This window comes from Ictidomys tridecemlineatus, chromosome 9 (assembly GCF_052094955.1).
Source record: "Ictidomys tridecemlineatus isolate mIctTri1 chromosome 9, mIctTri1.hap1, whole genome shotgun sequence".
In the NCBI taxonomy this organism is placed as follows: Eukaryota; Metazoa; Chordata; class Mammalia; order Rodentia; family Sciuridae; genus Ictidomys; species Ictidomys tridecemlineatus.
Genome location: NC_135485.1, coordinates 141350319 through 141903541, shown reverse-complemented (window position 1 = coordinate 141903541; position 553223 = coordinate 141350319). Strand labels below are relative to the sequence as shown.

The 553223-nt window shown below is 41.0% G+C and overlaps 3 protein-coding genes and 2 long non-coding RNA genes across 24 annotated transcripts; 2 read left to right on the top strand and 3 right to left on the bottom strand.

Moving 5' to 3' along the window:
• Window positions 1-31934: 31934 nt before the first annotated feature.
• On the bottom strand, window positions 31935-40515 carry LOC144366953 (uncharacterized). The gene is made up of 2 exons (XR_013426172.1): window positions 40061-40515; window positions 31935-34322 (listed from the first exon to the last, which is right to left on the bottom strand). It is a non-coding gene; the product is annotated as an uncharacterized LOC144366953 (long non-coding RNA).
• Window positions 40516-110587: 70072 nt separating this feature from the next.
• LOC144366547 (uncharacterized) lies at window positions 110588-113559 on the bottom strand. The gene is made up of 2 exons (XR_013425602.1): window positions 113335-113559; window positions 110588-111109 (listed from the first exon to the last, which is right to left on the bottom strand). It is a non-coding gene; the product is annotated as an uncharacterized LOC144366547 (long non-coding RNA).
• An 80178-nt stretch (window positions 113560-193737) lies between these two features.
• Window positions 193738-247393, top strand: Jade1 (jade family PHD finger 1). 13 transcript variants are annotated; one of them, XM_078020697.1, is made up of 11 exons: window positions 193738-193790; window positions 212332-212409; window positions 222136-222221; window positions 225155-225312; window positions 227531-227718; window positions 229897-230108; window positions 232875-233042; window positions 234143-234259; window positions 236934-237455; window positions 242003-242120; window positions 243624-247393. In XM_078020697.1, exons 2-11 carry the CDS (start codon window positions 212358-212360, stop codon window positions 244532-244534), a joined length of 2532 nt encoding a protein of 843 aa, XP_077876823.1. In that variant the 5' UTR covers window positions 193738-193790; window positions 212332-212357; the 3' UTR covers window positions 244535-247393. The 13 variants fall into 13 exon arrangements, with proteins under 13 accessions (XP_077876823.1, XP_077876827.1, XP_077876820.1 ...); XM_078020694.1 differs by lacking the exon at window positions 193738-193790 and adding an exon at window positions 194060-194250; XM_078020696.1 differs by lacking the exon at window positions 193738-193790 and adding an exon at window positions 194323-194469.
• On the bottom strand, window positions 244454-417147 carry Sclt1 (sodium channel and clathrin linker 1). Of its 3 annotated transcripts, none has more exons than XM_078020705.1 (21): window positions 416441-417144; window positions 406873-406940; window positions 387300-387358; window positions 386703-386775; window positions 383304-383359; window positions 375394-375529; window positions 369994-370116; window positions 368132-368197; window positions 360892-360962; window positions 336962-337052; window positions 333580-333671; window positions 327285-327462; window positions 314724-314822; window positions 309468-309539; window positions 305080-305154; window positions 302993-303138; window positions 299224-299416; window positions 295062-295258; window positions 262204-262282; window positions 259442-259537; window positions 244454-255650 (listed from the first exon to the last, which is right to left on the bottom strand). In XM_078020705.1, the coding sequence occupies exons 1-21, from the start codon at window positions 416472-416474 to the stop codon at window positions 255588-255590; spliced, it is 2067 nt and encodes a 688-aa protein (XP_077876831.1). In that variant the 5' UTR covers window positions 416475-417144; the 3' UTR covers window positions 244454-255587. The 3 variants fall into 3 exon arrangements, 2 of the variants coding, with proteins under 2 accessions (XP_077876831.1, XP_077876832.1); XR_013425526.1 differs by lacking the exon at window positions 244454-255650 and adding an exon at window positions 278782-278855 and having other exon boundaries at window positions 259477-259537; window positions 416441-417145; XM_078020706.1 differs by lacking the exon at window positions 305080-305154 and having other exon boundaries at window positions 416441-417147.
• Window positions 417101-459985, top strand: C9H4orf33 (chromosome 9 C4orf33 homolog). 6 transcript variants are annotated; one of them, XR_013425528.1, is made up of 8 exons: window positions 423361-423977; window positions 424072-424252; window positions 428829-428889; window positions 431718-431769; window positions 431879-432078; window positions 434917-435071; window positions 456821-456920; window positions 459285-459985. XR_013425528.1 is itself a non-coding variant. In XM_013362963.4 (7 exons), exons 2-6 carry the CDS (start codon window positions 424072-424074, stop codon window positions 435035-435037), a joined length of 615 nt encoding a protein of 204 aa, XP_013218417.1. In that variant the 5' UTR covers window positions 417101-417445; the 3' UTR covers window positions 435038-435071; window positions 439002-439204. The 6 variants fall into 6 exon arrangements, 5 of the variants coding, with proteins under 5 accessions (XP_013218417.1, XP_077876840.1, XP_005335553.1 ...); XM_013362963.4 differs by lacking the exons at window positions 423361-423977; window positions 456821-456920; window positions 459285-459985 and adding exons at window positions 417101-417445; window positions 439002-439204; XM_078020714.1 differs by lacking the exons at window positions 423361-423977; window positions 456821-456920; window positions 459285-459985 and adding exons at window positions 419222-419246; window positions 439002-439204.
• The last annotated feature ends 93238 nt before the right edge of the window (window positions 459986-553223 follow it).

Below are 553223 nucleotides of genomic sequence, written 5' to 3'. Positions count from 1 at the left end.
CCTGGGCGTCCTGGGCATCTGCTCTGGCATCCTGGTCCTGGGGAATCATGGCCTCAAGCTCTGGCTGGGGCGAGTCTCTGCCAAAAGAAAGAGGTTAGAAGCTTAGAGCCACGTTCCCAAACTCCAGGGTGTTGGTGTGTGTGGGGAGATAACAGGATGACGTGGGCAGAGTCTGTGGGATACTGAACTAAACAAGTTGAATTCTAAATCAGAGCATATGCACGTGGGACTCATACGAAGCACGTATCAGGAAAAACCTGGTTAGTGAACACATTACCCACTCCAGCAGGCCTGCTGGCCTGTCCTTGGTGGGTCTGCCCTTCTCCTGTCCCCAGGGTGGACAGTCTTCTGAATTTTGTGTTTGAGTTTTACTTCTCACAATGGCCTTGCTATGTATGTCTCTCCTGAAAGAAGACATTTCCAACTTGATATGCTTTTGCATTAGCTTTATATAAACACTGTACTGTGATGTTCTCCCGGGATGTCCTGCATCTCCAGATTCCTCTGTGGGAGGCTCCAGCCCATTTTTATTGCGACCGCTCGAAGGGTGGACCACAATTCACTGGCTGTTCTCTGATCCGATGGGTACTGTGTCGCTCAGTATTCTGCCATCACAGATGATGGACTGTGTTCTTGCGCAGGAGTCTCTGAGGGTCTGTGTCGGAGCCGAGTTCCTAGGTGTGAGGATGGCCCCGTCCCGGGCTCTCAGGGGAACCCACTTGTGTCCCCAGGGGTGCTTCCCACGTTGTCACCCCAGGAGGCCTCCGTGTCCTCTGCCCCTCCTCCGCCCACACCCAGACACGGGTTTTTGCCCCTCTCATGCGAGTTTGACCCTCATTTCTCTTATTACTGGTGGTTCGAGCCTTTCCCACGTGCCGGCCGGCATGGAGCTCCCTCTTCTGTTCTCCGCCAGTTTCCAGAGGGGCTGTTGGTCTTTCCGTACTGAGTCCCACGAGCGCTTCGTCCATTCTTCGTTGTAATTCTTGAGTTACATGTTAGTGAAATTTCCTCTTCCAACTGGTGACTCATCTTTTCACCTTCTTAGTGGTATCCTTTTGTTTTAAAGAGAAGTTTCACGTCTTAATATAGATGATATATTAGTATTTTATATTATAGTCATGCTGCAGGGATCCAATATAAGAAATATTTCCCTACCAGAGTTTACAAAGATATTACCTTCAACGTTTAAAGATTTTGCTTTGCACACTTATGCCCCTAACCTGATTTTGTGAGTAGATTTCTCCACCTCAGGACCTCTCTCCGTGATGAATGTGCACCTTGGACCTCCTTGAATGGAGAAGAATGTGGCGTTTTCCTCTCCTATTCAGCTTTGCGTTTCTTTTTCAGAGACCGTACCTTGGAACACACTTTGGGAATCACTGTTCTCTATAGTAGGAAAAAAAATGAATCTTACTTTTTCTGCACACTCTTGACTAAGTCTGACATCTTGAACCAATTGCTGGATCACTTCCTGGCGATTTTTCTTACTTGTTTATAAATAAAGACCTTATTACCCAAGCTAAAATGGGACAGACATTACCAAAATCAACGTGTATGGGAAAACACTAGTTCTAGTCAAGCACTGATGTGCAAAAAATCATAAAAATCCCCCATGTGTGAATATTCTTGTCTCCTCTCTTCATTCCATGCCACGTGCTGGGGGTGGAGTGCATACAGGTGGGTCACGGCCATCGGGAAGGACAGCAGAGAGGAGAAATTGGCGGCACCATCAAGCGCTGGAGGAGAAGGGCTGGACCCTGGGGTTGGGAGAGAAAGGGGGTGCAGTGAGCTCCGAGCTCTGGGCATCGGCCAGAGGTCTGTGCAAAGCGGAGAGTGAAGAGTTTATAAAAGAGGCTCAAAGGCAAGAATCAATGAGGGCAGAAGAGACTCTGAGGGGGCCAGGGAGCGCCTGTAAGACACAGCTGGGGATGATCCATCAGACCTGTGTCCACGCTCTTTCAGAGATTCAGCTACGTTCTGGAGTGATTTCCATGTCCATGTGCAGGTTTCTTTTTGTGACGATTCTTTGAATGCAACACCACAGTAACACCGACCAGGTGACGCTCCAGATTTTATACTATTGTTTCACTCATATCGTTTTCTTTGGTTGTGACAATAATCCAGGGCAGGGAGGGCTCACATCATTGGTCCCATTTAATATCTGAGGTTACTGACTGAGAGAAGAGGAGGGTGACGGTCACACAGGCTCCACCACCAGATTAGCGCAAGCGGTACCTGTCCCCTTCCACCTCACCGCCCGGCCTGCAGGGACACTACCACGTGGGTGCTCCTGAAGAAGCATTTTACCAACCCAACCATCTCCGAATAAAGTGGCTGTTGTACTACTTGGGTCTGATGATCACAATTACTTAAGAAATGCTGGTCAAAGATTCGTAGAAAGTACCTGCACCTCAGGTAATTTGGCGAGATAATTTGTCAAAGTTAGCATTTCTCCAGTTTAACTTACACCATGCTGAGCATGCTTTTTAAGTAAGGGGACATTTCCATCAGGAACAAGAGTGACTTATTCACAGATGCATAAGATGCTGCTCAAACTTTTCTCAATATTCCCAAGAAAATGGTGGCTGAATAACCGTGGAAGAGCCAAAGTGAACTTTGTATTAGAAAAGATTAAAAAATTGAGCCAGTCCTAGGGAAATAACAACTCAGTGAAATAGGACCAGAGTCTTCATTTTCTGAGAAATGTATTTAATATCATGGCTGAGTGGGTCTTATTTTTCCATTTCACAAATACACATGTACCTTAATATGCAGTCTTACGTGACCAAAGAGGGTCCATCTTACACCTGGAATGAACATAGCTTTATTTCTTGGTGTCATGGGGTGGTGACGAGATATTTCAAGAACAGGAAAGAATGGAAATGGGTTACAGTCTCTTCTACTTGCAACAATTAATTTTCACCGCTTACAGAGGAAATGGGCTTTTCTTCTTCCACTCTACCCTGGGAGTCCACTGGCTGCATAGCCCCGTCTAGTCTGCAGTGCGTGGTGGTCCTGCAAGCCCAGGGAGGTCCTGGAGCTAAGCCTTCCTTCTTGGGAGCGTTGCTGCACAAACCTCTATCATTTCTTCTAATGAGTAGAGCAAACCTGCGAGTATCCACACAATGTGCAAAGTCAGATCTGTGGTCCCAGCATAGTAGCAGCCAAAGTGATTGACAGTTTGTTTTCATGAGGTAACTGGCATTTAATAAGTTATCGATTTTTCTTAGCATCTTATGAAAATGCTTTGGAATGTGGAAAAAAAGTTTCCAATATACAACAGTATGGATTAAGGATGAATCCGTACATTTGGAACTCTGGATGCTTTGTTTTCTCGGGGCCAGTGTAGAGTACCTGATTAGTATTGATTGTTCTGTAGCCATCAGTGGATTCTCAAGGTATTGTTTCTAGTCAAGGAAGAAGGAATTGTTCATTGTGACCCGAAATCACTTTGTAGCACATCCAGAGGAAGTTGGGTTGTTCATGACTCAGAGCAAATGACCATGGGTTTAATTCACCAAACCAGATTTAATTCTTTCCATTGGTCTTAATGTTGCTATTATGCTCAGGAGATGTTCCTGCTGGTACTCTTGGACTTCATTTTTCTTTTTCTTTCTTTTTTTTTATTAGTTGCTCAAGACAATAGAATGATCTTGACCTATCATACATTTGATTCAAATAGGGGACTTCATTTTTCTTACACATTTTTCCCTACCTATATATTTTTTTCCCTGTTTTCTGCTTTGCAAACTCTTACTTATCCTCTAGAACCCAACTCAAAAGTCATCTCTTTTGTGGCCTCATTTTAGTTTCCCCTGAGAAGATTCTGTTCTCCTGGGTCTTCTCATTATCCTTTGTTGTACATATGTCTTCAATACAGACTGATAAACACCAGTAGTTATGTTTTTATATCTTCACCAACTAAATTACGAGCTTCTTTTGGACAGAGCTGTATACTCTCTCATGATTTGCTTGCTCCTAATGATGTCCTCTGTGGAAGAGGAAGGTACACAGCTGGCAGTGTATAAATGCTAGCTGCCCTCACCCATTGGGTGGATCTATTTCCAACACTCAGAATCTGAAGCTTCTAGTCCTGTAGAATTTAAGTGGGATTACAGGGCCTTGGAATTGGGGTTCAAGGTACTAGTATACCAAGGTCTTCTATGACTTTCGCACCCCATAATTTGTGGAGTGCTTGTTTGGGTCACATTCTGTGCCAAACACTTTAAATGAAAAATATCATGAATGTATCATTACAGAGCAAGATCACTGTTATATTCTCTGTTTTTGTTTTTTTTTGGATAAAGTGAGGCTTAAAAAACAATTTTCCTAAGGTTGCATCACTGTTAAGTGGTAAATTGAGAGTCAAACCAGAATCTAACTTCAAAGCCTATTCCACGTAGAATGACATGAGACTTTCTAGGAAGACACACCCAAACCAGAATCCTGAAATTTTCCATGTAAAGATTAACTTCTTGGCTTTGCAGAAGCTTTTTAGGGAGATGGCATCCTTCTTGGATTGTTGGCTTTATTTCTTGCACGTGGGGGTCTTGTTAGAGAAGCCAGTGCCAGCCCCTATATAATGGAGTGCTGACCCTGTGTTTTCTTGTAGCAGTTTCAAGATTTCTGGTCTAATTCCTAAGTCTTTGATCTGTTTAGAGTTGCGTTTTGTGATGGGTAAGAGATAGATTTTTCTACTTACAGTGCTCCAGTTTTCCCAGCACTATTTGTTAAAAAGGCTGTCTTTTCTCCAAGATACGTTTTTGGTCTCTATGTCAAATATCAGGTGGCTACGGGTTTATCAACTTGTCTCTGTGTTTTCTATTCTGTTCCATCCCTTTTCTTGTCTATTTTAATGCCAACACCATGCTGGTTTTGTTACTACAGCTCTGTAGTGTAACTTCAGAGCAGGTTTTGTGATGCCTCTTGCTTCACTTTTCTTCTTAGTATTGCTTTGGCTATTCTGGATCTCTTATTCTTCCAAATGAATTTAATTTTTTTTTCTAGTTCTGTGAAGAATGTCATTGGCTTTTTAATGGGGATTGCACCAAATCTGTAGATTGTTTTTTGCAGTATGGCCAACTGGACAATATTGATTCTGTCTATCCAAGAACAAGGGATGTCTTTCCATCTTCTAAGGTCTTCTTCAATTTCTTTCTTCAGTATTCTATAATTTTTATTATAGGTGTCTTTGACTTCCTTGTTTAGATTAATTCCCAAGTATTTAAATTTTTTTTTTTTTTTGAGATTATTGTGAATGGGATGGTTTGCATTCTGTTTGGAGGTTGCAGGAAAGAACTTTTTTGCTTTTAGAGGCTGCCTGCATTTCTTGGCTTGTGGCCCCTTCTTCCACCTTCAAAGCCAGCAGCATAACATCTGTCCATCATTCTCTAACTCTTGCCTCACTGTTCTGCTCCCTCTTTTACATCTAGGGACCCTCGGGATTATATTGAGTCACCCAGAAAACCTCCATTTCAAACCCTTAGCTCAATCCTGTCTGCATGCAAGGCACCATATTTACAAGCTCTGGGGATTAGGATATTGACGTCTTGGGGTGCATGATTCTGTCCACCACAGTGTCTAGAATGGACATCAGGGTCAGGGGACTGAATTCCGATCTTAGTGCTACCAATGAGGAACTCTAGGTGCCTCGGGACACTTCTTAGCCTCTCTGGGCCATTGTTCCCTCCTGATGACTGTGTAGACTTTGCTAGGACACTCTGTTTGAGAAAGAGCCTACACCCAGGGAGATGTGGCTCCTGCTAATTAAAACCCGGACGGTTTTACACTCCTGCAAACGACACCATAGTGTTTATTTAAGGCCCCTTCTGAACATGCCATTAGTCCTTCTAATGCTATTCTGCAGGCCCTCGGCTGATTTCTCCTCATCATCCTGCATTTACTTACACCTTGCCTACAGAGCGTGCAAGTTTTCAATTTCTCATTTTAAATAGGGGGCTCTGGTTCAGCAGCGCGGCTGATGCATTAAATACCCACAGCCAAATTGCTTAACGCCCAGGTTTTTTATCCCCTTCAAATTAAAGCTTTTAAAACACCCGGACTCCGTGCTGGCTGAATGACACAGGCTTTCTGCCGGCTCGGGGGGGCAGGCGATACTGGCTCCTGTCAAGTTCTAAATCTGGATGCTTTTTTACAGTGGAACCACTAAAAGGAATTGCTGCCTTACAATCTATAACTACTACTTATTATAGATTGATCCATTTTGCAGTGGGGAGGTGGAAGGCAGGGAGCTGCAGGAAGAACAGAACCAGTCTCAGGCCCGAGAGCAAGTAGCCTGCTAATTGCCTTCTCCATGACAGCATCATAAGCCTCTTTATGGCGGCTTTATTTCACAGTGACCTGCCACACGGCTGTGATTTTCCCCGTGTCACTCATGCAGGTTTAAAAAATGATTGGTTTTATGGCTTTTATTTGGGAATTTGCCAAGGTTTCACATTCGTGGGAGCCTTGAAGCAGTGGCTGATAGTCCATAATTTGGTGTTTAAGGGGATATCGGTGGGTAACCTGCTTGGGCCCACAGGTGCCCAGAGTGATCTCATCCTTATGCCCTGCGGGGGGATCTCCACCCTATCTTCCGCACCACAGTAGACCTCTGCTCTCAGGAGCCTGCCTTCCAGGCCTCCTGGCCTCCTGAGGAGGGAAAGAAGGCTTCCGAGTACCATGATCGGGTTGATGTGCGACCCTAATTCCCGTGAAGTGCACTTCGGGTGTTAGTCAACCTGGACTCGGGCCCGTGTGCTCTGGCCATGGGGATGGACGTGGCCCCTTGTGACTCACAGTCTGCAAATGAAAAGCACTGGATCCCGAGCCTCCTCTGTCTCTCCTTAGGACCTCGAAGCCCCTAACAGATGTTTTTAAAAGCCTCGATTTTAAGGACTGCCTTGGCCTCCTGCCACTGTGTGTCCTGGGAGGTTTCATGGGAATCAGTGCCTCTCAACCTCTCCTCCTACGGGGAACAGCTGGCCTCCTGGTGCAGTTGCGGAACGCACGGGCCGGCGATGTTGTGCGCGCGCGCGCACACACACACACACACACACACACACACACACACCCCAGCTCCAAACTGGCTCACGGTCCCTTGCCTGGACTGGCCTAGGTCCTGCATTCCTGCTGGTGGCTGTCACAGCCAGCGTCCCTCTCCGTGGGCTTCTGCACAGCCGGGGCTGATCCGAGCAGCAGGCGGTTTTCCTGCAGTGACCTGTGCCTGCTGGAGATGGATGGTGGCGTTTGCTTTCATCGTGTGTCCACACTCTGCCTCATGAGCTCACTCGTGGCTGTCCCAGGAAGAGCAGAATGCTTCCCAGAATAAGCCTCGGGTATTATCTTTGAACATATGTTCTTGATTAAATGAGAAGAGGAAAGACTCTTCGTTTTTCCTATTTGGAGGTTAAAGTGGAGGGTTTGTCTAAAAACAGATTGCAGTAAATTGTGGGTTTATTTGAACAGTATGTCAACATTATTTACTCATGGAAAAAAAAATCTCAAATTGATAGGTTTCTTTTAATTACCTCATCCAGAAAGCTGCTCTCAACAAACAGCAAATATTTCAGAAGCCATTTGGAAAAGTCTGGAAATGCCGAATTACTGGAAACCTGCCGAGAATAATACCTTTGAAAATGTTTCCGTAGTTCTGAGCATGAGAAAACCTGGTCAGGAAACAGCTCGCCTTGCAGCAAACTGGGCACTGCCTTCCCCGACCCTCTGGGCCTCCTCACCAAAGCTGACTTGCAAGATCCTTGCCTAACACTGGTCTGGCCACCCTGGGAAACAGGTCTTTCTCCTGAGTTAGACCTGAGCGTCCACCACTCAGTCCAGAGCGACGATGTTTAACCCCACAGCACTAAGATCTCGCTCTTGAGTCTGTCCGGAAACACACAAGCAGTAATGGAGAGTTCTAGGCAGATCCAGGGGCTCTTGTAGCAAATCCAGGCCAAAGCACATGTGACCAGACAATGTGTTGTGACTTCATGGCGGGCTGTCACTAGATGAAATGATCTCAGGGCCCAAATCTTCTGGGAGGAGAAAGGCTGCAGAGGAGAAGTGGACTCTAAGCTCTTATGGAAGCCAGGGTCCTCGAGTGCCCGTAGGCTCCCAGCCTTTGTGGCCTCCTTTTCAAGACCACTTTTGATATTTGCGCTGCGTGTATGTGTGTGGGGGTGGGGTGGGGTGCCAGAGGGGTGATGGTGTGCTGGCAGGAAGGCCTATGAGCCAGAGGTTGGGTGGATTTGGGGCCTGCCACTGAGTCACTATGGGTCTGCTGGGTGCACTTGGTCACCTCCCCCACTTCAGGTAACGTCTCGTTGGAAACATAAACTAAGTATCTCATTAAGAGCATTTCATCTGAGCAGACATGTGCAAGGATGGTGGTGGGGCCGTGTAGCTGATAAAGTTGTGCTAGTTGCTAAATATCCAAGTCTCTAGCACTTGGTGGGTCACCACCTGAGACCTGCTGAATATCCTCCCTTGCAGTAGGAGTGTCCTGGTCCTTGCTTCTAGGACCCTCTTTGAGACCTTCCTTAAATCCATCCACTAAAGGCTTACTGCCTGGCACTGTGGGTCCTCCAGGGCCTGACTGGTGCCCCAGCTGGCCTTGGAGCCTCGCCAGCGGTCAGAATTCTGACTGCCGTCCCTGGGCATGTGGGCAGTTGGTAGCAGCCCGAGCCTAGGAGAGGCTCCCCTGGTGCCTGACCCCATGTGACCCTCAGGCAGCCAGAGCCCCTGCTCCCTGGCTCATGGTCCAGTTTATGTGGAAGAGGTCGGAAGTCCATCGGTGGGACTAGCCAGGCAAGGCTCCCAGTCTCACCAACACAATCACTGCCTAAGAGACGTTTGGGGTCATTCTGGAGAGCAAAGCTTTCTTCTTCCTGTCTGACAACGCCATGTCCTCACCGAGTCCTCACCATGGATGCCAGTCTAGGAGCAGAATATGCCATCCCAGTCCCAGCTCCAACACTTACAACTCCGCGACCTTGGGCCAGGGACGTGACCTCTCTGCACTGCAGTTGCTCCTTCTGGACAGCGTGGACGTTGAGCGCAATTCCTTCCAGCTGTAACAACAAACCATTTCCAGTTCTTAAATTTCTGTTTATTCGCCCATTCATTCTATCAATGGGTATGCCGTTTATGCTTCAAGAAGAAGAAAAAAAATGATCTGCAGATGGATAATACTTGAACACAACTTAGGAGAAGAAGCAGACCAAGTGCTCCATGCAGTCAGAGAGGGGAGGTAGAGGCGCGGGGCAGGGCTGGCTTTCTCCATCCCTGCTACGTCAGTCCACTCAGATGAGCTCTCTGGCCAGGCTCAGTCCATCGGACTTCAGGCTGATGGGGACATGACCACCAATTCAATTCAACTCCTGCTCCACCCCGCCAGGCCCTCTGTCTGTGGTCCTGCCCTAGCAACCACCTTTAAAGATGTGCTGTCACTCATCCCGGGCCGCTAAAAACTGTGTCAAGGTTAGTTTCCCTATAAATAATCAATGAATATAGTAATAAGTTGTGGGGAAACTAATCTTGACATACAAGCAACAATACTTGACAGGCAGCATTGTGATTTATGGTATTTGCAAAGTTTCTGACTTTGTGACTCACTTTCAGTGTTGGTAGTTACAACTCATATATTAATTTTTAAATGATTCTTTAAAAGTTGTGGCTTCTCCAAACTGTAATTTGATTTTAGTGTTGTAGGGGTAATTCTGAGGGGAAGGCAGGAGAAGAAAAGCCCCCACCCCTAACTTTGGAATACATACTGGCTACACTGTAGGAGCTAATATGTAGAACTGCATCTCATAGATTTTATTATCAATCTCTCGCTATGTGGAGATGACACTTGGTCCTATGACATTGTCAGCATCGCGGAGGGTGACTAGGATTTAAACCCTGTGTTACTGCTTTGGTCTTTTTTTTTTCTTTTAATGTTTATTTGTTTAGTTGTAGATGGACACAACACCTTTATTTCACTTATTTATTTTTATGTGGTGCTGAGGATCGAACCCAGGGTCTCACACGTGTGAGGCGAGCGCTCTACCGCTGAGCCACAATCCTGGCTCCTAAGTGCTTCAGTCTCGATAAACATATGGTTGTTTGGGGGTCACCCAGATTGGTTTTTAAGGAAGTAAATTTTTAATCTACATTCTCATCTCTTTGCTCTATTTCTCTTTGGCTTCCCCGATTGTACCCATAAAGAAAGGTCCCAGGAGGCTTGAACTCCATCCAGTTCAGTGTTAGGAATGCAGCTTTGTTCACAAGCAGCACAGCAGACGCTTAAAAAAAACCTTGAAGCTGAAACTTTTAATATGTTTGAATCAGGAAATCCTAGGATTTGTCGCTATTAAGCACTCTTCTTAGCTTAAGAGCTAAAATATTGATGAATGTCACTTCTAAATGCATGTACTAAATTCAAGATCTATAAATAATTGCCAAAGCACAACATGAATAAGTTCACGTGCCTTCAGCAATTTGGTCTTGTGCTGAGGATTTGTCAATCATTGTTGCGATAACATTTGAGATTTGGCCCAAATTTTCCCAGAATGCCAAACTTACCAGCCCACCCCCATCCTCCTTCATATATGTGTGCCTATAGGAACCGACAAGACCCCATGGTAAAATCAAAGCCAGATACTTAGGGCTCAGCAATGATGGAGAACCTGTACCTTCAGAGACAGACAGGCGTCCTGGCCGACACTTGTCCTCAGCATTCCTCTTCTTGGGGGTGACACTGTTGTCATGACACTGTTGTCCCACATTCATTCCTGTGGGACACTCCTCCAAAACCGTTCAGGGCCCACAGTGGACTCAACTGTCTCCTTAATTCTCCAAAGCACATAACAGAGCTATGACTAACCTGGAACTTATAAAATGTTTAGGCACCAAAACCTTTGGGAAGAGCAAAGGGAAATAAACACCGAGCGTCACGTAAAAGCAGATGATGTGGTTCGCCCTATTCAGGTTCCACCCTGTTCCGGCCTCCGTGGGCAGACACCTCCCACCTCTAAGCCCTGGCGAGGCCTCCAGCCACCCCAGGGAGTGACGGCACTTTCCTCCCCACTTGTCGCAGCCTCTTTTTCTCCAGCCAGGGACCCCTCTTCCTTGAATTGTGGGAGCTGGGGATATCTACGCCTTTGGTGGCCCTCAAACCCTACCTGGCACAGCCTTATTCTGTAAGATCTGAGTGGATTCGGGCTGCTCGAAGCCCACAGGACACAGACAAGTCTAAGGAGTGTTCACGTTTGGGCCCCGTAGGAAAGCCAGCAAGGAACCCAGCCAGCGTTCCCATAAGATGGTCCTGGCCCTCCTCTGTGGTTACACCACACTTAAAGTGTTGGGGTTCTTGTTTTCTCAGTGCCCTGAAGAGATAGGAAATTAGCAAGTCAGCCATGATAAAGCAATCCCTCCTGGACACGACAGCTCACGCGGGTGGTGTCCGGTTGCTTTCCTACTATGGGACAGAATAACGCATTGACCTGACCTGTCTTCTTCAGGCCTCTAAAGGCCAAATTCTCCCTTGTTCAAGAAGCACCCTTTGTTTTTGGTGGACCTCGTGACCCCCTCATGATCCCCCTCCTCACAGGTTCTCCCTTTGTTCCACATCATGTAGCTTCTGCCCATTGAGCTCTGTGGAGGGCTGGGTGGGCATCAGAGGAATAGCAGACTCAGATGTTGGGGGTCACAAATCTTGCACAGCATTAAGACCATCAGAGCTTTCTCTGGCATACGCAAGCACCACCAAGCCCGCTTGAACATTGTTATATTATTAGGGCAAATTGAACAAGACCATAATTTTTATACGACTTTTTTGGAAAAATCTAGTTACATAAACTTGCTCCTAGAACACATAGATAGGTGCATGAGGATATTTGCATTTAAACTCCCCACATCTGTGTGGACTTGGAGGCGTGCGTGTGTGTGTTTTCAATGAACAATATGTCAAGGAATGTGGCTCAAACACAAAGATCTATATGTGATTTTCTCAGTGTGGGCCCTTGGGTCTTGTGGTGTTGTAGCTACCTCAAAACAACAGGAAAGGTTTTGCTATGAATTTCCTGTTCCTGGGAAACTACATGGTTGGGGAAAAAAAAATCCCTTCTCTTGAGAACTCTGTGTTTTGCCAAAATCAGAAGTCCCTGAAAAGATTATTCAAGCTCCCCCTACATCTTCTCCCCAACTCTAGAGTCTAATATATTTTTTTAAAAAAAGAAGAACGGAAGAGCACTTGTCAGTGGGTCTTTAAAATAGCCAGATGCATTGCATGTAGCCGTGTCAAACTTGGCCTCGCACCAGCCCTGAGCACACTGAGTCTGTTTAGGAAGTGAACCAGGACTGCCGCGCATCCACGGAGGGTATTCTGAAAAGTGGCTTCTTTCTGCTTTGTCTGAGCGGCTCCCACGTCCGCTGTAACCACGCTCTGCACCCCGAGACCTTCCCTTCAGCTCTGCAGGCTTGCAGGCCTCTGCTTGGTCTCCTGGGTGGCGGCTCTGCCTCAGCTGGTTGCTAGGAGGGCAGGACACGCGGGCATCTTGGGCTTGGAAGGGCGATTGAGACGGTTTATGTAATGCCTTATTTTACAAATGAGCAAATTGCAGCTTAGGAGACTGCGTGGCTTGATGGGGCCACAGCCGGTCTGTGACAGAGCAGGAACCAGTTGATCCACCCTTGGTGCTGCATCATTAGCAAGCCCTGCCAGGTGCCACGTCATCATCATAGAGCATCCAGGGGAGGACGAAGCCACCAAAAGCTTGTCTGCTTCTTGTGGGGCTTGCACAGGAAGAGGGCCTCTTCTCTCCAGCCACCGGCTCCCGTCTCTTATAAAATGGCTGAGAAAATGTAAGAATCTTCAGCCTTACCCTTTAGAACCTGAAGAATATAAAGTTTGTGATCATTCAGATGCCAACACATAATTCTTGAAGAATAATAGCTTCAAGGTAAGCACTTATTTTCAAGATGATAAATACTCATAAGAGGAATTTTGTCTAAAATGAGGACAGTAATCCTTCTGAATCCACAGGGATAAGAGGGCATGATACAAAACCCCCAGTGGATGCCTGAAGCCTCAGATAGTACCAGACCCTAGACTACACACCAATATAAAATTTCATTTATAAATCAAGTATAGTAAGAGAGTAACAACAACCACTACTAATAAAATAGAACAATTACAAACTGTACTGTAATAAAAATCACACGAATGTCATCCCTATCTCAAAATATTTTATTGTACTGTATATTTCTGTGACTTCATCATGCAATGTTTTTCATTGTTAAGTCCAGAACTCTCACTTTTTGAATTAAAGAATGGCTTATCTTTGTCATATCCTCATGGCTGGTATCACTACTCTTTGAGGCCATTGTTAAGTGTAATAGGGGTTACTAAAGCTGAGCCCTGCTCTCCAGGAGAGTCATTCTGATGACTGAGATGCCCACTCAGTGACCACCAGGGTGAGTAGCAGGTTCAGGACTGAATGGGCGGGACTCGGTGGCTTACTCCTGCAGCCATGCTCTTGGGCCTCACTCCCACCCGTAGTTTTTCCGCCACATTCAAGTGCAGTATTAAGGTCCTCTCCAGTTGGACCTCCCTAAGTCCCCTCTAACCCATGGCTTGGGTAGCCTCAGTGGGCAAGGGAAGTGTGGGCTTTTCTTTGTTCTTGTTCTTGTTCTCTTTGGCTCTCTTCTCCTCCGTGTGGAATCAGGGCAGAGGGACTGGGGACCTGATGGAAGTGTGTTTACGGTCTCTGTGCCCTTGGGCTTCTGTCAGAGCCCCAGGCTGCGGCTGGTTTGCCGTGACCCTTAGCAGTGCACACAGAGCTTGAGTGTCCTTGCACCGAGCTTCATCCTGGAACCTAATCTACCCTCCTATACAAAAGCCGTCCCTGGACCATTGCCTAGCACCTGCCTTTGGAGAAATTCTTTCATGAATGCTTATCCCCTTGCAATCTAGTTTCACATCAGGAAGAGTTAGTGTGGCCTTGTGTCTTAACCCTAAGTGCTTCCCTTTATTTCCTCTGAGTCAACTACACTTCTCTTTCCTGCAGGAGCCAGCTGTTTGTATTTGGGTCCCCAGAATATCAAGCTTGCTATAATGGGAAACACAAGCTCGACCTGTAAGTTTGGGAAGCTTTGCAAATACCCAGTTAGGGAGGAAGATGACCAAGTGTCTTACGGCAGGCCTGCCTGTCCCTAAGAGAGTGTCTGTTGGAGGGGTGGTGTCACAGACCTCTCCATGCCTTCCAAAGAAGTTATGTTAAAATGACTGGTGTACGTAGTCCGCATGGAGTGGTAACTGCTGATTGCTTTCATTGTGTTTTATTGAATCCTTTAAAAACTTTGCATGACTAACACTATACCTCTTACCCCAGCTCTGGGTTTTCATCAAGATTCTGAGGCCAGGAAACATTCCATCTTAGTCTGTGCGTGGTTAGGGCCCACTGTGTTGACCATGTTTCTTGTCTTCATTCATGAACTCTATCTTTAAACCCGTCAATCCCGGTCCTACCAAGGACCCGAACTATACCATTGTTGAGTTGTCTGGTGACAAATTAGTTGGGTAAAATGGTTATGTGACCTGAGATTTCTGGGGCGCTCTTACAGGGGCTCCTCATGTGGAGGACAGCCAGCCTCGCATGTTGGGGTTCTTCAGCACAACTCTGCAACACAACCAGGGCAGTGTGTCTTACAACGTCTTTATCTTGGGTTGGACGTCCTCCCAGACAGGTTGCGCGCCTCGGGACTTAGTAGTCGTGACGTTGGAGAAGGTGCTGTGAATGGAAACACTCCCGGGAAGTCTGGGTAATGGGCACCACGCCCACTAAGGGCACAGTTGCAGGTCTCTGAAGGCTTTGCCAAAGCCCCTTGGGAGGCTTCAGCAGCTTCAAGACACACGAAGGCGTATTGAGGGCTCCTGTCACTCAAGTGTCATTGAGCCCTAGAAATTGCTGCGCCCTGGTCAGTTCTCTACACACAGATCTCTGAGGGTGAAGAGCCGGGGGGTCTGTCATGGGTCTCTGGCCATGACTTACTGGATTGGGGAAGACAACTTGGTTCATTCTAAGCCTGATCTTTTAGGAATCTGGAATTGACATGGAGAAATAGAAAACTGGGGCTACAACTTGAGCAATATCAACTTAGGAACTGTGCATGGAGCAGAGCAGAGAGGGAAAGACTTGGGTTTCCAGAGTACTTACGGCTCTTGGTGTCCTTCTGGTGCATTTTCCTTTTAGACAAAGGATTGATCAAATTGCCACCTGGCTCTATCCATCCAGTGCTGGGAACGGAACCCCAGGCCTGGTGCAGGCGAAGGTGTGCGCGTGCTAACTGCTGAGCCACACCCCTACCTCCAGCTCTGCGTGTTGCTCGGGGCCATCTGGGTGGGCTCTAAGCCTGGGGCTTCTGTTGGTGTTGTGAGAGGAGGGAAGCAGGTGACGGAGAGGACTCCACTGGATCCAGTCTAGCAGAAAAGGATAAATGGAAGAGCATTAGAGAGCTCCCAGAGTCTCCGACAGAGCTGGTCTCAGAGGCTCTGTGGCTGAAAACAGATCAACCAAGAATGATGAATTGTCTAGCTCGACCATGGGATGATTCCTAGAGACACCTGTGACGTTAGGGACTAAGGGACAGACACACTTCCACAGCCACCCCTGGAAAGGCCAAATGTTTCTTTCACCACTTCCATTGGAAGAGCCACTGCCTGACTCATGGCCACCAGTAGATCTCACTGGGGCTGCGTGGGGGTGGGAGTTACAGCAGCATCCCAACTAGGAGAAGGTACGGGAAATGCAGCTCTTTTGCCTTCCAGCCTGGGCTGCAACAGAAGGAAGGGTGGAATTCTCCAAATGCTTCCTAGACATTTATGAGAACTGTATGCATAATCCTATTTCAGCAGGAAGAGGGGAGGGGAGGGGAGGGCCAGAGTGTGGACTCAGCAAGCCCCTGTAGATTTGCAATGGGAATAATGTATCAACTCTGTTAAACGGTTTTCTTTTTGCACTTCTTTTTGTGTGAGCTTCCTCTTTCAATCAGAGGTGCCTGCAAGCCTCCGAGTGGTCAGGACGGGAGTAGGAAAGACATGACCACAGATGTTTTCTTTTTGACTTTCCAAAGAGGATTTGTATCCAAATCAGGACGATCCTATTGAAAGCTACCCTTTAATGAAGGAGGAAAATACTTCTTTCTCATTCTCAGACCTCTCCTATACCTACTAAAAACCAGCCTGGGTGAGAGTCTTCCCTGAGCACAGTGTGAAGGCACGGAATATTTAAGAAGGGTTTCTCTAGACAGCCAGCCGAGGAAAGCCTTTCTCTGTGGCAGGACGTGGAGAGATCTGGAGGGAATTTCATCAGAACGAAGAAGCAGTTTGGGTCCTGGGAAGGCATCCAGCCCTGCAGTCGGCCAGGCCTCAGCCAAAGGTGAAGAAGAGGAAGATGACTGAGACCACAGAGTCGGGACCAGGGAGTCTGAGAGCGTCTGAGATGAATGACGTGTACAGGTAGATTGGCTTGAGACCGTGCCTCTGTGATTGAGCCCTCCTCTCCACGGGGCCTTGACCTTGGCACCATTTTGTTTCTGGCCTGCCCAGACAGTCTTAGCAAAGACTCTCGCTCAGTCTTCTCGCACCCTAGGTACCTGACCAAGTTCCGCACTGCTGCCTGCCTCTAGCAAGAACTCTGTGACATCAGTTTAGCAAGAACCCCTTCATCCTGAATGTCCCCTCCGGGGGATCTCCCCTCCAGTTGCGTTCCTGTGCTCGCTGGCTGTCCGGCCTGAGCTGTCTTCTCTGTGTGCAGTCTTGAGCCGGTTTCTGTGCCTCTTGCAATGAACAGGTGCGTTTTGCAGCAGTCTTGATTGAAGTCTCCCTCTCCATTTCCACGAGTATCAGGACACTTTTGTTTAACGCTGGCCCCCAGTACCTCCAGGTGGCATGAGGAGGGCCCAGGTGCCACACGGACTTAAGAGGGGGGCACAGAGGTTTCCGTGAGTCTTCAGAGACCTACAAACAAGACAAGGAGGTCACAAAGGACAGAGGCCTGGTACCAGAGGTAAATGGCAGGGACCCCCAAGACTGCAGTGGGCCCCAACATGATCCCCTAATGATTGAAAAGAACTAGCCACACCTTGGCAGACACCAGCAGACCCACAAAGGCCTGGCAGCGGGAAGACGGGAGTGCCCGTGGCCAACTCCATCACTCCCCAGGAGCCATTTTGGAAAGGATAGTATTTAGGAAAAGCCCAGGTAGAGGATTTAACTTTGAATTGACTGTTGACTACCCCACCCCCAATACGTAAACCTGAAAGAAGTTTTCCTAAAAGCAGAAGAGACCAAGGTCTAAATTTTTAAAATTTTCTCTGCTACTGAGTTAGAACGGGGTCCCATAACAAGTTGAGATACATAACAGGAAAAAAGACAGACCTATATTTTCTTTCTCTTCTTTCTTTTTCGTTTTTTTTTTTTTTTTTTTTTTTTTAACTCATCTAAGCTGTCATTTAGCTCCATGAGCGCAGACTGAAAAAGCCGTCTCTCCCTTGGAGCAGCGTCCAGCGGTGATTGGAATTGGTTTGTGACCCGATGAGAGTCCAGGACGATGGCAGCTGGGAAGGGCCAAGGTGGTCCTCTTCCAGGTGGGCTTTGCAGGGACTCCTAGGTTTCTGGTGGCCTAGAGAAGACCAAGAGCCCACTCAGCTGGTTTAGGGGCTCGGCATCAAAACCAAGAAAGGGGGTGACTGAGGCAGGGTGTGACACACTCCACAGAGTCCTCAAAGCCTGCTGGGCACCTGTGACCTCTGTCTCACGGCCCAGTAGAGCCAGCTGCAAGATGTGGCCCATGCCAGAGGCCCACCAGGTTAAGAGACCAACAGAGAAATGCCCAGGGCTTCCCAGCTGCACCCCAGCAGGAGATGTCCACCAGGTGTCCAGGGACCAGCAGGCCACCAGAGGCCTCTCCTTCGATGTGTGGACTTAACTCCGCATTCACCCCAAACCACTTATTCTAAAAGAGATTGTTCAAGAGGGGCAGATGATTTTGTTGACGCTTCAGATTTGCTTCTCAGTTTAGCACAGTGACTCAGAACAGTGACACAGAACGGGAGCTCTCCCGCCAGCGGCCTGGGTTGGAACGGACTCCGCTTGCCGGCTACGTGGCCTTGGACAAAGAATGTCGATTTCTGTCACTAGTCTCTCTTCTGTGAAGTGGAGGTCCTGGGTCCTCCCTCCAGGGACACGGGAGGACTAAGTGGTCAATGAGCCTAGAGTCAGAAGGTGACAGGCGCGTGGAGTTCACAAGGGTGAGATCCCGTGTGGAGACTTACGAGAGACCGTTCCACTTCCTCTCCCCATCTCATCCTCGGCTCCCACCTGAGAGAGCAGCCCCCGGGGTGGTGGGCCAGAGCCCTGCTGCCTTCAGGAGGCCAGGCTCAGCACCAGGCCTCGAGGCTGGGAGTGCACACCACCCCCGCCCCCCTTCACGGCCATTTCCTTCAGCATCAGGGCCATCGCCAACCCAGAGACAGCCGGCTGCTCTCTGCCTTGGTCTGGCGGTGCCGGTTGCTTTCCTTTTATCGTCCACAACTAGGTAAAGTCGCTCCCTGAATTTCTATAGCCCTTGAGGAGGAGGCAGCTATTGTTACAAGAAGAACCTTGAAGTGCATGGTGCCTTCCTCTGAACTGAGATTTGTGGAGGTTATTTTAAAATTCAAACCCTGGGGGCAGTGCGACTCCCAGGAGATCCAGCTCTTCCCTGCAGGACAGACTGGATTCACACTGTGGTCAAATGGAGACCCTGGTGCCCACGCCTGGGGTACGACGTGCGTTCCCCAAACAGAGGTCAGGCTTCCGTCTTAGCTGGGGCTGGGCCGAGGGCACCCCTGCTCCCAGCGGCAGGCTGGGGGGGTGCTGCCCGTGGGCTCCACAGGTGTCTGCTCATGGGGGAGCTAGGGAGACCAGGCGAGGAGCCGCCATTTGCTGAGCGCCTGTCCTGGATCGGCGTCCTACCCAGAGCTGCACCGATCCCATATTAGCTTCCTAGAACGATTTTCCATGAACATGTGACTTAAAAGAATAGAAGTGGATTCTCTGGCAATTCTGGAACCCAGAGGACTGAAGTCCAAGCATCAGCAGGGCTGTGCTCCCCCTAAGGGATGGGGGGGTGGTCTTCTTTGCTCCTCCAGCTTCTGGAAGCTCCAGACACTCCTTGGCTTGTGGCTGCACCACTCTGTCCGGGCCTCTGGGGTCACATTACCTTCTCCGTCCTCCTCTCCTGTTCTGAAGACTCTCCGTGTTGGCTTTGAGACTCACTCAGGCAATCCAGGATGACCTCACCTCAGCATCCTGACCTAATGACATCTGGAAAGCACCATTTCCAAATAAGGTCATGTTTAAAGGTTCTGGGTTTAGGACACGAATACATCATTTTGGGGGTATGGTCGCCATTCGACCCACTTCAGACGCCTCTGAAATTCTCACAACTGCATTCTGGAAGCATCTGGTACTATCTCGAAACTCAACTTCTAAAAGGCTTCTTAAGTTGCTCAGGATGTCACGTCTTATAGGTGACAAAGTCGATTTAAATGCAGGATTGCTTGTTTTCAAAGCTGATGTTTTTTCTACTCTATCACACTTAAAATAACAACAATAGAAATAATAACCATAGTTGGCATTTGTTGAATATCTACTATATATTAGGCATTGTGCTAGTATTAGAAGTATTATTTCTAGATTTTCTATCAATCCTTTAATAAGGTCTTTTTCTTTCCCGTGGAACTAGAGATAGAACCCCAGGCCTCATGCATGCTAGGCAAGCACTCTACCACTGAGCCACCACCAGCCCTTTTTATTTTCATTTAGAAACAGTGTCTCACTAAGTTGTCCAGGATAGCCTCAGACTTGTGATTCTCCTGCCTCAGCCTCCCAGGTCTCTGGGATTACAAGGATGTGCCACCACATCCGGCCCCATAAAGTCTTCTTATTCACAAACTTACAGTTGAGGAAACTGGGGCTCCCATGAGTTTAAAGAGTTCAAGTCATATGTTCAGTAAGCGGCTGGGCAGGCACTTGAGAGCAAAGGCCAGCCAAGGATCACCAAAGCCCGGCAGCCCCACAGCTGATGGCCAGCGGCTTTATTCTCAGCAGATGGAGGAGGGGCTCAGTCTCTTGGAAAGACACTGCAATTTCCTGAAACTGTGGGCTCCTGAGGTTGGCAGGATGAGCGTCAGGCGTCTCACGGTCAAGGTGACCGAGTGTTGGAGCCAGTTGTTACTCTGTGCCTCACACAGGGGCCGCAGCAACCGGAAGCCTGGCTCTCTGAGCCCAGCTCTAATTGTCTTTCCAGAGCGCGAAGCCTGTGTGAGATTTAGAGGAAAAAAAAACAAGGACCAAGGGATAAAAGGTCAATTTGGGGCAGTACCAACTTCAGTGGGTAGAACATGGGCACTTACCTGGGGAGAGGGGTCTCCTTTTCCCTCATTTTGAAGCTAAACTGCCGCATTTTAGCACCAGTCCTCAAAAGTGATTTGCAATGGAGAGTCCTTTCTTGAGGACAGGGGCTCTGTGTGACATTTCCCTGCAGTTCCGAGGCTCCGTGGAGTCTGTTACATCCACCCTGGCGTTTAGAGTCCCACCTTCAGATGACAGCTGTTACTTAACAACGTGACCTGGTGCTACACCGTTCTAAACCCGTCTTCCAAAGATGAGGCTGCGTCTGCCAACGCATCACGATGACGTTCCTATTACTGAAATGGAAGACGTGACCCTGAAACTCTGAGAACTCAGATGATGCTCAGAAACACCCCAAAGTCGAGGGCTCTCAGCCTTCATGCTTGACAGGAAAGCAACTTCCAAATGATGTCGCGGAGAAAAGAATGTAGCCCCAGGTGTGCGTTACTCACCCAAAGAATCATTCCTTAACTGAGCTGTGAATGCTGCTTCTTTTCTCTTGTTGACTCCCACACAGTGCCAGGCACCTCCTTAGATACGCGACCTCTGCCCACGTCCAGGACCTGCAGCTGCTCGGCTACCACCCTGCCTGACACAGTGCCTCTGGCTAGGACTGGCCATTCACTTGTCCTTGAAGTCCCTTTAACTCTTCACCTCTCAAATAAGTCATGTGACATTTCCACCAAAGACAGGCTGCACCTGTGACTGGCCCCTAAGGTTAGGATGGAGCTGGAAAGCCCCTATTGCCTGGTGACAGAGCCGTGTGACATCCCAGCACAATGCCTTGTTCAAGGGCTTGCCGAGATGCCGGTGTAAGCCGACCCAGGCTGCCAGCTGTATAGAAGCACAGAAGGCAAGATCACATACAGAATGTGACACCTGAGAAGGACAATGGCTTTGTTACTGGCTAATGAATGTGTTAACTATTTTTACAGCATGCTCCTTCTACTTATAAAAAAGAGTTTGTTGTAAAACGATGCTGTGTTACGCCTGCAGGAGCTTCACGCACCTGATGTTCACCACGGCCCTTGATTGCACCAAGGGGCGCCATCAAGCGATAGACCTGTGCCTTCCAGGTTGTGTATGCACTCTGTGCTGCTCACACTTGACAAAGGTCACCAACAATGCATTTCGCAGATGTATCTCCGTGGTTAAGTGACACATGGCTGTAAAGACACACACACACACACACACACACACACACACACACACACACAGCCAGGCCAACGGCACCTACTGAGTTTCTGGCTCTTCCGGTGCCTCCAGGCTTAAACGCCATTTTGGGGCCGGGCAGGACTGGTGGTTGGGGCAGTCACCTGCTGTGATTGGAAAGCAGGAGCTGGTTCCTAGTGGCACAAATCTCCGCTAGGGAGAAACAGGCAGGGAAGTCGGGTGGGAATGTCAGCTCCCTCTCCTTCATTCTTCCCGGGGGGCTCTGGGCACAGTGTCATGGGGATGTCAGTCCTAGGGGCACCCAGCAAAGTCAGCCAGTGCTCTCCTGCCTGCTCCGGCTCTGCTGTACCTCACTGGACTGTTGGACGCCCCTGCGGGGTGTGGGGGTACTCTGTACTTTCACTGCCTGGCGCCCCCTGAACCACTGAGTTCCGCACACCTCGGAGCGCAAGTCCGTGTGGTGTTCCCCTTCCTGACCCCATTGTCTGCTTCCCACCACCCGCCATCACCGGCCCTCAAACTAATGTCCCCGTCTTACTTTCCGTGATATTTTATTCCCATACCTTGTTCTCCCGTCCAACCGAAACTCCTCTCCCTCCCCAGGTTCTCTGGCCTCCGCACCTTCCTCTCGACCTGTTTAGACTCATCCACCAAGGGCAGGATCAGGTTCATCTTCTTCAAAGATTGTCACCTGTTGTCCCTCCTCAGACACCAGCTCACAAAGCTCAATCATCTCTTTCCCGATGCCCCCCCCCCCCCCGTCCTGTTTGTACTTCTCCTGTGGCCTCTTAACTTTTACTTTTGCTCTGTGTGGTAGTGTTTTGCCTTCTCCCCAACTGGACCCTAAGCTTCCTGAGGACATGTCTGACCGGTGTCTCTTGGTTTCTCTGAAGTCCTGCGTGGTAGCTTGCGCCTAATGGGTATTTAAGAAAATTTTATGACAAACAAACAGTCCATTCAGATATAAAAGCTCAGGGTTAAGGCTAAAGACTAATTAAAGTAAATGTTTCTTAACCCAAACCCTAGATCCTTAGTTCTTCAGGGACACAGAGAAAAAAGGAAAGGCCACAAGATGGTTATATTTGTAAGTCAAAAGGCCACGAGATATTAATAGTGGGAATGCTGTGGCCTCCTGCCTAGGACCATCAAACAGAGCAAGCCCTCGCAGTCAGCTGACCCTGGACAGGTGTCTGAGACCAGGTACCCGAGGGATCTGACTCCTTCAGAAGCCGCCCGTCTTGAGCGCTTCTCAATAACTACTTCCTCCTGAAAATGGAGGAAAATTTTTTACTAAAAATATCCCAGGCTGAGGGTTTTGCTGTAGTTCTCTCACCACACTGTGAAGTCTAATAAACTCCAGCAAAAACCAAACAGAAAATGTTTGACTATTCTATTTAAACTTATACTATTTATAGTCACTCTATATTAATCATTTCTAAGATAAATGAAATCTTCATGGAAACTGCAGGAGAAAAAAAAACTGGCTGAGTATTTCTCTTGTACGAAATGCTCAGCTACAAAATTTCAACGTATTTGGGGAATTCAATCATATATTTATTAATAACAATGAATGGAACTTGCATAAAAACTCATAGAGGTTCAATAGTATTCCGAAGGTAAATAACACGAACGAGGTTTATTGTTCTCCTATCTACATTAGAAGTATAGTGTGTATATGACTAACATCTGTTGGACAGTATCTGAGACTAGGAAAACTTACTTTGTTAAAATAAAGACAGGCTGGATCCCCATCACCACAGAAAAATACAAATAAAAATGAAATACAGAGAAATTCTACTTAATAAATTAATATGAACCGGAAATGCATTTTTTAAGAAGTTCTGTATTTGAAAAAGTCTACATGTGGTCATTCACAGTTATATTTTGTCGGTAGAAAGAGGGGCTTCTTAGGTTGGTAGAACTGGGCAGCTATGAAGTGGTCAGCAGTTGGGACGTTCACAGAAGTGGTTAAGGCGGCTGGACTGGGGATCCAAGAGGTCACTGCAAGCCCTGAGCTCTGAGCTGCTGGGCCGAGTGCCGGGCCTTGCCCACTGACACCGTCGTGGTCGACACGAGCAAGCAGGTGTCTGCACGTCCATATGGCCTCATCTGCAAGGGCCACTCTGGCATGGGGACAGGAGAGCTCCTTCTTTTCAGTTTTGGGCTGTTCCCATTAGGAATGGCTGCAGTTGCCTGCTGTTCTCTTTGCTGCTCCTTATTCCTGCTAAAAAGGGACAAGGTTATGTCCTCCCAGATGAGCGAGCAGCGTCATGAACCTCGTGGCCACAGTCACTGGGTTCCCCATGCCCAGTCCCAGTGACCCCGAGAGGCACACTCGCTCTTCACTGCCAGGTTTACAGAAGATGTATCTCATCGCTTTCTCTGAAAATGGTGGGAAGTTCCATTTCATTCCTTCTGGAGACCTCCTGAGCCACTGGTTCCTGGGCCACTGCTTTCATTCCCAGAAATGCAGGGCGACCACAGCCCTTGAAACGGTTTCATGCACCCTGGAAGGCCTCTTCTGCCCTCCCTGGCCGTGACTTCCAGCATGCCACCACCAGTTCCCTCAATGACACATGCTCAGTGTGAGATGTGAGCAGAGAAAACCCTGCTGGGAGAAGAGTAAGTGCAGCCTGCCATCCACGGCCCCTCCTCCCGCCAAACAAACACACAGAAGCTCAACTGACCTCTTGGGTCTGACACCTTGTGGTTTTCTTAAAATCCCAAGGCATTCCTTGTGAGCTAGACAGATGTAGTATGATGCCCAAAACTGGATTAAGTGAATCCAAAGGAAAGACTACAGAACCTTGGTTGAAAAGGACTAAAGATCTCGCGGGCTGTCGTCATTATTTTGCCGCTTGTCCAGGGACTCCCACCTTTTAGTTGAGTTTGTCTTAATGGTCTTCCCCTTTGTGGCAGAGAGACTTGAGTCGCAGAGCTGGAGCCACAGCAAGCCTCCAGGGCCGTGTGGTTCACTATTCCCAGAGGAGTGCAGTGGCTTCGCTCCTGCCCACCCAGGCCCTTTCAGAGTGGCATGCGTCCACACTCTCGAGAAGGTGCGTCCACAGGTGCTTCCTGGAGCGACTCTTGCGACTCCGGCTGTGAGATGTCGCTTTACTGCCTCTGCTCTTTAGTTTGGGATCCAAGCAGACAGTGAGCTCCTCAATTTACATTCTCCAGAGTCACGTCCCGACAGAACAGTAAGAATTAAATAAATACTAAACAATGGTCACGCCGCTAACGTCGGTGATGAGCATTCCGAGTTTAATGCTGGACTCTCACTGGACTCCAGATACCTGTCTGAGGATGGGTCTTGGGGGCCACCGCACACCTCCCCCTCCTTTGGCTCTAACGCCTCCTGGCCACATGGCTCTTGAAGAAATGCTTGCATTGAAGTAACCTCATTTCATCCTCATAAGAACCCCGTGGGCTACGCACTATTCTCTTTATATCATCACAAATGAGGTCTATGATACGAGGAGACTTGCCTCAATCTTGCAGCTCAGTAAGAGCCAGAGCTGCCTCTGGAATCACAGGCGGGACTAGGGGTTCCAGCTCCTCCTCAGCCACATGCCTCCCGTGTGACCCCTTGCAGGACCCATTCTCAAGGGAACATCGTCGGGGAATTTCACACATTGATCTATCTTCACAAGTAGAAGGAGATTGAGTACCCCAGGTGAGTCCACAGTTGTTTGGTATAGAAGGTCCTAGATTTTAACAATGTAATGACGTACTCGATGGAGAAGGACAGGCAACATTAGAAACCAACTAGTATATTTTCACTGCCCAGTTTTATTATTAAAAAGTTAAATATTTAAAGTTCAAAGTCATTTTAAAGCAATGCAATGTTTAAAAGAGGCCTTATCGGGCTATTGAGTTGGTCAGGAGTGTTGACCCATTGTCACCAGCAGGGGGCAGTAGGCATTCCCAGTTGGTGAATCACATGTCAGAACCAAAGGGCCAATCGGAAATCCAATTCTACTCGCCTTGACCCAACACGGAACGCCAGGATCTCCAGGGACACTGATGGCAGTCATCTTCTGACTTTCTAGAGAGAATCCTTTCCCTTCCAGTCCACAGAATGTGTTGAATAAAGAAAATCACGAATCTATATTGTTCCTGGCAGTTATGGGGCAGTTATGTCGAGGTGGGCAAAATGGCAGAGTGCCGGCCTGTAACCGCTGTGGGTGGTGGTGAAGCACGAGGAGGGCAAGACACAGAGATGCCCACTGCACCCACGAGGAGGACCTCCGGGAAGACTGTGGCTTCCTGCCCACTTCTGCTGACCGTCACCTTCCACAGCTCCCAGGTGGGCCGTAGAGCCAGATCTGTGGGCAGCACTGCTGTCCGCACCCTCTGAGGTTTCCAAGAAGAAGCCTGGTACCTGGGCCTTGCCATCCCAGCCCTGAGGTGATCCGAAGCCAAACCTCTTGGCCCTCCTAGGGAGATCGATTCTAGGTTTGAAGGCCTCAGGAGTAAACCCACCACGGGGACATTGACAGGAGAAAGGATGTGCTGGTTAATTGATTTTTGACAATCCGTGCAGGAAGCACCTCAGGGAGGAGGGGTACACAGGACCTCGTGGGACCTGGGGCCAGCTCTGTCCGATGGGGAGGGGAGGGAGGCTGTAGGCCCAGAAAGGGGAGGAGTGGGTGTCAGGAATCGTGGGACCAGGCCGTCTGGGTGGGACCACTGCTGGCCTCCACCCTTTCGATAAGAATCCTCTTCCTGGCTGATGAAATTCCCGGGGAGGGGACAGGGACAGTCGGGTTCCTTCCTGAGCATCTGTCTCTGGGCAGATAAGGGAACTGCAGAGCAGGCCTCTCCTGGCATTTGCTGTTTTCCAGGTGCCTTCAACTCAAGATAATCGCTGTGCCCAAGCGGTAGATTTTGGGATGTGGACTGTGTATTCTCCTCTTCCCCCTCCCCCTCCCCCTCCTCCTCCCTTTCATCCTCCCCCTCCTCCCCTTTCTTTTTCTTTTTCTTCTTCTTCTTCTTCTTCTTCTTCTTCTTCTTCTTCTTCTTCTTCTTCTTCTTCTTCTTCTTCTTCTTCTCCTTCTTCTCCTCCTCCTCCTTCTTCTCCTCCTCCTCCTCCTCCTCCTCCTCCTCTTCCTCCTCCTCCTCCTCCTCCTCCTCCTCCTTCTTCTTCTCCTTCTCCTCCTCCTCCTCCTCCTCCAACTCCTCCTCCTCCTCCTCCTCCTCCTCCTCCTTCTCCTCCTCCTCCTCCTTCTTCTTCTTCTTTCCTGTTTCCGTGCTAGGGATGGAACTCATGCCTGCTAGGCAAGCGCTCAAGCACTGGGCTCCTCGCCCCAGCCCTCTCTGTTGTCCTTTCTTATAAGGTTACTAATCGAATCACATCATACGGCCTCACTTTTTAGCCTTTATGACCCCCTGTCTTCAAATAGTCACACGGAGTGGAGGGACCACAGTTCATTCCTTGTTCTTTGGGGACCATGCTTCCCCGTTCCAGACCAGAGCAGAACTTTCACCGCTGTCTTTTAGGGCATTTGTGTAAAAGATGAAAATCAGAGACAGCTCTTCCTCACCAGGAAGGTCACGGTCTCTCAGTGAACGCTCGTGTGCAGGACCTGTGTTCCTGGGCTCCCGACCTCCACAGGGCCAGAGTTGTAGGTGGAGGTTTTGGAGTGCCTCTCAAAGGAGAGCAATTGAGCTCCGTTTGGGGAGGTTACCATGTTCAGACCTGGCAGGTAAAGAAGACCTCAGAACTCAGGTAGCCCCTGCAGGGAAAGCTGGCCAACCTGCTTTCTCCCGGCACAGGAAAGGGCATTTCCTCTGTCCTCAATTGGCCAACGCATACTTTTAAACACTGCTTAATCAGGAGCAGTTGATCTGTCTGCCTGCCGGTTGCTGGCTGGAGGAGCCTCCCGCAGGGGTGTTGACAGGCAGAGGAGGAAGGGAGAGGGAGAAGGTGTGACCTGCTTTCAGCAGGAAGCCTCAGATCACCTCCCTTTGTCCCCAGCCCCTGTGGGAGATTTTGATCCTATCTACTGTGGTGAGAAGCCCTGACACCAGGGGGAGGGAGAAAACCCAACACTTTCATTTTCCTCCTAAGAGATGGAGTTTTACTCCTGGGTGACCAGGGCTTTGGAAGGAAGGCCCTGGTGTAGAATGAGTGATCTTTCCACAGCTGCTGGACATGAGCAGTGCACACATCCAAAGCACAGAGGCTGCTCTTAAAATATCGGCCAAAGGAAGAGTGCAGAGAGCAGAACGTCTTCAAGGAACTCTGTGACTGCTGCTATTGAAGCTTTCAAACAATGGTGCAACCTCTGCGAGAACAACAGCCTCCATGAGCTGCGCTCATAAGGAACTGAGTTCCTGGAGGCAGCAGCACAGCGGGCGGGCAGATGCTTAGCCCCTGTTAGCTGTGGGCCTATTGTTGGAATGGGCAGTAGTGCCCTGCGCAGGTCACCAGCTTTGTCCCCTGGCCCTTGAAGTTCAGCATAGATGCTTCCAGCATAGATGCTAACCCCCTGCCTGGCTCATCCAGGGGTTCAGGAAGTTGACTGAGCTTTCAAAGAAAGATGCTGTGCCCACAGAGGTCTGAGTCGCAGGGGTGACACTTACCTGGATGATGGGAAAGAGGCTGGAAAGATGATGCAAAATCCCCAGGAGTTTCAGGTGTTTGGTGGGCATGGACCGTGGTCTCCACCAGTGCTCCTCCATCCATGGCGTCAACACCCACCCACCTCGAGAGACAACGCCACAGCAACAGCTGCTCTCCACTCTTTACATTTGAAACTTCGATTTTTTTTTTTTTTTGGTAAGTTATAAACATCTCAAACATGGAGAGAAGAACACGGAATAATTTTAGAAATACAGAAGTATGCAACATGAGTTTTTAAGCGATTGTTAACTTTTTGCCACATTGACTTCGGTTTTTTAAAAGTAAGATTAGAATTACAGTTGAAGACCTCTTTAGTCCTTTTCCACTCCGTTTCTTTCCTCTCTAATTCCTGTCTTAAACTGATGACCTATGACCCCATCCACGTTTTACTAGGCCTCTAATGTTCTGTGTGATTTTAAGGTGTGCACGCACGGCTGGGTTTATATTCTAGGTGTCTTCCTAAGATTTGTCTTTTATTCAATATTATGTTTTAAGACTCATCCATACTGACATATGTAGAGTCAAGTCATTTATTTATTTATTTGTTTGTTTGTTTGTTTATTTATTTTGTGGTGTTGGGGATTGAACCCAGGGCCTTGTGCATGTGAGGCAAGCACTCTACCAGCTGATCTGGGTCCCAGCCCAAGTCTTTGATTTGACAGATGCCAGAATCTCGTGTTTACCTGTGAAGTGCAGCACAGTGTGTGCTTCTCGAGACCCTCTTGCATGGGCCTCCTTGTGGTTCTTTCCAGCTACCGGCCACTTCGTGTGGTATTGCCACATTCCTGGCTCTCTGTGCCCATAGACTGCGTAAGAATTCCCATTCTCCCAGATTTCTACCCGTGCTTTGAAATATGAAATGCTATCTCATCATGGATTTCATTTTCCAGATTTCTAGTAAGTTAAGCTTATTTCCAAAAGTTATCTGCTATTGGATTTTCCTCCTCTGTAAGTTCACATCCTTTGTACACTTCTTTCGTTTGGGTTAGTTGTCTTTTTCTTGATTTGGAACAATTCTTTGTGTAAGCTGAGTCATATGAAATTGCCATATTTATAGGACAGAAATTTTTGTATATTGGCAATTTCATATACATAAAAATATTCTGGGTATTAATTTTTTTGATCATTTTACAAGTGACAGCTGCCTTCTTCCAGTTTGTGACTCTTTAAAAAAAATGTGTTTATGGTATCTTTGGCATATAGAAGAAAATATTGATGCAGTCACTCCTCCAACCCCATGGATTCTGCTTCGTAGATAGCTGACCATGAATAGGTCACTTTTGAAAAAAAAAATTGCATAATTGTCCAGAACATGTGTACATTCTTTTTCTTGTAGTCATCCTTTAAACAATCCAGTGTAACACCTACATAGCATTTACATTGTATCGGGTATTACAGCAATCTGGTGACTATTTAAAGTCTGCAAACACTATGCCACTTTATATGAGGAACTTGAGCATCTGCAGATTTACAATCCTGAGTGGGGGTTGGGAACCAATCTCCGAGGGACACAGAGGTATGACTCTATAGCCAGTTTATCAACAGCATCCTTTATGATTCATGGTTTTCTGTGTATTGTTTAAAGAGTCTTTCCCTACCCTTGATGCCATGAGGAGATGACTCATCTTTCAGTGGAATCTGTAGGACACATGTCTGTGTTCAGGTTTTACTCCAATTTCCATTATCACTGTGCAAGAGCATCCCTCAACAAAGCTGCCTATCTGATGAGTGAGAAGGAATATATCATTGTTGTTTTAATTTACATTTCCCTGACAACTGGCAAAATAGAGCCTCTTTTTATGGTTTAATCATCATTTGGGTTTGTTCATCTGTGAATTTTCTACTCACATTGTTTGCTCTTATGCTTGGTGTATTATCTATTTCTTACTAATTTGTAGGCATTATTTGCATTTTACTGCTGTTAACCCCTTTTCTGACATATCCATGGCAATTTCCCCCTAATTTAATATTTGTATTTTAGCATCAAAAGTTTAGACTTTTCCATACTTTCTTTACATTTTTATATATCACACATGTCCGTCTTTTCTTCTGTCAGTTCCAAGTTTTTTTGTATTGCTATGAAGTATGTAAGGGGCTCTCTGATCCTTAACGTCTGCAAACATTCTCCTAAAATTGAGATGCTGTCTGCTTGCTTGTTTACTTTTGAGTATTTGATCTTCCTTGAGTCATTTTTGTACTTAGCATGAGGAAGGTGGGCAAATGAGAACACTGTCAGGTCAGCGTTGCTGGCTACCCTGATCTATAAACACAATCGTGCCCCACTCTGACAAATTGCATGTGTTACATGTTTGATTTGCTCCATACTTGTGGGTAAGAGAGTCATTGCACACTTTTTTAAAAAAAATACTTATTTTTTAGCTTTAGGTGGACACAATATCTCTATTTTATCTTTATGTGGTGCTGAGGATCAAACCCAGTGCCCTACGCATGCTAGGCGAGCACGCTACTGCTTGAGCCATATCCCCAGCCCCTCATTGCACACTAATCTGTCATTTTTTTCCGAGTGCCTTTTGCCCATTTGGGATCATAGAAGTGCTCTATGATCAAGCTAATGGGTAAAGCCCCTGGTTCTCAGTCAGCTGGCCTTCCTGACCATGTAATCCACCTGTGAGGGAGCAATGCCCCTGGCAGTGTTGGTGTTGCCCAAGTCTTGGCAGTGACACCTTTGCTGAGACTCCCTTGGGGAGCTGGGTTCCTGGCCTGCCTAGGTGGCCACATGACCATCACCGCTGAGCTCCTGCCAGTTCCTGGGCTTGACGTGACAGCAGCATCCACAACATGCTACCTTCTGGAAAGCGGCACCCCTCCCTCTCCCCAAGGCTGAGTCTCTGTGTCTTCCTTCCCAAGCACAGAGCCTTTGCCCCAACCTCGCTAATAGACCTGGCTTCAACTCTCATCCTTGGGGATAAAAAAGAAACATGTTTCCACCTTGAAGGGTGGAGGTGAGGGTACAATGGGTGTTGGGGAAGAGAACAGAGCTGATGTAGGAAGACCTGGCAAACCATCCCTGGTGGGAATCTCACTCCTCAGCTGCCCAATAGCTCATCTCCCATTAACCAAGAAGGAACAGAATGCTTCAAACTAGCAAAAGCTCAAAAAATCGTAAACAACTCTTATATCACTTATATAAAATATGATACAGAAGAATGCACACCAAATCTTTAATATGGATATCTCCAAAAATTGAGCATAATATAGGAGGACTTCTATTTTTTTATTTCTAAATTTTAGAAACATCTTTACAGTTAGAAAAGCAAAGGGTCTTAGCAAAATGTCACAAAATGATAGAAAGTATATCAACAGCCAATGAAAACCTCATCAAAACGTGCTTTCCCTCCAAAACATTCTTTCAGACACTTGGGGGCAGGGACTACAATGACGAAACAGTGAACAAGGGATACATGTCTTATAGGTTTTTGCAAAACTCGGTGGAAAGATCCCTAGATCAACTGTTAGGCCATCAGGGTTTTCTCCCGGCTTTGCCAAGAAATTGCTGTGTGACTTGGACAAGCCTCTTAACCTCTGGGCTCCTGATTCTTTCCTAAATCTTGACAATATCCAAAGTCTCTTGGGCTCTCGAATTTCTAAATAAACATGATTTAGAGATTCCCAGCTGGTAGCTATGACTCTAGTATTGGGGATCTCTAGCCAAAAAACATCCAAACTGACTCTTCCTTTTACAAGTGGACGTGCGCCTGCCGTGACCACTGGACCACTGGCTCGCCAGAGTTTCGGCCCGGAAGCTGCCTCGCTGACCAGAAAGCTGAGACGCTGCTCGCAGAGTCATCGGGCTGGACTGGTTGCCACCAGACTCGACAGCTGAGCCCTGAGGCCGTAGCAGCTGGACCGGCATGTCCTGGTCACTGCAGAAGTTGCCTCTTCTCCATGGAGGTGGCTCAGAGACGCTGGCTCTGAAGCTGATTGAGCTTCTGTAGATTTGTTCTCAGATCAGCTGTTCCTGGGTCTCACCGAGCTCTGCCGTGGGCATGCTCCACCTAAGGTTGTAGGGCTCCACAAGGTGAAGGGACAGTCTGTTTCCACCTTTCTAACCAGACTCGCACCACCCTGCCGTTAGCCTTTTAGCAGAGGCCAAAGGCAAGGTAGCTTAGCAACAGCGCTTTGGAGAACTCGTCCTCACTGGGAGGGCGCGCGAGTGCTGTTTCTGCCCGCGAGACGCAGAGTCTGTCATCTCTGCAGGTGAGGGTACAGTTATGCTGGGCGGTTTAGACCAGCAGTTGTGAGTTTCAGGGTTGGTAGGGTATGGATACCCACCCTCATGTCGCCTTGTAGTAAGATACACACAGGGGACCTTCTCCACTTGATACTGCTGGCTTTTAATCTTGGTTGTTGTAATTGTTTGTACCAGAGATTGCACTAGGGGTGCTTTAACCCTGAGCTACATCCCCAGCCCTTTTTATTTATTTATTTATTTATTTGAAGTTTGGTCAGGGCCTCGCTAAGTTGCTGAGGCTGGCTGCTAACTTTTAATCCTCCTGCCTCGGCCTCCTGGGTCACTGGGATTACAGGTGTGTGCCGATGCAGCCAGCTGGCTCTCTTAATCTTTTAATCAACAGATATTTGCTCAACATCTGCTCTGTATTTGAAATTGGATGACAAGGTAGAACACAACATGGCTCCAGAGTAGTTTTTAGAGTAAGAAACGCCTAGAACCCAAATGACACAAGACTCAGTGTCACTAAAACCAGAAGGACAGGCCAGGCACAGCACACATGCCTGCAGTCCCAGCTACATTGGACGGTGAGATAGGAAGGACGCTTGAGCCCAGGAGTTTGGGATCAGCCTGGCAACACCATGAGCTTTGTTTTCCTATAATGAAACATCGTAGCTCTCAGGGTTGGTAGGTGACATAAAAAATATTGTCATGTCAACACAGTGATGTCACTTCTATGTCTCTTTGGAGACATACTGGGCAATTACCAGGTTCCTCCCCCGACCTCCCTCGGCCTTTCCCCTCCAGGGTGGCCCACTGTAGCGCTCTCCTCTGGTCTTTGCTGACCTCAGGTGAGATGTCACTGCTTCCTCCCAGCTTCTGGGCATTGTGACGGCATCTCATCTAGGATGGCGGGCAAGCCAGGCTGAGTCCACCTGCAGCAGACAGCTCTTGACCCAGCCCGTGCTGTTTCTGGTCTGCTGCCCGCTGGGGATTCTGGACCCTCCACGGGCACCCAGGAAGCCTGGGCTGCCTTCTCCACTGCATGAGCGAGTCGGTGGGCCGTCGCCTGAGGCTGCTTTTAGGCCCACCCTTTGGTGAAACGGATGTCTGACTCAGTGGAAGAGGGCAGGGCCCCTGTAGTCACTAGAAGCAAGTAAACTGGGCAGTTGCTGTTTTAGAATTCTACCCACCATCCTGCTGCTCTCTCAACCTGACTCAGTTTATCGGGTGCCAAATGCAGTTCTGGAATTTTGAAGATCTGTTTTGATTCACAACGTTGCCCCTACATGCCGACCAGAGGTCTAGTCTAGTGCCCAACCAAAGGGAGAGCAAACGCTGCCGGGTCTAGATTTTCGCAGACATGGTATGTGCTGGTTTTGCGTGTGGTGCACTCCTCAGGAAACCTCAAAGCTGGTTTTGCCTATTCACGGTTTTTACCTTAGATTCTGATTTTATACTCTTGGCCTTATGAAGATGTGACGCCACCAGATTCTTTTTGTGTGTGCTCCGTGGTTGATTTCTCTCCTGCTCTGCTCAGTGATTTGATTGCTAAAACAGAGATGCAGTGTTTAAAAGAGAACTAATGAAAACAAAATACTTGCAACATTGCCAGAGGCAGCATTTCTCTGCTGGGGTTAAGAGAAACCCATTTTAGATGTTCAAAGAAGTGTGGTCCGTTCCCACATGAAGCCGGGACCTGCTGTCCACCTCTGCACACTTGGCATGGACTGAGTGCATATTGAGGGCTCAATGTATTTGCAGAGAGATTCAAGCGATAGTTCATATCCGTGAGACCTAGAACACGCTGCTTATGAAGTGAAACAGTTGCTGTAGCGGTTGGTGGGCTTCCAGCGGAGCTGCACGTCAGGAATACTGACTTCTAGTCTCACCTGATTTAAAAGGAAAGAAAACAAGGATATAGTACCTGTTAGACACAGGGGAGGTTGGACTACCTTTTGCAAATTTGCAAGCCAAGCAAACTTGTAATGTCCAGCATTTTGATTTTACATTAAAGAATTACATTTACTTCCTACAAAATGTTCTATGATGCCCTTTAGGATTTCAGCCAACTCAACTCATAAAAACACAGATGTGATTCTTAGAAAAGGCCCCTGAATATCCCCCAAAAGTCCAAGGTGTGTACAGTTGGCGGGAACCTCTTATTCAAAGCCATAATCGTGCTTCATGCGGTGTCTCTATAAAGGCCTGTGGGTTGGGTTTCTTGGCCCCCAGAAATTCAAGACAGCAGAGCTCGGAAGGATGCATGAGTCCATGGGACGCAGGAGGTGTGCTGGCTTCTAGATGCTGCTGGAGGAGAGGCCCCAGCGCCCCTGCCTAGCCTCAGCTGCCTGCTTCTCCTCTGGAGGCCACCTGTCCTCTTCTCCGTGTGCTCCATTGCTCCAAGCCAAATGCCCCAACCCCGGCAGCTGATGGAGGGAGCTCAGAGTGAGCTCAGTTCCCAAGAAACAGGGTTGGGCAAGGCTGGGGCCGGGAGGGTGCTCCTCCCCACCTGGCTGGCAGGGCGTGGGTGCGGACTGTGCACAGCCTCTGTCCTGCAGGGTGATGCACCTTAAAAAAAAATGAGAGTTGTGTCGATCTCTTTGAGGTGAGTGGTGTGTTTGATACCGTGTGCAGAGACCACCACGGCCAAGTTCATTAGCACACCCACACCTCCCAGGGTAACCGTTTGGGCACTAGCTATGCAGAAGGCCCTGGGGGCAGTCCCCAAGTATCGAGCAGAGTGGCCTACCCACACTCCCTGCCCCCTCCCCAGGGCGGGGCCTGTGCTCTCGATCCTGTCCGACTTTGTCAGGTTCCACCCAAGAGTGAGCTGGAGCTGCCCTGGAGGTTCTTGGAGGCAGAATGAGAGGTGAGACGTGCTCGGGTGCCGCCTGACCACGAGGCCCTTGTCCCTGGCCCTGTCCAGCAGGTGAAGTGCACGGACTTCTCATGCAGTGCTCGGTGGCTCTCAACATTCACCCTAAGAGCCTGCGTGGTCCTGTGAGCGCCTGCCCCTCCTCTGACCCCCTCTGCCACCACGGGGTGACTGTCCTTCCTATCCCCATGACGTCTACATGGCCCCAGGTCACAGTGTCCCACGATGCCTTCAGTCCGTTCCTCTCTGTCCTTCTCTAACTTCTCCTGTAGGTGCCACCTTACCTCGTCACCAGCAGGTGATCAGATGGCACCTCCTTCCCCAGTCAACCCTGGCCCCGCTTCGGTTTTCTTCATGACCCGGGACACCCCTTGGTGTTCTACATACATGTGCACACACACGCACACGTGCATGCTCTTGGCTTTTCTGTTGATTTCTGTTGGCCACTAGCACGTCAGCCATGCAGGGGTGGGGACTTTTGTCTCTGCTGACCTCGGCCCTAGAGCAGCACCTAGCAAACGGCGGACACCCAGAGCATTTGAGACTGACTCAGCGCTGTGCTGCCCAGTCCCAGCAGGTGTGTTGAACTCCACTTGAGCCATCGTGCCCAGCCTCTCCTCTCTGTGCTGCTTTGACAGCACCTCACACCCACCCTTGGTCTTCTCTTAACCGTGGCCCTCAGCTAATTGGAAACATGAGAGCTGGGGTCACTTCTCAGAGCTCCATGTTAGGCCTGCGCTTGCTGAGTTCCTGGTGCACGGAGTCTCCTCAGCTAATCTTCATGTGGGCTATGGACAGGGGTGGGCCCCGTAATTCTTCTGTGTCCCTAAAAGCCCCTTGACCTGCTGGAATGATCTAAATGCTCTCAACAAGGCCTGATGCACAGCGATGGTGCAGGTGCATCAGAGAACACGGACTGGTCTCCCTCTCCGCAGCGCGGGCCTGAGATGTCCCCGGGACGGCATTCCACAGCAGATTTACACCAAACACCAGGGTCACAGTCGTTCCGGCTTCATTTCTCTCACATCCCCGAAAACACAATACTAGCAACCACCAACTGCTGTGGAGCGCTCGCGATGTCATGCCAGAACTGATTTAGTGCTTTGCATACATTTTCTCAATTGATCCTGACTTGAGGCATGGACTATTATTATCTTCTCTTTCCACAAGTGGAAACTCGGGCACAGAGAGATTAAGCAACTTGCCCAAGGTCACACAGTGAGTCATTGGTGGGGCTGGGGTTCGAACTCAGGCTGACTGCTCCAGAGCCTGTGTTCTTCATCTTGCTCTGCGGCTGCCGTGGGATCTGGTTAACTCGTCCAGCGACAAAAGCTCTGATAGCCAAGTTAGCTTCCTGTTTAGTGTCTACCCCGTAAAGGTGATATCATACAATGTGGTTAAGAATTTAAAAAATAAAAAAACCACAACCATAACTTAGTGTCCCTCCGGCTGGTGCCTAAAGGGTTGGCAGGCTGCACCTGAACCCACACTCTCACAGGCAAACCCCCAAACAAGACGGGGCCTATCGGTGTTGGAAACGCTTCTGTTCTGCGTTGGTGATTCTGCGATGACTTCTGCAGGCGTTGGCGTCCTTTTAACGGGCTGGTTTATGGAAACAGTTGTCCCAGGAAGTGGGGGATTTTTTTTTTCTTTTCTTTTCCATTGAAACTACGGGTCTACCCAGTGAAAATGCTCCACCTAATGAGTGTAACCTGGAAAGTAATTTCATGGGCTGCAGTACTTTGATGGCGACAATTCTTGGATGTCAAAAGGATAAGGACACAGTTTTCTGCTTCTAATTTTATTCTTAGAAAAGGATGGTATTGAGCTATCCACAGAGCGCTCCTGTGGATTAATTCTAGTTTTTCTTTTGTGGAGGAGATTTAGGGAAGTCTTAATCTGCTTTATATTTAACTCTTATCTCCACACTAGGAATTAAAAATAGAAAGCTGGCCTTCAGCCTCGCCTCCCCAGACGGGCTCAAGTTGCTCCCGGTGAGGACGGGCCACTGCAGCCTCACGGACTCCCCAACACCTGCCCTCGCATTCTCCATCCCGGGGCTGCACGCCAGCACCGGCAGTCCCCAGCCTCTGATTCTTGAATGGCATCTAGCCTTCTCCCTGGTTCTTGCCGTTGATCGTGAAACTCAATTAACGAGGAAACTTGTCAGAACCTGCCGTTTGACCTTGGTCTGCACCCTCTGGTCATGTTCCGGGTGGAGTGTGAGGTGGGGGAGGCGGAAGGAGCTGCTCCTTTGCCTTCCTGTGAGCTGGACAGTGGCCCTGGAGCGCCTCTGACTTCCTGCTCCCTCTCCCAGGCTTCTCCCCTCCTTTTCCCACCTCTGCACCTTTTCCTACCCGTCTTTCCCCCAAGCCAACGTCAGAGAGCAGGAGGAGCCGCGCCTTCCTGCTGCCCTCCCCCGTTTCCTACCCAGAGTTGCAGAAACCACTTGGGGCTGCAGTGTGACCTTGTGCTTCCCAAACCCAGCCGCTGCTGGTGTCAGGAGATGGAAGGAGGGGCCTGGGACAGGTGAGCGGCCCTGGGGGCTGCTCCCTCCTGACAGGGTGAGGCCCGCAAGGAGAGGCCTTCGGCCACCTGGGGCTGCCCTGCCCTCTGCCCTCTGCCCCCAGCGGGGTGGACCCAGCACCTGCCCCTCTGGGGCATGTTGACCAGCCCGACCTGCGGTGCCTTGATTGCGGGAAGGTGGGAATTTCTGTTTTTTCAGTAAATTCTCTAGAGTTCTTTGGTGTCTGGCGCTCTTTGATACAACGTAGAGAGACGGAGACGTGGAGTGACTCATGCACTTGCCAAGGAATCATCTAGTCCGTCTGGGCCACGAAGGGTAGGAAGCCCCTGGGGAGACTTGTACGGCGACTGGCGTTTCCCAGCGGGGTTAGCATCTGTGATGAATCTCGTGCGTCTCATCCAAGTGCGGGACGGAGTGAACTGCACGGTGAAGAGGGGGGCATCTTTACAGATCACACCCAGCCTCTCATTTAGAGGTCCTCGGCCTCCAGCAACAGGTTCCTGGTTGAGCAGAGAGTTTTAGTCCTAGGATCTCCAAGTACCAAGAGGAGGCCCTTTGCGCTCTGCAGCTGCGAGGCACCCTGTGGGAAGCAAGCCCTCCTCTCCTCTTCCCTCCTCCGGCACCATCCCAACAGCCAGGTAGGCCCTGCTTCTGCCTGGGCCTCACTGTGGGGTACTGAACCCGTACTCCAAGAAAGCAGGGTCCCTCGAACCACGGACAGACACAGCATCCTCCCGGAGGTGCTCTCCACGCCGTGAATGGCTGGGTAGAACTCAAAACCAATTTAGCTGTGCAGATGGTCATTTTCTGTCATTTGGAAAACTAAGGCAGAGGAGAATGGAACAACACAGGAAAGCATCCAGGGTGTTGGGTGCCATGGGAGTAGGATCACTTCCTGACACTCGCTTTTAGATACGTAATCTGCACCTACCCAGGGTGGAGAGTGCACGGTGACCACCAACATCTGTGTCTCTCCCAGCTTCTCAGCCCCTTCACACTGGCCCTGTGGTCAGGATCTGCTGACCGAGTGTGGCCTGTGAACATGCGCACATCCAGAACAGGCACCCAAGCCTTCCAGGCAGCCTCCTCTGCTCTATTTATTTCTGTTTATTATCTATCATTTTGCAGGGCCAGGGACGGGATCCCGGGCCTCCTGTGGGCTGGGCAAGCGTCCACCACTGAGCTGCACCCCCAGCCCATCCTCCCCTCCTTTTTCTTACACAGGGCGGGTGACACCACCCTAGCCTGGAAACCACAAGATCTCAGAGTCACAAACGGAAGCAGCCGGTGGCAGCCGGTCCCTGGTCAGGTGACTTGGGAGTGCCAGTCCCAAGTCACCTGACCAGGGACGTCAGCTTGGACTTTGTGTGCACGAAAAATCAACGTCCATCGCATTGAGCCAGATTGTTTTACCTACTTGTGGCCCTGGGGGGCGGGGTACTGCGTACCCACGTGCATTTGGGTGTATACTTGTGGCTCAGGTCATACCGTGTATTATTTACTGTAGATGTTAGTCAGAAACACTCGAAAACCACTATTGTAGGCAGTATTTTGAAATGTGGTCCCAGATCAACCTGGGCTGAACCACTGGGGGTGCTCTTTAAAAGTACAGGTTTCTAGACCTACTGACATCTACCCAGTCAGGATTGCGCCTGGGAACGTTTAACAGGCTTAACAAACCCTGCAGATGAACCTTATGAACATTAAAGTTGAAAAACCACTTTAGCTCTGGCAGGGGAGGAGTGCTTCTCGGCAGCCCTGGGGCTGTTGGACCAGCAACTCCAGACCTGTTTTCTTTGGTCACCGGCCAAAGTCTGAGTCCTCCCCTGCTCCCCACCCCGTCTGCACTCTGTACAGCCTTATCACAGCAATGCTCTGTGCGGGTGCACAGGATCCTTCTTCAGAACACCACCCACTCCTCCCTTCTTCCCAAGCACTGTTACGGCCCTCTGAAAAGCCCCTTGCGTGATTCACAACTGCCCCGTTCCCCACGACCTTTCCCTGGACCATTTTCTTGGGCGTTGGCTCCCCACTTGAATGGCAGCTGCTCGGGACCCACCATAATGTACTCTTCTCTGGGCTGGCAAGAGGGTCCACCCCCTCAGTGGCTTCTCCGTCATGATCCTCCTATTCTATAGACAGGCCTTTATCAATGATCAATTAGGCTGTAAGTAACAGAATATCCAAATATGAGAACCTGAACAATCAGACAAGTATTATTTTACCTGGAAAGTAGAAAGGTTCAAGGATCATTGGATAATCACATAGATCTTTCTATCTTTCTGATCTGTCTCCTCAAGGATGTTGAATTGTATCCTTGGGCTTATTCCTTCATGGCTACAAGATTCTGCAGCAGCTCCAGACTTATATCCATCACAACTATGCCTCTATTGGTCTTCCGTAGCTATTGGAATAAATACTACAGACTGACTGTTAGAAGGACAGAAATCTGTCCTGTCACTGGTGGGAGGTCAGATGTCCAAGGTCCACGATCAGTTTTCCTGAACTGAAATCCAGGTGTTACCAGGGCTGTCCTCCCTCTGAAGACTCTACATGCAAATCCACTCTTTGCCTCATTCGGCTTCCCGTGGTTCACACATTCCTCAGCTTGTGGCTGCAACAATCACTCCAATCTGCCTCTCCCTCCACACTGCCCATGGGTGTGTGTGTGTGTGTGTGTGTGTGTGTGTGTGTGTGTGTATTTTGTCTATATCGAATCTCCCTCCACCTCTCTTACAAGGACTCTTGGGGTTGGATTTAGGATCCCCTGGTCATTTTGGCATCATCTCCCTCTCTCATGGTCCTACACTTAAAGCTTAGGATCCAGCCCTCGTGAGTTTGCTCCTACCCAGGATATATTGCCCTTATTCTAAATCCCCTGACCTTCAGAACTGCCACGGGAGACACGGGAGCAAAACCCCACCCCTGGATGAACCTCCGCGTCCACTTGTTCAAATATTTTCCTGTCCTTGATTCCCACCTGGCCCTCTGCAGATAGCTCACTTCCTATTTCACAGTTAAAACAGAGGGCATCTGGGAGCAGCTCTTCAACGTCTCCCCTGGCGACTTCCTGTGTGCTGAGAAGCTCTGTCTTCCTTCCTCGTAACCCCGTGGACGCGGCCCACTCCCATCTCCAGTGACGTCCACCTCTATCACTTTCACTCTGGAAGATGCCATGTCCCTCGTCCTCTCCCAAATCCAGGTAGAAGGAAGAGGCCAGCCCAGCACTCAACCTAGCCCCAGGTCCCGCGAGCAATGTCTTCACCAGCCTCCTGCCCCTGCGCCTCCCTGCCCCTTCCTGGGGCTCTGCTTCTGCACACCTTGCCTGGGGTTGAGAGGTTGTCGCAGGGGGAAGATCCCTGAACCCTACGTCACCCCCACTCCCGAGCATTCGCTCCATCTCCTGAATCTTCTTTCTGCTTCTAAAAAGAAAACATTAAAAACAGAGAGAACCTTTTGGTTTGTTTGTTTCAAGGGACAGAGAATACCTTCCCCAGGGAAAAAGGGCAAGTGACAGGAAATCTGCTCTTTCATCCCGGGTCCAAGTAGAACTGAGAGCCCATGGAGTGTGTGTGTGTGGGGGGCTGCCCCTTTCATCTTGCTGCCCAAGAGGCAGACCTGGGGGAAACCCTGACCGTCCCTTCTCCGCCTCACCCCAGGCTCTCCCCAACCTGGCCTGTCACCTGGTCTGCAGCTCCCTGCTCCCAGCTGGCTGCCACCCTGGGTGCTCCCTGGGTGCTGCTCTGCTCTGGACTGACCGCCCTCCGTCCTTCACCGGCCTTCCAGGTCAGCCCAGGAGCCTCCTCATCTCCTGTGAAGCTTCTTGGCCCCTTCACCTCCGTCCTCCCTCTAAGAACACATCACGACCTGAGCCACACTTCATCACGGAATCGCCTCCCTGTGTGTACTTCTACTGGACCATCAGCTCCTGGGGGCAGACCCTGGATGGGACCAGGTCTTCACCTTCCACCACTCAAGTTACTCACAAACTTTGTTTTTTGTAAAGGAATCGATTCATTCAGAAATAAAACCAAACCCAAGTCTCTCTCTCCCTCCCATATTGTTCACGTCTGAACCTCTAGTGCCTGGTTCAATCAAAGCCCCATGATTGGTGTTTGAGCGGAGAGAGGGTGGCCGCCCTCCCAGGGCAGTGGCTCTCAGCAGTGGCACCTCTGACCGTCAACCCGAGTTTAAACACCAGGTGGTTCTGGGTCCGGGACTGCGCCTGTGCTCTCTTGGGTATTTTTTTTTTTTTTTTTTTTTTTTTTTGCTAACTCACTGTCTGCTTCTATTTCAAACCCCTGCTCCTCTGCTGGGGCAGTTTACCTTTACAGGAAGTTTCTCCACTGCCTGTGCAGTGCAAATTGGTTTCAAACATCTTGCCCACAGTCTCCACTGATATTATACTGGAGACCAAAGCCGTATAAAATATTCCAAGTCGCAGGAGTTACTTTTTAGGATGATTGAATATGATGAAGAAGCCAAGGACAAAGGGTAATTTATTCCAAAGGAAGTCAACACCTTTGCTTTGCACTAGCTCTTGCAGTTAAAAAATAGGGCTGGTAATTGGACTTGCTTTATGAAAATCTCATTAGCATTAGCATATAACTAAAATGCACAGCTCCATAGTTAATTGCAATCCTGCACTGCGGTTAACAACGACAGTGATGACATTTGCATATTGCACATAAAATTAAAAATGCATGTCAGATAGGTGCTCTTTCAGGAAAAAAAATCCTTGAATAACATTGCATTCACTACAATAATCGGAAAGATTTTGAATTTGAATGGAAATTATATGTATAGTATGAGCTTTAGAAAGACAGAGGAGCCTGATCAAAGAGGAGGGGAAACTAAATCTGAAATGCTGCACAGTCAAAACTCTAGCAGCTGGCTCTTCTTCAAGGACAGGGACATGGCACACGGGACTGCCTGCCTTTGTGTGAGCGGACTCCTTTCACTGGAGAGTCTGTGTGGCCTGCTCCTTCTCTGTGCAGAGAGCAGCTTGTGATCATGGACTTGACCTTGAGCCTCAGTCTCCCACCAGGCTCAGCAGAGCTGATATTTGGTTATTGCACCCGTGGACCCACTCAAGGCCTCTCTAACTGGACCCAGCAGACACAGGAGACTGGGTTGTGAAGTGGAAGCTTCCGTTCACCGCGAGCCTGACACTTCACCTCCCCAAATGCTGTGGCTCCTGTCTCACAGGTTTTCTGAGAAGAGTCGGGGCTCCTAAAGTACCTAGCTCAGCTCGGAGCCTGAGGTCCTACGAGTGGTACGATTATCGCCGTCACTGTTGTTTGGGGGTTAAGGTCCGGGAAAGGGCGTGTGAAAGCTGAGATATAAGTTAGTTCCCACGTCAGTCCTAGTGTCGGCCAACTGTAAGAAGGCACACGCACCTATGAGTAATGCCTCTCGCTGCGAGGGCTGATCACCAGGGTTCTGTTGGACCAAGAAAGAAAACGAGACCCGGGAAGAGAACCGGGGTGTGAGACAATGATGCTGCTCTCTAGGCGGACGTTCTCAGGCGCTGGGCGAGGCTCCTCCTGACCCACACTGCTGGAACCGGGTCAGGGAGAGAGGCAGAAAGACACAAGGGCTTCTGCAGCTACGGGGATTTCCTCCTCTCCGTGTTCACTGGGCTTTCAGCCGGGCAGTCTGGAGACAGCCCAAATGTAGAGAAGGCCCGGGTGTGGCCGGCCGCGTGGAGGAGTGGGGACCCGACCCAGGTGGCCCCCCGTGGCTGCGGGCTGGGGGCTCTCCCACTTAGCGGGTGGGAAGGACTCACCACTCCTGAAGGCAACAGTTTGGAGAAGCCTGAGAAGAACAGGGCAGAGGGCCTGGGAAACTGGGAGAGGAGAGGGGTCAGCTTGCCCCAGGGGGTCACCAGAGCTGCCCCACAGGAGGCCAGTGAGGCCATCAGATTTGCTGACAAGAGCCGAGGTTCTTCGAGAGGTCACTGGGTGTGAAGTGGATGGAGTTCACACCCGGGGTAAAGAGAGAAAGGTGGGAGGACACTTGGGAAACATGCTGTGCTTGGGCAGCCCTGACCCATGTGGGTCCAGCCCTTGTAAGACCCCAAAGCTAAGCGTTCCCACCTCAGTCCACTCCCAGGGCCTCTGGGCAGACCCACAGCTTCCCCGGAAGGATCCTCTAGCGCTACCTCAGCTCAGGTAGACCTCCAGATTCCTGGATAGTCAGACCTTGCAAAGGTTTCTAATTAGGAGCAATGAAAACTTTGCTAGCATCTCTCTCGGTGCAACCCCATAACACTGAGTCTGCACACGTTGACGTTCCACATGTAGCAGGATTAGGCCAGGACTGGCTCCAAGGACAGGCTTGGCCGTGACCCAAGAGCACAGAGAGGCAAGTAAAGTGGGGTGTGACTGTACTCCTGTTTTTACTGCCTTCTCCGGGGGGCCGCCAGACGCTCGCCCTCCTGTGAGCAGCGCTTTGTGAGCTGGGGGCCAAGCAAAAGAAGTCTGGCCTCCGGGTCATAAATCACCAGTCGGGTGTGTGGATCGTGCTCCCTGCCTCTAGCTCAGGCTCGCTCTGGTTTCCCTGGCACTAGGTCCTTTGTCCCTGAATGGCCGCTTATCTCAGCTGACTGCTATTTGCTGATACGGGCCTCGTTTTGTTATTCTAAAAAGTCACATGGAGTCTGTAACTCTCCCTGATGCTGCACTAAACCTCTCTGTGCTAACTGTGTTTCAAACACCGAAACTGCCCAAACCTAAGCTCCGGGCAGGACGCCCCAGGCCTGCAGGAGGGGGGGAAGCACACCTCTGTCAGCCTCGTTCAGCCAGAGGAGGAAGGGCCTGCGCCTCTCCCTCCCCAGGCTTCCGGTTCCTGCCTTCACACGGCTCTGCCAGCTCAGGGGGGCTCAGAACCCTGGGGGGCAGGAGGGAGGTGCACACGGTGCCTCCAGGTCACTGTGTGCACTGTGGAAGCTGAGAAGGCTCTGGCCGGCTGCCCTGGGCTTGGTGTGTCCACCGGCAGCCTGTCCTCTGGCTTGCACTGTGGGCCAACGCTGCTGTCACTCTGCCTCCTTCTCCCTGCCAGCGCCTTGCCTGGGGGAGGGCCAACCACCTGTGAAGATGCCACGTTGGCATCCGGCTCTTTGCTCTTTGCTCGCAGCCCAGCGCTCCCCAGCACCCTGAAGTGCACGCCGAGGACGGCCCTGTCCACCCTGCCTCCTCTGTGCTCACCCAAAAGAAGGTTGTTTGTTTATCCTGCTGTCAGGCGTGCCCACAAACGTCGGGCAGTGAGCCGTGCTGGGCAGCGCTGCTCCAGTACCCAGAGCTGGCCCCTTTCCAGCTTCCCACTGGGGGTGAGCCCATCTTGCTGTTGAAGGCGGAGGTGAAGCCTGCGTGAGCCTGCCCTCCGCTCTGCCTCTGAGTCTGCCTTGGGTTAGTGCACGGTAAGAGGGCCTTGCCCTTACCCTGTGCTCATGGCTGGCAGCGCTGTCCGAGGCCCAGAAGCAGGAGATGTCTGTTTCTGGAGGAGTGATGTCCCACAGCCCAGCGTCTTGATTGAGTTAAACGCTTCCCTGGTCAATGACACCTATCAACGCTTTTTCAAAAGACTTTTGCTTTGTGTGGGCAGATGTGCGACTTTAATAATCCTATCATCAGTCCTGAGTGCTGGGCTAGCTATTCAGCCGGGGGACGGTGGCATCAGGGACGTTCGAGGATGCCTGTATTCTCTGAAAGGCTCCATTTCCTAGAAGCCAGCTCCTGGTCTTCCCGTGTCCTGGCTTGTGCTCTTCTAAGGGCCTGAAAAAAAACGTTCTCCAAAGCCCTGCCTCGCGCTGCAGTGGGGAAACCGTCAGGCCCCCTGCGCTGCCGGGTGGCCTGGGAAACTTGGAGATGTTCGGGCCTCGTTGAGTTGCAGCGATGGCTCAGGCCCCTGGCTCCTGCCACCACTGGGGCAAGTTGGTGGTACAGGGGAGAGGTCACTGGGGTACCGAGGAAAGGTCACCTAGAATGAGGGCCAGCCGTGACTCCATCTCCAGAGCAAAGAGTTCGTTCTTACTAGAGGGAATTTCCTAATGGAAACTATCCTCCCACTAAACAGGGATTTATCTGTACAACTTTATTGCTCATGACGATCAGGGTCAATTCCCATTGGCATCTTAGAGCAGGAAAATGACATCCGTCATCACGAATTTTCTGAGAAAGAAGTGTTCCTTTCCCTACACTGGCCAAAAGCCAAGTCATTAGTTGCCAACAAATGTAGGTATGGCCAAGGGAAAAAAAGAATTATTAAGAGTTTTAATTGCCCTGAGCTTCTAGATAGAGGATTTTACATGCAGTTACACCTGAGTAGCAGAAAACTCTGAGGGACTATTGAAGTTCTCTGGCCAAACCAGAATTTGGCTTACTTAACATTCCCCAAAGCAGATCATTGACTGCAACTTGTACATATGCTTGGTATATAGAGGTTTGCTCAGTTTAATCTCAAATGGATTTTGAGATGAAATGTGTGTGCATTTGTATATGTTTATGTCAATCTAGTATATTAATCATAAGGTACTAAATCATTTTCAAAGGCACAAACCTTACGTGAGGTTAAGAGTACTGATTAGCATGTAAAATATGCCAACATTTTATGCCCACTGAATGCAGAGTGTAGCCTAAGAAAATACTAAATTAACAAACTAAATGAAGTGAAAGAATGTTGGCCAGCTATATCCAAATGCCAGCAGCTCAGATTGTGGAATGTGGGTTATTTCTTGTTCACTGCCCAAGAGCATGTTCACAGCCCTTCTGTGATACGGTCAGGGTTTTCCCCACATTATAAAGCATCAATAACGTTTTCAATCCACCGTTACCCATAGGAGTGCAATGTCAATTCTTGTGTGCGCTTCAGTAGTTATTTGGAAAGCATCCATAAGATGGTTCTTCATAGAGTGAGAAGAATCACTCGATATGTCATAGTTTTCACACACACACACACACACACACACACACATAAATGGTCCTCGACTGACAATTGTTCAACTTGTGATTTTCAACTTTTGATGGTACAGTAGTGCTATGCAGTCATTCAGTAGACTCCGTATTTAATATTTTGAATTCTGCTCTTTGCCTGAGCTAGCAACAGGCACTGCAACACTGTCCAGTGGCTGGGCAGAGGCAGTGAACCACAGCTCCCAGTCAGCCACATGATCCCCAGGGCAGGCAGCCTGCCGTCTGTGTGAGCTTGCTGAGCTGTGCTGTTGGGTCAGTTAAGTGTATGAAATGCATTTTTACACACAATGTTACCGTAGTGTGAATCTGGAGTGTCCCTCCAAGGCCATGTGTGGAAGGCTTGGTCACCAGCCTGAGGTGCTAGTGGGAGATGGGGACGAGTGTGAAGCTAGGTCACTGGCCCCTTCCTTTCTCTCTTTCTTCCTGGCTGCCGTGACTTGAGGATTTCCTTGGCCACACGCTGTCACCATGATGGGCTGCCTCGCCACAGGCATGTGTCCACCAGTCCTGGAACATGCTGACTGGTCACTGAGATGCTGGGGGAGGAAGTAGCAGAAAGCTGGGAGATAGCCGTCACCGAGAGGGGACCTGAGCCTTTGGCTGCCCATAAGGTGATAGGTTGATTGAGTCCTTCTTCCAGCAAAATTTATTGAGCACCTATTATGCCAGAATATTCTTAAAAGTCTTTTAGGAGTTGCAATGTGTTACAAATTAGCATTAATTGTTGAATTGACAGGGGAAATCTACATTATCAACAGATATAAGAAGTCAGGGTGGCTCGGAGCATCTCCCTGAGGTGTGCCAGATACCCTGGCTGTAGAGGAACTAAAGTGGACATGCATTTGCTGTCTGGGCAGGTTGCTGCTAGTCTGGAGGAGGTCAAGAAGTCCGTCAGCAAAGCTTAGTCTTCAAAGCTGGGTGCTTTCCTTTGGGGATACAAGCAAAAAATAGACTGGTTTGTAGAGGGCTAGGAGAAGGAAGGAACTTGGCTTAGGGAGCATAGGGTCATGAGTTTACATGATTAATAAGGAGGTGAGCACAGGATTCAGAAGTTCAGAGTCAGCACAACCTAAATAAACCTGGCCCTAGAGCAACAGCTGTTTTCGTCTGACTCACTTCAGATGCCTCACAAAATCCGAAGCTCTACAAGTGAGACTTGGAGATGTAGGAGAATCAAGTCCAGATGGAGCCACATTTAACAGCAGAGCTCTAAGAAGGACCATCCAAAGGAAGTTTGTGTTTTTATTGTGGTCTGGGCATGTTTCTGTTGAAATATGAGTGCAACGTGAATTTCTATTAAAAAATGCTTTACAAAACCAAGGCAGCTTCTAAAACCGGGGAGCTTCCAGGGTTACGTTCTCATGAATCGCTGCTGCGTGCTCATCGCAACCAGGGAGGACGAGAACCAAGCGCTAAGAACGATGGCAGGTGTACGCAAAAACCAGCCTCGCGTGAACCACCAGCGCGAAAAGGGTGGAAGGAATGTGTCATCCCTGACTCGGATCAGGGAGGGCCGGCTGTCTAGGAAGTCACTGGCTGGGCTGCTCAGTGGGACCGTAGACCCCAACCACAGGTGTGCACCTCCAACAGGGAGTGCAGTGAGACCAAGGTCTGGGAGCCTAGGCCTCTCCCTGGCAATGGGCAAATCATAACTAGAGAGAGAACTTTTTGTTTTAATATAGAAGGTGGTAATGTTGTTTCATTGCTGAATGCACCAAAACCGTCCAGCTATTTCTGTTATGAATGATTTACATACAACTCTATTGCATTGTAGGAAGTAACCCAGAAAAACTATTGGAATATCTCCAAGTTCTATGATTCTCCTGTCAAGTGTGTGTGTGTGTGTGTGTGTGTGTGTGTGTGTGTACGCACCCATGCGATTATTATTTTGCATTTTAGCTAAACCTGTCCCCATTCAGTGACTCCATTTTCTACTCTAAATATTGGATCCTTATTTGAGAGGCTGAACTAACAAATATGTAACAAATGAGCAGAGAAGCATGGGGGCGATTTGGGGAACAAGATGTTCCTGCTACAAACATTGTTTATGTTGGGAATAAATAATGTGATTTATATATCTGTACTCTAACTTTTTCAAGTATATGTAAGTACTATAGAGATTAATAAACTATTCATCTCAGGGCATTACTGGGTTTATAAAAACCTTTCTTATGATGTCTTATAATTGAATGCTAAAAGCACAATTGCTATAAAATGGTGAGTCCTTAAAAATTGTTGACATTGGGAAGGAATTCTCAAACTTGTTACTGGAAAAAATGAGTTGTTAGATATGGAAGGACCTCCTTGAGGTTAGATTTTTTTTTTCTTTTTCCTGAGGGAACCATCAGTAGGAGATACCGCAAGAATATTTTAGGATATTCTACATCATATTGCATCTGTTTCCACAAAAATTACATGCCTACGTTCCTTTATGTAACTCTTAAATAGGGGAAATTATAATTCTATCAATTTAAGAATACATAATCTTTCAAAAACACATTTAAGCTATAAGCCATATGTTAAATTGAATAAATCAGGTGTTGAAATAGTGTGTTTTACTTTCAAATATATTATCCTAGTATTTTTAAGGTTCTAAAAAATCAGTAGCAGCCAGACTGTCTCAGAATAACCTGTCACTCATGAGTCCACGGGCAGACGAGGTGCTGGCAGGTGGACTCTGAGAACTGGTGACCTAGAGAACTGGGTGGCCAGGGCACCTTCAGCTGAGAGCAGGAGGTGCCCACAGCCCGTGTCCCCGTCAGCAGCTCCCACCCACCGCAGGCCTGGCCTGGGAGGTGGGCCGCCCTGTGGCTCCTGAGTGGTCCCCTAACTGCAGCAGGGCAGAAGCCCTCCTGGGGTCCCTGAGGACTGCCCAGGGGAGACCATTGTCAGCAACTTTAGTCTGCACCCTTCTTTCTTCCTCCCGGAATATTCATTCATTCACTCATCTAGAAATGTGTCTGGAAACCAGGAGCTCCGCTAGGTGCCGGGAATACAAGCTGAGCAAAGAGGAGAAAGTCAAGTGACCGCACGATGAACTTACGATTATGATGGAAGACAGGGGCTGCAAAGATGAGAAGAAGGGCCATCGTGGCCTACGGTGGGGGACCCTGAACTCAGATGGGGAGCTAAAAAAGATACTCTAAGGAACCTCACTTGGGTTAAAAAAAAAAAAAAAAAAAGGCAGTCACTAAGGATGTGTGATTCTTGAAATTAATTAAAACTTAATAAAATTAAAAGTTGGGTTTCTCGGTCACAGCAGCCACATTCCAGTGCTCACTAGCCACACGTAGAGAGTGCCTCGTTATAGCAGCCTCCGTGTCAGTGTAGAACGCTCTATTGACCAGATCCCAATGGTGCATAGAACTAGCCAGCAAGGCAGTGGACAAAACCCTTACTGGCTGAGAAAATATCATGTGCTAAGGCACTGTGGTGAGAGGGACAGCCTACAAACAGCTCTCCATGACAGGTTTTGGCTAAGAGTTTAGCTGGGTGAAAAAGAAAGGATGAAAGGAGAGGCACAGGGATTGCTAGAGAGTGGAGGGCGTTCAGACCCAGGGCAGCCATAGTGAGAGGACAGGAAGCAGGGGGGGGGGTGAGGGGTCGGAGACCAGGAGGGAGGACTTGCTGATTTCGTCTGTAGGGCAGTCGCAGATGACAAGGTCCAGACGTGTCCCCCAGACAGGTGTTTGGGATGGAGAGGAGATCTGAAGCCAGCTCTGGGTTCCAAAGTCACTGCACAGGTTGCCTGGCATGGGGTGAGAGGAGCCGCTCCAGGACTAATGGAGGCCCCCAGGCGGGGGCTACAGGGGGCAGAGGGACTCGTGCCACGTCCTGCCACTGGCCCAGAGGACGACTGGGCAGAGCAAGGTGAGGCTGAGCAGCTGTGTGTCATGGAACACCCCTTCCACCTAGAGAATCAACCACCCTCACTTGAGAGGTCCCCGGGAGAAACAGGTCCTCTGGTTCTGTTTGTGCCAGGAGGTGGAGGCACTGTGCAGAGCAGGCGGAAGGTAAGAGGGACAGCTCCAGAGCAGAAGGGCTCAGTGTGGGCAGCAAGTCGGGGCCACGGAGTGAGAGGGCCAGCGCAGAGCTGGCATCATGACAGGGTAACCCCAGGCCTGGGGGTGCGTGCTGGTGGGAGCCCTCAGCTCCCTGATCCCCGGCGTGGGGGCCTTCCTGCCACAGTTGTGCACGGCCAGCCGCTGCTTGGAACGTTCCTGAGCCGGTGTGGCAGCTCAGGCCCTTGTGCGGCTCAGTGGGGTGCTGGTCTCAGAGACTTTGCTTTCAACAGCTGCCAGAGTATTGACAGTCTCAGACTCAGGTGCTGAGACTCCCACAGAGAGGATGATCCCCTGTGAGGTGTCCAGAACCGCGGAGATGGATATTAATCAGCCCATTCCAGAGAGCCCTGTGGGCCATCCTGTAATCTCCATCTCCACCAAGCAGCCTGGCGTACACAGGTCCCGGGAATCTGCAAATGACAAACGCTACCTTCCGATCTTTTTGAGTCGACGGCATGTCCTCATCAGTGCCTGGGTGAAGACCAGAGGCTCTTAGGTCAGATAAAACCGCTGAGATCTGCGACTCAAGAGCTCTGGCTGCAGCACATTCTCAAGTCTTAACGGTGAAACTGGGTTTGTGGCTGGTTTTAATTTGGTTCTAACAGAATGCAGCTAGAGGTTCTCTCTAGATGGATAAACATGAACTATTTGGGAGGTTGTTTATGATTTCAGCGAGGTGACATTTTCCCTATTGACAAAAGCAATCAGAATGGCTGAAACCAAATCTGAGAATATGAAACGATCATCATCATGTCGTGCACTTACTCGGTTTCTTCTATGCGAACCAAAGACGGTGAGTAAGGCAAGAACACAGCAGCCCACTCCTTTTGAAGGCAGAGTCTGGCTAGAAGTGGATGGAGTACTAGAGATTAAATCATCAAATCCTCTACTCCCCAGACCAGGAAACTGACACTTGGCACAGTGAATCTCTCCAGCGACTTTACCTCTACTGACAAAGTGTCAGGTGAGACTCAGGATCAAGGATGGCAATTCTATTTTGAGCATCGTATTCTAATGTTACAGAATCAGAGAATCTTCAGTTTGACTTGCTATAGTGTCTGCTCTATCATGGGACCTTGACCAGGTGGTCACCTCTGCCCCTTGACCATGTCCCTTGAGAGGTGTCAGTTTCTCTCAAGGGCCCATCAGCTGGGCAGTAGCTGTTGATGTTGAAGAGTTTTCACACGGAGCTGGGTCGTTACCCTTATGAGTTCCACACCTGGGTTCTGCCTTCTGGAATAGAGACCCACCTGTGCCCCCAACAGCTATGCTCACTCTCCTCCTTTTCTTTTCCAGGGGCGACACCTCCAATTCTCAGCATCCTATGTGATTTGTAGGGCAAAGGTGAAGTGAAATGCGGGAGAGGAAGAGCATGCTGTGGCTAATGATGGGAACTGAGGGAGTGGGGTTTGCTTGGGAATCTTCAAATGATCTTGTCAACCTGCTGACAGCGGCTTGTCCTTATCAGCACCTAATTAGAGATCAGAAGAGCTCTTATCAGATATGATCATTAAATCCTGTAATCCAAGAACTCTGCAGCACATCCTAAATTTTTAAATTGTGAAAAGAACTACTACACTAAAAAGACATCAAATGCTGTCCCTCGTAACATAAAGGGGAATATTAGGACCCAGTGTGCCGCAGTCCAGCTGCAGCAAAATAACCGGGAGGTGACGAACAACTTGTGTAGATTGATACAGCAGGAGTGGGAGCCGTTTATTGTAGGACAGGAGGGGCATATATACATTCCACACAGCTTATCTTAATTAACATAAACTAGATACAGCAGTCAACCAATAAGGAACCTCCACACTTAATGGCCCACTGGCGTTACTTCACAAACCACTCCCTCTGGCAAAATGCCAGGCGCCATCCTGACTTGTTTACAGACTCTAATACCAGTGGAATAAACTTTACTTTGTACTTGTGAAGTCCGGTCTGAGACAGATAACTCAGTATCAGGATCTGTACACTCAGTGTTGTGCTAAAACACAATGATATTCAAAACATTACAGCTTTGTTATGAAAAGTAAAGTCATCACTCACTACATAACTCCATCCTTAAATGAAAAAGTAAAATGTCTTAGTGTAATGTACATGTATGAATAAGGCATTATAAATCCCACAGGTATGTTTCACTGTACTGCATCAGTAATTTTTTAATTATTAGGATTTTAGAAAACAACTGATATACCAAGGTATTCTTACCTAAGACTTAAATTATATTTGAGAAAGTTGGATGTGTCATTTTCAAAGTCCAGTTGGCCATAACAATACAAATTTACTTTGATTTTTCATTTTAATCCTAGAAGTTCTTGTACATCAATGGTGCTTATTTAAATATCCACCAATATATTTGTTCTCTTTGAATTAAAAGTATAGAATTACATATTTTATAAACAGGAAGATGAATACACACATTTATCTGACAAATGTAGCTTTACCTAAACTACACAGATACTGATGTTTGTTCAAAGAGTGATTTACCTACAGACAGAAGTATGTTTAAAACAGTCTAAGAAACCAGAGACAAATAGATTTGAAATGAAATTTTGCTACTTACAAATTGCTTTGCGCCTGATGGGATTTTCAAATTTTGACCTTAACTAGATTTGGCTCTATGTAAATTTGCTGTTAAAAGGTTTCAGTCTGTATAGGCCCGTAGCTATTTATTCTCCCACACTGCACACGTCATATTGCCTGATGAGAACTGGAGAAAAGTGGATTCTACTTATTAGATTGCCCATGGGAAGAGCAGGTCCAGCAAAAACATTTTTGCTAAGCATTTGCTATTTGTTTGCTAGCACGATAGTGATGTTGAACTTGGGAGTTGTGTGTTTATACATGCAAAGATTAAATTTGGTAATAAGTTTGTTTTATACCATGATCATTCCATTTATAAAAGTCCACTCCATGCTAGGCATCTTGCTCAGAATTAAAGGGGACATAAAGATGAATGAGGTAGTTCTCTTTCCATGTTGTGCCTGCTGAAATAGATCCAGAAGTAGTAGTGACAACATGTGTGATGTTTTCTAGGGTATGCAAAGTGTTGTTATAATGTAACATATTGTAACATAGATGTAACAAAGCAGAAAGATCCAAATGCAAGTTCCATGTTTAACTGCTAAATTGTTCATAGAGACTGTAAGTTGAGAAAAAGTTGAGGATAAGGTAGCCTACCTTTCAAACCCTTACTTTCTTAATTTAAACAAGGCATATTGTTCCCCTCTTTTTTTTTTTTTTTTTTTTTTTTTTAGCTTTCTGAGCATCTTCATTTTCATTAAAGACTTTCTAAAATATCTGTCAGAGAATTTCATGTAAGAGAGATCACTCTGAGCTGGGCCTTGAGGCAATGAGGATTTTATGAGGATAAAGAGGCCAGATAATATTCCAGGCATCAGAACCTGCAGGTGCAGAGACCAGGAGTTGTGCTCTGCTGGGGGGATGTGGGGGTGGGAAGCCCTGGGCTGCTCCCTGCGATGTGGGAGGAGAAATGGCAGCAGCCTCAGCCAGAGTTGGGAATTAAGGGTCTAGAATGATCAGCAGGCAGTGGAGAAACAGTGGAGGGCTTTTTGTTGATTATACACACACACACACACACACACACACACACACACACACACAGACACACACACACACACACACACACATATATATATATATATATTACTTTTATTTATAAATAATTTTAAATTATCAGAAAAGTGGTGAGCATAGATAGCATAAGGAAAAGCCATATAACCTTTACTCTCCTATGGGTAGTATTTTATCTCATTTGCTGTTTCATTTCACCATTTTCTCCTTCTGTTATGCATGCATTCATATGTAGGTGTGTGGATGTGGATGTGTGTTTGCATATTTACTTTATTTCCATACCTTTTGAAAGTATATTGGATATATCATCATGATCCCCTTCTCCTTCATCTCTCTATCTTTCCTAAAATAAAGCTATTCTCTTCATAACCACAGAACAGTTATCAACTTTAATAAATCTAACCCTAGTAAAATACTTTTGATCTGCCCTGAAATTCATATGCCATTTTTGTTGGTTGAAGCAATAACATCTTTGATAGCATTTTTCTCTTTCAGTCTGTATAGGCCTGTAGCTACTGGATCACTACGGGATCCAGTCTAAGATAAAATGCTGCTTTAAATTGTCATGTCCCTTTACTATTTTGATGTAGAGCATCCCTACAGCCTTTCTGTGTCTTTTACTACATTAACTTTTTTTAACAACCCTAGCCATCTCCCTTCTTTGAGTAGAAGAGTTTTCATTTTGGTGCCCAAAATTTTATAGAGGGGGTGATGTGATCAGATGTGGGTTTTAGGAAGGTCTAGAAGCTGAGCTTGCAGGAGAGGGTCAGTCCTTTCTGCCCTTCTTTCTCCCCTCTGGAAGAAGCAGTATTCAGGGCACCATTTTGGAAACACAGACCAGGCCCTAACCTTCGGGTCCCTTAGACTTGCCAGTCTCCAGAACTGTGAGAAATAAGTTTCTGTTCGTTGTAAACTATCTTGGTATTCTGTTCTAGCAGCCACAAAACTTATCAAGACAATTTGACTCAGTAACTATGTTACTGAATAAATCACTGTTATGGTTTAGAGATGTCCCCGAAAGGCTCATGTGCGACACAATGCAAGAAAGTATAGAGGTGAAATGACTGGGTTATGAAAGCCTTTACCCAATCGGTGAATTAATCCCCTGATAGGTTTTGACTGAGTTGTAACTGTAGGCAGGTAGGGTGTGCTGGAGAGGTGGGGGCATGCCTTTGGGGTCTATATTTTGTCTTATATTTGGTGAGGTGAGGTGAGCGCTCTCTCTCTCTCTCTCTCTCGCTCTCTCTCTCCTCCTTGATCATCATGTCCTGAGCCGCTTTCCTCCACCACAGTCTTCTCCCACAGTGTATGCCTCCCTTCCAGCCCAAGGCAACAAAGCTGGCCATCTATGGACGGAGACCTCTGAAACCATGAGACCCACATAAACTTTTCCTTCTCTAATTGTTCTTGTCAGGTCTGTTGGTCACAACAGGAAAAAAAAATCTGATTAAAATAATCACTAAACTAAGCTCTTATGTCTAACTTGGGGTTAAAAGACTGAAAAAATGAAAATTTGGAGAACAATTAGATGTAAAATGAAGGAGGAGTAAGTAAAGTTCAAGGGATCTAAGGTTTTTGTAGTATTTGGAAAATAGAGCAGTTATTAGCTTTAATTCAAGTACATACGTTTCAAGTTTTCAAGATCAGAGATATTTGGGGATATCAAGAGAGTACTTACAGGGTACAGACTGTCCAAACATTGAGGGGGGAATCAGAAAAATTGTGGTGGATCCAAAGGAGCTAGAACAATTAAAAAAACAAACAGTGAAGGGAAGGGGAACACAGGCCAAGAAGAGATCCGGAAGAAGACGAGAGCAATAACCCTAAGTGTGTTAAAAGTCTTCATGCATGTAAATGGCTAAGGGCTTCAGTTAAAAGATAGATTTCAATTGGATTTAGAAAAAGAGAGATCGGCTTTATCTCCCTAAGGGGCATACCTAAATATAAGAGCTGAGGTAATTGAAGTAGGAAAAAAAAAAAGGAAGGTGAAATAGGCGAATTCTAAACAAAAGAAACCTGCAGGTTCATATTATTTTCAAACAAAATGTTCCTTAAGAAATAAAGTACCATTAAGAATTAAAGGATAGCTCAGTTGGTAGGGTGCTTCCCTCGCATGCACAAGGCCCTGGGTTCAATCCCCAGCAACACACACACACACACACACACACACACACACACACACACACACACACAAAGAATTACAGGATAAAAGAAATAATTCTAGGGTGATATAACAAGTTTGAATTTAAATGTGGCTAATAACATAACTTCAAACTTTATAAAGAAAAAGTGGCAGAATTGTATTGGGGGAGAAGGGTGTAGAACCAGTAATAAACAGGTTGAATTGGGTGTGAATACAGCAGTCCATCCAGGACTGTGAAGACCACACTTGAAGCCCCCGTGGACGTCTGAACCTGAGGGTAGCACTGGACCCTATAATAGGTTAATGCCTTGTTCTCTTTCTTATTAAGTCCAGAACCCGTTTAAAGGAAGCGCTTTCTGGGTTCTCTTTGGCTTATTCAAATTGCCAGCATCACTACTCTTGTACTTCAGGGCCATGGTTAAGTAAAATAAGTAGTACTTAACACAGGCACTAAGATACCACCAGTCTAATAACCAGCTCAGCTACTAAATGCCTACTGGGCAGGTAGTATAAACAGTTTGGATACACTGGATGAAGGATAATTCCTGTCCCGGGCAGAATGAAGCACGATGCCACAAGATTTCATCATGTTACTGAGTAGCATACAATTTAAAAATTATGAGTTATTTGTTTCTGGAAATTTCCATGTAATATTTTCAGATCATGGTTAACCACAGGTAACTGAAATCATGGAAAGTTAAATCACAGATTGGGTGAGATGGGGACATGGTACCTGTGGAGCATCTAATGAGGCTAAAGGCACTAGACATAAGGAATCTGTATCTTTAGGGAAATGTCACAGTTAGAGCTAAAAATGTGGAAGTAATAGAATGTATTACTCCAAGTTCAGTAGATTCTGAGCTCTGTGAGGAGAAGGATTGTCTATTCAACTTTACAAGTCCCCCTTCCTATCTTAGCATAAGTAAGTGCTCAGTGAAGGTCACGTTGAGCACTTCCCCATGGATATGGATTTTTTTTAAGGATGTACACACTTTTACTTTTAGAGATTGATTTTTATTGAATGCATGTTACAAGGACTATTAGAAAGATTTGAGATATGGTTTCTGCCTTTGGGAATATCATAAGTCACTTGAAATATTTTTTTTAAAAATCCCAATAACTTGAAAGATTAAGTGGCAATAATCATTTGTCTGTAACCAAGTTTTAAACACACTGAGATTGTGTTTAGAAGGGAAGAGAAAGGGTTGGGGTGTTGGAGAATTCAGTAAATACGTGGAAATTTAATTGGAGAATGAGTGTCAGTTGAGAAAAAAGAGGAGAGAGAAGAAAAATTGTTTTGAAAAATTGGCAAAAATATGGGCTTCGTAGCAAGAACATGTGTGTGTATCTGCAGGGCCCTGGTGGCGCAGGGTCACTGTTGTTTACGTGCTGAGCCGCAGCAATGGAGGATTGGACAGATGGGTCGTGTGGGGCCATGGAGGGCCTTGACCTGTCGGGGGCACGGAATCACACTGGAGGGTGAGGTCGTAAGTTGGTCTGACATAACTTTTATATTTCCATGAACAATTTGGAGAAAGAAGAGGGCAGGAAGTGGTGGCCTGTGAGGACATCGTTCAAGTGATCCAGGTCTCACCCCATCAGGCCCAGGACTAAGGGAAAACCCGGAAAATGGATGAGACCACAGCATTTGATATCAGGTGGGGACTAAGCACACCGGGAAAGAGGGACTCGGAATGATCGTGGTGTCCTGGACCAACAGCTAGTGTCAAGAAAAGCCAGTCATTCACAGACTCCTGGAAGTTTAGAAATAGTAAGAAGCTCAGAAATTATGTCACAGACCCTCTTTTTAGAGCCGGGAGAATTAGTGCACAGGGGCTGTGGGCCTCGTTCATGGTCCCCCGATGGCTGACGCTGGTAAAGCCAACTCCATCAGGGGTCACCTGTGAGCATGTGGGCGGCTGCTGCAGCTGGGAGATCACTGTCGGGTCCCAAGTTCAAGGCCAGCCTGGGCGATTTAGCAAGACCCTGTCTCAAAAAGGGCTGGGGTGTAGCTCAGTGGTAGGGGGCCTCTGGGTGCAAACCCCAGTTCTGGTTGGCGGGGCAGAGAACGAGGAGGAAAGGCAGTTAGGAGCACAGGAGTGGGTGTGCTCTTCAGAGGAGGGGTCACACGGGGCAGAGAGATGCACAGATAAAGTCAGAACTGGAGACTTAAGACAGAAGGGAGATGGTCCCCAAAAGAAGTCAGATGGATAAATCAGAGGCAAGGAACCACCAGACTGGCAGAACCAGATCCTGTGGCAAGTCCCTCATGAGGAGTTCTGTCTTTTGTTACTTATTTTGCACAGAACAAGTATCCCACTGTTGTCTCGTGTGAGCACACGGCATTAGTGCCCACACGTCCACAGTCGGCGTGATTTCCCCCCATGCAGGGGGCTTCTGTTGACTGGATTACTAATGTCAAATAACATCACAAGGTAGCGCAGATGAGCATTTATGTTAAACCGACAGCACCGACCTGTGTATTACCCTCCCTTCTCCCTGCCTCTGCACACCTAGCAGAACCACTATTGGCAGTTTTTATGTAGTTGCATCATTCTATATATAGAGATACCTACTAACTGAGGTTTTTAGTAATTTTTCTACTTTAATGGGGCTTTTAGGCTATAAGTAGTAATCTTCAGAACTTTCTCTTATTTTGATATTTTTCTGGTACAGAGGATTAAACCCCACTGATCTCTATCCCCAGTTCTTTCTTTCTTTCTTTCTTTCTTTCTTTCTTTCTTTCTTTCTTTCTTTCTTTCTTTCTTTCTTTCTTTCTTTCTTTCTTTCTTTCTTTCTTTCTTTCTTTCTTTCTTTCTTTCTTTCTTTCAGACGGGAGCTCACGAAGTTGCCTAGGCTAGTCTTGAACTTGCCATCCTCCTACCCCAGCCTCCAGAGTTGCTGGGATCACAGGTGTGTGCCACCATGCCTGGCTGGAACTCTGTTTTCCATTCAATATCATGCTGTTAAGATCCATCTACATGGTGAATGAAGCTGTCATTTATTTTCACTACTTTACAATATTCCAGTGTCACACTGGTTTTCCCATCAGTAGTTGTGTAGACCATTTTGAACAGTGCTCCTAGGAACCTGCTTTCACATGCAAGAACCTCTTTTGTGTGTTTCTTTACTTTCACTGACTTTACACCCTTTTCATAGGGCACAGCACAATAGAAAGGGACAAGGCCAATTTTCTCACCGTGGGAGTTGAAGTCTAAAAGAATCAACCTCTTTTCCTGAGGTGACACTTGTCCTAGGAGCCTCATCGAGTTAAGGAATAACTGCCAAATGTTTTCTTGGGAGCAGAACTGTGAGCAATAGCTGGTGACTAATTTTTTCCAATTTTGTATCCATGTTGTTTTCAGGGCACAAAAGGAATCTGGGGGCTAGCGGCAAGGAAAAGGGGTGACCGGTAAAGGGAGCCTTCGATTTGTTCATCAGTGAATCCAGAAGTTCCTCCTCATCTCCTTGGCGGCTCCCCTTAGCCCACCCACTGGCCCAGAGCAAAGGCAACCAAGGAAAGATCCAGAGAGGGTCTGCCCGCTCAGAGCTGACCAAAGTCCACCCAAGAGGCTCTGAGCTGGAGAGTGTCTTCACAAACACTTGAGAAAGACTCCTTCCCTGGCAGGGGTGTGTGTGTGTGTGTGTGTGTGTGTGTGTGTGTGTGTGTGTGTACGTGTGCACTCACACATGCTCACACAAAGGAAAGTCCACACTGGACAAGTTTGGAAGTGACTTCGATCACTCTGTTCTTGCCTCCCGTCTCTCTGAAGTGCTCCAACACCTCTCCACTTGGTTCAATTGTTGCTGAGCTGTTGCTGAAACTTCCCTCTCATTTTCACTTTACATAGAAATGACAAAATTTTTTAAACAAGCTAACTTCCTGCTTTGACCAAGCAGTGTGGCCTTGGTGCCCAATGACACGCCTCTCTGACCCTTTCACACCTTCACAAAGTATCCCCCAGTGAAGGAGGAACGTGGGCATCTTCTTATTTATGGGTGTGGAAATCAGGGGCCCCACAGAGGGCCAAGGACTAAGCAGGGCAGCTCGGGCCCCACGGCTTCCAGGGAGCTCTTCTTCCACAGAACCCGGGCTGGCACCTGTCGTCTCTGACCTCCAGTCATTGCTGTTTCTCCATTCTCCTTTCCTTCTCGGGTCATGTGTTGTTTGCAAAGTTACATAGTATGCACATGCCATGCATGGAGGCGGGACACGGGCCCACCAGTTACCAATGTGAGCCATGCGTGCAGAACGCACCGAGTTTGCCTTGCCGTGAGTATTCCACAAGGAGATACTTAAGTCGGGAGAGAAACTTGAGCACGTGAGCACGCGAGCACGCCACCCCTGTGGGACAGTATTTTAGGGCACAGCAGGGAACCACAGCTCTTTTTCCTCCTTATCAAATGAAGGTGCATTTCCCAGTCTGTTGGTCCCCAAAAGTGCGGGATCTAAGTTGTGTCCCATGATGGTCTGTGCTTGCGAATACATTCCTAGAGTCGAGACCATTGAAAGATTCCTTATGTGACCTCTGTCTGGCATTTATCTGAACAGCCCTATAAACAATATTATCACCATCCCCTGTTTATTCACCCTCAGTTTCCCATAAAGGAACATTACAATTGGGCCATAAATATCTAGCAGAGAAAAGGTGAATCTTCCCGTGGGAAGGGTCTTCATGGCACACTTTGGTCCCGTGGAGAATGAGTGCAGCCATGTTTCTGGAGATAAAAAAGCTCTTATCTTATGAAGAGCCACGTTAATTACAGCCTGAAGTTCTGTCTCACGTGTCCTCTTTCAGAGCCAAGGAGAGAGCAGGGGAAATGTGTGCTGTTGGGAATCTGTACTCCCATTTTCTTTCTGTTCTTGGAAAATAGCTTTTCTGAAAGGTAAATAAATAGTACACAAATGCCACGGGTGTGGCGAGAACACATTGCCAAAGCAAGACGCCGCGTTCCAGCAGCAGCAGTAGAACTCCAGAAGCAATCAGCAAACGCTAGTGCTGTGAGCAGCTTCACCCAGCGTGATAGAGAAGGTGGATTTAATGTCAATAGCCATGTAAGTGCAGGAGGTGATTCTACTTCATTCTCTTTCAGACAAAACAGAAATGGAACATGGAGATAGAAGCAAATGAAAAGGCCCTGGTAGTGAGGGGCACGGAGATTTCTTCAATCTACAGGGAGGCCGACGCTTTGGTGTTAGAGCTGGAAAAGGCCATTCTCACTTTCTAGAGTCTGCGTGAAGAGCTGTACTTTGTTCTTGTCCCCATTACTTTTGTTGGGTGATGGTCACTGACAAGGTAAGTGGACACAAGAGAAAAGTGAGAGCTATCTATGGAGCAGACACATAAGACAACAAGCACATGCACATGCAAGATGACCAGCACGTGCACGTGAAAGATGACCAACACAAAACGTGCAAGATGACCAGTACACACACATGCAAGATGATCACCACACTCATAAAAAACAACCAGCGCACGCACACACATGCAAGATGACCACACGTGCATACACAAGATGACCAGGACTCTGTTTTTCTTTGCATTTCTTCATGAACTTTGTTCCCTTGCTTATTTAGTGCCAGCCTTTGCCCAGTCCTTGTCCAGTGATTGCTGTCAATCAAATGTGCACACATGCAAGCCTGCTGTGTGGCGGGCTGCCTGTGTGCTCAGAGTTGGGAAAAAGAGACTTCTCTCACTTATTTATGCATCTATAAAGGAAGCCAGGACTTTCTAATGTACTCCACTGTAGATCATATTTTCCATGTCACATCCAGGAAAAAGACCAGGTCAAATGGAATACTTGCAAGATACTAAGGAATTAAAAGCACACAGCAGGCAAACAGAGTACTACAAGTGAAAATTGAACTAACAATCCTGTTGCTATCTTATAAATAAATAAGCCAACATATGGAGTCTATTAAATTACCGTCAAGCAATATAGAATCAAGTTTCATCAGGGGAAGGACATTGCCCTCTGACGCACAGAATGGGATCCCACTTACAAAGAGCATTGCCCGGTGCAGCAGAAGGAGCCCATCAAACCTAGATCTGCACTTCAGATCTGTCCCGATTGCCTGGTGCCGCTGGGAGGTACCCTTCTGTTAGTGCTTCCTCACAAGAAGAACGATGCATCTCCCCTTGCAGGCTCTTGGTGAGCTTACGGCATTGTGCAAAGTGTCTGAAGGAGTGCCCAGCACATCTGGGCTCAAAAGTAAGTTGCTGATGTCATGATCTCTATTAACCGTCTTGCCAAACTGCTTTTTGTCAAATGCCTCTGATATTATGATAAAATAAAGTACAAATAATAAATAAAATAACAACCCGCCTTAAATCCAGAGATGGCTTTTGATTCAAAGTGCTCAAGCCCCTTTTATTTCTCCTCTGGCTCCTTCTGCTGAGGGAAAGGAGTGACATCACAGATCATTTGAGACGGCCAAGGGTGTGACAAGAGAGAGGTCTCTGGCTACTTCACCTCCCCAGCCGGTCAGCAAAAGCCAAAGAATGAGCCGGCACCATGGAAATGGGGCAAAGCCTTCCCGTTTCAGCCACCGGGAATGTCCCAATGGTCCCGTCCAGCCCACCAAACGCAAATCAATTGGCATCACCTGAAAGGATCAGAGAAGTCTGCAATGAGCAATTTACCCAGAAGCAAAGAACAGAGGCAAAGACGTGGGTTCTTCTGACAAAAATCGTCTTTAAAACCGTCCAGAATCAGCCCAGCCGAGGCTTCCATTCTCAGCATTTCTCCAGCTCTGGAAACAGCCAGACTTAAGTCCCTTCAGGTTTCCCGTCGGCTGCAAATGACAAGAGGCCGTTCCCCTCCTCCCCTGGATTGCATTCCTCTCAACACCGCCTCATCTGCCACCTGCCTCATGCCGACAGTCTGCCTGTTTTCTTCTCCACCCCCTTCCCCGGGGCCCCTTGGCCCACGTGCCCTGGCTGGCTGGGTGGCCCAGCAGCAGGTAGGCAGGTGACCTGATCCCTGCAGCGTTGGGGCACCCACGCCTGCGTTTTCCATGACGCACCTGCAGCTGTCACATTGGCTCCCCTGCAAATAAATGGTGAAGTCTTTTCCAAAAGGGATTTTGACAAACAACAGCTTCTACCCCCAGCAATGTTGACACATGGGCTTTATCTGGGAGAGTGAGTAAAGCAACCCATTTGAAGGACAAGGACAGATAAGGCCCAACCCTTTGTCCCCTTTCCTCCTTGACATTAATATTCCCATGGGGATGAAAAGAAAGAAGAAGAGGAAAGAAAGGCAGATCTTTAGCCCTGGCTGTCCCTGGGTGGATCGGGTGCCGATCTGCCTGGCAGGTTTCTAGGTTCTCACCCAACTCCTTGGCTGCTATTCAAGGATTTAACAGTAAATACTGGTGTACAAAGCCCATCTAAAAATAGCCCATTTCCAGGGCCTGACTCGGTGAGTGGGGTGGCTGGAGACGGCTGAGTTGTTCAAGACAGATCGCAAGCCAGGCCCTGGGTGGTGCTGTACATGCAGCTGGCTCTCCTGCTTCGGCTGGTTAAATAATGCAAACGCATTTACCAACGAACACGGTCGCTCTGTTGATTTGTGCTCTGGAGAGCTTGCGTGTGTTGATGGCAGACAGATGTACATGTTCTATTTCCTGACCATCACCCAAAGCTCCCCCGATGAGGTCAACCGCTGAGCTCAACAGTGGAGCTGGCACTCCCGAGAACCGCTGATGTGACTCCGCGGTGGTTGTTAATGACGGGTTTCCTGCTGCGCTGGCGGCCCTGAAGGATTTTTGCTGAAGGTGGGAATCAAGGAGAAGCTCTGACAACCCGTGGGACTGCTAGGTGGCCGAATCTGCTCTGTGAAAGCGTTCCCCTGCCTGGGAGCCCTGCACTGTGAGAGCTACTGTGTGTGCTGGCTTCCCCTCTGCTGGGGGACTGCGCCGTGGAGGGACTGCGACATGGAGCTGCTGTCCAGGCTGTGCCCTGCAGCCTCTGGAGGCAGAGGTCATTGCGCATCTCATGGAGACACAGACTCGGGGAGGAGCCAAGCAGCTTGAAACAAAGATGCTGGGCAAGGGTGTCGCCCTTTCTGAAAGCCAAGGCCTCTCCGCCCTAACGTCTTTCATTGAAAGGTGTCGGTTGTTCCTGCACATTTTGAGAAGAGAGATTTTTCCTGATACGAAAAATACAATAGACTTGTTTTCCACATCAACAATGATCTCGCCGGCTGCTTTCCTACGTTGACCGTGGTCTTACTCAACACGGCGTGGAAACCCAGGGTGAAGCCTCATCATTCGGGCAGACCAATTTCCTCCTCCGAGGTGGCAACGGAGAACAGGGACAGCTCTTGAAGGAATTGGGCCAGGAAATACGACGTAGAGGATTTAAGAAAAAGAAATCCAGATAGTCATCCTGTCAAACATTCCTTCTACCCGGATTCCATGGCTTTAAACTGACACGTGTTGGGTGCATCGGGCCTGACGGTTTAGAGACTGTACGTATCTCCCCGCTGTGCTGCACGGCTTTGGGGAAGGCCACCCAAAGACTTCACCCCACAACGTCTTCCTCTGTGAAGCCGGGAGCCTGACCCCCACCTGGTGAAGCAGCTGGAGTGAGGACTCAGTTAGGTGAGATGAGCAAGGGCCTTGGCACATGGGGACAGTGTGGGGCTGTCATGAGATGGCTGGGCGGGGCCTCTCACCTGCCTGAGGACCTCCTGGTCTTTGTCAAAGTCCCTGTCTTCTCACAGGTTGAGCACTATGCAAATGTCAGACTCCTCTCAAGACTCTCCACCATCACGTCCTTGTCACCCTGGCTGACATGGAACGGAAACGGCAGAAAGCATCCAATCAGAATTTCCATGACTGGCAATCTCCTTCTCTATCTCCATGTGTGTCACAGTGGGGGTTAATGTGTCTTTGGAGCTGACTTGGAAGATGACACAAACCCTTATCCAGGTCATCTGGAATTTCCTCAATCTGACATTTATTTCTTATGCCAAGGGAATTATGATTTTTTTTCCCTCAATAAGGCAGATTTTTGCTTCCATTTCTAAACAGCCAGGAGAACAACGTAAATCTCTTCTCTTGTTTGAGACTGAATTTTCAAACAAACGAGAGAATAAAACTTAATCAGACGCGAGTCAAGTGAGTTCTGGGAGAGCTTCACGGAGCTGTGGGTGTGAACTGCCAAAGGGCTTCCGGGAAGCCGTGGTCCTAGCACAAAAACGCACCTGCACATGAGATAGCTCTGTAAGTGGAAAAATCCAACCACACAGAGCAAAGTGTAGGCGGTAGCTCTGCTGGGAACTATTTCAGGATCTGGTCTCAGTATGTGGCTGGAACATTCTCACTTACTCCCATGAAGAAGAGTCATTATTGCTTCTACTACTTCTAGTAGTTATCATCCAAAATTAAGTGGGTTCCTACAAACAAAATCAGTTCATCCAAATAAAGGGACATCTTAGAATTAACCTCCTTACAGAATTTTCACATCACTGTATTAAAAAACATATTGAAAAGGCAAAGGATTTTGAAGATGTATCAAATTTCATTTTCACTGGCCAAAGTGAGTGAATCTTTTGGCTTTCTTTTCAGGAGGGCATAATCTTGCCTCTAAAGATTCTTCCTTTCTCAAAGGAATAAGATGTACAAATGCAGCCTCTCAAAGAATAACACTTCCTGTTTCAGGTCATTTGACATTGGTTAGTCTTGCTCTTCTGTTCTACTGTAAGCTCGACTATTGATGAACCAGCCGGGTTCCAGGCATTGAGAAGGATTCAAAACTCCCTGGATATTTTGGGGAAGAAATGACTTTCATCTAAAAACCCAAGAGGGTACCTGTAAGTGCCCAATTACATTTAATCAACCACTAAAATAATGACAGAGATCACCACGGAAATAATAGCAGAGATCAGCATCGTGTGGGATGAAGCATCAGAGAAGCTGTATTGGGTAAGGAGACAGACATGGGTTGGGCTGTCCTCCCTCAAATTCACACGTTGAACTCCTCACATCAGAACGTGAGTGTATGTGCAAACAGAGACTTTAAGCAGGTAATTAAATTAAAATGAGATCATTGGCATGAGTCCTAATCCTTACAAGAACAGGAGATTTGGACACATCCTAGCACAGAGAGATAGTGTAGACAGAAGAAGACCAGTCTTCTGCAAGCCCAGGTGGGAGGCTCCAGGGAGCAACTTGGCTGGAAACTTCATCTTTGACTTCTGGCTTCCAGAACTGTGAGGAAATAAATTTCCATTGCTGAAGTCCACGGTATTTGTTACAGCAGCCCTTGAAAACATCCCAGCCTTGAGAGGGGATGAGATTCGCTTAGGCAGAGAAAAGGTAGCAAATCTGTGCCCCACCTTTCTCTCTCCTCTTATTAAATATGGAATTCTTATTCACATTTTGTTTTGCTCACTTCTGTCTTTGACCCTACTATTAAGAGTAGTGGGTGGGTTGGGAGGTGGTGGGGAAAAGTAAGACAGGAATTCAGAATAGAAGTGAACACAGAAAAAAGAGGCTATTTAACAGCACACTGATGTTTTACTACAGATCATCAGATATGGAAGAGACAACAGAAAGTAGCAATTGCGAAAGCAGTTAGCAGCGTTAAAACTAAGGGACCATATTAAGAATAGAGAACCACAGCGTACAGAGCAGGATTATCAAAGATCTCAAATTTATCTGTTCTCAACCAGGAAGACTTCATTGCTCACTTGTGGCCTCTTGATAAGTTCAACCTTTATCTTCTGGAGATAAATTTGAATATTATCATTACAGTTATGACTTATTTGATATTTATAACACCCCAGGGTTACCTGTCTGCCACATTATATTTGCACTGTTGAAATACTATTTTTTTGCACAGTTGATATCAGTGGTGTAAATGTGATATGGCAGCATTTATATCAATCGTAAAGATGTGGCTGAGCTCTTTAGTCAAATGGACTTGTCACTCAAGTGATTCTCATTACCTGTTAAATATTTCCCAGCGAGTCCATGAATTTCAACTGGTTGAGAAACACAGTAGGGACAAATGTCACTAAATAAAGATGAATCTTCCTTCACACCTAAGCTGCTAATCTTTCAAAAACCTTGAAACCAGACTAGTATATTTTACCACCCAGGTACAACTTGTTTACAATGACCATACAAAGGAATCTGCCTAAGCAGTCACCTTTACGTCGTTGTTTCTTAAAAGAAAGGGCGTACGTGTGGTCTCAGACCCTGGGGGGGCTTCAGACCTCGGGAGTCAATTTCCTTCCGTTACATTCGTACAAGTTGTGTTGGGGGGTGGGCAGGGAACAGAACCACGAAGGAAGGATTTTATACCCTGATCCTTACTATTAGAGAAGCTTTAAGTGTGAGAGGCATTTCTGCCTTCAGAACTCTTCTTTCCGCCCGCCCTGGTGGCCTTGGGGTGCCCTGCAGGCCCAGGCCTGGGCTCCCCACAGAGCTTCCTGCCTCGGCCACTGCCCACTGCCCTGGCCTGGTGGGCTCACCGCGGTTGACTCTGGTTCAGGGTCTCACTTCTCACTCAGGCCCTCCCTGGAAGTCTTATCATCAAATCCAATATGAAGGAAAGAAAAAAAGATAAGTAATGTTACTGCACCTCCCTTAGGTGACAGACACCTGCCTAGGTACTTGAAGAACACACATTTGGAACACCTGTGCAGCCAACACAGTGCCTAAGCTCTGGGAGCCCTGGGCTGGTGTGGGCTGCCTAGGCCCCATGCTCCGCCCACTCCCCCAGCCCTGCCCCTCAGTGAGCCCATGTCATAAGATGATAAAGGCTCAGACTTGTGAGACTTTGGAATTGGGGTTATGAGACTCTGGCTCCCTTGGGGTCGGTGTTTTGGGAAGGGAAGATGTAATTTCGAGAGCTTTTGCCAAATTCCGTCAGTGCTGTTGGCTTAAGAGAGAGAAGGTCAGCCCTCGCAAAAGGAGAAAAACCCAAGGATACAAAGAGAAGCTGTTGGCCTTTTAGTTTTGGGTTCTGGCCTCATTATAAGGCTTGAAAGCAGAGAGGGACGGGAAGGGCTGGTCAACGGGCATTAAGTGACAGCTAGACAGGAGCAGGAGCTCCAGGGTGAGACAGCGCAGTGGGGGGGACTAGAGATGACAAGAATGTACCCCGTGTTTCAAAAAGCTGGGAGAAAGGATTCTGAACATGTCACCATAAGAAATGATAAATGTTTGAGGAGATAAATACGTTTAACCTGACTGCAACATATACATGTCTCAAGGCATCACAGGGAGCCCCACCAATATGTGAAATTTTATGTGTTGGTTAAAAGTTTAATTAAAAGAGAGACTGATGGGCCATCACCATAACCATATAATTAATCCCCCACCCCTGCTCCTTTCTTAAGCCGGCTGAAATTGGTTTCTGTTACCTGGAATGAAAGGAATCCCAACTAATAAAGTCGCACACAAGCTTTCCTTTAACGTGATTTTCACAACATGTGTGTGAGATAGACTTTATCTCTATTTCACAGACGAGGGAGCTGGTATTAAGCCGCCAAGGCCTTATGCCTCTTGAATTTCAGGGAACGGCATTTGAACTTGAGTGTTTTGGTCTCTAAACCCTGGGCTTTCCCCCTGATCCCGTATCCCTTTGAAGGTGCTGGGACAGCTAGGAGGATCTTCCCTGTGGCCTGGGAGGGACACAAATTCGAGCAGCCCCTGAGGTGACAAAGATCCAGGTGCCAGCCCCTCTGAACCTTGCGCTCCCACAGGTGCCATGTCCTGTCTGTCTGCCTCCTCCTCTGGGGCCAGCGCGGCACCTGCCTCCCGGGGCTGGACGGCTGCACAGGGGAATGGGGCTCTCCTCAGAAGGAACCAAAGACCGTGTGTCCTTCCATGTGTTTCCTGGCCTGCCGGTCAGCAGGCTCCCACCGCCCCCGCTCGCTGCAGTACACGGTGTCCCTTGCATCAGGCTCAGAAAGCTCTTCCCCTGGAGAATCTGACTGAGACGGGTCGATCTGCTCTTTCCCAACAGCGTTCCTCATCTTCCTCTGAAAACAGTCCCCGGCTCCGCTCTCTCCTTCCTTTGGCCATTGTTTCCAACGTGTCATCCTGCCAGGGAGGTGAAGACAGGCCAGTGTGGGGCCCGTGGCCCCTGCCTGGCCATGGAAGCTTCCTGTCTTACCCGAGCCCTTGGGTCCCCCGACATTTAGTGCAAGAACTGATATACGCAGAACACCCGAATGCCTTTCCCAGGTCTTCAGAGTGACTCGAGTAACCATTAAAAGACTCGTTTTGTGCTGAGAGTGCAAACAGGAGCCTCCCTCCTTCCATGGATCCTGAGCCTGAGTGCTGGGGGTCAAGTTCTCAGGGTTTTTACTCCTTTCTCTGAGTCAGATCCAAGCCGAGCTCTGCAGAGATGGCAGTTTGAGTTTCCCCCTTTCTTGTGTGATAATTTAAATGGCGGCTGGGACCACACAGCCTGACCCAGGTTTACTGGAAGGGGAATGATAGTTGCAACTTGGAGATCTCTCTCCAGTCCACCTCCATCTTCAATTCCTTCCTCCATCTGACTGAGCTTTGTGGCAACGTGGTGGCCAGGTCAAGGTCCTGGTCTAGCAGCCCACGTTGCACTGACAGTGTCTCTGGAAGCATCCGCAGGGAAAGTCAGAGAAACTGTTAAGTTAATCTCACGTCGGTAGTCTCTGGATAAATGTTTTAAAAGGACGAGTTACAATAATAGATAATAAAGCATTGAATAAAAAAGAATCTATGCCACATCATGACTCTCACTGAGGACAGGGAAAAAAATTATTTGCAGAAAAATAGCAGCTGATAAAGTGGAAAGGGCAATAGGATCCGAAAACCTGTTTGCATCCCAGGTGTAGTCTTTGGTTCAGGCCAGAATCATCAGTAAATGCTGAAGCCATTATGTGAAAAATTGTTGGGAAACTATTCACCAGTACCAGAATTCCAACCATCAAGTGGGCTGGGAACGTGGCTCAGTGGGAGAGCATGTGTTTAGCATGTGCAAAGTCCTGGGTTCCATCCCCAGCACTAAAGGGGAAAAACCCACACCTGATTATCATACCACTTTTTAATTATTAAGGGGAAAATTTCCTTTGTGATAGAGAAGTACAATGAACAACGTCTTAACCTAGCTATGATTCAAAATGCCACAAGTAATGAGACCAAGTGACATTATGTGCCTTTTAATATGAGGTAATGTGAAGTACGCATCACCTGTTAACATTCTGCTGAAGTGTTTAAACAGAAATGAAATAATCATACACATTTTTACAATTTAGACATTCCACAAAATAAATGATGAAGTTTTCAAAAGAAATAAATGTCATGAAAAACAAGTTAGAAGACTTTAGTATTTTATATTACAGAAAACAAGACAGCTATGACTAAATCTAATGAAGCCAAATGAACCCTAGATGCAAGGGTGTACTCCACTGCACTGCGGTGACCATTTGACCATCTCCATTCCATGACATCGTGTTGCAAATCTCAAATATGCACAATGAAATTTATTTCTAAAAGAGTATCAGCCTCTCAATGTCACCAGTTGCTGAGTGCATGTAGAGGACCGAGCTAGCTCGCAATAAACAACTCTTTGCTGCTTACATAGATCTTGGTCTCTGGTGGTCTTTTGGGGGTCCCAAATTAGAGTATAACATACAGGGGCTCGTCCGGGATCCCCCTTTTATAAGCCTACCCAGACACCCCAATCGAGAGGTGATGAAAACCCAGCCGAAGCACCCATCCCCAGATGACAACCTGTTTTTCCCCAACCAGACTTCAAATGGAACTGACTTCTAAAAGGGAACTCACGTCCCCCGCATAGTCCCTCACATCCTCGAGCCCCCTCATGCTCGACGCCCCCTTTCAGCTCTGAAGCAGCCAGAACGAGCCGTCGCCCCTCCTCCTTACAGCAATAAGGAGTTCCTAAAATACGGGGGGGGGAATGAAGCCAGAAATAGATACAGTGTAGATAGGTAAATCAAGTCAGGTTGGATCCAGGAGGCCAATTTTGAGTGAGTCTGGGAAGTTGAAGACTATCCCCTGAGAGTTGCTCTTTACCAAGATGTAGAGCCTGCCCAAATAGACCCTCAACTGAGGGAACCATGATTGGTTCCCAAGTTTCCAGACAAAGGGGGAATGAAAAACCAGCCTCTACCTCAGAGCAAAGCCTGTCCAAGGAAGGGGGCGTGACCCTTGTCCTTGGAAAGACCCACAGAGCACTCCTAAGCACCTACCCACCCTGCTGAGTTGTTTATCTACAAATAACAGGAGAGATCTGCGGAGCCAGGTGTCCCTGACTCAGTCAGGCTACATGGGGACCCATAGCAACCCCCTAGCAGCCACCAATCATCATGAGACGGGGAAATACCTGGGATGCCAGATGACCCTCCCAGTAGTTTATGGTGGTTGATAACATGTTGGGAAACCATGTAGTTCAGCATGTACTGCCCTCATGGCTTAAACCAATCAGTTCAAACGCATCCTCTTCTGTACTAACCCATCACCCCTACCCAACTTGTTCCCGCCAGTGACTGTGCTAATCATGTTTTAGAGTTGTTGTTTGATTTTCCCGCAGTGTGTGATGATTTGCTAAGAGATGCTATGATGTATGTGAAGTCCCTGCCTCCCCCAAAGAGTGTATAAAACTGCTGCAAACCCTGGGCTCGGAGCCTCTCAGCGTCACCAGTTGCTGTGTGCACACGGAAGACCAGGCTAACTCGCAATAAACACCTCTTTGCTGCTTAAAAATAAAATAAAATAAAAAAGTATAAATTTTTTAAATACACATGCATAGTTTTTATAATAATAATACATTGAAATGATAGTATTTTGAATGTATAAGTTTAAATAAAATACTACTAAAAAATTTTAAAATATATAAAGGACACTTTGAGGCCAATTAGGAAAATTTAAATGTGGAATATTCACTAAACGATATGAATCGATGCTAAGTTTCTCAGGTGTTAAGTCCTGAGAATATCCTTGCTTCTAGGAAACGAATCTTAAAGTATTTAGTGAAAAACTTTGCAACTTATTTTCAGTGGTTCAGCAATAAAATTGTACACATAGAATGTATAGTGTGTACGTCTGTGTGTATGTGTGTGTGCACGTGTGTGTGTGGTGTACAGAGAAGAAGAAAAGAGAAGGAGAGAAAGAAAGCAATTGGAAAAACATTAACAGTGGTTGAATTTAAGTGAAGAGTATATGCTCACACTACCATTCTTGCAACTTCTCCAAAATTTCTAAGGTTTGAAGTTTATCAAAATAAAACCGCAGGAAGAAAAGAAGATAGGAACAAAGAACAAACTGAATTTCACCTTCTGAATTGATTTAAAAACAAAAACAGGTGGGACTTTTCCTGAAATAGGTGGGAGAAATGGGAAAGACAGGTGAATACACAGGCAGGAGAATCATGGAATTCTCTGAGGTGGCGTCTTTAGTGACTGATACTGGGACTGATTCTGAGAAATGTTCCACAAGAAAAAGGTTTGTGGAAAAAAGAGAGAGCCAGCGCATCTTGGATCTCCCTCTTGGAGCTTCACAGTGAATGTTCTGAGCACATCTGATTTCTGAGGAAAGAAACGTGCTTAATTTTAAGGGGAAAATTGAAAAATCTGCTTTAGAACCCAGCCCAGCGCCCTCCCTTCACAAGTGAAGAACAGAGTCTAGGGTGGGTTGACTTTCTCAAGGTCACAGGGGAGGCTCGGAGTCAGGAGCAGAGCTTGGCCCAAGGTGACGCACCCAGACCCCCTGACCGGTCTCACAGAGAAGAAAACAAAGACCACGCAGCTTGAAATATTTCCCATCCTTTCCACCAACAGAAACCCCATATTTCATCCCATTTATAGATGTTCTACATATAGGATCTGTTTTGCAAACATGACACCTTTGTTTATAACCATGGAGACATATGTTGTTTGTTCCTAATATTGTATGGTACGTGAGAAAATGAAATGCCTCTATATGTGCTGCTAATTCAAGTTCCATCCTGTTATATGGACAAAATATTGCATGGAATTGTGGTGGAATCGCCCTGTCTTAAGTTACACTATTTACTCTCACAGTTGTGATAGGCCGAGGTGGGGTGGAGAGCCCACACTTTATTGCTTTACAAACCAACCATGTGAAGAACATACATCTGCTTTAAAACCACACAATTTCTTTTCTAGTGCCCAAGTCGATTTGCTCTGGGCTCAAGCAGTTATTAAACCCCGCTCTGTCTCTGATAGCTGCAGTTTGCATTCTGGGCATGAGCACAGCCGGGGTGCAGGACCAGCTTGGCTCAGCCCACAGATGTCAACGCCCCTTATAAATGCGGCTGCTCTGTCTCACAACTGCAGGAGAGAACGGAAGGAGTTCCCTTCCCTTCCCGGGCTTTATCTCTCTGGTTAATAAGGGATGATGCTTGAAGGAGGCAATTCTGGCGTAATAAATCCAGACTGCAAATAAAACAAGAGGAGAGGGAAGAAAACTACAGTGTGGGAAGTTCCCTTTGTTGACCATGTTTAATCAGGATGCCACTCAGAAATGAAGGGGAGGAGAGCTTCTTCCCCGGGTGACTGGGAAGGGAAAGAAAGGTGGGTTTCCTGTCTCTGGGATGATAATGTGCATGACCGTCAGTTCCCAGGACAGGGCCCGTGTCTCCTGGGTGCTAGTAAATACCAACTGGTGGCTTCAGACACAGCCCTCCAGTCGCTCATCTAAAGTGACTCTGTCCCTGGTTCCAGGCACTAGCCTGGAGACCCCTCTGGTTGGTGAGACAGGCCTGGGTCTCCCACTTGATCCTCAGTTCTTCCCAGTCCTCCCTGCTCTCTGCACTCAGAGACTGGAATGGGGTGCACAGCAGCTGCGGCCTTGCTTCTTGTGCTGGGTTTTGCTCTGAAGTCTCCTGGGCACCCTCCCTGAGCGCAGTCGGAGGAGTAGCTGGAGAACAGGTGGGGCTGCAGCCAGGAGCCTGGGGAACCTACCGGTTCTCCTTCCTGCAGCCATCCCCTTCCAGTGAGGGCACACTGCATGCAGCGCCTCCTAGTGGGAGTGGATCGTCCTTCACCTTTGACATGGGCGCAGGCTTTGTCTGGGGACCCCAGCCCCGGGGTCCCTTGCCTGTGCCTGTCTAGCGCAGCCGTAAGAGAGCTTCTACTCCACCAGCTCTCTAGATGTCCTCTCTTTGCCATTCCCCCCAAAGAACTGCTCCTTCACCCTGGATCTGGATGAAGACTCCGTCAGGCCATTTCAAGGACCTTTTTTCCTTATTCCAGATTCAGAATAAGCCTTTGTGGTTGTAACCAAGATTTAGGGGCTCATTGGTTTCAACAACAGAGCTGACTAGTTCACACCACATGGATGGAGTAGGAAAATAAAGTTTGTGACTTAAATATCTCACCAGTACTAGTCCTTACCCACCCAGCTGCAAACCTGTGGTGTATAATAAGAATTCAAGTAGTCCTTGTCTTTGCTGTCTTGACACTACCCCAGCAGTATCCTTCAACTAATTCAAGAATAATCTGGTGTGTGACAGGACATGCCAACCAAGCAAGAGAGGGGCTTCCATATATGGTGATCCCCTCGAAGGCTAGAGACAACTCAGCCTTCTCCAGATCCCTCGTGAAAGGCACTGCATCTCTCACTTCTTTGAGCAGCAATCAATTTGACCTCATGTATCCTCCCACACTGGAGAAGCCAAGTGGCCTTCCCAGCCGAGCAGAGTGGTCCAAGGTGCAGCAGTAGCACCATGGTTCGGTGTATTCGTTGTTTTTCTGTTGCTGTGACAAAATACCTGAGAAAACGACTTAAAGGAAAAAAGTAATTTTAGCTCACAGTTTCAGAGGTTCTACTCCATGGTGGCTTGGCCCCATTTCTTGTGGACCTGAGACAAAGCAAAACATTATGATGAGCGCTGTTCACTTCATGGTGGCCAGAAAGCAAAAAGACCAAGAGGAAGGAGCCAGGGTGCTAATGTCCCCTTCAAGGGTGTTGTGGTTTGAATATGAGGTCAAGATCATGTATAAGAATGTTCAGAAGTGAAGTAATTAGTTGTGGAAGTTGTAACCCAATCAGTGTGGTAATCCACTTGAACAGGTCGGCTGGGTGGTAACTACAGGTAGCTGGGGGGAAGCAGGTTCCTAGGGTCTGCCTTGAAGCTCTCCAGGGCTACCTTGTCGCCGGAGAGCAGAGCTCTCCCTCTCCTTCCTCGCTGTCACTACTGAGCTATTTCCCCTCCTGCCCTTCTGCCACGATGCTGTGCCTCAGACCAAAGGGGGTGACCCAGTGACCTGACTTCCTTCCCCTGGGCCTGCCGACCGAAGGGCCTTCCCTCCCCAGAGCAGCCCAGGCTGGGCATGAAGCCTTCCAACTGGCTCTTGGGGGACATTTAAGACCCAAATCATTAGACACAGACAACTTTGACTCCTACGTCCTTTGCCTTGGTGTCTGAGTTCTCTGACTAAGTAACATGCTGAGTATAAATCATAACTAAATACTGACTTAGACTAATATCCTGAAGAGTGAACAGCTACCTAAAAATAAAATATTCATGAATGTGAGTTTAATTATAGCTTCGTGTGATTGTTATTAAGGATCATCATTTGTGCCTTTAGGAAGATGGTTATGTGAAAATATTCCTCCTTTAGCAACTCTTTTGACTGCAAAATTCTCATATGCTTGTGGAATTTACATTGTGCCCATAGATTTTGATAGCCATCATAAAACAGGGAATTCAAACAGATGATTATAACTGACAACAGAAATGTAACTGTGAACTTTAAAAATATGCTAATGCTTGTCCTCATATAGAAATATTAGCCTAAGTTCTTTCTGTGACATATGTGTATGTGTTTATCATCTATTTTTGTAATCGAGTGAAAAAAAAAAAAACACTCAGCTCCAAAAATATCACTCTCCCCTTTGACATTTATCATGGATAGCAATAATGTCAGAGAGCATTAGTGCGCGAAGGAACTGCAGAGAGCCTTCCTAAAGTACATCTTCAGGTTTTATTTCAAAACAGTTTGATAAATATCCTGATCCCTGGCCTAATTTTAATATTGCCTAAAATGAAATCCCTAGATCCCGGATGGTGAATATGTTGATCTGATCGTCTTTATAGACTCAGGGCAAGGAAAGCATGAAGCCCATCAGAGGACCCTAAAAATGATTTGGGGTGGACAGGTGGACGGCAGGAAGAAAGGAAGGAAGGATAGATGGATGGAAGGACAGATGAAAGAGTGGATCCATGGGTTGCCTGTTCTCTCCAAAAATAAGTAAGAAAAAATGCATAGCTGTTTCTGTGTTGATATCATCTTAGTTCAGAAAAAGGCTGGTTTTCTTCTAACATAATAAGACAAATACAAGTCAAGTTGTGAAGCCATTATTATCATAGCAATGAATCTGAACGCCTGTCTCCAAGCATCTTGTGCTTTCAAGCGCACCCTCCTCTTACTTCTCCTGGAAGCTCATTAACCATCATGATCTTCCCTCCCTCAGAAGTCTTCCCCGAACTCCCACAGGGACCCACACGTCAGGCTTCACTGACAAGGGGGGCTCACGATTTAGAGGTCCTAGTTACTCTCAGGTGGTTCCCCTCGTGTTCCTGCCACCTCCTCCATAGGCCAGGGTATTCGGATGGGAACGTGGTTTTCCCAGTGATGCTTGAGGAGTTTGTGAGGCCTTACTGAGAGGGTGGTCCTACAGCTCCTAGTCCCTTAGGTGTTTCGTCCTTGAGACGCGGAACCAACCCAAGGAAAGGAACACTTCCGTCCTGTGGAGATTCTGTGTGGACCCTGGCTGTTGCCCTGCTTTAGCACCTGGCCCTCCCCTTGAGTCCCACTCCTGCCTCACCTTCTCTGACCTCGCTCTCCTGCTCTCCACCTGTTCCTCCGCCCATCCTTCCTCAGAGTCCACTCCTGCGTCCTGTCCATCATCCAGCCATGACTGCTGACCTTGCTCAAGGCGTGCCCTCAGCCTCTTCAGTTCTCACCCTATACCGCACCCTTAGGCCACGCCATGGAGGCATCCTCACATCCCCACTGCTAAGCCCCAGCGCTACACACCTAGTCTAAGTCTCTCCCCAGCTCCGGGCCTACAATACGTAGGTGACCACCAGATCTCAGCACCAAGGCCGCCCACGTTCACCTCACACTCCTGCCGCACATCCTGCGCTTGGCTGGTGGATGCCCCGCCTCAGCACCCTGTGGCTGCGGTTGGGCCTCCTAGAGCGCCATCAGCAGAAAACCAAAACATTTTAGTGCCTGTAGCAGCCACTGTGCTAGACCTGGGGGACACAGAGAGGGAAAACATGTCCCACTGTGAAGGAATGTGCACCGTAAGAGTATAGGAAGACCAGCAAAGCCGCCAACAGAGAGCAAACCCCCGGAGCAGGGGTGGCGGTTCAGAAGGAAAAGACCCAAGTCCCAGCAGGGGGCAGGGAGCAGTGCAGCCTGAGACGTGAGGGAGAGGCGGTGGCTTCCAGGATGAGCAGCAGCCTTTTCAGTAAAGGTGGAGACGGAGAGGGGTGTTCCAAGGAGAAAGGGAAGTGTGGGGAGAGGCGCGGGGCATGATGGCACACCTGATTCGTTCCCCTGGTTGAAGCTGCAGGTTGTTCTGAGCCTGGAGGAAAGGGGATCACGTAACAGGTAACAGCTGCGTGGTGTGTTCCTGTGTGTGCACGTGTGTCGGGGGACGTGGGGAGGGAGGGTGGGAGCAGAAGAAACTGGCCAGGCAAGTGGGGGCCTGTCCTGAAAGCAGATGTCTGTTTCATTCTCTTCCATGAAGTGTACTTGATACTTCCTGTGGAAAGGGTAGGCTGCTGAACTTCGGGGCTGATATCCACTTAAGTATGTATAAACTAATACAAGTTGACATCAAGTTAAAAATACACGGCACATGACTTCCAGCCATGTTCCACAGAAATCCACAGCAATGAAGGAAGTGTTTAGCGAGTCAGTACACGGTGGGTCCTTTTCTAAGCCTCTTTGGCCAACTCTGGACAAAATGTCAAGTCAGGTTAAGAAGAAAAAGAAGGGAGAGGAGGCTCATGAGGAGAGGGGGAGGACGAGAACGAGGTGGAAGAAGAAAAGGAGCAAAGAAGAAACAGGAAGACCCGCAGCCCTGTGTTCGGGTAGCATGCTCTCCTGCTGAGACGGTGTTAGCAGGAGAGGGAATGTGGCAGATCAAACTGATTTTAAAATGTCTTACATACAGCCAGGAACAGCGGCTCTCCCCCCCGTAATCCCAGCAAATCTGGAGTCTGAAGCAGGAGGTTTGCAAGTTCAAGGCCAGCTTCAGCAACTTAGTGAGGCCCTAAGCAACTTATCCAGACCCTGTCTCAAAATTAAAAATGAAAAGGACTGGGGATATGGCTCCATGATCAAGCACCCCTTCCATACCTGCAAGTCTCACAAGAAACATCAAATGTGCCACCTCAATCAGCGGTGGAGGAGTTTATTCTGCTGTCCTTGAAGACACACGGGCACCCTTCTCTTTGGTGGATTTTAGCTAAGAGCACCTAGAAAATGCCTCATGATGGACTCCAGCTCTTCTTCATTCCTTGGATAACGAAGGCAAGAGAACCTTCTTTAAAGGACAGCACCAAGAAGAGCTTACAAAGAGACACTGTGAACATTTGAAGACATTCAAAACCCACACGGTGCATACCACCAAGTCAGAGGCTGTGTTCGCTGAAGGGAGATGACTACCATGTCCCAAAGCATCACGGTACAAAAGGAGGCAGGCTGGCAGGGAGAGGGGTGGGCTGCCACGGGGGACGTGAAATCCCGTGGTGTGGGGCTATGGTGGATGGGGTCATTGGAGAGCAGGGGGAGATATCCAGGCCCTGGGCGTCCAGGGTTGGCTGTGTGAGCAAAGAGCAGTCCCTTTCCTTTCTGTGACGACTGGTGGGGTGACGCACAAGTGTGTTCCCCTCTGGTCCATAGCATCAGAGTCGGTTCATCTGAACAACCTGTGAATGTGCTTGAACTGGAAAGGAGGTTGCGTTTATGGGCTTTATAAATACATGAACTTGCTGCTCCCAGGGTGCATGAGGATGTGTGAGGTAAGGCTGGAGAGCAGCAGAAACAGTGACATTCCAGGGTGTGTTTAAAGGATCTGAAATCCCAGGGAGTTTGCCAGGTTCAAGAGGAACCCTCTGTCTCTTGTCCAAGCTGAACATTCCATCTTTACAAGGACTCCTTTGTTGTCGTGTTTACCCACAGACTGATAAATGCTTGACCTTTTTTAGTGATGAAGGAACAGCCTGTGCCTTGGGAGCATATTATTTCAGGAAACACAAAGGAAGAGAAAGTCCAAGCCCCGGGAACAGATGGACTAAATGTTTGGGGATTGGAACCACATGGAGCCAGGCAGGAGCTGGGAAGCAGACTCGGAGGCCTGATTGGGCACCTGGAAACGGCACCAGCCTTCCCCACGTTTCCAGGCCCTCAGGTGAGTGTGGAGCTGGACACCAACTCACCTGGGAGGGGACCAGAGGAGCCCAGTGCTGCGTTGACGCGAGCTAAAGTGGACACTGATTGACAGAAGTACCTGTGGTCTGGAGGAAGTGTTGATCTCTCAACTTTTGGGTTAAAAAACGAAACAAAACTAATACCCTCAAGCATTTCCTTCTACCTAGAAGGATGTGTTCTCATGAATAGACTGAATTGTCACCCACCTTAGGAGTCAGCACTGTTCATGGTCACACATACCTATTTTTTAAAAAATGGATAGAGGGCTAAGCGACCTCCAAGAGGCACCACGTGTTGGAGTGACTTTGAGCCCACTTACATAGACTCTTGCCTGAGCCCCTAACTCCAAGCCACACGCCTTCCCAGCAGCCCTGGTGACCACCAGACTCCCGTGGTCCCCAGGGCTTCCCTCATCCCCTACTCCAGACAGGAGCTGCTGCTCCACTAGGGCCAACCCAAGAGCATCCAGTGCCCTTGAAGTGCCCCACGCCTCTGTGTGCCTTGGGAATGACACCCCGGCAATCATGGCCGTGGCTCTGGGTATTGCCATGAGGTCTGCCACCATCGCCCATCGCACATCAGATGGGATCGTTCCCATCCCAGAGGACGACAGTCACCGATAACGGAGACAGCATGTATTTTGAACTTTGAAAACGATCTAACCTTTGATTCGAGAAGGCTTGACTTTGGAGATTAAGGGTCAACACGAAATGTGGGATTCCGATGGAACCTAAAATGCCCTGGGAGGAAGCAAAGCAAAAGGAAGGCCTGGGTTGCTGGGCCCGCTGGACTCCTGCTGGCGCTCCCCGCACACGGTGCCCAGTGTATGGCCCGAGACTGTGAGGAGAGACACTGGGTGGGACTGGTAACAGCTCTGTTCCAGGACAGCCCCGTGCTGGGGTATCCGCTGTGTCCTCTGGTTCAGGACCCCTGGCCGTTGTATGCCTCCTATTCCCAGAATCCTCCACGCTCCCCTCACGCAGGCCTGTTTCGGAAGCGATCGGATCAGCACGCTCAGGAAAGCTTAATGGGAGGCTCTCCCACGGGAGTTCATTTTAACAGAAAACGGAGCCTTGGAACAAAGGTGCAACAAGATCCCAAATTTAACTCGCTCTACTCGGGAGTGGAGATGTAAAAGGTAGCTCTCTTAGAGTCCATAAAAATCTAATCTTGCTTTTCCAGCCTTAGTCATGCCGGAAGATGGGAGAAAATGATGTCAAATTGCTCCTGAAAGCCTGCTCCGTCTTTTCCAGATTGAGAACCTGATTTTGAATCATCCCATTCCTCACTGCTCTCCTGCATTAGTTTTCTGTTGCTGCTCTGAAAGAATTAACAAACTGTAGTGCTTTACAACAGCATGTTTGTCATCTGCTGCTTCTGTAGTTTGGAAACCCAATACAGGCTAAGGTCAAGGTGTCCTCGGGCCGTGACCCTCTCTGGAGGCTGCAGGGGACAGTGTATTTCTTTGCATTTCCCAGCTTCAAGGTCCACCCTGTGGTTCCTGGTGTTTTCCTCACTTCCAAGCCAGCACCTGAGGCTAGAGTGCCCACATCTCTTCCCTCTGACCTCCTTTTTCCACACGTAGGACCCAAGATTACACTGAGCCCACCCAGATAATCCCAGATAATCTCCCTATTTTAAAGTCAGCTGATGGGCAACCTCAATTCCTTCTGCAATCTTAACTTCCCCTTGCCACGTAAGGCCATCGCCAGGCCTTTGCCCTGTAAGGCAACTGTCAGTGTGCAGGGCTGGGATGTGGTCCCCCGTGTATGGGGGACATTATTCTGTCTGCCATACCAGCCTTTCCAACTGGTTCCTTTCCCTTGTCCTTCCCAAGATGGTGCCTGGGCACGTGAGGGTCAGCAGGAGGGGGTCTCAGCTCCAAGGCTGTGTGTCCTCTGACTCCTCGTGGTGTCCACCATAAAGAGCTGGGCTGGGCTTGCTTCTGGCTGAGCTGGATCCCACTGATTAATCTGTGACAAGTAAAGTTTATGGTTCAGTTATGCACACAAAGGTTTCAGTCCATTACAGACCCCATATGACAGTGGTTCTGTGAGAGTAAAATAGAGCTAGAACACTCTTACCTAGCAATGTCCCAGCAGGGTAAGATCGCAGCACACGGTACTCCTCGTGTGTTTGTGGTGATGGTGTGCGCAAGCCTCCGGAGCTGCCAGTCACGGGGAAGTACAGCACAGGTGACTGTGTGCAGTGGCACCTGCTGATGATCATGAACAGCCAAGTTGCTGGCTGTGCATGTACTGTACGATCCTTTTTGTCATTGTTTTCAAGTATTCTTCTACTTGGTGAAGGAAAATCATTGTAAACGGCGCCCCATATTTTGCCAGCCACCACCTCATGCTCCCTGTTTTTACCAGGTCTCTCGATTGCAGGGCTGCAGCTGGCCATTGACAGAACCTGGTGTACACAGCATACGGCCCAGGTGTGGACGGTAGGCTGCCCATCCAGGTTTAGACAACTCCACTCTACGGCGTTCCCACAGTGACAAAATCACCTAAGGATGCGTTCCTCAGGCCATGCCCCGTGGTTAAGTGACGCACAATGGTGGTCACCCTCTGCAGTGTGACCAGCCACCTCGAAACTGAGCACCAACACCAGCTCAGTTCTGGCTATTGGAACATGATTTCTCACGATTCTGCGACTGACCGCCCTGCCCCGACACATTTCTGTTCCACGTGGTGTGACCAACGTCACCGTGCAGCTGTGCTCCGCTGGGGACTTGGTGATGATGGGACCTCTGAGATGGCCTTTGCCCCTCCAGGGCATTTTCCCTCCTGTCCCCCTATCATTCAGGAGGGTGACCTGAGTTTCTCCACCATGTGGCAGCTGTCTCCCAAGAGAAGGACGGCAAAGGCCGCCAGGCTGTGTGGCCAAAGTGGCACAGCCTCCTGCTGCCACCGTCAGAGCAGGTGCCAGGGCGCCAGCCTCAGGGGAGGGAAAGCAGACTCCCAGCCTCTGTCCACACGGGGGGGGGGAGGAGGTGACTGGTGATGTGGCAGGTGCCCTCTGCATCACTGGCTTTCTCAGCATGACCAGGCCTGTCTGCTCTGGGCCCAGGTGGGTGCCCCTCAGCCCCTGGCTGGAGAGTCACCACTCCACCACAGTGACACCTTTGAGAGCCTCAAGTCACCCCATCACTTACTTCTGCAGCCCAGAGCTGGTGAGGATGCCAGGGCGAGTTCGGAGTCCTTCTCCAGCTCCGCGGGCCGCCGCCGAGGCGTTCTGGTGGGGCCACCGCGCTCGCACGGCAGGCTCCTGGTGTTCTGCTGTGCTCTGCAGTGCAGCTGCAGCCCACCTGCTGCTGAGCCACACAGATTTCCTCATCAGAAGAGCAGAGCACAGACTCTCTCTGCTCTTGGATTTCAATCAAACCCTTCTCGTTGCTCCTTCCTCTGGTATTTTGCCCCTGAAAGGCAAACCAGAACATACGTGACAAATGGCTTGATTTTCATAGCCTTTCAGGACAAAAGGACTTCCCCCTTCCCCTTAATACCTGATAAAGGCCCTTCTCACGTTATAACTCCTTTATGAAAGGAGCATTTGGTGGTGCACACCTGTAATCCCAGCTACCCAGGAGGCTGAGGCAGGAGGATCACAACCTGGGCAATTTAGCGAGAACTTGTCTCAAATAAAAAAATAAAACGGGCTGCTGATATACCTCAGTGCTTGCCTAGCATGAGGGAAGCCCTGGGTTCAATTCTAGCACCAAAAAAAAAAAAAAAAAAAAGCGACATTTGATTTGTCTGGTTTATTGTCTGAGCTGCTAGAAAAGATAATGGGCAAAGATTAAAAATAATTATCTTTTTTAAAAAATACTGTCTCTGTAAGGAAATGACTATCTAATAAGGACACTTAAATTTTAGTCATTCAGGTGGACTGGAGGCTGTACCCTGGTCTCACTGCACTGTGGCTACAGAGCCATTTCTCTTTGGAAGATGGCTACTGCCAGTTAAAGTTTGAAGGGGCCCAGGCATAAAGGGAGGTACAGATCACCACCTTCTGACCCAGTACCAGACACACACGTGACCACATGCACACTCTGAAAGGCTCATCTCTTGGACCTTCCAAAGCTCAGTCTATTCTGCTTTCCATCCATGGGTCTTCCCTCCCCCCCTTCAGACAGCCAAGATCCCATCAGCTGTTGACACCACCTTTCTCAGTCTGTTTTGTGCTACTTTAACAGAATAACTGAGGCTGGGTAATTGATAAAGAACAGAGTTTAGCCCTAGAAAAGTTATTGATGCTACAAAGTTCCTGGAATATTAGAACTCGCCCTCCACACCCTACACAAAACCTACACAGCCTTCCTTCTCTCTAGGTGGTGCTGATTCCGAAGACTCGGGAATTGTGCTGCGGTCCTCTAGTTCTTCTGGGGCCCAGAGATGTTTTGGGAACTATCCATCCATGGGTTAAGAGTTTGAAGGAGCCAAGGTGGGATACCCAGGTGGGATAAGCTGATGTGAAGCTAGTGATAACTGGACTTAGATCAGTGAGAATGGAAACCTGGGAAAGAGTCAGAACCTGATGTGAAGACCCCAAGAATTGTTTCCAGCAGCAGAGATCTGGTTTGCCAGGACAAGGCAGGATGGCACTCTGGACAGACGTTGGACCAGAAGTGGGAACACTAGATCTGTCCCAAGCCCTGGTTCTGCCATTGACTCTACGTGAGCTTGGGTGACACCATCTAGCCAAGCTTCTCTTCCGTGTCTATAAACGAGGACTGTTAGGCTGTGGGCACATCACGGTCTGAAGCTCTCCTCGGCTGATATGCCCACACACGCACCAGTGAGGGATGAAGACATACTAAGTCCTATTCACACTAGAAAACTGCTGTCCAGCTCGCTGACACCCCCATGGGAAATCATCACAAGTGTCCCTTAGGGTCCAAATATTAGCTTTCTCACTAGAAAAACTGGACCAGAGAATAGGACTCCGGCTGACATCAGGCCTTCTACCCTTTGCCTCAAGTCTGCACCATGGCCCATGGAAGGACACTGGATTCACAGGGCACAGACCCAGGCAGCTGAGTGGACTGGGTAGTTGGCTTCTCACTGTGTGGCTCTAGACCCTGAGAAGCAGAGGGTGACTGTCCTGGCCGCAGGCAGCCCTGGAGAGCAAGCTCAGAGTCACGGCAGGAGTTACACACGCACCCTGCCATCCCTTAGCGTCTCAGTCTGGGCTGCTAGGACAAAACAGCACAGACTGTCAGCTCTACACCACAGACATGGGTTTCCAGCTCTGGAGGCTGAAAAGTCTGACGTCAGGCACTAGCAGAGTCCGCGTCTGGAGAGACCCCATACCTCGTCCATAGACGGCACCTCCCAGCTGGTGTCATCTCCCATGGTGGAAGGAGTGACAGAAAGAGCACCCTCAGGCCTGGTTAGTAAGGCACTAATCCCCATTGTGAAGGGTCCCTTATCATCTAACCACCTTCCCTTGAGGGTTTTGACATGTGGATTTTAGGGGGACACAAACACTCAGACACAGCACTAGAGAAACCGTGAAGGAGGGGATGACCAGTAACCTTCAGGCTCCAGCCAGGGGGTCAGGAACTCTGGGTTTGGAAGCCCAGACTTCCAAATGCTGGGAGTAAGGAAAAGCGGCTTCTTACAAGTGCTTCTGCCTTCCTGGTTCCCAGATGTTTAGGGGAGAACACGCGGTGGATAGGAAGCGTGGGACACAGAAGGGAAGTCTGGTGAGAGGGGGGTCTCCAGCACCAAGCTCATAACAATTAAGGAGCAGGGCATGATGTGCCCCCAACCCACCCCCCACTTTCAGACAAATAGTGAGAAGCTGAAATTCCTCCCAAGCAATTGGAAAGTCTTGTTATGCATGGCCTAGGTTAAGAGCAAGCAATATCAAGGACAATAGTCCAAATTAGACAGATTAATTATGAAGGAAGGAGAAAATGAAAAGAGTCAATATTTATTGAGTATCTTCTATTTGTCAGGAACCATACCCTGTGCTTTGTGTACACGAACTAACCTTTGCAATGAGTTAACCTTTGCAATGACATTAACCCTAAAGTAATCCTTGTAATGACTTCCTTACAGAGATAAATACTGCAAGGCTCAGAGAGATTAAGCAAATTGTCAAAGATCACATAGTTACATAGTTACCAACAGACAGATACAGGACCAAGACTGTAGTCTTACACCAAAGTCTATTTTTTTTTTAAATAACCTACATTGCATCTAGAAATACTTTTTATCCAATGCAAAAATCAGACAGCAAAGAGCTGGTAGAATTTGGGGAATGTTACATGTTAGATGACCAATAGAGAAGTTTAGGGACCTAATGAACACAGCAAGTGTATTTTTTTTTCCGGTGCCGGGGGTCAAACTCAGGGCCTTGCACATGCTGGGCAAGTGCTCTACCACTGAGCTGCATCCCCAGCACCAAGAATGCTTCACTCCATAAGTCTATCTCTTGGTTCAATAATCCTTGGATTAGAAAGCAGGGTGATGGCTGCATGCAGCCTGGGTTGCTCCAAACCTTTTAGATGAGGTAATAGTCAAGTTGAAGAACCACTAGTAGTGTCCTACGCAGAAACTGTGTTGGCCCTGAATAAGTTAAACACACAAGCTGCAATGATGATAATGATGCCGTGTCCAGGAAATAGCATGAGGGTGCAGGAGGCCCAGGAGTTCAAGGTGGAGGCTCACTAAGGAGGAACTCTTGATAGAGACTGATCTGAAGCAGATGTTGCTGAATAAGAAGGACAACAGGCTAATCCAGCACCTGCTGAGAAAAGAGGCAAAGGAGTTAACAGCATCTGGCCAAGAGGAGAGGGAACTGGAATCGGTGGAGATCACACAATGCTAACAGATGATTCAAAACAACAAGACCAACCACTGCTAAGAAGTCACACCAACATGTATTTCCCAGTGTGAAAAAAAGTCCTATTTGCTGGACAGTGCATCTCTTCTGTCTCTGGAAATAATTGTCATGTTATGGTCTTAGGATCCATTCTAAAGCCAAATGAATATATCTGAATTAATCCCTCACCAATCTGTATTGTTGGAAAATGAGGAGTCACAGAAGTGAGTTTTCCAGGGAACTGAAGCTTAGACAATTTAAACGCCAAACTTTTAAAAAGTTTAGCCATTTTCATGGAAATTGTCATAAAATGAATTCCATTCTTCTCAGCCTCATTAAACAGAATCTATTGAACGTCATTTAACACGTTGCTGATGGCTCTGAATCCTGCTATGAATCAGCTCTACGGCTAGGCAGTGGCACAAGATGTCCTCCAAAGCTGGGAAACACACCGCCCTGTGTGTGTGCCCACTTCTGTCTTCCCAGAACCAGGGCTGGGCAATGTCCTGTCCCCACCACCATCAGGGCAGCTCTTGACCCCAGGTCCCGCTGGTTTCTAGACTTTCTGCTTTTACCAATAATAATGCCAATAGATCATCTGAAGCCTTTCTACGAAATGACAGCTGCCCTAGAAATCCAATCCCTAAACTTTAAGACACTGCCACCCTCCTCATAGAGAATTCTCTATCAGCAAGTTATAATGCAACCACTTAGAAGTGCTTCTGTGCTTGTGCCATAAATAAGTCACACAGTCTTTTTGACAGGGCATCTCCTTGGTGCTGAGGCATCATTTACATTGGCCTTTACCTGGTCACACCTGCAGTCTGGGTGCTTATGATGTCCACAGTCCGACCAGGGGACACAGAGGACATCTTTGGTCTCTGCAAGTTTGCAGTCCATTTTTTTTTCCTAAGATGATGTCACCCAACATTCTTGTCTAAGTTTTTCCAGAGAATAGTCACCAAAGGAAAGAATCTCATTGTATCAGTAGTAGCTTTTGCTGTGTAACCAGCCACGCCAAAATGTCATGGCTTACAATAACAAGCACACCTCATCTCTCACCTCACTGTGGCTCCATGGGCAGTTTTCCGGGTCTGGGCAGGTTCCACCTGGGCTTGACTCACTCCCGTCTGGAGCCTCAGCTGGGCCTCTCCCCCGTCCTCTCTCAGTCTCTAGCAGACAAGCCCACACGGTTCTCACAGTGCTCCCGAGAAGGTGAACCCACTCTGCAAGCACTTTCAAGGCCTCTTTGTGTCATGTTTGCTAAGGTCCCAGCAGCCAAAGCAAATCCTATGACGAAAGCCAAGTTCAAGAGAGAGACAGACTCCACGCCTCCATGGCAGGGGCTGCAAAGCCAGTGCAAAGGCTCTCGGGTGCAGGGGCGACCCGAGGGACTCAGCGCACGCCTTGCAATCTAATGCGGTCACAAAGCACCCGTCCTGGCCCATGTGCACCAAACGGAAACCCCTGGCTCTGCGCCCAGGTGTCAGGCGGAGCTCAGGCCCTTGCTCCCACCCACCAGGTCTCTGAGCCACTTGCTCTAGGCACCAGCTCCAGTCGCTCACCCCAGATCCGCTTCTTCATTCTCATAAGCTTCTTCGTTCCCCTAAGCTGGTTCTTCTCAGCTACTATCCCAGGAACTGGATGAACTGACCACTTCCCCGTTATCCAGCACATCTTCTCCCATCTTTACCTTGATCATTTTGTGGCTGTTCATACAATTAAGCTTCTTTTTGGGAAACTCCCTTCTTACTATTACAAGTAGACACTCATTTTTTCCTGGTCCACTGACTGCTTCTCTATTCTCTTTTTAGAGTTCTCTTACTCCTTCTGAGGTTAAATGTGAGCTTCTGTCCTCATATCCCTTTTCTTTGTCATAGTACTTCTGCAAACTCTTTCACTTCAACCCCATCATGAGAGACTTCCAGGCAGACGGCTTCTCAGTCTAGCTGGGCGCAGTGGCGCACACCTGTAATCCCAGCAGCTCGGGAGGCTGAGGCAGAAGGAGTTCAGAGCCAGCCTCAGCAACCGTCAGGCGCTAAGCAACTCAGGGAGACCCTGTCTCTAAATAAAATACAAAATAGGGCTGGGGGTGTGGCTCGGTGATAGAGTGCCCTGGGTTCAATCCCTTGTACTCCCCCCACCAAAGAAGGTTTCTCAGTCTATAACCCCAGTTCCTATGCTTCCTCTCAAAGTCTGGCTCCAGTTTTTCAAGGGGCCCACCGCATATTTCCACCCAAACGTTGTATCTGCAGTTCCCCTGAAAACAGTTCTGGCTGGAAACAAAGACTGCGGAGCTGGGAGCTGGCAACTGTGTGCTGTCCTTGAAGCTTCCGGTTGTTTGCTTCTCCCCTCCAGATGAAAGGCCCTGGGTAGAGGCCCTTGTTGAAAGCCTCCTGGAGGAGACTCTCTGTGGTCTCCTAATTGACAGAGGGGACATCTTCTAGGATTGCTTTCAGATGGTAGATAAGGAGCAGATCAGATTTTGATACGGACTCTTCTGGGATAACACGGCAGACACGTGATCCCAGGGAAGGTTGCAGGCTCGCTGAAGAGGAGGCTGTGGACACCTCTGTTTGATGTGATAAATAAGAGGCGTCTGACAGCCTCAAATGACTTTCAAAGACTTTCTGCTGAAGGTATCTTAGATTTGCAAAGAGGAAACATCCTTCCTTAAGACAAGTCTGGTTTCTGGGTGAAATGGATAACAACCTAAAGCTGCAGTTCTCCTTTTCTCTTCCTGATAAAGGAGTTGAGTGACTGCCAGGACCCACACGGAGCTCCCGTAACCTTTGTTCTGTTCTGTGAGTGGAATTTCATTCTACAAAAAGTGGAATATGGTGATCACCATTGGGGCATATCCCCAGTCGTTCCCCGAGCCACCTTCCCTGACTGGGCTCTGTCGACTGGCCAGCTGCAGGACCGTGTGGCTGTAGCCTGACCTCCCACCCTGACACCACTGTTCCGCAGGGACTCTGGGAAGCATAGTGAATCAAGCCACCAGAATTGATGCGCATAATCTCAGAGGACCCTGAAGGCCAGAAAATAGGTTCTGAGACTCTGCTTTCTAGAATAACTTTCAAAAGCGTAGCTGTGTCTTTCCTTCAAAACTTGCAGTAGAACTACCTTTACTGTTTTATTTTCATATCAGTGAGTTTCCCATTCCTACGGCGGACACGGCATGTTGGGATGCAGGGTGGGAAGGGTGAATGAATAATTCCTTCTCCAAGAAGGAGCCACCTACCAGGTAGCCACATGGCCAGAAGCGTATTAGTTCATCTCTTTTTGATGGGGATAAGAATTCGTTAAAGGGAAATTGCATGGAAATGAAGGGAGACCCTCATTGCTATACAAAATTACATATAAGAGGTTGTGAGGGGAATGGGAAAATAAACAAGGAAAGTAATGAATTACAGTAGATGGGGTAGAGAGAGAAGATGGGAGGGGAGGGGAGGGGGGATAGTAGGGGATAGGAAAGGTAGCAGAATAAAACAATTACTAATTGGGCATTTTGTAAAATTGTGGATGTGTAACCGACGTGATTCTGCAATCTGCATTTGGGATAAAATTGGGAGTTCATAACCCACTTCAATCTAATGTATGAAATATGATATGTCAAGAGCTTTGTAATGTTGTGAACAACCAATAAAAAAAAAAAAAAGAATTCGTTAATGTTACTGATTGCCTGAAGGTCCTTGCTGATTTATTTGTCCTGCCACCGCGTTTCTGGTAGAACAATTGTGACTTCTCATGAACTATATTCTCTAGGGCTCTCTCTAGGAGCTCTCCTGCATGGCTCAGTCCTCTTTCCGCACTGTCCCTCTTCTTGCCAGTGGCCACAGTAAGTACCTCCGTGAGTGAATTTGGCTCACAGTGTTGAGAGCAGATGAGATCTTAGCTCGCGCCTTGATCACTGCCTTGGCTCAGTCTAAGCTGAAGCCTTATTTTCATTAAAGGGAGCAGACATGCTGAGGAAGGAGGTGCTATTTTTACATGGGGACTTTTTCGACTGAAACCACATGATAACACTATGCTGTTAAAATGATCTCGAGCGTGCTGAGCTAGCTGAAGACACAATATGCATGTTGCCATAATCAAGGCAGCACTATTCTGAACCTCCTCTCCAAGGTCCTCTAGCTCTCCTTGGTGGTCAAGGGGAAGAGACCAGGAGAGAAGCCGGGGAGAAATGGGTAAGATGGAGGTCACCCGTAAGAGATCACTCAGGGTTTGGTTGTTTGGTTGTTGCCATCCATCATCAAGAGATGATACATTGTATTCGTTAGATATTTATGTATCGCTGATAATTGTCAAGGATTTTATTCTTGATATAATTTTTAAAGTAAAACCAGCATAAAACAGTACTAACTTTAGAACATTAGAAATAGAGGAAGTTTACAGAAGCTCTCCAACTTCAGGTTTTTTTTTTTTAAAGCTATTATCATCATTTACATTATTATTGTAATTATGATTAAATGTGTATAAGATGACAGGTACTAGACCTAGCATTTTACAAAAATTATTTCATCAGTCCCTGCAATAATCTTGCAAAGCACCTCTTATCTCCAATTGCAGGCAACAATGCTTTCTTTCTGGCCCCGATAACTGGCGAATTACAGATTATGCTCAGCTGGAAAATAACTGAGCTGGAATTTGAGCTTCAGGGTGGCTCTCTAGGTCCAAAGCCTGTGCTCTTCACCAGGCCACTCAGCAACTCTGAGGATGACACATGGAGTTACTAAGGAGAGTGACCCTCCACCATGTGGTGGTTTTATTCTTTCTCCCTCCACCGCCCTCCCCATTTTCTAAAGGTATTAGTGAGGATAAGTCACAACACACCAAAAACGAAAAAACAAAAATCTTCCCTCTTTGTGGTTCTCAAGTGCTGCACCTAAATCGTTATGAGATTTACTTCATCCTGTCCCAAACCCTGGAAGATTCTCTCCTCAGAGACACACCAGAATTGAATCAACTACTTGCTCGTCAACAGGTTAACGCCTGACAGAGGAAATCATTGGGGCAGATAAAGATGTGAACATGTAGGAACTTGGGCCACTTCTCCCCTCTGTAAAGCAGAATTCCTTTTGTGGCCCATATAGTTCCAGGATCTTATATAGATTCAGGGTCTGGGGTTAGGAGGGCGTCCTAGCTGCTTGGCTGGGAAAGCCAGAGGTTATAGCCACCTGGAAGAAAATACCCCTGAAATATGGTGGAGGACAGGAAGATGACACCCACTGTTAGAATGCCGGATCTGGAGGGAATTGGGGGAGTGTGGAGAAAGAAAAAAGAAAGATTTGGGGCCCAGCTGCCACATATATGACAAATGTAAAGAATTGTAGCAAGAAACGTTGAAGAAATTGACTGAGTGTTATTAACACAACCTCAACTCCTGTATCATTGTCTTAGAAAATCTTTTAAAAAGAGGTTAACTTATATTCAACTATTTTTTGCTAAGAATGAGACACAAGGTAGATGGAATTTTCATAGATTATATTCTTAAGATCCATGAGATTTTTTAAAAAAGACACCATAAATAAATAAATAGGTAGACAGATAAAATAAAAAATGCAATGGCTATAATGTGAAAGCCTAGAATCAAATTTAAGGAATTTTGGCCTTTGGGGAAAGGGAGAAGCCCAATAGCATTTTGTAGCCTCTAGATACAAAAAGGATTGGACTGACCTACTCTCTGGGGATACACTTCTTTAACAAATTTGTGAAAGTAAGTGGCTGGGAAAGGGGTGTACAACCTTCTGCTTTCTAGGATGACCTTCCTTCTGAGTCTTGACATACCGACCCGTGATAAAATGGAGGCGTAATACGTGAACATAAGAACACACGGACACTACTGTTATTGGACCCAACTCCTTCTGCTTGCCACACAAAAGCCGATACTTGGGAGGGAAGAGTTGATGGGGGAGAAATCAGGTTTATTCAAGGACTGAGAAGACAGGGGGACAATCATCTCCCCCAAAAGACCATGTTGGAAACTCAAGCACAAAAGGGCTTTTACAGAGAGGAAGAGAAGATGCAGAAGACAGTGATGAGGAGGCACGCGCTCAGTGTGGTCTTCTCAGCCAGGGTGTGTTTTCTTTCTTTCTTTTTTTTTTTTTTTTTTTGCCAGAACATCACAATGAACCTTGGCTTCCTGAGTCCAGTTCTTAAATTGTTTTAGACAAAAACTTTCCTGCAAGTTAAGCCTCATCATACACTCTCTGATATGACCTGAAGATCATCAGATGTTCAAGTTTTGCAAATCTAAAGGAAGATTATTTAGGGGTTAACATCTTAATCATTTAGGTGAGACTTTTCTTTAGAATTTAGAATGCCTGGTAAAGGGAGGGGAAGTCACTTTGTAGAGGATAAAAAGAAGTGGCCACTGTTACACCATTCTTCCATACTCTGTAGAACATCTGCCCCCTCTCAAATTCCCCCTTCATTCAACTGTCTTTAAAACATTAACTTTAAAAATGTTGATGTCTCTAAGATCTTAAAGAATACCTCTTAGGGCTGGGGCTGTAGCTCCGTAATGGAGCGCTTGCCTCACACGTGTGAGACCTGGATTTGGTCCTCAGCACTACATAAAAATAAATAAGTAAAGATATTGTGTCCACCTACGACTTTTTTTTCCTTTTTTTTTTTTAAGAATACCTCTCCACTGCGACCACTGTGTTACCCTTTTCCAGTTCTGGTCCCTATGGTAATGTTTATTGCAAAAGTCGCCAAATGTGTTAATGACTTTATGAAAATGTGTCTTCCTTACATACTCATTTTAACAGGTATTTTAAACAGATTTCTCAGTCCATCTTTGTTCACGGTTGATCAAAGAACACTTTTGATTGATTTTAATTTCATAATGCAGAGAGGTAGGAAAAGTCTTAAATATAGGATGAGTTTAGCAGAGATTTATAAAAATCTCATTTCACAATAAATTCCAGAAATTGCACTAATTTCCATGTCTTAATTTCTCCGGTATTGATTTTAATGGCTTTCAAATGTCTCCACAGTCACGTATCTCCTACTATAAGAGCTCCAGAAAAATTAATCGTAAGTTTCATTTTCATTTGGTAAAAATTTATAAAATTTATTTTTCTTTTTTTGAAAATATCTGAGAAATGGCTGAATGATCACGAATTTCGGCCTCCAGATCTCGGTGATCTTAGACATTTCCCTCTCCACGTCTCCCGACAGCGGAAGGGCAGCATCCTCCGTTATTCAGTAGTTATTCTGTTATCAAGGTTCCAGGCTCGAGGTCTGGTGAACTGAAGCCGTCCAATCAACCAAGAGAGACAAAGGGTGAAGCAGGAAAGGAATGTGCCTTCAGCTTGGCCAAATTAGGGAGGCAATTAATCCAGAAAAGTTCCTTCCCATACTGAGGGTGGCCATAGAATAATATGGGGAAGGACCCAAGCAGGGAACCAGAGTGTGTCACGGCAGCTGTGGGTCTGACACGTGGGGACGTATGCCCGGGCAGGGAGCAAGTCTGGTCCTGCTGGCTCCACTGGCACCAGGATTGGGTCTCTTGGGAGGCAGGTTCTGCTCCCAGCATGAGATGAAGTTAGATGAAGTTAGAAAAATGCAATCAGTCAGGACAAGGTTGGGTGCTTCTTCAAATCCCCCAACTTTAGAGGAAGTTGTGCTACAATGTCTGCTGAATCGTCTGAACTTTCATCTGTGGTTAGAGTCTAATAGTATTTTATGTAAATTTTTCTACCAACTAATGAGTAAATTCTAATTAAACTACAACTTCAGTAAAAGGGACTCACTTGGAAACCTACTAAAGTGTATCACTAATGTGATACATCTTCTTAATTTTTCCTTCAAAACAATAAGCAATTTAAAAGGATAAGTCTTTATTTTAGAGAGAGTTTTCAAATTCAATAAAACATTTCGTATATGAACTGATATTTACACTGTAAAATACTGCACAAAAAAAAAAAAAAACAAGTGGTCACACAGAGTGGCAGACTTGAAGTCATTTCAGTGCTCTTCATATCTTTAAAATCACCGGGTTACAGGAGTCCTTGGGAGACCCAGCTCAGTCCCCAGTCCCAAGATGCCACTCAAAGAGACGGACATAGGTAGAGTGCAGGGAAGGAGCTTTTAGTCAGTGTGACTACGCAGGGAAGAACAGACACAGAGGCACAGTGACCCAAGATCTGTCTTCAAGGGTCTGGCAGAAACTTTGAGGTTTTATAGAAAAGGAACAAAAGCCTGGGTCTGGCGCTGGCGTGGCGGGGGCAGGGGCTGCACAGCTGAGAGGGTGAGTCAGCCAGGTCAGACCATGGTCTTGCTGGTTCTGGAAGGGGGCTCTGGAAAAGCCAGCACTCAAGGGGGCACTGTGGTTCCCGTGAGAAGATGGCTCCCCATTAGTGGGGGCAGCCTCAGTTCCTATCACGGGGTAATCGCTCCCACCTAGAGGGGCAATCTCATTGGTGGGTGAACTGGCTGCAAGCTTCTACTGTTCCCGGAATCCACATGTGTCTACAGGTTTAGGGCAATGACTGGAAACTTCTAAGTGCCTCTCCAGGGTCTGGCAGTTGAAAGTCCTGCAAATCTTGAAAATACCTTCCTTACTATCATCCTGATATCCCCAGTTTTCAAGCGGGACGATTCTGTTAGGTAAATTTAGGGCTAATAAGTCTTATCTTATACTCCTTGAATGATTAGCTCGACAGTGCAGAACTGAGCAGGAATCTGACCCAAAGTTTAAGGCATTAAGAGACAGAGAGGAGGCAAAGTCAGAGAGGCCAAGCTTTATCTTGTGTTAGTCGTCCCTGGGGCACCTGCAAGTCTAATGAAGACTTTCTGCTTTTAGCCAAGGCAGCTTCTCTGAGTCCCTGTTAGGACGGAGCCGTCATTACCTACTACTCAGCCGCGTTCCAAATGCAGAAATCTGAAGAACCACAGGGATTGGAGGACTTACTATCAAACACGTAGAGCTGAGTCTATGTGTCTGGAAGGCTAATGGGAAAGTGGCAGTTCTCTGAACTCATTTATAGTCGGAGACCATGTTTACTAAAGGAAATGTAATAACAGGTGCTGATTTGAAGCTTAGGTACATGTTAGAACTCATCAGGAACTCCAGCAATGGGTTAGAATTTGGACCAACTGATTTTTTTCAGGGAGGAAAATTTTATCACTGACATTGTGTATAATCGCAGAGAACAATGATAATAATAAGCAGACCAACTCTTCGTTCAGTTTTATTATAGTTTTTAAATTCTCTCAACAAGGCTCCTCTTCTGCCTTCACCAGGAGGGTGAACCACCCACTAGCCAGCCCTTTGATAAACTGCTGGTAAGCTTCATCCTTCAGCCGTGTGCCCCAGGATCACTGCACAGGGAACCATCACAAGGAAACTGCAGATCACTTCAAAATTTAAGATTATATAAAATATTTAACTGCATGCAAATTTTTTTAAAAGACTGGGCCTAGGATATTAACTTAGTAATAAAGAATCAAGAGTATTATTTTCTGATTTTCAGTTTGAAGGCAAACTTTTGTGAGAAGAGTTATTTAAATCTGTATCATAAACATCCCATGTTGGACCCTCAGAGCACAACTCTCCAGCCTAAATTAAATGAGTTGGTGTGCAAATATCTTGAAGGCCCTGTTCCACCTAACAATGTATGATGTCTATTCTATCTTGTCTTCCCCAGTCTCCTCCCTTCTCCAGTACTCTGGAGTTTTCTTGGAGAAGGGATTAAACCCTTCTTTCTGCATTTCTATATTTCCCACACTAGAAAGATGTGAAGTCCTGCCCAGAGTAGTAAAGTGAAAACCAGAAAAACAAAAGCTTAAATACTGCCAGGTGTGGTGACGCACACCTGTAATCCCGGTGGCTCAGGAGGCTGAGGCAGGAGGATCCCTGGTTCAAAGCCAGCCTCAGCAAAATCAAGGTGCTAAGCAACTCAGTGAGACCCTGTCTCTAAATAAAATACAAAAGAGGGCTGGGGATGTATCTCAGGGGCCGAGTGCCCCTGAGTTTAATCCCCAGTACCAAAAAAAAAAAAAAAAAAAAACTAAAATACTAACACTTGTTCCAAGTCTTTGTGAGCCTAAAGGTGTCCTGGGGAGGTAGACGGCTTTGGAATGGGCTCCACTTCTTATGCAAGATGAGTTTTAGGGCAGAGCCTGAGGGTGAACCAAAGGAGTTGATGTTCTGTATAAAAATACGAATTGGAAGCTATTTTCTTTGTGGAACCCAACATCTGTGGAATGATGGTGCATATGGAGAGATGGGTTTTGACCCTTCCATTCCTGAAAATCATTTTTTGTCTTTTGAAAGTGTGTGTGTGTGTTATACAATAGATACCTACTAGACCTCATCCTCATTTCAAACTACCATTGCCTGCCCTTAAAAAAATCCTTACTCCTGCAGAACAAGACCATCCACAGACCTGAAGTGACCGTGGTGGTCCTCAGTCGCCATTTCCTTGTGGTCACAGGGGAAGGGTTTCAAATGAGTCCCTTGGAATAGCAGGCAAGAGCTTACTAGAAGGAATAAGAAAAGGAGGACAATGGGACACTCTCACGGGAGAGAGTAGCTTCTCTCAGAGAAGAGAGTGGTGATGTACCCCCTGCCCTCCTGTCTTGTTGGGACCCCAGGGAAGTTTCCAGAGAGTTCCACCCAAGTCTACCGCTTGACTTTGACTGACGGCGGGATTGCTGCTGACTTTTAAATCCCCGTTGCACGTGCTCTGGCAGCCTGGAGATTTCACTATTAGAATGACCTGCTAAAGAGCTGAGGAAACTCTGGTCACCTTGGCCCACACTGACGGGTTCTAACTGGAACTTGTTGTTACAGATTTTATGGTTGGGGGCTCAGCTTCTGATTATCTTGTTTTTCTGAGTCCTGGAATTTGGTCTGTGTGAAGGTTACAAAAGCCCTCCCTTTGGGGTAACTCGTGTTCTTCTCTTCTGCAGATAACAGGTTGCTTCCTGAGGAAGGGAGCATATCCTATTGACTTAAGACAAAACAGGGCCAGAGTGGCCTCAGGTACATTGCTTTTAAAAAGAAAGCATGGGGGTGGGCTGGGCTTGTGGCTCAGAGGTAGAGCCTAGCATGCATGAGGCACTGGGTTCAATCCTCAGCACTTCATGAAAATAAAACAAACATGTGTGTCCACCTATAACTGAAAAATAAATATTAAAAAAGCATGTGGATCCAGTACAGTAGGCCTTAGCTATAGATTGACCCCCTCAACCTCATGTTCACACTGCTGCGTCTGTCTGCCACCCGTCACTCACAAGGAAAGGAAAAATGGAAAGAAAAGATAAAAGAAACGTTGTGTATGGTGTGCTGACACAAGGAGGACTCAGCTTCTTCCCTTTCGTACCAGGAAGAAGAGATGCTGGGGGAGGTCCCTGCAGCAGGGTCATCCCTCGCAGAGTCTTGTGCTCAGCGCTGACTCGGTCTCCAGGGCTGAGGAGCCCAGGCATCTCTGACTGTCTTGAGCTCATGTTCAGCATGGACTTGAGAAGAGATGATTGAGGATGGCAACGTAGGTTCTAAAGTCTCCCTCTGAACAGTGACATGTCTGCTGAAGGGGGTCGGAGCACGGCACCCCAAAACATGACCGTAGGAGACCAAAATATATCACCCCAAGAAATGTCTTTTTGGCCTAAGGCTTACTTTGAGTTGGTTATTTTGAGGAACTACAACCACAAGAGAAGCTCTAAAAAGAGAATGGAAATTACCATTCTGTAAGAGAATTTTATATTCATAAAGGAAATCTCCACTTGTAAACGAGTGTCTCCCTCTCCACAACGAGGAAGTGAAATGACAAAATCACACACACACACAAAAAAACCTCTTATCAATGAAAAACCTGCACAACAAACCTTGCTCATCAGGCTTATTTGCAGAACTTCTCCTGCGTCTGCAGAGGAGCTGAGCAGCGGAACTTTGATTCCTGATAACAAGAACTATTAAAATATAATTTTTCAGGATTAAAATAATGACTCTCATACAAATATGAAATGAATATGTGCCAAAGATTTTATATAACACTTATACTACGGAGGAAACCAGTAAGGTGTTACTGTTTAAAGAAAAATAGAAAGAATACACACACACACACACACACACACACACACACTTAATCAGAAAGGTTAAAATGCTAAAAGTTGCAAAGCTTATTAAGGTCAATAAAATGTAATGGTCAAAATCATCTTTCTCACAAGGGAAAACCAAAAGTATCTTTATTGGACAACACTTATTTGCGTCTCTGTGGATAAGAATCATTTGCATTACTTCCCATTTTCTACAACTTATAGAGTGGTAAAGCCGCCTAGTCTAAGACAGAGAAATGCACACACCTCATAAAATCTAACCAGTCCCACGGGTTACCTAGACAAGGCCTAGCTTTTCATTGAAAGGACACCCCGTAATCTGCTGTCCCTTTCAAAGTATCTCACGGTTTTTCTGAGACTCATACTTATGTACTAAGTACAACAAGTAGCCAGAGTAATCGTGCGAGCAGATTCCTTACAGAGAAGACATTCACAGAGGACCTCTGGCAGTCAGTTGCCACTTGCTTCCCCTACTTCTTTTGTTCCCTAGTATGTCTTTTTGTTTCAAATTGTCTATATGAAATATTTGGTGTTGGAGTAATGTAGAAAACGTTGACATTGCACCCAACAAAGCCTGGCTGAAGAAGCGGGTGCTTGCCATATCCGAGTCCGCCTGTGGTGTACTCCTGGCACTCACAAACCACCTGCAGGAAGTTGCTCGACTAGCCTGCCCCTCATTGCCTGTAAAGTCATCTCAAAATCAGGCAAACCCAGGCAGCTTCTCGGTTTTATATTCATTAGAAGGCACTGACATATTGTATATCCACCTCTAAGAGAAAAATACTGGCTCATTTATTGGTCTGGAAAACTCACTTTTTTCCTCCTCATTTTAATGTCAAAGCCCATTTTTGGATGCATAATTTAACCCCTGAAGTCTTTTCCCAGACTTCAGGCTCTAGTCACAACATGTTCTTCTCCAGGTCTCTTTTCTGCCAAGCTTGGGACAGTGTTTCACCCTTTAAATGAACGCCTCAATTGTGCGAGCCAATACCTGCTCCTTCCCACATATCTGAATCTTCTTTCTCATACCAGAAGCCAGAAATTGTCAGGATCATGGTGCTGGGGCCTCCAGAAATTCCCCTTGGCTCAGGAGCAAGGGCTCTTGGCCACCTGCAGCCAAATATCAAAGTTCATGCCCAGTGGGAATGTCTATCCAAGCAGGCATGAGCCCAAGATATGGAAATAGCACCTAGGAAGAGCCTGCTGGAAATAATTCCCAAGGGCAAGTACAGCAAGGTACTATCTGTCACACAATGTTGGAAAATACTGAAATAAAACAGCGAAGGAAAATTAGATTGTGCTTGTGTGTGTTGGTAAAGCTGTGAAATTAAATGATTCTTATCAAGAGGCTTAGAATTTTACACCCCTTGATCCATCATGTCCTTCTGGGAATACTTCAAAAGACAGAGAACCAACACTGATTTTTCTGAAAATAAAACAATCCCATTTATGATTCCATCATAAAGAATAGAATAATTAGAAATAATTTCATCAAGGGGAGAAAGATCTGTACCTGAAAACTATAAAACACGGATGAAAGCAGTTGAAGAAGGCACAAATAAATGGAAAGATAGCCAGTGTAATAGATTAGGAGCATTAATATTATTCAAATGTCCATGCTACCCAAAGTAATCTGTAGATCCAATGTGATCCCTATCAATGAAATTCCCTATCAAGAGGTCAATGACATTTTTCACAGAAATAGAAAAAATAATTATAAAATTCCAAATGGAATCACAAAAGGCCCCAAACAGCCAAGGAAATCTTGAAAAAGAATACTGACGTTAAAGGCATCATACTTCTTGATTTCAGATTATTTTACAAAACACTAGTAATCAAAACAGTATGGTACTAGCATAAAAACAGACATATAGAACCTTCAAAACAGGAACTCCAGTGTCACAATTGGTTAGTATGTGATACTTCTAAGAACCAATAGAACATAACAGAGATCCCATAAACAAACCCAAGCATATATAGTTGTTGATTTTCAACAGAGATTCCAAAACACACATTGGAAATGATAGTCCCTTCAATAAATGGCATTGGATAGCCATGCGTCCAAGAAATAAATTTACCCTCATCTCCTACTACACACAAAAATTAGAACAAATGGAATAAAGACTTAAATCTGAATAATTCCCTTAGCAAAACATAGCAGAAAACCTCCTTGACATTGGTCTTGGCCATGATTTCACAGCTCTGACTACGAAAGCAAAAATAAAGTGGAACTACATCAAACTAAAGAGCATCTGCACAGTAAAGAAAGCAAGCAAAAAAGTGAAAAAGGCAATCTGCAGTTTAGGAGAAAAAACTTCAAACCATATATCTGAAAAGGGGTTATCATCTTATACAAGGAACTCGCACAAATGAAAAACCAAACAAAAATCAGGCTGAGTAAACCGCATCTGAAATGCTTGGGACCTGAAGTGCTTTGAGTTTCAGATTTTGCAGATTTTAGAATATTTCCACATATACAATGAGGTATTTTGGGGGAAAGAATCCAGTCTAAATGTGAAGTTCATGCACACTTCATGTAGACCTTATACACACAGGGCTTTTAATGCCTGCATTTGGACTGTCGTTACAGTTTGGATCTGAGTTGTCCCTCAAAGCTCCAGTGTTAATGCAGGAAGTTCAGGGTGAGATGATTGGATTGGGAGAGCTGTGCCCTGATCAGTCCGTCCTAGTGTGAATGGGCAGCCTGGGTGGTAACTGCAGGCAGGTGGGGTGTGGCTGGAGGAGGTGGGTCACTGGGTGTGCTCTGGGAGGGACCATCTTCCCTGCAGCCCCTTCCCCTGCCCTCCTGCTTCCTGGATGCTGTAATGGCAGCGGTTTTCCTTCCCTAAGCCCTTGCCATGAGGAACGTCTCGCTTTGGGCCCAGACAGTGGACTCAGCTGACCACAGACTAAAGCTCCAGCACCATAAGCCAGAATATACTTTCTCTCCTCTGAGTGGTTCTTTCTGGGTCTTTTGGTCACAGCGATGAAAAACGAGGCAGTTTCTCCTAACACAACGGGGGTCCACCCGTGTGTCCGTGAGGTCAGGTATGGCATTTTCCACCTGTAGCATCATTCTGGTGCTCTCGAAGTTTTGGATTCTGGAGCACTTTGCATTTTGGACTTTGGGATTAGAGGTATTCAGCACATACAAGCCTGATTTTGAAATGGCCAAAGTGAGCTGGCATGGTGGCACACACATTTAATCCTGGAGACCTGGGAGGCTGGGGCAGAAGCACTGCAAGTCTGAGGGTAGCCTGGCAACTTGGCAAGATCCTGTCTCAAAATAAAAAATGTAAAAGGGCTGGGGATGGAGCTCAGCAATAAAATGCCCCTGGGCTCCATCCCTAGTACCAGAGGAAGGGAGTCAGGGGGAGGCCAAAGTCTCTAAATAGAAATTTTTTGAAAGAAGACACGCACAGACACAAATGGCCAGTAGTCGTATGAAAAGATGCTTGTGTCACTGCTCATCAAGGAAGTGCAAGTCAAAGCCAAATATTACTTCATGTGAGTAAAATTACTATTATCAAAAAGGCAGGAGGTAAGCGTTGGCAAGGATGTGGAGCAGAATATATGCACACCTTTGGTGGGAATGTAAACTGGTGCAGCCATTATGGAAGATAGCCTAGTGGTACCTCCAAAAATTGAAAACAGAACTACCCAGAAATCCCTCCTCTGGGTATATACCAGAAAGAAATAGATCAGTACCTGGAAGGGACCACGATCATTGCAGTGTTATAATAACTAAGATATGGAAACAGCCAAAAAGTCCATTGACATGTGAATGGAAAAAGGACTGTGGTATACATGTGTACATGTGTGTTCACATATATGCATGTGTGCACATATGTGTGTATAAAAGGTGCATTACTCAACCTTTAAGAAGGAGATGCTGTCATTCGCTGCTATGTGGATGAACTTAGAGGACATTATGGTACAGAAAGACAAATACCACACAATCTCCCTTCTATGTGGAATCTAAAAAATATCAAATAAATAAAAGCAGAGCAGTGGTTGCCAGGAGTGGAAAGGGGCAGGATATGGAGAGACACTGGTCACAGGGCGTGGAGTTGCAGTCCTGGAGGATGAACAGGTCTCAGGATCTAATGTGCTATATTGTGACCTTGAAATTCAAGAATAGATTTCAGGTTCTTTTACACATGTGCACACACACACACACACACGCACACACACAGAATATATGTGGGGAGATGGACGTGCAATTTTCTTGACTATGGAGCTCATTTCACTCTGTGCGTGGTGTGGGGGTGGGTGGGTGTGGGTGTGTGTGTATCAAAACAATAAAAACAAAACAAAATTCTGTAAAAAGGTTTATTCCAGTATTATTTATAACAATAAAAATTTGAAACAACTGAAGTCCAATAAGAGAAATTGATACATAAATAATGGTTTGTGCATATCTTGAAATAAGATATATTTAAATGATGATCAGGAAAACACAGAAAATTTTGTACTGAGATTTTTAAATCATTTTATTATGAAAATGTCAAGTATCTACATATTTTATATTTTTTCACAATCAATTCTTAACATTACTAAAAAACCATATTAAATTATTTTCACCCATAAACTAGCAGATGAAGTTGAGGAAGCTCAGGAAGCAAGCACAGGCCTTCTAAAAAATAAAAGGTACACATATATTATTCTTGCCCTCAAATCAGATAAAAACATATTGATTTTTCTTAAACCAAAATTATAGACTCTCTCAACTGCATGATGAGACTCCATGTTCCCACCAGCCTGCTGAACGATTATCCACATGGAGCAGATTCGCTTCCTCTCCACACTCACTCTGCCCCAAGGTTATTTTGAAGCCATTCCCAGATACTGCACCGTTTCATCTGTGTCAGCATGTATCTCTAAAAGATAGGAATTTCTTTAAAAAACAAAAACACTCAACTCGCTTTGCCACCTAAGAAGTGAACAATATACCCATCAGAAAATAGGCTATTAAAAAATATAAATAACCTTCCGAATAAATAATCACAATTATATTTTTCTCGTCTGTTCATTTGGCCTTATATAATTAATTCTTGTTGGGTCAGTGATCTGATTTCACACAGTTATCATCTTCTAGGCAAACCAACAAACAAAAACCAGGCCTGGAAATTATGACTTCATCTCCTCGCACAGTCTACAAGTTGAAGAGGGATGTCATCTTAGAAGCTAATCAGGAGTCTGCTCTTTGAAGAGTCTGTAGTTGACAGTCCCCGGTGCAGTGCCTTCCATGAGGTTCTGAGGCTTTCTCCTTGAAAATCTGATCCCTGGCTTAGAACTCAGAGCAGACCTCAGGCAGGCGTGCAGAAAGGCAGGGTGAGCCTCTTTCCTGTGGCTGTGGCTAATTGATGACGGTAGCCCACAATGGCAGAATGGAGGTGAACAGAGCTCTCTCCCGCGTGCGTGTTTCTCAAGGGTTTGACCAAGGTTTCCTCCCGGGGATGAGAACATATGATGGACAGCAAAGGCACTGCAAGATCTTCAGGACTTTTCTGTGACATATGCCATCTCTGAACCATTTATATTAATGATATTTTACCTACACAACAAACTTAACCCAGGGCAGGCTGAGCGTCCCTTCTGATTAGAGAATTCTTCCTATGCTACTCTTGAAATAGCATTGAGCTTTTTAAAAAATATGAAATGAACCTAATTGTCTCTAACATTCTCTTTTCCATAAGGTGAAAGTGCAAATCGCTGTGATTTCCAGAAGTGTCGGGGGACTCCCCAAGGTCACTTTAGGTGTAAATACACCCCACAAACTTCATTGTTTCTGAATTTAGGATGTGATCTTAGGAAGTCAGAAGCAATGGGTTTAACCGGAGATTTGGTAAGATTGCGAGTGCCTGGGGAAACAAAGGGTACCTTCATTAGGACAAACCGCACAGAGTTTTCAAACAAGCACAGAAGTGGGAAAAGCAAATTTAAAGAATCTTGCTCTGTCAGGATGTGAGACTTTGTTTTTTATAACCATGGACATGAAAATATCGACACAAACCACAGAGAATTATTCTGGTACAATATGAAAATCTCTGCTAGCTGGATGGGTTACACAAAGGTAAATAATAGCTGCTTATTATCCCTTTTTAAGAGCATTAAGACCAGTTAATCATTTTAACAGAGAGAAAGCCAAATTCTATTTCTGTGTTAATTCAATATTTAGTAATAAAAGATTCCAAGTTCCAAAAACAGAAAAGAAAAAAGCCTTTTGAATAAGCGCATCAAATGTAAGAAAACTTTACTAGAACGTTAACATATTTTATTGCTTCTTCTCAGACCAGCAAGTCAAATACCATTTACTCAGCAAACCTTCTATAATTTTCTATATCCACTTAGGTTTTGTCTGTCCCTCTCCCATTTCGTGCTTCCTTTGGAAAACAAGCAAACAAAAATCCCTTGCTTTGGAACTCTCGTACTTCTCTGCACCACCACCTGCACTGTGGTTCTCTGTTCAGCCTTAGTTACCCCAATTCACGCCACTTTAAACAAATTCACCAGCATCTACTTCACGGAGAAAACTAGAGGGATAATTGATAATTTTGTGTTACATAAAAGGGACAACGAATACATTCATTAATGTCACCTAAAAATATGCCACTCTCTCGTATAGTAAAAATGGAAAAAAGAAAAAGAAACAAAGATGTATATCTATTTTAAAGTCAGATTTAGTTTTCAATGCTTTTTTTATTATATCATAGAATGTATCTAGGTTTGCAAAGATTATCTATTAATTGTCTTGATTTAATATTAGCCCAGGTTTTAAAATTAACTTGATATTGGAAACTATGTTTGAGCTAATATACTATAAAACATAATAATTAGTACCAAAACACTGTGAAAATTATAATTCTATTTTGTTAGACACATAATTTTACATGTTTCATAATCCTCAACATTATTAAGTAGTAATGTAGCTCCTCTATACTAGATGAGCTAGTATATATATACAGTTGAGCAAGTTCAGCAAGCAAACTCTGATCTTCTAAAAAATACAATATATAAATACATTATACTTAAAACATTAAAATGAGGAAAAATTGATTTTTCTGAAATCAAAATTATAAATTAGACCAACTTATCCAAAGATTTACTATGTATTATATTATGTATTATACATATATACCTATCTCTATTATCACATAGAGTGCTTCTGAGTTAGCACTTTCTGGAAGAATTTTTTATTAAAAGTCTAGAACAGTTAGAATAATAAAAATTCAGTCTATTTTCTAGGAATTCTGGAAATATTACCCTTATATAAGCACTGATTACTCTCTGTAAGTCAACCAGAACAAAATCACTTAACATTAAAAGACCCAGGAATATAACTTGTTAAACTCCGGAGCTGAGGAGACATTTCACACCCACAGTGAGAGAGGAAAGCATCTCGGGTGCAGCGTGCGGGATGACTTGGGGCCTGCCGCCCCGTGACAGGTCGGGAGCAAACAGAAACCGAGAACTCACCGGTCCAGTTTCCAGAGCACTGTTTTCCTTTCTAGTGGGCACAAAATAGTCCCTTAACCCCTTAAGTCCCAATTTTTCAATTCTGCAAATAATTCAATTAATATATCACTTTATATGATATATTAATATAATGTTTTAGTCCACTGTTTTTGCTGCTGTGACTAAAAGACCGGACAAGAACACTTTTAGGAGGAGAAGTTTATTTGTGGGATCATGACCTCAGAGGTCTCAGTCCATAGACACTCGCCCCTTTCCCGGGGCTCAAGGTGAGGCAGAACAAGTGGTGGAAGAATGAGGCAGAGGGAAGCAGCTCAGGACTAATGATCAGGAAGCAGAGAGAAGCTCCACCTGCAAGATACAAAACATAGCCCTTAAGGTGCCCACCTCCTCCAGCCACACCCCACCACTCCAGTTACGGCTCTGCCCGTCTCTATAAGGGGATTAATTCACTGATTGGGTTGAGGCTGTCATGACCCAGTCATCTTACCTCTAAGCCTTCTTACATTGTCTCTCATGTGAGCTTTCGGGGGACACCTCACATCCAAAGCATCACATATTTTCATGGATACATATGAAATGCACATATTTTTTCCTAATGTTCTTATTATCCACCTATTACTTTTCTCAAAAGAATAGAACTCTAAAAACCATGTGTATTTTAAAAGTTACCATAAATGGTATATTTGTTGCTCAGCTTAAAGTTTTTTATATATAGTATATCTGGAGTAATTTGAGCTTCAAGTAGACAAAGAGACAAACAAAAAGACTGAAAAACTGGAGTAGCTATCATCTCTCCCCTGATAGAAAATAGAAGCCCATTTTTCACCTCCCAGTGATCACCAGGCAGTCACCTCCTAAAACCAGACTCCCCCTGGCAACTGACCATTGTATACTGACATGACACATGCACAAGTCCATTTCTTATCCAGGGAGTGGGTACCTGCGGTGGTCCTGGGTGTAGCTCTAGGAAGGGATATAGCCATGACCAGAAGTTTTACAAGGGTGCTCTTTAGATTATGCAGTTGATGTTGGTTTGAGGCCAAAATATGGAATCATCAGTACCTGGACACAGTGGTCAATTTAAAGTTTTCTTTTTGTTGCTCAATTTAAAGTTTTCTATATATAGTATATCTGGGGCACCTTCAAATAACCAGTCCTGATGTGCAGCATTTGCCTGTACTTGTGACATAAAATCCCCCATAAGAGCTATTTCAAAGCCACCAACATGATGTCATGAATGTAGAATTGGGGAGGGGTCTTTGGTCCTCACAGAACAAAATGATCTGCCTCCAGGACACAGGTAGGCCTGATTATAAAAGTCAGCCAAAACATAGGTAGACGAGCAGGTCGGCCAAGAAACAGAAACAAAATTTAAAAAAAAAAAAGTTGAGAAGAAAACAGTGAGAAACACAGAGTTAGCTATTTGAGATTCACTCTGGGAGACGAGAAGATGTGTCTGGGTTTGATAAGAACATGAGGTATTCTTTTCAGGACCTGCAGTTTAGTGGCAGTGCAGGTAAGTCCACCTGAGTATCTTGCTGGATCATCTAGACTGGTCCCAGGAGTCGGAACTTCACAAGACAGCTCTTATATTTGCAAACAATTCCCATGAAGTTTTTTTTGTTTTTTGTTTTTGTTTTTACATTCAATCAAAAATCTATTTTCTAATAGTGTCTAACCCAGGTTTTGTGCATGTTCTTGGAAAATGTGCAAAAAACATCTAGTCTTCCTTTATTCAATAAACTTTCAATATTGAGTACCATTATCTTAGGGTTGGTGAGCTAGTCCAACTCATTCATTTTACAGATAAAGAAACTGAGACCCAGAGAAGGGTAATGACTTTCCCATAGCACTGTGACTTGTCACATTTAATGGGTTCCAGGCCAAAACTTAAAAACTGCCACACCACATGCCTCTTGAGTCTCTGTTCCTTGATTCTATCAAACTTCACCCAACATATTTTTAAGGTCTCTCCTCTTAGTTGCCTCTTCCTGTGGTTCTGTGTTCAGATAACGCCATCCTAAAAGCCAGTTACTCAAGCTAATCACATGCCTCAGGCATCAACTATTATTTGCAGGGGACAGTGTATGTACTGAATTCTTGATTTATTAATATTTTATTAGTTCTTAGGACAACTGCTTCTCTTTCGGACTCTTCTTTTTGTCAGATATAAATTTCAAAATTAAAAGCATAACTTTCATAGAAATACAGAGTGAACACATTTCAAAACTCTACTAGAGCCGGGCCACAGTGGTAAATGCCTGTAATCCCAGTGACTGAGGCAGGAGGATTGCGAATTCAAAGCCTGCCTTAGTAAAAGCGAGGCACTAAGCAACTCAGTGAGACCCTGTCTCTAATAAAATACAGAATAGGGCTGGAGATGTGGTTCAGTGGTCGAGTGCCACTGAATTAAATCACTGGCACAAAAAACAAACAAAAAAAAAAACTCTATTAGATTCATTAATTAAGGAGAGCATGAATGAGATACCAAAGCTAGTTTAAGAGCATCTGAAGAAAAAGGACTTACATCGTCTATCAAGAAAGGCACAGGGGGCTGGGATTGTAGCTCAGCAGTAGAGCACTCACCTACCATGTGCAAGCCCTGGGTTCGATCCTCAGCACCACATAAAAATAAATAAATAAAATAAAGATATTGTATCTAAAACTAAAAAATAAATATAAAAAAAAGAAAGGTACAGGGCAATATATATTTCTTTTTTAAATTAGAGAAAATTCTGGTTCATAGTCTCTGGAACACAAAAGCATAACTTTTGAGGTTATCTTTTTCACCATAGAGAAATCTGCATCTTAGCAGGTAAACCTTAGAGTTAACACACATCTCCACAGTGTCTGGACTCTGGGCAACAGTTAATCACAAAGTCAAATAAGGCACAGCTTCCTGGAAAATTTTTAAATTCCTAAGAGGCCTCTTACACAATGTCCCAGTATGACCTTGAAAAGACATACAACTCCCTCTTTTGTTTTATCTTCAAATATAACCAAACACTCTTGACATCCTTTCATCATGAATCACTGTTTTGCCTATCTCCCACAACCTGTGAAAGGGTAACAAGACAAGACTTTACATTAATTAAATGAAGTTATTTCTGTTTATTGTTCCACTTGATCTTCCTTCCTGGTGCAAGATTTGTTTCTGTATATCCACAGTCAGTAACATTCAGTGCTGAGGAACTGCATGCAATGTAACTAAAGGCATTGTTAGATGCTCTAGTTCTTTCTTTTTTTCAATATTTAGACCCAGGTCCTTGAACATGCTAGACAAATGCTCTACCACCGAGCTACTCCAGTCCTTTTTATTTTTGAGACCAGATCTTGCTAAGTTGCTGAGGTTGGCCTTGAACTTGCAATCCTCCTGCCTCACCCCACTTCCACCCCAAATTGCTGGGATTACAGGTGTGCACCATCTTGACTGGCTTGAAACTCTCATTCTTAATGAGGTCTTGCTTGTGTTGGCAGAAATATGCTCCCCTGTCACTTTTACCCATTGAAGGTCTAGATTAAGGGGTAGACAAACCAGACAGCTTCCTGAGCATTAATCAAAAAGGGATGCTAACATATCACCAACACCAATTGTGGAATGTGCCAAGTAAGGCGTCTCCGTGCCTGACTCCTCACATAACAGGATCTTATAAATTGGTCCCACCAAATGGAAATAGATGAGGCATTCAAAGGGAAATTTAAAAACATATTCCCCATCTGAGCTGAGTTATCTCTGTTGAGTATTTTAGGGAGGCAAATGTGTAAGTAGCTCAAAGCACTAAGAACAACTTCAAGTCTTGCCCACTGGAGTCCAAAAATGTGGTCATCATCTGGAATTCCAAAACTCAATAATGCCATGACGTTGACTAGAAACAGGCACTTTTTTATTATCTAAATCACAAACCCTTTATTAGGCCATAATTTTTCCATTCAGACAATTGTAAAATACCCAAAGAAGATTATAGTACAGTATTGAATAAAGAAGGAAATGAATATCTCCAAAAAAAAAAAAAAAAATCAGTCCAAGAAACTCAAATGTATCTGGACAGAATCCTTAATGACACCCATGTAAGTTACTTCTTTTCTTACTTAGTAAAGTGAGTGACCCATGCTACTCAGAGATAAGTGACATAAAAAAAACTAGAAATGTCTTCAAAACATTGAAATTTTATTGTCATGTTATCACATGTAATAAATCCTTTATTTTGAGCATAAAGAACTATATATATTTTATTAGCACTCACACACACACACACAAAAATTCCTCCCCAGTCTTGCCAGATACATGTTTAAGAACTATTGAAGGGATATAGGTATGAATCGTTGCCAAATCATGAGCCCACAGGTCTACTTCTGGCTCTGCTGATGGGTTCCAGTTCCAACATCGGGAGCCATGCAAAATCCTTGAATCCTGTTTCCATATGACTGACCTTCAGATACCTAAAAACAGTTTCCCCATCCTCCTGCAGGCTTCTCTGCTCCAGATCAAATGAGGAAACCCCTTCTGGGGAATGACTCCAAGATTCGTCATTTCCATGATCACCCTCCTGCGGAGGCGTCCTGGTTTGCCAACGTGCCCAAGTGTGACTTCCAGTATCACACACAACATGACAGACGTCTGGTGCCCCATTTGTGACAGGCAGTCCTCTTGCTCCACCTGTTCTGCCAACTCTGTGGTAAAATCACAAGACAAGTTCAGGGGCAATGACATCCCACCCACATCTCTTTAACGGAAGGGTTCAGTGTCTGAAACTTCCTGGAGCCATTTAGCCTTCTCCCTAGGCTCAGGGGGACCCGGTCAGAATCAGTCCAGAGACAGAAACCGCACCAGTTATTTGAAGAGAGAGGATCTAATATCAAGAACTGCCCGCAGCCAGATATTAAATTGTGTGGTGGGTGGCTGAGGGCACAGAGGACTCTGAGCGCATCCCAGGGGGAACCATAGGAGGCTGGACCATCCTCGTCAGCCTACCCTGGGCAGACATGAAGATGGGACTGAACCTGCAACGGTTTCCTCAGGGGAAATGTGTGCAACAGGAAGCAGAGGCATCAGTAGGGGCCCAAGAACGGTCACAGACTGAAATGCCAGCAGCACCCAGGAGAAAGGAGCCATGAAGCGCCAGGAAGTGCCAGCAAAGCCATAGGAACACTATTGAGGCAAAGCTGCTGGCCACAGGAGTCTGTGTCTGGTGGGAATCCACCTCAGCCTCGGGCACCTCAGCTACAGAGACAGCAGGCCACCACGGGGGGCAGGACCTCAGAGCCACACAGCAGGGAGGGATCCACGAGCAGTAGCTGAGACGTGTGGTCAGTTAAGCTTAGGGTTACAGATAAAATATAGGACACCCAGTTAAATTTGACTTTCATATAAACAATGAGCAAATTTTTAGAATAAGTTTGTCTAAAATATGGTGGAAGAGAGACTAAAAATTATTTGTTGTTCAAAATGAACTCACTTCCATCATTTTTTTTTTTTTTTTTTGCTAAATCCACCAGCTCTAATGACACTCCTGGTAGTTGGGGACCTGCAAGGCCCATTTGCAAGGCCGACACACACGCTGGTTGGGAGAAGAAAGGTGAGAGTTTGGAATTTTTAAAACTTTAAAACTTAGAGGAGGCTACTGGGAAGCTGGAACTGAGACATCTAAGGAAGTGCCCCCGCCGGCTGGTACTCCTGGGCGGTGAGGGAGGGCGCCAGTTTGTAGCTGGAAAATTTCAAAGTGAATTCCACGCTGAGAGGGGAAGGAGCTGCCGCTGCAGGGATGAAGGATGCTCCAGGAGCCACAAGAAGCAAGGGGAAGCAAGTCCCCACTCCCTCCCGCACCCCTCCTCAGCGCCCCCTATGGGCAGAACCTAGCAGGAGGCCAGTGGCCAGGCAGAAACGCAAAGCAGATTATGGAGGACTGGGTTTGGAATCCATTGGGAAGACCCAATGTTTTTTTGTTGTTTTTTTTTTTGTTGTTGTTGTTGTTGTTTTACTGGTTGTTCACAACATTACAAAGCTCTTGACATATCATATTTTATACATTAGATTGAAGTAGGTTATGAACTCCCAATTTTTACCCCAAATGCAGATTGCAGAATCATGTCCGTTACACATCCACAATTTTACATAATGCCCAATTAGTAATTGCTGTATTCTGCTACCTTTCCTATCCTCTACTATCCCCCCTCCCCTTCCCTCACATCTTCTCTCTCTACCTCATCTAAGACCCAATGTTAGACATTTCAAAGACTAGCAAAGATCACACCCAGTTAATAAAATGCCAAAAAATGACTGACTGTGGACCCTTGTGAGTTCAAGTCGACCCCAGACTCATGAAATTTATGGTTTGATTGTTTACAGAAAAAATGCTGCTGGCCAACTTACACCCACCATTTTTGGTAGATTATCCTAACAGCCAGCAGGAAAGAGATGGGCTTGGCTTGGCTTTTCAAATTCTCTTCTTGTAAAAACAAATGAGTGGCCAGGTGCAGTAGTGTATGCCTGTAATCCGAGCAACTGGAGAGGCTGAGGCAGGAGGATCTCGAGTTCAAAGCCAGCCTCAGCAAAAGCAAGGTGCTAAGCAACTCAGTGAGACCTTGTCTCTAAATAAAATACCAAAAAGGGCTGAGATGTGGCTCAGTGGTAAGTGCCCCTGAGTTCAATCCCTGATCCCCCCACACACCCCCAAAAAAAGTGGAGGACCCTTAAGCCCATGGCTAAGGCTGGCAGAGGGATGAGAAGGAACGGGTAGTCTTGTGCTGAGTGGAGAAGGGCCGTAAAGACTCCAGTAAAGTTTATCACTCCCCACCCCATAAAACAGGTATTATTAAGCCTGTGCTGCAAATGGACTCTAATCCCGTAGGAAATGGACAGCCTTAGGAGAGATTCTTGCTTGCTAAGGTCACCTCACCCCTCAGTGTCTCCAGAGCATTCCTCCAGTAGGCGTCTTGTTCTGAGCTCCGTATACAACCACGAAGGTGGGGTGAAGGTGGCCCAGGAGGCTCGAAGGGAAAGATGGATCCACTCCAGTGCACAGTGAGCAACCTTTGAAAAAATTTTGAGTGGAAGGGTGATAGATACAGTCAGAGGGCAGAAGAGGAGGACTTATCAGAAACGCATTCAAGAGATAATAAGGCCTTAGACTCAGCCAACAGTTGGATTGGAGTTAACAACAATCCAAATGCTCAAAAGCATTTTCTCTAAAACAAAAAAGGATTTCAAAGGAGATTAAAGGTGTAAAATATTGAGTGAGCTATGAGGGAAGTGTACCAGGATTTCAGATTTCTTAACCCTTTTTGGCATTTCTGCTCCATTCACATTCATGCATTCACAGGCAAATAATACATATCAACCTTCAAATGTGAACAGATGGAAGGAAAAGTAGAGATTCTAAGCATTTTGGGTGGGGCTTATGTGATCTGAATGAATGAGAATAAGATGTAACTAGTTGGGGAAAAGGAATTCTCTGATCATACACTAATTATTATTTTCATTTCAAGGGTTTCAAGAATAGAACAGTATCCTCTGCTAATTACTTCCTGTATTCGTTATCTGTTATTGCATAACAGATTTCCCCAAAACTTAGTGGCTTAAAACAATAATAAGCATCTATTATCTCTGACAGTTTCTGTGGTCAGGAATTCTGGAGAAGATTAGTGAGTGCTTCTGGCTCAAAGTCCCTCATTAGTCAGCTTTGCATCACTGTGACCAAAATGCCTAACAAGGCAACTTAGAGAAAGGAAAGTTTATTTAAGCTCATGGTTTCAGAGGTTCAGCTCCTAGTGGACTGACTCCATTGCTCTGGGCCAAAGTGGGGCAGTGCATCCTGGTGGAAGGGTGCTGCTTCGTTGATGGCAGCCAGAAAGCTGATGGGGGGAGGAAGGAGCTACAGGGAAGATGGACCCTTCCAGGGCAGGCCCCCAGTGACCCACGTCCACCAGCCCCACCTGCTTACAGTTACCACCCCGTCGGCCCATTCAAACTGAGACGGAGTGATCAGGATGCAAGTCTCACAGTCCAATCATTTAACCTCTGAAAATGCCTACATTAGCAAAGGAGCCTTTGGGGACACCTTGCCTCTAAACCATAACACGAGGCAAGAGTCAAGACACTGGCTGAGGCTGCAGTCAAGGTCAAGGGAGGTTCGGTGGGGTACAGGATTCCCTTTCAAGACGGCTCACACGTGTGACTTGGATGTTAGGGGAGGGCTCAGATTGTTTCTAGGCAGATCTCTTCCATATCTGCTCGAGCGCTCTCATGACATGGCAGCTGGCTTTCCTTAGAGCAACTGGTTTAAGAGAGTTTGAGGCAGGAGGAAGCAGTCCTTTCCATGATCTAGCCCTGGAGGTCACATCACATCACCTCTACCACAGAACAATGCACTAAGTCCAGCCCACATCCCTTCCAGGGGAGAGGAAGCGGGCTCCAACTTTTGAAGGGAGTATGTGCCTTAAGCTGTTCCTGATGCTGTAATAAAATACATGAGATTGGGTAATTTCTAAAGAAAATCCATTTATTTCTCACAGTTCTGGAGGCTTGAAACTTCCGCTCAAGACACCAGCAGATTTGTTTTCTGATGAGGACCTGGCGTTTTCTGCTAGGATGATGCCTGTTGACGTAGCCTTCAGGGGGGATGAAGGCTGAGTCTTGGTGAGGTGGAAGGGACAGAAGCGCAAAAATGGACAGACTCACTCTCTGAAGCCTAACTCAGCTCCTGAAGACCACAGCTCTCAACTACTGCTGCACTGGAAATTCAGTCTCCACGTGAATTTTGGAGGAGAAACAAACATTCCCAACATAGCCTGGTGTCAAAGACTTTATGAATCTATTTTTCAAACCACACTTCCTTAACTTGGAAAACGGGTCTTGATACTTCATGCTACAAAGAGGATTCCTAACGTATTGAACAGCTGCCCTGAAGGAGTCTGGGGGACACCTCACTTCCTCCGTCTGAGGCATCTTAATTGTGAAGGCCCTCGACAGTCGTAGATAACTGTCAACCATGTCATCCAAAGTGGAAAACAAACAAGAATAGCAGCAAAATAAAAAAAAGACAAAGTCCAAACACAGTAGATTCATCGTTCAAATCATCTTCCCTGAATTTCTGAAGAAAGGACAAATTTTGAAACTCAAGTTTTCGTCTCATTGGAGGGGAAAAGCCCTCCCTGGTTCTGGGAGTACAAATTGCAAGAGCCAGCGTGGTGACCATGGGATAACCATCAGGAATCAGGAAAAAACAAACCCATCTGGAAAACTGAAATATCATTAGAACCAAACAAGAACCATTTGACATTTAGCTAAGCGAAAGGAAAAAAAGAAAAATATTCTAGACTTCGAGCATGCGGTCTAGAATCCAAGCTCAGTACCCTGGTGGCCTTGGTAGCTTTCCACCTTTATTAGTTTGGCCATCGAACCTGCAGCCCTGATCTCTTTTACTACTCCTACTGCTCTTTCTTTTTGGAAGATCTGTTTCTTGTTTGTCTTTTAGTTCTAAAAGATGGGTAACCATTATCTTCCCTCCTTGGTTTGATTCTCGGATCTCAGGAATTTCTTTTGAGTCCACACTGGAATCTAGAGTCGGCTTCAGAGAACAAACCTCAGCAAGTCTAGCTAAAAAGAAAAATAAAACTTTGTAAATAGCAGCAATCTTAACCAGGGCTCTCTCCAACCAGTTTCACTTCCTTCCCTTAGGAGTAGACAGGCAAACCTAAATCCAAGCCTATTGCTCTCTCAAGAGAAAGGAGAAAAATCATAAATTCAGTGTCGGGGGGAAAATTCGGCATCTTGGGAACCTGAAAAGGAAGAAGGAAATGCATTTAGAGAAATGTAGCCATGACTGTCCAGCCCTGGCGATAACAGGGGACGCCTGCTGTGGACCCAGGACCTCATGGCAAGAGCACCGTGGTGTTCGCTGCAACCCTGTAGCGTGGAGTCGAGCAGACCCAGGTCTAAGAGCTTTCGGCTTACGAGCCTGGTGGGATCCTGGAGGCATCCCTTCCCACTTGGCCTCTACACCTGAATTTGTTCTAGAAGAGTAAATACAGTGTTGATCCAAGTCAAATTAATCCTCTACCTCCCCAAACAAGACTGATTTATAACTTTACACCATCTGTTGGTGTTAGCGGTGTGATTCTCTCTAACGCTCATTAACAGCTCTTAAAGGACTCTACCTACAGCTGAGGCAAACAATAACTTCAAGGATCCAGACATGAAATTCTGGAAGTTTCCACTGTGAAGGGATTAAGAGTTCATCTTGATCTAAACTTGTTTCCTTTTCCATGTCCCCAAACCCGAAGGGATCCACCTGCTCACTTTGGGGACATTCAGGTCTCTCCCTTTTCATCACACCCCTGCTTGACTGTCATGTATCTACTCAAGTCTTCAGGGAAAGCTGTCAGGTCCCCTCACACTGGAAGGCAAGTTTAATAGTATTTTTGAAGAGTGAGAAGTACAGCGTGGAAAGAAGATCAAATTAAAACACACACACACACACACACACACACACAAAAGAAATTTCGTTTTCAGAATAAACATCCCACAGTATGGTGCAATAACCACAAAACTCAAGAGTCCTGATTAACTTCTGAAGTATGTATGACGCAGGAAAGGCACTTGACTTTCTGGTTCTGAGTTTCCTCATCTCCAATGAACCCTAAGGCATGTTGTCATTCTAAAATGACATGATTCTCTGTCAACATGCCCCGAAAGTTCCTGGCCATGTGATATCTGTCACTGTCCCTGAAGAACAACCAAATTACATTTAGCCATGGACATGACTCCTTTTGAGACCAATATGAGAACCTTCAAAAGGTCCTTGAGAAATAGGCTGTCCGACGGCTGTGTGTCCAGGTGCCTGGGACCTGCGCTCTTCCCCTCCCCCCACCACTCTGTCCCCTCTACCCCTCAGACCTTCCCTGGCCCACACTCCCAGCACCCTTCCAAGCCCTGAGTGGCAGGCAGAGTCACCTGTTTGTGCCGAGCCCTCCAGATCAGCTAGCCTCTGCGTCCCGCCTTCTAGCTGGTGGAGGTGGCAGAATATCTTACACAATACAAGTCGGATCATCTGGTGGGAGAGGTAGGATTGTTTTTGGACATATTTAGTTAGTCCCTTTTGCTTCTCAAAATAAACATCTTTGTGCTCAGTTAAAAGCTTTCCAAGATGTTCACAAGGGAAAAGGGAATTCTTGCCAAAATCTTAAGCCCAGCCAGACAGGGATACTAAAATTTTGCTGCCTGTGGAAACACGTGACCAGGCAGGACTTTGGCACAAGAGCCGTAGTCTGTGCTTAAATGATGGCAGCGTGGACTTGGGGTGGCCCCGAGGCTGTGTTCAGGCCCGCAGGCTCGGTGCATGGGGTCTGACAACTGCTTTGACAGGTCCGTTCAACTACCGTTCACAGCTCACACTTGTCTATTTACAGACTTACAACTCAACAAACTTGGGTCCTTATGGTTGGAGGGGTAAAGAGAAGCACTTCTCTCATTCCTCTTTCAGTTTTCTTTCTGCTTCCAATTTTTTTTTAAATAATTTTTTAGTTGTTGATAGACTTTTTAAGTTTTATTTTATTTATTTATTTGTGGTGCTGAGAATCGAACCCAGTACCTCACACATGCCAGGCAAGGGTGCTTCTGCTGAGCTCCAGCCCCAGCCCCTTCACTTCCAATCTTTAACAGTTGCAAATGCTTCAGGAAATCGAGGACCCAGAGCTTTGCTGTGCCATGATCTTGGGCAAGACCCTTAACCACCTCAGCATTATGACATCTCATCAGCAAGACAGGGACAGTGTGCGGCTTCCACTTCCTCCTGTGATCCTCCGTTTTCTGTGGCTGTAACAATCACCTGAGACAATTAAAAAGAAAAGGTTGATCTTGGCTTCCTGCCCTGGGGATCCCAGCCTGTGACTGGTGGGCTCTCGGCTTGGGCTTGAAACAGGCAGTGCCGCGGTCCGGCTGCAGCAAAATAACTGGGGGATGACGAACAACTTGTGTAGATTGATACAGCAGGAGTGGGAGCCATTTATTGTAGGACGGGAGGGGTATTTATACATCCCACACAGCTTATCTAATTAACATAAACTAGATACAGCAGTCAACCAATAAGGAACCTCCACACTTAATGGCTCGCTGGCGTTACTTCACAAACCACTCCCTCTGGCAAAATGCCAGGCGCCATCCTGACTTGTTTACAGACCCTAACAAGGCAGGACCTCAGGGTGGGAGGGTAGTGGAGTTAAATCACTCCAACCTGGAGGCAAGGAGCAAAGAGGGGAGGAGGCAAGACTGGGTTCCCACATCCTGCCAGGGGCATGCCCCCCAGGACCCAGAGACCTCCCCACCTCTTAAAGTTTCTACACCTCCCCGTAGCACCCCAGGGTGACTCCCAAGCCCTTAACACAAGAGCCTTTGGGGCACATTTAAGATCCAAACTCTGCACCTACAAGAGTATGGTGATGCTCTAAGGTAATAATGCAAGTGAAAACACGTTGTGCATTTAAAGGTGCTGTGTAAATACAAGCTATTCTAAGTCACCAGGTGTCTCCTCTTCCCGGTTAGTGCTTTCTCTCACCTGTTTCTGTGTCCTTTGAGCATCTTCAGGGCCTTGTCTTAGTCCAAGATTCTCAGTGTGGTTATCCCTCAGCTACTCAAACGTGGGCTCTTTGTTCACCAGTCAAACGTGTACTCCACAGCCCCATCCAGAGAGCGGTCTACAACTTATGCCACGGCCTCTCCCAGCTCAGCACTATGGATCCAAGACTCCATGGCTCTGTGGCCCATGCTGAGGAAACAAACCTCAGAGAGCAGGTCCAGCCCTGAAAGCACACACCCCAAGATATAAGCGGCTTAGGCCCATCAGATGGGTCTGGAGAAGGGCAGAGTCTCCTCTCCCTGCAAGAGAATGCTGCTTCCTGGCTCTGATGGTCCTGGACAGTTTAAGGCAAAAGCAGCCCTTCAATGTCCCTCAGCCCTGCTGCTCTGGAGAAGGCAGGCTCCTTGGTGCTGTGCGACACATCCTTTTGTTGACTCGCCCAGACCTCCCTCTGTTTTCCTTGACTCAACCCCTCATTCAACGCTGAGAGTTCACTGGCATTGGATTTCATGTGAGGCAACGAAAGCTCATTCCATTTCCATCCACGAAGCTTATCAGGACAGAGAATGGAGGCCACCTATAATATCACCACTGTTTGTTCTAGGAGAGTCTCACCCACAGAGATAAACTCGTAGAGCAGTCAATAATTTCACTGTTTCATCAGGAAATTCCTGAAAAGCAATTTATTTGAACAATGAATTTACTCATACGGGCAAACTGCTCTTCTCAGGGCAATAGATTACTCACCTGGGCAAATGGTTCTCTTTTCAAACTCTTCACTTATCAAAAATTGCTTCAAGATCTTCTCAATTCTGGTGCCCATCAATACCAAACTATTGCAATTTTTCCCAGTCTTTCCTAGGTCCCCACTTGGAAGACTCCCATCCAGCTCAATGGTAGAGCACGTGCTTAGCATGTGTGAGGCACTGAGCTCCAATCTACAGAGGGGGAAAAAAAAAAACAAACTAACCCTAACCTCTACTTTTTACCCTCTTCTGAGGTACCACAAGGGCTTTGTCAAGGTGAGTGCTTGCAGTATGTTTAATAAATGTAGCCACACTTAATCAACACAGTATTCTGGTAGCTTCTTGGGGAATTTTCATTTTACAACTTAGTGCGCCAATCAGTAAAGCAAAGGAAACAGATACAATTATTTTAAATTTAACATTTGTCATTTCTTTAAAAAGACTTCTATAGTCACCATGATGTGGAAAATTAGAATTTTCTTGGAGTTCCTTATTATGTGGTTTGGAATAGCTTTTATTCTGAGTCGCACATGAAGTGGTATACCATAAGTGTTTTATTACTTGGAGCTTCCAGAATGTTCCATTCAGTCCTGGTTACCTCCGAAGGTCTTTCCATCACAAAGCACATCCTTTTCTATCCACTATATCTCTCGTGTTTGTTAAAAGTGATCACCTAGTTGTGTTCAAGGAAAAGTAATTGGCTAACACTTGAGGACTTTGACTGACAGTCTTGAGAAGGGTTTTATTGGGCCTGGTTTGCTGTGTCCCGGTTATCTTGGAAGTGGGCATCCCATGGTAAGTGGAGTCTTAATATTGCCCCTCATCTGTGCCTTTTATTTTTAGGTGTGTTTCATGAATTCCCAAGGTGGTACCATTTTAAGTGAGGATATTTCTGCACACAGGAAGCCACACGAGTTGTTTCCTAGACAGGTAAGCTGGGAATGCAAATGCTTCTTCAATACCGATGTGCTTCCCAGAGACCAAGATGCTGTCAGATGCGTTCATTTTGATGACAACCACGTAAGAGAGTATCTAAAAATCTCCCTCTTTCTAAGCTGGTGAAGCCAAAGTAGGTTATTAAGACTTTCGGAGTAAGGGACAGAGTCTGCATGTACCTAGGTCCACTCGATTTCAAGGCCTCCTCTTATTTCTGTCATACCACGTTGTCACAGGCTAATTTCTAACCACTACTGATGGATGGCCTTCATCTTGAAATTTTATCATTAATAAGCATTAGTGAATAAGTCAGTTTCAAAGAATGTAGAAGAGTTTTTTAAAAGCGGGCACTTGGACTCAAATGATATCCTGATATACTGATTTGCTCATCAAGACCTAGGATTAAGCCAACAGTTATCCCAAGGTGTTGCTATGAACAGAACTCCCGTCTTACATGTGCTCATCTAATTGCCTTTGTATTACTGATGAGCGCATAACCATCTTAGCGTTGCCAGGGAAAGAACGATTTCTTCCTCACCCATCGCTAGGTTCGTGGCTGAGATGCCTGTAACAAAAGACAGATAAACAGGAGAAGAGCATATGCATTTATTCAACACCCATGACACGGGAGCCCTCATACCACAATGAAGACAGAGAAAGAAGTGAACTGGTGTGTTTTTATGCCTGGGTTTGACGAAACACGGGCAGTTGTGGAGAGCTATCACTGGTAGACGTAGAGTGTGCTCTCCTGGCGAGAAACGGGGGAACCTGACAGGACCCGTGTGGAGGCTGCTCTGTGTCCCACGTCTTCAGAGATAAGGACGCTCCTTCCTTCCAGGAACCTCTTGGAGGGAGGGCACCTCTCAAACAGGGTCCTGCCCTGGGGAGCGGTGGGAGGTGAGAGTGCCCTTCCTGCTCCACCATGCTCAAGTTCCTTTCACTTAAAATGTCCCACGGGCTGGGGTGGACCTCAGTGGGAGAGCTCTTGCCCAGTGTGTGCAAATCCCAGGTTCAATGCCCAGGACTGAAAAGAGAAAAAAAAATCTCCCTAGGCCAGGACCTCCTCTTTTAGGGTCATGTATCTTGAGCTGTTCAATGTAACTTTAGGTATTCCGCCTCTGGAGGTATTAAAAGTGTTCTTTATCTTATCAAAGAGTCATTTTTCTAGGTTAGAAATTATATTTTACATCTTAATACATCTTGGCCAAAGTATTATTTTTCAAAACTCTATCAATAATACAGTAGGAACCTATAGCATCTTTATTTAAAAAGCAAAGCGTTTTTGATACATTCAGCACCTCTGCATTTTTTAAAAAGTAAAGGTTCAAGATCCTGAAGGCAGGTGGTCGTATTGGACTCTTTCTCTTTTTAAATGATTTCTCACAAGTTCTGAGTGATGCAAAGGGCTTCTCTGGTGACACTTATTTCCGTCTTGTGCTTTTTTTCCCTCTTGCTCTGTCTTCTATCCCATCTGATTTTTACACCTTCTTACTTTTAAGGACATTTATCACACCCTGCAAATGCTGCTTCGCGTCTCCATTCTGTTGACGAGAGGGGAATGTCACTGGCATTTAGTATTTCACAGCAGCCATCGTGAGCACGCGCCTCTCCGCCGGCTTCCTCTTCCCTTACCACTCCTTCCTCTTCACTTGGTGGTTGTTCTGAAGCCTGAGCAGGGAACCCACAAGACGTTGAACCCAGCTGACAGCTGGCGAGGGGTGGCCACCGTCTCGGGTGGGGAGAGTCCCACCTGGCCTGCAGCGCTGGCCCTCCGGGTGCAGCGGGGACCCGGACACTCTGGGTGGGAAGAGGGGAGCTGGGGGGGGGGCTGGCTCCCTTGGGAAGGGTTGGGGAGCGGGAAAACCCGACCTTCCCAGAGAGGAGGAATGTCCCTGGGGATTGACAAAGAGAGGCTCCCTGGTCACCCGTGCAGTTCTACTGGAGATCCAGGGAGGCGCTGCTCTTTTGGTTGTTCTTTGGTATACTTCTTCAAAGCACATGAACAGGTGGCCTTCCAGAGGTAGAGTGAGAGCGGTGTCTCTGAATGGACAAAATAACGCAGCTGCTGCTACAACTCTTGCTCAGCGCCGAGGCGACGGTGCCACCGAGCACGTCTTTGTTCATGCAGGGCCACTCCGGCCCCTCTTGAGCCTCTCTCCCTTGTAAACCTCACAGGCCTCCGTAGTAGCTGTGACGGGTGGCTTAGGGAAAGCCAGCTTGACAAGGGCCACCAGAGAACTTCCAAGGCTCTAAATCAGCACCACGAAGAGAACCTGGTGCATTTTTAAATTCTCCACAGCACCGCCCAAACCGCTCATACTTGTTTGTCAACAAGCATATGTGTGGCAGGAAGTGTTGGGTGCAGGTGGACACAGCAACACACAGGTGAACAAGGCTCCCCTGGTAGCTCCTGTTCTGGAACAGTGTAGAAGGAAAGTGACCACAAGTGAAGGGACTATGTCCAGGTAACGGACAGATACACAAAGACAACAAAGTGTTGCCAAAGAAAATGACTCCAGAGAGGAGCAGGATCAGACTGAGTGGTCACAGGCAACCTCTGTCAAGAGAAAATGGCCAAGATTTCCTAGAGTTGGTGCCAAACTTAAAATCCTACCTGTTCCAGTGTCCTTACCTTTCAGACAAGAACACATGGGTCCTGGGAATGAGGGGGAAAATGCATACACATATATGTACACAAACTAAAACTAACACAGGTTGAAGTCTTGTTGCCACAGGTACACGACTATCCCATTCAATGCCTGGGCAAGTACCGTCCTCTAGGCAATCACTTGGCATCAGGCAGCACCCTTGTGCCTCTTAGGAGACGGTGCCCCTTTCTCAGGGCAAATGCCTTCTTAAGGCATAATCTGCACAAATGTATGTGACATTCTGGTTCATAAAACTCGTAAAGCTGGGAACTTTGAGGTGACCCTGCTTCTCTGAGCAGGTAGAAGAGCAAATCATGTAGGAACAGACAGACTTTCTCTAGGGAGCATGCAGGGGACTGGGGTCCCCCAGGTAGGTGACTTAGGGTGAATAAGTGCCACTGCTCTGGGTAAGGGAGCAGGGGAAATGTTGGGAATCTTTCAAAGACAAGCTCCTCATAATACCCCTTGGTGTGCAGAGGGTTTGCCAAAAAAGAAACTCCTCTTTAAGGAACCTCCCCAGGGAAAGGACTGACTCTTCTTACCTTAGATTTAAAATCAGAGGAACCTATTAATATGGACTGAAGAATCCTAAGCCTCAGTGTTGGACAGAAGCAAACATGAAATAAAATTGGCTTGAGGTATAAAAAGAGGGTACTTAGGTAGAAGGGAGGAAGAAAATTCACGGGTGTGTGTCCATCAGTGGCAGATCCCATGCATATGCCAGTCAAGAGCAGGTTAATGTGCAGGAAGAAAGACCCAGACAGTGGTTTAAATTAGACATGTTACGTTTTGCTCATAAGAAAGAGAAGAAGTCTGTGGTGATAGTTCACGTCAGGGACCCAGGCTATTTCCATCTCTCTGTTCTGCCATGTTTAACTATTGCTCCCAGGATAGCATCAAGGCTTGAACTTATATTCCTATTCTAGGCAGCACTAAGGAGAAAGGGGACAAGAAGCACAGCTGAGTTCCAGGCATTTTCAGGTAAATGGATGGAGTGGAGAATATCATGCTAAGCAAAGTAAGCCAATCCCAAAAAAACCAAAGCCCGATGTTCTCTCTGATATGTGGATGCTAATCCATAAAGGAGAAGGGAATTTCCACATGGCACTTCTGCTCATATCACAATGAAGTCATGTGACTGACCTTGGTGCAGAGGAGGCTGGGAATTGTAGTCTGTTAGCTGAGCAGCCAAGTACTCAGGTAAATCAGAGGTCTGTCTTTAAAATGAACGGAGAATGGATACTGGAAGGTAGCCAGTAGTCTCCACCATCCAGACCCAGGTCTCCCGTGTTGGACCTGAAGACTGTCAAGGGGTGATAACTGAAACAACTGGTCATTAGGAGACATAAGGATGAGGGTTGACTCTACCACCTACCAGCCTCGTGACCTCAAGCAATTTATTTATTTTTTAATTAATCTACTTATTTTAACTAGGTATATATGACAGCAGGATGCATTTTGATTCATTGTACATAACTGCAACACAACTTTTCATTTCTCTGATTGTACACCAAGTAGCATTGCACCATATGTGCAGTCACACATGTACCTAGGGTAAAGATGTGCATCACATTCCACTGTCTTTCCTGCCTCCATACTCCTTCCACTCTACTCCCTCCCCTTCGCCCAATCAAGATTCCTCCATTTTTCCCATGCTCTTCTCCATTATGGATTAGCATCCACATATCAGAGAGAACATTCAGCCTTTGGTTTTTTGGGGATTGACTTACTTCACTTAGCATGATATTCTCCAACTCCATCCATTTACCTGAAAATGCCATAATTGTATTCTCTTTTAATGCTGAGTAATATTCAATTGTGTATATATTCCATGGTTTCTTTATCCAAACATCTATTGAAGGGCATCTAGGTTGTTTCCACAGTTTAGCTATTGTGAATTGAGCTGCTATAAACATTGATGTGGCTGTGTTACTATTGATCAACAAATATATGAAAAAATGTTCAACATCTCTAGCAATTAGAGAAATGCAAATAAAAACTGCTCTAAGATTTCATCTCACTCCAGTCAGAATGGCAGCTATCAAGAATACAAAAAACAGAGCTGGGGATGTGGCTCAAACAGTAGTGCGCTCACCTGGCATGTGCGGGGCACTGGGTTCGATCCTCAGCACCACATAAAAATAAAATAAAAATGTTGTGTCCACCGAAAACTAAAAAATAAATATTAAAAAATTCTCTCTGTTAGGAAAACAAAGAATACAAACAATAATAAGTGTTGGCGAGGATGTGGGGAAAAGGTACACTCATACATTACTGGTGGGACTGCAAACTGGTGCACCCAATCTGGAAAGTAGTATGGAGATTCCTTGGAAATCTGGGAATGAAACCACCATGTGACCCAGCTATCCCACTCCTCAGTCTATACCCAAAGGACTTAAAATCAGCATACTATAGTGATTCAGCCAAATCGGAGCAATTTACATACCTTCCTTTTGCTTAAGATTACTTACCCAATGGGAGAATGAGGGCGATGACTATTGTTTACTGTTTCTAATGACTAAAGAGGGAATATTTGTAAGAAGTAAAGAATCTGGCAGTACCTGGCCTGTGAGGAGATTTTAGTAAATGATATTCTGTCCTTCAGCTTTGTCTACTGCACAAAGCTGAAGGACAGAATATCATTTACTAAGATGCTGTTTGGGGGACTTTTCTAAGCATCGTATCTGGAGATGAGCCTCTGTATGTCCATCTTACCCTGTCCCCTTCTCCAACAATCCCAAAGTAGGTACTCAGGGAGATGCTTGTTCCTCAGAAGTCCTGCCCCAACAAGGTCATATCTGATGGCTCAGACATCACCTGGACCAATGTCCCTTTGGTGGACAGCCAGAAGACCAGCAACTAAAGACTGCCGTGTGGTAATGGAGAGAGCTATGGTGTCCTGCACCCCCCGGGGGCTGGAGCAGGGGCTAACTCAAGCTGAGGTGCTCTCATGTTAATGGAAGAAAAAGGGAGACTTTCCTACCAGGTCTACCCCGAGGGCAGCTCACACACCTGCAGGGGCCCTGTTTTCCGAACTCCAGAAAAGAATCTTCCCTCCCGCCCGCGTCCTGCAGGTAGGGACGCGGGTCCCGTCACAGCAGATCCCAACTTCAGCCTGTCCCCTTGCTCTCGGGGACCTGGCGGCCTTCCCCACTGCACAAACTGCCAAGCGGCCCAGCACAGACCCGCTGTTCCTGCTGGACGTGTCTCTGCAGCCCCCATTACCTGTGAGTGGCGAGGAGGCAGAGTGGTCATTGAGCTCCAACATTTTTTTTTTTCCTTTGAAAAAGGAAAAGGCAAAAACTTTGCGGGTTAAAAGTAGAAGTGTCAAGATGGTGTTACAATTATAGCACCAAAGTCTGGAGAGATGCCTCAGACATGGAAAGCATTAAAATATAGAAAGCTGGTTTTCTAAAATAGTTTTATGGCACCGATTTAAATGGTTGGGATTTTTCCCCTTTCAAGTTTATTTTACTTTTTTTCTTCTTTTGATTGTAATCAGTCATCTAAAAGACAACTGGGCGAGGCCATTGGAACAGCAGTTCCTAAGTAATGAGATATCAAAATGACTGCAGGAGGGGTCAAAGATGGAAGTGGCAAGTACCTGACCAAGTACCTGACCCAGAAAGTGGCTATGACAATGCTCAGGGGTGAAAGACTCTGAAGCTTAGGTTCAAGGTCATTTCCCGTTGCTTAAAGGCTTAAAGACAACGAAGAAGAAAATTGCACAACCCCAAACAAAAGCAACATAAAAAGTGTCACCGAAAATCTCTTCCCAGAGGAGAAATGTCAAGGATGTTTCTAAGTTAATTGCACAAACCATCAAACACGACCGCCTCAGATGCTTCTCCTCTGAAAGCCTTCTGGGTTGATATCTCTAAACCATCTCTCCACAGAGGAATTTAATCACTGGGGCAAGTGTGCACTAAGCCACATGTTATCTCCAATTCTTGAAGTTTTCAGAGCACATTCTTTTGAGTTACCTGCTTAGGAAGACTGCTAACATAAGCCGTCACCCCGTCGTGTCCTGGAATGCCCCGGGACTCCACCGGATGGGCCACTTTGTCAGAGTTCCTAACTTCATGCACATTTGTGATTTTTTTTCCTCCGGTTCCACATCTTCTCATTACACTAATGAATGCCACCCACCATGAAAAAGCCACATTTTCTGAATTAAAGTAAGGTAAGATCCTAATATTGCTCATCAGTTCTCTTAACGACATATCGGCACCTGCAGCATATGCCATAGCATTTCCCGTTTCACGTAAATAGAGCCTCAAGAAGTGCTCTTTTTTGTCCTACGCCCACGTTGCAAAAAGATAAAAGTCAAAAATTCTAGTTTAAAGTTCATTTCTTTAAGTTTATGTAACCAATTTGTGGGGAGCTCGTATTATAGCCAGAGATAATTCAAGAAAGAACGTCTCGTTACAGTATACAGCACTGGAAAAAGAGGAGCCAGCAGATAAGTGTGGAATGTGCTCTCCCTGATAAATGATTCTTTGAGCAAAAGTGTCAGGCAGTTCACAAAGCAAAAAAGGCCAGCCACGAACAGCAGAGCCAGGGCAGCCTCAATATGCACGTGGCTGTTGGAAGAGCCTGCAGGGCATCAATCACGTCCGTTGTACACACAGATACGTAATATTGGGAACCTCTGTGATACCAGGAAATTGACAAATGTGCATAAACAAAGATTTCAGGGCACCACAAAACATACTAATGTGAATGGGTGGGCACTGAGTCCTGAAAAAACCACCACCCACGGAAGTCACCTATGCGCTCATTCATTTAGCAAAGAGTCATTGGGTATCTACTAAGTGCCAGGCACTGGAAACTCACAGGACCACAAAGATAGAGAAAATATGACCCGGCACTATAAAACTCGGGTTTTCTTAAAACAAATACCATGTGCATGTTCTCAACAGACAGGCATTCATATATGTACCAAAAGACAGCACAAGAATCTCACCACAGCTCTATTTACACTTCCCAACCTGGAAATACCCATGCCCGTGGGTCTCAGCCTTGATAAACAGGCTAGTCTCGCAGTGGAATACTACTGAGCGATGAAAATCCCATGGCCACAGCCATACGGGTGAGTTTTACAAACAACAAAAACAAATATCACACTGCGTGATTCCATTTATATAAAGTATAAAAGCAGCAAAAATAAAGTGTGGGGCCACGGGTCCGAGCGGGGCTTGCCATTCAGGTGAGGGAGGGGAGTAACTGGTAGGGGTTCCAGGAGGCTGCTGAGGGCTGCCCATGCTCTGATCTGGGTGGCAGGCACACATGCAATGTCCATGATTTATAAATGGAGAATTTTTTCAGTTTTTTCACATATTTTTTTCACATATTCGCTGATTTTACATGGAAAAGCAAGCTTGAACAATAACTAACAGCTGTTTTAAGGCAACCGTCTTGGGGGTGTTTGTTGTTGGTAGTGCTGTCACCCCTGGGCCTGACCCTGGCCTCTCTGTGACTTGCCTCAGTGTCTCCATGTCTGACCTCTGTTCAAAAGAGAATGAGCGCTTGGAGAGTCATCATTGAAGATGTCATTAAAGATGTTTAAAGAATTACTGCTGGTCTTGCACTTTTGAAAAATTAATCACATTTTGGTAACGGCTACTCTAGAACGTCTATAATTCTGCTAAGAATTCACCCTAATGACAAATTAATTTACAAAAATTTGGCTAATTTTTTAAAATCAAATTCAGATCCCAAGTTAAAAGCTGGAGCTGTGGCTCCATGGTAGAGCACTTGCCTAGCATGTGTGAGGCACTGGGTTCGGTTCTTAGCACTGAATCTAAATAAATAAAATAATGGTTCATTGAAAACTAAAACAAAAAAAAAAAATTTAAAAAGCTTATTTGAGGTTTGCTTCTTTCATATTAAAAACACATGGGGAAGCCGGGCACAATGGCTCACACTTTTAATCATAGTGACTAGGGAGGCTAAGGCAGGAGGATCACAAGTTTGAGCCTAGCCTCATCAACTTAGCAAGACCCTAAGCAACTTAGTGAGTCTGGGGATGTAGCTCAGTGGCAAAGCATCCCTGGGTTCAATCCTAAATACCAGGGGGTGGGGAAGGCATGGGGAGGATTTTTGTCAGGATTTTGGGGGTCTAAGGGTATCTGGTGTGGGCGCAAGGAAGTCACAGCCTGCTGTGCACTACTTAGTAACTTTTGCTGGTGTGGGCAGAGGCTTTTGATAAAACCAAAATCCATCATCAAATGAGGTCACATTCTTCAGGCAGCTAAGGTCTGGGCAGAGCACAAAGATTTCTGTTTGCCCGGGCAAGGACCTTAAGTTGACAGGTTTCATCCACCTTAATTAATAAAGAAGAAAATGTCCACAGGGATTGTTCAGCTATCTGTGAACGTGGTCTCAGAATAAAATGACTTTCGTGGGCATTCTGGAGTTAACAAAAAAAAAAAAAAAGAAAAGAAAACTATTTCTGTCTCATTTGTTTTCTAAATGGCCTGGCGTGGGGACTCATGCAGTGTTTAATTTATAATGCTGTCTACGTGGCACAGAATTCAAGAGCTAGAAAATGTTGTGTTACAGAAACAGTGAATAAGGAGGAAATAAACAGTCCTTCAACAACAGCGAATTATGATTCGGAAGCAGTGCTGGAGCTGGCCTAGCCTAATCAGGGCTGCATGTGGCCTTTAAAAGTCACTACTTTGCTGTACAACAGGAAGAAAAATTCTCAGTTTATAAATCCCAGGAAGCAGGCAGACTGACATCCATACCATAGCGCCCTAAATGCACCAAACCTTTTAAAAATATGTTTAATTATGGAAATTTCCAACACACGTGAGAGCAGAGAGAAAAAGCTGAATGGGGCACCAGGGCCCAAAGTCTTCGTTTCAACAAACATTAGCCTGGTGCCAGCCTGGCGTCCTGTGTCCCTTCCCGTGTACTCTTCTGGTCTCCTTCCTATTTTTCTTCTTCTCTTTCCTCCTCCCTCCTTCTCCCCTTCTTCCCTCCTTCCTTCCTTGTAGCTGAAAACTTCTAAAGAAAGTCTCAGACGCCAGGTTATTGCTCTTGTAAATACCTCCGTCTACATCTCCAGCAAGACCTGTTTAAGATAGGATCACCGTAGATATTATCATTCCTAACAAAATCACCACTGGTCCCTCCACGTCTGGCCCCGACCATCCTCAGGCTGCCCAGGTTGTCTTTTGCAGTTGCTTGTTGGAATCAGGATCCACCAAGCATTTGGTCAGGATGGGTCTTCAGCCTCTGGGATCCCACTGGAGCCCCCATCCCACCTTCTCCCTCTGACACAACCATTTCCTTATAGGAACTGGTTCCTTCCTTTCTGTAAGATGTCCCCAATCTGCACTCAGCAGACTGTTCCCTGAGGTTAACTTGTTCCTCTGTCCTCTATAAAGGATGATCAAATCTAGAGGTAGATTAGCTTCAGGTTCAGATTTTTTTAATCCTTTTAATCCTTTATCTGCCCTAGTTTAATATGCTTCTGGACTCTGCGTCCTTTCCTGCTGTACCATGTTTTGGCTTAGCTCCTACTTTATGTGGTGCTGTCTTCCGACAGCGGCCTCCTTTTCTGCTGATGGTCACCTGGCCACTCAAACCCGCAGCTAAGGCAACAGGGCTGTTGCTGTTGCTGCAGCTGCTGCTGAGAATGTCTTTCCTGTTCAGCATCAAAGAACATGGAGGACGTGGCCAGAGGAGAGCACTTTCCAGCAGCTGCCCGCCGTCCGTTTAGCCCTCCCCTGGTCCTTGTTTCAGATCAGCCTGTGTGGCGTCGTGGCGACAGTCTCCACTCTGGTCCTTCTCCCGGTGTTAAAATTCCTTTTCCCCAAAGCTGGCAAAATGTGGGTAATTAGTGAAGTTAGATAAGAAGTCGTGGGGTTTGGTACAATAATCTCTTTTAAAACGAAATAATAATACTGAAAAGTACTTACTTTTTCTCCTCTCATTATGCCTGAATCAGGAGTCTAGGAGGTGGCAAAAGCTTCAGGTGGGTCATTGTCACATTGATTCAGAGGGTTTGGACGCTGTCTTTTGACTCCATGATTCAAACAAGCTCAGACCTCTTTCGGTGTAGAAAGACCACTGTATTTGATGCTATTTATTACAACTGAGCTCTGTTCCTCTGCTCCTTGTCTCTTGGAATCCCATTGATTATCAAAAGCTGCAACACACTTTATTTTCAAAGCACTCCACAATGGACAGGAAGTCTGCACTGTCCTAGATCAGGGGACTGTGGCCAGCCCGAAAGCTGCAGGAAGACTGCACAAGGCCCCTCTCGGCGCTCTGCGTCGTCCTACCGGTGTGAAGCCATAAAACTCATCAGGCACATTTTTCCAAGTGACAAAAACATGTCATTTTGCATGCCTTCCCAGATCTTCAAGGGAGGATAAACAGGCATTAGAGAATCAGCAGAGTTCGTTAACAGGTACCCAAGACCCTTAGAACCAACGTGGGAAGAAACTCCAACGCCACCCCCTAAATGGAGCTGAATTTCAGAGAAGAGTCATTAAAAAGTAAAAAAACAAGTGTAAGTAATCAAATCTTTCCTAACCAAAAACATTATTCTGGGGGTTCTGGAATTTTCTTCATTTTACTTGTTTATTTTTTAACTCTTATTTTATATGGTGCTTTATTCTGTTAGTAGTCTCTTCACAATTAAGTAGCTTTATGTTGGATAAGTTTGGAGCAAATCTTACTTTCTCCAGAATCTTTCGGGGCTTTTAAGATTAGGTTCAGCCAGGTGCTGTGTTGCACACCTGGAGTCCGAGACTCGGGAGGCTGAGGAAGTGGGATGGCAGTTTTGAGGTCAGTCTTAGCAACTTAGCAAGGCCCTAAGCAACTTAGCAAGAACTTGTTTCAAAATTTAAAAAGGGGGAGGAGGTACTGGGGAAGTAGCTCAGTGGTAAAGCACCCTTGGGTTCAGTCTCTGGTACCATCGATAAATAAATAACCAGGTTCAGCTTCTGAATTTCTAATATTCAACAGCAAAGAAACAAGTTAACCACAAGGGAACAGTCTGCCAATTCAGAATGGGGACATCTTACAGGAAAAAAAAAAAAAAAAAGAGCCAGTTTCTACAACTAATTGGTATGTAAACAGAAAAAAGGTGGGGTTGAGGCTTTCATAGAATAAAAGAGACTTAAGCACCATCAGGAACAAGTGCATTGGGTAGAAAACTTTTAGATCCTGATTTCAACAAATCAACTGTAAATTCTGTTGTAACCAGCATGGTGGCACTTTTCTGTTGTTTTATTGTACCTGTATCGCACTACAGTGAATGTCGAGCGAGAAGTCATACTCTCATTTTAAAACGAGTGAATGAAACATTGATAGCTTGGGTGTGATCTTGCTGTGTTTGTTGTGATCTTTGGGGTGGAGAGAAAATGAGCAAGTTAAAAGAAAACGAGCCTGTTGGAAGAGAAATCGCTGTGTGCCAAGGCAGCTCATCTCCCCTCTCTTTTCTCACATTCAATATTAATCACATCTAGCCAGCGACTTGTGGTGGGCAGCCAGGTTTTCCTGGATAGAGACCGCAGTAAACCAGCATGGCCAAGGTTGCTTATTGTGACCAGAACAGCAAACGCTTTGATCCACTCAAAAATGGAATCGTTTGGGGTTGGGGACATAGCTCATTTGCTAGGGTGCTGGCCGTGCATGTACAAGGCCCTAGGCTCCATCTCCAGCACGGGGCGGGGGAGCGGGGGACACGGGGGTGGGGGGGGTTGATCCAATTAAAATTCTACCTGTATTTGTTTTGGACTTGAAGATCTACACTTTCCTGGCATTTTTACTTAGATGAACATAAGTTTGCTGAAATTGGATGTTTGGGAATATGTTCATATTTGGGCAAGAGTTTATGACACTGGCTTACTTCAAAAATGTATTTTGCAGTGTTAAAATATTTGTATTAGCATTTAGAAGTATTTCAACAAATTCCTATAATTACTGATCAGATGTGATCATTACAGTTATTATTCATGTTTTTCTTCCAATTTAGCTGCCACTGGGTATATTTCAGAACAAGTTTAATAAACCTGTATTCTATTGGCTGGTTTTAATTTAACGTGCATTTTGTTTTTCTATGCATTTTATATGTTCAATACACAGCAGCAAGAAACCATGGGTAATTTTCTTTCCCTGTGCAAAACTGAGAAATTTGAGATTGCATAAACCAAAGTGTAAATAACTGGAGTCTTAAAGCAGTTGCTGTGTGTAACCAGCATATGAGTGTCAGCATACACATATACGTATATAAATATATACTGACATATTTGCTATAATAAAATAATCATTAGGGCTGGGACTGTAGCTCAATGGTAGAGCGCTTGCCTAGCATGCCTGAGGCACTGGGTTCCATCCTCAGCACATAAAAATAAATAAATAAATAATATAAATGCATTCTGTCCATCTACCACTACAAAAAAAATTAATCATCTTTACCTCTAAGAAGGATATCAAGTGAAGAGTTTTGGAGGTTCTGATTATGAATGGAGACTCTCATGAACTCAAGCTCTGGTGAATAAAAATAATAGAATCAAAGTGTAAGAATTGTTCTCTAATATCACCAAAAACAGAGGCAAGGCAAGGAAAATACAAGCCAACTTTTGTCCAGATCTTGATAAACAATGGATATTTTAAGAATTAACTGAATCGTTCATAATATTTACAGTTTTGCACTATACCCTTTTACTATTTCATTTATTGCACTTACACTATTAAAACAAAAGGGGCTCTTTGCAGAAGAAGAAAAAAAGAGAAATGGAAATATTTATTTCATGTGCACCATAAAGATGAAATTTTAAGAGGCAGGACAGGTGGTAACAGCTGCAGAAAAGAGGCCCCCTAGCCAAATCCCAAGGGCTTTGGGAAGAAAGAGCTGTTGACTTGAGTTGAAGAAGTGCTCAGGAAGCTTTAAGTAGCGCGAGTCCTAATGTGTGTTCCTTAGGTGATGGTTTAGGGCAGTGATCCCCAGTGCCGACTGTGCATCACCTGCGGAGCCTGCACAACAGACCCTGCTAGAGCAGAGCCCTTGGAGAGCCTGGTGTAACTAGGTTGAGGTGGGGCTGGGGACCGAGGGCTTTAATGCTCCCAGGTGTTTCTTGTATGCTATAAGGGTTTAGAACCACTGAGGTAAGGTTTTTCTCACTTATTATGTTTATTTTTGCAAGTTCAGCATCTGAAGATGTTTCCTTCCGTTTTCTTCTGTGTAATTACTACATCCTGCTGTTACGTGAATGCTGAGCCTTAGTTCTGTGGACCACTGTCTAGGCTAAAAGTATAATAAGCAGAAAAAAATATTTAGCACACTTAAAATTGTAAGGGAAAAGTAGAACAAATGTACTTTAGCAAAACAGTTAAATGCAATTGCAATTGTTGAACCCATTTTAAACTAATATTTTAAATAAGCTTTAAAGAAATAAGTACTGAAAACTGATGAGACGCTTCTCACTAATCTGCAATTGTTAGCAATCAGTGTTTATTCTGAGTGAGGTTATTCATAATCACACTTCTTTAAAATGTTTCTTTTTACTGTCTTCTTATCTTGGAGATGGGCCTTATATTAAACACTGATGTCATCTTACATGACTCTTTTTGTTTCTATGCATTTTATATTTTATATATGTTATATATGTTCAATATACAGACACTGCCTGGTTTCTTGCTGCTGTGTATTGAACATTTATAAAGAGATGTTTCTACTTTTCAAAAAGAAAGAAAATTGAAATACTCGTCCACTTGCAGTCTTGTGTGGGTCAAACTTTAGCAGCTGTGAAAAAAAAATCGTTTTCACAATAATAGTCATGAAACAAATTCATTTCTATGCTGTCTGCCATAAAAACTAATACATTTATTTGCTACAAACCACATTTTTAAAAAATCATTAAAGAAATCATAGAAAATTATCACTTTGAAACTGTCAGAGAAATAACTGATTCAGGCAAGAATCATCAGTGAATGCAAAAACCTCTGAGTTCAAGTTAGACGGTATTATTTACTTAAAGTTACTTCCCCACAAATAACACTGACCAAGGGGAAAGTGGGGAGGCCTGGCAGACCCCCCTCAACCAGGAAAGGGCATGTGCCTCCTGATGGGAAGCGCCTGGAGGACACGGCCACCTGCCACCTCCTGGAGGCCAGTGCCAGGCCCGGTGCTCAGGGGACCTGCACTGAGAAAGGCGGTCAAAGAGCGCGGCCGGGAATGCAGCCCACCATCCTGCACCAGATTCTGGATAGAAAAGTCCCTTTTCCTAGAAAGGACATGGCAGCAGCTGGTTGATGCAAATTTGCATATTGTTCGTGTCGATGTGGAATTTCCAAATTTGATCATTGTACTGTAGACGTGTGATGTAAAGCCATGGCTCTCACAAGGTACATGCTAAGACTACTTAGGGGTGAAGAATCTGAAATTCATCCTCTAATTGTTAATATTGCATCAAAAGTCATAAAATTATATATGTGTGTGTGTTATATATATATATATATATATATATATATATATATAGAGAGAGAGAGAGAGAGAGAGAGAGAGAGAGAGAGAGAGAATTTCTTTTATTTCTTTTTCTTTCATTAACAGATGAGGAGTATGAGGAACTTCATTGGACTCTATCTGTAAGTTTTAATGATTTTTTTCAAAACAAAACATCTGTGAAACCCGTATCAACAGAACACTCAGTGGCTTCTTAGGAGACAGATGTGGCTTTGCCGAGGCCCTTCTGTTTGCTTTTCTCCTCCGCTTCTTCTTTCATCCTCTCTCAAACAAACCTTCAGTGATTAGTGGTGGACAGTGGAGCTCCAGGTGGAGTTCAGTTTAAAGAAAGTCATTTAAAAATTGGGGCTGGGGTTGTGACTCAGCGGTAGAGCACTGGCCTAGCACGTGCGAGGCCCTGGCTTCAATCCTCAGCACCGCATAAATAAATAAATAAGTAAATAAAGATATTGTGTCAACTACAACTAAAAAATATTAAAAAAAATAAAAATTAAAAATGGACAAATCTATTTATAGTTCAACAACCATCTTCTAAATTATTGATTCAATAAATTCGGGGTTTTGTTAGTTAGACTTTTTATTGTACTAAACACCCCTAGCATGGAAGTTACCCTTTGAACTGTGGGAATGGCGGTAAGTTAGTTCCCACCACTGGGCAGCCCTTGCTGAGTCCATCTCCAGGACCTGCTCACACCCACGCTAAACACCAACTCCCCACCCCATTTTGTACCTTTGTGTACTCTCTAGTATACGAAACCTCATCAGATATGTGATTTGCTGATATTTTCTCCCTTCCTGAAAGGCAATTTTTATGAAGTCTATTTTTTCCCCTTTGTTCCATGGGCTTTGGGTATTTTTCCAAGAAATCGTGTCTGTATTTTATTTTATTTCTTACGGGGCTGAAATTTGAACCCAGGGCCTCACACATGCGAGGCACTTGCTCTATCATTGAGCTACATCCCCAGAGCCCCTCTGTTTTGATCTTTAAAGTGGTGAATTGCTGTAGATTTTTTCTTTTGCATTTTAGAAAAGGAAGGATAATCCAGTTGTTTCTCTTTGGTGAAATGTGCAACTGATACATTTTGGCCTTTTTTTTTTGTAACTAAATTCTTGCTGACCCATTTGCTGAAACTGGTTTTTTAAAAGTCTCCCAGTTGGCTATTTGGGGAAGTTTCTCAGGAGATTTCTTCACCATGCTCCACAACAAATTCCTCAGTGTGTTTGTTTTTCTGCTCAGGCCTCTTCATTTTACCTGAGCTGCCTTTGACGCTTGTGAGAGATCTACTGGGCACAGGTGTCCCCCAGTTGTCTGCTACTGAGGCTCTGGCTTGCTGTCTCCCCCAGAGGGAAGAGGAGGCGGCAGTAGAGAGAGCCCCCCCCTCACCCAGCCCCGGACCCTGGAGCTCCAGCCTCAACTTCCCTGCCTCGTGGCAGATGCTGAGTGTGGCAGGTGCAGGAAGGGGACCTGAAGGGCCATGTCCTGAGTTGCAGATAGAAGCATGGAGTACTGTTAAAGAAAATATTGACACTTGTTAAAACAATAAGGAATACTGTGTTCAGAACAAGTGTGAGAAGTGTCAAGACTATCACAAAAAGCGAGAGAGATCGGGCTCCGCTCCAAGCACAGCAGGGACGAGTGGGAATTCAAAGCACAGAACAAGAGTGTGCAAAGGGAGGTTGGAGAATGGAAGGTTACCAAGAGGAGGCCCCCGCCAGGTGGAGGGATGCTTGTTAAACCCCTGGATAGGATGCTTCCTGAGGTTGGCCAGGGTGATCCAGTGTCAAAGGTGGGGGAGGAGAAGTTGGATCCCATGTGGAGAGTGATCCCCATCAAGGATAGGATACTGCCTCTAAACTGATTTAGCAAGCTTCATGCTGCAAACGGGATTTGCAGACCCAGGAGGAACCAGGCCACAGTCAAGGTCTAGCCCAGACCAGAGCCCAGAGGAGCCTGATGGGGTTTGGTCCTGGAGACTCTCCTTTAGTTCAAAGAAAGAACACATAACACAAGTTCATGTCTCCTCCAATTTTTGTTACTGCTATTTCTGTGTATTAAGCACTTGCTGAACCATCTGAGTTAGCGTAGCCAACCCGAACCTCGACACCAGGACATCTTTTGATGTCGAAGTGAGAGCTGGAAACGACCAACTTCTGGTTTGTAGTGGGAAAGTCTTGGGTGACATTATAGACACCAGTGTTTGTCAGGACACTTTCATGAAGAGCAGAGAAGACGCAGGTGAGTGGGACACATGGCAGAGACTCCTGGCACGCAGGCCGCCCTCCCCCATTTCCAGCAGGGGCACTCGACCGCTGAGCCACATCCCTAGCCCTATATTGTATTTTATTTAGAGACAGGGTCTTAGTTGCTTAGTGCCTCAGAATTGCTGAGGCTGGCTTTGAACTCACGATTCTCCTGCCTCAGCCTCCCAAACCCCTGGGATTACAGGCATGTGCCACCGGGCCCAGCTGGGCCTGGCTCTCTTAAAGACATGACAAACTATACCCCCCAGTCATGGTCTGGGCAGGCAGGTTTTAGTTCTCAGTGACTCCAAGTCAGCAGTGTGAGAAAATCAATGCAGAGAGCTACAGCCAGATCGGTGAGAAGACAAAAAGAATAGAAATTTTGGTAAGGACTAACAAAATATGCAAAAAAAAAAAAAAAAGTCAAAATACAAGGTACAGAATAGATCACAAAATTTCACAATGAACACCAGAATCTGATAACCCACAAGGAGTGCTAGAGTTTCTCACTGAAACCTGACATCTTTTTGTAGGGTCACTCACTTTGGGATCCTCTTTACACATAGGCTGGGCTCCCTGGCTCTGGCCTGTGACTTACACGAGTGGAGCATGAATGGTAACTGTGGCTTGGAATGGGATGTGTTGGCATTGAAAGTTTGCAAGTTCTCACAAGGAATCTCAGAACAGAATTTTTAAAAGCCTCCGGAGGCCTGAGGGCCAAGCCAAGTCCTCTGACTACCTTCTTGCCCCACAATTTTACCTGCAAGGACTGTGCATTTCGGGCAATTCCTCTCAAATGAGGTCTTAGGGATACCCTAGTGCCCTCCACCTGTTACAAGTGACCTTCCTTACTCAGCTGGGTGGCTGGGAACCACGTGAACTACGGATCAAGCCACTTTTCCCAAGAAGGCTTCACTAGCATTGGCTCCATGAAGTCCCTCTTGGTTCCTCCAAGCCTCGTGCTCACATGGGATCCCATGTCCATGGTCTCAAATGCAACCCTCCAAGCAAATCTTGGTCATGTAGTAACTTCCTACCATATCCTGTTTCAAAGAAAACAGATCCACACTGAACTCATGTCAATAATTATACTGACATGGAAATAAGAACACTCAATAGGGATGTCTGTATTTTGAAAGGACAATGCAAGCAAAAAAATAAGTGTTTCATTCCTGTTTACAAAAATAAATTGTTGTAACTTATAGATAACTTAAAAGAGAAAGGGGTTCCTTATATCCAAAAAGGAGAACATGAATGTACAGACAACTTTCCAGACCCAAAGCCATAGTCATCCTTTATCAGTTCACTCAGTCCCATGTCATTGATTCCTAGCAGGTTAATGATCTCAGCTTCTCGACTAGAGTTCTGGAGATCCTGGTTCAGTCTAGTGGTACAGTCTAGTGGTGCGGTCTCACAGTCTTGTAAGCAAGTCACCAGAAGCCTCTATACCAGGTACCTGTTGTGCCCCTTTCCTTGGTCTTTGAAACAGTCCTTTTGTTAAAATGAGCACTCTGGCATGCAGCCCATTGCAGACACTCTCAGGAGGAAATCAGCGCAGAACCACAGCTCACTGTGGGTGATGAGACCTTTAACACAGCCATGACTAAAGGTCACATGACAGTCTGTCCAACCAGGAAATCGGTGGCATGCAACTTTTTAAAATAATAACTGGAATTGATATGAAACCAAACATATCATGGACAATGAGAACATTAACAGTTTTCTACGAGCTTCCTATAATTTCTGGAATATTTATATCACTGATATTTAGCACATAAATAAAACCTGGAGATTAAAAATCTCTTTTTATTTGGTGTTTTTCATGAAAGTCAACATATTAGATAATCCTGATTTTTAAAAATGTCTCTCTTTTGCTGGGGTGTAGCTCAGCAGTACAGCATGTGCTTAGCAGGTACAAGGCTCTGGGTTCAATTCTCAGCATTAAAAAACTTTAATTTTAAAATGAAATAAGCACAGCTGGGCTTGTGGCTCAGTGGCAGAGTGCTTGCCTCATATATATGAGGCACTGGGTTGGATCCTCAGCACCACATAAAAATAAATAGGTAAATAAATAAATACGTAAAGGTGTTGTGTCCATCTACAACATAAAAAAAGCAAAATAAAATAAGCAGCTGGACACGTTGGCACACGGGAGGGAGCGGCTTGGGAGGCTGAGGCAGGAGGATCACAAGTTCAAAGCCAGCCTCAGCAATTTAGCAAGGCCCTAGGCAACTCAGAGAGATCCTGTCTCTAAATAAAAAATAAAATAGGGTGGGGATGTGGCTCAGTGGTCGAGTGCCCCCGAGTTCAATCCCCAATACCCTCCCCAAAAAATGAAATAAGAAAAAATGAAAACCTCTCTCTTTTTACAAAGGATAAGAACAAATTATTTGAGGTTGCTCAAGACTGATTTCATTTGTAATTCTGTTTTGGGAAGGAAAAATTGTCAAAAATACACCTTAGATTAAATAAGACCCATAGCTACTGAGAAATAATATTTAGTCACTTATTTACCCAAGGTGCCATTAGAATAATTGAAAAGTAAGTATAGGACTTAACATGACTATAAAACACCGTGGCAGTTTAAAAAGTGACATGATTCAAGTATCTTAAGCATTCAAAGACAGGACTAGTTAGCATCGAGCGTAGAAATGACTCAGGTCCGTCACAAAATCTTGGTTTCCAAGACAGATTCCACCAAAGATTAAGAACAATTTACAGTCTCTTATTAAAATCAGTTTGATAAACCAAGGAAACATTTTCATTTTTCCCCCGAGAGAAAATCAAATTCAGTTTTACGTCAGTGTGCTTTTAGTGGTATAGACTTTCACTTTTTTAGGGCATCTTTAAAAACCTTATAAATAATAAATTCATCTGATCTTAGTCATCTTTGGCCACCCAAGATAAGATTTCTCTTTGCAAATTCCTTTTCCATGAACCTTCTACAACTTTTGACATTCTTTCTGATTTTTTTCCTTCACTTCTCCACTTTCTCATTCTGGAAAGGCCAGTCATTTCAATCTAGGACAAGATTCCTCTCTTTTCTCTCAGCAAAGACATATCCTATGTTCCTCGAATACTTTACACACTCAGTTGTTTTTCTTCACCCTTATTTTTTCTAGTTTTATTTAAATATGTGGATTATAATTTTGAACCATGAGTAATCTTTACTTTTTTCACAGGAAAAAAACCTAAGAAGTGGACAATCGTGAATTGTCTGTCACATATCAGCATTCTGTGGCAGACAAGAAAATCTTATGAATATATACCATCTGACAATTTTTATAGGCATATGTTTCTTCATAGTACAATTTTCCAGTGTGGTGAAAGAACATGTTTATGAATAGATCCAAAAACATTTAACCTCTCTATACTATGTAAAAAGCCAAAAGCACGTAAACTTAAACTTGTGCTTAGTAAAGAATGTCTTAGCAGTTGCTTTACTTGGGAGTAATCTATATATTTAGTGAATATCTATTACTTAATATAACATTTTTATTATACCAACAGTGCCAAACTAGTCTTATTTATCAAGGATTCACTCAATACACGTGAACTAAAAAAAAAAAAAAAAAGAAAGAAAAAAGTTTGAGTTAAGTTAGTTTCTTTCTCAAAGCTTTAGGAATATTTAATTTATACAAACACCTATTTATCTTTTTAATTTGTTTTAATTATACATGTTATACATGACAGTAGAATGCACTTATGCACTTTGACATATTATAATTTCCCATTTTTCTGAATGTACCTGTTGCAGAACCATATTGGTCATGCAGTCACATATATACATAGAGTAATAATGTCTGTTTCATTCTACTCTCTTTCCTATCCCCATGTTTCCTCCCCTCCCCTCCCATCACTTCCCTCTACCTAATCTAAGCTAACACTATTCTCTCCTAGTGCCCACCCCCACCTTATTTTGAATTGGCATCCACATATTAGAGAAAACATTCTGCCTTTGGTTTTGTGGGATTGGCTTATTTCACTTAGCATGATGTTCTCCAACTCCAGCCATCTACTGGCAAATGCCATAATTTCACTCTTCTTTAAAGCTGAGTACATTGAGTATATATACCACATTTTCTCTAAGTTTGAATAGAACTTCTAAATCCTTTATGGGATTTTAGAAATTAACTTGATAATGCCATTTATTGGTCGAAAATATCATATCTACATAACATATACATTCACATGTACACATATGGGCAAGTACACAAATAGAAACCTCATAGCTTCATCTTAAATATTTGACCACGAGGGCTGGGGTTGTAGCTCTGCAGGACAGTGCTTGCCTACCACTGGGTTTGATCCTCAGCACCACATAAAAATAAAATAAATAAAATAAAAGTAAATAAAAGCAAAAAAAAAAAAAAAACAAGTGACCAAGAGTTGGGTAAATGCAATATTTCACAATTCGCTGGCTTATGAGAAATAGTTGGCTGTCACCAGGGCTCCACTCTATGTTTTTAGCTGAATTATGTTTCTGGCAAATGGGGCAAGTGGAGGTTAACGGCTCAATAGAAGGCTAACGTGTTTTACCAGTCTCTATGCAAGAAACTTGTGGGTCTTAGAATCTCAGCTTTTAGAGGTTAAACTTTTAGAAGCTGTGGACTAGATTTAGGGAAGGGACTGGGGGAAGATTGAGAAGCGGTTTGGAGTCTCCAAAGCCCCTTGGAAGATGAAATGTCCCGCTGTTTCCTTTTCAGCTTCAGGGGGTGGCCTTCAAGGCCCCCTGTCTTGGACCCCTAACAGGGTAGGGGACCTCAAGCTTAATGACAGTGGTCACTGAGGGCCAGGGGTGGCTGGGGAAGGGGACGGTGTGGTTTGAAGAGGAACCATCAGAGGCTTCACGGGAGCTGCCAGGAGGCTAAAGGGGTAGAGGAGGAAGGAGGAGCAGATGGTACGGGAAGGGAAGGGCCTGAGGGGAGCCAGTCGGGGAGGATTCTAAGTTCCCTCCGTAAAATCACACCAGGAGGAGAAGAAGCAGAGCTGGTGCAGGGTCGCCGCCAGGCACAGAACCACCAGGGATTGAGAAAAAGGTCCTGTCCACTGAGATGTTCCCATGGCAGAGGCAGGAGCAAGCAGAGAACAGAGGCTTCTCAAGGAGCCAGCAAGCTGTTTCCAGCCCAAGAGTCAAGCAGCACATCCCAACTTGAAAGGAATGACAGGAAGAAGGACTTCCAGCCCAGGAGGTACCTCAAACAAGTATCTTCAGCATCTTAAGAGTCAAAATCTGCCCTGACCTGCTCAGCAGGCTGTCTTCTGCCGAACCAGCTAGAAGCAGGACTCACCAAGGTGACCTCCAGTCAGTCTGTGAGGGCTGGAGACCAGGGCTTAGGTTCTGGGGAGACGGCCAGGGGCCCAGGGAGTCCTCTGATGCCATCAGAGTCACAGAACCTGACTATGCTGGAGGAGAGACTTATTCTGACACTTAAAATGACAGGGAGGGCTGTTTAGGAAGACTGTGCTGGGCTTCAAGAGTATGTCAACGGAGGGAAAAAGACAGGACCTGGCTCAAAATACTGCAAGGCCAAGTGCAGGCTCACGGTCAAGTGTCAGGGTCAGAGAGTGGGCAGTGGAAAGGCGCAGGGGGCCGGCACTATTAGGGGTAGAGGCAGGCCAGGAAGACAGACAGCAAGGGTGAGGATTCCCTCTCCACTGACTTAGCAGGATTCTTGCTACAATTGCGTAATGTAGGCCCAGAAAGCACAGGGGTCAGGTTGAAGCCTAGCGGAGAAGAGGGCTCAGAGGACCCTGTTCAAAATCTGGGCACGGAGGAAGTCTTTGTCAGTCCCTAGAAGAATTTGCATTTGCCCCATGACTGTCCTTCTGTCAGAGGGAGTGAGACAGACAAAAGAAAGATTGATATTTTAGTACAGTATATTTAATGGCATTTTTTCCCCTGCTTTTTGACAATGTCCCCTGCATTTTTATTTCTCACTGGGCCCTGCAAACTGTGTTGCCAGTCCTCTGTGCACAGCCCAGTTACGGCCTATTTCCTTGGGGCTCTATTTCCTTAAGAGTAAGCTCAAGAAAAGTTTATCCGAGCATCCTTTTGCCACAGTCCGGTCTCCTGACCACCATATGAACAAATGGTTGGACATATCTCCCAAGAATGAAATCATTTTTAGGCCTTGAGTCATTAAAATCCAGATTATACAGAAAAATATTTTCTGCCTCTGTAGAGGCACATGCAGCAGAGAACACACCGACCAACCGGAACAACACGCAGAGGGTTGTTGTTCTTCACGTGAAGTTGTGCTTCACGTCTTCCCTGGAGATCTGGGGACTAACTGGCCTTGGATTCATATTTGTAAAAAGACTTACCAACGTGAACAGAAGTAAGTAGTTGAGGGCTGGGGTTGTGGCTCAGTGGCAGAGTACTTGCCTCGCACGCATGAGGCCCTGGGTTCAAAGCCTCAACACCACATAAAGATAAATAAATAAAAATAAAGATATTGTGTCCATCTACAACTAAAAAAGAAGTGAGGAGTTGACCTAAGGACAATCTCCAGTTCCTGCCCCCACCCAGAATGCAGACTCCAACCCTCAGATTGAAGTCTTCCAGCTTCGGATACTTGAAGATCCAGCCTCTGCGTGTCCCTGAAGCAAAATCTTTTGCTGCTACGATTGTTCTAAAATTCTTTGATTTTTATCTTCACGAGGTTTTATATTACGCACTTTGTCTTTGGGTCTTACTTTTCTGGCTTCTAAACTTGACCTTCAACTACTTCTCCACTTTCTCATTTGTAGAACAGAACAAATTTCACAGAAGTGAGAATGGGTAAGCAATTAAAATTATTTCCTCTCTCTCTCCTTTCTGGCTACATTTTAAATATTTGTAAAAATGCATCCTTTCCCAGTTTCTGATTAAGTAAAACAGGGTAACAAATGGATTCAAAGTCTAGTGTTTTTGTTCTAAAAACACTACTGCTTTATGAAAACTTCATCTGCACCAACAGATAGTGTACCGAGTGACTATTCATTTTGCAAGCTAATCTTTGCTTTTCCAGAATATTTTCTTCCTTGCCCTAAGTTCTTGCCCCAGTCTCTCCTGCCTCTCTACCAACATTTTCCCATTTTATCAGGCCTACTGTTCAGTTGACATGAACATTGAGCTTTACAGTTTTTATGCCTGAGAATGGCACTGTGCTTGACATTTCATTTCGTTTCAAAGACTTCGGGGCCTTAACATCAGGGTAGCAAATAGGTTTCTTCTAGAAGACTAACACCAACAGTTGAGAGTGGCTCTCCGGAGAGCGTTGGAAGTATTATAAGGGCCACATCTGAGTTTAGCAAAACAGAAAATCAGTAGATCAGCTCTGTCTGCCCTGAGAATGGGACAGAAAGTGACGGCATGAAGGCCAGGTATTTCCTAACCCTGCTTTGCCCAAAGGAAAGAGCCTTTAGCAGAGACCTAGAAGGAGGATAGTTTGGCTGGGTGCCTGGGTGCTGTGGTGCAGGCCTGTATTTCCAGTCATTCAGGAGGCCGAGGCAGGAGATTGCAGGTTCAAGTTCAGCCTTGGGTGACTTATTGAGACCCTGCCTGAAAATGAAAAATATAAAGGGCTAAGGATGTAGCTGAGTGGTAGATCAATGCTGGGTTCAATCCCTAATATCAAAGCAACAGCAACAAAACTACTTTTTTAAAAAAAGAGTTTGGTTTGAGAAGACCTTCAATATCTTTAAAATCTCACTGTGTCCAGATCTTGGGCTCCAGTTATGCACACTTGTGGCTTTGCTTCTCTCTGGTTGGGCACCTATGGTTGATTTTCCTGTTATCATACATAACCCTCGATGGAATGGATGATAGAACTGCTTAGATAAGGTGTAATATAAATCTGTCAAATGTTATTTTTTTAATATTTATAGTTTTAGTTTTAGGTGGACACAATATCTTTATTTTACATTTATGTGGTGCTGAGGATCGAACCCAGTGCCTCATGCATGGTAGGTGAGCACTCTACCACTGAGCCACAATCCCAGCCCCTCAAATGTTATTTTTTAAATGAGCCAAGATGACCCATTTAATAGACCCCAAAGCCTCTTTGAAAATGCACATTTCTGCTGGATGTGGGGGTGCACGCCTGTAATCCCAGCAGCTTGGAAAGCTGAGGCAGGAGAATCATGAGTTCAAAGCCAGGTTCAACAATGGCAAGGCGCTAAGCAACTCAGTGAGACCCTGTCTCTAAATAAAGTATAAAATAGTGCTGGGGATGTGGCTCAGTGGTTGGGTACCCCTGAGTTCAATCCCCAGTACAAAAGAAAGAAAGAAAGGCATATTTTTTCTAGAGTTTTGTATTAGAGGAGATAGAATGACCAGAGATCAAGACCAGAGGGTAGATTAACATGTGTATTTGAAGATTCTAGAATACTGTTCAAACTAGTGGTGGGTGATCTGATTAAAGTGGAAGGGAAAAGGGGGAATCAAGAGCCTGTGATAACTGGAAGACAGACAGAGGACGAGTTTAAATCTGGGATGAGGTTTGTGCTGGGCATGATGGCACACATCTATAATCCCATGGGCTCAGGAGGCTGAGGCAGGAGGATGTCAAGTTCAAAGCCAGCCTCAGCAACTTAGTGAGGCCCTAGGCAACTCAGTGAGACTCTGTCTCTAAACAAAATACAAAAAATAGGTCTGGGGATATGGCTGAGTAGGTAAGTGCCGCCTGGGTTCAATCCCCAGTACATCCCCCTAAAAAAAAAAAAAACAAAAAAAAAAAAAAATGAGGTTTGTGAGACAAAGTGATTGCATTGTGAGGTGTAATCTAGTCGGTCTCTCCTAGTTTGAAGAAACTGACTGGGTGGGAATTGTAGGCAAGTGGGGTGTGGCTGGAAGAGATTAGTGACCTAGAGCTTCACGGTATTTAAAAATAAGCGGCCTGTCAATCTTCTTGAATATCTTGGCTTATCATTTGGTTGTCATTTTAACCTATCAAGATGGTGATGTTTCTCTGACATGAGATATGCTCAAATCTGGCCATCTCATGACTCCTTTTGACATTGCGGTCACTTGGGTGCTCACCCGTCTTCAGTGGCAAAGCCGTGACATATAAACCCAAGTTCTTGCACAGCCTTCTGCTGACTTTGAAGACCTAAAAGGAGTGGGGAAGGGAGAAGTCCGGTTTTGTTTCAAGACTTTGCAGGAATTAAAAGCCAGGCCAGGTTCTCCGCAGACTGCCTCTGAATGAGGTTCTGATCTGAGAATGGATTCATTCACATTAACTCTAGAGACCTCGAGATGGCTGGATGCCCCCTCCAGGAGACCCAATCAGAGTGAGCCCAGAGGAGACGGAACAACTAAGGCAGGGCCTGAAGTTCTCCACGCTCAAGGCTGCCTCAGTTTCCCCCGCATGAAAGCAAGCTGCCCAGTGACTGTGTATCTAAGTCATGTGTGGAGTGAACTATATGGGAGTGTGGTGTTGGGTGAAAGGGCATAAGCAATCCTTTTCCTCATGTGTGATGGCTCTTCCTTTTAGACTCCTCAAGTAGAGAGGACCCCAAGGCAACCTCTCCACAGGGTGAGGCCTGAGAAAGGCCGTGTTGCTTAACTCTCAGGCTTCTGAGCCATATATCAAAGTATTGGTGTAAATTACTTCCAGGAATCCCTCATGCAAAGATGTCTATAAACATTTTCATTTTCTTATAAATGCTTTCTGTAAGGAGAAAAAAAAAAAAAAAACAGAAGAAAACATTTCAGCATCCTAGATTCTTGGGCCCATCCAAATCTGCTTTATAAAGTCTCCATGGAAGAACCAGGAGTCTGATTTTAATGGGGCTGGGTGTGTTCTTGCATTTTAAGTGTACAAAGCAGTGTGTTGAGAAAGCTCGGTGCTCTGAATCACCCAATGTACTTTATACATTTATTTAGAGAAGAATAGTTTAGTTTTAATTATTTATGATAATAGCTCTCAACGCACTAGTAAATGTCCTTTGGTGCATATTTTGTAAAAGTAATGAAGTCTTTGTAATGCGAGCTTTCTCTTCTCTTGGGCTCTGAGCTGCCCTCTCTTTGCTAAAGAACCAGGGCAGCAGAGTGTGTTTGTGTTGGATATAAGTGTGTACATAAATTACCAGGCTTAAGGTTTAGCAAGGTGCCATTGAATCAGACTGAGGATTTCCCAGAATTATTCCTGAATGGACTCACTGCCCCCATCCCCCAATCACTCTCCCAGCCATAAAAGTAGCAAAGAAAACATCACCATGAAGGAGACCGGCAGACTGTCCCGAGTACCCGTTTTTGGTTTTTCCTTGTTGCTCTGTTGCTATAATCTTATGATATTCACTCAAACGGAAAGCAAGAAAGAGCTTTCTATGTTTCCCTCTGGCCCACATTATACCTGCTGTACTTTATGGATTCGTCTCGTTGTGTCAAGGAACCTTGTCTCTTCTTTTGCCTCTGTCTTTTGCCCCATTCTCCTCTGCTGCCTAGGATCAGACGGTTCTCCTCCTCCAGGAAAACATCAGGAAGCGTCCAGACGCAGTCAGTGTCCGGGTTTGGATGTGAGGTGTCCTGACGAAGTCCCTGTGTTAATGCAGGAATGTCCCAAGATAGTGATTGCATTGTGAGGTGTAATCTAATCGTCTCTCCTAGTTTGAAGAAACTGACTAGATGGGAATCGTAGGCAGGTGGGGTGTGGCTGGAGGAGGTGGGTCACTGGGGATGTGCCCTGGAAGGGCCCATCTGCCCTGTGGCCCTCGCCCACCCCCTGCTTCCCGTCACTCTCACAGCTGAGCACCTTTCCTCCTCTGGGCCCTTCTGCCATGAGGTTCACCGAGGGCCCAGAAGAATGGAGTAAGACCACCATGGACTGAACCTCGGATACCATGAGCCCAAATAAACTTTCCCTCCTCTAAGTTGCTCCTGTTGGGTATTTTGGTCACAGCCACAAAAGACTGACTAAAATAGCCTGTGTCATTCAGTTAACTCATAATTTTAATTTGAAGGAGTGAGACAGGTTCTGTTGTATACTTTTTTTTTTCTTTTTTGCAGTACTGGGGACTGAATCCAGGGGTTCTCCACCACTGAGCAATATCCCCAGGTCTTTTTATGCTGTGTTTTGAGACAGGGTCTCACTAAGTTGCCCAGTCAGGCCTCAAACTTGCGATCCTTCTGACTCTTAGAAGAGTTGGGATCACAGGTGTGCACCTCCATGCCCAGCTTTCTTACCCTTTATTTTTAGTAGCCCTCAGAATGCCGTGAGGGGTCCAGCAAACCTAGACAGCCACAGTAACCGGTGATCCCAGTAAGTGAACACGGCCAGCCCTCGGCACCCTTTGAAGCCACGTTGGCAGCGGTAGCCAGGCACCGCCGCCACACACACCTGTAATCCCAGCAACTGAGCAGATGGAGGCAGGAGGGATGCAAGTTTGAGACCACCCTCTGCATCACAGTGAGAACCTGTCTCAAGATCAAAAATCGAAAATAACCAGGGATGTAGCTCAGTGCTAAAGCACCCCTGGGTTCAACCCCAAGTACCAAAAAAGCAAAACAAAACATTGACAGCGTTGCTATTTGTGGGGGAACTAACGGGTCCCAGTGTGTTGCGATATGCAATAGGAATCTCTGTTTCATAGAGGTTTTGTAAGAATTATACGAGATGATGCTTGTAAAGTACTTTATAGGAAATAATCAGCCAAGCTTGAGAACTGGTGGGTGAGAGTCACTGAGTGCACAGACGCAGACATGGCTTAATGACTGATGTTGGAATGTGGGTCCTCATGAAGCCTCGAGCAATATCCCTTACAATTTTGCTATAAAAACTATTCCATTTAGTCTTACTATCATTTACTGTCACTCTGTAAGCTCCAAAGATAGAGACTCATTATTTGAAGGGCTTTATGGAAGTGTCTCATTTTCAAGTGAGATTCCAAACAAATCATACTGTCCAGTCAGGAAGCCAGCTCTGGTCATTCAGGATCGTCCACCTTGGAGTCCCTGTGGCTTCTGTGCCAGTGAAACGTGCTGACGGATTCTGCTCCGAGTTCTTCTGTCTCCGTGAGTAGGGTGCTTGCCTCGCATTCTCAAGGCCCTGGGCTCCATCCCCAGCACCACCAAGACACTTCTTCTTCTTGGGGGGTGAGCTCTTGGGGAGCCTACAGAGCATGGGGTCCATGAGGCACTGCCAGGAGGGACGAGGACAGGCACAAAATGGGTGGCAGCTTCTCAAACCAATGGCACTGCTTACCTGCTCCTCAAGTTGGCACGTCAGTCACGGAGACAACAGAAAGACAGCAAGAATGACTTTAAAAATGCTCCAGCACTCCATTCATGAAGCACGCTGCTGCGGTCATGTACTGCCGTGGAACTCCTCCAAAAACCGATGGCCTCAACCACACCATGTCACTTATTTGCTTACAATTAATGTTTAAATCCATGAGGTCACAGTGGGAGCTCCCCACCACAAACGCAGACACACAGCCTTCTTAACCAGCTCTGGAAGATGCTAGGAAAACTGACTGTCTAAAATCTGGTTAACAGACTTAAGAATATATCCTATTCTTTCCTATGATCTACATCTCAGTATAACTGAATATTTGATGAGGAGACATTTTCTCCACAAAAGTACTCCAACTAATAGAGAAGCAATAAAAAAAAATTACCATTTATCACCCCTGATCAGCTACTGACTCTGTTGCCAAAAGCTCCGTTCTTGTCCCTGATGCCAATTCAATAAGGAGGACATGGTTTGGAGAAAAATGAAAAAGAAGGTTTACTGCTTTGCTAGCAAAGGAAGAACACAGGAGCCTGCGGTCCCAAAGGCTGGGATTCCGCCCATCTGTGTGATCAGGTGAGGTGACTCAGAGAGAATGAGATGAGGGAGAAGAGGTCAGGGAGGAGAAGAGAGGGAGGAGAAGTTTGGAGGAAATAAGATCAGGAAAGATTAGGGAAAGAACAGGGAGGAGAAGGTCAGGGGAAAGAAGACCAGGGAGGAGAAGTCTAGGGATCAGACCATCGGGGAGAGTGTAGGTAAAAGAAGACCAGGGAGGAGAAGGTTAGATAAAAGAAGACCAGGGAGAAGTCTAAGGAAAAGAAGATTGGGAAAAAGAAAAAAAAAAAAAAAAAAAACGTAAGCTTCAAAGCCACAAGGGACATAGTCCAAGCATCCAGTGAACCCGTGACAACTGCAGGAGAAATGCAAGCCCCAAAATAATGTTTCTGAGAGGAACCTAAGTTACCCTGAAGGAGGAAACTTTTGTGGCCAGATCTTGAACTCTGGGAGATAAGGATAGATCCTCTCCACCATAAAATCCGTAATAATGTATGGTTAAGAATCCAGTTACCAACGGTCAGCAGGGGTCAAGGTGACCTAGAGTTGCCATGGCAAGGAGGACTTGAAAGTCTGATGTCACCCTGCTGTCAGTCAAAAGTCAGGAGGCAAGGCTGGGGACAGAGCTCAGTTGGTAGAGTGCTGGCCTCGCATACACAAGGCCGTGGGTTCAATCCCAGCACCACCAAAAAGTCAAGAAGTGGACCTGGGTAGAACTTCCCGGAAGCCTCTCTGGAGGGCAGGAGAGGCCTGTGTTCCCTCTCTTTGCTCCTTGGAGAGTGCCTGCTTTCCCTTTCTTACTATTACAAGAAGTTATCCCTATTGCTCAGAGCGATAGTCTGAAACCTTCTCACTGGTCACAAGAATTGTGGTTTGAAGAGGGTGTTTTGACGGTGCCTCAGCTTCTCAGAAGTCCCCAGCTCCATAACTCGTGTGATACGATATTCTGTGTAAGATTTCTTCAAGATGATCAAGGATGGGGTCAGAGATGGGAATGTAGATGAAAGACAACTGGCTATTTATTGATACCCCATAGAGCTAGGTGCATGGGGAAATTCATACGTATCTCTTCTTGTCAGTGTTTGAGAAATTCTGTGGAAATTTGGTTTAATCAATAAAAACCACTGAAGGAAATAAAATATCATAGCTTCCAAACTAAGGGAGGGAGGACAGAGAAGGCAGGGGAAAAAAAAAAACCAGAAAACTATGAACCTAATAGCTGGCGAGAAAGAAGGGAGAGAGAAGTTGCCCAGGAGTCTGCTCCTCCCTGCGCCTGGCAGGGCCTGCTCAGACGTCCCGAATCCAGGCTGGAGTGGGCTGCCCTCTAAGCCAGGGCCTGGGCGCCAACCTGGCCTCCCCGAGGGAAGTCGCAGGGGCTCCCGGGCGGGCGGAGGGGAGCCCTGCAGGATCCTCAGGCCATATTAGGAGCCTGGACTTGCTTTGCCCACTGTGACAGCTGGCCTGGCTGGAGACTCAGCTCACTGCCGCAGAAGGAGGCAAAGCCAACTGGGTCACATGAGGAAGTAACCCGAGCCCTGAGGGCAACCTGTGAGCCCAGTTTCAACTTGCCTGCCGCTGAGGTGGCTCTGCGGGAGCCACTGGGACCCGTTCCAAGAGCAGCCAGTCTTTTACAGACTTCTGAAGTATGATTTGGTGCCCGTTGAGGAAGAGTGACTTGCAGCCTACTAGAATAAAAACAAATGCCAGAAGAGGGGGAAAGCCACAACGATGGCCGCCCTTCTGTGACCGTGGTGTCAGGGGGGCACAGATCTTGACAAGTCAGAAAAGTTTTCTCCCTTCTCTCAAACATTGTTGTGAATTTGAAGGTCTTTTTTTTTTTCTTTTTTTCTTTCTTTCCAGATGCACCCCATCAGCTCTTTCTAGTAACTTTCCCACATGTCCTCTGGTTTTCCCTTGGCCCTTTGATTTCTTGTTTTCAGAGTAGAACTCTGTGTATTGCCGTCTGCTAAGCACGGCATGGATTCCAATCCCTCCCTGGATATGCAGGCTTCTCAGTTCTTTTCCCATCTCTATTCCTGTTCCCCAATCTCTTTGTCAAATCTTGCTCTTTAAATAAAATAAAATAAAATAAAATCTCTCCTCTACCTTTCCTCTGAATTTCTGTACCTTATTCTCTCCGGAACTCTCATCCTCTTCTAGCTCTTGTCCCCTCTGGTGTGTACAACAACCGTGAAAGGACTAAGCAGTGAGAAGCTCTCTGACAAAGGTCAGAGTGTGTTCCGATGTAAACAGCTTCTGCAGGAACTGTGTTTATTGGTTGAGGTGGCTCTCTCTTTTTATCCTCTTACAACTTTTACTGGGAAAAACATCTGGATCTTTCTTCATTTTGCTAGTAAATCTCTTAGGAATTGACAAGCCCAGTTGCTTTTTCCTTCCTAACTTGACTCTGAGTTCAATTATCACCTTAAGGGACATCTAGTTTAAAATGAGAAGAAAAAAAATAGAATAGGGATAGGGGACAGGCAGTGACCTGGGTCACCTACCAAACTCCAGCTTTGATGACCTTAGAGCTAACTTTTTTTTGTGCGGGAAATTGAGGTCCACCAACACAAATGCTGAATATTATATTTTGATGCTGATGGAGATCTAGAACTCTTCTAAACAGGGAAACCACGTGAAAGTACAAAAGGAAATTAGGACCCCAGAGAGTGGACCTCAAATTACCAGGGTAGAAATAACTAAGCTTTCTATATTAGCGCTACGTACTTTATGTATATTCATCCACTAGTAATTTTGTCCACAAATTTAGGGGGCAGGTTCTATTACGAGCCCAATTCTGTAGGTGAGAAAACGGAAGCATGGGGGTGGGGGGTTAGTCGTCTTTTTCCCAGGGTTACATGGCTGGTGAGTGGTAGGTAGCCTTGGGATTTGATTACAAGCGTTCTGGCCACAAAATAGTCCACATATTAACTACTGTTGCATTTCAGGGTTTTAAAAATAGAGTTTGTATTTGTTTTCATTAATAAAGTTTAGTTTTTCAATAAAGATTCGTTCTCTAACATTTCACACGCACACACACAAAAGAGTTTTAGGACCTAGTTTCCCCAAAATTTTGTGTGACCCTCATCACATTCCAAGACTTTTACCTAATATTCTTAGGTTACAGGCAATGCCAAAGGGGAGCCGGAAAGAGAAGGGGTCCAACAATAACAAGAAAGCCTCGGTTCTGAGAGCACTTTAGTTAATTGTTCACAATTTTTCTCTATCGTAGAATCCTAATATGTTCTTATAACCAAATCTTTGTTTCCATTCATGATCCCAATAAAGTTATAACGAATCCTGCTTCAAAATAAATCACATCATTTTCAACAGCAGCAGTCAGGAACAGAATTGTTAGATGATGGTTTTCAGAGACAATAATTTTATGTGAAAAGTAAACCCATAACATACAATATAATTAAAAAATTTTTTGAAAGGACAAGAAGAGAATCTTTTACAGTTAAATTCTAAAATGGTAAGAAATCAGAACATATATACTCTAAGTAAACAAGTGATTTTTAAACTCAATATGCAAAATGTAGAGGAAATATGATACAGAAACAGAGCTATACCATGAATACAACATGATGCATGTTTTACAGATTTAATTATCAAGATGCTGTGGTGAATTTGCCAGTGCTGGTGGTAAATAAAATATAAATTTAAAGCCAGGTTTACAACCAAGTTATCAATTGTCACTCACAGAAGAAATTATCTGTAAAATGTTAAGAATTTGAGGAGGAGCCAGAAAAAGGCCTTTGAACCTCTCTTGTTACTCTTGTTCCTGGGAGACTACAGAAAAGCTGGCTCTCTTCTGTTGTTTACAGTGAATGGTCTGTAATCTTTTAATGGCTGGCAATGAATTTGCTGGGATTGCCAAATGGTTCTCAGTCCTTACACTCCACAGATCAATACTCCATCATTAAACTTTAGACATAGATTTCAGCTGGCTGAGCAGGTGGCGTGGGCACTAGCATGGCTAAATATCCTGTACATTCCAGAGTACCCCAGGACGTGGAGGGAGAACGAGACCCTCCTCTTCACTAATTGAGTCCCATCTGCTCTACTTACAATAGATGGATGTTTTGTAGGACAGGCAGGTCTAGCTCTAGCCTGGGAAATTCTACCATAAACTCTCTCTCCCTCTCCCTCTCTCTCTCTCTCTCTCTCTCTCATAATATACGATTGACTTAGTGCCATGGTGGTACAAAATTCTCTGGATATATATGAACAGTGTGCTTCATACACACCTGCTATTCCAATTCTATATCACAAGTATTCTGAAAATTTATTTTTCTTTATGTACCCATCAACTTTGAAAGTTCAATTTCCTCAATTTGTAAATAGTTCATTTATGTCATTCATAGTTTTTAAAAAAAATGTATGTGCACATATGAAGAAGTCTTCCTACATCTCTCTTCCCATCCTCAACCATCAGTGCCTGATCTTGCAACAACCAATGTTCTTAGATTTTCTGTATCCTTCCAGACATCATTCATACAAGAAAAAGTCTGCTCAGGCACGCTCTTAGGGGTTTTTTTTGTTTTGTTTTGTTTTGTTTTTCTTTTTTCACACAAATAGCAGTCTGTTTTGTATATTTTTAAGCTTATTTTTCTTTAGGTAAAATTAACTTTTGGTATCTTTGGACACTTCTTTTGCCTTGGCTATCTTTGTCTCTTCTCTCACTCTCCTATTTCTCATTCCTAATCTGCAATTACTCTGCACATTTGTAGGCCAGAAGCACTGAATTCCATTCACTGATAAGTGCTAAATCATGCGCATGTGTATCTGCTCAACACTGTCCATTTAAATGCAAACCCCTAAATAATGTGATACACACACTGATGTCTTTTTTTTTGTATAGGATTAACATAACACCAAGAATAATTATGAGTTTAATAAATGCCTTTTTATGACTATGACTTCTGATTTCTTTGCCACCCACTTGGTATTTTGAAATCAGTTCTATCTACTTTTATGACTATATAATTAATCCTAGCTGTACAGATAAATAACATGGATTGGCCGGACTCTGATAGAAGAGATATAAGACTATCCCTTTATTAAGCCAGTCTGTTAGGAAAAGAGATCTGAAATAATTATAAATCTCTCAATTCTTTCTAATTATATCTGTAAACTCAGTACAATTCTAATCAAAATATCAATGACTTTTTTTTTTTAACTTGAAAAACATGTCTAAAATTTACATGAAATGAATAGTTAAGTTTTTCACTACTGGGGATTGAATCCAGGGCCACTCTACCAATGATCTACACCCCTAGACAGGGCCTTCCTAAGTTGCTGAGGCTGACCTCAAACTTGTGATCCTCCTGCCTCAGCCTCCTGAGTAGCTGGGACTACAAGCATGGTCCTCCGTACTGAGGTAATCAACTTAATTTTTAAAAAACAAGAGTAAAGGGATATTCAGATATGTTATAAGGGCTTAGTAATGAAAACAGTATGCTATCAGTACAACAACAAATCAATGAATGAACAAAGTGGTCAAAGAGACACCAATTGCAATGGACTGAATATTTATGTCCCCTCAAAATTCACATGTTGAAATCCTGATAGGATGTTGATATTTCAACATGTGATAGGATTAGGAGGCAGAGCTTTTGGGAGGTGACTAAGTCCCAAAGGAAGAATTCTCAAGAATAGGACTAGTCCCCTTGTAAAAGAGACCCCAGAGATGTCTTGCCTCTTCTGTGTGAGCTTGTAGTGAGACATGCCCATGTATGAGGAAGCAGGCTCTCACCTGCACTGAATTCCCAGCCTATAGAATCTTGAGAAGTACACTTCTGTTATAAGCTACCCAATCTGTGCTATTTGTTATAGCAGCCCAAACAGACCCTGAGACACCAGCATGTATATGGGCACTGCTGTTGATTTTGTGGTATCACAAAACAATAAAGAGAAGAGAGGTTAGTGAATAGTTTAGGAAAAACTGACTATATATATACACACACACAGAGACACACATATATATATTTTTGTATATATAACAAAATTTTGTATATATAACTGTATATATATTTTGTACAAAATATATAACTGGGGCTGGGGATGTGGCTCAAGCGGTAGCGCGCTCGCCTGGGATGCGTGCGGCCCGGGTTCGATCCTCAGCACCACATACCAACAAAGATGTTGTGTCCGCCGAGAACTAAAAAAATAAAATATTAAAAAAAAAAAATATATATATATATATAACTGTTATATACACAAAATATATAACTGAATATGTACAAAAATATATAACTGGCTGAATATCTGCCTAAAACCACACCACATACTAGATAGAATAAAGACTTACATGTAAAAAGTACAATTATAAAATTAACAAAAGAAAATGTAGGAAACTATTTCTTAGGAAAAAAAAGAACGAGTTTTCCATATTTTTCATGCTGAGAATTTTTTAGTATGTTCCTAAACAGTAAGAATAGAACAAATAGCCTTCACCCAGATTTTTAAAGTAAGTAGGATTTTGCTACATTTTCTTTTTCAGTCCCACTTTTTAAAAATTCTTTATGCTTTCTTACTTTGCCAAAGCATTTTAAAGCAATTCCAAGATTTCATATCATTTATCCCACATCACAGTGTACTTTTGACTATTTTCAATATAGCTACAATGCCATCATTGCACCTATAAAAGATAACAATAATCAGGCAAGAACTTCTAAAACAAGATTTCAAAATGCAAATAGTGGTGCACTTGATTACATGAAAATTAAGAATTTCTCTGCAGGAAAGCACATAATGAAGAGATGACAATGCAGAATAAGGAATATGTTTGCATTATCTAAAGTCTTTACGAGATTAGTGCCTAGACTATACAAGGAACTCTTGCAAATTGACAAGGAAATGAAAGCGAACTCAATGGGAAAATGGGCAAAGGCTACTAACAGACAAAGGATAACAAGGTAGACTTAAAGCCCACGGAGCATGTAAAGAGATGCTTGGAGTAAGCAGAGGAACTCAAACCAAAGCAACAACAACATACCACCTTAGGGGCTGGAGTTGTGGCTCAGTGGCAGAGCACTTGCCTAAGCATGCATGAGGCACTGAGTTTGATCCCCAGCGCCACATGAAAATAAACAAATAAAATAAAGGTAGTGTGTGTCCATCTACAACTAAAAAATTTTTTAAAAAACTCTTTATAAGACAATAAAATTTTTTAAAAATACCACTTTACACTGAGGAGCCTGGAGAAAATTAGCTGGTTACTGCCGAGTGTTGGTGGGGATATGTGTAGTTGGTATGTAGATGTGTGTAATCTGGAGAGGCAATCTCGCCTTACTTAGTGCATAACATCTAAAGATATTCCAGGGTTCAGCAGTTCTGCTTCAGGGGGTGTACCTCAAACAAGTTCTCACACAGATTCACTCAGGAACACCCATGAGGTGTTTGTTGTTTGTGGCTGTAAGCAGATGAGAGCAATCCGGGAGAGTGCATAGGTGGAATGGGGAGTACCATTCCCTCTAGTGGCCCAGCTAGAAGCAATGGACAGGTACACAGGAGGCCCCACGGATGGACACTGGAAACAGTGAGTAAAAGAATGAGATAGATATATGATACACCACATTAAACCAAGAAAACCTGGAGGCAAAACAACATACATGTTGCAAGAGCATGTACAACCCAAATAACACTCATTAGGATTGATCTCTGGAGGGGACTGGGGAACAGGAGGATTGGGATGAAAGAGAACAAGTAAGTAGAATAAGAGCAGAAATTTGCATAGTACAGTGATAACAATGCTCCAGGAGCTGAGGAATATCGTTAGCTTATCTTTCAAGGGACAGGGACAGCCAGACAAGGGACAGGGGTCAGAGACGGACAGCAGAGACAGTTGAAATCTTTAGAGGAGCCTAAATTGACAGGTACCTTTTTACAAGATTTGACAAACCAGACCCAGGGGCCTAAAAAGAAAATCTCTCCTCTGCCTGAATCTCCATAATAGAGATTGACCAACTAAAGATTCTTTCTTAGAATAAAAGGGGATTTCAAACCGGCTTTGATGGAGAGTTGTCCAAGGAAAACTGGAGCCAACCAAAGAGGTCCAGGAGCCAAAGCTATAATAATTAAAACAAACAAACAAGCAAAAACCCGATTGCATTATAACTCAGCATGAACTACCCAGAGTCCAGACCAATAGAAACCCATGATGGACACAGTAGCCAGCCGGGGGTGGGGGGACAGGGCGATTTCTCCCTGCAAATCACCAATGTAGGTAGCTGCCCCCCCACCTCGCCCCCCTGCACCGTCGCAGTGTGACCCCTACTCCCAGTCCCAGGCCGGGCAGGGGGCGGTGGCTCCTCCAGATCACAGGACGGAGGAGGTGGACGGGGCTCCACTCTGCGGGAACTTGACAGGCTCTTCCTCAGCGGGCGAGGACAGCACCATGGGGTGGCCTCAGGGGCCTTAGTGTCCCCTTCCCAGAACCCACGACCTCAGTCTAATCGTGAGAAAGACACTGCATACTTCCGATGGGGAGCATCTCAGACCCACCTCGAAACTGTGCGTCGTCCCAAGCAGGCCTCGGAGCCACTGCAGGGCCAAGAGGCCCACGGCGACTAGAGCAGGCAGGATGCCATGTGGCCTTCCGAAACCGGAAAAGAATGTGAGGTGGACCATGAAGATGCCCAAGCCCAGAAGGCCTTCAGACAGGAACCAAGGGCCCATCTCGGCTCATGGCCGCAGGTGCAAGACCAGAGCAAGGTGTGGATCATAGGCAAAGCCAAGGTCAGGGCAGAGGAACGGGGAGCCCTCGGCTGGCCTTCTTAGTTTTTCTGTAACTCTAACTCCATCCAAATAAGCATTGTCAAGCTAGGCATGGTGACACACGCCTGCGGTCCCATGACTCAGGAGGCTGAGGCAGGAGGATCACTCAGGCTCAGGAGTTAAAAAAATAAACAAAAATTAAAACGGGTCATGAAGTCAGTGGTCAGTAGAACACCTTGTAAAAACGTCCTGATCTCCATCCTCATCCCCCTCTGTGTACAAACAACAGCAAAAGGCTTCATTAATTGTTTTCCAGCTATGGGAGTATTTTTTTGTTTGTTTGGGGGTTTTGCTAAATATAGGAGAGGTCTTTGCTCAAACATGCAGAGCATGCCCCCTCCTCCTGCCCCCGAATTTGGTAATGCCATTGACCTTGTCGAAGGCAGCTGCGCCAGGACCCTTGAGTAGGTGACATAATTACTAGATAATTTTCTGGAACCGGATGGCCGGTCGCTTTTGAATGTTAAAACAGATGACTGACTCCTTCACCAGCTCCCAGTTCAACCAAGTGCAATTAGGTAGCTGTAACACATCTGAAGTAACTTTGGTGTCTCTAGTTACAGGATCTGGGAGCACAAGTGTTCAGATGGGGTTATCTTTTGGGCTTTCATCTCCCGGTCCTAGCCTGGTGGCTGACACCCAGCAGTGCTTAAAAGTGTTCATTAAGTGAATGTCAATGTTCTCCCAAAGTTCAGTGAGGAATTACGACACTTCACGCGAGATTGTAGTAAAGCCAAGAGCTGTGGAAGCCTGGCTGGAAAAATAATTATCACCTAAAAAAAAATGTATTGCGCACCTTCTAATTCATAAAATTTGCCCCTTATTAGCTCATCTATAAGTTTCAAACTTCTGATAGCAGAATTATGACTTTTATTATGGGACTGTTGGATACTACGTCACTTGAAAGATATCGTTCCCTAAGTACGTATTAATGTCCTAGCTCGGACTCAGAACTAGCCTATCAGGAATGTTTAATGTTACTCTCACGAGAAACCTTGAAGCAGTTGAGTGTTACAATTTTGTGTGTGTATTTTTTATTAGCTCCATACCTTGCCAATTCACTCATGCTAATCTGCAAGTCCTGTAATTATCACAAAAAAAAGTACTCTGGCAAATTAAACCCACTTCTCAATGCAGGCTTAATAGGAAAGAGAGCTATTTTGAAAGCTCAATGGATTATAAGCACTACTTTGCAAAACACACCGCGACACACTTATTTGAGATACGACCTTAAACTGTTAAACATGGCTGCCGACAACAGCTGAGGATCTTTCCGTTGTTGATTTTTCCCCATTGACTTCATTACCTAAGATGTTCCTGACCCACGCTGGCAGTGGGCCTCCCGGAATTACACAGCCGTGGGGGAGAGAAGCAGAGGAGCTCTGCGTGTGAAGGAGAGAGGACATCATGGGAGACGAATGCGACTCAAACAACAAGCTTCCCCGGAATGCTACTGAGGGAGAAATACTTGGTTATAATCAGAGGTCATGTAGTGCATCTGTGGATTCAAAGTAACTAATAATTGCTGAGTATCATCTGAGACTCAGAAAGATCCATGATGAAATAACTACAAAGAAGTCGCATCAAAACGCAGTCTTGGATGTTTTCCTCACTGAGGCTGGAACAATAGGGAGAGCCAGGAAAGCTTATCTCTCCCATAAGTACCCGCAGGGCTCAGTGAGCAGAGACCAAAAGCAGACTTTCAGAAGAACTAACTTCAAAAAAGTCTCTCCGTATAATAATGGTCATTTTAAATGAAACGGTCAAGACCTCCTAGGGATTCCAGGTCATGCCTAAGCTCTCTCAGTCCAGTTGGACATTTATGGAGCTTTAGTACACGAACCATTCCACCCTTGGCCCCACGTCGGTCAGGCTGGGCACTGAAGTTCCCATCACGGGTTGGACAGGGTTCAGGACAGCCCCCTTCCACATGTGCTCCGGACACTGCAGCACCCTGGGGGCAGGGGGCTATTGTTGGAGTGGGCAGTGCAGCCAGCTTGTCTGGTGAGATCAGACCTGAAGAGAGCAAGATAAGGAGTGAGATGAGCCATTAGTCACCTCTTTTAACCAACTCTCTGAAGTTGGCCGCCTTCACACCAGACCTGGTGATTAATGGTAAAGAGACGGCTCTGGCAATCCAACTTCTGCAAGTGGAAGGAAATTTAAAGTTCCCCCCAAGCACTCGCTTCCTCTTTGAAGGTCGCCAGACTGGTCGCAGCTTCCATAGGGGACGCCAGTTCTGGTGTCATACAGGGTCCTTCTGGGGAACACAGGGCTGCCCGTAGGACAAGGCCCCATGGTCTTGGGTCTTCACCGCGGGCTCCTAAGGGAACACTAGAGTCACAAAATCTCTGGACAGAATCACAGCCCCGAGAGGCCACTCTGCTGTCTGCAGGGACACATAAGCTCCTCTTGCGGAGGGGAGAAAACAACTTTCTGTGTTTTATGGGACAGTCTAGAGTTTGCCAAAGAGGTGCTTTTGCTTTAAGTAACTCTTGCAGAAAAGGATGAAGGTAAAAGTTAAGAAGATTCAATCCTGAGAGTCATTTAGGGGGTCTTTGAAAATGTTCCTGATGTAAACACAAGTCTTAGTCCTGGAGTGGCGGTCACTCGGCTCTCTCTCGGGGATGATGTGGTCAGAGCCCCTACCCACTCAGCTGGTTCCTCCCTCCTCCCACCCCTCCCACCCGACCTCAGTTCTCTCTTGTAATTGATTTAACTTCTCTTTCTCCATGGCAGTAATCTAGTCTAGCTCACCCCGTGGCTCATCTGAGCTGTTGCAATGACCTCTGAAACAAACTCACTCTCTCTTTCCTGTGCTCTCCTCCATGGAAGCCAGAGAGAGATGCTGAGAACCCAGGTCACCTCAGCACATCCTCCTGGGCTTCCTCTCCAGGCTGAAGCTCTGCCTCTGCTGACCTCCCTCTTCACTTCCCCTCACACCCTCTCCTCCTGCCAGTGGCCTTCACAGCTTCCTGCCTGAGCCAAGCCCTTGCTTGCCTCGGGGACTTTGCCCTGTTCCTCTGGCTGGAATGCCAGTCTTCTCACTGCGGGTTCTGTGTGTGTGCGATTATTATTTTTTGAACTCTTTTTATTATTAGAGCTTTAGAGTTACACACATGCTTGGGTTCATCCCTAAGAACTCATACATGCACGGAACTCAATTTCCATTCATGATCCCCCCTTATCCCCTTCCCTCCCCTCCCCTGTCCTCTTTCCCTACTCTCCTGGACTTCCTTTTGCTCGTCTATCTATTTATGCCTGATTGGTTCTTTCTACCTGTGTGTGAAGGTGAGTTTCCCTGTTACGTGCACCTAACATGATGTTTTAGAATTCATTCTGCATCGCCTCCCCTTTCCTGTAGTTCCACTCTGCCTCTCCTTCTCCTCCTTCTATGCTACTGATCTTCCTCATCTCTTAGTGATATCCTATCCTTCCCTCCTCCTTTCCTTTTTTTACTCTAGCTTCTACATATGAAAGAAAACATTCAACCTCTGAGTTTCTTAGTGGCTTATTTCACTTAGCAGAATGTTCTCCATTTCCATCCGTTTACCAGCAAATGCCAAAATTTCATTCTTCTTTACGTCTGAGTAGAACTCCACTATGTACCTAGACCACAATTTCTTAATCCATTCATCTATTGTCAGGCACCTGGGTTGAGTCCATAATTTAGCTATTGTGAGTTGTGGTGCTGTAATATGCTGATTTTAGTCCTTTTGGGAAAATACTGAGAAGAGAGACAGCTGGGTCCTATGGTGGTTTCACCTCTAGGGTTTTGAGAATCCCCTACTGCTTTCCAGAACAGTTATTCTAGTCTTCATTACTGGTTCTTTGGGTCTTAGCATAAACGTCATCTCCACAGTTAGGCTTTCCCTGGCCCCTGTCTAAGGTAGCCTCTCCTTCTCTACCTGTTTCCTAGTCCTCCCTCCTTCTTGTGCTTATAGCACTGAGTTGTCCTGTTTATTAGTGAGTATGTTTGTTGTTGGTCCATTCCCATGAGCAGTAGAATCTAAGCTCCCAGGGCAGGAACCACATTTGTCTTATAATGTCGCTATGTCTCCCTCACTTAGAACCACACCTAGACCAGTGAATGTCTGTTAAGAGAGTGAAGAAAAGTCAGAAAGAGATTACCAGGTATAAGTGTTGGCAAACTTTTTCTGGAAAGGGCTAGACAGTAAGCACTTTTAGGTTTTGCATATCACTTAAGATCTCTGTCACCTATTCTTCATGTAAAAATCATACTTAGGTCTCATAGAAAATGGACCATGAAAAATATTTTTTTAAATGAGAAAAAGAAAAAAAAAACAAATAAAAGCCAGACTACAGTCTGGATTTGGTTCAAGGGCCATAGTTGCCAATCCCTGATCGGGATGAAGAAGGAAGCTCGACTACGACCCGTGGTTAGCTCTAGTGTCTGAATTTCACATGCGTGCCAGAGTTCCAGGTTGTAGGAGATAAACGGGGGAGCAGCGGTGTCACCTGGGACTTCTGGACTGTTATCCTCTCTTTTTTCTTTTCTTTTTTTCTTTTTTTGGCACTGGAAATTGAACTCAGGGGTACTTGACCGCTTAGCCACCTCCCCAGCCCTATTTGGTATTTTATTTAAAGACAGGGTCTCACTGAGTTGCTCAGTGCCTCACCACTGCTGAGGCTGGCTTTGAACTTGTGATCCTCCTGCCTCGGCCCCTCCCCCCGCAGCCATGGGATTACAGGTGTGTGCTACCGTGACTGGCTGTTATCCCCTCTTGGTAAACCGGTGTCCCCCAGTGTTCCTGAAGAGGCATCTCTGGACCACCCAACACTTTCTACTTCTAGCTCATGACTTATTATTGTTCTAGGTCACCCTATGGGATGATCTCTTTATGGAATTTGGATTTGGGCCACTGAAATTGAGCCAATCAGGTGCTGATAAACACTTGAAGCCAGGCATGCTGGCACATGCCTGTGATCCCAGTGGCTCAAGAGACTAAAGGAGGTGGATTGAGAGTCAAGTCAGTCTAAGCAACTTAGGAAGACCCTGTCTGTAAATGCAATATAAAAAAGGGCTAGGGATGTGGCTCAGTTGTTAAGCGCCTCTGGGTTCAAACCTCGGTATCAAAAAACAAAACAAAACAAAACAAAAAACACTTGAAGTAAGATCCTTGGGTAAGTCCACTGAAAACCAAAGCCAAAGGTAAACCAGGCATGGTGTTGCACATCTATAACCCCAGGGACTTTGGAGGCTGAGACAGGAAAATCACAATTTTGAGGCCAACGTCAGCAATTTACCAAGGCCTTACGCAACTTAGTGAGATCCTGTCTCAAAATTGAAAAATAAATAAAGAAGACTGGGATTTAATCCCCAATACCAGAAAAAAAAAATAAAAAGCCAAAGGCAAGCTATATTTTCAGGAAATTAAGATGCCACAATAAAATAGAGGTCAGTCTACTCAAAGAAACTTGAGAGAAAAGGAAACAAAATCACAGACCTGAAGCCACTAGGTCTTCAGAGGGTTGGAAGCACTAGCCATGGGTCCCAAAAGCCCGGTCTCACGTCTGTGGTCCACTGTGCTTTTCTTATGCCCTTGGACCCCTACGACATGGTTGCTATATCTCTTCTTAACTGAGCTACTTTGAGAGAGTTCCAATTCCTAACCAGAGGGATGGTGTTTCAAGTTGCTCTTAGACCTATCAATCAATGCACACATGTTTGGTGGACACTGAGTCAATGACAGGGCACAGATGTGTGGGAGAAGCCAAGTGAGAACCCACCATACGTGACTAAGGTCTTCTAAGGCTCAAATTTTTTAAAATATTTATTTTAGTTGTGGTTGGACACAATAGCTTTATTTTAATGTGGTGCTGAGGATCAAACCCAGGGCCTCGAACATGCTGGGCGAGCGCTCTACCCACCAATCTCACTAAGTTGTTGAGGCTGGCTTTGAATTTGTGATCCTCCTGCCTCAGCGTCTGAGCCACAACCCCAGCCCCTAAAGCTCAATTTTGATGGGATTTAAAACAAATGAATATAGATGCTAATAATGGCTACTATTTCCAAAGAGCCACAATAGTTGTTAATTTTGACAAATACAATTGCTTTGATCAGAATTATATTTTTTATATAAGTATTTGAGGCATATTTTAGCAGGATTTCAAAATTGTTCACTTTGAGTCAAATCTACTCAGATGAACCAGAAATAAGCCATTCCTGTGTTCTTTCAGAAAGAGATAATGATTCTCCTCAGGGTATCTAAGAAGCATTTGGTGTTAACAACCAAGGACTAGATGAAAGCCAGGCCGGGTGGATCACATGCCTATAATCCCACAAGCTCAGGAGGCTGAGGCAGGAGGATCACAAGTTCAAAGCCAACCTCAGCAATGCTGAGGTATTAAGCAACTCAGTGAGATCCTGTCTTTAAATAAAATACAAAATAGGACTGGGGATGTGGCTGAGTGGTCAAATGCCCCTGAGTTCAATCCCTGGTACACCCTCTATCCCCCTCAAAAAGGACTAGATGAAGTCCCTGGTTTGGCCAAAGTGCAGTCTTGATATTTCTTCAGTATGGACATCATGCTACCAGTTGCTTTAAAAATGGACCTCTTAATGTTGTCTTTGTGTTCACCAAACCTCTAGTTGGAAGAGCAATCTCTAGAGACCTGTGTCTGACATGAGTATATGCAAAACTAATTTTTTTTTTTCTGAACTAAGATTTTTAGGAATACCATCTTCTAGGGATGCTTCCTGAAAGATCTTCTCCACCTGACATGAAAGTAAACTTCACTGAAGAGCCAATCGGTTCACCAGGACTTTTTTTTCCCCCATACTGGGGATTGAACCTAGAGGCACTGAATCACTGAGCCATATTCCTAGCCCTTCCCCGCACCCACACACCTTTTTATAAATATATTTTATTTGGAGGTTCTCACTAAATTGCTTAGAATCTCACTAAATTGCTGAGGCTGGCTTTGAATTTGTGACCCTCCTGCCTCGGCGTCTGAGCCAATGGGATTACAGGCATCTGCCATCATGCCTGGCTTTTTTTTTTTTTTTTAGTAAGTTCATATAGGTGATGAGGTTGTTAGGATTTATTATTTCTTAAAGTGCAATTTTTTCTAAACCGTTTTATTTTAAAAGGAAATAAAGATGGGAGCAGTACTCAGACTGATTGCCTCTCGTATCACTGCACGGAAATTTGGTATATGTATCATAATCTGCTCTTTGGTCCCTAAACAGTATTTTTCTTCCTCTTCTGGGTATGAAAAAGAGGCTGTGAGTCAGTAATAATTTGACAGTTCTATACCAGTTAACTCGCCAAGGTGGCCGCCTTCTCCAGCCGCCAAGGTAGACACGGCGATACGACAGAAGAGCGGTTGTCCATTCATGAGTTTTCCTGCCTAAGAGCCAGTATCAGCCTCCTCAGTGTCCCTCAGCTGCCTCTCCTGTCTTCAGCCACTCACTGAAGAGAGGGAAGAGCCTGTTGGCTTACAGGAATCAGGTTTCCTCCTGGGGCCAGCCTGGGCCTGGGCCTGGCATCCTCAGAAGCGAGAGGGGTCTTTTTTAGCAAGGCAGAAAGTGTGGAGGGTAGGTGTCTTTGGGCAAGTAACCACTGGTGGCAACTGCTGGCTTCACCATTGTAGAAGCTTTCAGTTCAGTCCCACGTCTACTCGAGAATCACCTGAGAGGCAATGAGCTGAGCTGGGACCCCAGGACAGGACTCCAGGACGCTGACCTTGGGGCAGCTCTGAAGGCCACAGAAGACCACAGCGGCTGAGGTCATGTGTGCTCTGGGAAGATGGTACTGGGTCCAGTGCTACCTGGTCATGAGCTCTCATCATGAGACAGTCACTCGGGTTTTCTAAGCCCTAGTTTCCTCCTCTATCACATGGAGGATACAATGATCCGCATTTCATTAGTGTCATTAAGAGGGAGGATTAAAATAGAGTATGTGTAGTTAGCACAGAATCTTTGATAAACGAGGGTGATTAAAATATTATTTTAGTATTAACAAGGATCTGCTTCAGAGGTGGAACAATAATCAGATGTGATAGAAACGTCAAGAGAAGTTTTTAAAGTATCTGTAGAGGGGCTGGGGATGTGGCTCAAGCAGTAGCGTGCTCGCCTGGCATGTGTGCGGCCCGGGTTCGATCCTCAGCACCACATACAAATGAAGATGTTGTGTCCTCCGAGAACTAAGAAGAAATAAATAAATGTTAAAATTCTCTCTCTCTCTCTGTCCCCCTCTCTCTCTCACTCTCTCTTTAAAAAAAAAATAATAAAGTATCTGTAGAGATAAATACTGGAAAAAAAGAGTTAAAGATAAGAAATATCACAAAATGCTAGAGTGATCCTAGTCACATTTTTAGCATCTAATAAAAACCAAATCCACAGATTGTACAAACTCTGGCCAAAGGAGTTCTTTCTCTCTGTACCTTTGTAGCTGACTGTAGGGCTTGCGTTTTATCCATCACATTCTATCTAACGAGATCATTTGAATCTGCAATCAATCATTCTTACATTAGAAAACTTTTCCGTTGTTAATGTCATCTGTATATTTAATGTATATGTCGTGTCTATTTTTAACTAATCTTATTATAACAGAAAATGGAGACTCCCTTTTCTCTAAGCTGTAAAATGAGTATGATCATATTTATTTCACATAAGTTTGTGATGAGCAGATGAATCAACATGCCTCACATGTGGATGATGCTTAGAGATTTTTTCTAATTTCCTCCTTCCTCCCTACCTCACTCTTTCTTTCTTTCCTTTTTAAAATTTCTTTCAAAAACCTGCTTTAATGCATTGCCTCACCTATCGAGAGAAACTACGACGAGAACAGTGCGCTGAGTCCCAAGTGGACAGAACAGATGAGCCCGAATCTCTTGCTTTGACTCGGGGGATGCCTCGTAAGGAGGGGATTGAGGCTCAGTCGCCTTTTGTGTGCTTTTCTCTTGATTCCTTAGTGCCCCCCACTCACACACTGCCCTCTCCTGGTACCCAGCCCTGAACCTCACATCTCCTCCAAGTCCTGCACCTCCTACCCTCTAAAAGTAGACCATAGTCACTTTGTGTTAATAGAAAAATAATTGAGTATCTACAATGTGCACAGACCAGGTTATGGCCAAAGACAAGGTATTCGTGGCCCCCAAACATTTTGTCTTTAGGACCTAGTACTTGGGTTTAACCCCTTCGGGCTAGAGTCTTCATTTTCCTGGAAATCGACTACGTCATGCTAACAAGGGTGGGGGGCGGGGGGTTTAGAGGAACCCTTCTGCTGGATTGCTGCCCTCTTTCCCAGGGACCATGCACCTTCCATTCATGGACAAAACTGTCAACAACCGTTTATTAAGCCCTTATTGTTTGGGGAAGAATATAAATCCTGGGCATGCTATGGTGAGCAAAGCAGGCAGGACCCTGTGCTTATGGGATCGGCCTTCTAGAGGTGGGGAAAACACAAGGCAGTCTTCAGAGCAAGTGTGGTGTGCACTCTTTGGACAGTGACATGCCACTGTGGGACTGTGTGGCTCCTTTAGACTAGATGGACAGGAAAGTCCCCTCTGGGCAGGTGACAGCTGAGACCTGAGTCACGAGAAAGAACTGGTCACATCAAGATCTAAAGGACATTCTAAACAGGAAACATTAGAGCAGTGCCCAGGGGTGGAACAAAATCGCTGTGGTCAGGGGACCCGGAGGAGGAGGAGGAGGAGGAGGACAGTGCATGTGACACACGGGAGGAGCCAGGGACCTGGTCACATTGTTAGAGTCACCTGGGGAACTTCAAAACTATGTGGGCCCTCCTCCAGAGAGTCCAGCTCACTTGATCTGAGGCGGCCTGGTATCAACAGCTCCCAGAGGGTTCCTGTGCGCAGCTTGGCTGGGGCCCGCTGAGGGCTGGGTTTCACGTGGGATACTGCTTTTTCTCCTAAGCATGAGGGGAAGCCACTCTCAGGCATTAAGCTGAGGAGTGATGGGAGTTGAGTGGTTTATTTAAAAGATCCCTCTAGCTGCTGTTTGGAGACTGGATTGTAGCGGATCAAGAGAAAAGGCAGGCTATTATTATTCAGTTCTTTGGGGACATATGATTTCATTTTTCTCAGGTAAATACCTAGGAATGGAATTTCTGAAAACAACCCCAACATCCATCAAAAGGTGACTAGATAAACAAATTGTGATCTGTTCATAAAATACCACTCAACAACAGAAATAAAGAACTACTGATACACAATAACATGGATGAATCTCAAAACATGAGGTTGAGCAAAACCAGCCAGACACAAACCAATATATGCTATGCTATTTCTTTTATGAGGTTTAAAAGGTAAAACTAATCTACAGCAACAGCAATCAGAAGTAGCTGCCTCGAGGGCAGAGGGATGACTGAAAGGGGTTTACTGAGGAATTTATTAGGGTAATGGAAATGCTCTGCATCTTAATTACATGGGTGTGCACATTTATGGAAACTCTAAATTGTACATTTAGGACGAGTATGTTTTACCATGTCAGTTTTGCTTCGATTTAAGAAGGAAAAAAACAAAACAAAAACTACCATACTGTATACCTACTATTTTTTTTTTTTTTTTTTTTAAGCAAAGCGCAGCAAAAACCAATACCAAGATCTGGAAAAGAACAAGTAAAACGTCTGTATTACTGGTGGCGATGGGTTGCCACACCCAAATGGAAAAACAGTTTCATAGTTTCTTCTATAATCAAATAGGTACTTACCATCTGACCCAGCAATTTCACTTTTATTTACTTAAGAAAAACTAAATATGTCACACAAAGACCTGTACGTGACTTTATTCATCATAGTTGGTTTTTTTTAAGAAAAGAGAGAAAGAGAAGCAGCACGGGTTAAAGGTAGGAGGCCATTTCAATGGTCCTGGTGAAAGATGATGGCTTGGTCCAGGCTGGTAGGAGAGGAAGAGAAGCTAACAAATTCAGAATGTGTTCAGGAGGTAGGGCATCGGCCCTGGTGTGAAAAGAGAGGAAACAAGAAAGGCTTTCAGCCAGGTGTCATGGGACATGCCTGTAACCCCAGTTACTGAGGAGGCTGAGGCAGGAGGATGGCAAGTTCAAGGCCAGTCTGAACAACTTAGTGAGATTTTGTCTCAAAATAAAATTAAAAAGGCTGAAGTGTAGTCAATGATAGAGTAATGAGGTTAGGAACTCAAGTGTGAGGCCCTGGGTTCAACATCCAGGAGAATGGAGAGGAAACAGAGGAGGAGGAGGAGGAGGAGGAAGAGGAGGCACAAGAGAAGAAGGAGAAAGAGAAACAAGAATGACTCTTAAGTACTTGGTATGAACAACTGGATGGATGATGATGCCATTTATGGAGCCTTGGAAGAGTCAGCTAGACAGAGGCAAATCCAGAGTTCTCGTTTAGCCATGTTAAGGCTGAAGTGCTGATTAGACTTCATGGACATTTTTAGCAGTGGGTTTCTTGGAAAGGAGCTTCCATCTTTGATTATTAAACTGTAAACTCAAACTGGTCAACTGGAGGATTCTGTGATTGCAGGTGGCAAGAGAGTGTCTTTGTTTGAAACAGTGAATGGAGTCAGGAATAGGTCTACAAGACACAGAACTTGATGTCATTTCACACCTCTGTAGAGTTACGGATGCAATAGAAAGCATCAGAAAAGAATTCAGGATGGGACAAAATGACAGTTAAATCCAAGCAAATGAAATAGTCACCTGAGGTTTATACAAGCTGATCAGCCTTGAAAATTATGCAAATGATATGATGTAGATTCAGGGATGTGAGTTAGAGTGACCATTCCATGTAATAAATTACCCCCAAATTCAGAGGCTGAAAACAGTAACATATTGATTATCTCTCAGGATTTCTGTGGATCAGGAATTTGGAAGCAGCTTACTGTTTTGAGGTTGGCCGGGGGAGTGGGTAGGGAGACATGGCAGCTTAGTTTTGAGTCATGGTCTCTCATGGGGTTGCGACTGGCTAGCGGTGCTGGTATCCGTTATCCAAGAGCTGGGCTGGAGCTACAGGATCTGCTCCCCAGAGCAGGATGCGCACTCGTGGCAAACTCATTCTGGCTATGGATTGGAGTGCTCAGTAACTGACCACAAGACTCGTGAATCAGCTTCATCGGCCACTGGTGGTGATCCCCACAATATCCTATTAGTTCTACAGCTTGGCCCTGCTCTGAATAGAGATGTCAGCCCAGGGGAAGGACTACTAGGTTGTGAGAATATTGGAAGCCCTTTAGGCTGAAACTTCTTTTTAGGTTTTGAAGTTCATGACATATTAAGAGAATAAAGGGAATGCAGGGGGCACACTGTTTAGTGGTAGAGCACTTGGCCCTGGGATCCATCCCCAGTACAGAAAAAAAAAGTACAGGGGCTGGGGTTGTGGCTCAGTGGTAGAGCTCTAGCCTTGCACGTGCGAGGCCCTGGGTTCAATCCTCAGCACCACATAAAAAAATAAAGGTATTGACAACTATAACTAAAAAATAAATATTAAAAAAAAACAGTATAAAAGGACCCATGGTAGTGCTGTGGTGTCATGAACAAAATTCCCTTGGATGTACGTGGTTCCCAACCTCCATTAAGACCTCAGTAGCAATCCAACCAGCTTGGAAGATATGCTCAAAAGAACTTGAGAAAACAACCCCCCCTTTTTTTAAGCAGTAAATATTTGTATAAAAACACTGGGAAGGTTTATAATCAAATATACAAATATTTGAGGAAAGCACACACATTGTATTAGATTTTTGGATAAAGGAATCTGTGGATTTAGTATTGTATTTACATTTTAAGGAAATATGGCCTATTATAATAATATATTAGACATGTGGCATTTATTTAGAATGTATTATTCAAGTAATTGATTTAATTTGTGATTTTTAAGTGGAACTATTTCAAAATGTAGATACAATATAAGACATTTAAAAGAACTCCAAATTAACATATTTATAGGATTATTGGATATATATGAATTACTTAAGTAGTTGGAAAGGATTTTTTTTGTCAGCCATACATTTTTTTAAAAAATATTTTTCTTTAGTTGTAGATGACCACAATGACTTTATTTATTATTTTTATTTTTTATGTGGTGCTGAGGATGGAACCCAGTACCTCACACATGCTAGGCGAGCACTCTACCACTGAGCTACAACCCCAGCTTGTCAGCCATACGCTTAACAAATAAATTGAATATATTAAATGTATAAATGCAGTAAAATATTTAAAGTAGGTTAATTAAGGGAATTTGCAAATGAGACCAAAAATTAATCAAAAGCCCCTTAAAAGTGATTCTCTAATTTTAGCCATATTCATAAAATTTGTTTAATTTACAAACTTACAGAAAAAAAAATTCCTTGGGTTTTTTTTTTTTTTTAATAATTTATTTTTTAGTTCTCGGCGGACACAACATCTTTGTTGGTATGTGGTGCTGAGGATCGAACCCGGGCCGCACGCATGCCAGGCGAGCACGCTACCGCTTGAGCCACATCCCCAGCCCAATTCCTTGGGTTTTGATTCCATAAAGTCAAATATTAATTTTCAAAACCAAGTAGCTACAGAATAATTGTTTCTACACCCAAAAGACACCTGTGAGTAAAGAGACCCCTCAGACAGCAGGTCAGAAGCGGGAGGAGGCTGTAGGGGTCAGCTCTCCATCCCTTGGGGAAAATACCTGAGGTGCTCGACTTAAGAGGAGGAAGAATGCATCTGGGCTCAAGGTTTTGGAGACTTCCGTCTAAGTTCCCTTGGCCCTGGCTCTGGTTTTGAGGAAGAACATCATGGTAGGAGCCAGGGGGTGGAGCAAGGTGGCTCAGGGCAGGCCAGCCAGAAAGCAGAGCGGAAGGGGCCAGCTCCCCCACACCCTCAGGGGTAGGCACCCCCCCCACACGTGTCCCCCCTTCCTTCCACCAGGCCTGGCCTCCCAGTGTGTCCACCACCTCCCTGCAGCACCAGAGGCTGCCAGGCGAGGAGCGTCTGGTGCTGCAGGAGACTTTGGGGATATTTAAGATCCAAACCACAGGGGAAGAGAAGTCCTAACCCGTGCTCCAGGCCTGCTGGGTAGCTTGGGCCTGGCCCTGGCTCCTGCCTCCGTTGTGAGCTGTTGTGAGTTGTGAGTTGTCATCTCCTCCGTGCCCAGGCCAGCGGGTGGCGGAGGGAAGCAGGGAGCCCGGGGGCTGCCTGGCTGGGTGTGTGCCCCCCTGCCTGTCCTCACCGTGCTCAGTGCATGCAATAAGCGATGCACTGGCCTTAATACCCATTCACAGCATGGTTCTTGTCTCCAAAGAAGCTGAGCGCATGGCATAATGGTCTTTCTTTATTAACTTGCTCTTTGATTGTCCAAGGGACTCCTAACTGACCTGCAGGATTAATCGTGGCTGTATGAAGCAGAGCACAGTAAAAACCTGAAGAGGGCCCTGGGCACAAAAGCTGCAAATTCACCACATGGTGGTAATATAAAACCAAAATACAGCCAATTATTGATTAATAGTGGGCAGCAGAGTCTCTCATTACATTTTTTTGCTATAATATTGTAGTTTTAAAATCGGCTATAACCAATCTTGCTTCTGAACCCCCGACTCTGTGGGGCTTTGGACAGGAGTGCTCGATTTCCTGTCCCCTGAATTCTCCATCTTCCGTCAAAATTCAACTTTTTGTTTGTGCTGCCAGTGTAGGATGGCATCGGAGGTCTCTGACTGCCGCAGTGAGGGGCTGCTCTTTGATGCAGGGTGGTGAAACTGGGGACTTGCAGAGTGCCCCCTGCACTTTCGCACACACTGAGAAGCCTCCCAGATCTCCCAGTCACTACTTCTCCCCCAAGGCCTCCTCCTCCCTCCCCAGGCCTGTGCTGCTGTCCAGGGCCCAGCTTCAGCGGTGGTCCAGGGAGGAATGGGGAGTCTCTTGAATCCTCGGGGGTGGCCAGAGAGTAGGGTTCACAGCTGGCCAACACCTTGGAGATTTGCCTTGCTCATAGGGGCCAGATTGTTTGCAGACTCTGTCGGACACGACCTGCCCCGTCGTTGTCTTCCTCCTAATTTTGTCTTCCCAGGTCTAGACTGGACTGGCTTGGGTTTCCCGTGTGTCTGCTCAGCCCTGTGTTTGGTCTGTTAGCATCTTCTCCTCTACATGGGCAGAAGCCCCTCTGTGCGTGTTCTTACATCCCAGCTACAATCTCTCCTCCTGGGTACTTGGCAGTGTGCCCAGGCCCTTCTTTTTCTTACCTTAGTCTCCCCCTCCTTCCCGTGGCACTCAGGGCCTGAGCTGATGGGCGTCTGGCAGGACGTCTTTCCTCCAGGCTCTATGTGCCAAGGCCCAGCCTCCGTGGCAGAAAAGGGCTCTCTTCTGTGCAACAAGGTAGGTGTGAGTCCGTGGTGTGAGTGGGGAGTGGCAGAAACGAGGCCACACACTGGGGACCAAATACGCTGGTATTATATCTGTTGTTATATTTTTGTTGAAACTAACTTCATATACCATTCTTTGTGGGGTCTTTTTTTTTTTTTTTTTTGTACTGGGATTGAACTCAGGGGCACTCAAACTCTGAGCCACATCCCTAGTCCCATTTTGTACTTTTTGATTACAGACAGAGTCTCACTGAGTTGCTTAGCACCTCACCGTTGCTGAGCCTGGCTTTGAACTCACGTTCCTCCTGTCTCAGCCTCCCTAGCCGCTGGGATTACAGGTGTGCACCACCGGGCCCAGCTTCACTATTTGTATTTTTAAGGGGATGAAAATGAAAAACAAATTCTGTTTAACCAAGAGTCACTACTGGATCACAATGGACAAAGCACCAGAGCCTGTCTATAAGGCAGTCACCCCTTAGAGGGAGAATATGCTTCCACGTATCTTCCCAAGAAGACAGAAGACGACAAACACTGAAAGCAATCCAGGCTACGTGCCCCGGAAGCCTGAAGACGGGCGGGCGAGCTCCGACGAGCGAGGTCCCAGAGGCCTGGAGGACCCTCTGTGGTCAGGAGGCCACAGGCCGAGGCCTGGTGAGGCCAAGGAAGCTTAAGAAGGATGTGGTTTCTGCTTTTGAGGACTCACCGTCTGATGGCAGAGACCGGCATGTGGGGTGGCAAAGGGGACACTGCAGCCAGAACTTGAAGGAGGAAAGACGCGTCACAACTTCAGCAAGCTGAGGAAGTAGAGAATGAGAGGAAGAGGACCTTCTAGAAAAAGGGGAGCGTGGGTACCATGGACCTGTGGCTGCTTCCCCTCCCCACTCCCAGCCTCTGGCCCTCGGGGTCACCGTGGGGATGGTCTCTTGGTGCCACAGGAGCCCAGCTCTGGCCACACGTGACTGGTGGGTGAACGTTGACGGAGAGCTGAGCCAGCCGGCGGCCACTTCTCCCTGGGTACCTCTGGGACGGTACCTGGGGAAATTGGTCAGTTTCCTTTTGGGTGTCAGAGGTAAACAGGGAATCCTCTGATGACTTAAGAAGCAGGGGAAGAGAGAGTGACAGTGGCAACGTGGGGGTGGAGGGCAGGGAGGAGAGGGAGAGAGAGAACATGGAGCAGGTCCAGCGGGGGGAGCCTCAGAGGGCGAACATCTTGGTGGTCTTCGCGCCTCTGATTCTGGACATTCCTGGGGCTCTGCTCCTTGGTTCTGAAATATAAAAATATATTTATCATAATTTCTTTTTTTCCTCAAGATAAATTGGGCCTCTGCTTGGTTTTGGGTATTGCCACTGAAAGTCTCCTAACCAGTTAGTTTCCGGGTGCTGCTCTTCCAATTGCCGTAAACAGGGCGGCCTACAACGATGGGAGTTTGTTGTCTCGCACTTCTTAAAGGTAGAAGCGGAAAACCAAGGTGTGAGCAGGGTCCTGCTTTCTCCAAAGTCTCTTTTTTGCTTTTCTGTTTTGGGGATTGAACCCAGGAGTGCTCAACCCCGGAGCCACATCCCCAGTCCTTTCCATTTTTAATTTTGAAACAGGATCTCACGAAGGTTCTGAAGGTCTCCCTAAGGTCTCACTGAGGCTGGCCTCAAACTCTCAAACTTCCTTCTGCTCAGCCTGGAGTCTCTGGGATCACAGGTGTGCACCGTTCCTGGGGAAGAACTCTTCCTTGTCTTTTTCTAGCTGCGGTCCTTGGCTGATAGCTCTATCGCTCCTTCTTCACGGGGCCACCTTCCACCTGTTGTGTCCTCCGTATCGTCTCATGGCCTTCTTATAAAGACACCCGTCATTGGAATTGGGGTCCATCCTAATCCACAAGACTTCATCTTAACCAATGACATCTGCAAAAATCTTCTTTTCCTATAAGGTCACATTCTGAGGTTTCAAGCAGACATGAATTTTGTGGAGATACCATTCAACCCAGTTCAAAGTACAGAGGCCTGGAGCTCGGTCTATGTTCACAGACGAGTAGTTGGAAGCTTGAGCGTTGGGCTGGGGAGTTGAGGTTTGCTGTCTACACAGAACGGGGATATCAAGTGTTCTGAGCAGGAGAGTATCTGGTCAGAGTTCCTTGGAGGACTGCTTTGGTCCCATGTATAAAATAAATTGGAGCAGGGAGGGCGAAAGAAGCAAAGAAAACAGTTACACCGTTTGATAAGTCAAGAAAGTTTGGAGTCACAAGAGTGGGTGTAGGAATGAGGATAAAGAGACAGATGGGTAGCTGGGCACAGTGGCACACCTGTAATCCCAGAGGCTCAGGAGGCTGAGGCAGGAGGTTCAAAGCCAGCCTCAGCAATTTAGTGAGGCCCTAAGCAACTCAGTGAGACCCTGTCTCTAAATAAAATACAAAAAAAGGGCTGGGGGATGTGGTTCAGTGGTTGAGCGCCCCTGGGCTCAATCCCCAGTACCAGAAAAGAAAAGGGACAAGTGCATGACATTGTCAGATCAAAGGTAACCAGATGGGCAGTTTTTGCTGTCACCGTGGAATAGAGGAGATCGGAGAAAAGGAAGCGTCTAGCTGGACTGCACATTATGGGTGGCCCAGAAACATCACTGAGTAAGTTGCCACTTGAGAGCTGGTACATGGAGAGGAAGGCGAGACTTGAGGGTGCCCTGGGGTGAACCGGGTGGAAGCAGCAGGGGGGACAGGAGCAGCAGGTGAGTTCTCTCCATTTGGATGACTTCCATGAAAGTTATTCAGTGTTTGTATAACAGGATTCCCGGGCATATTCCTTACCTGCTTTTGTTTGGTGTGGTTTTTAACTACTCCACACTGGGGGTCTCATCTGAATGGTGTATTTTTGTTTTAATAGAAGTGGCCAGTTGGCTCTGGGAAAAGGCCATGACCGCGCCCTCTTCCCCTGGCACCGTGGGCGAGCTCCTCCCTCCTTTCCCACCATCACTAGGTATTTTCACTCTTTACTTGTTGCTCTTTGAAAACATGACTTCTTTTATTGACGATAAAACATTCCGTCGCATCCACATAACCCATCACATCACCGTAACCATCACATCAACGTAACATATATAAATTAAACATGTTTTGCTTTTGGACAGTTAAATCACACACACACACCCCCCCCACACACACAGCTTTTACTACAATAAAATGAATAGTGCAGAAATGAGCATTTGTATATGTAAATCTTTTTCCATCCAATCATACCTATAATTTGAAAAGAGAGGACATAGGTGTAGTATCCCCAGGTTCTTTCTTTTCCTGTTCTTATTCCTGGGTGCCCTCCTCTTGCTCAGTGCAAGGGAGGGGTACAAGAAAGGGAAAGGGGGCCAGGGCCATGGCTCAGGCCTATAATCCCAGCAGCTCAGGAGGCTGAGGCAGGAGGATCTCGAGTTCAAAACCAGCCTCAGCAAATAATTGAGGCGCTAAGCAACTCAGTGAGACTCTGTCTCGAAATAAAATACAAAATAGAGCTAGGGATGTGGCTCAGTGGACGAATACTCCTGATTTCAATCCCCAATCCCCAGTACCAAAAAAAAAAGAAAGAAAGAATTAAAGCAAATAGACTAGTTGTCTTTGAATGTTACTTGTATATACTGTTCCTGTTCTTCAGTATCTAAGTGATCTTAGAACTTCTACTAAACCATTATTAATTCTCTAGTTTTGTCTTATGCATAAATGAAGTTTCTCCTTTTGTTGAGGGAGGACAAAGGCAAGTATGTCTAGCATTGTCTGTGACCAACAAGGGCAGTGTAACTGTCTTCTTAGACAAAGAAATTTTGGATAGCATCAACCTTTTCTTTTATTTCATGTGGGAAAAAAAGATGAAATTTATATCCTGATACCATGAATGGTTTATATTATATGACTGGATAAATAAACATCCTTTTCTATAGTCTTTGCCTTTAAACTTTAGCTATTAGAGTGAGAATGCTTCATTGCAGAATTTTCACTTGAGCAAGATTTTTATATAACATTATTCATATTCTTGGCCTTGGATGCCAATTAAGTCTCTCAAGTCTAAAATTGCTTTGTTTGCTTTTAAGAGAAATCTGCCCACCTTACAGACCTACAAGTTAACTAACCAGCTTGTTCCCCCCCCAGAGGACTTGGCTTTGTTGGTTTCCTGCCAGCTCTTACTTTCAAATTGAAATAGTTCAGTTTCTGTTTCTAGAACACAGAATTCATTACCCCTGGATCCTTGCCAACAATGTCCCTCTTATGTTTTTAAAACTAAGATGAATGTTGCAGGGCGACCTAGTGGGCCCGACCCACAAGGAGAAGTCAAGCGATAATCTATTAGATGTCTGCATGGAGGCTGAGTTCTGGCTGTGCGGTGGCCAGGGGAAGGGGATCCTGGGAGGGCGGGCAGGGCCTTCCAGGTCAAGCCTTGGAGACCGGAGTGAAGAAACACAGCCAAGTAAGATTTCGCTGATGTGAGGTTAGACCAAGATTCTTCCCCTGCCCTTAGGTCCCTGGTGGGTCTCTACCCCAGAAAGGGCCCAGTCCTTCATTCCTTTTGTCATTTGAGTAGGAAACAGAAAGCCAGTCAACAGGATATTTATAAAGGGCTCCAAGAAGGACCCCCTCTGTATGTTCTCCCATTTTAAGTGCTGCTTTTCTCTCTCCTGCTCTGCAGCGGTGCCGACACTCCTGTTTCTGCTGGTGCTGAAAGGGTGTGTCTGCCTGCATCAGAATCCATGTCTCAGGAACCTACCAAAGGGCAGAACCTGCGGCCAGGTGAGCCTTTCATTCACGTGGGTCTGTTGAATGACATAGGGACATTGCCTTATCTTTTAAGTTACTTTCTAGGAACATTTTAGTGTTTTTCTTCCCTCTCTCTTAATTGGCTATATATATTTAATCACACTTTTAATTTTAAGATAATTGTGGGTTCACCTGCAGCTCTCGAGGGAGATCCTGTGTACTCTGGACCCAGTTTTCCCCAACAGTGACATCTCTCACCACTATAGCACAACATTACAACCCGGACCCTGACGCTGATGGAGTCAAGATTCAGGAAAATCCTATCATCACAAGGAATTCTCTGGTTGCTCCTCTGCAGTCCCAGCTGCTTTTCTCCTTCTCTGCCTCCCTTGTCATCCCTGACAACCACTCATCAACTCCCCATTTCTATTATTTTGTCATTCCAGGAATGTCATACAAAAGCAGCCATGCAATGTAAAACTTTTGATATTTTTTTCTTTAAATTCAGCGTAAATGCCCAGAGATTCATGTATATATCTACAGTCTGTTCTTCCTTATTGCTGAGTAATATTTTGTGGTGTGATGTACTGTAGTTTATTTTACCATCTGGTTTGTTTCTAGTTTTGGGCTATTACAAGCTAAGCTGTGGGCTGGGGGTGTAGCTCAGTGGTAGAGTGCTTGCCTAGCTTGCATGAGGCTCTGGGTTCAATTCCTACTACCCCAAGAACAAACAGAACAAAGGAAAGCTGCTATGAACATTGCTAAGTAGCCTATTCTAATGAGATGTCATTTCTCTGGGTAAATGCTGAAGGGTACAATTGGTGGGCCATTGGTAGTTGTGTTTCTACTTTTTAATTCAGCAGTGCTGGAGATCCAACCCAGGACCTTCTATGTGATAGGCAAGCATGCTACACTGAGCTCTACCACCATTCCTGTGTGTTGTTTATTTATTTTTTTTAAATGAAATTGCCAAACTGTTTTCAAGAGTGTTGAACCATTTTCTTGATTCCCACCAGCAATTATGATGATCCTGTTCCTCCACGTATTTGCCAGTATTTGAGGTTGTCACTATTTTTTACCATAGCCTGTGTTAGTAAGCTCTGCTTTGTTGTGACCAAAATATCTGACAAGAGCAACTCAGAGGAGGAAAAATTGATTTTTGGTGATGTTTGCGATTTCTGGTTGACTAGTGCCATTTGTCTGGGTCTAGGTGAGGTAGACCGTCTTGGTGGAATGGTGTGGCAGAGCAAAGCCACCTCTCCATGGCGGCTGGGAAGCAGAGAGAGAGAACAAGGAAGGGCTGGGCTAAGAAATACCTTTCCAGGCATGCCCCCAGTGACCCTTGTCTCCACATAGGCCCACCTCTTTCGGTTTCCACCATCTCCCAATAACGCCTTCAGCTACACATCTCTCAAGGGATTACCCCACGGATGAGGTCAGAGCCCTCAGAATCCAATCATTTTCTCAGATACCCACCTCTGGACACGGCTGCCTGGGGGACCAAGCCTTCAACACATGAGCCTTTGGGGGCCATTTCAGACTCAAGCCGTAACACAGCCATTCTATAGTGATATCTCATTGTGGTTTCAATCTACGTTATTTCCCTGATGGCTCATGATGTTGAACATCTGTCCACGTGCTTCATTGACAGTTATGTGTCCTCTATGGGAAATATCTGTGCCTGCTTTTTTGGCCATTTTCCAACTGAATTGTTTGATTTTTTGTTTGTTTGTTTGTTTAATTGTTGAACTTGGAGCATTCTTTATATATTCTAGGTAGTTGTTCTTTGTTGGATTCGTGGTTTACAAATACTTTCTTCCACGCGGTGGATTGCTGTTTTATTCTTCTAACAGGATCTTTCAGAAAAGTCTTAACTTTGAGTGATCCAGTATGTTAATTTTCCTTTTATGTGTTGCATTTTTGGCATTAAGTTTAAGGCTATTTTGCCGCCTCAGCTGGGCCTGGTAGCTACATGCCTGTAATCCCATCTACTCTGGGGGTTGAGATGAGAGGATGACAGGTTTGAGGTCAACCAGGGCAACATAGTGAGACAGTCTCAAAATGAAATAAAAAGGGTTGGGGGTGTAGTTCAGTGATGGAGAGCTTGCCTAGCATATGGGAGGACCTGGGTTCAATTCCCAGTAAGCTTTTTGCCAAGCCTGATATCCTGATGAACTTCTCTGATTTTTTTTCTCTCTAAAAGTCTTAGATATTTGCATTGTACGTTGAAGTCCATCGACATGTATTTTTAAGTAGCTGTTTAGATCTTGCTTGACATACTGACTCTGAAATAAGTCTTAGCATGCAGAATCCTTTCTGTTCTCATTCTCTTTCTCAAGCATCTACTGAGTGCCAACTATGACTCAGGTCACTGATATCAAATTGTGCATACAGCTCCTGATTTGTACATGATTCTGACTTTGTAATGAGGCAGTTGAGTGATATACTGAAGAGCGTGGGCTTTGGAGCCAGACTGTCTTGGTTCAAATCTGGTGCCACCTTGAAATAGGTTTATGATCTTTAGCAAGTTACTTAATCCCTCTGAACCTCAGTTTTTTTCATTTCATATCACATCTGGATGAAAATCGTAATACCTACTTCATAGGATTGTTATGAAAAGCAAATGAAACATTATGTGTAAGTTTACCACAGTGTCCAGCACACACGTAGAAAGACTCAGTAATTGTTAATACCCTCCTTCCTACCCCGACGCAAAGATTCTTTTGGCACCTTCCCCAACTCATATTCTCCTTCCCTGCAGTCACTATGTCTTTTGCTTTACCTAAACTCTTAGTCCTAATTATTCCATTTCTTTTATGAAATCTTCTCAACCAACTTTAGCACTGGCAGGATTTTCTATTTCCATTTTTCTTTTTTGGTATTCAGATAAATGTAAAGTTACCTTTATTGTTCATGGGTATATCATAAATCTCCCCACAACTATGTATCTTCTTGTAGGAATGACATACCCCAACCCCTCCCCCACAGCATAGTGCCATGCGGGGCATGTGGTAATACTATACAAGCCCCTCACACACTGGTATTGGGCTCTAACTTAAAATGTGTTTTATAGAAAGTGATTTGGCGAAACACATCCAACAAAACTTTAAACCCTTTGATTCAGTACTTTACCTTTTTCAAAATCCACCTAAAGAATGGTCAGATACTTGGATGAAAAAAGGAATATTTCTTGGGTGACATGGAGCTACAGCCCCAGCTGTATATATTCCTGTATTTCTTATCTTTAAACTAAAGGATTTAGGGGCTGGGGCTGTAGCTCCATGTCAGAGTGCTTGCCTGGCATGTATGAGGCATTGGGTTTGATACCTGGCACCACATCAACATAAACAAATAAAATAAAGGCATGCTATGAATCTACAACTACCATTAAAGAAAGAAAGAAAGAAAGAATTTAGAAAACTAAATATTTACTAGTGAAAAAAAAATCACGAATCATAGCAAATTCCATTTATATGGTGGAATATTATAATGTCATTATGATTTTGTTCACAGTAAGTTCTGTTTCCTGGATTATATAGCTGTAAGGATATTTACTAAGGTTCTCTTCAAGTTTAGCATAAAAGGTAAAAATAATGTCCAAGTCCAACTTTGTGGATAACTTAAAGTTGTCACACATAGAATTAGGATTTGATCTCATTCGTCTAAAAATGTGTGTGCGTGTATGTGTAATTGCGTGCAATCATGCAAAAGACAAGGAAAAGACATGTCAAAATTTTAGTGGTGATAGTCTTTGATAGCTTTTTGGCGATTTGCATTTTAGTTAAAACTTTTCTAAAATAATGCATTTGTTGACTTTTAGCATAAGAAAACAGGAACATTGGGCTGAGGATGTAGCTCAGTTGGTAGCTTGCTTGCCTCACATGCACAAGGCCTTAGGTTCCATCCTCAACACCACACACACACACAAAAAAAAAAAAATCAGAAAAATATGAACATTACAATCTCTTTTTAAAATAGTTCTAGAGGCTATTTAATTACATAAATATAATGGCAACTCATCCCTCTCCTTTAAAATATGTATTAAGTGCCTACTGTTAAGCCCAGTAGTAGAGTCTTAGGTACACAATGGAGAACATAATTGACAAAGTGCTTGAATCCCAGATGGGTCTAGTGAGAGGTCACAAGAGTTACAAGACAGCACAAGTGCTGAGCCTCTCAGAAGGATACAGAAGGGTAGGGTTGGTGGGGTAGGATAAAGGTTTTCTTTGTTTGTTTGTTTTATTTTTTTGTTAGAGTGAATTAGAGCCTCAAGAAAGGGTGTGATAGGGAAGAATGAACCAAGTTTAGGCTCTGAAAAGCTGGGCGGTGGAGGAGTTGGGGGAGGGGAGCGTTTGAAGGAAGACTGGCAAAAGCAAGTAGGAGCCAGGTGCCAGGGTACACACCTGTAATCTCAGAGGCTCAGGAGCCTGAGGCAGGAGTATTGCAAGTTCAAAGCCAGCCTCAGCAATGGTGAGGCGCTTAGCAACTCAGTGAGACTCTCTCTAAATAAAATACAATATAGGGCTGGGGATGTGGCTCAGTGGTCAAGTACCCCTGACTTCAAACCCTGGTACCAAAAAATAAAAATAAAATAAAATAAATTTTAAAAAGTAAATGGGGGAAAATGGCAATTCAGCATTTTAAACGGACATGGCATGATCACTTACGACCATGATCAAATGGCACGGTTTTTTGCTCCAGAAGGATCGAACTGGCTATAAAGTAGGGAATGAATTAGAGAAAGATTGGAGGCCGGGAAGCCAGGGAAGCCCCGAGGTGGTAACAGTAGCTATAGGGGTGCAGAGGACCTGCTGTGGGGGTGACTGGATGCTCTGCTGGACTGGTGGCGTGGAGGAAGTGGGAGGGATGTTTTGGCAGCTGTGTTGACACTTGTGGTTGGTGGTATCACTGATTGAGATGGGGAGGCTTAAAGTGGGGCATACGGGGTTTGAGATGCCTGCGGGAAGTCCCAGGGGGTATTCAGGACACTATAGAAAAGAGGAGTTGAAGGTCAGGTGCAAACCTGGTTGCACAAACGTGTATTGGGGGTTCGTGGGAGCTGGCTGAGAGACACATGTTGCACTAAGGACACAGGTACACTGAAAAGAAGGCTTAGGACAGAGCCCTAAAGAAAGCTAACATTTTGGAGGCTGAGAGTGAGAAAGAAAATTGACTCAAACTTGGTCTGGGACAGAAATTTTGTGTGTGATGTAATTTACAACTCCTGGGAAGCAATTAGCATCCCTGATAAAGTGTGTGAACAGTTTTCTGACGGACTTTAATAAGACTGAGAACTCCTTCGGGGAAGCTCGGGTTACCCACCCAGCTGATTGACGAGCCTAATAATCTTTATCAGATGTTCTTCTTCTTCTTTTCTCTAAAGTCCATTCGGGGGGGCTGGGGATGTGGCTCAAGCGGTAGCGCGCTCGCCTAGCATGCGTGCGGCCCGGGTTCGATCCTCAGCAGCACCACATACCAACAAAGATGTTGTGTCCGCCAAGAACTAAGAATAAATAAATGTTAAAATTCTCTCTCTCTCTCTGTCCCCCTCTCTCTCACTCTCTCTTTAAAAAAAAAAAAAAAAAAAAAAAAAAAAAAAAAAAAAAAAAAAAAAAAAAAAAAAAAAATAAAGTCCATTCGGAACATGGTGAGTGAGCCATTCTTTCTCTCCTTATAAAAAGACTCAGTCCAAATTACTCCTTCCGTTGGATTTTTCCAAGTCTCTTCTCCTGTGCTTAAAAAACAATTTGTGCAAGACACTGCTTTAACAGAATGGAAAGAGGAGTCTGTGAGGGAATGGGCAGAGGTCCCAGAGGTGGCAAAGAAACCAGAAGAACGTTGGCGTTTTTGGAAGCCAGATGAAAACTATTTCAAGAAACGGGCTATGAATGCACAATACTGTCAAATGCTGGTGAGAGGTCAAATAAAAGAAGGAGGAGAAATTGACCCGGCATTGAGCAATAAGAATGTCAGCGTTGATCTTGGGAAACTCACTTTCACAGGGTTGATCAAGGCACAGCTCAAATTTCAGTGGACTCAAGAAGGACTAAAATCAGGAGTGGTGGTCCATGCCTGTAATCCCAGTGGGCTCAGGAGGCTGACGCAGGAGGATCACAAGCCAGTCTCGGCAATTTAGTGAGGCCCTGAGCAATTTAGTGAGACCTTGTCTCAAAATAAATAAATATGAAAAGGGCTGTGGATGTGACTCAGCTGTTAAGGGTCCCTGGGTTCAAATCCCAGTACCAAAAAAGCAAAAATGTAAACTATTATTTCAAAAAGTGTGGCTGTAGTTGGGCACCATATAATCCTATAACAGTGGCCCACTTTATGCTTTGAGTATAACCCTGGCTGCTCTGCCCCTGCAGTTTATTTTTTATTTTTATTTTTTTTTTAAGAGAGAGAGAGAATTTTAATATTTATTTTTTAGTTTTCGGCGGACACAACATCTTTCTTTGTATGTGGTGCTGAGGATTGAACCTGGGCTGCAAGGATGCCAGGCAGGCACGCTACCGCTTGAGCCACATCCCCAGCCCCTTTATTTTTAAAATGGACACCTTTCTTTCTGTTCCTCTCTCCCTGTTCCTCCCTAATCTCTCCCCCTCCCTAATCTCAGGGGAAACAGGATTACCTTTCTTTCCCATCCTAGTCAGATTATCATTATCATCCCTGAGTAAACACCTTACTGTTACCGCTGTTGACCGGTGACGAGTTCTTGCTCCCCCGATGTTGAAGAATAACACCAAAGAAGCACGCGGAGGCAAGGTCAGAGTAGAGATTAGAAATTTATTAAAGGACAGAAGAAAAGACTTCTCCCGGAGGAAGAAGGGGACCCAGAAGGTGGAATCCGTGGAAGTGCAGTTGTCTCCCCTTTTTATAGTTCTTTCAGTGACGGAATGTAGGTTGGAAGGCCCGAGGGGTGGGACACAGGTGGGCCAAAGAAGTAGTCTGAGCAGGAAGGACTTCATTATCACTTCTTTGTGATGGGCTATCTTCAAATCTGCTGGGGGCTATTCATTAATACTTCTTCCAGGTGGACTTTGGCCTAGGGCCTCTTTGGGACTTCATTAACATTCCATGTGTTTTCCCTGAGTCATTCCCAGCATGGCCTCCATTTTAGATTTCACTCGGTATTAGACCCGATTTACCTAACTACACTAACTACCTAACTTTAAATCTGGCTTCATTACCATAGGAACCAAGTAATCCAGACTTGGGGGATGGCCCTAGAACATCTCAGAAATGTCTGTCTCCCAAGTTAACAAGTGAATTACAACTCCAGACTGAGTCACCTATTTAAATGCTCCCTGTTCCTGCTGATGAGCAGAGTCAATCTCTGGACTGGAGTCCCCTGTGTTTCTCCTTTGCTAGCAAAGCAATTCACTTTCTTTTTCCCCTTTCTCAAAACCATGTTATTGGACTGGCATCAGGGATAAGGACTGAGCTTTTGGCAACAATCCCCAGCTACTCAGGAGGCTGAGGCAGGAGGATGGAAAGTTCAAGATCAGTTTGTACAATTTAGCAAAATCTGTCTTAAACCGGGCACGGTGGTGCACACCTGTAATCCCAGTGGCTCCAGAGGCTGAGACAGGAGAATTGTGAATTCAAAGCCAGCCTCAGCAATGGCGACAGGCCAAGCAACTTAGTGAGACCTTGTCTCTAAATAAATTATAAAATAGGGCTGGGGATGTGGCTCAGTGGTCGAATGTCCCTGAGTTCAATTCCCAGTGCCAAAACCAAAAACCAAAAACAACAAAAAAGCCCCACAAACAATCTGTCTTAAAAAAAAAAAAGAGAGAGTGAGAGCTGGGGATGTAGCTCAGGGTAGAGTACCCCTGGGTTCAATCCCCTTTACTGGTGGAATCAGGGAACAGATCTCCAGAAAGTGCTGAGGTAGACAGCAGTAGCAGATTGGCTGACCGAGGACAAGAAAGAAGCTTGGAGATGGAATTTGGGGAGAATGGATTACTTTTCTGATTAGGAAATGCCTGACTCAGGGTGCTGTGCAGGTGGGGATAAGGGACACTATGTACTGGAAGCAATCAGCGAGGGTCTGTGAGTTTCTCCAAAGGTGTTTAGAAGTCCTGATTCAGGCTCTAAGATGGCTAACATATTTGCATTATTCTGGGACGGTCTTCAAGGAAACCACTGAAGTTTCGCAACTTCCTTGTCCATCTTTTAATCAGGTCTCCTTCGTTTCTAGCCTAAACCCAGATTTCTCCTCACTTTATAGGCTCTTCCAGCCCATCTCGCCCTCTTGTCTCTTTTTGCTGGTAAATCCTAATCCAGGATGGGCAGCCCAGCCCTTCTTTCCAGCACCAGCTCCAGGTGCCATCTGGCTCAGGTATCCTCAGACGGTGTCCCTGGGCACCTCCCACAGTTGTTCATGTCCCCACTCTTGCCTTTCCTGTCCCAATGAAGGTGAGCTCCGGAGGAGTAGGGGCTTACTTGTCTGGTTCACCACCGTAGGCCCTGGGCACAGTGCTCAGCAAAAATCTGCTCAGTAAAGGAAGGAGTTCACTCAGTTCTCCAAGTCAGAGAATTCGGAGTCATCTCCAGCTTCCTCACCCAGTCAGCCAACCCATCAATCTTGCCCACACCTAAAGACGCCACAGGGCAACACACACGCGCGCGCGCCAAAAAGTGAAATTTTAAGCAGTTTTAATGCAGAAACCTAACAGCTTTACCTCCTTTACTGTGCTTCATTAACATTTAAACGAAGCCGTTGGGAGGGAAGCCTCCTCCCCGCTTCCTCCTCCTCCTCCTCCTCCAGCCCTCTGTGCCCCGGGAAAAGCCAGCCCGTTTTTCACTTGCTAATGATGGGGCTCAGGTTATAAAGGGCCATTAAGGTGCACAGCGAGAGAAAAGGGGAAGTGGCGCTTTCCGCTACAGAGACTGCGGGTGGCGACCCGGGGGACTGTGCCGGCCTGGGCGGCGGCTCCGCAGGTGCAGAGGGGGTCGGCAGGACCCCTGCGGGCTCGGGGGCCCGGCCTCGCCCGGCTCCGCGTGCAGGAGGGAGGGCGCCGAGCCCCGGGCCGGCCCTCCACCTGCCGTCCACCCGGCGGCTCTCCTCCCAAACCACCGCCCCTCCCCGGCGGGCCCCACTGCCACGGCCCGGGGCGCGCAATGGGCGATCCCCAAACTTCCCAAGACGGAGGCCAGTTTGAAGCCTTGGTCGCAGGCCTTGGCGTCGGTGGGCCTCCCCAAACAGCCAAATCGCAGGAAGCCTCAGGGTGGTGCAACGTCGGGACCCGACCTCCTGGCTCCCCCTCGCCCGGCTAAAGCCCCTGATCCCTTAGATGTCACGTATCCTACCCGTCTGCTCTGACCACTCTCACCACCGATGGAAAATCAGGCGTCCATGCCCTGCGCTGCCCCCAAATCCTGCAGTTGGCTCGGACCTTTTTCTTTTTTTTTTTTTTTTTTATTTTCTACTCACGGGTGGACAGAAAATTAGCTTAACTGCCTGCATTTTCACTGGGGAAGAGGTGTCTTTGCTGGGGATCAAACCCATGGCCTCCAGCTTGCTAAGCATCTTCTCTACCACTGACACACCTGCCGCCCCAGTCCCTTGCCTGTGTATTTGCCTCCTTGTCTCCAGTTTGTTTATTTGTCCCCTTGTCTCCAGTGCCCAGTCCTGTGCCTGCAAAATAATAATTGCTTGATAAATAGCTGGCTGATGAATGATGGACCATGCTAAAGAAAGTTCAGAAAATAGGATGAAAGTGTGGCTGGTGGGAATGAGAGCTACGAGTCGTTCTTTACTTGAGTGTGGATGAGAATTTCCTGAAGGCCCCGTTAAGTCTTTTTTTTTTTTTAATATTTTTGTTTGTTATTATTACTTTTTATGTGGTGCTGAGGATTGAACCCAGTACCTCATGCTTTCGAAGTAAATGCTCTACCACTGAGCTACAACCCCCAGCCCCTATTAAGGGGGATTCTCAGTAGGTCTATTAAGCCCCTATTAAGGGGGATTCTCAGTAGGTCTAGGATATGGCCCCAAATAATGCATCTGAGCAGCTCTAGTGTTGCTTGCATCTGGTGGTGGAGATCAGGGATCACCCTTCTGCTCCTAGTAGGAAGCGAAGGCTGGAGGGCTAGAGTGATTTTTCAGATAGAAAGTAAGAGGGGTGGGACACAAAGGCTTTGGAAGTCTCAAAGGTAGTGGTCAAAATTTCTTGGTCTTTGACATCTATCTTGTGCTAAAAGTATGAACATCCATAAAATTAAACAACCAATATAAAAAGAAGCAAAAGAAAACAAAAAGTAAAGGAAGAGTCTCAAGAAAAAAACTAATGTGGTTGATAGTGACAGCAATGAAAACTGTATTTGCTTTACAATCACTCCATGTATTTGAATGTTACAAAGACCTATCTGGAGGGGCTGAGGACTGTTCAGGACAGGTGACCTCATCACCTGGCCAGACAGGAAACTGCAGTCCCAATTTCTTACCATCAACTCCTGTTTCTTCTCATAGGGTCCAGACAGGTATGGTTCTCAACTTTACTTGTTGAGGGGCTGGGGATGTGGCTCAAGCGGTAGCGCGCTCGCCTGGCATGCATGCGGCCCGGGTTCGATCCTCAGCACCACATACCAACAAAGATGTTGTGTCCGCCGAGAATTAAAAAAAAAATAAATATTAAAAAATTCTCTCTCTCCTCTCTCTCTCTCTTCTCTCTCACTCTCTCTTAAAAAAAAAAAAAAAAAAAAAAAAAACTTTACTTGTTGAACTGGATCCTCCCCCTATAATATCACTCGAAAAAGTTAACCAAGCTACTCTTGTCTATCGTGTAGTTGTTAAAATTATTCTTAAAAATCTACTCGACAACCCATGTCCTCTTTATAACAAGGCTTATTTTGGGTACAAATGCAATGTTCTAAAAAAAAAAAAAAGTAAATACAAATAAACCTTTAGAACATAATACATTTTATTCAGGGATGCCCTTGTGCATTAATTTTATTTATCTGTATGTTGTAAGATATACCAATCGGCAATGGTATTTACCAATAACAATTTATTTCTCAGGCTGAGGATGTAGCTCAGCTGGTACAGTGCTTGCCTCACTTATACAAGGCCCTGGGTTCAATTCCCAGCACCAAAAAAAAAAAAAAAAAAAATCTTCCTCATTTCCCCAAAGGAATGAGAAAATGAAAGACTTCAGTAAATGTACCTCTTCATTTCAAATATGAACAAGCCTTTTTCTTTGTGTGTGTGGTGTTGGGAATTGAATCCAGTGTTTTGTGTATGCAAGGCACATGCTACTACTGAGCTAGATTCTCAAGGTTCCCCAAACATGAACAATTGTGAATCTCTTGTTAAGGACTTGTAATTCTTTACCTATGGAGACTATACAAAATGAAATGACCAGATAAACATTTAGAGGTTTAATCATGAATGGTTTCAAAATCAGAAATATGAATGTAAATATCCAAGTTTTTATTACATAAAAATCCAAAGAAAACAAACTATATATGATTATAGCAGAATGTAAGGATATGTAGAATTGTGATTATCGCGATGAAAACTGATCAGCTCAGATCTGATGAGAATCTTGGTATTTTGACTGCCTTGTGTCTATTTCTTGGAATGTCCTCTCATCTTTTTTTTTTTTTTTTAAGTATTTTTTTAGTTGTAGATAGACACAGTAACTTTATTTATTTTTATGTGGCATTGAGGATTAAACCCAGGGCCTCACACATGCTAGGCAACCTATCCCTGTAGAATAGCTTTTTTTTTTTTTTTCCTTTATTTTGTGGTGCTGGGGATTGAACCCAGGGCCTTGTGCCTGCAAGACAAGCACTGTACCAACTGAGCTATCCCCCCAGCCCCTCTCCCCATCTTTGATAATACAGTGTGAATTACCAGAATATTCCAGATTCGAGGAAAGAGTGATCCTGAGTGATTTGCAAGGAAAGAGTAAGTGACAGAGTGGAATAAGAAACTCGTTTTCCTAATTGTCAGTTTAATACTTATTCTAGGCTGCATTATCTGGGTTGCCCCAAGGCAAACCATGTCATTGCCTTTCCCATTTTAGAAAGAGATTCTACGAAAGTTTCCTTTGTGGCCTGATGGCAAAAGACACCTATTATTTTAAGAAATGCCAACTGCTGATCATTAATGACAAAATGTTTTTACATGTTCCTCATGGATTCAAGTTGGCCTCCATTTCTTCAAATAGCTCCCTTTCTAAGTTTGGTAAGAGCAATCAGAGATTACTGGCTGTTAAAGAGGAGAGGGGCCTTAGATATTAGTTTTCCTGTTGTCTTGGTGGAGAAAGCAGGCCCATGGAGATCACTCCAGAGTCACACTGAGTTGGTGGGTGTCTTCTGACCTCCAGGGCAGAGCTGTGTATAGCACAGAACACTGTCTCCATGCCCAGAATCTTAAGCCACAGCATAATGAGAGGATGTTCATGGGACCCTCAGTCCTGATCAGACCATCAGTGCGGGGAGTCTGTGTGTATTTTACCTTTTCATTTTTGTCATCTGTTTATTAGGTGTGCTTTGAGTTTGCTCCCTGATGTTTTAGAGGTAGGAATAGTCAGAAGGAGCAAACCAGTAAGTGACAAATGCAATTTTAAAATTTATAAAAAAAAAATTTAAGGAAAAATGAAGGAAGTAAGGCTAACTGGAGTTAAGTAAAATTGCAATTGTCCAGTGTCCCAAGGGAGTAGACAACCTCTTACTATCAAGACCTCTGCTCTTGCGTTCTGATGGGGTTATCTCATTTCTCTTAAACAACTCTTCAGGTTAGGGGACAGCAGTTAACCTCATTCTATTACCCAGAAATAAACTGAAGCCCCGAGTTCTGTAACTTACCAGCCGGCCACTCAAGTTGGTAACTAGTAGTGGAGGCAGACCTAACTGTTTGGCTATGAAGTCTTTGTACTTTTTCTTCTACACAGAAAGAAAGTGTGTAAGGTGAACCAAGGAAAATAATAACTGTAGGCAATATCAATCTCATAATAGTTATGATGATGGTTAAATTAGTGCTTTACATATGTGCTCTCTATGAAAAGGATTAAGAGAACACATGAATAGGACTGGTAGGGAGTCTACACTCTTCATTAGGGAAACAGGAGAGGCAAAAAGAGGATATATTTTAAGATTTCTATTGGTTTACTTTGTTTCCTGAAAAATAATTGGAAGGCTCAATTAGTTTTGTTTTGCCATTTATCAGATTAGAATGTTCTGGATGTAGGTGGGTGGGATGGGTGTGATTGTGTGAGATCAAATCTGATTTAATCAGAATTATTCCAGGGGCTGGGGATGTGGCTCAAGCGGTAGCGCGCTCGCCTGGCATGCGTGTGCGGCCCGGGTTCGATCCTCAGCACCACATACAAACAAAGATGTTGTGTCCGCCAAGAACTAAAAAAAATAAATAAATGTTAAAATTCTCTCTCTCTCTCTCTCTCTCTCTCTCTCTCTCCTCTTTCACTCTCTCTTAAAAAAAAGAAAAAAAAAGAGTTATTCCAGTGTATAAAGTATACCTTTTGGGTTCAATATTAAATTTTGCAATTAGTAATCACTGTTCCTATTTGGTGAATGGGAGTTTTAATCTGTACTTTTTTCCTTTTGAAGATGAATGTCACATACAAGGTTATTTCCTTTGCAGATGCATGAAGGGAGTACTTAACCCTCCAAATAAAACCAAGTTTACATTCATTCTGTGGGAAATCAGAAACTACTCAGTCTTACACACACACACTCACAAATCCCGAAAATGAACCTTCAAGAACTGATTTTTTTATCACTCTGAAGTCCCAATGTTAACATTAGGCTCAATCCTCATATTTGGAAGGAGATGTTCAGTTGATACCCTGTGTAACATAACTTGGAGATGGTGTCCATTCAGAATCGCTATCTTTTAACGGCCACTTGCCATTAATCAGTTCAATACAGATTTAGGTAGAGATGGGGTTTGGGTTCCAGAATTGGAATTATCTATTTAAAAATGTCACTTGAATCCACAACTCCTTAAAACTGTTACTACGAAACAAAAGAACTATTTATCTTGCCGTTCAGCTTCAACATAAAATCTTCCACCGAAGTCACACCCCTCAAGAGCCACGTTTTTAATCTACTTAATTTTAAGCTAATTCGAAAGAATCCATCTCGACGTCAGACAGGAGTTGGAACTGGGACAGCAGCTGGAAGGGGTAAGCTGAATCCCCGCCTCGCGGCCTGCGGACGGCGGGGTAGCTCCGGGCTCGCGGGCAGGTGACGGCAGCGCTGCGCGGCCCCGGCGCCCCCGCGGCCCCGGCCCCCGCGCGGGCCGCCAAGAGTTAACGCGGGCCGAGCCCCCCGCGCCGCCGGCGCCCCGCGCGCTCCCTCCGCCCGCGCGTCCCCACCCTCCGCTTTTGGCAAGGGATTAAAGTGCTCCCCCCTGTGGCAGCAGTGACCCAGAAATGAGTTGGATTCACACAGTCCTTCCTCCATAACCAGCCAAACGCCCGGCCGGGAGCGCCTCCGCGCGCGAGTGCCGGCTGTGTGCGCGCCGGCGAGGGCAGGGGCCCGCCCGGCGCCCCGCGCGTCCGCCCACCGCGGCCCGGGCTCATGCGGCGCGGCGCGAGCGGGCGGCGCGGAGCCCAGCGCCTCGGCCGGAGCCCTCCGCAGCAGGTACGCGCGCGGGCCCCGGGGGCCGCGGGGGGCGCGCCGCGCGTGTGTCCGCGCGTGTCCGCGCGTGGGTCGGGGTGCGCGTCCCGGCCCCGCGGCGGCGGCGGCGGCGGCTGCAGGACGAGCCGAAGGCTCAGCCATATTTGATGGTTTTGTTGCTTTGCTCGGGAGTTCTCGGGAGTAATTTAATGCCGAAGGTCGCTGCCTAGTGGAAATAATATAGTACGTCATTAATATGGCGCCAAAAGATTGGGTTCTCGATCCGTAGCGAGGAGGGAGGGAGGCGGCCGCCGAGCGCAGTGTTACTATCCCACCAGTAACTTGGGCTTTGCCGGGGCGGGGGCCGGAGGAGGAGGAGAGGATGATGTCTGGATCCTGAGAATTGATCTCTGTTGGATTAGTAAGTTTTATTATGATTATTTTTTAATTTGGGGGGGGCGAAGACTCGGAGCTTTTTCTTTTGAATTCGCTAAGAACATGCGGTTTTCAGGTGAATCATCAATTAAACGCGTTCAGCAGCAGAAACGCAGTTTAGTTCATAGAAAAATTTAAAAAGCCAAAGTGCATGAGGCTGCATGAAAGTGGAAAGCATAGTAACAACTTGGTAGACAGATGGCAATGGCAGAACGCAGGTTCGCGTACATACATGAATCCAGAGTGTGTGGCCCTGTGTGGATGGGGGAAGGACTGTATTTGTCCGCACATAGGTGCGAGTAGGTACATCTTTGTGGAGCGGCCGCAGCCCTGGCCCTTGTCACCGCGTCACCACATGTCCAAAATATTCATTGCATCAATTCAAGGGCAGTGAGCAGGGGTGGAGGGACACCTTGGCAATTAGATTCTTCCAAATTGGGTTTCCAACGTCCAGACCTGTATTTACAGTGAGACCGCCTATGAAGTGTAAAACCCTCCATCGGTGGAATTGGGAAGGAGTTACATCGATAGAGCAAAGTACCCATTAATCATGAACTTAAAACGGATTGCAAATTGCAACCTTTGGCACCATCTGCAAATTGTGGGGGTGGGGTCTCTTGGTCTCCTTGCTGCTTTAAATGAACGTGCCGTGTGTACCCCGGGACTGCAAGTTGCAAAGCCCTCCACAGTGCACGTGTCCTGTGCCTGTGAGTGTGTGTTCGCGAGTTGGGGGCTGTTGTTCAGTAGCCAGCAGGCTTTCCGGGTTGCTCGGCGCTGGCTTGCAAATGCGGGAGAGGGATGGAATGTGGAATGTTGACCGGGGAACCGAATCCTGTCGGAACGGTCCCATTTGCTGGAGAAATTCGATCCCTTCCACCTCCTTCCCGCTCCCCCCCGCCCGCCTTCGGGCAGGAGGCGGGGCCGAGGACGCGGCTGCTGCTCAAAGTGGCGGAGCGCGGCGGCGGGAGGCAGGTGCACGGCACCCGCCAGTGGGGGTGCCTCAACTTCCGCGGGCGTTTAAATAGCAGCCTCTCTCCCCTCCCACCGGTAATAGGTGACCTGGCGGCCGAGGGCGGCGGGGGGAAGGGACGGGGGAGACCCGGGAGCGAGCCTCCGCGGCACGTGGGCAGGTGCTGGGTGGCCTCGGGGCCAACTTTTTGTAGCCCGCCTCTCGTGTTGGAGGAGAGGCGGCCCGGTGTGGAAATGGGGTCGGGCGGCGGCCGAGGCGTCACCTCACGGCCCCGCGGCGCAGCCGGGGCCGGGGCGGGGGCTGCGGAGGCGGAGACGCCGGCCCGCCGCGCCCGCGCCACGGGAGCCCCGCACAAAGCCCGCGGCGCGGGGGCGGCCGCCGCGCCCCGCCGGGAACGGCCCGCAGCCGCCGCGGTCCCCGCGCCGGTTCCGGCGGGCGTCCGCGGGCGTCTGTTTGTTGGTTCCGCGCCGCCTTCCTCGCCGGATGGCTTCCGCTGACAGAGGTGATCCACAGTTTCCAGAACTGTCTGGGGGGGCGGGAGCCGAGCCGAGCCCGCTCGGGGCCGCCGCCGCCGCCGCTCGCAGCCGTTTCTCGCCGGCCGGCCCGGCCCGGCCCGAAGGTGCCGCCCCGGAGCGGCGCGGGCGGGGGCCGGCGCGGCCGTTTCCAGCGGCGCTAGTGGCTTGTGCACGCGAGGGAGCGTTTGATTTGCAACTGGGGCCGAGCGGATTGGTGCAGCGGCGGCGGGCGGGAGCGCGGCGGCGGCAGCGGGGGCGGCCGCCCCGCAACCGAGAGGGCGGCGGCGGGGGCGAGCCGCGGAGGGAGCGGATCGGCTCGCGCCGCGCCGAGGTGTCACCGGCGCCGGGCCCGGTCGCGGCGGGGGCGCCGGCATCGCTGCCCGCCTCCCGCGCCGTTGTCTCGGCGGCCGGGGAGCGGCGGAGGGCGGGGCGGCGCGGGCCCTGCGCACTCCGGCGGCGGCGGCGTCTCGGCCCGGCCCCCGGGGCCTCGCCCGCCGCCCGGTGGATGCTGCGAGCAGACAAAAAAGCGGGCGATTTGAACGCGCCCTCGGAGCCCGTTAGGAATGCGGCGGCGGCGCGGGCCGTTTGGAGCCGCCGCCGGCTCGGGAGCGCAGGGGACGCGGCCGCCCGGCGCCGCCGCCCGCCGAGAGGCGCTCGGCTCCTCTTTGTAAAGTGCTGGTGGCCGCCGCGGCTCGGGGCGGCCGCTGCGCTCCCGGGGGCGGGGGCGGGCTGCTCGCGGGGCCTGCGGCGGCGGCTCTGCTGCTGCTCGAGCCCGGCCGGAGCCTCCGGGCCGAGGAACTTCTTCTAAGATGCGGAAGAGAGTTTCCCCGAAAGCCGACCTTAGGTAGTGACTCCCCGGAGGGAAGAGATGCCGCAGGAAGTTGCATTTCGATCCGATGGCCGCCGATGGCGTGAACCCCTCCAGCCGAGGAAGGCGGGGTGCCGGGCCCAGCCCTGGCCTCCGGTGGCGAGTAGTACCGGGGGCAGCGCCTGCGGGGGAGTCGGGGCCGGCACCCAGCAGACACCCGCCTTTTTATCCTGGAGGTCTTAGTCCCACGTACTGTCGCTTTAAAGTCAGATAAAACTTTCTTATTATTTGGTGTTTTTGCCTTCTTCTTGAGTTTGTGTATTTTTGTAAGGGTATTTGACCTGGTGTTTTCATTCCAACAGCTAGAACAAATGTGATTTAGAGCTCTCTAAGTGTTGGGTTTCCCATATCTCCTTTTGTCCCTCTACTAGCAGCGATAATGGGAGTTGTCTGAACCTGCAGTTGAACTTGAACTTGATTTTGTCAAGATTACAGGCTACTTTCTAGTAAGAAAGGTTGAGTGGACTCTACAGAGATTTAAATTTTGACAAAGTTGGGTGTATGTGCATTTAAAAGGAAAAAAAGTCTTATTATTCCACCACTTTACAGAATTTCTGTATAAACGAGTCTTTGGTTACCAAGCTTGTTATAGTAGTTATGTAGTTATATAGAATGAGTGAAAGCAGGGATTACCACTTGGACTTTAAGGAAATGTCTTATTTTAGAAAGGAGCTGTCCCTTAGCTCGATGAAGATGATGTGAAGCTGACTTGGAGACTTGGTCAGAGTTAAAGCAGAACTGCAATCTTACCTGTTGATCTGAAAAAAAAACACTACAGAGATGGTCTTACATGTACATTTCTGAAAACTAGAAAAAGAAGCAAATAAAATAAAAATGCTCTCTTGCCATCCAGAGATCACTGTTGTACCACCTTCCAGATGATTTCCTGTGCATGTGTGTTGGAATCAGAGTGAGATGGTGCTGTAGATGGAGTTCTGTAAGGAGCTTTCTTCCTGACAGCCAGCTTAGTAAACTTTAATCTCTTGTATTACTGGCACATGTTCAGATCTCCCCATTTGGCCCTCAAATGTGGCAGAATAACTTTGTTCAAACCACTGTCCTCTCAAAAACCATTTATTGCATCTGGTGGTTTCCCTGAAGTAGATTCTTCCTCAGTTTTTGACAGGATATATAGCACTGAGGAGGCAAGCTTTTGGAAATGTAGTTGACTATTTAAACAAAGTTGGAAATCTAATATTTAAATAATTTTTTTTTTTTTGTAATTTGGAAACCTTACATTAGGAGACCACTTTTCTGAAAAATACTTTCTGGAACCCAGGTCCTCTCACTTGGTTTGCGAGCGCTCCATTGCCCAACTGTAACCCCAGTCCCTTTCATTTATTTTGAGACTGGGTCATTGCCCAGGCTGGCCTCAAACTTGGATCCTCTTGCCCCAGCCTCCCGAGTAGCTGGGATTTCAGGTGGACACACCACTTCGTGGAGCCCAACTGGTGTATTTATCTACAGATGGTTGGAAAAAGATTTGTCACATGTTTGTGTCTGAGGTGGCTGGAACAGCAAACAAGCCATTAGCTGATATGTCCTGGGGCTGGGGCTGGGATGAGGTCGAGCCTGCGACCTGCATGGTTCTGCTTGCTTCTGCGTTTTCCTGTTGCTGAAGCTCTGCCTGACCCTTGAGTATTGCAGTTAGTGGTCTCTCAGAATTTGCATTGTAAACCCAGTTTTCCTTCAGGGTCTATAGAATTGGAAATCCTCTGGAGGAAATTAGGACACCTTAGTCAACACATCTTGCTTTTTGTATATTTAATTGTAGATGGACACAATACCATTATTTGTCTTTAGGTAGTGCTGAGGATTGAACCCAAGGACTCACACGTACTCTACCACTGGGCCACAATCCAGCCCCCACACCTTGCTTTTTATTTATGTTGGTGTGGAAAAGTTTGACTTGATAAAACAGTGAGAGTTATATCGGTTCTAAACTCTTGTTCAAACCTTTAACTTAGAAAATTGGCATTACGTTTCCCAATTACAACCACGCCCCCCCCCCCATTTTTGTTGGAAAACTATTTTAATTCCTGCCTGAGACAGGTAAGTTGTTTCCTTGAAAGTTTTAGCCTTCAGTCTATTCTCCATCTTCAAGATCTTGTAGTAGACTCTGAATGTGTATTTAACATTTAGTGCTGGGGAGGCAGCTCAACGGAGAGAGCACTTGGTTAGCATGTCGCAGGTCCTGGGTCTGGTTGCCAGAATTGTAAAAAACAAAAACCAAAAAGGTGAATAATTATTATGTTATTATCTCAATAGAATATAGTCTGTTATTTGTGAAAGAGTCTGTTATTTGTGTACTCTTTTGGGGGGACCCTGGGATTGAACCCAGGGTACTCTACCACTGAGTTGCAACCCCCCCCTTTTCTGAGATTGGCTTCGAATTTGTGATTCTCTTGCCCCAGCCTCCTGAATTGATGAGATTATAGGCAATTCACTGGTGCATCTGGCTTCTGGTGTACTTTTAATGCAAAAATTTTGGTCTGGCCTGTAAGCCCAGTGGCTTAGGAGGGTGAGACAAGTTCAAGGCCACTAAGCAACTCAGTGAGACCCTGTCTCTAAATAAAATACAAAATAGGATAGGATCGGGGGTGTGGCAGTTCAATCCCTATTGACCCCCTCCCCCAAACAAGCAGAAACTTTGTTCTGTGATCAAGAGGATGTATATGGGGCTGGGTTTGTGGCTCAGTGGTAGAGTGCTCACCTAGCACATTTGAAGCCCTGATTTCAATCCTCAGCACCACATAAAGATAAATAAAGGTATTGTGTCCAACTACAACTAAAATATATAAAGAGGGTGTATATGTATGTATATTTGCTTTTTTGAAGTTGGTGGCTCTGAGGAAATGAGTTTCTTTGCCTTTCTAATAAATGCAGAAAGCCCTGGATTGCCCTTCTCCCTGCAAGTGGAAGGGACACATAAGTTTGAGGTTCAGAGCCAAGGAACAGAGTGGAGGGGATTGTCGCTGTACTCCTAGCCCAGGACACAAACGATTACTAAGGCTATCTTTCATCACTTCCATGTAACAAAAATAAAGATCATAGACCTGAGATAGAAAGCTCAGTCTCTGGGAAAGGGCTGCATAGTTTTTCGGAGATCAGGTGAGATTGGTTGAGGGAATGTTCAGGTGGGTATGGTTGTAGACTACATATTTTTTTTCCTTTTTTTGGGGGAGGGTACTAGGGATTGAACTTGGGCACTCAACCACTGAGCCACATTCCCAGGTCTGTTTTTATATTTTATTTAGAGACAGGGTCTCACTGAGTTGCTTAGTGCCTCCCAGTTCTAAGGCTGGCTTTGAACTCACGATCCTCCTGTCTCAGCCTCTAGAGCCCTCTAGGTGGGCACTTGGTGCATATTTTTATTTTTAATTTTAATTGTTCTACATTAATATTCAAAGACCCAACTATTGATTTAACACCAGTGCAATAATTTTTTGCTTTGGTTCTTCAGATAGTCAAGACAAACTCAGGTGATTGAGGAACAATTGAAATTTAAGTTTGTTAAAGTTTTTGTTTTTAATAATTGTTTTGGTACTGAGAATTGTGAGCTACACCCCAGCCCAGTAAGTGTTTATTTTTGTAACCTTGTGTTTGGCCTGGGAGATATGGCCTAGTGGTAAAGGGTGAAGTGTTATTTTAGCATGCATGAAGCCCTGGGTTCCATCCCCAGAATCATGAAAGGACAACTCTCTCCTCCTTATGGCCTTTGGGGCTTGCTTGTTTGTTGAAATTAAACCATAGTTTGCTCTTGTTGAAAGCAGTCAAAATTAGTCCAGTTAATTTGTTTAATATCTCCTACACAGGAAATCCTATTAATATGAAAATCTGTGTTTCTAAGATAGTTTCTAAGCAGTTATTTTAAGTGAGGATTTCAGTGGTGAGGGTTCAAACTGAAGAATAAGTTGGGCATTTTTCCTTTACTTCTTACTCCGGAGTAAGGAGCAAGAAATAGCAAGGTTAGCAAGTTGCCTGAGGTTGAATTGCATGGTTTGCTTTTGTTTAGCACAAAGAACATTCTTGATTGCACACGGTCATCTTCACAAGCATCAATGATCTCAGTGTGGAAGTGAAATGATGCATTTCAGATCCTGAGGCTCAGAGTCTTTTTTTAATTTTTATTTTTTGTAGCGGTGGCACATGCCTGTAATCTCAGTGGCTAGGGAGGCTGAGGCAGGAGGTTCACGAGTTCAAAGCCAGCCTCAGCAATGGTGAGACCCTAAGCAACTCAGACCCTGTCTCTAAATAAAATACAAAATGGGGCTGGGGATGTGGCTCAGTGATCGAGTGCCCCTGAGTTCAATTCCTGGTACCCTCCCCCTCAAATTGAAATTTTTTTGTAGTTGTAGATGGACACAGTGCCTTTATTTTATATGTTTATTTTTTATGTGATGCTGAGGATCGAACCCAGTACCTCACATATGCTAGGCAAGTGCTCTGCCACTGAGCTGCAGTGCTAGCCCCTCGTAGTCTTTTCCAGGTTGGACACTCTTGACACTTGGAACCTCTGCCTTGGAAAATGAGGAAGTGCTAAAATGTGCATGTTAGTTAATTCAGGGGTTCAGTGGGTCCCGGAAGCATATCCTTGAAGTCCAGTTAATTTGTTTAAGCTCTGGTCACTTTTCAATGATTTCTCACTGATCTTACTGTCACTATTAACCATGTTTAGTTAAATTCCTGACTAGAACAGTCATTTTTCTGTTTTACTGGATTATTTTCTGTTATTAGCTTGAAAATCAGGTAAGCAGTGTGTTTTTATTGGTGCACACTAGTCTCAAGCAGGAGGCCCAGGGATTTTCCTTTGAGGAAAACTTGTTGGTTTCTGGAGCTGGCCTTGGTTAAAAGTGCTTGAAGCTCCCTGCCCTGCCTTGTTCCTTTGATTTTTGCTGTTCTAGTGAAGGGCTTCTTAGGGAATGAGTGTGTTTGGTCCTTGGCTTTGAGCTTTGGGTACTTAACCAGGACCTGGTGATTGATTCACCTTTAACTAAGTATGTATAATGTTGGTTTATGAGCATTGTATTGTCAGTCTATTGATTTGTAGAAGAACAGTAGAGTTCTATTGTAAAGGGTCAGATAGTTTTCTGGGCCATATGGTCCACCACAACTGCTCCATTCTGCAGTTTTAAAGGAATCATGGACAAAAGGTGAATTAATGAGCATGGTTGTGTTCCAATAAAACTTTATTTATGAATACTGAGATTTGCATTTTGAATGCTTTTCATGTCATGGAATGTTCCTTGACCTTTTCCCCCCTCAACCTTTGAATATGTGAAACCTTAAGGGCATTAGAAAAGGGGTGACCCCTGATTTATAGCAACACAGGATAAACTGATCAGCTGGTTCCCGGGCTTAGTTTCCTTTCTTACAGGAACCTGAAAAATTGCAATTAGAAGTTTGTGTGATAAATATGGGGGGAGTGGGCTAGTCTGAGGGCTCTGTGTGTGTGTTTGTGTGTGTGTGTGTGTGTGTGTGAGAGAGATATCTTAATTGGCTTTATTATGTGACTCTAGACTAGGGCAGCACATCATTACCTAAAATGGAACGTGTTCTTGGCCATGTGTATTAACTCTTGGTTCCTAGATCCCTTTTGAGGCTAGGATGTGTACCATGGGAGCCTGTATACCCAGGGAAGAACACCTAGGGAGTCACTCATGCCCATTAGGGGCCAGGCCAGGTAGCCCTGAGTAAGGGGATATGTATTATGGAACTGGACTCCCTGCAGAAGGAGAGGATGTCAGGTAGGGTGTATGTGCCACGCCAGTCAGGAGTTAATGCTGCTGCCCCGACAACTCTCTCCTGTGGCAGCGCTCAGGAAGTACCCCACGTCCTTCTAGCCCTGTCTCTCATATGCCTCACCCAGCAGAGTGGCAGTCACAGCCCTCTTCCCATCGTTTTGCCAGGAAACCATGTTTCAGTTTTTAGTTAACAGACTGTTGTTTGTTGATGCCATTTAGTTTTCTGCTCCCCAATAATTTGTCATGGCTATAAATCCCAGCAGTCATCAGGAGGGCAGTGCCTGTGGTTCAGGTGCCATGAGTTGTTGCACCCAACTGCTTGGAAATTGGTCTCTGGTTCTTTGTCTGAAAAGCGTTTTCACAAGCTGCTGACCCTCTCCAAGATGAGAAAAGGTGAATTATTTTGTTTTATTTCTGAAATCTTCTCTAGCACTGCAATTGTGTTTTTAAGGTCTCTTGGAAGACCCCCTGGAGACAGCCCATGTTGTGAGAGTCCTTTCAGCTTTAGCCTCAGAATGTTTTCCCGACCTTGCTGCCAGGGTTTGAGGGCATCTTAATGTCTCCACCACCATAATATAATAACAAGACTCCTACAATTGGGGCAGAATGTTTGTTTTCATGTGTAACTCAAGTGATGTGGGAACGCAGGTTTTGTTAAGTGCGCTGTCTGGGTTTTCCAGTATACAACATCGGGAGTCTCTCTTGCTCTTTTGTTATAACAGTACTTTTAAAAAATTGTTAATGGTAACTGATAGTTTCAGACAACCAGCTATAATCAGGGAACAAAATTCCTGAAAAGCAGCTGCATTTCAGTCTGTGCACAGTGTAATTGTCATTAGCTGCTTGAGTCTGGTTCCTGCAGAAACTGTTTTGTGTTTCCTGTACAAGAACATCTGGTTGGAGCATTTAAAAATCTTCTAAAATTACCCTGTAGAAACTTTGCATTTATTGGTTTATTCCATGGAATAATAGGTTTAGATTCCTTCCCTCCTTCACCCTTACCTTGGTTCATTCAGAAACTATCTCCTGCCAACACTTTTTTTTCCCCCTAGAATGTCATTCTTTAATGAACTTTGAGTATGACCCAAAAGTAGGCATGTATATGTGTTTGTGTGCATTAGTTGGTGTGTGTGCGGCCAGGTGCTCTATAAATTAACACCTGTTTTATCAGAGAACCCAAGGCAGAATAGAACACACTTCTTATTTCAGTGAAATGCTTTAGAGAATAAACCTTTTTTTCTGAGGTTAGGCTTACTTAGGCTTTTCCTGGTAAATTGTCAAAGTTTGAGAAGAGGAATAGGACTTAGAGAGCAAATAGGCTTTGTCTCTGGGGTGGTAGCACAGGTAAGAAGGGTCAGGTCGTTTCTGGGCTGGGTAAAAGAACCACCTAGTCTGCTGCGGTGGAGGCGATTCCATGTTGGTCAGCCACCTCTGGAATGGCCTTTTGCTTGTATTTTTTTTCCAGAATAGTACTACTTTCAAAATAGGAAGTTGAAACGCTTTTATTTCTTTATTTTTTTGTAGTTATAGATGGATAGCATGCCTTTGCTTTATTGTTTACTTTTATGTGGTGCTGAGGGTTGAACCCAGGGCCTCACACATGCTGGGCAAGCTCTGTCACTGAGCTGTAGCCCCAGCCCCTCTTTTATTCTTTAAAGGTAACTTAAGCCCTAGTTGTTTTCCTCTGGGTTTGTTTCATGTGTTTTGAGTGACCTCCTGACATTGACTATTTTATTTTTAAAACACATTTGCTTTTGAAGTGTGTCTGACATAATCAGGTAGAATGGGTGATTTTTGTGGTGGTAGCTTTACTTTTCTTAGCTTTTCCTTCTCTGCCTTTCTCTCAGGTGGTATTTTAAAGTGAGCCTTCAGTGTGCATCTGAGGAAGGAGGTGGGACGCACAGTTTATTGATGCTGCTTATTTTGGACTGGGTTTTACTTAGGGCCAAGTTGTTCCCTCTGGGAACTTCCATAGGGTGAGAAGCAGGAAAGAAAGGTTCTAAGATTTAATTCTGCACTATTTTAAGTGTAGTATGTGGTCATGGTCAAAATTTAAATCCTGTTTAAAGGTCAAGAGAACCATGCTTAGAACCACTATGATCTTTTGTGTTCTTCCTGAATATTTCCATGAATACAAGAATACTTAGTGTGTGTGTTCTTCCTCTTCTTTTGTACATAAATGGGCTAATGGTTTGTTTGTTCCCCCACCTCCTCATTTTGTCTGCTTTATTATTTTATTTTTTGTGGTAGGTGGACAGAATGCCTTTATTTATTTTTATGTAATGCTGAGGATCAAACCCAGTGCCTCACACATACCAGCCAAATGCTCTACTCCTGAGCCCTAGCCCCAGCCCTGCTTTTCTTTATTAATAAGTTTTGGGCATCTTTTCATATCTGAGCATATAGATCTGCAGAGGGATCCTGACTAATGGAAATAGGATTGGAGGCCAGGGTGACTGACTGTTGTTTGGTGTGAGTTAATTCATTCCCATGTCAAGGGCAGTTAGCAAAATGCATTCCAGGTACTAGTGAGTGCAATGTTTTGTCATAACTGCTCTTGGTTTGGTTGCTAACTTAAGGGGCGTAATAGATGGTCTTTGGGGCCCCTAAGCAAATGATTGTGTTATTTATAACCTGCTAACTGAGCCTGTTTGTGATTGATTCAGAACCTCTGAATCAAACCTCAGAGGTTTCTTAAAATTCTGAAAAATGCTTTTGCTGGCTTTTAAAATCTGAGTTCAAGAATGATTTGTACATTTACTGTGCAGTGATGAGTGCTGGCACTCAGGTTTGTTGGTGATGCTCACAGGAGGGAGTGCTGTACTCGTGATTGGTCAGCCATCACAGTCTTTTCGTTTGGGGGAGGGTTTATTGCTGATAAAAACTCTTCCACTGAATATTTTCAATTTTGATCTCTTTCTGAAGGTTTGTAGTAGCTTAGGCAGCATTTTCTTTAAATTTTGATGGAACATATTTTTAAAAGCTCCGTTTATTTAGACAAGGTAAAAAGTTTAACACTTAAGATCTACACTATTTGTCAGTTAAATCAAATCTTTTTTTTTTTTTTTTTACTAGATATAACCCTTTGGTTTAAAACAAGAAATTTGGGTTTGAGTTATAGTCATACAATATTTTTAGATTCTGCGCATATAAATTGTATAGCGTTGCCAATTTGAAAATTTCTTATCTTAGGCAATTAATGTTTTCTTTAAAAACCGAGTAAGATACCACTTTGTCCTTTGTGTTTGAGTTCATGGAGAGTTGTATACTCCTTGGAAGAAAATATTTTTTGGGGGGATGATTCTAATGATTACTAACTACTCAATCAAATAAAATGATTGGGTTAGTCAAAGTATTCAAAGTGTGAATTTAGCAAACAAAAAGGAACAGTTAAAATACTTTTTAGCTTCCCGTAGGGACCACCTGGTGTCTGAAAACAGACTACTCAGTTTCTGGAAAGTGCACTTTTTCGTAGAGTACACTTAGGCATTAAATTTTCACTGTTTGACAGAATGGAGGACACCAATAAATTGAAGATGAATGTTGACAAAAGTTACTTCAGCTAAAGGTCATCGAGAAGTGAACGTGAAGCCATCCCTGTGCTGTAAAGCTGAGAGTCCAGGATGCAGTGTGTATACGGGAGGTGGTTTGCACATTTAGCCCGTGCCTTCAGTGATAGTGTAGAGGAAGAGTGCAAAGGGTTTTGGTTGAGTACCTTCTGTGACTTCTTGGAGTGAAATAAATAACAGTGAAAATGTGGTGCGTAAGGTTGATACTTTGGGGAAGAAATCAGCCTTTTTATGTCTGAGGCGTGAGATAGTTCAGATCACGCGGTGGGATCCCTAGTGTGGTGGTAGTTGCGGCCTGGTCACAGTCCCTGTTCCTCAGCTGAGTGCTGGCAGTCTGTGTTGCTCAGAGCTGTTTCCCGGGAGTGGCGCTGAGCAGACACCCTCAAAGTCTTCAGCATTATTCCCTGTGTGGCCCTGGCCTGGAACCCAGGGGCCTGGCACGAGTCGGGCAGGCTCCCCACAGGAGCCTCCAACTTGTGATCTGTCCTGTTGCTTCAGCCTCCTGGTTTCCCCAGTAGTCACTACTCATTTGTCAAGTTCCTTTCCCCTGTCCCTGGGGTCAGCCTGCCCAGGGCCCTATGTTTACAGAACTTCCTGTGCCTGGGGCTGGTATGGGGCTGCTCCCAGCTTGTTGCCTGCGGAGTCTCCTGCTTCAGGGGAGGGGCTCAGGTTGCGGGGCTTTGAGTGCTTGGTGACTCAGTGATCACCAGCCTGGAGGCTTCGTGGCCAGGCCCACTCAGGCAGCTGTCACTCCTGCCTGCCCTCTCCATGGCCCAGGGCTCCTGGGACTCTGTCTTCACATGCTCTGGCATTGAAGTTGATGAGCCGCTCCTGGATGAATGTGGTAACTGACAGGGATGGAGGGAGAGCCATCTGCTGGTCACCTTGTTGGGCTTCTTGAGGAGCCAGGGCCTGTATACCATTGTTACCTGAGCCCCCTGTGGCCAGTCAGCCACTCTGGGCCAGAATCTCACGGAATCTTGACTTGCTAGCCACCCTCTCTTCCTCTTTTTGGGCCTCCTCAAATGCCCACCAGTTAGTGTTTTTGTCTGTCTAGTTGTTGTTCCTCGTGGGTTAGTATTTTTGTCTACCTAGTTGTTCCTCGTGGTGAACGGGACGCTCAGGGTCATGTACACTGAATCACTTTGAGTCAGGTTGGTGAAGTCCAGACAGTATGGAGGTGAGTCTTGCTGCGTACTGCCCAGAGTTCTGGGGGTGCTTCTTGTAGCAGCCCTGTGCGGCCCTTTTGACCAACAGCTGGCCCTTCCACCTGATGTCTTGCTTGAGAAAATCTCTGAGCTCCAGAAATCAGGACGATCTCTGTCGACACACATGTAGGAACTGGCCCCTAAGTCCTGATGCAGAGCAGGCATGAATACACTGTGCTCCTTTGATCCTCTGCTTGAGGAGAGGAACCTGGGCTTCCTGAGGAATCCTGAGAGGGAGTGGAGGGGATCCCCTGCCCTTGGCATCTGACCTCCTTCCTGTCCTGGCTTGCCCACAGTCCTCGGAGGCCGGCAAGTCGGAAACTGCTTATCCTCAAGGCTTCCTCCTACTATTGCTCCCACTGAACCCGTCCTGCTCCTGGGATAGAAATCCCCACTCGGTGACTGAGTTGAGTTCATCTTGCTCCCCGACTGCTGCAAGGCCCCATTGCAGTAGTTCTTAACCTAATCCTTGCTCTCCTCTCCCTTGAATAAAATCTGCTTTAACATCTTCAACAAGTGTCACCATCCCCCCACACTGACACTATTAAAAAAAATAACAGTGAAGAAGAAGGCCAACAGCTTGTAAAAGAAGAACACGTTTGTACCGAGCCATGGGCTCTCAAGTGCTCAAGAGTTGGGATGGTGGATAAGATATTTGGTGGCTTTTGATTGAACCCCAGAGAAGAGGTGGGATTGGGTAAGGAGAGAAACAGAAGCAGCATTAGTGGAGGTTGAGAACGACAAGGAGGGGTTTTCTAGAGAAGAGCCTGGCCCAATGGAGGTATGTATGCTAAGCTGGGGCTTCCTAGGATGGACGGGACGGGGTCAGAAAACTTGGGAGGAGTTTCTCCCTGGACAGTTTGTACTGGACTTGTTTGCAGGGGGACCTCAGGGAGAGATTTTCGAAGGAAATGGCCTGATGAGTTCACCTCAGGGTAATTACTCCGTTGTAACTGACAGTGGGAAGAAATCCTAGGCTTGGAGAATGGAAGGCACAAAAACAAACAAACAAAAACAACTAGGTAAAAGTGATGTCTTATGTTTCCTGGTGCTGTAATAGAGCACCGTGGTCTGGTAACTAGATCGAGGGGCCACATCTGGTGAAGGCTTTCTTGCTTGGTCATTTTAGGGTAGAAGGCATTAAAATGGAGGTGACCCAGAGGGGGCCAAACTGACAGCACTCTCATAACAGCCCACTCTGGAGCTCTGCCTGCCTCATCTGGCCTAGCTCACCACACTTGCTTGGGGATCTGGTTTCCAACACAGGAACTTTTGTGGGTGATTGAAGACCAAACCGTGGGGCAGTAGGGGGACTTGGTGTCAGTTGGTAAGCCTTGGCAGTTGCAAATAAGGAGGGATGTGTATTAATAAAGAAACAAACAGGTAGATAGGATGATTCTGTGTTTGCTTTGCCCCAAATGTGCTCCCTTCTCTGGCTGTCTCCCCTTTGTTCATCTTCTCCTGACTCCATCCACTGCCAGCGTTCTTAGAGAACCATGCATTTGTCACTCAGTCACCATCGATGGCCATTCCTGTTGCTTGCCCGATTCCTCAGTGAGGCCAGAAGCCCCATGAGGCCAGGGACTGTGGTTTTCTTCCAACACCTCCTAATACGTTAGATATTCCCATCTGCTATTACACTTGCTGCTTTCTCTTGAGTGCTTGGAGGAGCCCTTTTAATTGATTATTACCATCTAGGTGGATCCGCCACTGGACCAGAGGGTCAGGGAAGGTAATAATGCATAGCCACTCTGCTTTCTCCTGCTTTTACTTGATGGCGTTCGAAACGTATTCCCACCGCATTGTGGTATTGTGTATGTTGGAGAAGGTAACGTGGACTTTGATTTTCTGATCCATTGAGTAACCCTGGGTGTGATAAATCAGCCCAGTGCCAAGGTTTAAGTAGAGTAGGGCACAGGGGAAGAAGCTGTGCAGGGCACTGACACCATGACTGCCAGCTCCCCTGGAGGAGCAGGGTACAGATCAGAGGGCAAGTGGAAGTGGACTTTGCTGGAAGGAAAGAGCTGCTTTATTCCATGGGCATGGTTTCGCTAGAGGAAAGGAGCTTTGCCCTGTGTTGGCCGGTGCTTGCGTTTGGCCTTTAGTGACTGACTGCCCATATGCTTTCCATGTGAGTTTTGTTGTAGCTGGAAGGAAGGCATTTGGTTCGAGGGGTGTAGGTTCTCCAGGCTGTTCTGTTGAGGCAGATTGAATGTCTGAGCAGAGAAGATGAGGCAGGCTCTGCTCTTGTGTGTACCTGGGAAGGGCTCTGAGCCTCTGCTCCGTTCTGTGCCTGCTGGGGAGGAGGTAACTGCACCCTGCCCTGTGGCAGCACACCTTACTGAAGGAGGAAGTCCTCTGTAGGTCATGTTTTCTTTTTTAAAGGTCTTCACAACAGGCTTTGGGGAGCTGAAGAAGCTCTTGTCACCAGTGAGTGGGTTTCCCTTCTGTTTGTACTCCCTTTGGGTCCCCACAGGACCAGGGTGTCTGCCAGATGGTGGAGGAGGCCACCACTAGCGGTTGGTGTTGGAGAAAACAGCAGGAGGGAGTCTGCAGTTGGGAAGTGTGTCACAGGTGTTGGATGGCCTGAGCTTTTGGCAGGAATGGTCAACTTGTAGGGTTCTGGGTGAGAGGGACTTTGGAGACAGGGGCTCTTGGAAAAAGGGGCAGGTGGGATTTTAGGATTGTGACCCTGCCCTCAGGTGAAACCCTGTCCCACAAAGCATGTTCCTGAGGCAACTTGTGATCCTATCAGGACTCAAGTCCTGGCTTCATTTTGGTAAATTCTTTTAGTGGGTTTTTTTGGGTGTGTACTGGGGATTGAACCCAGGGGCGCTTACCCACCGAACCACATCCCAGTCTGTTCATATTTTGAGACAGGGTCTCACTAAGTTGCTTGCTAAGTTGCTGAGGCTGGCTTTGAACTCATGATCCTCCTACAATCCTCCTGCCTCAGCCTCCCGAGCCACGGGGATTACAGTCGTGTGCCCCTGCACCTGGCTTCTTTTAATGGTTTTGAGCAATTGATTGATAAGCAAAATCCCACAAAATTTTAACTGAGTTGAGTTTTCTAGGAAGAAATATAAAATATTGAAATGGTAGGTCAGGGGCCTGAATGTTTGAATGGATCACGTTGATCTGTTTCCTAAGGGGAAACATGCCTGTGAATTAATAAGGTGGAGATCACCAGAGAAAAGACTCTACTGATGTTTATGTGGTTTTACTTAGTCACCAAAAAGTAAAAATCCCCCTAGGTGGCCAGACCTGGGGCTTATCTACAGTGTAAAATTTGAATTCAGGGTGATGACTGGTCAAGTGACTAGTCACAGCCTGAGGGGATGGGGCTTCTAGGGAGGCAGGCTGGCTCTGGGAAGATGACTACCAGGCTTGTGGCAAACTAGTGGCAGAGGAGGGTTGTTTATGCACAGGAGCTGTTCGTTGGGGAAGTTTTCTCTACAGAGGGAGATTTCTGCCCTTCTAGTCAGCTAGGCAAGGGCAGTGAACCCCCTTCCTGCCGCTCTAGTCGCCTTCAGACCCAAGTGGTGTAGCTGGGTCCCTTTTTAGTAGGACAGTCTGCTCCTTGAGACTGCGCTTTTACGGGTTTGGTTTTCAGTTACGGTCCTGCTTAGCACGGTCTTCTCCACCACTCTGCCGCGGTGTCACTGGAAACGCACGCTGCGTGTTGTGATTCCCAGGGAGGAGGTGGTGGGTGTGCACTTTCTGAGGGGTGGGGGCAGGTGCTGGGCCACCACACTTCCTCTGACTTGGAAAGCTGTCCTTCCTCTTGGAGAATTCCTGATCCTGCAGTAAGATCAGGGCTCTGCAGGGGTCAAGGAGATCAGTAATTTTAGTTAGAAAAAACTCTTGGATTTGTTTAGTACTTTCCTGTGTGGATGTAACTATGATTTCATCTGCAAAAGCTCAGTGACTGTTCAGTCTCTGCCCACCTCCTCTTTCCTAAATGCAGTCTTGCTGTCACTTGAGTGGTGCTAGATGCCTGTCACCACTAGCTTCCTGAAAGAGTGGGCCAGGTGGGCTGGGAATTAGTACAAACCGATATTTTAGTTTAGTGGATTTGCTTGTACTGGGCCTGAAAGGAGTTGGTCAAGGGAAGACACTGGACTGAGGGTCCTGAGCTCTGTGCCATGGTGTGACCTTGGAGAGACCTTGGAGAAGTTGCTCCTCTTGGCTTTCATTTCCTAATGGGTAGAAGAGAGGGGTCTGCACCGAGGGTATGGCGTCCTGCAGCGAGTAGAGAGGAATGGGGGGACATTTGTCTTCCCGTGAACCCGCCTGGTTTGTTTCTGGAACTCTTAAGTTGACTTGGCTTTTAGGATTATTTTAGCAAAAATTTGCCAGAGAAGTACAGTCATGCCCAGTGCAGTGTAAAAATTCAAACATGCAGGCACCACCCTGTCCACTGCCCCCCGCCCCCCAGGGACACATACAAAGGGGAAGTCCATAGCAAGGAGGGAGTTGGTTGCCCTGGGTCTGCTCCTGCAGTGCTTGCTGCTTGTCAGATAGAGACTCCTGGGGTGCTTGTAGCAGTGGTCTCTCAAGGGACTGTAGAGAGAAACCTGGCACCTTCAGGAGACCTGCTGACAAGAGCTCACCCCCCCTCCCCCCTTTAACCTGTTCTGTTAATTATTGCAACTAATTATGCATCTTTGCAATTCAAAATGCTACTTAAGCATTTGTTTGCTTTTGTTTGCTGCTGATCCTGGGCCACCATCTGAGCACAACTTGATGGTGGTGTGTTATCATCTTGGGCTAAGTGCTGTCTCATTGCCTTGCAGGCTGCCTGCTGCTTCCCGGGGAGATCATGAAACGAGGTCGCCTTCCCAGCAGCAGTGAGGATTCTGACGACAATGGCAGTAAGTCCTGCTTTGTTGTTCCTGGAGCCTTCCAGGGTTTGGGGCAGTGTTAAAACATGATTTTTTAATGTAATGCTTTGAATAGCTGAGGTCCTTTGCATATCAGCAGGTCAGGGGCAGCCCCAGGCTGAGCACACTGGAGTGTGATACTGTAGGTCTGTAACCAGATCTTTTTTCCCTGTGAGGTCGATTGCATACCTGAGGCTTCCTGTTTGTTATCCGGGGATGAGTAATCTGGTTCCAGGACTCACTGGTGTGGCTGTTTTTCTTAAACATCATTTAAGGTATTTTGCAGTTGCTCTTTATGAAAAGGGAACTTCATCCAAGCCAGGTGATTATTAACCAGTTCCATTCCTTCGCTGGAGGTTGAGGGTCACCTGGTGTGACTGGAGCGCGCAGGCAGCCCAGTTTCCCGTAGGCTGAGGCTGAGGCTGCTCTCCCTGGTTTTTCTCTGAAGGGGCTTGCTGCTTAACTCTGCTACTCTGCGCCTGGCACCCTCACATTTCCACCAGAAGTGAGTTGGCTTCCAGACAGTCAAAATAAATGTCACAGTGTCTGCATGGAGACGCCAACAGGCTCCTTAGGGAAGAGCTCCCCTCACACAGCAAAGTGCCTGAGCTCCAGCCCTCTAGCTTCTGTTTGATGTTGTACAGATTAAACTGGGGGCCACCTGAAGGGGAGGATGCTGTGCTGTGGGATGGGACGGAATGGGCCTGCTTTCAGGGTAAAATCTGCTCTGAAGGAAGTCAGTTCCAGAGCTGTCTGTCTTTGCTCTGGAAACAGATATGCACAAATATGGGGGTGGGGTGGGGTGGGGACCCCGGATGCTGCTAGAGGACATGGAACTTGTGCTGTCCCTGAAGAATGAAACAGGTTTTTGGCCAACACGCTGTCATTAGTTTCTTGGTCTCTTAATGTCAGCAAATTAAAAGCTGCAAATGAGGACGCAAGGCTTTGCTGCCATAGTGGGCTGCACTGAAGCCATGGAAAGCTGCGGAAGGGCCTGGGCGCAGGCATGGAGTGCTGCACCTGGAACTGCTGGCCTTGGGAGAGGCGGTCAGTTGTTTGGGGATATGAACCCAGGTAGACTGACCATGCCTGAAGGGCTGGGGTAAGGGGCTAAGGGAATGGGGCCTCTGGGAAGGTGGCAGGAGCCGCTGAGTTGGCTTTGGGAGCAGGGAGGGGAGAAGTAGGGAGCCTACTAGTGTCAGCTCTGAAGAGAGGGCTTTTTCTGGTATTTGAGGGACAGGTACTGAGGGCTGACTCACCCACAGGCAGGTGAAGCCACCTGTCTAAGTGTTCTGGGGTGCTGCCTTCTGAACTTGAGCCACTTAGAGTTTCACAGCTTTTACTCCTTGTTTTCTCCAGTGTTTACTACTGCTCAGGAGAAAGCAGGCTTCGGTGTTTCTTTCCAGTCCCCCACGGGACCTGTCAGTGCCCTCCTGAGTTATTAAGTACTCAGTAAACCTTGCTGCTTGCTTGGGTTTGCAGTTTTGTCCTAAAGCAATTAAAAAAGAAGCCTTGCTTTATAGGTTCAGAATTTATCAGAAAAAGGTCTTATGAATCATCTCCACATACTAATAGTGCCCAACAAAAGGCTGAAGTTCTGTGTGCGTGTGCGCTCGCTTAGAACCTGTGCCTTTCTAGACCAGCATTGTCTAGTGGTGTGGAAACGTGTAGTCTAGGGAAACTGAACTTAAGTTAAACTTCTCCATTTTAATAAGCACAGATTTAGAAATCCCTGTGCAGCTAGTGATTTCCACTTGTGGCCACCACTCTGTGTAGTGCAGCTCTGGACACACTGTAGACTCCTGTTCAGAGGCTCTTGCTAGCTTCAAACCCCCTAGTATTAGTTAGCTCAAGCTGCCGTGACAAAGCACCATAGGCCTGGTGAATTAACAAACAGAAATGGATTTTCTTTTTCATAGTCCTAGAGTTGAAAATCTTAAGATCAAAGTGTTGGCAGGCTTGGTTTCTTCTGAGGCCTTACCCACTGGCTTTTTCCTTGCTGTGACCGCACATGGTCTTTCCTGTAACGACAGTGGTCAGATTGGACTAAGGTCCATTTAAGTCTGTTCTTTCCAGATGCTGCTTCCCATATGGTCATAGTCTGAGATATGAGGGGTCAGGGCTTCACAGTAATGGGCACAGTGCAATCCATAGCAGCCCCAGAAGGGAAGATGCCTCATCTGAAAGATCTGAAAGTGCGTTAACCAGTTCGAGATGGAAGAGGAGGAGTCCACCAGAAGGCCACTCCGAGGTGGCCTTTCCTGTGGGCCTGGGATTAAGGGAAATATGTCTAGGATGCTGGAGTTGGGTTAGCTGCATAGGTGCCGAAGCCCAGTTCTCTCCTATCCCTGGCCTGGGCATGGGAGAGGAATGCTGGTTGCTGGCAGAAGGCAGGCCGTGCTTTGGTCATAGGGTGGCTCATTGTGAGAGGGGTGCTGATGCTTTGTGGCTGCCTGTCCGTACTTAATGATTTGGTCATCATGGAGGATGATGATGGTGGTGGTGAACAAGCAGCTCTGGTTGAGTGCCAGGCCTCATAAAAACATTTGCATATTCAGATCAGGAGCCCGCCTTTCATTCTCCTAGGGCAGCTGGTTCATGGTACACTAGCCCACTCAGTGGCACTGGAGTGCCTTCTTTCTTGTATGTACTGGGGACTGGATGGGCAAGCCCACTGCCCCTGGTGTAGGGTCTTATAGAGGGAATGCCACCGGATACAGTGTTTGCTTCCATTGCTGCTCAGCTGGGCTTGGCCTGTGCACTGGCCACTCCTGGCTGCTCCAGCCTGCAGGCCTGACAACATTTGGCTGTAGTTCCCAACTCGGTGCAGAGCATGTGTCCAAGTACAGGAGAGGCAGTGGCTGACGTCAGCATGGGGCCACAGCATCGCCACAGCCATGCTGGGCCCTGCCTTCGTTTAGCCTGGAGCCCATGGCTTTGTTTTCTGGCTTGGCCCAGAGGAGTACCAGTGTGGTATTTACAGTTGGGGATAGATGGCGCTTTCTGTGCCAGACACAAGCCCTCGTCCAGCTGCAGGTGTGGTCCTTGCAGTCTTTCTCCAGGCGCCCTGGAGGCCTAGCTCTGCAGTGGGATGGAATAGTGTTGGGTTTGAGGCAGCTCTGTAATTGCTGGGCTCCTGAGACCGGGTGGCTCAGCCGAACTCTGAGGTTATGCATCATGCCAGGGTGTGGCCCAGGGAAACAGGCCCTTTAATTTCCTGCTTCCCATCCAGGAGCCTTTGACCTTAGGGGTTTGGCAAATGTGGGAATTGGTTCCACCAGTATGTTCATTATTTCCAAAACTTAAAAGATTTCATTTTATCTACAGAGGATAATTCAAACATCAAGTGTCCCTTCTTTTGGCAGGAATTATGTGTTACTGGTTGTCTGGCCAATTCATAGCTCTGATCTGTATCCTTTGGTATTTTTCCTATTAAAATGAAGATTAGTGTTATCTGGCAAACCCCCACCCCATCCAGGTCATGAAGTCTTTGGTTGGGTGAGGTAGCAAGACACAAATGGGGTTTTCATTGGTTCTGGTGGTTTTGTTTGGTGCCTCAGAAAGAGGGAAATTGGTTCCCTTTTGCAAAGGCTGGTGGAAGGGCTCTGATCATGTGTGGTTGTTCCTGAAGTTGTGAAGCATGGCTTCCTGGATAACTTGCTAAATTCCAGGGTTTTGTTGACCTCCTTGTGGAAGGCAGGCAGGCTCATAGCAGGTGTGGTGAGGCCCTCCAGGGCCACCCAGCTTCCCTGTGAAACTCGTGCCTCAGTTCACACCTGGGCTCAGCCAGTGGGCGGAGAGGGGAGTGAGCTGAAATCCCAACTCCCCGATTTCCTGTTAGCAGTGCAGGCCGTGATGCGAGCATGAACTTCCGCACTTGTCATTCTGGACTCTCTGGCTGTACTTTCTGCTTTGGGCCCCATTACTGCTCATTTCATTCAGTGAGCCTCACACCGTACTGTACCTTCACTTTCTTATGTCTGACTGGCTGTGCTTGGTCACTCACGTGCCTCTGGAATGGTCTCCTCTAAAGGGCACCTCCCCCTCCAGTTCTGCTCCTGTTGTGACTCATCCAGAGATGAGCCTTCTGGGTCCTGGGACTTGGCCTTGGGCAGGAGTGCTGGGTGACTATGAACCTGCCTGTGCGTCAGCTGGCTGAAGACCCATGTGTGTGCATTTCAGTCCGCTGGTGCGGGCCAGCTCTGAGTGTGTGAGATGTCTTGTTTTTCAGAAGGTGAAAGTGAGAGGAAACACAGGGGTCAGCTGAGCTGGGGTGGAAGAGCCCAGCAGGTGTAGGGTCAGCTTGAGATAGCAGCGGCAGTTGAGGCAGGCCTTGTTTTCAGTCCTGCGGTTAAGGTTGATGACCAGCAGAGCTTTAGGTATGCTCTCTCCAGGCAGGAGTGGCAGCTTCACTTGCCCAGGGGTAGCCAGCCCTCTGGTGGCGCACAGGGGCTGAGATGCCAGACTGTTGGACCAGAGTTTTGCTGTGCCTAATGGTTAGGACTCAGCGGGTTTAACGCAGCAGGATGTAGCAGCGTGTCACCGTGTCATGTCTGGAAGCTGCATCTCCAATGTGGGAGGGTTGTGTACAGCCAGTGACAGATGGTTTCACAGGCTGAGTTTCATGGTGTGTGCATGGACCCTCCATTATTCCAGCTTCATAACTCTTGCTGCAGGTGCAACACGCGAGCTGGTGTGCTTGGAAGGTGCTTGAGCTGTGTTTAGAGCCACTCCTTATTTAGATCTAGGGCAAGATAGAAGGCGGTTTTTAATATTTCAGAGGGGAGTGTTAGATGCCTCTGCAGTAGGACCAGAAAGAAGGGCCAAGAATATTGTGCATGGCAGGGTCCACACTGGCTGTGATCTCTAGAACTTGTATTATCCCCGGAGGTTCTGCCTCGATGGAGGCTGGGGATGTTGAAACAAGACAAAATCTTCCCCCACACTCATTTTTTCCCGTGTTTAATGTAAGACAGTTTAGTATAGACTTGTTCTTTGATCAGTGTACATGTCAAGAATTTTATGTCTCTTAAATTTGTCACTGGAGTGGACTTGACCTCGGGTGATAATCTTACCTTGTGTGTGGTAATAAAATAAGGTTAGTCATTATTACTACATTTTTAGGGTTCCTGGATTCTCTCCTAAGAGCCAAAAATGAAGCATTTTGCTAGTCATATTCCTCATCTGGTGCATCATTAAATACCAGCATCTGGAATCAGAAAGTGCAGCCCAGCCCCGTGTGCTCTCGGATGACGGTGTTCAGCCAGGGCCCGCGATTATTTAACAGAGTATGGATGGCTGTTCCCAGTCCTGCTACTGTTTTAAATAGCATCATTTCAGGTGAACCTGCGCCCCTGGGCTTGTCGGCAGAAAGTGTTTTGTAGCCTGGCTTTTGTTTGGCAATGCTGAGGTTGGATGGGCTGTGAGCAACACCCCAAACCCAACTTTTTTTTTTAATTGAAAAGGAATGCAGATTATTTTTGCTTTGATAATATTCTGGGAGCTTCCTGGCCTGGTGTGGAAAGAGTGTGGCTGTAGGAAGGGATGCTGGTGGACGGACACCATGCCTGTCACTGCCATGAATGTGTCCCTGGATGGAGGTGCTTTCTAGGCAGGAGGCAGTGGCCCCCAATGGATCTTTGAATGTCGCTCTCTTCCTTGACCTGGTTTTCTTCTGCTAGGTGAAATAGGAGTGTAGTCCTGGCTGCCACCTTTAGTTCCAGCCACTCAATTTTTTTGGTCTACTTTTTTGGAAAGATTTGAAGTATTAATTGAGAATTTGCTGTGTGTTCAGCACTGACTCAGCTATAAATTCTGTGCCTTATACTGGGGGCTCTTGATAGAATAACTGCTTTTGATACGAGCACAAAAACCAAGAGAAAAAGAGATCTCCAGCAGTTGTGCCCTGCCACTGTACACAGGCTGAGTAGCTCCCTAGGTCCCTTGGACCAGGTTCTCACCTGGTTCATCAGTGAAGTCTCAGCTTTATACAAACCACCCATGCAAGATAAGTTCCTTTTCCTTTTCCACTGAATAACATCGCAGTGACAATAGCATATATTTATTTAGTTTGGTACCAGGGATTGAACCCAGGGGCCTTCAACCACTGAGCCACACCCCAGCCCCCCTTCCCTTTTAAAAAACATTTTATTTAGAGACAGGATCTTGCTAAGTTGCTTAGGTTGCTGAGGCTGGTCTTGACCTTGTGGTTCTCTTGTCTCAATCTCCTAAGCTGCTGGGATTATAGATAGGCATGTGCCACAGCCCCGGGCTGACAGTAGCTTTTAAATAGCTTTATTGAGGGATAATTGACATAGCAATTGCACATATTTAAAGTGTACACATTGATAAACTTGAACATGTTTACACCCATGATACCATCAAAATCAAAGTAATCCTTCCCACTTTCCCCACTTTTCAACTACCGATCTGCTTTCTGTCACTATAGATTAGTTTGCATTTTCCAGAGCTTTATATAAATGGAATAATACAGTATGATCCTTTTTTGGTCTGGCTTCTTTTCCTCAGCATAATTATTTCATTATTCATCCATGTTGTAGGTATTAATAGCTCATTTGATGGCTGGCTGGTGTTCCAGTGTATGGATGTACCACAGTTTGTTTATTCATTTGTAGTCTGGTAGTGGATTTTTTTAGGTTGTTTCCATCCAGCTTTTAGCTTTCGTAAATGAGCTGCTGAGAACATTCCTTATGTCAATGATAAATTAAATTTAGCTTTTCTGGTGTTTCCCTTGCTTTAAAGTGAGTTTTCTTATAAATCAAATAATTTTTTTTTGGTAGTGCTAGGCATGGAACCCACATACATGCTGTGCATATGCTCTACCACTGAGCCACATCCTAGCCCACAAAGTGGTCTAATAGGATTAGTTTTAATTTCTTTTTCTCCTCTGCATTATATTAGCACTAGGTAAATGAAAAGGAACAGATTGTTTTCGGATGGACTAGAGTTGGCCTTGGTTAATACTGTTGGATATCAGATTTGTAGCATCTTTAGAGATATGTTTTTTGAAAGCAAATATGGTGCAGACACTGGTTTTCAAGACTTATAAAAGCAGTCCTGGGAAAAGCTTCCAAGTGAGGGTTTGTCACTGGGGTGCATTCTGTGTCCTCAAAGCTATAGGCTTCCTGTGAACCCTGGAAACTACAGATCCCAGAAGAGGCAAGAGGATCATGGACCCAAAAAATTAGCAAATTTATTTGTTTTAACCCTGAAGGTATTTTTCTCTAAGGACCCTCCACGTTCTACTTCATGTTGATTTTAAAATACAGCAGAGGGGTGATTCTTAAAGATTTTAGCTTTGTTTCATTTATAATCCTTCCCATGGTACTTGACGGTGAAGGAGCCCTCCCTTCCTGCCTCGGTCTTCTCTTTCCCACCCTGGACCTCCTGGGACTCTTCTCCATGCAGTTAGTGTTCTTGTTCCCTTTTTTGAGCCTGCAGACTGCTGGAGGATGTCCTGTAGGACCAGCAGGTGGAGAAAGGGTCTCTCGAAGAGTCGAGCAGCCCAGCTATTTTCTTTCTTTTTTTTTTTTTTTAAAGGGGGGAGAGAGAGAGAATTTTTAATATTTATTTTTTAGTCTTCGGTGGACACAACATCTTTGTTTGTATGTGGTGCTGAGGATCGAACCCAGGCCGCACGCATGCCAGGCGAGCGCGCTACCGCTTGAGCCACATCCCCAGCCCCAGCCCATCTATTTTCTCTCTAGGCTTCTAACGTGGCTTCTGCCTTTCCTTCTTCCAGGAGTGACCAATTTAGAGCCAGCTGAGCTCACCCTACTGCGCCCAGAATGTTTCTTTTCAATGTGAGAATGAAGCATTCTTGTTCAGGGTCTAAAATTATAATTATTATTTTTATTATTTTGGGTCCTGGGGATGGAATTCAGGCCTGTGCATGCTAGGGAAATGTGCTACCCCAGTTCCACTTACTACTTTTAAGGAAGAATTTTCTTGGTGGTTTTTGTGCTGGCGATTGAACCCACTGAGTCACATCCCCAGCCCTTTTTATTTTTTATTTTGAAACGAGGTCTAAGTTGTCAGGGGACACACTAAGTTGCTGAGGCTGGCCCTGAACTTATGCTTCTCTTTCCTTCGCCTTCCCGGGTCACTAGATGATGGCGTGTGCTACCATGCCCAGCTAGAAAGGATGTTCTACAACATTAACAAAATGCCAAGGGGTTGCTTGAAGGAAATCTCATTCTGCCAATCTAACTACTCGGTTGACCTAAGAACAGCTCAGGACTGAGGCTCAAAGGTGGCACTGAAGCCTTCCCTGTCAGAGTGAAGCTGGAAATCCCTTGGTCATAGCAAATCTGATGACAGGCTTAGGTGCAGGATCTACTTCTTAATGTCCCCAAGGTCTTACCAGTGCTTTGATTCCATGTTCCCCTATTTGGATTCTGTAGAGATGAGGGTGTCTGTTTGAGTGACAGGTGGCTTAACTGGTAGAATGGCAGTTCCTTCAGATGCTTGGCTTTTAATTTTTTTGGATTTTGTTCATTTCCGGGAAGTGGTGCCCCCTGTTTATCAAATCAGGTGCTGCTGAAGATAGACATTGGAGATGAGTTCTTAGGAAGTTGAACAAAACCTGCAGGTGGCTGCGAGTGCTGTTTTGGATCTCTGGCAACAGTCTGGCATCCAAGAGAGGAGGCCATTCAGTTGTCCATGTAAGGCATTAACAGGAGGCAGTGGCAGGGGTGGAGGGTGGGAAAGTTGGGTGGGTGACTGGGCCACTCATAGGACTGGATGTGTTCTGAGCAGGAGGTTCCAGGGTGACTTGAAGGTTTCTGACCTCAAGTAGAAATGATGACGGTGTTCATCACAGTAGGCATGGGCGGAGAGGCAGAGCAGGTTTGGGCGAACTGGAACTCAGTTTTTGTAATGCTGAGTCAATAGACTCAGCACCCAAGGGTTGCTGTCTGACATGGAGGGGAGGCTGGGTCTGGGTCTGGAGCTTAAAGGGTCTGCTGGGTCCTCTGGGTGTGCCAGGGTGCGAAGACCAGTGTTCACGGGTGCACAGAAGCAGAATCCATGGTGGGTCCCTGCTGAGGAGGACAGCCTCTGAGGCAGAGGGGGTGTGACAGCAGGATGGAATTGTTGGTGCTGCAGAGAAGTCTCAGGTCCGAGCGGCTCCCAGCTTTGGCAGTTAGGAGACCGGGTGCCATGAGGGGGAGAGGCCGTTTGCTAGGATGGAAGTGAGGGAGGGAGAGAGCCCGTGGTGTCTTCATGGAAAAGCAGAGTGGGCAATTCTGGGGTTCCTTGCAGGCTTTCTGTTCTGGGAATACTGAATTTTTATGCTCTGTGGCGCTGTCTCCCCCTGGCTTTCCTGTTTCAATGTTTAGAGCATTGTCTTAGGGTTCAGCGAACTGATCTTTGCATTTAGAAAGCTTCATGAAGACATTTTTCAGTTTGTATGTAAGAATGTGAGACTTAGAGCCTCTTAGGAAGCACAGGCACCATCAGCATTGTGTTCTGAAGTGCTCTGTCCTTGTATGTGCTGTGCCCACACAGCACCCATGCACTCTCTAGGCTAGGGTTGGCCTTCGGTGTGCTTGGAAACGACTGGCTGGGATAGAGGAGCTCTGGCTGAGATCCAGGGGAGGGCATTGGGCGTTGTCCCCTAGGTGAGCTTCGATGAGCTTGGGTCAGGAAGCTCCCGAGAACCCAGTGACCCCTATTGGGATATTTGTTTTTTTCCAGGCCTGTCAACTACATGGTCCCAGAACTCTCGATCCCAGCACAGGAGAAGTTCCTGCTCCAGACATGAAGACCGGAAGCCTTCAGAGGTACTTCCTGCACGCCTGCCTGGCTCTGCATGCCATCCACGCGTGTGCATGAGGACATGCTGCCCCCAGACACCTGTTTGGCCGATGTCTGTGTGCAGTCCTGGGCACGTTAACCTCTCTGTGCCTCTGTGTACACAGCTGTAGGAGGGGTTACTCAGGTCTGTGCCTCGTAGGGTTCTTGTGAGTGATGACTGGGTTAATACGCAGAGGCGCCTACATGCCGAGCTCGCACACTGTTCCCGGCACACAGAGTGCCAATGATGGTTAGTTGTTATGATTAATTGTTTTCTTTCTTTCCTTTCCTGTTCCATCTTCGCTGGCTCCCAACAGCTCTCCCTCTGGCCAGGAGAGGAGCGGTTCAGCTGCTGCCAAGTCACTGCCAGCCTCAAGTTAGTTTTAGCCATGAATTTGTGGCTTATTTGGCAACAATCCAACGTAATCTGGGAGTTTTGCTTGGGGATTATGCTAAGGCTTCCCCTCATTCCTAATTTGTTTCTCCTCTTCTTCTGTTTCCCCCGCTGCTCCACATTTTGTTGTGTGTCTTTCTACCTGCACTTGTTTTTAGGTGCATCTTTCTCTGCTTTGTTAGAGATCCCACCTGTCCTGGGCTGTTCTCTGTGACTACCTCGGCTGGGCTTGGAGGATTCCGAGTGAGCAGGTTATGGAAAGAGTTTGTGGTTGGACTCTGGTTTTGTGCCTCCTCTTGATGGAGGACTTCAAAGTAGGCCCCATTCTGTAGTGGCTCCGTGGAGAGGTGTCCTCAGAGGGTCTGTGGGAGCTCCCAGAGGTGCTGTGTGCAGTGGAGGAGTCGGCTGGTGTGCAGGGACACCCTCCAGGAAATCGCGCATGTCCTGTAGGATTGCAGAGAGCTGCCCAGGAGGGGCCTCTGCATTAGGCCAGATGCTGCTGAGGAGGTGGCTGTTCCATCCCTTGGGTTATTGCAGGCCTTTTGCTTTCACGTCCTTCTAGGGTACTGGTGTCTTTGGTTGTTTTTATTTCTTCTTTTTGATCCCTCGTGCTGCCTCTGATGTTTCTGACGACCTCGAGAAGTACCTTTCTGATGTTTACACCGTGCTGCTGTTTCAGTGCAGGTGTGCAAGAGCCCCACAGAAGCTGGTTGGTTCCTGGCATGTAAGTGGATCCCCTTCCACACCCCTGCGGTGCCTGCACCAGGTAGTGAGGGGGAGACTCTGAGCAGCAGTGACCTCGTGCCGGTCTTCTCCCTGACCTGTGTAACTTTCTCTGAGTTCAGACCACTTTTTTTTTTTTGTGGTGCCGAGGATTGAACCCAGGGTCTTGTGCACGAGAGGCAAGCACTCTACCAACTGAGCTATATCTCCAGGCCTAGACCACTTTTTAAGTAAAGCAGTCACGCTGAACTGTCAGGGACTTTGGAAGCTTAGGTCATTTGAGGGTGTCTTTCAGCTCTTGATCAGAGCCTCCCTGGCTCTCAGTGGAGGATGGTGGCTGCTGTTTCTCATCTTGTTGCTGCCGTTGGTTCCCCTTCTTTGGCAGACTTCCTTGCTTTGTAAGGGACTGCTTTGAGGGAGGACAAGACAATGCGCTGGGCATCTGCTTCAGGACTCTGGGCTTGACAGGAACCCAGGATGCATGTAGGTCTTCGTGGAAGGCATGTGACTAAGTTTCTTGCTTACTGATGGGACCATAGAGAAGAGGAGTAGCATCCAGGGCAAACCAGCATAAAGATGGCAGTGTGGAGAAGTGGCCTTTTAGTTGAGACACTGCCTCATTGTGTCATTGCCTTATTGTGGTGAAGTTTATTAAAGTGATCACCAGCCTGAAAAGCTACCAGGAAAAACAAATATGGACCTATTAGCAGGCATATGATGTGAACTGTGCTTAGCAGCATAAGAAAGAACTTCTTGTCCTGAGAGGAGAGCTCGGCATTGTGACTTGTGTAAACAGAGGGCAGCTCACAGATGCATGCCCCATCTCTGCCAAACGCAACTTTAGAGCCATGTGGATGCCAGGGTTGGGCTTCCTTATGCAGCTTGTAGTCTGCAGTGAGCCGAGGCCTGAGAAGGAGCCAGCGTGCACCCTCGGCTGGGAGGTGTGCTCTGCCCTCACGTGGTCAGGCTTGCTTGACACTGCAGGCCCGTGAGCGCAGGGGCAGGTGCTGGGGGCCCTTTGTAGTTCCCTCCTTTTGGTCTGTGAGGAGGAATTGGGGTACTGTCTTAGAAGAGGGTAATTTGGAGTCTTGTCGTTCTTTTTTTTTTGCAGGGTAGGGAGAGGGCTCTCTTCCCCTTTCTCCCCTCGCAATGGTGCTTCCTGGGCAGAAGTCACGCCAGGTGAAATGGCGGTGTGGGAAACACATGCTGTTACTCCACGCCTGTCCTGTTTTGCACCCCAGAGGCCTGCTGCTGTTTCTCTTCCAGTGTTTTTCCAGGCATGTGTTTCTGCCTGGTCCTAGTCATCCTGGACCTTGCCCTCCCCAGACTCCGGCCCAGAGCCTGGTGTCCAGGAGGTAGGGGCTGGTGGGGGTGGCGAGTGCGGAGGAAGTGGCCTTGGCAGTTCTAGAAGGTTTTGACTCGAGGTTATTATGGTTAATGAGTTTTATTTTTAAACATGTACCCAGAGAGCATCCTGAGTAGCAGGAGTCATTGGCTTCCTTGGTGAACAGAGAGTTCTTAGAAGTTTTCCAGAGGACAGCAAGGTTTCTTTGTTGGTGTAGTCACTGCTGCATCTGCCTGTGTTGACAGAAGGGGCAAGAGGGCAGTCCTGCCAGCTGCTGCCATTCCAGGCCGGTGAGGCAAAGGGCGTGTCAGGTGCAGGGTTTCTGCAGGATGTCAGCCTTGTTTTGTGTTGATACAGCGACCTTGTTACCCTGCAGCTCTATGGTTACCCTGCAGCTGCCATCGCTTTGGGAAAGAATGCAAATGTCAAATGTCAGTGTCCCTTTCTGTCCCTTGCAGGTGTTTAGGACAGACCTGATCACCGCCATGAAGTTGCATGACTCCTACCAGCTGAACCCGGACGAGTACTATGTGTTGGCAGATCCCTGGAGACAGGAATGGGAGAAAGGGGTCCAGGTGCCTGTGAGCCCAGGGACCATCCCGCAGCCTGTGGCCAGGTAGAGGTGCCCCGAGGACAGGACTGTGCCTCTGCCCACCCTTGCGTCTCCTCCTTTCCAGCCAGGACCCCGACAGGAGAGGTTCTAAATTAGCATCCAGATAATGTGACTTTATCTCAGTGAAAGTGGAAGTGTAGCAGAGCCCAGCAGGCAGCGCCCACCAGAGTCCAGACACTCAGGAGGCTGAGGCAGGAAGAGCAGTTTGAGGCCAGCCCGGGCCTCAAGGGCCTTGTTTGTCTCTGAGTCCCAATAAGAAGGGCTGGGATGTATTTCCGTGGTGCGTACCCACCTAGCATGCTTGAGCCAGGACTGCAGATGAGTGGGTGAGCGAGGATGACAGACAGTTGAGGCACAGAGAGTAGGGATCAGCCACCCTGGGGAGGTGCCCAGGGCACTCTGGGAAGTGACTGGCGCCTCCCTGCTGCTCTCTGCTGTGCTCTGCGTGGGCTCTGGAGATGGCTCTCTAGGGGAGGAACCAGTAAGGGCCGTAGCCTGCAGTGGTTGGTCATTCCCCTGGAGAACAGGCGAGGAGACCTGCCATGCAGGGTTTATTTTATTAAAATATATTTTGTTTTGTAGATGTAGATGGGCAGAATGCCTTTATTTTATTTGTTTTATTTTTTATGTCGTGCCGAGGATTGAACCCAGTGCCTCATGCATGCTAGGCAGGCGGTCTGCTGCTGAGCTACAGCCCCAGCCCTTATTTTTTAATACTGTGGATTGAACCCAGGGCACTTAACCACTGAGCCACATCCCCAGCAGTTTTTATTTTTTATTTTGAGACAGGGTCTTTCATCTCATTAAGTTCCTTAGAGCCTCACTAAGTTGTTGAGGCTGGCTTTGAACGCCATCCTCCTGCCTCATCCTCCTGAGTTGCTGGGATTGCAAGGGCGGGCCGCTGCACCCTGCAGAACAGGGTTTTAGAGGAAGGAGGTTTTTGAGTCTGATCTCTGTATCCACTGACAAGTCCCCACCTCTCATAGGGTGAGTCCTTGCTGACTCCAGGGTCAGGCTGCCTCTTGGTTGCTTGTTTCCCCTCGTGACCTGGAGAGACTGAGGACCTGCTCAGCTGCAGGCACTGCATGGAGGCCGCCTTCTCTGTTGCTGAGCATGGCCTGTCCTCACCTCTTGGCCCTCCTCGTTGTGTTTCTTTAGGCGCGTGATTGGGTCTGGTTGTTGCCATTAGGGATCTCAGACAGGTGTCCATATTATGTTGCAGTCCATTGTGGATGGGCAGGCTCGGGTCGCCTCCAGGAGCCACCAGAGCTTGTAGGCTGCGTTCAGTCTGTGGAGCAGTGCCCGCTGGGCCTGACAGGCATAGACACTGCCTCCCTCCCCGAGATGCGGCCCAGCCCAGGCGCACTTGTGGAGTTGCTCAGGACAGAAGCAGAGAGCACGCGCCCTCGTGGGGCTTTCATTGGGGACCTGCTGTCTCTTGAGTAGGAGGGAGAAGTCCCTTCTCTGTGCTCATTTCAGTGCCCTGTGGAAAGAAGCACCATGTTAACTTAAGGAGGATGAAAATGCTTCTGTAACTTGTTGGGCACCTGTTGACACTGCTGCAGACTGTGGAAGCACAGTTGTGGGGGACGCTGGGGGCCGTGGCTCCTGGCTGGAGCGGGCTTGCCCTTCCGTGAGTAGGTTGAGGTGGGCAATTGGTGTCCAGGTGCTGATGGGTTGGGGGAGAGAGTGGGCGAAGAAGACACCTGGGCTCCTGTTCTGGGGCCATAGGCTCCCATTGGGAGAGTCCCCTGCTTGGTGGAACGTTGTGTGCCTTAGATTTCTTTAATGGATGGCTAAGGCCTAATTCTTTCTCTTCCAATCCCCTTAGTAAGATGAGACCAGGCCCTCCTCCCCCGCCCGTTTTCCAGTATGTGCTGTGTGTCCAGCTTGAGGGGCCGTTTTTGCTCCTGCAGATGTTCTTGAGAAACCAGTGCTGGCAGGTGACCTGGGCAGGCCTGGTTGTGGAGGTGATGTAATGACTGAGCCTGGCAGCAGGCCTGGCCACTGGAGTTGTAGTTGGTGCAGGCGTGCTGGTGTCCTGTGAAGTGGTGTTGAAGACTTCCGCAGTGTTTTCTAGTTGGGCTCTTGTGGTGTTTGGGTTGTAGGCCAACCCGGGCATCTGGGCGCCAGAGGAGCAGGCTCCACCTGGGGCCTGCTGATAAACCTGCTTGTAGGTGGAGAACGGGTAATGTGGCCGCCTTCTCTTCCTGTCCACCAGGGTTGTGTCCGAAGAGAAATCCCTCATGTTCATCAGGCCCAAGAAGTACATAGTGTCCTCGGGCTCTGAGCCTCCTGACTTGGGCTACGTGGACATCCGGACGCTGGCCGACAGCGTGTGTCGATACGACCTGAACGACATGGATGCCGCGTGGCTGGAGCTGACCAACGAGGAGTTCAAGGAGATGGGTGAGAGAGCACGGCACGGGGCAGGGCCACTGTCAGCCCTCCCCCTGGGCTGCCAGGGCTCGTCTGACCGCAGCGGAGGTGACCAGGGGATTGGGAGGCTGCATGTTCCCAGAGTGGCACAGGGTGGTCCCCTGGGAGTGGAGGTGGGCTCCGGGAGGCTGCAGGTGGCATGACTTCCCATCTATGCTGTGTCCCAGCCGTCCCTGACTTCCCTGAAGTGGGGTGTCTTTCCTCTCATGCCCCTCGGGCTCCTTCCTGGCCTCTGCCTCTGGGCGAGGTGAACCTGCTGCAGCCACTTGTGTTTTTGCCCAGTGACTCTTTGGTCCCGCTGCAGACCCAGCTGCCTCTTCCTCTTACCTGTGGGTCCGTTCCTGGCTTCTCCTTGACGGTTTCCTTATTAGCGGGCGCCGAGGTCGGTGGAGTCTGGGGTGGAGGCAGTGTCCTCCTGCGCACGGGCCTGACTGCTGAGGTGGCCTCGAGGGCCCTGACAGCGAGAGGAGGATGTCAAGTCCAGACTCTTGACAGTGGAAGTTCACAAGGGGGTGCAGTTGGTGTCCTGGGCACCGGGTGGGAAGTTGGCGCTGGCTCTGTATTTATCATCCAGCTCATCACTGTCACAGCCTGGAAGGACAGCCACTTTGTGGTTTCCATGGAGCCTGGCAGGGGCCTCCTGTGGTAAGGCTTGTCCTGTCTCAGCTGGTTCACGGCCCAGTGGGTGGTGACAGGCATGCCTTACTTTGGTGTGGTGACTCGGCTGTTGTGACAGACAGTGGATGTCCTTGGTGGCCGTTGCTTTAGTGGCCACATAGCAGGCTGGAGTTGCTTCACAGGCTCTGCTCAGAAGCTTTCCAGTGGTCTCGGAGCTGAGCACTCTCACCTTTGTGAGTGGTGAACTTCTGCCTTGAGCAGCATTGTGAAGACCTAAGCACTCACCTCTGTCCTGTGAAGCCAGAGGTCTCAGCCCGATTCCTGGCTTTTGTGAATGGTTTCATTAATAAGAACTGGGCTAATTCATCAGGTTTAAAGATATTGCTGAATATTTTGGCAGGAAAAATTATATAGTTGTATAACATAAGTTGAATATGTGCGAAAGATGTTTGTTTTAGTTGCTATTGGTCTTTTTAGATAAAAATTTAATTATAGGGCATAGTATTGTATTTCCAAAGTCAGTGGTGTTTCCAAAACCAGTAGGAGGTACTGGGATGAAAAGTTGGCTGTGGAGAAGCCATTTCATAATTGGATAGATAGATGGCCCTTTGCATGTGTAGGGCTGTTATCAGCGTCTAATACAGTTCTTCCAGTTTTACAAACTTGGAGGTTTATTGACGGTTTTAAGATTTATGCTAATGCATTCAAGTTGTTGTAGGCTCTAGTAACATTTCCAATGATTTTTCTTCCTTTCTTTTTTTTGCAACTTAAATGTCCTGTTTACTTTTTAACTTGTTGTTTTCCTCTCTGCACAAGTATTTTCATTATAGAAAGTGTGGAAAACAAACTTCTGCAAACAGAAGAAAATAAATTCTCTCCCCCTACCAGCTCAGACCATGATAGCCACTTCAAATTTACTTTTGATCTTTCTTGAAGAAGAGTATGTTTTACTTGATCCACAGTGAACTATCTTCTTTGCCCCAGATATTTTCCCATGTTGGTCATTTCTGATTAACTGTATTTCAGCTTGATGGAGTCTGCAGTGTGTGGAGGGATGAGCCAGTCGAAGAGAATTGAATGCTTGTAGTGAAATTTGTTTTTCAGAGTACTATTTTTAATTTTATTTTTTAAAGCACAAGAAAGGAATTAAAAAAAAAATACCCAAACTCCTAGTATGTGGCTGTGGCTTCTGAAAGTCACTTACATGCTGGTGGTTTTGTATAATAACTGTAATGAAATGAATTATGTCACACTACATGTCCTTGATCCTTGAGTCCTTCTCAGAATTGTTGATTGCTTTTCTATTTACTCTGTCTTTAGTGCCTGACCACAGGGAGCCAACTATTGCCTAGAAGAGCTTTTCTGTGGAAGGGTCTGAGAGACATTCATTAGGAAATTCTGGGACGCTCAGGGATGGGCTTAAGTTCTGTTATTTATCTATTGTAAATTGTAAGTTCAAATACAACAATACTGTTTCATTGCAAAATTATCGTGGGTTTCTTAGAGTGAGCTTTGTGGTTTTCCTTTCAGGAATGCCTGAGCTGGATGAGTTCACCATGGAAAGGGTCCTGGAGGAATTTGAGCAGCGATGCTATGACAACATGAATCATGCCATCGAGACCGAGGAAGGCCTGGGGATCGAGTACGATGAGGACGTGGTCTGTGACGTCTGCCAGTCCCCTGATGGTGAGGACGGCAACGAGATGGTGTTCTGCGACAAGTGCAACATCTGTGTGCACCAGGTAGGTGGCCGCCCGGGGTGCCCAGAGGGCGTGCTGCTGGAGCCCAGTCCTCCCTCCGAGGGGGACCCCTGTCCCGCCTTGCTGAGGGGGCCTGCAGACTGGAGCTGCGGAGTCCAGGGCGCTCCAGGGTTTGGAGCCCGTGTTGCTGCCTCCGCAGCGGCAGCAGGACCCAGCTAGGAGCACTGGAGGACCAGCACTGCAGGTGGCTCGCTGTGTTCCGAGTTCCACAGTCTGGGTGCCTTAAAACAGTAGAGGCCTATCTCTTGTAGTCTGCAGGCTGCAAGTCCAAACAAGGTGTCCGCAGGGCCCGTTCCCTCGAGGTAACAGGCAGCTCTCTGGCCTTCTCCAAGCCTGGTGGCTTTCAGTCCTGTGTGTCCTGGCTTGCAGCTGCTTCTTTGGGGTGTGCCCCTGTTGTCTGTCCTCACAGGGCTGTTTTCGTGAAGAGCTGGGTTATGTTGGTGTCAGAGACCCAAGTCCTCCAGTTGCTCCAGTTTAACTAATTATGCCTGCACTGAGTGTTTAATAAGGTCACGCTTTGAGATGGTGGGGTTCGGACTTAAGAATATCTTTTGGTGCGACCTGGAACTTTGCTAGCATGTGTTGATCTGTAAATGGAGCTGTTGAAGCACAGGAGGGTTACTGAAGATTGTTTTCAAGAAAAGTAGGATTTGGTGGCAGTAAGATTTGGTAGCTGCTTGCTACTGTCCACAGAGAGATCTTAGGACGTCAGTGGGGCTGGCTCTGAGTGATTCTAAAAGTTTCGACTGTCTCCATGCTCCTAGGTTATTCATTCTTCAGGCATTGATTGATTCCTGCGGGCGGTACTGGGGATTATCCCAGGGTTACCATTTCCCAGCCCTCTTTACTTTTTATTTTGACGGTCTCAAACTTGTGATCCTCCTGCCTTAGCCTCCAGAGTAGTTGCTACTACACTTGCTCCATGAAAGTTCTTTCTTTCTTTCTTTTTCTTTCTTTCTTTCTTTCTTTCTTTCTTTCTTTCTTTCTTTCTTTCTTTCTTTCTTTCTTTCTTTCTTTCTTTCTTTCTTTCTTTCTTTCTTTCTTTCTTTCTTTCTTTCTTTCTTTCTTTCTTTCTTTCTTTCTTTCTTTCTTTCTTTCTTTCTTTCTTTCTTTCTTTCTTTCTTTCTTTCTTTCTTTCTTTCTTTCTTTCTTTCTTTCTTTCTTTCTTTCTTTCTTTCTTTCTTTCTTTTTTTTTTTTTGGCACTAGGGATTGAACCCAGGGGTGCTCAGCCACTGATCCACTTTCCTAAACCTTTATATAACATGTAGACACAGGGCCTTGCTGAGTTGCTGTGAGGCTGGCTTTGAACTGATGATTCTCCTGCATCAGCCCTTGAGCCGTTGGGATTACAGGCGTGTGCCTGGGCCCAGCTCCGTGAAGCTCTTGATTGCCGTTTTCTTAGTAGTCTGCCTGCTTCCTGGCTTCACTTCTTGTCTGAAGACTTCACCACCTATGGCCTTGTCCAGGCTCTGCGGAGAACTGGTTGAACTCTTCTTTCAGAAATGAGCTAGCCATCCTGGGGAGGGACCTCCTCACAGGAGTGGTGGCAGAGCTGGCCCTGGCACTCAGCAGCTGGAGACACCGCTTCCTCCATTCTTTCTGCCATGCTGTCTTGTCCCTTTCCTCATTTTTCCTCTGGGAGGCCCCCTGGCTTGTCTTGAAGGCATACTTTATTCAATGAGCTGAGATCGGCTCTAGAAGGCTTGATGTTTGTAAGAGTGTCACCCAGCAGCACTACGAAGGGTTTGTTTTACCCGCCAGGGTGCTGGCGTGGCCTGTCGGTGCCTCGCGCTTGGCTGAGCTGCAGGGTGCCCCCCTCGCCCACCTTGCACCTGAGGTTTCCTTGTGCATCCTGGGTATGTAGCGTGCCCAGGGCTGTTCTCTGCCTGGAGAGCTGGAGCTGTGACGGCGGGCGGCTCGACTCCCGGCTCCAGTTCATCGAGGATGCGGTTCTGATGGCCTGGTCTTCAGAGGCCTCTGACTGAGCTTCTGTTCCGCCCTGGCTTCCTTTCTCCCCTCGCTCAGCTCACATTTGCCTCTTCTCTCTTCCATCTACCTTCATCATTTCAATTGTAATAGCCTTGGTTTCTGCAGTTGATGCCTCTAGTGTAATTTGGCCATCTTGTGCAAGACAGGCTTTATTTTTTTAAACATCAGCTAAAGAGACTGAATTCTCCCTTTGTCTGGCATGTCTGTTTTTTGGATCTCGGCTCCTGTGGGAGAGTGTTGGGGTCTGGCTGGTGGAGGTTGCCCAGCCTTGGGAGTGAGGTGTCCTGGTTTATTTCAGTCCCCCGCCACCACCTTCAGTCTCCTTTAATAGCACTGCCACCTCGCCTCCCTTCACCCCTCTTCGTTGATGAAGCAGGGTGGGCAGCTTCTCCCATCTGACTCCTTGGGACTTTGAGCACTCACTGAAACCCCGTCTAGAAACTTGGTATAGGTGGGTTTTGTAACAACACCGCAGAGCAGGTTACTTAAAAACTTGTCTGTCTGGAGCTTGCAGGACCACCCTGTGCTAAACATATACGTGTTTTGTGTGTCTTTAGGGCACACACCCACGCAGGATTTCCTTGTAGTGGCCAGTAGTGTTTCCTGAGGGAGAGGGTCACTGCTCAGTGGACGTGGGACTGTTTGTGTTGCCTGTGGTTCCGTGAAAATCTTTCTAGGTGTCTTTAAATTAATTGATAAAAATGGGAACAGTCAATGATTTTCTCTCCTCTCCTTGGGGATGTCCTGTGGCATTACAGGCCTGCTATGGAATCCTCAAGGTGCCAGAGGGCAGTTGGCTGTGCCGGACCTGTGCCCTGGGAGTCCAGCCAAAATGTTTGCTGTGTCCCAAGAAGGGTGGTGCTATGAAGCCCACCCGCAGCGGAACCAAGTGGGTCCATGTCAGCTGTGCCCTGTGGATCCCTGAGGTAAGCGTGGTTCTTACTAGCACCTCATCTCAGAAGGCCCTGGCTGGTACTTGGGACTGGGCATGAGGAGCCATGTGTATGTGGGCAGCTTGTAGCTGATGGGTGAAAAGATACCTTTACTTGCTGGGACCTGCAGCATACCACCCTGTTGTCATGAGTGTGAATTTGTAGCAGTGCTGCCTGGAGGTGCAGTGAGTGAACTCCACAGGGCAGTGTCCGGTGGCTTCACCTGTGCCGAATCATGGCTGACGCCCACCTGCAGGGTCAGGCCTGCAGCCTCCATGGCTGTGGCCTGGGCCTGGCAGTGCTGTCCTGTGGATCCTTGTGCTTGGCAAGCCTCACACTCGACACCACCATGGTTAAACAGCATGCTCTAGGTTATGCTTTTGTGATTTTTATTTAAATTCTTACTCAGCCTCAACCTTTATAAGTTCAGGTCTGGTCTAAGTTACTTCAAGTCCCAGACTTTAACTGATTTAATTTGCACGGCTCACTATGAGAATATCATTTGTGATTCAGACCCCACCATTTTTGGTGTCTGATCTGGTTCATTTTCCCTCTTGAGGAAAACGACATGGGGATGGTGTTGGTTTCCGCTCCGAGTCTTGGTGGTGCCGGGTCTCCTGTTCTGCATTAACAGGATACATACAGTTCAGCGACCTCACTGAACGTGGAGTGGACTCCTGTTGACTTCGGTGGATTTCCACTTTGAATCTAGTCTGTGTTACAACTGAAGAAAATGGTTTTCTTTAGTGAGAGAGATTAAAATAGCTTATGTATTTACTTACTCCATTCTCGGTCGTCTATTTAAATATATTTAAGATGGCTTTTTATTCTTGACACATTCCTCGAATCAGAGGCATAGTAGATTGCATGGTCCTGACCCACGAGAGTCTTGGTCATCGCACCCTTAAATGATAAACGAAAATGTTTTGTCATGGAACTTGTCTCCATCAGATGGGGACAGGGCTGGGGCTCTCCTGTCTGCCCCTGGGGTCCCTGAGGGCTCACCTGTTGCAGGAAGTCAAGAACCTGTGAGTCTTGAATGGCCACACTTGGCCCTGATGGCCTGTCTCCGTTCTGCTGTCTCTGATTTCCAGGTGAGCATTGGCAGCCCCGAGAAGATGGAGCCCATCACAAAGGTGTCTCACATCCCCAGTAGCCGGTGGGCGCTCGTGTGCAGCCTCTGCAACGAGAAGTTCGGGGCCTCCATACAGGTACGTCGCCTAGGAAGAAGGGCTGGCTTCCTTCCCCGCTGTGGGTAGCAGGTGAGGGAGACTGTCCCCTCAGGCTCCTGCGGGAGGAGCTGCAGGACCCAGGGTGAGGGGTGACCGCCCTTCCCAGGGACGGGATGGCTCCTGTCCGCAGGAACACTGTCAGTTACCTGGAAGTTTGCCTGAGTGGCGAGGCAGTTCCAGATTGTCTTGGTCCTTCCCTTGCTACCCCAAGCCTGGTGTCACAGCCCCTGTGCAGAGAGACACCTTCCACAGAGAACCCAGTTTTCCTACATGCCTCACTTGGGGCACGGGAGTCTCCCCGCCTGCAGGCTCAGCATGCCACAGCGCACCTCTGCGGCCACCTCTCCAGGCTGTGGGGTTGAGTGCTGCCGCCACACCGGCAGAAACACACTTCTTGGCGCCTGCTGGGTGGAGGGGCATCCGAGGTGCCCTGCGGGTGCTCTTGGCCCAGGTTGTTATCTGATTCTTTACGGCACTGTGGCCGTGAGTGCGTGAGGGACCGAGAGCAGCACTCCTGCTTGTCCAGAACAGGTCAGCGGGTCCCAGAGCTGGTGGATGAGAGAGACTGGGGCAGCGTGTGTGCTGCCGGCTTGCCAGGGTGCCTGGACTGCTCCGCAGGGGCCTCTGGTCCTCCAGCTGGCCATCGCACGGTCCTCACTCAGGCCTGCGAGTGGTGTGGAGTTCCTGGAGCAGAGACACTTGGAGGGCAGCTCCTCTCCGTGCAGAGAATAGCAGCTCAGAGTAGACAGTGCCAGGCTCGGGGCCCTGGGGCTCAGAGATACATGGCTTTGTTGGCGAAGCCAGTTTTAAGTTTTGGCTGATACCAAAATGGCTGACTGGGAATAGAATCTTAAAAAACTAAAGGGCAGAAATGCCTCTGGTTTGAGAGTTGAGTTGGGCAAGGAGAACAGAGAAGCTAACAGGCTTCCAGTGGGTGTGTGCGTGCGTGTTTACTTGTGGGAGGCCCTGGTGGCCTGCTGGGGGGAACCATTGCTTCTGGGGTAGCTGGTGTTCTGAGTGCAGCGTGGATGCGCTGTCCTGCGCACCCTGTCCTGGTCCTCAGTTGAATTTAAGAGACCTGCAAATGGGCGCTGGGCATCCCTATGAGGAGAGGATGTGGTGTTTCTTCTGCACTGTTGGCCTCTTTTTCCCAGAACATTAATTTGAAGAAGAGGCCCGGGGAGGCTGATGGTTTTTCCCATCTTCCCAGAATGGGTGATTTTATTAAGAGTTCCTCTCTGTGGTGTGTGCAGCTGTGGAGGCTCTGGTGCTGAGTCAGCCTGCGTGGGAAGGCCCCGAGCACGGCCTCTGGCCCTTCCAGCCCTGGGTGTGCACAGCGGTGCTTCTCTTTAGGGGCAGACGGCTGGGTTAAGTGTGGCTTGAGCCAGACTTGGAGAGTGTCTCTGGCATCTGTCACCACTTTAGCCTCCCACTGGCGCATGCTGTGGGAGGAACACCCTGACTCTGACAGTGGCCAGGTAGGTGTGTGTGTGTGTGTGTGTTGTCGCCAGAGCTGCTGTCACACACTCCTTGGAATTGAGGTTATTTACAGATAGAACTAGGAGTTTATTTCATGTGCTGTAGGTGAGGGGGAGGGGGATGGGGGAGGGGGATGGGGACGGTGGAGGGTGCTGGATGGCTATAGCAGTGGGCAAAATCACAGCTGGCGTGGAGTGAAATGCTGAAGTGACTAGGAGTACGCGCCCTGCTGCAGCCCCTGCCCTCCTGGCTCTGTGACTCAGCCTGTTGAGTGAGTTCAGCTGCTCGGTGGCCTGGAGCCACGGGTTCTGCTCCCCTGCCTGCTGGCATGCCCTGGGGTCTCTTGGCCTCACACAGGCAGTGTTGCTCTAGAGGACTGACTTCAGCCTCCACCAGGAACCTCCTTCCAGGGATTTGCTCAGTGAGATCAGAAGCCGCTGATCGCTGGCTCCTGCTGGGCCAGAGGCTGTGGTCTGAACCATAGCAGGCGCTGCGGCAAGGCAGTCAGCAACCTTGCTGTGGCCTGGCCTTCAGAGTGACTTCCCTGTGGCCATAGGACGTGGTCCCTGTGGTGCCCATCTACCCCTTGGGCTCATGGGAGCCTCTGTGCTGGCAGGGCCTGCCTCCATCCTGGGCTGCGCCTTCTTGTCTCCTTTGCACCTTCTGCTCTGACCCCTGGGCCCTGCTTCAAGGGAGTGTGGCATTTATCTTCCCACTTGTGGGGTCAGAGTGAGGATTCACTTTCCTTTTAAAACCCGACAAGTAGTCATTGGTCCTGGGGGGACTCTTGTCCAGATTGTTCCCAAAACACCTTCCTCTTGTCCCTGAGGAAAGCCAGGTTAGTGCTCCAGCGTGTGCTCTGCGTGTTGAGCAGCTGCTACTTTGAGCATGATGCACCCTTGTCATGAGTGTCATTTGCATGGTCACGGACATGGTTGTTCCTAAGAAGAGGGCAGTTTGGTTTGGTTCATGAGCGTCCATCTGGAGAGCCCCTGAAGTCCCCACCTACTTTACATGGCACCTGGCATTGTCTGCCAGGGCCCGGCCTTGTCACCCTCTCCTGCCACACTGCATTCTTGAATGCGCCCCTAGGGGTCACGTCTGGGTGCCCAGCACCGAGGGCCCTGGTCTGCTGCTCCTTAACAGTCCTCTCTCTGCTGTGTGTTCTTTGCAGTGCTCCGTGAAGAACTGCCGCACGGCCTTCCATGTGACCTGTGCTTTTGACCGGGGCCTGGAAATGAAGACTATCTTGGCAGAGAACGATGAAGTCAAGTTCAAGTCCTACTGCCCAAAGCACAGCTCCCACCGGAAGTCTGAGGAGAGCCTTGGTGAGGGGGCCGCGCAGGAGAACGGGGCCCCCGAGGGCTCCCCCCGGAATCCGCTGGAGCCCTTTGCCAGTCTGGAGCAGAACCGGGAGGAGGCCCACCGGGTGAGCGTCCGCAAGCAGAAGCTGCAGCAGCTGGAGGATGGGTTCTACACCTTTGTCAACCTGCTGGACGTGGCCCGAGCCCTGAGGCTGCCTGAGGAAGTGGTGGACTTCCTGTACCAATACTGGAAGCTCAAGAGGAAGGTCAACTTCAACAAGCCTCTGATCACCCCAAAGAAAGACGAAGAGGACAATCTAGCCAAGCGGGAGCAGGATGTCTTGTTTAGGAGGCTGCAGCTGTTCACGCACCTGCGGCAGGACCTGGAGAGGGTAATGATTGACACTGACACCTTATAGTGACTTAGAGAAGAAGATGCAAAGAGGCGCATGCTCGCCCAGAGCAAGAAATAATAGCCAGTCCTTGCTCCCAGCCCCGTGCGCACCTCGGCATGAGGTGTTGGTGGTTAATGTGTTCACGGGCTGTCAGCTCACTGTGCACACGTGTAAGACTGCCACAGAGCGGGAGCTGCTTTGTGACCCCTTTCTTTAAACACTTTCCCATTAATCTTTATTGTTCTGCAAGATCAGATGGGTGTATCTTTCCCCTCTTTTCTAGAGCTGGAGGGAACTGAGCCCCAGGAAAATGACCAAGGGGATGACTCAATTGTTTGAGACTGATTTTGAAAACTGGAATGGATTTAATGCAGGGGGAGGGGGCAGAGGTAGGGAAATGTCTTGTCAGCCTGGGGAGATACAGGTGCTGGTGAGGGCTGGTGTGGAGAGCCACGTGCTGCCCTCCCTGGCCCCCCCTTGGCTTCTTGGCTGATCTCCAGGGGCCTTCCAGCATTGTCACCCAGCAGAGCAGGCTGTGTGCTCACGTGTGCATGAACTTAGCAGCACGCACATCTGTTACAGAAGACACTCCTGGCAGTGAGGTGCTAAGTCATCCCAAGGCTGCATGTGGCTCATGTGCCTGCGTGTGTGCGTCTGTGTGTCTGGTGAGGGTGGGATCCCGGTGCACGGGGCTTCAGATCTGTCTGAGGAGCCCTCGTAATGCTCGGCACACTACAGATACACCCGCTGTGGTCACACCACTGGATCAGCTGCTGCCGCTGCCACCGCCGCTGCCTCCCCCACTCTCCATTGCCCCTGAAGTCCCGCCTGGACCCTCCTTCCCAGCACAGGAGTAATTAGGAGAGGGCTGCCTCCCCCACCGGGGCGTGGGCTCCTGCTCCTGTGGGTAGGGTTGACTGAGGCTTGCTAATTGGGGATGTGTCTTAGAGCACCTCTATCCAACTCCCCTGGCTGCTAGCTACTGATTAAATTCATTAGTGTGAAGGAGACAGCATTGAGGTTTCCTGGCCCCGCAGCCTGCACTGTAGGGCACCCCAGTGGCTGCACACAGTTAATGCATTTCTCTCAAGCACCTCACTTATTAGTGAGGAGTGAGTCACAAGTGATAGGGAATCAGAGTGGAGGCAGAGGAGGGAGAAGCTGCACAAGGGCTTTAGCGGAAAGGCCCAGGGGTCTGAGGGAGCCGTGTGGCCCTGTCGGCCCTGTCGGGTGGTGTGAAAGTGCAAGTTGAATGCTCACCAGAGATCCTCTTGGCGTCAATCTCCTCCAGCTTATTGTGCTGCCCCTTCCTAAACCAGGGTAGGTTCTGGGCAGGCCAGGTTGCAGCCCCGGGCGCCTGGAGCCAGAGCAGGCTGGTGAGCCCCCACACGCCCCCTAGTGGTGAGTGTAGAGCCCCGGCTCCCTGCACGTCCTCCCCTGCGCTGTAGATGACGGGAAGGGTTCTGGAGGTTGAGCTGGAGCCCGGGAGGAGCTGGGACCTGAACACTGCTGTCATCAGGGGCGTGGAGGCAGGCAGTCCTGGGAGGGGAGGGCGAGGAGTCTCATGTTTGGCCTGTGTTTGTCTCAATCACCACAGAATAAAAGTGTAGAAAATGCTTGTGGTGTACTAACTCTTTTTCTGTACGTAAGTCACTCAGATTAACATGCACTTACAATTAAATACTGAACTTTTTTTTGGAGTTGTCACTTGCTTTTTAAGTAGAACACCGCCTATCATGTATGAGAAACAGGGAATAAATCAGGATTCGTGTGTGTGCGTGTGTGGCATTGATTACATTTATTTATTTCATTATTAAGAAACTGAAGGGAATTTAGGGGACTTTAGCATAGGCTTAAAAATGGGCTTCTTATAATGAAAAATCTTGCCCCAAATTTGCCATGAGCCCTCTGACGATGGAGGTTTTAAGAAAAGTCAATCTTTGCCACGCCCCAGAGAGCGCAGTCTGTGATTATGAGCCTAAGTGTGCCAGGCCAGCCGATTCAGGGCAGGGACGACATGAGGACAAATCGGAGGTTGGTGTTCTGCCTGAGTCTCCACTGTGGCAGGCCGACACCAGGAATAGGTGCTACGTGAGCATAACGAAGCCCCATGGGACCGTTCCTGAGCTGGCAGACAGCCCGTGCCACGCAGACTGCTGAGTGGTTGTGGTAATTGCTCTTTGCCGCAAGTTCACGCCTTGGGGCCTCGCACTCCTGGTCACCAGTTCTGGATCAGAAAGTCAGATGACAGGAGTGAACTTCAGGAGGTTTTGGGAATCCATAGCTTTCAGAAGACAAGGTTGCTGATGGGGCGGGTGGCCACTCAGGTCCCCAAGGCTGTCACTTCACTCTGGTGGGACTTTTCCCCCCTGAATATCTTTTTAAAAACATGGAGTAAAAATGCGTTTGGAAAATGAGGGCTTGTTGCCATAAAAACAATCTCCCTCTGCACTCTGGTTGTACGTCAGGGGCACAGTCCTACTTGTAAGTCACTCAGCAGAATGGTCATCTTTGAAAAGGAAGATCTGATAGAGGACACAAACAGTCCCCTGATCTAAAGGCATGTTAAGCTTCAGTGTTGCAAGCAAGTTTGGGATTCCAGAAAACCCAGATTCTCAGGGCAGTGTTCTTGGGGTGTGGTACCTGGGCAGCAGCAGCAGCTACTGAAAACAGAACTGCAGACTCTCGAGTCACAGGTGGGATCCGCAGTCTATTTAGGGCCCTCGTGTGTGTGGGAATCACTGCTTTAGGGGAAAGTGTAGGAGGGTTTTACGTGAGTGTGTACCGTGAGCTGGTTGGGTTTTGTTTTTGGTGTCTCCTTGAGGGCCGCTGGGGCAGACGGTGGCAAGTCTGAGTGGAAGGAACAGTAGGATGAGCCTGGAGAATGAATGCATGGCCCTCAGTTCAGCTGTCGAGCTGTCTGGCAAGGGCTGCTTGGTTCCTAGGAAGGGGTTTCTGAGTGTGAAAACCGTCGTGTTTTCCACAAGTGTCGAGTCTGTCTGCGGTAAGGATGGAGCTGGCCTCTCATTTCTGAGCTTCCACTCCTCATCTCATCTGGGTGGAACAGTGACTAGTGAGGAACACGGCCAGCCACCGCATCCCATGGTGGTCAGGATTTCTGTAAAGCTGCCTACTCCCTGGCTTGGGGGGGGGGGTGGCTGTTAGAGAAGGAAGTTCCTTTAACCAGGCTGAAGACACATGAGGTTTACTCAGTGATTTTCTTCTGAGTTCTTTAATTAAAAAAAACAGATATGGGTTTAACAGTGAAGTATTAGTAACATAAGGGATTGATGTAGGAACAAAGATAGGAAGACCCTGGTGGCCAGGTGTGCAGGGCAGAGCCAGCTGACCTGGCCGTTTCCTGCTGGGGCCGGGAGATGGGCCCAGGATGCCCGTGTCAAGCCAGCCAACCTGGGCTGTGTCTCAGTCCGCGTGTCCCGCTCCTTGGCAAACAAGACTGCCCTGAACACAGCTTGAATCGCGGCGGCTGACAGAGGTCGGAGACGAACGTCAAAAAAATTGTGTCTGTCCGGTGTGTGGCTTGTCCTTATGCTGGAATAAAAGGGTGGAGGCCTTTGAGCTTTCTCTGTTGAAAGCTGCAGGGGAAGTTTCGGGAGCGTGAGGGCATGCACTTGTCCCTCCTGCGGCCGGGCCGAGCTGGCCCGCTGGTGCGCCGTGGTTGACGCTGGTGCTTTCAGCACACTCGGCCTAGTGAGGATCGCTAGTAGACTTCAGCACGGAGGGTCAGTGGGGTCAGTGGCCGACTCTCTAGGTCTTGGTGCTGTTGGAGTGATGGCAGCTGGCGGAATGCTGACCATTGAACTTTGAGTCACTTGCGTGTGGCTTAGTGAGCGCGGGCATGACCCGCCCCAGCCACACGCTGCCTGTGAAGCAGAGCTCTAGCACTGGCGTCTCGGTTACAGAAGAATCGGGGAGAGGGCAGCGACAGTTTCCAAGAGACAAAGATGGAGCTGGACTGGAGACTGGCCAGTTACGGCTGGCAGAGCAGGAGGGAGGCGGCCTGGTGCTGGGACTCCTGGGGGCCAGGTCTTCCAGTGGCGTTGAGAGTCCAGTGGACAAGAAGCTTCCTGGAGTTGTTGGTGACTGGTCTTCCAGGGGACCCTGTGCTCACCTACTTGAGGCACAGCGGGGCACAGGTGGCTTGTGAATGGCGCTGAAGCTCGTTGGCAGTAGATTAATGGGAAGACATGGCTGGCGGCTGGAAAGTGGAGCCTGGACTGGATGCCAGGGCCTCCCCGGGGCTGGGCATGGGAGCCGGAAGGCTGTGTGCAGCCAGGCTGCAGCTCCCAGCCCCAGCTCTCCAGACTCTGCTGTCCAGCTCGGGGGAAGGAGCAGAACCTTCTTGTCCTCCCAAAAGGAGATAGGAGATTGGGCAAAATGCTGAAAGTGCATTTTGATTTCAAATGTCTGTTGAGGCCTGAGTAGAACCAATTTCTCGCAGTTAAAGAAAATTTTAAAAAGCACCATGTATCCATGATCGTGACTGTATCACTCACTTAGAATCTTTGTCCTCTGCGTTCTAGGTCCGGAACCTCACTTACATGGTGACCCGCAGGGAAAAGATCAAGCGATCTGTGTGCAGAGTCCAGGAACAGATGTTCAGTCTGTACACTAAGCTCTTGGAGCAAGAAAGAGTTTCAGGTAGGCATCATGCCCCGAAGGCCGAAACATGGGCAGGGTCTGCCCTCCACGCCAGCTGAGGGACAAATGCTTCGCTCTTTGATAGGGAAGAAGGAAAAAAAAACCAGGCAGCACAGATTTCCACATTTACAGAGGATCTTCAGGCATTAGCGGCATCGCGGTGCAGGGGAGCAAGGTGCAGACTGGGCCCTGAGTACACAGAAGCCAAGTCTAATCCTCACCTTCTTCCCCCTGGAAGGTGGGGATGGCGTCTCGACCCCCTTCTGGAATGGTCAGGAGACTCCAGGGCGATACGCAGCCAGGGCAGAGCTCTGGATACATGTATCGTGGGGACACAGACGGATTTGTTGATAGATCATCTAGCCTTTGCAGCTACCTGCAGCGTATTACAAGTATTGTCTTAAAAGTGTGCTTATGACACTTGTTCAGATGACATCCACAGTAGCCTTTTCTTTGTGTAGATGGAGTTTGACTCTTTTCCATTGAGCACCAGGTGTTATTTAGTGCTTTCTGTCTTGTGTTGCTCGGGGTGAGGCAGTACAGAAAAGCACACAGGGATCTACATCTGCTGTGGAAAGCGCATCAGTTACTGGGAGATCAAGGGCAAAGTTGTTCTACCTTCCTGGGGTTCCTTTGCCTGGGAGAGGCTTGGGGTAGAACCATGACCTCTAAGTGCCTCTTGGCCTTAACATTCTGTGATCCTAAGCCCCAGAACCTGGCAGCACCAGGATTTTAGAGATCTGAGGTTAGCCTTCGGTGGGAGGCAGGGGTCTTTGCCTTGGACGGTTTTAAAGTTACTGCACAGCATTGTAGACACATGTTTATCCTCGTAACAACCCTGCTAAGGTGTGGGCACTTGGGAGAAAGAAGCCCCAGCTTGCCCTTTTGTGTTCCGGTCCCAGCGGGTGGCTGCTGGCTGGGGAGCCGCCCACTGCAGGGTTGCTGTAACCAGAGGAGGGAGATGGCAGCCAGGGACCCGCTGACAGATCTTGCCTGGATTCTCCTTTGAAAATCAGATCAGTTATTTTTTTTTTTTTTTTTTTTTTTTTTTTTTTTTTAAAGAGAGAGTGAGAGAGAGAGGGGGACAGAGAGAGAGAGAGAGAGAGAGAGAGAGAATTTTAACATTTATTTATTTTTTCTTAGTTCTTGGCGGACACAACATCTTTGTTGGTATGTGGTGCTGCTGAGGATCGAACCCGGGCCGCACGCATGCTAGGCGAGCGCGCTACCGCTTGAGCCACATCCCCAGCGCCCCAGATCAGTTATTTTGTCTGAAGAAAAATGTAGTCCTTGGAAAGGATTTTTTTTTTTCCTGTGAAGAATTATACGGTTTTTCAGCTACTTTAGAAAAATGTCTGCATATCAAATGCAGATTCTTAAGACAGAGTAGGTGGCCGTGTGTCGTGCTTTTGGAGGGGAGAGTTGTGTCAACTGGGCGACGCCAAGGAGCCGGACTTTCCCTGTGGGTCTGCCCCTCGTGACCCTTCTTTGTTGTGTTCACAGGTGTGCCTTCTTCTTCCTGCTCCTCCTTCTCCCTGGAACACATGCTTCTGTTTAATAGTCCTTCTGTGGGTCCCGACGCTCCCAAGATAGAGGACTTGAAATGGCATTCTGCGTTCTTCAGGAAACAAATGGGTACTTCCTTGGTTCATTCCCTGAAAAAGCCCCATAACCGAGACCTGTTGCAGAACAGCAGTGGGGGCGAGGGCAAGGCCCTGCCCCGGCAGCCAGAGCTGTGCAGCGTGAGGGAGGGGCTGGGGGTCCCAGAGAGCTTTCTGAGTTTTGAAAAGACCTTTGCAGAAGCACGTCTCATATCAGCACAACAGAAAAATGGTGTGGTGACACCAGACCACGGGAAAAGAAGAGACAATCGTTTTCATTGTGATCTCATTAAAGGAGACTTGAAGGACAGGCCTTTTAAACAGAGTCACAAGCCTCTCAGGTCCACAGATGTGTCCCAGAGGCATCTGGACAGCACGAGAGCCACCCCCTCCCCTGGAGGGGGGCAGTCCGCGCCTGGAGCCAGGAGGGACATGGTGCCCAGGTGCAATGGCTCCCTAGTCAGAGTGACCTGTAGTCAGACCACAGTCCAAGTGCCTACAACACCTGCCAGCCCAGGGAAAGACTGGGGGGGGTTCCGGATTCCAAAGAAGGGGGAGCGGCAGCAGCAGGGAGAGGCCCTCGAGGGCACCTGCCACCAGCACTCAGACTACCCCTACCTGGGCCTAGGCCGAGCTCCAGCCAAGGAACGAGCAAAAAGCAAATTAAAGCCTGACAGCGAGAATGACGGGTATGTCCCCGACGCAGAAATGAGTGACTCGGAGAGCGAGGCCTCGGAGAAGAAGTGTGTCCATGCCAGCAGCACCATCAGCAGGAGGACAGACATCATCAGGAGGAGCATCCTGGCCTCCTGACCCCTGGCCTGTCGCCCTGTGCCGGGGAGGTCTGGTGGCGGGGACAAGCAGAAGCCCTTTATTCCTTAGCTACACAAACACATTTTTACAATTCAGATTGAATTTTTTTCCAGTCATTTATAAATCATCGTTGTGAGAAGTTTGTGTTATTTGCAGCTTGTTGAGGAGACAGAAGAGTAGATTGTAACCGTAAGACATGGTAGATCAGCACCTGAATTAAACACTACACAGGATGAGTGGAGTCAGTGTGGACGAGGGCAAGGCTTACCCACGCCTCGTGGATGTCTGTTGCCCTCTGCATTCTTCCCAAAGCACAAACTCCTGGTTCCCCGAGTATACAGAATCAGATAGAACTCTAATGAATTAATACATTTACAGAACAAACCCTCTCGTACCAATTGTAGCCCACAGAGCTCGTTTTCTAGGACTGTGGTCAGCCTTGAAATGGTGTGGCCCACAAGGCGGTTCTGCTGCATAGACAGAGGCAGCAGCTCTGACCCTGAGCGACACCCAGCAGCCAGGGAAGAGAATTTAAAGAGTCATTACTGGAGTCACTGTAGGAGGGGGAGAGCTGCTGCGCCTGGAGAGGCCTCGCTCCTGAAGCCTGTGAGTGGATGCGGGATGCAGGACTGGCAGAGAGCGAAGCCACCTAGAAAGTTCTCTGTCTGTGAGAAAGGGCAGCTGGAGTCCCACTTTCACCAGTTCTTCTGACTTTCCTCTTCCTTGACCACTGGCTCTTGGGCCAGCTTAGGTTTCCCCTGGCCATTGCCAGGACCTGGCCACCTGGCTATTCAATTCAAGTGATGAACTTCAGACTCTGGTGACTGGTACTTCCCAGAGCCCACCACTAGTGCATATGTTGGGGATCTGGGCTTCCAACATGAAGGGATTCCTTAATAAAAAGGGAAAAAAAAAGAAAAAAAAAGGAAAAAAAAGAATAAAGTGAAATAGGTTATATTTTAAAAACAATAGAAAGGCAATAACTTGCGATAAGCTCTTACCATTGACCGAGGCTGAACAGGAAGGAGACTGAGGTGTGCCCTGCGCAGGTTTCCTGGAGTCAGAGCTCTGCACTCTCATTTGTAACTTGGACTTTCTAATTGCAAATGGCAATAACTAGTAAGTTATCAGCAATAATTTAGCATTCAATTTGAGTACAATGTTCTGTTTTTGCACTCGCTGGAGTGTGTGTATTAAGACAGTGGATAGTGTTAAGGTACTGTTAATTTTCTTTGGAATCCAATGTAGTTGTGAATCAAACTTATGAGAAGGAAAGTTTAAATAGTAATGAGATTTAGAATTATGGGCATTTGGAACAAGCCCAGCTTTCCCTAAATTGCCCCTTAGTTTGTTAATACCAGGATTGAGATTCCTGATTCATTTACACATCTGTTTCCATGTGGCAGGGACATTCTGATGCTTAATGAATAATGCTTTGCGTTCTGTAGTTAACTTTCAAGTCTTCCAGATGATTGTCAACAACAAAAAGGCTTATTGAATTCCATCTTGCTATGCAAGTTTTATCAGATGATCGAATAGTAGATCCAATGCACCCCATTGTGTGTATGATGTTTCCAAACCAAGTCTTGACTTCTCAAGTACATTGTAGTAGCTAATTCAGGGGAGGGGAAAGAACGACCCAGGTTTTTAGATTGACTATTTTTGAGCTATGGGGCTCAGTTTGAAAGACTGCTGTCCAGATCAGCTTTTTGCTACGGATATTAGAAGGTTCTTAGGAATCCAAGTTGTACATTTGCTCGTAGCATAATTTAAAAATTAAAAAGTTTTTTTTTTTTTTTTTTAATATGAGCAAAAACCTTTTGCTGGACACAGGAGAAGGTTGACTCTATATAGTTATGAACTTTTGATTGCAGCAGCAGCTCTGGGTGAGAGTAGGATTTATAGAGGGATAATTTGTTAAGCCATAGAAAGAAAATCTAAATTAATCTAGTAAGTATATGACCTCTCACCATTTTAAGAGGTATCAGATTCATTTGCACTATTAGGAATGCTAGTTTTGTGCAAAAATAATGCCTTACCTGTTTTTCCCCACGTTTAGGTTGAAAAGCTTTCAAAATGTTCCAAGTTATGCTAAACCAAAAAAAAAAAAAAAAAACAAACAAAAAATAAATAAAAAAACCCCACACAAAAACAAAACACAAAAATAATAAAAAGCCCACATTTTTTATTCCTGCTTCGAAATGCAAATGGTATAGAGCACGGTTTCTCTGACAGTGTAACGAGAGCTTTGTAGGTTAGTCTCGTGTCGCGCTGGGAGCTCTGTGTGAGTGGCCATAGCCCCAGCCAGCCCGGCCCACCCACTCACATTCTATTAGTATGGAACCATTTGCTTTTTCTTTTTTTTTTCTCCTTTATCTTTCCTTGTGCATCCTGACCAAGAAATATCTTTGATTATGATCAATGTATTATGTCAAAATGTAGGCTAGTTAAACTTTTTGTAAAGTTGCCTGGAATGTCATTTGTTAGGTTATAAACACAAAATCTAAATGAAGGGTTTTATGTGTTGTGTACAAATCTTAATTATTTTGAAATGGACAAACTTGTCATTACATTTGTAACCTTGTACAGAGGATTTTTCACTATGTGCCTAGCTTGGTGTCCATTCAGCTAAAATCGAAAAAAAGGTGCATGAAGAGTTAAAAATCAGAAATTAAACAAAGTATATGTAGAGATGACTATTTTATATTACATGGCCCTATCCTGTATTTATTTCTACCCCCCTTTTTGAAAGTATTTATAAAACTAGTTGAGGACAGCTGTATTTTTTTGTTGAACTATTTAGTAGAATTTGTGCCTTTTTGTCTGTATGTGAATAAATGCTGTACATTTTGCAATACATTTTTAAGTGTCTTGAAATCTGCTTTTGCTACGTATTTAAAGGCCTATGTGACTTAGCAGCCCCAAATGGGTGTTTACTGTCTTGCAGTTCAGCTCAGGGATGAGTTGAAGGGGACACTGCGGATGGCAGGAGATAGGTACAAGTTCCCTGGGCTCTTTCTGGCTCAGCTCTGGTGGCTGATGATAATGGTGGGTTTTAGTTTTTCCACCTGGAGTTCTTATCCCCGGAATACAATTTCGGATCTGAAAAAAAAATCTACTTGTAGAGGCTACGTAGACTTTAGGATCAGAGAGACCATTTTAAGGCTGAACTAGTTTACCAACCACGCCGTGGTTTTCCCATCTGTAAAAGAGGGTGACATTTTGCTTCTAACTAGGGTTGTGACAGTTAAAGCAAATTCACAGATTATCTCAGAGAGAGCATGCAGCAGTAGGCATCTAGTAAGTGTGGGCTGTAATTTTTATTACTAGGAACAGGTCGTTCACTGAACATTAATTTTTAACTGATGAGGCTGCTGAGGCAAAAAATGTGATTCCTGAAGGATGGGAAGGTCGTACTCAAAGTGCTTTAGAAAATAATTTTTCAAAGAGTGGTTCCATTAAGTACTCTTGATGACAGACGGCTGGGACATGAGGATAAACAAGAGCAACTGTATCCCACAAAGACTTGTGCAGGGTCACAGCATTAGGCCTTGGCAGAACTGGGCCTCCTCGTTTTCCTTCCTGGAAGTCAGCCTTGCATAACCACCATGTGAGAAATCACAGACACCGAAGTGCACTTTTCCTTTTTGTTGCTTGGACAGCAGGACTGGTGTTGCTTTCACATTCTCTTGTCGACTGAAGAGGCCACAACTGGGTTTCATTTTTGTCCCAGTCAATTAAACATGTTCCCAGTGTTTTTTCTTTAGCATTAATTGTTGAGTTTGCTAAGGCCTTGCTCATTTCTCCTTAGCGACTATTTACTTCTACGTTGCTTGCTCCAAGACCCTAGAGACGAATAACTGTGATTCTTCCTACTAGGTCTTAAAGTTGAATAACCACAATAGTTCCCTAGGGAAATTAAGTCCCTAGGAGCCAAAGGAAGGGCCTGTCATCAGTAACCAAGCAATCTGTGATTGGAAACGCGGCACCAGGGACTCACATTTGTGTTTTCATCCAAGTCAGTTAGGAAATGGTTTCCACCTTTGAAACATTAGCCATCTGCAACAAACTTCTCCATTGATGTCAAGGTTGAAATCTTCAACAGGATTTACCCTTAATGCTCAGAACTGCATTAGATGATGTGCTCTGGCACCTAGGAGTTTGCTGTCCTGGTCGTTGGAAGAGGATGCAAGCTCATAGAGGCGGTTACCCCAGCCACAGGCCTTCCCCTGCTCCCTGTGCTGCTGCGCGAGCTCTGCCTTCCAGCCTTCGCTGAAGACGCTGTTTACCGGGACTTTCTCGGACATGTACAGGCATCAGAGATTTGGGGACTCGTTTTTCTCTGTCCTGTCTCTCAGCCTGGAACCTGGGAGTCTGAATCCTTTCTTCTTCAGTAGCCAATGGTGATCAAGGCCTGATGTGGAACTTCATGTCAGCCCAGTGTTTCTTGCTTCTCTTGATCCCACAGTCCAGGCCTCCTCATCTCTTGCTTGCATTGCTGCGCAGCCTCTGCTCTGATGGACCTTGACTCAAGTTGGGCGGAAGTCATCCTCTCCTAATTAGCTGTGACCTTGCCAATGCTACATGTACAGTGACAGCTTCTAGAAGAAAAACTGATTTTGTCATTGCATGCGGCTTCAGGGGACCTCCTGACTTCTGCTGATAATTACAAAGGCTTATCAAGTGGTAGGCACTGTTCTGCATTTCAAGTGTATTAATTTGTTTAATTCCTGTAACAAGAAGTAGGCGTGATTATCTCCAATTTGCAGATGGAGAAGCCGAGGCACAAAGAAATTAGTGAAATAAGAAGTGAAGTGGTGGAGCTGGGGACGGCTCCAGCCAGCAGGACCGAGCCCGCCAGGCTCTGTGGCCTCCAGTTCAGGAGGCTGTATTTTTGAGTCCACTGACATACTTTGAACTTGAGTCAGTGGTTCTCTACAGTGGAGCTAAAAACCCTGGCCTGGAACATCATGTGCTCTACCTCCTTCAGTCCCTGCCTTCTTCTAGGAAGAGTGGAATTTAGTCACATTTACATTTAAGTAACGTACATTACATGTAAAGTCCATGCATATGTGATTAAAGATTAAAAAAAAAAAAACACTGCCATCAGGAATGAAGGAAAAAACAACAAATCAAATTCTCTTTCCTGACCCATAGTGCTTGGAAAGTTAAAAGAATTATTTAAAGTCAGTTTCTTGATAGTGAGCCTGGAAATAGGACTGATGTTCAATTTCAAATTGAACCTGTGCAAAACTTCCAAATCAGAATTTTTGTGATATAACATAATTCAGCTAGTTTACCAAATAAGCAATACCAAATTAAGTAGCAAAGATTTAAAAAAGAAAAACACTGTGTACTGTTGTTCCTAATGTAAAACCAATGTGACCTGTTATAACATCTTACATATGGCTGAGGGTCTTTTTCTTTTTTTGTTGTGCTGAGGATTGAACCCAGGGCCTTGTGCATGAGAGACAAGCACTCTACAACTGAGCTACATCCACAGCCACTATGGCTGACTTTTAAGCAGTGCATTTGTAATCATGGGTTAATCAACTGTTGCTTACACTTGTCTGGCTAGTACTTCTAATTTCAGGATTATTACTGATAGAAAACAACTTCACGCCACAGATCTTTTCTCTCCTTTTCCCTCCCACTGCGATTCAGCCTCAAAGGGAGACCCTCCTTTTTCTCACCACTTTTGGCTCTGCTCCAGCTTCTCTGAATTGTTGGAGTTCACTTGATTGCTCTCTTTTCTAAAATATCAAATGTATATGATGTTATCTTTGCCTCAACTATATCTTTCAAAAACCATGCTTTAAAATGCCATGCTTATTTTGATAAAAGAAATCATGTAATACAATACAATGTCAACCACTTTACAATTACCAAACGCAATGCGGCTTTCTTAGGTAGAATAAAATTGATGAAACTCATCACTCAAGTTGGAGACCTTGAAAAGGAGGTAGCTGACCAATGATAACTTCCTTTGCTTAGATGTACATATTCCATTAGTTACTTTTCCATTAGGTTTGGAAAAACAATCAAATTCTACTAGATAGGAGGGTGCTTTTTCTAGGAATTTTCTATGATACATATACTTTGACAACCAAAAGGGCTTTTGGGGTTAGGATCAGATCAGAGTCAGGGCAAAACAAAACCAAAGAGGCTCACAACTCAGAATTTTGATAAAGTCTGTGTATGATGAAGTGGAAGAACTTTTCAAATCCTATTCTGCATCTGTATTTTTCATCAAGAACTGTACAGGACAGAATGTGCTGAGACACCCAGTTGTTTGTGTGAGGTGAAGTCTCCTGACCCAGGAGTTTACATCCTGGGCCCTCGGAGATTTCTCAGGCTTTGGCTGAATGTGCCACGAAATGGGAGAGGCATCCAAAGTGTGGGCTCTACCCTGCACAGAAGGAGAACGTGTGGCTTGAAACAGCTGGTGCTGCTTTCCAGCAATGACCCTGGGCAAATAACTTTGTACTTTTTATCTTTGGAACAGAAACGACAATACCTACCTGGCGGGGGTGTTTGATGGTGGGCGATGATAAATGCAAATGCCTCGCACTTCACAGAGTCTCAAAAGACATCATTAAGTCCGCAGTGTAGTTGTAGAAATGTGATTATAGCTTCTCAAATTCTCTCTAGAGTAGTTTACATGAAAGGAGATGCTGGTCTCATAGAGTGCTAACAGATTTCCTTATACATCACATCATGCTCTGGTGGCTTTTTTTATTCTGTGAAAAAAGGACTCTGCTGACATTGGATGAGAATTTCCATGATGCCTTCTCCAGGGAACTCCAGGGCTTTAACAAGCATGAGAGGGGCAGGTGGTGATCTCCAGGCTGCTGCGTGAAGTCACTGGGAAGACCAAGCGCTTTCCTCCCAGACGCCATTACTGGACTAGATGTGGGAAAGAGGACGAGGATGGCATCTTTCATGTTGGTGAGGCAGACAACGGTCTTTCCTGATGTTCTCAGGACAGTCAAAGCAACAGTATATAATACTGAAACAGGTTGAAGATCACCACTGATGGGTGCCGACTCTTCATTGTAAGGGAGCTGGTGGTTGGTGCAGTTTGTTGACTGTACTCATCTGCCTGGTCTTTCTCATCTTTTCAGTGATTTGCATGAAAATATGGGTAGCATGTTTATCAAATCTGTGGATGACTTTTATTGTAAGTAAAAAATTGTCTGGGGTGCAAGAAATACAGCAGTAAAGCAAAACTAGTCATGGTCCCTGTGCTCAGGCTAACAAACTAGCCGACAGAACCAGAAGCTAAAACAACCTTGGACACATGGCCAATCCTGCTTCTGGGACAAAGATCTGGCATAGCAACAAAACCTTGGAAAAGGACTTAGGGTTTTAGTTGACAATATGCTCAATATCTGTCAAACAGCAACTTCCAAAAAAAAAGAAAAGAGGAACTAAATGATTTTAAGCTACATTAATGGAAGTATAGGCCCCAGAACGGCAAGACTCTGCTCATCTGAACACTAAGAAACATTACATATGAACATTTCCATGAATGGCTGCTGCTATGACTCTGGAAGCATGCTTTCTTAAGAATATGTCATCATTTTCTTGTGGTGGGGAAAGGCAAGGGCACAGAATTCAAGACCATATTCATCCCCTGGAGTTTCTGGTAATTGACACCCCCTACCCCTCACTCTCCTGCAGACCTCTGTCAGAATCTAGGACAAGGGACTGACAAGTTTACTCCTTTGCTTTGCGGGGCATGAGATGATGTATTCTAAGCACACCTAGTGTGAAGCTGGGGTTCAGTAAGGACTTATAGACTGAATGAGTGAAGAAGATTTGCAATTTATATATCCAATTGCTGGTCGGTAACTGGTCAGCTCAGGAACTCAAAACCAAGTCCTGTGAGAAAATAGGAATATTTACTGAGAGGAAAAAGAATTTGTTGTTAAAATCTTGAAAACTGCCGTGTGGAACAAGGTCTAGACTTTTTCTGTTACACAAGGTGGAACGAAGGCAGGAGACACACTGCAGTCCACTGTAGGGAAGAACTTTTGAGAGGTCAAAGCCCTGGAGAAAGGACTGGGCCACCCGGGGGGAGGTGAGCTGCCCCTCTGTGAACTTCAGCAGCTGTGCACACCATCAAAAGGTACTGCACTTCATCTGCGTCTCAAAATAAATGAGCCAGCAGATTCCAAGTTGCCTTCCCTCACTTGTTTACATTCAGTTCTGAGTGGAAGACATAGAGGTGGCCTCAGTGCACACCTCAGGAGTTTCAGAGGGAATGTGTGGCACATGAGGATTTTTTTGGTGAATTTTTGGGCTAAAGGCACTAGTTTTGTAAAAAAAAAAAAAAAAAAAAAAATTACTTTTGATGCCTTTTCATCCTATGACTGTTATCTGAGTATACACATATTTATTTTTCTTCTCTATATAATCTAAGAGAACTAATATCATTGCAAAAGCTATACAATTTAAGGGCTGGTAAAAGGCAGATTTTATACATAACCTCAGGGTATTGCAGTCAGTGTCTCTCTCCGTCTATTTCTACCTACCGATACATACGTTTTTCGGTAAACTAAAGACATTTAATAATTTTTGATAAAATTTTTGCAAAAAAGCTCATTACGGACTTATTTTGGAACAAATGATAAAACACATTATGGTTAAAGAACAGATTTCTAGTAAAATGTTTAAAATGTTTTTTCTCTCTGATTTGTTTGAGAATTGCTTTGGCAAGATGGTGCGGCTATGAAATATTCAACATCTGCTGAATAAATGCATGGCTGAATTGTCGATAATGTTCTCCCCACTCGGGCAGCTATGGTGCTCACACCAGAGGAGAAACCCCAATTTGCATGCTTGTGTACAAAGGAAAGAAGAAGTAATCATGTCTCCTTTCTTCCTCAGGGAGACACAATAAAGAAACATGAATAAATAAAATGAACTAGCTGTGCTGTCCTCGATTTCAGATTTATGTGATTTTCCCACTCTCAGTCTCTGCTCCTAAAACACAGTTTACAGGATAAGTGATACTGTCTCTATAAATGAAGTTAAGACTTACTGATATGAGAAATGTTAAAATCACAACATTTTTACATCAGTAATTACTAACAAACTTCTTTTTTCTGTCTTTTTTGTGGTACCAAGCATTAAACCCAAGGCTACCCTGCCAATCCTTTAAAAAAAAATTTTTTTTTTCCAATTTTTTGAGACAGGATCTCTAGTTGCCCAAGTTGGCCTTGATCTTGGTATCCTCCTGCCTGAGCCTCCCGAGTAGCTGAGATTACAGGTGTACACCACTGTACGCACCCAGCACTAACAAACTTTTCTCAAAACAACAACACAAGATCCCATCATGCTCGGTATACCTTAAGTCTGTTCAAATTCACAGAGGTCAGAGTGGCATACTGTTATAGGTCCCCCTCCCCGTCTTGGAGAATATCCAAGTACTGAAGAGGGGCGCCAAATGGAAAGAAAACTGTTAATATCAGAATGCAGAGAGGAGTCGCCCTGCGCTCATTTAGCGTGCAGTCCGTAAGGTCTTGTGCTTGAACACTCAGTATATGAACAGTAATGAACACCCTCTGCATGCCAGGAGCTGTGCTGAGTGTGAGGATACTGTAATGACCCACAGCAGACATTATACTGCTCCCAGGGAGCTTGCAGTCTGCTAGGGAGGAAAGAAGTCCAATGAGTTAATTGCAGATTTTGATCTATACTATGAAGGAAAACTACAGCACACTAGTAGGAGTGTCCTCACAAAGAGACTCAGATTAACGTGGTGGCCAGTGAAGGCTCCTCTGAGGAAGGAATGTCTGAGTAGAGATCCAAAGGTTATGTAAATGGAGAAAGATATGCTAGGAGGGAGGGTCATATGTTGATGGAAGTAAAGGAAGACCATCAAGTCTAGAGCACAAGAAATGGAAGGGAGGCCAGGCATGGTGGTGCATGCCTGTAATCCCTGTGGCTCAGGAGGCTGAGGCAGGAGGATCATGAGTTCAAAGACAGCCTCAACAATTAGCAAGGCCCTAAGCAACTTAGTGAAACCCTGTCTTGGTGTTCAACTGCTGGTACAAAAACAAAGAAATGGAGGGGAAGGGTGATGGGGGAAGAGAAGAGGTGGCTAGCTGCATCAGGTAAAGTCCGAGGCAAGCTCTGATGTTTCTATGGCTTTAATTTTCATCTCCAAGCCAGATTCCTGTGATTACCCATTTTTTTTTTTTTTAAGCACCATTCCACTTTGGCTAAATATCTACACATGGATATTTTCATGTTACCCCAACTCAAACTCTTTGTCTTTTAACTGGACAACTGCAACAGTCTCCTAACTGCTTCTCCAGACGCACACCTCTCCACCCTCATCACCAGAAACCATCGTGCATCCAGCTCAAAGAATGGATCAAAGAAGATCCACAGGACTGTAATAGCCCAAAGCTGTGCATTCTTAGAATCAAGGATTTCCATTTGATTAGTTCTGTTTTCAGTAATATTAAAAACCCCCACCCCAAATCTTAAATTAATTGTGTAAATATTGGCAACCATGTAAGTTAAAAATGAATTACTATGATTATACATTAAAATACATGACAGCATAATTTTGGAAAGTGCATAATTTATTCCACTGAGGAGTTCATAATAAAATTAATTCTTAGGAACTTTAAAAATGAATTAGAAGTAACAATCAGATATAAAATTCCCAAATTTTAGAACCTGAAATATTAAGCTCTGAAATTTTCTTAAAACCTCTTTCTCATAATTAGCATAGTTTAAAAAGTATCATGTTCTTCCAAGGGAAAAAGGGGGATTAAAAAATAGACACACTGATGAAGCCCATAAATTCTTCTTGGCTGGCTTTATTCTCCACTGAAGCTCAAATATAGGATTATATTTTCTTTACTTTCAGGACGCTGTCACTGTTCTGTTTCCCCAAACCCTTAAGACAGAATGGAAAATGCTTATGCAAAATGACACAAGCCTTAACCATTCTCTGCAGGATTCATCATTTCAAATATCTCTAGTCCAACAGCTTTCCCAACACTACAGTTCTGTGAGTGAACTATGAATATTTTTAAATATTTTCCAGATTCATCATGGAGGCTGCTTTTCTTCTCTGTACTGTAATCACACTGAGCTGCAATTAAAATAAACAATCAGTAAGTAGTTACTTTCTCTATGGAAAATCTTAGATTAATACAAAGCACAATGCATCACAACCTACAGTTCTTGAAAATAATCTCATTGGAAGGGATCTTGAAAGGTCATTTTTTTTTTTTTTTGGTTATTCATTTCTGTTTTAGTCTTGTGTGTTCACAGTGTCTGTATTACATGAGAGAAATGCATGTCAAGTATGACATTCCCCGGCTCAGAGTGATGTACTCAGAACTCCCAAACATGTTCCAGATGGATGAAAATCACCTAAACCAAAGTTAATCAGAAAAATGTCTAAACCACACAGTGAATGTGAGCGAACACAACACAGGCTGGTAGTAAAAAGATGAGAGGATGTAGTAAGAAAAGTCTAATAGTAAAATAATCTTTAGCTACTAATTTGAATTGTAGAAAAGATCTATGAATACAGGAGAATACACGGCACTGGGGACATGACCTTCCCATCAAGGTCTTTCATTCCACAGACACAACCACTCCACTTACAACCACTCCTTCCAGCTTTTAGGTATATTTTTAGAAATACTCTAAAAGATAATATGTATACATATACATATGTATTTCTTCATTCCTTTTTATTTAAAAATGATAAGGCCTATGTGCTTTTTATTATGGCTTTTTTCTTCTAAATGATCTGAATTAGAAATAATTTCATATTAGATCTACTTTCTTTTCTTTTTTTTTTTTTTGTTACTAGGGATTGAACTCAGGGCACTTGACCATTGAGCCACACCCCCTGCTTTATTTTTGTATTTTTTTTAGAGACAGGGTCTTGCTGAGTTGCTTAGCGCCTCACCAAGGCTGAGGCTGGCTTTGAACTCCTGTTTCAGCCTCCCAAACTGCTGGAATTACATGGGTGTATCACGGCCCCTGTACTTTATTCTTTCAACATTTGCAGACTATTCCCTGTGTGGACATCCATGACTTAACCTGTCTCCTGTTGTTGGGTATGCACATGGCTTTTAGTCTGTTACAATTGGAGACATACTTTCTTCCTTGCAAAGACTTTTCCAGGTATAAAAATGGGTCAAAGATTATGCACATTAAAAATTTTGGGGAGATACTGCTAACCAGTCTCCAAAGAGGCTGTGTCAGTACACACCTACATCAGTAATGCACACAAGTGCCAGCACAATGCATTATCAAGTTTCAGGATCTGACAGGTGAAAATAATATGTGATTAATATTTAAATTTATATTTGTCTTGTGGGTGAGGATGAGCATCGTTTTAAAAGATTAAAAGACATCTGTCTTTCCTTCTCTGTAAAAACCCTTTATCCACTGTCTATTGGACAATAACATTTCTTTCTCTTTTTAAATTATTTTTTTAGTCGTACATGGACACAATACCTGTATCTTATTTTATTTATTTTTATGTGGTGCTGAGAACGGAATCCAGCGCCTCACACGTGTCAGGCAAGTGCTCTACCGCTGAGCCCCACCCTGGCCCCAGCACTTCTTACTTTTAAACTTACGCACTTTTTCTGTATACTCAGGAAACTAGCCTTTTGCTGGATGTGTTGCATATGTTTCTCTCAGTTTGTCACTTGCTCTATGATGTTTTTTTTCCCGGTGCTGGGCTCCCAACAGGTCCTTGTGCATGGAAGGCAAGTTTTCTACCATTGAGCTACACTCCTAGCTGTATGACTTGACTTAGATGCAGACATCTGAAATTTCATATGGTTACATTTATTCAACGTTTTTTCTTTTTTGTAGTTTCTAGCTTTTGTGTTCCTGCACAGAAAGGCTTTACCACACTGATTTTAAAAAATGGTTCTGTTAAAAGAATGCAGTGTGGCATTCAACAGTTTAGAGTACTACACAGGACTGGACGAAGAACACACCGACAGAGGTGGTCCGAAGAGCACTCAGGGCTGCTCAGTGCACTGCTCCTGCGGACCCCACACAGGAACCCACAGCCCTTTAACTCCTTTGTTTCAGTTAGTTTCTTGCCCATGTGGGACATTCTTTCTAAGAGCAATGTCCAGTTTTTAGAAGAAAAAAAATTGGAAAAAAAATGAGAAAATTGGAAAGCAGTCAGAGAAGGCAAAGGTAAAGATGAAAAAATGAACATATGTCCTATAAGAGAAAATTTATCATTTGGTCTCATTTAAAATAAAAATAAAATCAACTCTAGAGCAGAAATTCTTTTTTGTATGGGGAGAATGCTAAGTGGTTACTTCTTATCTTCCAATAAAAACAGAATGGAAGGAGAAAAAAATGTGAAGTGGTAATTGTCAAAACATAAAAGAGCTCTCAAAAGGAATGGTAGAAACTTTGCCACTAGTGAGTTTAAATGTCAGCAGGAACAAGTGTTGGACTGTTTAGGTTTAATTCTATCAGGAGGGAAACTTCATGAGATGTCACATGGATTATATAATTAAGATTCTATAATTATACCCTTTTCACTGTTCAATGCAGGGTGGTTGGTTTTAAGTAGGCATTTTCTTTAAAAGGTAAATGTGTTAGCCAGGTATGGCGTTGTACATGTAGAGGCCCAGCTACCTGGGAGGCTGAGCAGGAGGATCACTTGAGCCCAGGAATTGGAGGCCAGACCGTGTAATATAGCAAAGCCCCATTTAAAAAAGGAACATAGCTTTAAGTATTAATGATACAGAAATTAATTTAACATATAGCTGTCTAATTATTTAGTTCTATTTCATCTTTCAATAACTGTATGACGGAGGTGTTACTATCCCATATCAAACAGGAAATTGATTAGGAAGCTGAAATTGCCCAGTCACATGGCTTCTTAATGGCACTAGGCCACAGTCTTCCTATGTAAGAAAAATACTTATTTTGATAGAAACAGTATATTCATACTTAAATATAATTAATAATATGGCAGCTGCATTCTTTTTTGTTGCCTGTTGCTCCATCCACCTGTCCATCAACTGCTTCTAGTCTCTTTGTTACCACTGAACAGGTCTATTTCATTCCAAATAGGAGGGACTATTGCTCCTACAAATGGCCCATTTTATGTATTTATTAGTGCAGGGTGAAACCCATGGTCAGGTGCACATGATGAAGGTGCTCTACCACTGAGCTGCCTCCCTGACCTCTGACCTCTGGCCCATTTCATTTATATGATGTTATAAGATGTATTATGAGAAATTATTTGATTCATGTTCCTATTCTATTTCCCATTTGACAATTTTCATATTGTATTTTAGTTTTATTTGGTTATACATAAATGTGCATTAAGTACAGTTCACTCGTAAGTGAAATAATTTTTCTACTTAAAGCCAGTGCAATATGAAATATTTGGAGCAATCTTATCTATGTGGGGGCGAGCATCTGCCTAGGTTTAGACAGACTGTGAGTCTAGAGCAGTGCTGACTAGCAGGTCCTCTTCTGATGGCAGGAATGTTCTGCCGTCAGAATATTCATATCCATACCGTCCACTACGGCTTCCCATAGTGATCCAGGCTACTAAGCTCTTGAAATCTGGCGACTTTGACTGAGAATCTCAATTCTTAATTTTAATTGATTTAAATTTAAACAGTTGCTTATGGCCAGCAGCTATCATTGGATAGTGTAATTCTAGATACAGATGACAACTGGATGATATTAAGATTTATTTTTGTTTTTAAAGTTCACTTTTCAATCATGAGTATTAAAGGGACTAATTTTAAATACATTAATCAAGTAAAAATAAAACTACTAGCTCTAGGGAGGTCTGAGCATGTCCACTATGTCTTAATAGTGATCTACTCCAACTGTTCACTATTTGGGGATAATGAGCATGCTCCCTACCTGCTGGGAAGCTGAAGCCGCTCTCTCTTCTGCCTGAGTCAGACGCCTTTGAAGTCTGTTGGCTTTTTCTTGATGCTCTAGAATTAGCTTTTCATTCTATTAAGAGAAAATATAAAACAAATTAGAAAGCCATATGTGACATGGAAATGTTTTGTGGAGAAAAATCTGTGTTGAGAGCCACAGCCAAGTCGGGGTGGCACCTGGCATTTTGCCAGAGGGAGTGGTTGAGAGGTGATGCCAGCGAGCCATTGAGAAGATGATGGTTAAGTTGAGCTGTGTATTCAGTTGTATATAGACCTTTGCTGCTGCTTTGGAGTTCCGGTTGAGTTCGGGGAGAGAGAGTACAGGAGTTCCCAGAGAGTGGAGGGTGAGGGTATTCCCGGGGAACGTGTGTGGAGAGTGCTGGAGAGAGTTCGGGAATAAAGAGTTGCTGTTTGAACCTACAAGTGCTTCATGGTGGCTCGGTTATTTGTGCCCAGCCAGACTGCGGCTATCTGGACATCATATTCCCACTTAAAAATAAAAGATACTATTATCTCCAAATTTACATTTTCCAAGATATGTGCTTCAAAGTATAAAGCTGGTTTTACATTCTTTATAAATTGTTTTCTCCCCTTCTATACCACCAGAAAAAGCAAATTAAGAAATTCAAAAGCAGAGTGAGTTAGAAGTTAAGAGCAAGACTTTCAGTTTTTGCTTGGTTAACTTGAGATGCTAGAGCACTGCTTCAGAACCACCTGGAGAGACTGTGACCCAAGGACTATTGGGTCTTAGCATCACAGCCATGGAGCAGGGGTGCATCCCTAGAACACCTGGATTCTGCAGGGGCTCCTAGAGTCAACATGCTAAAATCTGAACCCCCAGTCCCTGTGAATGTGACCTTATTTGGAAAGAGTCTTTGCAGATGATTAAGATCTGATCATTATGACAGGCCATAATCCATATAACTGATGTCACATTACAATGGGAAATGACACAAAGGCAGACATGCACAAAGGGAAAACCATGGCAAGACACAGAGAACACGGCCCACAAGCCATGTAATGCCTGATGCCACAGGAGCTGGGGGAGAGGCATGTCCAGATCCTCCTTCAGAGCCCTCACATGGGTGACATGCCAACACTGCCATTCTGGACTCCTCGCCTCCAGACCTGTGAGAAAATAACTTTCTGCTGTTTACACTCCCAGTTTGTAATACTTTGCTATGGCAGAACTACAAAGACAGCATCAATACCAAGCTGTCACTGATTTTAATGTCATGCAGACAAGTTCAACTAACCTATCAATTAAAAATATGTTTGCTCTCAGGGCAGGGGCTGTAGCACAGCGGTAGAGCGCTTGCCTCACATGTGTAAGGCACTGGGCTCAATCCTCAGCACCACCTAAAAATAAATAAAGGTATTTTGTGTCCATCTACAACTAAAACAATATTTTAAAAAATGTGTTTGCTCTCTTCATACTTACCTGCCTGGTCACAGTACATCTAAAAAATTGTTTTTTGTGCAACTAGAAATGCTAGACAGTTTTTCTGGCATTTATCTAAATTGAGAGAAAAATATAAGCCCAATCAGGAGTGGTTAGAAAATGCCTAACAAGTCCTAGCATACAAATGATCAGAGTGAATGCCATGCCTAGTAATAGAAAACACTGAAATAATGGATTATCCTGCTCAAATAAACTTACTTTATTTCTCATTATGCCCAAAAGCGAAATTAAATTTTATAGAGAATTAACTTGGTTGTACCAATTTACCAAGATGTTGTGCCCAGCCAGACTGCAGCAAAATAGGTACTCTAAAATTTTAAGAGGTACATCATACATTAGAGAAAACTTGAGGAATAAAATCACATCATTTATAATAATCATTTTCCTATTTCTAATTAGACTATATATCATGTACATTCATCTGTGCTGCTGTCATAATGGCTAAGAAACAGTTCAGACTGTAAATCACAATAAAAACAACTGTTTTTCCCCCCCAATGGATACTTTTGGTTTCTTTTGATCTTTGAATATTATCAACATCACTATGTTGAAAATCTTCATTTTTTCCTTACTTCATTAAAACAGATTTCTGGAAGTAGGAATTAAATTAAGGACATTTAATAACTCTTCCTAGTTTTCTAAGTTGCCGATAGCAGCTTATATTGCCATGATGCTTAAGAGCCATGATGTCACTGTGGCTCCTATAGTAAACTACAGAGGTGAACCTCGTCAACCATTAATGAAATTCTAAAAAACACACTCAAAATTTGAACATCCAGTGAAGAACCAGAGCTCTGGAAAGTTTCAGTTATCATACAGAAATTGTTTAAGTTTTTAAAGCCTCAAGGAAAAAATAATGAACTTTTGTTACATTTAGTTTTAAGATATCAATCTAAATGTATATTAACACACTCCAGTAAACAAAAATATTTTCTGTGGGTCTTTTGTGATGGATTAAAACAAAATGAGGGAAATGGATTAAATAAAATAATCTTAGAAATGCATGGGAATAATGAGAATCCCAATAATCCTCTGAAACAATGAACAAATGACACTATGAAATGAGACTTCTACCTTTTATCATCTACAGGTGATGAATCACAGACTTTCAAAGCTTTTATCCACATTACATTATGGGTGGACTTTTAAGATTATGGATGATTTCTATGTGGCTATTTCCAGGTAGAGAATTAATTTGGATTTGGTGTAGATAAAATTCTTTAACACATGTATCAAGCTGCAGTAGAAAGTACTTCCCAAGGGAGTCATTATCTTACCTCAGCTACCTTTTCATTTGCCATTTCTAGCTGAGAAAGCAGCTCTTGGGTATGAAGTTTCTGTCGACTCAGCTCACTCCTATCAGAGAGAGAGAGAGAGAGAGAGAGAGAGAGAGAAAACCATTAAGTAATTTTTCCAAATCTAAAATTGAATCTTTATCAGTGAGACATATATTCATGTTTCGAACAAAAATATCATCTTGATGTGCAAAATAAAGTCACTAATAGACCACATCTGAAATTTTTAATTTCTTTATTATATATTCTAGAGGTTAAATGCATGACAATGTACATATACTTAATACTACTAAATTGTACACTTAAAATAGTTAAGATGGCAAATTTTTAGTGATACATATTTTGTCATAATTAAAAGTTCTATAATTAAAAACACAACTTATCACATGGACAATTTTGTTATATATATATTTTAGCATAATAAAAAAAGAGCAAAACAAAAATTATTTTAAAGGCATAGAAGCATTAAGCATTAAAATACTTAGAAGACCTTAAGATAAATAAAAGCATATTCATTTAAACAGATATGATATTTGTTATTAGAAAATTTCATGAGTAATTGTGTTTCTTAGCTATAGTGTCCATTTTTTTTTTTTTTTTTTTTTGCGGAGGGAAGGCCTGGGGATTGAGCCCAGGGCCTCAAAAATACCAGGCAAGCACTCTAACACTGATCCACACTCCAAGGCCCAGTAAGCATGTTTGAGATTGCACATTCAGTGCTTGACAGGGGAGTTCAACTCTAGAAATTTAAAGTAACATGAACTTCTCCAATGTCACTTTGGTATAGTATATTCAAGACTGGTCTTGGTGGTGTATAGACTGTATTTTATTCATTCATATCCTTTATGCTTCATTAGCTGAAATGATCTGTGCACAGAACTGCTGTGGCCATCTTTTTTGTTTGTTTGTTTAAAGTATAAGAATTATATTGCTTTTGGTTAGAGAACATTTCAAGAGTCCCAGGTAAAGAGTAGATACAATGTAGTCTTTTTTTTTTTTTTTTAAAGAGAGAGTGAGAGAGGAGAGAGAGAGAGAAAGAGAAATTTTAATATTTTATTTTTTAGTTCTCGGCGGACACAACATCTTTGTTGGTATGTGGTGCTGGGGATCGAACCCGGGCCGCACGCATGCCAGACGAGCGCGCTACCGCCTGAGCCACATCCCCAGCCCCACAATGTAGTCTTAAAAAGTAGTCAGAACAGGGCTGTGGCTGTGGCTCAGCAGTAGCACACTTTGCCTGTCATGTGTGAGGCACTGGGTTTGATTCTTAGCACCAAATATAAATAAATAAAATAAAGGTCCAACAACAACTAAAAAAAATTTTTAAAAAAGTAATCAGAACCGAGATCAAATCAACTTCTTAGTATTAAAAATGGTTAATTCAGAATTGGCTTCTGTCCTTTGACCTCATTTGTGCTTCTTAAATCACCAAAAAATTTAACAATTCCAAAATAACTTGAGCTTTGATTTTTTTCAAATAAGCCACACACGCAGCTTAAAACTTCAGTCTCTTAAGTGTCCGATATTTGAGTGAAAAGTTAAAATTAGAAAGCTATTTATGATAAATATGTAGGCTTGAGAGAAAGGTCATGTTGCTCACTAACCAATTATAGTAAGTTGCTGAATATTCCTTGCGGCTGGTGCAAGCAGGTGGCGGTAAACATGCATGTCTCGGTTACAGAACCAATGTATTAAAAAGGTGACTACTTATTCCAACTCAGTGGCACTGACTGAGGAGTGAGCGCCTATCACTGCCTCCATGCCAGCAAACTCAAATTTTATTTTAGCTTTATTTTGTGGTGATGACAAGACAGAATAAATTGTTGTGCTTAATTAATTAATTAATTAATTTATTTTTTGGGGGGAGGTTCCCTGGATTGAACTCAGGGGCACTAGACCACTGAGCACATCCCCATCCTTATTTTGTATTTTATTTAGAGACAGGGTCTCACTGAGTTGCTTAGCACCTCACTGTTGCGGAGGCTGGCTTTGAACTTATGATCTTCCTGCCTCAGTCTCCCGAGCTGCTGGGATTATAGATGTGCACCACCTTGCCTGGCTATTGTGTTAAAAATTACTGCTTCCCAATGAAAGAAAAAAATGAAACAGAGAAAAACCAAAATGACTAACGTGGCAGTCATCCATGCCAACTGTAACTAAAGGCAAAAACTAACGCATTAGTCCCGATGGAAAACCACCTGTGAGTACAGCTGAGATCAGAGTGAAAAGTATGGCCCCTGTAGAGCATTAACCAACCAGAAAATGTCTCCTGCAAAATCTGATGCTTAAGCTATTTACTTATTACTCAAGACAACTGTCTCAACGATCCATAGCAATAAATTCCCACAAATCTTATAATCAAAAAGATCAAAATCATTAAATAAATATACACTTGACTTTTTGCCTTTACAAATATTCATCTCTGAATAATAAGCTGCTACCAGTGGATGGTGAACCACCTTATTATTCATCTTCATATATTTATAATTTAGTATTTAGCAGCAGAGCTTGGTGATGGGGATGGTAACATCTAACACATTCACAGAGCTTCCTATCTGCCAGGTACTGCTTCCGGTACATTCAAAGATTGAATTTTAGTGAGATCCCATTTTTACAAATGAGAAAATGAATTAACAGAGAAATTTAAAAGTTAAGAAACAAGCAAAGGTCATAAAGCTTGTTAGTTGTGAGGATTCAAAAACTTGATACTTTGAATCTAAAGTCTGTGCTTTGAATAGTTTTTTTTTTTTTTGGTGCTGGAAATTGAAACTGGGCCTAGCACATTAAGCCTGTGCTTTACCCATGAGCTATACACCCTACCCCTGCAAAGCCTGTGCTTTCAACTACTGCCCTGAATGGCAACATGGCAGGCCAGGACTAAGAGTTTGCTAAATGGGTAAGTAAGTGTGTGTTTCTAGGAATATTAATATTTATATACTTACTTGGAAACCGAGTAAATTAGATCCTTACTTCTAACTTCCCTAAATTCTAGTCATATTCAAACTTACTGTGTCTAATAGTCAACTTTTCACATTTGACTTGCAAACCTATTTCTCATCATGCTACTTAATTTTTATATTGATATCTTTGCCCCAATGTCTACATTAAAAATCTTAAAAGTCAACTTGTATTTCTAACTTTGTCTTAAATGCAACATATCATTTGCCCTGAAGAAGATTCTCTCTTTGAAATGTCTTTCACATCTACTTTCCATTGCTATTCAGTGCTCACATAACAATGCAAATTCTTAGAACTCAATTTTTAGATTTAATGCAATGGCTTGGATATAAAATGTTCCTTGAAAAGCTCATGTGTTAGTTTGGGAATGTTCAGAGGTGAAATTACTAGATCATATATATAACTTAATCACTGAATTAATCCATACATGGATTAATAATTTGAATGGATTACACAGGGGGCATGGTTAGAGGAGGCAGGTAGTGGGGGCAGGCCACTGTGTCCCTGGCTCCTCACTTTCTCTGCTTTCCAGCTGCCATGAGTGGAGAAGATTTCCTTCTCTAGGCCCTTCTGCCACTATGACGATGTTCTGCCTCATCTTGGCCCCAGAGCAGGAGCTGGGCTGACTATGGACTGAGACTGCTGAAAGAGTGAGCCCCAAATAAATTTCCTCCTCTCAGTGATTACTGTCAAGCACTTTTGTTTTGACAATAAAAAGCAATTTCACATGAAAAAAATATATGCTAAGCAGGGTTGGGGATGTGGCTCAGTGGTTGAGTGTCCCCAAGTTCAATCTGCGGTACCAAAAAAAAAAGAAAAAGAAATTTTATTCTTTTTTAAAAAAAATATTTATTTTTTAGTTTTTGGTGGACATAACATCTTTACTTGTATGTGGTGCTGAGGATCGAACCCAGGCTGCACGCATGCCAGGCGAGCGCGATACCGCTTGAGCCACATCCCCAGCCCAAGAAATTTTATTCTTTATTGCTCAACAAACATTTACTGAGGAAGCTACCAGAAAAATATTTTAGATAAAGAATTATTTTTATTTATTTATATTCTACTTCTTTCTACAAAGAACTTGTAGTTCCATCAGTCTTAGGGCTGTCTTCTGACTGAAATCTTAGAAGGTATTAAAAGATGAAGAGAGGGGCTGGGACTGGGGCTCTGGTAGAGTACTTGCCTAGCATGTGTGAGGCACTGGGTTCGATTCTCAGCACTGCATGTAAATACATAAAGGTCCATCAACAACTAATAAAAATATATATTAAAAAAGATGAAGAGATAAGCAACTTCCCTAACTCTGTCCCAGGACTTTCCTGGAGCCTGTCTGTAGGTACTAGTGACTCCCTCATTTCTGTCAGGAGATTTCATTACAGGGATAAAGGAAAATCCCAGAGGGTGAATCAACTCTGTATGGAAGTTTCCTCTTCACTAGAGAACATAATTGAGAGTTCTCTGTATCATAAGTGATGGAGGATAAACATTAAATACAACTTTCCAGAAATTTTCATAGTGGCATTATAGTTGAAATACTTAGCAAGTAAAGCTATATATACCCTCTGCCATGGAAATCTTTGAAAACAGAAACAGTCTTACCTATCAGGGATGATTTACGTGTAGCTTGACAGAAGGAACAGAGATAGATGACATTTCCAATTTCTACGTGACATTATGGTACTTAAAGAATTTAATATGAATGTAAATGAAACTGTGCCCAATTTCTCTACATTTTCTGGCATAGTAAAATCTTCTACTAATTTAAAAGTACACTGGGAAGAATGAGGAGTCCCTTATGGTAATCACAGGAATTGTCTAGCTCATTAGTGTCCCAAATATTTTTAGTTCACTTATATGATTCATGTTTATGTGATACAAAATCCTAATCAGGTCTATAGAATATAATTTATAAAAATAGTTGCAAAACATAATTTCTGGGTAAGTAAATGTTGAGGTTAAGTAAATAATTTAAAAACTATTATGACTCACATTTATTTATTAAAACAATAAATGCTTTCTAAAACACTAAAATCGACATTGATAAATGATCCCATCAGGCCATTTGTGGGTCGTCAGGATTGCAGAATGCACAACAGAGAGGACTCCACTGTCCTGTTTGCAGTTTGCTTCTTCAGTTTCACTGTGGCAATGCTCCACGCAGGTGTGGTAGGCAGAAGAGCGAGGGCCTAAGGCCTGATGGGATCATTTATCAATGTCGATTTTAGTGTTTTAGAAAGCATTTATTGTTTTAATAAATAAAAAATTTTTGTTTATTCTACAGAATCAGCTGACTTGTTCCTTCAACATTTCCAATTTCCCATGTCATGCTTTTCCAAAGTTTTTGTTAACTATATGTTCTCATGGCAGAACGAATGAGCTAATTCAGTGACTATAATTTTCAGAGTAGCCACCAAATGGTGTAATAAATTTGGGAGACCACTGCTAGGAAAACCAATGTATTCTAAAGCTTTTTGGGTATAGATTATTCCTAGGAAACTTATTTTTAAAAAGCTATCTGAAGAATAAACTCAAGGTTACAAAGTAACAGGTGAGACAACACCACCAGTTTAAGTGCTTCTCTTAGACTGGGAGAACTACAAAGTTCCTTATGGAACACATTGAATCCAGTGCCTGTCACATGCCACATCCTGTGCTAGGGAGACAGGGGGAACCAGATCTACCAGGAACACTGTACGGTTACCAGGCCTGAAACACAGGCAGTGAACACTAGTGTCATGGTGCACACATGGGACACACACGCAGGATTAGGGGATTAGAGCTGTCCGTCAGGGGAAGGAGGTGTTTACACTAGGTATGGAAGATAAATAGAAGTTAGGTGGACAAAGACAGGGAAGGAAAAGAACAGTGCTGCAGACAATTGAATCCATGTGTGAAGCTCAGGAAATAAGAAAGAATGATAAATGTAAGAAACGGAAAGAAATTCAGTGTGACTGGGACACAGTGTTACGAGGGAGGGGGAGAGGAAGAGCTGGAAATGAGGGATCACAAAGGATTTTGTATGTCAGGATAGGAAATAAGATTTATCCTAAATACAGCAGAGAGGCAGTGACTTGCTTTAAGAAGAATTGACGTGATTGGATCTGAACATCTGAACATCTTGCTGATGGCAGCAGGAAAAACAGGATGTAAGACAGTAGTCAAATCATGAAATTTTAGCAGTAATTCAGGTAAGCACTGTTGACAGCTCAAACTATAGTAATTGGAGAGAAATGGACAGATTCAGAGATATTTAGGTGGTGGAATTAGTAGCAGGGGATTTAGAGATGTGAGAGAAGGAGCTCAGGATGACACTCAGAATTCTGCTTGAGCAATGGGTAGATACTACCATGGAAGGGGGAAATAAGAGATGAAGGTAAAACTTGGGCTGGGTTTGACGTACAGAGATGCCTAGTAGAGAGCTGTAAACATAGGTTCCTTCAAAAAGGTGGGCATTAGAATGTTTTATGGCATGGTTAGGAGGGTAAGAGCGAGGCCTTCCCTACAATGTGGCAGTCTCTGGAAACACTGTAAATAGTTTAAGTAAAACAAGTCAGAGATGTTCCTTAACGCATGAGAGGAGAAGTTTCCATTTGGGCCAATCTCTGTGACATTATAATTAATTACTATAATAGTTCAGATCATCCTGTTATAATTAAAGCACAGTTTTCAATAAAGGTGAGCCATGTAGATTTTGGTTGCTATAACATAAAGGAAAACTCCTTCAATACATGCAATCCTGTAGTGATGGCTAAAGATTAACTCACAAAATGCATTATCCTATAGTACATGAGAGAATTTAAAACAAAAGGTGCACCATTCACTTCAGGGGGATGACAGATCTGCCAGCTGCAGCAAGCGCTTCCTTCAAAACTCTCTTATGACAAATTAACATAGCATGTGCCAGATGTTTTTTTTCCTGCTGAATTATAGTATAATATGCTTCAGTTACTTTTAGTAATTATGCATTTTGTAATCTGCCAGTACCTGCAGCTGCCTCTCATCCTGTTAATTAAAAAAAAAAAAGCCTTAAAAAAGCAGTTATGGCAGCCAAACATTACAGATGTACAGTCGAGAAATTATGTTTTAGAGTGAAAGGAACTTCCTAGGCTCAAATGCTGTGTAAATAATTCAATATGCATATACACGCACGCACACGCGCACACACACATACACTGAGCATCACTAATCCAAAAAGTGGAAACTCAAAATGCTCCAAAACCCAAAACTTTGTAATGACATACATGCATGTGCACACACATGCAAAGCTGGTCTTGAATAAAAGAAGCAAATGTCACATGTTGCATAATCATTTGTTCAACTCTTTTATTCAATATAATCTTATGAAATAGCTTGTTTCAATTTTATGGAATATGTCACATAAGATGTTACCTCATAGTTTTGTAAAGACATAAATGATAGTTTCTATCATAATTCAGTTAGTGCCATAAAAAGGAATGAGCAGAATGGTATGGGTGTGTAAGAACATAAAAGCCATAAATCTTTCAAGGGAAGAAGAAAACCTCATAGAAAAAATGGCATTTGAGTTGGGGGTCTGGAGAGAAGAGAACCTTTCCAGGTGGGAGCTGGGGAAGGATATCCGTACAGAAGGCACAAACTAGCCCCAGGTGGTCCGCTCTCACTCCATCTACATCTGATCCTTTTAGTCAGCACCTTTCATTAATACTTAAAATAAAAAAGGAAAACCCAATCAATCTACTTTTTTTTAAAAGTCATTTTAAATGTGGAAAAAGTTTGAGAAATTCTAACCTTAAAAGAGTTTATTATTCCAATTCATTCTCTTTTAAATTGACACGTGATACTTCAATTGTGTATGCAATGTGGAGTGATAAAAATCAGGGTAATTAGCAGTTTTCCTTAAACACATATTGATTTATTTGTTGTTATGGTGAAGCTTTGAACTTCTGTGTTCTAGTTCTTAATAAAGGATATAGTAAATTGGAAACTACAGTGACCTTACTGTGCTTTAGGGCATTACAGCTTATTCCCCCTATGCAAATGTACTTTGGTCACCATAATCCAACCTCCCTTTATTCCCACCCCCGACCCCGCTCTCCCTAGTTTCTAGTGACCACTATTCTAATATCTACTTAGATTGATCATCCCCCCTCCTCGCCCCCATGCTGAGGATCCAGCGCGGGGCCTTGTGTTCAATCCTCAGCACCACATAAAAATAAGTAAATAAAACTATTGGGTCCATCTACAACTAAAACAATATTTTAGAAAAAGAGAAATTATAATGTTTTAGAGAGTGAAGGGAACTTCCTAGGCTCAGGTGGGTGTTGTGTAAATAATTCAACACACACACACACACACACACACACACACTGAGCATCACTAATTCAGAAAGTGAAAATCCAAAATGCTTCAAAATCAGGAGTTGTCAAGTGGGCAGGGCTAACATCATATTTAATTTTTAGGAAGATAATTTTGAAAGCAGTACAAAACATGGAATAGAATGGGGAAAAACTGATGACAGAGAAATCAGAGTGAAGCACGTCCTTTAAGAGCCATAGTTAAAGACGTGGGAGACCTGACGGCACAGGGACGGGAGTGTCACTGCTCTTAACATTTTTGGAGGACCTCTGGAGGCCATCCTGGGAGCTATAAAAGGACCACACCATGGAGATTTCTGCCAGTTACCTTCCTGCCAGTACCCTCTGAAGACTCCTGTTTACCAAGAACTTGCAGGCAACGGATGTTAACTATCTTTGACATTTTTGCTAACTTGCTGAATAAAATTATTGCTTAAAATTGATTTTAATACAAGTGAGGCTGAACTTGCTCTGACACGTTTCAAGGAGTTTTGCCTTTCTGCTTTTGTGAGCTGCCAGTTCATGCACTTTGTCCATCTTTCTACTGGTTGTTAACATTTTTCTTAATTTGTGGAACTTAGTGAATTTTGCATATTCATCTTATCTTTTGTTTTATTTTTCTGGTATGCTATTTAAAATACAAATAGTATTTATGTTTAGTATCTTCTTTCATATAGAATATTCACTTTTTACTTTTACGGTGAGATCAATTAATTACTCTTCCTCTTTTGGATTGTGTTTTGATTAGAAACACTTCTCCATTCTGGGAGAATAAAAAAGTCTGACTTCTTCTGATGTCTCCTTTTTATATTTAGCTATTTAATATATGTTGAATTTAGTTTATGTACAGAGTAAGAAATATTCTTTTTTAAAATTTTTTTAGTTATATATGGACACAATATCTTTATTTTGTTTATTTATTTTTATGTGGTGCTGAGAATTGAACCCAGGGCCTCATATGCGCGAGGCAAATGCTGCCACTGAGCCACAACCTCAGCCCCCAGAGTAAGGAATATTCTAGATGATTTTCCAAAGGCATCTCTTTACCATTGGGTGTGTGTGTGTGTGTGTGTGTGTGTGTGTGTGTGTGTGTGTGTGTGTGGGTGTGTGGTGCTGGGGACGGAACCCAGGCCTTGTACATGGGAAGAAAGCACTCTACCAACTGAGCTGAATCTCCGGCCTCTGGTCTCTGCTTTTCTGCATTCTGTTCCTACATCTGTGCTAATAACACCATACAGATTTATACTTTAATATTTGGTAAGAAAGATCACATATAATTTTTTCTATAAAGTTTTAAAATTTAATATATAATATAGCAAAGATTTCATATTTCTGTAAATTTGTAGAGATATTAGTTATAGAAGTTACATATTAATAAGTTAATGATTAAAATCACTTCCTTTTGGAAACTCAATATTCTGTTACATATACTTCAAGATAAAAGAGTAAGAGGGAATTATTAAAATTAAAATTTTACAAATTAAACTTCAAAGTGAAAGAAGATACCATAGAGTAGTTTGAATTTTTTATTTGTTCTTTATAGCTATACATGACAGTAGAGTGTATTTTGATATATTATACATACATGGAGTATAAATTATTCTAATTGAGATCCCATTCTTGAAGTTGTACATGATGTAAAATTTCACTGGTCATGTATTCACATATGAACATAGAAAAGTTATGTCTGATTCATCCTACTGTCTTTCCTATTCCCATCTCTCACTCTTCCTTTCATTCCTTTTGGTCTAATCCAATGAACTTCTATTCTTTGCTCCCATCCCCCTTATTTTGTGTTAGTATCTGCATATCAGAGAGAGCATTCAGCTTTTGTTTTTTGGGGAATGGCTTATTTAATTTAGGCTGATAAATTTCCAGTTTCATCCATTTACTGGCAAATGCTATAATTTAATTCTTCTTTATGATTAATATTCCATAGTGTATATATGCCATATTTTTTTTTTATTCATTCATGTTGAAGGGATGGTGGGTTCCATAGCTTAGTTACTGTAAACTGAGCTGCTGTAAATATTAATGTGGCTGCATCACTGCAGTATGCTAATTTTAAATCTTTAGGTATATACTAAGGGGTGGGATAATTGGGCCAAATGGTGGCCCCATTACAAATTTTCTGAAGAATCTCCAAACTGATTTCCACAGTGGTTATACCAATTTTCAGTCCCACCATCAATGTATGAGTGAATGTATTCTCCACATCCTCATCAACATTTATTGTCACCTGTATTCCTGATAATTGCCATTCTGATTGGAGTAAGATGGAATCTCAGTGTAGTTTTAATTTGCATTTTTCTAATTGCTAGAGATGTTGAACATTTTTTCATGTATTTATTGATTGAATCATCAACAAATTTGGAATGGAGCCACCATTTGACCAAGTTATCCCACCCCTTAGTATATACCTAAAGATTTAAAATCAGCATACTTCTGTGAAGTGCTTGTTCAGTTTCTTTGCCCATTTATTGATTGGGTTATTTATTTTATTTCTATTAAGTTTTTTGAGTTCTTTATATGTCCTGGAGATTAATGCTCTAGCTGAGGTACATGTGGCAAAGATTTTCTCCCATCTGTAGGCTCTCTCTTCACATCTTGATTGCTTCCTTTGCTTGATTTTACTTCTTGTGCTTTAGGAGTCTTGAGGAGGAAGTCAGTTCCTAAGCTCATATGATGGAGTGTTGTGCCTATGTTTTCTTCTTGTAGGTGCAAGGTCTCTGGTCTAATGCCTAGGTCCTTGATCCACTTTGAGAGATAGGGGATAAATTTTATTCTTCTACATAAGGATTTCCAGTTTTCCCAGAACCATCTGTTGAAGAGTCTAGTGGACTTCAAGCCAAAGGTAATCAGAAGGGACAAAGGAGGAGATTTCATACTGCTCAAGGAAATTATACATCAACAAGACACAACAATCATAAATATTTGTGCCCCAAAGGAGCATCTACATACAACAAACAATCAAACAAACCCGGCTCAATTTCAGAAGTTAAATAGACTACAACATAATAATACTGGGTGATTTTAACACGCTTCTCTCATCACTGTTAGGATAGATCCTCCAAACAAAAACTAAATAAAGAAGATATAGAACTAAAAAATACAATTAATAATTTAGACTTAATAGATATAGAATATTTCATCCATCAATGACTGAATATACTTTCTTCTCAGTAGCACATAGATCCTTCTCTAAGATAGACCATGTCTTAGGCCACAAAACAACTCTTAGCAAATACAAAAAAATAGAGGTAATACCTTGCATCCTAGCAGATTGTAATGAAATGAAATTAGAAATCAACGATAGAAGTAAAAATAGAAGCTACTCTTAACACCTGGAGACTAAAGAATATACTATTGAATGACCACTGGTTACAGAAGAAATCAGGGCTGAAATGAAAAAAATACTTAGAGGTAAATGAGAACAGTGACACAACCTATTGAGATCCTTGGGACACTACGAAGGTGGTTCTAAGATACGTTGAGCTCATTCATTAAGAGGATAGAAAGTCATCAAATAAATAACCTAATATTACGTCTCAAAGCCCTGGGGGGGGGAAGAACAACTTCCTTTTTAAAACCAAAAGGAGAAGATAGAAAATATTAAAATCACAGCCAAAATCAATAAAATTAAATTTTTTAAAAAGCTTCTGATCCTAAGCTTTTTTATGTTGTCACGAAAATTATTTCCCAGGTGAAAATTATTTTATTTTTATTGCATTTAATTATGGCTATAGTTACTTACCATAAGAAATTGCAGGTACTTTGTGATCATAATTGTCCATTGCCAGAAGTAACAGAGGTTTTCAAAGGAAGCTAAGAGGACTCCAGCATCTTAAGTATTTTTTTGGCTGGACTTATATTTGCTTTTGTCTCAAATATTTTCCTAGTTATAGCAAATAAGTAGGCAAGCAGCAAGCCAGAAAATAGCAAACTTACAAGAATTTAATTGTTATAAAAGGGCAAAGGCAAATTGTCAAGTATTTTCAAGATTTGTTGAGTACAGCTTAACTGGAAAACCAAGAAGCACTAGCATTTGTTCAGGGGAAGCCTTTGATGCTGAAGATGGTACCACTAAGGTGTACCAGGAAGAAGCATGCTAGGGTCTATCTGAAGAGGCTCATTTCTGAAAGCTGCTAAAAACACATTTTATATGAATGACATGATATATGGGGAAAACACTATAAGGAGAGTCAAATGCATCAAATGAATCTTTGCTTTTTAAATATATTGTTCTGTTGCCTATTTTTCAATTTATTATTAATGAAAGACCTAACTGGTTGAAGACATGGGCTGTACTAGTTAATCACTCTAAAAATAACACTACCTCTAAGGAGAGCAAAAGAATCCTTCCCCAGTGAGATGGAAGTACTGTGCAGCACTTGGAACCACCACTGGTACAAGGCAAGCACATATCAACTGCTAGTGCTCAGGAGGGCTGCTACCATGCGTATGTCCAGGATAGACCGTCACCTTTATAACATAGGTTTTCACTGGAATAAGTATAAAATTTTCTACATCAAAAATGATAAACTTATGATGACTGTCATGTGAATTTGCATTATGACTAGCAGGTGAGACAGGCCAGTTGAAAACATTTTGGTAAATATACCTTACTGATACGGTGTATGTTTGTTGGTATTATTTATGTTTCCTGTGGGCAGGAATATTATTCATGTATATAAATCTTACCTAAAATCCAGTGCTTTCTAGAACAAGTAATTTTTCACATAATTAAAGGTGAAATATGTACAAAAGCTTCTCATACACATCTTATACACTGTATCATGGTTTAGTTTGAATGCAATAATCTCTTAGCACTTAATAAAAACTACTCCCTAAATCCAGAGTTCCCTGTTTCCTTTCTAAATATTTAACATGCTGTGCGTGGAGTCAAAACCTCATATTTGTTATCATAAAAATAAAGCCTTATAATAGCATTTGGGGTTTACAGATAAGTATAAGGGGTTGAAGCTATATGGGATTCAAATTCAGGTCTGACTGACTCCTGAGTCAGTATTCTTATCTACAATACTGTGCAGCCTCCTCATATAGTAAAATATTATACTGTTTTGTATTATATCAAATACATAATCCTTTTACAAAGGGGAAGAGTCAATGCAAGAATCTTGTGAAATGCTTTCTACTTTTAAAGTAAATGGTTTAGTAGCACTATGTCAGGGCACACCAACACAGTGGAGAACTGCTGGAAGGCTTTCTTAGCATATTAGGAAGTGTTTCCATTTCTAATCCAGTGGTTTTAATAGCCAACACAGGTACATTAAGCCAAGGCTAAATGTCCACAAAAAACGAGGTCTTCCTTTATGAAATCCTGAATATAAACAATGAAACCTTGTTCACAGTGCTTTGTCACATTTTCATAATCATATAAATTATGTAATGAAATATTTAAACACAATTATTCCTTTTTTAACAAGATGTCTAAAGAAAATGATAATGCCCAGAAATTTCAAAGCATTTAAAAAATGTAACCTATTTATTTTTGCTAACTACTTTCTCATTAGTTTTTGTGAAACTTGGGATTGAACCCAGGGCCTGTGCATGCTAAGCAAGTGCTCTATTCCTCAGTTACATCCCCAGATTTTATTTCATGACAGGCTCTTGCTAAGTTGTTCTGCTTGGTCTTCCAAGTAGCTGGAATTAGAGACTTGTGCTACCATTCCGGGCCCTTGTTATACTGCAGTGTGATTGAGCATCCTTAATTCAAACCTGAGATCTGAAGTGCTTAGGGAATGAGCATGATGCCGCGAGTGGGCAATTCCACACACAGCCTCGTGTGATGGGTCACAGTCAGCAGGCAGGTGCAATAAAAATGCTGTAAAAAGTCACCTTTAGGCTACTGTAGAAACTGCATGAAAAACAAAAATGAATTCCAGGAGGCTGGGGATGTGGCTTAGTGGTAGAGTGCTTGACTGACATGTAAGAGGCTCTGGGTGTAATTGTAGAGTGTGTGTGTGTGTGTGCGCGCACACACACACACACACACACACACAGTAAAGAATTTCATGTTTTGACTAGGGTCTCCTCCCCAAGATATGTGGAATATTTCCAAAAATTAAAAAAGCTCCAAATCCAAAACGCTTCTGTTCTCCAGCATTTCTGATAAGGAATACTCAACCTATAGTCCTCCTTAACCTACTTTACCCACCAAAAATGTCACATAATATGGTATTTTTCAAATACAATAAAAACAGGGGGCTGGAGGTGCAGCTCAGTGGTATAGTGTCAGCCTAGCATGCACAGACCCTGGGTTCAATGCCCCCCGCCCCCCCTAACAACAACAAAACCCGTAGCTGGCCTCTGATCCAAGAAACAGGAGAGGTGATGGCTGGAAAATTCTGGTTCACTATCCTTTGTCTTTAAAAAGCGAGTTCAAAGGAGGACTGTGATTTATTAAAAACTGTGTTACACTGAACTGACATAAGCAAAAGCAATGACAACAATTAATATCTCTTTGTTCTTAAAAGGATAGATGATAAAATAAAAAAGTTGAAAATATTTCAAGGACATTCAAGGACTAGCAATTCAGGGACAGTAATTTAATTCAAAAACCAAAAAAAAAAAAAAAAAGTCTGGATAAAGACTATTTCTAACTCATTAATATGTCATATTTGCATGATGCTTTACAGTCTAGATGCTTTGATATTTTGATATTTATACTATTTCATAAATAAGCCTGCCATCTACTGTAGCTTTTAATCTTATCGATTATAAAACTGAGGTTTGGAAAAATCGAGTGATTTATATATAATCACACATTTGTGGGGCAGAGCTTGGGTTTGAGTCTAATGTTCTGACTTTTTATATACCACAACTGACTCCTATACTAAGAGTTTAAGTCAGTCACTCACCTTTAAAAGAGGAAATTTCTATGTCTGTAAAACTAGTATTTCAATGTTTAAGGCTGTTGTTAAACATGATAACATGATTCTAAGTCTCATGATTTTCAATATCTGAATGGCTGTCAAAGTCAGTTAAGCATCCAGATGAGACACTTTGGAAAGAAAGGCTGTCCTAGAGGACTCTGCCTAGACTGGAGATGAAAGGAACAGGATGCTTTCAGTTGCTGGTGCAGAATAGTGTGAGATGTTCCCATTTATTTTTGAGCCATTACTTAATAAGCTTTGAGAGCAATGGCTGTCCTTAGCAATGACACACAAGTTGAGTTTGACATAAATTTAAATTTGTAGAAATAAGGAACCATTTTTCATTGCACACTTGTGCTTCTCACATCATAGAGGACATCTGTTTTCTGGAGGTATTTGGGCAGAGCTTAATTCATATCAATGTCTGAGTGAGAGAGACACAGATTCAAATCCTGCCTCTGTGAGGATGTAGAGAAAAAGGCACATTCATACATTGCGAGTGGGACTACAAATTGGTAGAACCACTCTGGAAAGCAGTATGGAGATTCTTTAGAAAACTTGCAATGGAACCACCATTTGATCCAGTTATCCCACTCCTTGGCATATATCCAAAAGACTTAAAATCAGCATAATATAATGATGCAGCCACATCAATGTTTATAGCAACTCAATTCATAATAGCTAAGCTATGGAACCAATCTAGATGTCTTTCAACAGATGAAAGGATTAAAAAAATGTGGCATATACACATAATGGAATATTACTTAGACACAAAGAAGAATGAAATTATGGTATTTGCCAGTAAATGCATGAACTGCAGACTATCATGCTATGTGAAATAAGCCAGTCCCAAAAAACCAAAGGCCAAATGTTCTCTCTGATATGGGGATGCTAACACACAACAAGGGCTGGGAGAGGGAAAAATAGAAGTTCATTGGATTAGACAAAAAGGGAATGAAGGGAGTGGAGGAGAAATGGGAATAGGAAAGACAGTAGAATGAATCAGACATAACTTTCCTATGTTCATATACGAATACACAACTGGTGTAACTCCACATCATGTACAACCATAAGAATGGGAAGTTTTACTCTGTGTAGGTACAATATGTCAGAATACACTTTACTGTCATTTATATCTCAAAAGAACAAATAAAAAAATAGATCTTAATTTTTTTTTAAAAAAGTGAAGATCAAACTTGCCAAAAACTTGGTGTCAAAGTAAACCTGCAATAAATTATTCTATTATAGTTTGACTCCCCAACTCAGAATGTAGTGTTTCTGGTCACAGGGACATGACTGCTTTCATGCTGATGTTAATACCTTTACTGTTTCTCTCTTTAAATTATGTAATAAAAGAAAAACAATAATCTTACCCAGTTTGATGTCATATGATGGTATTATTCTCTTGATTTTGAAGGAAATATTCCATTTCCTTTTTTCCTTTTATCTAAGAGGTAAAAAAAATCACTAAATTACTAAAAATTTGATGGTTTTAACTTATTTAGTGCTTGGGAAGTCATTTAACCAAGACTTGGTTTTTAAGGCTGGGCAGTAAAAAAGGTAAGCTTTGAAATAGGGGGAAAAAAGATAGCAAAACACCTAGTAATATAGAATTTAAGCACACAGCTGGATCGAGACACAGACTACTGTCTGGACTCTAGGCCAGGCCTGGCTCTGTCACCGACTGGGGCCTGCTGGGCAGACCTGATTGGTAGGGGTGAATATCCAGATGAATTTCCAAGCCACGATTTCATTTGAGCAGGAATGCTCCTTAGAAAGTCAGTTGGTTGGCTTTACATTGCTGATTCCATGGATTCTTCTTCCTGTTTGTTTCTGTCTGAGTGCAGTTACCCATGTCATGATGTGATGTTAGGCTTTCTATTTTTATGGGACATTGCTGTCAAGAAAGATTCTTTATATTTAAATGAGAGTCCAACAAGGAGGCAGTATAGTCAAGTAGAAATGGAAGCTCCGGACAAATGAAGAGCTTGGCCTTATACCCAAGAAAGGACAGATTATTGCTATACTGAGTAAATGGGGACAGATGTGCAGAAGAAGACCAACAGAGGGTCACAAACTGTGGAATTCTCTATGCTTTCTCTTTTCTCAGTGAAACAGGAACTGAGGTCCTGAGCTTATCAATTGAAAGTGATGATGGAAGAGTAGATGCCAAAGACTGAGGAGAATTAAAAGGGTATTAAATATCACCAAAGAGAACAGAATATACAGAATGACTGCCTGGCAGTGTTTGGGGCAATGTGAATTTTTTTAGTTTTAATTTTTTATTTTGGGGCTGGGGATGGAGTGCAGGTTGCTGCACATGCGAAGCAGTTGCTCTTCCACCCTGGCACTGGGTCATGGATTTAGAGACTACCCAGCAGGCTGTGCAGTTTTTTCCCAGCTACCTTCAGTTATATATGGAGGACAATGAGTGGGATCTAATCAACTTTGTCCTGTTTTTGGACAATGAGAAAGAGGAGGGGCAGAAGGGAAGAGAAAAGGGAAGATAAAGAAGGACAAAGATTCCTGTTGACCCTTTCTAAACTGTTTATGTCAAAAATAGACACACCGCCCATTTCCTTTTTCTGCTTTATTCTCCTCTTTAGTGCTGACCATTATCTACACAGAGTACATCTACTTTCTTTTGTTTACTGTCTGTCTCTCCTATTAGAAGGAAAGCTTCTTGGGGACAGAGATTTTTGCCTGCCACGCCCCCCTCCCCAGACTTTTAAAAGGAATGATTCTTGGGCTGGGGTTGTAGCTCAGTGGAAAAGCACTTGCCCAGAATGTGTGAGGCACTGAGTTCATTTCTCAGCACCACATACAAATAAACAAAATAAAGGTCCATCATCAACAACAAAAATATTTAAAAAAAGTAGTCCCTTCTTTATAGAATTGTTGGAGGGTTAAAGTTTAAAAAAAAAAAAAAAAGGAAGAATGATTCTTTCCTGGGTAATTGTCATTTAACAAAGAGAAGCATCTGGCTGGCTTAAACCTAACAACTATTTTTAAAATACTGGGCACTTAGGGTATTATTTTGATGTTTAAAACTGGTAATATTAATCTCTCATTATCATAAAGAGACCTCAAGGTGATGAAGGTCTCTCTAAAATCTTCTTATGGAGAGAAGAGTAATAAGTGAGAAGTTCTGATCAATGAGATTGGAAACACATAAGGGCCAGATGAGAAAATCCCCACAGCCAGCCTCTTCCCGAGGAAGGACAGAAGACAGGGAGTGGGATGGGTCACCAGGATCCTACTGTAGAGGTCGTTTCCTGCAGAGGGAGAAGGGTTTGGAGGGGAGACAGCCTGGAGTCTCAGAGACCAGCCAGAAAGCTGCCGTGGCCACCTAGGTAAGAGACACCTTGAATCAAGGCAGCAGTAGTGGGGATAGAGGCAAATGAACTTGAAAAAATTAACGAGGCAGAACCAGCCAGACCTGGTGACTGATGGTGGAGGTTCAGGGAAGGAGGCAGAGGGAGGAGCCCTTGGCAGTAGACTCTCCTAGTCATTCCACGGGCCACATCCAGGTGACTCTGAAGATCACAGCTACTGGAACTACAGGGCTTCTTGCAGAGTATCTGAATTTCAGCTAAAAACAACCCCAAACTCCCTGAAAAACAATTAATTTCCAGTGCTCAGATGGAATAACAAGAAGCAGACAGCCAAGGGTTTCTGACACGGGATGCACTCCCATGCACACCTACAGATGTCTGCCAGCTCTGCTGGCTCAAGATGCTGGTATTGCACCAAGAATTTGGCCTTGCACTGATGGATAGCAAACTCCCCTTATCACACTCTAATAATTCCCCAATAAATCACCTTTAAACTTTTAAAGGATACTTACTAAGTACCTAGCACTATGCTATGGGTAGCTATGTTTACACAAATATTCATATTCATTATGTGCAAATCCATCAACAAGTACTCTGTCAGTAACCACCAGGGACAAGTGTCTGTGTTCTGTGATCAATGTGTACTTATATGTTAACACAGGAGTTCAAACATGATTGGAGAAATAATCTGAGCCACGTTTTTGTTTTATGTAATGTTTTCTCTGGAAGTAGGATCTTGACTATGAGCAGGACTGATTTTTTAAAACATTATTTCATCCAATTAATTCCAGTGCCTATATCCCAGACTATGTATTCCTTTATTAACAGTTTCCATAACAATTCTTAGATCAGTGGTACTTTCAAAAGTTTATGAGAAACCAATTGCAGTATAAAGCAATGGCATCATTATGGGAATTCAAGTTTCTTAGTGATGTCTCTTAAATACTGGGGAACATTATACTTGATCATTTTTCACAAAGTTCAGGTAGATTTTGGAAGCTAAAATTCTGCAGAAAAGAAGCATTGATTGAAACAATCCCTTAGCTTTCATTCATTCCCTCAGCAATGGAGATTTTTAGACTGGAACTTGGTGGAGAACAAGAAGCCAGTGACTTTACAGAGCTGACAGTCACTCACAGAAGGCAGAGAAGAAAACTGTAGAGAGACAAGTTTGAAATATGACCATTGATAATGTTGGGTGTTATAAGGAGAAACACGTGGGAAACTTCTTAAAGGCAAGCTTTACATTTCCCTCTTGTTTCTGGCATCTAGAAGAAGGCTTAGACTAAGAAGAACTGTCACTCACCTGTTTGTTATATAAATGAAAGAGATTTCAGGGATCTGTTTTTGTTTCTGGATGTATTTGTGTAAGTGTGCAAACTGAAGAATTAAGACATTTTAATTTGCAAGGTGTAATTCTGAGCTTAGCAGAGTGAAGAGAGGACAAACCAAGATGCCAGTAATCTCAATGAGGACTTGAGGAGGGTACTGGGACTCTGAATCAGAGCAAATTCAATAGCAAATTCAATTAGTAACCAGACAGGTTACTAATTCAATAAAGCAAGTAAGTAAAATATTAATCAGCTCCTATTCTTTCAGTTAATATATATCATTTTAATAATTTACATGTTATTTTCAATACAAAGATAATCTCATACCATACTAGTTTCTTTTTCTTTTTTTTTCTTTTTGAGAACTATGGAAAAATTAAATATAGTGGGACCCATCAAGGGGTGTCTCTTTTACTTAAACTTTACACAAAAAATATCTGCTGAGTGTCAAAAGCTTTCCTTGAGTAGGTCTGCAGTTTCTAATCATCAAAACATACTGACAGAGGGAAGCCATTATGCTAGGGAGTGGGGTGCTAAGCCTTTCCAGGATAGCCTTGCTCAGCAAGAAGTAGATTAGTAGTAGTAATTAGTGAACACTTTCACAGAATGTTCTTAAGATCTCGGCCAATGCCTCGGACATTTTTCATCTACCATTCCAACTCTGATAAGGTCACATACTTCCAACTCATTAGATCCCTATGTCCTTGTGTCCTAGGCTCAGGATTCTACATCATAAGTTGCTTCAAGGAATAATCCAGCTGTTTTTAAGTGCTGTCTTGATTTAGTTTGAGCTGTTGGCTAGCGGCTGTTCAGGTTCCCTTCCTGAGCAGCCTCTTCCCTAATTGGGTTCTCACACACTGGGCCACTCTGCACCTGTTCTAATGACCCAGGGCCAGGTACTAGAAGACCAGGAACAGTCCCTGTGCCCCAGAGCACACAGAAATTATTCAAATCAGCCAATCCTATCAGTTTCCTCCCAAGAAGACCACACTAAAGGCACTTGCTCCCTGTCCCTCCCTCTCCCTGAGCCTTGTGACCAACCTGGGTGCTCCTCTGCGTGCCCTGTGTGGTGTACTGTGTTCATTTAGGGAACTGTGAGGATGACAAACCATAAAACTCTTTCCATTTTATCTCTCTTGATTCTCATCTGGTCTTACCATATGTCACACAAGGAAACAGTTATATACTCTTGTTATATACTCTTGTATTTTAAGAGTATATAATGTAGTCCTTTAGTTGAGAAATAATACTAAGATCAACTGCTAATGTTCCTTAATTAAAAAGTAATAAGTGCAACATTGGCTTTAATAACCCTAATGCTAATGCTCTGCAATAGTTCTTACTTATTTTGTAGCCACAGTCTATTTAAACTTCCTGGATACTGCAAATCACACAGTACATGTATACTCTGTGTGAGTTTTCAGAGCCTGGCTTTTGCCAGGGTATACTGCACTATGCCAAGTGAGATAGAACACATGTACACACACACACACACACACACACACACACACACACACACACCTCTGTTGCTGTTACTATTTATTTTCTTTTATGGTGCTAGGGATGGAATCCAGGGTCTTATGAGTGTTCTACCATGGAATTCCAGCTAAAGGTAGAATATTTATTTATTAATTAAATAGCTTAATAATGAGGCTTTATATTTTCACCAGGCAAGGCCTTTACTTATTTTTTAAAATCCACTTTCATCTAACTTTTTCCAAATGAGCCTGATAATCGTTGTTAATTTTTCACAAATTCTCTCTGCCTAACATCCCACTCCTTAAATTCTATTGGGATTTTTTTTTTATTATTGGTTGTTCACAACATTACAAAGCTCTTGACATATCATATTTCATATATTAGATTGAAGTGGGTAATGAACTCCCAATTTTACCCCAAATGCAGATTGCAGAATCACGTCGGTTACACATCCACAATTTTACATAATGCCCAATTAGTAATTGTTGTATTCTGCTACTAAAGGTAGAATATTTTTAAAGATCATCTATATGGATCCAATAAAGGCACACTAAATTACCCAGATTAATCAATCCATTGAAAACTCTACCACGACACTTTAAAAGCATTAAAGAGATGAAAATATACTAAAAAATTCCAAGACCATTTTTGAATGAAAGCTAATAACTATAAAAGCAAACAGAACACTGGAGCAAAAGCACTTCCTCCAACTCAAATGGTATTTTCAATATCTCACTCTTGGGATCTGGCCGTGTTACCACACACGGAAAGCAATATGGCAGAGAGAACTTCTCTATCACTGATCTGGGATCCCAAAGGTAAGTTCCCTTAGGGTAAAGGTGAGGCTCATCTCTCAAAGTCATAAGACTACAGAGAAGTTACTTTGGTCATGAGCAAAGCAGGAGGAGAGAAGAAAAAAATAGACATAATGAGTGTGGCCACAAACCACAGATTTACCTCCAAGAACAAACATAGGGTATGGAAGAAATCCTACCTATGGCTGAAGTACTCACACTTCGTACTGTCCTCAGGCACCCAGAAGACGCGACGTAACAAAAACCCTCAAGGGCATCACTAACAAGCAGACACAGAAACCAGACCACATGCATGGAAACGAAAAACAAACAAAACAACAACCAGACATGTCCAACGGCAGACACTGAAATTATCATAGAAGACTTTAAATTGCATTTAAAGAAAAGTACATACAAAAACCTGAAAATATAAGCCAAGGATCCAGAAGCAACAAGAATATAAAATAGCAGTCTTAAAAAATAGCTAAAACAAACTTCTAGACATTTAAAGATAAAAACTCAACAGGCTCATATAGTAGCAGATTGAACATAGAAAAAAGATTTTTTTTCTATTCATTTATTTTGTAGTGCAGGGAGTGGAACCCTGGACCTCACGCATGCTCGGCAACCTGCCACTTAGCTGTATCCTCTGTCCACTGTACTGTTTTTTAAAACCCATCTTGGTGGGATATAACTGTGGAAAATGAAGTGTAGTCACTGGGAACAGTTTGGTGAGGTTTGACAAATACACATATTAAGACATGGAATATGTCTGTCACTTTAAAAATTTCCCTTATGTCCCTTTGTGGTCATTTCTGCTACCTCCCAAACCTAGTCCTAAATATCCACCAAACTGCTTTGTCATTATCAATTTGAACTGCCTTTTCCAGAATTTCCTATGAATAGATCATACAAGATGCACTCTTTTATGTCGGGCTTTCTTTCCCATCTCTTTTTTGAAATTCATCTGTGATGTTCCACATTTCAAGTCATTTGCTCCATCATACGCTGAGCGTTCCTCCCCGCATCTGTAACTGGACATTTGGGTTTCTCATTTTTGACATTATAAAGTACCTACAAATATTTGTGCACCCTTTTTTTGTGTGTGGATGTTTTAATTTTTCTTGGGTTCATATATATCTATGAGTAAATTACATGGTTTATGCTAAGTATATGTTTAACTTTGTAGTAAACAGCCAAACAGTTATTAAACTGTAAAAGTTTAAAAATAATCTGAATATAGTCCCTTGTTAGATACACTAATTGCAAATCTTTTTGTTTTGTTTTCATTGTCTTTATGGTGGTTTCTGTAGAGTAGAAATATTTAAGTTAATGAAATCCAATTTATTAATTTTTCTTTTTGTCACTCTAGTATCCCATATAAGAATTTTTTGCTTATCACAAATCTTCAATTTTCTTCCAGAGGTTTGATTATTTTCCTTTTCATGTCTGGGCCTATGAATCATTCCTAGTTACTTCTGTGTATGGTGTGACATAATGGTGTGGTAGCTACTCCTACCAGAGACCCCAGTGATCTGCACCTTCTAACTGATGGAATACAGTCAAAGTGATGGATGTCACTTCAAGATTGGGTTAAAAAGAGACCTTGGCTTTTGTTCTCTCAACCCCTGTCTCTCCTGTCTCACTTCTTCCCCGTCTCTCCTCCCTGTGAAGGAGGCAAGCTACCATGCTGTAGACTAGGAAGAGCCACAAGGAAAGCAGCTCATGTCTCCTGCGGGCATCAGTGGAGGCAGGGCATCCCTCAGCTCCCCACTGGCTGGGCTTTGAGATGCCTGCAGCCTCACCAGAAGCCTACCTCCCAAGGATTCTGATCCAGGCAGGCCTGCACTTAAGATCCTGAGAAACACGAGATTAATGTTCTCACCAGTGGGGTATGGAAAACAGGAATTAAGATCATAATAAGACATAGAGTAGTGTCTTACAGTCAGTTATGAAATTAAATAAATATAAAGTAAGATGTCAAGAAAGAAAAACAAATTTTTATTGGTGCTTTTTCTTTTTTTGGTACTGGGGATTCAGCTTCAGGTACTCAGCCACTGAGCCACCTCCCCAGCTCTATTTTTGTATTTTACTTAGAGCAGGGTCTTCACTGAGTTGCTTAGCACCTTGCTTTTGCTGAGGCTGGCTTTGAACTTGAGATCTTCCTGTCTCAGCCCCCTGAACCGCTAGGATTACAGGCGTAGCCACTGTGCCTGGCTATTGGTTCATTTTAGTTACACATAACATTAGGCTTCATTCTGACACAAATATTAAAGCATGGAGTATAACTTGCTATAATTCAGTCTCTAGCACATCCCCTTTCCCTTTCTCCTCCCTTCCCCTGTTTCTTTCCCTCCACTGATCTTTCTACTATTTACTTCTAGTTTTATTTTTTAATTAGTGTCTTGTGAATATTCATAAAGATGAGATTCACTGTGGTATATTCATATTTGTGCATAGGAAAGCTAGATAAGAGCCACCCCACTGTTCTTCCCTTATTCCATCCCTCCTTCCTCCCCCTCACTCTCCTTCATCTACTCCACTGATCTTTCTTTTATTTTGATGGGATTCTACCCACCTTAGGAAAGCAATTTTTTTCTTTTTCTTTTTTTTCCCCCAAAGCTTTACTGAGGTAAAATTGAAGTAGAGTAAAATGCACATATTTGAAGTATGCAATTTGATCAGTTTTCACATGTATGTAACCAATACAATCAATTTTAAAAAAGCATTTCCATTACTTTTTTTAAAATTTGAAATCATGCAGACTGTGCTCCCTGCATGATTTATTACATTAAAAGTCAATCACCTTAAGATATATAGAACCCCACCCCCACATGTCAACTATTTCAAAATTAAATGGCACACTTATAAATATCAAGGAAGAAGGCATAAGAAAAGTAAATTAAAAGTGCTTTTTTTTTTTTTTTTTTTTTGTGGTGCTGGGGATTGAACCCTGCCAGGGCCTTGTGCATGCAAGGTAAGCACTCCACCAACTGAGCTATATCCCCAGCCCAATTAAAAGTGCTTTGAATTGAGTGATAATAAAAGCTTAAAATATCAGGATCTCTGGGATGAAATAGTGTTCAGATGAACATTATAACTTAAGTATCAGAAAGAAGCTAGAGTAACAAATTATTTTCAAATTATGGAGTAGGAAGGAAAAAATATGAGTAGGAGCAGAAATATGTGAAATAGGGAAGAAATAATACAGCTAAAATTTGATAAAAATCAAACAAGTCTAATAAAAAAATGAAAGAACACAATAATTAATAGCAATGAAAAGGGAGCTATCAAAATAACCCTACTAATGCTAAAAATATATTAAGGCAATATTACAATTGTATGCCAACATATTTGATAGCTTTATTATTATTTCTAATATTGGCAGAGATACCTAAAATCCTATAAGGGAAGGAAGAAGAGTGAGAAAGAGGGTTACAGGAGATGAAGCAAAAAACTAGTCAGTTTTTTTGGGGGGCAGAAATCATAAAATTTTCTCCCCAAATGGGGTAAAGTAAGAGATTTAGGAGAAATAGAATTGTAATTTCAGCAATAAAGCTGATAATGAAAGTCCTGTACAGTAAAGATCAAATCAAAAGAGTCTTTGTGGGAATAATTCCATAATATGACTAAAAAGGAATTCCCGATTGTAATATTTATTTCTTAGATTTCAGCATTAACTATCTTTTATTTCAAGATTTGTTGCATATTAAAAATTGACAAATAGAGATATATTTCATTATGTAAACATTTGTTATTGCAGAATTTTAAGCCAAAACCCATCAAGGATGTCATTTACTATTAAATTTTGGTCACTAATGTCTTAATGTTCCAGTGAATATGTCCCTCCAAAACTTATTAACTTGAGCTTTTTCCTATGGTAAACCTTCAAGGTGATCACTGTGTTTATTCCTGAAAATCTATAATGTTTATCAGTATTGAAAACTGAGTTTGCATAAGCAAGAAAGTCTATTTTGGGTCTCGATTTAGTTCTTTTAGAAGAATTTTACCAAAAGATGGAAGCCTTTTCAATCTAGGATCAACTTGTTCATATTATCAGTTGGCACTATAATTATTGGGTGAGTATACAAAGTAACTTCAGCTACCAGAGTTCCATGTTTTGCAATTTACTCTGCATATTTTCACTAATAGAATATTTTATCTAGTTTTGTAAAATGATCATAGCCTCTGTGGGTCGATATTATGGGTAGGCTCTCTGCCTTCCCTAAGTTGACTCAAGGCCGCTCCGTTCTCAGAGTCACCACTGGTTTTGATTTTCTGCACGTGTCGAATGTGGCAACACGAATCTGTTGAGCCACATACCCTAGACCTCTGCCTCAGCTTATGTTTTCATGAATCCCACAGATTTAACTATTGTGGAAAACAAAATGAAAACATTTTCCTTTCTAGTGTACCTAACTTTAGAGATTACTTTAAAAGTATAAACTATTTTAGAGCATTGTAAATAAGATTTCAGTTGTAAAGATTTAACTTACTGAATAAATTAAGGTGTTTATTAGTCAAATAACCTCATATATTAAAAATACATGTATAAATCTAAGATCTCAACTTAAATATAAGATCTCTATATGATTTATCAAAAATTTATAAAATCTCTGTAATTTTTGAAGTTATTCTTTGATTTCTCTAGATAAATTATTTCCACTGAAAATACGGCTGTACCTCAACATGATAAAAGCCACATGTCTCAAACCCACAGCAAACATCATATTCAATTATGAAAAGCTAAAAGCTTTTCCCCTAAGATGAAGAACCCGGCAAAGATGCCCCTTTTGCCACGTATATTCAACATAATACTAGAAATCCTAGTCTGAGCAAACAGGTATGACACAGAAATAAAAGATATCCAAGCTGGAAAGGAAGAAGCTAGATTGTCCCTGTTTGTAGATGAAATGATCTTATGTTTAGAAAGCACTAAAGACACCACCAACACAGAATGAGTAAAAATAGAAACAACCTTAAAATTCATATGGAACCACAAGAGACCTCCAAATAGCCAAAGCAACTGTTATGGATTAGGTATGAGGTGTCCCCCAAAAGCTCACACATGTGAGACAAACAAGAACACTCAGAGGTGAAATGACTGAGTTATGAGAGCCTTAACGCACTCAGTGATTCATCCCCTCTTGGTGATTAACAGAGCGGTAACTGAAAGCAGATCAGGTATGGCTGGAGAAGGTGCCTTTGGGTTCCACATGTTATGAGCTGAGCTTAGTCTCTCTGATTCCTGATCACCATGTGAGCCGCTTTCCTCGGCCACACTCTTCTGCCATGATTTTCTGCTTCACCTTGAGCCCCAAGGAATGGAGCTGGCTGTCTATGGACTGAGACCTCTGGAATTGTGAGCCCCCAAATAAACTCCCTCCTTAAAACTGTTCTTGTCAGGTCTTTTAGTCAGAGCAACAAAAAAGCTGACTAAAACAGCAATTCTGAGCAAAAAGAACAAAGCTGGAATCATCAAACTATCTGATTTCAAAATATACTACAAAGCTACAGTAATCTGTTTTTGTACTAATACAAAAACAGACTACATGTTCCAATGAAACAGAGAGTCCATAAATACATTCATGCATTTGTGGTTCAGTGCTTTTCAACAAGGGACCAATGGGGAAAGGGAAGAATTTCTTCAATAAATGGTGCTAGGAAAACTGCATATACACATGCAGAAGAATAGAACTGACCTTTATCTCCACATACAGAAATAAACTAAAAATAGGTTAAAGACTTAAATTTCAAAACTACTAAAAGGAAACACAGGAGAAAAGTTGTATACCATTCAATGGCCTAGACTAAGAGTGTTTGGCTATGACCATGTTATGGTTTGGACCTAGAGTGCCCACCAAAGTCTCGTGTGTTGGAAGGTTTGGTCTTCAGCTTGCAGCACTATTGGGAGGTAGTGGAAATGTTTAGGAGTTGAGGCACAGTTGTTGGAAGTTACATTATTGAAGGTGTGCCCTTGAGGGGGACATTGGGCATTGGGATCCCAGCCCCTCCCCCTACTTTGGTTCCCAGTTACCATGAGATGAACAGTCTCCTATGTCACATGCTTCTGCTATGATATACTGTGCTGTCACAAGCTCATAGAAAGGTGGCCAAGTGACCATGGACTGAAACCTCTGAAAGCAGAGCCCAAATATTCCTTTCCTCATTTTAAGTTGATTTTCTCAGGTATTTTGTTACAGAGACAGAAAGCTAAACAAAGAACCAAAGCAGAGGCAACAAAAAGTAGAAAAACAAATGTGGTATTCAACCTACCCCAAAAAGGACTCAATGGACAGGGTCAAGAGACAATGCATGAAATGGGGGAAAATACTGTAAACCATGTATCTCGACATGGAGTTCACATTCAAAATAAACAAGGAACTCAATTAAATGGCAAGAAAATAAATAACCTGGTTAAAAAATGGACAAAAGACCTGAATAGACATTTCTCAAAAGAACACATATAAATGGCTAACAGGTACATGAAAAAACACTCAACATCACTAATCATGAGGGAAATGCAAATCAGTGAGATATTATCTTAAAATGAGATATTACCTCACACCTGGCAGCATGACTATTTTCAAGGGGATGAAAGATAATGAGAGCTGGCCAGGATGTGGAAGAAAAGCACCTGTGTACTGCTGTTGGTAAGAAGGCAAATTAGCACAGTCATTATGGAAAACAGTATGGAGGTTCCCCAAAATATAAAAAATAGAACTACCAGATGATCCAGCAACTGGGTATAAAACCAATGGAAATGAAATCAGTAAATCAAAGAGACATCTGCACCCCCATGTTCATTGCAACATTATTCACAATACTCAAGACATGGAATTAACCCAGTGTTGATCACTGGATGAGTAGATAAAAAAATAGTGGAATATATACACACTGAACACTGTTAGCCTTAAAACAGAAGGAAATCTTATCTTGTGACAAAATGAATGAACCTGGAAGACATTATGCTAAGTGAAATAAGCCAGGCACAGAAAGACAAATAACACATGAGCTCACTTATATGTGGAATATAAAAAAATTGAACTCACAGAAGTAGGGAAGAGAGTGTTGGTTATCAGGAAATGGGTGGGGGTGAGGAGTTGGAGAGGCTGATCATAGGACACAGATTTCAGTTAAATAAGAGAAATAAGTTCAAGAGATCTATATTGCAACAGTGTGATGACAGTTTGCATCAATGCTCTGTACTTTCTTTGAAAGTCCCTAAGAGAGTAAATTTTAAGTGTTCTCACCATAAAAAATCATAAGCATGTGAAATAATGCATACATAAATTAGCTAGCTGAGCAATTCCATAATGTATACAAACTTCAAAACATGTTGTATACAATAAATATGTACATATTTTTCAATTAAAATTAATTTTAAAAAGACAAGTAGGGAAAAAAGAAAATAGATTCCTCTTTAATCCTTAAAGAGTATGTTCCAAAACCCCCAGTAGTTGCCTAAAACCTCAGATTAATACTGAATATACAGGTGGAACATGAAACCGATATGATGTACAGTTTCAGAGTTTGGAGAGTTTTGAATTTTTTAGATTAGGGATGTTTGACTGGTAAAATCTGGGTAAACATTCCAAAATCCAAAAAAATTAAAAATTAGAAACACATTTCTGGACCCAAGCATTTTGATAAATGTCAGTAAGTCTATATATACTAAGTAAGTTTAATTTATAATTTATAAATTAGGCACAGTAAGAGATTTACAATGATAATTAATAATAAAAATACATTTTATAAGAATTTTGGATTTTGGAATTGTAGAAAATAAACTGGACTTTATTAAACTATTATTTAAATTATCACTATAATCATGTGCCTACAGAGGGTAAGGTTCTGGGTAAACTAGTAGTTGTTCACACATATAGAACACCTAAGTGAATAAAGGGTAGGATGAGGCTAAGTGCATTGCAGAACTTTGAGAATGAAAAGAGCTCAGTTTTAACTTCTAAGCTCAATTAATTACCCTAAAAGAAATCTTCATCTCTGCCTACAATGCTGAGATTTTCAATAATAAGACCCAAAGTCTAATCATGTGGGTAGCTGAATTATATATAATACAAAACCAAATTCCCAAGCTTGCAAGGTATCCCTTCCTTTGAAAATGGGGTGGGGCTTGTATAGAGCTCCTGTGAAGCTGGGGCCTTGGATCTCTGCATTCTGTCATGCCTCCTTTGCCAGGGGCAGGAGCACTTCCACCCTGTTTGGGAAGGTAAGTCTGCTTTTTGTGAAGTTTGTAAAGTCAGGGAATTGCTTTGCACACAAAAGGTGACTCTCATTGTTTCTAAACTTGTAACCAGACAGGAGTCCACTTTGATGTAAGAGAATGAGGGATAAGACATGACCTGTTAGGAGACAGAATTTAACAGAATAATTACATGATTCTTTCAATTTTGTGTAGACAGAAATCTGGAGAATGGATATGAGAATGGATTCTCAGGGCTGGATTACAGTGCAAGAAATAAAATTTTGATTAGTCCATAACAATATGGGCTCACACTGAATATCAATTTTCTAGATTTAATGTGTTAGCTTCAGTGTACTGGTTAGTCTAGTTGGTTGAATAAAATCTGAACTCAAAGGTAGATGATGCTAAAACATCAGAATTTCCGTTATTATATCGTAGAACAGAATCCCTTCTCTTGGCATGTCTGACATTTGGGGTGGCAAAAGTCTTTGTTGCAGGAGGCTGTCCTATGCACTGTAGGATATTTAGCACCATCTCTGCCTTGAATTTGTAGCAATCCTCGAATGTGTTCAGATAGTGTTGAGAGAAATATTCAGGGTAATGGGAAGGGGAAGGCAACATTGTCTCTATTTGGAATAAAAGAAGTTAGCAAAGACTTGGGGAAACTGTAAGATTAAGTGGGTTTTTAAATGTAAAACCAGCTCATCCATCCTTCAATTCTGTCCCTTAGGAGAATCCAGAGGACATTCCCTTCACCAAGTCTGTGACTCAGTATCCCTACAGAGCTCTGTGGCAGCTATTCTTTGTGGCACAGAAATGACAGTGGGAACTGCTGTCATGGAATTGGGCTTCCAGAATTCAATGGAAATGCTAAGATTCTTAATGGCAAGAGCTACCCAGAGTCGTCATTGAAAACGATGGGGGCATGGTAACTAGAAGGAACAGTGGAGCTGGAGCAGTAATCAGAAGAGCCTGATCTACAGAGATCTTTGGGGTTTGTATATTCACCTAATAATTTGTCTACCAATTATTTTGTAATTTCTATATATACAACTCTATTATATGCTAAGGATGCCTGATTTCTTTTTGCCCTTGTCAACCTTTCATTTCTTTGTCTTTTTTAAAAATATTTTTTTAGTTGTGGATGAACACAATGCCTTTTATTTTTATGTGGTACTGAGGATTGAACCTAGTGCCCCATACGTGCCAGAAGTGCTATATCACTGAGCTCCACCCCAGCCCCCTCATTTCTTTTTCTTACTGCCATGTACTGATTTGGTTTCTGAGACAAAGATGAACAGAAATGCTATTAGTGAACTTGTCTTCTTCTTAATCTTAAAAAAAATGTTATTAATGTTTTTTTGTCATTAAGAATAACTTTGCTATAGAACATGTACCTTTATAAAATTAGGAAAATTCTATTCCTAGTTTCTAGGATTTTGAAAACAATATTTGATAAATACCAACCCATTATTGCTTATTCCATTTCTGAAAGGACTTTACAGAGTTGGTTTCTTTCTTTTCTTTTCTATTTTATTTTGATTCTTATTTCTCTAGATTTTTTTTTTCCAGTCTCTTTCAGTGGAACATTCATCTCCCTAAAGTTTAAGTTTTGGAAACTAGTCCTCAACAACTTCATTCTCTACCTATTACTTTTTTCCAACATGTTCTCATTCCATGACTTTAGAAATCATGTATATATACATGATTCCCACACATTTATAGCTCCTGTTGCAATCTCTTTTCTGAATACTAAAGTTAAATACAATTGACTAGTCTTTCCAGCAGCTCTTACTTATCATGGCCCAGAGTAAACTTTTTTTTTAAAATCTCCAGCTCTTTAAAGCCTAGTACTAATTGCCACCATTTTATACTTGGACTATTACAGTGTGGGTCTCATTTTCCCTTCTTCTTACCCTGGACCCTTTACATTCTTTGTTTTCTTAAAATGTACTTTCTTTTCAGAGCAATTTCAGGTTAACTGAAGTTGATTCTTCGTACAGCAAATTCATCTGTTGAATATAATTATGCCAGATCACATCACTTCAATCAAAGCCTTCCAATTGCATTCCCACTCAAAGTTCTTGAGCTTCCCATTTGTTTCAGCACAGAAATCTCAAGTTCTTTCTGAAAAAGGGCTGGAAAATTTTTCTTAAAGGGCCAGAGAGCAAGCATTTTAGGCTTTGTAGATCAAATGGATTCTGTTGCAACTACTGAATATCACAAATGCTACACCTATATGCAAATAGCAGTAAGATCCTAGACTACCATGACCAACAAAAATCATTGTATTTTGTAAAATATACATGAAATTTACAAAATAAAACTATTTTAATTTATAATGCTTAATATTTTTAGTAGTTCAATAAGTAATTTGCTGATTAAGAAATGAGTACAAGGTCCAGAATTATACATTTTTACAAAAAGATTATGTCAAGAACATTAAACCATAGTTTTAAATAATTTCTTCTGTAAAATGTGTCAAACAATTATTAATAGAGAACTTACTTTAGATTGCTGATTCTAATTTCTGCACTTTCAGTAAGTTTTTTTGTTTCTTCTTTCCACCGATCAGCTGCCTTCTGTTGAGTAGCTAAGAGATGCCTCAGTTCAATAGTGGAATTTCGATTACTATCTTCCATTTCTCTCAACTGAACTTCAAAACCATGTTCCTTTATTAACAACTCATGTTCCATTGTACTGATCTAAGGAATAAAGTGAACATAGTAACTTTTCTTCAAATCCTAAAAATGTCAGTAGGAAAAAAGTATATTATGTATCCTAAAACCATTTTCTTTAACTTACTCTTACTTTTGATGCCAGAATTCATAGAAAATGTTCATGTTTTTAGTAACTTAGAGCTAGGTTTTTAATGAAACAATTCTGGATTTATATATTGATTTTAAGATTATCTTTCAAAGAGCTTTGTAAAGTAGAAGAAAAGTATATACTGGAATTCCTTTACTATTTCAGTTGTAGTATAAATAATGTATTTTTAAAAGAAAATATAAATAATGGTCTTCAGAATCTCATGTGAAAATGTCTTAAATATATATATTTAATTTTTTTAGACATTGTTGGATCTTTATTTGATTCATTTATTTATATGCAGTGCTGAGAATTGAACCCATTGCTTCACATATGGTAGGCAAGTGCTCGACCACTGAACCACAACCCAGCCCCTTAATTATATTCTATGAATTTATGTTATTATAGTAAAAACATCCTAACACAGAATGAAAATACAAGTAAGCGCCCTTTGGATACCCTGGAAGCTTCTTCAAGAGGTTCAGAGAGAGGTAAGTTCTAATGGCTCCAAGGCATCATATAGGATGAACTGCCTTTTCTCATCTGCACCTACAATGCAACTATGTGTCCTGTCCTTGAGGCAGCTGAGAAAGTGGTTATTGGGATAGTTTCTTATATTCTGTGGTTCAAAAGAAAGACCCAGGTGGGGAAAAGCTGGGAGGTGACCCGACTCCTTTGGTGGAGTCTCAGGCCATCTTTATCTTGCTACCTGAAGAAATAGGGCAAAGAAACCTGTCTTGTGATATTTTAAGGTAATGTATTTAAAAGTGGCCACAGATGGCTTGGCTTCTAGTAATTCATTTAATATAACTATTTTCAAACTGAAGATACAATGAACAACTCAACTTTACCAATTCAAAAACAACAAAGAAAAACCAAACAACAAAAATATCCATGGCTCATGTGGGAAAGCTTCAAACTTCCTATCCTTAGCACCTCTGATAAATGTAACATACTTTCTGTAACTCTTAAATATGTTTCTCAAGTAGCATACAAGTAGAATTTAAGATTATATCAGTTTGGACACTGGAAAACCACCTTGCACTTATCAATTGGCGTCCTGTTCCTGCCACGCAGTATTCCTGAGGCTCCTCTTCACCTACTGCTGTCTTAATAACTTCCAAATGACTTTATTCTGCAAATTTAGATTTGAACACACTTTTCTTTCCTTCTCTGCCTTAATCTCCACTTCTTTTGGTTCCCTATGATTCTAACATCTTACTTGGAAAAAAACCTCCCAGTTTCTGTCAGTGTCTGCCTACCACACGTATTAAAAACTGATTTACACATCTACATGCAGCTTTAGGACTTTGCCTGCTTAGCCGACTTCCTCTTGTCCCTTGGAAGTTCTATAGTGCAACAATCCTTGCTCTAAGGTCCGTCTGATAACCTGGCCTCTGCCTACGTTTCCAAGCTTGTGTGTCGCCACTATTCCCTTCCCCCTGCCTCTACCACAATGTGTTCTCACTCTGGGTCTTTCTCACATCTTGTTCCCTTTGCCTGGAATAATCATTCCCTTCCACCTACCTTTGTTATAAGGAAAACACAGGGCCCTACGCTGGGAAAGAAAGAGGGGCTGGTAATTTGTAATTTTATGTTTAAAGTGTGCCCATCTCCATGCAGATTATAAGCTTAAGGATGGGTACCATATTTGCTTTGTTTACCATTGTATCTTTAGCACCTGGAACACAGGTTGTCAAAAAACATTTGCAAATTAAATGAAAGATGACTCTTTGGTGTCAAACTTCAGTCTTAAAACAAACCCCAGAGCCTTTAATCAGAGCAATTCCAACTGCTCAAGTGGGAGGTCTGTGTGATGTTGAAAGGCCAATGGCCACAACTGAATCTCTTTCTGCAAAAAAATTATTTTTTATTAAGTTCAGAATGTTGGGTTGGAAAAAGGGATTTAATGGTCTTCTACCTGTACTACAACTTACTTCTGCAGACAAATACCATGCAAACCAATAATAGGTTTGCTAAAAACTATTTCATTTCTTAATTTTAGATACTTATGAGGGGTATTCAGACCACAAAGAAACTGAGAACCTTTACAGAAAAAAGGGAAGAACTGGAAAAGGGGAGAGTTGGAGCTGAAAGGAATGCAGTGGCTCTAAAATCAAATGAAAATGTCATAATAAATTGTTAAGGTTTTCATCTAACTGACCTCCCAATATCTCCCTGTCTTTACCCCGTCAGCTCCTTTCAGTGTATCCACTAAATACTATACTCTCTTCCAAAGGGAAACAAAGAAGCAAAGAGTAGCACTAGATTTCTATGTTGTTAAAGAAATAATCAGCTGCAAAGGAGCTGAGAGCCCTCCTCCTCCATAAATAGAATTGTAGCTACCTATTTTGGTTCCATCAAAGTATGGTGACCTTTGATTTTTTTTAAATTATGGAAAAAGTTTAGTATGGGAACTTTCAGCACACATAAAGTGGATTACAGTGAATTCCTGTATGTCCCTCATCCAGCTTCTATAACCACATCTATTAAGCTCATAGTCACCTTTGTGTTTTCTATATTCCTACTCACTTTCTTCTGCTAATATTTATCTTTCTTTCCCTTACAATGAAGCAATGTAAGTTATTTGTTTTTTTTGTATGCATTTGAAGGACTATTTTCCACTTTCACTCTCTTCATGGTATCTTTGATGATTAAAAATCTTAATAAATTATGAAATACAATTAATTTGTCATTTCATTACAATTAGTGCTATTTGTGTTCTATTTCAGAAATATCTTCCTACACAAGGAATGAAGATTTTCTCCTAGAATTCCATGGTTTTATGTTTTAAACCTGGTGATTATTAAATCTGAGTTTGGTTTTGTACCCTATTTTACGCCATTGATCGGTTTGATTTTTTTCAAACTTTATTCTGATGTCAATAACACTATCTTAATTACTATAGTTTTATCTCAAGTATGGTTCCTCTCCTTGATTTTCAAAGACTTCCCACAGCCTAAAGCATAAAGTACAAACTTCTTTGTATGATATCATGGTCCATGTTGTTATAAATATCTGGTGTTCTTAATATTTACAATAGGAGGCATTAAATATATGTTGACACTAATTAGGCTGGAACCTGACTTCTTATGGGTTCTTGCAGCAACAACAAAGAAAAACACTAATTTATCACTTTACATCCTTACTATAAAACTGTAAGAGGTAGAGCTTTATAATAAAGAGTCAGTGCCACTTATTGTAAGAGTTTGTGGAATGGAGAAAGGTCAGTGAGATTCCAACGGGGATTCTGACTTTGTTTCTGGAAACTCCCTTTAACCAGGTTATCATGCTCCTGTTACCAAAGTGTGTCAGCAGAAAGTAAAGGGGAGAGAAAACAAAAGAAAGGCTTTTTTTTGTTGTTGTTGTTTTTATTTTATTTTTTCAAGATGAGACTTTTGCTCCTTGCCTTCTTCCTGTCGTGGAGTTTTGGGACTCACTGAGTGGTTTTCTCAGAGCACACTGATATAACATCCTCTTACAGTTAGTTTTAGAAAAGTTCAATTCTTGAGAGGCTATAAGAGAGGGAGAAGGAAGGAGGGCATTCTATAAAGTTATCTAATCTATAGTTTTGCTAGTGTTGCTTAAATTGCTTTGGCAAGAATATCAGTGTATTTCACGGTTGGAAAAGAATTGTATGTGTGTGTAGATAGCGAAGGCAATCATTCTCAAGTGTGCTTGCCAAGTTCTATAATACTGCAATGACTGGTTGACACTCTGAATTATGATTTAGTGCTATCTGATCAGAAGTTAAAAAAAAAAGGGGGGGGGTTTAAAATGATGTTTTACTTGGTTTTTCTCAATATTCTCTAACTTTGATTTTCCCAAGAACACATTTAATTCTAAGTAGTCTTTAAAATACCTTTAATTTGGCTTTTTTTTCAGCCTCTAGAGCAATCTTTCTTAAATTCTCAGTCTCCTTCAGTAACTCTTCATTTTCTTGCTGAAGTTTCAGCCTTTGTTCACTGACGAAGCCACAATTCTCCCTCTCAGCCTCCAATATATTTTGAAGTTTCTGAATCATTTCATGGGAACGTGATATCTCTTCTGAGGAGCTGATTTTTAAAAAAGGCAAAAAGAACTCTTAACTCTTAATGACCAATAGTAGAAATCAAAATGTCTACCCACCTTTTCTAGTACAGACTTCTGTTTCCTTTATTCAGAGCCATTTTTTTAACTTTATATTTATGTGGTTTCAAAATGCTATGTAATACATTTAACAATGAAGGCAAATATATTTAACAATCTTAACTAAGAACAGACAAACAACTGTTACCACTCATCTGGAAAATCGATGTGAAACTTATTTCAACTTTTTATTAACACTGAGAATCATTGTATAAGGACTTTTCAAGGAACAAACTGAAGACAATAATAACATAATCATAATCAAAACTTTGCTTTCTCAGTAAACTCCACGGGAAAATATAACAGTTGACTACACTATGAGATTATGATAAAATCTATTTTCATATTTTCTTGTTTCATGTCTTAGAAATGGTTTTACAAATTCTAGTTGTGTAAACTTGTTTTACCATAGGTATCAGGTTGTGTTTCTTGAACTTTCTCAGTCATGGATTATTAGGTGAGCTAAACTCTCAACATGTATGATTCAATATGTACTTCAATAAATACACTTCTAATTTTTATTCCTATTTTCTAAAATTTTCATCTTTTCCATCCCAGATAATCACCACTCTGAACATTCCTGGTCAACAGGTATCAGAGTAAACACCTATCAATATCAAACAATATCACTTCTATATGTATATTGTAAAGGCTTAAGTTGAGGCAGACATGGTTAGTTATTTTCTGACCTTTACTGCCTCCCTGCTGTATCTTTGCTTCCCCAGTTCCTCCCACATTCTTGTATGCTCTGATTTCTATATTAAATCCTTGATTCCACTAAACATGCTGCTCTTTTTCTTCTGTTTAAAGGTTGGTTGACAGAGTTGCTAATGAAAGGAGGTATCCAAGCAGTGATAATAAAAGAATGCTAATATTAGAAAAATGCTAAGATCAGAAACAACCACACGTTTCTGTGCCCTCTGTTAAAAGTCAAAAAGTCCACAATGGAACAGAAAAACCAAGTGAATGGCAGCACATATATGTCTTGAGTAGAGGAAACGTTACAGTTCAGAGAACTGTTTTTTTTTTTTTTTTTTTTTTAAAGAGAGAGAGGAGAGAGGGAGGGGGGAGGGAGGAAGAGAGTGAGGGAGGGAGGGAGAGAGAATTTTTTTTAATATTTATTTTTTAGTTATTGGCGGACATAACATCTTTGTATGTGGTGCTGAGGATCGAACCCGGGCCACACGCATGCCAGGCGAGCGCGCTACCACTTGAGCCACATCCCCAGTCCAAAGAACTGTTTTTTAATCAAATTATTTGGTGAAAAAAATTGAAGAAGGGAAACCTAGAGACAAATGAAGACTAAGAAAAAGCAGTCCTAGGATTCCTGGAACCAGAAGTGGATAGGAAAATTCACAATTAAGAGAAAACCTTTGAATAAAGTGACTGTAAGAAAACCTTTATCTAGTGCACCTTCAAGCGCATGTAAAAATTTACATTGGAGAAAAGTCCTATGCGTGTAGGGAATGTGGGGTAGTCTTTGCTACTTTCTCATGTCCTAACAAACATGGAACAATTAATCCCAGAAAGAAGTATACTACTTGTACAGGGTGTTTGGAAGTCTGTAGCAACTCCCATTTCCTTAATGAAGCAAAAGAACTCAAGAAGCCTATAAATGGAGAGAAGCTTTTTGCATGTAAGGAACATGGGAAAGCATTTCATCTAATCTTCACACCTTATTCAATATATTCAAATGCATACTGGGAGAGACTTCTACAATTGAGGGTTGTGGGAAAGACTTCAAAACATCTTATACCTTATATAACCTATAAGACTTTATAGTGGAGAGAACTCATGTGGAAGTAAGGAAAATAGGAAAGCCTTTAGATAGTACTAATCTTTCACTGAATATGTAAGAACTCACATCGGGGAGGAAAAAGCATATGATGTAATAAATGTGGAGAAGTCTTTAAAAATTTCCATTTTCTCATGTTTACATTAGAAAAAATTCCCATGCAAGTCAAGAACATAGGAAAGACTATATATCTTACACACCTTAACAAACATGAATGAACTCACGGTAGAGGGAAGCAATATATGTCTATATATACATACAAACAAGGATATGTATGTGTGTGTGTGTGTGTACACACACACATATATACACAAACAATACACACACACACACACACACACACACAGATATCCTTGTAAGTAGGAAATATGGACCACCCTTAGTTGTTACTCAACCTTTAGGAAAGAAGTGGGAACCCATGCTGGAGTAAAACTCTGTTAAGAAGTGAAATAACCTTAAATTGTTAATCTTCCTTAGGAAGTAAATAAAAGCCCCAAGAGAAACTACATTAATGTGAACAATGTGGAAAAGTCTTAGATTTTTCCTTATATCTGAAAATTCATGAGAAATTTACAGTGGAATAAAATCTTACAAATGTATGAAATGTGGAAAAATATTTACTTTCTTTTTATTCCTGAAGAAAAATGTGAACATACAACTAAAAAGAAACCTCACAAATGTAAGGAAAGTGGGATAGCCTTCAGTTTTCCCTGGATAGTTGAGGAACATATGAAAATTCACACAAACATTATGAATTAAAGAAATGAGGAAGTAGCTTTCTGTGACTGTGTCCTCTAGAAAACACATGTAAATTCACCCTGCAGAAAAAATGTGAATATAAGGAAAATGAAGAAGACTTCAGTGACTTCTCTTTTTACTCTACACAGAAAAACACATAAATAGAGAGACACTGTGAATTAAAACAAATGCAGGATATGAAGGGATGTGCAGTGGAGGGACACCTATGAACACATGGTATTGAGAGAAACCTTCACTTAGTACATACAAGAATTTCTAGGAATATACTGGCTCCTTCTGCATGCTTCCTTTGGAAGTAATCACACAAGCAATTACCTGAATAGATTACTGAAAATCACAATATGTTTATGAAACAAATATGCAGAATCTCCTTTTGAAAAAACACTTCAGGTATTAGTGTATGTATTTTAAGAAATAAAATTGTCTTCATTTAAAAAATATCTTTTGAATATATATAGAGATTAGAGTTTCAGGTAATTTAAATAAATCTTTACTATACTTAAGTAATATTCTGGTGAAAAAAGGTAAATTCAGAAGGGATATGGCATTTTATAGGTTATCACTTTTATAGATAATGTAATAAACATGATGGTTCATTAAATAATATGCAATATCACAAGAAACATACTAAAGATAATTACAAACAAACTATTACAATAACTACATAGTATGAAAAAAATAAAATGGTATGCCACTGTTAAATCTTTTCCTTCTGAAGAAACTGGTTTTTGGAAATAGTCTTGAAAAAAACTGTATTTGGTCCTTTCAACACAAGATGTATGAGTCCCTTCTCTCTCTCTCTCTCTCTCTCTCTCTCACACACACACACACACATACACACACACACACACACACACACACACACACACACACACACACACACCCAGGAATCTCAAATATCATGGGAATTCTGAAGATGTCATCACAGAAAACCCAAAAGAAAACTTACTTAATTTCAAGTTGTTTTATTCTACTTTCTGCTCTTTTAAGTCTTAGCTGAAGATCGTCTTTTGAGCTCTCTGCAATCAGATATCTTTGGTGCATTTCTTCCAGTTTTCTGTAGTCACTTTCATTCCCTCTGCCTTCACGGTAAATCTGCAGAAGAGGCTTATATGTGTACTTCCTTATAGAAGGAAACCCTCTTAAAAAATTATACAGTTTAGATACTGAAATCAATGATGACAAAAAGTCACAATCATGTATTCATCTGTTTCCACTATAATGTATTAAAACACATCAAAGATTAATTCTAATTGCTTCACATTTACAAAATAAAATGCTGAAAACTGAGATATAATCACTTATTTTTAAAAAATTACTCATGCTAATAATATGAAATGTAAAGCAGCCAAAGCTAAAAACAAAACAAAACATACTATAAATGTCAACCTAGAGATAACCACTGGCAATTCTTTGATAAACAACTTTTGAGATAATTCTCCAAAATTCAAATACTGCAATGAGTACAACTATCTGGCTCCAGAATTTCCCTCTGGCTTATCTGGACAGTGGTGTAGCTATGGGAGTTCCCCTTCCCCAGCAGTGGCTGAACCCCAGCTTAGCTTCTCATGAGACTCTGGCCTTGCACTTACAGCACAGGGGCTGACACACCTCAAGGGAAGCAAGGTCTTCAGCTGGTAGTATTCTCCATTTTGATAAGTCCCACCCAGGTACCCCTCAGATCCAGACCACCTGGCCACGCAACCTGTGTCTTCTCCACTGACTAGACTGCTGTCACACCTGCACTATGAAAAGGCAGAGCACCAGCATGTCTGCATGGTGTTGCTAGCACAACTGCACTTCAGTCTCAGCAGGACTGTGACCAGGCAGGCTGGCCTGCGGGACAGGGAGAGAGCATGGAGTGTGCCTTTGCTCTGCCTGCTGCCTTCAGCCTTGAAGGTGCTCCATTTCCCCAGTGGAGCCTATTCCTTGATCCAACCCAAGTAGTGTTCAAGAATTCCTCAAACCCCAATGTACAGCAATAGGTGGCAAGCTAAAGAGGACCCAACCTGACAGATGGAGATTCACAAGGATCTACCTTCCAGGAGCGGGGTAACCAGGAAGGTCTCACTTTGAACACACGTATACATTTCTTTTCTTGAAAATCAGGCTGTATATCAAGTTCTGCTTTATAAATTATTATTTTACTATCTGGTGTCATGATTTTTGAGAACATGGATATATCATATGATTTTTCGTCTATGTAGCTCATCTTTGAAAGTCAAATGCTTACTATCATTTACTATTTCTTAATATTGGACAAGTTATTTACTACTCTAGGACAGTTCCTAATACAGCATCTAAAATATTGTATGTTCAAATTTGGTCTTTTTTTTTTCCCAAGGCACTTTAAAAAATGTGATATTTGTTGTTAATAAAAAAGTGTAAAGAGCTAAGCTCTATGACACATGCCTGTAATCCTAGCGACTTGGGAGGCTGAGGCAGGAGGATTTCGAGCTCAAAGTCAGCCTCTGCAACTTAGCGAGAAATTTTGCAACTCAATGAGACCCTGTCTCTAAACCAAATATAAAAAAAGGACTGGGGATGTGGCTCAGTGGTTGAGCACCCCTGGGTTCAACTCTTAATACAAAAAAAAAAAAAAAGTGTAAGAAAGAAAGAAATTTTAAAGTTTTTCTCAAATATTAATTGAGGTCAATATTTTTCCTAATTATTACAATTTTAAAGGCAAAATCATAGCAATGTTACAATTTTCTAGTTAATTATTTTGTTATTTTTGTAGATGGTCTAACCCCAGAAAGAGCTGACTTAAAATTAAAAAATGAAACTTCCTATTGGGATACAGTTAAGCAAGGAGTTTTATGGTCAAAGAATATGATTGTTCTTGGAAAGAAATGTATGCAGGCAATACCAGAATTTAAATGAAGACTCTGAGTATATTCCAAGAAAATAAAAACACTCACCAGGAGAATACTTATAAATACAAGGGTTGCTAGTAGATAATGTGATGAAAGCAGACAGAATTGTTGGATATTTGTAGTTGTGTTTTAGGTAGGTATATTTCCTTTTTCTTTTTACCTTTTCTAGTTCTTCTTCCACAGCTTTTTTTTCCCTAATGGCTCGTTCAATTTGGCTTTGTTTTTCATCACACTCCTATAAATTCAAGTTATAGTGTAAATAAATATGTTTGGTGAAACCTTAAGGAAAATAGGGGGAAATGAAAAACTAAAATGACTTGCCCATAACAGAAATATCAAACTTACGTTAACAACAAAGTAAGGTCATAGTGACTAGAAACAAACCAAAACTTAATTTTCAAGAGCTACTCATCCTAGGATTTCAGAAGTGACCTCTAGTTATAGACTGCCAAAGAATTCTACTTCAACCGACTAGGTGGGACATAGGTTGAGTGATGGGGAGGAAAAAATAACCAGGGTCCCTTTCTCACGGTACAGATTCTTTTATGTACTCTTATTAAATATTTTGGAAAGGGAACATTGAGCTAGATAGTAGTATAATATCCTGCGGGATATCCTCAGGCTCAAAAGGTGCCAGGTGAACAAATTCTAAAACAATTAATTTCTCTTTGTAAAACTTACAAACAACCATGGGAATACTAAATACGTTTTATTAGCAGGAACATAAAACACTTTTGCTCAAAAATTTTATGCTCAAAAGATTGTAATCAGTAAACTTAGAAAGCATATCAATTAATAAATAAAATTTCATATTTTGCTAATAAAACAAAAATTATTCTAATTACTGGTTTTCTTCACAATTATTTATTTTATACGTTAATGTGTTTTGGAGGATGAATATAAATAGCTTTTTATTATTGTGAATCATGCTTCAGAGGAGACTGCTTTTCTGACAGTATTCTGCTAAAGATATTTAATTATCTTTAATTATTTTTAATGTGATGCCCAAATTAATCACTTTGGTTATAATGAAGACCTTTACCTGATGTTACAAATCAGATGAAAAATTTAAGTTTAGTATCTTTTATTAAGATAGTATATTCAGTGTAGACCAACTGCACCTTTAATATTTCATTTATGCTCTTGTATACTGGAAGTTGTTTGTCTATTAAAAGGTAGTTTTGGGGGCTGGGGTTGTGGCTCAGCAGTTGACTGTTTGCCTAGCACATGCAAAGCCCTGGGTTCGATCCTTAGCACCACATAAAAATAAATAAAGTAAAAGTATTGTGTCCAACTATAACTAAAAAAAAATAAATATTAAAAAAGGTAGGGGCTGGGGTTGTAGCTCCGTGGTAGAGTGCTCGCCTAGCATGCACAAGAGGCTGGGTTCAATCCTCAGCACCACATAAAAATAAAATAAAGACGTTGTGTCCACTGAAAACTGAAAAATAAATATTAAAAATTTCTCTCTCTCTCTTCTCTCTTTTTTTTTAAAAAAGATATTGTGTCCACCTAAAACTTAGAATAAATATTTTTTAAAAAGTTAGTTTCGTGATGCTGAATATGGTATTTCTTCTATTTTATAACTTTTCCCATGTGACTTTCAATATGTATGTTAATGACAAAGTCAGATTAAACTTTTGGGCCTGGCATGTGGGTAGAAAGACCAGCATGTTATAGGTATGTTACATATACAAGGGCATGAAATTCACCATATCATATTGACAGGTGATATTAACTAAAAGAATATTGGATTAACCCAGTGTAACAAAGGTAAAATGAGACAAAACAGTTGAAGTCTTTATAGAAAATTTTCATATTAATTCTATTAAAAACACACTACAATACTAACACAAACATTAAAAATTAATTATTAAAAGGTTTTTAGAGTTATTAGCTAATCACCCCTGATAAACCTATGTTTGGGGAAAACAAGAGAAAACGAAAACAGCTCTATTTTTCAAGCACTCATGGAGTATTTCTGAAATCATATCCCAGCATAAAGGAAGCCTCAGCAAATTTTAAGACAAATATCATATATACCGTGATCTGTGTCCCTTGTGTAACCAAATTAGAAATCAACAATAAAAAGACAGTCTAAATTTCTGTGTATTTAGAAACTAAAAAATGGGTTTTCAAAAAAAAATTCAAGATCTAAGAAAAGATCATAATGAATGCTTCATATCATTCCTATATATGTGTTCATTTATAACTGATCCTCTTCCTCGTTTGCAAGAGATTCATGGCAGAATTAAAATCTTGAGTGTTCTTAAAAGAAACTCTGTCTTGCAGTAGAAGCTAAAGGCTGGGGGGGTGGGTGTTGGTCTCTAAAGAGAACGGTAGCTTGGAGTGCACTGCCTTTAGCTTTTTCTTAACCTATTTTAAAAAGGTGCATGGTAACCTAAATGTATAAGTTTTTTTCTTCCTGCAAGCATAACTTAATTTTGGGCTAGTCAAAATATGTTAAACTTACTCTTAGACTTAACTGTTTTGGTAAAGACAGTTACATACAATTGCTTTTTTAAAAAAATAATTTATTTTTTAGTTATAGATGGACACAATATATTTTATTTTTATGTGGTACTTAAGATCAAACCCAGTGCCTCACACTTGGTAGGTGAGCACTCTACCACTGAGCCACAACCCCAGCCCAATACAACTGCTTTTTAATAACAGAAAACAGGGTTGTTACGCCTGAGACTACAGCCTAGATTTTTCTGGGAATATATACTTTTTAAAAGTAAATGAAAATGTCTTCATTTGAACATATTTTATAACATATTTAATGTTCAAACACTTTAAACAATACAGTTTTTTTATACACAGAATCAACATGACATCAAATTATGTTTGATGTTTAGAAAAATAACTACGAGAAAGAATTGTATTATCATAAGCATTAGAAACATGTTTAGTAATAAACTGAAGTTATCAATTTTTTAAAACTTTAGAGTGAGTTTAATATAACTTTTGTTGTTACACAGATAATAATTATTTTAAAAATCCTTACTAGTTCTCATTCCTTTGGGAAAACAGAACTAATTTTCTTGCTCTTGCAGAGTGGACAGTCCACTGAATAATTCTAGAGCGGGGTAAAGGCACTGTTATTCCTCCTCTTCTACAGAGAAGAGAGTCTTCTAATAGCTAATCAGCCCATGGAATAGATAAGCAAGATAACAGGGTGAGGTAATACTGTATAACAGTGAATGGCACATGACTAATTAGCCATATTGCATCCCATTAATTTTACACAATGTTCCTATATCACCAAAACAAGTGATATTTAAAAAATAAATAAAAAGTAACACTGTTTCTGATTCTATACATTCAGGACCTGTACATAACGTACACTACAGTGTTTGCAGAATGTGGGAAAGACCTGATTCCTCTTTCAGATGTATTTAAACATCATTCAGTTAATAAATATTTATTTCAAAATATACTGTGGGGGCTGGGGATGTGGCTCAAGCGGTAGCGCGCTCGCCTAGCATGCGTGCTGCCCGGGTTCGATCCTCAGCAGCACCACATACCAACAAAGATGTTGTGTCCGCAGAGAACTAAGAAAAAATAAATAAATGTTAAAATTCTCTCTCTCTCTCTGTCCCCCTCTCTCACTCTCTCTTTAAAAAAAAAAAAAAAATATACTGTGTAAAAACACCATAGGAAGCAACGGGGGAAATGAAGGAAGACAAAAGACTTTCTACACCAAGGTGCTTCCAATCTAATTGAAGGAATAAGATTTCATGGAGAGAGCACCAGTTTGTGTGTGGGTATGTGCTGACATACAAAAGTGCAGCATCTTTATTAAAAGATAGCTCACTGTTCCGTCTTGTAACAGATGAAAAGTGATAACAGGGATTCAGAAAAGTTAAGAGTTTGTGAAGATGTAAATATCTTTCCATTTCCTGGAATTGCCTTTATTTTTATTCTCCTACAAGCAAAACTTTAAAATTTCATCTCCTCGAGGCTGGGGTTGTGGCTCATAGCACTCACCTAGCATGGGTGAGGCACTGGGTTGGATCCTCAGCACCACATAAAGATAAATAAATGAAGGTATTGTGTCCATCTACAACTAAAAAATGTTTAACAACAAAAAAATTTATCTCCTCAAATTTTCAAGTTAAATTAATATCTCTAATGCAATCTCCACCACACAAGCTCTCTCTTCCTCTCCCCCTTCGCCTACTTGCTCTTCAGTACTCCTTTCTTAGGGGGCTTCCCGGCCTTTTCTCCCTCTCCCTTTCTGCCTGGCCTCCCAGATGAAGCCAACGTGTGGGAGCAGCTGCAGCTGGGTGCTCAATGGCACTGTGTGTTCTGTCAAAGGCAAGTGATTACCAAGTACATGTGCTGAGTGCCATGTATCTTTCCTGCTAGACCAAGGCACAAGACTGCAGAAAACATGTCTTTCTGGATTTTCACTTTGTCATTAACACCTAGCATAGGTCATGGCTCAGTAAATATATTTTGAATGAATGAGTGTCCAATACCTTCTATAGTGGCTTTTAAACAATTTTTCAAAGAAATTATTAATACAGTCTTCTCACATACCATTTGAAGGGCTGAAAGTTCTTCTGTTAATCGAGAAATCTGTACATGATATTGCTTTTTTGTATTTTCAACCTGTAAATTAAGACACTACAAATTATTTAGGTAAAAAGTAAAAATGATTAATATCTGATACAATTTTAGGATAATACATGTTTTTTAGTAATGGAGATGGGAAATGATCTACTACCGAGCTATATCCCGGTCCTTGGGATAACACTTTATATAAAAAGTAAAATTATGACTTTTAGGGCATAAAAGATGAATAAACACACAATGTATTTAAGAGCCAAGAATCTGTCATGAGAATAAAAGAAATAGGATGATACATCTAAAAGGACAGTGGCTCTTGTTTATATGGCTTCTTTATCACTATTTTACTGTTATTAGAAATAAAAACTGGAAACATTTTATGAAAATTATTAATTCCTTTAAAACAATAATTTAAATCATATTAATTAGTATAAATAATATATTTTTATGAAAAATAAGTATATTCACCGAAACTAAACATTTTTTGAGAAGAGTGGCGTTATTTTACATCTTTGTGAATCTCCTTAATGTCTTGCGGAATAGAAGTCAGCTAGATTCTCTGATCTGTTTCTGTATTCAACCTGTTGTGTTGTTGCAGATCAGACAGCCTTTGGAAAACCATGCTACTGGCTTGTGATAAAATGGGCGTGAAAAGAGTAACAGTGTGGCAATGTCACTCTGAAAGTAGGTGTGGTTGCAGGATCTCTGAGCAACACTTTGGGAGCTGGTACCCAGAGCAGGGTAAGAGAAAAACAGCATCACACACTGCAAATGCAACAAATAAACCTTAAGGCACTTATATTTCACAAATGGAAGAACATTTTATGCTGCACATAAGATCACATCTTAGAGTAAGCAAATTACTTTTTAAGGAAATATGCATTTAAATTAACACAGAAATATCTTCAGAAACAGTACAATTTATGTGCTCGGAGTATTCTGAGGAATTAGTCACACCTTGTCAGGATGGTTCCTAAGACAATATTTTTTTTCTAATAGATATTCATGCTTTTTAAAAGGAGTGTGAAGAACACTGATGCCAATCGTATACTGTCAAGAAAATTTCCATGATCCAAAAGTCTTTGGGAATTTTCTAGAATTGTACTAAATGAACTATTTTTAAAACATAATGAAAACTTTCTTTGGAACATTTAGAAAAATGCCATGTACTTTATCTGGTTTATTAATATAAACTATATTTTTGAAGATCTGTCAACATATATGTGGCCGTATTTTAGGTCATAATTGATGTTGACTTCCCTTATAAAATTAAGGGTTAGGACATTAAAGATCAATCTACTTTGTTCACGGGTCAGTAATAAGAGATGAGCCTTTTAAGGATTATATAAGTTAGCCATATGAAATTGTTATTATCTCCAAACAGGTTAGGAAGACTGAGTGCTTGGTTTGGATCTGGAAAGTCTCCCAGGCCATAGGCAGAGGCCTGGTCCCAGTAAGGCACTGCTGGGAGATGTCAGAACCTTTAAGAGGTGGGGCCTGGTGGAGGCCTTCAGGTCACTGGAGACAGGCCCTAAAAGGGGAAATCAGGACCCTGACCCTTCTCATTCCTCCCATTCACTTCCCAACCATGCGGTGTGTGGGTTTTTTTTTTTTCCTTTGGTGCACTATTGTTGTACATAGTGATGAGATTCATGGTACATATTCATACATGCACACAATATAACAATAGGATTTGGTCAATATCATTCCCCAGAAGTCCCCTTGCCCCCTTTCTTCCTCCCTCCCCTGACCCCTTTCCTCTACTCTACTGATCTCCCTTGGATTTTCATGAAGGCCAGTGCTTTTGCTATTCCAATACACTCCTGCAGTGATTTGCAGACTCCTTATAGTCCTAAAAGTGATGGGGCCCAATGATCATGGACTGGAATTTCTGAAACCATCAGCCAAACCGAAACTTTTTCTTCTTACAAATTAGAACTGGCAAGCTGATTAATACATTGAGGCAAAAAGAAACTAAGTCATGGATGTTCCCGTAATACAAACATTTTGATCCTGATAAGCATAGCCATGTCTATCTCTCACATAATTTCTAAAAAGTGCTCCATTCATTGTCTAAAGTGGACATAGCTAACTTGAGGGTTCATAACAATAGTAGGGTACATATTCTAAAATATTTTTATACTAATGCTGGAGAATTCAGATGAACTCAGCTATTCATATTTTTGAAGACTATGTAGAACTATTAACACTGATGACATCTTGCTCCACTATGCTCCAAAGTTCATAAGGAATTTTCTAGTGCTAGTATCTGATGAAACAAAAGGTAAACCCTTGTTATAGGAACAAACACACACATCTATGAGGTGATTTACTGTGCTTGGGGCTCTAAAGTCTACACAGGGACATATACCTTCTCTTGCTTCAACCTTATTTAAGAAAACTTTTCCTTCTATAATTTTATGGATAGTAAGTAGTAGAGGTAAGGTAAATTAACATGAAATAGAAATAGCAATTGCCAATGAGTATGCTAGCCATGATTTAAAATCAAAAGTAAATAATGTTTAGCTGGGCACAGTGGTGCATCCCTATAATCCCAGAGACTCAGGAGGCTGAGGCAGGAGGATCATAAGTTCAAAGCCAGCCTCAGCAAGTCCCTAAGCAACTTAGTGAGATCCTTCATCAAAAAAAAAAAAAAAAAAAAGTAAACAATGCTTTATTTTTAAATAGATTTTATTTGAGAAGTAGCCAAGAAATAATACATAAAAAAATAAACTTTGTTGTACCTTTTTGTTCAAATTTATGGCCAGAACAGAAATATGTAAAAATTTGTACATTATAATTTCTTTAGCCAATAAGAATAAACACCTGTAAAGTTATCCTCAATTAAACAGGTTTATTCTACGTATCTGGAGAGCATGATAAATTTTAATAAGTAGGGAAATCATTACCAACAGAGATGCAAAATTAAAAAACAAAACCTTTTCAATATATTTTGAAGTACAAATTAATGTAAGCAATATATGCTACATATTATATCCTATGAGAAACAGCATATAAAATATATATTTTGTTTATAAAAAAATCTACTCTTTGAAATTTCAAACACTATAGAAATAAAAAATGTTAAAAGTGAAATGTGTCTTATTATTCTACCTCTCAGGCTTAACACTATTCACAGGGTGAGATATATAAGTAAATTTTAAATATATAAAAAAAAATTTTAGTATATATATTTTAACATATATTTAAAATTTTCATTTTAGTGTATTATAACAATGTGGGGTTCATTTTGACATACTCACACATGCATATGGCAGTTTTCTCCATTTCAATCCCCAGTCCTACACCCTTCCACCCCTTTCCCCCTAAATCCCTTCCTCTATTCTATTGGTCTTCCAGCTATTTATTTGTTTACTTCTTCAATTGAGACATTATAGTTATATATAAAATTGGATGCACTGTGGTACATTCATATATGTACCTAGTAGAATTTTGTTAACTTCATTTCCCAGTTCTTTCCCTTTTCCCTCCCCTCCTCCCTCTTCCTTGGTTCCCTACTTCTACTCTAAGATGTCCCTTTTATTTTGATGTATGTATTTTTGTTCCACATATGCCATAATTTTAGTTAAATGAAAATCCAAAGGAAAAATGCTACGTACAGTGATTATTATTTTCTGAATGCTGGGTTTGCAATCTTAATTTTCTTTTACACAATGTTATATATCTTCCATTTGTTTTAACCATGAACCTGTATTATTTTCAATAATAATTTTTAAGTTTATATATATTAAAAAAAAAACACCAACAACCCAAATTGGCAGTAGTGTGAAATGCAAAGGAGTCAGAGATGCAGAAAATGCTTGACACATAGGAAGTGCTCAATAAAGACTTCCTGAGTGAATGACCAGAGCAGTAGTGAGGGGCTGGGTATTAAGGAAATCAACAGGAGCACAGGAGAAAGGAAAAGATCTGAGAGGAAGAGAGCGAGTCCAGTTTTGACAATGAGCTTCCGCTGCCTGTAGGGTTCCTTATGGGGGAGTAACAGGAAGCATGGGAGGCAGTTAATATTCATATTTGTGAAGGTATTTGGAATTAACACCATCACATCAACCTAGAAAAAATTCCCTGAGATTATCTAATGGTTAATGCAAAACACAACCTCCACCAACCTTAAAATCAAAGTGAATTCATTTTAGGATTAGAAAATACAAGTGGAGTGTTAATACCATGATAGAATACTTTGATAAAAATACTTTTGCCATAAAATACATACAACTTGTTAATTATCTATTTTAAAAATAATTCTTCAAGAAAATAGACTTTAGACTCTGGCCTAAAGTTATGGTGTCTCAATCCCATAAAGACAGCATGGTTCTAGTAGGAATGATACAGAAGATCAGAAATAAAAAGCCCAGGAATTAGTTTGGATTCTGCCTCAAAATGGAATTTTTATATTGGGATTTTATCTAGTTTTAGTCAGTGACAAAGGACAGTCATGAATTGCTTAACAAAAGGGTTTGTTCTGAGAAGTATATTGTTAGGTGATTTTGTTTTTGTGACAATATTTAACACAAACCTAGAAGGTAGAGCTGACATACATACCTAGGCTATTGTTCTTAGACCTGTAACGGCATGTTGCTGTACTGGACACTGTAGGCACAATGGTAGATATTTGTATATCTAAACATATTTCAATAAGAATAAAAACTTACTAGAATAAGAAATTACTAGGTGACAATAATTTTTCATCATAACCTTATGGAACCAATGTCATATATACAGTCTGTTGTTGACCAAAATGTTGTTCTGTGGCCCAGGACTGTAATAGATTCCTAAGAAATACTTTTGTGGCAAGAAACATTATAGACTGGCTTTGTAAGAATGCAAACTTTACCACTTATTTGTCTGTGAGAAAGCAAATCAGTTAACTTTATTTTTATTTATTTATTTATTTGTGGTGCTGGGATTGGACCCACAGCCTTGTGCATGCAAGGCAAGCACTCTGTTAACTGAGCTATATCCCTAGCCCTAACTTTATTTATTTATTTTTTAAACTGACAAGGCTATTAAAAACCAGTCTAAAATGGTTGTCCCTCTAGGAGTAATATTAAAGGAAAGGAACATTTGGTTTTAACCATTTATACTAATAATTTCATAGGTAGTCTTCTTGAATTTTACTTTTCAATTTTGAAGTCTCTAGGTAATACTTAGTTTTATAGTTGGGACTTAGATTTGGAATTTTAAATATAAGTAAAAACTCCTTACTTCTTTCTTGGTTCTTATAGAGGTATTTTGTATAAGCTGAGAAACTGCTTCACTCATTTTCTTTTTATCTTCTTCATTTTGCTTCTTTTCAAGCAGAGCCTACAAAAATAATCATTTCATGTTATAGATCACATAATTATTAGCAAAGAGAATTTATTAAAAACCTACTAATCACTCTCTTTATAATAACATCACCTCCTAAACTTCTGGGACATATCCATTTGAAGATGTTGCCAGAGTCACGAATGATATCTGTTTTTCCAAACCTCATACATCCTTGTCCTAATTAAAAACTTACTCTGACATTTATTTCAGCCAGTGTTTCCATCATTCTTCCAATCTCTACAGATAGAAATCTTAGAGATTTTAAAATTTTTCTTCTTTTTCAAGTGCCTATACAAATTAAGTCATCATCCATTAGTATCACATTCTTGAAAAAAATCTCTGAATTTCTCCTTCTTTACGTTATTTGATATTATTCAAATCATGTCCTTATTACCTGGATCACACTGTACTACCTTTGATGTGTTTTTATCCCTACCAATCATCGCCATCGCCCACTAAAAATACTGTTAAAATTCTAGTTCTGTTTGTCAGTCACACTCCATTTCTTTCCTATGATGCAAAACTCCTCTACTCATCTCCTTCCATTCTTTTTACACTCCCTCCAATCAAGTTTTTGTCACCATGGTCTTACCTTTTGATGGTACTGAGATAACTTATCACTTCTTTTTTCTTTGGCTTTCTGGACTGCCTTCAGCGCACCCCACTGTGGGGGTTCCTTCCACCTCACTAATGCGTCTTCTCAGTCTCAAATGCTGCCTCACCTTCTTCTTCTGCATCTTGTAATACTGAACCACCCAAAGCGCAGTTCTTGCTCCTTTTCTCTATGTCTTTTCCTTGTTGATCTAATAAAATCTTCTGATTTTTAAATACTTATATTCTGACAAAGTCTGAATTTGCAACTCTAACCCAAACATCTTTCTGAGCTGGGAATTCCTCCAATTAAGTCAGATTGAATCAATCAATATCTATTTTTAAAATTTTCTTTTTCTTCTCTTTCTTTCTTTTTTCTTTTTTTGGTGCTAGGGATGGAATCTAGGACCTTGCTCTAGGCAAGTGCTGGCCCTGTATTCTAACTTGACCATCTTCAAAATATACCATCAACATTTTCAAACAGGTTTCCTCCAGCTTAATGAGCTAAGCTAGTGAGACATAATAGCTGTCATGACCTAACAGTCTCCAGAAGGAGAGGGGATGATGAAGAAGGGGAACGATGCCAGGCTCTGCGGCCTACTTATTTGTTCGATTGGTAACCATCTTGTCCCAGTGTCCCAGATGCAGAACACCCACAACAACATAAATTAAGCAGCAAATACAGCACTTTGGTAACTTTGAAATAATTATCGTAGGGTTTTAGACATCTATTGAGAAAAGTAATAGGTGATTGACAAGGGTATTTGAAAATATTTTAAATTCAATGTGAGAATGATATAAATTTTACTATAAAAATTACCCTACTTCATATGGAATTCAAGTATTCCATATGTAGTAGAATAACTTTTATAGTAACCCCTATCTCTCACCCTGTATAAAATTCAGCTCAAAGTGGATCAAGGACCTAGGTCATAGAACAGAAACCCTGCAAATACTTAAAGAAAAGGTAGGCCCAACACTCTAATATACCATAACAGAAACTGACTTCCTTAATAAGAACACAACAGAGCAAGAAGTTTATTGATTATTAAAATTATTATTTATTGATTATTAAAATCAATAATCAATAAACAGGATGGCATCAAACTAAAAATCTTCTTCACAGCAAAGGAAATAATCAAGAGCATGAAGAGAAAGCCTACAGAATGACAGAAAAATCTTTACCTGCGCTTCAGATAGAGCTTAATGTCTGGCATATATAAAGAACTCAAAAAACACCAAAAGAAAACCAAATAACCTAATCAATAAATGAGCAAAGGAACTGAACAGGCACTTCACAGAAGAAATACCAATGGTCAATAAATATATGAAAAAAATATTCAACATGTCTAGCAATTAGAGAAATGCAAATTAAAACTACACTGAGATTTCCATCTCACTCCAGTCAGAATGGTAATAATCAAGAACACAAGTAATAACAAGTGGTGGTGAGAATGCGAGGATAAAGGTATATTCATACATTGATGGTGGGACTGCAAATTGGTTTAACCACTCTGGAAAGCAGTATGGAGATTCCTCAGAAAACCTGGAATGGAATCACCATTTGACCCACTTATCCCACTCCTTGGTTTATATCCAAAGGAGTTAAAATCAGCATACTACAATGATGCAGCCAAATTAATGTTTATAGCAACTCAATTAGCTAAGCTATGGAACTAACCCAAGTCAATAGATGAATGGATAAAGAAAATATGGTAAATATACAAAGTGGAGTATTAGTAAGCCACAAAGAAGAATGACTTTATAACATTTGCCAATGGTTGAATCTGAAGACTATCACGCTAAGTGAAATAAGCCAATCCCCCCAAAACTAAAGGTCAAATGTTTTCTCTGATAGGTGGAAGCTAACCCACAAGAAGGGGTGGTGGTGAGAGGAAGGATAGAAGTGTAGTAGATTAGACAACGGGGAGTGGAGGGAAAGGGGCAGTAAGCAAAGGAAGGACAGTGGACTGAGTCTGAAATAGTTTTCCCATGTACATACATGAAAACACCACAGAGAATCCCACCACCAAGGACAGCCGTAAGAATGGGACTCTAACTAGAATAAGATATAACTACATCACAACGGATTCTGCTGTCATACAAAACTAAAAAGAAACAATAAAAAACTATAAAAAAGTTACTCTAGCTAAATGATCAACTGAACAAAATATTTACATAATTGATAAGCAGTATAAAATATATTCATAAAAGTATTCTCTAGAAAGGGGATGCCATTCTATCTTGAGGAACATGCTGCATTTCAAATCATCAGTGTCCTAGGGACATGTGTGTGGTGCAGTGATGTGCAGGGCACAGCACTGCTGCCTGGCATGATGATGTGCTGCTTCTAGGGACACTTGCTGATGAGCTGTGACCCATGCTTTCATACTCCAGAGAATAGACGAGAGAAGACATTTATTCTGAAAGCTGTAGGAAAGTGGACATTGTGCTATCTTTGGAGAACATTTGGCAGTGGATGACATAATTATCAGATATTATGGACACAATTCACTAAAACAATTCATAAGAGGTAAGGTCATAAGATTTGGTTATAAATTCTGGGCACTGTGGGGAATAGCGAGATATTGCTATAACTTTGACTTATATTGTGGAAAAAGTACTTCAGAAGCACCTGACAGTGACCTTTTGCTTTGGCATCAAGCAGTTCTATAAATGCCTAAAGTGGTAGAGAATCCACAATCACTCTGCTTTTTTTTTTTTTTCTTCAGTGATCTATTCACTGGCTATGATTTCTTGGTACACTTTGGCACTATGAGGAAAAACAGACTAAACAAGTGTCTTATGAATCCAACAACACTGATGAAAAAATAATCAAGAGGTTTGTGTGATACAAATGATGAAATTCTCATTGTATAAAATGGTTACATAACAAATGTGTCATTACTGGAATGAACTGTAATATAGTGGAACCACTTGGCAAAGTTTGATGATTGAAAAAATTAAGAGCAGAGCCAATGTGCCTCAAGGAAAGGCAAAGGGACCAAACACATTAGTTGGTTACCAAGTATTTCACTTCTGTTAGAGGTACAAAATTATTTTGGCCTTTATTCAGATAATTGATAAATGCATGGTTTACTCACCAATCTGGGAACAAAGACAAGAAAGCTCTCATAAATTTCCTCGATTTTAGAGACATTTGCTTAGTTACGTAAAATTTGCAATGAGAAACCTTCACAAAGAATAAAGTGTGATATGCTCAGACCTACTACTCCAAAATGATATTAAGATTTGATGTGAGAAGCCATATGGTTCTCTTTTTGGGGGGCAGGGTGTATGTGTGCCAGGGATTGAACTCAGGGACACTCAACTACTGAGCCACATCTCCAGCCCTATTTTGTATTTTATTTAGAGACAGGGTCTCCCTGAGTAGCTTAGTGCTTCACTTTTGCTGATCCTAGCTTTGAAGTCGCAAACGGATCGCCCTGCCTCAGCCTTAAGAATACTGACAACGTCAAAACAAGTCATCTTATGTGAAACTGACAACATACTGTCAAATATGTAATGTAACCCTTTGAAGAGTTTTGCTCCTTTCCACCAAAACTAATTGATAAATAGGTCACAAGAGTCACTTCGTTGTATGTAGTGTAATATATGAAAGGATATCACATTCCCAATGCCCTAATTACAGGACAGTTTATATGTATGTAAAAGATACTACATTGAGTTGGAAGATGGCAGCGAATGAAGTGCATCACCCCCGTGTACTGCCTCACTGCTCAGGTGAAAGACAAGTTAGAACGGCCAAAAGCTATCTTGTTAGGAATTTCCAGCAAAATTGGGGTACACGGAAACCTAGAGGAAGGATTTCCATCGCCCAAGGATCGGTTACTGGGGCTCAACCGCTAGTGATTTGTCTGCCCGGAGATTCAAGCTGCTTATTCAGCGGCTCGCCCTGCTGCTAGAGACTGCAGCGCGCCGGGAAACGGCATCCCTAGAAATGGCGAGCTAGCACCGCAAAGAAACAGCGCTACTGATTCTGCGGGCTCCTACGGGCTGTGCCCTCACTGTGCTCAGTGCTGAATTCTGGGTTTGAGACGGGGAAGAAAGCGGTCCAGTTCTGTCCTCCACACCGGTCAGCCCACCGAGGAAGCCAGCGGCCATCATCTTGGAGAGCTGATGTCACCATAGCCAGTTTTCGACTGATTGCAACTCATTCAGCGATAGAACAGGTCTGTGACATTTAGACAATCTCCCATACAGCAGGGAAATCACACAAAATCTCTTCAAGCTTTCTGGAGGCGTGATTAACAGAGTGAGCGTGAATAGAGGCGTGGGGATAAGTAAAGGCACCTGACCTACAACTCTTCCCTCCCACCAGTGGCGAAAACGAAACCTGTCTCGCCAGCTCTCGGAGGAGGGGCTAGCGGAGGGAATCAAAACAATAAGGTGCCGGTTCCCAAAAGCCACGCTCCACATCCAAGAAACTGCAGGCACACAGTGTAGTTTGAACTGCCGAGAGGTATCATAATGGGGAAGGCCTGGCTGACAGGAGAAGCCAGGGGACTAGAAACCAGGAATAAACCTAAGCTAACAGGTTTTGAGAGACATCAGTGGGGGGAGGAGGGAGCGGCCTCACACGGATTGTTTCCTATAGCCGGAGGGCAAAATCTTGACCCGGAATGCACAGCACCACCTACTGGAAGTGAAGAACACAGAAGCCTAACAGTGTCCCTTTTTTCTTTTAATTTTTTAAAAAATTTTTTAATTTTAATTTTTTTCTTTTCTACAATTATACTATTATTTTTTAATGTAATTTTTATTTTACTGCATTTTATTATTTTTATTATCATTTCCTTTTCTTTTCTATTCTTTTCTCTTTCTTTCCTCTCTCCCTCTCTTTCTTGGTTTGCTTCCTTACCTTTTTACCATCTTTCCTCTTAAGCATGACCACCCAGATTACGTCCAACTTACTAAATGCAAATAGATGAATACTATGAATAGGTCCATAGTCTGCCTAAGCCCTTAACTACCCCCAAGTACTCCTGTCTATTCTCTTGTTAATATCGCCTGCATTTGAGCAATTCCCCCAAGAAGCTAACATATACTAACCTCCATACCATCAAAGCGCCCGACCTCAACATAAAATACGAAGTTCAAACCTCAATTCTATACATGCCATCAAATTCTGTAGGCCTTTAATGAAACTAATGAATTCACCTTAAATCACAATTAAATTCAACATCTCTAAACATTGTCTCCCAACACAAAGGAAAGATATTGGAACTATAAAAACCAAAACAAATTTAAAGAAGAAAACAGAAATACAGCAGTCAAACAGAGTTGGAAAGCAAAGTGAGCACCATGAAAAAACAAGGGAAAAAAGGATTACAAACAATGCAGGACAACTTAAATTCACAGGAGAACAAAGAGGCTTCAGAAAAATGGACAGTGAAAGAACTCAAGGCACAACTAACTCAGATGGAACGGAATCTTAGAGAACACATTAGACAACAAGTCTAAACAATGAAATTATACTTTGATAATGAATTAAATAAGCAAATTCAAATGGCAAAGAACAAGCTATACCAGGAGATAGAGATTAAAAAAAACAAACAATAATCCTAGAAATGCAGGAAACCATAAACCAAATTAAAAACTCAAATGAGAATATTACAAATAGACTAGATCAAATAGAAGTCAGAACATCAGATAATGAAGACAAAGTGTATCAACTTGAAAAGAATATAGTCAACACAGAAAGGATGCTAAGAAATCACGAGCAATCTATCCAAGAGATATGGGATGTCATAAAAAAACCAAACTTGAGAGTCATCGGGATAGAAGAAGGTATAGAGGTTCAAACCAAAGGAATGAATAATCTATTGAATGAAATAATCCTAGAAAACTTCCCAGATGTGAAAGATGGAATGGATTGCCAAATCCTGGAAGCCTACAGGACCCCAAACATACAAAACCGTAATAGACCAACTCCAAGACACATAATTATGAAGATATCCAACATACAGAACAAGGAGAGAATATTAAAAGCTATGAGAGAAAGAAGGCAGGGGTAAACCAATTAGGTTAACGGCTGATTTTTCATCGCAGACATTGAAGGCAAGAAGATCCTGGAACAACGTATTTCAAACACTGAAAAATAATGGATTCCAACCAAGAATACTGTATCTAGCAAAATTAAGCTTCAGATTTGACAATGAAATTAAAATATTTCATGATAAACAAAAGTTAAAAGAATTCACAGCCATAAAACCAGTACTTCAAGGCATTTTGAGCAAAACACTACAAGAAGAGGAATTGAAAAATAGCACCCAAAACTAACATTGGGAGGTAACTCAGTAAAGGGAAGAAAAAAAATATAGCCAAAAAGAAAAAACAAGCCATATTAAAATAAATAAATAAATAAATAAGCATGACTGGAAGTACAAACAATATACCAATAGTAACCTTAAACATTAATGGCTTAAATTCACCAATTAAGAGACAAACTCTAGTAAACTGGATTAAAAAAACAAATCCAACAATATGCTGCCTTCAGGAGACTCATATGATAGGAAAAGACATACACAGGTTGAAAGTGAAAGGTTGGGAAAAATCATACCACTCACATGGTCCTCAGAAGCAAGCAGGAGTGGCCATACTCATATCGAATAAAATCAACTTCAAACCTAAGTTAATCAAAAGGGATAAAGAAGGCCACTATGTACTGTTAAAAGGGACCATCCACCAACAAGACATAACAATTATCAATATGTATGCACCAAACAATGGTGCTGCAACGTTCATAAAACAACCTCTCCTCAAGTTCAAGAGTCAAATAGACCACAACACAATAATTATTGGTGACTTCAACACACCGCTCTCTCCATTGGACAGATCCACCAGACAAAAGCCGAATAAAGAAACTATAGAACTCAATAACACAATTAATAACCTAGACTTGACCAACATATATAGAATATATCAACCATCATCAAGTGGATACATGTTCTTCTTAGCAGCACATGGATCCTTCTCAAAGATAGACCATATATTATGCCATAGGGCAACTCTTAGTAAATATAAAGGTGTGAAGATAATACCATGCATCTTATCTGATCATAATGGAATGAAACTGGAAATCAATGATAAAAGAAGGAAGGAAAAATCCTGCATCACCTGGATAATGAATATGTTACTGAATGATCAATGGGTTACAGAAGACATAAAGGAGGAAATCAAAAAATTCTTAGAGATAAATGAAAATACAGACATAACATATCAGAATCTATGGGACACAATGAAAGCAGTTTTAAGAGGGAAATTCATTGCCTGGAGTTCATTCCTCAATAAAAGAAAAAAAAAACCAACAAATAAATGAGCTCACACTTCATCTCAAAGCCCTAGAAAAGGAAGAACAAAACAACAGCAAATGTAGCAGAAGGCAAGAAATAATTAAAATCAGAGCGAAAATCAACGAAATTGAAACAACAACAAAAAGAAACCATTGAAAAAACTGATAAAACTAAAAGTTGGTTCTTTGAAAAAATAAATAAGATCGACAGACCTTAGCCATGCTAACAAAAAGAAGAAGAGAGAGAACTCAAATTACCAACATACGGGATGAAAAAGGCAGTATCACAATGGACACTACAGAAATACAGAAGATAATTAGAAATTATTTTGAAACCCTATATTCCAATAAAATAGAAGATAGTGAAGATATCAATAAATTTCTTAAATCATACGATTTGCCCAGATTGAGTCATAAAGATACGCACAATTTAAACAGACCAATAACAAAGGAGGAAATAGAAGAAGCCATCAAAAGACTACCAACCAAGAAAAGCCCTGGACTGGATGGGTATACAGTGGAGTTTTACAAAATCTTCAAAGAAGAATTAATACCAATACTTTTCAAGTTATTTCAAGAAATTGAAAAAGAAGGAGATCTTCCAAATTCATTCTATGAGGCCAACATCACCCTGATCCCGAAACCAGACAAAGACACTTCAAAGAAAAAAAACTACAGACCAATATCTCTAATGAACATAGATGCAAAAATCCTCAATAAAATTCTGGTGAATCGAATATAAAAACACATCAAAAAAATAGTACACCATGATCAAGTAGGATTCATCCCTGGGATGCAAGGCTGGTTCAATATACGGAAATCAATAAATGTTATTCACCACATCAATAGACTTAAAGATAAGAACCACATGATCATCTTGAAAGATGCAGAAAAAGCATTTGACAAAGTACAACATCCCTTTATGTTCAAAATACTAGAAAAACTAGGGATAACAGGATCTTACCTCAACATAATAAAAGCTATATATGCTAAGCCTCAGGCTAGCATTATTCTGAATAGAGAAAAACTGAAGGCATTCCCTCTAAAATCTGGAACAAGACAGGGATATCCTCTCTTACCACTTCTATTCAATTTAGTTCTTGAAATACTAGCCAGAGCAATTAGACAGACAAAAGAAATTAAAGGCATAAAAATAGGAAAAGAAGAACTTATATTATCACTATTTGTGGATGATATGATACTATATCTAACAGACCCAAAAGGGTCTACAAAGAAACTACTAGAGTTAATAAATGAATTCAGCAAAGTGGCAGGATATAAAATCAACACACATAAATCAAAGGCATTCCTGTATATCAGCGACAAATCCTCTGAAATGGAAATGAGGACAATCACCCCATTCACAATATCGTCAAAAAAATTAAAATACTTGGGAATCAACCTAACAAAAGAGGTGAAAGATTTATACAATGAAAACTACAGAACCCTAAAGAGAGAAATAGAAGAAGACCTCAGAAGATGGAAAAATATACCCTGTTCATGGACAGGAAGAACTAACATCATCAAAATGGCGAAATTACCCAAAGTTCTCTATAGGTTTAATGCAATGCCAATCAAAATCCCAACGGCATTTCTTGTAGAAATAGATAAAGCAATCATGAAATTCATATGGAAAAACAAAAAACCCAGAACAGCAAAAGCAATTCTAAGCAGGAAGTGCGAGTCAGGCGGTATAGCGATACCAGATTTCGAACTATACTACAGAGCAATAGTAACAAAAACAGCATGGTACTGGTACTAAAACAGGCGGGTGGACCAATGGTACAAAATAGAGGACACAGAAACCAATCCACAAAATTACAACTTTCTTATATTTGATAAAGGGGCTAAAAGCATGCAATGAAGGAAGGATAGTATCTTCAACAAATGGTGCTGGAAAAACTGGAAATCCGTATGCAACAAAATGAAACTGAATCCCTTTCTCTCGCCATGCACAAAAGTTAACTCAAAATGGATCAAAGAGCTTGATATCAAATCAGAGACTCTGCGCCTGATAGAAGAAAAAGTTGGCTCTGATCTACATATTGTTGTGTCGGGCTCCAAATTCCTTAATAGGACGCCCATAGCATAACTAGAATCAACAAATGGGACTTACTCAAACTAAAAAGGTTTTTCTCAGCAAAAGAAACAATAAGAGAGGTAAATAGGGAGCCTATATCCTGGGAACAAATCTTTATTCTTCACACTTCAGATAGAGCCCTAATATCCAGAGTATACAAAGAACTCAAAAAATTAAACGATAAGGAAAAAAAAATAATCCAATCAACAAATGGGCCAAAGACCTGAACAGACACTTCTCAGAGGAGGACATACAATCAATCAACAAGTACATGAAAAAATGCTCACCATCACTAGCAGTCAGAGAAATGCAAATCAAAACCACCCTAAGATACCATCTCACTCCAGTAAGATTGGCAGCCACTATGAAGTCAATCAACAAGTGCTGGCGAGGATGTGGGTAAAAGGGTACTCTTGTACATTGCTGGTAGGACTGCAAATTGGTGCGGCCAATTTGGAAAGCAGTATGGAGATTCCTGGGAAAGCTGGGAATGGAACCACCATTTGACCCAGCTATCGCCCTTCTCAGACTATTCCCTGAAGACCTTAAAAGAGCATACTACAGAGATACTGCCACATCGATGTTCATAGCAGCACAATTCACAATAGCTAGACTGTGGAACCAATCCAGATGCCCTTCAATAGATGAATGGATTAAAAAAAAGGTGCCATTTATACAGAATGGAGCAGCACTAAAAAATGACAAAATCATGGAATTTGCAGGGAAATGGATGGCATTAGAGCAGATTATGCTAAGTGATGCTAGCCAATCCCTAAAAAACAAATGCCAAATGTCTTCTTTGATATAATGAGAGCAACTAAGAACAGAGCAGGGAGGAAGAGCAGGAGGAAAAGACTAACATTAAACAGAGACATGAGGTGGGAGGGAAAGGGAGAGAAAAGGGAAATTGCATAGAATGGAAGGAGACCCTCATTGTTATACAAGATTACATATAAGAGGTTGTGAGGGGAATGGGGAAAAAATAAGGAGAGAAATGAATTGCAGTAGATGGGGTAGAGAGAGAAGATGGGAAGGGAGAGGAGGGGGGATAATAGAGGATAGGAAAGGTAGCAGAATACAACAGTCACTAATATGGCATCATGTAAAAATGTGGATGTGTAACCAATGTGATTCTGCAATCTGTAATTGGGGTAAAAATGGGAGTTCATAACCCACTTGAATCTAATGTATGAAATATGATATGTCAAGAGCTTTGTAATGTTTTGAACAACCAATAAAAAAAGATATTACATTGTCCAGTGTCCTATTTATAGGACAATCTTTGTTTTTATTCTTAATGATAATAAAGGAGATATAAGCTCTAGATTATGATTCCCAATCTGTTTCAGTGAACCTGTGTCAATTTTGTCAAAATATTCACAGAATTAAACACTTAAGACTTAGTGGGTTTAGAGAGCTAGTGACTCTGAACATCAAACAAGTAACTGATGATGGGATCCTCCAGCAGTTAAGCAAGGAGTCACATGGGAGATGGACACTCTACCAACAGGAAGCCTCTGTGGGCATCTATTAGAACTTGCATGATAAGATCCTGGGGGGAAGGCAATGAGTGTCTACACACCTCCTCTGTCCATAGTATCCTACACAAGATCTTCATTTTTGTGACCTGATGGTAATTCAAAGTGCTCATGCAATTAGGTTTCAGAAGATAGAGGTAAACAATTTTGTCCTGTCCTTAATATTTCTAGTTAACTTGGATGCTTAAAACAATACTCAAACATATTATATCTATTGTGTGCTTTCTTTGTATGTGGTGCTGGGAACTGAACCTGGGTCCCTGACACTCTAGGCAAGTACTGTACCACACTACGCTACAATCCCAGCCTTATTGTGTTCATTTTAAGTAGTCTAAGAGACAGAACTCAGATCACATAGGGAATACTACCTGAAAGGCAAGATAAGCACAGAAACAGTACAAGGGAAAAAAAAAACATGGTATAAGATGGCACAGAAATCACAATGTTTAGAAGGTTAAAAAAGGAAAAGTGACAAAAAGAATCTAGTTAATAATCTTTAAAGTTAAAATTAACTTTGCCAATTAAACTTTTGCTCTATTAGAGTAATTGTATAGGAGCTGAAGAGGAAAGAGGGTGAATAAGACTCATCTGATCCAACTGAATAAAATATAGGGTATACAGTGGCAAAGCATTATAAGAGTTTTTAAGAAGTGTGACTATAGGAGAGGAAAATCAGTTACATGGGGAAGTCTGATATTTAAATATTAGCTTTGGGAAAAAGTGACATTTTACCATATTTCATGATATTAAGTCTTACCATTCAAAAATATAGTATGTCTGAGAACAGAATAGTGTCATTCTCCTGCATTTATGCTGCAGCTGATGATTCATTCACTATTAGGCCACAGAGGAATTTTTGGCATTGTATTATTTATAAACATGTTTGTGAGTTTTCTCTTTCTCTCTCTTTTTTTTTTTTTTAGATTTCTTACCTGACTTTTTTGAAGGTTAGCTTCTTCTAGGAGTTGCATGCTATCTCTAGCTCTTAGAATAGCCTCATATTTCTCATTTTCTAATTTGTTACACATTGCTTGAAGGTCTCTGGTTTGTTTTTCCTGATGTGTTTTTTCTGTTCTTAACTGGTTGGCTTCTTGGATTGCAACACATAATCTAGAAATTAATAATCACATTATGAAAGTTAAATATTTTTAAAGGCAGGGAGGGAAACAAGATTTAATGAGGCCATAGTACAGGACAGATATTATGCCAATAACTTTCTTATGTATTTTCTCATTTGATACATACTACAATTATGTAGTGGGTTTTATTATCTCCATTTTAAAGAACAACAAACATACCCAGAGAGATTCAGCTTTTGACTAAGGTCATATGGCTAAAGAGCAGAGGGGCTGAGACTGAGCCTAGATATTCTCTAATTAGGTTACATTTGCTGTGATACCACACTGTATAATATGACAATATTATGACACAAACATTTAAAGATGGCTTTGTTCTTTATATTTATATGATCTTCCTTTTCTCTTTTTTTCCTCTTGGTCCCCCTTCTCCTGCCTTCTGCTCAGGTAAGCCTGTTAACTTACTAATGAATACTTTGAATATTTTTCTCCTAGTTCATATAATCATATACATACATACACACACTTAGCATATATACATCCATAGGCTTCTGCACATATTTTTGTTAAAAGAATTAAAATCATCATATTATGCTCTTTTCTGTACTTTTCTCATTCAATATATGAGAAAATTCCACTAAACAATACATCCAAAGCTTTCTTTTCCTAGTCTGACGGACATAACCTATTCATTTGAATTTTCCTGGGGAGTTTAAACATTTTTGTTTTGTAAGCCATACGGATTTTTTTTTTAAATTTCTTTTTCATCTTCTCCATCAGTTTTTTCCTGATGAACTGTTTACTTATTCCTTTATAAGAACCCTGAATAATATAGCTATTAATCCTCAGTATGTACTTTATGCTACAAATGTTTTCCACATCTACTTGGTTGTTGTCATCATTGTCTGTTGACTGTACTTAAGGAATCTTTAACTGAAAAATTTTTAAATTTGTTTTATATATATATATATATATCTGACAGTAGAATCTATTTTGATATATTTATAGAAACGTGGAATACAGTTTATTCTAATTAGGATCCCAATCTTGTGGATGTACACAATGTTAAGATTCACTCATTTGTTAAGATTCACTCAATACATTGAAAAAAAAATTTTAATTGCTTTTATTTTTTAAATGCATCACAGCAGAATGCATCCCAGTTCTTATTACACATATAGAACACAATTTTTCATATATCTGTTTGTATATAGAGTATGTTCACACCAATTCATGTCTTCATATATGTACTTTGGACAATGATGTCCACTGCTAACCTCCTGCCCACTCCCTTTACATTGAAAATTTAATACAACTGAATGTAATGATTTTTTTCCCTTTTGAGATTTCAGCTTTTATAAAGATAGTCTTCCTCTGCCATACATATTTATTACCAAGAAACTTATTTTTCATTATAATCTTTGAGGTGCTATATGGCTTTTAAAAACTATCTCAATGTATTTTTCCTTGATAAAAATAAAGTTAAAAAATGAATATAGCCAGTTCACAACTAGAACACATTAACACATATATGTACAAAACTGCCCTATAGAGAAATGATATAAAAACTAACATAATATCATCTAGTCAATAGAAATATTTTTAAAACCTCAGGTTAATTTACAAACATTTAATAATAATATATTTAACAGAGTATATATAAAGCAGACAAGTCTTTCTTAGAGAGACCTGCCATTCCCTAGATTCCTTAGTCATCTAGAGAGACTTCGAGGTTTTCAGGGAGAGATCTTTAGAAGAGGAAAGGAAATAACATGCGTTTAAAACATTTATGGCATTTGAAAAGATCAAAAACAATAATTTAAAACCCCAAATAATAAATACTTATTGATGCCAAAATGTCTTTGACTTTATGAAATAGCAACAATTTGATAACACTAAAAGATCAGTATAAAAATATCCTTTTCAGAAAAGGGTTCCTGAACACGTAAACTAGACTTTCAATAAAGTACCCTAAGATTTAATTTTCTTTTCTTTCTTTTAATATGCAGTGATCTCTTCTTAGGGTTCACTTAGGTTATAATATTATAGTTTTACACCAAAAACAACAACACAAAACTCCCAAAGATAACTTAAAGCATTGTTGAATAAATAAACATGATTATAATTCAATACTAACAGAACCAAAAGCAAGTGAAATTCACTCATTCAGAGTGAACAGTCCACCTGGTTACTATTTCACTGTTTCTAGTCATTAGCATAAACTAGCACAGAATGGTACTAAAATAAAAGAAATAAAAATCTTCAAACAGTGGTTTTTCTAAGTTTAACTCATAGAAGTTCAGGAAAGCAATAAAATAATCAACTCCCATAAAGTTGAAAAAAACCGCTGGTGGAACTGCAAATTGGTGCAGTCAACATGGAAAGCAGTATGGAGATTTCCTGGAAAACTGGGAATGGAACCACCATTTGACTCAGCTGTCCCTCTCCTCAGTCTATATCCAAAGGACTTAAAAACAGCATACTATAGGGACACAGCCACATCAATGTAGCAGAACAATTCCAATAGCTAAACTGTGCAATCAACTTAGATGCTCTTCAATAGATGAAAGGATAAAAAAATGTAGCATATATACACAATGGAATATTACTCAGCAATAAAAGAGAATAAAATCATGGCATTTGCAGGTTAATGGATGGATTTAGAGAAGATAATAAATACTAAATGAAGTTAGCCAATCCCAAAAAACCAAATGCCAAATGTTTTCTTTGATATAAGGAGGCTGATTCATGGTGGGATAGGGAGAGGGAGCATGGGAGGAAAAGAGGAACTTTAGATAAGGAAGAGGGGTTGGAGGGGAAGGGAGGGGGCATGGGGTAATTAATGATGGTGGAATGTGATAATCATTATTATCCAAAGTACGGGTATGAAGACACAAATTAGTGTGAATATATTATGTATACAACAAGAGATATGAAAAATTGTGCCCTATATATGTAATAAAAACTATAATGCATTCTGCTGTCATATATAAATAAAAAATCAATTCGTTCTCAATCTGCTGTGAGCAAAGTAATTACTTTTATTAACATTTTGGAGAAGAGAAATTCAAATACGCATTTTTTTTTCTGGACATAGAATAAATTAGTTATGCATCTGTGACTAGAACTAAGATATGAGTTCTTGATATGCTCAGGTCAGTAGACTATTTCTCTGTGTAACAGAGTCCAAAGGTACAGGATAAGTTTTTCAGATATAAACCATAATGTGAATCCACAGGCTGTGATCATTTTATCGTAAATGGATTACTAATGACAATTTTCAAGTTTCTTAAAAGAACAACCAATAAGCCTTAGGAAACAACAAAGACAAAAGATGCCAGAGTGATTTTTGTAATAAGATAGCAATTTATGACAAAACTATAGAATATACTTAAAAGCAATTCAAACCTTCAATGATAAATAAATATTATGCTCCAGAAAACTCCATGGAAAGCATAATGATTTCTCATCTTGTATAACTATTTAGTAAACTATTTACAATTTTTACCCTTCATCATTATTATTTTTTTCCTGTCTTGAAATGGAAAGAACATTTTCATTTTGTGATGGATTAAACTGACCATGACTGCTTTGGGGAAAAGGTAAAGGGAGTCAGTAATAACTTGGTTGCACATGAAAAAAATTCTCATTGCTTCCTTAATTATTTAACATGTGCTATATATTCTATATTCTATTACTTTATTACTTGAAGCTTTTTGGGGGTGAGGTGGGAGCTGCTTCTAAATCCTACCCTTGTTTTCCTCCTGCTAGTCAAGTGGCTTAGTTTTTCTTGCATTTGGTAATTTTTGATAAACTCATTTCTGCCTGAATTTAATCTATGGGAATCTTTAGGAGCCTAAATTTAAAATGTTTCCCCTCAAAGAGATTTACTTTTGCATTTCCCATGCACCATGATTTGTTACCAACTTAACTGCCACTTAAGTTTTTTGCCCTGAGTTTCCAATGAACACCCCAGGCTCCTCTGTTGCCAGAGCTGTTCACACATGCTTAGAGAGGACTATAATGGTTATCTTGTTTTGTTTTTTCCACCTGACAATATGGTAAACAATCTCATGTCATCTGTCTTTGTTAAGAGGCAAATACTTTTCCTATCTACCTTTCAATGAGGCTGTAGTTCTTGAAGAGGTCCATTTCAAGCAGGCTCCCCTAGGTTGAGGCTCCTGCCACTTTATACAGCTCCAGGCCTGGCTTCCTTCTTTATTTACTGCTCTGATTTAGCTCCCTGTCTTTGCTCGTTTATACTCTGGGGAATGTATTTCTCTTACATTTAAATGCTTTATTTGTTAAAAAAATTGTGTGTGTGTGTGTGTGTGTGTGTGTGTGTGTATCTATATCTATCTATATATCTATATTTACTTTATCATCACAATGTTCATATGAAGAGCTTTTCCTATGTGAATGAGAATAGTCTGCCTATTGGTTGAGTCACTTTTGTCATCTTTGCTTTCTAACCTGTAGCAGTGGTCCACCCAAATATCTGCTTCAGACCTTGAGAGCAGATGCTGTGGCATGCTACACCCCAATGTACCTGGCTTTTGTTCTTCCTTTGTATTGACAACATTGGACTACACTTGAGCCCTATGCTCCCCTGTTCTCTAAAATCTTCTATCCTTTGGTGTTCCAGCAAAGGGATGAACACAAAGGATAACCTTGCACTTAGTATTCCAAGAACAGACCCACTTCTCCCTTCTCTTGACTCCCCAAAGACTCAAGCACCTCATCCTGTTTACCTGCCTGTATGAAACTTCCAGCCCCTCCCTTTTTTTGGGAAACAATCCTCATGAATGAATGTTCTCCCTTCTGCAACAATTTGAATAAAATCTTCTCCTATGTTTGTCTGGTGCATTTAGTCTTTCACAGTACTGAAGAGTCCCTAAACTACACAAACAAACCTTAAAAGGAAAGAAAATTTTAACTAAATTATATTTTTCAATCATTTCACATTACTCACTCTCAATCTCTTAAACATAAACCACACATGTGTGCACGCACATACACACACACACACATCCATGGTAACCTAGTTTCTGAAATGTCTTCAATCTGAGTAGTGAGGATTTGCTGAAGAAAGAAGGAAAAAAAGTAACTTGCATTCTGATTACATAAAAATGTGTAAATTTGGATGTATTCTTTAGTAAATAAAAGTGAAATCTCAAACATCAATTTAGGTTGATAGTGGTAGCATGACTGTCTCAAAACAAAACAAAAGGACTGGGATGTAGCTCAGCTGTAGAGTGCCCCTCAGTTCAAATCCCAGTATCTCAAAAAATACAATAGAGTAAATAATTTTAAAAAATCCATAATATTCAACTCCTTGAGCTAATCATTCTTGCAGTGTTTATGGCCCTGATTACTAAAATATAGTTTAAAAACTAACATTCTCCTTTTTTTTTGGCAACACTGGGAACTGAAGGCAAGCCTCACACATCTCCAGGCCTTCTGCTTGCATGTCTTCTATTTCCATGGCTTACTTTGACTATGTAAGATGGAACTATGGGGGTATTGAGGTAATATCAAGTTTCCTGTGATTTAGAAATTTTAATCAGTCATAAGAAGAAAGAAGGATTTTAGGTTTTTAAAGATCAACTAGGTTCACTTCAAATTCTGCAGGGTGACCTCAAGATAGAAGAAAATGAAGGCGTACTTTGTCATGCCATACTAAAACAAAGGCCACAGCACTCAAAGAGTTTCACTTCTTCTTTAAAAAGTATTGAACTAAAATTGGTACGACTGTTCTCTTTAAAAAAAATGATGGGCTGGGGTTGTAGCTCAGTGGCAGAGCGCTTGCCTCACACATGTGAGGCACTGGGTTCGATCCTCAGCCCCACATAAAAATAAATAAACAAATATTGTGTCTATATATAACTAAAAAAATTTTTTTAAAAGTTATGATTACTATAACACACTGTGTGAAAGGTATAGTCTCATTAAACAAATGATTTTTGAACATATATTCAAAGTATAATAATTTTCTGAAAGTGAATTTTAAAATAATGTCCAAAATATTGGATGACAATTATAGTTTTGATTTAGCACTTTATAATACATATTCTAACACCATAAATAGAAATTCTACTTTAGCACATCTGTTGAAGTATACAGACAAAGCCACACATATTTAACAACTCACCGCACTTCTAATTGTTTTATACTTGTTTGTAACTGATGTAGGCGTTTATCTGATGCGTCTTCTCTTCCCTGGGCAGACAGCATATCCTCCTCCTAGAAAATGGAGAGACTGGAAGCTTATTTCAAGTACATGAAAACTTAGTACACCACTTTAGAGCCTGAAGAAAAGAGCTCACGGCACGAAGTTATGCTGCTATAATTCAAACTAAGTTTAAAGAAGCCATGTGACTTTGGAAAGGAATGACATATATAACAAAGATAGGAGAGAACTTCACCATCAATACTATATTAAACAATCAATCAAAACAGTCATTGCATATAGATTTGTACAAACAGATTTCTACAAAGGTTTCAAACTGATTCTATAGTGGGAATCTAACAGCAAGACAGGTATTTTCATTCAGACAGCTGGCCTTTAGGATATGGTCTTTTAAATCATTATCTACCACAGTAACCTCAGGGTGTTTCTCCTCTGACATGATGATGCTCTGAAATATATTCATAGATTTTATTTTATCATCTTCCTAAAAAATTTTGTCTATTCTTCCCTATCTTCTTTTATGTTAAATATTTATATGATGCTATTTAAATTCCTCTTGCTTTTAACTGTGTTTCTGAATTACTTTTTGTTGTGTGTGGGGGGTGCTGCTGTAGAGATCATAATATGCTTCTTTAATTTATCCCTATGTAAAGTTAATATTAAATTAATTCAGAAATGACACTGGAACCTTGCAACAATATACCTCCATGTACTAGGTTAGTCCTTTGTGTCATCGTTGTCATTTATTATAACTGCATACTTGAATATGTTGAGAAAAGAAAAAAATAGACATCTTCCTCTTGTTTTTAACACTTCCTACATATGAGTTGCCATCAGTGCAAATTTCCTTTCAGCCTAAAAACTTCCTTCAGAATTTTTTGAAATGTAGTTCTGTGGTGGCGGGGGGCAGGGGTGTGGATTTTGTATTAGTTTATTATATAGCTGCCCTGGATACAGAACTCTTAGCGAGCATTTTTTTTCTCTTCAGCACTTTGTGTCTGTTATTCCAATACTTTCTGCATCCAAGGCTTCTTCCCGAGAACTCTGCCATTGATCTTGTTGTGGTTTCCCTGTGCAGGTCAGTGTTCTGTTGCTATTTTCAATTTTTTTTTTCTTTTAAAATTAACTGTCAGTGCCATCATGGTGTGTCCAGTAGGGATTTGCTTTGTGCTTGGCTCACGGAAATTCTTGGATCTGTTAGTTTCCCACCAAACTGAGGAAGTTTTGGTCATTATTTCTCTGTTTTTCTGTTCCTCTTCTCCTTTGTGCAATTTCAATTATACTTACCGGCTCATATTGTTCCATTGATTACTTCAGTATTTTAAACATTTTTTTATTGGAAAAATTCTATTGTTCTGATTTTGACTCATAAATCATTCTCCTTTCCAGTCTATTCTTGGGTCTATCAAATGAATCATTTTTCATTTGCTATACTTTAAGCTCTAGAATTGCTGTACTAAAAATTATTTTCTAGTTCTCAATCAAATTTCTCTATCTCTCCTTTCTCTGAGAACTTACTTTACTCTAATTTAAAAACAGATGTTTCAAAAAATTCCCTGAACATATTTATAATTCTTGATTTGAAGTTTGCCTACAACCTCAACAGCAGCATCCACTGAGAGACTCTACTGATAGTCTCACTTCCATTCTCCAAACTCCTGTCCCTCGAGTATACATCCCACAATTCTGTCTGGTAATTTATGGTTGAAAACTGGACATTGTAGATGATGTACTTGAGCTACTCTGTATTCTGTGTTGTTCTTTTGAGGACTGCAGCTTTGCTATTGTTGTCCAGGGAGACAGTCACCTTGCTTGGACTTGAGTACTGAAGTCTTTTTCCTAGTATGGAGCATCTGATGTCTGTCTGTGGTTAGTCCTTGCTGTTGCCTACTGTTATCTCTACAGCTGAGTTTGTGGGGAGTATACCCTGTGCATGAGCTGAGCAACTGGCCAGATGTGGGCAGAGAGGGTTCACTCTCTGTGCAGAGATTCACCTGTGATTTCAAGCTTTGGGGTCTTCCCTTTGATATTTCAAAGAATAAAGATTCAGCTTTCTGTTGCTCAGGTGTACACATATTTAGAATGTACTCAATTATAAAAAGTAGCAAACTAAAAATATCTATTTTCATGTATTTCTATCTTTCCAGAGCAGGTTTCTCTAGGACCTCTGCCTGCTTCTTCACTGGGCTTCCTGGGGTCCCTTCCCCTCTTCCCATATGCACGATTTGGATGTTACGTATGAATCTGGAAAGAATATAAACTCGGAAGCAGGGTCCTATTTTTTTTTTTGTGACTCTTACTACTAATATTTTCTGAATTTCTAATAGCTTTTCTAGTTCTAAACTTTGGTCTTGAATACATGAAATCAATTTAAAAGCTTTCAGAAGGCCTTAAAATGTTTCAACAATTCTTACTTCTTTCACTCCTTCTTGTATTGGGATAGTTTCTAGTGTTTTTTAAAAATTATCCATTCCTTCCCCTTCCCTACCCAGTACTAGGCAAGTGCTCTAGCCCTCAGCTACATCCCCAGCCCTTTGTACCTTATCTAAGACAGGGTCTCAAAGTTGCCAAGGCTGGCCTCAAATTTGCAATCCTCTTGATTCAATCTCACAAGTAGTTGGGACTCCAGATGTGTGCCATTTTGCCTGACTCAGTTTTTATAATGGATATCCATGGGAAAGTTCTTGTAACCCCTTCATAAATCTAACATTATTGGAGATTTGAAATTAGTTTTTTAGAGATCAGGGACTAAGGCTTAGAAATTTATATAGCTAAAAAGTGTTAGAGGTAGAATTTTTAATAATTAAGTCTATCTTAATCTAACCCAATTGTTTTAGTCAGCTTTTTCACTGCTATGAACAAAAGACTTGACAATAGCAATTTTAGAGGAGTAAAAGTTTATTTAGAGCTCACGGTTTCAGAAGTCTCGGTTCATAGACAGTCAGTTCCATTGCTCCAGGCCCAAGGTGCAGCAGAACATCCTGGCAGAAGAGTGAGGAGGAGGAAAGCAGCCCAGGACATGGCCACCAGAAAGCAGAATGAGCTTTCTCTCATCAGGAGACAGGCCCCCAGCGACGTACCTCCTCCTGCCACACCCTACCAGTCTACAGTTATCACCCATTTACTTGATTCAACTGGATTAATGCACTGATTGAGTTAAGGTGCTTATAATCCAATAATTTTACCTCTAAATGTTCTTGCATTGTCTCACATATTAGCTTATGGGGGAACACCTCATGTCTAAACCACAACACCTATCTTTCCTTGATAAGCTGAAATTTCTCTAAAACATAACAAGAGTCAGTCTATTATACCAAAAAATATTTTAAGAAATAGAAAACACCTTTTTTTGCATTTGTTCCTGAAGATCTTCAGTCACTTTAGTTAACTCTTCTACTTTTGCTACTGCAACCCTCAGATCTAACTTCGTTTGCCTAAAAAACAAAGTAAACAAATGAACTCTGTTATCATAGACAATAAAGAATAAAAAAATTAGGGAAGAAATCTAAGTTTGGGGAAACCATTACAAACTCATGTGCCTAAAAAAATGGATCTGAGGGGTAAACTCTGAAAGATTCCTTTATCACTAACAAAATGCATGTGAAAATGTAAAGAAGAAAAAGTACAGTTGATTAGGGAGAAGTGCAAAGTGTGAGTCATTGATATTTTATTTGGATAAAATATATTTAATGTACAAATAATTCAATGTATTTCATGAGAAAGAACTTGATCATTTTTATAAATTAAGGAGTTTCAGTACATAAAGTAGACTATGGTTATGTCTATAATTTCTTGAATCTATAATTAGAAAAACACTGCTGACTGGTCTTTCTATGAAAATGAACTCAATGAACTGGTGTCCCTTCTATTTTCATGAAATCTTTATCATTCCTTGAACATCACAATAAAAATTAAAACTTTTGCCCCTGATAATATTTACTTTCTTCAGAGATAATAGTTGCAAAGGAAAAAACAGAGTATTCTAACAGAATCAAGTAAGTTTCAATATTTTCTTGATTCCCAATAGAAACGATTTTAGAACAATAATATGACTTTTTAAAACAGAAACATTTTAAATATTATACTAATTAAGTATTAAATGTACATACAGAACTCTTTGATTATTAAAGAAAATAAATTTTTAGGAAGAAAACTAGAGTATAAACTGTCATTTGTTTCCTTATTACATTTCACGAGTATATTTAAATATAAATCATTACTGCTATTGAACTTATAGAAAGTATTAAATGCAAAATTCATAAATATATTCTAATTTATTAACCTTTGAATCTTAAACAGTATTTATAACTACTTTCTATATTAGCATAATATAAAAGAAAATACAAATTTATAAATAGCTAATAATAGCCCAGCTAGTTAGTAGGTACCAGGAATTGTTGTAAATACTTTATAATCATCTCACTTAAGACACAAGAATTGCAAATTGTGTATTATTGAAGTTGAGGAGAGTGAGGTTTATAGATGTTTGGGCTGCTTTTCCAATATACCTAAGAATTCATAATAAATAATGAAATTAGTATTTAAACAGAGTCCTCTTCGACATGCTGTCCACCAAAGAATGACCCTAATAATAACTAATAAGGTTAATCATTTTAGGAAAATGCTTTGCTGTCCAACATTCTTTGCCTTTAAATAAAAGACTTATGTAAGCATGTTCTGTACAGTTTTGTGAATCCTTTCAAATATCTGAACTTCTGAAATCTTTGAAGAAAGCAATACAAATATCCTGATTTTATTTTATGAAGGAGCTCTATTAAGTATATATTTATACTATTGACATGTAAATGTTTTTGATATGTATCTGCTATATATATAATTTTACAAAAGCCCCCCAAATTTCATTTTAGAAAAACCATGTTGACAAAATAAGAGATATTAACCATCTCAATGTCATAAGTAACCAAGCATTTTATTTTTCCTCCAAATGTTTTATTTTTCATTCTATATTGGTGAATTATAATTACATATAACAGTATGCTTCGTTGTGACACATTCATACCTATACATAGCATAATCCCTTTTCCTCTTTTCCTCTCTTGCCCTAATTCCCATCTTGCACTCTACTGGTATCTCTTCTATTTTCATGAGATCTTTCTCCTGCTTTTTCTCCTTAGATTCCACATACGAGAGAAAACATATAACTCTATGACTTTCTGAGATTGGCTAATTTCATTTTGGATGATGTTCTTCAATTTTCCTACAAATTTCATTCTTCTTTTTGGCTTAGTAAAACTGCACTATGTATACACGCCACAATTTTCTTTTTAAATCTATTCATCTGATGGATACCAGGCTGGTTCCAAGTTTGGCTATTATGAATCACGCTATTCTAAACATGGGTATACATGTATTACTATAGTATGCTGACTTTAATCCTTTAGGATAAATACAAAGGAGTGGGATAACTGGGTCACCTGGTGGCTCCATTCCTACTCTTCAGAGAAACCTCCATACTGATTTTCATAGCAATTATAGTAGTTTACAATCACACCAACAGTGTATAAAGCTCCTTTTCCACATATCCTTGCCAGGATTTATTAATATTTGTGTTCTAAATGCCTGCCATTCAAATAAATGTATATTTTTTATTTTTTATTTTTTTAGTTATAGGTGACACAATATCTTTATTTTATTTTTATGTGGTGCTGAGGACAGAACCCAGTGCCTCATGCATGCTAGGCAAGTGCTCTACCTCTGAGCCATAACTTCCAGTCCTCAAATAAATATTTTTAGACGTACATTATTTCATTTTGGGGTATGCTTCCTTATTAATCCATTTTAAATTACTGGGATTTTCATTAATGTAATTTTTTTTAAAAAAATATTTATTTAGTTTTCGGCAGACACAAATCTTTGTTTGTATGTGGTGCTGAGGATCGAACACGGGCCGCACGCATTCCAGGCAAGCATGCTACCGCTTAAGCCACATCCCCAGCCCCGGTGTAATTTTTTAATACTTAAAATATTAAAGAGAATTGAATTAAATCTTTAAAAAACAAAATTTTGCTCTGCTAAGCAAAGGACAATCAAGTATAGCATAAAGGAAAGATTAATTATAGATTTAATTACAGCATCCACTTGGCTAGAAATCAAAATACTTTTATTATCAATATATTTTTCAGACAACATCAAACACAATGAGCCTATTTTAAGATAAATTTACCTGTTTTTTTTTCTGCATTCCTAAATTCTTTCAAGGAAATCCTATAAATGTTTATAATATATTCTCACATAATTAAAAATGGTAAGATTCTAAGAGAAATAAAACCCAATTTTCACTGCCCTGTAGCAAGACAGGCCTGCCCCGTGCCTATACCATGCACTGGGGTTCCTTATTCACCAAAGCGTGACTCCACAGCCCAACATAAGGGTACATATAGGCTTGAGGCTGCTGCCACCATGAAACTGGGATATCACTGTTTCTAACAAGGGACAATAAAGACCTGGTAAGACGTTGCCAAGGTCCCTGTGGGCCTGCCTGCACCAGAAGTTATCTCTACTACCGATGTTAACAATTATCCTGTTGCTGAGATAACAGGGAGTCTTGCATGGGGATGCCTCTCTCTTGCTTCTCCTTCTAACAGTCAACTTCTTATGATTACTCCTCTCACTAGTCACATAATTTAATACTTCCATATTCTCACATCCTACCTCATAAACATCTCAGCCAACCCCCTAGATCCCCTTCTACCATTAGAAACTGTAAACCATTATGCAAACCTATTGACTATAAGGTAGAAGATAACCAAACTCATCATTTCTGATTATAGTGACAAACCTGTAAATGTAAAAATAGAAGCTAACTGATTTATGGCTGCACGTTGGGTACATTGAGTGCTATAGTACTGATCTCCCTCTTAAAGGTGAGATATTGGTAACCTGTAGACACACTGTAAGATAATAGGGCAGAGGCTGTAATACCTTGGATCTACACCACAAGAGAGGAAGACACACAGACATCATGACAAAACAAGGGAGGAAAGTGCCCCAAACAATCCAAGATACTACAACAATAGAATCCATAGATAGTGCAGAAGGTAAAATGTCAGAGAAAGAGTTCAGAATATACAAAACTAAAATGATCTGGGAAATAAAGAATGACCTAAGTGAGCAGATCCAGGCAAAAATCAATCACTCCAACAAAGAGATAAGAGAACAAATCAGGCAACCATCAATCACACCAACAAAGAGTTAAAAAAGCAAATACAGGTTGCAAGTGATTACTTCAGGAAAGAGAGATTTTGAAAAAAACAAACAGAAACACTTGAAATGAAAGAAACAATAAGCCAAATAAAAAAACTCAATAGAAAGCATCATCAACAGAGTAGATCACTTGGAAGATTGGACATCAGATAATGAAGACAAAATATACAATTTTGAAAATAAAGTTGACCTCACAGTAATGATGTTAAGAAACAATGAAGAGAATATCCAAGAATTATGGGATACCATCAAAAGACCAAATTTAAGATTTATTGGGATAGAGGAAGGTTCAAAGATTCAAACCAAAGGAATGCACAATCTTTTCAATGAAATAATATCAGAAAATTTCCCAAGCATGAAGAATGAATTGGAAAATCAAATACAAGAGGCCTATAGGATACCAAATGTACAAAATTACAACAGATCTACACCAAGGTACATTATAATGAAAATGCCTAGCATACAGAATGAGGATAGAATTTTAAAGCCCATAAGAGAGAAAAATCAGATTATGATAAAGGAAGACTAATTCCTGTCTCAGCAGATTTTTCAACCCAGACCCTCAAAGCCAGGAGATCATGGAACAACATATACCAAGCTCTAAAAGATAATGGATGCCAACCAAGAATCTTATATCCAGCAAAATTAAGCTTCAGATTTGATGATTAAATAAAAACCTTACGTGATAAACAAAAGCTAAAACAACTTTATAGCAAGAAAGCCTGTACTACAGAACATTCTAACAAAATATTCAAGGGGGAAATGAAAAACAACAATGAAAATCTGCAGAGGGAAGAACAAGAATAAAGGGAAAGCTAACCAAAGGAGAACACAAGTCAAGTTAAATATCAAAAATAAACAAAAATGACAAGAAATACAAATCATGTCTCAATAATAACCCTGACTGTTAATGGCCTAAACTCACCAATCAAAAGACATAGGCTGGTAGATTGGATTAAAAAAAAAAAAAAAACCAACAATATGCTGCCTTCAAGAGACTCATCTCATAGGAAAAGACATCCACAGACTGAAGGTGAAAGGCTGGGATAAAATATACCATTCACATGTTCTGCGTAAATAAGCAGGGGTTTCCATCCTCATATCAAATAAAGTAGACTTCAAGCCAAAGTTAATCAAAAGGGATAAAGATGGATATTTCGAACTGCTTAAGGGAACCATACACCAACAAGACATAACAGTTATAAATATACATGCCCCAAACAATGGAGCATCTATGTTCATCAATCAAACTCTTCTAAGTTTAAGAGTCAAATAGACCAAAACACAATAATTTTGGGTGACTTTAACACACCTCTTTCACCGCTGGATAGATCTTCCAAACAAAAGCTAAACAAAAAAACTATAGAACAATAATACAATTAATAACTTAGACTTAACTGACATATGTAGAATATTTCATCCTTCAACAAGCGAATACACTTTCTTCTCAGCAGTACATGGATCTTTCTCTAAAATAGACCATATATTATGCTACTAAGCAACTCTTAGTAAATACAAAAAAGTATAGATGCTACCCTGCATTCTATCAGATCACAATTGAATGAAATTAGAAATCAATGATAAAAAGTAGAAGCTACTACAACATCTGGAGACTAAATAATATGCTATTGAATGAACAATGGGCTACAAAAGATATCAAGGACATTAAAAATTTCTTAAAGGTAAATGAGAACACTGATACAACATATAGAAATCTCTGGGACACTATAAGGCAATACTAAGAGGAATGTTCATTGCATGGAGTTCATTCCTTCAAAGAAGAAAAAGTCAACAAATAAATGACCTAACATTACATCTCAAAGTCCTAGAAAAAGGAGAACAAATCAACTCCCCAAACAGTAGAAGATAGGAAATAATTAAAATCAGAGCTGAAATAAATAAAACTGAAACAAAAGAAACAATTGAAAAAATTGACAAAACAAAAAGTTGGTATTTGAAAAATAAAATAAAATTGACAAACCATTAGCCATGCTAATGAAGAGAAGAAGAGAGAAAACTCAAATTACTAACATCTGTGATGAAAAAGGAAACATCACGATGGACACTACAGAAATACAAAAGATAATTAGGAATTGGTTTGAAAACTTGTACTTCAATAAAATAGAAAATATAGAAGGCATTGACAAATTTCTAAAGTCATATGATATGCCCAAAATAAATCAGGATGATATACACAATTTATACAGATCAATTTCAAGCAAGGAAATAGAGGACGCCATCAGAAGCCTAAAATCCAAGAAAAGCCCAGGACCAGATAAATACCTAGCTAAGCTCACAAGACCTTTAAAGAAGAACTAACACCAATATTCCTCAAATTATGTCATAAAATATAAAAAGAGGGAACACTTCCAAACACATATGGGGCCAATATCACCCTGATTACAAAACCAGACAAAGACGCATCAAAGAAAGAAGACTTCAGACCAATGTCTCTAATGAACATAGATATAAAAATTCTCAATAGAATTCTGGCAAATTGAATACAAAAACATATCAAAAAGATAGTGCGCCAAGATCAAGTGGGGTTCATCCCAGGGATGCAAGGTTGGTTCAATATACGGAAATCAATAAATGTAATTAATCACATCAATAGACTCAAAGATAAAAATCATATGATCATTTCAACAGATGCAGAGAAAATGTTTGACAAAATACAGCACCCAGTCATGTTCAAAACACTAGAAAAACTAGGGATATCAGGAACATATCTCAACATCATAAAAGCTATCTATGCTAAGCCCCAGGCCAACAGCATTTTAAATGGAGAAAAAGTGAAAGCATTCCCTCCAAAACCTGGAATGAGACAAAGATGCCCTCTTTTACCACTTCTATTTAACATAGTTCTTAAAACTTTAGCCAGTGCAATTAGACAGTCAAAAGAAATTAAAGGGATACAGATAGGAAAAGAAGAACTCAAATTATAACTATTTGCTGACAATATTATTCTATACCTAGAAGACCCAAAAAATACCACCAGAATCTTCTAGAACTAATAAGAAAATTCAGCAAAGTAGCAGTATACAAAATCAACACCCATAAATCAAAGGCATTTTTAAAGATAAGTGACAAATCCTCAGAAAGAGAAACTAGGAAAACCACCCCATTTACAATAGCCTAAAAACAAACAAACAAACAAACAAAATACTTGGAAATCAACTTAACAAAAGAAGCAAAAGACCTCTACAATAAAAATTACAGAATGCTAAAGAAAGAAATTAAAGAAGACCTTAGAAGATGAACAGATCTACCTTGTTCTTGGGTAGGCAGAATATTACTATATTATATATTACTAATTAATATTAATTAATATATACTATATTACTAATTAATATTACTAAATTACTATACTACCCAAAACACTATACAGATTTAATGGAGTCCCATTCAAAATCCCAATAACATTCCTCATAGAAATGGAAAAAGCAATCATGAAATTCATCTGGAAAAATAAGAGACCCAAAATAGCCAAAGATGTCCTTAGCAAGAAGAGTGAAGCTGGTGGCATCACTATTCCAGATCTTAAACTGTACTACAGAGCAACAGTAACAAAAACAGCATCGTATTGACACCAAAATAGACCTGTAGACCAATAGTACAGAATAGAGGACACAGAGACAAACCCACATAATTACAGTTCTCTCATATTAGACAAAGGCACCAAAAACATACATTAAAGAAAAGATAGCCTCTTCAACAAATGGTGCTGGGAAAACTGGAAATCCATAAATGAAATTAAACCTCTATCTTTCACCATGCACAAAACTCAACTCAAAGTGGATCAAGGACCTACAATTAAACCAGAGACCTTGTGCCTAATGGAAGAAAAAGTAGGCCCAAATCTCCATCATGTCGGAGTAGGCCCCAACTTTCTTAATAAGACTCCTTTGGTGCAAGAATTAAAACCAAGAATCAATAAATGAGATGGATTCAAACTAAAAAGCTCCTTTTCAGCAGAAGAAACAATCAGTGAAGTGAATAGAGGGCCTACAGAATGGGAGCAAATCTTTCCCACAAGCATATCAGATAGAGCACAAATTTCTAGGGTATATAAAGCACTCAAAAACCTTGACACCAAAAAACAAAACAAAACAAAACAAAAAAACCAAATAATCCAATCAATAAATGGGCCTACAATCAATCAATATATGAAAAAATGTTCAACATCTTTAGCAATTAGAGAAATGCAAATCAGAACTACCTAAGATTTCGTCTTGCTCCAGTCAGAATGGCAACTATTAAGAACACAAACAATAAAAAGTGCTGACAAGAAAAAGGCACACTCATACATTGTTGGTGGGACTGCAAGTTGGTGCAGCCAATATGGAAAGCAGTGTGGAAATTCCTTGGAAAACTGGGAATGGAACCACCATTTGACCCAGCTATCCCTCTCCTTGGTCTATACCCAAAGGACTTAAAAACAGCATACTACAGGGACAGAGTCACATCAATGTTTATAGCAGCACAATTCACAATAGCTAAACTGTGTAACCAACCGAGATGCCCTTCAGTAGATGAATGGATAAAGAAAATGTGGTGTGTGTATGTATGTGTGTATACACACACACACACACACACACACACAAAATGGAATATTACTCAGCAATAAGAGAGAATAAAATCATGGCATTTGCAGGAATGGATGAGATTAGAGAATATAATGCTAAGTAAAATTAGCCAATCCCAAAAAACCAGATGTTTTCTCTGATATAAGGAGGCTAATTGGTAGTGGAATTGGGAGGGGGAGCATGGGAAGGTTAGATGAACTCTTGATAGGGCAAAGTGGTGGAAGGAGAAGGGAGAGGGATGGAGGTAGAAAAGATGGTGGAATGAGATGGACATGATATATCCTAATACATGTATAAAGACAAAAGTGGTGTGAATATACTTTGTATACAACCAGAGATATTAAATATTGTGCTTTATATGTGTAATATGAATTAGAATACATTCTTCTGTCATATATAACAAATTAGAATAAAAAATAAATAAGTTAATTTGAAAAAAAGTTTTTATTGATTTGCTATATATTCTCAAAGTTTTCCTCCTGAAATTACAGAGTATAATAAAGTCAATCATTTATATTTAAAGATTTTAGAAAATTCTTAAACAAAGTTCTAAAACTCTTAAAATCAGTAGGTCTTTAGGTAACTGACTTATTAGTCAAACTGAAAAATTTTATTTTCATTTTTTCTCTTTACCAATCTTCACTGATAGTCTAATGGTTAAACCTATTTGATAGAGACTTATGAAGAAACTAAGCAATGGTTGGCTTGGTGGCACATGCCTGTAATTCCAGCAGCTCTGGAGGCTAAGGCAGGAGGATTGTGCCTTCAAAGCCAGGCTCAGCAATGGAGAGGTGCTAAGCAACTTAGTGAGACTCTGTCTCTAAATAAAATACAAAAAAAGGCTGAAGATGTTGCTCAGTGGTCGAGTGCCCCTGAGTTCAATCCCTGGTACAAAACAAAAACAAAAACAAAGACCCTAAACAATGGAAATGAATGATCTATATACTGAACTATTAAAAACTTTTTAAAACAGGAACTCTTCAGTCTTTAAGCAGTTTATCTGCACACAAGTTATACACAATTTAATTAATTAAAATCATACACTTAAAGGTAATTCACAATAAGACTTGTCTAATATGACTAGTGGTAGTTTCTCTCTACTCTCTGTGACTGGAAATGCACCTTTGACACTACATGTGCACAGGCATTTTGTAACTATCTCCGCACAGGCTCTCCTTGAAACTTGTTCATCCAGAAAGTCTGGTCATCTCTGTTTTCCAGAAGAGGTGGTTCTTTTATATAGGCATTATCTTGGAATTTACAAAATAATTACATAATTGACATGTTACTCTTTGTGTAAATAATGATTACAATATTTTAGTGTCATGTGACAAAGTGGACAAAATATTAATTTGTATTCACTAACAAGCAGACAATTCAAATCTTTTATGTGATGAACATGCTCAAAACATGTTAACCGTGTGTCTGCGACATTTGAGACACTACGGCAAAACACACAAAGGTTCAAATCATACAAAGATGGGTGAGATTCAGTAACCTTTAGGAGGCCCATAAAGCATGCTTCAAGCAACGCAAGAGATTAAAATAAAACGTGGACTTAAAGTAGGTAGTACATCTGCATTTAGCTGAGAGAATACTGAAGTAGGAGGTATTTAAAATTAAAAACTGGCAGAGGAATTATGTATCTCCCAAGGACAGACCAAAAGAACGCTTTGGAAAGGAGGGAGATGAGAGCAAGAAGAAGGCAGAAAAGGGGGTAGGGGTGGGGCATACCTAGGGAAGATAGGGCCACCTCTGTGAAGGTCAAGAGGACGACAAGGCCAATGGCCTTCATGGATAAGTTACCTATTTTAATTTAAAGGCAAATGGGAAACTGCTCAAATAATGGAATCAGTGATGCACGTACAAACTTAAAACTGACATTGTGAAAAAAAAGGGAGTTAGAATGATAGTTTTGTCTATTTAACCAATATAATTACCAAGCAAGAGTCGGGGAAGGTCCAAACTGTAATGATGTCACCAATACTTGGAAAGAGAACATAGATTTTACAAAAATGGAATTTTAGGAATTTTGTACATTCATTCTTTGAACATATTTTTATTGAATGATTATAATATACTAGGTACTGTGAATAGAGTCTGGATATGTTATTTCAAAGTGGTGGTCATTCATTCAGTCTGTCAGTATTTTGTTTGTTTGAACTGTATTTCAGGCACTCCAGAGTTAATGATCAGTATGGGACCTTTACTAAGCGTTGTCCACTGAGCCCCTACCTGAACTATATCCTGACCACTGTCATCAGTCTAATGATAGCAGTGGTAAATGTGCTGGTAGGAGGAGGAGAGGCCTTTAGGGAGGTAATTAGGGTTAGGGTTAGGGTCTTGCAGAGTCCTCAAATATGAGACTAATGACCTTATAAAGGAGGCCCCAAGGGGTGTGTATGCCTCCCTTCCATTATGTAAAGACACAGCAAAAAGGTACTCCTGTGTATCAAGAAACAGACCCTCACTAACACTGCGTCTGTCAGGGTCTTCATCCTGGACTCCTCAGAACTGTAAAGAAACAAGTTTCTGTCCTTTATGGCCTACCAGTCTATGGCATTTTGTCACAGCAGCCAAAATGGACTAAGACAATGGCAGCCTAAGGAAACAAACAAACAAACAAAAAAACAGAGCTAAAGTCAAAGCTCACACCCTTTATACTTTCTATCACATAATAGCACAGTTTTAGGAAGGCATACAGATGCACAGTATTTGCAAAAGAAGTTACAAATATTAATTAAAAATAGTTTTTGAAATAAAATGGTAATCTACTATTACAGACACGCATTCTGAACAATGGTGTCATGAATTTGTTTTATTTTTGCCAAACCTCTGAACAAGAACAAGATGGACAAAATACCTTTATTTTATTTATTTATTTATTTTTATGTGGTGCTGAGAATTGAAGCCAGTGCCTCACACATGCCAGGAGAGTGCTCTACAGCTGAGCTACAACAGTAGCCACCAAACAAGAAATCTTAATATTAATTAGTGGTAGTTGAATGGAGGTAAGACCCCATGCTTGACCAATCTGTTCAAGAAGTAAAAATTAAAAAAATTCTTTTCTGCCCTTTAAAGATTAAGAAAGATATAATTTTTGAATAAGAGGTGATACAAGTATCTCACATAACATAAAAGTAAAACAGTGTGAAGAGATAGGAAAATGACAGCAAAGCCCCATTTCTCTCATCTTAAAACCTGTTTTCTATGCTCAGAAAACTAGCTGCCAACACATAAGGAACTGTCTGGCAATTCTATGACTAAGCACATCTGCTCAGGGCCATTGCTCAGATGGGACATTTTCCAAAGACACTATGAATCAAAACTAGTGATCCATGAATTCCAGATTTCCATGGCATTTTTATAATAGAAGACACAATATTATTCAAGTTGAAACATGAAACATCTGAGAAAAATGTGTTGTCTCAATAAACTATTACCTGGTATAAATACTTTAAGATGTATATAAAAATTATTGGCATATGAAACATTTTAGTGAAAAACAAAGAGCTAAATCTTTGTAAAAAAGATTTTAAAATGAATACCATGAATATATATAAACTTGGATGTATACAATTTACCTCTTGCATTCAGTATGACAGAGTGATACCAAGAACTGTATTCCTATCATATCAGCATGTCTGCTCTTCAATACAATAGCTTACTTGTAAATCATTTCACTCTCAATTTAAAATACTTCTTGGATTTTACTTTGAATTTACATACAGAGAACACTAAACATAAAGAAAATTAAATGCCTCTATCACTCATTGAAACTTTGAGATGACTGATAACAGAAACAGATCTAAAAGTACATAGCTTAAAGGCTGGATCCACAATGAGAATCTTTTAATTTATTGTGAGAAGCTTCTGTTAATTAAAAGTGATTTTTTTCAGGTGCACAATTTTAGAAATCAAATTAAGTGGTCACACATTCTTGTATAGCTGAAGGGCGTCAATTTGGAAGGTACTGTAGTAGCTCTGATGGGATGGGCTGAGCAAAGGCAGAAACAATACAGTGATGGAAAAATGAAGGGTCTGAGAGACAGTTATATGGTAGAATTGGAAAACAGAAGTTATGATCCTTCCTAGTTTTTTGAATCAGGAATTGGATGGTGTCATTCACAAATACAAAGAGAAGATTGAGAAAATATGATAATAAGCTCCATTTAGAATCTGTTGTATTTCAAGTGCCTCAGAGCCACCTGGGTGGATGAGATCTCATTAACCTAAAGAACTCTGAGCTAAAAAAATTTAATGAGATCTCACCCTCACAGAGACTTTCTAAGTCACAAAAGTGTGCATGAAATGAAATGGGGCAAGTTAATTTGGCTATCATGTCACACCTATACAGAAACTTATTAAAGACTCTTTTCTATCCTCAGAGGGCACACATATATTTTAAGTTCTCAGAAATTATAAATTGATTGGCAAGTTACATATTCTTTAAATGAAGACAGTATCTATGTCCATTACTAAGAAGACCACTCCTTAGTGGCAAAGTTATTTTTAACCAATATTTGGAGAAGAAATTAATATGCACCCCTATGCAAATACTTTAGTCCATCTTTAAGACACATTCTTTTACAAGTTAGTATTAAAAGATATACACATATGACGATCCTTTCCTTTAAAGGCAATGTAAAATTTTGAGTACGTGTGACTTGGAAAATAATCATTTCACAACTCTGCTGGATATATGTTGTAAACAAATATACAGAATGAAAAGGGATCTAAAGAGAACCAGCAGTTCAATCTCAATTTAAATGACTAAGCACTGAGTAGATCCAAAAGAAGAGAAGAGTGAGTATCTGCTAAAAATGAATGAGATACGTCTTCATGGAGAAGGCAAGCTTTGGCCAGATTTTAAAAGACTAAGGATAAAAGGCAAAAAGGAAGGAAGCAAAAGATCTTCCCAGAGAAACAGCAAAGTGAGCAGTTTATACATAAATGGAAGCCAGGGAGGATGAGGTTAATGAAGGTTCTTAAGAAAATAGGCTCAAGAGTTTTATCTACTGACAGGTTATCACTAAATACTCTCAAAAGGAAAATCACAAAAGCTTCAATTAGAGATTCATAGGATTTTAATTTTTTACACATTATTAGGCAACAAATGAAACTAATATGTTTCAGTAAGTAGAAACTTGTGTTTAAAGAGTTCTAATTTAGTTATTCTTGGCATGGTGATATAGAGCATCTCAAAACCTAAATTCTGGTAATGTCAATATGCCCATCATTCAGAATCTGTCAAACTTGAAAGCAACACCCTTTTCCCTAAAAGAAGCATCTGCTTATCCTTCTGTTCCCTCAAATCTGTGGCAGGAAAAGCAAGCATAGTTTTATGTATACAACTATGAACTGCTTAATGTTAAGCTATGGAATGCTGCCAGTAAATATTATGGCAAAGTTGCTCATGGACAACTCAACACTGAGACCTTCTAGGTTTTAGAAAACCCCAAATAGCTTTATCAATCTCAGTTTATTTTATTTCAATTTGTAATCTTTAGTCTAAGGATCTACAAGCCAAAGGAATCTTCCACACAGATGTCAAAAATCAACATATCTGTTCGCTCTTCCCCAGTCCACTCTGATTTTTGACTTACTTATTGCTGTGAATACTGTCAGAGAGCCAGGCTTAGAAGCTCTCTAGATTAGCAGTTAAAAGATGTGTGTTCTAATCTGACTCTTCCATGAGCCCTGGACAAGAGAGCTTCTCAGCTTTTGGTTCAGTTTCACTTATTTTATAAGTTTATTTTATAATTATTTTAAATATTATTTTATAATTTAACAGTGAAGTTAAATTAGATGATCATTAAAAGTTTCTGTCTTGCAACAAAATTCTAGGATATTTTCCCTTGACCTTAAGCCTAATAGCACCAAAGTTCCACCCATTTTCCTGTACAGAACCTTTCATATGCATTTTTATTTTTTATTTCCATTATCATTACATCATTACAAGTTTTTATGAGCCACTTTTCTTACTTTCTTACTTTTAGGATCTCTACATTCTGATTTAGCCTAGATGTGCCACAAGTCTTGTGTCTTTGTTTTTCCTTCCATTCTTTTCTGTGCCTCAAATGTGGAATTGAGTTGATTACACAATTCCATGACCCATTATCATTATTAGCTATAAAAGACTATTATCGTTTATTCTTATTTTATAATCCTCTCAAATTTCTCTCCATTTGATAAATTCCCATTAAATAAATGGTAATATCCTTGCCTATATTACATGCCTGGGTAAAACACAAGTTACATACGTGTTTTTATGAGACATATATCTCCACATATAAAATTACTTTTTAGATCTATATATGTTGACATAACTATATCTTTACACATGAATACTTGTTTCTAAATGATTTTTTCCAAAGAGATATTATTACACTTTCTTAACCATTCCTTTAGTGACCAATACCTAGGCTGCCTTCAATTTCCCGCTTCTACAGAGAGCGTCACTCTGCAGAGACAATGACTAGCTTGAAGTTGTGGTACATAATTTCTGGAAATGTTTTCATTTTTTTCTTTTATAGATACAAAGTATACACAAAATATACATTGCATTCTTTTACGATATGTATATTGAAAATAAATCTCTCTATATATATTGTTAAAATATATATCCATAATCAATACACATAGTTGTTTAAGCCATTTGAAATCTATATAAATCATACCATACTATATAGTCTTTGGCACTGTGTTTTTATACTCTATTTTATATTTTTGATACTGATGGTTGAATATGAAGAGTTACATGTTAAATATCCTCAATCCAAAAGTCTGACATTTGAAATGCTCCAAAATCTGAACCTGAGCACTAACATGATACCACAAATGGGAGATTTCACACCTGGCTTCATGTGTCAGGCCACAGTAAAAATGCAAGTGAACTAAAACTACTATATGAATTACCTTCAGGCTATGGGGATTAAAGTCTATATGAAACAAGTGAGTTTTTTGTTTAGACCTGGGGTCCAACTCCAAAATATCTCATAATACACATGCAAATTTTACAAAATTTGAAAAGAAATACCAAATCTGTAATACATCTAGTGCCATGCAGTATGGATGAGGGACACTCAACCTGTATCACATTGTTTCAACTTGCATTTTCCTGACTACTGTGATTTTTGAAATGTTTGCTCACTTTCTCTGCTCAATATTCTGTGCATTTTTATTTATTTTTACTGATGCTTAATATGTCCACAATACTAATCTGTTGTCAGTTATGTGCATTATGAATGTCTTCTATCAGACTGTGGTTTGCCTTTTCATTTGATTTATACTATTCTTTGTAACAACTTTTACATTTTAACATAGTCAAATACATCAATCTTTTCCTCTTTGACTTGTGTTTAAATCGTATTAAGACATACTTTCCTGGGCTGGGGTTGTAGCTCAGTGGTAGAGTGCTTGCCCTGCATGTGTGAGGCACTGGGTTTGATCCTCAGCACCACATAAAAATAAATAAGTAAAAATAAAAGTACTGTGTCCACCTACAACTAAAAAAATAAAAAAAAAAGAAATATTTTCCTATATGCAATGTATACCTACACTGAAACAAAAAACACCATGTTACTTCATTAATATGTATAAACTTTATGCTTATATGGACTGGTTCAAAAATAAATATAATTTAAAAGTTTTTTGTTTTGTCTTTAAAATAAATACTTCTCCAGCAAAATGTTAAAGAAAGATTCTAGGATATTTAAAAATAAAATCTGTGAAGTTTTGCTTCTCACATTTAGGTATTTATTCCACAAAATCAAATAAATACAAAATGTGAAAGGCAAGATTTTATCAATTTTTCTCATCAATAACAACCATTCCTAACATTATTCTCTCCCTACTGATTTACAATGCCAATGCTGTTATATACCAACCTTCTACATGTACTTTATATTCCATTATATTCACAAAACTCACACTTAGAAATAACTTGCATTTTATTCCTTTATACAAGGATCCTGGTTAGGATTACATTATCAAACCTGTCTCTCTTACACATACATAACTGACATAACTACACATTTGAAAACACTAGATGATTACACTGATTTCAATCATAAGGATTTGAAATACATTCTCATTAGAGAATTAAATTTTCTTACCCACATACGGGAGTTCTACATTTTCTATTTAGTTCTTTGGCATATCTTCTGTTTCTTTGTCAATATTTCTCATTTCTTTGTTGGGAATTTCTATTTTTTCCATTTGTTTTAACTTGTTTATAATTGCTCACTGATACATTTTCATTATGGCTGTTGAAAAATCTTTGTTAAATAGTTCTAGTATCTGTCATCTAGGAGTTGGTTCTAATAGATTATCTTTTTCATTCAAGTTGAGTTATTCTTGAATCATTAAGTGATGAATAATTTTTGGTAGAAATTTAAGTATTTTTAGTGTTATGAGACTGTGAATATTACTTAAGCCTGTTTTGACTGACTTCTTGTGACTCTGTTCTTTTAGAGGGAAAGGAGGTGGCCTTGTTTCGGCCTCCCAACTACGCCTCCACTGACATGGGTATAGGAGGGTCCACAGTTTGCTCCTGTATCATCTGGCTGCTGTAGACAGTTATTTTCTAAAACTTGTCATGCTAGGTTGCCCCTCTCCAGCCTTTGGCTTGAGAGAGCACGTCTCTGGGGGAGCTTTTATTTGGTCTGCACTTGGTATTGCCAGAGTTCTAGTTTCTTCACTTCCAAGTCTTACGTATAGGAGGCAAAAAAGAAAAACAACATAGGCATCATGCCTTGGTTCCTGAGGTACCTTCCTGACCTTTTTGTGGTGCTGTTCTTTCTCCATCTCTTAGTCTTGATTCCAAGGTTTTTAGTTGTACTTCCCAGAAGGAATAGGAAAAAGTACTGCTCCACATTCCTTCCCACTGTTGTTTTGTTTTGGTTTGTTACTGGGGACTGAATCCAGGTGCACTCTGCCAGGAAGCTACATTCCAAGCCCTTCCTATTTTTTTTTTTTTTTTTTTTTAGTTGTTGATAGTCCATTATTTATTTTATGTGGTGCTGAGAATCGAACCCAGTGCCTCACACATGCCAGGCGAGTGTGCTACCGCTGAGCCATAGCCACAGCCCCCCTATTTTTTAATTTTTTTCTTTTAATTTTGACACTACTAACCTGCTGAGACTGACCTCAAACTTGTGATCCTCCTGCCTCAGTCTGCCAAGCTCCTGGGATTACAGGCATGTATCACCATGCCCAGCATACCCCAGCATACCTGGTATGCCCACAGTTTTTTAAATAAAATTGTGTACTATGATTAAAATTCTACTTAAATTGTATCTTCCTTCTTTAGTTGATGGGTATTGTTGCTCGGTCTACTCAGATCATGTATAAGCAAAATGTTATTCACATATTCCTTAGGCTGGTATCTTGCCTAAACATCCTGTCAGAAAATTAAGTACTTCTCCTAACCATGATACCTCTTAATGCCATAAAAGTCATCTTGCAAAGGTTGTAGATAGAGGTAGACAGGAGGACCGCAGCCACGTTTGGAAACTGCTACAGTTCCTATCAGTGTGGGTCTGCTTCTGGCCTCTCCAAGTCTGTCCAGTTTGTCCATCTTTATGCCAACAACACTATATTCCTTTTGCTTTATATTAAGTGTTGATATTTGGCTTTGGAAGTCCCCCTAATTTATTATTCCTCTTGAAAAGTATCTTGTCTATTTTTAACCTTTTACATAACTATATAAATTTTAAAATCAGCTTTTCAAATTCTACAGAAATCCTACTGTTTTTGACTGGAAATTCATTGAACACAGGAATAATATTAAGCTTGTGCACAAATGTGCTTTTGATTTCCAAACATATGGTAATTATCTACATTTTTTCTGTTATTGATTTATAACTTACTAGCATTGTCATGAGAAACTGTGGTTTATGTTAATTCCGTCCTTCAAAAATTGTTAAGAATTATGTTTACAGCCCAGAATGAGATAATTTTTAAAAAAAAATGTTTTGTAGAGATATAAAAAGGAAGCAGGTTCTAAACTGTCCTTGTCAAAATCACAGTGACCTCTGTATTGAGTTGAATAGTGCCCTCTACATCTAGCCCAAATACATGTTGACCTAAAGCTTATTTGGAAATACAGAAAAAGCTTATTTGGAGATATGATTAAGTTAAGGATCATTTTGGATTTAAGTGGGTCCTAAAACAATGACTAGTGTCCTCACAAGAAGAGAAGACACACAAAGAGACACAGAAAATAAGCTCGTGTGAAGAAAAACTGGCAGAGATTGGTGCTGTGCTGCCATGAGCCAAGGAAGGCCAGGGGCCTCAGAGAGCTGGGCGAGGATGGAAAGTTTCCCCTTGGAGCCCCTGGCTGGAGTGTCAAGGAAAGGCTGCAAGCTCCAGCCAGGTGCTCCTCAGGAAAAACCTTCCCATGACTCGCTGCCTCGATTTCACATAGTTTTCAGAATAGAAGGGTCTGGGAGCATACTTCTCTATTATTTTTCGTCACTGTGTTTGTAGTAGTTTGCCTGGGACGCTGCTATAACCTCCATGTTGCTAACCTCAGTGGTCAGTGCGTAGACCTCATCCCTCTATCACTGGCTTGATTTAGTTGATGGCCACTCCTTCCTCCTTCCCTTGGCTGTTAGGACACTGCACTTCCTACTTTTCCTCCTAACTCACTGTTTTTTCCTCAGCTTCTTTTGCTGATTCCTACTTTTTTCCCTTCTCAATTTTAAGTATTTTTAAGTCAGAGTTCTCTTTATCGTATTTATGCCCTAGATGATCCATTCTAGATTTATGGCTTTAAACACTACTCTTATGTTCATCATCAAAAATTCATATCTCCAGTCTGAAATGTTTACTTAACAACTCACTTGCTCACTGGATATATTCACTGGAATCTCCAACAGTCACTGAAAACTCACTCTTGCCCAAACACCACCCCCACCTCACCAATTTGGCCCCTGCAGACTTCCCAGTCCATGGCATTATCATTTTTCCAGTTGCTCAAGAGAAAATCTTGGAGTCCTCTTTATCTGTCCCTGTTGCCTCCAGACAAATTATCAATGAAACTTCTTGAATCTTTAATACAAAACACTAAAAAACATAAAAACCAATCACATTTCCCACTAGTCTCCCCCAGGGTCCTCCTGGTCAATAGGATCTTTGGCCTGGGTTACTGCAACAGCCTTCTCATTGCTCCTCTTGTTATCAATTTTACCTTTCTACAGTCTACTTTCAAAACGGCAGCCAGAGTGATATAAAAATTAGAAGATCTGTCAATCCTCCTACTAAAAACCACTCTTATTTTTCCACAGCAAAACCCAAAGTCCCTATAGTGGCCTACAGGGCTCCATATCATCTTGTGCCCTTTCTCCACAACCTGTGTGACTTCATCTTTTGTTATTTTCCTCCTTGCTCACTCTGTTCCAGGTATACCAGGAAAGACTGTACAAGTGGTCACAAATTTTACTTCTCCACATTCCCAACTTTTCAATATGACACTGAAAATCCTCCTATCGAGTGGGGAATCTACTTGCCCATCCTTTGAATTGGTTAGTCAGGTGACCTACTTTGCTATGCGGTATTAACAAATATAATTCAAAAGAGGGTGGAGAAGTATTTACATACTGTGATTTGCTCTCCTGCTTTTCTTGAGAACCTTGCCATGCCAAGAAAAGAAGGACTTTTCTCATGACCCCGGTGAAGTCTGCCAATTGCCAGACAGACTGACCATCACTACTGACTATCTGACCATCCTGCTAGAAGATAGCTGGAGACACACAGACAAATTCAGTAGATCTCGGCTGAGTAGGCTCAGACAAGAAAATCTGCTCTGATGGTCCCCAAAATAATATTCTAAATATATCAATGTGTTGAGTCACAACAGTTTAAAATGGTTTGTTAATCAGCAATAGATAGCAGAGAGAGCTCACTTCCTTCCTGTTCTTCCTTGCTGTTCAATCCTGCCTTTGCAACGGCTTTGGGTTTACTTGGAACCCTGTCCCTATTTTATAAATCTGGTTTATCAATATTGTCACATCTTTGTTCAAATCAATCACAACCTCTCAGTAAGGACTACTCCAAATCTTTAAAATGCCACTCCACCATTATCCTAGCACTCCAGTAACCCCACCCTGATCTTTTATTTGTTTTCTGTATTCCTTTGGCCTTTTAGCTTATTTTACTTGAACACTGTATTTGTTCATTGTTTGCCTGCTCCTGCTAAAAGTAAGTTTCAAAAATAGAAAGGTATTTATTATAAATTGATGTACCCAGGTATCAAGATCAAACCCTGTACATAGTCAATGCTTGCTAAATAATTATTGAGTAAATGAATGCATTCAATGTTCTAGAGATGCCTATTAGATCAATTTGTTGATCACATTCTATTCTTAATTCTTTTCTGTTTATTTTATTTATCAATGACATGGAGTTGAAATCTTTACAAGGATTATGTCCACTGCCTTGTATTTGTCAGTTTTTGCTTTAACATTAGTATTTTTACTATACAGCCATTTTGAAAGGAAGTTTAAAAAAATTATAACAAAACATTCAACCAAGATGACCTTTATTTTAAATGTTCTAAATAGGTTTCACTTTATAAATATTAGTAATCAAAATATTATTTAACAGTAGCATTAAAATAATAACCAAGACTAATTTTGGGTTGTTTATCACTTACTTAATATTCTAATGCTGTACTAATCCTAAATATTAATAGAATAGAACAGACAGCCTTCAAAAGTTATTCTAAGAATGATACAGAAATATCAGTGGAGAGAAAATAAGAATTCAAGAAATAAATATAGCACATTCATTTAATATTATACTACATAACAATAAGAATGATAATATTATATCCAGCACTAAAAAAAGAATGATAATACTAATATGATCCTCATATATCAATAAGTGAAAAAGGCTATTCAACAGCGTTTATATTATCCTTTTACTAAAATATTCAAGTACACACACAAACCTAAACTTAAAAAGTTAACAAGTTATTTTAAATAATAAAATCATGAGATTTTTATTTCCTTTGTGTTATATCATAGTTGTATAACAGTGTATCTTGTTTTTGTCCCAGATTCTAGATCCCTGGTATTTCCTGAGCATCAGAATTATTTTTGTTATTTGTGCTGAACCTCTCGGATCATATCTATGTTCATGCTAATGGGATAACTTGTGGCAGGCCCCCAGAACCAGACTGGTTGTGGTGGCAAAACTGACCACAAGAACAGAGGGTTAGGGCTTTGAGGCCCAACCTCCCGATCTCCAGGGAGGGGAGTGGGGCTACAGAACTGATTCAATAATGCGATTAATGATCTAATCAGTGATATGCATGTAATAAACTTCAGTGAAAATTCTGAACACAGAGGCGTGGGTGAACTTCCTGTTTGGTGAACACACTGTCACACTGTGGTGCTAGTAGGATGACACATCTTGCTTCCATGAGCATAAAACGTGGAAGCTCTACACTGGGGACCTTCTCAAATCTTACCCTATAGGTATCTTCTTTGGGTGGGCCCAGTTTATATCCTTTATAATTAAAATGTAATCATAAGTATAATGCTGTTCTAAGTCCTGTGAGTCATTCCAGAGAATTACTGAGCCAGAGCAGATGAGGGAAATGTCCACATTTGCAGCCTGTTGGTTTGATGTGAGATGACCTGGGAGGTCCCCAAAATGGTGGCATCTGAATGAGGGTAACCTTAATGGGGACTGTGCCCTAAATCTGTGAAATCTATACTAACTCTGGATAGTTAATGTGAGAATCACATTGTAATTTGACATAATCTACTATCTAGAGTATTTTATAATAATAGAGTTTATACTGGTTTCATAATTTTTTAAAAAATATTTTTTAGATATTGATAAACCTTTATTTTATTTATTTATTTATATGCAGTGCAGAGAATCAAACCCTGTGCCTCACACATGCTTGGCAAGCGCTCTGAGCCACAACTGAGCCACAACTCCAATCCATGGTTTCATAATTTAAAAAACGATTTCCATCTTGAAAACAGTAAGATCTTGTAATTAAATAAACCATTGTTATTTTAAGCTATAAAATCAGTAACAGCTAGAGAAATAAAGTGAATCATGTAAAAGCCACAAGTAAAATGTCTAAGGAAATAGAAATTAAATATCTTATATTAAATCTGAAAATTGACAAAGGCAATAAGATCAAAATATAAAAAGCTGTAAATAAAATTTTGAAAAAAATTAAAGATTCTGCTTTTAAAAAACAATATCTTATTTTGTGGGGTAAAACACATGCTTGTATTTTGAAAGGCATAATGAAATAGTTTATTTAACAAACCATAATTTATATTACATTATTAAAATATTAAAGATATTTTCAAATGAATATTCAAGAACAAATCTTACATGATTGTACTTCTGAATTTTAAGTATTAGGACTAGGAGAAATGAAAGTGAAATTATTTTTTTAGTTATTTGGAGATTTGCCCGTGAAACCTATTAAATGCAATGATTATTAAACAAATGAATAGTAAATATACAAACAGTATTAAATTGTATAATTGGGGGGGGGATCCTGGGGATTGAACTCAGGGACCCCCAATCACTGAGCCACATCCCTAGCCCTATTTTGTATTTTATTTAGAGGCAGGATCTCACTGAGTTGGTTAGCACCTTGCTATTGCTGAGGTTGGCTTTAAATCCACGATCCTCCTGCCTCAGCCTTTCATACCACTGGGATTACAGGCATATGCCATCATGCCTGGCTCTAAATTGTGCAATTTAAAAAAATCCCATACAGATGGTCCCTATTTATGACGGCTTGACATTATAAAGGTCTGAAACAGAGACATATTCATTAGAAACCGTACTTTGCATTTTGATCTTTTGGGGACTATTGACAGGTGTCTGGGTGGCAGCACAGAGCTATAGCCCCAAGTCAGCCAAGTAATCACGCAGATTAACAGTGGGCTCTCTATAATGTAGTGTGTTGCCAAGCTATGGTGTTGGTAGGCTGGTACGTTAAATGCATTACTGACGTACAGTATTTTCAACTTAAGGTGGTTTTATTGGGACACGACCCGTCATAAGTCAAGGAGCATCTGTGCTGGCTGCCTTCTACTTTCCTTCCCTGGCTCACTCCCCACTCCTCTACTGGTGGTGCTCCTCAGTACTACCTACTAGAGAAACAGCAGATGTGGGAACTGTACAGGAGTCCACAGAAAGACAGGAAGTAGTGTTTTGTATGTAAAAATATTTTCTTAAAGGAACTAGTTTTCTTCTGTATCACACCCCTCCACGTGTATGCTATAATTATTTCTTGACTAACCATCTTGATTTTAGTCTCTTCCTGTCCCACATGATCAGATATATAAGAAGCTACTGACAGATACTTAATAAAAGAAAGAAAAAAAAAAGAACCCATAAGCAAATTATGGTATCACGAGCTCCTGTAAAAAAAAGTAATTACTAATAAAATAACAAAATTCAGTTTGGAACATACCTGAGTTGTGCTCGGAGTTGCTCAGTTTCCACACTTTGTTCGGATAATGCTTTCAGATAGTGTTGATTACTCTGTCACAGGAAAAGAAGAAAGACAATCAGTATTAGAACATTTAAGAACTATTTTTAAAGATTAACCATAAGGCATATAAGTAGAAAAAAATGAAATGAGAGTCATGAGAATGATATTGTGTTTTGAGGGTGAACCACGTCCCTGGTCGTCTTTCCTCATCTTTACTTCAGTGGACACCTGATTCGGTTCAGACAGCCTGATCTGCGTTTCTGTCTTTGCTTGCTCTGGAAACCTGGTCCTCTTTTGCTCATCTACCTGTGAAGCCTACACATGTAGAACAGCGTTCCGCCTGGCATGACTAAAGGTGTTGGTGTATTGGTAACCTGAGCCTGTGTTCTTCCCTGGCTTTCAGATCTCATTAGTGGTATCAAGTTTCAGCCACAGAGCTAACTCACTCAATTTCAAAAGTCCTTTATTAGCTTCCTTCTCTTCCCCACTCCCTTGCTGGTGTTATTTGGTATTATCTCCTAAGTAACAACATGATTTAGAACCCTTTCCTCAGGTTCACTTACTTACAGAGGAATTCAAAGTAAGATATGAGGCAACCCTCTACCTGGAGAAAAGCTTTTTTTAAGGGAAGTGACTTTTTATCTGTTTTGGTTTTACCGTGATGGTACAAATTCCTTTCCGGCAACACAGACACACGTATATTTATGTTGGGCAGGAAGAAAATGAAATCAAGACTATACATAATTATATTATACATAATATAATGTAGACATTATATTACAGTTACCACTTGATGGATAGTCTTGATTTCAGTCTCTTCTTGCCCCAACAGATCATGTTTGCACCTCTCCTACTAAAGTCCCCAAGGCAGCTTTTAGGTGCTTCTCTCATCCTCTATCCAATTTCATTGATTTCAGATTTTTAACCCAAGATTAGATTTACCTTTCCTGAGATACTCACATTCTGCCTGAATTTAACCCTCAACACCCTGACTGGTGCACTCACTCTCAGGTTAAATTGACTACTTATTTTCTGCATTTAGATAAAATTTAATTTGTAACTTCACAATGCAAGCCATATTATATTTACAAATTTACTTATTATATTTATAAATTTACATATTATATTTAGAAATTTACATATTCTTGGTTATTATATGAGCCTTTTTTGAGGACTGCTTCTCTCAGAACTCTCAGAGCCTGTTATATGAGTCAGTACATGGGAGGCATGTAGACCTTTGAGGAATGAATGAGGGAATACCTTATTGAGACAAAAAGCAAGCCTTAGGATTTAGTTGTTATATGGAAAAGATGATTATCACAGACCAGAATTTAGTATTAAGTTCACAAAGCACAATTAAAAAGATCAAAAAATCAGAAAAAAAAATATTGAGAGGTAGGTAGATTACACCATACAAGTAAAGTGAAAAACAAAAACCAAACTACTAGATGGAATATTGGGCCTGTGATATTATGATTTCTACTAAGAAACAGAGTTGGTAATCCCAATTTCTTGGCAAACTGCCCCTAAAACCCTTGGAACATCCAAATTAGTGGTCTTTTTATATGCTAATGAGAAGACTTGGCCGCAGAGCCCAGGAAAGCCTCAGGATGGGGGCTGGTCATCAGGGGAACAAACCATGTGATTAGAGGGCTAGAATTTTCACCACCCCTCCACCTTCCACTTCAGACTCCAGGGAGTGGCAAGGGAGTTGAAGGCTGAGTTGATCATCAATGGTCAAGGACTTAAGCAGTCACGCGTACCTAAAGGAAGTCTCCATAGCAAACACACAGATGGGGTTTAGATGCTGGAAGGCTGCTGTCCCACTGAAGGTGTCTGGAGGATGGTGTGTGAGGGGGTTTATGCCTGTTCCTCCTATGCAAATCCTCCAAAGAAGCCTTATCTCTAGTAGAGACCCTGCAGGCCACAGTATGACTGTGGAGCGATGGAATGCTGCATGTCTACAGCCAATATGATTTTGTGCTGCTTAACCCCCTGTGTTCACCAGGAGTCCCAGCTACTAAGGAGGCAGAAGCAGGAGGAAAACTTGGGCCCAGGAGTTTGAGGCCAGCCTGAGCAATATTGCAAGATCCCACCAAAACAACAAAAGGAAATGTGAAACATTGAGACTTAAGGTAGAGAAATGTAATTTCTCATATATCCATGTATGCATTCATTTACCATTATACTAAAGGATTCATATGTGTGATTCTTTTTAAGCATAACTGAGGACCTGAAAGACCTATGTACTCAAACCTACAAAACACTGATGAAGGAAATTTTAAAACCTCAAAGTTAGCAGAAGGAAGAAAATAACAACGATCAGAGCAAAGAAAACAAGATACAACAAATAAAAACATTCTGTGTTCAAGGGTTGAAAAACTTAATTTTTGAAAATGTCCATACTACCCAAAGCAAGTTACAGATCCAATGCAATCCTTATCAAAATCCCAATGGAATTTTTTTGCAGAAATAGAAATAAAATCCTAAAATTCATATGAAATCACAAAAGTCCATAAATAGCCAAATCAATCTTCAGAAACAATTATAGAACTGGAGGCAAAACATTTTGTAATTACAAAATATGTAACAGATCAAAACAGAGGACACTGGCATGAAGTCACACTAGTGGAACAGAACAGTGATCCCAGAAATAAACCCACAGATACGTGTCAATGGACCTTGACAAGAATGCCAAGAATACACAGATGGCACGGGGAACCCTCAGTCAAGGGTGTGCGGAAAACCTAGAGGTCCACAGGGAGAAGAATAAATGGGACCCTTATATTATATGCACAAATAAACTAAAAATAGATTAAAGACCTAAACCTAGGACATGTACCTGTAAAACTCCTGGAAGAAGACCCAGAGGAAAAGATTTGAGACAGTGATCTTAGCCGTGTACATGAATATGCCACCAAAAGCAAAGGCAATTAGAACAAAAATGATCAAGTAAAAACTATAGCAAAATAAAAAGCTTCTGTATAGCAAAGGAGACTAAGTAGGTTGAAAGGCAACCCGTGGGCTGGGAAAAAATATCTGGGCAAATGGCACCTCAAACAAGAAGTAATCTCTAAAATACTATAGCAACTTTTATAATTCAATAGTAAAAAACAAACAACTTGATTTTAAAATGGGCTAAGTATTCTTTTTTCAGCCTATGTGTGTGTCCTTAAGTATAAAGTAAATTTCTTGTACATAGCATATAATTTTTTGTTTTTTAAATCCATTGGGTCACTTTTCACTGAGGAGTTTAACCTATTTACTTTTAAAGTAGTTGTTGATAGGAAAGGATTTAATACTGCCATTTTGTTGGCTGTTTTCAGTTAATCTTACAGTTCTTTTGTCTTTTTTTTATTATTATCTTATTTTTTGATACTTTCTGTTAATATCCTGGTTATTTTCTCTTTCTTATGAAACTACACAGGCCACCTGGCCACGCTGAATACAACACTGCTGTATTCAGCTGGGACTACTGGTTGTATGTGTGTGGGGGTTGGGGGTTGGGGGTGAGGGGGTACCTCATATTAATGCATTTTAAACTGATAACTAATTTCAATTGCATATAAAGACCATTATATTTAGGTTCTCTTTCCCACATTTGTTATTATTGTTACAATTCACATCTATTTGTATTATGTATCTTCTAACATATTTGTACTACTTTTGCCTTTTAACTTTTATATCAGAATTAAAAATGATTTACTCACCACTACTAGAGTAAAACAGTATTCTTTACATCCCTTTGCTAACACATTTCACACTTTCTTATGTTATTGTGTAGCTTTTTAACATCCTTTCTTTTCAACTTAAAGAATTCCCTTTGCCATTTCTGAATAAGATGGATCTAGTGGTGATAAACTCCTGATTTGTTTTGTTTCTCTTTCATTTTGAAGAAGAGTTTCGCTGAGTATAGAATCATTGTTTGGCAGTGATCTTCTTTCAGTACTCTGAAAATATCATCCCACTCCCTTCTGGTCTGCAAGGTTTCTGCTAAAAAATCTTCTATTTGTTATTTTGTAGGTTCCCTTATATGGCTAAGTTGCTTTTCTCTTGAAGCTTTCAAAATATGCTGGCTTTCAAAATTTGATTATAATGTGTCTGGATGTAAATTTCTTTGGATTTGTCTTAGGTAGGGTCCTTTGGGTTTCTTGGACATAAATATTTGTTTTCTTATCATGACTTGGGATGTTTCCAACCACTGTATCTTTGAATCACTTTCTGGTACTTTTTTTTTCTTGTTTTTGAACTTCCATAATATATATATTGGTCTACTTAATGGTATTCCTTCAATTTTTCTTCACTTTTTGTTGTTGTTGTTGTAGTTGCTGTTCTTGATTTCACTAATTTGTTTTTCAGTTCTCGCATTCTTTCTTCCTCTTGACTTAGCCTTCTATGGAAACTTAAGTGAAGTTTTCAAGTTCAGTGTACTGTGTTCTTTAGCTCTTTGATTTCTGTTTGGTATTTTTATATATTTTCTCTTTGTTGAAATTCCCATATTGCTCATGCATTGTTCTCTTGACTTTGGTGAACAAATTAATAAGAGTTACTTTTAATCCTCTATCAGGTAAACCACAACCTTTTTTCAGCAAGACTGATTTCTGGAGATTTATCTGTTCCTTTGTTTGAAACATCTTTGGCTGGTTATTTTTCTGACTCTATTTTGGTGTTTGTGTCTTAGAGAAAGCAGATAATCCTCGTAGTATTTACAGACTTGCCTTTTACAATAGAAGACCCCACCAATCAGTCAACCAGAGATTTGGGAGGTCTTTACCAATTCTTTTCCTCCCCAAGAAGATGGTGGGTGGCAGCTGTGATTTTGCTGTCCTTCTCTACGCTAAACTGGGAGTGTGCTATGACCTATAAAATCCCAAGCCATCTTCTCCACTCTTCCTTGCTTGGCTAGACTGTGGTGGATTGAACAGACCCTAACACTGGCAAGACAGACTAGTTCTCTGGAAAACCTTTGAGAAGCTGGGGAGTTAGACACACAGATCTCTTTCTTGCTTCAGGGGGAAGCTGAAAGCTGATTTTCCATTCACTTGCTCTATAGTGAGCAAGGAATAGGATCACGGATACTTGTCAGTCCCAGTCAGTGCCTGCATTCTCCTGTGGGAAGCTAGACTGCTGGATCTGTTAGAGCTTCAAAAGTGGGAGGATGAAAGGCAGTCTGGAGCCCCTTCAGAAAAGTTGGGGCTCTTAATGTGCATACCAAACTCTCACTTCCTCTGGATGCTGGTAGGAGTTAGGGGGTCCTTTTTAGATAACATGGTGCTTCATTTGAAGCAGAGTCTCCAGTAAGAGTCCAAATCCCCCTCCTGTGGTCCAGGAGTTTGGTTTCACGTTTTCCTGGGATGCAAGAGCCTTTTAATTAATTTCTGATTTCTCACAAAAGAAATTTGTCCATGAATAATTATTCAATCAGTGTTTGTGGGGAGAAAGAAGGTCCAGTTCTCCCTCCTCTGCCATGCTGCCCCAGTTTTATTCACTACACACGCATTAATTCATTATACATCTCTAGGAACCTACTCATTTTTAATGAGTTTATTCAGGTAATCAGAAAACAATTTTTAATGGAAATGGCTTGATATTTATTTATTTATTGGCAGTGCTGGGGATAAAACTCAGGGCCTCACACATAGTAGGTAAGTACTTCACCACTGAGCCACATCCCCAACCCCTAAACTGCTTGATTTTTTAGAGGAAATTTTCTTCAAATTTGATCTTGACTCAAACTGGCTCCTCGGACTATGCTGAGTGCTCTCTGGGATATGCACGATCTTTATGGGCACTTAAGGCTGCTCCTTTTATACTTAGTAGTCTTGTTTGACATTTATATATATATTAAAAAAACTCATTTGAAAATTTCCCAACCATTTTCCTTTATTTTAACCAGCTACAAAAGTTTTTCTTTCCTTTTTTTCTTATTTTTCTGGTTTTAGTCCTGAGGATTGGACCCATGGAATTGCACATACTAAGCAGATTCTTTACCACTGAGGTTACAACCAGCCCCTACTTTGGTTTTTATAACACTTTCCTTTATCCTCTTGCCACTCCTTTATCACTTTATTTACTCAGAGCTTTGGCCTGACACCATGAATTCTTCTGCCTTAGATTTTTAGGTATTCCTTATCTGTAATCAAACACCCATTCTCCATAGCTTTCTTTCATCAAAATCATTTTGGGCTATTTCTAATAAAGTAGGATCTGTATGGTATGTAAGGTACCAAAGGATTATATAATTCCCATGGGTCTAGGAGATACACCAAAAGAAATTACAAATAGTTGTGATTGGGTTAGAGTATTAATTTCCTACAGAAATATATTTTTAAAAATACTCTTTTTAGTTTCAAGAATCACTAATCATTTTGTTTAGAGTACATCATGAGCATTTTAAAACTCTAGACATATATTGTTAAAAGTTCTAAGTGACTAGAATTCTAATGTTAGTATAAGTAGAACAGGGAGATGTTTGTTGAATAAATTTTATATGTTTAAAGGAGAAAAAATTTTAAAGTAGAATAAAACTGGATAACTTACTTTTGATGATGCAACTCTACTCTTAAACAAGGACATTTTTATTGAATACTAATAAGAATCAGCAAAGTAAATAAGCAAGAGTGAAGAAAGGAAGGAGCGAGATTACCTGGCATGTCATCATTCTATTACTCAACAATAGAGACAAGTAAAATTCTGAGAAGAAAAGAAAACAAAAGGCAAGTAGGACAACAAAAAGGTAAAGAATGCAACTAGAAGAACTAATTATATTTGTTGTAGGAGACTGTAGGGAAATTTAGGTATATCCAAGTTAGTACTGATAATTAATTGACACATGGTTCTTGGTTTCCTATTTTTTTGAAGAAAATGAGCAATTCATTCATTCAACAAAGAAGTGTACTCTCCTTGTCATATACCTGGTGTTAGATGCACTACTATGCATAAAGTATACAGTCTACTCATGAGAGTTCAGGTCTAGATTACTGATCTTAGGAGATCTTACCAAGGACACTAAGAGGGTCTTCAGATTAGGAATATTTCAGATACTGTGAACTATGTCATATGATTGAAAGTATAAGAGAAAGATAAAAAAATACTGTCTACCTATTTTAATGTCATGAATGTTTTGTGGTTTTTATTTAAATCAGCATAAATAAATATATTTACAGTGACAATTTCTAGTTTATATCAACAAGTACAGTAAAATGGATCTTTCACTTACCATTTCTGCACTCTCTTTACCAACATTGAGTTGTGTAGTTAGCTGTTGAAACCTGGTCAGCTGATCCTAGTGGGAAGGTAGGAGGAGAATATGAATAACATTTTCTTTGCAACCCATATTTGAAATAAAACTAAAATTAAATCTAAAGTCATTATGCATAAATTTAGTGTTTCTTCTATTACTGTGTGAATATTCAAAGAAATAAAAAATTTTAAATGACTAAATAATAAGGAAACAATGTTGATACTAATGTAGCTATTTATGTTTCATGTAAAAATAATTATTTCTAGAAATCAATCCATTAGTAAATACTACTTTAAAACTTAAAGACATAAATTCCAAATGCTAGAGAAACCCTGTCAAGTATTGGAAAACCACATTCAAAACTACTTAAAAAATCTACAAAAGAAACCACAGCAGAGGAATTACTGCCCAATGCTTTTTTAAAAATTCTCATGTTCTACAAGTATAAAGTTGTTTGATAAGCTGTTATGATCCTATTAAACACTATTTGTGTAGGTAACACAAAGTTGGGAGAGGCTGTTAATAAGTGGGAAGACAGAACCAAATCAATAGGCAAGCAGGGAAATAAAGATTAAGTGTTATTTAAAAAGTCACATATTAAAAAAAAAATCTTAGTGCATAGGTATAGTATAAGAATGATCTTATTCAGGTGAAAAACCAAAAAAACCAAAAACCTCATGGGTTTCCCTGACCTAAAGGAGGCAACAATCCTCAAGAATTTACTTTTATTAAAAAATGGTTTCTAGCCAGGCACAGTGGCACACTTCTGTAATCTCAGCAGCTCGGGAGGCTGAGGCAGGAGGATCATGAGTTCTAAGCCAGCCTCAGGAACAAGGTGCTAAATAACTCAGGGAGACCCTGTCTCTAAATAAAATACAACATAGTCTGGGGAGTAGTACCAAAAAAAAAAAAAAAAATGGTTTCTAGACCTGAAAGGTAAAAGTTATGGCTCAAGTTACATGTGGGTTATTTAAAACCAGGGCATGTATAGAAAAAGTCATTTTTTTAAACTGTAAAGCATCATGTGAGCATTGTTATATGACTTCTTCAGGTAGGAATTAACTATAATTATTATTATTGAAATATTCATAAATTAAAATTAAGAAAGTCTAAATGGGAGTTTAAAAAAGTATGAGAACCAACCTAAATAACTGCTTCTCAAGATACACAGAAAAGAAGTTAGAATTAGAATTTGTCCATAGTGTTCAATGTACTTGGCAGTCAAAAAACCAACAAAGGATTAAAGAAGGCAGATTTTCCAGTGGAATGGTCTCCTGAGGCAGCAAGTTCTTGTGATAGAGGTAAAGCAAAATCTAGCTGTACACTTTGAAAGAATGTAAAATGACTTTGCTTCTGGTAGGAAAAGTTAAAAGTTAAAACAGTTATCTTAATAACTATTAAGATCTCTTTGTATTATATGATATTGATTAATTTATGGTAGATAAACTTGACATCTACTTTTAATAGGCCACATTTAATGATATGAACATTTTTATTTTACACAGCACTGTCACCATATCCTAAGGTTCTATTTTGTTTCAAAATAGGTAGGAAATCAAGCAAAGAAAGCTTCAGAGCTCTATTTATATAAAATAATCTAATAGCTGCTTCTTAGAACTAAATACAGCTTTTATTGCTAATCCCATTATAAAAGCAAATGTGCACTGGGGCAGTGCTTTAATTATCTTACCTGTTTAAGGGATTTCCGAGCAGCAGAGATCCATTTATTGTTAACATAAAATCACAGTAAAGAAAACTTTGGTACTCCTCTCTAATACAGTTTCTTCAGAATGCAATTTCTTATAGACACACAAGGAAATCATGAAATCTAAGACTACCTTTTGCTTTTGGCTTTCAAATACTTGAATCTGGGCCTTGGTCATGTGCTCCTGGTAAATTTTCTGCAGTCTGTCCAATTCCTGGGCAACAGTCTGCCAGAGTTCTATAGCCTGAATTTTTTCCTATGGGGAAAAATTCATTAAATTATTAGCAGACTATTTACTGTATAGTGCAAATAGATCATGTCACAAATGAGTTCTTATCAAGTTAGAGACTGAAAATAGAACTTGCATGAAGAGGTAAAGTCACGCATGGCTTAATGACAGGAATAGGTTCTGAGAAATTCAATTTTGCCATTGGTGAACATCGTATATTTACACAAATGGCTACTTGGTGAGGAGGTGATGAAATCTTGTGGGACCATTATTGGACATGCAGTCCATCATAGACTGAATGTCATTCTGTAGTACATGACTATATCACAATTGTATTATATACATATTTTCCTTTATATTACGAGGGATCAAACCCAGGCCCTCTCACAAAGTAGCAAGTACTCTACCTCTCAGCAACATCTCCAATCCAAGTAATAATTTTTGATGTTTTAAAATTGTATTAACAATAATTTAGAGAATAATCCCAAAGATGAAAATTTTCTTTCTCTGAAATTATCTTAGTTCTCACATTCCACAGCCTTATCAGAGAGAAAGACTAAAACTATTTTACAGGAGGCTTACTTAAACACATGAGTTTGAGATCAGCTTGGGCAACACAGCAAGACCCCTCTTAAAACAACAACAACAACAACAACACCAAAACAATAATAATGAGAAGAAAATAAAGAAAAAGAAGGAAAAAAGTTAACAAAGAAAAAAACAAACTGTTAGTTGTTCCACAGAAAGAATAAACCTTAGAAATTCTAAAGTACGTTTTAATTTGTAATACAATTGATATTGATTGATATATAAAACACAAAACAAAAACAAAAGGGTCTTTAAGGTTCTAAATAATTTTTAAGTGTTCTGAAGAAGGATCCTAAAACCTAAAAGGTTGAGGAATGCTACTCTATTAGGTAGAGGCCATTACTGACTACATAGAAGTAGAAACCAAGGTTCAGGTAACTTGCCTAAGGTCCCTCAGCAAGTTGTTGACTGAGTCTGGAAGAAATCTTCATCGCTTTGTCCATAAGTCCAACCTTTCAAATACTAGGTCAGAGCAAATCCACCCTCTTAGCTTCAGTAAGAAGGTGAAAGGTAACAGTATGCATTTTTAAAAAGAACACAGTGAGTAAATATAGGTTTCTGAGTTTCTATGAAACAATTAGTGAAGTATAACGTGCGTTCAGAAAACTCGGAAATCATGAACTTTCATAGTGAACACAGTCATAAATCAGCATTCAGTTTGAGAGAGTGAGCATTATTACCATCAAATGAAAGTCAGGAATCCCACCAAAAAACTGTGGTCCTGTCTTCTAATGCCATAGATTGGTTTTGCCTAAATACTACCATAGTTTTAAAAAGTGTAGACTTACACAGAATCTGAAGCCCAAAGACTTGGGTTGAAATCTTTAAACTATCTGCAGTTCACCTATGTTATCTTAAAAATTTTGGCTGAATAATCCCAGATAATTCTCTTCATATCCGTAAAACTTAGTTTTCATTTCATTTTCTTAATGACTCAAGTCATAGAAATGTCTCATACTTCAAAAGGTTCTATTTTTTTCCCCAATCTGCCTGATGACAAGCATCACTTGCATTAGTAGTTACAAAACCCATACTCTCCTAGAATTAGTGGGTTCTCAAAAGACTAACATGGAGGCAGGCTGGAGTTGTGGCTCAGTGGTAGAGTGCTCACCTAGCATGCATGAGGCACTGGGTTCGATCCTCAGCACCACATAAGTGTAAAAAAATAAAGATATCGTGTCCACCTAAAATTTAAGAATAAATATTTTTTTTTAAAAAAAGACTACATCACTAGCCTCATCTCAGAACTGTTAGAAATGCAAACTATTGATATCTCAGATATCGTGGGTCACAAACTTGAGTGTGGCTAGGAGAGTAGTAATCTGTTTCAACAACCTCTCAGATGATCATGGTGGACACTAAACTAAATCTTGAGTACCACATTATATACTAGTATGTTATTTTTTAAGAGAGTGTGGTGGCACATGCCTGTAATCCCAGTAGCTCAGGAGGGTGAGGCAGGAGGATTGCAAGTTCAAAACCAGCCTCAGCAACTCAATGAGACTCTCTCTCAAAATAAAATACAACAAAGGACTGGTAATATGACTTAGTGGTTAAGTGCCCCTGGGTTCAATCCCTGGTACAAAGCAAAAACAAAACAAAACCCTAAAACTAATATATTATTTTTTTAAATAGTATGAATTTATCATTTGGACCAACCACAATTTAACTAATTTCACATCTTAGATTTTTAAACTATTTCCAAATTTTCACTGTTAGAAATATTATATAAACATATTTATTCATATATTTTCACATGTAACTCTTCAGGAGAGTTCCTAGAATCTACTTGATATCATTATTTAATTAATTACTTGGTCAAAGGATACAAACATTTCTAAAGTTCTTAGTGTCAAGTTGCCTTCCACAAAGATTTTTTAAAATCACACTACTGTAACAAAACACCATATTCGAAACTAAAAATATTAAGTAAGTTACTTAATACTGTATTTTTGCTATCAGCTTCTAAGGCAATATATTTGCTCTACACTATATCTTTTGCACATGATTTTAATTCTTACTTGTCTATCTTGCTGCTCAGTAATAATAAAAATACAGTAAATCAATTAACTACATATATGCTCAGCATTATAAAGTGCTTTATGGGGATTTTAAAAACCTAATTGCCATAAGAACCCCATAAGATAAAAATTATTATAATCTCCATATATAAATGAGGAAGGTGAGACACTCACAGTGTCTGAAAGTAAAATGGAACCAATGTGACTAGAATCAACACCCACCATCTTGCCATACTTAGCTTCTAAGTCTGTGTGCACCCAGAGCAGGAACCAGCACTCCCTACTGCACTGCCAGAACCTGGCTCAGCAGGTCTGTCTGCCATGGGACAAGGAGATATAAATATGCAAGGAAAGAATGAAGATGTTTAGACTGGCAGTCTACCATGGCGTGCTTGTTACAGTCCTCCCTTGGTATCCACAGGGTGCCCTTTGCAGGGCCTCATCCCACTGCTGCCTCCCCAGATACCAAAACCTGTGTATGACAGTCCCTTATGTAAAATGTCTTAGTAATTGTATATAATCTAAGTGTCTCACCTTGTATACTTTAAATTATCTTTTATATATAACCTAAGTATATATAATTGTATATAACTTAAGTGTATCACCTTGTATACTTTAAATTATCTGCAGTTCACCTAATACAATATAAATGCTACATACTTTGATGACAGATTGCTTAGGCAATAAATAACACAAAAGTCTGTATATGTTCAGTACAGAAAAAAATTTTTCCAAGCTATTTTTTGGGGGGCAGGGGGAGGAGTACCAAGGATTGAACTTGGCAGCACTCGACCACTGAGTCACATCCCCAGCCCTATTTTGTATTTTATTTAGAGACAGGGTCTCACTCAGTTGCTTAGCGCCTCAGCAGTGCTGAGGCTGGCTTAGAACTCTCAGGATCCTCCTGTCTCAGCCTCCCCCAAGCTGCTGGGATTAAAGGTGTGCACCACTGCACCCAGCTTTTCCAGCTATTTTTGATCCATAGTTGCTTCACTGATATATAATACAAAGATACAAAGGGCTGGCTGTACTTTGATGAAGCATAATGTTACTAAGAATTCTTTTTTTCTCCCAATATTTGACTTTAAATTATATTTAATTTTTATCTGATTAGTTTGGGTTCATGGAATTTTGATACATGACACAAGTTCTTTCAATTAGTAATGGATAAAAATGCAATTGTTTGTGTTTTATAAGACTTTCATAAATAAATGCAAAAATAGGTCCTCTATAAGTAATAAGCATAAGTGACATTTTGACAATTCTGTTTAATGGGTTTCTTAATACTTCTGAAGTAGTAAGAAGTGCACACAGTGCCACAGCTTTTGAAGGATAGATTTAATATTTGGTAAGAAGTCATTTAAGTATAAGCTAATTTCCACTTACTTACTTCATAAAAACGACTGTAAATCCCTCCTAGTCTGGAACAAAGACTATGCTTTCCTCATCATTTATTCCTAATTGATTTTTAAACTCCTTCAATTTACCTTTTTTTTTTAAAAAAATTCAATGTTAAATACATGTTTCTTTTCAAGACAAATATAGCCTTTCTGACTTAACTAAAATATCACTTTCATAAGCAAAGAATTTCAAAACCAAACTCCCAAAGAATGTGACTTTTTACTGATAATTATAAAGTCAAATTGTGATCTATGATTCTAACCCCATTTATAAGTGAGGAAACTGAGGTCCAAAGAAATTTTTCTATAATTACACAGCTAGAAAATAGCAGAATAGCAATTGAAAGATGTGAGACACTTAGAATATGAAGTTGTAAAATAAATTCTTCTATGTATAAACTGACAAAAATTTATAGTGTTGAAAAACAGGATATGTAGAACACAGTTACAGCTTCCCATAGATTTTAATCACTATGAGGGAAGAAAAAAAGAGAAAAAGTATAATTCTAAGAGAACTATGACTTTAGAAAAATGTAATAGTATAACCTTTGAAAATTGAATAAAAGAATATCAGAAGAAAACACAGAAAAATGAAAAATGTAAACTTAAGGAGGTGGGATAAAATTATTTTCTTTTTTATTTATTTTATTTTATTATTTTTTGTGTGTGTGGTACTAAGCACTAAATCCAGGGACACTCTGCCACTAATCTACACTCTCAACCTTTTTTTTTTTTTTTTTTAATTTTGAGTCATGGTTTTGCTAAATTGTAGAGGCTGGCCTTGAACTTTTAATCCTCCTGCTTCAGTCTCCCAATTCATTGAGATTGCAGGTATGTAATACTATACCCAGCTAATGTGGTTTTCTTTTAAAAATTCCTTTCACATTAAAATATTCTTATAGAACAAAAAAATTAATCATATCAAAAGCTTTATGATTCAGTTAAAAAGGATACTGGGGGGGATTGGGGTTGTGGTTCAGTGGTAGAGCGCTTGTCTGGCATGTGTGAGGCCCTGGGTTCGATCCTCAGCACCACATATAAATAAACAAATAAAGTAAAAAAATCCATTGGCAACTAAAAAAAATATATATTTTTTTTAAAAAGTATACTGGGCAAATACCAAATGGTATTTATACAAGGTTTTTTTTTTTTTAAAAGCAATTCTGACAAATTAAAGAAAATCATTAAGTGCCAATAATTTTGTTACTTTCTATCACTCATAAATAATATAAAGCACAAACTTTTAAAAATCTCTGTAAAATCAGTCTAAAGCTTTAAAAGATACCATCACTTACTTGATTGGCTAGTTGCAGTTGTTCTTGAAGGTTCTTGACTGTTTCTTCATCTGTATATATGTCACTTCCTATCTCTGAGCCAAAGGGAAGGGCCTCCAATTGCTTTTCAACAGCTTCTTTTAATTCACTGTGCAACCTTTGGGAAAAACAATTAATGTAGCAATAATTTCAATTTATTTTAATGCAGTAATTACTGTTTCGGGATCAATTAAATAAACACGTGGCTCCAAAATAATTCTTTGTACAATTTTTAAGTAGACTTCAAATAAAACATTTAAAGTGCTTAATCACCATTAAATGCTGTGTTTTTTTAAAAAAAGATGAACAATTTCAAATGCATTAAAATTGTAATAATTAACTGAAGCAGAGCTCAATTTGTCCTTGATTTTATTTTTTCAAGAAAAAAAGGCAAAATTCAGATGTTACACCTTAGTAAATGATAAAAACAAGCCATTTTAGAAAGTAATTTCAAGTGTTAGTATCATGTAGTCAGATATATGGCACTTTATATCTTGCAGAATTATTTGTTACTTTCTTCAATGTATTTTGCAAAACTCATCTGAATTAACTAGTTCAGTTAAAAAACAGAGCAGTGGGGCTGGGATTGTGGCTCAGTGGTAGAGTGCCCGCCTTGCATGGGCAGGACCAGGGTTCGATTCTCAGCACCACATAAAAAAAATAAAGGCAGCCTTTAATCTTAATATTAAATTACAGATATTTCAAGCTTTAAAACAATTACCAAAAAAAAAAAAAGATAGGAAAGTACAACTTGAGACTTTAATTTTATGTAAAAGTACAACTTGAGAGACTTTTATATATATAGTTTTATATAATTTTTAATCATATAAAACTAAAAGGAATCAAATTTTATAATATTAAAAAATTTTGAAAATACATATTTAATATAATTGCTACCATAAAATATTATTTATAGCAAATATATCTCAAGGTGAAAATGCAAGTCACATCCTATCCACTTAAAACTTTAAGTATCTCATACTACAAATCTCCTCTGAAACTAGAAAAAACAAAGTTCTCAAATATAATAAAATGAAGGAAATAATTACTTTAAAAATAATGAAAATTACTCTCTAAGGAAGGACAAGACTTGCTAATTATTTTATAATTAAAAAGTACTTAGAAGTATCAATAATAGGAATGTTTTTATTTTAAGATATCCAACAGTATTTTTAAAAGATTTGTCATATAGATATAAAATTATGTTTAATAGAGAAAAATGAACAGAAATATGGTAAGATTTCAGGAAAGACATGCTCAATTCCAGAGAAAAACAATAATGCTGTATTTTCTAGCAGAATGTATTTTATAGCAAAATTTTTACTGTTAAAAATAAACAAATAGATTTTTGTCATGCCGCTGATATAGTCTGCTTTGAAACTATTATTAAAATATTTACATTCTATTATGAAAGTTTTTCTATAAACATTTTAATGACATATATTTCTTCATCAAAAATTTACTGCATCATAATCTATCAATTCTCCCTATGATCTTAAATCAATAGCAAATGAAATGGACAAAATAATAAAACAAAGATCTAATTATGTATCATTACATGTGTTTTTATTTCTCTCAACTATAAATGGTGCCATGTATGGTCTTTGTAAGTTTTAATAAAATTTTACCATTTATTTGAGTAGATTTTATGATAGTAAATGGTAAAATATACTCTTATCTACATATAGTTTATGCATCCATGACATACTTTTAAAAAACATTTCTAGGCTACATAGTTTGTTAATCTGCCAACTTTTTCAAATTGTTGGAAATCTACTTCATTTTTTAAAAAAAATCTCTAAGTGGACCCACAGAGTTTGAACCCATGTTGTTTAAGGGTTAAATACTCATGAATTTTAGCTCTTTTCACTATTTTCCCTGCATCTCTTACCTTACTCTCATATTCTCTCCACTTGTCTCTCTGATCTTGAAGCATTCCACTAATTCTCTCTTCAATTACATCTCATCTCTAGTAATGTATGTTTTTTCAGTTTAGAATTTGTATTTGGTCCTTTTTTTAAAAAAGGTTTTAGTTCTCATATCAAAGTTTTCAATTTTGTATCTCATTTCATTGAAACTATTAAGCATATTTTGGAGACCAGCCTGTGGATCTGTTTCTATTTCCCATTATTTATGATTTAGAACCTTGTTTTACCGTGCTAACTCTAATCTTCCAGTCACTTGTTCTTTTTATGCCACATATAAGCTATATTATTACATATAAAAAAGTTCGGTTGATATTTTGTGGCCTAACAATGATGTCATCTTCCTTTAAAATGATCTTCTTTCTTTTTCTCGAATCCTGATCATTTTATGCCAATATCAAAGAGTCAAGACCCTTTAGAGGCACGTTTTTACATCAGTCCATTTGGAGTCACTCCTATTCCTAGGCTATCTTATTACAATTCCATGGACAGTGAAAGTCAATATTCACCTTTCTAGCCATGTAAATTTGTCTCAAGTTCATCTTAGTTTTTAAACCTCTTTCCACCTCTTTAGGGACAGTATACCACCAGGGGAAAAAAGTCCCAAATGCAGGCTTACATTTCTGCATTTCTTTCTTTTCCTGTTCTTACTTCTATAATAGAGGTATTATAATACTAATTCTCATTCCTTTAAACAGATTTGATTTTTATTATTTTTTGTCCAGATTTATAGTTTTTCTCGTAAGAAGACTAATTACCTATTCTGCCTTTAATGGAAACAATACTATCTATTTTCAACTTATTAAAAATGACAAATTGTTATGAGAACTATTTTGGCTATATCTCATTAGTTTGATATTCTGTTCTTTTTTGGAGACAAGATCTGATGTCACCCAGTTGGTCAGAACCCTTGGGCTTAAGGGATCTTCCTAACTCTGCCTCCCAAGTAGCTGGCATTATAGATGTGCACTGACATGCCTAGTCTGTCCATTTTCAGTAGTTTTTAATTTTAGTATTTGATTCTTTTTATCTGAAGTTATTTGAAAATGTAGTAAAGAGAAATTCTTTGTGTCCATCTTTTGCTATTTTATTATAGGCGTGATTTATTTTTTTTAATTTGTATGTGTGCATGTGGTGGGCAGGGCTTGCAATTTATAACTATGTAAACGTTTCAAGCATCTTTGAAAAATAAAGTATATTGTTGTTGGCTAATACATGAGTTTTTGCAAAAGATATACACATGCACATATACTTGGAACGAGCTCCTTATATTCTCTATGTCCTTGCTTATTTTTGGCCTTGTTTTCTTTGAAACATACAAATACATATTTGTAAATACTGATTAGATAAATTTTATCTGATTCTACAAAGATATTAGCAATATAATTGAGAAAAACCACTAAAGTACCATAAAGGTTTAGGGAGTTAATCTATTTTAAGATATTATTTATTTTTATGTATGTGTTATAGTTTGAATATGAGATGTACTCTTAAAGCTCCTATGTTAATACAGGGATATTCAGAGGTGAAATGATTAGAATATGGGAGCTTTGTAACCTAGTTAGAATGGTCTAAATGGATTGTAACTGTAGACCAGCGGGGCATGGCTGGATGGGATGGGTCACAGAGGGTGTGGCCTGGAGGGGCTCTTCTTCCCTGGGGCACCTTCCCCTCCCTCTTTGCTTTTTGGCCACCATGAATGGAGCAGTGCTCCTCTACCATGCCTTTCTGCCATGCTGTTCTGCCTCACCTTGGCCCCAGAACCATGCACTCAGCTGACCATGGGCTAACCTCTGACACTGAGCCAAAATAGACTTTTGCTCCTCTATGTTGTTCTTGTCAGGTATTTTGGCCACAGCAATGAAAAAATGGCAATGCAGTATGGTAAAAAAAATCCATAAAAGTCCATGATTTTAGTTCAACAAATATCTGAACAGATTATATACAGGTTAATAAGACAGTTATGGTTCTATTTATATTCATTCAAATACACAAACAAATCAAAATGGAAGAGCCATAGGAAAATAGAAAGGAGAAAATTCTATCATACTTACTTGGCTTGATAGTAAGAAGGGAAATCATGTAAAGATTCCAGGAGGCAAACAGTGTTATCCTTGTTATTAATAACTCTAATAGTACCACACATCCAATAGTAACATGCATAGTTGCTTTTTTGGCTGCTACCATTAGTTAGTTGGTTTCTATAGTACACTACAAATTCTGGGGGAAAAAGTCAATCTTACTGGTTTAGCTAACTGCAGAACTAGTTTGTTGAGGGAACTGGTAGATTGGCCACTGTGAGAAAGCTGGACTATCGGGAAATAGTTATACCAATTGGTGGTTACAGGATCACACCTGTTTGGCTGAGATCCTGAGATCAGGAAGTTGCTGGCAGAGCTGACATTCACAGGAGCACCCTGTTACAGCTGTGAGAGATGTGACTGCTAAAGCAGTGGGCTCAAGAGCCATACTACACTTGTTAGATCCTCACAATCAAATACATGCCAGAGGCTCAGCCTCTCTTCCTACTTGAGTCTCAATGTAGGTCTCTTCAAGTGCTTATCATTAGCAGCACCCAATTCATATCCTGGACTAGTTAACAGTTTTCCAGCCTCTGAAGTATAGGAAAACATATTAAAAGGAGGTTGCAGCAGATCTTAAGTCAAGCTAAAATATCTGCCAAAATTTGTTATTATAACTGCATAATTGAATTAAATATGACACAAACTAATAAAAGTATAGAAGTTGTTTTTTCTGTGAAACCTAAGCCAAATGTGAAAATCTCAATAAATATAAATTGAACAATTGCTGTTAAAATGGAAGTAGTGAAGATAATTAATTACAAGAAGTCAGAAAAATTACAGTCACATAGGATTAAAAGGAAATAAAGAGGATCTCTGAATTCTCATTCTTCTTCAAAGAAATTGAAAAGGAAATTATAAATGAAATACACTTATATGGTCTACACATGACAGACAACAAAAAACTACAATTAATAGACTTAAAGTTAAGACCCTGGCATATCAAAAAATTAAGGAATGCACGTTCCTTTATATTAACTCAAAGTCAAAATTTTTAAATTATCTATTTTTTATTATCCACCAGTTTTTTGACTCTCAAACAAAAAACCAACTAGTCTGTCAGAAGATAAGAGGGTGTCTACTATATCTGATGCCAGCTATAATGTGAGTAATAAAGACAAAGAAGACTCAAACACAATTCCAGCCTATATGTCTCTGAACTGGATTTGTTCTTGATATTAAGATGTACTGTTCTTTTATGTACTAAGAAAAAGAAAAACTGCTGCCTACAACCTTTGACATGCCATGGACTCTGGATACATCTCACTTTGGAGGTGTTAAAATGGACAAAGGGGAGAAAGTACATCTTAGAATCAATTAAATGAGACAGAAGAGAGAGTTAGACAAATATACATAAACACAAAACATTCTAGACAATTGCTTTGTGTGACCTCTCCTTTCACTGGACAAACTTTCTTCATCCTCTAAATCCAAGCCTGCTCAGTGACAATGTCCACACCATGACTATGGGGCAGGCTTTATTTTGGGGGTTAATGCAGAATAGCCTGAGAAGGCAAATTATTGATTCTCTTCTTAGGCCACTCCAAGGAAGGGTATTCTCCAGCTCTGAAGTATAACTGGAAACAATCCTTCTAAAGTGCACCCTCACCCTCTCTTGTGCTTAAAATCCTTCAAGGGCTCACCGTACTGCTGCTATCTGTAGGAAAAGTTCAAACTCCTTAGCAAAATATGTAAAATCTTGTGTAATCTGGTCCCCACTCCCCATCCAAGTCTCATCATGAATAATTTCCCTAAATATGCAGAGGTATAGCCATATTAATAGACCTGTAATTTATTTTATTTTCAGCTAATGAAATACCACTTATTCTGAAAGAGTCATCTTGAATTTCACCCAGCAGTTTGAGCCTTATCTGATATCTCCAGTCAGAGAAAGGTTTTTCACAACTGCATCCTGATCTACAAGGATATGTTGTAGTTACTGTGTCTGCCGTGCCCAGACTTAAGTCACCCCGTCCATAGCCCATGACTCTAGGAAACTGCATGAGCTATACTGTGTACAGGGAAGTCAATGATTAAGTCAAGGGCAGCCCTATCAATCAAGGTCTACCATAAGCTGGCTGGTATGAAGAGCTCTGATGAATACAAGTGTTGGTAGTTGGTTAAACCAACAGGATTGGGTGTCTTGAATTTGAACTATAGAAGAGACAGAATTCTCCTTTTGGTTAGAAGAGTGGAAGTAGCTGCTACACAGAAGGCAGGGTGAGACCCTGTGAATTGGAAAGAGGAGCATATCCTCAGTGATGATCCTGATGTTTTCCCAGTTCCAGTTTCAGTACATATATTTCCTCGTTATATATTCCAACTGCTTTAAAATAACATGAGCCTCTCTTTCTTGAAGCATCTAGATCTAAACAGGAATATATATGTAAATATGAATATATATAAATGTTTTATGTTACTACAACAAATATTAATTGAACATTTCTGACTAACATTGGCACTAAAGATATGATAATCAGGAAAAGTGAAGTCAAATTTTAAAACTTTATATATCAGAAAACAAAAACCAACAAACTTATTAAACAATAATGCAAAATAAATCACTTTAATTTATTAAGTACTAACTTTATATTCTTTCTGTTTTCTGATTCTAAAAACAGAAAGCTTTTTAGAATTTCCTTATATTCCCAATAAAGATCTTAAGATAGTTTTTTCCACTACCTTAAGATTGAAAGAAAAAGAAAGTTCTGTTCCTCAAATCCTGTAACCTGGGAATAGATATTTTAAACATCTATGGTCTACTATGTTGTATGAATAATTGCCGCTTATTATTCATTTCTGTTCATTTCCATATTTCTGCCTCTTATAAGAGTGGCCAAAAGCCTGAAACTATATTTCTTAGATATCTCTGAAGCTGGAGTTACAGATAAGATTAAAAATTTACCACTAGGAGGCATGTAAGGGAAATACAGACATCTTAATAAGAAAAAGATAAATAGAAAATTATGGGAAAGATGAATAAATATTTCATGAGAAAAGATAACCAAATGGGTAAACAAACATGAAAAATGATTAGCCATATTAGTATTTAGAAAACGTAAATTAAAACCACAATGAACAAAGTAACAAAATTTAAGAAGGTTGATAAGAGCTAGTGCTAGTAAAATGTATTGGTCAATATAAAGTTAGAAATATCACTGGTGAGAATGTAACTTTGAAAATTCAGTTGGTATTATATTGTAAGGTTAAACCGCTGTATAATCTCTGACATAGTAATTTCATCCCTGGAAACTCTCGTACTTGTGAATGATATTCAGTGAAAAAAAGTAAGTACCAGACTACTAGATGACATGATGTTTATATAGTTTTTAAACATGAAAAATTAAACAACATATTGTTTGTGGATAGACACACCTATAAAATTTTTAAACAGAGATAAACAAAATTCATGATAGTGTTTACTTCTGGCAAAGGTTAGAAGAATGGAAACAGGGACGAAAATATGGGTAGACATATCAGTACTGGCAACATTTTTAGTCCCTCCTAAGCAGGATGGGGGTTGACAAATTTCTGCTTTATCAGTATGTTTCCTAAAATATATAATACATGACACTCAATTGATTACATTTATAAGATACTTATTGTGTGCCCTATTTCAAGTCCTTGAAAAAAGGCTTTATCCTTACAGACAACCCTATGAAAAAGGTTTCGTTAATATTTCCAATTCACTGATGAGAAAACTAAGCAGAAAGAAGTTCGATAATTTACTTAAGGTCACAAGAATTGGAGCCAGGAATAGAACAACAACAACAACAAAAATCAGATGCCAGAGCATAGTCCTTTAACCAGTAGATTTTATGTATCAAATATAAAACTGAAAGTTGCCAAAAACAGCAAAAAAAGAACCAAAAGCTAAATGACCTACCTTTCATTTTCCTTGATGACATTTTCAAGTTGTAGTTTCATCTCACCCATCTGTTGCTGAAAGAATAAGATATGGTGTAAGGATACATTTTCCAGATGATTAAATCTCCATCAACTAGTCTATTCACATGGAAGCAATCTGACTTAATATTAGTCTAAGATAAACTTACTCATTACTTTTAATAATCAACTTTAAATGTGAATAGTTTGATAATTCACAGAACATAAGAAAACATTCACTTTGAATAGGCTATAAATAAGATAAAATACTTTATGTAATACATTGAAAAATATTTGTACATATAATTCCTAACATTTGTAGCCATGAAAAAAGGATGAAAGTTACCTCTCAGTATCACATTATAACAAACACCAGATGATTCCCATATCTTGGATATATCTTAATTCAGCTTAGGTGAAGCCCCCTTAAGTGTGAGCATTTTGGTTTTCTTCAGCAGCCATTCATTTAGTCTCTGACTCAGCAGCTTCATTAACTATCTATACCTTTGCACTATGCAAGGCTGCTGTGGAAATCAGGCATGGTCACTGACTTATACTTAGCAGGAAAGAGAGTTTAAAAATAAAACACATTCTGAAGAACAAAACACATCCTGCACAGGGAACAAGTTGAAGTTTTGATGAACTTTCTCTGAGGGAATAAAGGGACTCCTAGGATTTCAAAACAAAAAGGAAGGAGAACTATAAGAAAAAGCATAAAGGCAAATAATAACTAGTTGGCTCTCAACAAGAATAAATGGGTGAGTGGAAGAAGGAGGCCAGGTAAAAATTACACTTGAAAGTGCCATCAACTTGGACATGCCCATTGACCTTGATTGTGCACCCTGGTGAAGGACAGGAGCCAGGCTGGAGTGAGCCCTGGCAAAAGACACATAGGACAGACAATTCTCCAAGTCCTCCTCTCTCCCTTCCAACCAGAGAAGCTCAAGGTAGCTTGCTCTCAGAAAGCAGCAATACTCAATTCTAACTTTATTATAAAGCTGGTGTGAAAGGTGAATTTTTCCCAGAACCCTGCTATGCCTGAATCACACTTAAACCAAAATGAATTAACTTACTACCAGATAACTGAGCACTGACCAGACATGGAGTAAGAAATAAAACTGGAAAAGGAAGATGTGGATCTTCAATGTGCTGCCGAAAGATCTGGGTTTTACTATAGCAATTATCTTTATTTAAAAATTCTTTTTAAAAAATTGATCTTTAAAAATTTTTTAGATATACGTGTTTCTTGAAAAGTATTTCTTATTTGCAAAAACTTACAAAGGATACATATATATCAGTTACATTTATAGATGGATAATAATGGCTACATTTAAAATCTTTACTGTAAAATATTTCAAAACATTTATTTGAAAGGGAAGGAAATTGACACAGTAGTTCTCACAAAATCTAATTTCCCCCTACTATTTACCTTTTTTTCTGGCAGAAAATCTTTCTATAGAGAATTACAGCAATTCTTTTCCTGCTTTGAAGATAGACTATTTTTGGATCAAGTCAGTAAGTCATAAGAATTAGTTCTACTAATTAATAATATCGATTTGAGCAGTGATTCTAGAAGAAGCTGTCAATATCTTTTTTTCGTCTCTAAAATAAGTAACAACTATTTATCATCATAGATTCTGGACTTTCTAGTAATTAATTTAGTAATCACCTTTAGATGGTGAGAAGGCTAAATGAAAATGAAACTAAACACTGTAGTAAAATAGCTGACTAAAGGGATGCATGAAACTTATAATAAAAAGTATAAAGACTAATTTCAAGATAATAAGTTATTCTATGCTATAACTATTAGAGCACATAATATGCCATTTCAGCAACTTATAGAGAGCAGATTCACAAAAACTTTAGAATCACTAAAGATAAAAGCAAAACATCATTTGTGCAAAAAAAGCTTTCTGTTGTTCATTAATTTTCAATTAGAAAGATGAAAAGGCATTATTGTGGTTAGCTTAAATTTAAATGACTACAGGCTAAAAAGTACATAATAAAGACTAGAAAATGAATTAAGAATTGGCTTATGATAAAATAGAAAATGCAATTTAAAGAAAAGCCTGTTTTTGAAACTTAGGTTCATTTTTTACCTTTATATATTAGAGGAACAATCTTTTGTAAATGGAAGTCTACATATTTCCAAATGCAACAGAATAACCTAACTTTATTCTTAGGAATTGTAAGCATGTATTCTCTCAGTAAAGCTACATATTAATCCATTAATTGAAAAATAAGAGAATGTTAAACTAGCTCTAACCATCATGTTTCCATAAGCCTTGTCATTTAATCATCCATCAGATATTTAAAGACCTACTATGGGCTATACTTTAAAGCATAACACAGGATCTTATCCTACCAATGCATAAAGAGAAAAGTAATGAAGACAGCAAGTGCTTAGTGTCTGCCATGTCTAAAGTGCCATTCTGAGAAAAATCAGTCTCAAGGGTTGTTTTTATGTCAATTCATTATACTTTCTTCCATCTGCACTAAATTAAGTCAACCCTGCTTGCCTTTCTACAACAAAACTGATCCAGGGATTGGTATCTTAGCCAAATACAATCATGAGTATATTCAAGCTCTAACAAAGAGAAGTCATTGCCAGCTGGTGGGCCTAGCTTCAGATGTGTAAATTTTAATTAAGAAATGCTTCTATTGTATTATTATCCCAGTATCAAAAATTTGGGGGAGAAAATGTAAAAGACATTCTCAGTTCAAAGAAACACATTATAAATATTAGTTATATTCTAAAAATGTAATGCATTGAAACTCAGATTGTACACTGAACAATTCTGTGCTATTACTCTAATTTTCCATGATTTTAGTTTCAGAAGCCCTGGAACCCAGAATCTGTCTGAAGAGACAGCTTTCTGTGTTTCTTTTTCCCTTCATTCCTAAAATAAGCGCTCATTGCTAAGAGGATTTCAGGAAAAAAAAAAAAAACTGTTGCAGTTCAAGTCTATATTAGAAGTGGATTAATAAAAATATGTAAAAATATAAACAAAAGCATCTGACTGAGACACTATTTCAAATTGAGAGGAAAGTCCATTATGCAAACAGTAAGAAAGACAGGTAGAATGAAAATAATAAGGGTCTTAAAGGATGAGTTAGTTTGAGAGAGAGAAAAGCATATAAGCAAGCAATAATGTGACCAAAAGATTCTACTAAGCATCTAAGATGTTCCTGCCAGACAAGGAAATACTGAGCAAGGAAATACTGAATTAAAAAACAAAACTGAAGAGAAACTTTAAACACACATGCATGCTTACAGAGAGCCACGAATTGATTGACTATAGCAAAATATTTTATTTCTGACAATTTTTTAAAAGAATGTGAATCTTTAATATTTTCAAAATAAAATATTACAAAAAGATTCATAATTAAGATTTCATACCTGATAATATTTCAGCTGGCCATTTAGCTCTTCTAGTTGTTTATCATACTCAGTAATGAGAGGAGCCAAAAAGCTAAAGAAAAAAATGAATATGCTATATTTTAAATGCTATTTAGCTTAATAAGTATCTAACAAGTGAAATAAATTACACATCAACATTTAATAGGAATCAATATCTGGCCTTTTTTCCTAAATTAAGGGTTTTAAATCTTAGCACAATCAATATTTTGGACTGAAAGTTCTTTGTCATGTGTGAGATAGGGAGCTGCTCCTGAGCATTTAGACTATTTAATAGTGTCCCTGATTGTTACGCAGTAGATGCCGGTTGCTATGTCCCTGTCCTTGGGCTTTGCTTGTGGTAAGAAATAAAAATGTTACCAGACATTGCCAAGCATCTCCTGGGGGACAGGGGCCAAATCACCCTCTGCAGTGAATCACTCTTACAGACTCTGTAACACTTGCGTTTCTTATCAGTTCAATACAAGTCACTTAAAACGAACTTAGCAGACCATGACAAAACTTCCCTAATACTAAAAGAAACCTTTAAATGATAATTGATATAATTAAGAAAATCACATTTTTGTGGTAATACTTTACCTTTGGTCAACTACTGAGTTTACTGCTATGTCATCTCCATCTCCTTTGACGAAAGTTTTCTATAATAAAAAATACAAATCTTTAAATGTTTTCTCACATCATTCTAGCCAAAACTGACAGTTTAAATGAAATATAATTTAAAAATTTAAAATTTATAAAATCTATTGATGTAATTCAAAAAGAGAGAAAAAGGGGAAAAAATCAATTTAACTGATATTGAAACTCATTTGGTAAATTTACCAGACATATATGTCAAAACAAAATAAATCAGAACAGAACACTCTTGACAAATTAGAAATATAAGTAATTTTTCTTGATTTTAGAAACCGACATTAATGACCACATTCTTCATGATGACAGAGCAGAGGTGCCACATTACATTCAGCAGGGATACAAGCCTGCCCACTCTCACTGCTGACATTCGACATCATTGTTATGGTTTGGATGTGAGGTGTCCCCAGAAGCACACGTGTAGGACAAGGCAAGAAGGTTCAAAGGAGAAATGACTGGGTTGTGAGAATCCTAAACCGATCAGTGAATTAATCCCCTGATAGGGATTAACTGAGTGGTAACTAAAGTGGTGGGTGTGGCTGGAGGAGGTGGGAAATGGGAGCGTGGCTTTGGGTATATATTTGTATCTGGCAGGTATATATTTGTAACCTCTCTCTCTGCTTCTGGATCACGTGAGCTGGTTCCCTCTGCCACACTCTTCCTCCATGATGTTCAGTCTCACTTTGAGCCCTGAGGAATGGAGCCTGCTCTTTATGGATTGAAAACTCTGAAACCATGAGCCCCTAAATAAACTTTTCCTCCTCTACAATTGTTCTGGTTTGTCTTCAAGTAGCAGCAGTGAAAAGCTGACTGAAACAATCATACTAAAAGTTTTTGTCAATACAACATGATGTGGGGGAGAATTAAAGGAAGAAAAGCAGAATAACAGTATTATTACTTACAGACAAATTACCATTTACCTAGAAAATGCCATATAGACTGCTAATTATTAGGACTAATAAGAGAATATACCAAGTCCCAGATACAATATCAACATAAAAACACATCAGTAGATTCTTCAAACATTAGTACTTTTCTTTTCCTGGATCTACCTTGAAAGAGATTCATAAACTTTATGATTCTATCAACCTTTTAAAACAATGAACATTTTTAGCTTTGTAGTTTTTCCCAGTCTTATGTTCCCCACCACCTTGATTTCTACCTCTTTCTTCTTTTTTTGGGGGGGGGGGTTGTGCTAATTTGCTCTACTTTTTCTATCTTTTCTCCTTAAATACTTGTAAGGGAGGCTATGAACTTCCCTCTGAGCATGACTTTAGTTACATCTTATAAGTTTAAAAAAATGTTTAGATTTTAAATTTTGAGATGATTATAAAAGATTCACAAGCAACTGTAAGAAATAACAGAAAAAAAATGTCATATAGCTTTTGATCAGTTTTCTCCAATGGTAACTAACACCTTGTAAAACTACAGTGTAATATACAGTGTAATATATTCCTCAACTTATGATAGGTTTGTGTCCTGATACACACATCATAAGATGAAAACATAATAAGTTGAAATATACACTTAACTTACCAAACATCATAGCTCAGCAACACAGTACACAGAAAAGCACAGGTTGTGCACCCTTCTGATCATGTGGCTGACTGGGAGCTGTGACTCACTGCTGCTACCCACCATGACAAAAGAGTGCTACACCACATACTGCTACCCCGCCCCAAAAGATGAAAATTCAAAGTATAGTTTTTCTATTGAATATGCATTGCTTTTCACCATACCATAGTAAAAAAATATCTAAAAGCAAACCATGGTAGGTTGGGGACTACCTGTAGTACAATGTCACCACCAAGATACTGATGCTCTCAAGATACAGAATAGTTCCATAACCCAAGGGTCCCTCAGGCAGCCAATTTAGCCATACCCACTTATCTCTCACCCTCACTGCTACTGAACATTGGCAACCACCGGTCTGGACTCCATTTATATTTGTCAGTTTTACAGTGTACATAAATGGAATCAAACAATATCTAATCTCCTGGGATTAGCTTCCCCCCACCACTCAGTACACTATCCTAGACATTTGTTGCCTGTGTCAATAATTAATTCATTTTTATTGCTGAATAATATTATATTGTAAGCATGTACTATACTTCATTTAACCCTTCCCCCCAGAAGGGTATCTTGGTTGTTCTCTGTTTGGGGATATATCATTCATATATATATATATGAATGATATATTTTCCGGTTTTAAAAAAAACTACCAAACTGTTTCCCAGAGTAGCCATAACATTTTATATTCCCACCAACAATTCATGAGTATTACTAATACATTTTATGTTGCTATAACAAAATATCTGAGGCTGTGTAATATAGTAAAGAGGTTTACTTAGCTCACTCTTCTGGACCCAGAGCATGCTCTATTCTGGAAAGGACCTTTCCTGGCTCCACCACAAGGCACATGGCATCATGGTGAAAAGTATGGAAATGGGAGGGATCACCCAGCAAGACCAAAGGCCAGAAAGGGATGCTTAACAACTTGCTCTCATGAGAACAACTCACTCACTTTGAGATTAGCATTAACCCTTCTGAGAGCAGCTCCCCTAATGACCTATCGGCCTCCCACTAGTTCCAACCTCTGAACACCACCACCCTGAACACCATGCCTCTAACAATGATCCCTGGGGAACAACCACAACCAAATCACAGCAATGATTGATCCATTTTTTTCACATACTCGTCAACATATGGTGTTGTCACTATATTTTATTGTAACCATCCTGGAAGGTACACAGTGACATTTCACCATGTTTTGTTTTAAATCTAGTGATTTAATTTAATTGTGGTAGGCTGAACAATGACCACCAAAAATGTTTACATCCTAAACTCTGAACCTGTGAATTTGCTATGGCATATGGCAAAAGGAATTTGGCAAATGTGATTAAGAATTCAAACATGGAAGAAAATTCTAGATTATCCAGATGGATAACCAATGTCATCATAAGGTCTTTATAAAGAAGGAGGCAGTTGGGATTAGAATCAAAATCTTGTTTTCTACACACTCTGCTACATGAAGAAGAAACCCACAGAGACGTGAAGATACGAGACTTCAGACAGAGCACAGCCTTGTGTACACTTTCAGTTTAGTGAACCCATTTCAGAATTCTGACCTCCAGAACTGTAACATAAGAAATTGTGTTGTTTTAATTGTCTGTGTTTATGGTGATTTGTTCAGCAACACAAAAATGATGATAATGAACACCTTCTCCTGTGCTTATGAGATACTGTATCTCTTTTTTCAGTGAAAACATTATCCATTTTCATGTCTTTAGCCATTTACTTAGGCTATGCTGAGGTATAACTGACAAAAGAAAACTGTGTCTCTAAGGTGTACATGTGATATCTGATACACACATATACATGGTTAGGTGACTGCCACAATCAAGGTAGTTAACACATCCATTTCTTCATGTAGCTACCCTTGTGTTTTGTTTTGTGTTGAGAAGCCCTGAGATTTACCTTGTTAGCAAACTTCAAGTATATGACACATTTTTTTTTTTTGTACCAGGAGCTTTATCACTGAGCACATCACACCCTAAGCCCTTTTTATTTTTATTTTTTGAGTTAGGATTTCACCAAATTGTTGAGGGCCTTGCTAAGTTGCTGAGATTGGCCTCAAACTTGTAATCCTCCTGCCTCAGCCTCTCTAGTTGCTCGGATTACAGGTGTGTGCTACCACAGCCAGCTATACTACATTATTCTTAACTACATTTACCATGCTGTATATCAGATCTCTGGAACTTATTTTTGTTATAACTGATAGTTTACACCACCTGAACAAAATCTTGTTTGCTGCCACAATTTTACTCTTTGTTTTTATAAGTTTGATGTTTAAAAATTCTACATCTAAGTACTATCATAAAGTATTTGGTTTATTTCATGTACCATAATGTCTCCAAGTTACATCTGTGTCACAGATGGCAAAATTTCCTTCTTTCTTAAGACTGGATATTGAAGAACTCACTCTCTCCATACATATGACAAAAAATCATTGCCAAGACCAATGTCAAGGAGTTCTTCTGTTTTCATGTAGTAATCTTATGGTTTCAGGTCCTAGATTTAAGTATTTAATCCATTTTGAGTTGATTTTTTTGGGGGGGTATGGCACAAAAGTCTACTTTCATTCTTTTGCATTTGGATATCTAGATTTCCCAGCACCATTTATTAAAGATAATTCTTTCCTCGTTGTACATTCTTGACACCTTTGTTGAAGATTAGTTGCCAACGTGTGAGTTGACTTCTGTGTTCTCTATTCTGCACGACTGGTTTGTGTGTCTTTTTTCATACTGTCTGATAAATATAGTAATATAGTTCTGAATGTAGCTTGAAATTAGGAAGTGAAATGCCCCCAGCCTTGTTCTTCCTCAAGAATTGGTTAGCAGTTTAGGGTCTTTGGTGGTCCCATACAATTTTCAGGATTCTTTTTCTACTTCTGTAAAAATGCCCATGAGATTTTGATATAGATTGCCTGGACTCTATACTGCTCTGGGTAGTATGGACACTTGCACATACTAAATCTTCCAATCCATGAACACACGGTGTTTTACTATTTATTTTGGTCTTCTTTGCTTTCATCACTGCCTTAGTTTTCAATTTCTCAGTGATTTTTTACTTCCTTGGCTAATTTTTCTGAAGTAGTTTATTCTTTTTGATTCTATTGTAAATAAGATTGTTTTAATTTCTTTTTCTTGCCCGACTGATACAACTTTCTTGCCGACTTTTGCTATGACTTCCACTACTATGTTGACTAAAAGTGGCAAAATGATCTATCCTTAAGAATATTCCAAGTAGGCTTGAGAAAAATGTGCTGTTCCTGTTGGAATGTTCCATATGTTAGGCCCTTTGCACAGTTCATGTGCAATGTTCCTGTAGACTTTCTGTCTGAATGATCTATCCACTGTTGAAAGTGAAGTCCCCTATTATTATTGTATTGCTATTTACTTCTCCCTTCAGATATAATAATACTGCCTTATATATGTAGGTGCTTCAATTTTGAGTATATGTATATTTACAATTGCTGTATTCTCTTAATGACTTGACTTCTATCTTGTCTCTGACAAATTTTACTTAGTCTGTGTGCCTCACTGTAGCTCCCCCTGTGAGTGCTCACATCTCGCTCTCTGCCTGTCTTGTTTGCACCTTCATGGAGTATCTCTTCCTAATCCTTCATTTCCATCCTATGTGTGTTCTTTAAAGTTAAAATCAATCTCTTATATGCAGCACATAGTTGCAGTTTATTTTAAATTCAGTCACTTTGTGTCTTTTAATTGGAAATTTAGTTCTTCTATATTTTAATTAATTGCTGCCAATACTTACTAATGCCATTTTATTGTTTTATCGGTGTTTTGTTGTTCTCATGTTCTTCTCATCTTCTCTTGCTTTCTTCCATGGTGGTTTAATAATTTTACTATAACAGTTTGCTTTAATTTTCTTCACTTCTTCTGTGTATCTACTACAGGATTTTGCTTTGTAGTTAGTTACCATGGCCTTACATAAAATATCCCATAATTACAATAGTCTACTTTAAGCCTGTAATAAATTATCTTCAATTGCGTAAAAAATTTGTGCTTTTATACCTTGATTTCTCACAGTTTAAGTTTTTAAATCTCACAATTTACTTTTTTCATGAGTATCCTTTAGCAAATAGATATAGCTACTTTAAAAATTTGTCTTTTAACCTTTATACAACCACGGAAAGTGATTTATACACTATCATTATAGCATTAGAGTATTCTTAATTTGACCCAAATTTAACTTTTAGTTGATATTTTCATATTTCAACACACAACTTAAAGAATTCTCTATGATGAACCCCCTCACTTTTGTTTATCTAGAAAAGTATTTATCTCTTGTTTTTAATGGATAGTTTTGTCAGGCAAAGTATTCATAGTTGACAATCCATCCCCGCCACCATACTTTAAATACATTATCCCATTCTTTCATGGCCTGTAAATTTTCTGCTAAGAAGTCCACTAACAGTTTTCTGGAAATTACCTTGTATGTGATGAGTCTTTCTATTGTTTCTTTCAACATTCTATCTTTGATTTTGTGTGTGTGCATGTGTGTGTGTGTGTGGTGCCGAAGACTGAACCCAGGGCCTTGTGCACGAGGCAAGCACTCTACCAACTGAGCTATATTCCCAGCCCTACCTCTTGATTTTTCACAATTTGATTATAACATCTTGGTAAAGTCATCTTTGGGTTGAATATGTAGTGAGACCATTGATCGTTATATACTTCAATATCTAAATCTCTCTCTCAAGATCTGTTAAGTTTTCAGACATTATTTTTAAAGTTTTGTGCCTTATTCCATTTTTCCCCCTAAGAGTGGTACACTGAAATGCTCAAGTTTGTTGTGTTTTCTCTCCTGAAGAATTCAGCCAGATGATCTTATGTGATTAGAAGCCATCTACAAATGCTCATGCCCACCCTGAATGGGGGAGGGCAGTGCAAATATGGGGAGCCAGTCACAGGGCAGGGGAAGAATGAGGCACATGAAGCACTCACTGGAGTGACCTGTGGTCCAGCCAGTGGTGGTGGGATGTGTAGGTGAGGGGTCCTAAGAGTTTTGTGAGCAGTCACACTGGTAGAGTCTGCAGAGCACTAAGTAGAATACACAGCACTTTGTTAAGTTGCTATGAGTCCTGGCCTATCCTCTGTGTTTCTAACCTCTCCTAGACATTCAGCTATGCTGATACCCTCGATATTCTGAGTGGTTCAAGAAAAAAGTGTGCCTCTTGGGAATACCTGGCACAGCTGGGAAGCCACAGCTCCCTTACTATGCCCACATGAAGACCTTCAGGCCAAGGGGGTCTCTCTTGTTACTAAGCAGTGCTACTTTGGGGGAGAGGTAATGTGGATAAAGTGACATTGCTTAGTCTCTTCAATGCACCGATTCTCTAAATTGTTTTGTTTTGGTTTTTGCCCCTCCAACAGAATGCTAGAACTTAGCTGCTAGACCCTTGGATTCCTAAAAAGGTACTCTTTATTTGTGGATGGTTGTGAAAATGTATGGACTGAAGGGATATGATGGTAGAAAACTCCTATCTTCTTGCTCTCTATTGCTCATTTTCTACTGGTTATTTATTTTTTTAAAACTGTTGAGTATATTTTCCCCCAAAAAACCTCTCTTAGATGTACATTTGGAGACATGTCTAATAATGTATTTAAACAATATGGTAAAAATTAAAGAATTGGACAAGATCTAAATTTTCTCAAAAAGATAACAGATAATAGATTTAGTCAAAATAGTTTAATTGAATGTAATAGACAGCAGCAATAGTGTACATATTGGTAATATATGTACCAAATAGCAAAAGCAGTTCTGCAGAAGGATATGTGTAATACAATACTGTCAATTATGTTAGGGTTTAAAAATGTGACAAATGGTAACATAAAGCTATTCAGACTTGATCATACATATTAAAAGTATTAAAGTATGTGGAGTATTGAAAAGCAGTAAATTCAGGACAGTGACTATCACTGGCAGAGGACAAAAAGAAATAAGCAAGGAAAAGGGTACACAGAGCGATTCAATCATTTCTATAATACTTTTTTTCTTAACAAAAACAATACAAGACAATAATTATGGCAAAAAATTAAGAAATGACACAATCAGGTAGTGGGTAAACAGGTGTTTATTTCTGTACTTGAAAGTATGCTTAAAATGTGTAAATTAAAAAAATAAATAATAGTTATATAGAAAGTATTTAATGTAATTCCTAATACATGGCAGGCTCTTAACAAAACTTAGCTCTTTAATTTTTCTTTTCTGAATATGAAAAAAACAAAACCCCAAATGTAATGGCTAACCCAAAGTACATAATTATAAGTATTCAATCCACATGGGAAGAATTAGCTCACAAAATGAAAAAATCTTCAAAATGACATGTTCACATGGTTCCAGGAGAAACAAATAAGAACTGGATAAAATAAAAATGTAAGCTTAAAGAGTTAAAGAATGCCATCACTTGCTGCATAACATTTAGTCAACAACAGACTGCATAATAATGGGGGTTCTATAAGTTAATACCACCTACTGACATCATAGTGTGTAGGTCTGCATAATACTTTGTATGACGTTTGTATAATAAGAATGCATTTCTGAAAATGTGCCCCCTTTGTTAAGCGACACCACATGAGTATAAATGCATCCAGTAGCTTATGTAATCTCAGAAGGTGATTTATCCTAGGTTATCAAGACTTACCATGAGACCAGGAAACATGGGGTCTGCAGGTAAGGTAGAGGACTAAGAATTGGCTCCTCCACCACACAAGTGGAACCCAAGGGAGATCCTGTGGGTGGTCTTCCAGCATGGACTGGCAATTGCTGGGTCCTGGAGGTGCACTGATTTATAATCTCCAGATCAAGTGGCATCCAGCAAAGAGCCTGGGGCATGCCTAAGCCTAAACCACCTCCCCTCCAGGAGTTCTGCCTAGAGGATTACCTTTCCCACACTAGCAAGATGACCCTGATGGTGGAGCAAGCATCACACTCCAAACATCCCCACCAACTACTGAGAAGAAAAGCTGAGCATCCTTTGAACTCCAAGGGAAACAATTCTTTAACTTTTCTTGGAGATCTTTTTTTTTTCTTTCCTGTTTCCTTTTCTCTGTGACCTTATTGTTCATGGACATTTACACATATTTATATTTATTTCATTTTTTCTTTTCTCATTTCTAGCATTTTTGAAACCAGTTAGTTTTCATGGATCAGTTTTTTTGAGTACTAGGAATTTTGATTAGTATATTTCATTTTATTTTGTATTCTTTTATTTTTAATTTTTAAAATTTTTAATTTATATATATATTTTTTTCCTCTCACTGTTTCCCTTGAATCTTTTTCTCTCTTTTCTTCTTCTAATAGGCAATCTCTAGTGTTCTTCCACTCTTCCTTTAATATTTTACTCTATGCTCTCTCCTCCCTCATAATCATCACATCCTGCATCAATTCTGTTCTCTCCCTGTCCACCTTTGCAAATTCACTATTTTTATTGTAGGGAATAACTAATCAAATCATTTGTTTATTGTGACAATATTGTCACAAAAAAAATTCACAGCAGGAATTATTTAGTTTAATGCAGCATATTGCTTGTATTGGTTATTGTTATTATTTGTTTCCCCCTAAACAGTGAGGTACTGGAAACCTTCAGGGACACTATAAGTCTATGGGGGACAAACTCTTCTGCCTCACATCCATACTGTCAAATGAGAAATACACAAACAACATGAAAAAACAAGGAAACAAATCACCCCAAACAAACTAAGATTTTTCAATAATAGAATCTATCACTACCACAGTGGAAGAAATGTCAGAGAAAGAGTTTAGAATGTACATAGTTAGACTGTTCGGCAAAGTAAAAGACAATGTACGGAATATAGCAGAGAGAAAACACAGGAAGTGAGAGATCACTTCAAATAGAGATAGAAATTCTGAAAACCTCAAGTAGAAATCCTCAAAATGAGGGAATCAACAAAAAGAATTAAAAACTGTATAGAAAGCTTCACTAACAGACTAGATCACTTGGAACACAAAGTTTCCGGCAATGAAGACAAAACATCTAATCTTGAAAATCAAGTTGACCATGGAGAAAAGTTGTTAAGAGACCATGAACAGAACTTCCAAGAAATACAGAATAACCTTTAAAGATCAAATCTAAGATTTATTGGAATAGATGAAGGCTCAGAGACATAAACCAAAAGAATGCTTTTCAATGAAACAATATAAAAAAATTTCCTAAACCTAAAGAATGAAATGGAAAATCAGATACCGTAGACTTACAGGACCCCAAATATACAAAATTACAACAGTTCCACTTCAAGACACATTATTATGAAAATGCTTAACATACTGAATAAGGATAAAATATTAAAGTTGCAGAGAAAAAAAAATGTCAAGTTGAATTTAGAGGGAAACCAATCCAGATCTCAGCTGATTTTTCAACCCAGATCCTCAAACCTAGGAGGTCTGAGCCAGGCACAGTGGCACAAGCCTGAAATCACAGTGGCTCAGGAAGCTGAGGCAGGAGGATCCCCAGTTCAAAGCCAGCCTCAGCAAAAGTGACATGCTAAGCAACTCAGTGAGACCCTGTCTCTAAATAAAATACAAAATAAGGATGGGGATGTGGCTCAGTGGTTGAGTGACCCAAGTTCAATCCTTGGTATCCCCTGCCAAAAAAAGAAAACCCTAAACTAAGAGGTCTTGGAATAATATATACAAGCTCTGAAAGAAAATGGATGCCAGCCAAGAATACTATACCAGGTAAATTAAACTTCATAATTGATGATAAAATAAATACCTTCCATTATCAACAAAAGTTAAAGAATTCACTAGAAAGCCTGGTCTACCAAACATACTCAATAAAATATCTCATGAAGAAGAAATGAAAAATAAAAGAGAAAAGGAGGAAACTACATTAGACTACATTAGAAGAACAGTCAGAGGAGAAACTAATTCAAATTATAAACCAAAATGACAGGGAATATAAATCATATCTCAATAATAACACTGAATGTAAATGGACTAAATTCAACAATCGAAAGAAAAGACCAGCAGATTGGATTGGAAAAAAAAAAAAAAAGACCCAACAATCCACAGACTGACAGTAAAAGGATGGGAAAAAGCATATCATTCACATGCATCTTGTAAATAGGCAGAGGTTTCCATCTTCATATCAAATAAAGTAAACTTCAAGCCCAAGTTAATCAGAAGTGACAAAGAAGGACATTTCAAAATTGCTTAAGGGAATCATATCTTAACAAGACATAACAATAATAAAATATTTATGCCCCACACAATAGAGCATCAAACAAACCCTTCTCAACTCCAATGATCAAATATATCACAATACAATAATACTGGGTGATTTCAATACACTTCTGTCACCACTGGACAGACCCTGCAAACAAAAACTAAATAAAGAAGCTACAGAACTAAAAAAAAGCAATGAAGAATTTAGACTAAACAGACATATATAGAATATTTCACCCATCGATGACTGAATAACTGTCTTCTCAGCAACACACAGATAACTTCTCTAAAACAGACCATATCTTAGGCCACTAAGCAACTCTTAGCAAATACAAAAAAAAAAACCAAAAAACCCAAAAAACAAAAAACTGAGATAATACCTTATATTCTAGTAGATCATAATGGAATAAAATTAGAAATCAATGATAAAATTAAAAATAGAAGCTACTCTAACACCTGGACACTTAATAATAAGCTACTGCATGACGATTGGATAGCAGAAGAAATCAGGGATGAAATTAAAAACACATAGAGGTAAATGAGAATAGTGATAGTACATATCAAATCTCTTGGACACAATGAAGGCAATACATGAGCTCATTCATTCAAAGAATATAAAGTCACCAAATAAATAACCTAACATTACATTTCAAAGCCCTAGAAAAAGAACAACAAATTGACACCAAGAGCAGAAGACAGGAAATAATTAAAATCAGAGCTGAAACCAATGAAATTGAAACAAAAAAAAATCAAAAACCTGGTAAAAAGTTGATTCTTTGAAAAAAATAAACAAAACTGATAAACCCTTAGCCAAGCTAATGATGAGAAAAAGAGACAAAACTCAAATTACTAAAATTCACAATGAAAAAGTGTATATCATTATGGACACTAATGAAATACAGATAATAATCAGAAACTATTTTGAAAATTTATACTCTAATAGAAAATCTAATTTTCTATTAGAGTATAAATTCAACAAATTTCCAGAAGCATGTGACCTATCCAAATTTGAATCAGGAGGACATAGAAAATTTAAACAGATCAATTTCAAGCAATGAAATTGAAGATGCCATCAAAAGCCTACCAATAAAGAAAAGCCCAGGCCTAGACAAATTCTCAGCCGAGTTCTACCAGATCTTCAAAGGAAAACATACACCAATTCTCCTCAAATTATTCCATGATATAGGAAAGAAAGACACCCTTTCAAATTCATTCTATGAGGCTAGTATCATCCAGATACTAAAACCATACAAAGACACATCAAGGAAAGAAAATTTTAGACCATTATTCCTGATGAACATAGAAGCAAAAATTCTTAATAAAATTCTGGCTAATTTCATAGAAAAACATATTTTAAAAGATATTTCGCCATGATCAAGTGGGATTCAACCCAAGGATGCAAAGCTGATTCAACGTATAGAAATCAATAATGTAATTCATCATAATAACAGACTTAAAGAAAAAGCACTTGACAAAATACAGTACTCATTCATGTGCAAAACACTGGGAAAACATACTCAATATTATAAAAGGTATATATGCTAAACCCAAGGCCAACATCATTATACATGGAGAAAAGTTGAAAGCATTCCCACTAAAAACTGAAACAAGACAGGGATGTTCTTTTTCACCACTTCTATTCTACATAGTTCTGGGAACTCTAGCTAGAGCAATTAGACAGAAGAAAGAAATTAAGGGGATACAAATAGGAAAAGAAGAGCTCAAACTACCACTATTTGCTGAGGACATGACTCTATATTTGGAAGGCCCAGAAAACTTCTAGAACTCATAAATTCAGCAAAGTAGATGGATATAAAATCAACACCCATAATTCAATTGTATTCCTATGCATTGATGATGAATCCACTGTAAGAGAAATTAGGAAAACTATCCTATTCACAATAGCCTCAAAAAGGGGTGGGAGGAATCAATCTAACAAAAATTTTTCAATCTAACGATGAAAACTACATAATTCTAAAGAATAAAACTGAAGAAGACCTTAGAAGATGGAAAGATCTTCCATGTTCTTAAATAGACAGAATTAATAATGTTAAAATGACCATACTACCAAAAGTACTGTACAGATTTAATGCAATTCCTATTAAGATTCTGATGACATTCTCCATAGAAATAGAAAAGGCAGTCATGAAATTCATTTGGAAAAATAAGAGACTCAGAATAGTCAAAGCAAACCTCAGTGAGAAAAGTGAAGCAGGAGGCATCACAATACCAGACCTTAAATTACACTAAAGAGCTGTAGTAACAAAAACAGCATGGTATTGGCACCAAAACAGACATGAAGATCAATGGTACAGAATAGAGGACACAGAGGCAGTTATTTCAAACTGCACAAAGGCACCATAAGCATACACTGAAGAAAATATAGCCTCTTCAACAAACAGTTCTGGGAAAACTGGATATCCATATGTAACCACATGAAACGAGAGCTCTATCTCTCACTCTGCACACAACTCAAAATGGATCAAGAACCTAAGCATTAGACCAGAGACCCTGTACCTACTAGAAGAAAAAGTAAGTTCAACTCTCCATCATGTCTGCTTAGGAACTGAAATCCTCAACAAGATTCCTAAAGCACAAGAAGTAAAATCAAGAATCAATAAATGGGATGGTATCAAATTAAAAAGCTCCTTCACAGCAAAGAAAACAATTAAGATGTGAAGAGAGAGCCTATAGAATGGGAGAAAATCTTTACCACCCTCACCTCAGATATAGCATTAATCTCCAGGATATATAAAGAACTCAAAGAACTTAACACCCAAAATAAAAAAACCCAATCAATAAATGGGTTAAGGAATTGAACAGACATGTCACAGAATAAATATGGTCATTTAACAAATATATGAAAAAATGTTCAACATCTTTAGCAAGAGAAATGCAAATTAAAACTACACTGAAATTTCATCTCACTCTAGTCAGAATGGCAATTATTAAGAATACAATAACAATAAATGTCAGTGAAGATGTGAAGAAAAAAGTACATTTATACATTGCTGGAGGAACTGCAAATTGGTGCAACAACTATGGGAAGCAGAATGGAGATTCCTCAAAAAAAAAAAAAAAACTGGAAATGGAACCACCATTTGACCCAGTTATCCCTCTCCTTGGTATATACCCAAATGACCTAAAATCAGCATACTACAGTGATGCAGCCACATCAATGTTTATAGCAGCTCAATTTAAAATAACTAATCTATAGAACCAACCTAGGTACCCTCAACAGATGAATGGATAAAGAAAATGTGTTATACACATACAATGGAATATTACTCAGCCATAAAGAGGAATGAAATTATGGCATTTGCCAGTAATGGATGGAACTAGAGACTATCATGCTAAGTGAAATAAGCCAATCCCCAAAAACCAAAGGCCAAATGTTCTCTCTGATATGAGGATGCTGATTCACAATAGGTGGGAGTGAGGAGGTATGCCAGATTGGACAGGGCAGAGTTGGGGGGACAGGAGGGAGGATGGAAATGGGAAAGACTGTGGACATAATTAATTATATCATGAATCAGACATAACTTTCCTATGTTTATATATGAATACACCAAATTAGTGATAGCTAAATGAATAAGGAGTAAATTTCTCTCAGATTATTCAGAAAGTAGTTGTTATTCTAAAAAAATGTAGTAGTCTATTAATGCTTAACACATTAAGTCCAAACTCCTCAACTTAACCATTCATGACTCTCTAAAATATACTGTTTTTAATGTTATTTTCCTTTACTTCTCTCATGTATCCAAACACCACATAAACTGAAGTATATTTTATTTACTAAATACAGCTCTCACTTTCTTGCCTCCTTTGGCCTCTCATCAGATCAGTGGGTGCATCTAAAATGCTTCCATCACCCCCTCTTTTGGCCTCCAATCAAGTTCTTTTGAAATGTTACCTACTCTTTATTGCCTAACAGATATGCTATATTCTTCACACTGCTTCTCAGTTTCTCCAACTATATTTCTTTTGTGACATATTTGGTTTTAATGCTTTTAAGATATAATTGCATACCCTTTTACCCAGTTATTTAATATCTGTATCCCCACATCTTGTTTTTAAGCTCCTTTGATATGGTCATTTTATTTTATTCACATCACTAAAGAACTTGGCATGGTTCCTTGCATAAATGTAGTACTCAATAAGTATTAATAAATTGAATTCTGTGAAAACAATGTTTAAAAATATATTGTAGTAACAGTTGCTGAGGAATAAAAATGAATGACCCGATAATCCAAAGCAATTATAAAAGGTGTAAGATTCCTAGAATAAACATGATAAATTTACTTATATTTTAAAAAAGTCTTTGGAAGAATAAAAAATGTAGATTTAGCAATCCCTTCCCAGTTGATAGTGAAATTTTTAGAAAAAAAGATTCCATTACTTAATAATAAAAGATGTAGTTGAAAAAATCATGCTGGGCAGAATAAGACTAAAACTGACTATATAAACATTTGTAAATGACTTTTCTACATTCTTTAAAAAAATGAACAAACTATGCTAAATAAACAAAATATTTATAGAACTTTATATATAGTGAATCTTTAAAAAACCTGATCCTCATTAATTTCTATTAATCTTTGATTTCATGATGACTTTGTAAGATGATGGTGATTGTGAAACACAGAAAAAAAAAGTCAATAGATTGCAGTTAGGTAAGCACATTCTCTGGATATTTTTCTTCCTCTAACAAAATTATGCACTCATCAAACATTCTAATTACAATTCTGAGTTTTTAATTTTGCCTTTGATTCTAATCAGTATTGCCTATCAAATAAGTAAATGGCATACTCCCCATCCATTTATTCCCCAAATAAAGTACAGCCTAACCAGCATTTTGTGATGATGTTCTTATACATTTTAGAGGATTTCAGCAAATCCTTTAAGCTTTTCATTCAGATCATAGGGAGAGAGATTTTCATCTTTTATCAGTACAGCATAAGAAATTGCTAAACTCAGTTGGATCTTTGTTTAAAAAATGTGTTAAATAATATCTTACTGTCATAGGATAATGAAAAATCAGTGCTTCAAGGGTTTATATGGATGATTCATCAGATTGGAAGTCTAGAACTACACTGATCAATGCAAGAGCCATAAGCATATAAGACTAGCTAAACCTAATTTCATTCATTTAAAAGCCAAATTAAATTTAAAAATTCACTTTCTCATGTGTATTAGCCTAATTTCAAATGCTCAAAGCTTCATGAGACTAGTAGCTACCAAAATGGACAGTGCACAATTGTATATTTCCATCAGAGAAAGTTCTATCAGACAACAATGTCCTGAAAGCTCGGTATGTGCCTCAAGTCAAAGAGTACAGATAGAATGCTGTATTTAACCTGCTGAGTCTTATATCTGTTAACCCACAGCACCTTAGTGTCTGCTTCCATGCAATTTTCATTCGTCCACTATTTGATCTGAGTTGGGAACAACTCCTGCATACTGCATAAAACATGCCAAATCCTTTCCTTTCTCAAGGCCTCTTCTTGGTACAGTCTTTGGTTAGTTCTTTATTTTCTGTTCTATCTTGCTTGAGTTAGAAAGGCCTTCTCTGACTTCCAAAAACGGCCTACAAAGACTGTATCACAGTTCCCTATTTATTTTCTTTGTAGAATTTTGTAATTTCAATTATTTAATTAATTCATATCTCTTCCATGGGAGGAGGATCCTTCATCTATCTTTTTCATAGCTCTGGCTCCAGAGCTTACCTAGCACAGGCGTACGTTGAGTGAATAAACTAGTGTTTGCTGAGTAAGCCAATGTCCTTCCCCACCAGAGCACACTCACACAGCTCTGGCATTGTGCTTTTAGGTTATTCCTTACATCCTTTTAATTGCAGCTTAACATGTCTTTTTTTTCCTAGCAGACTATTCTTTGTAAATTTTAATTTTGTTTACAAGGGATAATGAGAAAAAAGAGAATTCCCAAGATAGAGGAGGAAAATATTTTTAGGATAGCTTTCAGAAAAAGTAACTTATTTTTAATATTTCACCCTGTCTCCTCAGCATATCCAGAGAGAGCCAAAATATTAGCCTCCCCTCTCAGTACACACATACCGCCATGGCACAGGTTACAAAGAGGATTCAATTAGCCTGGGTGCAAGAAAAGGCAAGTTTGCAGTAGAAACAAACAAACAAACAAACAAAAACAGGAAGAAAGAATTAGGAAAAGACAGAAATTAATTTCCCACTCACTTCCTTAAATGAAATATTTCTAATCTTTGCATATTTTTCATCTAGTGCCCATTACGACACTTTCAGAGTACAATGCCACTGGAAATATTTTCTACTTATATAGAGAATAAAAAATAATTTAAAAAGAAACTAAATTTCATAAGAATCCTGAAGGGATCATTTAATAAACAGTTACTATTTAAAATATCTTTAAAAAGTTACAAATAATTATAAATGGAGAAATAAGATTTTTTAAAAGCTGATTATATTATGAATATATAATGAGCCAGATACTTAATATATTAAATATATAAGTTTTTCAACCTATTGAAAGACTCCAGTATTCAGAGATGTTCATAGAATTTAAGTATAGCTAGTTCTAAAGATAACATGTATTCTTCTAAGAACAATACTCTTCAAATGGTCATTTTAAAAAGCAATTCACAAAACTTACTTTGCTCCAATATAAGCTCACATGAACATTTTATACTAATACCACTAAAGGATTTTTCACCATTACACATCTAATTTTCATTCACAAAAAATATTTTTGAAGTTCAAACTAAAAATACAAGAAATATCAAATTCCTGCAACTTTATTTTTCCAATATTGGAAAACCATAAAATATGTTCATCTAACACAAGTCCTGGTAATTCTAGGGTACCTCATGTACCATCTTGAAAAATAAAATGACAAAATATGCACTTGTATTTCCTAAGCTGATCATAACATTTCACATCTCCCTAACTTTCATTATATGTGACAATTCAAATCATGTTGAAAGATCATCAGGTAGGGATGGAGGGGAAAGATCAAGAAATATTGATCAAGCACCTCCTGATAAGAACTGTTCTAGACATCTGGAACACATAGCTGTACAAAGGAGGCAAAAAATTCATGAAGGATTTCTAATGCTTGCAGTAGCAACCAAATGACAGTGACAAGACCCATGCTTCTGGGTCCCCTGTGCTCCTTGATAATATTTCCTGTGTACTTTTTCTCTTACTATAAAATGAACAGAAAACAAACAAACAAACAAAATTCTCCTGAGGATTTTTTTCCAGAAATTCAATTAATGTTTCTGGAGTAAAGAACTCAAAAGGAACACTCACTGCATAGGCAGAGACTATGGGCATTATGGAGAAAGCAGACTAATCTCCCTCTCTGCTTTTGTATCACCTCCCTTCTCAGGATCACAAACTATGTAGTAAAAAGCAAGACCCATGGGGATGGGAGTTTTGAAACAGCAACATGTGCTAAAGATATGGGGGACTGTAGAGGAATCTTAGGCAGGAACAAAATGCTACCACTAAAAATAAGAGATAGGAATCAGGATTTGACTGATGTGTGTTTAAGAGAACCTGCACCTTCAGAGAATTAAAAGAGGTATAATTGCTCTGAAAGGGTATACTTTTGGGTGAGTGCAGATTTGTCCCTCTTGGTCTGCTACCCTCAGGCTTCAACTAATTATAATCACAATGCATAATGCAGGTACATCTGAAGGGCTATCTGGTAAAACCATCTTTAATAATCAAGTCAGTCATAGCTTCAAGCAGATGCATTGCAACAACTTGCCCAGAGATCTTTTCAGGTCTATGCTACAAAATATTCAGCAGAGGCACAACAAAACAGAGCAATCAAAAACCCTAAGAAACTAATGAAATTAAAGGTTGTTGGATTATGAAAGATTTTCTATCATTTAAATGATTACAGTTCTTTGTTAAGTATCCATAAAAATGTAATATATATAAAAAATAACATGATAATCACAGTGAATAGAGGATGGATGGCTTTAGGATTCTATGGACTCTTGAGTTCAATTTTTGGAAATAAAAACACAGAGTAGCAACCGAACATTGAGGATACATTAAAAAAATTATAACTATATTCAAGCCAACAATAAACTGGCCCTTTCTAATACCTCAAAAACAATTTCTTCATTTTTTATACATTAAAAACATTTCTGTTCCAATTATAAGATACACTTAGGCAAAACAAAACATTCATTGTTTCAGAAGAGAACATTGCTAATCTAGGAGCCACCACTGTTCTTTTAATACTCTATACATGGAGTTCAATAAGAAATCTTAATGGTTAAAAAACTTCTTTACACCCAAAATTTTTATTAAAACATGATATTCAAGGAAATAAATATTTTAAAAATTCTATATATTACTATTTGAGTTAATTTATACTTCTGTCACAATTTATGAGAATTGAGAGTTATAGCACACAACTAGATACATTTTTAGAAACAAATTTAGGATGTTTGAAAACCTGAATGAATTTTATTTTTGGAACTCACAAGACATTTTAACACCACGCATTCCTCCAACATTGAGGGAGAATAAGCAATTCTTGTGGACAAAAAGTGTATTTTCATCAAGCAAAAACAAACTTTCCTCTTACAAGAATCGAAGTTGTAAGCAAAATTTCAAAGTGTTGTAGACAACTTCACATGAGAATAATTTTAAGTAGAACTTATACTATATGTATATTGATTTATATAGATATATTTACAACTAAATATGAATCTGGCTCATTAGACCTTAATTAATTTACATACCTGTATAGATGAATGTTTAGAAAATTTTTCCATTTGATGTGTCCCAAAATCTTCATTTAGTCTTTGATCTGAAACAAAGGGAAAAACCAATTTAAGCTCATTGGGTAATGTTCAGCTTTTTAAAACTAGACAAATAGTAGTAGTTATTTGATATAACCTGTGAAAAATGGCTAGAGTCCACTTCCACTGCTCCTCAACATAAGATGAACAATTAATTTCAACATACTATTTAAGAACTTAAAATGAGTCCCTTTTGTATACTTATACAACCTAACCACTGTAAATGGGGAAAAAAAAGCTTTGGATTTTGGATTTTCAGATTAGAAATGCTCAATCTGTAATAGGGGGGAAAAAAAGCATGAAGCTACAAATCCATTCCAAAAAAGCTGGGAAAAAAAAAAAAAAAGAACAGCACATTAAACCTAAAGAAAGTTAAATGAGGGAAATAATAAAGATAAACCCAGAGGACAAATACAAAATAAACTTACAAAAAGAAGATCAAAACTACTAATCTCGGCCAGGCATGGTAGTGAAAAACCTACAATCCCAGAGTCTCAGGAAGCTGATGCAGGAGGATCACAAGTTCAAAGCCAGCTTCAAAAACTTATGAGGACCTAAGCAACTTAGAAAGACCTTGTTTCAAAATAAAAAGGGCTGGGGATGTGCAGTGGTTAAGCACCCCTGGGTTCAATCCCAGTATTTAAAAAAAAAAAAAAAGGCAAGAATGTCAAAGAAGAATTGATGAAATTCAAGATAATTTTATGACAGTATTTCATAATATGGTAATGAAAACTTACAAAAGCTCAGAATAAATATCATAGTAAGGTAAAAAATGTTGAAAACTTTCTCTTGGAAATCAGGCTGACACAAGGATAAATTCTCATGATATTTACTCAACACTCTAGTGGAAGTGTAAGTTAATGCAATAAGGCAATAACTAAAAGAAACAAAAAGTATAAAGGCCATAAATAAAGAAAACCCTGTTATTTTTTATAATTAAAAGTGTGTATGCAGTTAATGCAAAAGAATACAAAGGGAAAAAATCTTAAAAATCAATAATCGAGTTTAATAAGGTTGTTAGACAAGAAATAAAAAAAATAATTATACAAAAAATTACAGGTTATATAATACTAGAAAACAATAAAAGATGTCATTTGCAGTATCATCAAATAACATCAATGCCTAGTAATAAATATAACCAAAGAAGTATAAAACTCTTACACACACGTGCACACACACACAAAAACAAAAAACAAACAAACAAAAAAACCAAAAAAAACAAACCCTGAAACACCCAGGAGAGAGAAATTACAGACCTAGATAAATGACTTAAGAGATATTCATGGTTTACCGTAAAACTGTCAATTCTCTCAACACTGATCTATAGATTTAGTGCAATTCCGATCATACTCAAAAAAATTATAGAAATTGAAAATCTAATTCTAAAATATAGATGGAAATGCAAAGAAAATAGCCAAGACTAATGAACATGAACAAATTATGTCTATGTACAATGATATGAATAAATCTGAAATCTCAGGTTGGAGAAAAAAGTCACACATAAAAGAACACACAGTTTATGATCTTATATTTTAAACTTCAACCCAGGTAAAACTAAATTATAGTGTAAAATTAAAGACCCTGGTTACCTTTGACGATATTTGAAGAGAAGGAGTGGTTGTTCTGAAGTTCTAGCAATGTTCTATTTCTTGACCTTAGTTGTGGTTTCATAAGTATTGTGCTTTGTAATACTTCACTAGACTTTATAAGCATATTTTCTGTTGTGTTATGTTACAGATAACCAAATACATACATATTAACCAGTTGCTTCTGTAACTGGTGTAGTCATTTATTGATGATGTCTTTTGTGATAACCAAGTTTTTATTTCTAATGTAGTCTATTCATATATTTTGTCCTTTCACTTAAAAAAAAACTTTATTGAGGAAATCTTCCCCATCCTGAAGACATAAAGATACCCTCTTATGCTTTTTTCTGAAAGTTTAAAGAAAATTTATTCCTTCAATCAATCTGGAGATGATTTTTTTACATACTGTAGGAAAGATACTTTTATTTTTCTTTCCTGTTTGGATGGCCAATTATCCTAGTATCATTCACTAAATAATTTGAACTCTTCCCACTGGTTTGTATATTGCTTTATCTTATAATAAGTATTTATGAACGTGTGAATCTATTTCTGAATTTTTATTTCACTGACCCATAATCTATCAATTTGCAAAGATTATATTGAGTGAATAATTGGATGTTAAGTTTTAATACCTAGTAAAACAAAATTTCCCACCTGGCTTCTCTTTAAACTCTTGATTAATTGTTCACAAAGCTTTCAGAACTAGATTGTCAAAATGGATTGCATTGAATCTATCCATTAATTTGTGGGAGAACTGACATATTTACCATACTGAGTTCTCTAAGATATAATTTGATGTTTCTTCGTGAATCTAAATATTCTTTTGTAAACTATATAATTTTATAATGGCAAGCTATCTTTTCATTGCTTGAATCAGCCCAATAATTAAATGAATGTATATATATATACATAAACACACACACACACACACACAAATTCACTGCTGGATTTGTTAAAACTTTATTTTGGATTTTAGTTCCAATACACATAAGTAACATGAGTTTATAATTTTCCTTTCTTGCAAGTCTGTTTTTTAGAGAATAGTTAAAAACATGGACAACAAAACCAGACTGCCTGGGTTCAATTCCCAGGTCAGCCACATACTGGTTATTAGTTAACCTTGAGTTTGAGGTGGTTATCCAGTTGAGATCTGTGGGTATAGGACAACAGGCTCTGAGCATAACAGTAAAGGCAAAGTAAGCAGCTGATCCCTAGATAAGGTGTTACTGGGCATATGCTATATAGAAGGGGAATAATCATACTAATAACTTACAAAAGAGTAGATGGATAATGCACAGCAGTTATAGCCTATGCAAGAAAGTAATAAAAATGAATTGGGGAAAGCATTAGGAGAATGGAAGACAATAAGAGTTCATAGAATAGAAGTTTTGATGAGGTCAAAGAACAGTTGTAGCTGGAGTAAGATACTTGAGTTTAAAACATCAAAAGTGGGGCAACGTAAGAGTACTTTTGCTTATGCCCATAAAGATACAAACAAAACCCAAATAAGTCAAGTGTGTAGGCCATCAGACATCAGATAATGGTGACTAGAGATATGGCACAAATGAGATAAGCTCTAGGACTGCCTCCATTGAATGACTGGAGAGACTTTTCAGCTCATGGTACAGGGAGAGAACATGAGGCAAACACCATCAGGCTGCAACAAAAAGATGGAACAGAGATTTGGTGGAGACCAACTGAAGTAGAACTGGCAGGAAACAATACAAGTTATCCAAAGTGCTTGGTACCAGAAGTGTTTCAGATTTGGGAGTTCCTTGGATTTTGGAATATTTGCATAGAATATTTAATAGTTAAGCATCCTAATCAAAAATCGGAAAAGCTCCAAAATCTATAAGTTTTTCATGACAATGCTCAAAAGTTTTGGATTTCCAAGCATTGCAAACTTCACATCTTTGAAATAGCAATGCTCAATCTATGTAAGAGAGAAGGTTTCACAGAGAAAGAACTCTGGGAATTTAAGATCTAAAGAGATTACTCTTTAAGTACACAACAAAGTAATGAATAGCTTTCTATTTAAGAAGTTGAATTTGTAGTTTAAGATCCTTCCAAAAAGAAAACTCCAGGTCCACTTGGCTTCACTGGTGAATTCTGCCAAACAATTAAAGGACAAAATATACCAATCCTACACAAACACTCACAAAAAATTCAAGAGGACAAAATGTTTCCTACGTAATTCTAAGATATCAAAAATCAGACAGACATTATAAGAAAGCAAGTAAAAAAGAAAGGGGATGGTTGGTTTCATGAACATAGATATTAAAATTTTAAGCAAACTTTGATAAAATCAAATTCAACAATGTAGAAAAAGGTTTATATTACACAGTAGAGTTTATCTCAGAAAGGCTGGTGGATTTAACATCTGAAAATTAATCAGCATAATCAGCATAATTTTCCCTGTTAAAGTAAAAATTGAAAAAAACATGATCATATCAGTGGATTCAGAAAAAGCATTTGAAAAAATACCTAGTATCCATTCCAATAAAATCTCTTGGCAAACTAGAAATGGAAATGAACATTCTCAACATCCTGATAAAGATACCTATAAAAAAAAAAAATAGGGGGGACAGGATTGTAGCCCAGTAGTAGAGCACTTGTCTAGCTTGTATGAGCACTGGGTTCGATCCTCAGCATCACATTAAAAATAAATAAATAAATAGATGGTTTTATGTCCATCTACACCTATAAAAAAATCTTAAAAAGTCTTACTCATATATAAAAGATGTTTTCTCCCCAAGAACAGGAACAAGATAGGATGTCAATTCCCATCTTATCACTTCTGCTCAATTCTCTAGGAAATTCTAGTGAGAGCACTAAAGCAACAAAAGGAAATGAAGGCATGCAGATTAGAAAGAAGAGGCAAAATTGCATTTCATTCAGATAATAAGATTGTCTAAGTTAAAAAACCTACCTAAAATTTACTGTAATTAATGAGTTTAACAAGGTGGCACGCAAAAAAAAAATTTTCTATATATTAGTAATGAAAAAAGTAAAAAAAAAAAAAAAAAGAAAGAAGTGTGTCACATTAGATTGGGTAGAGAGAAGTGATGGGAGGGAAGGGGAGAGGAGAGGAGGGGTGGAGGGAAAGGAAGGACAGCAGAATAAAATAGACTTTATTATTGCTGTATGGATATACGTGACTGCATGACCAATGTGATTCTGCAACCTGTACACTCAGAAAAATAAGAAATTATACCCCATCTGATTCATATGTATGATATGTCAAGATCATTGTATTGTCATGTGTAACTAATTAAAACAAATTTAAAAGAGACAAAAGTCAAACTGAAAGTAAAAGAATACCATTGATAACAGCATCAAAAACTTCAGTACATAGGGATAAATTTGACAAAAGATGACAAAACCTATATATTAAAAACTATAAAATATTGCAGAGAAGTATGCATTTTCACTGGTCAGAGGACTCAATATCATTAAGTCATGAATTTACATAAATTGAACAATGAATTCAATACAATGCCTCTCAAAATTCCAGCACCTTTACTGAAAAAGAACAAACTTTTTTAAAAATTAAATTATTTATTTATTCTAATTTGTTATATATGATGGCAGAATGCAATTCATTTCATATTACACATATAGAGCACAATTTTTCAAGTAACTGGTTGTACACAAAGTATTCTGTACACAAAGACACCATTCGTGTCTTCATACGTGTACTTAGGGTCATCATGTCTAACTCATTCCACCATCTTTCCTACTCCCATGCTCCCTCCCTTTCTTCCCTCCCCTTTGTCCTATCTGAAGTTCCTTCCTCCCCACCCCCTCCCTCGCCATTATGAGTCAGCATCCTCATATCAAAGAAAACATGGAGCCTTTGCTTTTTGGGGATTGGCTTACTTCACTTAGCATTATATTCTCTAACTCCACCCATTTACCTGCCATGATTTTACTCTCTTTTAATGCTGAGTAATATTCCACTGTATATATATACCAAAGTTTCCCTATCCATTCATCTACTGAAAAGCATCTGGGTTGGTTCCACAATTTAGCTATTGTGAATTGTGCTGCTATAAACATTGATGTGGCTGTAGTCCTTTGGGTATAGCTGGGTCAAACGGTGGTTCCATTCCCAGTTTTCCAAGGATCTCCACACTGCTTTCCATATTGGCTGCACCAATTTGCAGTCCCACCAGCAATGTGTGAGTGTGCCTTTCCCCCATATCCTTGCCAACACTTATCATTGTTTGTATTCTTAATAGTTGCCATTCTGATTGGAGTGAGATGAAATCTTAGAGTAGTTTTGATTTGAATTTCTCTAACTGCTAAAGATGTTGAACATTTTTGCATATATTTGTTGATTGATTGTATATTCTCTTCTGAGAAGTGTCTGTTCAGTTCCTTGGCCCATTTAATGATTGGGTTATTTGGTTTTTTTGGTGTCAAGATTTTTGAGTGCTTTATATGTCCTAGAGATTAGTGCTCTACCTGATGTGCTATGGTAAAGATTTGCTCCCATTCTGTAGGCTCTCTATTCACCTCACTGATTGAAGAAGCTTTTTAGTTTGAATGCATCCCATTTATTGATTCTTGGTTTTAATTCTTACACCAAAGGAGTCTTATTAAGGAAGTTGGGACCTAATCTGACATGATGGAGATTTGGGCCTACTTTTTTTTCCATTAGGTGCAAGTTCTCTGGTTTAATTCTAGGTCCTTGATCCACTTTGAGTTGAGTTTTGTGCATGGTAAGAGACAGAGGTTTAATTTCATTTTGCTGCAGATGGATTTCCAGTTTTCCCAGCACAATTTGTTAAAGAGGCTATCTTTTCTCTAATATATGTTTTTGGCATCTTTGTCTAATATGAGAGAACTGTAATTATGTGGGTTTGTCTCTGTGTCCTCTAATCTGTACCACTGGTCTACACAGGTCTATTTTGGTGCCAATACCATGATGTTTTTGTTACTATTGCTTGGTAGTATAGTTTAAAGTCTGGAATAGTGATGCCGCCTACTTCACTCTTCTTGCTAAGAACTGCTTTGGCTATTTTGGGTCTCTTATTTTTACAGATGAATTTCATGATTGCTTTTTCCATTTCTGTGAGGAATGTCATTGGGACTTTGAATGGGATTGCATTGAATCTCTATAGTGCTTTTGGTAGTATGGTCATTTTTTTTTTGATGATATTAATTCTGCCTATCCAAGAACAAGGTAGATGAAAAAGAACAAACTTAAACTTTGATTTCAAGAGTTATCATAAAGCTGCAATAATCAAGATAGTCGGGTACTAGTGTCCAGGTATACAAATAGATCAGTGGAACAGAGTTCAGAAATAAATCAACACACATTAGACAACTGATTTTTAGCAAAGGTACAAAAGTAATCTGGTAGAGAAATAATTGTCTTTTTGATTGAGCAATCACATACACACAAAAAAAAGTGAACCTGGACTCTTACCTTTTACCTTGGACAAAATTTTACTATTTAACAGTGGATCTAAACATAAAACCTAAAACTACAAAACTTCTTAAAATCTTGCAGCCCTGGACTAGGCAATGATTTCTTAGATATGACACCAAAAGCACAACTCATAAAAGAAACAAATTAAAAACTTCTGCTCTAATAAAGGCACAGTTAAGAGAATGAAAAGAAAAAAATGAGTACATCACTGACCATACCTACAGGAATGAAAACATTGTTCCTCAAACTGATTTTTAAAAAGTCCCTCTTTGAACAGGTCCCTTAAGGACTATCAGACCCCCCTTTCCAGATGGAGGTGGAAAATGGTACACTGCCAATATGCTAGAAGTTTACTCTACTAGAAGAATGACTGGATATAGAGTAGTCTGTGCTTATCACATGTAAAGATGAAAAAGTAATTCTTAAAGGTAATGTAATGTAGAGCTACCACATCAAAAATACCAAACCAAACCAAAAAAAAAAAAAAACGTTTTGAATGAGACTATCAAATTCAAATGGAAAAAATGAAAAGAAGAAATCAAGATCTATGGAAGTCAATGTAGAGAAGGTGAGAGGCAGGTGGGAAGACAGAACCCATCTACTCTGTCTGAGCTTGTGTATAGGTTGGTGCTCTTAGTGGGGTAACCTATCACCTTTAACTGGCATGTAAGGTATATTTAAAGGAAAAAGAAGAAGGGTCATAGACCCTCATTCTCATGTCTTCATGCAAACCCTACCATTCTATGCTCCACTTTCATGCATAAATAGTTTTTTCAAGACTGTGAATCTTTTCTTCTTCTATTTGAGATTTCCTTCCTCCGCTCCACCTGTCTTCTGAACTAGCTATCATTTTTCAAGAAGTAAATTACTATGCTTTGACTGCCTTATTTGGTTATTGGTCTAGTATTTAGATCTCAGTTTTATCTAAGAATTATGACTGGCTCATTCTTCTATAACTCATTCTTTCTAAAACTCAGGTATTCTCCCCACCCTAGCCAATCTCCTTACTATGCAATTCCTGTCCCACATCACTCAGATGGTGGCCCGTTAGTCATACTACAGAGCAGGGTTATTTCTAATGATAATGTTACAGTAGTACAGTGTTGTCAATTATGTTAGACACTGTGTGTGTGTTGTATGTAATATAAACCAGAAATCATGCTAAGGGCTTTATTTGCATCATCTAAGTCTCAGAACTCCATAAGGGTTGTTGTATTTATATACTAATTTTAGAAATGAGAAAACTCAGGCTCAAAGAAGCTAAGAAACTTGCCCAAGGCCAAAGACTTGAAAAGAGGCAGAGTGAGGAATACTAAGGACCCACACAGACTAAACTCAGAGGCTAAATTCTTAACCACTGGCTTATGATTTCAAAATGGAACTTACAGCCTTTTTTCTACCATCTCCATTGCTCAAGACAAAAACTTGAGTTGCCCCCTTCCTCCTTCCAAATTCCTTGATCTTCAATCTATCTGCATCTGCCTTAATTCAGTTCTTACCTGAATAATGACAACAGTTACTTGATGGCATTCTTCTATCAAGCAAGTCCTTCAAAACAGCCAGACTGGCCTTTCCAAATCACAATTCGATCATGTCAATTTCAACTGAACTCCTCGCAGTGTTATTATATATAACCTATGCAATGATCCAAATTCCTCAGCACATGGAAGACAAGGCCTTTGACCATCCAGTTCCATTCCTGCGCTTCAATACCACTTACTATTTCCCTATATAAACCTCCATATTCCATTCATGCCAACCTTGTTACAAATCTTTAAACAAACTGTATTCTTAATCCTTCAATACTGCAAACACTGTACTATTTGGAATATCTATGTAGTTCTCACACACACAAAAAATTATGCTGATACTACGAGTTTCGGCCCAAATAGCATTTCCTTGACAATAGTTTAATAATAATTTTTTTTTAGCACAATGTATCTGACACTACTCTAAACCCTTTACGTATTTTGATGCCTATTTAATAATTCCAATTATCCTATGAGGAAACTGATAATTAGAGAGCCAGCAGTTGCTGCCACTTTGATGTATCTGTGGGATTCATGTATTTCCCTCCAAGAATTTGACACTGTTCTCTTCATCTCTGCTTGTACAGTGCCTGGCACATAATAGAAACAGTAGTTCAATGAACATCCTCTAAACAAATGGCGAGTGCTGTGCCTCTGGGTTCTCAGTAGACTTGGAAACCCTTCCTGGCCAGCAGCCCTCTCATTTCTTCAGCGCACCAGAGGCGCATAACAAACACGTTCAGCGTCCGAGGAGGCTGAAGTACACCTTCAAGCACTGACGGAACGCTCTGCCCATCCTCGAGCACACATCGCCACGCTTTTCATGCAGCTAACTTAACTTTTAACTTCTTACAAATGTCCACGCTGGGACCCAGCAGGCATTCGAAACACCCTGGTTCTCGATGACGACATGCGGCATCATTTATGAATTCCCCATAAAGGAATGTGGCGCTTACTTTGGTCTCCCGGAGGGTCGACTTCTGTGGCCATTTCGATACAGTGCCAGCTGGGAGCTTCCAGCACCTTCCCCTGGCTCCGAGCTCGCGATGCGGGAAAACACAACTCCGGCCGCGCTCGCGAGGCTGTCAGGCGCCCGAGCTGGGCATTGGCATCCCACTCACGCAGCGCCCGCCGCCGGCCGCCGGCCGCGCGTCCGGCCCCGAGGCGCAGCGAGCCCCGCGCCCGGGCGGACACTTCAGATTTCAGAGCCGCTGCGGGCTCACCAAGTGGACTCGCTGCACGTTCGGCCGAATCCCACCGGGAGCGAGGGGGACCCGGGTGCGGAGGTGTCCCGCGGGTCTCTCGGGGTCCGGCGGGCCGCCTGCGCGTTCGCCGAAGGGGCGGGCGGGCTGTTCGGCGGCGGCGGCGACCTTCGCGAAGCTAGGGGCAACGCTGGGACCTCCACGAAGCCCCGGGCCAGCAGCGGAAGTCCACTCGGCCCGCCCTGCGACTTTGAAACCGGTGCCCCGGACCGCTCCTTGGAGACGGCGACGCCTCCTCCGTCATCACGCGGGCGTCAGCGCTCACGTCACCGCGCTTCCTGCGGCCCCGGCACGCTATTGGCTGGCTGTCAAGAGGTGGGCGGGTCCGTGGGAACCTGGCTGACAGCAGGCTGAGCCACCCTAGTATCGCGGCCGGCAAGCGCGCGGGCGGGTGGCGCCAGGTGGTCAGCGCATTAGGCCCCTATTTTAAATTCCTGGGCATCTCCAGTTGCGGATATTCTGAGCATTTCTGGACTGGGAAAGCCCGCTTTTCATCCACCTGCCAAAGGAGTTGAAAGCATGTAGGTTCCCACCGCTGCGGGGGAACCCGGACTGTCAGACTCCCTCATCAGGCTGCCCCTCTCGAGTATTTCGGGGCACGGACTTGCTCATCTCCGGAAGATAGTATGGTCTGCTCCTCGTGGGTCTTTAGAGAAAGAACACAGCTGTTGTCTGAATATTTAACTCTGTGGTGATAAGGTATGCACTCCGAAGTACCCCGAAGATCCTGCACAGTTAGCAGTTATTTCTTCCAAGATGTTGGTTTCCCTAGATAGAAGGAAAGAGAAAATTTACATTTTGTGCAAGAAAAAAAAAATAAGTAAAATTTACACTTGTGGATAGATTAGTGTCCAGTTTTGAAAAGTAATTCTGTCTGAGCTTGAACCATTTTTTTTTCACAAGACACATAACATTGGAAGAAATTATAACACTAGTAATAAAAACTTAACTTGAAATAGCCTCTAGTTTTAGTGCCTTTTAATAGATAGTATTTTTGTGGATTGAAATAAAGTTCCACTGAACCAACGTGTCATAAATGCACCTTGATTTGGTTTTCCGTTTGACAATTTAAGAAGTCTTTTTTCCCCCTGCATTCACACTGTCATATAAACAAAATAATGCTAGCAAAATTCATCAAGACATTTAAAAACTATGTTCAAGTATGTCCAATTAGGTATTTGAGGATTGTTACATGTTTTACTCCATCTAACTATTAAGAAAATGAGATTGTTCTTTCTTCTAAAGACTGTTAAATATGTGTGTCTAGGCAATAACGACAGAAAGATTTAATTGGGTTTGAGTCAGTTAAGATTGAACGTGTTCTGGTTTTTAGTGGCCATGAAGTTAACACAAAAACTTACTAAAAGGGAAAATTGAATGTGCAAGCTCCAACTCTTTGTTAAAGTTCAGTGACTCTTCATGAACTTCTCACTGACTGACCAAAGACTTGCTTATAACTTCTTCTACATTTGAACCTTGTATGTTGTCGTATTGTGATTTAAATTGATATTAAGCCAGTCCTTGTAGATTTAACTACATTTACACTCAAAGCTTACAGATTAAAAAAAGTGTGAGTTAAAGCAGAGTTCCTTCTGGGTGTAAATGATGTGTTGTTTTCAAATAAACTGAATAATGAAATGGGAAATATTTTTGTCTACATTTTTAATTGTTTGGCTCATGTGATTGTGATGAAAGTAAAAACAAACCATAGTTCTTGGTTTTTATTTATATTTTATGTTACAAGACTTTAGTGCTTGGATTCTAAGAGTATTTTCAAAATAACTTTCATCATTAGTAAACAAAATTGTAATGATTCTATTTATCCTTAAAGTATCCTATGTAGTCTTTCTCCTTATTAAATCTTCTGAGAGCCCTATCCACTTTTCCTCAAGGTAGGTGCCACCAAAAGTTAGTTGCCACCAAAGCTCTCAAATTCTTCCTGCAATCTTCATCAAACTAATCCATGATTTGTTTCCAGGCTTTATCATAAAGTTTTTTTTTAATCTCATGAGTTAAAGAATTCAGTGAATGTGCATGGAAAGTAAATGTGAATGTAAAACTCTATGAATGAGAAGAGGAAAAGAAAATGACTTAATATATGTTTATTCTCAAACCACCATGTCATGGTTTTATATTACTTTTCTTCATTAAAAAAAAAAACCTTGAAAAGTATACAGATTGAAAACCAGTGACAGATTTCACTCTTATGAATTCATTCAATCAACTGACATCTGTATGCAGGCCATTATGAAAAATGTGACTACAAAGTGGAAAAGAACACAAAGCTTGACGTTTAAGCGAGGTTCCAAGCTGATCACACAGTTTAAAAGCGTCTGGGCTGGGATTTGCGCAGTGTGCACCACTCCGTGGTCTCCCACGGTGCAGTAGGTGTGCAGAAGCCTAACTTAACCAGCAGCTGGACGTGCGGGTCGGGGCCTTTAGCTGCAGGCCGTGAACGACTGCCTGGACGGCTGACGGCCGATTTTCGAATCGTTGCATGGTATTTATGCACCGAATTACCCTTCCTTCCCTTAGAAAACCGCTCAAACTTCAGCGGCATGACGAACAGTGCGCACACGCTCCTCCGCGGCCCGGGCACGCGCTTCCTCCCTAGCATCGCCTCGCGTCCGCGCCGGCCCTGCGAGCCCCGCCCCCGGACGTGCGCGCGGCGGGCGGACAAGGCCACGCCCCCCGGGGCCGCCGCGCCGCGGGAGCCCGCCGGCCCGGGCGCTGCACGGCTTCCGGTCCGGGCGCTCGCGAACCGCCGCTCTGCTGCTCCGCGCTCGGCGGTCGGGCCTCGGTCTTCTCCCTGGGAAATCCTGCGAGGTGCCTTAGTCCGCCGCCGCCTCCCGCTGGCGTAGTCCACCCCTTCCAGGCCGCCTCCCTCCTTTCTCCGTTTCTCCTGAGAGTGAGCGGGGCGGGAGGGTGCAGAGTGAAAAGTGTTGTTGAGGGACCAGAGGACCTCTGCGAACACAGCAATTTGGAAATCTCCTTCAAATAGTTTATTAGGGAAGCACCTTTCCCCTGACTTCTTCCTTTTAAACCTTCTGAAATATATATATTTCTTCCGCGTTCCTAACGGCCCAGAGTTTTGTCTGCTTCTCTTTTCCTGCTCTTCCTTTCAAGGGTCTTTCCTTATTAAGTGTAAAGCAATGAAAATAATAGACAAGAGTATCTTTTTTACTTCTTTTGATGAATGAATAATATGAAGAACGAAGGTTAAAAGCACAAAAGTTCAAATTCACAACACTATTTTAAGAAGTTAAAATTACAGAGTAGGACCTGAATCACCTTGATAATATTAATTCTGGCTTTTCGGAAATGTTCAGTCATCATACTGTTTAAGACACTTGGCATTAAATTAGACTTTATAAGTATTTTTAAATTATTTATTTTAAAATATCAATGCATACTTATAGTATAAAATTCAAACAGGTTAAACAAGAAAAATAAAGTTGAAAGTAAGCCTTCCTTCATGTCTCCAGCAGATAATTCTTTCGAGAAAATCAATCAGCTCTACCACTGGTTTCTTAATATGCTTCCTGAAAACCACCACTAGCATATATGCAGATAAGCTTGCTTTTTTTATTAAATAACTGCACAATTGTACACCTGCTTTTTTCACCTCACAATATTCTTTAGATGGACATATAGAACTGCCTCATTGATTTTAAAAACTATGTAGTATTTCATTTTATGATAGCATACTTTCTTTGCCTGTCCTCTACAGAAAGGTAAAGATGCTTCTAATATTTTGTTAGTCTAAACAGTGTTACCACAAAATACTTACACTGTTGTCATTTTGATTATGCCCAGGTATTACAACTCTTAGAACTAGAACTGCTGAGTCAAAGGATATTTGCATTTTTATTTTGATAGATATTGATTTTTGCTCTTCACAAGAGGCTGTACCAATTTTACTCCAACTGCAGTTATGTGGTTTTTTTCCCTGTATTCATTAACACAGCATATTATCAAACTTTCTGATCCTTGCCAATCTAAGTGAAAATTTACTGTTTTGGTTTGCATTTCTTTCATTGTTAGTGACACTGAATATTTTGTGTTTTCTTTCTGTAAAATGGCTGTTCATATCTTTAATCCACTTTTCTGTTGGGATTTTGTTGGTTTTATTTATTTCTAGAAGCTCTTTATGTGTTAAAAAAATAGCTATTTGTTTGAAATATAAAACACATATACTTTTTCCAAGACTTCTTTTGGTTTTGTTAATGAGAGGTTCATTTTTGGTGGTGGGGGAGGGAGGCTGCTGCTTTTATTTTTAAGGAGTCAAGTGTTTAGGTTTGGGAATATATTTTAAAAGGCTTTCTCTACTAAAACAATCTTCTTTTAAACTCTTTTTGTTGTATTAGTAGGGATTAAATTTTTCTGTGTTTATATAGGTTGATATTTTATGTTTAAATCTTCAATTCATCTAAGACTTAGTTTGATGAAGGGATCCTATTGTATTTCACTGGATTGCAGAGAGAAGCTGTTGATAGTGGAAGTGGTGACCTGGCTGATTGCTCTGAGAATCATCCCAAACTCCCCATAGAGTTCTTCCACATATTTCCCCAGCACCTGGCATGTATCCAAACAAAATGAGTGCTTGATAAGAGCTTAGTGAACTAAGGAAAGGGAATTCCTGGGTATGAGAAATCATCATTTTAGCTCTTGTACTGATGTGTAGTGTTAAAGGGATGAGGTGCCACTAACAACAGGTTTCTCCTGGACGTAGCCTGACAGTCATAGAATTCCAGATGCAGAACCCAAAACAATATTCACTTAATGGATAAACGGTTAGCTCCTTTTACTGACAGGTATCCTAGATGTGGCCAATTCTCTGATTCAAAATGGAGCAAATGACGTAAGGAGAATCCAGTAGAGAATGACTCAAGGGGAATGCGAGGCCAGGGCTGAAGGACAGTGGCTATCAAATCCTCTTGAATTAATGACCATGTGGGCAGAGAAACTGAAAGGAGGGGTTAAGTAAGACTCGGGAATTGAGGGAGTTGTCAGTCATACCTAGATTGACATGAGTGTTCTTAAGCAATAATAAAGTTTTAAAAATTAATTTGTCATCCTAAAAATAAGTTATTTTTTTACCATTAAAGTCAAACTTATCTTATGCCCTTGGACTTAACAATCAGCCATGGCATTACTCTGTACTGTTGAAAATCTAGTCACTATTTCTTGCAGTAGTTTTCAAAAAAAAAAAAAAAAAACAAATGCACAAGGAAACCTTAGGGGAAAAGGGAAACACAAAACAAAACAACACCCCAGTAGAAAGGTTTGGAGCTATCACTTCCTCATTCACAGAAAGAAAATCTCTGCTTTTTTTTGTTCTTATCTTCCAGATTAAGATTAGGTTTTAAAGTAATTTGAAACCTACAAAGTATGTTTGCTCACGCTGTGTACATGGAAGTGACAGGCTACTTTTAGGAACATATAAGTGAATTGGGTTTTATTCCATTTTGACATACAGACAATTGCCTGAGTATTGGGATTTGGATAGGGAATCCCTTTAATATATGCAGCACTTTGGGGGATATGGTGGTTGTATGAAGAATGAGTGAGTATATAAGAACTTCCCAGTTATGAGCTATATTATAGTTTGTCAGAATTGTCAGGATGGTCATGCTCCAAATTAGGAAAAGAGCACATACTCTGTCACCATTCTTGATGCCAGAATCAAAGTTAATCCACACTTCTAACATCTTGATTAGTTGTATTTCTTTTTCTTCCTATGGCCTCAAGAGGATACTTATTTCAACCAAAATTTGGATGGGGAGTTATACATTTATTTTTGTAGAATAGTCCCTGATGTTTCAACTAAAGAAGATAAATTTATCTTTGAGCTATTTTATTCCCTACAAACCAAGACTACATTCCATATAAATCAGAGTCAGTTTATAGTCTTAGTGCTCTTTGAGCCTATTTCAGTAGTGAAGAATATGAATTACTGAACATTTCTTCTGAAGTGCTATCAGTTCTTTATGAATTGTAATAAAAGAACTATTAATTTTAGAGCTTATTAAAATTTGTTAGAGATGAAAGTTAGCAGAAGTACATACTTTAGAGAAAGGATTACAGAGATCTTGGATCCTTATGTGACATAGAGCTTAGCTATATGGCCTCCCACTGCTTGGCACATAGTAGAACATGTATTGATTGAATTAAATTCATTCACATTTAATAACTTCATTCCTTGATGTAAAAATAACATGAATCAAGGGGATTCGTTAAGAGATTGCAGATAAAGGAAGTTACAGTTTGGAAATATTGTCAGGTACTAAATCAGGATTATCTTCTGGGTAAGATATAGAAACCAGTAATAACTTGGAGAATCTACCACTTCTAAAATAAAGTTTTTGTCCTGCAGTGTCTTTGGGAAAACATGGCTGACATTGGTCCGGTTGCTAATCATGCTAGTTATGTGATCTTGGAGTAGTCTGTTTCTTCATTTGTAATGAGGATAATAATAGCTCCTCTGCAAGTTTGTAGTGACATTAAATGGCATAATGTTTACAAAGTGATGGACTCATGATGTTCAGCAAATGTTCTGATCTAATACTATGTCCTTCCATTGGAAACTTGCAAAAATAATTAAAAATGCAAAGTCTGTTTGTTTCAGTCTATTTCAAAGTTTAAATGACAGTTCCCATTTTTCAGTTTTAGAGAAGTGATTAACCAAACAAGAGGTTATTTAGTAATTGAAGTGTCAGAAATTGAAAAGGCCTAAAAATATGTATATCTATACTGGAAAAAAAGAAGACAAAATTCAGCTCTACTAATCTTCAAATTGTTGGAGTCTTCCCTGACCTCAAAGAAAAAGTTTTTGGCCAAAAGAATAGTACAGCTTCTACTGATTTATAACGATTTTTATCAAGTTGAATTTTTTATAATGATCTTGATTTCCAGAGGACATAGTAACTCAGAATTCTATGTACTTTACAGTGAAAAAAGACACAGGAGAAAATATAAATTCATAGTGTTTATTGTTAAGTATATTAACAAGTTCTGCCATGGACTGAATTAGAACTTTTGAAAATGATTTTATCACATTCTTCATGAGGAAACTAGACCATGATCTAGATCAAACAAGTCTCAAAGCTTTTAGGAACCTCCCTACAAGCTGTTTTAGAATAGAACTTGGATTTCATGACTTGCCAAAACACAGATGGCCTTTGGACTCCCAGGACCCTGTTCTTGTACTAAGTTGCCCTCCTATGATTTGGTAATGAAATTTTCATTTCATTTCTAACTAAAGGAAGCTTTTGTATTTCGTGAAAGAGTTTATTTTAATATGTTTCTTCCTTCACGGTCTCTAGATGGATTTTAAAATCGAACATACTTGGGATGCTTTTCCAGTGAAGCATGAGCCGGCATTTGTCAGGCTGAATCCAGGTGAGGGAGGGGTGATGGTGGAAGTCAGTGCCCCATTTTTCAACGATCCTCCAGCCCCACTTGGAGAACCAGGAAAGCCTTTCAATGGACTGTGGGATTACGAAGGTAAGTGGAAGTGCTGTATTTTATTACAAACATAAATCTTTTTATAATAGCCTCTCACAGAACTATTATTTTATCTTGCTGCTAGCAAGGGAGTGCAGTGCTCTGAGTGGCTGACTGTGCAGTGTCTGCTATTTCCTACGCATCTCTCATTCTGACTCTTTCTCTATTACCTATGTGACTTCAGCTATATAACTAGAACAGTGAAAAATGGCAATTACAAATCCATATTTTTATATTGCTGCCATATTTCCTATTCTGAGAGGAGTTGAGAAATTGCTATTTTGCCTTTATCTTCAAATTATCATTGAAGCTTTATAAACCTTTATGGAAGTTTTGGGGTGTTTTACTTATTGTAGAAACAATGTCAAACCCCAACATGAAATTTTATTTTTTACTTCATACTGGCAAGTAATCTCACATATCAAATTAAGGCTAAAAAACATGTCACAAAGATACATGATTTTAGGTTTATTCTGTGATATCCTGTGCTTCATTGGTTTTAGTCAGCTTTTTTGGCACTGTGACTAAAAGACCTGACAGGAACATTATAGAGAAGGAAAAGTTGATTTGGTTCCCAGTTTCAAGGTATCAGTTTATAGACAGCCAGCTCCATTGCTCTGGGCCTGTACATCATGGTGGAATGGTGTGGAGGAGGAAAACAGCTCAGGACATGACAGTTAGGAAGCAGAGAGAGCTCTGCTCAGCAGGGAAAAATATAAATTGAAAAGGCATGCCCCCAGTGACCCATCTCTTCCAGCCACACCTGCCTATAGTTACCACCCAGTTAATCTATAAAGTGGATTAATCCACTGATTAAGGCTATAATAACCCAGTCACTTCACCTCTGAAAATTCTTGTATTATCTAACACACAAGGGGACACCTTATATCTAAACCATAATATCTTCCTAATCAAGTTACTGGATTAATCTTTCTGAAATGCTTAATGATGCCATTCTGCAGATCATAAGCCATTATAAATATTTCTAGGATAAATTCCAAACCATTCCTGTAAGCTTTCTGTACACTCATGAATTGGGCCTCCATGTTCAACCAAAAGCTCTTAACTTCTTTAAGGTTAATGGTCTTATCACCCAAACATATTCTCACCCACATATGGTCTCATTCTACACTCTCTGCCTCTAATACACGTAGTTCCAGGTGTAATTTAGATTCCATTTCTTCAGAGATGTTTTAATGAATCTTCTAGTTAATGCTAACATCTTTCTTTCACCTTTTGTGTAGCATGCCTTTGTCAGTGTTAGTGTGTTATATTTTAAGCATTTACCCTTTTTTATTGATACAAAATTTGTATACTAGCTTTCTCATAGTAAACACACCAATATGACTTCTCTTTAGATACTTATAGGCACCAAACTCAACAGATCTTAATCTTAGCTCATCTACTTTTCTCATAAACCTATTTCTTTCCCTAATTGCCCAATCTCAATCAATGAAACTAACAATAACTCAAATTATCAAATATGAAAATTGTAAGATCTTTCCAAGATATTCCTCTCTCTCATTTCCATACTTGGATTTATTCACTAAGGCCTATCAGTTTCTCTAATTCAGTGCCTCCTTTTCATCCCTATCATCCTTGCTGTGGATTAGGCCTTTCTCATCTTCTATCTTTGGTTAGGGTATAGCTTTCTAGTCCTTTTTCCCTTTACTCAGAAGCAGAGTGATCTGTCTAAAATGAAAATTTAAACTCATCCATCAGTTAAAACCTTTTTGTGCTCCCTATCCTCTCAAGATAAATTTTACCCTTCTTAATATGATCTCTGCGCAAGGTTTTTCTTGACCCAGCCCTTATTCTTTCTGTAGCATTACCAATTTTTACTACATTTTGCCAAGTAAGACTGAATTGTTTATAGTTCTTTAAATCCCAATTTTTTCTAATTGTGTACCTTTGAGTCTATGGCCCTGTTCCCCAGAATGCTGTTTTCACCATTCTTCACCCATTTCCAACTCAGTGTACAAGATGGAGTTTAGCTAGCACCATCTCTAGGAATTCTTTGCTAAATCAATCCTCCCCACTTTAGCTAATAGTCTATTTTTCTTTTTCCTATAACAACATATATGCCCCTCTATTTTTAAATTTTTTAAAATTTTCCAACTCAGTGTCAGACTAGATTGTGAGCTAATCAAGGTACTTGTAGAATCTGATATTGTGTTTAGTACAGAGAAGCCACAAAAGTGTTTCAAAGGTGATGATGGATAATAGAAATAAGAAAGCGTCTGTTGGCAAGGGGAAGGCAATGGTTTTCTTTAAGGAATTGTCTTACACAGGTGTAGACATTGGCAAGTCCAATATCTGCAGGGCAGGTGCTTAGCAACCCAGGGAAGAGGTGATTTTGCAGTTCAAATTTGAAGGCTCTCTGATGGCAGAATTCTTTCAGCAGTTGGTCTTTTTCTTCTATTAAGACTTTCAGCTGGTTGAATGAGGCCTACCCACACTGTAAGGATGATCTGTTTTATTAAAAGTCTGATGATCTTAATGCTAATCTTACAGAATACTATCAAGGAACATCTGGAATAATGTGTGACCTAATACCTGGATGCTGTGGATTAGTTGATAAATGAAAGTAACCATCATAGTAAACATTTTTTTCTTTTCTTTTCTTTCTTTCTTTCTTTTATTTCTTTTCTTTCCTGGGGATTGAACCCAGGGCAGGGCTTGTAGCGTGCTAAGGCAATCACCATACCACTGAACTATATCCCCGGTCCTCACGGTAGACATTTTAGTTTGTTTAAGTAAAAGATTTAGAGAGGGATAATCCAATTCTCAGAATTCTTAATGGAACTGTATCTTAGCTATTGTATTGTAAAAATAACATGAACCATTAGAAACAATTTAAATGTCTACTGATAAAGGATTAGATGAATTAATTATAACATTCTGTAGAAAAATAATGTGGTCATTATAAGAATATATTCATATGCTGGAAAGATTTTTATGAAAACAAGTTCTAGGCAAATATGATTTTATTTTTATTTTTTAAAAATCTAAAAAGGTAAAATAGTTTGTAGAAAGACTAAAAAATCCTGGTAAGTTTAAGACCAAAGGGGTAAAAAACACTTTGGCTTTTTACTTCATATGTGTTTGTATTGTCTTAATTATTTACAGGAAATATGTAGTATTTTCATAAGTAAATAATTTTAAAAAAATATGCCAGGCGTGGTGACATATGCCTATGATCCCAGTGGCTTGGGAGGCTGAGCAAGTCAAAGCCAGCCTCGGCAAAAGTGAGGGGCTAAGCAACTCAGTGAGACCCTGTCTATAAATAAAATACAAAAAAATAGGGCTGGGGATGTGGCTCCATGGTTGAGTGCCCCTGAGTTCAATCCAGGTATCTCACCCCCGCCGCCCCCCAAAAAACACATACCTAGGAAATTCCAGAAGATTATAATAATAATTTTTAAAAAAATCACTGACCCATATTCCACAATCACACATAAAGAGTCTTTACATTTTTGTGCACATTTTGCAGACCTCTAGCCATAGGCACTCGTGCACATTTTAACTGCATGTACGTTTGACAGATGCTCTGCAGCTTACCTGTCAAATATCATGGGTAGCTTCCCATGCTGTTTTAGTCTGCTTTTTCACTGCTGGGTCTAAAAGACCTGACCAGGACAATTGTACAGGAGGAAAAATTTATTTGAAGGATCATGGTTTTGAGGTCTCAGTCCTTAGAAGCTGGCTCCATTCCTTGGGGCTTGAAGGGAAGGAGGACATCTTGGAGGAAGAGTGTGATGGAGGGAAGCAGCTCACATGACCATCAGAAAGCAGAGAGACTCCCCTAAATAGATACAAAATATATACCCCAAAGGCAAGCCCCCAGGGACGCACCTCCTCCAGCCACACACTACCTACCTATAGTCATCACTAAATTAATCCCACCAGGAAATTAATCTATTTATTGGATTAAGACTCTAATAACTCAATCATTTCTCCTCTGAACCTCTTGTATCATCTCACACTTGAGCTTTTAAGGGGTACCTAATGTCTAATCTATAACACATGCCAACAAATATTTAACTGTATCTTTGATTGTAATGGTTCCATTGTATTCCATTGCATGGCATACATAAATTTCATGATTTATTTATCAGTTCTTCTGTATGATAAGAGATTTATTTAGAAAAATAGGAGCTAATCCTATGTAGGAGGAGATAACAATTTTCATCATTTTTATTTTTCAAGTAATAATTTGATGCATAAAGCTATACTTAACATCTTTTGCTAGTTGTCTGATTATTTCCTTAGGATAAATTCCTAAAAAGAGATAACTGCAACTAAGTCTGTGTGACAATGTTGACTTCTCTATGACCTCACCAACAGTAGGTTTAATAAATCTTTTTAATTTATGGCAATATGATATGGAAAAGAATTGATGATGATTTATTTCCTATGTATTTCTTCTTGCAGGCAGTGTCTATTTAACCCCGCTTCTTACTGAGGATAGTATAATAATTTTTTTAAATGTAATTAATTTTTTTCTAAAGGTATACAAAAATATTGTTGAAGCAAAATTAATTTCTTCAATATGTCTTATCTCTGTTTTCAAAAGTTGTCGAAGTATTTTTCTTGAATGATGTAACTGGACAGTATTTAGAAGTTGAACTTTGTCCGTAAGTATAAAATATTTTTTTCTTAATCATTACTACATAATTTGAACACATTATTTTAAAATTATAAATTGTATGGTTATAGTAGAGCTCACTGATTCCAGCTATTAGAGACAATGCTAACTTGCATTTCTTTTATTGTCAAATACAAAGCTTATATTCAGAATATATATTTAAAATACATATTTCAAAGTGTTTGAATATATTATATCAATGTAAATTTTAATTCACTAATATTGTTAATTTTTGTGATCAATTTAAAGAAAATTTTTTTGCAAAATATAAAATTATAAAACAAAAACTCATTCCCTTATAGTTTACTCTATACATTTGTTTTATTATATATCAAACACTCTAAATAAAGGGAGGCATATAGATATAATGAATGTAACTCACAAAAATGTTTCTTTTAGGGGACTTTAAAATAAATATATTAAATTTTAATTTCATATATTGTATAACTGTATATTTATGTATTCCATTCTTTATTCATAATTCTTTTTTCTAGTATGTACTATGACAAGTTTTTATTCAGTGACATAGATTTTCCTAGACTCACAGAAAATATTAATGTTGGAGTGTCTTTGTTGAAGTTTATTTCCCTGGGAAACTTCTCTACCTTGTTGACAAACTGTATTTTTTTTTTATTCTTATAGATGTGAAAAAGTAAAGTATGTTCACTTGCCATCTAAATTATAGCAGATTTTAAATTAGTAAAGTATTTAATAAACAAAATAGTCCTACATATTGCTATTATTAATTTCAAATGCCATTTAGACGCCTCCCAGTATCAATATCCAGTAGTTTTTATTCCTTAGTGGACTATTCAGAGAGCTGTAAACAATTCTTCTAAATGAGGTTTTATATATCTTTTAAAATTTTCCCTCCTCTTGATTTTTTACTAGCGCTAGTGTGGAAATTTTTTTTTAAAAGAAGTACAATTATATATCTCTGTGTGTCATCTCTTTATTAACACGACAAAATCTTTATTGGAAAATATGTTGAATTCTTGTAAACTGTCATGGAAGGTAAGGTAATTTCAACTACTGTGATTGTTCTCACTCTGTACACAGAAAAGCTAAGGCACTTATCATTTGTCTATAAAGTAAAGAAATTGGAGCTGCCAGAACTCTCAAGTTCAATCCTTAGTTTTAATTTTATTAGATGATAATATTAGTTTATTCTGGTAAAGTGATGACATAACACTGTAGTCTAATCAGATTTTTTTGTTGTTAAGAAACAACACAGGGCTGGGGATATGGCTCAAGTAGTAGCGCACTCCCCTGGCATGCGTGCTGCCTGGGTTCGATCCTTAGCACCACATACAAACAAAGATGTTGAGTCTGCCGAAAACTAAAAAATAAATATTAAAAAAATTCTCTCTCTCTCTAAAAAAAAAAAAAAGAAAAGAAAAGAAACAACACAGTGGACATTGCCTATAAAATTAATAAATTTTAAAATCCTCAGAATAGTTTGGTTTTATATAGTACAGGAAAGCTAATCAAGAGTCATAGTTTTTCCTCAGGCAACCAATTCCTATAATGGTTCATTAACTTCTAAGAAAATAACATGAAGAGTATCATTGTTTTAATTTGTAAGAAATTTTACTCCTCATAGGATATTCCTTAGGCTACATAAACAATAAAAATAATCAGAGAATTTTAAATACCTATATTTAAAATTTAAGTATTCTGGTAGAATACTTACCTGAAGCCAGGCATTGTGTTGCCCAACTGTAATCCCAGTGACTCCAGAGACTGAGGCAGGAGGATCCTGAGTTCAAAGCCAGCCTCAGCAAATTAGCAAGGCCCTAAGCAACTTAGTGAGAAGCTGACTCAAACAATAAAAAGGGCTAGGGACGTGGCTCAGTGGTAAAGTGCCCCTGAGTTTAATCCTTAATACCAAAAAAAAGGGGGGGGATACTTAACTGAAGAAGCTCTTCCCTCACAGTATCACAAAAGACAATTCGTGTGGAAATGTTCGATAGTCTTCCAGAAACAATAAATTTGCTCCATGTAAATATGTGAAATCTTTTGATTCTTATTGACCTGCTAATTCCCATTATGCATTATCATTAGAATTTCCTTTTGAGGATATATTGGGTTTTTTTTGAAAGTGACGTTGCTGTCTGAACTACAGGTAGATGCTGGAAGAAGCACAGGGCACATAGGTCAAGTGTAGTTGTATGAGAAAAATGAGACAGATTAAAATCTTTAGTGGGTTGGCTAGTTTTAGTCGGTCTGTGATTGCATTTTCTATCTTCCTAATGAGCATCAAAGTAGTTTTTTTGCAGAAATAACCTTTAGTAAAGTTGTTACATTCAGACTTGGAAATTGGTCCCAGTTTCCCTTAGGGCACTTCAGTTTTTGAAGCTTATCTTACTATAAACCCCACAAAATGTGATATCCTTTTTCATACTTTGTGTCATCAAACCAAATGAAATATTTTATATTATTTCTTATTAAAATGTATAAAAAGCCATCTTAGAACGTGAAACTGTCTGCATTTGACAGAAGTTGTCTGGAAATGGAAACTCAAAGATGTCATTTCTAAGTAGCTGAACATACTGGCTCTCCCTGTAATAATCTAATATTTGTATTGCTTCTTTTATTTATTTGCAAATTTATTTATAAGCACACATATTCCAGAAATGAAAGATGATTAGGAAAAGAATATTCATTTCATGTGATGTAAAGGCTTTCTTTTTCTGCATATTCTGTGTTTGGTCCCCTCATCTTGGATATCATTACCAATAAAACTTTTTCATTAAAAGAATTAAAAAATAAAATTTGTTTCTTTCAAACACTTATGAGGAACCTTAATTTTGACAGCCATGGACAGCATTTAGTGCTACTACTCTCTGGAAGAAGAAATGTGTGGAAAGTAAGTTAATAAAATTATGAAACACAATCTTTAAGTGTGCAAGCAATATGTGTGTGTTTAAGGTACAAGTCTGAATTTAACTTTTGTGTATCACATGTTATTTCCATAGCAAGAACTTACTTTATCTTTCAAAGTGTCCAGAGGTGAGACAAAATGGGAAGGCAGAGCTTATCTTCCTTGGAGCTATTTTCCACCAAATGTGACAAAATTTAACGCGTTTGCAATTCATGGATCAAAGGAAAAAAGAAGTTATGAAGCCCTTTATCCCGTACCTCAGCATGAACTGCAGCAAGGACAGAAACCTGACTTGTAAGTAGACCATCAATGTAGACATGTTACAACTATAGAGATTTTGGAGAATTAATTCTTGGTGGAGCATTAGTGACACTTTTTGATCAACAAAGATGATGTGTACCAGCTCCTAGTGGGTCATGAATTCCATGATGGTCTCAGTAGGTGCATTACAGGTTGCCTTTGGGCTGATAGTCTCTCTGCTGTTAGTGCAGCCCTTAGTTTTCTCTAGCACTATGAGAAAAATTTTGTTTAGCAAGTGTTGCATCAACTACTATAGAAATATGGCTTCAAATTCATTTATGAGCCCTTTTAGAGCTACAGGGCCAGAGGAATTAGGGTTCCTCGTGTGAACAAAGGACTAGTGAATCCTTTTGCTTCTGCAAAAGAATCTGTACTTCGGTTATCTCTGTAGTTCATCATGGATGGCTGCAAGGACTACCCACTTTGGGGAGGATGGCCAGATGCTGTCCTTGGGGCAAACTGATTTCTGCTCTCTGTTGCCTCTGAGTGTGCACAGTGTGGTCAAGAGAGTCTGCAGGGAAGAGCTGATCAGAGACATCCCAGTGAACATGATACCAGGGTAGACTGATATGCCCTTGGGATGTACAACACTGTCCTTCCTCTCCCTATTCATCACCTTCCTGCTGGCATGCTCCTGATTCACTCTACCTTGCCTTCATCTTTTTATTTTTTTTCAGTTTAACAATCCTAATTGGCTTCATTTTTAATTTTAAAATCAGGTAACACTTTATTCCATAAAACAGAATCAGTTTTCCTATGAGCCAAGCACTCATCAAAAATAATTTGTTGAGGTAACATCAGATTATTTATTTTTCTTACGCAAAATAAGGACAAGGGAACTTCACTGTTTCACCAGTTGAGAATGGCTGTTCTCCCTCCAATCCAGATTTCTTTTGGAGGACCAGATGTGTCAGCTTGGTTTGATTCACTCCATGTTGTTGTCCCCCCCCCCCGGAATATTGTCTCTGTTGAAAAACTGGCTTCACAAAGAAGGTGGCAGCAAGAAAATTTCAGAATCCAAAGCTTAAAAATAAGTCTTGGGCAGTGTGGGGTTATTTTCTGTCTCTGGGAGGGAATCATCCCGTGTCCAAGGCCTGGGAAGAGAGGCAAAGTATCCAGCCACCCATCAAGGAGATGTCACTTTCAGTAGCGTCAGGTGTCCTGACCTGTGCTCGCCCAGGATGACGGTAGGTAAGGAGCAGCAGGTCACAGGGGCCCCCTGACCCTCTGGGAGACAGAGCTCTCCCTGGGCAGACCCCAGGGCTGAGGGTCAGCAGCCAGGGGAGAATCAACGACTGTCCCCGCCTATGGTCCCTGAGGTCCTGGGGCAGGGATGCAGGAGGCAGCCAGTGTCACAAGACGTCCCTGTCCCCAGCCAGGCTGGGCGCCTGGCTAAGCAAGGAGAAAGACGGTGTCCCTCCTCAGGGCCTGGCCCCTGCGCCTGGTCTTCACCGCACAAGGGAAGACCAGGAAGTGAGGCCACCGTCATCAAGTTCAGGGTACAACAGCTCAGTCTGCTGCCCAACAGGCCCCATGCTCTGCTTCTCTTCATGGACCACGTTCCTTCTGAGAGTCACGCCCTGCCCTTTATAGGCACAAGGCCCCAGAAGTTCCAGAGACACGTCCATATTTAGGCCCTCGAATCCGGAAGTTCCTAAGGTGTCCATGTTTAGGCATCCGGATCCGGAAGTGCCTCAGGCGCACGTCCATGTTTAGGCCCCTGGATCCGGAAGTGCCACAGACATCCATGTTTAGGCCCCCAGATCCGGAAGTTCCAAAGGTGCACGTCCATGTTTAGGCCCCCGGATATGGAAGTTCCAAAGGTGCACGGCCATGTTTAGGCACCCGGATATGGAAGTTCCAAAGGTGCACGGCCATGTTTAGGCACCCGGATATGGAAGTTCCAAAGGTGCACGGCCATGTTTAGGCACCCGGATCCGGAAGTGCCTCAGGCGCACGGCCATGTTTAGGCCCCCGGATCCGGAAGTGCCACAGACATCCATGTTTAGGCCCCCAGATCAGGAAGTTCCAAGGTGCACAGCCATGTTTAGGCTCTAGGATTGCCTTCATCTTTTATAGATTATTCTACCTGGCTCACTTTTGCGACTTACCTTTGCTTTTTTTCCCAGTCCTGATCATTCCTACCTAGTCTTTTTCTCTTTTTCTCTCATCCTTCACTATTGTTTCTTTAACTTCTTACTCTGGAATCATTAATTTTATTCTAAAACTGGTCCATCCTGGCCAGGTGGGCATAAAGGGATGGAAATCCAGGTGCAGCTGACTCTGGGTCTACATACCAAGATGGCACTTCACTCTGGCTCTTCACCAGCAAATACCTCCCTATGTTTGGTTCTTCTGGAAAGAAAAGAGAAAGATAAGCACTCTCATACATCAGCCTCATTAACTTCGACAAAGAAGGGAATTAAGTCTGTCCTTCAACATGGAGTTGAAACTTTTTATTGCTTATATGAGTGATATAAATTATATCAAAGTTTGCATTTCAAAACATATACAAGAGTATTTTATGATTCATTTAAAGCTAGATGAAATGAGTTAGATTTTGAGGGCTGATTTTTATTTTTCCCTTTGACTCTGAGGGAGATATTTGTAGAATTGAAAGGAGAGTACTTTGAAAAATAGGTGAATGTATTGAGAGCTGAATGTTTGATAGCTAGAATGAGAAAATTGTACATATAGAACATATATTAGCTTGGGTATTTCTTAAAATAGAACGTTGTCCTATCACAGATGTAACAAAATAAATAACTTTTCAGGACTGCTTTTTCACAAATGCATAATTCATTTCAACTCCCACCTTTTCTTTGCTTTTAGCCATCGTCTAGAATATTTCAAGCCTTTTACTTTTAACACACTGTTTGGAAAAGAATGGAGACAACCAGAATCAGACCTGTGGCTAATAGAGAAACCTGACGTACAGGCGTACAATCAATAATTATATCAGTCATTGTTCCTCTATACCTTTTAAGGTAAATCAATAAGTACAGTCTCTTTCAGACACCATGGACGCTTTTCAACAAAAAATATTTTCATAGTGGTCACCATAAATGTAGTATCTCTGTGGAAGATTGTGTATGATTAACAAAATAGAGAGTTTATAGATGATTTTATCTTTAGTTAAAATGTTTCTCAGAGTCATTTAGTCCAGTCATTCTACCTTCTGCCCTGTATCACCGTCACCCCAAAATCCCTATTCTGTCAATCAAAATCATTATTTATCTCCCCATTTCTTTATATTTTAGCCAGCCTAAGACTAAGAAATCTTAACTGAAAATTTTTAAGCTCCAAGTAATATAGAGTATTTTTTTCTATGAATCTACTACCCATTCTTGAAGTTAGTAGAAAACATTGTCCTGGTTCAGTTGAACAAGAAGTCTACATCTGTTAAGATGTCACTAAGATACACGAGTTATGTAAACAACTGTTTTTTTCTGACTTGAGACTGTTTATGACTGTTCAGAAAGAAATGAAGTAGTCTTATATTCAGGCAGTGGACTCTACTTTCATTTACAAATAAGTGACTTTTTTGCATATAAAGAGTTTATTTTAAATCTTTTAAGGATAAGATAGAGTTACATCATAATTATAAAAATTACTTACAGAATTAACAGATTCATATTGACATTTTTAGTACCATTAATCAAGATGTTAAAATGTATTTATTTTATTTTCAAAGTGGCAAATAATTCTATTACAGAATCTCAAAATTTTGTGTTGTAATGTTTCACAGTTCAAAGGCTTCTAGTAAATTATCTGTGAGCGTCTTCACCAAACTTAGTCCTTCTCAGCATTCTTAACTCAAAGACCAGCAGCTTTCCAAAAACTGAAGCTTTGTTACTTGTGGAGACCCCTGGTTACCTACCCAACAGTGTACTGTCTCCTATTCTTTACCAACAGAAATAGAGTATGCTCTACTTAGAGACTACTTTTTTACAAAACTGTGACAAGAAGCATGTTTGCCCATGGCATCCAGGAAGCAAAGAGAAAAGAAGGAGCCAGGGTCCCAGTATCCTCTTTAAGGGCATGTCCACAATGATCTAACTCCCTTCCACTAGGCTCCACCTCCTAAAAGTTCTGTCACCTCCCAGTGGTGTCACAGTTGGGGACCAAGCCTTCAATGAGTCATTAAAAATAAAAAAGATTTTTTTTTTATCCATTCATCTGTTGAAGGGCACCTAGATTGATTCCATAGTTTAATTATTGTGAGTTGAGCTGCTATAAACATTGATGTGGCTGCATCACTGTAGTTTGCTGATTTTAAAAGTCCTTTAGATATTTATATACAGGAGTGGGATAGCTGGTCAAATGGTGGCTCGATTCCAAGTTTTCTGAGGAATCTTCATACTGGTTGTATGGAGATTCCATAATGGTTGTACCAGTTTGCATTCCTACAGGCAATGTATGAGTGTACCTTTTCCCCCATATCCTTGCCAACATTTACTATTGTGTTCTTGATAATTGCCATTCTGACTAGGGTGAGATGAAATCGTGGAGTAGTTTTAATTTGCATTTCTCTAATTGCTAAAGATATTGAACATTTTTTCATGTATTTGTTGATCAATTGTATTTCTTTTTCTTTGAAGTATCTGTTCAGTTCCTTATCCCACTTATTGATTGGGTTATTGGGTGTTTTTTTTTTTTTTTAGTGTTACATTTTTTTAGTTTATTATGTATCCTGGAGAATGCTGCCCTGTCTGAGGTGCATGTGGCAAAGATTTCCTCCCATTCTGTAGGCTTTCTCTTCATATCTCAATTGTTTCCTTTGCTGAGAAGCAGTTTTTTAGTTTGAGGCCATTCCATTTATTGAATCTTGATTTTACTTCTTGCACTTTAGGAATCTTGTGAAGGAAGTCAAATCCCAAGCTGACATGGTGAAGAATTGGGCCTGCTTTTTCTTCTGTAAGGCACAGGATCTCTGTTCTAGTGGCTAAGTCTTTGATCCACTTTGAGTTTTCTGCAGGGTGAAAGATAGGGGTTTAATTTCATTGTGTCCCGAGTAGCTTTCCAATTTTTCCAGCAGCACCACTTGTTGAATAGGCTATCTTTTCTCCAGTAAATGTTTTGTACCATTGGCCTCTGTGTCAGTTTTGGTGGCAATATCATGCCGTTTTTGTTACTATAGCTCTGTAGTATAGTTTAAGGTCTATTGTTGTGATTTCTCCTGCTTCACTCTTCTTGCTAAGGATTACTTTGGCTATTCTGGGTCCCTTATTTTTGAAAATGAATTTCATGATTGCTTTTTTCTGATTCTATGAAGAATGTCATTAGAATTTTAATAGGAATTGCATTGAATCTGTATAATGCTTTTGGTATATTAATTCTGCCTATCCAGGGGCATGGTAGGTATTTCCATCTTCTCAGGTCTTATTTAATTTCTTTCTTTAGTGTTCTATAGTTTTCATTGTAGAGGTCTTTGCAGGTAAATGGATGGAGCTGGAGGATATCATGCTAAGCAAAATAAGCCAATTCCAAAAAACCAAAGGCCAAATGTTTTCTCTGATATGCAGATGCTAATTTACAATAGGTGGGGATGAAGAATAGAGGTACTTTGAACTAGGCAGAGGGAAGTGAAGGGAGGGGAGTGGATGTGGGGATAGGAAGAACAGTAAAATGAATTAGACATTATTACTCTATGTAAATATATAAACATGACTGGTGGGATTCTACATCATGTACAGTCAGAAGCATGAGAAATTATACTCCATCTCTGTATGATTTATCAAAGTGCCTTCTACTGTCATGTATAACTAATCAGAACAAATAAAAATAAATAAAATAAATAAAGAAGTCCTGATACATGTAACAACCTAAATGAAGCTCAAAAGTTTTATAGAACAAAATAACCCAGAATAACATACTATATAATTTTTATTGTTAAGATCAGTTATAGATAAAACTAGCATATGGTTATTGATATTAGAATGGTAATTCCTGTGGGTGAGGGCAGGGGATTCAGTTTGCCTGGAAGAGGAGTACAAGGGAATGATCTGGTATGATTGTGGTGTTTTACATAATTTTGTCAACATATGGCTGCATAAATTTGACAGCATTTCTTAGATGTATATTTAAATTTGTGATGTTTATTTAAAATATGCCTTAATAAAATAAGCTGGAAATTAAATAGTTAATGTTAAGTTTATTTGAGTTTATAATCATCCATTGAACAGTTACTGGTGCTAGTTAAATATGGTTCAGCAATTCCTTCTTTTCATTTATTAAATATGTTCTCTATCTGCAAAGAGAACTGGTGTGACATAAATGCTGACTTTTCCAAAAGGAATCTTTAAGTGTCTTGTGACCACCTATCCTGGTGGCAGTGTTAGGCATCTTAGATGAATTCAGAAAATGATTTTAAAATCGATAATAGCAACTAAGGTGTTTGATATAGTAACTGTCTGCCAGTTTCAGATAGAAAAGGTCTATTTAAAATAATGTCAGTTGATTAATTTATAAATCACTGGAAATCATTTTATAATGAATATAAAGCTATTGAAATGAAAAAAATAGACAGAGTATCCTGATTTTTTAATCCATCACTTTGAATCATAGCTTCAGATATTAAGCATAACTACTTATATATTCGGAAAAATAAAGCACAAATACAGATAGTCATACCATACAAAGCATTGAATTTGAATATTATGGTTTGTGAGCTTTCTAAAGCTATTCACCTATTTCTTTTATCTAAGATGTTTTTAAAACATCTAGATAAGAAATATTTTTCTTTTTCCAATACCAAGCAAGCAAAAAAATATAAATATTTTCTTTTGTAAGGAACACTACATTCAACCACAGAATTTTGGAAAGTTTGTCCATTAGTCAGAAACAAATAATGTACTATAGAAACTCGATATTTGAAAATGGGTGTTAGTAATAGCTGTTTCAAATTTGTTTTTCAGTTTCAGGACCATGAAAGAATGATCATTCCTGTGTTTAAAATATGCACAGACGCATTTCCTTGCACTGTTCTGAATTGTTCTCGGCAGCAGAAGTAGTCTCTCTTGTCACCACCTGAATAGATTACACAGTGTGTATTTATTCAGGTGCTTTCTTGTGCTTTTCCCCAACTCCAATAAAATATAAGTCACAGTCCAGAGAGAAATATGCCTTTTTATTTTTAGTTTCAAATTATTTTTTTTAACATTGTAATATTTTTGCCACAGAAAACCATTTAATCATTCCTCCTCCTCTTCTGCCCCTTCTCGTCTTTCTCTCCTCCTCCTCCTCCAACTAGTACTCCAACTCCAACTCCTCCTCCTCCTCCTCCTCTTCCTCCTCCTCCTCCTCCTCCTCCTCCTCCTCCTCCTCCTCCGCCTTTGAATGTTAGGCTTTGTGGGAACAGAGGATAATGAATAAACTTAATCTGATTTTCAAAAAGGAAAAGTAGCAGTAACTGGGTGGTGCAGTTGCAGTAAGTCTCGAGGACTTTGACTCACACTTTGAAGCCCAAGGATTGTCCCTTCTTTCCCATCCAAGTTCCCACAGTATTTTACACGTTGCACTACAGCACTTACCTGCCACGCATTGGAAAGCTCTTCTGATGCTCTTCCCATCTTCTCAGCCTTTTTCCTCCAGAAACCAATTGTACACTGTGAACTGACCAGCAGTTGCCTGGGCTGCCCAGTGCATCCCCTGCTTCCTGCCCCCAGGGCCTCTCTACTACATGGACCTCCTGCTGGAGTCCACTTGGCTGTTCTCACACATGAGCTACTCATAGCATACAAAAGAGCTTGCACCACAGGACAACTCCTGACCAAGGATGAGAACGGACACATTCTTCTCTTTTCCCTTCCTCTGATTGACAACACTGAGGTCCCTTCCCACATCTAATAGCACACCTTGCATTGTCTTTCCCTCATTTTATCATTTCCCATTTTCTCTTCCCAGCCTCCCTCCTGTTTGGAATTACTTAGCCAAAATCAATATCTGTGCAAGCCATTGTCCCTGGTTTGTTTTATTGAGAATCCAGGCTAAGTTGATTGATACCTAAACTGACTCGAAAGCAGCCCATCAAGGAGGGAATCTGGGATGGTATTACCCAGTGTACTTGGTGGGAAGGACTCCATTTCTGGTGGTAATGAGCCTGGTGGGGTCACGTGACAGTTACTGAGACTCCCGTTGGGTAGAGGACTGGCTCGAGGTGCAGGCGAGGTGCCCATTGCGGTGAAACATGAGCGTCTGTGACAGGTAGCACTTGGCATAGAGACAGTAGGAAGAGTAAGGACTGTGGAGTTGCCTGATTTCTGAAAAAGGCTTTAGAAGCCTTGAAAAAAAAGGAGCCAATGACAAGCTCAGGCCCACTGTGAGAGCTGCATGGCAGCATTTAAATAACCCTTGTTTCTATCAGCTGCAGGGCAGGCTATGGGACCCTGCTCTCCAGGTTTAATGGTAAAAGTAGCTATGATTGCTTAACCTTGGCAGGTTTCCTGTGTTGAAGTGGGGGCTTTATAAGCCTGAGACCTGGGATGGGATGTTTGTGTGAATGAGCCTGTTATAACGTATCTTGAATCCCAGACACTTGTGTGCTCTCTACAGTAGCAGAGAAGCTTCATTACCTCTTTTTATTATTATTGTTATTATTTTTTGGAGGTGATTACCCTCAAACTTGATGGCGAGGACCCTATGATAGGTCATATATTGTTGTGAATTATCAAGTTATACTAACATATGCCTAGAAGCACCACAAAAGTAACCTGAGGCAGGTTTTGCATAAATAATGCTCTTCTCTTCAAATATGCCTTCAACTCTCTCCATTTCCTCAATTTGAATTCCCTGAATTATGGAAAAGCCTTTGTTAGCAGATCTGGGAGCCTACTTAATCCTTCACTTATACTCTAGAGAATTATCCTTAAGGACAAATATTGAAGAATTCCTGACGGATGGTTTGACTGGTTAGTTATGGGCAAAATCTGAAGTTGGGAGACAAGGAAGTCTGGAAAAGAGACCTGTGGATGAACTTAAGGCAATGAGCAGAAATCACAGGTATTCACGTAATGTCTTCCATTAATTCCCACTAAAGAAAATCCACTATAGAGGAGGCCCTCAACCAGGTAGACAAAGTGACTTAACCACTGTCCTTGGCCACCATAAGTTTGCCCAGTTATCCATGAACAAAATAACTCTGGTGACTGGGCTAGAATCTGTGAACAGGCCCAATAGTGTATATTCCTGATTGCTGTGCTAGTTAGTGCTAGATGCTCAAATTCGTGATCGCCCGGACTAATACTGAGACACTGATATGAGCCTGACCCTTGGGGACACTTGCGAGGCACTTGGTTGCACATTGATTTTATTAGGCTCTTATTTGAGGAAGACATCAATGCATCTGCTCTGTGTCAACACCTACACCACACTTGGATTTTCTTTCCATGCCTACAATGCCTTTGCCAACACCACCAATTCAAAGCTTAGAGACTACTGATCTACTGGTGTGGGATCCTGTTATAGCTTCGCCTCAGACCAATTGGCCTGTGGTGGCAGGTAAGAAAATAGATGTATAAGAAGATCCACACATCTTACTATATTTGTGTCACCTGGAAACAGCTAACCTAATAGAGTGATGAAAGGGCTTATTAAAGGCTAAGTACACACTTAGGGAAGTTCCCTGTAAAGTGGGCTACTGAGCCAGATATCCGGGAACCAGGAAATTGGTACTCCTCTACCTCACTCACAGTGACGCAGCCATTGGTCCTTCTGGATTGAAAGTAGGGTGGGAAGTAGCCCACTACAGGACCCAGGAAATGTTCCACTGGATCAGAAACTATGAAAACCGCCTAGTCACAGTGACTCTTTGTGTCAACAACTCAGTAGGCAAATAGAGCCATGATATTGGAGGAGATTGCTGATGCTGTCTAGCATGAAGAACTAGAGTTATAGCTATTAATGTTGGCAGGATAGAACGTGCCTTTTGTAGGGGCTTTATTAGGGCATATCTGTGCCTTAGGGTCAAGTCATAACATTGAATAGACAACTATAGCGACCAAAGCCAGACAAGGTAAAGCAACCAATGACTCTGACCCTGACCATGACAGTCTAGGTTTTACCTCTCCAAAAACTGGGACCCACTGAAGAGCTTGCAGTAGAACTTGTGGTAGGAAAGAGAGATGGTAACTATCAGTGATAACCCTAAGAGCTACTTCCACTACATTCATTGCATTGAGTCTTGAATGCAGGCTAGCCACCACCTTGAAGATTGTGACAGACTGGACTCAGTATGGAACCTATGTGGCTCTGAATGCTGCACAGAGTGGATTATACTGGATACACCTCCTGTGTTCCACCTCATGTCCATCAGGCCATTTTTAAGTCCAGCAATTTCACATTCCCTCTGTTTTACCAAGTATCTCTTGCTTTCTCTCTCAGTGTTTTTCTGACACCCCTGCCACATGGAACACCTGCAGAAATATTATAATCTATTTTGACAGGTTAAACCTGGGAGTTTGAGGAATTAATATTCTTGGGCAACAGGAACAGGGATCAGTGAATAAATACCCCCCTCTTCTACCCTTTGGGCAAATCATTCTGAGGTATGTTCCATACATTTCCCGAGTAGTGCCTAGTGAATGGAGCTTTAGTTGTCTGCAGCAGTGACTTGCTTTAATTGTACAACCTTAGACGCCATATTTAATTTCTTTGAGGTTCAAGTTTATATCTGTTATAATCACATTTCAAAATTAGTGAATTGCACATAGATTGGGTTATTATTTTTTTTTGCTTCGAAAAAACAACCTTGAAAGAATCCAACTTAAGTTTCTTTCAAGTCCAAGAGGTAGCATTTGCATCTGATAGGAATGTTTGTCTTATGAATCTTTTAATTAAGATCAATCTCATATATAATGAATTATACATACATGCGCACATGTATATACACACACACACATATATATACACACACACATAATTTTGTTAACTCATCTTTTTTGTGATCTACTCATTTTCTGATCATTTCTTGTCCTAATTCTACTTGGAAAGAGCAGAACTTATAAAATCGACTATCAAAACCATTTATTTTCACTAACTATCATTTATCATATAAGGAATAGTAAAAGGAGTTCCCCCAGGCTAGGATAAGAGATGCATGAGGCATATAGGAAACCAGAAGTCATGAATCTATGAGAAGTGAGGAAGCCAGGCACAGTGGTGCATGCTTGTAATCCCAGCGACTCGGGAGCCTGAGGCAGGAGGATGGCAAGTTCAAACCCAGCCTCATCAACTTAGCGAGGCCTTAACAATTCAGTGAGACTCTGTCTCTAATGAAATATAAACAAGGGCTGGGGATGTGGAAGTGGCTTGGTGGTAAGCTCCCCTGAGTTTAATCCCTGGTATCAAAAAAATAAAAAAACATGAAGAGTGTCTGTACAAATTTTATTTTATGATCTTGTGATAAACATCCAGTAATGCAAATTCTCTATGTAATGAGATCCAATCTAATACATAAATCTAATACATAAAATGGAGAAAGGAAATATTGTGAAATGACGTTTCACTTAACCATTGTTTGAATAATAATAAAGTAATATATGGTTATATCCTTGGCTCTTAAGAGAATCTTATTTCTGTTCACTTTTACTTTGTCTTCTTGGGAAGAGCTACAGGAGGTGGAAGATTTAGCGCAGGCTAATTTCCTCTGGCGCCCCGTCTCCCGGAGGTCTGTTAAGGAGTACTTCTCACCCAGTGGCGCACTGGGAAGCCATGTTGGTGACAGTGCCCCGAAGCATCAAATGACCAGAGTAGGTCTCTGAAGAGAAAGCTTTGATGAGATGGAAAACCAAGCTATGAATCAGTTTGAGCACTCCAAGAAGTAACGGTTGGCTAGATATGAATGTATGTTTTTGAATGAGATTTGAAAAAAATTCTAAAAAAAAAAAGAAAGAATATTACTGATAGTATGCTTTGGTATATCCTGCAGAAACACCAAGTACCCTGAATTCCCGGAAAGTTCTGAGTTTTCTTCTAACTACCTAAACTTGTGCGAGTTGCCTCATGAAAATATGAAACACTTAAATATTTTAATATTATTTGTACATATTATGCATGTTATTTATGTTAATAACCTTACATTTAATTTTGACTGCTACCTCAAAGAGAGTCAGATAGCCTTGGAATGCTTATTTTTAGTTTAAGAAACTAAGACCTATAGAGATTGTGTCTTGCCTAAAATCACACAACTAAGGAGGAGCAAATTTGAATCCAGAGCCTTTGATTCTCAAGAGGAGGCCCTGGACTACTGGAACCCTGGACTATGGCTTCTCTGAATCATAATGACTCTTCTACAAGATAACACCACTGGACCAGGAAGCCTTCCTCACCCCAACCCCAGTTCTCTAAACAGAAAACTACACGGGAGAAGACAGAGGTTCAGGATCCCTTCACTTGCTCTTGAGACATGGGTGAGTGAGTATTCAAGGCACCCTTGTTATAACGCATGGGCTGAGGCAGACACGTTTGTTCTGGAGGGTCTCTGTTGCAGCCACATGTACGTGGAAATGATGCCCGCGGAAGCGATGCCCGCGCAGATGTACTTTGGTGTCTGATCTGAATGTGGCTCTCTTGGGATTTGCCCTGCTAGGACAGGAATCCTGGTGTGGTCCTGTGTTGGAGAGGAGGGAATCCAGGCTTCATCCATACAAAATGCTTTTACTTGTTTTTTTCAAAGATAAAAAGACAAGCATCAGATGACTTGGAAACTTGAGCAACCAAAAATGTCACCTGTGGGGCCTAGCAGGGACATCTTTAGGTCTTTGGGAGGCCTGCCCTAAGAAGGGAATGCTGTTCTTCTGGGAGAGCTCGTGGAAGAATGAGTTGTTATAAAAACCTGAATCTGCCCCCTGAATTATTCTCTGCTTCCTACCTTGTGGTAGGCGCTCTCACTCCCATGTACTGCCACTGTGCCGCCATCCACCCTTGGGCCCTTACCAGAGGCTGAACCAAGGGGCCATCTGGTCATGAACCTTCAGCCTCCAAAACAAAGCTACATAAGTCTTTTTTCTTTATAAATTTATACAGCTTTGGGTATTTTGTTATAGTAAAGAGAAATAGTCTACTTTTTGCATGAAGACAATGAAACTTTTTTTTCTCTTGAAAGGAATATCTTTCAAAACTAATGAAGTAAAGGGATTTATATTAGTGATATTTTAAAACTACACATTACAAACATTAGTGAATAGATTACAGAGCCTATAAAGTGGGTTATAACAAGTAAATATAACAAAATATCAATGTATTATATGTTTGCATATGTCTGTTATTTGAAGACTTTTGTCCTTATTTTGAATTTAATCATAAAAATTAAACATGCATTCATTTAGAATGTTTGTAAAAAATGTTTTAAATGCTCTGTTTGCTACAGTATCTCTTGGGTAACTAGTGATAACTAGTTAGTATCCAAAAGAGTCTCCAGGATCAGTCACTGGAAAAGATTTGAAGGTATAGTTCACACCCAAATTTGTCTTTGATGCATCTTAAAAAGTAATAGCAATTTTCAATTTAAATTTTATTTGAAAATTGAGAATATAAATAGATGGTTAATGATTTGCCTATATAGAGACCCTAAAGTTAAATCTACTCATTAAAAGTGGTTCCTTTTCACAATATGCAGCTCCTTCCCTATATGGTAGGATGATTCAGTTCACAAATAAAATTAAAGCTGACTTAAGCCAGCGTGAGCCATAACCAGAGGCAGGTGGACTTCCAGCAATGTTGGACCCAGAGACTGGCAATCCTGTAGGTCCCTGTCTCCATGACTTTCTTGCTCTGCGTCCTTGAGATCAAATACAGCTTTTCTTCATGTGGATAAAATATCTGTGGCTGTTCCAGGTCTCACAATTGCAGATCATAAAATCCAGTGTAAGGGAAACTATTCAGTGATGTAGGATACCCTTCCAGATACTTTCCACACATTTTAGAAAGCTGTAGAGTTTTTTTACTGTCTGGGTTTTGGTAAATGTCATTTCCTGCTTTCAGATGTTCATATGCCTCCTATATTTTTTTGTGAATTAAATCTAGAAGCTTGGCCATGTTCAAGTTTGATTTTTAGAAAGCTTATGTCATGGGTGGTAGTGTGTTTTTCTATCAGGAGACCCACTGATAGATCTGGTTGGCTCCTGTTTTGTGGTGGCTGAAAGCATCGGTGAGCATCACCTGGATCCATAGTGTTCCATTGGTCTCCCACTTTTTCATTGCCTCCATATTTCTGAGTTGGAATGATTCTGAACATAAATGCTTTCTTGATTCATCTATTGGGATAACATAAAACACTGTTTTTACAGGATAAATGTGGAATTCTTTCCCTTCATTTAACAGTTTTCAGAATAACTATTTTTCTAGTGTCTTACAAAGACAACCAATGAAATTTTAAAACAGAATTTTGAGTTCATGGGTTAAAAATGCTCAGTGTGCACCAGTCCATCACAGTTTCCTTACTGATGCTTCCATCTGTGGCCAGTGGAAGTCTAAATTGGTCCCTGAATCTTCTCACATGACTCTATTTTTTTTTCCATTTCTGCATTGCATAATCTCTCCGACCTAGAGTAATAGGTGGAATCTTTATATGAGGTTTGTGGGTGACCTCACATGGCAGGGCGGGGTTAAGTCATGAGCTGCTTTCACTTTGCATTCAGAGTGGTAAAGGACCTAGATGACATTTTCCTGGGAAACACACCCTGTGAATCCCAAGTCTGGGCAAAACCTGACTAAGAGCATTCCACAGGTAAGGACAGTCCTGCTGGAAAATATCTGTGGCCCAAGGAAGTCAGTCAGCACCATGAAAGGTTAGAGTGGAGCCCTTGACTGTTTTCCTTTCCTGAACAGCGTCCCCTGGGAAGCAGAGAGGAACAAGAGACAGGGGAGCAGCTTTCCTTGCTCTCTCCTTCTGACCTTTGCCGTGGATTTCTCAGGTATTTTTCATTATTTGTCTTTCACCATGTCTGTGGTGCTTGACACAAAGGATAAACCAATTAATGAGGTCAACTGCCAAGATTTCAGTGTACTTATGGAGGAGTAAGAATTCCCTCTAAAAAAGCAACTTCATGATCACACTGCTTCATAGATCTTTTGGTATTCTACTAACTCAGTTACCCTTTTGTGTTCTTTATCCACATTTATTTGAAATATTTTATAATATGTTGATGGAGGCATTTTAACTTGAATATACATTTTCTCTAAAATTAAATTCACTTCCTTCTCTGACCAACAAATTTCCATACATAGTAGTATCTATCAGGAGATTAATTCATTTTCCAAATATTTTCTCATCCTGGGGAATCAGTGTTTATATAAATCTTGCTTTTTATTTTATGATATAAATAAATGTACCCATCACTTTTTATACCGTATAGATTGAACAGGGGTTAAAGTGATGTTACATATAACATGTATCAGTTAATATTTCAGGATCATATTTCAGGATCCTTTCCATTAGAAACAACTTCTTCCCATTCACTATATTCCCTATTATAGGGGTAGTATCTGGAGTCTATTGTCAATCAATCCTAGATGCCATCTGATGGGTTTCAGATATAGTAGAACAGGTTTTTACAGGTATCATTAGATAACATCTGCCCCCAGTAGGGATGATACGGTGATGCTTCTATATCTGAAGCTACTGACTGCTGATTTCAAGAATCTAGGAAGCTATCTCAGGAATCTGTTAGGGCATCTGCGTTAGCATTTTGTCCTTCTTTCTGAGCATCTGCATGATCCACTTTAATTCCTAATTCCCACAGAGATCTCCTTGATTGGATATTCTCTATTATCCAGGCATCTAGAATCCATTTACCATTGGCAGTAGCCCGAAGTCTGTAAATATCCAAATGTTCCTCCAAGTCTGTAATTCCTCTCCCATCATGAAACCAGCAGCTCTCACCTCTGCCAAATTCGCACAGTCGCCCATTCCTTCTCTCCTCAACACTTTTTCTACCAGTAAGACACACAGATGCCAGGAACTCCCATCAGGGAACCGAGCAGGGGCTGTCTCAACTGGGAAAGGATCAGCTCCTTGGAGGACTCCACGGACCAGCTCCTTGGAGGACTCCATCCCTGGCTGTATGGGCAACTTGTTCAGCTGTGCCACGCACTCCCCCTGAATTTCCTGCCTTACTCCGCTTGTCCCTGTAGCATTTCCTCCTATCAGTGAGCTTTGCTGTGCTGCCCCCTCCTTATTCAATGTCTCTGAAACCATTCCAGGCAAACTTGGCATCTGTCTCAGAATTATTTGATGCCTTTCTGTGATGGACACAGTTTTGACCAAGTCCCGGTAATAAGCTGGCAGTTATCTTCCAAATGGGCATTAGTGAGCAACTGCTTCGGTTAGTTTTCAAGTTCAAAATCCATGAGGTCTTTGGTGGGCATTCCTAATGATTTCTCCCACAAGCTTCAAGTCTGCCTGTGTCCTAGCGGCAGATGGTCCAGTATAGTCTGAATGGCTGGGTCCTACAATCTGAATTACTGGGACTCCCTGGGCCACCACCCCCTGTAAATCTCTTAATGCCTGTTTCTTCTCAGGACTCCACTTAAAAGAACATTGATTTTTTTATGACTTTGTGATAGGGTATAACAGTATTCTTTTAAGAGTAATGAGATTTTGCCAAAACTCAAATAGCCCTCTTAGCTCTGAGCTTCCTGCTCATTAGAAGTGTCTGTGGGAAAGAGTGACTTAGTTCTCACAGTTTGAGGAATATCTCTCGTTGCTTCAGGCATCTCAGATTCTGCTAGACTTGACTTTTGGTCAGTGATTATGGTCTTTAACTCTTCTTGACTTTCTTCCTCTGAGGAGGCAATTAGTACGATAGCTTCAGTGCAGTCCACCAACGTGTTCTCAGTGGTTATTGAGTCCACTAGACTGACACACTGGTTTATGGTAATATGCCAGGAAATTTACATATTGTGGTGATGTAGTAAATTTGCAAGATTTCCATTCCATGGAAATGCAAGCTGTTCCTGGCAGGACTCTGCACTTGGAATTGAAAAGAGGCATACCATCCGTGCTTGCTGCCCTTCCTATGTATTCTCTGCATAGCTGAAGCAGCCAGAGGAACCCACCTTGTTTGGTCCTTGACAGTCTACTGTTTATTTCCAGGAGCCAGCTGTCTTAGGTAGTGGGTGGAAGGATGGTTACGAGTGGGAACCAGAACTCCTACTTGAGCCATTTCATTAATTAGAATGTGATCTGCTGTTGCCTTTCTGGAATTCCATATTACTTAGTGTTTACTATGGAGAAGACTCAGTCAATGCCAAGATTTATCATTTAGCATGGCAAATTAAAACTGAAGGATGAGTAATGTAGAAAAGGTGAAGACAGTATGATCCCTGTTTTCAGCTACTGGACCGAACATACAAAGTGCTATACCTTAGTCAGTAAACATGTCCATTCTATATCCACTTAATTATATTGCTTATGTAATATTTTCTAAGAACTCATGCCCCTTAAGAAAACATTCAGTCTTTTTCATCATAAGCCATCTTAAACCAACCAAATATATCCTGCTAAAAAAGCAAACCATAGATAAGGACTTTTCCGGTAGCACACATCATTAGTTTGTTTGCCAGGAGTTTTGTCATTATCTGATTTCCAAGCAGATTTAACTGGTTTCTTTCTTTCCCAGTACATCCCATATAAATGAGGAAAACAAGTTGCTGTTCTGCTGTGTGCTAGTTAGCTTTCCATTACTATGACAAGATACCTGAGATAATCAATTTAAGAGGAGGAAAGGTTTACTTTTGGCACATAGTTTTGGAAGATTCAGTCCATAATCATTCGGCCCTGTTGTTTTGGGCTTGTGGCTGCTCCACAGTATTTCAAGGGACGAGTGTGTGACAGAAGAGGCCTGTTCATGGTGGCCAGGAAGGAAAGAGTGAGACATTTTGGAGGTATCAAAATCCACTTCAAGGGCATGCCCCCACTGACCTAATGTCCTTCCTCTAGATCCCACCTCCTGAAGGTTCCACCACCTCCCAGTAGTGACTCACACTGAGGACCAAGCCCCCAACATGTGCACCATTGGGGACATTCAGGATCCAAACTATAGCCTTCTGCCTAATTATTTATTTCAAAAAGATTGTTGTACTTTTGCTGGTATATTGTTGGAATCTCTTCCTAAGAGTGATATATTCTAGGTAAAGGGCAAATGTATATACAATTTTGTAGGAGAGTACAAAATTACTCTCCAAAAGAAAACCTGTACTCCACCCATCGAAGTAGTTCCTCTTATATCAAAGCTTCTTCAATGAGATTTTTGCTATTCTGATGGGTGAGAAATGTTATCTCAGAAAATTTGCATTTACTTTACTATAAGCTACTCAGACACCATATTGCTTAAATATTGGAGGAATTTGATAATGCTGATTATTCCTTCCTATCCACATTTCCTTAACTTTTCTCTGGGATATCACTTTTTCAGTTCTCATTCTTCTAATTCTTCTTCTTTTTAAAAATTTTTTTGGGGTTGTCAATGGACCCTTATTTTCATTTATTTATATGTGGTGCTGAGAATCTAACCCAGTGCCTCACACTTGCTAGGCAAGCGCTCTACCACTGAGCCACAACCCCAGCCCTTCTAATTCTTCTTGGCTAGTTCCTCTCTCTTCAAACTTTAAAAAATGCAATTCCTCAAAACTCAGTCCTTAGATTTCTACTTTCTATATATTCATTCATTTGGTAATTTTAGCTAATATTGTCATTTTAAATACAATGTGCATATTAATGATCCCAAATACGTACCTTCATCTTCTTAACGGGTGCCTGAACATCAAACCTCTTGATATTGCCTCTAACACCAAATGAACACCACAATTTCAGATGTCCCATACTGAACTCTTGGAAACTCCCAAACAAGTCTCTCCTATTTTGGTAAGTGACAAGTCTTCCTGTAGCTCAGGACAAAAATTTCCTTCTCATTCCATCACATCTGATTCCTTTCCAAGTCTGGAAACTACCCTTTTTTGTATGTCTGGAATCCCGCCACTTCTTAACACCTTCACGGTAATTCCAGTCTAGTACAGGCCACTGTCTTCTTCCCTGCATGACTGCAACCACGAATAATATTTAAATTAGTCTCTGCATCTCCCCTTTCCTTGCTCAATCTTCTACCCAGTCTAGTCTACACAGAACCTGGAATCTAGCTTTTAAAAACAACATCATTGAAGTAAAATTTACGTAGAATACAATGTCCGTATTTAAATGTATGTTTTAATCATTCTAAAATATCATTGTATTTGTCTACAGCTAATTCCTGTTATTATCCCTCAGCCCCACGCAATGCTAATCTATGTTTTGTTCTTAGTTTTCCCTTTTCTAGAAATGTTACACAAATATGGTCATATTCTATGATTCCAGTCTTTTGTGTCTGGAAACTGTCACTGGCATGATACATTTGAAGTTTCTCTACCTTGTTGCTTCTACCAGTAGATCAATCCTTTTTATTTCTCAGTAGTAATCTGTTGTATGGATGTACTATTCTTGATTGAGTGATTGATTCACTTGTTGATGGACTTTTGGGTTGCTTTCAGTTTCTGACTATTTTGCATATAACTATCAAAAACATTTGTATAAATTAATATTCTGTGAATGTAAGTTTTTGTTTTGTTTGGTAAATATCTAAGAATCTAAGATCAAAATTACTTGGTCATAAGCTAACTGTATGTTTAGCTTTAAAGAAAATGACAAGCTATTTACAAAGTGTTTCTATATTATAATACCAACAAGGCATGAGAGTTAGAAATGTTCCACATTCCATCAACCCCGGTACTGTTGATCCTTTAAATTCCTGGTCTTTCTTTCTTTCCTTCTTCCTTCCTTCCTTTCTTTCTTTCTTTTCTTTTCTTTTTTTTAGTTGTCAATGGACATTTATTTTACTTATTTATTTTTATGTGGTGCTGAGAATTGAACCCAGTGCCTCACACATGCTAGGCGAGCGCTTTGCCACTGAGCCACAACCCCAGCCCACATACTGGCTTCTTAATGAGGTTTTTGTTTGTATTTCTTGGTTGACCAATGATTTTGATTATCTATCTGTGTCCTTATTGGGCATTCATATTTTCCTTTTGAAGTTCTGTTCAAGTATTTTGCCATTTTTTTTGTTTGTTATAATTGAGCTGTGGATTTTTCCTTACATATTTAGAACACAAGTCCTTGTACAAATATGTGTGTGTGTGTGTGTGTTTCCTTTACAGCAAAGGAAACCAAGGATTTGTGTATGTGTGATGTGTATGTATCAAATTTTTTCTCCTGGTTTTCAGTTTAGTCTTTTCATTTTCTTAAATATCTCTTTCAAAGGGTAGATGTTTTGTGACTTTTTTCTCCTCTTTGAATCCACAATACGTCCTACTATTAGAATATATGTTTTCTTTTTAGTCTTAAAACATTATTATAATTTTTTCCTTGAAATAATCAATTATATTTTATAAAAACTTAACCATAAGAAAATAACTCTAATATATGCCATATATTTACTCTTCCTACTGCTCTTTATTTCTTTGGGATCCAAGTTTTTTTCACCTAATATCATTTTCTTGTGCCTCGATAACTTCCTTTAATATTTAATATAGTATAGGCCTTCTGGTAGAAATTCTTTCAAAATTTGTTCTTTTGCCTGAAAAGTTATTTTAATTTTTGAAAGACAGTTTCATTGGGCATGGATTCTAGGTTGACTTTTTTTCTATTTTATAGGCTCTCTGTTCATGTTCTTGATAGTTTCCTTTGCTGTAAAGAAGCTTTTTAGTTTGATGCCATCCCATTTATTGATTCTTAATTTTAATGCTTGTGCTTTAGGAATCTTATTGAGGAAGTCTATTCCTGAGCTGACATGATGGAGAGTTGGCCCTTTTTTTTCTTCTAGTAGGTGCAGGGTCTCTGGTCTAATGCCAAGGTCCTTGATCCACTTTGAGTTGAGTTTTGTGCAAGGTGATATATAGGGATTCAGTTTTAATCTACTACATATGGATTTCCAGGGTATAAAAAAGAACTAAAAAATTAATTTCAAAGAAACAAATAATCCAATTAATAAATGGGCAAAGGAACTGAATAGGCACTTGACAGAAGAAGAAATACAAATGGTCAAAAAATATATATAAAAAATGTTCAACATCTCAGCAATTAGAGAAATGCAAATTAAAACTACACTGAGATTCCATGTTATTTCAGTCAAAATGTCAGTTGTCAAAAATACAAGGAACAATAAATGTTGGCGAGGATGTGGAGAAAAGGTTCACTTACGCACTGCTGGTGCTACTACAAATTGGTGCGACCACGCTGGAAAGCAGTATGGAGATTCCTTAGAAAACTTGGAGTGGACCCACCATTTGACCTTATTCCACTCCTCAGCTAATACCCAAAAGTGTTAAAATCAGCATACTACAGTGACGCAGCCACATCAATGTTTATAGCAGCTCAATTCATGATAGCCAAGCTATGGAACCAAAGTAGGTGCCCTTCAACAGATGAATGGATAAAGAAAATGTGGTGTACATATACAATGGAATATTATTACTCAGCCATAAAGGAAAATGAAATTATGGCATTTGCCAAAAAATGGATGAAACTGGAGACTATCATGCTAAGTGAAATAAGCCAATCCCCCAAATCCAAAGGCCAAATATTCTCTCTGATTTGTGGATGCTAACCTATACAAAGGGAGGATAGGGAGGGGAAGTATAGAAGTCCATTGGTTTAGACAAATGGGAATGAAGCAAAGGGAGAGGGGATGGGAATAAGAAAGACAGTAGAATGAAATGAACATGACTTTCCTACGCTTATCTGTGAATACATGATCAGTGTGACTCCACATCATGTACAACCACAAGAATGGGATCAAAAGTGGAATGGGTTGCACTCCATGTATGTATAATAAATCAAATACACCCTACTGTCATGTATATCTAAAAACAGCCAATTAAAAAAAACTAAAAGATGAAGTTTTATTACCTTCTGGCTTACATAAATTCTGATGAAATACACTGTATTCTTGTTTTATTTTTTTTAAATTTGTTTTTTATATATGCATGAAGTAGAGTGCATTTGGACAAATTTATATATATATATATATATATATATATATATTTTTTAAAGTCTGTAAATTGTCGTTTTTTTTTTTTTTCTAACTTGACCTCTCACTGTGGTGGTTTTCCTTTTGTCATTGGGTTTTGCCAATTTGTTTGTAAGTACTGTGGTGTGCATGTGTTAGTATTTATTCTAATTGGAGTTTGAGGTTCTTAAATACCTGAATTTATAATCTTAATAAAACTTGGGAAGCTTTGGCCATTACTTTCTAAATTACTCTCTTTCTGTGTCCCCATTATCAGTCAAGACTTGGTCTTGTCACATGTGTCACTGAGTCTCTGTCCATGTTTTCCAGTCTCTATGGTTTTTTTTTTTTTTTTTGAGAGTTAGTATTGCTGTATATTCACATTCACCTTGCTGTTTCTTTGCAAAGCTAATCTGCTACCAATACTATAAGGTTAATTTTAATTCCGTATATTGTACTAGTTACCTTTTGATGCATATAAAATGCTGTGTTTGAACTTGGACTTTGCTGCCTCCAGAATAATGAGAAACAGATTGCTATGGTTTAAAATTGCCAGAGAAAGCCAAGGCCTGAGAGATTAGTTAAGAAAATTGATAGAAACATAAACATAAAAGACCACATTCTGATGTGGTCTTAGCTGGAATGAGTTAAAGATAGAATTATAAAATCAAAAGAACAGAAGGAAGGTCCGTGGCCTAGACAAAGGGGAATGAAGGGAAGGGAAGAAGGATGGGTTAGGGAAAGAGTAGAATGTATCTGACCTCACCTTCCTGTGTACATATGTGAATAAACCACAGTGAATCTCACATCATCCACATCCACAAGACCCCAATTAAACAAACAACAACAACAACAACAACAGCAAAACCGTAAGTAAGTAGCAGAAAGATCAGTAGAGAAGAGGGAAGGGAACGGGGGAGGGAGCAGGGAACGGGCAGGGGAGGTACTGGGGACTGAATTAGAGCAAATGATACTCCACACTTTCATAATTATGTCAAAATGAATTCTGTTGCCATGTATAACTAAAAATGCATATTCTTTGAAGAAAATGGTTCCTGAACATAGAGATTTTTGGAATATTCTCAGCCTGGGCCTGGTTCAGAGGGGAAGCAAAGGCCGACACCAGGCTACCCTTTAATGAGGAAATTGGTGTGAACAGAAGGAAGCCAGCTGCTTCTCAGCAAGACCCCAGGACAATGACCCCGAAGACATCTGGAGGTCTTTGAGGCTCCCATTCCCATCACAGGCTCAGAGTGCCAGGGACAGATGGTTTCCAGGGAGCAGCCCAGAGCACCTGGAGACTCAGGGCTTGCCCCCCAGGACCCCCTCAAGCCTCTACTCCCCTCCTCTGGGTGCTGTGCTACTTAGCTGCCCATGTTGCTCTGGTGGGCCCAGGAGTGGCTTGGGCTGCTGCGCTAGAGAGCAGAAACTGTCAGCCTCGCAGTGTCCACGGGGTGCGGCCTCTCCAAGTGCACACATTGCAGAAGGTAGTGCCACCTAGATTTCCAAGGGCGCCTCAGAGAGCCTTGAGCCAGTGGAGAAATGCCACAGGAAGGGGTGCCACAGAGTGCTCTCGAGGACCAGTGCCTCTCAGAGCCAGGGGGTTGGGACCCTGGCAGAAAGTCCTCACTAGAGCAATACCTAGAGCTCTGGAGACAGGGCCACCGCAGAGTGTCCTTGCTAGGACAGTGTCTAATTGAGTTGGGAGAGAATGGTTGCCCTTCGGGCTCTGGAACTAGAGCCAGTAGAACGTCACCCACCTGGGAGACACCTGCAGGTGTGGAACTCCAACTCCTGGGCACAGCTGTGGACCAGGGCTCTAGGGCCTTGGGGTCCAGACCCTAGTCCCCAGTGCGTGTAGAAGGCGGGACATGGGGTCAAGATTATTCTCAAGCCTTAAGATTTAACCTTGTTCCTGTTGGGTTTTGGATTTGGAGGGACCTGTTAGCACCGTTTGCTTTCCTGTATGTCCCTTTGGAATATGAATATTTATATTATGTCTGTCAACATTGTAGGAGTTTTTTTGGTACCAGGGATTGAACTCAGGGGTGCTTAGCCCCTGAGCCACATCCGGAGCCCCCTTTTATTTTTATTTAGAAACAGGGTCTCGCTAATTTGCAGAGACTGGCTTTGAACTTGTGATCCTACTGCCTCAGCCTCCTGAGCTGCTGGGATTGCAGGCGTGCCACCAGCCACCATCCTATTTTTAAAGCACAAAGTTGTTTGGTTTCACAGGCTCACATCTGTGGAGGAATTTGCCTCACAATGAGCCATACCATGAGTCACCCATATCAGATTTACAGATAGTTAGATAAAATTTTGGACTTAGATTTTGAAATTGATGCTGGAATAAGTGAAGACCTTTGGAAGCTCTTGGGATGCAGTGGATGTATTTTTTTGTGTGTAGTGAGACCCTGCCTCTATATAAAAAATTAAAAAGGGTTGGGGATGTGGCTCAGTGGCTAAGTACCCCTGGGTTCAATCCCTGGTACCAACTCCTCAAATAAATAGTGGTGACAGAAAAAGAAAGAAGAAATTGCCAACATTTTCAGACAACTGCATGTGGGTCAGGATGCCCACTTACCAATATGAATTGGGGGCAGAGAGGATGCTATTGTTCGAATAATATTTTATAACCAGTGTGCCCTGGAAATAATTTTGAATAAATAAAAATAATTTAACTAATGAAGATCTCTTCCCAGTTTCAGTGCACAATGTAGAACAGACGTCATGTTGAAGGCCAGAGGATGTTTACAGAAGTTGATGAAAATGCTTTTTTAAACTTACGCAGATTTTGAGCAGGTAAGTAGTTTCTCTTCCTTAATAGTGCTCTCATGTTTTTAAAGAACAAAGAACCGTAAAAGAAGAATGGCCCTCTTGGGTTGGGCTTGTGATATTGGTCTTGATACCTCAATCTAATGGTGTATTTGCCACTCAGATCTGTCACCATTATCAATAAGTGAACAACCAAGGACAGTGAACATGATTAATCATACATAAAGTTTCTAGTAAATACTAAAACTTAATGCCTTCATCTTGATATAGATATTAAAGTATAAATAAGGTAGAAAATGATTTTCGTTTTGGCCTTTAAAAATGAAGGCCCTGGGATCCAGCTCTTACTGCCTCCTGCTGTGGAGGAACCCCAGGCTACTCTTTCCAAAGAGGTATTTGACTCGTTTTTATGAATTTTCAATCCTTTGGCAAATTACTATTTGTTAAGAGGGGTCATTTTTCTTGTCCTATGAAAATTCTGCTGTTTTTCCCCCTTTTCACCAGGTGTTTATAATAAAATTGGTTTAGTAAATATCCTATTACACATTATAGAGAAATAGAATCTATTGGTCGTAAAGGCAAATACTTCTGATTATTGGACTTTTAGATAAACACTGTGTGTGTATGTGTTTTAGAGAGAGAGAGAGAGAGATAGGTGGGGGTATTATATTTAACTGGTTGATGAGTTGGGATAATCTTTCTCAGGAGCATCTACAGAAATTTCTATAAGGATTTTATTTCAAAAGATGAGAGAGTTGAATTATAGAAGCCCTTTTACTAATGAAGAATTAGCAGAAACAATGAAAACTGTTGAAGAATATTCTGTACAAAATTTTGTCTTTCACTATGGATAAAATAGAGAGGCTTGATTTCTGTACAAAATTCTATGTAAGGTCCAGTAGTTTTAGTTTGTTAAGACTAAAACAAATTATTACTTCTGTTTTAATTTATAATTATTTGTAGAAAGAAAAAACAAGAATAATGCAGAAAGTGAAAAACCTTCATTGTAGGGGATATAAAATGTATAAAGTTCTCTTGTGTTTCTTCTGGTTTTGAAAGTACTCCAAAAATAATTTGCATGTTAAAGGTGAGCAATTAATAATGAAAAGTTGATTTCAGAAGAATGAATGAGGGTGAATGGGCATCATAACCCAGAGGCAGTTGTATGAAAATTTTGGCAGTTTCTTCTTTCTTTCTCCTTAATTACAAAGAATAAACTTTCAAATCTTGAATAGGCACTTAGTATTGCTTTCATTCTATCCAGTATGAAAACATGCTTCTTTTATTTAAGTATGCTTTTACAAAAATTTTAAAATCATATTACACCTTTATTCTAGCCCAGACTTACATGGGGACATAAAAATTTGTTGATTGCTTTGGAATACTTAGGTTATGGTGATTTGTTTGTTTGGTTTGGTTTTTTGTTTTTATTTTTTTATTCAATAAGCTCACAATGTGATAAAAAAAAAACCACAGGCTATAAAACTTCTAGAAATTCACAGTAGTTTCTATTTTTCAGGGATTCAAAGTTTAAAATGATAATTTCATCTTTTTTATTCTTTTTAAAAATTTTTTAAATTTATTTTTATTTCTTACATAAATGACAATAGTGGAATGCATTACAATCATAATTATCCATTCACAGCACAATTTTTCATATTTCTGTATATAAAGTATGTTCACGCCAAACTATGCCATTATACATGAGCTCTCTCTCTTATTTTTTTTGCATTACAATTCTTAATACACCTTTATACCACAATTTATCATATCTCTGTTTGTATATAAGGTATGTTAACACCAAATTCACATTTTCATACATGTATTTTGTATAATGACGAGGGTCTCCTTCCACCATCCAGGCTATTCCCCTTCTCCCTCCCTTTCCCTCCCACCCCTATTTCCTATCTAGAGGTAATCTTCCAGATCTGTTTTAAAAATTCACATGCTTGCTTCTTTTGTTTAAACTATATCTTTTTAAGATACCTCAATAATCTTATAGTTTTCAGCTAATATTTTTCTAAGACATTCCCAGACAGAAATATTAGTATTAATTGTAATTGATATTGGCTACCCAAACACTTGAAGGCAGCCTTGAAAATTATTTCTAAAAATCACCCCCTGTACAAAGGTAAGCAATGACAAGGAAATATTTGCACCAAAAAGAGCATCTTAAAATTTATTTTACAAACATATCTCAAACAAATATTAGATGCTATATGAAAGATAAAATTCTTGGAATATATTAGTTATCCTATAAATAATGACATTTCTTATATGTATATAGAGAGAGTGCCTTCTATTATTTGTCAAGTACTTTATATGCATTTTCTCATTTAATTCGTCCTAACAACATTGTAAGGGTATATTATCCTTTTCTCTATTTTGCAGATGGAAAGAACATTCTCAAGTTTCCTCCCCTCCCTTATTTGAATGAACCAGTTTTGGGGAAACTGAGACTCAAAAGAAGTTGTGCGGCTTGCCCAAGCTCACAGAGCTGCTGAATGACAGCTGGGGTGCCAGCCTGGGAAGCCATTCCACAGTGTTCATTCCTGTGCCTCTCACTGCAGAACATCTTGCCTTCTCCCTTGCTTGTTCTCCCAAAATTTGAATCAGATAGTAATGTCAGTGGTGAGGTATGTAGTTTGCCTGACATTCATTACTGAGGAGCTTATGCAAAGCCTCTGGTTTGAGTAAAACCACATTATAACACACGTGGGGGACCCACACGTTTCAATAGCCTGTGATGTGGGGAGGGACAATGGAACCACCTCCTGCCTCTCTCTTTTCCCAGATGGAATTGCCCAGTGATCCAATCTTCTTCGGCTCACCCTGTCCTTCACATAGTCACTCCATTTCCTCTGTTTCCCACCACCTCCCAACTCATAGCAGAAGATAAAAAGTTTAGACTGCTTCCACTGGAGGGAAAGGAGAGAAACTCACAGACAATCCTCCTAATCTCAAATTGCTTTGAGGGACGAAGGTGTTTGGCAGGGTTTTTCTCTTATTGAAAATAGGAAAAACAAATAAACAAACTTGTATTCTTTTAATAAAAAGTATTAAGTTTGAAATAATAAAAATATTCATGAATACTTACTTTCTCCTTATAGCCTTAACATATTTTAAAAGTTTGACAGTTCTTAATTTATATTGCCATTACACATTGTTAACTTGTCCATTCAAACAGGGGAGGGGAAGAAGTTTGCTGTCTTGGAGGATGCTCTTTCCATTTTTTGCACAACCCACATTTAACTTCTAAAACATTAATTACATTTGCAATGAGGCAAAGAGAAAGTATTAGAAGGGCAGTCAAATCTCATGTATTAGGGATCAGCTGGTAGCCTTTGAGAGTGCTGAGTATGCACAATCATGCTATGCTAGGCATATCATTTTTCATTAATGCCTTTGAGGCAGCCCTAACAATGCAGAGCAGCTGATTCTGCCTCCTTTCATCTTTGCCTCTTCCCTGCATGCCAATTTACCCCATGCCTCAGGTCATAAAAAAGTATTTTAACTAAAAATTTCATGGGGACAGCTCAATTCCAGGGGTTCTCAACTGAACCTCTTACAATTATACCATCACAATAGCCATATACCCATAGCTGAGCGAAATTATGAAATTCTAACTAGATACCCAACAACTTGTTCCAGATATGTAACTGTATTCCCAAACAAATCCACCCTAGTGTAATGTGGGGTGACACATGGCTTTACATGTGTAGCTGAGGTATTTGTGAAAACATGCAAATACACATATGAATTCAACTGACTTTGAGATTTATTCCAGCTGGATGCTTCCAATTTGCTAAACTAATTTTTGTAATTATTATGTGTTTATAATTTAAACATTGGATGTTGAACCTTGCTGTCAGTATTTCCTGAAATAGCATCTAGAGATGCCATTTGATCACAGTGTTTTTTAAAGGACATTGTTTCTTACTGCCTTTTGCCACTAGATGGAAGAAGCAGGTTAACAAAGTGATATTTTTGGTGCTTCATTCAACTCTACCCAGAAACAAACACAGACCTGTGCTTAAAATAGGGACAGTCTCAGCATTCTCTTACTCAGCCATCTTAACAGCGGTATTTATTTTCACGCGAATACTGAATCCAAGAACAGTAATTTTTATAGAGATTATTTCTTTTTATTATTTTGAAGAATTCAAAATTCCAAAAGTAAGCAAGAAACAAAACAAATGGCAGGTGGGAAAAGAGAGGTAAAATTACATCAAGATATTGGAAAATACATTGTAGTCTAAGGAAGTGCAGAGCAATAAAAAAATATATATCAAGCCACATTCAGTTATTTCTTTGAGCCACAAATGCGTACAGAGTAATTGGCACATTGAGGATCAGGCAAGGTGGAGACCCAGGGGATGGGGTACACCCCCGTTAGCAAGACTTCTCGCGCTGTGAGAGAGCTAAGCAGGAGGCAAGCCCAATGCCCAAGCACTTTAGACTAAGAGAGAAAAGGAAAGAAACTAAGACAGATGGCAGGGACGCTGGTGCAATATTCTGGATGTACAAGGTGGGTGGGGAGGGCGGTTTGAAGTACTGTTTTCACCTGAGAACAGAATAACTTCAGGAAGAAACTGGAATTAAACTGTATGCACCAAGACAGAGGAGCATTTCGTCAATAGGAGCAAAAGAAAAAATAGAAGCAAAAAAAAAAAAAATTAAACTGTATGCACCAAGACAGAGTGGTATTTCGTCAATAGAAGCAAAAGGGACAAAGGCCCAGATGCAGGAACTGGTTTAAACCCAGGCTTGGGGAGACAGGATGGAGGAGCAGAGAAGGGAAGGCCTGCAGCTCCTCCGGCTGAAGCTGAGAGCTCCGCGAGGTGAGTGGCGAAGCTCCCTGAGACGTGACGCTGAGCCGTCGGGGGTCCCAGAGCTGCAGGGAGAGGACACGTTGAGCCCCAGAAGGGGAACCCTCCGGCCCAGCTCCCTGAGCGGACCAGAGAGCGTGGGCGACGAGTGAGCCACCGCCCTGGGGACAGGGGAAGGGTGGCCCGTGGGCGGAGTCAGGGAAAGGCAGAGCCGCGGGGCCAGCCCCCCAGCCCCGCGCCCAGCCCAGCCCCCCCGCCGCCCCTGGGCGGGAAGCGCCCCGCAGCGCTGCTCAGCTGTGGACAGAAGCCGGAGCAGCCATCGGAAGTATTCCCAGGGTGCGCCCGAACCACAGACGAAACCAGGCGCCCAGAGCGCCCTCCCTGGGCCAGCCTCGGGACCCCGGGAGAAGAACCCCACACGGCGGGTGCCCTGAGAGCTGGAAGACGCCCGCGGCGCCAGGCACCTGGCAGTGCACCTGCTGTCCAGGGAGGCCACTTGCTCTCCAGGGTGGACACCTGCTCTCTACGGCAGCACCTGTTTTCCAGGGCAGGCACCTGCTGCCCAGGGTGGACACCTATTGTCCAGAGTGGACACCTGTTGTCCAGGGCAACTTGCTCTCCAGGGAGGGCACCTGCACTCCAGGGAGGGCACCTGCTTTCCAGGGTGGACACCTGCATGCACTCCAGCGTGGCACCTGCTCTCCAGGACAGACACCTGCTCTCCAGGGCAGACACCCGCACTCCAGGGAGGGCACCTGCTGTCCAGGGCTGGCCTGTACTCCAGGGCGGACACCTGTGGTCACCCCCATCGCGGTGAAGGCGACGCCTGTGGAGGCTCAGTCCCTAGGCCCTGAGAGTGGGTTGTCCTGATGGGGTTTCAGAGATCCAGAAGCGCAGCAGGCAGGAAGCGCCACACCAATAGGGGGAGTGGACCGAATCTCAAATACCCACCAACAGAGTTCCAAACCCACCCAAGTCCAAACCAACCACTGGAAGCCCCAGTCTAGAACTCGGCATCCCCCTCCCCCCCCAGGATTACTAAACACACGAGCACGCCCCAGTCTACCCACCCACTCCGGGAGGTTGGAAGCTGAGCTACTTCCCAGCTGGCAGCCAGGTGAGGAACACCAGGAGGGAAGCCAAAAATACAGAGCCAAAAAAAAAGACCAAAAATCCGTCCCACCAACAGACTCTACCACCACGCAGAAACAAGTCCTCTATCTTTTTCTTTTTCCTATATATTCCTCTATATTCCACTTTCTTACTCTTTTTAAATTTTAATATTTTTTCAATTTTTCAAACATCATTTTATCAAATTGTATTAATCTTCATCTTTTTTTATTATGCATGGTGTGTGTGTGTGTGTGTGTGTGTGTGTGTTTGTGTGTGTGCGCGCGCGCTCTGACTGCATGGATAGGTTTGAAATATATAACTTTACACACTTGTAATGAAGCAAGGATTAAAGAGGGGCAGTAGAGTACATAGGTAATCTGGCTGGACTGAGAAAATGGAGGCCAGTTTGAGTTCAGGAAGTTGGAGGTGGCCCCTGGGAGATGGGAATGTTAAGGTCTCCTGAACGCTTTGATTACCGAGATTATGCGCCTACACTGCCCCTCTCCGAAGGCTGTTAATGAAGCGCCCCCTAAACAGACAGGGAGCTGCTAATGAATGCCCCTGGGCTGCTGCGTTGGCCCTCTCTCCACCTTGGCTCTTCCAGCTCACCTGCTTCTCACCTTTTGGCCATCCCACCAGCATCTCCTGGACCTAGTCACCTGTGTGGGAAGGAGAGAGGTAAGGAGGAAAGAGGGCAGGAGAACAAAGAAAGTCTAAATAATCTACAAAAGGGGAGGACACTTCCACTTCTTGGGATACCAGGATACCAGATATGGCCCCCTTCTCCCTCCCAGGAAAAGTCAGTATTGCTACTTTTTAAATAAAACCTGCTTTATGTGCTTGCCTCGGCGCTTGCCTAATGTTCAAATTTCAACATTTGAGGAAGCAGAACTTGTCAGTGATAACCGGTGGTATCAGTACCTCTCTCCCGAATGAGTTCATTATTCAGCCTAGATTACACTTATGTGGGGTACAATTATGTGAGGGTTTGAATTGTTCCAGTCTTACATTTTCTGCTTCAGTCGTACCTACGTTTGTTCTGGAACCTCCTATCTCACCTTCTTCACTTTCCCCCCCCAGTAACACCCAAATTTTCTGTTCCCTCCTCCTCTCTTTTTACTTTACTTTCAGTTATTCCTTCTTTACATCTGATACCAGCTCCCCACCTCCTGCCTCTCCTCTGATCACTTTTTTAAATACTTCAAACTTTCTCTTGCCTTCCTACCCTATTTTCTCTTACTTAGGGAATAGTAATTTCACTAAATAATAGAAACAATATATATTATGCAATTCCTGCACCATTCAAATGGTTGTGATCATTAATACAGTGGACAAAATAGTAGAAACTGCTGTTGAATGCCTGCTCTAATTCATGTTTTTTGTTGTTGTTGTTGTTTGTTAGTTTTAAATTGTTAGTACTGTTATTAAATGCTGACCCCACCACTCCTATGTAGGTGTCAATTAGTGTTACAGACGTGTAAGTAGACCTGGACATTTATCTTAAAGTTGCACATCTGTTGCTGACATTTTTGCCATTCCTGAATCCCCCATCCAAGACAGGCTAGAGACTGAGACACTTGAAGATCACAGAATAGAGATCCTCCTGCTAAGAAATACATCTCAACCAAGCAACAGAGAATCTCACCTCAAACACAATTTAGCCTCACCTGAGCCTTAACATTTTTTCAACTCAAAAAACTGAGAGACCAAAATCTCCAACAAGAATCCAAGAAGGAATAATCAGAGAGTGACCTTAGGTTCCACCCCTTGATATCTACTCATACATCAAAAATAAAGAGAAGTCCCAAAACAAATAAGACAATTATACACAAAAGGATACTCGTAAAAAAGAAGAAGGGGAACCCATATCAATTGATGTGCAAGTCCAAGATCTTAGAAAACATGAGGAAATGGTCATAAAAATTTCTTCTCAAATTCACAATCCCCCAAACAAAGGATCTCATGGATATTGAAGTGGATAAAATCTCAGAAAAGATTATTAAAAATGATTATTAAGATGTCCAATGAACTAAAAGATCTAAGGAATGAATTTAGAGAGCAAATGCAGGAGATGAAAGACTGCTTCAATAAATGAATAGAAACAGTGAAAAGAAACCATTTAGAACTCATAGAAATGAAAGACACAGTCAAATTAAAAATTCACTTGAGGGCTGGGAATGTGGTTTCATGGTAGAATGTCTGCCCTGCATGCACAAGGCCCTGGGTTTGATCCCCAGCATGTGTAAATAAATAAAGAAATAAGTGAATGAATAAATGAATAAATAAATAAACATAAATTTCCCTTGGAAGCATCACTAATAGATTAGATTGCATAGAAAACAGAACTTCAGCCTTTGAAGATAGAAGTTCAGGCCTTGGAGACAGGGCATATGAACGTGAGTACATAGAATACAATAAAGTAAAAAATTATAGAACACGATCAGAATATATCAGAATTCTGGAACAAAATCAAGAAACCAAACCTGAGAATCATTGGGATAAAAGAGAACATAAAGATACAAGTTAAAGGCATTAAGAACATTTTCAATGAGATATAGAAAACTTTTCTCATATTAGAAATGAGATAGACATTCACATAGAGGACACATACTAGACCCCAAATAAACTTAATAAACTGTGAAGTTCTCCAAGAAATCATCATCAAAATGCCTAACATGGAAAATAAGGAAAGAATATTAAAAGCTGCAAGACAGAAATATCGGGTTACATTTAGAGACAAACTAATAAGACTCACATTTGATTTCTCTGAGTGCCTACATTTAAAAATAAATGATCCCAAATAAGTAAGCTTATGCTTTACCTCAAATCCTTAGAAAAAGAAGAAAAAGAATTCGATAATTCTCAGACCATAAAATTAAGAAGGGCCCAGAATGAAATATTCCAAGCTTTAAAAGAAAATAACCCAGCTAAGTTTACTATACCCAGCTAGGCTCAGTTTCAAAATTGAGGAGTAAATAAAAACTTTCCATGAGAAGGTAAAGTAAAGGAATTCATAACCACCAAGTCAGCACTATAAATAATACTCAAAGATAAACTGCACACAGAGGAACTCAAAAACAAATCTCAAAACTCCCAGAGGAAGATCAATAGAAGAGTTATCCACTAAATGAGAATCAAGACAGTATTAAATATAGCAAAAAATCAAAATGTCAGGAAACCACAAACACATATCCATACTAACACTGAATATTAATGGTCTCAACTCCCTAGTTAAAAGACATAGATTAATAGAATGGATTTTAAAAAATCCAACAATATGCCATTCACAATAGATTCATTTTATAGCCAAAGAGATCCATAGGCTGAAGGTAAAAGGATAGAAAAAAATATGCAAATGAACTCCCAAAACAAGCAGGAGTAGCTATCCTCATATCTGACAAAGTGGATTTCAAACAAAAAATAACCAGAAGAGACAAAGAAGGCTACTACATCCTAATAGAGGGAGTAATCCAACAAGAAGATACAACAATAGTAAATATTTATGCTCCAAATGTCAGTGCACCCAATTATGTAAACAACAACAACAATACACTCAATGATATTAAATCTCAATAATACTGGGTTATTTCAACACATCCTTATCACCAATAGACAGGTCATAAAAACATAAAATCATTAAAGATATTTTCAACCTAAGTAATATTATAAATCAAAAGGATGAAACAGACATCTACAGAAATTTTACCCCAAGACAGCTGAATTTACCTTCTTCTCAGCAGCTCATGGAACTTTTCCCAAAACAGAACATATTCTAAGTCTCAAAGTAAACCATATCAAATGCAAAACAATTGATATGATCCCATGCATCCTATCAGAACATAATGGAATGAAACTAGAAATTAACAGGAAGAAAATTAATATAAACCACACAAATGCATGGATATTGAACAATACTCTATTAAATAAAGAATGGATCAAAGAAGACATGAGAATAGAAGTCAAGAAATTCTTAGAAGTGAATGAGAATAGAGATACAACATATCAAATTCTCTGGGACAATATGAAAGCAGTTCTATGAGGAAAATTTATAGCTCTGAGTGCCTACATTTAAAAATAAATGATCCCAAATAAATAAGCTTATGCTTTACCTCAAATCCTTAGAAAAAGAAGAAAAAAGAACGCGATAATTCTCAAACCAGTAGAAGACAGGATATAAGTAACATCAGAACCATAATTAATGAAATTAAGAATAAAAAATTTCGCAGGATCAATGCAGTGAAGAGTTGGTTCTTCAAAAGTATAAGTAAGATTGAAAACCTGTAGCCAAACTGACCAAAAGAAAGAGAAGACCCAAATGGGTATACTTGAGATTAAAAAGGAGAATTCACCATAGGCCCTTCCAAAATCCAAAGAATCATCAGAACTATTTTGAAAATTTATACCCCAACAAACTGGGAAATCTAGAAAACATTGACTAATTTTCAGACACTTATGACCTGCCCAAATTGAACCAGGGAGATATAGAAAACCTAAGCAGACTGATATCAAGTGAGGAAATTGAAAAAAAGCCTTTCAGAAAATAAAAGCCAAAAACCAGATGGATTATTCAGCTGAGTTCTACCAGACTTTTAAATAAAAACTAACACTAGTCTTTCTCAAATTATTTCATGAATTTGAAAGGGAGGTAACACTCCCAAATACATTCTATGAAGCCAGTAACATCCTGATACCAAAACCAGAAAAAGATGCATCAAAGAAAGAAAACTCTGTGGGCTGGGGTTGTAGCTTGGTGGAGCACTGTCCTAGCAGGTGTGAGGCCCTAGGTTCAATCATCAGCACCACCTATAAATAAATAAAATAAAGGTATTGTGTCCATCTACAACTAAAAATATTTTTTTTAAAAGAAAGAAAATTGTAAACTAAAATTCTTGATGAACATAGAGCAAAAACTCTTTAATAAAATATCAGGAAATTTTGTTCAAAAACACATAAAGATAAAATACAGCATGAGTAAGTGGATTTCATTCCAGAGATGCAAGGTTGGTTCAACATGGGCAAATAAATAAATTTAATTCACCACTTATAAAGAATTAAGGACAAGAATCACATGATTATCTTGATAGATGCAGAAAGACCTTTGATAAAATCCAGCACCCATTCATGTTAAAAATGCTGCAGAAACTAGGGATGGAAGGACCTTACCTCAACATTATAAAGGCTATTTATGACAAACTCAAAGCCAATATCATACTGAACAGAGAAATATTAAAAGCATTTCCTCTAAAATCTGAAGCAAGACAAGGCTCTCCACTCTGACCACTCCTATTCAGTGTAGTCCTTGAAACATTAGGCAAGAGAAGGAAATCAAAGGGATACAAATAGGAAAACAAGTCAAACTATCTCTGTTTGCAGATAACATGATCCTATATCTAGAAGACCCCCCCACCAAAAAAAAAAACTCCCCCACAAGACTTCTAGAGCTTATATATAACTACAGCAAAGTAGCAGAATACATGTTCAACATCCATAAATCAATAGCTTTCCTATATTCCAACAGTGATTTGGCCAAGGAAGAAATCAGGAAAACAACCTATTCACAGTAACCTTAAGAAAAAAAAAAAAAACACAAAAAACAAAACTTAGGAATTAATTCAACCAAGGAGGTAAAATAGCTCTACAAAAAAATTATAAAACCCTGAAAAAAGAAATGTAAGAACTTAGAAGATGGAAAGATCTTCCGTGTTCCTGAATAGGCAGATTTAATATTGTCAAAATGGCCATACTACAAAAAGCAGTATGCAGATTCAATGCAATTCCCATTAAAATACCAATGACATTCTTCACAGAATTAGAAGAGAACAATCCTTAAATTAATTGGGAAGACTGAGAGACCCTGAATAGTCAAAGCAATACTGAGCAATGGTAGAAGCATCAAACACCTGATCTGAAATTACACTACAGAGCTGTAGTAACAAAAACAGCACGGTGTTGCATCAAAATAGACATGAAGACCAAGAGAACAGAGACTCAGAGACAAACCCACATACTTATGATCATCTGAAACTTGACAGAGGTTCCAAAAATATACGCTGGAGAAAAGACAGCCCTTTTAACAAATGGTGCAAGGAAAACTGACTATGTAGAAAAATGATCCCTCTCATCCTGCACCAAAGTCAAATCAAAATGGATCAAAGACCTAGAACTTAAACCAGAAACCTTGCAAGTGGTAGAAGAAAACTGGGTTGCCAGGTGCCGTGGTGCACGCCTATAATTCCACCAACTTAACAAATACAAATAAATAGACAAACAAGTCTGGCAGAGTGGAGGAAGAAGAATGCGTGAGAGGAGCGTGTGATGTTAACTGAAACTGAATTTCATGCATGTAGGAGTGAGTTGGATGAACCCAACTATTGTATATAACTATAAGGCACTAATAAAATAATAAGATGAAAGGACAGTACATTTTAAAAGCAATATAAAAGTTTGGCTGGTCTCCTGAGATCCCAGTGACTCTTGACTGGTGGGGCTGAGGCTTAGGCAGGATGGCAAGATAGAGTCCAGGCTCAGCAACTTAGCAAGGCCCTAAGCAACTTAGTGAGACCATGACTCAAATAAAACATAAAAAGGGCTGGGAATGCAGCTCAGTGGTAAAGGGCCTCTGGGTTCAATCCCCAGTAGGGGAGGGGGGACTGTTTGCACAGAGAAGGCCTAGTTATTTTGTATTTTATTTTTATTTATTTTTAATACTTATTTTTTAGCTGTAGTGGGACACAATATCTTTATTTTATTTATTTATTTTTATGTGGTGCTGAGGTTCAAACCCAGGGCCTCACACATGCTAGGCGAGTGCTCTACACTGAGCCATAATCCTAGCCCTATTTTGTATTTTAAAACAGAAGATAGATACAGGAAATATCTTCATAAGCTAAAGCACCATGAAGAGGAGAAGAAAAGACATGTGGAAAAGCAAGTCTTCAGCTAGGAAATGGAAGGTCACCCAAGGTGAACTAATTGGGAGATGCAAATCCTGAGGTCCTAGCAGTTGTGGCTTATTGTGCAGGTGAGTCTGGAAACCGATGGGCAGGTTCCCTAGGGAATCCTAAATTCTGACTTGCAAAGGCAGCTTCCTGCGGCCTCAGTTCTCCTTCACTGCTCTTTATGTGTCGGAAAGGAGACTGAGGTGGTAAATTGTCATTTAAAACACAGGAACCAATATTTAACCTTTAAGAGGGTACCTGGCACCACCCTCCTTCTTCCAGTCTATTCATAGAAATGAGCAGAGCATTCTACTCCAGCTGCAGAAGGCAATGAGCTTGAACCGTGATATTATGAGTGGCTATAAAATTATCCAGCTTTTAAATCCAACCACAGAAGTTGATTTTATGACCTGCTGTGGAACTGTAGCTACAGGTTAACTAAAGGTTATGAAGTAATATTTCCTTTTTATAGTTCTGAGCTCACTGCCTTATATTTCAGCCATCACCATGTTCTATAGTGGGGCAAGCTTTATAGTGTTACAATGTATCACTCACTGAGGACGTTGTAACTTTTTCTTTTCAAATTCAGATTTATCTGATCACTATGATATTACATGTATCTAGTTTATCTGTCTTAATTGCTAAATACATACACTTATGAAAATTTATGTAATTAAAAATTTTTTTTGTAGTTGTAGATGGACAGCATACCTTTATTTTATTTATTTACTTATTTATTTTTGTGGTGCTGGGGATTGAACCCAGGGCCTTGTGTATGACAGGCAAGCACTCTACCAACCGAGCTATATCCCCAGCCCTTATTTGTTTATTTTTATGTGGTGCTGAGGATCAAACCTAGTGTCTCACACGTGCAAGGCAAGCCTCTGAGGTGCAGCTCCAGTCCCTCATTTTTAAATTATAAAGTTTTTTGAAACTCTATATAATTTAAAGCCTCATTTTATTACTGTATTGTATGCCTGCTTGCAAATATGATGTATTTAAAATGCAAAGTTAAATCTTATTTTACATTTTAATGGGTAAAACTGCTTTGCATTAAATCCTTTTTAAATTTGATATGTGTTTGATATTATATAGCAATTACTAGATTGCCTAAAACATCTATATGTCTATATACACATATATAATTTCAAATTAAAAATTCAAATTACAAACAACCTCACCTTTTTATTTTTCAAAGTAACTTTGTTTTAATAGCTGTGTATGCCTGTTTTTCTAAATTCATAACAATAATCTTAGTGATTTTACTAGGCCTATACAAGGATATTACCATGTTTGGTTCTCTTTAAGACTCATAATTTTGTATTGCTGGCTTTCATGTATAAGTTGATTCCCCTACAAGGAGAATGGCATTATTTTAATTTTAAGATTTTTTTTCAGTTATCTACAATTAAAATTTTCCAAAAGATTTTTTAGTAATATTAGATATGAAAAATATAATCTCAAATGTATTTATCAGAATAATAAAAATTGGCTATAAAAGGTCCCACACATTTTGGACTCTTTTTAGGGCTGTGTGAATGGAGCCAAGGTAGAGAATAGAGGCAACTATTTGAAAAAAGCTGAGAAAAAATTTAGAATTCTGTAATTGAAGAAATGATACAGCAAGGAATTTTAGTTATCTAAACTGCATATTTGCATTGATTCTATTGACTCAATGTAAGTGCACAACTTGATAACTTGTAGATACAGGTGGAAACTCTAAAACATAGATCTCTAATTCTGGTACAACTCAGTCTAACTAATGCAACTTGGTTTCCTACTTGGTTTCATTTGATAATCATTGTTGTTTCCTCCATACATTTTTTTTTTAAAAGAAACGTCAAAAAAAAGTTACACAACTAAACAAAATATGTACGTCTATTAAAAGGTCTCTGACTCATCTTTTATCAACTTTTAGAAGTTTGTTTCTTCCAGTTTAGAGAAACTTAACTTTGCTTTTCAGGAGTCATAGCATTTTTGGCCCAATGACACCTATTAGTATGGGTGGAAAAATGCTCCTGTGTGAAAACCTAACTCAACAACCAAACAACAACCAAACAACATTGGGCTGGGGCTCAGTGGCAGAGCACTTGCCTTGCACAAGTGAGGCCCTGGGTTGAATCCTCAGCACCACATAAATATAAACAAATAAAATAAAGGCATGCTGTCCATCTGCAAAAACTACCAAAAAAAAAATGTTTTCCCAAACAAAAACACAACAACAACAAAAAACCCCAAACAAACAAAAAAACAAACAACACTGAAAACCAACTTATCTGGTCAAATACTGTGATATGTGTTACTGACTGACTCAAATGGAAATTTCATGAATTTAATAGAAAACAGACATTAAGCAGCTGAGAATTTTGATAAATGTCAAGCTATTTTAGAAAGAAGTTGACATCATAGTTACACTTTGAGTGTTACTTTGCCCCAAATTGAATGTGTTGGTGTATGGCTTTTTGGATTTTGTTTTTGCACATGAACTTTATACATAAGAATAGTTTTATGAAATAGGAATCTCACTTAAACTTTTTTTGTAACAGAGAACATTTGATTTAGAAATATGTGCTACATGTCAACACATACTCATTTTATTCTATCCTATAAAATTCTTGTTGGCATTTGATATTTCTAAACTATGTAACAAAACAACTGAAATTTTTTTACTAAAATTCACCTTATTTTGACAGTTTGAATTTTTAGCAAAGGTGACAGTTTTTTTGAAATTTGCCAATTTCCAAAGGAATGCCTTTGACCATGCTGGAATATTAGATAGAACATAATCTGTTTATAAAGAAAGGGCAAAATAATTCAGTATAAAACTTGAGAAGTTATCCCAACTTTTTTTCTAAGCAAAAGTAGCTCAGAGGTAGACACAATGTGAAAATGTTTAGGAGCAAAAGAACAATCACACCTCTGAATATAGAGTTCTAAAGTTTTGTATATGTAAATTTCTTTTCTCTTATGATGGGATCATTTTCTAAATGGCTATTCAAACCTATAGCATTCAATACTTTGAATAATTTATTCTTGACTCTAAATCTTGCTTTTTTCTTTCAGTCACAATCATTTTGGTTAATTTTCTTTACATAATGAAAAAGGAAAATTCAAAAAGGCATGACTGTATCTAACACTAGGAGATTCGAGAAGTATTGTTACAGAGAGAGAAGCAAGAGTTCCATTGAATTGACTTCAATTCTATTCTTTAAGGTTCTTTCTCTTAATAGACATTGCATAAGAACCATTTGCAATAAAGAGATTTTTGACTTTGAAAATAAAAGCTTCCCAATGTGGTTAGGGGAAATTAGGATGAAAAATACCTTAACTAAGACTTCAAATTTCTTAGGGTAGCTTTGTTCTTCTACACACGCTCCAAAGTAATTTTTCTAAAATATAAACCTCACCAGTAAGTTCCCTGCTTCAAACCCTCTAGAGTTCCACATGGTTTCAGCATGAAGTTGGCCTCAAGAATAGTGCCCAGTGCCAGTCCCCCTCTCAGCAGGCCTGGCTGCCAGGCACCTGTGCTCCATTTACGTCCTGGCTCCTTCAGCTGCCCTGAGGCTCTGGGCTGGGGCTTTGGCTGCTTCCTCCACTTGTGGCACACAGATTTGCTCTAACTCTCCTGCTCCTGTTTGTCCTGGGAATTCTTTGCTGGTGCACAGCACTCATGTGATTCCCATTCAGAACTAGGGGCTCCTGCTGTGTGCCCACACTTTCACTAAGGCATTTCCACACTTCTATCATACTGTGTCTGCAATCTTAATATGAGTCACCATAATGCAAGGGATGTGTCTTGTTTTGTAATTTTGATATCTAGCACAGAAAACGTATGGTCAGTGCACACTTAACTTTATTAATTGATTAGCACTTGCTAAACATTTCATTTGTACTTAGGTAAGAACAAAACTCTGATAGAACTTGTGGAATATGCAGAAGTCAGCAGCTAGTATGGAACATGACTAACATATGCTGAATAACGGATGTCGTTATTTCCAGCTTTTCAAAGTTTGAATTTAAAGTTGGCAAAATAATCATCCACGTTTGGCATATGTATTTTAAAAATATTTTTAGTTGTAGCTGGACATAATACCTTTAAATACCTTTATTTATTTATATTTACAAACCCAGTCCTTCACACGTGCTAGGCAAGCACTCTGTCATTGAGCTACAATCACAGTGCCTATATTTTCCTTCCAGCCCCTCTATTTTCCTTTTTTATGCAGCTCAAGTTTCAGGAGGTGTTTTCTGACTGTTCCAACTTATATTTACCTCTATGTGTCTATTAATTTTCTGCATTATCCAATCAGGTTCTACATCATTGCTTTGTTAAACAGTTCATTAATGTGTCAGTGTGTATTTTTTCCTAATTATGAAGATTATATGTTCTTTTCAAATTTTTTTATTCAATTTGTTATATATGAGAGTAGAATGCATTACAATCCATATTACACATACAGAGCACACTTTTTCATATCTCTGGTTGTATGTAAAGTATATTCACACCATTCATGTCTTCATACACGTATTTTGGGTAATGATGTCCATCTCATTCCACCATTTTTCTACGCCCATGCCCCCTCCCTCTCCTTCCATCCCTTTGCCCTATCTAGAGTTTGTCTAATCCTCCCATGCTCCCCCTCCCAACCCCACTATGAATCAGACTCCTTATATCAGAGGAAACATTCAGCATTTGGTTTTTTGGGATTGGCTAACTCACTTAGCATTATATTCTCTAACTCCATCCATTTACCTGAAAATTCCATGATTTTATTCTCTTTTATTGCTGAGTAATATTCCATTGTATATATATACACCACATTTTCTTTATCCATTCATCTACTGAAGGGCATCTAGGTTGACTCCACAGTTTAGCTATTGTGAATTGTGCTGCTATAAGCATTGATGTGGCTGTGTCTCTTTAGTATGCTGTTTTTATGTCCTTGGGTATAGACCAAGGAGTGGGATAGCTTTGGCTGGGATTTGGAATGGTGGTTCCATTCCAAGTTTTCCAAGGAATCTCCATACTGCTTTCCAAATTGGCTGCACCAATTTGCAGTCCCAACAGCAATGTATGAGTGTGCCTTTTCCCCCACATCCTTGCCAACACTTATTGTTGTTTGTGTTCTTAATAGTTGCCATTTTGACTGGAGTGAGATGAAATCTTAGAGTAGTTCTGATTTGCATTTCTCTAATTGCTAAAGATGTTGAACACTTATTCATATATTTGTTGATTGAATGTGTATCATCTTCTGAGAAGTATTTATTCAGTCCCATGGACCACTTATTGACTGGGTGAGGTGTTTTGTTTTTTTTTTTTGTGTTTAGCTTTTTGAGTTCTTTACATTCCCTAGAGATTAGTGCTCTATCTGATGTGTGAATGGTAAAAATTTTTCCCCAAGATGTGGGCTCTCTATTCACCTCACTGATTGTTTCTTTTGCTGAGAAGAAGCTTTTTAGTTTGAATTCACCACATTTATTAATTCTTGATTTTAATTATTGCACTATAGGAGTCTTATTAAGGAAATAGGAGCCTAATCCAACATGATGGAGATTTGGACATATTTTTTCTTCTATTAGATCCTTGATCCACTTTGAGTTGAGTATTATGCATGGTGAGAGATAGAGGTTTAATTTCATTTTGTTGTATATGGATTTCCAGTTTTCCCAGCACCATTTGTTAAAGAGGCTATCTTCTCTCCAATGTATGTTTTTCGTGCCTTTGTCTAATATAAGATAATTGTAATTATGTGGGTTTGTCTCTGTGTCCTCTATTCTGTACCATTGGTCTACCAGTCTGTTTGGGTGTCAATAACAGGCTGTTTTTGTTACTATTGTTCTGTAGTATAGTTCAATGATGCCATCTGCTTTACTCTTTCTACTAAGGATAGCCTGAGCTATCCTGCGTCTCTTGTATTTCCACATGAATTAATGACTGCTAGGGCTTTTTTCTTTTTCTAGGGCTTTGAGATGTGATATTAGGTCATTTATTTGTTGACTTTTTCTTCTTTTAGGGAATGAACTCCATGCAAAATCAACTTTCCTCTTAGTACTGCCTTCATAGTGTCCCAGAGATTTTGATATGCTGTATCAGTGTTCTCATTCACCTCTAAGAGTTTTTTAATTTCCTCCTTAATGCCTTTTGCAACCCATTGTTCATTCAGCAGCATATTATTTAGTCTCCAGGTGTTGGAGTAGTTTTTATCTTTTATTTTATCATTGATTTCTAATTTCATTCCATTATGATCTGAGAGAATGCAGGGTAGTATCTCTACTTTTTGTATTTGCTAAGAGTTGCTCTGTGGCATAATATATAGTTTATTTTAGAGAAGGATCCATGTGCTGCTGAGAAGACAGTGTATTTGCTCATTGATGAATTAAATATTTTACATATGTCAGTTAAGCTAAGTTATTGATTATATCATTGAATTCTATAGTTTCTTTGTTCAACTTTTGTTTGGAAGATCTATCCAGTGGTGAAAGAGATGTGTTAAAGTCACCCAAAACTATTGTGCTGTGGTCAATTTGATTCTTGAACTTGAGAGAAAATTGTTTGATGAACAAAGATGCTCCATTGTTTGGGGCATATATATTTATAATTGTTATGTCCTGTTGGTGTATGGTTCCCTTGAGCAGTATGGAATGTTCTTTTCCATCCCTTTTGGTTAACGTTAGCTTGAAGTCTACTTTATTTGATATGAGGATGTAAACCCCTGCTTGCTTCCACAGTCCATGTGAGTGGTATGATTTTTCCCAACTTTCACCTTGAGTCTGTGGATGTCTTTTCCTATGAGATGAGTCTCCTGGATGCAGCATATTGTTGGGTCTCTTTTTTATTTTTTGGATCCAATATGCTAGCCTATGTCTTTTGATTGGTGAGTTTAGGCCATTAACATTCAGGGTTATTATTGAGATATGATTTGTATTCTCTGCCATGTTTGTTATTTAACTTGACTTGGTTTCTTTTTGATTAGTTTTCCCTTTAGTATAATACCCCCCTCTGCTTATTTTCATTTCCTCCTCATGGAATATTTTGCCAGGGATGTTCTGTAATGCAAGTTTTCTAGCTGTAAATTCATTTAACTTTTGTTTATAATTGAAGATTTTTATTTAATCATCAAATCTAGAGATTGATTTTTCTGGATACAAGATTCTTGGTTGGCATCCATTTCCTTTCACAGCTTGATATATGTTGTTCCAGGATCTTCTAGCTTTCAGGATCTGATTTGAAAAATCTGCACATCACCTAATTGTTTTTCCCCTATATGTAATCTGATTCCTTTCTCTTGTGGCTTTTAATATTCTCTCCTCATTCTGTAATTTAAGCATTTTCATTGTGATGTGCCTTGGTGTAGATCTGTTTGATTTTGTACATTTTGGTGTCTTGTAAGCCTCTTGAATTTGGTTTTACAGTTTATTTTTAATGTTTGTAAAATTTTCTAATATTATTTCATTGAATAGATTGTTCATTCCTTTGGTTTTAGACTCTATGCCTTTCTCTATCCCATAATTCTGAAATTTGATCTTTTTATGTTATCCCATATTTCTTGAAGGCTCTGCTCATGGGTTTCTTACCATGTTCACTGTGTGGTCTACTTTCTTTTCAAGATTATATATTTTGTCTTCATTGTCTGAGGTCCTGTCTTCCAAGTGGTCTAATCTGTTGGTGATGATTTCAATTGAGCTTTTAATTTGGTTTATTATTTCTTTCATTTCAAGGATTTCTGTTTGGGTTTTGTTTTGTTGTTTTGTTTTTAGAACCTGTATTTGTCTTTGTAACTCTTTGTTGAAGTTATCTTTTGCTGCCTGTATTTGCTCTCTTGTATCATCCTTTAATTCACAGAACATTTTAATCACGTATATCCTGAACTCCTTCTGTGTCATTTCTTCTGCTGTGCTGGCCGTGGATTCTACTATGTGGTATCTTGATTTATTTGGGGCGCTTTCCTCCTTTGTCTTTTCATGTTGCTTGTGTGTCTTCCCTTGTAACACTGTGGATCCAAGACATTACCGTGCCCCTGTAGGTTTCCAGTACCTCCTTTTGAGTAGAAAGACAATGTTAATAGATCCCAATATAAAAAATATACAACCTTAAAAATAAACAGTTGCTATTAAGACATGTACAGTTTGGTCAAAATGTACAGAAATGGTGAATTCAATTATTATCTACAATATAATCAGAAGTTTTATAAAAGGACTTACAGTTTCTGATAGTAGACAAAGAACCAGGGGTGAGGTGTAGATTGATATGCTGAGGAGGCAGAAGGTGAGGACATAGAGCTATTATATCTTAGGAAGTGTGAAAGAGGAATCTAAACAAGAAGGTTAGTAGCAGGAGAAGAGAGGAAGTAATTTTGGGTAGATAAGTAAGTGGGAAGACACTAGAGTACATGAAACAAGCACACATGTATTTAGAAAAATAAAGAAATGTTAAAATAGTAAAAATTGAAGGAAAAAGAAAAAGAAGAATGTACAACATGGCTATAATATATCATTCAGACATCCCAGTCCTCAAAATCCTAATTCATGCAAAGTACTTGGTTTCACATATGTTGGGGATGTGAGTGCAGGAGAATAAAGAGGGAGAAGAAAGAAAAAAAATCTCAAAAGAAGAAGCAGGGATTGTTTTGGTTGTAGATCAGTATTTTTCTGCTTCCCTTCTCATCCAATAGGTGGAGTGATCTGTTGTTAGCTGGTAGCTCCAGGATCAGGATGGTGAAGGTAACCAGGGTGTCACTGTGCTGGGTTAGTGGCTGCTGGGGAGAGGGGGGATTTAGACAATGGGTACCTGTCCAGCCAGAGTTCCAAACTGGGTGTTGCCCCTACTAAAGATGGTGGTGAAGGTGACCCAAGATGGGGGCAGCTGCTTTTAGGGGTGAGGTGTCGGGTTGGGTGGGGAAAGTCGGGTTGAAGTGGCACCCCCTTTCTCCACAGGAAAGTATTAACTGGGCTTCTCCAGAAATCTTCACCATGGCTGATTTTAGGACGGTTGACCAAAGAGTCTCTGCAAAACCATTCAATGTATATAAACTTCCTATTTTCATGTCACCCTGTTTTACTTGGACACTGGCCAGGAAGATACCAGCACTCCAGGTGCTGGACACCCCCTTGCTAGTTTTTCACAAATGTATCCAGTATAGTAGTTTGTATAAATGTGCAAACAAGGCCTCTGGCCTTGAGCTGGGCTTCACAGAGATGTCTACATTTTTAAGATAAGTTACAAATGGGCTCCATGGTAACAGCTGGCAGGGGAGGAAAAGAGGAGAGAAGAAGCTCTCCCCTTCTCAGGTGTGGTCCTTGAAGGATTAACTTGCCCAAAAACAGTGAAAGAAAAAGCTGTTTTTGTGCAAACTTCTGCAGACTGTGAACTTCTGAGCCCCTCCCTTTACATACTGAATATAAAATTCATAAACTACCTGAACTCGGGGTTCAGGGGATTGATTGATTACAGCAAAAGCTGTGCCCTCTGAACCTGGCTGCAGCCAAATAAAACTGTTTCCTGCTGTCTTCTGTGCCTTGCCTCGTTTGTCCGTACAACAGGGTGATGGTGTTGAACATGGACAATGTGTTCAGAGACAGTTCTGTGGCATGCTGTGTGTGATTTTGGCTGTCTTCAGAGCCTGTGTGAAGTTCCCAGTGCAGGCAATCTACCTGTGCATTCGGGACTATCTCCATTGCCACAAAGTCCAAGATGGTGGATCTGGGGGAGCCTCATGTTGGAAGATGGGGGTCCTAATGGGAGTGGAGGCCAGAGTTCCTGAGCATGGGTCGCTGCTGAGTGTCCCGCGTGGGGGAGCGGAGTCCAGGATGCTCAGATGGGTGGCTGAAAGTTCTGCGTGGGTGCTGATGCAGATGGTCCTGCTGATGCACACGGTGGTCCTGCGTGGAGAGTAGTTGGAAGACCTACTATGTCGCTGAGGCCTGGAGCCCTGCAAGGGCATGGTGGCCATGATTCCTTCGCTGCAGCAGGTACATCTCTGACAGAGAAGCAGTATTCTCACTACTTGTGAAAGGCCAGTGATTCACCCAAGTTAGAAATTCAACCAAGAGATTTTATGGGGGCGCTGCCTGAAGGGGGAGAAAGGAGAGGAAGAGAGCAGAGAACGGAGCTTGCAAGCTTCAGGTCAAGAAGGGTTGCTTGGAGACTTGGCAGGTGCTGATTGGCAGGGTGACTCACAAACCAGGAGCGGACACTGTGTCCGGCGAGGATTGGTGGAGAAAACTTTTGACTTTGGTGCCCTTCAGAGAGGAGGGGGAGGGGTAAGGGATTGCTTGTTGTTGTTCTCAAGAGACACAGAAACTTAACTTCAGCGGGAAGAAGCGCAATTGGGGAGGGGGGGGGCGCAGAATAAAACCGAAAGGCAGGGTCTCCCACACACCCAACAACTGAGTCCCAGGTCACGCAGCGACACAGAATGCTGCCTCCCTCTGGCCCGTCATCTTGGATTTCCCTGGATTATGTGTTCTTTTAGGGCAGGAATTATATCTTCATTTCTTTGAATTTCCTTTGCAGGATGTGTGCACTGCAAAAAGCTGTACGTAGTATGACTTCAACAATTATTTATGGGATGAATAAAAACTAATTCATGTCATTATGCATTCTAATACTGTCACCAAAAACCAGTTCCTCAAAATATTTTTTGTATATATTTTGCAAAGGGAGAAATATTTTGCTGTAACTAATAGAATTCCTTAAAATGTAATGAAGTACTTATTGTCTTGGGGATATCAGTAAAAAATGTTATTCAAGCTTAATTTGCTCAAGACCAGGGGAGCAAGAAATACCCTCCTTTATTTATACCACAGCGTTTGCTCTTCTGTTTCCTTTCGTGAGCGGGGACAGCTGGTGACAGGGTACCAGTGAGGCACTGGGATTCTCAACTGAGTCTGAGCTCAGGCTTACCAACGGCAGTGGAGGCTCCTTCCTTTGGTGGTCCCCAGAGGCACCTTTTAATGGACTCTGGGAGTATGAAGATGAGAGATTTGGGGAGCCAGAGCTGAGAGAAATGAAGAATGCATGTTATGACACATGGCAATACTTTCACAATATTGGCTGCTCCTCCCAGGGTTTCCCATGTGCCATGCTGTTCAATCTGACATCTGAAAATTCAATGACACAGAAAGTGGGGGTCCAAAATCTTGTGACCCAGAATTGAGATTTTGGAGTGAACAGTCTCCATCTGATTAGACATTTAAGAAAATGATTCAAAGGCAGCATTAATTAGCAATTCATGTGAAAATGTTAGTCTAAGTAATCAATATAGATAATTGTTTTATTTCAGGTGCTGAGTGGTATTTGCAGAGCATGCATCATTGACTCTAAATTGACAGTATTCTCTAAGGTTCTAGGAACTATAAATTAAAACTGGACTCATTAAATTTTACCGCCGTGTGGTGATACTTTTAAAAAATTAACTATTTTGAAGAAAGATTTATGTTTAGGTAATTTATATTTTTGTAACTTATAGGTTTTATGAACTAATTTAGGGAACGCTGCACCTGTGAGAGATTCAGCATTCTCAAACACACTTGTGTCTTCAACAGAGGCCTCTTGACTTCCAATGCAGAACCTTCTCTTAAATGCTGATATTCTGTTGAAAGACATTTTATTTAAGCTACTAGAATTTAATTGGTAGAAGTTCATTGCTTGGAATCTCTCTTGAAACTGTATATACAACTTCTTTGTGGATATGAAAACCTGAATATATTCTTTCTTTACCCTAAACCTTCACACGTCTGAAGTTTGTCCTACATATTTCTAACTTTTCAGTTTTGGCTAACTTATTGTCCAAGTACTAGTTTTGAGATTCTGATGTCATCATTGATCTCATCTTTATTTTTCCCTCACTTTTATTATTATTATTATTTTTTATCCACAAGCAGTCATCAAATCCTCTTGATTCGTCTTTGCAGGTATCCATGAACCTGCCCTTCACGTCCACCCTCAGCATGATGCTTAACGACCATCTAGACTGTTATCATTTGCTTTCAGGTGGTGTACCTGTTGCCAGAGTCTCCTGGATCCTGCTATCACATCCTCAATAACCTGCATATTCATCCTAAAACACAACTTTGATAATGTCACCCCCCGCCCGGAAAATTAGTAGCTTAGTCTTATTTGCAAGATTAAACTGAAAGATTGACATTTAAGTCTTTTAATTGGTTGTTCCCCAACTATGTTCCATCAATGTCCTTCCAGAAACCCCTGCCCCAAACAGTTCTGTTTCTTTTAACTTAAGTGATTCAAACCTCTAAACATACAAGTTTCCTTTTCTTTCTGCTCACCCAAATCTCAATTTTTGACCTAACGATGATGTTACCTCCTCCGTGAAGCTATAAGATAACTCCAGTTCATGGTGATTATCTTTTGAGCGCCTGCAGTATGTGTTAGCTGTGCCATTCATTTACAAATTTATTATCTTATGCTCTCTGGCATTTATATATAACACCATAAAATTTTCTGTATATTTCTGATTGCTGTCTAAAGCCTTAGGTGTTGTGTTATTTCTGTTATTATATTTAAAACTTCTTCAAGGCAGGGACATGTGTTTTCTGTCTCCTGCTGGATTTACTTTTTTAAACTCTTATTCTTTTTGTGGTGCTGGGGATGAGACCCAGGGCCTTACACACACTCGGCAAGTGCTCTGACCTTGAGTTCATCCCCAGTAGCCCCTTATGTGGTTCCAGAGTAAAGCTTGAATGGACTCTAAGTTTCTTTGTCTAGTTTTCTCATTATTTTGCATTTTTTTTTAAATCTAGACAGAATGCCCCCACATTGTACAGGTTTTTAGTGCCACATACCCTGGATCCAACCCTGAGTGGAAATGCTAGCTAGCACTTGAGGTGTGTTTATCGTAGCACTCCCGTTTTGTTGTATTATTTCTGTTGAGCTACAGATAGAGAGAACATCCCTCCCCTCCCCTACTGAAACCCCAGGATAATTAATTATATTTCCAGATTTGTAAAAAAAAAAAAAAGGATTTATAGAATTGTAGAAAAAGCAAGAGCATCTAAGGCAGGAAAAGGTGTAAGATTTCTCAGACCAGCTTCCTTTGGCCCCCAAACCCTTCCCCATACTGACACCTTCCCGGTTGGGCTCCGTCACAAAGGCTCTGAGAAGCTGAATGTTTGTTATACCACAGCTTTTTTTTTTTTTTTTTTAATGGTTGAGATTTATGTTACCACCTGAGAGATCTTCATACTCACCATCATATGTCCTTAGCTAGACATATCTGGAGACATATGCATCCTCCTGGTTCTCAGGTGCAGCTCAGCAGCAGAAGGTCCTAGGGTAAGGGTGGCCAGGTCCTCTGTCTCCGTTGATAGCTTTCTGGCAAGTGCTCAACGCATACTGTCCCCTGAGTCCTTCCAGCAATCCTCTGAGACGCCGTGCTGACCTTTGCTGTTTTACAAAGGAGGAAGCAGAGGCCCAGAGACGTCCACTATCTCATCTACCATCATAGAGTGGTAAGTGATGGGGCTGGGACATCAAGCCAGGTTGTCTGTTTTAGAACAAGAACTAGGCCACCATGAACAGCTCTGGGAGGGAAAAAATCCCTGCAAGACAGTAGTAGGAAGTGACGATAAGAGAAAGATGCGTTTGTATTATCTTTTAAAAACATTGTTTGAAACTCTCTTTTTTATTATATTCCTTAAGTGTGTTAATTGGCATTGGTCTTGAAAAAGTTGTGTAGAGGGAAAATAAATTTCTCATGGTGAAAAAAAATTGGAAAACACAATAGACTCTTTTTGTCTCATGGGGAATAGCTATGAATATTAGTATATTAATGACCCCAAATCCTTCAGCAGGTATGTTTCTGTATTAACCCAACATATCCCAAGCTAATAACTACAATGGCAGCTATCATGCATTGAGCAGTAATTATGTTCCAGATGTTATTCTAAGAACTCCAACATTTGATCCCTATTCCACAGATTAGAAAACTGAGGCATAAGGCACTTAAGAAATTGGCCTGAGGTCACACAAGTAGTGTAGACATAACTAGAATGTAGAGTCTCTGAACCTAGAGACCTCACTTTAAATTACTATTTTAAACAGACCTGACACTTAATGCCTGCTCTCTGTAGAATCCCTGTGGAATATGTACTTCCAGAAAATCACTTTGGAAAACAGTTGGAGCAGAATATTTTGTGTGGACAATAATAAATGCTTTCACTTTTAATATTTATAAGGTCCTGAGGATGCTATATTGCATTTCTTCTTCTAAAACAGTTTGCAATAATGTAGAATACACAATTTTCACTTTAGAAGGTACTGGATGGACTTCTGTTTTTTTGAGTATGATTCTTTACAAATGTTCACTTTTTCTGACTTTCTGAATTAAATTTCTTAACACAATGATTGTTTTTATATTCAGTTGTTGAATTGATTTTTTTTTTTTGAACAGCAAGACTAAATAGTGCCTTGAGATGGATCTCTGTCCAGAAGTTTCCTTTCAGTGCACACAAAAATTGCCTGCTGCATTTGCTTAGCTTTTTATACATTGTTTTGAAAAATTGTTAAACTCTCAGACATGCTAATTGGTTTATAAACTATGCATAAGTCCTCTTCATATTTCTTATCAAAATTCAAAGCATTAAAGCAGAGAGACTATTTCCTCTGAAATGCAAAATCGCACTGAAGATGGAGTTCTGGTGTTTTCTGGGGCTGACCCACTTCCTGATTTAGGTTCCGAATGACAGCTTCCTTTTCTGTGAAACTAGTCTCACGGATCTCGAAAGGGTGGAGCTTTTAGTGCAGTTGTGATTCAGTGTTCTTTATGCTCTTTATGACCCTAATTCAACTCTGATAGATAAATTACACAACACCCACGATGCACGTGCACACACACACACACACTGCCAGTGCTTCCTAGGTTCTGTCTTTGAGACAGCAAGTAATCATAGAGCAACGTTTCCTAACGAGGCGAATTCTGGGTTCCAAACCCCTTGTTTTAACATAAGCATTTTAGACGGTAAAATGGCATTTTAGAGGGTAAAATGCTTAAATACACATCACGTGTTCAGATCTCCCCAGGACCTGGCCTGTTTCTACCCAGAGTCCACAGGAGGTCGTTGACTCCTGGCATTTCATGGACAAATACTATAGATACCTGAGAATACTCTGAGTCAAGAAACATGATTTGCAGATGAACTGCTTAGTTGTAGCTTTAAAGAAAGAAATCATTCTTTAGATAGCTGTTTTGGATACTTAAGTACCATTTCACCATGTTTAAAAAGCACTTTCAAGGCTCAGTGTATTTTCATTGCTGTAAATTCTGCCCATGGACTTTTTCTCTGTGTCAGATGATCGTCTAAGGATGTTCTTTACCTCCTCAAATTAACCTCACTGACTCATCTCTCTCCCTCTCTCTATCTCCCTCTCCCCCTCTGTCTCTTGATCCTAAAAATGCTCATTGATTCTGTCCTCTCCTTACAAGGTTTGCTGTGTGATTTTCTAAGATGTCACAAGTTAACAAATTAGTCACTTAGAAGCAATGGAAGCACATTCCTATAATTTTTCTAAAAAATCCTATATCATGCATACTTTTGTTCTTTGGTGTTAAAAAGAAATCATGTATATGGTAAAGCACTTGTAAAATAATAAAAAACACACAAAAATACAAATCATTGGTATGTCTATAATATTATTACCCAGATAATTATATTACAGATGCAATAACATGACACAATAATATCTGGGTAATAATGTTATAGGTGATTTGTATTGGTTGTACAATTTGGTGTCTTCATTGGGCATCTCATATGGCCTGCAGAATTTTTTTTTTTTAGCTTATAGTTTTTTTTTCCCCTATAATTTTGAATTGAAGGGCTCACCTGGAGTGCTGCTGGTAGTGATAGGGCGTGCCTGGTCCTGTGCACATGTGAACATGAGATTTCTAGGATCATGATGCAACATTTTCCCTAGCACATTATCTCTCGGTTTTGAAGAAAAGTGAGAGGTTAAAAGGAGCTAACCAGTGAGGCATTTTAAACTAAGTCACGCGGATGAAATGTACGATCTGCTTGGTGCAAGATCAGAAAACAGCAGCAACAATAACGACCATCATCAACACTAATGCAATGCTCACTCTGTGCCAGATACTGTTGTTCTAAGTACTTTCCACATTGCAAATATTTTAACTGCTCAATAATTCATTTTATAGACGAGGAAACATGAATTTGTGTTGAATAACTTGGCAAAGGTCCCCCAGCGCCTAGGGGGCAGAACCAAATTTGAATAGAGTCTGGCTTCAGAGCATGTGCTCCTTGTCTGATTTTATCTCATTTATTTTTATAGTCTTGGGTACTTTAGTATTGTTGACATATTGGTCAGTGTCACACCTATTTATAAAAAAAAGGAATTGTTTCAGTATTTTCTGCCCCTTATTTATATGTAATAAGTGTAAGAAAGAAACGGAGATGGGTGCTTAGAATATATTAGGACCAAGTTTAAGTTCTTATACTATTGACATAGGAATTTACAATGGTTCATTGGGGAATTTCTTTATTTAACTGATTGGTTTATTTTAAATGTATCCTTCTCCTAAAAATGTTGGTAATTTAGAATCATAAGTGGTATTATTCTGTGAGTACTGTTTAACTCCACGTCCAAATATGTAGTTCTGTAGCTGTGAAAACATTAATATAATATGTACCATGGTGTTGGTAATCATCCGGTAACACTTTTTAGGATGGAAATATCTTTTTTTTTCTTATTATTTCTAAGATCCAGTTTAATTATCTTTGGTTATTTTGAAGTATCATTTGTTCAATAGTATTTGTGTTAGTGGAATTTTCATCACTGTGATCAAAATGCCCAATTGAGAGTAACTCAGAGAAAGAAAGTTTATTTGGGGGTCACAGTTCCAGAGGGTCAGTCCATGGTGGGCTGACTCTATTGTGCTGGGCTCAAGGTGAGGCAGAGCATCATGGTGGAAGTGTGTGGCTGGGAGCATTCTCTGTTCATGGCAGCCAGGAAGGTGGGGTGTGAGGGGTGGGTGGTAGGGAGTGCACACAAGGTGCCCGGATAGAACAGTGACCTACTTCCTGCAGTCATGTCCCACTTGCCTACAGTTACCACAGTTAGTCTATTCAAATTATTAACCCATCTGATGGATCAATCCACTAATTACATTACAGCTCTCATAATCTAACCATTTCATCTCAAAATATTCCTACATTACCAGGAGCTTTTTAAAAATATGTTTTACTTGTTCTTTTTAGATATGCATGACAGTAGAGTGTATTTTGACATTTTATACATATATGGAGTATGACTTACCATTTGATGGTTGTACGTGGTGTGGAGTTATACTGATCATGTTATCGTATATGAACATAGGAAAGTTATGTTCTATTCATTCTACTTTCTTTCTTATTCCCATCTCCCTCCCCTTCCTTTCATTTCCTTTTGTCTAATCTAATGAACTTCTATACTTTTGTCCACCCCCCTTATTATGCGTTAGCATCTGCATATCAGAGAGAACATTTGGCCTTTGATTTTGGGGGATTGGCTTATTTCACTTAACATTGTAGTCTCCAGTTCTTTCCATTTACCAGCAAATGCATTCTTCTTTATGGCTGAGTAATATTCCACTGTGTATATATATCACATTTTCTTTATCCATTCATCTATTCAAAGGCACCTAGATTGGTTCCACTGCTTAGCTATTGTGAATTGAGCTGCTATAAATATTGATTTGGTTGCATCAGTATAGTATGCTCATTTTAAGTCCTTTGGGTATATACTGAGGAGTGGGATAACTGGTCAAATGGTAGTTTCATTCCAAGTTTTCTGAGGAGTCTCCATACTGCTTTCCAGAGTGGTTACACCAGTTTTCAGTCCCACCAATTAAGTTACAGCTTTTGTAATCTAATCATTTCACCTCCAAATATTCCAACATTAACAGGAGCTTTTGGGGAACACTTCATATCCAAATCATAACACTATTATTATTTTAATTTTAAATTTTTAACTGACATGTATTATTTGTACTTATTTATGGGTCATATACTATTATAATTTATACACATATACAATGTGTGTTGATTAAACCAGAATTAAGGAAATTTCTACCTCATCAAATATTATCATTTCTTTATACCAGGAACCTTCAAACTCTTTTCAGTTATTTTGAAATATATAATTAATTGGTTTAGACTATATTTACCCCATTTTTCTATCAAATATCAGAATAACTCCCCAATGTTATCTTAGTACCCATTATCTACCCTCTCTTTATCCTTCTTCTCCCTATCTATCCTCTAGCAACCTCTACTCTACTCTATATGTCTATATGATCAACTATTTTAGTTTACACAAATGAATGAGAAGCAATATTTGTTTTTCTGTGCCTTATTTCATTTAACACAGTGTTTTCCAGTTCCATCCATGTTGCTTCAAATGACTGGATGCCACCCTTTTTAAAGCTATATTCATTGTGTGTACCTACCATAAGTTTTAATCCCTTCTTCCATAAATGGATAATATACAACCTTACTGATTTAATATCTAGGCTATTGTAATTACTACTGCAATAAACATGATGGGGTAGATATATCTTTCATATAGTTATTTTATTTTCTTTCTATGTATTTCCAGTATTAGGATTGCAGGACCATATGGTAGTTCCATTTTCAGTTTTTTCCATATGCTATTTTCCATGTCTAGACCAATGTACATTCCCACCAATAGTGTATAAGGGCTCTCCCTTTTCAGAATTCTTGCCAGCATTTGAATTGTCCTTTTAAAAAATATGTACATTTTTTAGTTGTAGATGGATGCAGTATCTTTATTTTATTTATTTATTTTTATGTGGTGCTGAGGATCAAACCCAGTGCATCACATGTGCTAGGCAAGTGCTCTGCCACTGAGCCACAGCCCCTAGGCCTGTATTGTCTTTTTAGTAAGCATCATTCTAGCTAAAGTGAGAGAATGTCATACCATGGTTTTGATTCACATTTCCCTGATGATCTGTAATACTGAGCATTTTCTATATTCTTTGTGGGGAATTTGTGTATCTTCTCTTGATTAATGTCTATTTAAATCATACCCATTTTAAAGTGAGAATACTTGTTTGTTTTGTTTTTGCTGTTGAATTATTGGAATTCCATATATATATATATATATATATATGGAATTCCAATAATTCATATATATATATTTTTTTTCTGGATATTATATATATATATATATTTTTTCCGGATATTAACCCTTTGTCAGATGAATAGTTTTTAAATATTTTTTTCTCCATCTGTAGCTTATCTCTTGACTCTGTTGATTAGTTTCTTCATTATGCAGAAACTTCTTTGTTTTATATAATTTCATTTATCTACTTTTGTTTATATTGCCGGTACTTATCCCAAGGAAACCAACCAAAAAACCCCCCAAGCCCCAAACTTTGCCTAGATCAGTGTCTTAAATTATTTTTTCTATGTTTTTTTCAAGAAGTTCTAGAGTTTTAGGTCTTAAACTTAGATTTCTGATGCATTTTGAGATAATTTCTGTATATGGAAAGAGGTAGGGATAGAATTTCTTTCTTCTACATGTACCTAGTTTTCCCACTACCGTTTATTGAAAACACTGCCTTTCCTTCAATGTACGTTCTGGGTTCCTTCGTAACAAAATGAGTTGGCTATGCATACATGGACTAATTTTGATTTTCTATTCTGTTTCATTGGTCTGTGTCTATTCTTTATTCTAGTACCATGCTGCTCTGATTATATGGCTTTGTAATGGTATGGAAGTCAGCTATTGTGTTTATTTCTACTTTTGTCCTTTTTGTTCATGATTGCTTTGGGTATTTTTTGGTGTTTTGTAGTTCCATATGAATTTTGTGATTTTTTTCTAGCTCTGTGAAGAATATCATTGGTATTTTGATACAGATTGCATTGAATCTGTACGTTGTTTTAGGTCATATGGACACTCTAATAATATTTATTCTTCCAATCAATGAACATGGGATGCCTTTCCCTTTTTTGGTATCCTCATCAATTCTTTTATCAGGGCTTTGCAAGTTTCATTGTGGAGATCTTTGACTTCTGTGGTTAAATTTATGCCTGTGAATTTTGTCTTTTTATGTGGATATTGCGAATGGGATTGCTCTCTTGATTTCTTTTCAACTTTTAAATTTTCAGTGTGTAAAAAAAGATGCTAATTTTTGTATATTAATTTTGTATCTTGAAATTTTAGTGAATTCATTAATCAGTTCCAGCAGTTCTTTGGTGGAGACTTTTTAAGGTTTTCTATATATAAATCATGTCTTCTGTTAGGGAAAATTTGATTTCCTCTTATCGAATTTGGGTGTCCAGTTAGACTTCAGGTACTATGTTGAATAGGAGTGGTATGAGTGGACAAACTCTTGCTGTTTATGATATTACAACATTTTTAGCTTTTACCCATTTAGCATGACCTTGTTTATATGTTTGTCATGAACAACCTCTAGGAATGATTGAAATATATTACTGGAAGATAAGATTGAATTATTGAAGTTTTAATTTCTTCTGTTAAAAACATCTGTTATATAGTCCTAGAGATTAATAAGATAGTCAAGTGCTGCAGGCTGGACGGCGGGGCCCGCGTGAGCCTTGGCTCCGCTTCTGCCCGCTGCTGTTTTCACCTGCTGCCTTCCTGCTGGGCGCTTTCGCGGGTCGCTGTCAGTGCACGCCGGCTTGCGATGCTGCAATCCGGCTGAGCACAAAAACACAAGCCAGATGGAACTGAAACAAAGTTTTATTTTGTGAGAGGCCGTGTGCGTCCCCCTAACAAGCCGGTCCACACACCCACACACGTGTGTCCCTACCCGACCCGGGGGGCTCCACTTCCCCCGGAACACCCTCCTACCATCCTTCCCCAACCAATGGGAACTCTCCAGGAGTCTTGTAACTTGAGTCCCCAAATGGGCCTAAGTGAACAGTAGGAGCCCAATTTCCATATGAATGTAATACTTTGCAGTGGCTCCTAGCATCTGCCCCCTTCTGTTTAATTAAGCAATGGCAATGTGGCTAGGGACCGTGCCTGGTAGGTTGTCCAATTTAACATGTGGTTCTTACCCGTCATGGGAGAACTGACTTTTACACGTCAGTTTCCTGTCTTAGGTTGAATCCACTGTAATCAGATCAACCCGTCACTGACTACCGGTCTAGCATAGCCATGCTTGTGGATAGGCCTAAGCACCAGTGGGGGGGGTGAGGTTCTTGCCTCACCTCTGTTGGCCCCCAAATTTAACTTTGGTGCCAGTGGGGGGGTGAGGTTCTTGCCTCACCTCTGTTGGCCCCCAAGTTTTAGACCATCACTAGTAGAAGGGAGGAAGATACAGAAATGCCACGACACCAAGCCAATTGACGGCTCCTTAGGAAGAACAGTAACACTGGTGACACAGCAGCTAAGATATTTCAGCACTACCATAATTCACTGTATCAACAAATAGAGCACAATGCATACAGGTGATACATAGTCCAGGCAAGTTGTGTAAGCAGTTCAAAGTGGAGGAGTCTATCAATATGTCCATTTCCTCCCAAAGTAAATTAAGTCCTTGATTGAGCAGTTCAAAGTGGAGGAGTCTGTCAATATGTCCATTTTCTCCCAAAGTAAATTAAGTCCTTGATTGAGGATACTTATTGAGTTATATTGATTGATGTATCAGTTTATATAGTTTACTGTGATAGCTATCATAGAAGTTGTAGTTTGGTTTTATCTTAGTCTTCACCGGCATTGGGATGGAGATGGGAATTCTGGCCATGGTGCTAAAGAGACATTATCTTGAACAGAATTGTTAAATATAATGAAAAGGAAAGGTGAAAGTAAACAAACAGATCTGTTAACCACCTTTAAAAGCAAAATTTATAACAGCTGTTTACCTAATTTAAATTAAACCATATAAGTCACGTGATTTTTTTTTTTTTTTTTTTTTTTTTTTTTTTTTTTTTTTTTTTGGATCCATTTATATCTATTTATACATGAGCGCTCCTTATAAATGAAATATGGACATACACACATACAGACATACAACACAAAACAGTGCATACATAACATAGAACATATAGGACAATAGTAAATAAAGGCCTTGTAGCTATACCTAGGTGAAATCTCCATTGCAATGTTTAAAAACTTTACAGTTAAAAAAAAATAAAACACAGTCAAAAAATAAAACTGATCAGAAAAACATTAACCTAGGTTTGTATGGCACTGTCAAGAGTTTATCTTTTGGTTTTATCAGTTTCTTATGTGTTAAGACTTCTCTGAGTGTCTAACAGAATATACTTAATTAACTTACCATACTAACTACCAATTTGAAGATCTTATTATTTAGATTGTATAGAAAGGTGAGCATTTTAATGGAAGCAGTCACACGCTGCCTATATATTATGTGGCTGACTTAGTCTTTCTATGGCAAGATGATGGAAGAAAATGATTATTTTGATATGTTAGAAGTCCAAATTAGTTCAATTCCAACAGAGCAAACTTGCGTGTAACTTCTAATTATTAAAATAAATGGCCTGTAATAAATAATATAAAATTATTTTATGTAAAAATATACCTTGATATCTGTATCATTTATTTAAAAACACCTTTTCTGAGAGCCTACTGTACTACAGGCCTATCTGAGGCAGTGGAAGTATAATAATGAAAACAAAGTGGCAAAAAATGTTCCTCATGAAACTTATTTTGTCTTTTAGGGTTTTTGTATCAATATTTATTTTTTTCCACTATTTTATTGGTGCATTATACTTGTACATATTGATGGATATATCATTGCATATTTGTACATGCAAACAATAAATTTATAGACTATCATATGAATAGTTGTATTATTAGCCTCATATTATAGATATATTTGATTGACTTCCATTGCACATCCCATGCCCAGAGCAGAGGCTTAGTAAATGGCTGATGAGCAGATGCATTTCTGAGCCCACTTACCACAACGGCATTGTGCCAGGCACTAGAGATGGTGTGAAGAGTGTGACATAGTCCTTTGCCTTATTGTCATTCATTAAATTTTACTAGTAAACTGGAGCGAATCATTAACTAACATGATTTTAAAATGACAGAACCTAAGGCAGGCAGAAATAGAAGCACGGCAAAAGTCATCACCAGCATGTTATAAATTGGGGCAGAACAATGACTTCATGATTATGACATGAACAATCAAGGAGTCTAAAACTGCTACTGTACATGACGGGTGAAAAGGTTCTCAATTCCAATTAAATTAATCTCAAGGCTACAAGACATCATTTCATTTCTATACTCAAAATCTAGAGCTTACTCTCTAAAATCTGAAATAAATTTTGTATGAACAGTGTTGTTATTTAATTTTTAAAGAAGGGTAGAGACATGACATTGCATAAAATTAAAATTAGAGCACTTTTTTTCTAATCTTTAAGACTTAATTCACAGTAATATTCTTCTTGACCACAAATGACTTAGTTTTAAAATTGTCTTTTATCGACTCCTTCTTCTTTCCTATCCTTTGTCTTTAATTCCGTTTTCTCTCCCTTATCTCATTTCTCCTTTTCCTACTGACAAAGAATAGTAAAATACTGGGCTTGGAAGAGACTTGAAAAGCATCTAGTCCAACTTTTATTCAGTTCAGAAATCTCTCCTTCCCTCTTATTGGTGGATCACATTATCCAGCTTTTTCTAGAAAAGAAAATCTGATGTTGGAAGTGTGATATCATTCAAAGAATGCCCTGGTTAGAAAGCGATTTCCTATAGTTAACAGAAATTCACCCTTTTATACTTGCTAGTTGTGATTCCCAGTTTTGCCTTTTAGATGAACAAAAAACAAGTTCTGTTTCTGTCTCTGTGGTAACGAATGAGGACCAGTCTAGCTCAAAGAAAGGGAGGAAAATGTCCCTTCTAGCCAGGCAGTGCTGGGCCAGTGAAGCCAGCTAACCCCGGGGTGTCTTTATTTTTTTTATTATTATTATTTTTTTGTCTTTCCACAATGTCAGAATTTATTGAATAACAATAAATTCATAAGCTGCAGCACTGTCAACGATTGCAATTTACTGAATACTTACAGGCCACCTATTGTCATAAGGCAGGCAATCGAAAGTTCTTTTATTCCCATTTTAATTATTAATTATTAATACTTATAACACTCAAGGCACACATTATAATTCACACAATGATAACTATAATATATAATGATATACATGATCACATATCATATATATATTTACTGAATATCATAGAAAGACTAAGAAGGGATTAAGGTGGACACAGGGTTATAGTATACTGTGCCAAGAGTACAGGCAGAATGCTCTATGAAGCCTATATAAATGTAAAGAGTCATTGTAGGAGGTCAGATCCAGGTTTTAAGAATTAATGTCACAGAGTTGTTAGAGTAGAGGGTCAAGATAGAAAGAGGACAGTTTCAGAGTGTTAGTTTGATGTGTCAGCTTGAGATGTTAGCTTGAAATATCAGCTTGGCAAGCAACAAATATATGAAAAAAAAAAGTTCAACATACCCAGTAATTAGAGAAATGTAAATCAAAACTAAGATTTCATCTCACTCCAGTCAGAATGGCAGTTATTAAGAATACAAGCAATAATAAGTGTTGGCAGGAATGTAGGAGAAAAGTGACACTCATATGTCTTGGGTAGGACTGCTAATTGGGGCAACCACTGTGGAAAGCAGTATGGAGATTCCTCAGAAAATTTAAACTGGAATCACAATTTGACCCAGCTATCCCACTCCTTGATTTATACCCAAAGGACTTAAAATCAGCATACTATAGTGATGCAGCCATATCAATGTTTATAGTAGCTCAACTCACAATAGCTAAACTGTGGAAACAACCTAGATGCCCTTCAATAGATGATGGATAAAGAAACTGTGATATATATATATATATATATACAAAAAATGGAATATTACTCAGCATTAAAAGAGAACAAAATATGGCATTAGCAGGTATCTTTAAACAATGAGTAGCATGGGAGAACGGATTCTGATGGCAATCAGTAGTCAGGTTGTGTGCAGAAAACAGGAAAACAAGTAAAACCTAAGTATCACGTTCTGTTCTTTTATGCAATTGTTGGTCAGGTGCAGCCACAGGAGGAGATGTAGGAGAGGCGCAGGAAAACCCAGTGTATTATACTCACAGTTGATAGAAACAGGAGGTGCAGCAGGCCACTGTGGGGCCACATGCAGAAAGCACCCTGTTAGTCAGGAGGCAAAGGGGCAGGAACCAGGGAAACCCAGGCATTGGCCTTTATGGAGTTTCTGCAGGAAAGAGAGCAGATTAAACAGTTTAGGATTTGCTACTTAAGAGTCATTTTGACAGGCTCCAAGCTTTAGGGATGGTCCTTAGTCGCCTGGCATCGGGCCCTGAAATGTTTCAGACAGGTGTTGCTTCCTGGGATATGCAGAGCAGACAGAAGACACAGCTTTGGATGGGTAGTCACATATCAAAGGTACGCTCTCAGCAGAATCCTTTGCTATCTTTAGGAACTGCATGTCCCCTGGAAAAAATCCAGAAGCCTTTTTAAAATGTCAGAGCATCATAACATATAGGAAATAAAACAAGGCCATCCATATCACTGTATGAGATTTAAAAATTAGGTCAAATAATGCTAAATTGAGTGCCATTTTTATTTGCTCCTTATTGTAAATAAACTGAGCAATAATAACAGAGCTAAGAAATGTTTTCAAAATTCTGCAATTTAATCTGTGTGCTATGGAATTCAATACTATTAACTTAGTGTTGATTTTTAATTTAAAAAAAACCATCATTACTGGGAATCTTAAGTCTTAAGAAATACTTCTGAGATGCTCTTCCATAACTTTATGCATGAGGCACTTTAGTTTCTGACTAGTTAATATAGACTTTGGTTGAAATGCACATCTGTTGTATGATAGGACACAATTGGTATGAGTTGGGTAGACACTGGTATGTCGCTCTCTGTATTTTGTGAGTGAACATGGTAGCCTATGTACAGGGTGGTGAACATTATTAGATGAATCCACAGAGTGGTTCCTGAAAGTGATGTTCTTTTACCTAAATAATTAACTTCCTCTGTTAATAGAGAGCTGAAAAAGTAAAGTTTAGATTTATGGACAATATGTAGTTCACCTTTAATAGTAGGTTTTTAAAAAGTTGGAAAAGTGTCTATAATTAATACAGATGGAAAAAAAGGCAGACTCTTTAAGTTTGTAAAGGTACATCTTCTGTCCCCCATCATGTCTCTATCTTCAATCAGTTGAGTAGCCTACAGTGTTCTGAGAATAAACTACTAGCATTATCATGTGTAATATTAGATTAAAATCATAACTATTAGGTGGCATTTTAATTTGAAAATGCCTGAGCTATCAGCATAATATCCATGCTATCATTATGATTCTCTTTTCTTTGGTTAGTCATGGACAGCACCTACTCCGACTGCTCTGTGATGAGAAAGCATTTGCAGGAAAATGTGAATCTTTACTAAATTGATTTGACCATTACTTCATGATCACTACATTTTGAATAGCAGTCTAAATGTTTTTAGAAATTTATATACTTATATATTTTATTTTTAGCCTTGATTGTCTACTCCAAAGAGTATGGAATAGAAAACAAAATAAGAGATTTCAAGAACTTGAAAGAGCCTGGGTAATGCTTTTTTTTTTTTTTAAATTCTTTAATGAACATTTGGTTTGGATGTCTTATATGGTGAGTCCTTAGAAAGAAATATTGCATTACATGTGCTCTTGCATGTTGGACTTAATAATAATAGCTGTTTTTGGAATAGGGTTTCTATCTCAGCTTTCTGAAAGGAACTGTAGAGAATGGTATGTGCTTGGTTGGGAAATCTTACAAAAAGTGAACACACTTTGAACAAAGCAGAGGCAGAATTTTGTTTTTAAGTATTTAAAAATGATTGAAAAGCACAGAAAACAACACCTACCTCTTAAACATTTTCCTAGACTTGACATATGAAAAAAGAAATTGCCATTGATGTACCTGAAGCTTGGCCTCCTTATTCCCTTCTCTTCTCTCCCTTCTTTCCTCTGCTCATTTTCCCACTCTCCTATCCTAAAGTTGGCCCATAGAATTTCTATAGTATTTTCATGGTTTTTGACATCCAATCTATTAAAAACTGTTATTTTTATATTTTAAAAATTTATGAAATTGTATCTCTTCTTAATAAACTGAAAAGAGGCACTAACCAAGATGCTTTTGTAGATGACAGAATCTAGAGCAAATATAGTAGTTATATATAACAATATAATGTAATCGAAATTATGTGAATGTCTTCTATCTCCCCACGGCACTGTACTCTCCCTTCTTGGAGTGATGTGAGATTGCCCTGAAGAGATCTTACTGGATTTCACTCACCCTTGTTGGAAAGTTGTGAGATGACAGAGGAGAATGATGCAGACACCCTGAAGAGCCTGCTAGGCTGTGACAGGAAGGTGACTTGCACACTACACTGTGCTACTGAAGAGTCCGACTAGTAACCAGATGGCTACTAAGTGACTAAAACAGCATAGATATACAACATGAAGCCATGGCTCACATCTCAGTTGGAAGGGAAAGAGAAGATGCACGACTTCATGTTACTCCAAAGACAGTGCAATATAAAACTTATGAATTGTTTATTTCTGGAATTTTCTATTTAATTTTTTTCACTTTTCTGTTAACTGTGGGTAACCACATGTAACTGCAAACCCAGAAAGCAAAACCACAGTTGCTCCTCAGCTTGCGCTTGAAGCAGCAGGAGTATTGCTTCTCAGCAAGATGGGGAGCAGAGGAAAAGTCCCGAAATTCAACATGGGACAGTAAAATGTCATAGAGATACACAGATTCAGAAGCTTTGAGAATAAAACAAAAAACAATGCATCAGAGATGAGCCAGCAAAGCTGGCAGGATGCCGTCCGTGCTGCCAACCCACTGTAGGGTAACACAGGCAGACAGAGAGAAAAGCACGGTGAGTCCGTGTGGCCCAGAAGAACCTGTGGAACAGAGAGGGAGCTGATCTTTGCAGACTCAGAGAGGATGGGGAAGTTGACGATTGAAAAATGATCAGCATCTCTCAACCAGCAAGCCAAGAGTCATGCTGGGAACGATGGGCAGGTGGCCCATGGCCACCTTCATAGGCAGGAAACAGGGAGCTCATCAACGAGATTGCCAACCTGTCCTAGGACTTGCCTGTCAGGGGCCCAGAGTGTGTCTGCACCTGCATGACTGACGGAGGCGGAGGTTTGCCCAGGGCAATCCGCAGTGGGGAGACTGAGGGGAGCAAGTTCCAGGACCTTTGTTGCTAGTAGCCGATTCCAGGAGATGGGAAAAGACCAGGAAGTGGTCAGCCAGGAGCATCTACACTCCAGGTCTGACCCCGGAAATCCACATCCATGGCAGAAGAACATGGGAGACCCTGGGAGGGTTAGATCCCCCACTCTAAGAGTGGAGTTTGGGGGAGGTCCTTGATATCCATATATCAAGCTGGGATGTTGCTCAGCAACAGGAAGTTACAAAGGACAGCAAGAACTCAACTCCAGCTGCTGGAACTTCCCATTTAGAACTCTGCCCCAGCCCCCTCTGGGAGAGCATCAGCATAGTCTATCCAGACCAGACCCGTCTGCGGTACCTCTGTGCACTGGGAGAAGCTGAGAGATGCTGTAACCTGCTTTGTTTCCAGGCTAGTAGCTTGGAACTAAATGACTGCAACTTGGTGAAAACTACCAAGAAAAAAAACTATCAGAAAAAAAATTGTTTTTAACAACACAGAGTCCTTCATCCCAGGGGTACATAGTCCAAAAAGAAATGCAAAAAATGGCACATAAATCTCAGTGGAAACAAGCCCTTCATTTTAAATTAATAATAGTTTTCCTATTTTATATCCTATCTCATTTTATTTTTTGCTTTTTTACATTCTATGTGTATTCTCACAAAACTGATAGATTTTAGAATAAATAAATAAATAAATATAGTTCCCCACATAATAAGTGAATGAATATATGTGTGAATATATATATATATATGAATATATATTCATTCATAAATATTTATGTTCTTTCATTCATTATGTATATATATTTTGAATATATTCATATTATTGTGTGGATGATATTATTATATTATTATGTGTATTTATCTTGGTTTGAATTTTTTAAAATTTTGTTTTAGTTGTAGTTGGCACAATACTTTTATTTTTATATGGTGCTGAGGATCAAACCAAGCGCCCCGCACATGCTAGGCAAGTGCTCTACCGCTGAGCCCAAACCCAAGCCCCTTGGTTTGATTTTTTATTTGTCTTTTCATATCTTGTGTTTTGTTCCTTTTATTACTCCTTAACTTTCTTCCCCTTCAATAACCAAAATTTCTTGTTCCTTCTTTCTTTCTTTAAATTTTAAATTACTTTTAGTCATTTTTACTCTCCCTTCCTTAGAGCTATCACTTGTTACCTCTCCCCTGCTTTCCTTCTGTTCAGTTTTTAAGTATTTCAAACTTTCTCTTGCTATCCTACCTCATTTTATCTTCACTTTAAGTGTAAATTCACTGTTATAATAATTTAGTTTATATAATTTTTATCCCCCCTCATTCATGTTGTTGTCATTATTAATACGTTGGATGGTGTAGTTGACACCTGCTGTTTAATGTTACATTTGTACATGGCTGTTTGTTGTTGGTTCTAATATTAAATACTGATTCAAAAATTCTGTTTTATGTGGCAATGAATATTATAAATGTCATAGTAGGCAGAAGACATTTATTTTAAGACTATAAACTTGTTGCTACCATGATTGCTATTTCTTTCTCCCCCTTTTTCCAAGAGGGGCTGGGAGGTGATTGGGACACTACAAGTTCAAAGGACAGAGATCCTGCTGCTGAATTACCCACAAAACTCAGCCAAGTGACAGCAAACCCCACTTTAGGCATGAATCAGCCACACTCAAATTCTACTACTTCAACACATAGAACAGAAAAAATCTGCAAAGCGGTGACCAGGCCCCAAGTAGAAATAGCTGCAGGGGAATCTCAAGTCCTACTCTTGGACATCTACTCATACATCAAAAACAGAGAGAAGTCCTGAGAACACAAAAGATAACTACATACTGAAGGACACATGTGTAAAAGAGGAAGAGGAATCCATCTCAATAAATCCACAAATATAAATAAATAAATAAATAAATAAAATCCACAAATATAATACCTCTAAAAACGTGAGGAAAAAGGCAAACAAGTTTCCCCCCAAATTTACAATCTCTCTACAAAGAAACACACAGATATGGAAGTGGATAATAAAATTCCAGAGAAAGACCATAAAAAATGATTATTACAGTGTTCAATGAACTAAAAGAAGTTGTAAGGAATGAATTAAGATAGCAAATACAGTAGGTGAAAGACCATCTTAATAAAGAAATAGAGATATTGTAAAGAAGTCCATCAGAACTCATGGAAATGAAAGAAGCAATGAACCAAATTAAAAATCCAATTGCAAGTTTCACTAGCAGATTAGATTACATAGGAAATAGAACTTCAGGCCTTGAAGACAGAGCATTAGGCCTTGAAGACAGGGTATGTGAACTTAAACACTCAGTATGCAATAAATGTGGGGAGAAGAACCCATGATCAGAATGCACAAGAACTCTGGGACAATGTCCAGAGACTGAATTAGAGAGTCATCAGAATAGATACGAACATGGAGATAATAGGCTAATGTTGTTAAGAAACTTTTCAGTGAAATAATACCAGAAAAGTGTCCTACACATGAGATGGACATTCACATATGTAGGCATATAGAACCCCAAAGGCACAATATCAGAAAAGAGCTTCTCCAAGATACATCATAATCAAAATGCCTAACATAGAATATAGGGAAAGAATATAAAAATCTGTAAGAGAAAAATTTCAGGTCACATTTAGAAGTAAAACAATAAGACTCACTCTGACTTCTCAACTTAGACACTAAAACCAAAGAAAACAATCAAAAGCCAATATTGCTATATCCAGCAGAACTATATTTTAGAATTATAGGAAAATAAAAATTTTCCATGCTGAGAACAACTGAAAGAATTTATGACCACTAAGCTAGCACTACAAAAAATAAGTAAAGATAAACAACACAGTTGAATGCAAAAACAAACCCCAAAGTTCCCAAGTGAATGAAGATCTTTAGAGGAGCAACTAACTAAATTAAAATTAAAACAAAATTAAATGTAGGAAACAAACCAAAATGTCAGGAAAAACAAAAATCTACCCATAGTTACACTAAATGTAATTGTCTCAACTTCCCAATTAAATGACATAGATTGGCAGAATGGATTAAAAATGATATATGCTATTCAACTATATGCTGTTTGCAAAAGAGTCCCCCATTAGCAAAAACATCCACACAAAGAAGGTAAAGATGAAAGAAAATATTCCATGTACATGGAGTCTATTAACAAGCAGGAGTAGCTATTCCCATATCTGAAAAAAGCAAATTTCATGCAAAAATCAGTTGAAAGAGGCAAAGAAATCCACTACATATGGAAAAGGGAATGATTCAACAAAAATGCATAACAATAGTAAATTTTTTATGTGTGTGTGGTGCTGGGATTGAATCTAGGGCTTTGTGAATGCAAGGCAAGCACTCTACCAACTGAGCTATATCCCCAGCCTAACAATAGTAAATTTTTATGCCACAAAAGTTCGTGTACCAAATCACGTTTAAAACAACAACAACTTCTTGACATTAAATCCCAGAGAGACCTCAATAAAATTAATTCAGGGAAATTTTAACACACACAATTGGACAGGTTATCCAAACATGAAATCAACATATATAATACTATAAATCAATGGACCTAACAGATATCTACATAATATTTCACTTAAAAAAGTTGAATTTATTTTCTTTTTAGCTGCTCATGTAAATTTTTCAAAATAGACCATATTCTAGGTCACAATATAATTCTTAGAAAATAGAAGGAAAACTTGATATAATCCTGTGCATCAGATCATAATGAAATGATGTTAAACATTAACAGCAAGAAAAACTATAGAAAGCACATGGAGATTGAAGAATGCACTTTTGAATATGAAATGGATGATAGAAGAAATGGGAGAAGAAATCAAGACATGCTTAGAAACAAATGAGAACAGAGACACAATGTATAAAACTCTCAGTTCTAAGAAAAGTTTATATCAGTGAGTACTTACATAAAACAAAAACAAGTAAATAATCTAATGCTACCCCTCAAGTCTCTAGAAAATGAATAACAAGACAATTACAAAATCAGTAGAAGACAGTAAATAATTAACATCAGAGCCAAAATTAATGAAATCAAGAATAAAAAACAACATAAAGGAACAATGCAACAAGGAATTAGTTCTTCAAAAGGTAAGCAATATTGATAAGCCCTTAGCCAAACCAACCAAAGGAAAGAGAGAGAGGATTCAAATAAATAAAAATAGTGATAAAAAATGAGATATCACCACAGACATTTTTAAATCCAGAGAATTATGAGACACTATCTTGAAAATTTGTACTTCAATACATTTAAAAAATCTAGAGGACATTGACAAATTTCTAGACACATATGACTTATTTAAATTGAGTCAGGAAGATAAAGGAAACCTAAACAGACTAATATCAAGCAATGAGATTGAAGCAGCAACTGAAAGCCTTCAAACAAGGAAAACCCATGACCAGATGGATTCTCACCCAAGTTCTACCAGATCTTTAAAGAATAACCAATGCTAGTCTTCCTCAAATTATTCCATGAATAAGAATGGGAGAGAACACTCCCAGATACATTGCGTGAAGGCAGTACGACACTAATGCTAAAACCAGATGAAGTCACATCATGGAAAGAAAACTACAGCTCAGTATCCAAAAAAAAAAAAAAAAATCCTTACTAAAATATTAGCAAAGTGCATTCAAAAAGCACATCAATGATCAAATGAACTTCATTCCAGGGAGGCAAGGTTGGTTGAACATTTGGAAATCAATGACTATAATCCACCCTTTATAAAGAATTAAGAACAAGAATCATATGATCATCACAATAGATGGAGAAAAGGCCTTTAATAAAGTCCAGCATCCATTCACGTTAAAAACATTGGAGAAGCTACGGATGGAGGACCTTACCACATATTACAGAGGTTATATATGACAAACCCAAAGCCAATACCATACCAAACAGAAGAATTGAAAGAATTTCCTTTAAAATCAAGAACAAGACAAAAATGTCCACTTTTACCACTTCTATTCAACAGAGTTCTTGAAAGACTAGTTAAAGCAATAAGGCAAGATAAGGAAAATAAAGGGATGAAAATAGGAAAAGAAGGAGTCAAATTATCTCTGTTTTTTGGTGATATGGTCCTATATTTAGAAGATGCAAAAAACTTCACATGAAGACTTCTGAAGCTGATAAACAAATTCAGCTAAGTATCAGGATATAAGATCAGCATTCATAAATCAATAGCTTTTCTACACTTCAATAATGAATCTAATGAGAATGAAATCAGGAAAACTATTCCATTAACAATAACCTCAAAGAAATATTTGGGAATAAATCTACCCAAGGAGGTAAAAGATCTCTACAATGAAAAGTATAGAACATTGAAGAAATAAATCATAGAAAACCTTAAAAGATCTCCTATGCTCTTGGATTGGTACAATTAATATTGTCAAAATGGCCACGTTACTAAAAGAGTTATACAGATTCAATGAAATCAAAATTCCAATAACATTCTTCACAGAACTAGAAAAGAACAGTCCTAAAATTCATTTGGAACAATAAGAGACACAAAACAGCGAATGTAGTAGTGAGCAAGAAAAGCATCACTAGAGACACTACAACACCTGATCTCACAGTATACTACAGAGCTACAGCACAAAAACAGCATGGTATTGGCTCAAAATAGATGTGAAGACCAGTAGAATAGAACAGAAGACAGAAACAACCCACAACGATACAGTCACCTAATATTCAACAAAGCTGCCAAAAGCATACTTTGGAGAAAAAGACAGATTTTTTAACAAAAAGTCCTGGAAAACTGGATATCCGTATGTAGTGAAATGAAACTAGATCTTTGTGTTTCATTCAGCATGAAAATCAATTCCAAGTTGACCAAAGATATAGGAATGAAACCAGAAACTTTTCAACTCCTGGGAAAAAACAAAACATAAACATAGGATCTTGGGGCTGGGGATATGGCTCAAGTGGTAGTGTGCTCGCCTGGCATGCGTGCGGCCGGGGTTTGATCCTCAGCACCACATACAAACAAAGATGTTGTGTCTGCCGAAAACTAAAAAATAAATATTAAAATTCTCTCTCTCTCTCTTTAAAAACAAAAACCAAAACCCCAAAAAAACATAGGATCAACATTCCAACATAATGGCATAGCACTACTTTCCTTTACAAGAATCAATAAGTGAGATGACATCAAATTCAGTAAAGGAAATGATTTACTTTACTCTCTTCACAGTAAAGGAAATGATTAAGAGTAAGACGAGAGATCCTACCAAATGGGAGAATATCTTTGGAAACCACTTCTCTGATAGGGGATTCATATCCAGAATATACAAATAATTAAAATTTTAACACCAAAAAACCCCCAAAACAACAACAACAACAAAACCCCAAATAATCAACGGACAAAAGAAGTATACAGACCCTTCTTAAAAGAAGAATAAAATCATGGCATTTGCTGATATATGGACGGAACTAGAAAATATTAGGCTAAGTGAAAACTGCAAGACTCGGAAAATCAAGGGTCTGATGTTTCCTGTCATCCACAGAAGCCAGATGAACCTAAGGAAAACAAAGGGGGAGGGATCCCATGAAAAAGGGGAGCAGAGAGGAGCAGAGAAAGGGGGTTGAGGGGAGGCAGAAGGTACAGAAAAGAAGCATGAAATCAACAGAATTAGGATATGTACCTATATGAACAGAACCACACAGAATTTCACTTTCATGTATATTTGTTAAGCACAAATTAAACAAATAGAAAGAAGACCAGTGGAGTGGAGGAAGGGAACAGGAAGAGCAGAGGCAGGGAAGATAAAGCACCCGGGAATGACATGGAGCAAATTACAACCCGTGCATGTGTGATTATGTTGTCTGTGTGCATTGGTGTCAGAATGAATCCCGCTCTTACGCAGAACTATAATGGGCTGATATAAACAGCTTTCAAAAAACCGTGTTTTAAAGGTGCCTGGTTTACAACAGCCCCGGGGTTGTGCCTGAATGTGGCATTCCTTGCCTCAGTGCATTCCCACACACACCTGCTTTCAAGAGCTTCAGTCTTCTCTCCTGGCTTTCTTGTCTTTATTTCTGTGTATATTACACTCTGACCTCTCCTAATCTGTCAGTTAAGTCTTACCCTTTAACTTCCTGTTAGTCTTGGTGAGTGTTCAGTTCTCCTTCTTCCCAAGCCCCCCATCCTGTCAAAAGGATGACCTCCCAGAGTCTGGTGAGATTTTACACACTTACGCTATGATGCTTAAATACTGTTCACTCCAGAGACAAATAGTGCAGCCATAGTGCAGCCCAGAACTTTGTTGTTGTTGTTGTTCTTTCTCAATGTTTCTCTGAACGCTTAAATGCCTTATTGTTCCATTTGTTTAGTTTTATAGTTTTTCACAAGCACTTTTTTCTAAACGTTCCCACGGATACGCCATAAACATACTAGTGACTTTCACAGGCGCTGCAGCCCCGTTCAGATATTCCACCGGTTTTACTTCTCCCTCTCCCTCTCGGTGCTCTTGCTCTGCTGTGGACCGGCTGCTGTCCGTCTGCATTGCTGGCTGCCCTGTGCTCACTTGGAGCTTCTGCTCACTGCTTACTGTGCCGGGTCTCTGCTTCTTGGAGAGCTCTTTCTTGATTCACTTCCAGCCTTTTCATAGCTTCTTAGCATTGGGTGTGTTTATGGATTATTCTATGCCTGAAGATGTCAACTAAAGGGCAGTTGTCTTCCCTTAGAATTCTTTTCTAAACTTACGTAAACTTTAATACTATAAAGTGTGTGATTTAGGGACGTGTGCATTGGTGTTACAGTTTTAAGAAAAACAAAGGCATGATCAATAGGGATTCAAGATGAGCCTCTAAAATGTTCCATTTTATTTTTTGAGACAAAGTACATGAATATGGTTTAAACTGTTGAGACGTGTTTCATGTCCCACTTTATTAAATCTGAACATGACAATATAAAAGTTCCAGTGATGGGTAGTTCCCATGTGTAATTTATTCTAATGTTGGATGTGGCTACCTTATTGCTTCACATTAAGTTTATATTCAGCACTTGTTCTATATTTGGACTAGGAAACCCAATCCCTCTTGCACAGGACAGCCTTCCCTCAAAACTCCATCATCTTCTAGTGTCCATTATTATTGATGAGACACTCAATTCTACTTAATTCTTGTCTGTGTTTTTAAGTAGTGTTTTGGTTTTTTTCTTTCTTTCTGAAACTTCTACCATCTCTCTCTGTCCCTAGTGTATTGAATTTTGGATACTTTGAACAGATGCAGTTCTCCTTCACTCACAATACTGGGTACTTTGTAGCTCTTTAGTTTGGAGATTCATGTCTTTTGACTCTGGAAAAATTTTTGTCCACTAGTTTTTCATTCACTTTCTCTTTCTGTTTTAATTTTTTTCCAGAACTCTTTGATAGTCAGATGTTAGACTATGTGAATTGGTTCTTTCTCTCCTCTGTTTTTAATTTACACCTTCATTTTCCATCTCTTCATAACAGTATTACTTTCCATGATATTTCCTACATTTCATTTTCCAATTTTTATGTTTAAATTTTTAATTTGGCAATAAAAATTTAATTTCCAAGATCTATCATCTGTTCTATGAATATACAGTTTAAAAATTAACAACTAGTAATTTTTTTCATGTAGGCAGCACCTTTTTTCATCTTTGAGAACACATGAACACTATTAATACATTTTAAGTTTTCATCTCCTATTGCTCCATTTCCTCTGGGTCCAATTTTTATGTTTTCCAATTTCCTGTCATTCATGTTATAGGCTTTCTAAATTTCGAGATGGTTCCTACCTATCTGTATTGATATTGGAAGCTCAGAGTGCGTCGATTTTGCTTTTATTAGGAGACCCTCAGTATTCAGCTGCTATAAGCATTTTCTCTGGGCTGTTCTGGTTTTTTCTTAGAAGAATCCCTCAGCCTGCTTCCTGGGAGGTTTCCTTCCAGGACTAAGCGCAGGACATGAATGGGCTGGTGGTCCTGTCACTCAGAGCACCTCCCAGGACTAAGTGCAGGACATGAATGAGCTGGAGGTCCTGTCACTCAGAGCATGGACTGATTTAATCCACCATATTGTACCTACTTAAGAAAATCTTCACACCCCCTTTGCTTAGTGTCACCAAGAAGAGGCTTTCAGGTCTGATTCTTTAAATAGCAAATCTTTCTCCAGGTGGGAGGATAGATACCTCTGAGTTCTTGGGATTCTAAGAGAGCTATGTGTCTATCCATTATTCTTTCAGCTAAGTCCCTGAGGTCAGCACCGAACTATACTCATGTCCTTCAAAGTGTCTGCTGTCTTCTCAGGGCCTGAGCCGTTTAGAGGTTCTGTAGGATAAATCAGCTTATTTTTCATCATTTTTTTTTCCTGTACATGCATTGAAGTATAATGATTGCTGCTGTTCTAGGTGAGTGAATTACCTCTCCTTCATCTTCTTTCCACCTTTTGAACATTAAATGACATTTCTTCCAGCAAAATTTTCCATTGTGAGATGACTCAATACTATGAATGCAATATTTGGACCACACTTATATAATTGCAATTTTATAAGAAGGAGGAGATATCGCTATGGTCTGGATATAAAGCCTCCCCTGAAAGCTCAGAGGTGAGACAATACAAGAACATTCAGATGTGAAATGATTAGATTATGAGACTGCAACCTAATCAGGGATTAATCCACTGGTGTGGATTAAGTGGGTGGTAACTGCAGGACGTGGTTAGAGGAAGTAGGTCACTCACTGGGGAGCATGCCTTTGGGTTCACATTTTGTCCCTGGTGCCTGGTTCTCTTGCTCCCTGATTCCTGGCTGTCACATCCTGAGCTGCGTTCCTCTGCCAGGCCCTGCCACCTTGATGTTCTGCCTCCCATTGGGTCCAGAGCCATAGAGTTGGCCAACCATAGACTGAACCTCAGAAACCATAAGCTCAAAATAAATTTTTCCCCTTCTCAATTGTTTTTGTCAGATTCTTTGGTCACAGTGACAATGAAAAGCTGAGTAAAATAGGTACTTAGGTAAACTTTTAATGAATTAATCTCCAATAAAACTCAAAGACTAAGGGTTTGTAATTGAGAATGTTACCCAGTGTGGTGAACTTAGAACTCAGGCCTTTGGGTCTGGTACTGGCTTCTCCCAGCCTTGGGTTATACCTCATGGTAAAATGGGGATCACTTACCCAAGAGGCTTCTGGGAAGAGTGGATGAGGTAAGGCACACAAAGTAGCACAGTCCTAAACGATAGCCAATGTTTTATACTGTCCTGGGGAGCTAAGGTAAGAGCATATAGATATGCAAAGATGAAACTTAAATCGATCCTTAATACATGTCATAAAACTCTTGGGCCAGGGCTTCTCAAACAAATCACCAGGGATCTTGTTAAAATGCAGATTCTGATTCAGTAAATCTTTTGTTGCTTCAAGCTCCCAATGCTGACATTGTTGGTCTGCAGATAATACTTTGAACAAAAAAGGTCTTAGATTTATTTCAATATCATTTCAACGGAGGTTCGTCAGGAACTGAATGGCAGGCAACTGGGAATCTGAAGTAGTGATACTTGTGTTACCTAGGGCTCTGTGGTCAATTAAAATAAGATTCACATTGTTTTCACAGCAAGTATAAGAAGGGCTCAGATAAAATTTTGAACTGTTCTAAGTGTTAAAGAGTCACTGCCCACTCCCTGCCCCTCCCAGGAGACAGAGACACACAGAAGCCCCCGCAGGGCAGGCAAGGCCTGAGTTGCTACTGTGAAAATTAAGATGGTGAGGCCTTGTACTCCCTCTATTTTTCTCTCAGCCCCTTATAAATACATCCATAAAGGCATCATAGGACAGTAAAGACATCTTTGTCACATATGAAAATTCATGTTAAGAAAACTTTAGTTTAAGAACACAATTAACTACTTACAGTCAACAGCCACCTGCTAATTATTGAACAAACTTGAATTTTTGTTGGTTTGTTTCAAGGTGCTGGGATTTGAACCTAGTGCCTTGAGTATGGTAGGCAACTTCTCTACCATTGAGCTACACTTCCAGTCCTTGAGTTATTTTTAAAAGGTTATTCTTGAGATAAATTGGTTTTCATGTTTAAAATTTGTGTTTTAGTGGTTTTTTCTTCTTTAAAAAAATCACTAAGAAGACAGAATAGAATATGTAACTCTTTTTTTACCCTTAACAAATGCATATGACCTAAACTTTATTTTAGTCTAAAGATGTCTCAGTCTGAGATTGTGCCAATAGGGCCAAGACTGGGGCTTGATCCATATGTTGGCCAGTTATCCCTCTGTGTTCTGTGACTGCAGATTGATTTCAAAGTCTTCAGAAAGTAAGGAAAGTAAGGAAGTAAGGAAAGTGCCAGAAGTTGCTGACAGAGGCACAATACAGGGTTTAAGAAGTAAAGTAATGCCATGTCATAGAAGCTGTAACAAACGATTACTGAGGGGTTTTGTTTCCAAATCTAGAAACAAAGTTCTCAGCAAGGATCAGCCACAGGAACAGATGGTCTTACTGTTGAAATTTACAAAGAATTGCACACTCTCTGAGTGAGCCCTGTTTTATTCTGTTTTGTTTTTAATTTTGGAGGAAAGAGAAGTGATAGAGAAGTGACCCAATGCCCGCTGGTTATTTTAAGAAAAAGCCCATGGAAGACTTTTTGGATTTAATTTTAATTAATTCAAATTTAAATTTAAATACCCAGGTATAGCTAGCAGCTACCACATTGGGTAGTACATTTCTGGAAAAAGTATCACATACATGGAGACATGACAGATGCTTCTTTTTTCTTTTAAATACAATTATGCATTTCAATCATAAAGTTCTGAGAAGACATGAACACTAGACTTGTATTATCTATTTAACTTTTTTTATTAAGCAAGCAAGTTAGTGGTAAAGGATCAATATATGGGTTGCCTGAGAACTGCTTATTATTATTACTGCTGGTTTAATATCATTATAATACATGTATATATGTATGTATTTCTATATGTGTGTATATATACATTATATAAATCAACATATTCATAATTAGCTATATAACATGCAGATATACTGTACAAATTAATGTTGTTAAATATATATTTATATTATTATAAACTCATAATACATTATATTTAATAGGAAAGAAAATCTATGTACCAAGTTCAATTCTAGAAATGCGACTAATCATGATATTAATGAAAATTAGTGAGTATTAATGCCCATCTGTCATCATCTAACAATAAAGATTAGTTCTGAGCAATCAGGATAGAGAAAAGAAAGACCCAGAAAGAACACATAGATCTCTTGGAAGACAGGATACTGATTGGTAAAAAGAATGAAGTGAAGATGAAAAAAAGAAACAAAATAATTCTTGAATCTTATCCTTTTGATAAGGATAATTATTTTGAGTTAGGATGAACCAGAATTGATAAATTGATGTCTGCTTTCAACAATGATACTTTGATTTGGGTAGTGTTTCAAAAGTGAAAATACATTAAAAATTGCTATTCTTTTGAAACAAGTTTAAAAGAATCAAGACAGATTTTTCTACAAGGAAGATGATGGGCATTGGGGTCAAATGGATGCAAGTTCAGATTCCAAATCTGTTGTTTGTTTACTTTCTTTCCCTCTTGTTTACTTTTGTGTGATTTTGGATAAGTGACTTAACCTTTCCAATGCTCAGTTTCCTTATCTGGGAATTAGATAAAATAAAAACATTTACTTCAAAGGCTTTTGAAGATGATGAAGTAATAAACGTCAGGCACTTGGTCTCATAATGTTTAATATATCAAGTGAGCCCTTGAATGGTACTAGTATTAAATGTTGATAATAGTCAGGCATGACGAGAAACGGAGCATTTCAACCTCCACGTGTCCTGTTTTAAGAATGGTGATGAAAAGATGACCTAGAACGTGCTTAGAGGAGGAAGAAACCACCTGATTACATTTGAGGGCGGAAAAGCCCTGAGGGACGTTGTGAAACTGAAGAACCATAAGTGAGGAGCCTACTCAGGAGGGGTGGAATTGTATTACCATTTGAAATCTCAGCAGTGGTGAAGGAATCATTGCTTTGAACTGAGTCTTGGACAAAGGTGACATCTGTCCAGAAATTTCTGGGAAGGCACCAACTGAAAACTGCCCAGTTGTTGGTGACCCCAGTTAAAAGGGAGAATTCTGTGTTTGCCATAGACTCCTTTAGCTCATAGCTTTGAGTTTCATCAGTGCTATAACCTTCAAGCCTGCCTGCTTAGTAGAAACTTTGAACAATGGACTTCCTGGGTGCCACAGGAAGTCCCCAGCATTGCAACAGTGAAATAGCTACAAGAATGTTTCTAGCCCTGTACTTTCTAGTGCACAAAGAATAATGTCCCTACAGTCCTTTACTTCTCGATCATGAGACCCTATACAAATAAACTTCCTGGGCCAACTCTTTAGTCTGTGCTTCTCCATCACAGAGCAGTGTCTCACCGGATCCCAGCCTCGTCATATCTCTGTGTGTGTTTTTCTTAATCTCCGTGGTCCTTCAGCTGTACCTCAGGTTCATCTGTGCAGGTTGAGACATAGATGATTTTAAAAAATTAAGTTCTGTGGAGTTGTAACAAAGCCTGAGCTGGTGGGAAGTAGAAATGGAGAAACTAATTGGCTGTGGATACTCAGATAAAGTGTTACACATATATAGAATCATCTAAGAGTATTTTAGATTAAACCACATTGAGAAAACAGTGAGTATACACTCCATTAGAACCCCAATCTAAGATGATTCTACATATAATCTAAGCTGATTGCATATATTTGACATTCACTATTTAAAAAGCCTTTTTTCCTTATCCATTTCTGAGTTGTTCTCGTAAATATTTTCCTGTTTGATTTCTAATAGGAAAGCTGTACACTTGCAGTACTTTTTCCCCCTGAAGTGTATTTAAGCTCTTGTTTTGTTCTTTTCAAAAATTTAGTTAAAAATTTTAAAACTACTTTATGGAGGTATGATTAATATACAAAAGGTTGAATGCTTGTGTATGGGATTATTTTAGATTAAATCACATTTAGAAAACAGTGATTACAAAGTCCATTAGAACCCTAGGCATTTCCTAAGGGTGGGCCAGTGAGGCAAGGGAATAGGTATTGGAATTAAAGCATGGATAGACTGAAGTAGGACTGTGGTTTGCATGGGTCCCCCAAAGCTCATGCCATGAAGGCTGGGCCCCCAGCCTGGGGCACTATTGGGAAGGGTGGAATATCTAGGAGTTGGGGCCTGGTGGGAGGAAGTGAGGTCACAGGGGGCATACCCTGTAGGAGAGAGACCCTGGCCTCTTCTCTTTCTCTCACTTTGATTCTGGGCTACAAGGAGGTGAGCATCTTTGCTCTACCACTTGCTTCTCCTTATATGTTCTGCTTTTCCATAGGCCCCCAAACAATGGAGTCAGCTAGGAACTGAAATCTCTGAAACCATAAGCTAAAGTAAGCCTTTCCTTCTCTTTAAGTTGACTATCTCAGTTTTTTTTTTTTTTTTTTTTTGGTAACAGTAATGGAAAACTGATTATCACAAGTAGGAAGTGATGCAAGACGGAAGGAGAAATGGTTCCTAGACCCAGCCAACAGGGACATCCTCATTATCAAACGTCTTGAAAACTGCAGTGTTTGAGCCATGTCTTTCAGATGAAGGTCTCCTCTAGATATCTTGTGAGAATTCCACGGAGGTAATGTCTCTGTAAACATCTTTGGGTATCCTAGCAGACCTCAGGTGCTAAACAGATACGAATAAGACAAGAGAAAAACCTTTACCTAAAAATTTCAGGTGATTTCTTTAATTTGCAGCCCCTACTAAAAAACATTTTAAAAAGATCTAGGAAGGATTCAAAGAGCAAGCTTGGTCTTGTTTGCAGCCTAGAGTCATGGGCAGTGTTGGGTTTGCGACCTCCCTGCTCACAGGCTGCGTTTTCCTAGCTGCTTCCTTGAGCTACGCTTTCTGGCATCTCAAGGTTAAATCCTGTCAATTTGTTTCCTGAACTCCCTTCCCTTCCTCAATGAACTCCCCTTCTTCCCCCAGTGGATTGATAACAATACAGTAAGGCCCATTTATACAATATCTTTTTTTTTTTTTTAAGTAAATGAATTTTTGCATCTTGCCTTACTGACAAGTTTGCAAATTGCCAATCTCTGCTCTTTTCTCTCCCTCCCAATTTTTCATGGTCGTAATTAAGGACTGTAAATTTCACTTTATCATTTGTGTTAGGAATAGTAGCATAAATCATAGTAATAGCACCGTTTATTTCAGTAATGCCAGCCTGCCTGCAAATCACTTGTAAATTGGTTCCATGGATGTACCTCTATCAAATTAATCAAAAAACCACCTGCATACATTTCCTGAGCTTATTTCAAAGGCTTAGTAACAGTGAGAAAGAAAGACCGTTGCTGACCTTTCCATCTTTATATATTTGTAAATTCTAAATGGCTCATGCATGTGTTTGCATTTTGAACCCTGGCTAACATCTAGCTGGGAATTTTATATAATACTTTTTTTTTAAACACAGGTTGAGATTTGTATCCCAAATAATATGCCTGCAAGATGGTCCTACTGTGCTCCATACACAGTAATCATAATGTTTTATTAAACACAAAATTATATACCATTTGAGAATTTGTGAAAAGTAATGTGTTTTTGCTAACAAAAGATTTTCCAAAGAACATAATAGTTTTCAATATTGAAAGTTAGGCAAGAGCCATTTCTATTTTTCCTTTGAACCCAGAAAGGTGATTTCAATGTGACATTCTGAACGTGGGGGAAAGAAGAAAAACTTTTCTTATATACTTTGGTTATGAGCCTATATGTGCTCCAGCTTCAAGCTTATGTGAGGCTGGATCTCATCCACTATATAAATGACAGCTTGAATCCTGTTTTGGATATGGTGTGCTTCTCTTAGGAACTTCCTGGCCAGAAAATTCCATGTCCAGGTTACCTATTATCTCTTTTTTTGGGGTGGGTGGGTGGGAGGACCAGGGATTAAATTCAGAAGCACTGGACCACTGAGCCACATCCCCATCCCTATTTTGTATTTTATTTAGAGACAGGGTCTTACTGAGTTGCATAGTGCCAGCTGAGGCTGACTTTGAACTCCTGATCATCCTGTCTCAGCCTCCTGAGCCTCTGGGATTACAGGTGTGCACCACCTCATCTGGCACCTATTACCTCTTGGTCCTAACCTAAGGGGAGGAATTTAAATTTTGTAATGGTTTACTTTTAGTACTACAGCTTTAGGGAAAAAAAATCAAATGTTATTTATTTTAATTGTGTATTTGGACTTGCAAATCTAAAGCAGAATGAAATTCTAAGGCTCATAAATTACAAATATAACAAGTATAATATTTAACTTCATATGTGTATATAGAGTCCTCTCCTATTTCTGTTTGTGGCATATTTGAGAAATCATGACCTGAATGTGCATTCCATATTGCAGGAGGTTTTGTTCCTGGAGAGCCTCTGAGTTTAGCATAAGAAGTTAGCGGTACATATGGGGCCTTAACCTCTGTAAATGGCCTGCTATTGGCGTCTTGTTAAGATGATAATATCACATTTCCTTTAAATCCTTAGTAGTTCTAGCTAGTTTCAGTTTCTGTATATTTTCTGCTGTACTCTTTCTACTATTTAACAGATGGTATTAAAAACTCCACACTTAGGAAATTGGAATAGTCTTAAGCAAATCCACTCACTATTCTTTCTCTTCCTCTTCCTAGATGTGTTTATCCGTAATTGGCAGTAACTTACCTGCAAGGATTTCTCTTATTAGGAAAAGGAAAGACAAGAGCAATAGATTGCCTTGAATCTTGCCATTCTCTAAAGAAATTAGTCAAGATATTTTATTCTATGTAGCAAAATGAGAGAACCCCAGAGTGCCTTTGATGCATTTTGAAATACTATATTGAATAATTGTTTCAGTAGCCATTATACAATTTAGTCCTAAGTGTGTATGCAATAATTCTCATGGAGAAAAAGCTCTGGAAAGAAATGGATTAAAATGTCAGGATATTAAGTAGAATTTTAAAGAGTGACAATATGTATTATCATGAACACAAATGTGGATGAATCCAGTGTTGAAAATATCTGAAAGGACACCCACAGAATAAGTAAGTAGTGGTTTATACACAGATTCATTTATGAATAGAAATACATGCATTTATAAATGTACATAGATGAAAACATGTTTTCATTGTCTGGTGTTACAGTTATCAGTTTTACCCTACCAATTGGGGGAGAGTAAATTAAAATGGCTTTTAGCTCCAAGGAATATTTTGTAGCCTATTTGGACTATTCTATCCATGACAGCTTAAATTAGTGTTACATCTCAGATAAAAATAAAAATTTATTTCTGAAATCAGAGCTTAATTTTGGAAGCCACCACGTTTCATTTAACAATAAACCTGTGATTAACTGATAGTCAAGTTCTCCAAGATGGCGGAATAAGTAATCTTCCCTTCTACTCCTTTCGCCTCTGTTCTCTTCTAAAATAAATCATTTCCAAACTGTCAGCAAGCATGAAAAATTCCTAGCTAAAGACCTTTCTTTCTCTAAGGCTCTGAAAAGAGGGGCTTAGAGCGAAAAGTGCCATAACTACAATAGTAAGTGCATTCCACCAAGAATAAATGAAAATTGCAAAGCTTGACAGTGAAGAATATGAAGAGGAATTCAAGTGACTAAACCTCAAATAAAGGATTATCCTTGTTGGTGAGAAATCTATTCCAGTAAAAAATCGATCCAGGAGCCTCTGCATACAGAAGCAGCTGGGCAGTTGTTGAGCTCCAGAGAACTCACAGCTGACACCCGTAATCCTAGCTGGGCAGCAGTTCCCATCAGGCCTCAGGCCCCAGCACTGGACATCTGCCCTGGCCTTTTTCTGTACAGTTATTGGGCCTGAGTATATTTATTCAGACAGCAGCTGTCCTAGATCAATGGAACTCACACCCTCGTTAAAATAAATCGGGTACTGTAATTTTTACAGCTCTATTAACTTTTAACATCTGACTTTCTACTTTGTAAAAGGGGGACATGGGGCGCATGGAGGACTGTGAGGGTGTTGTTTGCTAAGTGAATGCCGACTGCAGTCAATCTCGTGATCAGTAGCGGAGGGGACAGAAACAAAGTGAGATTTAATACTGCTGTCTATTTAAGTGTCAAACAGAGTTAACTGATTTGCTGGATTCTTAAAATGGTTTGGAGCCTTAGTGAGTAGTGCATAAGCAATATCAGAAATTGGAGTACAGTTATGTTTTAATATGTGGAAAAGACATGTATACCAGCGTACCAAGAAAATTGCTACTGAAATGGCATGTCACCAGATTAACAATGGGGTTGGTTAATAAAACAATTAGTTATTGATAGGTGTTCATTCATTCATCAAACATTGAGTATGTCTGACAGGCCTGGCTCTGTGGTAGGAGCAGAGGATATAAAATCAAATACTAAGTATCTTGGCTGATTTGGAGTTTTCACTCTGATGAAACATTCATCTTTTCCAAATCTGGTTAATTTAGCTACTATTTATTGGATTTCTTAAAATAAGACTTCTCTAAATTCTCGGAATCTTTTCTTTCTATATCTCTGCTTCTGTTTTCCAAACAAATGAGCAAGTGGCATGAAGCCAAGGTGCTGCACTGGGCTCTTAGAAAAAAAGGGATACATGTATTCTTCTATGTCGGGGACTGTGTCTTTCTATCAGGGTGACTTTTTGACTTAGAAGTTTATGGAGATAATTGCATTACCTGTGAAATATGTGACAATGTTAATCAACTCATACATTTCCCTTTTTTAGCTCTATAGGACGATATCCATTTAAAAGAATTTGTTCTCTAGTGACAGATATTACAATCCTTCCGAGAAAATTTTACATATTATTCTTTGAAGAAAGACGATAGGAAGGCCATTCGAATGCATCCAAGTCATCACCGTCGGCTTTCACCTTTTCTGGCATAAGTTCACTCGGGTTTTATGTCCCAAGTTCTAGTCTTGTTGAACATTCTTACATTGTATTTGGGGTCTGATAGATTTGTGCAACGAATATTTCATGAGCACCCTGAGCGTGTAAGGGATGGTAAGTGTGAATGAGATGGCCTGGGTTCCTGCCTTCAAGGAGAACCAGAGCTCCTTGAAGATCCGGGGAGAATCTCGATCAGCACAAAGTGCAATAATAGAAACCACAGCATGAACCACCTGCGTCAGGAAATGGGACTTTTCAGCATGGGCACACCAGGAGTGGTGTACGTTCTCTTTAACAGTCGCCAACCCTGAACTAGGTGCTTTTGTAGGCATTGGACCCGCCCTGAGAATGCAGATTCAGGAGCTCTTAAACAGATGCCAGTAGTGTGTGTGTGTGTGTGTGTGTGTGTGTTATAAGCACCTTGGGTGAGTTTACAATGAGACAAATTTTTTCCCCCTTAGGTTACCTGACATTTAATTTTATCATTTCTTTTGGACAGTTTTTTTTCACATGACCACTTTCATCAGTTTCTGAATGATGTGGCAGGAAATTCACAGTGGGAAGCGGCGGCGAGCACAGTGTGGTGACGGCTTTTGCTCTGAGTTGCTGATGGATAGAGGACCATCGAGATCTTAATCAGGCAAATCCGTGGCCACGGTGGCGTTTCACAGGGAGCATTGAAGAGCCTCTGTTTTATTCTTGCTGGAATGAAAATTCCACTTACTTGACAAAGAAACTGCAGAAATGCCAAAGCTCTTCTCAAAAAACAGCTCCAGTTCTGCCCAAATGCTTCAATAAGCACTTCTGTGAAGTTACAGAGTTTCTTTCCCCTGTCAGCATTCAAAAGAATGGTCTGGAAGGTTTTTGAGGGCTGGATCATAATGTAGCCCCTGAACCAGGTTTAATTTTTAATTAGGAAAAAAGTTATAACAATGATTGCAATTTAATAGGGAGGCTGGAGTGGGGTTTGCTAGGATGGGTCGTGGGTGGACCGTGCTGGGAGCTGTCCTCTGTGGTAATGACATAAATGGCATATTGATTTCCTCCCACAGCTATTACATGTGGTCTTTTGCATGACTACTCAGGGCAAGATTTAAAGAATTTCGTTAGTAGCAAAAGGTCCCCATGTTGGAAATGGAAGCAGGGGTGAGTCAATGAGTATAAAATAGTTTCCTTAATCTTAGGTGCATTTATGATTTCCTTCCTAGGAACTGGTCTATTGCATAGTATATCAAGAAGGGCACTTGTCAGAATCATTTCAGGAAGCAGGAAAGATGATACTATGAAAATTAAAGGTGTTAAATGAACCACATTTATTGGTTCCATAACTGTGAATAGTTATTTACTCAATCACTGAGAATAGATGCTTCACTGATATTCATTTATTCATTTGTTACCTGGCCTACTGCTCCTTCAGCCAGTCAACAGACAGTACATGTGCCAGACAATCAAGACACACGGGCATATGGGGCACACATGACCTCTGACCCCTCAGAATTACATTCTTCTCCTGCAGAAAGGGTTAGCAGATGACAAATAAAAAGATTATTCAGCTGGATGATTTATTGCTAGAGCCTGAGTTCTGAACACGAATCAGTTTTTCTGCAGTTCTTTCAGCAACTCAAAAAGAGCATTGTGCTCTTCTCTTGGTAAAAGAGTAGAGGAATTTAGGGTGTTTACCTTAGGGTTATGCTAATGCTCAAGAGTTTGCTCAAATATAAACTCCATAAGGGCAAGGACTTTGCTTTTGTTAACTACATAGGCCAGTTTCTTTTTAAAAAAAAAAGAGAGAAAAATGTGTATGTGCTGAATGACAAGCCAGAGCTTAATAAAGTTGGGAATTAATCAAAGGTTGTCAATCCAAAGCAACTGGAGAGAGAAAAGGAACAGTTACATTTTGTTTAGTTCCTCACACTTCTTGGAATCTGATGGGCTCAGACCTTGACAAACCCATCTTGTTGTGAAGACTGTTTTTGAAAAATGACAGGCTAGACAATTAGTGCTGTACCTTGTGATGCTCCTACCATCTTAGAATGAGCCAAGACATTCTAGCCAAATAGGAGAATGCCTATTTTGAAAGAAGGTCAAACAAATTACTTAGGTTTGTGTTGGTTGCTGGGTAGTATAGAGGATTTTAATTATTTGAAAAGGGACATTGTTTTTAAAAAGTTCTCTTCCTTAAAAAAGTTTCTGAAGGGACGTAACGGTTGGCAGCCCTGTGGAGTTATACCAGAGTGAGATTCGGAGTTTCTCTGGAGAACATTTCTCATTTACTTCCTTCCTTAGATGCAGAACAGAATTTCCACCTAGAAAGAGCCATGGTCACTGGACCGTGTTTGTCAGAGACCATAGATTTTAGTTCATGTGTCTCTTTGCAGAAGTTGTAAATTGTCCTGTAGACGACATTGTCGCAGAAGTTCCCTGAACAGTTTTTAGAATTAAGTTGTCTTGGTCTCTGTGGGAGGGGGGTTGGAAGAGCAGAAAAGGTAATTTGGCTCTTGATTACCACCATTTTCCAAGTGGGTAATTTTTAGAATGGGATTGTCAATGATTCTGACTTCAGTTAAGATTACATTCTTTATTAGGGTTGAAGAGATCTGCCTTGGGGACTGGGGGTCGGGAGTCTATTGAGCAAGAACCTGAATGAAGAGGGAATCCATTATTCTCTGTTTGGAGGATAGATAGTATCTAAACCCTACCCTTTTATGCCTTATGAAAAAGAGTACAATAATAAAATTACTAAGGAAACGAATAGCTTCAAAAAGGTAAAAATTAATATCAGCATAAAGTGTTCTGAAAAATTATTAAACTGATTAATAAAATGACAAGTGGGTAGATTAAAAACAATATAATAAATACAATCATTTTCCGAAAGCATGAGGAAAAAATGAAATTATTTATTTAAGCAGCTAGGGGCATCTTGGGGCTACAGGTCAAGTTCCTTGAGCTAAGATGCTACCCAATGGGTCTCCAGAATCTGGGTTTGCCCGCCAGGGGTCAGCATGGATATGAACGACTACGATAAGGTTAGGACTAATGAGCAAGCAAAGAAGTTTCAGTTGCTTTTCCTTAGAGCATCAAGCAGGAAGAACCAGTGCCCAGGTCAGGAATCTCGTTATGACCCTTTTAAAAATTAGTCATTTGCATAAATTGAACCTGATATTTTGTCTTACACCAGACTATAATACTTTTGTTTTTATAAATTGTAAAACTATGAATGGGACAATTTCTTAATGGTATTATTCTAGAAAACACAACTGACAAGCTTGCCTTACAGAGCAATTATGTACTTTTTGTTTAATTTAAACCTTGGCTCTATTTGCTTAATATGTCACATCTATCGATTTTAAATCATGCTTTTTGATTATTTCCCCCAACTTTGAAAGAAAAACCTGATCTTACAATTTAAAGTGAATATTTTTAGGGACAAATGGAATTAAATTGCATCTTCCCTTGGGTTTCCACTTGGTATCAACATGATGAATTAATATGCAATTCCTAGATCTGTTATTGGAAGAATTTATGGGGCTCTTTATTCGGTACCACATGAAGAGACTGAGGATGGGAAAGGCCTGATTTGTGAGTATAATAATTGATGAGATATTTACTTTTGGCTTTAGTGATAGTGAGTTAGGAGAGGGAAACAGAGCTTTAACAACACTCCTTAAGCTTTTTCAGATCCAAGAAAGACCTTTGCAGTGTTTCTGATAATAGAAATCTAGACCTATTCACAAATACGTGAGATCTTTACCAAATGTATTTAAAAATATTTTCTGTTTATGCTATATGGCCAATGGGAACTAACAGGAACTAAAAATACCAAGGGATAACTGTAGAATATTTAAGCTTTTTTTTTTTTTTTTTAAAGAGAGAGTGAGAGAGGAGAGAGAGAGAGAGAGAGAGAGAGAGAGAATTTTTAATATTTATTTTTTAGTTCTCGGCAGACACAACATCTTTGTTGGTATGTGGTGCTGAGGATCGAACCCGGGCCGCATGCATGCCAGGCGAGCACGCTACCACTTGAGCCACATCTCCAGCCCAGAATATTTAAGCTTTTTAAAGTGTGGAATTAAATATAACAAGTAACCTTTCTTATATGTTTACATTATTTTCTCAGTCCTCCAGAACCCTACCAAAAATTTAAATATAAAGATTCATAGTGTACCTTTTGCAAGATTCCTTTGTATATTATATTTTATGAATACCGTATTTGGATATTTTGTTTTGACACCTGTTCATTTCAGATACTACCAATTTTGGGGAACAGTGTTTCAGAATTTAAAGGTATATATGAAATTATGATTATATAAGTATATATTCTTAAATTTCTTTTTAGTTGTCAATGGATCTTTTTATTTATTTATTCATATGCGATGCTGAGAATTGAACCCTGTGCTTCACACACGCTAGGCAAGCACTCTACCACTGAGCTACGACCCCATTATATATTCTCTGTGTATGTATTTATAGTTTTTTGGTACAGCTCAGGTGAATATTTCTACTATGTTTGTTTGAACTATGTCTTTGTTATGGTTTGGATGTGAGATGTCCCCCAAAAGCTCATGTGTGAGACAATGCGAGAAGGTTCAGAGGAGACATGATTGGGTTGTAAGAATCTTAACCCAGTCAGTGAACCAAACCCCTGAGAGGGGTTAACCCAGTGGTAACTGGAGTGGTGGGGGGTGGCTGGAGGGGGTGGGAACTGGGGCGGGGCTTGGGGTGAACATCTGTATCTGGCCAGTGGAGACCTCTCTCTGCTTCCTGATCACCCTGTGAGCTGCTTCCCTCCGCCACCCTCTGTCATGGTGGTCTGCTTCACCTTGAGCCCTGAGGGAGGAGTGGCCTTCTATGGACTAAGACCTCTGAAACCAGGAGCCCCCCAGTAAACCTCCTCCTTTACAGTTGTGCTGGTTGGTCCTCCAGTCACAGCAGCAAAAAAGCTAAGACAGTCCCTCCTCGATAGCTCCATCATTCTGGGACGATGCCCAGCAACTGGGCAAGTCTGCACAGCAGTGGGTTGGAGTCGGCCTCCCTCGGGCTGTCCTATGCGGTGGACCAGCCACGGCTCCTGTGGGCTTCACCTTGTGGCAGCACACACACACACACACACACACACACACACACACACGCACACATTTGTGGAATAACAACTGCACATAGAAACTTCTACAAAGTGCTCAAGTCCTGAAAGAATGAATAGAGAAGTATATTCCATTATTTCTGAGTGCTTATAGTGAGTTAGTAATGTTATAAATCTTTAAATTATCTATTCTTCAGATTTGAGTTTGAAAACATGCTGTCATTTAAAAATGCAGTACAGTGACTTTACCTGTGAAGTCTTGCCCTCTCGACCACAGGCTTTCCGGCAGCAGTGAAAGCAGCATTTTTCTGAGCTGATCATCCACGTCCAGCTTCCAGGTGTTTTAATGACTGAATCCGTCTGGCCAGAGGCCATCAGTTTCATGCGAAGGTTTCTTGCGGGTTGCTTTGTCAGGCTCTCCCGTAAATGGGAGTTTGGGAACTTTAAATGAAAGAGTGTGTAAAGTTTTCTTTGCTGCGTGTTATTAACTGAGGGACTCTGGATTAATTTAGCATCCAGGTCTTTTCTTCCAGCCATAAGCCAAGCTGTCAGGGAGACTTAATTACACTTTAAGTGGGATGCAAATGAGTTGTGACACTACATCATTTCACATGAAAGGTTCATTACTTACATTAACTCGCCCCATGCTCACTCCTAAGCGGAGACCTCATTACAATATTCCTGGGATGATTATTTTTTAAAACATAGCTAAATGCAAGTAGGGTTTTAACTTCTGGTAGCCTGTTTCTTTCTTCATATTTCTGAAGACTACAAATGTTCACTTTATTAAATGATTATGAATTGAACCCCTGGTACACAAACGTATTAAGGCTGACAAGGAAAAAAATGTCCCGCCACATGTCTGCTCCATTGCACATTCTCAGAACCAGGCTATTCTTTAAAGTCACTCTGTGTGAGTAGCTCCTGTAGCATTCCAACACATGCCCTGAAACAGGAAATTTAACAGGTCTTAAAACCCAGAGGCTAAGGAATTTTATCCCAGGGTTTAACAGATTTTTCTTAGCATCAGTTGGGTGAGGAAATTCATTAATATAAACATTCAAATGTGCTACATATTGATAGATTGAGACCTGGACTGATATAGAAAAATCAGTTGTGACTCTGACAACATAGTAGGATAGGTTCAAAAAAATACACTTTGACCTACTAAGAATAAAAAGAGACAGTTAAATGTTCCTGAAATTCTAAGGGGAGAGAAAGTTTACTTTAGATTTATCTTTCTATTCTCTGATGTGGTGATTAGAGAGTTTTAGGGGAAATTAGTTGTTTCTTCTCGACATAATCAGTCACCATAATCAATCAAGTATTTGACAGTTATTCTCAAGCATATAGATGTAGGAAAAATGGCTACAGTGAATTTTTATTGAGCACTTATTATGCTCTTGGTAAAGTTCTGGTACTTACTTGTATAAGCTCATTTAATACACACAAAACCCTTCTGCTACAAGTACTCTGTCCTTGTTTTATAGAATACAGACATAAAAAAGAGAGGGTTTAAGCAAGTTGCCTGAAATCACACCATGGGTGAGAGCCAGGATTCCAACCTACCCAGTCTAGCTCTAACATTCATGATTTTAACCTCCCTGGTATACTGCCCAAGTTTTATAAAGGATTTTTATATTTATGAAACACAACTGAAGAAAAAGTTTTGTTTTTTTTTTTTTTTTTTTTTTTTTTTTAATAAGTGAACAGAGAAACCACAGGAAATCAGAGTGGACAACACACCTTTGCTCTCTTCCTGGAGGAACAAGGTTTTTGGTGCTGACACACGGTCTGCTTGTTCAAGAGGTGCAGAGGCCAGAGTCAGCGGTTATTGTAGTACATGCATCAGCTACAAGATGCAGTGCAATTTGAAGTCACAGGTCTGCCCTTTTCCCCAGTAAAAAGCTCATGGCATTGGTTAAAATGGGAACTGGAACAGATGTGGAAAGGTAAACTATATTCTCCGGCTACAAAATTACGGAGTAAGTTGAGCTCATATAATATCCTAAGCAGCTACACTAAAATCTAATATACTGAAATTGTAGTTCGTGGATTGGTCTTCTGGTGTTTGAAATAATTATCTCATATTTTAAATCTGACTGTCTACCTTTTAGGGCGTATGCTCCCAAACTGAGGTTCACATAGACGCAGTGAAGCTTCTATTTTACATTGTGGCAGTCATCAGACTGTTTCTTCTCAGCTTCGACTATGCCCTTCATTGCCTGTGGTCTGATCATGGGGATGGCTCCTGTGAGCATTTTTCTTTCAGCATGCACAATACTAAGTAAATTAATAAATGGCAATGGAGAGACATTATAAGAGGGAGCTTCCGCCTGGGGTGGTGGCTCAGCGTTAAAAGCGCTTGCCTAGCATGTGTGAGGCACTGGGCTCGATGCTCAGCACCACATAGAAATAAACGAACAAAATAAAGGTCTGTCAACAACTAAAGACATTAAAAAAAGGCAGCTTCTCTTCCTATTTCTGGTAGCTTCTGTGTCTCTTCCTGCCTCTGCTGCATGGCTTCCAGCCACACCTGGGGTGGGGGGATCCAGTTGTACTCTCCCTTAGCCTCCCTGTCCTCAGGACTTCAGGACTTTGGTGAGCTCACATCGCTGGACCCGATTTTGTCCTACGGATTCATTATAATAGAACAATTAACATCAGGGAAGACTTGGATCTTCAGAACAGATCTTCTGATGACCACTACATACACAGTTACTCAGAGGCAAGATCTTGATCAATTTTATCTTTCACAAACGCAGCTGGACAAAGAGGACATCTCTTCATCTATTAGGGAGGTGTCAACATCTCTACATACATGCACAACAATTGCACACCAAATAAACTGATGTTGTGAGAGTGCACGTTCATTGGGTCCATTTTTTTGACAAAATGCATAAATTAGAAATTTCTAAATGTCTTTACATGCATGATTTATAATTTTAGTGTTGGAAATGATGTGAAGATAAACCTCTATGTAGCATAGTGAATTATAAAAAAAAAATGCTGGCAATTTAAAATAGTGGGGAAAAAACTCCTAAAAATAGAAAAAAAAAAAAGGAAATCCTAAATAGGAAAAAGCATGTTCAGGGATAAAGTGGGGGCAATTGCAAGAAGAAGGGCCATAAAAACTGGCAACCTTCACAATGATGAAGTCTGTTTTGAAGTCTTGTACTGTGATGAACAATTGCTTTTCTCCATTAGATCATGGCTTTCCTGCAGAATACTTCATATGCATTTTGAAATTCTACGATTCTGTACCCACCCACACTAGCATCCCTATTAAAATGTCACATCTGCTCTGATGTATTCCTGTTGTTTGGGGCCTGTGGAGATCCACCTCACATGCACTCATGTACAGACTGCAGTTTGGGCGAAAACCGATTGGTAATGAAGCAGCAGGGTCTTCTATAGCACATATCTCTTTCAAACCAGTGAGTAAACTTGGTGGCTTCTTCAGGTACATGCAGTGTTTTTTAAATAAAAAATTTAGAATTTTAATTGACACAATAATTGTACATATTTAGGGTATAAAGTTACATTTCAGGACATGAAGACAATGTGTACTGATTTGATCATGGTAATTATTATATCCATCACCTTAAAACGATTATCATCTCTTTGTTTTTAAAGCATTCAAAATTCTCTTTACTTCCTATTTTCAAATGTATGATTATTTTTGTCAACCATAACTATCCTGCTGTTCTACAGGATATTAGAAATTATTCCTCCTATCCAATTGTGCTCTTATATCCATTAATGGTTCTCTCTCTCTCTTCCTCCACCCTCCCACGCCTGTAACAACACTATTCTGCTCCCTATTTCTATGAGATCAACTGTTTGAGATTCCACACCTAAGTGAGAACAAGTGGTACTTTTCTTTCTGTGCCAGGCTTATTTCACTTAATGCTGTCCAGTTCCACCCATATTGTTGCAAACGATAGAACTTCATTTTTAATGGCTGGATAGTATTCTACTGTGTATATATACCACATTCTTCTTTATTGATTCTTCCATTGATAGATACCAAGGCTAATTCCAAATCTTGATTGTTGTGGTTAGTGCTTCAGTTAACATAAGAGTGTAGCATTTTCTCCAACACAACAATTTCCTTATTTATTGATATGTACCAAGTAGTGGGATCCCCGGATCATATGGTAGTTCTCTTTCTAGTGTTTTGATGAACTGCTTGTGCAGTTTTCCACAACAGCTATGCTGTTGCGTTCCCACCAACAGTGCATAAGAGCTCCCTTCTCTCCACATCTTCACCAGTATTTGTTATTTTTTTATCTTTCTGATAATAGCCATTCTGATTGGTGTGAGTGACATTTCATTGTGATTTTGATTTGTAATTCCTTGATAATAAGTGAGGTTGAACATTTTCCCATATATTGGTTGGATAATTCTCTCTTCTTTTGAGAACTGTTTCTTCAGATCACTTGCCCATTTTAAAATCAGATGGTATTTTTTTGCTTTTGAGCTGTTTAAATTTTTTATACCTTCCAGGTTTAATCTCCTGTCAGATGACAAGTTCACAAATATTATTTCCCATTCCATATTCTGTATCTTCATTCTGCTGATTGTTTCTTGTACAGAAAATTTTCTGTTCAATATAATTCATTTGTCTATTTTTGCTTTTGCTGTATGTATTTTGGGGGTCATATCTAAAAAATCTTTGTCTAGACCAGTGCCCTGAGGCATTTCCTTTTTACTTTCAAGAGACTTGACTCATATAAGTCTTAGATCCATTGTGTGTTGGTTTTTGAATAGGGTGAGAGATGAGGTTCTAGTTTCTTTCTCCTTCATATGAATATCCAGTTTGCCCAGCGTTGTGTATTGAAGACTGTCCTTTTTCCAACTTGTGTTCTTGCTGCCTTTGTAATGAGATCTCTGTTCTGTTCCCTTGGTCGAGTGCCTGTCGTGAGGCTGACACCATGCTGTTTGGCTACCACAGTTTTGTGGTGAATCTTGAAGTTGCATTCTTTGTGCTCAGGATTGCTTTAACTAATTGGAGTCTTTTGTAGTCAGATGCAGTTGTAATCCTGGAATCTCATCAGGTGGGAAGAATGCCCCAGCACACGCGAGGCCCTGAGCTCCATGCCCACGACTCGGGGGGAAGGTGCCAGAGCAGGCGACTGATGCAACGTTGGACCAAGCTTCTCTCATTGCTGAGTCACGTGGCCGGTCCACTCATCTGGACTCTCTGCCAAATACATTTGGCCTTTCATTTTTATGACCCTTGAAACATGCACTGACCCTGCATTTGGAGAGTCGCTGTGGTCCACACAGTGCACATCTCTGTTCTCCATTTGAAAGTCTGGTTACTGCTCAGCTGGATTCACACACCAGTCTCTGGAAACACTTTCACAAGCAAATCCAAATGCTTCACCATGTTGTGGGTGTCCTTTCCACCTAACTGGAAATGCACGATCCCTTTGCCAGCAATCAGATTTCTGCCCTTTATTATAAAGTCTTTTCTTTTACAAGGAGAATTCCAGTTTTCTGGATATGTTAGCTCCCCAAATTTCAACATTCGGGATTCAATATTCAACATTTTGAGATTGTGATTTGGGGGATTTTAGGCTTTAAGGACTCTGATCTTTTGGGATATCAACATTTGGGATTTTGGTGTTCAAGAGTGAATTTATGATTGGCCCAGGGCAATAATGAATCCCAAATATCGGGTAATGAGTGCTTTGAGGGAAGTAAGGAGATGAGGATTTTTTTTAAACTGGAGGACATATGTTTATTGTATCTAGACTTTTTAATATGACTGCCATGCTTCATAATATTAATTAAAACTGCTTAATGACAACTTCTTAATCAATGTGATAATCGTAATATCAAATAGAAAATTATCATACTGGGCTATTTACATACCTTCTTCATTTCTTGTGAAGTTTATTTTTCTCCATTATTTAACCACTTTTTCCAGTTGTATGAACTTGGCTCTTAAATGACCTCTTGGTCTTTGTTCACTAATAGCAAATTTCCAAAGTAAAATAAAACAAAACTGTGAACTTTAAACTTGCTAGCATGGCCAGCCATTCGGAGATGCCTCTTCAGGATACATACTTGGGCCACATGATCTTAATCACATGTTCCAATTCTTGTGACATTTTTCTTTAAACATTTTGTGACTTAATGTGCATGGATAAATCCAAATGCTGAGATAAATTCATTTCACTAGGTCAACGTGTTCTTATTGTGTTTATTCACTTTGTATCACTGTGACCAAAAGACCTGAAGAGAGTAACACAGATGAGGAAAAGTTTATTTTGGCTCATGGTTTTGTAGATTCAGTCCATGGTTGGCCGACTCCATAGCTCTGGGCCCAAGATGAGGCAGAACACCATGGCAGCGTGGTGTCGGGGAGGGAAACTGTTCAGACACGGCAAACAGGAAGCAAAGAGAGAGCTCCACTGACCAAGGAAAAATTAGAAAGACCAAAGGCACAACCCCAGTGACCTGCTTCCGCCAGCCACACCCTACCTGCCTATAGTTACTGCTAAGTGAATCCACATCAATGGCTAATTCACTGATTAGGTTACACCTCTCATAATCAAAATTTTTCACTTCTGAAAATTCTTGAATTATCTCACATGAGATTTTGGGGGACATCTCATATCTATACCATAACAATGCTATAGTAACTCTGGGACCTTCTGACTCCAGTTATGTAGCTATACTTGTAAAATATTTCTGTGTTTTCCAGTTACAAAGGTTTGGCACACACATGCACACAGCACAGTAGTTGATGGAAATTTACATTAATATAAAAAAGAAAAGGAAAGAACATCATTTTATTAAGAGCTAACCTACTACCTATGGACATATTTATATTTCGAATACCAGTATATTATAGATGCCTGGTGTTTTGCAACATAACTTGCTTTTTGTGCTTAATACTAAATTGTGAAAACTTTTTCTTTTTCCCTAAATATTCTCCCAAGTCTGAACACCCCTTACATTTGCTTTGTAGCTCTCCCCCTGCCTCCTTCTCTTGCTACTCAATGCTCTCAATACAGCAGTCAGATCACCGCCCCCCATAAACCCTCCAGTGTCATTTCCTCTCATTCAGATAAAATCATGGCTGTGATACTTTTTTAGACTATAATCTCCAAAAAGGAGTCATTGATTCCAATGGAATATAAAAAATTTTCAGGATTTTTTTATAGCATTGAAATACATTGCAGAAATCTTTTCCACTTAATGTATCCATTAAGTTCCCAGTTCCTGAATCTCTTCTCACACCATTATGACAAAGCACTGAAAAGTTACCAACTGAAATGCAATTTTTTTTTCATATTTATTTATATGCATTGATAGGTGCTATTGGATATTTCTCCCTTAGTTTAATTGTTAATGTTAGCATGCTTAGCATTTTATATTTGTTTTCGAAGATAGTGTCTTTTCATAAACATTTGGCAGAGATACTTTGCTTTCTAAGTTTTAAATATTTCTAGTCGGTGACATTAATTTTGTTTTTGGAATTTCTGCCTTGAAATAAGCTTAGAATGATATTCTCAAAATCAAGATTAGATTCATATTTATCCTCATTTGAATACTTTAATATATAATTTTGTTCATTTATTTTTACAAAGAACACTTTAGTTCACCTAAAATATGTTTGGTTATCCACAAAAATTTCCCAATATTCTTTTTGAATGTAATTTTAAGTGTATACAAATCAAATGATTAATATTAAAAGCATAAAATTATACAAATTAGTATAGATTAAAATCTTGGAATATGTTAATAGTTATTAAGGATTAATATCTCATAGTAATTGTGATATATATATATAGTTCTTGAAACTCTAGCCAGAATACTCAGGTAAGAGAAGAAAATTTAAAGGACACTAACAGGAAAAGAAGAAGTCAAATTATCTATGTTTGCTGGTGACATGATCCTATATATAGAAGACCCTCTCCCTAAAACTTCTAGAGTTATAAATAAATTCAGCAAAGTAATAGGATCCAGGATCAACATTCATAAATCAATAGATCTCCTCTATTCCAATAATGAATCTGCTGAGAAAGATATCAGAAAAATGACTCTATTCACAATAACCTCAAAAAACAAAAACAAAATTAAACAAAAAACTTGGATATAAATATCACCAAGGAGGTAAAAGATCTGTCTAATGAAAACTACAGAAGACTGAAGAAAAAAATTGAAGAAGTTTTTAGAAAATGAAAAGACCACCCCTGTTATTGCATAGAAAGAATATTGTCAAAATGGCCATACCACCCAAAGCATTATACACATTCAATGCAATCTCTATAAAAATAGCAATGACACTCTTCACAGAACTAAACAAAAGCAAACAAAAAAAACCCCAAAAAACAATAGTCCTAAAATTCATTTGGAAGAATAGAAGACCCAGCACAGCCAACATAATACTGAGCAAGAACAGTGACACTGGAATCAATAAAAAAATTTTAAAATAACAAATAAATGAGTGAAATTATTAAAGTAGAGGAAGGAGAATATGGGGAGGAAATGGGGAAACAGGAACTGAAATGGATTAAGTCACATTCCATGCATGTAGGATTTTGTCAAATTGAGCCCCACTATTATGTATAGCTATAATGCACTAATTTAAAAAAAGAATGATACTGGAGGCATCACAATACCTGATCTCAAATTGTACTAAAGAACTACAGTAATAAAAACAGCATGGTATTGGCATCAAAATAGACATGAAGACCAATGGAATAGAAGACAGAGACAAACTCTCATAGTTATGAAGCCAGATTTAAAGTTAGGTAGTCAGTGTAGTTAGGTAAATCGGGTCTAATATCGAGTGAAATCCAAAATGGAGGCCATGCTGGGAATGACTCAGGGAAAACACAGGAGGACTCATGGAATGTTAATGAAGTCCTGAAGAGGCCTTAGGCCAAAGTCCACCTGGAAGAAGTATTAATGAATAGCCCCCAGCAGATTTGAAGATAGCCCATCACAAAGAAGTGATAATGAAGTCCTTCCTGCTCAGACTACTTCTTTGGCCCACCTGTGTCCCACCCCTCGGGCCTTCCAACCTACATTCCATCACTGAAAGAACTATAAAAAGGGGAGACAACCGCACTTCCACGGATTCCACCTCTTGGGTCCCCTTCTTCCTCCGGGAGAAGTCTTTTCTTCTGTCCTTTAATAAATTTCTAATTTCTACTCTGACCTTGCCTCCGCGTGCTTCTTTGGTGTTATTCTTCAACATCGGGGAAGCAAGAACTCATCACCGGTCAACAGCAGTAACAGTTACAGTCATCTGATGCTTGACAATGGAGCCAAAAATTTATGTTGGAGAAAAGACGGACATTTTAACAAATGGTGCTGGGAAAACTGGACGGCTATGTGTAGTAGAATGAAGTAGATCCTTATCTCTCAACCTGCACAAAAGCCAAGTAAAAGTGGATCAAAGACTTAGGAATTAAATCTTTGGTCTTTGCAACTGCTAGAAGAAAAGATAGGGTCAACACTCCAACTTCCTTAACAAGACTCCAAAACCCAAGAAATAAAATCACAAATCAATAAGTGGGATGGCATCAAATTGGAAAGCTTCTTCATTATAAAGGAAACAAGACACAGCATGAAGAGAGAGCCACAGCACGGGAGAAAATCTTTGCCAGCTACTTCTCGGACAGGGAGTTAATATCCAGAATATACAGAGAACTCAAAAAGTTTAACACCCCACCCCCAATAACTGAATAAATAAATGGACAAAAGAACCTAACAGACACTTTTCAAAAGAAGAAATACAAATAGACAACAAATATATGAAAAAGTGTTCAATGTCCCTGCCAATCATGGAAATGCAAATCAAAACTACATTGAGATTACATCTCATTCCAGTTAGGATGGCAACCATCAAGAATTCAAAAATAATAAATGTTGGCAAGGATGTGGGATAAAAGGTATGCTCATACATTCTTGGTAGGAATGCAAATTGTAACCACTTTGAAAAACAGTATGGAGATTCTTAAAAGACTAGGAGTGAAATCACCATTTGACCCAGCTATTCCACTCCTTGGTATTTATTCAAAAGGGCTGAAATCAGAATACTATAGTGTTGAGAGCCACAGCCAAAGGGGCCCCAGCAAACTTCCAGCTGCCAGCAAACTTCCAGCTGCTGGCTGATGATTGGCTCACAGCGGCCCCAGCAACATCTGATTGGCTCCTCCACGGAGCTGCTCATTGGGGGACTTCTTTGGCTCCGCCCACGAAACCCAGCCAATCGGCCTCAAGAGCAGGAGGATTGTGGGAGGTGGAGAGGCTGGGGTGGGGGTGAGAGGCTTGTGGAAGCCGGTGGTGGCAGTTGGGCTCTGAGGGTTTTTTCCAGAGGAGCTGTTTTGTTTGGCGTTTGTAGTTCTAAAAATAAAGTTAGTTTCTTTTGACAAGTGGCTCCTGAATTGTGCCCAGGCAGACTGCGGCACTATAGCACTATAGTCTCATCAATGTTTATAGAAGCACAACTCATAATAGCCAAGTTATGGAACCAGCCTTGCTGCCCATCAATAGATAAAATGATTAAGAAAGTGTGGTATAAATACACAAGGGAGTTTTACTCAGCCATAAAGAAGAATGAAATTGTGGCATTTGCTGATAAATGGATGGAACTAGAGAACATGGTGCAAAGTCAAATAAACTAGACTTAGAAAAGCCAGGGTTGAATGTTTTCTCTACACACAGAAGAAGAGCAAAGTAACGGGAATAGAAGGGGGAGGTTTTCAGATCTCATAAGGATAGAGGGAAGATCAGAGGAGAAAAGAAGGTTGAAGGGGAGGGAGGAGAGAGGGCAAAGAGGAGGAAACAAAGAGTGAGTTTGACGCACTTGTGCTGTGTACAAATGTACTACAGTGGATTCCACCTTTATGTATCTCTATAAAGTAACAATTTAAAAATAAGTAAAGAAATAGAAGGAAGACCAGTAAAAAAAGAGGGATTGGAGGAGATAGGAGAGGAGGGAAAGAGGAAGCACTGGGGACAGAGATGAGCAGATTAAGTTCCATGCCTGTAGGATTATATCAAAATGAGCCCCACTGTTATGTATAGCTATAATTCACTAATAAAAGCATTAAACTTTTTTCCAGTTAGTGCTATTGTTCTTCTTCTTTGCAATTTCTGCCTTGACACAAGCTTAGAAATGATATTTTTGAAATCAAGATTAGATTCATATTTATCTTCAAATACTTTTATACATATTCACTTATTTTTACATAGAACACTTTAGTTCACCTGAAATACATTTGATTATTCACAAAATTTTCCCAGTATTTCTTGTGATGTGATTTTTAAGTGTCTGCAAATCAAATAATTAATTTTAAAAACATAAAAATTATAAAAAATGAGCATAGATGAAAACCTTGGAATAATTTAAATAGTCAAAATCACAGATAGGTATCCCATAGTAATTGTGATATTGAGGGATAAAAGCACATAGTTTTGGAGTTAGGAATTTTAGTCTTAGTCTTTCCTATTCTTTTCACTTTGTTTTTTGACAGATAATAAAGTTCTAGATGCATAAAGATTGAGTTATTTACTCACACTTACTCATGTAAATAGTTAGAATTCAAAAGATTTAGATGTCAATATTTTAGATTTCCTCTTGGTAGATTATAAATTTTAAAATAAAAACTAACCTGGAACTTTACTGTTATCTTTAATAATATATTTTTAATTAAAAGTTTTTTCCCATGTCATGCACATGAGGTTTCTAAATTTTATTACATAACAAAATTCCAAAGGGCACTTGTTGATGGAAAATGCATTAGAGTGGCAGTCTTCCCTCTCTGAAGTTTTAAGTTTGTATTTCTACACGGCACAGATAATGGCTCATTAGCCATGAGATCCGGGCACTTTGTTGGAAAGATGCCAAGGTCACACAGCAGTGTGGACTCAGGGTTCCCGCGCCTGCCCCTCAGCTCTCCACCTGAAGGCTCAATCATGATGTCGCACTCCAGGTGACTGAAGTGTGGTCTTTTCTCTGCACTGGAGAAGAACATGAGGGGGAAAGGTTCTTAAGTTTTTTGTTCTCATTTTAAAACCTCAGCCAAGCTGCGTGTCAGATGGTTTTCTGAGCCATTACCACGAGATGGACCATCTCACCCCGCCGAGGGCAAGGGAAGCGCTGGCTGGTGTCAGGCCTGAGAAGTGGCACCGCAGGTAGCTGTCATGCTTCTGCCGCCAGCCTTCAGTCTGCTCCCTGTACCCTTCAATGCTTGCAACACTTTTAAAAAATAATTTTCTTTTTTGGAAAAATTATAGGTCTCCCCATATTTAGCAGTTTTTCATTTAAAAAAAAAAACCCAACATTTTAGAAAGCAGACTTTTGAGCAAATGTTAGCAGGAAATGAATTTTCCATCCCTTTGATTACTTTTAAAGTAGGCTACTAAAAACATTTGCCTAAATAAAAGCTGTTGTGGCATGCCACGTGCCAAACCTCGATGTGTGGTGTAGCCTGAGCAAACTGAATCTCTTTAGAGCTGAGATTTTCTTTCCCTATAACGACCACTTAAATGCTTATAGTCCCATACGTGCACCGAGATGAAAAATCAGTGCAATTGGAGAAAAAAACAGTGGTTTAGAACAGTTTGGAAGAAAGAAAGTATTCCAATAAATCACTTGTCATTGTGGATAATAGAATACTGAATCATCTTCTCTCCGCCAGCATAAAGGTTAGACCACTGCTTGCTCTTCCTGATCTCTCTGGCATATTCAACAGTGGGTTTCAGCCTGGTGGCTTTTTTTTTTTTTTTTCATAATGGAACCACTTCTCTTTCCTGTAATTGTTTATAATTCCTGAAAACTCTCAGGGAACGTCATGTGCTTTAATCAGTGATAAACTCTCTGCTGAACCTGTGGAGAGCTGGCAAGAGAGAAGCAGAGTTCTCTTTCCAGCAAGCATAAAAATGCTGACAGAACGCTTCACAAATTATCTAAAGCATTTTGCATTTTTTAAAAAGGAGTTTCAAAAAAAAAAAAGGTCGTCTTGCTCTGAAAAGTGATAGGTTTAAAATGCGAGGGTAGAGCATTGAAAACTTAATTTGAAAACCTTGAGATACTCTGTCTAGACCATTCTAGGCAGTGATCTATCACTCAATCCAGCCATCAGCTGATCTCCTGACTGATCACCTCTTCTTAGTACTTCTTGCCTCACTCCTAGCCTCTATTAGAAAAAAATTGAAGATTTCATTTAACACAAAATTTTCCATGCTCATCCTTTAAGGAATCGAAGTATTCTTCCAGGTGTATTAGATGTGCCTCAGTCCCCAGACGTGCTCCCTCTGTCCCTCTACCCCGGAGGGAACCCCTTCTGCCTCTTATCGGGCGACTTTGCTATTTATCTGATGATCCTGATAAAATCCTTATAACACTGCTTTACAGGTTCTATTTCAGGTGTTACTCTGCCTCCATGTAGTGGAGTTCTCATCTGGTTATGTTATGAAGTTGGATAGACAAATATTCTTCTATTACAGGATTATAAGTAGGTAAATAATGTTCAAAAAACCAAATTAAGTAGTCAAATATGTTTATATTACTTTTCCTACACAACTCTTAGTTTTCCTGGGAATTAATGTCTTATTTATCAAATTTTCTGCTCTTCTATATACCTTCCATTAGTTAAGCCATAATCTCTCTAGAAGTTCAGATGTATCAGATGATCTATCCAATTAATATCTGTGGAGGCATCTGCTCCAGTGCTGGCTCCAGTCTGGGCTATTTCTCTGCTCCTTTAGGCAGAAGGTCTTCTGGGGTCTGTTCACTATCTTGACCTTCCCCGGTTTTGTTAGATCTCCTGTTTTCTTCTTCTGCAGGTCCCCCTCACTGTTGGTTTGCTCTCTCATTTTGTAGACTACACCCTCGAGTAGCTTTCACAGAACGCAAATAGTTGGTGACTTTACATGTCTAAAAGTGGTTTTTGTTCCATTCTGACCCTTAAAATGCTGATCAAGTCTTTTCAGTCTTAGTGAGGTATAACATTTACAGCAAGTTGCACAAGTCTTAAATATGCACTTTGATCTTTTTACAGATGCATACACTCATATACACCACCCAAGTTAACATTTTCATCAGTCCCAGTGGTTTCTGAATGCCTCATGCTATTCAGACATACATTAGGGGTTACCATTATTCTGACTACTGTGATATAGATTAATTTGGTCTTTTTGAACCTCCCACAAACTGAATTGTATAGTATATCTTTTCTGTGTTTGTGTTTTTTTTTAATTCATCCATCTCATTGTGTTTACCAATAGTTTTAATTTATTACTGTTCTTTAGTAGTGTTGTATTGTATGACTAAAGCACAAAAGATTATGTTTTCTTTTATAAGATTTTTTCAAGCATATTTGAGACTTAGTATTTTTACATCTACAATCTCCTTAAGATTGATTTTTTGCACATGGTGTAAAGTACGGATCCAGGTTTATTGAATTTCCATATGGATGCCCAATCTTCAGCACCATTTATTAAGAAAAACATCATGTGTCAAGGTCCTCTGCATTTCATACAAATTTGAAAATCAGCCTGCCAATATCCACCAGAAAACTAAACAAAACAAACCCAGCCAAAAACAAACCCAGGGATTGTAATTGAGATGGAACCAAACCTACAGATCATGTAGGGTAAGAATTTACATTTTGTGGTATCAATTCCTCCCACTTAGGACTTGCCATTCCATTGGCTTCGATGCCCGTTCCTTTCTTTCAGCATTGTTTATAGTTTTCAACATAGAAGTTTGTACAGTTTTCACTGGGTTTGCTCCCATATTTTTTGGCATCTTATTTACTCCTGTTGTTTTCATCCCATATTTTTTTGTCTCTTTGGAGATGGGTCTCCTCTTAAAAAGTTTTATTTGTCAATTGTTTGCTAGTACAAAAAAAAAGGCAATTAATTTTTGCTTGTGAACTTGTATGCAGATGACCCTGGTCAACTTGTTTATTAAATAAAATAATTTGTAGATTATTTGGGATTTCATGCATTGCTGAGGGCCATTACCAAGTAGGAATGACGCATCGAAATTTCCTTGCCAAGCGTACCCCATGCTGCTTAGAGGACATTCGATGGGACATTGCATGCATGCTTTAATAAGGTGACCTTGCTCAAGGACCAAGGCGGATCCGGGTTTAGAGCTGATCAGGTTTGAGGAAGTAACCGGCTCCTTGAGTTTAAGGCATTGCCAGTTTAAGATAATGGGTTTTAGGGAAGTTGGAAGTTGAAGATTATTGCTGGGATTAGGATGTTCCTGCTGCTTGTTCCCATTGAGTTCTCGTGAGATTAAAATGGGATTTGGAGAGAGCCTCATGGGGTAGGTGAATTGTGCGGGAGACGGCAGAACGTGTTTGCCCCTGGACCTGTGTGGAGGTGGTGTGAGAGCTGGAATAAAGAATTGCTGTTTGAACCTACAAAGCTGTGAGTGCCTCGTGATTCTGGTGCCAAGCCGAGACATTGGCCCTTGGCAATGCATGCATAACAGTATATACTCTTCAGCAAATAACCACACTTAGGTTTTCCATTCTAATGGTGACACCTTTTGTATGTTCTTTTAGTGCTATTATAATGGCTAGGGCCTCCCCATAGTGCTTAATATAAAGGTGAACGTGACTGTTCTTATTCTTGCTCTGGCTGTCTCAGGGACCATGGTCAATATTTCACCACTGAGATAATTTTAGCTGTAAGTTTTCTGTTGATGCCCTCTGTCTGAGAAATTTTATTGCTAGCTTGCTTAGAGTTGTTAGTATGAATAGGTATTAAATTTTATCAATTGCTCTCTTACTCTATTGATACATTTAGTTTATTCTTTTGGTGCGGTAATTCTTTTAATTGATTGTGTTTCAAATATTAAACCGACTTTGCATTCTGAGAAGCAGCTCTACTTGGTGTTGACACTTACCTTGGAAGATACTCCTGGATTTGTTTTGCTAGCATTTCATTTAGGATTTTCTTAATCTGTATTGATATTGATCTGAATTTTTTTCTTATAATGACTCGGTCAGGTTTGGCCATCAGGATAAAACTAACTTGATACTTGAATAATAGTTGGTATGGAACACTAGGTGGGAAATAATTTAAACATTTTACGTATGGTCCCAATGTCTTCTAGTATCTGATACACTCAAGAAGAAGGAAGTAATTATGATTTATACTGTAGCTGATAGTATTTTCACGTGGTTCTGATAGTCTAAACTTTATCTGTACTGTGTGTTGGTATGCCGTTCTGATTCCTGTGCTGCTGCATGTCTGCATGTCTGTCCTCACCACAGGATGCTTTCCTGAGGTTTAGCCTCAGCGTCTCCCATGACACAATTCCCCACAGCAAGCTCCGGAGCAGGGGAGGCTCAGCTGCGGGCTGTGGGGCTGTAGGATGGTCTCACTGCTCGGTGGCCTGCCTCCTGCCCCACACTGGCTCCCTCTCTTTTATCGCTCCGAGATCTGACTGTCCAATAAGCCACCTCAGTGTCAGATAGGTGTCCCGGAAGTGCATGTTCACTACAGATCTTGAAAACTTAGTTTGAAAAAAAATCTCATTAATGATTCCAAAATATTGACTGGTTATATGTTGAAATGGCAATATTTGGATATACTGAGTTCAATAAAATACATTATTACAACAACTTTTACCTTTTATTTCACTTTTTAAGAATGTGACTTCCAGATTTTGAAGTTGGGTGGGACTCACTTGTATTTCTACTGGATAGGGGTGTCCTGGACCTCTCTCCTGAGTCGTCAAAGTCTTCCTCTCCTCTGTAAAGCAACTTAACCCTCTCCCCCTCTCTCTCTTTCTCTTTGGATTGGGGATTGAACCCAGGGATGCTTGCCCACTGAGCTACATCCCTGGCCCTTTCTATTTTTGAGACAGGATCTTGCCAAGTGACTTAGGACCTCACTAAGTTGCTGAGACTGTCCTCGAACTTATGATCCTCCTGCCTTAGCCTCTGGAGCTGCTGGGATCCCAGGCGGGTGCCACCATGCACTCTTGAGGCTCCGGTTGAACTTGCTTATGCAATCCTCTCAAGGACTTTTCATCTTTCAGACTGTCCTTTGGAGCAAGTTGTGACTACATAGTAAAAACCACAAGTTCAGAACCCATGACATCCACATTTCTACGTTAGCCCTCTTGCATAGTAGTGTGATTATTTGTTAAATTTCCCTGATTAGGTTGTGAACAGAGTGTCTTATTCCTCTTTCTGTCCCCTATACTTGACACAGTGGCAAGCACATAGTAGGTCCTCAAAAATGTGTGTTAAATGATAGTGGGTTCTTCATTATCTGAAAAGACTATTAGCTAAATTTGAAAATTGCATTCATAGCAATTGGTCTGATTTAAATTAAAGATAATGGTCAACACAGCTCTGAATTCTGATATCCCTTTGTTTTTCCTTAATCTCACAGATGGATCACTTTAAGCTGCTTGTCTTTAGTTTGTGTAGGTGTCATTCTTTTCCAGACTAATGAATAGACGCAGAGAAGAAATTTAAATCAATAAAGCTAACAGATAAATAACCATCTGGAGAAGGGGAACCTGTCACTTAAGGACATGTGGGGTGAGGACTGCAGTGACGGTCCTGGTAGCTAAGTAGACTGGGTATTGATGGTAGAAGTCACTGTGAAATCAGCTCTTAGCCTAAATGGTGTTTTATCAAGTTGGACAGCGGCTGCTCTTATGACTACCACTACAGCTTAGTCCTTGGGCCTGTTTAAGCCCAGGGCAGATACGATCTCTTCATTGCCTGTTTTAAGGTTTGAAATTCACTTGCTGATTTTATACAACAATTGCCCTCCAATAACAGGAATTTGCACATAAGAAGAAAATTTTTAGAGAGACCGAGTATAAAGTAATATGGCTAAAAAAGGATAATACAAATCGAGCCAGATTTCCCCGGTGGTTTAGGTATAGCCTGGTTTTAAATTTAAAATTTTTGGAAGTTAACATTAACTTTTTAAGACCGTACATTCAGTAGTCTCAAAAGGTGCTGCATGAATTCTGTTCAGGGACGACTCATGATCCTAAAAGAATACATACGAATAAGAGTGGGCAAATATGAGTTTGAGTTTTGACAATTGATCTATCAATACCATCCTGAAACCCTGATGTCTCAGATCAGGTGTGTGTATCTTTCTTCCAGAATCGGAGGTGAGAATTAGAGCGCAGTAGCCATGTTGGTGGTAAGCAGACGATGTCACGTGCCCCGAGACCTGTGTGGCCCACGGCACTGAGAGCTGCGGGACCCACCATGTGCTTGCGAGGCCCTCATCTCCTTCTACAACGTCGTCTCTAGGAGGGAAAGAGCAACCTGGTGCCCTGTCACGCTCCCACCCCAGCAGCGTCTAGGTGACACTTGGCAGGTTCTGAGTATGTGAAATAGGTGAATAGACACCCAAAACAACCTGGTGGTTCGCAGCTTCTGTGTCCGTGAAATGCTCTAGAAGCAAACACTTTGGGTTTCATTCAAATCAGTAAATTTACCAGAAATAGAATTTAAAACATAGGCTACAATACTTCTTTTCACTGCTCCCAAAGCATCAAGGAGTGATCTTCCTAGCAGTTTAGAGACTTTTTAATACAAGCTGAGATTAGCAGATAATTTTTTCTGTTATGGTTTAGAAATGTGGTCTCCCCCTAAAACTTGTGTGTGACAATGAAGAGGGTTCAGAGGTGAAATGTTGGGTTGTGAGGGCTGGAACCTAACCAGTGCTTTAGTCCCCTGAAATGGATCAACTGGTGGTAACTGGAGATAGGTGGTGTGGCGGAGGGAGGCCCGTCCATGGGGGTGTGCCCTTGGGGTCCATGTTTTGTCCATGAGGGGATCTCTCTCTCTCACACATACTCTCTCTCTCTCCCTCCCTCTCCCTGTGTCCTCCCTCTCCTCTCTCTTGTCTCTCCCTGTCTCTCCCTCTCCCTCCCCCTTTCTCCCTCCCTCTCCCCTCTTTCTCCTGTCCCTCTCTCTCCTCCTCCTACCATCTCTCCTCCCTCTCTTCTCTCTCTTCCTCTCCCTCCCCCTCTTTCCCTTTCTGTCTCCTTTTTCTCCTCTCTCCCTCCCCCTCTTTCCCTCTCTCTCCTCTCTCCTCCCTGTTCTCTCTCTCTCTCTCTCTCTCTCTCTCTCTCTCTCTGTCTCTCTCCTCCTGGTGCCATGTTCCCTGCTGCTTTCCTTAGCCACATCTGTCTCATCTTGAGCCCCAAGGAATGGAGCCAACTGTCTGGACTGAGACCTCTGAAGCTGTGAGCCCCCAATAAGCTGCTCCTCCTCTAAAATTGTTCTTGTCAGGTTTTTTGGTCGCAGTGGTAAAAACGCTGACTAAAACCATTGGAATATTGCGTTTAGTGTAACATTAAGTTAAATATCAGAAAACGAAGCTGACCATAATAAACTCTTCTCCAATGAAGATCAGCAGCTATGTATCTTACTTCTCACACTATGGACCTGGAAGAGGTAGACTGTACCCCAGCAGCATGGCTTCTTGGTTAACTTAAGGGGTTGGTGAACACTGCTGTCCTTGTTGTCATTTATTCCTGGAGGTTACAAGTCCAGCAGGTCCAAACCCAAATCCATGTGTACAAGGGAACACTGTCCTGACGGCTCAGGGAAAATGTTCTGGTCAAGTGCATACATACATTTTGAATTTACTAATTCTCTATTGTTGAGGGCCACAGCCGAGTCGGGATGACACATGGCCTTTTTGCCAGAAGTAGTGGTTGAAGGTGAAGCCATGGAGACATTAAGATGATGACTTTGAGTTCTCGAGGAGTTCTCGCGGAGTTCCCCGCTGAGTTGCAGTTGAGCTCTCGGGGGATTCCTGAGAGTTCGCGGTGGTTGGTGAACTTCCGGTGGTTGGTGAACTTCCGGTGGTGGGAGTTCCGGTTGGTGTGTGGTGTGTTCCTGGAGGAGCCGCGTGGGTGGCATTTGGGAGAGTTCCCGGGGAGTGTGCTGGTGGAGTTCAGAAATAAAGTTTGTTCCTGCTTGAGTGGCTCGTGATTTGTGTCCAGGCAGACTGCACCGCTCTATTTTTTGGTTTCTTCTTTTTAGCTGAAAAAATAAAATTGAGCCATTAATTTATTGCCTAGCAACTGCTAGTCCTCATATTTCTCTAGTAGTTTAGCTAGAACCTTTTTATGCTTCTTTTTGACTAAATAGGCTCCATATTAATAGTAATGTGATAAGAATATCCAAGGTTTAAATTACATTATAGTTTAAAAAAAATTTTTTTTTGTAGTTGTAGATGACAGAATGCCTTTATTTTATTTGTTTATTTTTATGTGGTGCTGAGGATCAAACCCAGCGCCTCACACATGCTAGGTAAGTGCTCTGCACTGAGCCCCAGCCCCAGCCCAAATTATAATATAGTTTTATAGAATACTATGGGCTGGGGCTGGGGCTCAGTGGCAGAGCACTTGCTTCACACATGTAAGACACTGGATTCAATCCTCAGCACCACATAAAAATAAGTAAACAAAATAAAGATATTGTATCCATCTATAACTAAAAAAAATTTAAAAGGATACTATATTGCATGTTTTTGACTGACAAGAAGAATAAGGGGGGCGTTAAGGGTGGTAGGGGAGAGAGAGAGAGGAGAAAAATAGTTAATGGGCAGTTTAAATGATAAACTGACTTTGTATAACAATGGCCACCAGAAAGATATCTCAAAAATATGGAAATTGGCCAGTGCAGCAGACCTATCATTTATCATACAATGGGAAAGCAGAGTAGGAGGCAACAGTAATTTTCATTCTCATGCTTCCCTAACCCAAAGCCATTTTCCATTAAGAAAAGTTTTTAGTTATTCACAATATTCATTCTCCTCAAAATTAGCAAACTCTTTAATCTTTTAACTTTTTAATTTTCTCTGTTCTAGCTGATCACTTTTGTGCTTGTGATCCAGAAAAAAAGCCCAGAGTAAACATTTCTTGCAAAGTGTTTATCTACAAGCTGCCACAGTGCAAGGCAGACACTGGAGTGAGCACCATCTTGGCCTCTGCAGCACAATCTTCTACTCCTCCAGGAGACCTGTACCTATGGTGCTGAACTCTGGATTAAACTGAATGCAGAACATTCCTCACAATTTCTCACTGAATCTTTCATTTTTAGGAATGCAATTAAGTCTTACTGTATGAGCTTTATGTTTTCAGATTTGTTGCAGTGAATGTTGCAGGATGATTAATATTTAGTCTCTGGATTTAGGATGAAGTAGGGAAAACCAAATAAAAAAGAAGCTAACTTTTCAAGGAGGGAGATATGGATAAATATAATAACAGTTTCAGTCCCCGTGGGAAGAAGTAGATATCAGAGACCAAATCTCCATGAGGTTCTAAGGAACTGTGCAGGAACCCATCAGTGCAGAAACCTGAAGGTGCTGGTCTGAAAAAGACTATGTAACAGAAATGCAGAGAGGATTTAAATGGCTAACCATGTGCAGATGGACTTTAGGGATAGGATGAGGATAAATGTGAAGTCCTACGATCACAGGAGATAACCCACATTAAACTTGAACCGTCTCCAAGCCTACTTAAAGACACCGCAATTTAAATTTAATGACAACTCAGGTTGTTCTCCTATAGGGTCTCTGCAGGGTTTTCCTGTTATTTTTTTCCTTCTTGTATTTTTTCAGCTTTTTTTTTTTTTTGGCAGAGGGTGGGGTGAATAGAAAAGATAAAAGACATGTTATATCTTCAAGGAGAAAAGAAAAGATGGCAATGACCTCAGCAAAGAACTTCAGTCTCTGGTCCAAACAAGGCCCCACTAAACTCAAGGAACCACTTTCCAGGATATGCAACATTCAAAGACACGTTTCTGAAGGGAAAGGCGATCTCTGTGTCAGTCGCTTTATGACAATTAAACGCAGTGGAATTGAAGCAGGTCCCAGGAGGGTAGATATCCAGGTGACTGTCCGATGCTGGTGGGTCAGGTTCCCTGGAGGGAGAGGAAGCAGACGCAGACCTTCCCCAAGATCTTGGAGACTGGAAGACAGAGTTCAGCCAGAGTGAGAATACATCCCAGGGGTTAGTTACCCTGCAGAAATAAATCTGCCAGACATTATAGCCTGATCTATATCTAGTGGCACTACTACTACATAAAATAGTGGCTCCTGCGTCCTCCGCCAGCCTGTGCTCACCCTCATTTTCTTTTGTTATTTTCTTGCTGCTCTGTTCTTTCTTCTCCCTCTACACGTAATTTACTGACTTACTCTACACCTTGGAATGAAGGCTCAGCAAGGGGTGGGGCTTTGTTTTACCTGCATGCCCTTCACCTGGTGGGTAAATGCAGAAGAGATGAATCGACTTTGGCTCAGGGAGAATGTTTAGGGTATGGCTCCAATGTATATTTTGAATAAATAAATATGGTTTTCTAAACAGTTCTTCTGTGTTATGGTTTAGATAACAGTCATCCCCCAAGGCTCATGTGTGAGACAATGCAGGAAAGTTCAGAGGTGAAATGACTGGGTTAGGAGAGCCTGAACCTAATGAGTGGGTGAACCCACTGAGACGGGTTAACTGTAGGCAGGTAGAGTATGACCGGAGGACGTGGGTCACTGAGGGAATTCTTTGGGGTAATATATATTTTGTGAGCTGAGCTTTGTCTGTCTGTCTGTCTTTCTATCTCTCTCTCTCTCTCTCTCTCTGCTTCTTGGTGGCCATGTCTTGAGTTGCTTTCTTCCTCCACACTCTATCACCATGATGTCCTGCCTCCCCTTTGGGCTCAGAGTAATGAGCTGGTTGTCTATGGACTGAGACCGCTGAAACTATGAGCCCCCAAATAAACTTTTCTTCATGTAATTATTCTTGGCAGATTTTTGGGTCACAGTGGTGAAACAGCTGATTAAAACATCCTGTATCAACAACAATAAGAACTTGTAGCTGGGGGTAACTGATGCCTGAAGATAGTATTCAGGTATGAAGTATCAAGTCTGCTTTAGTAGTGAATATCAAAGTTACATTGTAAAAAGGCAGGAACGTGGGACGCCTCACAGCTTTAAACTATTTTAGGCACAGAAAATCACAAATTCTGATTCTAAACAAATAGTGCCAATTATAAATTATGTTGCACAGTGCTTTACTTTCAGGCAGGGCCCACGGATAATGGAGACTAAGGACATGCACTTGATAAATGAATTTCATTTATCTACTTTGACTCTATTTTTAGCTGAAAGAATCACAGTGATGGGTTTGGCTTCCTCATTCAGGTTGCTTTGAGTATGTGAAATGAACATTTAAGAAATCTGTTTGAAAGGAAAGAAATATAGTCATTTTTAGTTTTCTTTATCATAATGAATCAGGGCCAAGGTTATAAGAATTCAAAATGCAAAAGGAATAGCAATTTTTAAACAGAATTTATTCTCTATGAAGTAAAACTATAAGTGAGCTGTATAAAATTTAATGAAACAAGAAGTATAAAAGTATTTCTCTTTGGTCAAACTATTTGGGGATATAATTCAGAAGATGATTATACCAAATAATTAATCCTGTCAATTAAAATGTGTAATAACTGTAAGGCAGTGTTTTTTTTTTTCCGTCAGATGAAAAGCAAAATAGATAGCAATGGCTTTGGAAACCCTCCTAGTTCCTCATTGTAAGTAGATGAGAGGCAAGCCATAGCCCTAGCAAAGACGTTTGACAGGTGATTAAAGCACTGAAGTGTTAACCTACAAATCATTACTGAAGTCATAGATACAATTCAACTGCTTTGATTATTCCAGGCAATCTTAGAAATATTGCAGATTCCTATAATCTCTCCACCCTCTCTGATCCACCTGGAAAGTAACATAGGGTAGTCCTAGGGTGTGTTAGAGACGTTGGAAGGAAAATTGAGCAGTCAGACCTGGAGAAGTTCAGTGTCAACGTGGGAAGAAGTGGTACCCAGGAGCAGAGCGATGTTGTCTAGGAGGTTGGTTGTGAATAAGGCGGGCATCCTTACAGCTTGTCCTCACTGGGCACTAACCCCATGGTGCATGGGTGTGTGTGGATTAAGTATGGCTACAAATTCTAGATACTGAAATCTGGACCACATACCATAGATTAGATGAGACTTTTTGAGGTCTTCAGATAGGATGAGTAAATTTTACATGAGCAAGGAATATAAATGACAGAGGCCAGAAGGTAGACTGGAACAAATTCTCTGCAGCACCTCTCTTTTCAAAGTGGAGGACATTTCCTCACCCTTTGAATCTGGACTGGTCTTGTGGTTGTTTTTTTTTGTTTTGTTTTTTGTTTTTTGTGGTGCTGGGGATTTAACCCAGGGCCTTGTGCAAGGGAGGAAAGCGCTCTACCAATTGAGTGATATCCCAGCCCTTGTGTATTTCTTTGACTGATACATGTGGCACAAAAAATGTCTGAATTTTGGATCTTAGTATTCAAGGGGTCTTGCAGTTTCCATTTTCATACTCTTGGAATGCTGCCCAGAGTTCACCACATAAGGAAATCTGTCTCATATATTAGAAGACGAGAAGACATGGGACAGAGAAGCAAGGTATTCCAGGTGACAGCTGGTGCAGTTATCAGACATCTGAGTGGGACTAGATTGCATCTTTTATCCCACCTGATCTTGCAGTGAAAATTACCCAAATGGATAATAAGAACAGAAGATCTGCCCATCCATCCCAAAGAATCCTAAAAAATAAATTATTGCCATTTTAAGCCTTATAGCAATAGCTGACTGAAACAGATTGGTTGTTGAATCAGTTTATTCTTTTGTTTATTTATTCATCCATCCATCCATCCAACCCACTAATCATTCCTTAAGTCAGCCAGGCATCCGTTATTCATCCATCCACCCATCCATCCACCCATCCATCTATTTCACAAATATAGACAAACAAACAAACAAACAAATCCTAAGAGATTTATGGGACACCATTAGTTGAGCAAAATTTTGCATTATGGACATACTATAAGGAGAAGAAAAGAAAAAGGCATAAAATATCTATTCAACAAAATAATTCATGAATATGTTTTAGATCCTGGCAAAGAATTGGACAGCCAAGTCCAGGAAGATAAAAAGACCACTAACAGACTCGAGCCTAAAAGTTCCTCTCCTTGGTATATGAAAAGAAAACTATCAAAAGTACAAGACAAAGAATTCTAAGAACAGTGAGAGAAAAGCATCAAGTCACAAATAAGGACTCCTCCTTAGACTAAGAACAAAATTTCAGAAGAAATTCTACAGGTCAGGAGAGAATGGGGTGAGATATTCAATGACCTGGGAGAAAAACAACAAACAAAACTGGAACCCCAGAGTACTGTACCCAGCAAAGCTATTCTCAAAAGAAGAATAGCTTATTTCCAAAATAAGCAAAAACTGAGGGAGTTCATCACCACCAGAAAGACCCTTCAAGAAATGACCAACCGAGTCCAACACGTCTAGAAGCGAAAATGATAAGCACCATAATGAAAATGTGCAAAATTACAAACTCACTAGTAGAGTAGATACACAAAGGAGAAAGGAGACCATAAAATCTTATCAATACCAAGAACCATCAAAACTCAAACAATGAACAAACAAGGGAGGAAGAAAGTAACAGAGGTTATAGAAAGGAATGAGAAAAACAAAAACACAGTAAACCCCAAATGACCAGAATATGCCTTTACTTATCAATAATAGCCTTACCAGTAAACAGATTTAATTCCTCTATTAAAAGAATTAGATTGGCTGGATTAAAAAAAAAAAGAACCCAATGATGTGCTTCCTACAAGAAACTCATTTCACCTGTAAAGACACACAGACGGAAAGTGAAAGATGAAAAAAGATATCCTATGCAAACAGAAACCGAAAGCAGGCAGGAATAGCTGCACTTACTCCAGACAAAGTGGACGTTAAGACAACAGCATTTGTGTACAATGAACTGAAATGCGCTCTGCTTTCCTTTATAACTAATTAGAACAAATAGAAAAAAGAAAACAAAACAGACTACAGCTCTAAAGAAAAATAAAGAAGTTCACTATACGATGATAAAGAGTTCAATTCACCAAAAGTGAACAACAATTATAAGTACATATGAGCTTAGCACCCGACAACCCAATTAGACAGGCAAACGTTATTAGATCAAAAAGGAAAGGCAGGCTCTAATAGAATGATCTTTGCAGATTTCAACACTCTGCTTTTGTCAATGGACACATCATCCAGTCAAAAAATCAACAAAAAACATCAGAGTTAAATAATACTTTATACCAAAGGACACAAAAGATATTTACAGAACATTTCATCTATCAGCTACAGAGTAGACCTCATTTCCATCAGTGCATGGAGCGCTCTCCATGAAAGACCACTTATGAGGTCTTTCACAAAACAAGTCTCAACAAACTCAAGAAAACTAAAATCATAGCATGTATCTTTTCTTACCTCAATTGAATAAAACTAAAAATCAACAAGTGAAACTCTAGAAATCATACAAATACATGAAAAGAAAAATTCAAAGTTATTATTAATAAGGAAAGACACAGACAGTATACTTTTTATTAAATATCCTCTTGATGAATAAATCAAAAAGAAAATTTAAAAATGGCTTGAAATAGCATCAAAAAATGAAAGCACAACATATAAACTAGAGAATAATTTCAAACAAACAACCTAAAAATGCAAATGAACTAGAACAGCAAGAATAAATGAAACCCAAAATTAGTAGAAGAAAAAAAAATAATAAAGATCACAGCAGTAAATAAAATAGAGATAAAACAAGCAAAAGCAACAAAACAAACAAAATGAAAAACCCACTGTGAAACGTCAGTGAAAAATGAAGTTTTTTTTTTCTAAAGGTAAAAATGACAAATCTAACAAGACCAAGAAGAAAAAAAAAAGATTAACCCTAATAAACCAGAAATGAAAAGGACACATTATAAACGATATCACAGAAATACAAAGATTATTATGGACTATTAGGAACACTATATGTTACAAATTAGAAGACCTTGAAAAAAATGGATGAATTTCTGGACATATATGTTCTACTCAAATTGAGCTATGAAGACATAGGAACCCAAACACACCAATAACAAGCCACAAAATTGAATAAGTAATAAAAATTTTCCAAAAAAAGAAAAGCCCAAGACAGAAAGATTTTACTGCTGAATTTTACAAACTTGTAAAGCATCATTAATACCAATTCTTCTCAAATTATTCCAAAGAATTGAAAGGGAGGGAACCCTTCTAATCTTACTTTATGAGGCTAGTATACAAAAATGAGAGAGGACCTAAGAAGAAAGAAAACAATATTCTTGATGAAACCAGATATAAAAATTCTCAACCAAAAACTAGCAAAGTGAGCCCAACAGCACATTGAAAAGCTTGTACATTTCGATCAGGTAAGGTTTATTCCAGGGATACAAGAATGGTTCAAAAAACCAGGTCCATAAGTATAATACATCACATCAACAAAGCAAAGAACAAAAGCTCTAGGATCAGCTCAATAGATGCAGAAAAAGCATTTAATAAAATTCATCATCCCTTCAGGATAAAAACCCTCAAAAATAAGATAAAACGACTGGATCTCAACACAATAATGGCTCTTTGTGACAAACCCACAGCCAGTGTCACACTGAATGAGGAAAAGATCCAATGGCTTCCTCAAAGATCAGGAACAAGACAATGATGTCCACTTTCACCATTCTTATTCAAGATGACATTGGAAGTCTTAGCTGGGGCAATAAGGCCAGACAAAGAAAATAAAAGACATTACAAACAGGATCCTGGTTTGCAGATGATATGATTTTATGTGTAGACAATATCTAAACATTCCACCCCAAATTGGTAGAACTAATAAACAAATTACATTTGAAAAAATCAATATATAAAGACACAATCACTTTTTTATAGTCCAATAATGAAACTGCTCAAAAGAAATCAAGAATGAAATGCCATTCACAAGAGCTACATAAAGAAAGACCTGCAAATAAATTTAAACCCAGAAGGGAATAATCTCTACAGTGAAAATCACAAAACACTGATGAAATTGGTGAGGATACACACACACAAAGACATCTATGACTGTGGATTTAAAGAATTAATATTGTTAAAATGTCCATACCACCCAAAGAGATCCATAGATTCAATGCAATTCTAACAAAATATCAATGACATTCTTCAAAAAAGTAGAAAAAATTTCTAAAATTTGTATGAAACTGCAAAAGATCCCAAACAACCAAAGTTATCTTGAGAAAAAGGAACACGGCTTGAGGCACCACAGTATCTGACTTTGAAACACACTACAAAACTGTAGTAACCCAAACAACACGACACTGGGATGCAAACAGAAATAGACCAATGGAACACAACAGGGAACCCAGAAGTAAGTCCACCTCATCAAAGGGAACTAACTTTGACAAAAGCAGGGAGCACACTCATTGGAGAAAAGAAGCCTCTTCTGTAAATCCTTCTGTGACAGCAGGATTCTATATGCAGAAGAAAGAAACCAGACCCCTGTCTCTCACCCTATACACAAATCACCTCAAAGTGGATCTATCACTGAAATGTCCTACCCAGTTCTGTGAAACTACTAGAAAACATGGAGGAAATGCTCAGGACACTGGTCTGAACAATCATTCTTCAGATATGATCCCCAAAGCACAGGCAACAAAAGTAAAAAATGTCAGATGGTATTACATCAAACAAACCAGATTCTGTGTTCCCAATACGATAAATTCTAATAAATGGTATTTTAGACATGCCATTACTGTCATCCCATCACTGCACGTTGTATATGTGGACTGAAATGTCACTCTATAACCCATGATTATGTTCAATTACTATGTGTCAATTAAGAATAAAAACCTATTAAAAAATAAGAGTGAATGTCAAATTGATTCTTGTGAATCAATTTCTGGAAAATTGACAGAATATTTTTGCTTCCACAGTTCCTCCTGCACCAGCCAGGCTGTAGGCACAGTGCTCCAGAGCCCATATTTAAATTAATATGTTTATTGTAATTATTCAAATAATACAGAGGTATATGTAGAAAAATTGTTAGTTTCCCCTTCTATCTCTACTTGCCTCTCTTTAAAGTAAACGATATTAATGATTGGTATTCTTATTTTTCTAACGTATGTGTGTGCACACTAACATGTAAATGAACGTATGTGCATACATGTCTGAATGTATGTCTACACTCCTAAAGATTTTTTCTTCCTTTAGCATAGTGATATCATGATAGGCTTAGAGCCCAACAACTTACACCTTTCTCAGGTAAAATATTAGATTTTCAGGTGAGCACACAAACTCTAACTGCAGAATCATCTGTCGTGTGGGTGCACCTTCACATAGTTAACCATTACTTCACGGAGAGCCATTCCCCTTGTTCTCAGTTGCTTTGGTACTACAAACAATGCCGCATACACCATTTCAGATATGTAATTTTGTTTCTCTAGGAAACACATTTTGGAAGTGGAGTGGACTCAAAGGTTAAGCACATTTAATATTTTCATAGAAACTGTCAGATGCTTTCCAGAAGAGGCGTTCCAACTCCCATGACAAGTGTATGTGACTAGGGGACCCACCTTCTCAGCAGTGCTGGAAGCTGCCCGCTGTAAATGTTGGTGCAACAAGGGGTTAAAAATGTGACCTGGTTGTTTTACTTTGCATTTTGTTACTGTGAGGTTAGCATTTGTGTCTTGGTGAACTGCATGTCCTCCTCTTCAAATTGCCTTTTTTTTTTTTTTGAGCACTTTTCCAAGGAAGGACTTGTCATTTTGCCTATTAATCAACAGTAACATTTTGTTGATTATGAATATGACTTGTCGTTCGTAAGTTCTTTACATACTTCCTCTACAGTACAGTTTGTTATTTGATTATGGTGTTTGGTACCAAACAAGATTCTTTATGTTTTATTATTTTTAAAGAACAGTTTTAGATAATATTCTTTGTGGTTTCTGTGTTTCCTCTATTGATTAAGAAGTGTTCTTCCTTGAGTACTTTAAAAGTAGGTCTTTCAGTTTTATTTGTAGCTTAAGTTATTATACACACTTGGATCTGTGTTTGGATTTTCTAATCTGTTTCATTTATTCATTGGCTATTCCTTTATCAATATTATACTAATTCAGTTAGTATAGTTTAATTTAGATATTGTGTAGGTCCCTCCCACCCTGATATCTTGATTGTGATCATGTATTGATTCTTCCATATGGACTTTAAAATATTTTTCCAATTATTCTTCTTCCTCTTCTTCTTCATGAACTTAAAAAATTTTTTCCAATTTTTCCCCTCCTCTTCCTCCTCTTCCTTCCTCCTCCTCCTCCTCCTCCTTCTCCTCCTCCTCTTCCTTCCCCCCCCTCCTCCTTCCCAGGGTTGAAGCCTGGGATGCTTTACCACTGAGCTGCATATCAAGTTCCTTCAGTTTTTTATTTTGAGATGGGTTCTCACCAAGTTGCCCAGGCTGCTCTTGAACTTGTGGTCCTCCTGCCTTTGTCTCTTGAGTTGCTGTATTTTTCAGATTTTGAGAAACTCATGGATGATTGCATTAAATGTATGTACTTATCAGGAATAATTGCCATTGTTATGATATAACTTCATCTCTCCTTATGTTTCTCAGTCTTAGGAGTATAGTTTATTCCTCCCAAACCCCTCAGGGATGAGTCCTCTAAAAGGTAAGCTAAAATGTTTTCCACTGGAGCTTTTGGTGCTCAAAATGTAGCTGAGAGGGTGTGCTTAATTTTAGATAATGGACTGTTAGAGCCAAACACAGAGACAACAACACAGGAATAAAATAATGCAAGAGATGCAGGATCATCACTGCTGGAGAGCCAGCAAGGCCCGAGCCCCTGGAGAGAGGGGGAAGGATCCCAGGCACTTGGTGGCTACTGAGGAAGAGCCCAGTGGGCTTGTTTGGGTCCAAGGGAGAACACCTCGGCTGCGACAGGTTGCCAGACGAAACAATGTGTTAAGTCACAAATTCCTTCTTGAGCAGGCTTCCCGAGAACATGGCAGCCTCTGTAAACCTGTTCGGCTTTGGCTCTGTATCCTCATTCAGCGCCTGGTATGCTGCTTCTACACTGTGGGTTCAACCATAAAGGTTTACTAACCTTGTAAATTGAGCCATCGGGTAATCAAGTGAATCGCTCTCTGGAAAATTGACAGAACCTGTTTTGCTTCCGTAATTCCTTCCTCTTTCACCGGCCATGCTGTAGGCACGATGTCCTGGAATCCACATTTACCTTCGACTCTGCTAGCTATCTTCCAAACTTCCCACTATGATCTATCATAATCTTTTTTGTTTTTGTTTATTTGAAAGAGGGATCTTTACGCCACCGGTTTAGGTGGTGTA

Coding starts and splice junctions, on each gene's coding strand:
- Jade1 (XM_078020693.1), top strand. Junction 212,410..222,135: donor GGATTCTGACGACAATGGCA/GTAAGTCCTGCT, acceptor GTTTTTTTCCAG/GCCTGTCAACTACATGGTCC. Junction 234,260..236,933: donor AGTTCGGGGCCTCCATACAG/GTACGTCGCCTA, acceptor TGTTCTTTGCAG/TGCTCCGTGAAGAACTGCCG.
- Sclt1 (XM_078020705.1), bottom strand. CDS start 416,474: ATGGCCACAGAAGTCGACCCTCCGGGAGACCAAA. Junction 383,360..386,702: donor GCCAGCTGAAATATTATCAG/GTATGAAATCTT, acceptor TTATTCTTTCAG/CAACAGATGGGTGAGATGAA. Junction 262,283..295,061: donor ATTAGAATCAGCAATCTAAA/GTAAGTTCTCTA, acceptor TCTCTCTGATAG/GAGTGAGCTGAGTCGACAGA.
- C9H4orf33 (XM_040293308.2), top strand. CDS start 423,921: ATGGCCTTTGGACTCCCAGGACCCTGTTCTTGTACTAAGTTGCCCTCC. Junction 431,770..431,878: donor GAAGAAGAAATGTGTGGAAA/GTAAGTTAATAA, acceptor TTATTTCCATAG/CAAGAACTTACTTTATCTTT. Junction 432,079..434,916: donor CAAGGACAGAAACCTGACTT/GTAAGTAGACCA, acceptor CTTTGCTTTTAG/CCATCGTCTAGAATATTTCA.